The sequence below is a fragment of the Lontra canadensis genome, unplaced genomic scaffold (genome assembly GCF_010015895.1).
Source record: "Lontra canadensis isolate GAN:19392208 unplaced genomic scaffold, GSC_riverotter_1.0 scaffold32, whole genome shotgun sequence".
NCBI lineage: Eukaryota > Metazoa > Chordata > Mammalia > Carnivora > Mustelidae > Lontra > Lontra canadensis.
In genome coordinates this window covers 17,653,628-18,230,343 of record NW_022631026.1, presented here as the reverse complement: position 1 = coordinate 18,230,343, position 576,716 = coordinate 17,653,628, and the positions used below count along the sequence as shown (strand labels likewise).

General features: G+C 45.8%; 4 protein-coding genes and 1 pseudogene across 10 annotated transcripts in view; 1 reads left to right on the top strand and 4 right to left on the bottom strand.

Annotated features, from left to right (window-relative positions):
• Positions 1–45,799, bottom strand: part of UBXN2A (UBX domain protein 2A) — a 56,814-nt gene extending 11,015 nt beyond the window's left edge. The window contains exons 1-6 of one of the 4 annotated variants that reach the window (XM_032866932.1): positions 45,652–45,799; positions 31,998–32,050; positions 20,295–20,433; positions 12,132–12,238; positions 9,905–10,042; positions 1,918–2,073 (exon numbers count right to left, since the gene is read on the bottom strand). In XM_032866932.1, the coding sequence (XP_032722823.1) occupies positions 1,918–2,073; positions 9,905–10,042; positions 12,132–12,238; positions 20,295–20,433; positions 31,998–32,038 (581 nt within the window). In that variant the 5' untranslated portion in view covers positions 32,039–32,050; positions 45,652–45,799. Of the gene's footprint in view, positions 1–1,917; positions 2,074–9,904; positions 10,043–12,131; positions 12,239–20,294; positions 20,434–31,997; positions 32,051–44,487; positions 44,590–44,981; positions 45,053–45,220; positions 45,405–45,651 lie in introns of those variants that run through there. The other 3 variants (XM_032866929.1, XM_032866931.1, XM_032866933.1) reach the window with 3 other exon arrangements.
• A 14,447-nt stretch (positions 45,800–60,246) lies between these two features.
• Positions 60,247–213,226, top strand: ATAD2B (ATPase family AAA domain containing 2B). 2 transcript variants are annotated; one of them, XM_032866927.1, is made up of 28 exons: positions 60,247–60,796; positions 83,806–83,957; positions 89,944–89,993; positions 90,348–90,501; positions 92,203–92,305; positions 93,576–93,684; positions 96,261–96,377; positions 98,731–98,806; positions 105,342–105,440; positions 107,872–107,983; positions 110,588–110,703; positions 113,163–113,337; positions 118,088–118,176; positions 127,587–127,746; positions 133,447–133,537; positions 140,015–140,326; positions 143,902–144,037; positions 152,139–152,325; positions 162,651–162,836; positions 174,755–174,890; positions 177,356–177,552; positions 181,107–181,266; positions 196,157–196,279; positions 199,084–199,221; positions 202,734–203,417; positions 206,875–207,002; positions 207,330–207,458; positions 209,750–213,226. In XM_032866927.1, the coding sequence occupies exons 1-28, from the start codon at positions 60,581–60,583 to the stop codon at positions 209,789–209,791; spliced, it is 4,377 nt and encodes a 1,458-aa protein (XP_032722818.1). In that variant the 5' UTR covers positions 60,247–60,580; the 3' UTR covers positions 209,792–213,226. The 2 variants fall into 2 exon arrangements, with proteins under 2 accessions (XP_032722818.1, XP_032722817.1); XM_032866926.1 differs by having other exon boundaries at positions 60,472–60,796; positions 177,356–177,537.
• LOC116873215 (keratin, type II cytoskeletal 8-like) lies at positions 187,741–189,397 on the bottom strand. The gene is given in 1 exon segment (XM_032866928.1): positions 187,741–189,397. A coding segment is annotated over 1 exon segment (1,470 nt). The 5' UTR covers positions 189,316–189,397; the 3' UTR covers positions 187,741–187,845.
• Positions 213,227–241,344: 28,118 nt separating the features above from the next.
• On the bottom strand, positions 241,345–538,880 carry KLHL29 (kelch like family member 29). 3 transcript variants are annotated; one of them, XM_032866924.1, is made up of 14 exons: positions 538,630–538,880; positions 455,006–455,113; positions 378,296–378,628; positions 300,756–300,897; positions 297,690–298,202; positions 262,399–262,537; positions 253,836–254,038; positions 252,774–253,033; positions 250,162–250,360; positions 249,826–250,008; positions 249,461–249,641; positions 244,091–244,284; positions 243,612–243,756; positions 241,345–241,696 (listed from the first exon to the last, which is right to left on the bottom strand). In XM_032866924.1, the coding sequence occupies exons 3-14, from the start codon at positions 378,578–378,580 to the stop codon at positions 241,513–241,515; spliced, it is 2,628 nt and encodes an 875-aa protein (XP_032722815.1). In that variant the 5' UTR covers positions 378,581–378,628; positions 455,006–455,113; positions 538,630–538,880; the 3' UTR covers positions 241,345–241,512. The 3 variants fall into 3 exon arrangements, with proteins under 3 accessions (XP_032722815.1, XP_032722816.1, XP_032722814.1); XM_032866925.1 differs by having other exon boundaries at positions 378,296–378,625; XM_032866923.1 differs by lacking the exons at positions 455,006–455,113; positions 538,630–538,880 and adding an exon at positions 398,854–399,003 and having other exon boundaries at positions 378,296–378,625.
• Positions 538,881–561,322: 22,442 nt separating this feature from the next.
• LOC116873275 lies at positions 561,323–561,723 on the bottom strand (annotated as a pseudogene).
• Between the last annotated feature and the right edge of the window lie 14,993 nt (positions 561,724–576,716).

The window sequence follows — 576,716 nt, the reverse complement described above, 5'->3', positions numbered from 1 at the left end:
CTGCCTGCCACTCTGTCTGCCTGTGCTCACTCTCTCTGACACACACACACACACACACACACACACAAAAGTATTTTGGGTGATGGTCATCAGATTAGTAACTTACTCTTGAAGCCTATGGGAAAAAAATTCTTTATAGTGTTTTTAAAACTTTTCTATTTATGACTTTATTTTTAAGATTTACTTATTTCAGACAGAGTGGGAGCAGGGGGTAGGGGGAAGAATAGAAGGGAAGAAAAAGGGGAAGGAGATGGGGTGCTTGGGTGGCTCAGGGGGTTAAGCCTCTGCCTTCAGCTCAGGTCATCTCAGGGTCCTGGAATTGGGGCCCATATCCAGCTCTCTGCTCAGCAAGGAGCCTGCTTCCCTGCCACCTCCACCCACCCCACTGCTGCTCTGCCTACTTGTGATCTCTCTCTATCAAATAAATAAATAAAAAAAATCTTAAAAAAAAAAAAAAAGAAGGGGAAGGAGAAGGATGGGTAAAGAATGTCAAGCAGACTCAGCACTGAGCGCAGAGTCAACTAAGGGCTCCATCTCATGACCCAGAAACCATGACCAAGCAGAAACCAAGAGCTAGATACTCAACTGACTGAGCCACCCTGGAGCCCCAATTTATGATTTTTTTAAAAAATTTAGTTATTTGACAGAAAGAGAGAGAGAGCACAAGCTGGCAGAGTAGCATGCAGAGGGAGAAGGAGAAGCAGGCTTCCTGCTGAGTAAGGATCCTGACGTGGGGCTCGATCCGCACTGGGCTCCCTGCTCAACAGGGTCCTGGGATCATGACCTGAGCCAAAAGTAGTTGCTTAACCAACTGAGCCACCCAGGTGCCCCTTTATGACTGTTTTAAAATTCAAACTAATTATTTGAAATGAGCAAAACAATTCAGTATTTTTTTAAGATACGTCTGTACTTGATAAAACTATGAGTAAAAGCAGAAAATGATTAACATAAATTCAGAATACAGTATGTCTTGCACAAAACGAAAAGAGGTATGATCAGGGAAAAGGCACATAAGGTATACTAAAATATATTCTGAGCTAGTTATGTTTATGTATGTGTGTGTGTGTGTGTGTGTGTGTATTTTTTTAAAGAGAGTATGTGGGGAGAGGCAACGGGAAAGGTGGGGAGAGAAACAATCTTTTTTTTTTTAAGATTTTATTTATTTATTTGAGGGAAAAAGGAGAGAGAGAAAGAACATGAGCATGGAGGGGGTTGACGGAGAAGGAAAAGCAGGCTTCCTGAGGCACAGGGAGCCTGAGGTGGGGCTCAATTCCAGGACCCTGGGATCATGACCTGAGCTACAGGCAGATGTTTAACTGACTGAGCCACCCAGGTTCCCCTAGATATGTAATTTTATTATTTTTTAAAGATTTTATTTATCTGAGACAGAGAGCATGAGCAGGGAGAGCAGCAGAGGTAGGAGCAGACTCCATGCTGAGAAGGGAAGGCTGACACGGGGCACAAATCCAGGACCTGGGATCATGTCCTGAGCTGAAGACAGATGCTTAATTGGCTGAGCCACCCAGGTACCCCAAGTGTTCAACTCTTGATTTCGGCGTGGGTCATGACCTCAGGGCTGTGAGACAGAATCATGTGTTGGGCTTCACACTCATGAGGGAGTCTGCTTAAGATTCTCTCTCTTCCTCTCCCTCTGTCCTTCCCCTCCTGAAATAAATAAATCTTAAAGGAAAAAAAAACTATGTATCTAGTTATACAAGAAGGCCAATCAATTGATAAAAATGATAATCCATAAAACAAACTGAAAGTACTTCATTAATGTCCAAAAACTTCTATTGTCATGACATATTGTTTAGAGAACTGGTAAGATCCTTGGTTAGTTCTTAAAAACTGCTAACTGAACTGAAAAGAAATTTAAACATGAAAAAATTCAGACAAATAATGAAATGAAAGACTCACCTGTGAGAAATGTTAAATTTCTGGACAATCCTTTTTCCATTGGCTAACCAGATTTGTACATTAGTGATGGGTTCCAGATTGTTTAGTTGAACGGACAAATTATTTTTATTCTCAACTTCAATACTCCTTGCCTTAGAAACAATTTTTGGTGTGGCACTAAGAAAAGCCAGACAACAAAGTCAGGTGCAAGTTGTTCATTAAGCAGAACTTAATCACTGAATAAATACTATAAAACTTTTACATTAAGTGTACCTTTTAGGAAGTTATTACAGTCACAGCTGTTTCCTGAATAATAACATAAAGATACTAATATTACTTATGTCCTTCATATATGATGAATGTAGGATCCTAATGAAATTATACATATCCAAGTAATTTGTAAGACTGTAGAGTGCTATGTAAATATATTATAATTATTTTAATAGTGCCTTACAGAATAGACAATTTAATAGGGTTGAAAGATCTATAGACTTTACCTTTATCTACTACTCCCCAGGTTAAAATTTCTTTTTTTTCTCCCCCCAGGTTAAAATTTCTATAAGAAATGATAAGTTCTTAAAACAAAAATAAACAAACAAGTAAAACAAAACAAAAACAAAGTGGGGGAGTGGGCTGCGCTGGCTCAGTCGGAAGAGCTTGTGACTGGGATTCTTGATAAAAGGTCATGATTTTGAGCCCCATGTTAGGTGTTAAGAATATTTAAATAAATGAATAAATAAAAACACTAACAAAATTCTAAGTTCTTTATAGAAATTAGTCCTTGGATTATAAAGGGGGAAACAAATGAAGCAAAGTATTTCCTGGTCATTCTGTAAGTCACATGTGAGTATTTTTATATGTGTGGATGATTATACAGATAATTTTATCAATCTTGGGAGGAGTCAAGACGGCGGAGAAGTAGCAGCTGAGACTACTTCCGGTAGCGGGAGATCAGCTAGATAGCTTATCTAAAGATTGCAAACACCTACAAATCCAACGGGAGATCGAAGAGAAGAAGAACAGCAATTCTAGAAACAGAAAATCAACCACTTGCTGAAAGGTAGGACTGGCGGAGAAGTGAATCCAAAGGGACGGGGAAGACAGACCCCGGGGGGAGGGGCCGGCTCCCGGCAAGCGGCGGAGCAACGGAGCACAAAATCAGGACTTTTAAAAGTCTGTTCCGCTGAGGGACATCGCTCCAGAGGCTCAACTGGGGTGAAGTGCACGCGGGGTCAGCGTGGCCTCAGGTCCCGCAGGGTCACAGAAGGATCGGGGTGTCTGAGTGTCGCAGAGCTTGCAGGTATTAGAACGGGGAAGCCGGCTACAGAGACAGAGCCGAGGAGTGAGCTCTAAGCTCGGGTTTACCTTGAACCGGTCTCAGGCTCGGTCAGCTCGGAGCGCGGCCGGAGGCCAGGGTGACGGGAGCAATTGGGCGCTGTTCTCTGAGGACGCACTGAGGAGTGGGGCCCCAGACTCTCGGCTCCTCCGGGCCGGAGACTGGGAGGCCACCATCTTCATTCCCGTCCTCCGGACTCTACGGAAAGCGCTCAGGGAACAAAAGCTCCCGAAAGCAAACCCGAGCGGATTACTCAGCCCGGCCCCTGGTAAGGGCGGTGCGACTCCGCCTGGGGCAAAGACACTTGAGAATCACTACAATAGGCCCCTCCCCCAGAAGATCAACTAGAAACCCAGCCAGGACCAAGTTCACCTACCAAGGAGTGCAGTTTCAATACCAAGGAGAGCCGTGGAATTCCAGAGGAGGAGAAAGCAAAACATGGAACTCATGGCTTTCTCCCCATGATTCTTTAGCCTTGCAGTTAATTTAATTTTTTTTTCTTTTTCAGTTTTTTTTTTCTCTTCTTCTGCTAAATTTTTTTTAACTGTTACCCTTTTCTTTTTTAATGTTTTTTAACTAGTTTATCTAATATATATATATTTATTTTTTCCTTTTTATATTTTTTCATTATTGGTTTTCTTTTTTTGTTTCTTTTTTCTTTTTCTTTTTTTTTCTTTTCTTTTTTTCTTTCTGAACCTCTTTATATCCCCTTCCCCCCCCTCACGATTTGGGATCTCTTCTGATTTGGTTAAAGCATATTTTCCTGGGGTTGTTGCCACACTTTTAGTATTTCACTTGCTCCTTCATATACTCTTTTTTTTTTTTTTAAAGATTTTATTTATTTATTTGATAGAGAGATCACAAGCAGGCAGAGAGGCAGGCAGAGAGAGAGGAGGAAGCAGGCTCCCTGCTGAGCAGAGAGCCCGATGCGGGGCTCAGTCCCAGGACTCCGAGATCATGACCTGAGCCAAAGGCAGCGGCTTAACCCACTGAGCCACCCAGGCGCCCCTCTTCATATACTCTTATCTGGACAAAATGACAAGGCGGAAAAATTCACCACAAAAAAAGAACAAGAGGCAGTACCAAAGGCTAGGGACCTAATCAATACAGACATTGGTAATATGTCAGATCTAGAGTTCAGAATGACAATTCTTAAGGTTCTAGCCGGGCTCGAAAAAGGCATGGAAGATATTAGAGAAACCCTCTCGGGAGATATAAAAGCCCTTTCTGGGGAAATAAAAGAACTAAAATCTAATCAAGTTGAAATAAAAAAAGCTATTAATGAGGTGTAATCAAAAATGGAGGCTCTCACTGCTAGGATAAATGAGGCAGAAGAAAGAATTAGCGATATAGAAGACCAAATGACAGAGAATAAAGAAGCTGAGCAAAAGAGGGACAAACAGCTACTGGACCATGGGGGCAGAATTCGAGAGATAAGTGACACCATAAGACAAAACAACATTAGAATAATTGGGATTCCAGAAGAAGAAGAAAGAGAGAGGGGAGCAGAAGGTATATTGGAGAGAATTATTGGAGAGAATTTCCCCAATATGGCAAAGGGAACAAGCATCAAAATCCAGGAGGTTCAGAGAACCCCACTCAAAATCAATAAGAACAGGTCCACACCCCGTCACCTAATAGTCAAATTTACAAGTCTTAGTGACAAAGAGAAAATCCTGAAAGCAGCCCGGGAAAAGAAGTCTGTAACATACAATGGTAAAAATATTAGATTGGCAGCAGACTTATCCACAGAGACCTGGCAGGCCAGAAAGAACTGGCATGATATATTCAGAGTACTAAACAAGAAAAACATGCAGCCAAGAATACTATATCCAGCTAGGCTATCATTGAAAATAGAAGGAGAGATTAAAAGCTTCCAGGACAAACAAAAACTCAAAGAATTTGCAAACACCAAACCAGCTCTACAGGAAATATTGAAAGGGGTCCTCTAAGCAAAGAGAGAGCCTAAAAGTAGTAGATCAGAAAGGAACAGAAACAATATACAATAACAGTCACCTTACAGGCAATACAATGGCACTAAATTCATATCTCTCAATAGTTACCCTGAATGTTAATGGGCTAAATGCCCCAATCAAAAGACACAGGGTATCAGAATGGATAAAAAAACAAAACCCATCTATATGTTGCTTACAAGAAACTCATTTTAAACCCGAAGACACCTTCAGATTTAAAGTGAGGGGGTGGAAAAGAATTTACCATGCTAATGGACATCAGAGGAAAGCAGGAGTGGCAATCCTTATATCAGATCAATTAGATTTTAAGCCAAAGACTATTATAAGAGATGAGGAAGGACACTATATCATACTCAAAGGATCTGTCCAACAAGAAGATCTAATAATTTTAAATATCTATGCCCCTAACGTGGGAGCAGCCAACTACATAAACCAATTAATAACAAAATTAAAGAAACACATCAACAATAATACAATAATAGTAGGGGACTTTAACACTCCCCTCACTGAAATGGACAGATCATCCAAGCAAAAGATCAACAAGGAAATGAAGGCCTTAAATGACACACTGGACCAGATGGACATCACAGATATATTCAGAACATTTCATCCCAAAGCAACAGAATACACATTCTTCTCTAGTGCCCATGGAACAGTCTCCAGAATAGATCACATCCTCGGTCCTAAATCAGGTCTCAACCAGTATCAAAAGATTGGGATCATTCCCTGCATATTTTCAGACCACAATGCTCTGAAGCTAGAACTCAATCACAAGAGGAAATTTGGAAAGAACCCAAATACATGGAGACTAAACAGCATCCTTCGAAAGAATGAATGGGTCAACCAGGAAATTAAAGAAGAATTGAAAAAATTCATGGAAACAAATGATAATGAAAACACAACGGTTCAAAATCTGTGGGACACAACAAAGGCAGTCCTGAGAGGAAAATATATAACGGTACAAGCCTTTCTCAAGAAACAAGAAAGGTCTCAGGTACACAACCTAACCCTACACCTAAAGGAGCTAGAGAAAGAACAAGAAAGAAAGACTAATCAATGAAATAGAAACCAAAAAAAACAATAGAACAAATCAACGAAACTAGGAGCTGGTTCTTTGAAAGAATTAATAAGATTGATAAACCCCTGGCCAGACTTATCAAAAAGAAAAGAGAAAGGACCCAAATAAATAAAATCATGAATGAAAGAGGAGAGATCACAACTAACACCAAAGAAATACAGACAATCATAAGAACATATTATGAGCAACTCTATGCCAACAAATTTGACAATCTGGAAGAAATGGATGCATTCCTAGAGACATATAAACTACCACAACTGAACCAGGAAGAAATAGAAAGCCTGAACAGACCCATAACCAGTAAGGAGATTGAAACAGTCATCAAAAATCTCCAAACAAAAGCCCAGGGCCAGACGGCTTCCCGGGGGAATTCTACCAAACATTTAAGGAAGAACTAATTCCTATTCTCCTCAAACTGTTCCAAAAAATAGAAATGGAAGGAAAACTTCCAAACTCATTTTATGAGGCCAGCATCACCTTGATCCCTAAATCAGACAAGGATCCCATCAAAAAAGAGAACTACAGACCAATATCCTTGATGAACACAGGTGCAAAAATTCTCACCAAAATACTAGCCAATAGGATTCAACAGTACATTAAAAGGATTATTCACCACGACCAAGTGGGATTTATTCCAGGGCTGCAAGGTTGGTTCAACATCTGCAAATCAATCAATGTGATACAACACATTAATAAAAGAAAGAACAAGAACCATATGATACTCTCCATAGATGCTGAAAAAGCATTTGACAAAGTACAGCATCCCTTCCTGATCAAAACTCTTCAAAGTGTAGGGATAGAGGGCACATACCTCAATATTATCAAAGCCATCTATGAAAAACCCATCGCAAACATCATTCTCAATGGAGAAAAACGGAAAGCATTTCCGCTAAGGTCAGGAACACGGCAGGGATGTCCGTTATCACCACTGCTATTCAACATAGTACTAGAAGTCCTAGCCTCAGCAATCGGACAACAAAAAGAAATTAAAGGCATCCAAATCGGCAAAGAAGAAGTCAAACTACCACTCTTCGCAGATGATATGATACTATATGTGGAAAAGCCAAAAGACTCCACTCCAAAACTGCTAGAACTGGTACAGGAATTCAGTAAAGTGTCAGGATATAAAATCAATGCACAGAAATCAGTTGCATTTCTCTACACCAACAACAAGACAGAAGAAAGAGAAATTAAGGAGTCAATCCCATTTACAATTGCACCCAAAACTATAAGATACCTAGGAATAAACCTAACCAAAGAGACTAAGAATCTATACACAGAAAACTATAAAGTACTCATGAAAGAAATTGAGGAAGACACAAAGAAATGGAAAAATGTTCCATGCTCCTGGATTGGAAGAATAAATATTGTGAAAATGTCTATGCTACCTACAGCAATCTACACATTTAATGCAATTCCTATCAAAGTACCATCCATTTTTTTCAAAGAAATGGAACAAATAATCCTAAAATTTATATGGAACCAGAAAAGACCTCGAATAGCCAAAGGAATATTGAAAAAGAAAGCCAAAGTTGGTGGCATCACAATTCCAGACTTCAAGCTCTACTACAAAGCTGTCATCATCAAGACAGCATGGTACTGGCACAAAAACAGACACATAGATCAATGGAACAGAATAGAGAGCCCAGAAATAGACCCTCAACTCTATGGTCAACTAATCTTCGACAAAGCAGGAAAGAATGTCCAATGGAAAAAAGACAGCCTCTTCAATAAATGGTGTTGGGAAAATTGGACAGCCACATGCAGAAAAATGAAATTGGATCATTTCCTTACACCACACACGAAAATAGACTCAAAATGGTTGAAGGACCTCAATGTGAGAAAGGAATCTATCAAAATCCTTGAGGAGAACACAGGCAGCAACCTCTTCGACCTCAGCTGCAGCAACATCTTCCTAGGAACATCGCCAAAGGCAAGGGAAGCAAGGGCAAAAATGAACTATTGGGATTTTATCAAGATCAAAAGCTTTTGCACAGCAAAGGAAACAGTTCACAAAACCAAAAGACAACTGACAGAATGGGAGAAGATATTTGCAAATGACATATCAGATAAAGGGCTAGTGTCCAGAATCTATAAAGAACTTAGCAAACTCAACACCCAAAGAACAAATAATCCAATCAAGAAATGGGCAGAAGACATGAACAGACATTTCTGCAAAGAAGACATCCAGATGGCCAACAGACACATGAAAAAGTGTTCCATATCACTCGGCATCAGGGAAATACAAATCAAAACCACAATGAGATACCACCTCACACCAGTCAGAATGGCTAAAATTAACAAGTCAGGAAATGACAGATGCTGGCGAGGATGCGGAGAAAGGGGAACCCTCCTACACTGTTGGTGGGAATGCAAGCTGGTGCAACCACTCTGGAAAACAGCATGGAGGTTCCTCAAAATGTTGAAAATAGAACTACCCTATCACCCAGCAATTGCACTGCTGGGTATTTACCCTAAAGATACAAACGTTGTGATCCGAAGGGGCACATGCACCCGAATGTTTATAGCAGCAATGTCTACAATAGCCAAACTATGGAAAGAACCTAGATGTCCATCAACAGACGAATGGATAAAGAAGATGTGGTATATATACACAATGGAATACTATGCAGCCATCAAAAGAAATGAAATCTTGTCATTTGCGACGACGTGGATGGAACTAGAGGGTATCATGCTTAGCGAAATAAGTCAATTGGAGAAAGACAACTATCATATGATCTCCCTGATATGAGGGAGAGGAGATGCAACATGGGGGGTTAAGGGGGTAGGAGAAGAGTAAATGAAGCAAGATGGGATTGGGAGGGAGATAAACCATAAGTGACTCTTAATCTCACAAAACAAACTGAGGGTTGCTGGGGGGAGGGGGTTTGGGGGGGTGGGGTTATTATGGACATTGGGGAGGGTATGTGCTATGATGAGTGCGGTTAAGTGTGTAAACCTGGCGATTCACAGACTACCCCTGGGGGGGGAAAAATATATATATATATGTTTACAAAAAATAAAATTTATTAAAAAAAAATTTTATCAATCTTGATAATCTATGAGAATTCATCAAAATAATCACACACGTAATCTCTTTGTAAACTGTCATAAAGCATAGTTAGATATGATGAAGACTACAAAATTTAACAATTAAAGGCTTTGATAGGGGTACTAATTTTATCATGCATTTTTTCATTTTTATTACCACAAAATTCAGATACGTAATATAGAACATAAATGCTAAAGGCACTGATAACTATAAAATGTAACCCTATAATCTGAAGCTAGCATATGTACTCTGTAACATTAATGGCTATGCTCAAGTTGGTGGGTGCAAAGGAGAAAAATGATTTACCCATCAATTCTGTCTAAAGTCCTCAGTAATACAGGTCCTTTAATTGGTAAAATCAAAAAAGCCTTCATGATTTTTCAGTGTACTGCCAGCATATGTTAATTTACACTAAGATAAACAGGAGTCCTCATAGAAGTTAACATGAAAAATCTCATTTCCAATGCGAGAAATGATAAGCTCTACAGAGCGGGTCTGTATCATAAAATAATGACAAGCTGAACATTAGTCAAGCCTGTATGTGGAAAGCACATTATGAGCCTACTCACCTTCCTAGTCTGTGACCCTGTCCTGAGAAGGGCTGGAATACAGGCTTCGTTGACATACATACTTCATTTTTTTTGTCTTCAACTTTAACATCCACCTCCTCTTTATCAAAAATTCCCTGTAATTCCAAAGGTAACTCCCTTGGAAGGTAAAGAAACAAAGTGATAAAGCTCCCAATGTTTTTTCTTTCTCCAAAAAACTTACTCTCAGAATGCAAACAGAATTGAAAAATATATAGAAGAGACATATAATCTTTCCAATAAAAAAAACTAAATGTAATTTTTAAAAAAAGATTCTGTTTATTATTCATTTGAGAGAGAGACAGAGATAGTGAGCAAGAGCATGAGCAGGGAGGAAACAGGCTCCCTGCTCGGGGCTGAACCAAATGAACTATCCAGGTGCCTCTAAATGTAGTTTAATTTTTAAGACTTTATTTTCAAGTAACCTTAATACCCAAATGGGTCTCAAACACACATCCCTGAGATCAAGAGTTGCAGGCTCAGGTCATGATCCCACGGTCCCGGACCAAGCTGCGCTGGGCTCCCTGCTCAACAGGGAGCCTGCTTGGACATTCTCTCCCTCTGCCCTCCCCCCGCTTGAAGGAGCATGCGCTCTCTCTCTCAAATAAGTCAGTCTTTATTTATTATTATTATTATTTTAAGATTTTATTTATTTATTGAGAGAATAAGAAAGGGAGAGAGAGAGCATGAGAGGGAGGAGGGTCAGAGGGAGAAGCAAACTCAGGGACCTCCTACCCCATGAGGGATTACATCCTGAGACTCTGGGATCATGACCTAAAAAAGCAGTTGCTTAACCGACGGAGCTACCCAGGTACCCCTATTTTTTATTATTTTAAAAAGATTTTATTTACTTGACAGAGAGAGTAGGAGAATACAAGCAGGGGGAGCAGCAGAAGGAGAGGGAGAAGCTGGCTCTCCACCAAGTAGAGAGCCTGATGTGGGGCTCGATCCCAGGACCCTGGGATCATAACCTAAGCCAAAGGCAAAAGCTTAACCATCAGAGACACCCAGGTGCCCCTAAATAGATCTTGAGAAAATAATAATAGGTGTACCCAGATGGTTCACTCGGTTAAGCACCGGACTCGATTTTGGCTCAGGTCATCATCTCAGGGTCGTGGGATCGATTCTGCATTGAGTCCCACATGGGGCTCTGCATGGCGCTCCACACTTAGCAGGGAGTCTGCTTCTCTCCTTCTTCTGCTGCCCCCCTCTCGGTGCACACATACTCTCTCTGAAAATAATTAAGTCTTAAAAAAAAAAAAAAATAGGGACACCAGAGTGGTTTAGTCCATTGAGCGTCTGCCTTTGACTCAGGTCATGATACCAGGGTCCTAGGATTGAGCCCTGTATCAGGCCAGCCAGCCAGGCACCCCCAACATGGAACTCTTGTTGATCTTGCAGTCGTGAGTTCAAGCCCCATGTTGGGCCTACAGTGTACTTCAAAACAAAACAAAACAAAACAAAACAAAACCAAACCCGGCAAAACTGGTGTTACAACTCCTAGATTTTTCTCTATACATACATTAAAACTCCATGTAATTATTTTATTTTTCCACAAATGGTACTGATCTATATACACTCTTCAGTATTCTGTGAACTGTTTTTTTTTTTTCATTTTTTAAAAAAAGATTTTATTTATTTACTTGACAGAGAAAGGCACAGTGAGAGAGGGAACACAAGCAGGGGGAGTGGGTGAGGGAAAAAACAGGCTTCCTGCTGAGCAGGGAGCCCAATGTGGGGCTTGATCCCAAGACCTGGGATCATGACCTGACCCTAAGGCAGATGCTTAACAACTGAGCCACCCAGGTACCCCTGCAAACTGTTTTTTAAAAACAATGTACCGCAGAAATATTCCCATGTTAATATACAAATGTCATTCATTTTACCAAATGCATGCTATTCTGTTATTAAGTAGATAAAATGGTACAAATATATAAAAGATCCCTTTTTTTTACTGGTTTTTAAAAATTATGTACATATTCCATCTGCATTTCATATATGTAACAAGTATCCCAGTCCAGCACTTGTCTTCTGACTGTATGTAAGTGTCTTTTGGCATACAGAAGTTTTTAATAGTTACATAATGAAATTTATCCATATGTTTATAGTGCTTCTGGGATTCATGCCAACTACAGTTATATTCAATAACATGGATTCTTCCAAATGAAACATGCTTAAAATAATCCTTCTATTTACAAAGACTACTTACCCTTTTTTGATGGAGTTCAGAAACTGCTGACTTGCACCATCAGAGTAACTTCTGAAATCATCATTGACTGTGAATCCATTTTTCCATAATTTTATACTTATATCCACCTGCAAAGCAGTTAAGAAACAAAATGCATTATTATAAAATATTCTAGATTAAAAGTCTGAAAATTTTTCTATTGTATATATTTTATGTATCATTCCTTTATAAAAACTGAGATATAACTGACATATAACATTAGTTTTAGCCGTATAACATAATGATTTCATATATGCATATACTGAAGATTACCACAGTAAGTTTAGTCAACATCCATTACCAAGCACAACTACAATTTTTTCTCCAGAAACACACATATCACTATGTAAGTTTAATGCATACAGCATTATGGTTTGATTTATATATATTGTGAAATGATTACCACAATAGGTTCAGTTCATATCCATCATCTTATACAAACACAATGAAAAGAAAAGAAAAAAGAATTTTCTCCTTGTGATGAGAACTTCATGGACTTACTCTCTTAACTGTCCTATGGTATCACAGAGCAGTGTTAACTATAGTCATCACATTATGCATTGTATCCCCAGTACTTACTTATCTTAAAACTGGAAGTTTATGCCTTTTGACCACCTTCTGCCAATCCCCCTAAACCCTCTCCAAAATCTAATGTATCATTCTTAAGAGCGAACATCACATATAAAATATCCAAAAATAATGTATATGGGGTCCCTTGCTGGCTCAGTCAGGGGACACGAAACTCTAGATCTCGGGGTTTTGAGTTCGAGCCCCATGTTGGGCACAGAGTTTACTTAATTCAGGGCTACTTCAGATTAAATGCAGGACTGATTAAAAAGCTGTTTAAGGGGGGCCTGGGTGGCTCCATTGTTAAGCGTCTGCCATCAGCTCAGGTCATGATCTCAGGGTCCTAGGAAAGAGCCCCACATCGAGCCCTGCATTGGGCTCCCTACTCAGCAGGAAGCCTGCTTCTCCCTCTCCCACTCCCCCTGCTTGTGTTCCCTCTCTCGTGTGTCTCTGTCAAATAAATAAATAAAATCTTAAAAACAAAACAAAACAAACAACAACAAAAAAACTGTTTTAGAAGGTATCAGAACAGGGGTGACTGGGTGGCTCAGCTGGTTGAGCATCTGACTTCAGCTCAGGTCATCATGATCCCATAAGCCCTGAATTGGGATCCCTACTCAGCAGGGAGTCTGCTTGTCCCTCCCCTACCAACTGCATGTTCTCTCTCTCTCTCTCAAATAAATAAGTAAAGGAAGGAAGGAAGATATCAGACTAGTAGAACCTCTCCCTTGTCTTCAGCATTTATTCAATATACATTTACTGAGTACCTACTAAGTAAGAAACACTCCATTAAGATGTTAGGAAAATAATCATAATAACAATAGCATATATTATTAGCACATCTACCTACCTAGCTATGTATTTAGGGTGTAACAAATCCTATTTAAAGCACTCTCCCTATATAAACTTATTTACCCCTCCCAAAATCCACACAAGGTAGGAATTATTATCCCTTTATATATAGAGAGAAATGGAAACACAGATTGATTAAATTATCCAAAGTCACACAGTCAGTAAGGGGTGGAGCTGGGGCTTGAATCCACATTTTTTTTTTTAAGTCATCATCTCACGGTTGTGGGATCAAGCCCCACGTTGGGCTTTGTGCTCAGTGCAGAGTCTGCTTCAGATTCTACCTCTCCCTCTCATGCTCTTTCTCAAATAAATAAAATCTTAAAAAAACAAAACAAAACAGGAGAACGGAGGCTCCACACACAGCATGGAGCCCAACGTGGGGCTTGAATTCACAATCCTGAGATGAAGACCTGAGCTGAGATCAAGAGTAGGACACTTAGGTGAAGAGGCAAGAAGGCGGATGAGTAGCGGACTGAAAGGACATCAGGTCGTAGGAGTTCAGCTAGATGTCAAACCATTCTGAACACCTAGAAACCCAACAGGAGATCGAAGAGATGAAGAGCAGCAATTCTAGGAACAGAAAATTGACCACTTTCTGAAAGGTAGGATGTGCAGAGAAATGAATCCGAAAACGACGGGAATACAGACCGTGGGGGGAGGGGCTGGCTTCCAGCAAGCGGTGGAGCAGCGCAGCACAAAATCAGAACTTTTAGAAGTCTGCTCCACTGAGGTATATCACTCCAGGGGCTACACAGGGGTGGAGCCCTTGCGGGGACAGTGTGATCTCAGGACCCGCAGGGTCACTGAAAGATCAGGGGTGTCTGAGTGTGGCAGAGCTCGCAGGTATTAGAGCAGGGACGCCAACTACAGAGATGCAGCGGAGGAGCGAGCTCTCAGCTTGGGGTTACCTTAAACTGTGATCCGAGGCACAGGCAAGGCACTGCTCATTGAGAAGGGACCCCACAAGTGGCAGATCCAGGGAGACTCACCTTTCTCCTCTGGAGGCAGGAATCTGCTGCGTTTGGAGACTCCAAACAGGGCTGTGCGCCAGAGACAGAAATGCTCAGTCACAGGCCAGGTGAGCTCGGAACACAGCCAGAGACCAGGGAGACAGGATGGATTGACCCCTTTTCTCTGAGGGCGCACTGAGGAGCAGGCCCTGACCTCTCAGCTCCTATGGGGCCGGAGATTGGGAGGCTACCATTTTCATTCCTGTCCTCCAGAGCTCTACAGAAAGTGTTCAGGTAACAAAAACTCCCAAGAGTGAACTTGAGCAGATTTCTTAGACTGGCCCCTGGCAAAGGCAGTGTGCAATTCTTCCTGAGGCAAAGACATTTGAGAACCACTATACCAGGCCCCTCCCCCAGATCAGCAAAAACATCCAGCCAAGACCAAGCTCACAGATCAAGAAGAACAGCAGAACTCCAGAGCTAGGGGAAAGCAATGCATGGAATTCATGGCTTTCTCCCCATGATCCTTTAGTCTTGCAAAGTTAAATTTTTTTTAATTTTATTTTTTTCTTATTCTATTATTTAAAACTTTTCCTCTTTTAATGCTTTTTTAACTAGTTTATCTAACAATACCTTTCTAGGGGCGCCTGGGTGGCTCAGTGGGTTAAGCCTCTGCCTTTGGCTCAGGTCCTGATTTCAGGGTCCTGGGATCGAGCCCTACATTGGGCTCTCTGCTCAGCAGGGAGCCTGCTTCCCCCTCTCTCTCTGCCTGCCTCTCTCCCTACTTCTGATCTCTGTCTGTCAAATAAATAAATAAAATCTTAAAAAACAACAACAATACCTTTCTAAAAAAAAAAAAAAATCTTTTTAAACCTTCATTATCATAGTCACATTTTATCCTTCATTGTATTTAACCTTATTTTTTTATATATATATAGATTTTTTTTTTCTCTAAAAAATCTTGGGATATAATTTCTTCTAATAGATCAAAATATACCCTAAATCTAGCACAGGGCTTTGTTCTAGTCTCCAGCCTGAACACATTCTCTGCTCTTTTTTTTTTTTTCTTTTTCTTCTTTCTTTTTCCAACCAACTTATCTTATGCATTCCTTTTTTAGTTTTTAAAACTTTTATCTTTACAGTCATATTCTATCCCTTCATTGTGTTTACCCTTATTTTTATATATATATAAGTTTTTCTTTCTTTAAAATTTTGGGAGGTAGTTTCTTCTAAGAGACCAAAATACAAAATCAAGTGGGTGGCTCTGTTCTATTCACCAATCTAACATATATACATATATTGTTTCATTTCTTTTTACTTCCTTTCTTCTCTCCCCCCCCCCCGGTTTGGGGTCTCTTCTGATTTGGTTAGCATACTTTTTCTGGGGTATTTGCCACCCTTTTAGTATTTCATTCTCTCATTCATTTTTTTTTTTAAGATTTTATTTATTTATTTGACAGACAGAGATCACAAGTAGGCAGAGAGGCAGGCAGAGAAAGAGTGGGGGAAGCAGGCTCCCCGCTGAGCAGAGAGCCCGAGATGAGATGCGGACTCAATCCCAGGACCCCGAGATCACGACCCGAGCCAAAGGCAGACACTTAACCCACTGAGCCACACAGGTGCCCTTGTTCATTTATTTTTTTTTAAGATTTTATTTATTTATTTGACAGAGAGATCACAAGTAGGCAGAGAGGCAGGCAGAGAGAAAGGAGGAAGCAGGCTCTCTGCTGAGCAGAGAGCCCAACGCGGGGCTCGATCCCAGGACCCTGAGACCATGACCTGAGGCGAAGGCAGAGGCTTTAACCCACTGAGCCACCCAGGCGCCCCTCGTTCATTTATTCTTATCTGAATAAAATGACAAGACAGAAAAACTCACTACAAAAAAAAAAAAAAAAAAAAGGAACAAGAGGCAGTACCAACGACTAGGGACCTAATCAATACAGACATTGGTAAATGTCAGATCTAGAGTTCAGAAAGACGATTCTCAAGGCGCTAGCCGGGTTTGAAAAAGGCATGGAAGATATTAGAGAAACCCTTTCTAGAGAAATAAAATCCATTTCTGGAGAAATAAAAGAAATAAAATCTAACCAAGCTGAAATTATAAAAAAAGGTATTAATGCAATCAAGAACAGAGGCTCTTACTGATAGGATAAATGAGGCAAAAGAGAGAATTAGGGATATAGAAGACCAAATGACAGGGAATAAAGAAGCTGAGCAAAAGAGAGACAACTACTGGACCACAAGGGGAAAATTTGAGAGGTAAGTGATACCATAAGACGAAACAACATTAGAATAATCGGGATTCCACAAGAAGAAGAAAGAGAGAGATGGGAAGAAGGAATATTGGAACAAATTATAGCAGAGAATTTCCCTGATTTGGCAAAGACAACAAGCATCAAAATCCAGGAGGCAAAGAGAATCCTCCTCAAAATCCACAAAAATAGGTCCACACCCGTTATCTAATAGTAAAACTTACAAGTCTTAGTGACAAAGAGAAAATCCCAAAAAGACCCCAAATAGCCAGAGGAATGTTGAAAAAGAAAGCCAAAGTTGGTGGCATCAGAGTTCCAGACATCAAGCTCTATTATGAAGCTGTAATCATCAAGACAGTATGGTACTGGCACAAAAACAGACATATAGATCAAAGGAACTGAATAGAGAGCCCAAAAATAAACCCTCAACTCTATGGTCAACTAATCTTCAACAAAGCAGGAAAGAATGTCCAATGGAAAAAAGACAGTCTTCAACAAATGGTGTTGGGAAAACTGGACAGCCACATGCAGAAAAATGTGGACCATTTCCTTATAAATAAACACACAAAAATAGACTAAAAAATGGACGAGAGACCTCAATGTGAGACAGGAATCCATCAAAATCCTTGAGAACACAGGCAGCAACCTTTTCGACCTCAGCCACAGCAACTTCTTCCTAGAAACACTGCCAACGGCAAGGGAAGCGAGGGCAAAAATGAACTATTGGGACTTCATAAAGATCAAAAGCTTTTGCATAGCAAAGGAAATAGTCAACAACACCAAAAGACAAACGAAGATATTTGCAAACGACATATCAGATAAAGGGCTAGTATCCAAAATCTATAAAGAACTCATCAAACTCAACACCCAAAGAACAAAGAATCTAATCAAGAAATGGGCCGAGGACATGAACAGACATTTCTGCAAAAAAGACATACAGATGGCCAACAGACACATGAAAAAGCATTCCAATCACCCAGCATCAGGGAAATACAAATCAAAACCACCGTGAGATACCATCTCATACCACTCAGAATGGCTAAAATTAACAAGTCAGGAAACAACAGATGTTGGAGAGGATGCGGAGAAAGGGGAACCCTCTTACACTGTTGGTGGGAATGCAAGCTGGTGCAGCCATTCTGGAAAACAGCATGGAGGTTCCTCAAAAAGTTGAAAATCGAGCTACCCTATGACCCAGCAACTGCTGGGTATTTACCCTGAAGATACAAAGGTAGTGATCCAAAGGGGCATGTGCACCTGAATATTTATAGCAGCAATGTCCACGATAGCCAAACTATGGAAAGAACCTAGATGTCCATCAGCAGATGAATGGATAAAGACACACACACACAATGGAATACTATGCAGCCATCAAAAGAAATGGAATCTTGCCATTTGCAATGACGTGGATGAAACTAGGGTATTATGCTGAGTGAAATAAGTCAATCAGAGAAAGTCAATTATCATATGATCTCTCTGATATAAGGAATCTGAAAGGCAGAGTGGGGGGGTTTGGGGGACAGAGAAGGAAAAATGAAACAAGATGAGATCAGGAGGGAGACAAACCATAAGAGACTCTTAATCTCACAAAACAAACTGAGGTTTGCTGGGGGGTAGTATGGAGAGGGTGGTTGGGTTATGGACATTGGGAAGGGTATGTGATATGGTGAGTGCTGTGAAGTGTATATGCCTGACAATTCACAGACCTGTACCCTGGGGCAAATAATACATTATATGTTAATAAAAACAATTAAAAAAAAAAAAAGAAGAGGACACTTAAGCCACTGAGCCACCCAGGCGCCCCTTGAATCCACGCTTTTTTTAAAAAGATATTTTTATTTATTTATGTGACAGAGAGAGAGAGATCACAAGTAGGCAGAGAGGCAGGCTGGGGGTGGGGCGGCGGAAGCAGGCTCCCCGCTGAGCAGAGAGCCCGATGCGGGGCTTGATCCCAGGACTCTGAGATCATGACCTGAGCTGAAGGCAGAGGCTTCACCCACTGAGCCACCCAGGTGCCCCGAATCCATACTTTTAACCATTTAACTATATTGCCCTTTATAACCATGTCTCTGCTCTAAGGGTATTCACATAAAAGAGAACAAAGCAAATAGGAAAAGAACTATTCCTTCATAAAGACACTGAGGAAAACAGACGAAACTGAAAAACGGGGCGCCTGGGTGGCTCAGTTGGTTAAGCGTCTGATTCCTGGCCCCAGATCACGACCCAAGCCAAAGTGACAGTTGGACACTTAAACCACTACACCACCCCGGTACGCCTAAGCATCCAGACTCTTGATTTCAGCTCAGGTTTTGATCTCAGCGTTGTGAGTCTGAGCCCCGTGGTGGGCTCCACAGTGGGGATGGAGCCTATTTAAAAGAAAAAAACAAAAACAAAAATCCAAAATTGATAATACACTCTTATGAGACTATAATATCTGAAAGAGACGGAATGTTCAGGAACAAAAGAGCTCTTAGAAACTGAAATTGGAAACTGAATAAAAAGACTGATATATATACATATATGTATTATATATATCTTTGACCTTATATATGATATATATAAGGTCAAAGATAGATCCCAATTGAAGTAGAACAAAATTACAAAGAGGTAGAACACAGAAGAAACAATAAAAAATTAAGAGGCTTGATCCAAGAGGTCCAATATGTATGTAAAAGCATTCTAGAGAGACCAGCAATGGAGGAGAGCAAAATATCGATAAAGCAACATAAGAAAATGTCCTAGAATGGTAAAACATGAGTTTCCAGATTGAATGAATAAAAAAGGACCCACCATCAAGGCCCAAAAGAACACAGAGTTATAGATTCTAGTAGCTTTCAGTGAGTAAAAACGTGCCACATACAAAGGCTCAGATACCGTGGGGCACCTGGGTGGCTCAGTCAATTAACCAGTGACCACTGGTTTCAGCTTGAGTCCTGATCTCAGAGCCCATATGGGGCTCCCTGCTCAGCATGGAGTCTGCTTGAGATTCTTTCTCTCTCTCTCTCCTGGATCCCTCCACCTGCTCGCTCACACAGGTGCACAAGTGCTCTCTCTAATAAATAAATAAATCTTTAAACAAAACAAAACAAAACCCACAACAAAGGCTGAGTTACCAGAACAGCATTCTATCAATCAAGTGTGAAGACAGAATAAAGGCAAATTCAGGCTTGCAAGGTTTTAAGCTATCTACTTCCAAGGCACTCTCCCCCCACACACTGTGTTATAAAGCTATCCCAAGCCCGGCTTCATTAAGGACACACTTACTAGCAGCTAGCATATTCCCCACCAAATGACAAGCAAAAAATACAGTAATTACTAGTACAGTTTGGTGTCACTGCCTGCATTCCTCCCAAGGCACTGTCAGTTTTAACCACCATCACTTCTGTAGTATGAGCACAAAATCAACACAGTGACAAGGATAAACAATATCTTACTATTATTACGAGAAAGTTTTGAACTCATGGACCCAAAATATGGTCTCTATTTTGAGAAACACTGGATGAGAAAAAAGTATGGACATTTACCTGTTTTTTCTGTTCAGTGGGAGACATGCATTTGGCACCAACCTTCTCAGCTTCCTCAAAAAGGCTGTCAACAAAATATTCACAATTTCTTTGTCGATCATCACTAAGAGGTTGGTTGTCAGATCCTGTTTCACAAACCCTACACACACAAAAAAAGAATATTAAGCACTACCATTACTTTTCCAAAAATTTACATGAATTTCTAGTTAAAGGGTGCTGAACGGAAATGCCTCCAGTTCCGCAGTTTAGACCCACTTCTAAATTAAGATTCTAGCAGATATGTGAACTTGGCAAGTCATTAACCTTTCTGGTCCAGAACAGGGTTTTCTCAACTTCAGTCTATTGACATCTGGGGAGGGATAATTCTTTGTTGTGTGCTGCCCTATTATTGTAGGATATTTGGTAGCATCTGTAGCCTCTACCCACTAAATGCCCAGATCATGCATATTCCACCCACCCCACCTCCAGTGTTAGAATACCTAAAACCATCTCTAGACACTGCCGGATATCTTCTGCAGGACAAAAATCTTACCAGGTCGGGGCGCCTGGGTGGCTCAGTGGGTTAAGCCTCTGCCTTCAGCTTAGGTCATGATCCCAGGGTCCAGGGATCGAGCCCCGAGTTGGGCTCTCCGCTCCGTGGGGAGCCTGCTTCCTCCCTCTCTGCCTGCCTCTCTGCCTACTTGTGATCTCTCTCTCTCTGTCAAATAAATAAATAAAATCTTTAAAAATATATATATATCTTACCAGGTCGAAAATTGCTGGTCCAGAGTTAAAAAAAAAAAAATTCTTTCCCAAAAGCTCAAAATAGCTTTATTTATTAATTCTTGAAGATTTTATTTATTTGACAGAGAGAGAGCACAAGCAGGGGAGCAGCAGGAAGGGGGAGAAGCAGGCTCCTGTCCTTCAGAGCAAGGAGCACGATGCAGGGTTTGACCCCAGGATACTAAGATCACAACACAAGTTGAAGGCATATGCTTAACCAACTAAGCCATGTGCCCCTCAAAATAGCTTTATAAGGGGTTACTATGTATCTTCTGGTAATAAAAAGCACTTTTTTTTTAAGATTTTATGTATTTACTTGAGAAAGAGCAAGAGCATGAGTTGCAGGGAGGGACGGGAGGAGAGGGAGAAGAAGACTCTGCACTTAGTGGGGAGCCCGAAATGGGACTAGATTCCAGGACCCTGGGATCATTACTTGAGCTGAAGGCAGACCCTTAACCAACTGAGCAACTCAGCGCCCCAACAGAAAGCACTCGAAACTAAAGGCGATAATATGCCAGAACAGTCCTAATCATAGTTTTTTTTTTTTAAAGATTTTATTTATTTATTTGACAGACAGAGATTACAAGTAGGCAGAGAAACAGTCAGAGAGAGGAGGAAGCAGGCTCCCTGCTGAGCAGAGAGCCCGATGTGGGGCTCGATCCCAGGACCCTAGGATCATGACCTGAGCCGAAAGCAGAGGCTTTAACCCACTGAGCCACCCAGGCGCCACCCCTAATCATAGTTTTGATTGATTGCATACTTCACAGAATGAGATTTCCCACTGAAGATTTTTGATTTGTAGTAGTCTGACATTCAGTACTATTTTTTAAAAAAATATTTTTATTTATTTATGTGACAGACAGAGATCACAAGCAGGCAGAAAGGCAGGCAGAGAGGAGGGGAAGCAGGCTCCCTGCTGAGCAGAGAGCCTGATGCGGGGCTAGATCCCAGAACCCTGGAATCATGACCTGAGTCGAAGACAGAGGCTTTAACCCACTGAGCCACCCAGGCGCCCCTCAGTACTATTTTTTAAATTGAGGTATAATCAACATCTTAGTTTCAGGTGTACAACATGATTTGTATATACTATGAAATGATTACTACAGCAAGTCTAGTTAACATCTATCACCATACACAGAGAAATTTTTTTCTTATGATCAGAACTTTTAAGATGTAATTTTTTTGGCAACCTTCCAATATGCACAGAATATTTTAAACTATAATTGCCATGCTATCTATTACATTCTCATTACTTATTTTATAACTGAAAGTTTATACCTTTTGCCTACCCTCCATCTACTAGTTTTCATTTTGCATTTGTATTTTATCAAGAAATATTACTGAAGATTTGGTTTAACAGGAAAGATGGTTTCTGACCAAACTTTTTAAAGTCATACAGAAAATTCATACATCTCCTGAAGTGTAACTTCTCAGATTCCATAAATAATATTTTTACAGCTCTCATACTGTGCCAGGAACTATAAGGTAAGATACTCTCAACCACATTTTTAGAGGAAAGAAAATGAGTCACAGAAAGGTTAAGTTACATGAGGTTAGAGGTAGTAAGTGGCAAAGACAACATTAAAACACTATTAATCTGCCTTCCACATCTTGTCTATGATATGCTATAAAACTTCTCTTAATAGCTAACATTTATTAAGCATTTAATATATTTTGAGAACTATTTTAAGTACTTTACATGAATTAACTCATTCAATCCTCACAATGACCTAAAAAGGCACATATTTTTTTTATCCCCATTTAGCACATCACAAAAACACTTAAGCCAAAAAAAAAAAAAAAAAAAAAAAAGAGGGGGCGCCTGGGTGGCTCAGTTGGTTAAGTTTCTGCCTGCCTTCAGCCCAGGTCGTGATCCTGGGGTCCTGGGATCCACCCACACTGTCAGAGCTCCCCGCTAAGCAGGGAGCCTGCTTCTCCCTCTCCCTCTGCTTCCCCCACAACCCCTAAGCAATTTGCTCAAGATCACAAAGCTACTCTGAGGCAGAGTTGGAAACTGAACCTAGGCTACCAGTGCCTGTGCTCTTAATCACTGCGCCAGACAAAATAGTCATCTCTATGTTATTATTAAAATGCTAACACTCAGAGCAATATTTTAATTTAGGTATACTCTTTTTACTCTTCTAGGTAATCTCTCTATATACATTCTTAAGACGCTTCATATTATCACAAAGTATTAATTATGCCTTTCTGAAAGCAATGACACACTTTTTACATAAAAATAATCACATCCTAAGATGATTTCTCACAATACTAATGATCTTCCCCTCTTTAATCAGTATAGCTATGTAGCAGTAGAGGATATTATCTAATGAGAGTTCAGGCTTTGGTGTACTTGGTTCTAACTTCTATCACACTGACTCTGGGCGAGAAACCTAGCAGCCTCTACGTGATTTGGATTTTTTCATCTGCAAAATGCAGATACTAGCACGTATCTTACATGGTTGCTGCGTATATTACAGCAAACATATACAAAAGCGATACCTGATATACAGTACCTATCAGTACACATGCTGGAGCACAGTATTAGATATGTATATTATTAGGACCCCTGAACGCTCTCTGGTATTTGCCAGAAAAAGTGGACTTTGGCTGCCTCTATCTTTTCCTTTTTTTTTAAGATTTTATTTATTTGAGAGAGAGAGAGAGAGAGAGAGAGAGGAGGGCAGGGGCAGAGGGACAAGCAGACTCCCGCTGAACAAGGAGCCCAATGCAGGGCTTGATCCCAGGACCCCAAGATCATAACCTCAGCTGAAGTCAGACATTTAACGAACTGAGCCACCCAGGCGCCCCTGGCTGCCTCCATCTTGACCTTACTTTCTAGTTGGGTTCTTTCAAGATTGTTTCTTGGGTCAGGTGAAAGACCCTAAGGGCAAAGTATCCCCTTATGGGAACTGAAACTACCCCTCAAGCAATAAGGACTGCCCTAAACCAGCAAAGACCCAGCCCATGACTGACTGACTCCAAGACAATGATCAATTTGACCTTCACAGCCTACCTGCACACACCCATCCACTTTTGTCCCATAGTTACCTTAAACCTGGTAGCATTTTTGGCACTCTGGAGACAGTATGAAACGCTGGTCTGCTGTCTTTTCTGGCACTTGCCTCCCTGAAATAAATTCCTTTCCTGTTTCACTGCCTTTGGATTTTGTCAGTGTCCAGTGCCTGAACCTGGTATGTTTGGGACCCTCAGAACCAGGTGCTCTTGCACCCCTGTGTCCCAGCTATAAGAAAGCAGTTTATACACAATTACTAAATAAAAAGACAATAAAGCTGAGCATCTAAAGTAGCTTTAGTCCTTTATCTTATCTATTGGATATGCAAATTCCATTAAGCCTCATTTTGTTAATTCAAGTCATTCAAACATTTATTGAGTACTTTATGGTAGGTGGTGATGAGATACAAAGATGAGCAAGAAATAGTCTAGGTTTTTGTTTTTTTTTAAGATTTTATTTATTTGTCAGAGAGAGAGACAGAGACAGAGAGCGCAAATGAGCACACGCAGACAGAATGGCAGGCAGAGGCAGAGGGAGAAGCAGGCTCCCTGCTGAGCAAGGAGCCAATGTGGGACTCGATTCCAGGACACTGGGATCATGACCTGAGCCGAAGGCAGAGGCTTAACCCACTGAGCCACCTAGGCGCCCCGAGAATCTAGGTTTTTAAGAGGTTCAGAGTACAGGGTGTAGAGATGCATTATAAACAGCTCTATGCCCACAAATTTGGTAACTTCGATAGGCCAATTCCTTGAAAGGGACAATCCACCAAAATTTTAGGAACATACACAAAGGCTCCTATCTATTAAGAAAACTGAGTCAATAATTCACAATCTTCCAAAACAGAAACCACTGGGCAGAAAAGATTTCACTAGCGGGTGGCTCAGATAGTTAAGCTTCACTGACCGGACCATCTGCTCAGGTCATGACACTAGGGTCTTGGGATGGAGCCCAGCGTGCGGCTCCCTGCTGAGGAGAGCATCCCCCTCTCCCTCTGCCTCCTAGCTCAGCCCCCCGCCAGCTCCCACATGCACCTGTGTGCACATGCACTCTCTCCCTCAAATAAATAAATAAAATAAAATCTTAAAAACATAAAAAGATTTCACTAGTAAATTCTATCCAACATTTAAGGAAGAAATGATACCAATTTATCTACAACGTCTTCAAGAAGATAAAAGCAGAAGAACTGTTCACTCCAGTTCTTTGTTTCGCTCAGGTAATGATCTCACGAGGCTCTCCGCTCAGCAGAGTCTGAGATTTTCATCCCTTTGCTCCTTCACCCGCCTTTCCTTACTCATATGCGCACACTCTGTCTCCCCCCATTTCTAAAATTAATAAATCTTAAAAAAAATAAAGTTAAAACCAGACAAAGACATTTCAAAAAAGGAAAAAAAAAACAATATTGATGTAGTTTCTGAATGTAGATGAGGTCTGGAGCCAAGAGCCGGGAGAGAATTTTTGAGACACCTTTGGTGCAGAAATGGTGATTTTATTAAAGGATGGGGACAGGACCCACAGGCAGAAAAGAGCTGCTGCTCAGAGGTTGTGAGGGGTGCCCAGGGGGAGATAAGGAAAAACGGAAGTTTTCGAAAGAACTTTCATATGCTAAAAAGAACCTACAAGATACCTGAGGCCTTGCCTTGGTTAAGTTAAGGTGGTTTTTCCCTCTAATAAAGCAATTAACATTGAAATAACTGAGTTTGCTTCTGGACGTTAGGTTTTTGGTTAAGAACCTTTTTTTCTTATAAGTCACTAAGACGTTTGTAAACTGATGAAGACTCATGGACTGTGGTCTCTATTAACCATTTGCTTTTTCCCTCCCTTAGTTTAAGAGTGTCTGAGGAGTGTACACATTATCCCACCTGGAAGTTGGGGGGATTGTGAGGTGTCGGCTTGTGCTTTACCCTCAGCTTGGCTTCTGCTCCCTCACCAGTATCTCTCATGAACACGGATGCAAAAATCCTTACTGCAACCAAGCAGGATTTATTACAGGTATGCAAGGCTGATCCAAAATGAGAAAATCAATTAATATAATCCATCACATCAATATGCTATAGCAAATCATGATCATATCAACAGATAAAAAGCATCTGACAACATCCAACACGCATTCTTTTTTAAATTTTTTTTCAAATTCAATTAATTAATATATAATATATTATTAGTTTCAGAGGTGGAGGTCAGTGATTCATCAGTTGTATGTAACACTCTGTGCTCATCACATTACATGCCCTCCTTAATATGCCCATCACCCAGTCACCCTATCCCTCCACTCACCTCCCCTCCAGCAGCCCTCAGTTTGTTCCTAGAGTTAAGAGTCCTTTATGGAGGGCGCCTGGGTGGCTCAGTGGGTTAAAGCCTCTGCCTTTGGCTCGGGTCATGATCCCAGGGTCCTGGGATCGAGTCCTGCGTCGGGCTCTCTGCTCAGCAGGGAGCCTGCTTCCTCCTCTCTCTCTGCCTGCCTCTCTGCCTACTTGTCATTTCTGTCAAATAAATAAAAATATTTACTTAAAAAAAAAAAAGAGTCCTTTATGGAAAAAGCTAGTATTTTCTGAATTAGCTTGGAAATTCTAAATTGCAGTTCAAAGGCACATCTTAAAAACCATTTTCTTTTTCATTTAGAATTAAAGCTTGGTTCTAACTTCTATCTCAGAACAGAGTGAGAATTAAACGTAGTACAAAATATTGGAATAAGAACCAAGTTTTAAGAAATATTCTTATCCTAAGCATAGGTAGGCTAAATATGGCTAGGTCTGATGTTATCCAACACTCATTCTTGATTAAAAACCCTCAGCAAACTAGGAACAGAGAAGAACTCTCTTAACTTGATAAAGAACATCTACAGAAAACCCACAGCTAACATCACACTTTACGACAAGAAACTAGATGCCCTCCCTCAAAGGTCAGGAATCAGACAAAGATGCGCCTCTACTCACTACTCCTCTTCAATACCATATTGGAAATCTTAGCTAAGTCAGTAAAACAAGTAAAGGAAATAAAAAGTACACAGACTGGGAAGGAAGAAAAAAAACTGTAGATGACATGATTGTGTACACAGAAAATCCCAAACAACAACAACAACAAACTCCTGGAACTAAGAAGCAATTTTAGCAAAGCTGTAGAAGATTAATATATAAAAGCCAAGTGCTTTCCTATAAACCAACAATAACTACTACCTGGAATTAAAAGCACAACACCTGGCTGGCTCAGATGGAAAAGTATGCAATTCTTCATTTCAGGGTTGAGAGTTCAAGCCCCATATTGGATACAGAGATTACTAAAATAATCATCACCATCATAATAAATAAATAAATAAATAAATAAATAAATAAATAAAAGCACAACCCCATATGCAACAGCAACATTTGTCACACCCCAAAGAACATTACAATACAAAAATGGGCCGAAATGTAAACTACAATTAATGATAATGTATCAATATTGGTTCCAAATTATAACAAATATACTACATAATACAAGATGTTAATAATATAAGAAACTATGTGCGCTGGGGAAGGGGAGGATGGGAATATGGGAAGTGTATTTTCTGCTCAATTTTTCTTTAAACCTAAAACTATTCTTAAAAATAAAGTTTATTATTAATAATTTTTAAAAAGAGCATGAAAAGAGGGGCTCCTAGGTGGCTTAGTAAGTTAAGCATCCAACTCTTTTTCTTAAGGATTTTATTTATTTATTTGACAGAGAGACATGGTGAGAGAGGGAACACAAGCATGAAGAGTGGGAGAGGGAGAAGCAGACTTCCCACTGAGCTGGGAGCCCATGCAGGGCTCAATCCCAGGACCCTGGGATCATGACCTGAGCCAAAGGCAGCCGCTTAACTGACTGACCCACCCAGGTGCCCCTAAGCATCCAACTCTTGATTTCAGCTCAAGTCATTATCTCAGGGTTGTGAGATCAAGCCCTGCATCGAGATCCACGCTGGGTATGGAGCCTGCTTAAGATTTTCACACTCTCGCCCTCTGCCCCTCTTCCCCCACGCACTAAAATAAAACAAAATAAAAATGTAAAAGAGCATGAATTTAATAAAAATTTAAAAGGCACCTGGGTGGCTCAGTCGCTAAGGGTCTACCTTCGGCTCAGGTCATGAGCCCCCCATGGGGCTCCCTGCTCGGCAGGAAACATGCTTTCCCTCTCCCACTCCCCCTGCTTGGGTTCCTGCTCTTGCTGTCTCTCTCTCTGTCAAATATATAAATAAAATGTTTGAAAAAAAAAACAACATTCCTGACAGAAAAATGGGAAAGTACACCATATTTAATTTCTTTATTATTTATAATACAGGGAATCCCTTTGTATTCTACTATATTAAGACAGAATGCAGCAAAATCCCATGGCCATACGAATTCATGAAGACTTTCCTTAACACTAAAAATATTCAGACAACTTTATTATTTCATCTATGCTTTCTACTCCATCATCCTTTCCCTTACTTGTCACTATCCTTTTATGATACAATTATCAATACTCCTCTCTATAATCTGAAAACCAGATACAAAGTTGTTATGGCTCAGTATATAGTCTTGAAGTTTCAGGAGTTTCTCTGATAATAAAAAGTACACAAGTTCAAGAAAAGGACTTTGAAACATCTATTTTGGCTACAGAATACCCTCTTCTGCTGACTTTGTCACTCACTACTGCGTTCTGAATAAATAAGGTTATTGGCTATTGTCCAAACGGGTATAGGATATGCATCTGTTTGGGAGCACATACGGTAGACATGGGTCTTCACCACTTAGAGTCTTTGAACTACTGATATACTCAGGAAAAGTCTTTTCATTTTTTTACTGGACCAGTATTTCTTTCTTTCTTTCTTTCTTTTTTTTATAAATTATGTCATTTTTGGCAAATTATTTTATTTTATTTAAAGATTTTATGTATTTGACAGAGAGAGATAGGCAGAGAGGCAGGCAGAGAGAGAGGAGGAAGCAGGCTCCCTGCTGAGCAGAGAGCCCGACGCAGGACTCGATCCCAGGACCCTAAGATCATGACCTGAGCCGAAGGCAGAGGCTTTAACCCACTGAGCCACCCAGGCGCCCCTGGACCAGTATTTCTAACAATATCTATTTTTTTGTTACAAAGAAAGTTATAAAATCTATTCCTAATATTTTTGTACGGATACCATACTATCTAATTACATTCATAGTACTGATACATACTATAACACCCAATAAAAACCGCAGACTGATTTATAATTAACTTCCTTAGGTAATAAACAACAATTTACATGTGGTCTCATAACTTACTACTGGGAGAATTAAGTGCATCCTGGGTGATACTACCGGGCAAGGACTCTTTAAAGTTTGTGCCTGGCTTCTTCTGAAGTTCACCCCATGTGCTTTTCCCCTTTGCTGATTTTTATTTGTATCTTTTTTAAAAAATATATTATTTATTTATTTATTTGACAGAGAGAGAGAGAGAGAGAGAGAGAGAGATAGATACAGCAAGAGAGGGAACACAAGCAGGGAAGTAGGAGAGGGAGAAGCAGGCTTCCCGCCTGGCAGGGAGCCCAATGTGAGACTTGATCCCTGGACCCTGGGGTCCTGACCTAAGCCAAAGGCAGACGCTTAACAACTGAGCCACCCAATTTCCCTCTTTGTTATCTTCTTATAATAATATAATAAATCAAAGTCATTAGGATGACTATATGCTGAGTCCTTTGCATCCTCTCAGCAAATCAAGCCTGGGGTGGTCTTAAAGGTCCTCAGACACAATCTCACAATTATATATTAGTATCAAATATTTATATACAATAATAAGTAATAAAAAACAAGTAATATTTGTTTAGTACAGAAGCATTCACTATTTTAAGTATGAAATAGCTGTCTGTCTCCTTAAATGGACATTTACCTCAAGTATTTAAAACAAACAGCATAATACAAAAATAAACATTTCTCCTCAGATAAGTGAATATAAAATATTCTATATTGATAAGAACCACAGACTTTGCACCTACCATTTACTGTGTCTCTACTACATGCTATTATTACTATTTTTTAAAAGACTTTATTTTAGGGGTGCCTGGGTGGCTCAGTGGATTAAAGCCTCTGCCTTCAGCTCAGGTCATGATCCCAGGGTCCTGGGATTCAGCCCCACATGAGGCTCTCTGCTCAGCGGGGAGCCTGCTTCCCTTCCTCTCTCTCCGCCTGTCTCTGCCTGCTTGTGATCTCTCTGTCTCTCTGTCAAATAAATAAATAAAAATCTTTAAATTAAAAAAAAAAAAAGACTTTATTTTAGAGGCCCCTGGGTGGCTCAGTTGTTTAAGCATCCAACTGCTGATTTTGGCTCAGGACATAATCCAAGCCAGGTCCAACTCTTGATTTCAGCTCAGGTCATGATAGAAACCTCACAAGATTGAGCCCCATGTGCCGCTCTGCGCTCATCAGAGAGTTGGCTTGAGAGTCTCTTTTCCCTGCTCTGAACCTCCCCATCCCATGCACTCTCTCTCTCTCTCTCTCTCTCTCAAATAAATAAACCTTTCACAAGCCTGAGATCTAGAGTCGCACACTCCACCAACAGAACCACCCAGGTCCCTGTGCTAATACTGTTCTGAGTGCTTTATGCTAGCTATCTAATTCTCATAAAAACCTTTGAGGGACAAACACAGATGCACCCCCTCCCCTCTGTTCTGTAGATACGATACAGAAGCTCAAAGGAGCTACTACCTAAGTTGCTCTAAGGGTAGTAAAGACAGCAATGGGATTCAAACTGGGGATTTTTCTTTTTCTTTTTTTTTTTTTTTTTAAGATTTTATTTATTTGACAGAGAGAAAGAGTACAAGTAGGCAGAGCGGCAGAGCAGCAGGCAGAGGAGGAGGGAGAAGCAGGCTCTCCACTGAGTAGGGAGCGCAAGGCTCCCTATGCCTTAAAATAGGCATAACATAAACTATAATCCCAGGACCCTGGGATCATGACCTGAGCCAAAGGCAGCCACTTAACCAACTGGCCACCCAGGTGCCGGCAAAGCTTAGGTTTATCTGACTCCAGAGCCTTTGTATTTCCACTACAACTCCAAGGCAGTACAACATAAGAGACTAACAAAGTGAAGAGCTACTTGAATTTCTCACTGAAACAACAGAATATGCGAACAGAGAGAAATTTAACTGTTTCAGTAACAAAAACATTTACAATGCAGCTTTGATTAAAAAAGAAAAATTACTTTAAGGATGCCTGGGTGGCTGGGTCGTTAAACATCTGCATTCTGCTCAGGTTATGATCCCAGGGTTCTGGAATCCAGCCCCACATCAGGCTCGCTGCTCTCCCACTCCCCCACTCCCCCTACTTGTGTTCCTTCTCTCTCTTTCTGTCAAGTAAATAAATAAAATCTTTTTTAAAAATTATACTACCGGGGCTCCTGGGTGGCTCAGTGGGTTAAGCCTCTGCCTTCGGCTCAGGTCATGATCAGAGAGTCCTGGGATCGAGCCCAGCATCAGGCTCTCTGCTCAGCTGGAAGCCTGCTTCCCCCTCCCCCTCTGCCTGCCTCTCTGCCTACTTGTGATCGCTCTGTCTCTCTGTCAAATAAATAAATAAAATATTTTTTTTAAAAAATTATATTCCAAAAAAAAAAAAAGATTACCATTAGCTATTTTACTGAAAGAGAATCATAATGAAAACTTACTACAGGGGCGCCTGGGTGGCTCAGTGGGTTAAAGCCTAAGCCTTCGGCTCAGGTCATGATCCCAGAGTCCTGGGATTGAGCCCCCCCCCCCCCCCCCCGCTCCGCAGGGAGCCCACTTCCCCCTCTCTCTCTGCCTGCCTCTTTGCCTACTTGTGATCTCGGTCTGTCAAATAAAAAAAAAAAATCTTAAAAAAAAAAAAAAAAAAGAAAACTTACTACATTTGTCAGTGAAATGCAAAAACAGATGCTAAGAAATGCATTAATAACAAAGAAATGCAAAGCTTGAATTAACTTACCATTCTTCTTTTATACTTTCGAGATTATCTACTTCTTTCATTCTCTTGCCTTACTGCAAAAGTAAAAACAAACAAAAGCTAAAGTCCTCAATTGAGTACTTAAGATAAGTTCATTCTTATATATGCATTAATAATCTTTAACATAAACTACTAAGTATCCCCAAAGGAGTATGAAAGGGTCTTAAGGACTTATGTGACCGAACTCAAAGCTGTCATTTCCATTGACAGAGTAAAACAAAAATGAAAAATATATTTTGGGAGTCTAATAATTTTCCAACAAGAAATTTTTTTTTCCTTTTAGAACTCTTAAGAATTACGATAAAAATTTCATTCACAAAAGTGAATGAAACATTTTTATTCTCATTCTTACAATTCAAGCAAACTGACAAGATGTACAGTATACAATTCAGTGGTATGAATTACATCCACAAATGTTGTACAATCATTACCACTATCCATTTCCAAGACTCTTTCAACTTACCAAAAAGAAACTCTGTACCCATTAAAAAATAATTCTCTATTCCTCTCTCTTCCCAGGCCTGGTAACCCATATTCTACCTTCTACCTTCATGAATTTGCCTTGTATTTCACATAAACAGAATTGTACATTTGTCCTTTTGTGTCTGACTTATTTCACTTAACATAAATTCATTCCTTTTTATGGCTAATATTCCACTGTATGTATATACATTTTGTTTACACATTCATCTGGCTTTTTTTCAAGATTTTATTTATTAGTACTGTGCGCACACGCATGAGCAAGGGGCAGGGGCAGGGAGAAGGAGAAGCAGACTCCCTCTGAGCCGGGGACCAGAGGTGGGGCTAGATCCCATGACCCTGGGATTATGACCTGAAAGGAAGGCAGACATTTAACCCACTGAGCCACCCAGGAACCCCTACACATTCATCTGTTCGTGGACATTTCGACTGTTTACACCTCTGGCTACTGTGAATAATTCTGTATTCCCGCCAACAATGCACCAGGATTCTAATTTCTTCACATCCTTGCTAATATTATTTTGGTTTCTTTGTATGTGTGGTTTTCTGGGTTTTTTAAAAGATTTTTATTTATTTATTTATTTGACAGAGAACACAAGTAGGCAGAGAGGCAGGTCGGGGTGGGGTGGGGGGACCAGGCTCCCTGCTGAGCAGAGAGCCTGATGCAGGGCTCGATCCCAGGATCCTGGGATCATGACCTGAGCTGAAGGCAGAGGCTTTAACCCACTGAGCCATTATTTTATTAAATAATTATTTTATTTATTTTATTTATTAATTATTTTATTAAATAATACCCATCCTAATAAAGTGCATCACATTGTGACTAGATGTTGAGCATCTTTTTTACATGTACTTATTGGCCATCTGTCTATCTTCTTTGGAGAAAATCTATTCAAGTCCTTTGACCATTTTTTATGTGTTTTGCCTGTTCTTTTTTTTTTTTTTTAAAGATTTTATTTATTTATTTGAGAGAGAGAGAGTGTGTGAGAGAGAACATGAGAGGGGAGAAGCATCAGAGGGAGAAGCAGATTCCCTGCGGAGCTGGAAGCTCGATGCAGGACTTGATCCTGGGACTCTGGGATCATGACCTGAGCCGAAGGCAGAGGCTTAACCCACTGAGCCACCCCAGGAACCCCCACTGCATGTTGTTCTTAAGTTGCATTTTTCTTGATTCAGCATTTGCTTGGCTGCTCTACACCCAGAACTACTTTCCAGAGTTCTAAGTTGGTCCTAACAGTTAATGCAGGTGTTTCATGTTTCTGGGGGAACATGAGCTTGCAACTGCCTATTTTCCCATTCTGCGGTGACCCTCAATATAAAATTTTTTTTTAAAGATTTTATTTATTTATTTGACAGAGAGAGATCACAAGTAGGTAGAGAGGCAGGCAGAGAGAGAAGGGAAGCAGGCTCCCTGCTGAGCAGAGAGCCCAATGCAGGGCTCAATCCCAGGACCTGGAGACCATGACCTGAGCCGAAGGCAGAGGCTTAACCCACAGAGCCACCCAGGCGCCCCCACAATATAAATTGTTTTAGAAGATTTTATTTATTTATTTGAGAGAGAGCATGAGAGAATGAGCAGTGGGGAGAAGGAGAAGTGGGCTGAGCAGGGATCCCAATGTGCCCAACGTGGGGCTCAATCCCAGAATCCTGGAATCATGCATGACCTGAGCGTAAGGCAGGCGCTTAACCAACTAAGCCACCCAGACAGCCCCTCAACTTTAATTTCAAAATTTTATATTTAGATATATTTGGAAATTATCTTAGTTACAGGGACTCCACATGACTGTTAAGTTTACTTAATAGTCCATCTTTTCGTTATTTATTACCTTTTTTTTTTTTTAGATCTAAGAGTATGGACTCATGGGTTTTTTAGTCAATGAGTTTTGGTTTTTTTAAAGATTTTATTTATTTATTTGACAGAGATCACAAGTAGGCAGAGAGGCAGGCAGAGAGAGGCTCCCAGCCGAGCAGAGAGTCCAATGACGGACTCAATCCCAGAACCAGGGATCATGACCTGAGTGAAGGCAGAGGCTTTAACCCACTGAGCCACCCAGGCACCCCTAGTCAATGAGTTATAACTCACTAATATCACCATTTATTTTGATGTTCCATTTCCCAGATTTGTCCAGTGGGAATCCCTTCAGCGTGATGTCCTTCTGATATGTATTTATCATCCTGTAATCATCTTCTTAATTTCTGGAGCAAGAATATGCTCCAGGATCATTTGTTCTTTCTCTGCCCCAGCCCTGGAAACAGACTTATCTCTAAGGAGCCAAGGTTACTTTTTTCTTTTTTTTTTTAAGATTTATTTATTTGACACAGAGAAAGAGTACAAGCAGGGGGAGCCACAGGCAGAGGGAGAAGGAAAAGGAGCCTGACACAGGGCTCAATTCCAGGACTCCGGGATCTTGACCTGAGCTAAAGGCAGATGCTTAACCGACTGAGCCACCCAGGCGCCACCCCCCCCGCCCCCCCCCTTTTTTTTACTGTATTTAGAAACCAAGATCTGGGTGTTTGGCATGTTTGTTTTTTCTACTGTGTTATTGTTTCCAGGACCTCTCAGTGGACAGATGGCTTGGACTACTTTAAACATTGACTTGTTTGCTTAGTTCTCACAATATTTTGTTATAAAGGCAAAACACTAATATGGAAAGTTAGGGAAAAGAGAGAAAATAATCCATACTTTTATTATCCCTAAATTTTTGCTTCTTCCTCTCCATTTTTCATACACATTCAAATGAACTGCTAGTATATTAATGATTTTTGTTTCCTTTATTTTTCATATCTGTGCTGTCTTTTTCCATTCGGCTATATAAATTGCTTCATAACTATTTTTAAAGGATACATATTATCCCATTAGGCAGCTATACCATGACTACTGGGAATTTAGTTTGCTTTTAATTTTTCCTAACAAATAACAGCTATGGTGGGTAAATTCTGTATATACAGCTTACCTTGTCGTTCCTTTAAATTCCCAAAAATGTGGAAAATCAGTGTGAAGAATATATGAGTATTTCTACAACATGTTAGTGTACCTTTATTTAAAAATATAAGCATGTTTGAATAGAAGACAAATCTGCAAAATAATACCCACCAGACCCGTCCTAAAGCTATGAGAATGAGAAAATGGCCACAAGAAGCAATCCACTGCTACCATGTAAAGCTCTCTCTCAAAAAAAAAGAAAAAGTCTCCAAAGTATCTGGAGGTGAATTTAATCTGGTAACTAAGGATCTGGTGGCAGCAGCCTTTCACCAGATTAAAAAAAAAAATCAGTCTGAATGATCTTAGGGCCTGCTAATGGAGCTGGGCCAAAAACCATAAGAATTTGTGTTGAGCACTAATTCCCCACTTAGCCTTTGTTTTGTTAAGAATTAATGAAGGAGGGGCGCCTGGGTGGCTCAGTGGGTTGGGGCCTCTGCCTTCAGGTCGGGTCGTGGTCCCGGGGTCCTGGGATCGAGCCCCGTATCGGGCTCTCTGCTCAGTGGGGAGCCTGCTTCCTCCTCTCTCTCTGCCTGCCACTCTGCCTACTTGTGATCTCTGTCTGTCAAAAAAATAAAATCTTTATTAAAAAAAATAAAATCTTTATTAAAGAATTAATGAAGGAGACTGGGCTCTGCTCTGGAAAATATCTATCATTGAAAGTTGTTTTAGATACTTCTAGCTTTAATTATGATTGAATATAAATTGATAGAGATTTATTTCTTAACCTTTTCATGAGAAAATTGTGAAGAACTCTGAAAGACAAGAGGAAACAGAAAGGCGAGGAAAAAGGAGGAAATGTAAAGGGGCTGAGGAGTGAGTGTGGAATACCAAGTGAGGAGGGACAGCGCCATCAATGGCACTCCAGACTCTTGCCTTGTAGCTAGAGGGTAGGGTAGGAGTCACTAAAGCCACAGCACCCAAGACTATGGCATCCAACAACTAAGACAAACTGGATGTCTCTACTCTATTGAGTATTCTGTATTTTTTTTTTTTAAAGATTTTATTTATTTATTTGACAGAGATCACAAGTAGGCAGAGAGGCAGGCAGAGAGAGAGGAAGGGAAGCAGGCTCCCCGCTGAGCAGAGAGCCCGACATAGGGCTCAATCCCAGGACCCTGGGATCATGACCCGAGCCGAAGGCAGAGGCCTTAACCCACTGAGCCACCCAGGTGCCCCGAGTATTCTGTATTTCTAAAAGACATTTTTTCCTTCCAGGAATGCTTTTCAAATTATTCTCTAAACTTAAAAATGCAAATAGACCCTTTCATTCAAAGAATCTTGCTCAATATTAATTTTATGGAAGGCATCTGATTAGGCATTAGATTTACAAAGTAATAAATCAGACAAGAAGATTTTATGTATCAATAATTTATACAGATTATAAAGATTCATAGATTAGATTATATGCAAACTATATGCTTTAAAAATGCAGCCATTGGGGCGCATGGGTGACTCGGTGGGTTAACCCCCTGCATTCAGCTCAGGTCATGATCTCAGGGTCCTGGGATCGAGCCCCACATCAGGCTCTCTGCTCAGCAGGGAGCCTGCTTCCCTCTCTCTCTGCCTGCCTCTCTGCCTACTTGTGATCTCTCTCTCTCTGTCAAATAAATAAATAAAATCTTTAAAAAATAAATTTAAAAAAATGCAGCCATTAGAAATGATTGTTAAATACAAGACACAGTATTATCAATGTTTTCAAGTTTACAATGTTTATTGGATAAATATAAGCACCATCTTTGGACCGAGGATGGGCCTGAGGTCTAAAGGAAAAGAAAAAAAAAAAAAGAAAACAGTGTATATTTTTACTTATTCTAAAGAAAACATATCAGCTAAAACCATTAAGAGAGGGTCGCCTGGGTGGCTCAGTGGGTTAAAGTCTCTGCCTTTGGCTCTGGTCCTGATCCTAGCGTCCTGGGATCGAGCCCGGCTCCGGCTCTCTGCTCAGCAGGGAGCCTGCTTCCCTTCCTCTCTCTCTGTCTACTTGTAATCTCTGTCAAATAAATAAATAAAATCTTTTTTAAAATAAATAAATAAATAAAAATAAAACCATTACAAGGATATGAGAAAGTAAAGGGGGGGCAAACATAAGAAAGCTAAAATGGTTATCTATCCTAATAGCAATATTTAAGGCAATGTTCAAAAATAACTCCAAGTGTACACGTTGTTTAGAAATAGGATTGTAAGTAACAGAAAAAACAGCTATGAGTTCAAAGCAGTTGTACGTAGGGAAAGGGAATGGGAGCATTCTTAGTTTTCTAACACTACTATCTTTTAAACTATATGTATATATTATTCTAATTTTAAAAAATTGCAAAGCAAAAAACAAATTAAAAACATATTCAGAGAACCAGAATTTCATGTCCACTAATTTTTTCTCCTAAGACTTTGTCCTTCAAATTTCATATTTCTAAACCTTTATTTAATTGCTTCCCTTTAAAATTCTTCCCTTTCAAACATACACAAAATAGAGAAAAATATAAACACCCATCTCAGCCATTCAGATGTCAGAAAAGTTTTCATTTTTACTTCTTTACTTTATTTTTTTTAAAGAAATAAAGCATTATGAAATGCCTGGGTGGTTGCTGGTTGGGTGTCCAACTTGATTTTGGCTTGGGTCATGGTCTCAGGGCTGTGGGATGGAGCCTCACATAGGGCTCCGGGTTCAGTGCAAGTCGGCTTGTTCCTCTCCCTCTGCTCCAGCATGCTCAGGCTCTCTCTCAAATAAATAAATAAAATACTTTTAAAAAGGGCATTATAGAATTGAAAACTAATTCAGGTAAAAATATTTATTAAATGGTATGTCTTAAATATGTGCGTTTTATTGCATATTAATTATACTTAAAGTTGTTAAAAGCATTAAAAATGTGTATTTATTCAGCTCCTACTATATACCATGTATGATTCTAGGTGCTTAGGAACCTAGTAGACAAAGATTCCAACCCTTGAGGACATTATATCCTGGTGGGTACTGTTTCTAACATTATTTTCAACTACTCTAACATAATCCCTTAGTTTAGATATGATCCTTATTATTGTGTCATAAACATAACATGTTCATAACACTTTTTTTTTTAAGATTTTATTTATTTGACAGAGAGAGATCACAAGTAGGCAGAGAGGCAAGCAGAGCGAGAGAGAGAGAGAGAGAGAGAGAGAGAGAGGAGGAAGCAGGCTCCCTGCCTAGCAGAGAGCCCGATGCCGGACTCGATCCCAGGACCCTGAGATCAAGACCTGAACTGAAGGCAGAGGCTTAACCCACTGAGCCACCCAGGCAGCCCGATAACACTTCTTTGTTCATAATGTAACCAGCCTTCTGGGTATTCAAATCCTAATTATCCTTCAAGTCCCACATCTATCATAAAGGTAAAATATTAAATCCATATTAATATTCCTCTCCTAAATCATGTAGATTTTTGGTATTTAAATCATATTGTCTGAGACTGTTTACTGTTGTTTCTTTTACATTTTTTAGCTGGATCTAAGATCCTTGAGGACATATATCATATATCATATATCATGACTTACACATTTCCTGTTTTTTCCACAGTGCCTTGCCAAGTGCAAAACCAAGAGGAGCCATCCCTGAAGTATTTCGCTACATTTCCCTTTAACATGTTATTGTTTTCCAGCAAACCGCTAATATTTTTCATTATGTTATAGTCACAAACTACTAATAAATTGTTTTTACTTGTTTTATGACACCAACAGAGAATGAAGATGACCTTAGAGTCAAACCAACTTGTAATGGAATTCTGACTATATCATTTTTGAGCTGGGTGACTTTGTTGTAATTCACCTTCCCTAACTCTAAACCTGTAACATGGAGATGATTTTCATCCTCATAAGGTTGTTTTGAGGACTCGAATAAATACTAAGAATACAATAATATTTGCTCTTTTCTCTTTCCCTGTTACTCTGTCATAATCTTTTACAAGGATCAGTTAAGAAACATCTTCAGGCTTACACTAAAGTTTTAATTTCGACACAGCTATGAAGTTTTAGTTTAGGGGTTTGTTTTTATTGTTTTATTTGACAGAGAGAGACCACAAGGAGGAAGGAGAGGATGGGGGAAGGCGGGGGGTGAGGGGGGGAAGCAAGCCTCCTGCTTAGCAGAGAGCCTGATACAGGGCTCCATCCCCAGATCCTGAGATCATGACCTCAGCAGAAGGCAGAAACCCACTGAGCCACCGAGGCGCCCCGGGGGGTTGTTTTTGTTTTTTGAAGCACTTACTTTAAACCATGTTAAGTTTATTTTTATTATTATTTTTTAACTTAAATTCAATTAATTAACATATAACAGATTACTGATTCAGAGGTAGAGAGAGCTCAGTGATTCATCAGTCTTATATAATACCCAGTGCTCATTACATCACACGCCCTCCTTAATGTCCATCACCCAGTTACCCCATCCCCCCACCCCTCTCCCCTCCAGCAACCCTCAGTTTGTTTCCTATAATTAAGAGTCTCTTTTTTTTTTTTTAAGATTTTATTTATTTATTTGACAGAGATCACAAGTAGGCAGAGAGGCAGGCAGAGAGAGAGGAAGAAGCAGGCTCCCTGCTGAGCAGAGAGCCTGATGTGGGGCTCGATCCCAGGACCCTGGGATCATGACCTGAGCCGAAGGCAGAGGCTTTAACCCACTGAGCCACCCAGGCGCCCCAATTAAGAATCTCTTATGGTGGGGCACTTGGGTGGCTGGCCTGATCTTGATCCTGGGATGGAGCCCCACATCCAGCTCTCTGCTAGGCAGGGAATCTGCCTCTCCCTCTCCCTCTGCCTGCCACTCACTCACCCTCCCTGTGTCAAATAAAAAAATAAAATAAAATCTTTAGTAAAAAAAAGTCTCTTATGGTTTGTCTCCTTCTCTGATTTTATCTTATTTTATTTTTTCCTCTCTTCCCCTAGGATCCTGTTTTGTTTCTTAAATTCTACCTACCAGTGAGATCATAGGATAATTGTCTTTCTCTGATTTACTTTGATCTTTTAGTTTTGTTTTTTTTTTTAAAGATTTTATTTATTTATTTGACAGACAGAGATTACAGGTAGGCAGAGAGGCAGGCAGAGAGAGATGAGGAAGCAGGCTCCCTGCTGAGCAGAGAGCCCGATGTGGTGGGGCTCTATCCTAGGATGTGGGACTCATTCCCAGGACTCTGAGATCATGACCTGAGCCGAAGGCAGAGGCTTTAACCCACTGAGCCACCCAGGCGCCCCAATCTCTTAGTTTTGATTTCACTAATTAAACCTTTTAAAACTTTTATATATTTACTGAACCTCCAACCACTATGTGCAAGGCACTGGAAGGAAGGGTTAATGGGACAGATACAGTAGCCTAGGGAGTTTACAAACTAACAAGAAAAATATACTGAATTAATAAATATACTGGGGGCGCCTGGGTGGCTCAGTGGGTTAAAGCCTCTGCCTTCGGCTCGGGTCATGATCCCAGGGTCCTGGGATCGAGCCCCACATCGGGCTCTCTGCTCAGCGGGGAGTCTGCTTCCTCCTCTCTCTCTGCCTGCCTCTCTGCCTACTTGTGATTTCTGTCTGTCAAATAAATAACTAAAAGCTTTAAAATAAATAAATAAATAAATATACTGAATAAATATACTGAATTAGCAAACATGGCATAGAATTATGAAGTAAAAACTGAATCTAAGATGGACATAAAGTCATTATTTAAAGAGTCATCAGAGGTGCCCAGGTGGCTCAGTGGGTTAAGCCTCTGCCTTCAGCTCAGGTCATAATCTCAGGGTCCTAGGATCCAGCCCCGTATCAGGCTCTCTGTTCAGCGGGGAGCCTGCTTCTCTCCCTCACTCTGCCTGCCTCTCTGCCTACTTGTGATCTCTCCGTCAAATAAATAAATAAAATCTTAAAAAAAAAAAAAGGTCATCATTATTTTAGGTATTTATCATAAATGAGTAATATGTAATAAGCCATGTAAAATCTATTTGTATCAGCTGAGTCAACTACAGTCATCACAGTCATGTGACACAAATGAACCTAAGTCATGCACTGTACTATAGAGAATAAAAAAAGCCATCTGACAAATGTCTGTCACCAGCATGAAGCTTGGTATTAGAAGAGACAGATGAGTAGAATTTCCTTCATTTTGCTTCAGTTTACTTCCAATTAGTACCACTACCATCTTATATTTTTATTGTGTATCACAGTTTATCAAACACCTTCCCAATTATTATCCCACTTACTCCCAACAACTGCAGTGATAAAATCAGTCAGGAGAGAGACTAGACTGAGCTTTCTGGAACATATCCACCGGAAAAAAAATCCAGTCAAAATAGATTCAGACTAGTAAGAATGCATACGTTAGAATTCAAGCAGAAAAAATCTGCATATTACCAATTGTACTTATTTTTGTAAACGCACATGAGAGACTGAATTTTTTTTTAAGATTAAAGTATATAAAGTTTATAAAGATATACCGTGGAGTATGCTATCTTTGTGTAGAAGCTGAAGTTTCTCCTTAAGGATAAAGCCATTCCTGGCATTAAACACAGCACAAAGGAACCCACGGATCACATTTCCATGTGGAGTCCTTTTCACTTACACTTATGGAATGGGAGTGCCGGCCACCAAGCCTCCAAGAGCAAACAAATCACAGTAGCATCAAAATCAAACACTTCAAAAGATACTTTGTATATTTAAAGAATTCTAGTTTACTGTTAAATAATAAATGAAAAATTTTGGAAAGTTTCAGCTTATCTTAGTTGCCATCAGAGTAACTGAAAATACTTTTTTGTCTTCTCCTAGAAAAACTGTTAATGAGAAAGTTAAATACCCCTAAGGACCAAAGTAATAAGTGACAAGAGTAACAGGGGAAAGGGGCACTTTAGCAGAGTCTGTTAAAGTCTCTAAGGCAGCCATCCTTTGACACCAAGACATTTTCATTCCAGGGATCCACTCTGAAGTGTTATCTACCTTGCAAAACCGAGGGCAAACACAAATTCCCTTAGAAAACTTGCCACAATTTCTCTGAAAGACTAAACATAAGATTATTAGCAGAGTGAGGAGAGATCAACTATGCATCCTTAGAATATGCTCTCTCTTCACAGCCACAACTCTAGGCCCAAATATGATCTCTTGGTGGTTTCCTCACTCCATTCTTGTCCCCACCTCAAGGGAGTTTCTACACAGGAGTCAGGATGCCCTTTTCAAAAAGATCAACAAATAAATAAACTACCCCCAACATGGGATTTGAGATCAAGAGTCTCACACTCTACCACTAGGCTAGCCAGATGTGACCTTTTTGAATAAGACACTAATTTGAGGGCTCCCTGCTCAGCAGGGAGCCTGCTTCTCCCTTTCCCTCTGCCCCTCTGCCTGCTTGTGCTCCTTCTGTGTCAAATAAATAAATAAAATGTTAAAAAAAATACAAATTTGACGGAAATCTCCCGGCTTAAAACCTTTCAATGACCATCCACTGCTCTTCAAGTAAGGTCCAATATTCTGGGTTAATATTATAGAGAAGTTCACTGTACTGTTAGCTCATCACATTTGAGTAGTGTGAAAATTTCACTATAAAGCTTTAAGGTAAAGGAAAAAAAAGCCAGTCCCAAATTCTTAACACTGCTTAAAAGACCTGGCATTATCTCTCTTGCCCCCTTTTGCACTCCACACTAAATTCCACTTGCTTTGACCTTTCAGTTCCTTAAATTTCCCTAACCTCCCTCTGGGGAACCTATTTCCTTCACCTGGACCTTTCTTCCCTCCTTTGGGGAGCCACCTTTCACCAATTCCTATTTACCCATAACATCTTCGCTGGAAGATTATTTTCCAAAGAAAACTTTAACTGATTTCCCAAGCTGGTTATCCCCTTGTTACCTGTTCTCACAATATACTATATTCTTCCTTTTTAAGCTTCTGTCTAGGTTTACTGGCATTTACTGTGGAGCCTTGAACAATACAGGTTTGAAATGCACCAAGTCTACTTATATGAAGATTTTCTTCTACAAATACAGATATTTCTAAATAGCGCATTTATAAATGTACTATATATAAGTATAGCATATTATAAATGTCCTACATATAGTATATTATAAATGTATTTTCTCTTATGATGATTTTCTTCATAATATTTTCTTTCCTCTAGCTTACTTTATTATTAAGCACACAGCCTAATACATGTAACATACAAAATATGTGTTAACTGGCTTTAAGGCTTTCAGTCAATACCATACTACTGTAAGTAGTTAAGTTTTGGGGGAATCAGAATTCATACACAGATTTTCCAACTGTGTGGGGGCTGGCACCCCTAACACTCCCACCCACTCACTGCTCAAGGGTCAAATGATGAGACTTGTGTAAAACAAACAAACAAACAAAAAAAAACTACAGGGGTCACCACGATATCATGGTCACTCACCAAACAGTAGATACTAAAAAAATTTGAATAAATTAATTAACATTAAGCACTGAGTAACTGAAGTACGCATGTGTGTGTACACCACAGTGCAAGGCTAAGAGTCAGTACCCAACAAACAGGAGTTTCTGTTAATACTGCATTCTGCCTCGTATCATTACTACTTGCTTGCTTAATTAATCACTCTCTCCATGCTGCACACCATTCCTTCTCGTTTTTGGACGCCATCAGCGCCTAGCACTAACCTCAGCGATATAAACAGATGCTCAATATGCACTGAATTTAACTGCCTTTAAAATCAATACGCCTGGGGCACCTGGGTGGCTCAGTGGATTGAAGCCTCTGCCTTAGGCTCAGGTCATGATCCCGGGGTCCTGGGATCGAGCCCCGAGTCGGGCTCTCTGCCCAGCGGGGAGCCTGCTTCCTTTCCTCTCTCTCTGCCTGCCTCTCTCTCTGCCTGCCTCTCGGCCTATTTGTGATCTCTATCTGTCAAATAAATAAATAAAATATTAAAAAAAAATCAATACGCCTTCCGGCATATTTACACACAACACGTAACATCAACTTTTAAGGAGTCTTCCCCTTTAAAAACTAAACAGTAATTTAAAAACACGTAAAACACTCCCAAAACACACCTGAGCCATGACTTTGAAATACGGAGGCCGATTTTCACGTCGTTCATACAATGTCATACTTTCCAGTTCCACACGGACATCAATAAAGACTGTCAGATTCCTATCTTTATTTTCCATTATCTCAAATGATGTACGGAAGAAGCCAGGCTGGACAACACCCTAACGTTCCTTACTGCTAACGACACACTGCGAGTAAAAAGGCGCACACACACAAAATTAAACATGGAAAAAAGCAAACTCGAAACCTACAAAAAGAATGTCGGGGGCGACTCGGTGGCGAAGCGACCTGAGAAACCGCCCCCCCAAACAAACGTGCCTGGTACTTCTGCACCGTGCTTCTGCAGCGCACGCCTTGGGAAACGGGGGCATCTTAAGTGCGTCTAACTCGAAGTTTCCGAGCCCCCCACCCCCAAACGCCGAACGGAAGCCCTCGGCGCGGAGGTCGCCACCACGCAGGAAGCAAGCACAGGAGGCAGGCCGGGGACGCGGCTCACCTGAACTGGCCAGGAGTCTCGCCCCAGCCGCCGCCTCCAGCGTCAACGAAACCGCCCGAACCCCGGGCTCACCGATACCGAGACCGTCTCGAGCGCTGCGGCCCCGCACGACCCAACGACACCCTTTCCCCCTAACCCGGGACAGCGCCCCGCCTGGGAAACGCCCGCCCGCGGCCAGCGGGGAGCGGACGTCCCAGCCCCTCACCCCGCCGAACGCGGCTCGGCCGCAGCGCCCTCACCTCCAGGCGCCGCCGCTGGAGGGGGCCGCGCCGCGCTGTCGCCTCGCGGCCTGGTCCTCGGTTCGCTCAGGGGCCGCGGGCGCCACCGCCGCTGCGGGGCCGGAGCCTCTCAGACTAGGAGCGCCGCCGCCCCCATACCCGCGGAGGCTCGCGGGCTGCGCCGCTGGGACCCGGCCCGCCTCTCCGGGTCTCCGCCGCCGGGCGCCGAGCGCGCGCCGGGCAGGCTCCGCGCAGACCCGGGAGCGCGCGCGGCGCGGGGCGGGGCCGCTTGGCTCCGCCGCCGCAATCGCCTCCTCAGCGCTTAGCTGACGCGCGATAATGGCGGTAGTGTCCTGCCTGCCACCCGCGGTGTCGCTGGCCGCCTCCTCACCGGGCCCCGAAAATGCTGGGAGCGAGGTGTGGGCTCAAAGAATAGCCCAGCGTCTACTTACCTCTGTACCTCCGCAGCCTCTGATTGAGTCCGCGGAGAGATTTCCCTGCATTGTGACAACGTAGAACTTAACCCGAGCCCTGTGATTCTGGAAAGCGACGTTAAAGAAATCCCCAACCCTTTTGTGCTCCCGAAAGGATTTACTGCAAGGAACCACCCTTCCCGGTGTAACTCAGGACTCACGCGTGCCCCCTTGTTTTTACCTATGACAGGTCAGACATAGACCGTCCAAATTGCCTTCGTTTTTGCCTCGTTAATGGTAAGGTGAACAGATTGCACTCACTGACCAATCTGGACGAAATACGGGCTCCCCTGACTTGACCAAACTTTAGTTAAGCTGCTTTCCTTCCACCAGGCCCCTAAACTTTGACCCACCCTCAGCCTGAGCGGGTCTGCAACCCCTTCTCATCCACCAATCCTGAAATTTCGGGAGAAATTTCACCTCCCTGCAAAACACTGATGGGCTGTGTGATCGTTGCCACCTCTACCCGCTCCTCCCACTTCCCCACACCCCGTTCCTTCGAGGCTTTGTTCACTTCTCCCGGTGGAAGAAAAGCCCCCCCCCCCTTTTTTTTGCGTGACCTTGGGGACAGTTGCAGATCCCCTGGTCAGAGTTCCCCTGGAGGCATAGTGACCCTTCACCCTCCACACCCCGTCGGAATAGTCTTTTTCCCTCTCCTATCTCCTGATGCTGCCGTTGTCTAGGTACCTCACATAACCAGAATCATACAGTATTGGTCCTTTTGTGTCTGCCCTTACTTCACTTGGCATTGTATTTTCAAGGTTCATCCACGTTATAGCAAGTACCACAATGTATTCTCCTTTATGGGGGACAATACTCCGTTGTTGTATATCCCACCTTTTATTTATCCACTCACCTGCTGATGGACATTTGGATTGTTGCTGCCTTTTGGCTATTGTGAACGATGGAACTATGAACATCTGTATACAAGTATTTAAGTCTCTTGCTTTCAATTATTTTGTATGTATCTAGATGCAGAATTACTGGACCATATGGCATATGTTTAACTTTTTGAGGAGCTGCCAAACTGATTTCCACAATGAGTACAGCATTTTAATATTACCTGCAGCAATGCATAAGCATTCAGGTTTCTCCATACCCTTGACAGCACTCATTATTTTCCAGGGTTTTGCTGTTTTTATAATAGCCATCCTAATGGACGTGAAGTGGTTGGTATTCATTGCGGGTTTGATTTTTATTTCCCTAGTGACTAGTGATGTGAGCATTTTTTTCATGAGCTTATTTTTTTCTTTTTTAAGACTTTGTTTATTTGGGAGAGGGAGAGAGAGCAGGAGCAGTGGGAGAGGGGCAAAAGGAGAGGGAGAAGCAGACTCCTCCCTGAGCAGGGACCCAGTGGAGGCGCTAGATCCCAGGATCCTGGAATCATGACCCAAGCGGAAGACAGATTCTTAACTGACTGAGCCACCCAGGCACCCCTTTTTTCATGTGCTTATTCATGATTGTATATCTTTGGAAAAACGTCTAATCAAGTCCTTTGCCCATTTGTATGTATGTATGTAAATTTTACACCCAACCTGGGGCTTAAACTCATGACCCTGAGATCAAGAATCCCGTGCTCTATCAGCTGAGCCAGTGGTCATAATAAAATAAATAAATAAATAAATAAATAAAAGGTTTTATTTATTTATTTGACGGACAGAAATCACAAGTAGGCAGAGAGGGAGGCAGAGAGAGGGGGAGGCAGGCTCCCCGCCAAGCAGAGAGCCCGATGTGGGTTTCCATCCCAGGAGCCCGGGATCATGACCCAAGCTGAAGGCAGAGGCCCCAACCCACTGAGCCACCTAGGTGCCCCATATTTGCCTATTTTTAAATAGGATTGTTTTTTGTAATTGAGTTGTAGTTTTGTGGGGTTTGTTTTTGTTTTTTTTTTTAGTGTCTTCTGGATATTAATTCCTTATCAGAGATGTGCTTTGTATTTTCTCCTATTCTGTGGATTTTTCTTTCATTCTGTTGATGGTGTCCTTTCATATACAAAAGTTTTAAATTTTGATGAGGTTCAATTTATTTATTTTTCCTTTTTTTCCCTATGCTTTTGGAGTCATATCCAAGACATCATTGCCCAAATTCAATGTCATGAAGATTTTCCCATTTTTTCTAAGCATTTTATAGTTTTAGCATTTAGATTAGGTGTTTAATGCATTTTGAATTAATTTTTGTACATGGTATAAAATAAGGGTCCAACTTCATTCTTTTGCATGTGTATATAGTTTTCTCAGAACCATTTTTTTTGAAAAGACTATCTATCCTTTCCCCATTTAATGGTCTTGGGATAAATACCACTCAGAGTTATGGTATATACTTCTTTTGACATGCTGCTGGATTTGGTTTGCTAGTATTTTGTTGAGGAGTTTTGCATCTATATTCATTTTTTTAAAGATTTTATTTATTTATTTGGGGGCACCTGGATGGTTCAGTCATTAAGTGTCTACCTACAGCTCAAGTCATGACCTCAGGGTCCTGGGATCAAGCCCCATGTCCAGCTCCCTGCTCACTGGGGAGCCTGCTTCTCCCTCTCCCTCTTTCCCTGCTTGTGTTCCCTCTCTGGCTGTCTCTCTCTCTCTGTAAAAAAAAAAAAAAAATCTAAAAAAAGATTCTAGTTATTTATTTGACAGAGAGAGATACAGTGAGAGAGGGAACACAAGCAGGGGGAGTGGGAGAGGGAGACCCAATGTGGGGTTCCACCCCAGGACCCTGGGATCATGACCTGAGCCAAGGACAGACAATGACTGAGCCACCCAGACACCCCTATATTCATTTTTCTGAAAAGAATTTTATTTATTTATTTGACAGAGACACAGAGAGAGAGAGAGGGAACACAAGCAGAGGGAGTGGGAGAGGGAAACACAGGCCTCCCACCAAGCAGGGAGCCTAACGTGGGGCTCCATCCCAGGAATCTGGGATCATGACCTGAGCTGAAGGCAGACGTTTAACAGCTGAGCCAGTCAGGCACCCCTGCATCTATATTCATAATTTTGCTCTGTAGTTCTTTTACTGTGATATCTTTGTCTAGCTTTGGTATCAATATAATGCTGATTTTATAGAATGAGTTAGGAAGTGTTTCCTTCTCTTCTATTTTTCAGAATATTTTGAGAAAGATTGGTGTCAATTCTTCCTTAAGTGTTTGGTAGAATTGTTTAGTAGAATCTGTGAAGTCATCTAGTTCTGAGCTTTTCCTTGTCAGGAGGTTTTCGATAACTGATTCAATCTCCTATTGTAGGTCTTTTCAGTTTCTATTTCTTCTTGAGTCAGTTTTGGTCATTTGTATGTTTCTGGAAATTTGTCTGTTTCATCGAGATTGCTTAATTTGTTGTCATACAATTGTTCATAATATTTTTTTATGATTTTTATTTCTATAAGGTTGATAATAATATCCCCGCTTTCATTTATTATTTTTTAAAAGATTTTATTTATTTATTTGACAGAGATCACAAGTAGGCAGAGTGGCAGGCAGAGGAGGAGGAAACAGGCTCCCTGGGGAGCAGAGAGCCCCATGCGGGGCTTGATCCTAGGACCTTGAGATCATGACCTGAGCTGAAGGCAGAGGCTTAACGCACTGAGCCACACAGGAGCCCCTTCATTTATGATTTTAATAATTTCTGTTTCCCCCCTTTTTTTTTCTTGGTCAGCCTATCTAAACTTTTGTCAATTTTGTTACTCTTTTGAAAGGGCCAGCTTTCAATTTAATTGATTCTCTCCATTGTTTTTCTATTCTCTATTTTTTTTAAAATCTCCACTTGAATCTCTATTACTTCCTTCCTCCTACTAGCTTTGGGGTTTTGTTTGCTCTTTCTTTAATTCTTTTCTCTGTTATTTTTGGTTTGTTTGTTTTTGGGTGCCAAAACCCAGGATTGAATCTGTTGGCTTTTTCTAGTTGTGAACCAGTATAAGCTCCTTAAGGATGCAAACTGAGTCATAGATTTGTTAGATATTCTCCAGAGCACTTAAAAAAAAAAAAGATTTTACTTATTTATTTGACAGACAGAGATCACAAGTAGGCAGAGAGGCAGGCAGAGAGAGAGAGAGAGGAGGAAGCAGGCTCCCTGCTGAGCAGAGAGCCCCATGCAGGACTCAATCCCAGGACCCTGGGATCATGACCTGAGCCCAAGGCAGAGGCTTTAACCCACTGAGCCAACCAGGCGCCACTCCAGAGCACTTTATACAGTAGCTATTACACAGGTACATACCAGGGGCAGTAAACACTTCTTGAGCTGATAGAAAAATGATAGGTAACCCTCAGGAATCTGCTCCTGATGCTACATCCCCTTTTCCAGTTGGTATCCCTTCCAACCATCCAGTCAAATTACAAATACAGTCATCATCTTTGAGCATTTCCCCTACCTCAGGATGAATATCTAGGCCAGATCTGTCCAATAGAACTTTTTGAGGTGATAGAATGATTTCTGCACTGTCTAATATGTTAGCTACTGGCAATATTTTGCAACTGAATACTTGAAATTTAGGTAGTATATCTGAGGGACTGGATTTTTAGTTTTTTTTAATATTTCATTAATTTATTTGACAGAGAGAGTGAGATCACAAGTAGGCAGAGAGGCAGGCAGAGAGAAAGGGAGAAGCAAACTCCCCGTTGAGCAGAGAGCCTGATGGGGGGCTCGATCCCAGGACCCTGAAATCATGACCTGAGCCCAAGGCAGAGGCTTAACCCACTGAGCCACCCAGGCGCCCCTGGGTTTTTAGTTTTTTAATTTAAATTTAAATAGCCATATGTGGCTAGTAGTTATCATATTGGACAGCACAGAATTCTAATGTCACCAATTCTGATTTTGTCCCATGATTCAGTATTTATTCAAAGTGTCCTGTCTTTTTTTTTTTTTTTTTTAAGATTTTATTTATTTATTTGACAGAGAGAGACACAGTGAAAGAGGGAACACAAGCAGGGGGAGTGGGAGAGGGAGAAGCAGGCCTCCTACTGAGCAGGGAGCCCAATGCAGGGCTGGATCCAAGGACCATGGGATCATGATCTGAGCTGAAGGCAGCTGCTTAATGACTGAGCCACCCAGGCGCCTGACATGCTTCTTAAAAATATAGGCTCTTAGAACTCACCCTATGCCTACCGGATCAGTATCATCTCTTCCCTGAGGACCCCCTTATATAGTTACAGTATATTACCTGAGCTCCATCAGAAGTAAAATTAGGGGCACCTAAATTGCTCAGTGAGTTGAGCTTCTAGCTTGATTTCAGCTCAAGTCAAGATCTCAAGGTTATAAGATCAAGCCCAAAGTCAGGCTCTCTGCTCAGCAGGGAGTCTGCTTGAGATTCTCTCCCTCCCCATCTGTCCCTCCCACACTCATGAATGCCCTCTTTCTCTCAAATAAATAAATCAATCTTTTTTTTTTTAAATTTTATTTGTTTAATTGAGAGAGAGAGAGCACAAGCAGGAGGAGCAGAGCAGCAGAGGGAGAGGGAGAAGCAGGCTCTCCACTGAGCAGGGAGCCTGATGTGGGACTTAATCCCAGAGCCCTGGGATCACGACCTGAGCCAATGGCAGACACCCCACTAGGTCCCCCTAAATAAATCAATCTTTTGTTTTTATTATTATTACTTTTTTAAGATTTTATTTATTTATTCAACAGACAGAGATCACAAGCAGGCAGAGAGGCAGGCAGAGAGAGAGAGAGGAGGAAGCAGGCTTCCCGCTGAGCAGAGAGCCCGATGCGGGCCTTGATCCCAGGACGCTGGGATCATGACCTGAGCTGAAGACAGAGGCTTTAACCCACTGAGCCACCCAGGTGCCCCAATAAATCAATCTTTTAAACAAAGTAAAATTAAAAAAACAAAATCAAACCTAATTTTGTTATTGCTTATCCTTTCTGGTTTTTTTTTTTCCCCAAAGATGTTATTTATATATTTTACAGAGAGAGACACAGTGAGAGAAGGAGCACAAGCAGGGGGACTAGGAGAGGGAAAGCAGGCTTCTCACAGAGCAGGGAGCCCAATGCGGGGCTCGATCCCAGGATGGTGGGATTATGACCTGAGCCAAATGCAGACGCTTAACAACTGAGCCACCCACATGCCCCTCTGTTAGGTTTTTATATCCTCTTTCATTATTTCTGTTTTTATTTTTACTTTCTCCCAGCCTGTGACTTGCCTTGTAAAAAGGTGTCTTAAAAGTGTTTTTCAGGGGGCACCTGGGTGGCTCAGTTGGTTAAGCAACTGCCTTCAGCTCAGGTCATGATCCTGGAGTCTCAGGATCGAGTCCCACATCGGGCTTCCTGCTTGGCAGTGAGTCTGCTCTCCCTCTGAGCTCTCTACTCTCACCCTCTGTCTCTCAAATAAATAAATAAATACATTTTTTTTTAAAGTGTCTTTCAGGGGCACCTGGGTGCCTCAGTTGGTTAAGCTTCTGCTTTCAGCTCAGGGCATGATCCCAGGGTCCTGGGATCAAGCTCTGCATGGGTCTCTCTGCTCAGTGGGAGCCTGCTTCTCCCTCTCCCTGCCACTCCCCCTGCTTGTACTCATTCTCTCTGTCAAATAAATAAATGAACTCTTAAACAAAAGAAAGCAAAACAAAAAACAACAACTTTAAAAAAAGTGTCTTTCAAAAAAAAAGTGTCTTTCAAAGAGCCTAATTTATTAACATCTATAGTTTATGTTTTTGTGTCCATTATAAGAAATCTTTGCCTACACCATAATGATAAAGATTTTCTTTTAGGCTTTATCCTTAAAAAAAAAAAAGGTAGTTTTAGCCTTGTGTTTAAGTTTATAATCAATCTGAAGTTAATGGTCAAGGTTTATTTATTTATTTTTTGCATAAGAATTGTAATTCTAGCATTACTTATTGAAACGTATCCTTTCCCTGTTAATCACCTTGGCCTCTTGACAAAAATCTATTGATTATATGTGTGAGTCTCTTTCTGGACTTTCTATTCATTTCCATTGAGCTATATGACTATATTTTACACTGCCTTGATTATTATAATTTAATAGGAAGACTTAAAATGAGGTAGTGTAGTTCTCCACTTTTGTTCTTTTCCGATTGTTTAGGTGACTCCAGGTTCTTTGCATCTCCTTATAAATTTTAGATTCAGTTTCTTTTTTTTTTATTTTTTTTTTTAAAGATTTTATTTATTTATTTGACAGACAGAGATCACAAGTAGACAGAGAGGCAGGCAGAGAGAGAGAGAGGGAAGCAGGCTCCCTGCTGAGCAGAGAGCCCGATGCGGGACTCGATCCCAGGACCCTGAGATCATGACCTGAGCCGAAGGTAGCGGCTTAACCCACTGAGCCACCCAGGCGCCCAAGATTCAGTTTCTTAATTTCTAAAATGTCTTCTGATTTTTACTGGAATTGACTTGAATCTATTGATTAATTTGGGGGATAATTTTTATCCTAACAATATGAAGTATCTGGTAAACCTCTCCACTTGTTTAGTTTTTCCTCAGCAACACTTTTTAGTTTTCATTATATAGATTTTCCATATTTTAAAAAATATTTATTTATTCATTTACTTGTCAGAGAGAAAGAGAGAGAGGGAGAGTGGGAGACAGAGAGAGAAGCAGGCTCCCTGCTGAGCAAGGATCCAGATGCAGGACTCGATCCGAGAACCCTGGGATCATGACTTGAGCCAAATGCAGATGGTTAACCAACAGAGCCACCCAGCTGTCCTTAGATATTCCATATATATTGTTAAATTTATCATTAGCATTTCAAACTATGTCCAATTGGTCATTGTAAGTATATAGAAATAATTTTTATAAATTGATCTTCTATGCTATGATTTTACTAAATTCACCTATTAGTCCTACCAGAGCTTTTTGTTGTTTTTTAGATTTTGTAAGATTTCCTATGAGATTATCATGTTTGCTAAAGACAGTTGCTCTTTGTTTCTGAATTGTCTATGTTTGGGGTGCCTGGCTGGCTCATTTGGTGGAGTGTGTAACTCTTTTTCTTGGGATTGATATTACCTAAAAATAAAAATCTTAAAAAAAAAACTATATACTTTTTATTTGTTTTCCTTTACTATTGGTTTGCCTAGGACTCCTAGTACAATTTTTTTTTTAAAGATTTTATTTTATTTATTTGACAGAGATCACGAGTAGGCAGAGAGTGAGAGGGAGAGAAGCAGGCTCCCTGCTGAGCAGAGAGCCCGATGCGGGGCTCAATCCCAGGACCCTGGGATCATGACCTGAGCTGAAGGCAGAGGCTTTAACCCGCTGAGCCACCCAGGCGCCCCCTCCAAGTACAATGTTGAATAGAAATTGTTAGAGTGGACATTCTTGCCATGTTCCTGAAATTCAGAGGAAAGACATCATCCTTCACCATTTGTTATTGTATTAGCTACAGGACTCTTTAGATGTTCTCTATCAGTTTGAAAAAGTTACCTACTAATTCCACTTTGAATAAATGTCTGTTCTGAATCTAAGACAACCATATGGATTTTTTTTTAAGAATTTATTTATTTATTTGACAGACAGAGATCACAAGTAGGCAGAGAAGCAGGCAGAGAGAGAGGAGGAAGCAGGCTCCCCGCTGAGCAGAGAGCCTGATTGGGGGCCTTGATCCCAGGACTCCGGGATCATGACCTGAGCTGAAGGCAGAGGCTTTAACCCACTGAGCCACCCAGGCACCCCCATATGGATTTTCTCCTTTATTATATTGATATGGTGAAATACATTGATTGTTTTAGTTTCAAATATTTAACTAATTTTGTATTCTTGGGATAAATCTCACTTAGTCATGATTTATCATTCCTTTTACATATTCATGGATTTGATTTGTTATTAATGTTTTGTTACAAAGGTTTGTTTTCCTGTATATAAAAAGAATAGCTGTTTGTGTTTTCTTTATGTTATTGGTTTCAATATCAGGGTAATGTTGACTTATAAGTGAGTTGAGAAATGTTTCCTCTTCTATATTCTAAAATAATTGGTATAAAATTGGTATTGTTTTTCTTTAAATATTGGATAGACTTCACAATTGATGTTATCTGGGTCTGGTGTATTATTTTTGGGAAAGTATTTAATTACATATTTAATTTATTTAATCAATGATAGGGGTATTCAGATTTTTTTTTTTTTTTGAGTGAGCTTTAGTAATTTCAGTTCAAGGAATTTGTCTACTTCATCTATGTTTTGGAACTTATTGGCATATAGTTGTTCATTATATTTCTTATCTCTTTAATGTTTATAGCAGAGGTTGGCAAATAGTAGCCCACGGGTCAAATCTACTCTATGGTCTGTGTATATGTGTGAGCAAAAAATGATTTTTGCATTCTTGTTTTTATTTATTTAATTAGATATATATATATTTTTAAATTTTATTTATTTATTTGAGAGAGAGAGTTAGAGAGAGAACAAGACGGGGGACGGTCAGAGGGAGAAGCGGAGTCCCTCTGAGCAGAAAGCCTGATGGGGCCTCTATCCCAGGACCTTGGGATCATGACCTGAGCTGAAGACAGATGCTTAATCAACTAAGCCACTCAGGTGCCCTAGTTTTTGCATTTTTAAAGGATTGTTAAAAAGCAAAAAAACAAAATGAAACTAAAAGAAGGATATGTGTGACCATATGTAGTCTGGAAAACTTGATTTATAGACTGGACTTTTATAAGAAGAAAGAATTCTGCTGACTTCAAGTCTGTAAGATCTTGAGTGATGCTTACACTCTCATTCCTGAAATTTGTAATTTGATTCTTCTCCCTGCCCTCCCCCCTTGATTGATTTGGCTAGTGGCTTATCTTTTTTCTTTTTACAGGAATCAACTTTTGATTTAATTGAATTTCTATACTGTTTCCTGTTTTATTGTTTTATGCTTTAATATATATTATGTCCTTCCTTCTGTTTAATGTGTAGTATCTTTGAAATTCATACAAGTTTTTGCATATATCACTAATTAATCCCCCTTTATTGCTGAGTAGTATTTCATGTTAGTGATATGCCACAGTTTGTTTATTCATCTATGATGAACATTTCCCTCCAGTTTTTTTTTTTTTTTTTAAGAGATTTTATTTAGTACAGGCAGAGGGAGAAGCAGGCTCCCAGACGAGCAAGGAGCCCAATGTGGGACTTGATGACAGGCTCCTGGGATCATGACCTGAGCCAAAGGCAGTCCTTTAACCTACTGAGCTACTCAAGCACCCTTCCCCCCACAAATTTTTGACCATTACAAGTAAAGCTACAATAAGCTATGGTCTTAAAAATCTTAAAAAAAAAAAAAAAGAAATATATCTTCTGGTCTTTCCCCCATTTTCTAATTGGAATTTTTTATTATTGAGTTTCGAGAGTTCTTTTTAATGCTATTATTATTATTATTATTATTATGTTATTTTAGTAAGCTCTATGCCCCACATGGAGCTTGAACTCACAACCTGGAGATCAAGAGTCACATGGTCTACATATCAAGCAAATCAGGTGCCCCTCTTTTTTTTTTTTTAAGATTTTATTTATTTATTTGACAGAGATCACAAGTAAGCAGAGAGGCAGGCAGAGAGAGAGGGGGAAACAGGCTCTCTGCTGAGCAGAGAGCCCCATGTGGGGCTCGATCCCAGGACTCTGGGATCATGACCTGAGCCGAAGGCGGACTCTTAATCATCTGAGCCACCTGGCCATCCCTACAGTTCTATTTTTAAGTAATCTCTACACCCAACGTGGATCTTGAATATACAACCCTGACCTCAAGAGTTGCCTGTTCCAGTGACTGAGCCAGCGGGTGCCCCCATGGAACTAAGTTTTAGATTTTCCTGAGGTGTAATTTTTCATTTTTTTTCCTTTTATAGATTGCCCTTTTGGTGTTACCTTTAAGAACTCTTTTTACTTTTGTAATTCCTAGCTCATTCTTTTAAAATTCACCATCATTTTTGCTCGTTATTTTTTAATCTTTTATATTATTACTTGAATATCAATCTGTAGGCCTCATTCTGTCATCTATTCTTTTCTGCTGGCTGTTTTTCATGATTTTTTTAATGTTTTGTGATTTTTTTTTTAAGGGAGTCATATTTATGAGACTTAATTTTTTGCATGTCCTGATAAAAGTGCATTCTTTCACAGATAATGTATGTTTGCTTTTCCTTTGTGCTAAGAATCACTTTTGGCTTAAACCTGTATAACTAAAGTTATTGTCCCAAGTTTCTTCATACCTAATAGATATGGTGAATTTAGGCTGTAAATCTGAGGACCACTTTGTTGTTCTGAATTCTCAAGGGATGTGTTTTTTTCCTCTTCATTCTTAGTGTAGATGTTGGGAAAGGCAGTTTTCCTCAGTTTCCTGAGGATGGGTGGTGGGAAAGTTAGCAGGTTTATTTCTAGTTCATCCTTATATTTAGGTGTATCCATTTGTACCAGGATTTTGCCGGGTGATTGCATTAGATGCTTTAAGTTGAGCAGGTTTGTCTTAACCTTTTTTTTTTTTTTTTAAGATTTTATTTATTTATTTGTCAGAGAACGAGAGAGCACGAGCAGGCAGAGTGGCAGGTAGAGGGAGAAGCAGGCTCCCTTGCTGAACAAGGAGCCTGATGCGGGACTCCATCCCAGGACTCTGGGATCATGACCTGAGCTGAAGGGAGATGCTTAACTGACTGAGCCACCCAGGTGTCCCACCAGCTCATGTAGTTTTTTTTCTTTTAAGTGATTAAAAAATTTTTTTTTATTTATTTGACAGACAGAGATCACAGGTAGGCTGAGAGGCAAGCAAGCAGAGAGGGGGGAAGCAGGCTGCCTGCCGAGCAGAGAGCCTGATGCGGGGCTCAATCCCAGGACCCTGGGATCATAACCTGAGCCAAAGGCAGAGGCTTAACCCACTGAGCCACCCAGGCAGCCCCAGCTCATGTAGTTTTAAGCAAAGTTTAAAAACAGATTTTTATCAACTTTTTCTCTGGTTCATATTGCAGGAAAAAAAGCAACTTTTTAGTATCTTCTTCAAGTCTTCCTTTTTTTTTTTTTTTAAAGTCTTCCTTTCTTTTGTCCATAATATTCCCTTATTCTATTTGGTGGTTCGAGATGCATCTCAGGGCTTTCCTTAAGTCCCTGCTTGAATTAGAGGTCTGTGCCTCATTCTTAGTCACGTTATATTGCAGCTTGCTGGTTTCTTGCCTGTCTTCTTGATTCTCTCTTGCCTGTAAGTAATTTGGAGGGCCAGAACTATGTGTTGCTATTTAAAAATTTTTTTTCCCTATTTCTTGGCCTGGCAGAGTACCTAAGACCAGATGGGTTTAGAGCGAACATTTATTGACAGTAAATGGTACCGATTATTGATGTGGGATTGTTGAACCCAATGGTGAAGACAGAATTCTTGAGATGTTTTACAGTGCAAAAAGGTGTGTCTTTATTACACACGGGGACAGGACCTGTGGGTAGAGAGAGCTGCATTGTGACTGTGAGGAGTGACTAAATATATAGGGTTTTGTATCCTGTGGAAGTGAAGTTGACCTTAGGGCTCCAGGATATTGAGTCTGTAGGTTCCTGGAGGTCTATTATTAAGATTGTTTTTCTTTTCTTTCTTTCTTTTCTCTCTCTTTTTTAATATTTACTTATTTGTTTATTTCTGAAAGTGGGTAGGGGGTAGGGCATGGGGAGGGGAGGGGTGGGAGAAGGAGAGTGAGAGAGTCTCAAGCTGATTGTTTTGAGCAAGGAGCCCAATGCGGGACTCAATCCCAGGACCCTGGGATCATGACCAGAGCCAAAGGCAGCAGCTTAACTGACTGAGCCACCCAGGCATCCCTCTTTTCCTTTTTTAAAAAGCTTTATTTAATCTCTATATCCAACATGAAGCTCGAACTCATGACCCCAAATCAAGAGTCACATGCTCCTCTGAGCCAGCCAGGTGCCCAAGATTGTGTTTTTCTTGTAAATCATTAAGACAGCTAAAAACAGGTTTTAGCTCAGGTTGTGATCCTGGAGTCCTGGAACTGAGCCAGGTGTTGGCTCCCTGCTCTGCCGGGAGGCTGCTTTTCCTTCTGCTCCTTACCCAGCTCATGTGCTCTCTCTTCTCTCTCTCAAATAATTGAATTAAATCTTAAAAAAAACCAAAAAACAAAAACAAAACCCACACACACAACAAAAAAATAGCTACAAACAAAAATAGTAAAGTTTTATGTCCTACATAACTGGGATATTTATCAGTTGACTATTTGTTTTTCCCCTGCTGTTGTTAGGCAGTCACTAGTGCCTGAGGAAAATTAAATATATACATATCGTACCTTAAGTGGGGGGGCTTTATGGGCTGCCAGCTTGTGTTTTCCCTCTCATCAAGAATAATAGCTCAAATCATATCCTGGCTTTCTCAATGGAGGACTATATAAACAAAGACAGAAACAAAACAGGGAGGAAAGCACACAGATCCTTCATATTCTAGTTTGCATGCAGGACACTTCATACAGAAATGAAAACCTGTCTCTTTCTTTCCTTTTTTTTTTTTTTTTTTTAAACCAGCCTTTTTCTATAGGAAAACTGTATTCCCTTCAGGGGTCTCCTACAATGCTAACTGATTCAGGAAAACCAGGTCTGTTTCCATTATAAGGTCTCCACACCCTTAAGACGCTGGTTTTTAAGTGGTGGGTGGTATGTTGCAATAATGGAAGTGGACTTTGCCTATTATCCTGGCATCCATACTTCTTTCCAAGCAGAACTATTATCTCCATTCAGTGCTGGACGAAGTTTTGTTCAACGACGGCGCTCACATGGCCAGAATGCTTTAATTTTGATGCAGCTTGAGTATTTTTACAGGATTTTTCTTGAGCCTTCAATTTTTCTTACTGCAGCAAACGGGAAGAACTTAAGCCCAGTGAATAACAGACTCTCTATCGCGAACATATCGAGAATTTTGGTGAAATTAACATAATTTCTACTTTACTGGAAAGCTTTTCATATTGTTTTAAACCTTGAAAGTTAAATCACAAATTTTATACTTTGTGTTCAGCTTTTTATATTCTTAATTATTGCGCGGGTGGGAGCGACCGTGATAAAGGAGACTTAAGAGAAAGAATTCATTCTTTGTGATTCTTAGATCTACCTGGCTAAGGTTACGGAAAACGACCCTTTTCTTGTTTTGTATACAGACGCAGGGGCCTAGCGTTTGTACTTCCTTAAACTTAACATGCGCCAGAAGCCGCATAGATCTATTTTACTGTAGTCTTATTTTTACAGCCACGAAAAGTGAGACTCAAGTTCGGTGTCCTGCCTCGGGTACCTCTGGGATTTCCAACTCAGGTCACCGCGCCCTCGTGTCCCCGTCTATCTCCAGCCTTTGCCGATCGTTCCTTGCTCCATCCAGCCCATCTGGGGCGATGGTGCAGATGCTAGGGTACTAGCGCCGGGAAGGGCGTGAGAATTCCAAAGACAACACCTGCGCCCTTATCCCAAGCCCCTTCTGGTTAGTCCCATCCCCCTCTCGGACGCCCGACCAGACCTGAAACCATAGAGCTCACACAGCCCAGAGCGTCCCTTCTCGGGCCGCCGAGCGCTGACGCCGAGCCGCTGGGCGGGGTCTCCTCGAGGGGCGGAGGGAGAGGAGGGGGAACCAGGCAGGAGAAGGGCTGGCCAGCCTTGCAGCGCCCCGCAGCGGCCACGGCCGGAAGCACGGTCTCGTCGGCCCTGCGGCGCTGGATCCCTGACGCACGGAGCTCGAGAGCGAGAGCGAGAGAGAAAGGGGCAGAAATGGCGGCTCCGCTTGGCTCCCGCTGAGGAGGGTGAAGCCGGTGGAGGGTCCGAGCTGTCGGCCTGGAGCATCGCTCCCGCTTCCCGCTTTCTGCCTTCTCACGCCTACTTCGCTTCCTCTGCCCTACTCTCGCCTGTCCTCGTCTACGCTCCGCAGAGTGCGGGTCGGCTCGTCTCTCCCGGCCCGGCTCCACTGGCCCTGATTGCCCGGCCGGCGGGCCGGCCTTCCTTGGCTCTCCCGGGCGCGGCGGGCGCGGTGTGGACCCCGTCCCCCTGGCTGGACCATGGTGAACACCCGGAAGAGCTCTCTGCGTCTTCTCGGGTCCAAGTCGCCTGGGCCCGGGCCTGGGCCTGGGGCCGGAGCAGAGCCTGGGGCGACCGGAGGCAGCAGCCATTTCATCTCCTCTCGGACCCGCTCCTCCAAGACCCGCGCTGCCAGCTGCCCCGGCGCCAAGGCCGGGGGAAGCGGTGGCGCCGGCGTCGCTCTGGAAGAGGCCCGGGTAAGAGCGCGGCAGCCCGAGTCCGGAGGCTTGCGAGTGCCGGCCCGGCCGCCGGGGCTTTGTCTGGCCGGGTTAGGGCAGGAAGCCTCCAGTGGAGACCGCTTGGGCGGCTGGAGACCGGGTCTGCGGGTGCGGTGAAGGATGGCACCCGGCTAGGCAGGGCTGCGACAGCTTTGCTGGTCCGGCTCTTTTGTGTAAGGAACAGGACTGGAGTGTGGGGGGAGAGAGCTTTGGGGGGTCTTTTCGGGGACATTAGAACGGTCTGCTTTCCGTGTCCTTGCCGTGCCTTAGAGGGGAATTCTAGGGAAGCAAGAGCGGAGGGCCGGAGTCGCCGGGTGGAAGGGCTGGGGAAGAGAAGTGAAAGTTTTCTGCGGTGTCAAACCCTACTTGTAAGTGTGTCAGCTCCTGCCGGTGTCTTAACTCCAGCTCACTCTCAAACTGTTTGGGGGTGGTTCAAGTTGGTGAGGGAGTGAACGGAGAGCTCCAGTTGGCAGCCAGGCAGGGATGCTGAAAAAAGTTTGTAGCTGCTCTGACACCAACTTTAAAAACAAAATCAACGCTATCGCCTCTCCAGGCAGGAGAGATCAAGCATGATTTTGTGGCTGGGGAATCAGCCAGCTAGCTAACCAGGGTTCTAGCAGGGACCCAGTAGAGCTTCAAGTCTCAAAAGGGGCACGTCGGATGTTTTGGATTGTACACACTGTCTTCAGATTGTATGGTTTCCTGGATGTCTGCATTTTTGTTATGGGAATAGTTTATAAAAGGTGAACTAACACCATGGTCACACAGTCGCAGACGTGACATTTGAAGAAGGCTGGTGATTTAGTTTTTTAAAAAAGTGGTCGAAAGATCTTATTTTATAAAACTCTAAGCTAGCACTTGTTTTGTCACTTTAAGGGAATGGATAAGTTTGTGTTAGGAGGTTGGTTATGAATTCAGAAAAGAGTATTGCTTCTGTCTAGCAAGAGGCTAATTTACTGAGACTAATTTGGCTGGAAATTGTTACTCATTTAAAATGCTCCTTTGATTTCACACCATTTTGTTATTGTGGGAGGGAAACAATATTTTATTTTCTGTGGGGTCTACAAGATTATGGTTTGTGTGTGCTTTTTCTCTATCACATACTGTTCAGACACTAATCAGAATGAACTGATGGAAATAATCATATATTTTTCTGTACTAGCCTGAAATATATTTATTGTATCTCTGAAAATATATTTGGTTTTTATTTTGCTAAAAGTCTGGAAAACATTTTAAAAAACTGTCTTCTTAGACTCTTTTGGGGCGAACATCTCTGAGGTTGAAATAAGAAAGCTAAATCTGAAAGTTGTGCAAACTATTTAGAATAATTATTTTGAAAACTTGGCATTTTGTAGAAATTACTCCCAATGTGTACAAGCTTATTGACTTTCTGAAGCTGACATATATTTTAAAACAGAAGTAAATTTAAGAAAGTTCTGTCTTCTACACCTAAGTACAAGTAAAATGTTTAGAGTGTAAGCATTTAATTGTAGTATAATGGTTTGAATGCCTAGTCTATTAGAGCAGTATCTAATTCATCTGAGGCAATTAGCTCATCTGTCACTGATCAGTTTGTGGTCCCATTTTTGAATTCATGGATATCATGCTGTCCTTACCCCCTGAGGAATAAGGTGAAGTAATTTGTCAAGCAGCTGTTACAGAGATGTTAAAAGGCAAGGAATCAATAATCTAATGTAGAAATGAATGTTTGGTAGCTTTTAAATTGCTGGAGGAATGAAAGGCAGTACAGTTTTTTCTAGAAGGATGCTAATGAAACTTTGTTTCAAGGATCCCTTGAATATGTTTTAAAAGGCTGTAAATAACAGGCTAATGAAGATTTACTTTAAAATACTTGTTTTTCTGTTTTAGACTTGTCTTCTGGCTGTAGTAGATGATAGAATGATCTAATGGCTTTCTCTGAGAAATTTAAGAAATTTACTAATCCTGTCATGGGTCCTTTAAAAGGGGATAAGTTATAATTCTAAGTTTAAGTTTATGGACTATATATTTACAAGGCAATTTCTGAATATTTCATTGTATGTATTTCTAAGGTGGGTTGATATGAGTGTGGTAAGCTCTTCTCTCAAGTTTGTTTTATGAATTGCAAAAATTTAGTACTCTTTCCTGTGTATTTAAATAGGCACCCTCTGTGTCTTTGGAGTTTTAGCCATTTGCTAGTGTTTGTAATGACTTACTTGTTGGAAAATGGAGTTGTTCATGCTATTGCTTTAGGAGACCCTTATTTTTGTAGGAAGAAATGTGTTTCTTTTTATAAGATACATAATTAAGGAGGTCCTCCTTTTTCTTCGTTTGTGTTCTTCACTTTACACCTGATGCTGATTTCTTCCCTTACTCCCCTCAACCTCTCTGGATGCTTTTTAGATTTCATGTGCTGTTTAGAGTTACTTCATTTGCTTTAAAAGTCATAGGACCATGAGCTGTGCCAATAATTTTGCCTCCCCCTGCCCCAAGTATGTGTAGAATTGGGAAATACACATATGATACATTTTGTAGGTTATGGCCATGATTTTCTTGTGCCTACACATTTTATTTTTTATGATTATTTATTTATTTATTTATTTGAGAGAGAGAAAGAACATAAGCAGGGGAAGTGGCAGGCAGAGGGAGAGAGAGAAGCAAGCTTCTCAACAAACAGGAAGCCTGATGGGGGACTTGATCCCAGGATTCTAGGATTATGACCTGAGCTGAAGGCACAGCCCAGGTGCCCCATGCCCACACTTTTTAAATGTCAACTTGATTTATGTAGTTAGTTGTGATACTCTAATAACTGGGTTTTTTTGTTTGTTTAGTATGTATAAAATTTCACCTCTTTTAGGTCAGTTAATATGATCAATTAGCATTTATTTGCTCCACCAAAGAGTCACTCTCAGCAAACTAATATTATATTCACAGAATTGGAAAGCAGTTTTTGAAAAATATTTCAGCTCTTTTTATATTTCTGTTAGGCCTGTTTGCTTTTGACTTCATCACTAGTGTGTTATGTTTTTTGGGAAGGTTATATAGTACATTCTGAGGCCCCATCTTTGTTGAGAGGGTTAAAATAAGTATTTTGAGTAACTTTATAGGTAAACTTGCTTTATCTTAATTTCATTAAAAAAAGTCTTTGAGTCCCTTTTTAGTATGCTCTTTTATCACCTTGTACTTATTCTTTTCCAACACCCATGCATTTACCAACATAATAGAAGCAGAGTGGCGGAAATTGATGGTTAAACATGAAAAAGAAGTCTGAGAGCAAAATATAGTAATGCATAGAACACTCAAATGAGTAGGGAAAAACACAAGTTCTTTAGAGTAGAGCAAGTTTTTCGTATATGTATCAGGGTCTTGAGTAATGTGTTAAACAATGTCCCCTGTCACAGTTTTGAACCAAAATAGCTGTGGAGTTCATAGGGATTACCTGTGGTAGCCAACTGAAAATGCAACTTTATTTTTTAATTTTATTATTATTATTATTTTTAAGATTTTATTTATTTATTTGACAGGGAGATGGAGAGCACAAGTAGGCAGAGCGGCAGGCAGAGGGAGAGGGAGAAGCAGGCTCTCTGCTGAGCAGGGAGCCTGATGTGGGACTCCATCCCAGGACCCTGGGATCATGACCTGAGCCGAAGGTAGTCGCTTAACCGACTGAGCCACCTGGCACCCTATTAATATTACTTTTAAAGATTTTATTTGTCCATTTGACAGAGAGAAAGAAAGCACAAGTAAGCAGAGCTGCAGGGAGAGGAAGAGGGAGAAGCAGGCTCCCCAGTGAGCAAGGAGCCCCATGAAGGGCTTCATTCCAGGACCTTGGGATCATGACCTGAGCCAAACACAGATATGCCCAACCGACTGAGCCACTCAGGCGCCCCTGAAAATGCAACTTTAAACAATTCAATTACTGGCCATTTCTGTAGTCTAGATAGAGTTTCAGTTTTTAAGGTCATGGATGAAACTTAAAATATCTGTATCAGTGAATCCGTATTAATTCCTTAAAGCATTTTCGCTGGCACGTAGTCTTTGTAACCATTCTTTGATAGGTCCTTGATTGCATGTTCCCTAAATACCTAATTATAGATAAACCTGTAGCCTCTAGAAACCAGCTGGACAGGTAATATAGGATTATTACTTGTTAGGAGGGCTAAGGCCCAAACCAGTAGCTTAGCATGAATGAAGAGTGATCCTGTTTCTTCAAGGATCTACCTCAGAAATGTGCTGTATTACTCTGAATTGTATATTTGGCATTTCTTTTCACACATACACAATGAAATTTCATTTGTGTGCCCTACTGAGTTGATTTCTTGGTATTTGGCTTTTGGTCTTTTATTGGGACTATTTTATCTTGTTATACCTCTCTTCTGTGGGAGGATCTCATGAAAAATGAGCTATTGAGTAAAAGGCAGTTGGGATTTTTGGATAAAAACTAATACGAAAGTACAAAGTTAGAGGGGAAAACCATACGTAAAATGTTGTGTTTAAATATAAACTAGAGGGGCGCCTGGGTGGCTCAGTGGGTTAGGCCTCTGCCTTCGGCTCAGGTCATGATCTTAGGGTCCTGGGATCGAGCCCCGCATCGGGCTCTCTGCTCAGTGGGGAGCCTGCTTCCTCTTCTCTCTCTGCCTGCCTCTCTGCCTACTTGTGATCTCTCTGTCCAATAAATAAATAAAATCTTAAAAAAATATATAAACTGGACAGTTTTAGAGAGTTATGTTGTGCGTGGCTTACATCAAATAATAGAAAAGACATCTAAAGGGGTGCCTGGGTGGGTGGCTCAGTCGGTCAAGCATCTGCCTTTTGCTCAGGTCATGATCCTGGAGTCCTGGAATCGAGCTCTGCATTGCGCTCCCTGCTCAGCTGGGAGTCTGCTTCTCCTTCTTCCTGCTCATTCTCTCTCTCTCTCTCAAATTAAAAAAATAAATAAATAAAAGATTTAGAATCTTACAGCATATACTCAAAGGATGTAGTAACAAATACAAATTATAAATAAAATAAATAATAAATAAAAAAAATAAAATCTTTTATTTATTTATTTGTCAGAGAGAGAGAGAGCACAAGCGGGGGAGTGGCAGGTAGAGGAAGAAGCAGGATTCCAGCTAAGCAAGGAGCCCGATGTAGTGCTCCATCCCAGGACCCTGGGATCATGACCTGAGCTGAAGGCGGATGCTTAACGGACTGAGCCACCCAGATGTCCCAATAAATAAAATCCTAAATAAAAAAAAAAAAAAAAAGAAAAAGACATCTAAATTCTAAATTACTGTTACTAGGCTATAATTTGTATTTGTTACTACATCCTTTGAGTATTTGCTCTAAGATTCTAAACTTCAGGTGCTTTTGAACTTTAACTACTTTGTATGGTTTTTTTTTTTCCCATTTTTAGATTGTTATTTTAGTTTCATCTGGAGGTAGAATATATATCTTTGGTTAAAATTTTTCTCCCTTGGGGGTACCTGGCTGGCTTAGTTGGGAGAGCATGAGACTCTTGATTTTGGGGTCATGAGTTCAAGACCTACGTTGGGGGTAGAACTTATTAAGAAAAAAATTCCTAGACTATTCTATTAGAATAGTGTATAAGCTTCAGGAGGGTAGGCACTGTATCTTATTTCCCCTCAGTTGCTGTATTCCAAGGGGCTAGCGCCACATCTGACACATAGAAGATGCTCAATACATTTCTGTTAATGAATACTGTGTTAAGGAGCCAATTATGTTGTGAAAATATGGATGTTTGGAGTTTGAGAATAGAAGATTAAAAAAATACAGTTCCTACTTTTAGGGGTATAAGTATACACATAGTATACATACAAGAAATTATTAATAAGACAAGTCAAGTAGGGGCTAAATGAATGATGCAGATAATCAATGGGGTGAGTTCTAATCCTTTACTCAGTGTTTTGAGTGGAAATATGTGAGGTTTTTTAAAGACAAAAATTGTATTTACAGCTGTATCCTGAATGCCTGCAGTATTGCCTGCCAAACATAGTGCTCAGTAAATAATTTTTGAATGAGTGAATGGAAAGTATGCTTCATTTTATTTATTTTATTTATATTTTTATAGCTATGCCTACTCTTTCTTTCTTTTTTTTTTTTTTTTTAAGATTTTGTTTATTTGTCAGAGAGAGAGAGAGAGAGAGAGAGCGAGCGAGCGCACAAGCAGGGGGAGTGGCAGGCAGAGGGAGAAGCAGGCTCCCTCCCGAGCAAGGAGCCCGATGTGCAACTCGATCCCAGGACCCTGGGCTCATGACCTGAGCTGAAAGTAGATGCTTAACCGACTGAGCCACCCAGGTGTTTCAAGTATGCCTCATTTTAAATTATTTTCATGTTGGCAGGCTTTACTTTAGCTGTATTTACTTGTTGCATTTTGCTTTTCTGCCTATTAGTGGTAACCTGATAAGGAGAGTAAACTAAGGTTTATTTAGCATTTCATGCCAGGTGTTTAATGCTGTCTCATTTAATCCCTGCAACCCTGTAAGGCAGGTGATGGTACCCCCATTTTACAGCTGAGGAAATGAGTTGTCAAAAAGGTTAAATGGCGTGTAGAAGACCAATTAGGTAATAAGTAGTAGGTAGTAAGTAATATTAAATAGGTAATAAGTGGATTTCATATTTAAATCTAGTTCTGTTTTCTCCACTTTGGTATCTTACTGTTTCATCTGTACTTATCACTATTCTTTGATGCTGTTCGGTCAGTAGTTTCCACAAATACCCGGCAAAGCAAGAAGGCGGCTGTTGTGCAGTCGGGAAATTCTCTACATACTGTGTAGAGACAGATTTTTACTAGACTGTCTAGAGTTGTGTCTTGGATTGTATTGGGACTAAAAGTGGGAATAGTGGCCTATAGGGATATGAAATACTGGTTAGTGATTTTCAGTAATTGCTGCCTTACTTCAGGGGGTGGGTGTAGGAAGATGAACAGATACGTTGTAGAGAGATCATTTTGCAGTACTGTAAAGATGACTCGGGGGAAAAAATCCCTATAAAGGGTAAATCTGGAGCACTGTGGTCTACAGTAGAGGTGTACTTGTGCTGCCATCTTTCCCCTCTGCTCTGTGGTATTTGTCGAAAGTGTGTACATTTTCTTTTTTATAAAACATCTAAAAAAGATTTTATTTATTTATTTGAAAGAGAGAATAAGAGAGAGCCAGCGTGAGAGTTGGGAGGGTCAGAGGGAGAAGCAGACTCCCTGCCGAGCAGGGAGCCCAATGTAGTACACAATCCGGGAACTCCAGGATCATGACCTGAGCTGAAGGGAGTTGCCCAACCCACTGAGCCACCCAGGCACCCAGTGTGTACATTTTCTTTTATGTTCTGAGAATCTGTTTATTTGAGGGGGTAGGTAAGTGTTTTCCATTTGAAAAAATGTGTCATGCTTTAAACCTCTTGAAAAGAGATTATATAGCATACTTATACAATAGAGATACATACTAGTGAATTAAACATGTTTAGCATTATTAGTTTGTGTCTGTATTCTAGGACCCAAATTAGAATCTCTGGACCAATGGTGCTTCACATCCCCATAAAATGATATGTTCTCTGATCTTGCTAGACAGGAACTTGGAGAAATTCAGCTTAACTTTGGTGGTGAGGCTTGCTTATTCCTTTGTTTTTTCATTCAGTCAATAAATATTTATGAAGTACAACTACATTAAAATGTAAGTGGGCAAGTGTGGGTAAGTATGGGCAAGCATTTTTGTCTTTGGTTCACTCTTACAGGACTGCCATGTTGTAAAAAGTCAAGGAGGCACCATTCACACTGTAGTTTATGTGAATTGTATCCCCTGGAATTGTGCATTGCAGTCTTTTTATGTTATATGCTGCAGTTAACATCCTCACACAACGTCCCTTGAGGACTTGGTATAGGAATTTTTTTTTTTTAAGATTTTATTTATTTATTTGACAGATGGAGATCACAAGTAGGCAGAGAGGCAGGCAGAGAGAGAGAGGGAGAAGCAGGCGTCCCGCTGAGCAGAGAGCCAGATGTGGGGCTCGATCTCAGGACTCTGAGATCATGACCTGAGCTGAAGGCAGAGGCTTTAACTCACTGAGCCACCCAGGTGCCCCAGTATAGGAGTTTCTTTGAGATACCCAGGAGTGGAACAGAGGATACATGTATTTAAATATTACTTCACATTTGCTGCTCTGGTCTCTACTTCTAAGAGTAGTTTATGGGAGGTCCTCTATCTCCAGACACCTGCCAGTATTTGGGAATATTTAGCTCCCCCCCCCCACTCCCCCGCCCCACCAGGATTCTTAAGGAATTTTTTTTTTTTTTTTTTTTACAGATTTTTATTTATTTGACAGACAGATCACAAGTAGGCAGAGAGGCAAGCAGAGAGAGAGAGGAGGAGGAGGCAGGCTCCCTGCTGAGCAGAGAGCCCCATGTGAGGCTCTATCCCAGGTCCCTGAGATCATGACCTGAGCCGAAGGCAGAGGCTTTAACCACTGAGCCACCTAGGCACCCCTGGAATTTTTATTTATTATTTTTTATTATGTTTAATTAGCCAGTATATAGTACATTGTTAGTTAATACCTAGCTTTTTAATTTCTTTTGTTACTAATTTTATGAACAACACTTTATGTCCATAGTAATGTTTTTGATGTAGTGTGGATTGATTATTTGATACTTAAATCTTGTCTCTCTCTCTTTTTAAAAGATTTTACTTATTTTTTTTTTTAAAGATTTTTATTTATTTATTTGACAGAGAGAGATCACAAGTAGGCAGAGAGAGAGGAAGGGAAACAGGCTCCCCGCTGAGCAGAGAGCCCGATTCGGGGCTCGATCCCAGGACCCTGGGACCATGACCTGAGCCGAAGGCAGAGGCTTAAACCACTGAGCCACCCAGGTGCCCCAAGATTTTACTTATTTTGAAAGAGAGAGCATGTGTGCACCAACGTTGTGGGGGGGGTTGGTAGCGGGGGAAGAGGTAGAGGGAGAAGCAGACTCTGCTGAGCTGGATGTTCAAGGATGCAGGACTTGATCCTAGGACCCTGGGATCGTGACCTGAGCTGAAGGCAGACACTTAACCACTGAGCCACCCAGGAGCTCTCTCTCATCTCATATAGGATTCTACCTAATTTTTTGTTGTTCAAATCTTCCTGTTGTGTATATATATGTATATATATATGTGTGTATATATATATACGTGTGTGTGTGTGTGTGTGTATTTAATTTAATTTAATTTTTTAAAGTAAGTTCTGTACCCAGCCTGGGCCTTAAACTTATCACTCCAAGATCAAGAGCTGTATGCTCTACTGACTGAGCCAGCCAGGAGCTCCTGTATATCCCCCCATCCCCCCCTTATTTATTTTAAAAACTTTATTTTGTTTTTAAGATTTTATTTATCTGTCAGAGAGAGTGTGCACAAGCAGGGGGAGAAGCAGGCTCCCCACTGAGCAAGGAGCCCAGTGAGGGACTCCATCCCAGGTTGCTGGGACCATGACCTGAGCTGAAGGCAGACGCTTAACTGACTGAGCCACTCAGGCATCCCTCTATATATTTTTATTTTTTATTTTTTAAAAAATTTATTTATTTGAGAAAGGGAGAGCATAAGCAGGGAGAGCAGGAGGGGAGAATGAAGAAGCAGGCTCCCCTCTGGGGAGGGAGCCTGATGCGTGGCTCAATCCCAGGACTCCCTGAGATCACAGCCTGAGCTCTAAGCAGATTCCCAGCTGACTAAGCCACCCAGGAGCCCCTCTCCCTATATTTTTAAAGAAACTTTTTATTTTAGAATTGTTTCTAATTTCTTTTCTGCCTTATTCTAGATTCAGTGATTGTCAAGAAGTATGTTGTTTACTTTTCCAAACAGTGGGCAATTATTGTATAATTATCTTTTTGTTATTTACTTCTAGTTTAATACCACTGTGTTCAGAGAACATACTCCTTATGATTTCAGTCTTTTGAAATTCTGATTTATATTTGTCACCTTATTTATGATTAGTTTTAGTAAATGTTCTGTGTATATTTCAAAAGAATGTCGATTTTGCATAAATTATGTCTAATAAGTCATATTTATGAACCTTCTGATTTTATTTTATTTTATTTTATTTTATTTTATTTTATTTTATTTTATTTTATTTATTTATTTAGAATGGGAGGGAGAGAATGGGCAGGGGGAGGAGAGAGAGCATCTTAAGCCGGTTCCACTCCCAGCACAGAGCTTGCCTTGGGCCTGATCTCAGTGTCATAAAGCTTTAAAACTGGCTCCCCATCCAGCATGAGTGAGCCCGGTGTGGATCTCCAGTGGTGGGGGGGCTTGTCGAGGGGCTTTATCTTACGACCTGAGCTGAAATCAAGAGTTGGATCCTGGGGCGCCTGGGTGGCTCAGTGGTTAAAGCCTCTGCCTTCGGCTCAGGTCATGATCTCAGGGTCCTGGGATCGAGTCCCGCATCGGGCTCTCTGCTCAGCAGGGAGCCTGCCTCCCTGCCTACTTGTGATCTGTCAAATAAATAAACAAAAAATCTTAAAAAAAAAAAAAGTTGGATCCTTAACCTACTGAGCCACCCAGGCGCCCCGTTCTTTCTAACTACATGCTATTTAACATATTCTGGTAATGTTCTACCTTCCTCTCTGTATTGTCTAGAATTTTAGTTCTGACTTTTTTTATGGGTATAGGTACTTTTTCTTTTTCTTTAATTTGTTGTTTTTTCCAGTAGGAATAAATTTTTTTAAGGTATCAATTTGATTATCTTTTTATATTTCATATTATCATCTTTTATTTGTCTTTGTGAATACTTCAAGAATATTTTTAGTTTGGGACTTTTTGTGACAAACTCTCTGCAGCATTACATGGCTGAAAATATTTTCATGATGCTCTTTTATTAAAATAAAAAGTTGGCTGAATACAGAATTCTAGGTTTAATACTTAAAGAACATTATTTTATTGTCATCTTGTATACAGTGTTACTCTTGGAAGTTTGATGTTGGTCTGATTCTTTTGTAGGTGTTCACTCTCTTTTGAAGCTTATAGTTGTGTGTTTTTTTTTTGTCTTTGTGCATACATTTTGCTAATTTTATTTTATTTTTTAAAGATTTTATTTATTTGTCAGAGAGAGAGAGAGAGAGCGAGCGCGTGCACGCGAGCGAGCATGAGCACAAGCAGGCAGACTGGCAGGCAGAGGGAGAGAGAAGCAGGCTCCCCACTGAGCAGGGAGCCTGATGTGGGCGTCGATCCCAGGATCCTGGGATCATGACCTGAGCCGAAGGCAGCCGCTTAACCAATTGAGCCACCCAGGCGCCCCGACATTTTGCTAATTTTAGGCATCGGTTTTTCCTTTACCCTTTTTGGCAATCTTGGCTGTTTTATTCTGCGGTTTTTCATCTTTTTAAGACTGTGGTCAACTTATTTCACTTCATTTAATTTTAATTTCAATTTTAATTTTTAAGTAATCTCTACATCTTGCGTGGGGCTTGCACTCATGACCCTGAGATCATGAGTTCATGCTCTTTTGACCGAAACAGCCAGTTGCTTCAATTTTTTTTTAAAGGTTTTATTTATTTATTTGACAGAGAGCACAAGCAGGGAGGGTAGAAGAGGGAGAAGCAGGCTCCCTTCTGAGCAAGGAGCCTGATGTGGGACTCAATCCCAGGACTTCCAGGTCATGACCTGAGCTGAAGGCAGTTGCTTAACCAGCTGAGCCACCCAGGTGCCCCCAGTTGCCTCAATTTATTATTTCATAGTAATAATTTAAAATTATCATTTCTCAAGTATTACTTCTGGGACTCTCATTATTCAGAAATTGGCACCTAGAAAAATTTTGTCCCTAAATTTATAATTAAGCACACTGTTTTTAAGGACTTTTGATGGCATACTGGAGAAATTTACGACAGTTACTTTTTTTTTTTTTTAAAGATTTATTTATTTATTTGACAGATTACAAGTAGGCAGAGAGGCAGGCAGAGAGGAGGGTGGGAAGCAGGCTCCCTGCTGAGCAGAGAGCCCGATGCGGGGCTCAATCCCGGGACCCTGGGATCATGACCCGAGCCGAAGGCAGAGGCTTTAACCCACTGAGCCACGCAGGCGCCCCGACAGTTACTTGAGTAAACAAGAAACTTACAGTTACTTAAGCTACTTGGTGTTCCTTGTGGCTGTCTTCTGTTGACCATTTTGGTTTGATTTCATTTTCTTAAGGCTGTGTAATATTCCATATATATAGATGCATATGTATATGTATATACATACATATATTCATATGTACACATCTATCTATATATATGCATCTATATATATATCTCTATATATATATCCCACATCTTTGTTCATTCATCTGTTGATGGACATCTGAGCTCTTTCCATAGTTGGGCTATTGTGAACATTGCTGCTATAAACATTGATGTCCCTTTGGATCACTACATTTGTATCTTTAGGGTAAATACCCAGTAGTGCGATTGCTTGGTTGTAGGGTGGCTCTGTTTTCAACTTTTTGAGGAACCTCCATATTGTTTTCCAGAATGGCTGCACCAGCTGAGCATATAGTTATTTAGAAGTGGCAGTTCAGTTGAAAGTGGAAATTTTCTTTCTTTCTTTTTTTTTTTTTTTAAGATTTTTATTTATTTATTTGACCGAGGGAGAGAGAGAGTGAGTGAGGGAGGAACACAAGCAGGGGGTATGGGAGAGGGAGAAGCAGGCTTCCCGTCGAGCAGGGAGCCTAATGTGGGGCTTGATCTCAGGACCCTGGGATCTTGACCTGAACCGAAGGCAAACACCTAGCCACTGAGCCACCCAGTCGCCCCTCTTTTTTTTTTTTTTTTTTAAAGTAATCTCTACACACACCTTGGGGCTTGAACTCATGACTCTAAGCTCAAGAGTCGTAAGCTTTCCTGACTGAACCAGCTAGGTGCTGCAGGAAAATTATCTTTCTTAACATTCTTTAATGTCGTTAATTGAGTAACTCTGTGTACCAGATAGACGCTGAAGATAAAGAAGTAGGTAAGACTCTAGGTCTTAGCTCTTTGACAAAATATTTTTATTTAAAAATTGTGAATTACAAAATAAAAAAATTATGAGGGGCCCTTGGGTGGCTCAGTTGGTTCATGATCTCAGGGTCCTGGGATCAAGCCCTGCATCAGGCTCTGTGCTCAGCAGGGAGTCTGCTGCTGCTTCTCCCTGTGCCCTTTCCCCTGCTTGTTCTCTCTCTCTCAATAAATAAAATCTTTAAAAACAAGTAAAATAAAATCTTTAAAAATATTATGAAAGAAGTATCTCAAGCAATATGGAAGTGCACAGAAAAAAATAAGTCCTTCCCCTCCTCCCCTGACTCCTCCAGTTCATTTTCACTAGTGATAACCTCTGTTAAAGCTGATGCTCATCTTTCCAGACCATGGCACATGTATTTATGGGTGATTTATATGTGTGTCTTTTGAACAAATGGAATTATAATCTATATATTATTTGATAGTAAACTGTATCATGTATATTTTTTCATATTAGTCCTTCTTTCTAATTTTTTTGTTGTGTCATTATACCACTTATGTAACTGTTCCCTATAGGTACACAGGTTGTCATCGTGTTTTTAATATTATAAATAATATAGTAGAAAATGCCTTTTTTAAAATAGGTGAAGTGGAATTACTGGATCAAAGGCATGTATCTTTTAAATTTCTATAGGTTTTCCAGATTATTCTCTAAACAGGTTAAATCAATATGCATCCCACTCCCCAGTACTCTCAGAATTGCTAAGTTTTTATATAACTTTTACTGGCTGGTATAAGGAGTTAGGCTTTAATTTTCTTTTCTTTTTTTTTTTTTTTTTAAGATTTTATTTATTTATTTGACAGAGAGAGAGAGATCACAAGTAGTCAGGTGTGGGGGCGGGGGAAGCAGGCTCCCCGCTGAGCAGAGAGCCTGATGGAGGGCTGGGTCCGAGGACCCTGTGTTCATGACCTGAGCCAAAGGCAGAGGCTTAACCCACTGAGCCACCCAGGTGCCCCAGGCTTTAACTTTCTTGAAGAGCAGAGACTGTCTTGTCATCAAGTATTTTTAGTACCTAACACAGTAGGTGCTTAATAAATTTTGTTTGTGAAAGAAATGAATTTACTAAAGAGAATTTTTTTAAAAAAAGATTTTATTTATTTGACAGAGTGGGAGAGATTGCAAGTACCCGAGCCAAAGGCAGAGGCTCAACCCACTGAGCCACCCAGGTGCCCCTAAGTAGAATTTAATAAGCCTATGGAGTTATATTAATCCTGTAAGGCCAAGCAAGTGCCCTTATTTGAGAGTTTATCTGCCGTCAGTCTGTAGATAACGTTTGTACTTCTGACTGCCTCACCTGGTTCTTCTAAACAGTCTTAAAAGGTGAATAGTATTTTTTAATTACAGGGGTAGTGCTGCTATATAAGACTGGTCCTGTCCAACATTTAAGTCTGTGGCATTTTTCTGTACCCATGTCTCTTTCTTATTCATTTATTTATTTATTTTTAAGGTGTTATTTATTTGAGAGAGAGAGGGAGAGAACAGAAGCAGGGGGAGGGGTAAAGGGAGAGGGAGAAGCAGGCTCCCCACTGAGTAGGGAGCCCAACATGGGGCTTGATCCCAGGACCCTGAGATCACGACCTGAGTCGAAGGCAGATGCCCAACCAACTGAGCCACCCAGGTGCCCCTCTTTCTTATTTTAAGTAATGTATTATTTTCAGATTAAAAATTATTTTCCACAAAGAAAAATGTATCCTAAATTATAGTAGACTGTTTTTTTTATACAGTTCCTCAGCTCATTTTGATATATTTTTATCTCTTTGTATATCCTTTTATATATTCGTTCATGTTTAGAAATCTTACACTAGTAAGCCATTGCTCTTGGGATATGTGAGAAAAATTTAGGATCTTTTGTGAGTCTGAAGTTTTAGGACTTTGTTGGAATAGCATTGGCTCTAAGCAAATAAATAGCCGTGTGAGTTTGTTTTCTGCAGTCATGGTAACTGCTGAAAGAAAAATTGACTGCTCTTCTAAGCTTTCTCATGAAAGCAGGAGTACTTATTTTGAAAAAAGGTAGATAAAAGGATTGTCTTATATAGGAAACTGGAAAAGATTGATTGTACTCATACACTTTTTGATCTAACCTGAGTGATAATGTTCCTATTTTGTTTATTTTTTGTCTCTTTGAGGATCTTTTTCTCATCAGTTATCTTACTCTTTAAAATTTTATCTCATTTATTTATTTTTTAAAAAGATTTTATTTACGTATTTGCCAGAGAGCACAAGCAGGGGGAAAGGCAGAGGGAGAAGCAGACTCCCCGCTGAGCAGGCAGCAGGACACAGGGCTCCATCCCAGGACTCTGGGATCACAACCTGAGCTGAAGGCAGACAGTTAAGACTGAGCCACCTAGCCACCTATTCTCTTCTGTGGTTCCTTCTATTTATAAGAGACCATGTCATTATTTATTTATTTATTATAACTATTTTAAAGATTTTATTTATTTATTGGACAGAGAGAGACAGTGAGAGAGGGAACACATGCAGGGGGAGTGGGAGAGGGAGAAGCGGGCTTCCTGCTGAGCAGGGAGCTGGATGCGGGGCTGGATCCCAGACCCTGGGATCATGACCTGAGCAGAAGGCAGATGCTTAAGGACTAAGCCACCCAGGTGCCCCTGTTTTTTATTTTTTGTCTTTATCTTTTTTTTTTTTTTAAGATTTATTTATTAGAGCGTAAGAAAGAGAGAAGGTGAGGGAGAGAGAATCTTAAGCAGATTTCACACTGAGCACAGAGCCAGTCGCAGGGCTCCATTTCACGACTGAGGGTCGGGACCTGAGCCAAAACCAAGAGTTGGATGCTTATTTAACTCACTGTGACTGTGCCATCCTCTTTATCTTAAAAGAGAAAATTCTTGGGGTGCCTGGCTGGCTCGGTTGATAGAGCACATGACTCTTGATCTTGGGGTCATGAATTAGAGCCCCACATTGGCAGTAGAGTTTATTTAAGAAAAAAGGGCGCATTTAAAAAAAAAACAAACAAAAAACGAAAGGAAATTCTTCCCTGACTTTTTTGACTTTGTAACCTCTTTAGACTGTTGTCTCATTTCTTTCTTCACACTGCCACTTCCTATAATAACTCTCTAGTCATCACTTGTATTTTCTCACTGCTCACTCAGTCCTTTACCTGGCAATTTCTATCCTGCATTTTGGAGAATTTGCCCCAACAGAAGTTACAGTGATGTTCTAATCACGAATCACAGGTTTATCAGCTTTTTTCCCATTAAGTCTTTTTGGAACAAACTTCCACTCCCTTTTAGTGAAACACTATATATTTTAATCTAATTATACAAAAGCTGTCTGCTCTTTGATTGAATGTAGGCCTTTTTAAGATTTTTTACTTGTGTTCTGTTTTTTCATTCTGTATGTTACCTATGATCCATCTTTTAAACATTTTTTAAAATATTTATTTGAGACAGAGTGAGTGCCCACACAAACACCTGGGGAGAGGGAGAAGCAGACTCCCTGGTGAATGTGGTGCCCACGTGGGGCTCCACTCGGGGCTGGATTCCAAGAGCCCGAGATCATGATCTGAGCTGAAGTCAGATGCTTAACCAACCCAGGCCCCCTTACCTATGATTCTTCTATAATCGTGTCATATCTATCTCTAGTACTCACCTCACTCTGTCTCAGAGTTGCATTTCCCATAGCCTGATAGACATCTCCCTACATTTCTGGCTAGAATTCTAAACCTAACTTTTTGAAATTAGAATTCACCATTACACTTCTTCCTTTAACATCTATCTCCTGGATTCCCCTCCATTCCCACTAAAAAATAACCACTTTCACACCTGCAGTTATTGTGCTTATTTGAATGCTAGTGTCAATAATTTCTCACTTACTCTCCTTTCTAGAGTAAGTTTCTTATTTTCTACTTCCACAGTTCTTCATGAAGCCGTCATCAAGCCTCAGATTAATCTCATGGTTTGCTAATTCACTTATTTCCTTGATTTTTTCATTTTTTAATGTTATACCTGGTTATATTCTTTTTTTCTTTACATTAAAACCCAGGTTCTAGATTTCTGATGAATTCCCCTCTGGGCAGGAAGTCTTCCCTAAAAATTAAAGCAGTATAAATTCTTTTCTGCTCTATTATTCTCAAGTTCTTTTGCCTAATTTTATGAAATTTGTGGTAGAATAGTGGCCAGTATTTGTAGTAGCTGATAAGTATGACTTAAGAGACTCTAAGACTCAAGGAGAAAATGATTCTTGCTAATTGGAAAAATTAACAGTTTTTAAGGTTAGAGTTTAGAGTAAAAAGTCATTTAGGTGGGAATGACTTTATGTTGTCCTTGTACTTTTATTTTCTGTGGCATTTGGCCCTATTACTATGGTACTTCTTTTGGAAGTTATCTCATCTTTGAATCATGTTCTTTGTGAACATCTGGTCATTCTTTGTTCTCCATTCTTGTGTTTTAACAAAATAAAGTCCACATCATTTATGATATCTTTGTTCATCTCTACTGACAGTTACCATTTTTTCTTTTGTTTTCAGAGAATTATGTACTTCTATTATGGTATTTACTGTAATATGCCATATATCGACATTGTGACTGTCAATGCAGTAGATTGTGTATTGAGTTCAGGTAGTTCTTAATCTTTTTTACTGTTGTCCTCCATGTTTTAAGTACATAGTAGGCTCCTCAATAAATGTTAAATGAAATTATTCCCTTGTCTGAGATGCCTTTCTTACTCATGGATTGTAATCACTCTGACACAAATTGCTAAATGACTGTGGGTAGGTTGCATAATCTTTCTTAAGTATCTTTGTTCTGAAACTGGCAACGCCTTCCCTCAAAGGGTTAGGTTATAATTAACTAGTAAAATGCTTTGAAGATGAAAAAGTTAATGTTGAGCATTATGATCATCCTATTAAAGGCTACTGTTAGTACACAGGTTTTGTAGGTAAAAGCTTTCCCAAAGCTTTAAGTTAATTAAATGGTGCTGAAGTAATTAATTTCTGTGTATTTACATTTTGGTTTTTTGCTTTACTTAAATCCCTAGATTTCTTTGGAGGGAAGGAGCTTATTGTGATGTTACTTATTTTAAGATCTCTGTCATGGAGCCAAGTCCAAATTGAAACCCTACCATGATAAGAAAAAGACAACAGAATAGTGCAATAGTAGGATGATGTGACTCAGATACTTAAATTGTATTATATGCTAGAAGTCCTCAAACTTTTGGGTACTAAGAATCATTCAGAGGCCCTTATTAAAAATATTCCAACTCCAGAGATTTAGTTTAGCAGGTTATGTTTCTTTAAGTGAGAAATCAGGTGATTTCTGATTCAGTTAGTATGTGAATAACACTTTGAGAGACACTCCTGAATGGAACTGAAAAAAGCTAGTACAATATGAGAAGATGACCTGAGATTAAGGGTTGCACATTTTACCAACTGAACCAGCCAGGAGCCCTGGAAAATACGGGTCTTGAGGGTTGAGTGGTGGGATTTGGTTAGGAGTAATGCTGACCAGGACTGTCTAAATTGGTGAAGTAGTTCACAGGTTGTTTCTGTATTCACAAACGTGCCTTAGTGTAGAACACATGACATTGCTTCCTCAGTGACTGCTTGTTGAGAACATTATATAATAATGCTTTTCAGACATTATGTGCACAAGAGTCACCTGAGGATCTTGTAAAGAAATGTTTTCTGATTGGATACTGTGGCATGGAACACATTTGGAGTGACAAATGTAGAGAGTAATCAAGTCTTGGATGAGTAGTTGAATTACATGACCTTTAAGATACACGTTAACCTTAGCGTTTTATAAATTTCTAAGGTGGAGTGTCTTAAGATAATAGAGAACTATTGTATATTAGGAATGGCAGGACCTAATTATTTTTCTTTAGTTCTGTCACTCATTTCGTTAGCCATGTGATGTTGGGCTAGTTAATATACTCCATTAAAGAGTGGGGATTAGAGAAGGTAAGAGCCTGAAGAAGTGAAATTTAGTGCAATTTTAAGATTTACTATTTTAGAGTGAAAGAGGGGAGGGGCAGAGGGAGAGGAGGAGACAGAAGCAGACACCCTACTGAGTGCAGACGTGATGCAGCTTGATCCCACAACAGATCACGAACTGAGCAGAAATCTAGTAGGTTACTTAACTGAGCCACCCAGGTGCCCTAAAGAAGTACATTTTTATAAAAAGCACTCATTTGTTAAGTACAGTAAGCGTGTTTATTGATAAAGTACTATTATATGATTGAATTGCATCCTGCATAGTTTTTCCCCCTCTACTGAGGATAGATTGGAAGTAGCTAACCAGTGTTTCTTGGAAATTTAAAATAATAAGTGATGCTGAATGTTATACAACTAACATGTTTATTTTCCTTAATTATAGACCCTCTGATGTTTGAATATCTAGTAGTTTTTAGTGCGAATGTGGTCTTGTGACTTTAAAACTAGCTCTTGGCAAATTGTATTACACTACAAAATTAGAAATTGGTCTTTCTGTAAAAAAATTTTTAGTAAGTGAATGTTAAATCTGTAGGTTATACTTGGGTATGTTTAAACATATACAGTGTTACAAGTTTTTGTTGGTTTGTTTTCAAGTAAGCTCTAAGTACAACATGGGGCTTGAACTCAAGACCCTGAGATCAGGAGTCCCATGCTCTACCAACTGAGCCAGCCCAGCATCCTTATTACAAGTATTTCTTAAGTTTGTTTACTAATGGCTACATTTTGACTAGTTATTGTGTAAGTAGTTGTCTTGCTTTGGGTAAGTAGGATTTAGAAGTGTGCATTTATGAAAAGGATAGTTCTTTTTTCTTTTCTTTTCTTTCTTTCTTTCTTTTTTTTTTTTTTTTTAAAGATTTTATTTATTTATTTGGGAGAGAGAATGTGCCTACAGGCGGGGTAGGGGATGAGGCAGAGGGAGAGGCTGAGCAGGGAGCCTGAGTAAGGCTCGATCCAAGGACTCTGAGACCATGACCTGAGCCAAAGGCAGATGCTTCACTGACTGAGCCACCAAGGTGCCCCTGAAAAGGATAGTTCTTATGTTTTACTTAAATTTCTAGTATAAAAGGAAATAAAACTTTAATATATTTATTTGGTAGCATATAGGAAATGATCATGTATACCTTTGAAATACTGATCTGTAATATCAACTGATGAAGTATTAGCATGTGAATTAAATCATCTCTGAAGTAAAGGTTAATCTTCCCTGTGCTCACTCTCTCTTTTTTTTCTCCCTGTGCTCTCTTATTTCCCCAACATCCAAGAAATTAAGTGGTAAAGAGGAGAGCTGCTGTGCGGATATTGACATTTCTGTAGTCTGAGGACATGTGGCTGGGGAGGGAATAATGGAAATGCGATGGAAGGAAGTCTCTGGTTGAGAAATTGGTTATTTTATTTATTTTTAAAGAGATTTTACTTGCGTATTCATATTCAGAAACAGAGAGAGAGAGGTAGAGGGAGAAGCAGGCTCCCCAGTGAGCAGGGAGCCTGATGTGGGACTTGATCCCAGGACCCCAGGATCATGACCTGAGCCAGAGGCTGACACCCAACCATCCGAGCCATCCATGCACCTGAGAAATTAGGTACTTTAAACAAATTAACTAATTTGTTTAAAAAAGCAAATAAATAAATGTATTGAAGATAATGGAAGCCATGGTTCTTCGTGAAGAGCTTACAAACATGAAAGGGGAAAGTCTAGAAAGAAATTTAAGGCATGGAATTAGAAGTCTTGGTGTACACATGTAATTATTCATGCACAGATAAAGAAATAGGTATGGATGTGTACATTTATATGTATGTTTATATTCATATATTTCTTAGCTGTCTGTGCTGAGAGGACTCAGTAACAGTGAAAGCCCAGTAACAATGAGCACACCTAATGCCCACATCTTGGTTTCTTTCTTTCTTTCTTTCTTTCTTTCTTTCTTTCTTTCTTTCTTTCTTTCTTCCTTTTTTCTTCTTTTTTAAAGCTTTATTTATTTGAGAGAGAGCATGTGTGTGTGCACGAGTGGGAGGAGGGACAGAGGGAAAGAATCTTCTGGCAGGCTCCTGACTGAGCATGGAGCCCAACAAGGGGCAGGATCCCATGACCCATGAGATCATGATCTAAGCCGAAACCAAGAGTCAGAGGCTTAACTGATTGAACTATCCAGCCGCCCCAATTTCTAAATACTGTCCTTGATTTAAAGGAGTCAGGGCTATTTAGAGAAATGACTAATTCTAGAGTCAGGGAGGGAAAGTGTAGGGTGAGTTTAGAGATTTCTTTTCTGTCAGAAAACAAGGAAGTTCACAAAATGATGGGATAATGTCGAAAGGATACTGGAAACACTTCAAAAGGGCCCTCAGTTGCCAAATCTTGTGTAAATTGAGCAACAAAATAGAGCAGTGGATTATAACCTGTAGTTTAAAATAAGAATCCATGAGTTAATACTGTTAAAAGTAATGAGTAAATTAATTGGGCAAGGGGATGGAGGGAAAGCTCTTTAAAGTAAAATCGGGGGTGGGGGGGGTGGCCTGGATGGCTCAGTCGTTAACCTCTGCCTTTGGCTCAGGTCATGTTCCTAGGGTGCTGGGATTGAACCCTGCGTCAGTTCTTGCTGAATGGGAAGCCTGCTTTTCCCTCTCCTATTCCCCCTGCTTATATTCCTCCTTTTGCTGTCTGTCAAATAAATAAATAAGATCTTAAAAAAAAAAAAAAAGTAAAATGTGACTAAAAATGTGGAAGGACTGATAGGATTAGGTAATCACCATCACAGTGGTATTGGATGAAAACAAAAATAGTCAATGAATGCTAATGGCTGGTGGGTGGAGGTTTGATGAGGAATAGGATATTGGTGAATTAGCAGAATAATTCCTCATTAAATCTAATCACACACAAAGGGAAAAATAGTGACTTTATGGTGGAGAAACCTGGCAGATACCAGCTTGACCAGGTGATCAAGGTTATACCTAAGGTTGGGTAAGTAAAGTATAGACAGTATCATTTCTGTATATTTTTTCCCAAGAATGTATGGTCTGAATTTGGTTATGAGTAGTGTCAGACCCACATTCAGGGTCATTCTAGAAACTAAAGAGCTGTACTCTTTTTTTTTTTTTTTTAAAGAGCTGTACTCTTTATTTTATTTATTTATTTTTACTATTTTTAAAGATTTTATTTATTTATTTGACAGAGATCACAAGTAGGCATGACCTGAGCTGGAGGCAGAGGCTTTAACCCACCAAGCCACCCAGGGGCTCCTCAACTCTAGTTTTAAAGAACAAATTGCTAACACATTCAGAAATAACAAGCAGGGACAGAAGGTAGACTGTTAACAACTCAGAGTTTAGGAGATTTTCTTAAATTGGAATTGGAGCAGAAAAATGGAATTTTGGACTAGTTTTGGTGGATAGTAGGTATACCCTTTTTTTTTTAATTATTTTTTTGAAAAGATTTTTATTTATTTATTTATCTGACAGACAGAAATCACAAGTAGGCAGAGAGGCAGGCAGAGAGAGAGGGGGAAGCAGGCACCCCACCGAGGGCAGTGGCTTAACCCATTGAGCCACCCAGGCACCCAAGAGCTGTACTCTTTATAGTTATAGTCAAAGGCATGAAAGATGGGGGAAAGCTAAACAGCTATTCCAGATTGAGGACGGCAGAAGAGATCTGATAACTGAATACGATATATGTTCCTGGATAGGATGCTGAACCTGGATCAAATAAAATTTGAATGTGAATTGGCTCTGTGTTATATCCGTGTTGACTTCCTGATTGGAAGGGTTATATGATGGTAATGTATCAAAGTATCTTTGTTTTGGGATGTATGCACTGGAGTATTTAGGAGAGAAGAGGAATCATGTCACAACGAGATACATATGCACATCTTTGTAGGCTTGAAACTATTTTAAAATAAGAAACTATATAGTTTTCTGATTATAAATGTAATCTAATTCCCTTGTTTCTGTATTTACAGATTATTACATTTACATACTTGTAGAGTGATTCAGTAAATACTTATTGGTTGAATAAATACTGTACTTTATCAAGAATGTAGGAATTCTGTTTTAAGAGGAATAATAAATTTTTAACTGTCTTTCAGAAAGCTGAAGTCGATGGTAGTTTAAGTGATAGCCATGTGTCTCCTCCAGCCAAACGCACTTTGAAACAACCTGATTCTGTTTGCAAAGACAAATCAAAATCACGAAGTACTGGTCAGCGAGAGGAATGGAACATACCAACTGGACAGGCCAGGTGAGGAGTGAGAACTCATCCACTGTTTTTTCATGAATTATCTGATATGATTGAGGGCTCATATTAATGCTAATTTTCTTAAATTGTAAAGCCACTATTATCTAGAAATACAAATTTTTAAACTTGTTTTATGATTTTGTATGTATTTCCTCTAAATAGCACATAAAGTATATTTGCTATGTAAAAATATTTAGTATATAATAGAAACTATTATTACTAAACAATAAGGATTTCGATAGGTCTTGGATATGCATACATCTTTATACTCCTGAAAGTTTTAAATAAAGATATTTGGTTAGAATTATATATTTATTTGAAAATAAAATCTTCCTCTTCTAAAATTATTAAATATTACCCTTGAATTGATATACTGAAATGTAATAAAATAAAAATTAAATTAAAAAAAATCTTTTCATTTGTCTGCTTGTTGTCAGTTTAAATTTGGTTTGGTTCAGTATGTATCAGGAAAACTTACTTTTACACACTTACCAAAGTAAATAGTAATAATTTAATGTAGATGAAAGAGGCACACACACAGAAAAGATTTAAACTTTGATCTCAGAATTTTTAGCTTCTCTTTTCTCCAGTCTTTAACGTAGAAGTGCTGATGATATGCTGACTACAAACAAAAGTGAAAGGGAAATCCTTTGGTTTCCCTCCTCCTTGAAGTACTTAAAAATTCCTTGGTTTTCTATGTGCACATAAATTCTGGGTACTGTTACTCTTTTTTATTTTATTATTTTTATTTTTAAAGATTTTATTTATTTATTTGACAGAGATCACGAGTAGGCAGATAGGCAGAGAGAGAGAGAGAGAGAGAGAGAGAGAGAGAGAAGCAGGCTCCCTGCTGAGCAGAGAGCCCGATGTGGGGCTCAGTCCCAGGACCCTGAGATCATGACCTGAGCTGAAGGCAGAGGCTTAACCCACTGAGCCACCCAGGCGCCCCCCTGTTACTCTTTTTTAAAAGATATTTTTAAAAAGATTTTTATTCATTTGAGAGAGAGAGCACAAGCATTAGGGAGGAGCTGAGGGAGAGGGCGAGGGCGAAGCAGATTCCCACTGAGCTAGGAGTCCTTTGGCCAAGGAGATCATGACCTGAACCAAAGGCAGATGCTTAACCATCTGAGCCACCCCGGCGCCCCTGGATACTGTTACTCTTTAATGAAAAAAAAATTGGGGGGTTATATAGACTTTGATAGGCAGTATACATTTACTAGTCCTTAAAGAGTCTTTTACCTATTTCAGTATGTTCCAGAAGATGCACCATTTTACTCTGTTTATTTTGCATTGTCTGGGAGCTAAGTAGGAAAATCTTGAATCATAGCCTGTTGATCTTTCTTTTCCCACACTCATTCATCTGTTTTATACAGATCCAGGTCACTATAATGATGTTACTTAAAATGAGTACTGCCCTTTAATTATACTTCTAGACTTGATCTACCTGTTGTAATCTGTATCCTATATTTATTAAATTAATGAATCAGGTGGCTTTTTCTAGATAAACGTTTCTTAAAAATGTTCTTTTAGTGTCAGAGTTTAATCTTTCACTGTAAGAAAAATAACAGTTTGAATATATAATGGGCATAATAATATATAATATGTAATATATAATGGGCACTTGATTTTCTTCATCTTAGCCACTCAGAGGCCTTTGTGTAAATTGATCTTGATTATGTCTTTTTTATTAAAAAAAATGCCTCAAAAAAATTTTTTTTAAGATTTTTTATTTATATATTTGACAGAGAGACAGTGAGAGAGGGAACATAAGCAGGGAGAGAGGGAGAGGGAGAAGCAGGCTCCCTGCTGAGCAGGGATTCCCGATGTGGGACTTGATCCCAGGACTCGATCCAGGGACTCTGGAATCATGACCCGAGCCAAAGGCAGAGGCTCAACGACTGAGCCACCAGGCGCCCTCAAAAACTGTTTTGGGGAGAGAATTTTACTTCCATTTAGGTGCCTTAGTGTGATACTCCTTTTTTGAAAAAATACGAGTATATTTTGAATAAAAAGCTCAAGAAATAATGAATACTAACAATGTATTATTTATATTTTGGTAGAAGAATAACAATTTAAAAGTTTTTTGAGTTAAATTTTTGTCTAAAAACGCAAGTGTTACACTGTTAGAATGTTTTTGTGTTTTAGATGAAAAGAAGACACCATTTGACCTATTAGATTCAACAGAATTGAATTTTGAGGGAAGCTTGTAGTTAAAAAATTTTAGATTTTGAGAGTATAAATACAAAAATCAGGATTTATATGGAAGTTTGTATTTGTTTTTATGTCATGAGACTGAGAATCCCGATTCCTTTATTTTGGTTATCTAAGGTCTTATGAAGTAAAATTATTAAGGTTCTTTTACAAAAGTACTTTGTTTTGGGGGAAAAGTGGATACAGGTAAAGATTAGTATTCACTGAAAAATAATGAATCCTAAATGACTTTGTAAAGACTACTAAATTTTTAATTTTTAATTTTTAAATTTTTTCCAGAGAGAGAGATTGAGTATGAGCAGGTGGGGAGGGACAGAAGGGGAAGGAGAGAGAGAATCTTTTTAAAATTAAATTAAATTAAATTTTATTTCATTTTTAAAATTTAAATTCAATTAATTAACATCATGTAGGAGAGAGATAATCTTAAGCAGGCCAGTGCAGAGCCCAAACAGGGCTCAGTCTCACAACCCTGAGATCATGACCTGAGCCAAAATCAAAGAGTAGGACCTTAACTGACTGAGCCATCCAGGTGCCCCAAGACTGCTAAATTTTTTTAAAAAATTACTATTGCTTGGTGAAATAACTTTTCTTTTGAGAGCTCGGTAATTGGATGAAGGTAGAAGTAAAAGTGGAACTAGAACTTTGAAGTTTTCATAAATGATTTGAAATAGATCGTGAGTTTTCTTTTTGGGGAGAAATCTGGGCTTATATTTAAAGGCTCAAGTTTATCAACATAATTACTATTTTTTATAAAATAAGGATATTTTTGGTTAAAAATTTTACTATATATTCTTTATCTTATATGTAGAAATTCACAAATATCCATCCATGCTAGCCTAGATAGATGTCGTAGCTTATAAATATTTTGAGTAAATTTTTGTCAGCTGATATTTACTTAGCTACTATACATTTATTGAACTGGATGCTGTGTGTGTGGGCTCATGCACATGTGTCTGTCTTTCTGTGTTTTTGGAGGAGGCACCCTAGAAAATGTGACATGCATTTAATGTCTCTAGAATAATAGAAACACATCCTCTAAGATATAAACAAAATTGAATCTTTGATAAGACAAACTGTACACTTAAATATAGTATATGTGAAAATTTTGTTTTGTGGTCAGATGAGAGAGTAATAAGGTTAGGCAGAAATGTAACCACTTGTTAAACTGCTGAGGCACAATAGAATTGTAGGCAGTATTGGTTAAGGTCTTTCCAAACTGAGGCTTTTCCTGAAATGAAGTTTAAAACCCCTAAGTCACTAAATGCCTTGGATTTATATGGGAAAGGGAGAATAAGTAATGATTGCTAGTAGTCTCATAGTGCATTTCATTGGTAATATGCTCCAGATAACTAAAGGTGTAGAAAATTCTTTTTTTTTTTTTTTTTTAAAGATTTTATTTATTTATTTGAGAGAGAGAGTGTGAGTGAGGGACAGAGGAGAAGCAGATCCCTCGCCGAGCAGGGAACCCAATACGGGGCTTGATCCTGGGACTCCAGACATGTCCAGGATCCTGCGACTCCAGGATCATGACTCAAGCCGAAGGTAGATGCTTAACCCAGTCACCCAGATGCCCCAAGGTGTAGAAAATTCCAACATGATAATCATCTAATGTAAAGTAATGCTGCCACCACTTAAGAAATTTAGGGAAAAAAAAAATACTAAGTTTAGGAAACATAGATACAGGGAAGTATCCCTCACCTACTTCCCCTTTTAAAAATAGAGGAGACTTCATAATCATAAAAGATTTATTGGAGCTTTCATTTAAATAGTGAAGTCACCTAGTTACATTTTAAGTGATGAACTTTTGGGAACATTGATTTAAGAAACTTTTTTAGACATATATATTATTGTATAGGCAGACCAGTTCTTAAAATCCCAGTATTTTTTCTCTTTCCATACTCAAGTATTTAATATTATGTCTCCTTTTTGTTCTTCTTCATCTTTATAAAGAGAAATGGTAATGGAAAAAGGATGACAATAATCTATGATTCTAAGATAATTGGTTTAATTAAAGAATAAGTTTTTATTTTTCCTTTTAAAACCGATATTTCTTAAGCAACAAAATAAAAGCCAAGTAAGCATTGTCTTCAAGAGTAACAAAAAGCTTATTGTGCTGTTTTCCCAAGGACGTTGCTACTGTTCAGAAAAGTTTTAGATTTCTTTTGTAGAGTGATTTCAGGGTTAGCATCTTACGTTTTTGAATAATTTATGTACAATTTCAGCGGTTTGGTTTTGCATACACTAAAATTCACTTGGAACCAAAACATGTAAATAAACTGATCAAACTGAGTTAATATTATGTTGGGTCCAAAGCCAGAGTATATTTATGAAGTAGTAAAATTGAGTTTTCTGTGTGGTTTTAAGTGACTTCTAGAAAATTTGTTATGTATAATCTTCCAAGGAAAGATATGTTAATACACCAATTTCACTACTTTATCTGTACTTTGTATACAAAGGTGCTAAAAATGAAATACTTTCCAAGGGGTGTAGCATATTAGAATGAGATAGTTTTGTTGTTTTCTGGGAGAGAGGGGGACTGGAGTTTTTTGTTTTTGCGTTTTTGACAGTATAAGTAAATGTAACAGTTTGAGTTTTTGTGTATATCCTTTAGTCATCCTAGCTCTGACCTTTTTTAGGCAAGGGCTTTTATAATTAGGATTTAATATTTAACATTGAAAATTTAGCATGAGGAGTGCTGGAGTAACCCAAAACGTTAGAATATTTTAGTTAAGAAAATTTGTACAAATAGGAGTGGACGATATAGGCTCCCAGTTTTGGAATAAGTAAGTCATGGGGATGTAAGGTATAGCATGGGGAGTATAGTTAGCCAATGGTATTGTAATAGCATTCTGTGATGACAGATGGGAGCTACACCTGTGGTGAGCACAGCATAATGTATAGGCTTGTTGAATCATGGAGTTACGCACCTGAAACTAATGTAACATTGTGTATTAAGTATAATTCTATTAAAAGAAAATTTTGTGCAAACGATATAGATAATAGGAGATAATCATATATTTGCTATTTTCTAAATGAGTCCTTTCCCTTTTTTTAATTTTTGAAAATGATAATCATTGGGTATTTAAAAAATACCTTAGTAAGTTTACATCGACAGTTTTTTTATAATGTAGCAATTTAGTTTTTTTTGACTTTCTGATAATACAAAAGCATACTGTGGATTTTTTCAAGTCTTCATGTTTTGATGGTCATTTAAGTATCCCTTACTGAATTAACATTTACTGTCCTTCACCCAAAAGGGAGAATTGTACAGTGACAATTTTGAGAAATTAGCTATTTTCATTTGTCAGGTTAGAATGTGTAATAAAATATTTTGGAGAAATTATTAAATGGTATTGCTGTTCAAGGACTTTATTTTTCCTACAGTTTATTGTTTGAATAAATTTGTCATTGTTTGGTTTTTATTTTCTTAACCAAAACCAATAATAAATGTCTGCGACCTTTGCTGCTTATTATATCAGTTAACTTTATGGAACATGTTGAGCTTCAGCCTCTCTGGAATTTATAGAGTTGAAGACAGAGTAAATTCAGTTTATAATCTGTTAGTAAAGCTTTTCTTGAAATAATGAAATGAGTCATTGCAAGTATATGTTATTAATTGGTATATTACCAATCTTAGAGTAAAATAATGTCATCTTTACCCTGAAAAAAGTAATATTACTGACATTTTAAATATTAAAATGATTCCACCAGTATTGCCTTTCTTGCTTCTTTAAATGAATGTTGATGTGTTTGCATATTAAATATAATTGTGTTCTAGGTTAACTTCTCAGCCTGGTGCTACATTACCAAACGGACATAGTAGCTTATGTGAGTATTCTGTTATGAAACTGGTTAGTATTGAAATTCTTACTCATGTTGTTAGTAAGTGTTAAAGTGGGGTAAAATTTACTAGTATGTTCAGCATATAGTTGGAAATGACTGGATTTCCATGCCATACTGAATACTTATGTAATTGTTAAATGTTGAGAAATCAGTACAAATGAAGTTATTTAAATTACTATGACAGATTATAAATAGTTATCAAAATTTTAAGTTATTGGATATTAAAACCATTTAAGAGGTTATGTTAAATTTTTATAGTCTTTTAAAAGTAATTTTTGATGTATCTTTTTTTCTTTTCATATTCTGTACTTTGAAATGTAAATCTCTCTCTTCTTATAGCCCTTCGAAGCCATCCCCTTCGAGGGGAAAAGAAGGGAGATGGGGACCTTTCTTGTATAAATGGTGACATGGAAGTCAGAAAAAGTTGTCGTTCCAGGAAAAACAGATTTGAAAGCGTGAACCAGAGTTTGTTATTTGATCAACTAGTAAATAGGTATGAATGCTTATAAGCAGTTTAATTTAATTTATTTATTTGATTTATCAGATTTTAAAATTTTAAAATCAGATTTCAGATTTCAAAAAAAATCATTTTTAAGCTAGTTATGTTTTAAAAAATAACTTAAGCACTGACTTAGTAATAAATGCAATTATTTTGAATTTAATTTGAATTAATAGTGGTTAGCAGTGATTATCAGTTTCTAGTCCATTTACTGGATTTAGTAGTTTATGTGATAGTTAAATTTTTCTCATCCTTTTAAAGTTTATGCATAAATAATATAAAAAATAATTTTATTCTCTTTACTGTTATAGTCCTTTAATATTTGCTCATTAACAATTTGTTTCTGACAATTTTCAAGCAACATTAATTTCCATTGTTGATGTGTAGTAAGTATACTTTTCTTTAGTCAAGATTTTGAATTAATGGTCTTTTGAGACTGGGTATATGGGAAACAGTGAATGAGACTAGCAGATTGCTCAGTATCTCCATGCAATGAAATTTTACTCTTCTCAGATGATAAATTATCCTACTTAATCCTTGCAGTGATCAAGAGAGAGGGGAGGTCAGTGTAATCCCTGTTTTATAAGGGAGGAAATTATATTCTATACTGGTAATGTCAAATTCAAGTATTAGTTATTATTTGTTAAGTACTTTGATCATTATCTGGACAACACAGTAAGTGGTATATAAATGTGTTTAAAAGATAAAATGTGGTAATGTGAGCCTGTATTTCATGGAGGTCAGTGTTTTCTAATTTTTAAAATTACCTGTTCAGTTAACCTTAATGTAGGTTTTAAACTTCTTTTAACTAGGCTTCATGCCAAGTGTGGAGCCCAACATAGGTCTTGAACTCACGACCCTGAGATCAAGACCTGAGCTGAAATCAAGTCAGATGCTTTACTAACTGAGCCAGACAGGTGCCCCTGGCTTTAACTTTTTTTTTTTTTGCCTTCCTCCCTGCTAGCTTTAAACCTTTTTTTTTTTTTTTTTTTAAGATTTTATTTATTTATTTGACAGAGATCACAAGTAGGCAGAGAGGCAGGCAGAGAGAGAGGGGGAAGCAGGCTCTCTGCTAAGCAGAGAGCCTGATGCGGGCATAATCAGTGTCCTTGGATTATACCCTAAACTGAAGGCAGAGGCTTTAACCCACTGAGCCACCCGGGCGCCCCTAGCTTTAAACTTTTTACAGATTCTTTATCATAAATTTTCTTAACACCATCTTCAAATAAAAATATTGAAATTTTTTTTCTTTGTCTTAGATTTGGTAGTTAGTTATTTATAGTGGCATTGTGGAGTTAAATATTTGGAGTATTACAGATTTTATTTTTAAAGCAATCTTGACACTCAACATAGGGCTTGAACTTAAAGCCCTAAGATCAAGAATCGCATGCTCTACTGACTGAGCCAGCCAGGTGCCCCAAATATTTGGAGTATTATAAACAAATGTTCTGTTTCATAAGTTTTATTATAGCAATTATATTAAGGTAAAAGATGTTCTGGATTTTGGGGGGCATTATCTTCTTTTATTTATTTTTTCTTATCATAGCACATATGGGGCATTATCTTCTGATGGATGGTGATTCAGAAAGTTATTTAATTGGGTTCCTCGTACAGTTACATATCAGATAATTATGCTTTGATGAAGAGCTCTTTCACATGTCTGACACATTTTGTGGTTTTATTCTGTGATTGTAGTACTGCTGAAGCTGTACTACAGGAAATGGACAACATTAACATCAGACGGAATCGTCGGTCAGGAGAAGTAGAAAGACTTAGAATGTGGACTGATACAGAATTTGTGAGTATATTAACTTTAACAACCTTGGCAAATATTTTGTTTTTTTGGTTGCAGAATTCAAAGGGAGGATGAGCAGTATTTGGATTTTCTTGAATTAACAGATTTGTTCCTTTCTTTTTTCCACTTTAGTTAGGGATTTGATGTTTTCTTCTGTCCTTACTCTACTTCCCACAGCCTTCCCCAAAAGATCCTCCATGCTTTTGTCAGAAGAATCATCTTAACAGTACCACTTTGGGGTCGCCTGGGTGGCTCAGGGTTAAGCCTCTGCCTTCGGCTCAGGTCATGATCTCAGGGTCCTGGGATCGAGCCCCTCTCGGGCTCCCTGCTCAGCAGGGAGCCTGCTTCCCACCTCTGTCTCTCTGCTTGCCTCTCTGCCCACTTGTGATCTCTCTCTGTCAAATAAATGGATGAAATCTTTTTTTTTTTTTTGGGGGGGGGGTTCAAAGATTTTATTTATTTATTTGACAGAGATCACAAGTAGGCAGAGAGGCAGGCAGAGAGAGAGGAGGAAGCAGGCTCCCCGCTGATCAGAGAGCCCGATGCGGGGCTTGATCCCAGGACCCTGAGATCATGACCTGAGCTGAAGGCAGAGGCTTTAATCCACTGAGCCACCCAGGCGCCCCTGAATGGATGAAATCTTAAAAAAAAAAAAAAAGTACCACTCTGATTGTTAACTCTGCTGATTTGAACCTTTAATGTTCTTTTTATTGTGTACTGAATTAATTAAAAACACCTTGACCTTCATAATCTGGTTTCAGCTTTATCTTCTCACACACCATTGCCCAGATATAAACAAATCATTCTTGTTCCTTTATCCTTAACCAGTGGTAATAGTTCTGGTTAGGGACTGCTGCAATCCTACCTTTATTTCAAGGTTCACCTCAAATGCTGCCTCCCTTCCCTTTCCTTAGCAACAAGAGGATCATCTCTCTGAATTCTGTGGTACATTGTACCTTTCTTTATGGCATTTAGTTTGTTTTATAGTTACCTGTGACTTGTCTTATTCCATCCTACTAGGCTGTAATTTGCTTCAGGGAGAAAGTATGTTCATGGCATTGGAGTTTTAAATTTTCAAATATTTTATACGTTTGTTTTATTTTTCCTTTTGTCCCTTGCATTTATTGAATTCAGGAACCTCCATTTTTTCATGAATCTGTGCCTTCAAATAGGTGCTTAGTAAATTTCAAGAGTGGTCATATACCATTGGGTTAATGGTATTTATGGATAGGAATAAAATCCACGTTAATTGACAGCTTTCTCTCTTTAAAAGGAAAACATGGATATGTATTCAAGAGTGAAAAGGCGAAGAAAATCACTGAGAAGAAATAGTTATGGGATACAGAATCATCATGAGGTCTCCACTGAGGGTGAAGAAGAAGGTTTGTAAAGTACCTTATGAAGTAAATACTACAAAGTTGAGGTGGGAGGGAGGAAGCATGTGTGAAGTAATAATATGCATAATATTGCTGGGTGGGTGATTTTTGGCTTTAGAGGTCTATATTGTATAATTTGGAATAATTTTTATTTGGCATTCTGAGTTTTTACCTTCCCTTGGAAAAATGCCTTTAATACTATCGCCATTATGTAATTTATTAGTAGTCCTCCCGTGACCTAATCTGGTGTGACATTTGCTATGGACTGATTTGTTGTTAGGTGAGGCCTCTTTTGTGTTTCGATAGATAGCTTCTAACTGGAAGCCTCTGTCCATAGTCACTTTCTGTCTATATCCTCTGAATCTCTGATTATTTGGGTCCCAAATTTAGTTATGGACCGAGAAGTAAATAGTGACGTCCTGAGAAAGAGGGCCTGCTACTGTTAGTGGAATAGGTTGTACTACTCTTTTCTGAGGCTTGTCTGGGTTCTGAACTGAAGAACCCTGGCTGAATTTTTAGGGTTGGAGCTGGGAACACGATGGAAGTAGCTTTGCCCCAAAGATTATAAATCAGTGACTGGTAAGTACACCTATAGAATTCAATTCTGTAGGTGTTAATTTTTATTGAAATGGATTTTCAGAAGATTCCATGTATTGTAAATATAGGATAGTTGTATTTTACCAGGAAATCTTACCAGTTCCTATTATTTGTATAGCTTAGATGGAGAAGATGGGTTTTTTTTCTCAAATTTTCTAATATATTGTTAGCGAGTTTTGAAGAGCTGATATTTCTAACGAAGGTACTTTATTGAGCAAATATTATTGTTGTTACAGCTAGAACCTCTATATTGCTTCCTTTGGAGAAAATCAGTATAGGTGAGACAGATTTATAATGTGACTTTTGCCTTTTCATTAACTGAACACCTTTGTTGAGTTTTCAAAGTAGATTTGCCATGTATAGAATTTCTTCCTACAGTATTGTTGTGCAGGTGTTTCTCAAAATGTAATATTTTTTGAGGATTTAAAGAGACTTGAGTATAAGTAATTCATTTAGAGAATAATATTGTATCTACTGATTTTCTCTAGACCTTAATAATAAAAATTTTTGTAAACTTGGAATAAGCTTTTAGATGTCATTATTAAAATATGAAGTCCTTTGCATTTTTAGTCTCCTATTTCATTCAATATTACTGGTGGTTTTAAAATTTTTCCTGTTCCTTAATATGGTTGTGTTGTGTTGACAATTCCTGTGGTTAAAAAGTTAATCACAAAGTATATTGTATTTGGGGGCCATAAGCCAGTAAATTTTTATCAGAGTTTAATTTAATTTATTATTATTTTTAAAAGATTTTATTTTTAAATAATGTCTACACCCAACATGGGGCTTGAATTCAAAAACCTGAGATCAAGAGTTACATGCTCTACTAACTGAGCCAGCCAGGCACCCCACCTCAGACTTTTATTTTAAACTGTAACTTTGGGTTCCCCAGGTCACTCAGTTTGTTAAGCATTTGCCTTAGGCTTAGGTCACGATCCTGGAGTCATGGGATCGAGCCCCGTATTGGGCTCCCTGCTGAGCAGGGAGTCTGCTTCTTTCTCTGCCCCTTATCCTGCTCCTGTGCTCTCTCGCTCTCTCAAATAAATAAATATAATTAAAAAGTATATATATATATACATATATATAATAAATAGTGTTTTGGCTGTAACTATGGTATGACATCTATCTGCAGTTTATTTTTTTTTTAAGATTTTATTTTTTTGAGAGAGAGAGACAAAGAGAATGAGACTGAGAGCATGAGCAGGGAGGAGAGGGAGAAGCAGGCTCCCCATGGAGCAGGGAGCCCAAAGTGGGGCTCAATCCCAGGACCCTGAGATTACGAACTGAGATGAAGGTAGACGCTTTACCTACTGAGCCACCCAGGTGTCCCCAGCCAAAGCACTTTTAAAAAATAAACTTTGAGGATTTATGTACATTATAATTTATTTTTTAAGTGTATAGTTAGGCAAATCATAAAGTGATCACTTATGTCAAGAAATAAACCATTAACAACCCAGAAATAGGCTTCATAATCCCTCACAATTCCTACCTGCATTTTCCTACCAAAATAGAACTAATTTGTGTTTATCTGTCGTCAGCAGGCCTAACAAACCATTATACTGCCAACAAAAATTGCTCTTGCTGTAACATTAGTAATTATCTTGTAAGCATATTTTTTTGAACTACCAAGTGGTATTTGGATACTAACCTTATTCACTGGTGGATAACTGGCCATTAAATGAAGTTTGATCCAGTCAAATTTTGATTTATCTTCTATTACTGTTTTATATGACCAAAGATCATAAGTATACCTAGGTTATTTAGCAGAGAGCTATATTATTTGTAGGAAAGGCATTTTAAAAAAATACCTATCTAGGTTGATTTTTAATTGTATTGATATATGCTGTATCATAAAATGTTGACACTTTAAAATGTCAACTGTGCTGAGAGTAAAAGACAAAATATAAATAAATACTCATTTCTAGAGTGAACCAGTCCTTGTGGATTAAAACAATGATTCTTTTCTTTCATGTGGGGGAAACTAGAATCTCAAGAGGAGGATGGAGATATAGAAGTTGAAGAGGCAGAAGGAGAAGAAAATGATAGACCGTATAATTTGAGACAAAGGAAAACAGTGGATCGATACCAAGCACCTCCAATAGGTAAGAGATGCTAAAGAAACTTCTTTTGTAGTTGGGCAGCTTATTCTGCTTCACCTCTTTAAAAAAATTAGTGCTGCTGAATTTAAAGATTTTATTTTTAAGTGATCGCTACATCCCATGTGGGGCTTGAATTCACAACCCCAAGAGTTGCAGGCTTTACCAGCTTAGCCAGCCAGGCACCTCCAGTTTTGCTGAATTTAGAAGAATGGAATCTCTTGTAGTTCCATTTATCTTTTTTTTTTCTTTTAAATATTTTATTTTTATTATTTATTTGACAGACAGAGATCACAAGCAGGCAGAGAAGCAGGCAGAGAGAGGAGGAAGCAGGCTCCCTGCTGAGCAGAGAGCCCAATGTGGGGCTCTATCCCAGGACCCTGGGATCATGACCTGAGCTAAAGGCAGAGGCTTTAACCCACTGAGCCACCCAGGGGCCCCTATATTTATAGGGATTATGCAGTCATCACCACTGTCTAATTCCAGGACATTTTATTATTTCTTCACTTTCATACCCTCAGACCTTGGCAACCACTAATGTACTATCTGTCTATAGATTTGCCTTTATGTGACCTTTTGTGTCTAACTTGTTTCACATAGCATAATGTTTTTAAGGAAGGACTGAGATATTTATATGAGATAGTTATACTCAGATTATTTTTTTTTATTTAAAGATTTTATTTATTTGAGAGAGAGAGAGCACGAGTGGAGTGAGGAGTAGAGGGAGAAGCAGACTCCCTGCTCAGTAGAGAGCCTGATGTGGGACTCCATCCTGGGGCTCTGGGATTATGCTTAAATCCCGGAGTCCCATGATTAAAAGTGAGCCATCGAGGCACCCCAAAACTTAAACTCTTATGCTTTAAAATGATGATTGAATCTCTGGAAGGGATGGGTCAGAGTTCTCTTACTAGAGGCTTGCCTCTAGTTGATGCAGATTGCTATGCAGACATTACACCAGGTAGGAGTCACTGTCACAGATAGCCCTGTTGATAATGGGGGAGATATGTAAAGATAGAAAAAAGATTGTGAACCATTTTTATAGATAAAAGAAATCTTTATTGGGCTATAATTGAAATGCAGTGTACTGCAAGTACACATATTTAATACGTACAGTTTGGCAAATTGGTTATACCTTAGGTACGTACCTATGAAACTGTCATTACCATCAAGATACTGAACATGTTTATCAACCCCCCAAATTATCTTGTTGCCTGTTTGTAATCTGTTTTTAACCTTCTGGAACCATCTCCATCCCAGTCCTCAAGAAGGCACTGATTTCATCTGCTTTCTTTAACCGTAGATGAGTTCACATTTTCTTGAATTTTATGTACAATATATACTCTTTTTTGTCCAACTTCTTTCACTCAGCATAATTTTAAGACTCATCCATGTTGTTGAAAATTACACCAGTGTGTTTCTTTTTATTACCAAATAGCATTCCATTGTATGGATATATCATAATTTGTTTATTCATTCATTTGTGGATGAACATTTAGATTGTTGACATTTTTAGTGTTTTGCTGTTACAAATTTGTTATGAACATTCATGTGCAAGTCTTTGGACATATTGTTTCATTTTTCATAAACACTGAGGAGTAGAATGGTTGGGTTTGTTATTAGGTTTATGTTTAATGTGCTAAGAAATTGCCAGACTGTTTTCCAGAGTGATTGTACCACTTACATTCTCCCTAAGAGTACATGAGAGTCCAGTTGCACCATTCTGTTGCCCTATACTTGGTATGGTCCGTTTTTGAAATTAATTTTAATACATATTTACTGTAGTTTAAATGTCCATTTCCCAAGTGATGTTGAGCATCTTTATGTGCTACTTTGCCAGCATTATCGCTGGTGAAATGTCTGTTCATATCTCTTGCCCATTTTTTCAGTTGAGTTGTTTATTTTTTCAGTGCTGAATTTTAAGAGTCCTATGTATTTTGGCAATCAGTTCTTTATCAGATACATGATTTGCAAATATTTTCTTTGTGTGTAACTTGTTTCCTTTAATTTCTTGATAGTGTCTTTCAAAGAGCTGAATTTGTAATTTTGATGAATTCCAATATATTAAGTTTTTTAATGGATTAAGCTTTTGGTGTGGTATCCAAAACAATCTTTGTTTAACCCCAGATGATGAAGATTTAATTTAACATCTTTGTAGAAAGTTTGTTTGCAACTTATGCTATTACCTGCTACAAAGTTTTTATTTTTGCTGTACTCCTTCTAGATAGCATTTGGAACTTGAACACATAAGACTCACTTCTATTCAGAAAGCTAACAGAAGTAATTTCTATTCCTTTAATACATCAGTTTATCAATTTATCATTAGTTATTTCTTTGCTCTCTTTTTTTCTTTTTCTTTAAGTACCGGCTCATCAAAAAAAGAGGGAAAACACACTGTTTGATATTCACAGATCTCCAGCAAGAAGAAGCCATATCAGGTATGTGTTGTTGGTTTTCAAAAGAGGAAAAATTTATATCAGTTATTTAGATATATTCTTTAAATAATACATTACGAAATGTCTTATAATTAGAATATAGGTATTGATGGTGTTGGTAATGTCAATGAGGAACTAAATGGTATCTTTCTTTAATTAAGGACTAGTAGTTATTATCTTACATGTGACTCTTCTCTTCCTGGTTCAGTTTGCTTGGAATAGTTACTGTTTTAACAATTATGTTCTCTACAGCTACATAGCTCTTTGGTGATCTCTTAGTAGAGTTGAATCTAAACAACTCACATTGCTTTCACTGGAAACAGTGGTTCAGTTAGTCTTTCCTGTTTTTCCCCTTTTCCCCTTTCTTTCTTTTTTTTAAAAGATTTTATTTATTTGAGACAGAGAGAGAGAGAGCGCGCACGTTAGCCAGTGCACACATGAGTAGGGGAGGGTTGGCACAGAGTAAGAGGGAGAAGCAGACTCCCTGCTGAGCAGGAAGCCTGATTCAGGGCTCCATCCCAGACCCAGAGATCATGACCTGAGCTGAAGGCAGATGCTTAACCCACTGAGCCACCCAGGCACCCATTATTGGCCATTTTTATATCTTCTTTGTAAAGATTTCTGCTTAAACTTCTGCCCTCTTAAAATGAAGTTGTTTGCCTTCTTACTGAATTTTAAATTTTAAAAATATATTCTAAACATAAATCTTTTATCACATGTACATATTACAAGTGTTTGCTCCATCGTTTGACTTGGCTATTTGTTCTCAAAATTATGTGTTTTGAAGAGCAAATATTTAAAAATTTTTTTAAATGAATTTTTTTTTAAAGATTTTATTTATTTATTTGAGAGAGAGACAGTGGGAGAGAGCATGAGTGAGGAGAAGGTCAGAGGGAGACGCAGACTCCCCATGGAGCTGGGAGCCCGATGCGGGAAAAATAGTATAGGTTTCCCTTAAACCTCTTACCCAGTTTGTTGTTGTTGAATATTTTATTTACTTATTTATTTGACAGAGAGAGAGAGACGCAGTGAGAGAGGGAACACAAGCAGGGGGAGTGCGAGAGGGAGAAGCAGGGAGCACAGTGCGGGGCTTGATCCCAGGACCCTGGCATCATGACCTGAGTCGAAAGCAGACTCTTAACAACTGAGCCACCCAGGCGCCCCCCTCTTACCCAATTTTTGTCATTGCTAACATGTTGTGGCATGTTAATAAAACTAAAAAGTGATATTGGTACATAACTACTTACCAACCTTCAAGGTTTATTTGGATTTTAATAGTTTTTTCATTAATGTTCCTTTTCTGCTGCAGAATACAAATGAGGGTATCACCATATTACATATAGTTGTCATGTCTCCACAGTCTCCTCTGGTCTGTGATAGATTTTTGTCTTCCTTATTTTTCATGATCTTGATAATCTTGATGAATCCTGTACCTGTATCTTTTTTTTTTTTAATTTAAGATTTTATTTATTTATTTGTCAAAGAGAGAAAGAGCACAAGAAAGGGGAAGGGCAGGCAGAGAGAGGAAATAGGCTCCCTGCTGAGCAGGAGACTGATGCAGAACTTGGTCTCAGGACCCTGGGATCATGACTTGAGCTGAAGACAGATGCTCAACCGACTGAGCCACCCAGGCTTCCCACTGTCCCTGTATCTTGTGAAATGTCCCCCAGTATGTCTAATCATGTTTTTCTCTAGGTGAGACTGGGGTTAGGATTTTTGGAAAGATTACCCAGGAGGAAAAGGATCCTTCTTGTTGTATCACATCAAGGGGAAAATTATATCCATATGACATCACTGATAATGTTAAGTTAACCTTTATAACTTGGTTAGAGTTGTGTTTGCCATATTTCTCCACTGTAAAGGCACTGTTTTTCCATTTCCATATTTTTTTTTAATATAAACAAATTACTAAGTCTTGCACACCTTCAAGGAAAGGTAGTGGTTTGGAAATTAAGCTCTATCTCTTACAGGGGGAGTGTCTACCTGTATTACTTAAAATTCTTTTGTAAGACATTGGCATCCTCCCCTTAAAAATATTTATTCAGTCATTTATATTAGTATGGATGTGTCCTTATTTGTTTTATACTTTGGGTTATAATGAAATGTTATTTTGTTGCTCAAATTGTACCTGCTTTAGCCATTGTGTCCCTTTTACATGCCTCCATTGTTTTGTTTTTTGAGTACTTCCTTATTTTCTGTCATTACAACATGCTCCAGGCTCATCGTAAACACTCTGTGCCCCAGCTCTAGGATAAGCCACCTCACTAAGGATCCCTGTTTTCTTTTATTGGAGAATAATATTTAGAAGCCAGTATCTAGATACTATGTATGTTTGTACATAGGACCCTCTTGTAGATAGCTAGGTAATCTTACGTATGTACACTAACCTATGTATACAGACACATTTATAATTGTTTCTGTACCCATCTTTATATTAAGCTAAACATGAGTTCTTACTGAAGTGGGCCACTCTAATCCACTGTCACAGAGTTTATTCTCATCTTTCTTGTTTATCTTGTAACTTTCAGACATTGAGAGGCCTGACTCCTACTATCTACATCTCTTATTGGTTGTTTCAAATTTATATGAAGATCATAATATCCATTTTTTTAAAAAGATTTTTATTTATTTATTTGACAGACAGAGATCACAAGTAGGCAGAGAGGCAGGCAGAGAGAGAGGAAGGGAAGCTGGCTTCCCACTGAGCAGAGAGTCCGATGAGGGGCTCGATCCCAGGACTCTGGGATCATGACCCGAGCTGAAGGCAGAGGCCTTAACCCACTGAGCCACCAAGGTGCCCCAGAATATCCATTTTTTTAAAATTTATTTATTCACTTGACAGAGAGAGAGATCACAAGTAGATAGAGAGGCAGGCAGGGAGAGAGGGAGAAGCAGGCTCCCCACCAAGCAGAGAGCCTGATGTAGGGCTCGATCCCAGGACCCCGAGATCATGACCTGAGCTGAAGGCAGAGGCGCCGCAACCCACTGAGCCACCCAGGTGCCCCTGAAGGCAGACTCTTAACCAACAATCACCAGGTGCCCTTAGTTTGGATATTTTAGGTCCTTTGCATTTTCACTTAAATGTTGTAATCAGCTTGTTAATTCATTTCTTTCTTTTCTTTTAAAAAAGTTTAATTAATTAATTATGATCCCAGGACCCTGGGATCATGACCTGAGCTGAAGGCAGCTGCTTAATGACTGAGCCACCCAGGTGTCCCCAACATTTATTTTATTTTATTTTATTTTTTTTAGAGAGAGCACATGCACGTGTGTGCATGTGAGTGGGGGAGGATGGGCAGAGGGAGAGAGAATCTTAAGCAGATTTCAAGCTCAGTGTGAGCCCCATGCAGTATTCGATCTCAGAACCCTGAAATCATGAGCTGAGGCAAAATCAAGAGTCCGATGCTTAACCTACTGAGCTGCCCAGGTGCCCTTCTTTTTTTTTTTTTTTTTTTTTTTTTTTAAAGAGTAGTCTCTACATGCACTGTGGGGCTTAAATTCCCAATCTGAGGTCAAGAGTCCAGTACTGGGGAAGCTGAGTGGCTCAGTGGGTTAAGCTTCTGCCTTGGGCTCAGGTCATGATCTCAGGGTCCTGAGCTCAAGCCCCAAATTGGGCTCTCTGCTGGGCAGGGAGCCTGCTTCTCCCCCTCTCTCTGCCTGCCTCTCTGCCTACTTGTGATCGATCTCTCTCTCTCTATCTCTGTGTCAAATCAATCAATCAATCGAACAATCTTAAAAAAAAAAAAAAAGAGTCCGGTGCTCCTCTGACTTAACCAACCAGGCACTCCTGTTAATTCCTGCAGTAAAAGCCTGCTGGGATTTTGTTTGGATTATATTAAAACTGTAGGTCAGTATGGAGAGAATCGATATTGTAATAATTTTTAGTTTGCAAGCCAATAAACATGTTATGTCATCTCATTTAGTTAAGTCTTTTGAAATTTCTCTCAGCAGTGATTTGTAGTTTATATTGTAGAGGTTTATCATGTCTTAAAATTTATTTTTAAATATTTCCTATTTTATGCTTCAGTGGAATTGCTTTTAAAAATTGTTTTCAGGATGCCTGGGTGGCTTAGTTGGGTAAGTGTCTGCCTTCAGCTCAGATTCATGATCCCAGGGTCCTGGGATGGAGTCCCACATTGTATCATAGTCCATTTTCAGCAGCGGTCTGCTTCTCCCTCTGCCTGCCACTCCCCCTGCTTGTGCGCTCTCTCTCTCTGACGAATATATAAACAAAATCTGTAAAAAATATATATATTTAAAAAAAACCCTGCTTTCTAGGGGTACCTGGCTGGCTCAGTCAGAGGAGCATGTGACTCTTGATTTTGGGGTCGTGAGTTCAAGCCTTACCTTGGGTGTAGAGATTACTTAAATGAATAAATAAAAGCTTAAAAAAAAACTGTTAAAAAAAGAAAAACTACTTTCTAATTGTTGGCTACTAAGATTTAAAAATAGAATTGTTTTGTCTGTTAACTTTGTATCCTATGACCTTAGCAAATTTTGTTTTTGGTTCTAGTAGTTGTTTTGTAGATTACTGAGCATTTTCTGTATAAACCATATTGTCTGCAAGTAGAGACAGTTTCAGTCTCTTTGAGTTTTATTTCTTTCCTATTGTAATGATTAGGGTCCTCTGTACAGTGGTGAATAGAAGTTCTGAGAGTGGGTATTTTTGTGTCATACCTGTTTTTGGGGAAACGTTCACTATTTCTCCAGTAAGTAGGATATTAGCTGGACGATGTTTATTTGTTTTGTTTTAAGATTTGATTTATTTATTCGAGATGTGAGAGAGAGTACAAGAGGGGAGGTGGGGCAGAGTGAAAGGGAGAAGCAGGCTCCCCAGGTCCTGGGATCAAGCCCCGAGTGAGGCTCTCTGCTCAGCTAGGGAGCCTGCTTCTCTCTTCCCCTCTGTCTGCTACTCCCCCTGCTTGTGCTCACTCTCTCTCTCAAATATATAAATAAAATCTTAAAAAAAAAAAAAAAAACCTTAAAAAAATTGAAATAGGGGCACCTGAGTGGGTCAGTGGGTTAAGTCTCTGCCTTGGGCTCAGGTTATGATCTCAAGGTCCTGGGATCGGGACCCATATCTGGCTCTCTACTCAGCAGGGAGCCTGCTTCCCCCTCTCTCTCTGCCTACTTGTGATTTCTCTCTGTCAAATAAATAGATGGAGTCTTAAAAAAAAATTAAAATAAAAAGTAAAAAGGATGAGTAGAATGGAGAGAAGTAGATGTTTGTATCCTAACCTTAACAGTAAGGTGTGAACTATGTGGAATTTAGGAAACAAAAGAAATGAACAAAATAAAAGAGATAAACCAAAAGATAGACTCTTAATGATAGAGAATAAACAGATTGTTTCCAGAGGGCAAGGTGTGGGGGGATGGGTGAAATAGGTAAAGGGGATTAATGTACACTTAGCTGGATGAGCACTCAGTAATATATAGAATTATTTAAAAATTTTTTTTAATGATTTTATTTATTTATTTGTAAGAGAGAGAGAGAGCACAAGTAGGGAGAGCAGCCAGAGGGAGAAGCAGGCTCCCTATTGAGCAGGGAGCCAATGCAGGGGTTGATCCCAGGACTCTGGGATCATGACCTGAACAAAAGGAAGACGCTTAACAACTGAGCCACCCAGGCGTCCCTGTTTTACTTTAAATTTTTAAGATTTTATTTGTGAGTAATCTCTACACCCAATGTGGGACTCAAACTCACAACCCTGAGATCAAGACTTGTATGCTCTACTGATTGAGCCAGCCGGGTGCCCCTCTATCTTTTTGTATTGCTTGGACTGATAACATTTGTATTTTTTCTGTGACACTTACTAAATCTTACTTGATTAATTTATTAGGTTAATTCTAAAAGTCAAAAACCAGTTAATAGCTTTTACATTTCTTTGAATAATTACAATGTTTTTCATTGTAGAGCCAAGTTGGGTGTTAGGATTAAATTTTGTTTTTGAAAATATTGTATTTATATATTTGAGAGCAAGAGAGCAGGGGGAGGAGCAGAGGGGGAAGAAGAGGGAGAGGTAAGAATCCCAGCCAGACCCCGCACTGAGTGCAGAGCCAGATGGAGCTCAATCCCACATGATCTCCCACAAGATCATGACCCCAGCCAAAACCAACCAAAAGTCAGCTGCTCAGCCAACTGAACCACCCCATGCTGCTTTTTTTTTTAAGTTTAAGTAATCTCTGTACCCCCCATGGGGCTCGAACTCAGGACCCTGAGATCAAGACTTCCATGCTCTTCAGACTGAGCCAGCCAGGTGCCCCAACAGTGTATTTTTTTTTTTAACATTTATTTTTTTTTTATTTTAAGATTTTATTTATTTGACACAGAGAGAAAGATCACAAGTAGGCAGAGAGGCAGGCAGAGAGAGAAGGAAACAGGTTCCCTGCTGAGCAGAGAGCCTGATGCGGGGCTCGATCCCAGAACCCTGGGACCATGACCTGAGCCGAAGGCAGAGGCTTAACCCACTGCCAACAGTGTATTTTTAAAAACCATTTGCTGCTGTAATGATTTTAAGAATTTTACTCTCTTTAATAGGAGAAAGAAGCATGCCATTCATAGTAGTGACACAACTTCTTCTGATGAAGAACGCTTTGAAAGGAGGAAATCAAAAAGCATGGCAAGAGCAAGAAATAGGTTAGTAAATCTATTTTTGTTATATACATTATAGAAAAAAGGAAGAATAGTCCTTTTTTGAATGGGATTCTTATCTGCACTAGCACTTTGCTAACACGGATATTCAATACATATTTTAGACTAGAGTAATGCACTGACTTGGTTTTTAGTTAGTAATTCTTAAAGTAGAAATCTAATCTTGGGAAACGTCTCATAAATTGTTTATTGTGTAACTACTCGCTGGAATGCAGGAACGTAGAGGAGGAAGAACCAAGGGGAAGAGGTCAGCAACTATGGTAGTATTTCCTTGGTACCTTTCCTGTAATCCAGATCCATTTAATGAGGCTGATTTTAGGTGTTCATAGTGATTACAGCACTCAGAGTAAGATTTGGTTTCTGTGGGTTTTGTGTTTTTGTTTTTTTTTTTTAAGATTTTATTTATATAATTATTTGAGGGAGAACATGAGAAAGGGAGATCTTGAGTAAGGGGAGATAGGCAGAGAGAGAGGGAAAAACAGACTTCTTGTTGAGCAGGGAGCCTAATGCAGGGCTGATTCCAGGACCCTGAGATCATGACTCAAGATCATGACCCAAGATCATGACCATCACTTAACTGACTGAGCCACCCAGGGGCCCCTGATTTGATTTCTAATAAAATTGTCTCAGGAGCCCTTCCATTTTATTGGAAAATTCGTTTTGTTTTGGTTCAGTGAGTGCCATCTGGTAGTCTTTGCCTACCTAGGGTAAATGACTGTTTATTATGTGGCTCACAAAAACCTCAGGAGTTTTCACTGGGTAAGAGAACCAGTATTTTGTCTAATAAGTAATTAGAATGTCAAATGAAAATTTTTTCTTTAAAACTTGAGTTAATTTTCTAGCTTATATTTATACTAGTAGAGATAAATTATATTTCGAAAACATGTTTAGCAAAGTATTTCTATAATTTGGCATTATATATCTATTGTAGAAATACCAAATTTTCAGTTAGTTGGTCTTGGAAACAAATTTGGATTGGTGTAGATTTTATGCTGAAAATAATTCCTCATGTGGATGATGGAAATAAAATGTAAGAGAAGACAAAAAAATCTAAGTTTATTATTTTTTTTAATTTCAAAATTTTTAAAAAGAGATTTTATTATTTTTCAGAGAATATAAGAGCACATGAGGGTCAGAGGCAGGATCCCTGCTGAGCAGGGAGCCCGAGGCAGGGCTCGATTACAGGACCCTTGGGATCATGACTTGAGCCAAAGGCAGACACTTAACCTACTGAGCCACTCAGGTGGCCCAAAATCTAAGTTTAAATAAAACAATTTAATGCCTTTTTAATGTGAACTATTCTGATACTTGGTTTGGAAGTATTTTTTTTTTGGAAATATATTTTTAATGCTAAGTTAGGATTCAGAAATGTGAGTGAAAAGTACATTCGTTATAGAAACTATACTTCTGGGGCACCTGGGGGTGCTCAGTGGGTTAAAAGCCTCTGCTTTCAGCTCAGGTCATGATCCCGGGGTCCTGGGATCGAGCCCCGCATCGGGCTCTCTACTCAGCCGGGAGCCTGCTTCCGCCTCTCTCTCTGCCTGTCTCTCAGCCTACTTGTGATCTCTGTCAAATAAATAAATAAAATCTTAAAAAAAAAAAGAAACTATACTTCTTTTGAGGTTTTTATGTCATTTTTTTGGTTTTTATACAAGATAAAAAGAGGAAGTAGATTATATTTTCTTTTTTTTTATTTTAATTTTTTTTTTTTTTTAATTTGACAGATAGATCACAAGTAGGCAGAGAGGCAGGCAGAGAGAGAGAGGAGGAGGAGGCAGGCTCCCTGCTGAGCAGAGAGCCCGATGCGGGACTCGATCCCAGGACCCTGGGATCATGACCTGAGCCGACGGCAGAGGCTTTAACATTGAGCCACCCAGGCGCCCAAGATTATATTTTCTTAGGGGAAGTAAAATTAAATAAGATTTTAGGTGGCTAAAGATCATTTTTAAGGTAGTTACACAGAAGATAAGGGTTAGTTTGCTCAAAAGTGATCTAAAATTGTTTCCTTTGAATTAAAGAGAAAGAAATTTCCTTAATCATGTAGACATACCCACATAATACCTGAAGACAAATATAAATAAGGTTTGAGTTCATTTAATACTGTATGTAATATACACATAGTAGATTTTAATTTTATACTTGTATAATATCCAGTATCATATGTTGTTTTTTAGTTGGAATAGGTTGGTTTCTTTGGGCGGATAAATAGATTAGTGATCTTGTTTGTTTTGTCTAGTGAATACATTTATTTTTGGCCTTGAAAGTTGAAAAGTACTTTAAAAATATGAAATCCTTATTGTTTTCTTGGTTTTCAGAAAAAGGAGAAAGATGAAAATGTGTCAAAGATTTACACTTATTTTGATGTTAAAAATGTAAAACTTCTAATGTTCTCTACTTGGATTTTTATGAATTTCAGGTGTTTGCCTATGAACTTCAGAGCAGAAGATTTAGCTAGTGGTATTCTCCGAGAACGTGTCAAAGTGGGTGCAAGCTTGGCTGATGTTGATCCAATGAACATTGATAAATCAGTAAGTTTTGTAAATGGTTTTCTAGAAGGAGCTTTTTAAAAACATGTTACTTCTTGTTTTTAAGTCAACACACAATAAAAATAAAAACCCAGATATCACTATTATTAGTGTTTTGATGCATATGATTTGAAACCTAGCACTCTGGTACCATGTGTTGTTTACTCAAGTTTTTTTTTTTTTTTTTTAAACCATTTCAGTGTTACTGGCATATATAATAAAAAATGGGTAGGAAATGAGACTGACAAATAAGGCAAGGCCCCATAAATCGTGGTATATAGTGGGGCATTGTTAAAGCTACTTAGATTTCATGATCAGATTTACATTGTAGATGAAATACTCTGTCTATGTTGTAGTTAGTGAATTTGAGGGAAGCAAGGCTGGCATTAGGGAAACTGGCTTAGACATAGTTGTAACATAGTAATTAGGAGTGATAGTGATGGTGATGGTAGGATAATGACTGAAAGAAGAAATAGGTGGATTTGACAGAATTCAGGAGAGAATTCAAGTTTGATGAATTGGTTGGATTTACTGCTTTTGGCGAATGAGGGAGAGAAACAAGTTGAATTTATGACCTAAGTTTCTGGCTTAAGTGACTCTCTGAGGTAGGGAACATTACAAGAAGAATACATTTTAAGGAGTCAAGATAATTTAGTTGTAAACGTGTTTAGGTGTCAGTGGCACATCACAAATGGAAGTAATTTGTAGGAAGTTAATTATTTAGGTTTGGCATTAAGGAGAAATAATCTAGGAATTCAGATATGGGTCCCCAATATAAAGATAGTTGAGATCGCTATGGGAATGGATTATCGTACCCGGGGAAAAAAGTATGTAGTATGAGAAGTGAAACAAGATGTAGAGGATATAGTAGCTTCTTACTGTTAGTATAATCTCTTGGGGGGAAATATTTTGGAATAAGTTTACTGCATAACCAAGATTGTATTTTATATTTTTTTATTTTGTTCCCATAAGCCTTTCTATATGACATAATTTGATTCTCATATGAGAAACTTAAGTTATGAAATGTAGTTGTATAATATTTCAAAGTGAAATGTTAGCTATCTCCAATCTGAAAATATTTTTTAATTGAGGACCTTATTTAGAAAATATTTTCATTGAGGACCTTATTTAGAATATTGAATTCACAATCTCATATTCTCAGAGGACCTTAATCTTTTTTTAAAAAAGATTTTATTTATTTATTTATTTTAGCGAGTGTGAGTGAGCATGAGTTGGGGGAGTGGGACGGGAGGAGGGGAGAGAATCTCAAGCAGACTCTGCCCTGAGTGAGGAGCCCGATGGGGGTGGGTGGGGTGGGGGTTGGAGTTTGATCCCGCAACCCTGAGATTAACCAATTGAGCCACCCAGGTGCTCTTCAGAGTACCTTTCTTAATGATCTTTGGTTATTTGGTTTACCAGTGCCTTACTCTCTTGAATCTAGTCAATTTTAGATGTCTCTGCCCTTCAGTAAGAGTATTTCTTTAAAATTTGATAACATATATAAGAAAATATAGTTTCTCTTAGAATGTTTCTGTTAAACTCTGCATTTATTTTTCCAGATTACTTATTTTTTTTAATATAGTAACATTTCATTGTGAAGCATTTTGAAGTACCGTTAATAGATACAGGGGAAGAAATCTGCCCTAATCCAGCAGTCAGAGGCAATCACTGTTAATATTTTGGCAGTATTTCCTTCAAGTGCTTTTTTCTATACAATTTTTATTTTACAAAGTCTTTTAGGTATGGGGTGCCTAGGTGGCTCAGTCAATTAAGAGTCTGACTCATGATTTCCACTCAGGTCATGATCTCATGGGTCATGAGATAGAGCCCCCATGTCCGGCTCTGTGCTCATCAGCAGAAGTCTGCTTGAGATTCTCTCCCTCTGCCCCTCCCCTCACTTTCTCTCTTCTCTCTCAGATAAGTAAATCTTTACAAAAAATAAAGAAGAAATCTGGTTGGGGCACCTGGGTGGCTCCATGGGTTAAAGCCTCTGCCTTCGGCTCTGGTCATGATACCAGGGTGCTGGATCGAGCCCTGCATCGGCCTCTCTGCTCAGTGGGGAGCCTGCTTCCCCCTCTCCCTCTGCCTGCCTCTCTGCCTGCTTGTGATCTCTCTCTGTCAGATAAATAAAATCTTTAAAAAACAAAAGAAAAACAAAAACCTGGTTATGTAAAGTTCAGCTTTGGAGTGTCACAGACCATTGTAGTAGCTAAGATGTTTTTCACCCAACTTCTAAATTCGATTTTATTCCCTTGTGGACATTATTGTGCTTGCTAAGAGTATATGTGATAGATGGTATTTTGAAAGGCATTTAAAATACTCGAGTGTGACTACAACTTATCATCTCCTATAGATATCCATTAAAGTGTTAGATTGGCTATTAATTTTGTCCTTAGTTGCTAGGAGATTAAAGAATGGTAGCTTTACTTAGCTGAATTGAAATGTAAACTTGAATTTTACTGCTAAATTTATTTTTCCACATTTCAAATGTGTAATTCTTTGTAGTACCCACTGAAGGCATATATTTCTGAATTCATAAGATGAATTTTAAAAATTCTGTAAGCAGCTAAAATTATTTTATGTTAAACTTTTTCCCTTCTTCCCAAGGTGCGGTTTGATAGCATAGGTGGATTGAGCCATCATATTCATGCACTAAAGGAAATGGTAGTATTCCCACTTTTATATCCAGAAATTTTTGAAAAGTTTAAGATCCAGCCTCCTAGGTAAGTAATGTTCTAGATATTTATTATTGTAACTACTGTTGATTTATTAAATTTCAGTTAGTAAATGATTAGAAGTATTTCATCTGTATTTATTTGATGTGTTCTAACAATGAGAATTAAGAATGAAATTTTATGGGACGCCTGGGTGGCTCAGTGGGTTAAGCCGCTGCCTTCGGCTCGGGTCATGATCCCGGGGTCCTGGGATCGAGTCCCACATTGGGCTCCTTGCTCAGTGGGGAGCCTGCTTCTCTCTCTGCCTCTGCCTGCCTCTCTGCCTACTTGTGTTCTCCCACGCTTGCTCGCGCTCTCTCTCTGACAAATAAATAAATAAATAAAATCTTAAAAAAAAAAAAAGAGTGAAATTTTATTACTTGATATTCAAAGTCTTTGGTACTGAGTGTATTCTTGAAGTTCACATTTTAGCATTTAAGAGTCAGTCATAGGATACAAATCTTTATGCAGGCCTTGAGTATACAAGTGGATTGCCGAAATGGATTTTCTTTAATTTGGCCTCCTAATAACATTGAGTTTGATTCTTTATGTTGTTTAATCTTTGGAAACACAATTTCAATTAAGTGTTTCTTTGACTTGATGATGGGGTAGTTTTGAAATGGTAAGCTTGATATTTATTTTTATGATCAGATTAATTGTGTTTGATAATAAGATAGCTAGGCTGAAAAAAGGCTAGAAATTATGTTAAAGGAAATAGGGCAAAATAAAATATTCTGAGGATGTATATATAGACTGTTAGGTTTAAACTGCTAAATATTCCTTTTCATTTTCCATCTGTTTCAGGATGTAAATCTCGTTAGAGTCATCCTCTATTCCATTAATCAGTAGATTAAAAATGTGGCTTATAGTTCTGAAGTGGCTTTTTAAAATCACAAAAGCAATTTGTTTGTTTTTTGTAGATATAACTTGAATTTTAAGCATAATTATTATTTTCAGAGTCATTAAAGTAATATAGCTATGGAAGAAGCTGAAACAAAATAGAGAGAGATAAGCAGAAAGTGTTATAAGTGGAGGATAATCTTACTCCTTAGGGATGAATAATTTTGTATATATTTTAAAAAATTAAAAAAAATGTTTAGGGGCGCCTGGGTGGCTCAGTGGGTTAAAGCCTCTGCCTTCAGTTCAGGTCATGATCTCAGGGTCCTGGGATCGAGTCCCGCATCGGGCTCTTTGCTTGGCAGGAAACCTGCTTCCTCCTCTCTCTCTGCCTGCCTCTCTGCCTGCTTGTGATCTCTGTCTGTCAAATAAATAAATAAAATCTTTTAAAATTTTTATTTATTTATTTATTAGAGAGAGAGAGAAAATGAGAGAGCATGTGAGGGTGGAGGTCAGAGGGAGAAGCAGACTCCCTGCTAAGCAGGGAGCTGGATGCAGGACTCAATCCCGGGACTCCAGGATCATGACCCTAGCTGAAGGCAGTTGCTTAACCAACTGAGCCACCCAGGAGCCACAGTTTTGTATATTTTTTATATAAAGGCTTATTTTATACATATATGTATATGTTAAGTTTATATTTTGTCTATATTAAGCACATATAAACATTTAATATAGGTGAAATTATTCAGTAATACCTTTATATAATCCTTTTTTACTCTACAGTATATTCTAGACACCTTCCCATATCAATAATGTGTGTATCATTCTTTTTGACATTTTAGTAGTATTTCGTTTTATGGATGTAACAGTATGTTTATCTGTACCTTATTATTTTTTTAAGTTTTTTTTTTTTTTTTTAAAGATTTTATTTATTTATTTGACAGATCACAAGTAGGCAGAGAGGCAGGCAGAGAGCGAGAGAGAGAGGAGGAAGCAGGCTCCCTGCCGAGCAGAGAGCCTGATGCGGGGCTCGATCCCAAGTCCCTGGGATCATGACCTGAGCCGAAGGCAGAGGCTTTAACCCACTGAGCCACCCAGGCGTCCCTTTTATTTTTTTTAAGACTTTAAGTAATCTCTATACCCAGCACAGGGCTCGAACTCACAACCCCAAGATCGGGAGTCGCATGCTCCCCTGGCTGAGCCAGCCAGGTGCCCCTATCTGTGCATTACTAATAGATAGCACTTAAATTTTTTCAATTTTTCACAGTTAGAATTAATGCTTTTTGGAACATCCATTTAATATCTATATTATATTCTTTTGAGTCTTTCTATATGTTACATTCTAAGATAAGAGATTTCTGGGTCACAGGGAGAACACATTTAAAATTTTCACGTCTTGCCAAATTACTCTTTTCTCTGATTTGCCTACCAAAGTTTTATTGTTGAAAACATCCTTGAACGCTCTCAGCAAAGTGAAACTTTTGTCTTTATACTACAAGGAAGCTTTCCTGGTGTGTAATAGCTATCATATACATTAGTACAAATTTATATGAGTGATGCATCCTTTTGTGTTCATTATTAGTGGTGGTGATAGCATTACCTTACTTCTGTTGATTCTTTTTCTCCTTTAGGGGCTGTTTGTTTTATGGCCCTCCTGGCACAGGTAAAACCTTGGTTGCCAGAGCATTAGCTAATGAGTGCAGTCAAGGAGACAAAAAGGTCGCTTTTTTTATGCGAAAAGGAGCAGACTGTCTGAGCAAGTGGGTTGGTGAATCTGAACGGCAACTTCGGCTTCTTTTTGATCAGGTAAGTGAAATCAGCTTATATGAGTATCTTTTTTAAAATAGAATATTTGTTATATTTAGTCTGTAAACATAAACTATTCATAAGGAGTCATATTTCCAATCAGTATGTTTAATTCGGGATCAATAATCGGAATTTGTATGCTTTGGATGTATTTAATAGCAGTTTAAATAGTACTAACTTAAGATGATTCACAAACCATTTATTAAGGTGGCTAGTAGGCATATAATACCTTGTTAGGTGCTTTTGAGAACCTGGAGTATAACATACATGTTATTAGGTTTTAATCTAATTGAGGAAATAGAACAAGCATAAGAAGTTAAATATCTGTGCAAGAAATTTCACAGAGCAGTGTATTATTTTCATGAGCTGTAAATATGGTGCTAGGAGAATTCAGTAATGAATGTTCTTTCTTTATTTTGAGAGAGAAAGAAAGAGAGAGAGTGTGTGTGCAGGGAGGAGGTGCAGAGGGAGAGAATCCCAAGTAGACTGCACTAAGTGCAGAGCCCAATGTGGGGTTCCGTCCCACAACCCTGAGATCATGACCTGAGCAGAAACCAAGAGTCAGACATTCAATTGGCTTAGCCACCCAGGCACCCCAGTAATGAGTGCTTTCAAAAGGCAGGGTTAGGTGACTGAATATCATGTAGACAGTCTTCATTTTTTTTTAAATTACTATAGCTTTAATAGTATTATTTCGTAAGACTTTTATTAACTTAATCTTGTTATAAATTCACTTTTGATTATTTGAACTAGTGAAGGATATCATTCATATTTGGCAATGCAACTTTTATTTCATTATAACTAAGGAAATTACATGAAATTAAAAAATTTTCAGTAAGCAATCTTTGAGTAGTCATTACTTGAGTTCATGTGTATCAAAGTCCTTTGTAATTGGTAAAGCACTTCAAATATTCTTTTTATTCATTTTAAAATTTATTATTTATTTTTTAAAAAAGTTTTATTTATTTGAGAGAGAGAGAGAAAGCACAAGAGGGGGAGGGTCAGAGAGAGAAGCAGACTCCCTGCTGAGTGGGGAGCCTGAGGTGGAACCTGATCCTTGGACTCTGGGGTCTTGACTGGAGCCAAAGGCAGATGCTTGACTGACTGAGCTACCCAGGTGCCCTCAAATATTATTTTTAGTTAGTATGAGAAACTCCCATGTTCTAATAGATAATGGGAGTAGAAAGAGGAATAGGGTACAGTTTTTGCCTTCAAGGTGTTCAGTATCTATAGGGAAGTGAAACAGTTTGCTTGAAGAGAATTTACTAATATTTGAAAAATACAAATATAGAGCAGTATTGGTAGATGAAAGAAGAATTAGTTTGGGAATGCTGGTATATTGTCCAGTGACTTAATTTTAATTTTTGACAGGGCTATATAATATGCTTTTAGCCCCTTCAGGCTGGGAGTAGGAATGTCTGTTGGTTTCATTCAAAACTAAATTTGGTTTATTTCTGTTTCATAGTTTTCTTTGTGGGTAAGTAGGTGAGAGTAGTTGGGATGCTCTCTTTTCTAAAATATTGTTGATAGTCATTATTATTAGTTAAAAAAATTTAAGATTTATTTATTATTTTAGAGAGAGAGAGAGAGAGATTGAAAGCAGGTGTTGCGGGGAGGGTCAGAGGGAGAGAATCTCCTGCAGATTCCTTGCTGAGCATGGAGCATGACGTAGGGCTCGATCCCACAACCCTGAGATCATGACCTGAGCTGAAATCAAGAGTCGGACGCTTAACTGACTAAGCCACCCAGATGCTCCCATTACTGTCTTTTTATTTATTGATTTCATTTTTTATTAAAAATTTAAAATATTTATTTGATAGAGAGCGAGCGATAAAGAGCACAGGCAGGGAGGAGAGGGAGAAGCAGGCTCCCCACTGAGCAGGGAGCCTGATATGGGGCTTGATCCCAGGACCCCAGTATCATGACCTAAGCCAAAGGCAGACACTTAACTCACTGAGCCACCCAGCCACCCCAACTCTTGTCTTTTTAAATGAAAGAGTCCACATTCTTAAATTAAGGACATGATCTATACACTAAATGAAATAAAGGAGGTATAATATATTGGCTAATAGTTTGGTCTTTGCAGGTGCCTAGGTGGCTTAGTTGGCTTCGCCTCTGCCTTTGGCTTGTGTCATGATCCCAGAGTCCTGGGATGGATCCCGTGTTGGGATCTGGGATCCCTGCTGTGCGGGGAGTCTGCTTCTCCCTCTGCCGTCATCTCCCCCCCCTGCCCGTCCCCAGCTTATGTTCTCTCTCTTTCAGATAAATAAATAAAATCTTAAAAAAAAGAGTTCGGTCTTTGGTGTCAGAAAATGTTTAACGTGTGGCTTTACTATTAGTATATAACATGAAAACATCTGATCCTTAGTTGCCTCTTCTATAAAATGGGAAATAATACCATTCTCACTGGACTACTGGGAGATTTCACAGAAAAGAAGTATGTAAAGTGTTTACCATAGTGGCGGACACATAATATACTATAGTTTGTTTCTGTAAGGCTTTAGTTCTGAAAAATAGCTGTGTGTTTTGTGTATATAAAAGTAATGATCAAATCTTTATTTCTTTTTATAAAATTTATTTATTTATTTAATCAATCAATCAGTCATTCTTTACACCCAATGTGGAGCTTGAACTCATGACCTGGAGACCAAGAGTCATGTGCTCTACTGACTGAGCCATGCTCTACTCACTAAGCCAGCCAGGCTCCACTGTTTTTCTCTTACTACATGATTTCACCTTTATAAAGTTTTTTTTCCCCCAAAACCCAAGTTTTGTAGTTAAATGCCCTTTATTTTAAATTACTAGGGGTCACCTGGCTGGCTCAGTTGGTTAAGCATCCCAACTCTTGATTTTGGCTCAGGTCATGATCTTAGGGTTGTGAGGTGAGCCTCACGTTGGGCCCTGCACTGGGTATGGAGCCTGCTTAAAATTCTCTTTCTCTTCCCTCTGACCTTCTTCACTGCCCCCCCCCAATTTAAAATTATTAGAAAATACTGGATGTTTAATGCATATCATGTCAATAAGAGAGGAAATAAGAGAGAAGTGGGAAATTTATATCTGGTTTTTAGTAAGTTGACCATCCTATGAACTAAGAATTTGCTGTAAGTAATTCTGAAACATAAATGATCGAGTAAATTATATAGTATAAAAACTTTTCATTTGTAATCTAATATTTTTTAAAAGATTATTTATTTGACAGAGAGAGAGAGAGAGAGAGAGATCACAAGTAGGCAGAGAGGCAGTCAGAGGCGGGGTGGGGGGAAGCAGGCTCCCCACTGAGCAGAGAGCCCAGTGTGGAGCTTGATCCCAGGACCCTGAGATCATGACCTGAGCCGAAGGCAGAGGCTTAACCCACTGAGCCACCCATGCACCCCTCTAATACATATATTTTTTTACCTTCAGTTAAGCTCCTGCTTGATTTAAGATTTGAGAGAAAAATGAAAACTGTGAAGGTAATGGAAGAAAACTCTGGAGAGTTTTTGTTTCTAATCTCAGAATAGGAAGAGTCTAGCTATGGAAGAAAAGATCTGTTGTATAAATTTCCTTTTTAGATTCTGCATTGCAACAAAATGCCATAAGCAAAACCAAAAGATAAATATTTAAATGTTTCCCTTGCAGACAAAATTTTGCATTTTCTTTTACAGAGGGAGGTCTAATTTTTAAAATTAAGTAGTTCCTTGAAATCACTAAGCCAAAGACCAATGAGCCAATAGAAAAATTGGCAAACGAGGGGCGCCTGGGTGGCTCAGTGGGTTGGGCCCCTGCCTTTGGCTCAGGTCGTGATCTCAAGGTCCTGGGATTGAGCCCTGCATGGGGCTTTCTGCTCAGTGGGGAGCTTGCTTACTCCTCTCTCTCTCTCTCTCTCTCTCTGCCTTCTGTTCTGCCTACTTGTGATCTCTCAAATAAATAAATAAAATCTTTAAAAAAAAATTGGCAAAGGATATGAACAGAACTTTGATTAACAGAGCAGTAAATGGCTCTTAAAGATAGGAAAAGTGCTCATTTTTATTGATAATAGAAATAAAAATTAAAATGAAATGAGATTTTTATCCTAAAAAATTAGTCAAGTTGAGATGTTTGATAATACATTTTGAGGTTTCTTAAATATTTCCTGTGAGGAGGTAAGTTGGTACATCAGTGGAAAGCAGTTTGAAAATATCTGCCTAATTAGAAGTGACATTTGCCATTTAAATCACTTTTAATATTTATTATATTGATAATGTTTATATTTATGTAAAATGTTATACATGCACAAATACTTATTCAGGCATTGTTGATAGTAGGAAAAGATTGAAAATAGCCTAAATGTCCACAAATAGGAGATTAGTTTAATCATGGCATGCCCATACATTAGGGCATTTTGTAACTGTCAAACAAGAATGAAGCAATCTTCATGTGCTTATATGGAAGCTAATTAAAATATATTGTTACATGGATAGACTGTGTTATTTGATAAAAGCAGTGTGTATACTGTATTTAAAATGCATCAATAAAATAATATTTTTAAAAGTACATTTTTGTGTATGTGTATAAACAACATGTCTGGAAGAATAAATACAGAACCCTAACTGTCTGCTGGGAGAGGGCTTGTGGTTCGAGACTGGCTGGTAAGGAGACTTCATTTTTATTGTATATTTCTTAGCTGCTGTATGTTCTACCTTTTGTTTATATTACCTATTAGGAAAATACAATAATGAAATATAAAAAGTAAAAACTAATATAAATAACATTTGTTTTCTTTTTATCCTAGGCATATTTGATGAGACCTTCCATAATATTTTTTGATGAAATAGATGGATTGGCTCCAGTTCGCTCCAGCAGACAAGATCAGATCCACAGGTGATTTTTCTTAGTTTGATTATGTTGGATTCTTTTCACTCACTGACATAGTAGTTGGCCTTAGCCTTTAGGTGAGTGCTAGGAAGCTTATAAGATGTGAGCCGTGTCCTTGAGGAAGACTCCTTTCACTTAGTTTAGGGGTCAGGAAACTATGACCTGTGGGCCAAATCTATCCTTTCGCCTGCTTTTGTGAAGTTTTATTGGAATATATCTATGTTTGTACCTTTTGCATTATATCCAGTTACTTTTGTGCTTCAAAAGCAGAGTTGAATAAGTTGTTGCGAGAGAAAGATTGTATGGCCTCCTGCAAAATTTAAATACATTTACTTTCAGGCTCTTTACATAAAAAGTTGCCTAATCCTGACTTAGCATGTTTTGGAAATTTATCCATGTCATATATATTAATATTTTGTTCTTTTCCATTTCTGAGTAGTATTCATTGGGAAGGGAGGGAGGGACACACAGAGTGAGGGAGGGAGAGTATATGTGTGTACCACAATTTATTATATTTGTTAATCTATTTGATGGAGCTTTAGTTAAATTCTGTTTTTGGCTATTGTGATAATGCTACTGTGGACATTTGCATATACATTTTCGTATGCACATGCGTTTTCATTTTTGTTCGGTAAATATCTAAGAGAGGAATGGCTAGATCCTATGGTAAATGTATGTTTTAATTAATATTGTTTTTTAAGTGGTTGTACCAATTTATGTTCCTACCTGTAATGTATGAGGACTTGGATTGCTCTTCATCATTGACAACATTTGGTAATGCTGTTCTTGGTAATTTTAGCCATTCTTGTGGGTGTGTAGTAGTGGATTAATTTGGATTTTCCTGATGACTAATGATATTGAGCATCTTAGTATATGGTTATTGCCCATTTATATATTTTCTGTTGTTAAATATCTTAAAATCTTTCACTCCCTCCTTTATAAAAAAGAGATCAGATTGTAAGTCTTACTGTATCATACAGTTTTGTTATGTACTCTCAAGAGAAACCCTTTGTCAGGACTGTGTTTTGAAAAATTTTCAACTAGTCTGGCACTTTTTTGTTGCTTAACTGTGATTTTTGAAAAGCATAAGATTTTAATCTTGGTGAAATCCATAATATCAGTTTATTTTTATATGTATTTTTTGTGTCTTGAGAATAATTATGTAAACCAATTTGTCAATAATTCTGTTTTCTTTTAACATATTAATAGTTTTAGTTCTTAAAATTTGCTCCGTGATTTTTTAAAGATTTATTTATTTATTAAAAAGATTTTATTTATTTATTTGACAGAGATCACAAGTAGGCAGAGAGGCAGGCAGAGAGAGAGGAGGAAGCAGGCCCCCTGTTGAGCAGAGAGCCTGATGCGGGACTCGATCCCAGGACCCTGGGATCATGACCTGAGTCGAAGGTAGAGGTTTTAACCCACTGAGCCACCCAGGCGCCCTAAGATTTATTTTTTTCAGAGAGAATTCGTATTCGTGTGAGTAGGAAGAGGGGTCAAGGGAGAGAGAGAGAATATCAAGCAGACTCCACAGTGCGTGCAGAGCCCAACTTGGGGCTCAGTCTCATGACCCTGAGATCATGACCTGAGCTGAAATGAAGAGTCGTCTGCTTAATTGACTCAGCTGCCCAGGCGCCCCTAGCTTTGTTTTTTAACAACTTAGCTGTGACATGTGTCACTATGGGCTTTGTGTTTATTCAGATTCATGTTTATCATGTATTTGCAAATTTGTCTTTTTTCGATCTTTTTCTCTCTATCTTGGATAATATTTTCATCTATCTTTGGTCAGTCCTTGCTTTTTATTTTGTCATGTGCATTTTGTTGTTCAGCCAACACATTTTTTTGTTTCAGAAATTATTTTTTTCAGTTGTAGAACTTACATTTGATTTTTTTTTTCTTTTTTAGAGAGCGTGAATGTGTGTGCACTTGTGTATGTGAGCATGGAGGGGAGGGGCAGAGGGAGAGAACCTTAAGCAGACTCCACACTGTGTAGGGAGCCTGATGTGGGGCTCAGTCTCATAACCCTGAGATCATGACCTGAGCCAAAATCAAGAGTGAGATGCTTAACTGACTGAGCTACCCAGGCCCTCCTTGATTCTTTTGCATTATTTGTATTTTTCCAGTGTGATTTTCATGCATTTAAACATTTTGTTTTACTTCATTGAGGTTAAAAATAATTGCTTTAAAATCTTCTTGTGTTGGGGCACGTGGGTGACATAGTCAGTTGAGCGTCTGACTCTTGGTTTTGGCTTGGGTTGTGATCTTAGGGTCATGAGATTGAGCCCCACATCAAGTTCCATGCTTAGTGTGGAGTTTGCTTGGGACTCTTTCTCCCTCTGCCCCCTCCCCCCACATTCACACGTGCTCTCTTTCTAAAATAAACATAAATAAATAAATCCTTAAAAATCCTTTTATGTTAGAAAAAAAATCCTCTTATGTTAGACCAAGTTTTATGTTTTTTTTTTTTTTTTTAAGATCTTTATTTATTTATTTGAGAGATGGTGAGAGAGAGAGTATGAGGGGGAGAAGGTCAGAGGGAGCAGCAGACTCCCTGTGGAGCTGGGAGCCCGGTGGGAGCGGAAGGCAGTTGCCTAACCGTCTGAGCCACCCAGGTGCCCCGCCCACCCTCTTATGTTAGCTTCCACATCTGGTTTCATCTCACTGTTGGGCTTGTTTGTTTTCTTCTGAAAATAATGTTCTGTTGTTTTGGTACTTCATTTGTTGGGCAATTTTGGATTGGATCCTGGCTTTATTAATGCTCGTTTGGGAAGGCTCTGGATTTTATTATTCTTTTATGAGTAGTATTTCCTGTGTTTTACAGATAATTTTCTGCTTTAGAATTGAATTACAGACTGTTTCTTGGCTGGCAGCTTTGATCTCCTTTTAGATCTTTTTTTTTTTAATATTTTTATTTATTTATTTGACAGAGAGAGATCACAAGTAGACAGAGAGGCAGGCAGAGAGAGAGAGAGAGAGAGAGAGAGGGAAGCAGGCTCCCTGCCGAGCAGAGAGCCCGATGCAGGACTCGATCCCAGGACCCTGAGATCATGACCTGAGCCGAAGGCAGCGGCTTAACCCACTGAGCCACCCAGGTGCCCCTCTTTTTTTTTTTTTTTTTTTTTTTAATCTTTACCAATACTTTCTTTGCTCTGTGTCTTTGTTGTTAGGGGTCATTTAGAGATGTGGGTAGATGGAGTTTGGGGATGTCTTCCCTGGCTCTTGCCTTTGTGGGATCCCCCATATTCTTTAGTGTTAATGGTCAACCTTCTCTTTTCTGAACTCTCAGGCTGGAAAGTTAAGGGGTTTCCCTTAACATAATCTTCCTTACCTATCTCACTGTACTTAGCCCCATGCTGAAAGCCAGAGGGAGGGGAACTTGCTTTCTCTACGTTCTTCTTTTCTCCAGATGACCATGAATTTCCAGCAAAGTCTGTATGTCTCTGTTTACTCACTAGTTCCTTCAGTGTTTCTGTATTATTATGTACAGGTTTTATAGTTATTTCCTGCAGCAGAGCAAGGGGTTATCTGGCAGGGTTTTCATCCATCAAACTGGAAGGGGAACCTTTGAGTACCGAGTATGCACGTTTTAATTTCTAAAGTAATTACTAATAGAAATATGTTGTAATTTCTAAAATGTTAGTTGGTAGTTGGAGGGAGTGATAGAAAAAGAATAAAAAAAAAATTGAAATGCAGTCAAGAAGACGAACAGAATCATAGGACCAGTGGGAGAAACATACAAATATAATTTAGATTTAAACCCAAATACATAAAAAATGACCTGAAATGTAAAGGGACTAAATGTTTTTTTTTTTTTTTTTAAAGAGCTAACTATTTATTTTAGAGAAAAAAATGCCACGTGATTTGGCGGGGGGAGCCAAGGTAGAAGGGGGAGAGAGAGAATCCTCAAGCAGACTGCCTGCTGAGCATGGACCCCAACTTGAGGCTTGATCCCAGGACCCTGAGATCATGACCAGAGCTGAGATCATGACGTGAGCTGAAATCAAGAGTCCGCCGTTTGAGCAACCGAGATGCCCCAGACCAAATGTTCTTTTTTTAAAGATTTAAAGATTTATTTATTTATTTTAGAGAGAAAGAGATAGCATGGGGGTAAGGGGCTGAGGGAGAGAATCTTCCAGCAGAGTCTGATGCGGGGATTGATCTTACCACCCATCAGATGGTGACCTCAGCTGAAACTATGAGTGAGAAGCTTAACTGACTGAGCCACCCAGGCTCCCCATAAGTGTTCTTTTTAAAAGACAAAGATTGTCAAACTGAGGAAAAATAAAATATGATGATACTTTGTTTATAAGAGATATACCATGTATAAGGGTATAGAAAGATTCCAAGTAAAATGGTGGGAAAAAGGCATGCAAAACCTTAGTCAGAAATACACATAGCAGTGTTATTCATAATAGCCAAAACATAAGTAATCCATATGTCCGTTAACTGCCGAATCCGTAAACAGAATGAGTTATAGCCATACAGTTCACCCTTAAAAAGGAATGAAATTCTGACACATGCTGCCTGGGTTTAGCTTGTATGGGTACATGTGACATGGATGACCCTCAAAGACTTAATGGTAAGTGAAGTAATTCATACACAAAAGTCACATGTTACACTATTTTGTTTATCTTACTTTTTTTTTCAAAAAATATTTATTTGTTTATTTAGAATGAGTGAGTGAGTGCATGAACTGGGGGGAGGTGCAAAAGAAGGGAGGGGGAAGATAATCTGAAGCAGACATGGACTTGATCAGAGCCACCCAGGTGCCCAATACTATTTTATTTATTAAAAATGTCCATAATAGTCACTTGTAAAGTGGGCATGAAAATATGCCAAGTTAATACTAACAGAATACTGCTGTATCAGTATTAGATAAGATAGACTGTGAGGCAGAAAGCATTATTATACATATAAAGGGACCAACTTATAATGATAAAAGCTTCAGTTTTTTTTTATTAGTTTTATTAACATATAATGTATTATTTGCCCCTGGGGTACAGGTCTGTGAGTCGTCAGGCTTACACACTTCATAGTACTCACCATATCACATACCCTCCCCAATGTCCATAACCCAACCACCCTCTCCATACCCGCCTTCCCCCAGCAACTCTCAGTTTGTTTTGTGAGATTAAGAGTCTCTTACGTTTTGTCTCCCTCCCGATCCCATCTTGTTTCATTTTTTCCTTCTCTAACCCCCAAGCCCCCTACTCTGCCTCTCAAATTCCTCATATCAGGGAGATTATATGATACTTGTCTTTCTCTGATTGACTTATTTCGCTTAGCATAATACCCTCTAGTTCCATCCATGTTGTTGCAAATGGCAAGATTTCATTTTTGATGGCTGCATAGTATTCCATCGTGTGTGTGTGTGTGTGTGTGTGTGTGTGTGTGTGTGTGTATACATATACACACACATACTACATCTTCTTTATTCATTCATCTGTTGTTGGACATCTAGGCTCTTTCCATAGTTGGCTATTGTGGACATTGCTGCTATAAACATTAGGGTGCACGTGCCCCTTTGGAACACTACATATGTATTTTTGGGGTGGGTGAACACCTAGTAGTGCAGTTGCTGGGTCATAGGATAGCTCTGTTTTCAACTTTTTGAGGAACTTCCATACTGTTTTCCAGAGTGGCTGCACCAGCTTGCATTCCCACCAACAGTGTAGGAGGGTTCCCCTTTAATATTTGTTTTTGATAAGGTCACTCATCTCAGAGAATGAGGAATATAGATATCTATAAAAACCCATTACAGACTTAATGTTGAAAGATGAAAACGTTTAATATGACAGTTATAAGCATGACTATGAACACTTTTGATCAATGTTCTACATAGATCCTGATCAGTGTAGTCTGGTAAGACAAAACAATATAAGGTGTGTGTAATGGAGAGGAATAGACAATGCTGTTATTATTTATAGATGATGTAATTATGTATATAGAAATTCCAAAGCAGTCTATAGATAACTTCTTGGATGTAGTAATGAGCCTCTAGCAAGATTAAACCAGTCATGATAAAGAATTTTGCCTTTCTTTGTACCACTTTTTTGTACTGACAAAATGACTCTAGAATTGATATGGAAATAGAAAGAAATAATAGTGTATACTTTTGTGGAAGAACAAGGTAGGAGTATTTGCTCTGCTAGTTATTAAGGCCTCTTAAGGTTAAGATAACTTGATGTTGGTGGAAGACTAGACCAATGGACAAATGGAACGAAATTCAGAGCCATATATTAAATCTACACATATATGGGTGCTTGATTTATAATAAAAGAGACAATGCAGTACTGTTGGGAAGGGGTGACCTTTTCAATGAATAATGCTGGGAGAATTGGGTATCTGGTGAAAAAAGAAAATGGATCCTTCTTCACACTATGCAAAACAATTCCAGTTGATTTTATTTAGATCCGTATTTGAAGGTAATACAGATACGTTTAGAAGATATGTAGGAGAAAGATTTAGGTCAGGCAAGTAGGCCTTGAATATAGTATTAAGTAGTTCGGACTGTATTTTGAACACTAATCAAGGCTACTAAAGGATTTTGATCCAGGGGCTGGCCATTTGATTTTTCTAAAGAAGTCAGCTTCTGATAGAATCCAAGCTAGGCTGTAATTCTGTTTCTGGCCATAGTTGAGACTGTTTTCTGAAAACCTTTCTAAAGAACACTTAAAAATGCTGATAAATATATTTTTTAAGGTGTATTTATTTCTATGAGAGGGTGGTAGAGATGGACAAGAAGAGAGAGAATCTCAAGCAAATTCCCTGCTAAGTGCAAAGCCGGACTTGGGGTTTGAGATCATGACCCTGAGATTATGACCTGAGCTGAAATCAAGAGTCAGATGCTTTACTGACTGAGCCATCCAGATGCCCCCAAAATGCTGATAAATCTTAACAAACACTTGAAATACCTATCTGTGATTGGAATGTACTAAGGAAAAATTTGAGGTTAAATATGAATTTACACTTAGTGATGCTTATATTGCATCCTTTATATCTGAAGTGAGACACTTAGATCATTAATTTTAATTTATTTAATTAGAACAAGCACAAATCCTTACTATACATGTACACTGGGTCTCTAGCATTTTGGTTCCATTTATAGTTTTGACAAACATTTAGAACAATTTATTTGGGAGTGAGAATGATTTTTTTAACTTATTGAGCATATTGGAGAAGTTGTTTCAGGCAGGTAGATAGAAGTGAGAACAGTTAGAAAAATATTAGGAAGACCTTTGTTGCTAGAGCTACGGTTTTTGTATAATTAGACATGCAGCATTTTTATTCAGAAATGTTTGTCATAGTTTCAAAAACTAAAATATGCACAGAATGATTTTGAATTGAACTTAGTTTAAAAAGTAGCCATTCTAAAGTGGTCATCCAAAAGTATAACAATAATGCAAATGTAATTCTGTAGGAATCTAAACATCATATACATTGCCAGACATAAATCCCCCCCCCAGATTGCTGTCTTATTAAAAGAGACTTTTATATTTCTTTGAAATTTTTAGTCAGTTTTTAGTAATTTCTACACCTAATATGGAGCTCACATTCACAATCCAGAGATTCAAGAGCCAGCCAGACACCCCTTTATTTCTTTTTTAAAAAGTTTTATTAAGATGGTATTCATACATCATGCAGTTCAGTCATTTAAGCTGTTTGTTCATTGGCTTTTAGTATATTTCCAGAGTTGTATAATCATCACAATAATCAGTTACAGAACATTTTCATCTCCCCAGAAAGAAACCTTTTAGCCTTTAGCCGTCACTCTCCAGCCTCCTCTTTAGTACTCCCAAATCCTAAGCAACCCCTAATATACATTGTGTTTCTATAGATTTGCCTATTGGATATTTCATATAAATGGAATCATACAGCATGGGGACTTTTGTGACTGGCTTTTTTCAGTTAGCTCAGTGTTTTTGTTTTTGTTTTTAAGATTTTATTTATTTATTTGATAGAGAGATCACGAGTAGGCAGAACAGCAGGCAGAGAGGGGGTAAAATTAGGCTCCCTTCTGAGCACAGAGCCCGATGTGCCACTCGAACTCAGGACCCTGAGGTCATGACCTTTGCTGTAGGCAGGGGCTTAACCCACTGATTAGGCCAGTGTTTTCAAGGTTCATCCATATTATAACCTCTCTCAGTATTTCATTAGTTTTTATTTACAAATTATATTTCATTGTATGATATACCACGTTTTCTTTATCCATTCAGCAGTTGTTGGACATTTGTATTACCTCCATTTCTTGGCTATTGTGTATAAAGCTGCTATGAACATTTGTGTATAAGTCTTTTATGAACGTTGCTGGATCATATGGTAACTGTGTTTAATAGCTGATGGAACTGTCAGACTGTTTTCAAAAGACATATACCATTTTACACTCCCATCAAGCAGTGTGTGAATGTTCCCATTTCTTTACATCCTTGTCAATACTTACTGTTTGTCTTTTTGATTATTATCATCCTTTTGGGTTTAAAGTGGTACCTTAGGGCGCCTGGATGGCTCAGTCGGTTAAGCGTCTGCCTTTGGCTCGGGTCATGCATGATTCCAGGGTCATGGGGTTGAGTCCCACGTTGGGCTCTCTGCTCAGCGGGAGCCTGCTTCTCCCTCTCCCTGCTGCTCTCCCGCTTGTACTTTCTTCCTCTCTGTCAAATAAATAAATAAAATCTTAAAAAAAAAAGAAAAAGTACTTACTTGTACTTTCTTCCTCTCTGTCAAATAAATAAATAAAATCTTAAAAAAAAAATAAGCAGGGGCACCTGGGGGGCTCAGTGGGTTAAGCCTCTGTCTTCGCCTCAGGTCATGATCTCAGGGTCCTGGGATTGAGCCTAACATTGGGCTCTCTGCTCAGCAGGGAGCCTGCTTCCCCCCTCTCTCTGCCTGCCTCTTTGCCTACTTGTGATCTCTCTCACTCTCTGCCAAATAAATAAATTAAAAAAAAAACCCAAGCAAACTTTAAAGTGGTATGTCATTTGGTTTTGATTTGGATATCCCTGAAGATGGACCCTTTGTATATCTTTTGTGGAGAAATGTCTATTTAAATCTTCTGACTGTTTTTAAGTTGGGTTAATTTTCTTTATATTGTTGAGTTGTAATTGTTCTAGACCCTTATCAGGTATATAATTTGTAGATATTTTCTCCTATTCTTTAGGTACATTTTTCCTGATAGTGCAAAATTGTTAATTTTTATGAAGTCCTTATCTCTTTTGTTGTTGTTTCTGTGCTTTAGGTGTCTATTAATAATGTTTTAATACTTTCAGAAATGATTTCTGTACAGTATTTTACATTAAGACTTAATCATGCCATAATTTTATTAGCATATAAGACTGTGAAGTTTAGTGTAAGCAGCAGTTTTTACAGTTTTTTTCTTTCTGTTTTTTAATTAATAACTTTGCCTGAAACTTTTGTTACAGCTCTATAGTGTCAACCCTCCTTGCTCTAATGGATGGATTAGATAATAGGGGTGAAATTGTTGTTATTGGTGCTACAAACAGACTTGATTCTATAGATCCTGCTCTTAGGAGACCGGGTCGTTTTGACAGAGAATTCCTTTTCAACCTGCCTGATCAACAGGTAAAAGTTTCTGTTTTTAATATATGAAGATATATTTGTGATTCAGTTATGAAGTATATATGCACTTTGAGAGTGCATTTTATGAACTTTCATTTTAAAAATTTTGTGCTTATGGGGTATCTTAGTAATTCTAAAAAATTAATAATTTTTAGTCTTTTTCTCTTAACAGCTTTTAGAACATTTATGACTTTCAGGAAGAGGAAAACCTGTAGTTAGGTTACTAAAATGCTTACGTACTCTTTTCTTTAGCTTTAAATTTAGATTGTAGTAATTATCTTGGATGGCAGGTTATATATCTCTGGTTAGCCAAAGGAGCTGTGTTCCCATAAAAATAATGTTTTTAGAGTATTAGTGAGATTATGAATAAGAACCCAATGTGCAAATTTTCATAGAAATGACCATGATATCATATTTAGTTAAAAGCAGCAAAAGTTACACATGGGCAATGTATAGTCGTTGTGTAAAATGTTATTTAATTCTGTTTGACATTTTTATTGTTGTTCTTGGTTTGAGCAGTTTAATCATTGACTATGTCTTCATTGGAAACTTCAAGTTTGAAAGGGGGAGATATGAGAAGATACTTTGACAGTGTTTCCCATGTAATTTAACATTACAGATAAGCATAATTAAAACATTTATAACATATAAATATAACCTGAAGAAAGAAGATACTATTTGTGGATGTATAATATATATCCATATATATAATATATATAATATTATATTATATAAAATATAAGTTATACCCATATATAACATATCCATATATAATATACACATTTGTAATTGTTACATAGCTTTGATTTTAGATTTCCATGTAAAATGCCTGGTTTACATACTTAGAGTAAAAGGCTGTGATTAAGACAAGGTACAAGACTAAGGAAATGAAGGCAGTGTGCTGCTGTGTAGAGCAGTTCATACTTCAGCTTGAAATCAGTCTGCACAGTCATTAGTAGTTGTCTCAGTTTTTGATTGACGTCTAACTTAGAGGCTTTAATTTGGTACTGAATTTACCTGACTTTATCAGGATAGGAAACCTACCATATGCAACATCATTTTCAAAACCCAAGTGTAGCTTTCAGGGCTCTATCAGTGCATTGAGGTGTGCTTAGTTGTAGGAGACAAGGCTGAGGTGGGAAGAGCGTATTTCAGCATGGGGAAGCATCAGCTATCTTGTTTGGGCCATCTTATGGTCCAAACACATCTTTTAGTGTACGTGGATAATGTGTTCTAAGAAACACAGCCTGTGTTCATTTTGGCACAGGAAAGCCGTTATCTCATTAACCAGTTGTCTTCTAGTCATGTGGCCCTCAGTCATATATGTCAGTTATAGTCCTCACAATTCAGGTGCAGCTCACAGAGATCAAAGATTTAATAGTAAACAAGGTCTAGAATAGCACTGTCCAGTCAACTTTTCTGTAATGATGGAAATATTCTGTATTTACATTGTGCATTGAGCACTGTCCAGTACGGTAGCCACTAATCACGTTTAGCCCTTGAAATGTCACTAGTGGGACTAAGGAACTGAATTTTAAATTTTCTTTAAAAATTTAAATAAAAAAGCATCATATGGGTAGTGGTTTACTACATTGTACAGCAAGGATCTTGACATAGTTTTCCATGTGAATTTTAACTTCCTACATTTCAAGGAAACTACTTTGAGACTTAAACCTGAGGTCATTTTTCTTGGTCTGTGTCTGTGGAACAGGCTTAGACTGTTTTTTTTTTTTCTTAGATAATATTAAAGTCATGAGATTATAAGATTAAATGAAATTATCAAATCCTCTATCCTAAGGAACGGTTCATAAGGTAAAAGGAAAAGTAAGAGAGTGAATTCTGGAAGCCAAGTGAAGAAAGTGTATCAGTGAAGACAGTGTGACTAACTTTGTTATATGTTGCTAAATTAAATCAGATGAGAAAATTGGCCATTGTTTTTAGCATTATGTAGGTTATCAGTGAACCTGAATGGGAGCAAATTGACTTAGTGTTGGGTGCAAAAAAGTTTAATTGGAGTATGGTTGGCTTAAGAGAGCAGGAGGAGAGAAATTGGAGACAGAACGAAAGTTAAGTTTTTCAAAGAGTTTTGTTACAAAAGGAAGAGATAGGTGTTGAGGGAATTGGAGGTAAGAGGGAATGTGTTATTTTTAAGCTGGGACAAATAGCCAATAGAGAAGGAAATTCTGGTGATGAAATTGAGAAAGAAGAATTATCACAGTATGTCCTTAATAAGCAAGAGGGGCCATAGTATTTACTACATGAGTGGTGAGAATGACTTTAGATAGGAATTGGATAGTTTGTCTTGATACTAGGGAGAAGACAGAATATTATGGGTACAAATGCCTACAGGTAGACAAATTTAGTGTGGAATGTCTCTGGAACTTTTCTTACTGCTTCAGTTTTCTCAGTGAATTAGGAAGCATGGTCCCAATGAGAAGCTGAACATGAAGACAGAGAAACTGAACTAGTCTGTTAGGAGATAGACCTGACGAATGATCTAGGGAAGGATTAAAGGCAGTGATAAGGATCTGCTTGGGACTTTAAAGTGATACCAGTCAGAGTCTCATATTAGTTCTGTAGTTTGGGCAATGGAATATCATGACTCTTGCTGTTTGACCAAATAAGTTAAAAAAAAAAAAAAAGTGAAAGCAAGCCTTGATTCTTCCAAATTTTAGTAATTTTTTTAACTCTTTATTAGCATAAAATAGCACATACCTTCTTCAGGTGGTAATGCTTTTTAATTTTTGTTTTTTTTCTTTATTATCACCAACACTTACGATTATTATTATAAGTATTATGTGTGTATATATGAGTCCTGAGAAATGAGCAGCTTGAATTTGCCTCTGACTCTTAATAATAGAGGAAGCTACTTTCCATTAGGGGAAACGATGTAACTTACTGTTCTGTATGTCATAAAAAGTGCATCATGAATCATTTCTGGTTTAAGTAATTTCTTTTTCTATTTCTTGTTTTTTTTTTTTTTTAAGATTTTATTTATTTATTTGACAGACAGAGATCACAAGTAGGCAGAGAGGCAGGCAGAGAGAGTGGGGGAAGCAGGCTCCCCACCAAGCAGAGAGCCTGATGTGGGGCTCGATCCCAGGACCCTAGGATCATGACCCGAGCCAAAGACAGAGGCTTTAACCCACTCAGCCACCCAGGCGCCCTCTATTTCTTGTTTTTACAATAAAGGAAACTCCAATTGATTATATAGAGAAAGATCAAGGCACTAAATGTATTAGAGATCTGACAATAACTTTTGACCTTAAGCAATTAATTTCATTCCTCTAAACCTTTACTTATTTTGTGAAAAGACAGTATAAGAATAGATCTTTTTTGAGACATCTTCCAGCCTGAATTTTTTTGGTGTGTTTCTAGTTGTGAAAGGGTCTTCTAAAATTGATGCCTATGCTGCTAATGAGGTCAAGTAGATTCTTAATGTCATATTCTAGAGAATATAAGGTCTTGGATGATTTTTTTTTTACCTTGATTTTATAATTTTTTAGTATCTATTCAGGCAAGTACTTCAAGTCGGAAAAAAATAAGTGTCACATCGTTGGTTTATTTTTGGTAGCTGAACGCTTAACTTAGAACTTGGAATTAGACCAGTAGCTATTGTTACCAGATTTTATCAACTTTTTGAGCAAGGTTTATCTTGATGACTTTGACGTTCTTTTTGTTTTGTTCCTGGACCCCAGATTCCTCATCAAGCTAATAAGACTATCATGTTGGTTATAATTTGCTTTTTCATATTCTTTTTTTTTTAAGGATTTATTTTTTTATGTTGAAAAGAGAGTGCCAGCAAGTTCACATGAATGGGGGTAGGGGCAAGAGGAAGAAGGAGAGAGAGAAAGAGCCCTCAGGCAGACTCCCTCTTGAGTGTGGAGCTCCATGTAAGGCTTGATCCTGGGACCTGGAGATGACTTGAGCCAAAATCAAGAGCTGGCTGCTCAGCTGAGCCACCCAGGCTCCCCTGTTTTTCCTAGTCTTAAAAGCTCAAGTAGCATTGTTTTGTTTTGTTTTAGTTTTTAAAGATTTTATTTATTTATTAGAGAGAGAGATCACAAGTAGGCAGAGAGGCAGGCAGAGAGAGAGGGAGAAACAGGCTCCCCGCTGAGCAGAGATCCCGATGTGGGGCTTCATCCTAGGACCCTGAGGTTATGACCTGAACCAAAGGCAGAGGCTTAACGCACTGAGCCACCCAGGTGCTCCTCAAGTAGCATTGTTGAGGGTATGAGTCCATTTAAGTTTTACAGAGTGTTTTTCCTTGAAAGAAGGCAAAAGTGAAAATAAAAGTCTGATATGACTCTTCATGATATACTGTCAGTTGATTATGGATTCTTACTACTTCAGTTGCTTTTTGACTGTGAAAGAAGAAGAAATTTCACTTAATTTGAAACCAGGATCTTAAAATTTTGATTGTGCTATACAGTTTGATTTAAGGTAGAGAATGCTCTTTTGAAAACAAAAAAATCAAGGTAGAATTGCTCAAATATTTGATTTTTTAAATGAATTAAATTAATATTTACTGAAATATCACCTTGTTATTTATTAAATGCCAAACATTATATTTCTTTATTTCATTGAAAATTTTTTCTACTTAAAACTTTTTCCAAGTTTTAAATTACTTGTTTAGCTTATCAGTCATAATAATTTATGCATATGATAGAACCAAGAGTTTTATGAAATCTAAACCTGTAGTTTGTTTAAAAGTTAGCACTAATTGGGGTGCCTTACTGGCTCAGTCAGCAGAGCATGTAACTTTTGATTTTAGGGTCATGAGTTCAAGCCCCAGGCTGGGTGTAGAGCCTGCTTTAAAAAAAAAGCACTGAGTAATGTATGGAATTGTTGAATCATTATGTTATCTATCTCAAACTATGTATGTATGTATGTATGTATGTATGTATTTGACAGAGATCACAAGCAGGCAGAGAAGCAGGCAGAGAGAGAAGGGAAGCAGGCTCCCCGCTGAGCAGAGAGCCCGATGTGGGGCTCAATCCCAGGACCCTGGGATCATGACCTGAGCCGAAGGCAGAGGCTTTAACCCACTGAGCCATCCAGGGGCCCCTCTATCTCAAACTTTTATAACACTCTATATTAATTATTATTTTAAAAAAGGGTTATACATGTTATAATACATTAAAGTTCCTTCTTCATATGTATTTGGGTAAAAATGATCTGATGTGGTAGAACAGTGAAACTTAGTTTTGAATGTAGTCCTAGATCAGTGAATATCAGTCACTTAGTCATATGTTCCATTAGTCAGTTCCTTCACCTCTCAGAATATTAAATATCTTAGTTTGTGAAACAGAGACACGATCTCTCTTACATACTATTTATTCTATTGTTATTGTGGGAATCAGAGTTGATGTAGATGCCATGGTATTTAAATGTCTTTTAAAATAGTTGTTTTTCAGGGCACCTGGGTTGCTCAGTGGTTAAAGCCTCTGCCTTTGGCTGAGGTCATGATCTCAGGGTCCTGGGATCGAGCCCGGCATTAGGCTCCCTGCCAAGCAGGGAGCCTGCTTCCCCCGCTCTCTCTCTGCCTGCCTCTCTGCCTACCTGTGATCTTTGTCTGTCAAATAAATAAATAAAATCTTTAAAAAAAAATAAAACAATTGTATTTCTGGGGTATGGTGAGTGCATAAATGTGTTCCAGCTAATACATTTCACAGGTTGTTGATTTTATACTTTTTTTCTTAGGCAAGAAAACACATTTTACAAATCCATACCAGGGATTGGAACCCAAAATTGTCAGATGCTTTTTTAGGTGAACTGGCTGAAAAATGTGTTGGTGAGTGCTATTATTTGAATTCTTTGATCGTTATTGTTTGTTCTGCTCAGCCTGCCCTTATGTTTGGAATGTGAATGAGTATAGTTATGTCTGTGCAGTAAATGGCTGGCTCTGCCTTTAAATGTAAGAATTATTTTGAACATTTCACTTGAAATTAAACACTTCTAAGGTACAATTTTAGCTGCCATTAGGTGTTTGATTATTAACAAAGCTAGTAATAATATGCCTTTCATTGAGTGCTGGATTTCCATAATATTACTGCTGTGCGTTCTTTTGGGAGTTGTTCCCTCTCAGAAATTTTACTAAGAAAAATAAGCTTAACCTTCAGAAATAAAGGTCCATGTTGAGGGCAAGACTGTAGTCTTTTACTTTGCAGATTATCTGATGGGCTCGTCTTCATGCCTTTTGTCTAGAAAGAAGTTGAATGAGAGGAGTCTTCAAAAGAAAATATTTATTGGCATCTGCTAGTTTTTCCCAAAATATAAAACTTTCCAATTTAATGTTAAATTATTCACAGAGTAGAAGATCCTCCTTACAGCGTGAATGAAAACTATTGTCCTAAAAGGATGTAGTGAGAGAGATGTGCATACATGATCATATATAGGAGATGGAATTCAAGGGTTTTGGAATTCAGGTTTTTGGCTCTAATTAGGTATGAAATAAAAATGATTACACTATTAAACAACGGAGTATACACACTAGTATTTCTCCTTCATTCTTTTTCTGTCTTTTGTCTGTTTTCCTCTTACTCTCTCACAAATAAAAATTAAAAAATCTTTCTCCATGAACTTTTTAAGCATTATGAAAAATCCCCAAACTAAGTTCACTAACAATCAGCAGTCTGCTTGGGAAAACTTTAAACTTACCAAAACCAGAAAGAACAACTTAGTTAAAAAAATCATTGGGATCCACCATCAGATATTAAAACTTAAATAGAACATTAGTCCATTCAGTTAGCTACATCCGAATTATCCTCTTCATCCACAGGGACCTCCATCTCCGAAGCAGCATCCCTCAGCTTTTGAACCACAAAGACCTCGACATCTTCTGGTGAGGAGAAAACGTAAATCTCTCCAGCACTACTCCAGTTTAAGCTTTGCCTGGTATAAGAGAGCATGCGCCAAAACCATTTCATGTAAATTTGGCTTGACTTTTGCAAAGCCTTGTGCTGCTTATGGGAGAGGGTGGTATTTGGTACAAAATCCAGTCTTTTCCCTTTTTGAAATTTGACCCCTTTTATTTCCTACTTTTTATGATATTATTTTATTAGAGTATTGATGAGACTGGGAAATCTTTGTAGATTTTTCTGTGACTCAGTCTCAGAATGATCTTTAACTGAAATAAGCAGAAGTCTTCAGATAACTTTGGAAATCCCCTAAACAATAGGTATATTAAAATTACTTGCTATTATCCTATCTACCATCTGAAATGTTACACTCTAATTCTTTATTCTAAATATAAGAATCTTAGTTTCCTTTATTCATTTCCAAAGGCCACAACTTCTCATTAATTCCCAGTGATTTATTTTAGCTTTTAGTCAGTTTCTTAAGTTTAAGCATTTTAAAGACATGATTTCTTACAGGACTAAAAAATTTCTCTTGCCTTTTGAGGGTGGTGGTGGTGACGTTTTAGGATCTGCTTATATCTACACCATTTTCTTCCTGGAGAGTGACATAAGAAGCCAGTTGTACATTAAGACAAAAAGTCAAATGCAGGTCTTCAAACAGGAATGAAATAGTAATACACTTTAAATTCATTATGAACTTACCACTTTCTGTATCCCAAACACGTTTTAACATGTATGGGTTCAGTTCAGTGAAATTTATGCCTAACAAAAAGAATATGTTGTCTTGATAAAAAACTGCAAAGACCGCTGACCTCTTCATATAGAGGTTATGGATTTGGTAACTTTTACCTTGAAATAAATTCCCAAGTACGTGGAGAGGTTTGGATGCTTAATAGGGGTGATTTTTGAAAGTAGTCCTCACATAATTTCAGTGTCTAGATCACATTCACAAATAGTAGGAGCTTAAGGTTATGAGGACCTCAAATCTAATCATATTTCTCTATTTATTTTCACTAAGAGGGTTGAAACAGTGGAAGTGTATCAACGAGGCATCTATCTTGTGGGCCTTCATTATGTTTGATGTTTTATTTAAACAGTAGACTTCATGGGCCGCCTGGCTCAGTGGGTTAAGCCTCTGCCTTCGGCTCTGGTTATGATCTCAGGGTCCTGGGATCGAGCTCTGCATTCGGTTCTCTACTCAGTGGGGAGCCTGCTTCACCCCTTCTCTGCCGGCCTCTCTGTCTACTTGTGATCTCTCTCTGTCAAATAAATAAATGAAATCTTAAAAAAAAAAACCCGGAACAGTAATTTGATAAAATTTTAGTATTAACGCTGTCTAGTCTATAACCTTTTTGTATTTTCAGTTTTTCAGACAAGTTTCCATTTTAGTGGTGCTTAAGAATGCTTTTTCTTGGGGTACCTTGCTGGCTCAGTAGAGCATGCGACTCTTGATCTCAGGGTTGTGAGTGTACGCCCCACATTAGGCATACAGCATACCTAAAAAAAAATGCTTTTCTTTCTTTTTGTTTTTAATTAACATATAATGTAATATTTGTTTCAGGAGTACAGGTCTTTGATACATCCGTCTTCACAAAACCCTGCACTCACCACAACATCCCTTCCCAGTGTCCATCAGCCAGCCATACCATCCTCCCATCCCATACCCCCCAGCAACCCTCAGTTTGTTTCCTAATATTAAGAGTCTCTTAATGGTTTGTCTCCTCTGGTTTCATCTTGTTTCATTTTTTCAAAAGAATGTTTTTCTTTTGTATCTAGATATTTGTGTTCATCAGAATATTAGAATTTTAATGGTAGAATTAATACATTTATGGAATTCTCATGAAAGGAATGTTGATATTTTCTTTAACATCAAGTTTTAACTTTCAAAGGGCTGTAGTATATTTTCCATTTATTTATTTGTTTGTTTGTTTTTTTAAGATTTTATTTATTTATTTGACAGAGAGAGACACATAGAGAGAAGGAACATAAACAGGGGGAGTGGGAGAGGAAGAAGCAGGCTTCCTGCTGAGGAGGGAGCCCGATAAGGGCCTTGATTCCAGGCCCTCGGATCATGACCTGAGCTGAAGGCAGCCAGCTAATGACTGAGCCACCCAGGCACCTATATTTTCCAAGTATTTAGAATGATCTTATTATCTATATCTATTTTCCTACATCAGGATGCTTTGGAGAGTGAAAAAATTAATTAAGACAGGACAAGAGGCCCAAACCAGGACATGTGATCTTAAATACAATCTCTTTAGCCATGGTTATCATGTAATTTTAATTTTGTTGTAGAGTCTAGTAAAGGAGGCATATTATTAATCCAGTAGTTCTCAGTTTTTTGTTTTGTCTATCAGAATCAATTGTAAAGCTTTCTCAAAATACACATTTATGATATTAAATTACCAGAGATTCTGATTCACTAAGTTCGTTAGGAATCTATTTCTGTTTCAGTTTCATCATTTATTCAGATCAGTGGTCAAGATTAAAAACTACTGATATAAACCAATAATTCTCATTCATAGGCAAATGTAATGAAGATAAATCCTCTTTTTTCTAGTCTGTTGATTATGATAATCCAAGTGAAGATTTATTTCCTTAAATGGGACCTATTGTTGCCCTTTTAAATTATCTTTAGTAGAGTAAGCAAAAATGAGTAGTACATTGCTATTATGTATGTTACTAACATGTCAAACATAAATGTTATAGGTATTGTTTGTTACATAAAATATCTTTTAGTGGCTTTTTTTCTGTTCTTTGTTTCTGAGCTTTCTAAAAAATTTAGGCTTCTTGCTCTTAGAAATAGGATCATATGGTATGTTTGCCAACTGTGTTGTATATGCTTTCAAAGAAGAAAAAAGTGGTGGTTTATATTGTTTGAAGATGGTAGATTGTTTTTTACTTCCTCTGAAATGAATTATTTCATTAACTGTTTATGACTAAGATGGTATTTTATAGTTATTTTATTGAACTACTATAACTAGGATATGTTCAGCATAGGGAAAGATACCTTTTTTCATGTTTATTCATTGAGAAATAGAATAAAAAATGAAAGACTAATGGTTAATTTGGTTATTCTGAGAATTATTTGGGAGATTGTGTCTTTGGACAGTGTTAGTGCTTCATCTGCTCATAATTTTCTGAATTAGATTTTCACAGGTTATACTAAGTTTTCCCTTAACTCTGAATATTTCTTTAAGAATAGAATATTTTTGTGTTTTTCCATTGAAATTTTTATTCATAGTAAGTTGGCTTAATAATAAAAGAATTTAGATTTCTTAAAAAAAAAAAAAAGCCCAGTAAATATAATTCTTCCACTTTTTGTGGTAGTATATGGTAACCTCACAGTTACGCAATCCCAAACTATCACCTTGGAGTTACAGTTTTCTTCTTTCATTCGTGAAACATTTATTGGATATCTACTGAATGCCAGGCTAGGCATTATTTTCAGTATATGAGATATGTTGGTGAACAAAACTGATCAATACCCATACCCTCACAAAGCTCACATTCTGGTTGGGGAAGGCAGACAGTAAACATAATAGGTAAATGATAAAAGTGGTACATACTATGGGAAGAAGGGAGCAGAGTAGGGAGGATTTTTCTGTTTCTGTAGGACTTGATCAGCAAGATCATGTGCCCTACTAATAATAGAGATACAGTTCATTGTAGGTGTGTGAGTCACTTACAGTTTGATTTATACAGTTTTGTGCCTTAATGTTTTTTTCCTGTTGTCAGGGTCCGTAATCAAGGAGCGAGATTGATACAAAGCGAAGGTCAAGCAAAGCTTTATTTCGCGGCAGGCATGGAGAATCAAACTGACTGGTCAGGGCCGTGTCTTGCAAAGAGGCGACCCCTCCCAGCCTCACAGACTAACTTTTATAGAGGTAGTTTAACTGGGCTATACACAGGTGGCCAATGAGATTGCAATACACAGAGAAAACCGCACAGTCATGCTAGGTCTGTCACACACAGAAAAAACTGCTAGGTAACACACAGGTGGCCAATTGAAATTCAATTCAATTGAAATTGAAATTGAATTTCAATTGGATTGAATTGAGATTCAATTGGCCACCTGTGTGTTACCTAGCAGTTTTTTTCTGGGTCTAGCTCCTTTGATTACAGACCCTAACACCTGTCATTTAGTTTGGGGCTATTTTCTGCTCACAGTTTTTCTAATCACCATTTTTATTATTTAAATGTTCCACAAGGTCATTGCATAGTATAAAAAGATAAACTTGATGCCACCACTCTTTGAAGAACTTAGGGTCTCAAGTTTTAAATTAGTTCGAGTGGTGGTTCCCCCTGCTGGCATGTTTGGTACGATAAAGGTTTGTGTGGTAAAGGTGGCCAAATGCAAGTTTAATTGCTGACATAAAAAACAACATGGCTGGTTTGAGGTTTTCTTCCTTTTTGTGGTTAAGACCTAACAGTTTGTGTGTTTTTGTATGTATTTGTTGCTTAAATGAGTGAAATGACTTAGAAGCAGAGGCTTGATCTGTTAACTACATTATCCGTTAAGTGTGGGTAATGGCTAATACCCTGTGTTGGTATAGCCCGTAGAACTAGATTATCAGTTATTTTAAGCTAAACGTATATATTAAAAGGAAGTTAATGTGGAATATTAATGGATTCTTAGTCCCTTTAATACCTTTGAAATTATTAGAGATGGTGACGACTTTAAACTATAATTTGGGGGGTAATTAAATAGAAACTTGCTGTGGTTTGCGCCCAGAGTTAGTAGGAGAATAGCTCCGTTCTTGACCTTTCTGCATATGTTCTACATTGTACTATTCCCAGATGTGTTTGGTAATTAGTAATATTAGAAAAGTTTATAGGTGGGCACCTGGGTGGCTCAGTGGGTTAAGCCTTTGCCTTCGGCTCAGGTCATGATCTCAGGGTCCTGGGATCAAGTTCCACATCGGGCTCTCTGCTTGGCAGGGAGCCTGCTTCCTCCTCTCTCTCTCTGCCTACTTGTGATTTCTCTCTGTCAAATAAATAAATTAATTAATTAAACAAAAAAAAAGAGAAAAGTTTATAGGTAAGTATAATGTTAGAGGGACTAAGCTAATTATTGGGAATAGTGATGAAGGATTGAGATGAAACTTACTCTTTAAAAACCTTTCCTGAAGAAAGTTTTACATTATAATCAGTGATTTTGGCACAGAATACATGGTTTGTTTTGGTATCACTAGTTCATGTGTTGTTAATTAAAATATTCGAAACATTTTTAGTCTTACTGAGTAAATTTTACTAGGTGACTTAAATGGTCAGTTTTTGCTGATAAAATTACACATAATTATTGATTTAATGTTAATAACTATTTAGGTAAAGATGTATATATTTGCAAACTATAGTTGGTACTGGGAGAATGAACTTACCTTTGTTATTCTTTTCTTTTTGTGCATTAGGCTATTGTGGAGCTGATATCAAGGCCCTGTGCACTGAAGCTGCCCTGATTGCCCTGCGGAGGCGTTACCCCCAGATCTATGCTAGCAGTCATAAACTGCAGCTAGATGTTTCCTCAATAGTGCTCAATGCCCAAGATTTTTACCATGCAATGCAGAATATTGTGCCTGCTTCTCAGCGTGCTGTCATGTCTTCAGGACATGCACTATCCCCCATCATAAAACCGCTGCTGGAAAGAAGCTTCAACAACATCCTAGCAGTCTTGCAAAAAGTGTTTCCTCATGCTGAAATTAGCCAGAGTGACAAGAAAGAAGGTACCAAAAAGTAATTTTTCGTATTGTTAAAATGAAACAAGTACAGGCATAAATAAATTCCGAGTTTCCTTATAAGGTTATTTATGTGTTATTCTTTTATATTTGCCACGAGTATAGAAAATGTATCTATTTCACTCACTAAGTTATAGTCTGGGCCTGGTATATTGCCTAGGTGTGGTAGTTGCCTAGCGAATGTTTGTCAAAAGGAAGAATGAATGTTAGTTCTGTTTGTTACCTCTTGGGACATTCTCAGTAATGTAGAAGTGTTATTATCTTTAGAAAAGGTGACTATAATATGATGGCTTACATTTATTTTATTATAAAGCCCTTAAATAAATTGTCACTTACTAATCCTCATAATAGTCCAGTGGGGCAGGTACTTTTATAATGAAAAGAAGGAGACTGGAAGACTTAGGAAGTATTCCCTTATTTGAGGTCATTCAGTAAGTTTTAGGACTTATTCAGACGTGGGCATCTGATTATAGCCTTTGCTCGTTGCTCATAATGTCCCTCTGGTTTCAACTCATGAAATCTGTTTTGTTGGTACTGTCAGGGCACTCTGCAGTGTGCTATATTAGTGAAGTATAAATCATTAGTAAGGGAGTAAATTAGAAGCTGGTTGTATAAGGTGATACAAGGTCTTGAATTCTAACTTCAAGATTGGACCTGAGATAAAAATAGAATACTGCCTTTAAAAAGTCATCCATTGCAAGCGCTTGGGTGGCTCTGTTAAAGCGACTACCTTCAGCTCACGTCATGGTCCTGGAGTCCCAGGATGAGTCCTGTGTGGGGCTCCTGGAGTCTGCTTCTTGCTCTCACCCTCTTCCCACTCATACTCTCGGTCTCTTGTTCTCTCTCTCTCTCAAATAAATAAATAAAATCTTAAAAAAGAAGTCAACCATTTACAGGGAAACTTTAGGTTTATATACTAGGGTCTGTGAACTTTGAAGAGAAAGTAATGAGTTTTAATTATCTTAATTTTTCCAGTTCCTAATACCTTATTTGGCATGTAGTCTGCACCAGAAAATTGTTCAGTTAATTATACTAACACTAAAAATATTATATGTAGTAAAAATCATCTATAGTCAATGCATTTTGCTGTCTTTATAAATACTTTTTTGGAAACTGTATTTTTCAGGGATAGATTCTCATGAAATATCACATGGATTACTTGATCTCCTAAGTTTGTTAAGTAGGGTGGGGAATAAATATTTTGTTATGAATGTGCCAGGTACTCTGCCATGAATCATACATTTCTTATCTCTGATTTTCATAACTGAGGATATGTATCTTTTCCCCAAAATTTATTTTTAAAGATTTTATTTATTTATTTATTTATTTGACAGATCACAAGTAGGCAGAGAGGCAGGCAGAGAGAGAGGGGGAAGCAGGCTCTCCACTGAGCAGAGAGCCCGATGTGGGGCTCGATCCCAGGACCCCGGGATCATGACCTGAGCCGAAGGCAGAGGCTTTAACCCACTGAGCCACCCAGGGGCCCCTCTTTTCCCCAAATTTTTAAAAAAACTAATGTCACCTTTAGAAAATAATAAAAATCTTATCTTCCCATTTGAGAGATTATGATAGTTCATCTTTTTATTTATGATATTTTAAAATTTAAATTCAGTTAATTAACATATAGTGTATTGTTAGTTTCAGAGGCAGAGTTCGGTGATTCATCAATCTTGTATAATACCCAGTGCTCATTACATCATGTGCCCTCCTTACTGCCTATCACCCAGTTACCCCATCCCCCTATCATCCCCCTCCAGCCACCCTCAGTTTGTTTCTTATGATTAAGAGTCTCATATTGTTTGTCTCCCTCTCTGATTTTGTCTTGCTTTATTTTTCCCTCCCTTTGCCTATGATCCTCTGTTTTGTTTATTAAATTCCACATATGAGTGAGATCATATAATTATCTTTCTGTGATTGACTTACTTCACTTAGCATAATACTGTCTAGTTCTGTCCATGTCATTGCAAATGGCAGGATATCATTTTATTTGATGGCTGAGTAGTATTCCATTATATATATACACCACATCTTCTTTATCTCTATATATAGACATATGATATAGTTCCTTTATTTTCATATGAGAATTTTTTATGGCATTATTATCTGTTTTCTTATAAATTTTTTAAGTAAGTATAGAGTATGCTTTAGTTCCATTTTTTTCTTCATGTGCCAGTAGAGAAGAGAAAACAAATTATGATTATTTGATTATTAATAATTTTTTTTAGTTCTTTAGATATATTATTCTGGTTTGTTTTGGTCTTAACCATCCTTCGTAGACTGGTATATGAAATTATCACTCAAAAGGTATTCAGTTGGGGACACATGGGTGGCTCACTTGGTTAAGCGTCTGCTTTCAGCTCAGGTCATGATACCAGGGTCCTGGGATAGATTCCTTCATTGGGCTCCTTGCTCAGCAGGGAGCCTGCTTCTTCCTCTGCCTGCCGCTCTGCCTGCTTGTGCTCTCTCTCTCTGACAAATAAATAAATAAAATCTTAAAAAATACTTAGCTTATAAAATCCGTTGAAATCTCTATCTGCCAGCACAGTTCAGTACCTCTTTGTAGAAATTATTCCTCTTTTTTTTTTCTTTATTTTTATTTTATTTCTTTTTGGGAGAAGAGTATGATTTCTATCAGTGTTAATTCTCTCATTTCTCCTACACATGTAGCATTACTTTTTATTGAGTGAATTGACACTTTTGTTCGGTATGTGTGAAGCACAGTTATTAGTACTTGAGGTTGTAGCCCAAGTACGTTTTTAAGTATTGCACCCTCAATAGAGATAATGGTTCCAGTTTGTCCACTGAACTGTAACAGATGGCAGGCTCAGATAGAGACTAATGTTATTTGAATGAGTGCATTTTTAAGATTGGTTTTGCTTCCACAGAATTCCTGACTCTCTTACCTAGACGTATAGATGTGTGTGTATGTGTATGCCATGTTAGAAAATAAGTCACCTTGTTCCTTGTTGTTTTTGTAAAGAGTTGGCCATAACTCTAGCACCCTAGCAGCTAAGCAACTACTTGGTCAAGTTGACTTAGAAAAAAATTTTTTTTTTAAAGATTTTATTTATTTATTTGACAGACAGAGATCACAGGTAGGCAGAGAGAGAGGAAGGGAAGCAGACTCCCCGCTGAGCAGAGAGCCCGATGGGGGGCTCGATCCCAGAACCCTGGGATCACGACCCGAGCCGAAGGCAATGGCTTTAACCCACTCAGCCACCCAGGCGCCCCGCCCCGACTTAGAAATTTTTAATAAATATGTGAGTGTTTTAGGAGAGTGTCATTTCTTTTCCAGACTTCTTATGGTTAGTCAATGAAGTCTACTGAATCACATCTCTTAGCACTAGGCAGTATGTAAAGGTAAAAGAATTCCATTAATTCCATTTACAAATTATTAAAAAAACCTGCAGTTTGTCAGTTTGCTTGGTTGATCTGTATTATTTGATAGGTAACATATTAATATCACTGATTTTTAAACCAACTTTCCTTAGCTTTGGTGGGGCACTAATATTAAAGGACTTCATAAGCCTCATAATTGTTGTGGTTTTTTTTTTTTTGAACAGATATAGAAACTCTGATTTTAGATGATAGTGAAGATGAGAATGCTTTATCAATTTTTGAGACCAGTTGTCACTCAGGATCACCAAAGAAACAGTCATCAGCTGCTGCTGTACATAAACCCTACCTTCATTTTACAATGTAAGTATCATACCAATTTTTTAAAAATTTAGAGTGATTTTTACTGTTTTATATTTAGAATTATGGTGTATTTTTACTTAAGGTTGTAACTTTGAGGACTTTTTTTCTGCTGTTTGGACACAATTCTGGGAAAGTTTTACTGTGTATGCTGCTTTGTGTGGTAATAAATGGGTTTGTTGGTAAACTAAAGATTATTTTTTGTAAGCTGTGACTTTTAAAAATGAGATTTATTTATTTAATTTGAGAGATTTTATTTATTTGAGAGAGAGCACACGTGGTAGGGGATTGAAGGGCACAGGGAGAGGGAGAAGCAGACTCCCCCCTGGGAGCTGGATTCCAGCACAGTGAGGGCAGATGCTTGACTGACTGAGTCACCCAGGTGCCCCTCTTCTTTTTTTTTTAAACCAGAAGGAAGGGGTTGTTGTTTAGAAAGTCAGCTTATGTCCCCAATTTTAATGCCTAAAATGGTCAAAATGAAATGTTTATCATGATCTGGAATATTTTAAATTGTAACAAGTGTCATATGATAGTTTAGGGATTCTAAGAGTACTAAAAGGATTCTGAATTAGAAGTTTCTTAGTAAACAGATTAACAGATAACTTTTTGATTCTCCAAAACCTTATTAGTTTACTTCTTCCTGATGTTATGGTTTTTCTGTTTACATTCACCTTTATTCATATAAAGCAGCTTTTGTCAGGCACTTTATTGGGGAAACAACTTTAGTGCTAATGTAATTTTAGCTTAAGAGACCAAATAGTTTTCAACTACTAGCAGCTTCATCACTTGCATTTACATAGTTAGCATGATAGTTATAGGACCATAATGCTTTGTCAGGTAGGTCTAATAGCGCTTTTATTAGAAAAGGCTGGATTGATTGTATGTACTTTTAAATTCTTTTTCGAGATATTTTGAACAAACTTAAGTCTTCAGCTTCAAGTTTCTCCCATGTAGATTTTGGTGAAATGTTAATTTGATTATTTGCACTGATAAGTCGTATTTTTTATTTTTTAAAATGAGATTAAGTTACTTTCATTTATTCTTTTTTTCTTTTGTTCTTTAACAGCAAGGTTCTTCTATTAGAAACTTTTCTTCTATTCCAGATCTTTTCTTTTATGTCCTCAGGGACATTTTCTTAGATTTTTTTTCAGTAATTTCACAAATCTATTTTAATGATGGCTTAGGGAAAACCAAATATTTAATTTTTTTCTGATTCTCACCTGACTATCCTATGTGCATGTGTGTGATTTGTTTAGTTATTTGGATTTGAAATATATAACAGGGGCTAAGAAACTCTCATCAAAGGACTTGTTCAAATTTTATGAGTTAACTCTGTTGTCAGTAAAGTGATAAAGACATATCTTTGATTTAGAAAACTAAATGTGTAGTTTTGAGGCCGATTTTTTGTTAAGAACATTCTCTGTCATTTAATGTGTATCACGGTATGGTTTTGTTTGGATTAAACTTTTTGAAGGAATTGGTTTAATTTTAGCTTCTTTTATGTAAAATTTCTAGTTCGTGATGTGATTTTTATTTAATAGGGAGACAGCTATATCCTAGAAGTAAGCTTTTTTTGTTTTAGATGTTTTTATAAGTTCCATTCATTTCTTTTCTTTTATTTTTAAGATTTTATTTATTTGACAGAGAGAGAGAGAGAACAAAAGCAGCGGGAGTGGGAGAGGGAGAAGCAGGTTTCCTCCTGAGCCAGGAGCCTGAGCAGGGAGCCTGATGCGGGCTCGATCCCAGGACCCTGGGATCATGACCTGAGCCAAGGGCAGACGCTTAACGACTGAGCTACCCAGGCACCCCCATTCGTTTATTTCTTTATTTACTGACCATTCTCCCAATTTTTATGTGTTTATGCCTGGCACTGTATTAGGTACTGAAAACATAAGCATGAGTAAAGTAGTTCTTACGCTGGAGAAGTTCTTTTTATTGAGGGTGACAGACATTGTTATATGGCTAAAGTGCTTGTCAAGGAGGATTTGCTGTCCTTCTGAATATGAAGGAATAAGAGTTAGCATCTGATGCTCAATATCAACTAGACATGAGACAAGTATATAAAGCTTGAAGCTTTATATAGGACTCTCATCAATCATAATACAGCGTTTGTGGTATCATCATTTTATAGACAAGGAAACCGAAACGCAATGAAAAATAAGTAAATTGCCCATGATTAAGGTGCTGGGAGGTGGCAGAGTTAGGCTCTGTACTGTTTGTTTCCTAGGATCCAGTTTTTTTTTTTTTAATTATCTATGTGATTTCCAAGCTTAATAGGTAGATCGGGAATTGTATTGTTTTTTTTTGGGTAGGTTGGACAGTAGGATTTTCATGCTTTCCAAAAAGCATACACTTTAGAATAGAGGCCCTTAATAAAGTCTGTATGTGAATTTTTGTTGTTGTTGGTTTGGTTTGACTTTGTGTTTGAACAAGTGTTAGTACGTGCATATCAATACAGTAAAAGTGCTAGCTAGATAGGTAGAAAGCATGACATTAATACTGGTCTCTAGTAACACTAGCTTGGGCATTGTTGGTGGGTTTCTAATAGGGAATAGTTTCCTAAAACAGTGTTGAAACCTTTATTTAGATTTAAGGTGAAATAGAAGTCAAGATATTTAAAGTCTACCAATCTGATAGAAAACCCTTATGATGGAAAATAAGTTTTCTTTCTTACTGTTTATTACCATAAGGGGATTAGAAACAGAGCTTTCTGAGGTTTTCTAAATGAAAATAGCTTTGTTTTTTCTGATTAGAAAGATGATATACTCTGTAGAAAATTCAAGTAATAAAGAAGAGCATAAAGAAGAAAGTAAAAATTAAAGCCCAAGCACCTAAAGGTAATTTTTGTTAAAGTTTTGGTGACCACACTTCCATATTCTCTCTATACGTATAGACAGACCCACATATTATTTTATGTAAATTAAAATCCTCCTGTAAGGCTAATGTAACTTGCTTTTTTATCTACTATATTGGGAATGTTATTTTATGCCAGTATATGTTTAATGTCATTCTTTTAAAATAGCTACATAGTATTTTATTTTTTGGATGTTCCATAATTTTTATAACCTTATTAATAAAGATTGAAATTTCCAATTTTCTTCTTCTATGATAGATATGTGGATCTGGATAGGCATCTTTCTCAGTATACATTTTTAACATCATTATCTGATTCATAGCTTAGAGTAAATTTTAAAAACAGTGATTGCTGTGTCAAAGGGTATATACATTTAAAACTTGATACAGGTTGTTAAATTGACTTCTAGAACAGTTGTACCAATTTACATTTTCGGCACTGATATATGAGAGTGTTATTTTTCCTATACCCGTGTCAATTCTGAACTCTGCCTTTTTAAATCTTTGCCAACCAGATAGATGAAAATAATATCTTCTTGCTTGTTTGAATCATTCATTTGTTCTTTCATATTTACTCATTCAGATATTTTGTCAAAGTGCCCATCATGTGCCATATGTTGTCCTAGGTACTTGAATATGTCCGTGAACAAAATGGACAAAGACCCCTGACCTCATTCATCTTATGTTTTAGATGGAGATAGATAATAAAACAATAAGTGTAATAGATAAAGTATTAGAAGATACACACTATGAAAAAAATGTAGAGAATGCTTAAGAGGCAAGGGAGTCCTTGGGAGTGGGATGAGTTGCAGAATATCCTTGCATATGTATTTTAGCATGTATGTGACATAATTGCCAAATTTAACTTTGGAAAATTTTGCTTTTTTCCATTGCCAATAGTCATGAGAAAACCAATTTTCCCAACATCTGCTTGCTAATGGTATTAAAATTAATTCTTAACTTAATCAATCTAACAGATAACAGGTGTTTTCATTAATTTCATAGTTTTTTCATCTCTATTAATAACTACCAAGTCTCTCCTCTGATCTGTAACTACCAAATCTTCCTTCCTCCCTTTCTTCCAAGATTTATTTATTTATTTGAGTGGGGGGAGGGGCAGAGTGAGAGTCCTAAGACTGCGCTGAACGTGGAGCCCAGCACAGGGCTCAGTCCCATGACCCCAAGATCATGACCCAAGCAGAAATCAAGAGTCGGAAGCCCAGCCAGCTGTGCCACCCAGGAGCCCCACAAAATCTTTCTTAAGCCAACATTGGTCTTGAGCTTTAGACTGTCTCTAGCTGCCTGTTGCCCTTAGTGTGCCACACATCTTTCAGAATGTACTGCACTGTATCTCCCCTTCTCCTCTTGTGAGTCTGGTGAGCTACCATACGTGCAGGTGTTAGGACTAGAATTGGACATCATCCTCAACTCCTTCCTCTCTTTTCACCGTATCTAGTCCGTTCCTTCTCATTTACTCTGACACTGTTCTTATCTAGATTATCATTAACGTCTCATGCCTGGTTTATTACTGCAGACTCATAACCGGTCATCTTTCCTCCGATTTTGTCTTCTTTTAAACCTTTTCCTCTACTGACATAGTGATCTAGAGTTACCTTCTGAAAACATGTGTATGATCATATCACTTCCCCTACTTAAGCTAATATGTTTCTTCATTAACTTCGTGCACATTCCAAACTTTTAAAAAAAATTTTTAAATTAACATATAATGTATTATTAGCCCCAGGGGTACAGGTCTGTGAATCACCAGGTTTATACTTCACAGCCCTCACCATAGCACATACCTTCCCCAATGTCCATAATCCAACCTCCCTCTCCCTACCCCCCTCCTTCCGGCAACCCTCAGTTGTTTTGTTTAGAGTCTCTTATGGTTTGTCTCCCTCCCGATCCCATCTTGTTTCATTATTCCTTTCTTACTCCCCAAGCCCCCCATGTTGCCTCTCAGCTTCCTCATATCAGGGAGATCATGTGATAATTGTCTTTCTCTGATTGGTGCATTCCAGACTTTTAACATGGTTTACAAAACCCTTCTTAGCTCTTCATCGTCTGATTCTCCTTCCCTCCTCTCCTCCCTAACCCTAGAATCTTTACCCATACATTGCCCTAAAATCTTAAAAGAAGCTAGATGTATGAACTATTACAACAAAGGGCCAGGGGCTGCCTTTGATTCTTTGTATATCCTGTTTCTATTTCTTCAATAAAATTTGTCCTTTCTACCTCTAGCCTGTTGAGTTCGTGCTTTGGTAACACTTTCCAGGAAACCCTTTTGTCTCTAATTGAGGTCTCTCATAGCATTCTGTACTTAAACAGTGCTGCTTGTTAACCACACTGGATTTTATTAGTTGTATATTTCCTTTTCCCACTCAATACTATTCAAGTATGAGCTCTATGATAAGTGGTGTTGTTAGGTATCCAGGGCTGAGGACTTACCATAGGAAGCATTCTCCAGTTATTAAATGAATGAACATTTTGTTACGTTCCTATTCTCTTTTTGAAATTTTTTAATTAACATATAATGTATTATTACTATTTTCTTTTTGAATTATCTGTTGATGTCCTTTGCCCAGGAAGCTGTTTTCCGTTAAAACACTATAAGCATAAGTTCTTTATACATTAAGAACTGTTCTTTTTAGTGGCAGATTCTTTGTCTGATTTAGTAGTTTGTAGTAGTTTGTAGATTTTTTTATGAGTTAAAAGTATATGAATCTCTTGTTTTTTCTTTTTTCTTTGTTTCTTAGAATTAATTTTCTGTGAAATGAGGATCTGAATCTTTTTAAAAAAATATAATTCATCTCCATTCCATTTATTTTTTATGCTTATGATCTTATATGAAATTCTTTGAACTATAGTGACTTGGTTTCTGGAGTGCCTGTTATGTTCTGATCTGTGTTTGTTTTGTTTGGTGTAGTCTACATTATATCCTATTATTCCATTCTGTGATGTATTTCAATATAAAGTAGAGTACATCCTAACACAGTGGTTCAGCTTAGCAATTATATGGACCTGAATGAAAATTTGAAGTCTTTCACCACCCATTTGTACAGTCTCATACCTAACTTCTTTGAGTTTTGGTTTCCTCATCTGTTTAATAAGAGGAAGCTATGTATTTCATAGAATTGCTGAGAAAATTAAAGCTATATGAAGTACTTATTACTAAAACAGGTTTAAATGTTCTGAAATTAGAGCTAGCGCACTTAACCAAAAATTTCTTGATGTTCTTACTTGATTATTCTTTCAGATGATATTGTGATTAAGTTTTAAATCTCTCTGTCTTCCTCAGTTTTTTTTTTTTTTTTTAGATTTCGATGTGACTATTTTAATTTTTTTCTCATTTTTAAATTCCAGTTAGTTAGCGTTTAGTGTAATATTGGTTTCAGGAGTAGAACTTAGTGATCATCACTTACATATAATACCCAGTGCTCAATACAACTGGTACCCTCCCTCCTTAATACCCATCACTCATCTAGCCCATTCCCCACCCACTTTGCTCCATCAATCTTCAATTTGTTCTCTATAGTTGAGTCACTTATGGTTAGCTTCTCTCTGCCTTTTTCCCCTTTCCAGTTTGCTCATCTGTTTTGTTTCTTAAATTCCACTTATAAATGAAACCATATGGTATTTGTCTTTCTGTGACTGACTTCGCTTAGTATAATACACTCTAGCTCCATCCATGTCATTGTAAATGGCAATATTTCATTATTTTTGATGGCTGAGTAGTATTCCATTGTGTATAGATAGCACGTCTTCTTTATCCATTCATTAGTCGATTGGCATTTGGGCTCTTTCCATAGTTTGGCTACTGTTGATAAGGCTGTTCTAAACATAAGGGGTGCATATGTCCCTTCGAATCTTTTGTATCCTGCGGGTAAATACCCAATAGTGGAATTGCTAGATCTCAGGATAGTTCTTTTTTTTTTTTTTTTTTAAAGAACCTCCATACTGTTCTCCAGAGTGGTTGCACCAGTTTGTATTCCCACCAACAGTGTAAGGATTTCTCCACATCCTTGCCAATATCTGTTGTTTTCTGTGTTGTTAATTTCAGCCATTCTGACAGGTGTGAGGTGGTATCTCATTGTGGTTTTGATTTGTATTTCTCTGATAATGAGTGATTTTGAGCATCTTTTCATGTGTCTGTTGGCCTTGATATGAATATTTTAAATGTATGAAATAAAATACTATAAACTATAGTTAACACTACATGGGTTAGGAAGAATTGACATCTTTATATTCAGGCTCATTATGTATATGTACTTTTACACTTTTGCTAAGAATATTTAATATTGTTTGTTTTATTTTACTTTACTTTTGCATTTGTGAATAGGACCTCCTTTCCTTCCTTAAATTGGTTATTGATGGTATTAGGATCTGTTTTGATTTTTCTATTTTTGTCTTCTGAATTGTTACTTCTGGTAGGTTCTGACAGTTATTAGTTGATTCTTTTAGTTGTATTATTTTAGTGCATAATCATATCCTTTATAAGTAACAGTGTTGTCCTTATCTATTTCTATTAGTTCCATTTTTTATTTGCTTTATTCTTATTGCATTACTTAAAATTTCCTACATTATCTATAGTGATAGTAGATGAACTTGTTTCATTTATCATCTTAATGGTGCTGTAGAATCTTGAGAACATAAGTTGAATTTAGTTTAATATATTTCCCTAAATTTGCTTTCTCTGTTGTAGATCTTTAGATATTATGTATTCAGGTATGGGCATTTAGTTTTTATTGGCTGAAAAACCAAATTTTCCTGCCACGGAGAAAGTCCCACATTTTTTTTCTATCTTAAAAATTGTGGTAAAATATACATAAAATTTAGCATTTTATCTATTTTTAAAAAAAGTCTTACATCTTGGATGATATTCAGATATACGAACTTCTTTGTTGAAGTGGAATTCTTACATTGACCTTAGATAATTAATAGTGTCACTAATGCTTAGTGTCTGAAGCATTTTCCATGTTAATGCATATGATAGGATGAATACCCAGGTATTTTTACATAGTTTTAGAGTGAATTTTTATACTTTTACATCTTGGTTATTACAAAGGTCAGAGAGAGAAAAATTTTAGAAGTAGAATTCATGAAAAATGATTCACTGTACTTAAATAAGGATAAGAGAAAGTTCTGTTAATTTGGAGTTACATTTTTAGTGTAAATGTTTTGCCTGATATTTCATACTGATCATCAGAGTGTATGGTTTTGGAATAATTATCATGCCTTACATGTATTGCAGGTCACCATATCATCAGCCAACCTCTTACAGGCCAAGATTATTGCTGTCTGGAGAACGGGGCTCAGGTCAAACTTCTCACCTTGCTCCAGCACTTTTGCACACTCTAGAAAAGTTCTCTGTGCACAGACTAGATCTCCCAGCACTTTATTCAGTTAGTGCCAAAACACCTGAAGAATCATGTGCACAGGTAGGTTTGTACCAAATCAGAGTACTTCTAGCTTTCTTATTGTTGTATCTCTGTAGTGTTTATAGATAAAGATTTTTCGAAGAACAGTAATGTGAATATTAACTTTCTGTTGGTTATTCATTAACATTCAAATATAAGGCCAAGCATCCTTTTGATATATATCATGTTTAAATGTGAGCTCATAGTTTTCGCCATGATATTTCATTCTTTTCTGAAATTTTAATACCCTCTTTCTTATATTGAGGCTCTGTTAAACACTGTAGAAAGTAAGTTTCTTTTGCCCTTTTCTTATCCTCTTTTCAACACTGTGGTTTCAGAGCCTTTCTAGACTTCTCTCTGGACTTGCAGCCTTACTGAAGGGAAAATGATAACCAATTTGAGATGTCAGGTTTTAAAATTAATGTAGAAAAATGATAGCAATTTAAATATTATATATATTTGTGTTAGTAGTCAAGTGTGTTTGTATATTTCATTTTCAACTGCTTTATGTTTGCTGGTTTGTGAAGTGCAAAGTTCTAGTGGGGCTGTTTGTATTTCTTGAAGTTTTACTATATAACTATGAATTTAAGTGTGTCATGTTGGAACTAGAGGCTAGGGGAATAAGTTTTTTGAGCCAAGGGACCATGTCTTCACTATTTCTGTGTCTCTGACACAGTGCCTAGTTCATAGTAAGTGCTCATTAAATGTTTAATGTTTCTTACAAACAAATGAGAGGAATGTCACTTTCTACTTTGATATTTAGACTACTTTTGATATTAGGTCACTAGAGTAGTAACATTTAAGAGCATTGCACGTAATTTTTTTGGCTTTTTTTTCAGATACATTTTATAAATACTTAATACCTACATATATACTACTTAATTGAAAACCATTCTGTACCTTGTAGCAAGAAATATGTATTTTTTTAAAATAGTCAACAGCGTTGGTTTCATTTCTCTTTCACTTACAGCTGCCTGGGTATCAACATCTTAGTAGTACTTCACTGCTTAGAAAACCCTTTTTTCCCCAAAACCCATGGCTTAAATAAAAACCTATATACTAGTAATTTGTTCCAAGTTTTACACATTTAACTCATCCTGGCTGTATATATTTGTTCATATTTTTCCTTTATAGTGACACAAAACTATTGTAGTTTGTATGCAAGTAAGAGAATTAATTACTCAGTACCATTAAAAATAAATCCAGGGGAGAGAGGATCTAAACAGACGTTAACTGTGGAAGAAGAAATTGAGTATCAAAAAAGCACTAAATCCAGATAGTTTCATGGTTGAATTCTTTTAAAGGATAAGATCATTTTAATGCTGAACTAAAATACAGAGAAAACCCTAAGACTGATCTCACTTAGGCAATGGTCATAAAGTAAATACTACAAATGGATTCTAGTAGCACATCAAAAGAGTAACATACCATTATTAAAGCATGCAAAATTGATTCATTTAGACATTGAGAGATATAAATATTGGAACAAACACATTGAAGTTATAAATATTTGCCTGTGATATGGTTGTATATTTAGAAAACTTATAGAAGCTACTGAAAAATTACTGGGGACATTAAGAGAATTCTGTAAGGTAGACACGTTCAAAGTTAATGTAAAATAGTTTTCAAGTTAGAAGTATAATAGAAGAAATAGTCCCATTTAAAATAGCTATGAAGTTTACTTAGAAATTAAATGATTAATTCTCAGGATCTAAAAGAAGAAAACTAAAAATTCACTGAACAGGACAGTTGAATAAGTAAAAAACATACTTTGTTTTTTAATTACTGTAATTCAAAGGATGTACTCAATTTAAATTGCAAATTGATTAAAATATCAGCTACTTTGCTTATTATTTGTAGCCTTGGAGAAATTGCTTACTTCTTTGAGATTTAGTTTTCTCATCTATGAAATGAAGTTAATAATGCTATATAAGGTGGTTGTAATTATTAAAATAAGCTCATCCAATAAGGATGGCATATAGTACCCAGTAGCTGTTAGCTGTCATTTTATTTATTACTACTCCTACAGCTTCTTTGCACAACTGAGAACTGGTAAGACTCAAAATTGTAAAGTTGTGAGTTCTTTTTTAAATCAATGTATAAATTAAATGCAATCTCAAGTATAATATATCCACAGTTGAAGAAGAAAAGTTAGAAAAGGGCTTTGTGTTTCTTCTAGAAAATAAATACGAGCAATGCCTGGGTGGCTCAGTTGGTTAAGCATCTGACCCTTGATTTCAGCTCATGTCGTGATCTCAGGGTTGTGAGATTGAACCCCACCCACATCAGGCTCTGTGCTTAGTGTGGAGTCTGCTTAAGATTCTCCTCTCTCTCTGGCCCTCCCCACTGCTTGTGCACATGCTCTCTTTCTCTTAAAAAAAAAAGAAAAGAAAAGAAGGAGGAGCATTAGCAAGGACAGTTCTAGAGGGAAAAAGATAGAATGAAGGGAGCCCTACCAGGTTTTTAAAAATGTAACAAAACATAGTAATAATATGTACCTGTGCAGGGACAGACAGACAAAGTATTAGAAGAGAGTGTGAACACTTAGGCCTGTGTAGAAATGAGAATTTAGTAGCTGATGATGATTAGTGTATGACAGTGGTGAGGATATGATGATAATAGTGATGACATTTGATATTATAGAATGGATGAATTATTTAATAAGTGGTCTTGGAAAACTGTCTGACTCTATGAGGGGAAAAAGAAAAAGGAAACAAAACTGGATTTCCTACCTTTTTTTGTGGCCTCCAGATAAATTCTAGATTATCAGTGAACTGTAAAGAGAATATACAAGGTCAGTATATTTATTATCTTGAATATGAGGAAGTAGTTTCTAAGCAATGAATACAAGCCAGAAAACATAAAGATATGAATAAATTTTACTTTATGTAATTTAAATTACACATGGCAGAAATAATTGTTTTATAAAATTAATAGGCACAACCTGGCAAAAAAGTACATTTGTAACACACATGTCAAGGGTAAGTTTCCTAAATATACAAAAATACGTTAAAATCAGTAAGAAATAATGACAGTGACAACCTAATATAAAAATTGGCAAAATATCATGCCATTTATAGGAAGAAAAAAATAGAAAAAGCAACCAATAGAAGTTTGAAAAGATTCTTAGCCTCACTTATAGCTGAAGAAAATGCAAATTGAAGCAACAGGAGGGGCGCCTGGGTGGCTCAGTGGGTTAAAGCCTCTGCCTTCGGCTCCGGTCATGATCCCGGGGTGCTAGGATCGAGCCCCACGTCGGGCTCTCTACTCAACAGGAAGCCTGCTTCCCTTCCTCTCTGTCTGCCTGCCTCTCTGCCTACCTGTGATCTTTGTCTGTCAAATAAATAAAATCTTAAAAAAAAAAAAAAAAAAAGCAACAGGATACTATTTTGAAACAACTCTCTGGTTTATAAAAATAAAAAACTTGGGGGTTCCTAGGTGGCTCAGTCAGTTAAGCATCTGCCTGTGGCTCAAGTTGTGATCTCAGGGTCCTGGGATTGAGCCCTACGTCAGGCTTCGTGCTCAGTGGGGAACATGTTTCTCCCTTTCCCTCTGTAACTCCCCCTGCTTGTATGCTCTCTCTCTCTCTTTCTCTCTGACACAAATAAAATCTTTAAAAAAAATTTTAAAAATGAAAAGATTGATGATGCCTGGTGATTTTGGAGTGTAGATTGACACTGTTTTTTTTTTTAATTATTATTTTAATTACATACAACTTTTGGCCCAGGAATTTTACATTAAAGAATTTTTCCTAAAGATGTTTAGTTGTAAATAGTCTCTGCTGGATGTACAAGGACATTTATCACATCATTGTATAGCATTGCCAAACTAAATAAGACCAACAAACTAAATGTCCTTTAATGGGGATGGTCTATGATAAATTATGGTATATCCTTTTGTACTATGAAGCCATTAACAAGAAGGTGGTAAATTTACATAGGAGTATATGTGAAAGGAGATATTTATGAAAAAAGCAAGTTGTAAATCAGTTTATCAAAATATGATCTTATTGTAAAAAAAAAAACTTAAAAAATTTATATCTGTGCTTATATATAAGTAGAAATTTTGTCCAAGAATAACCTAAAATACATAATAACTATTACTTTGGCTTGGGGGGAAGGAATATGGAGAGTTGGGGAATGCATATAACTTTGTCATTTTAGTTTACACTCTGCTGTACAGTTTGGATTTTTTTCTTTTTATATGTATACTTGACAGTATCAAGCAAACTAAAGATAAAATAACTTTGGAAGAGGATCATTTTCAGAGTGAGAAGGTACTCTGTCTATAGTTGTTCTTTATGGTTATATGTGTATGTACATGGTCATAAATCCATTATTGACTTATATTAGGTGAGGACATACTTAGAAAGCATTGTAGTGAACTATATGTTGGTGTAGCTGGGATCCTAGGATTTTTTCTGCATTCTGCTGGGCGTCATTGGGCTAAATCTGAATTCTGACTGTATACTCTTAGGTCTCTTTCTCATTTCTTGTCTTTTACTACTTTTTGTTGTGTTCTTGGAGAGGATGGAGAGAGGTGTCCTTTGGTAGTAGAAAAGAACAAAAACTTAACATTTATTGTTTTGGTTTACTACACTGCACTTAGTAGATATGACATCTCATCTTTGCTTTTGCCTCCAAGGTCCTCGGTTAGAGGTAGAGCTTATTTGTGAATGACTACACCCGATTTTCCAGTCTGCCCAGCGACTGAGTAGAATTTTGTAGATATGGTAGCTGAAACTGAACATTGGCCAGAGACCAGATAAACTGTCCTGGTTGATCCCTGATTATTTGTATCTTAAATACATATTTAAAGTTATTTTAAACTTATAAAGATATTACTGTGTCTTCTAAAAAATCCGAAAGGAGACTATTACATTATAAATTTGAGGAATTTATTTTTCTTAGTTTGTTGAGCTATTAGTGGGTATAAGAAGGTATAAAATTCCTAGGAAAGAGAGCATACTAGTCGGGCTAAAATGCTGGAAAGAATAAAAACCTCTTCTCTCTCTTCCTTTTTTCTATATTCCCTTTTTCCCTTTTCCCTTACTTTCTTGAGAGCTAGTCTTTCTGTAGGCAGTATTATCTCTAAATAGATGTGGTTTAGTCTGTGGCAAATTCTTCTTCTGTGCTTTTGCTCTTTTCTCCAGCCTCTAAGATACTTAATCTAAATTAAATTGGATTATTTAATAATGTGACACAAACATGAAAGTTAATCTTAAAGGAAAGAAGTCTTAAATCACCTTTAAAGGGCTGTATTTTTATATGTGATAAAATGGAACATGGGAAGAACCCAGTTTATATTTCTTCATACATGTTTAATTCTGTGTCTGTTTTGTAAAACCTATGCACACATGTATATATATGAAAATCTTCCTTTTCTCCTTCATACCGCCTCACCTGATGATGAGTATTATAAATTGTGTGAAAACAATAGAGGATTAGTGTCTACTATAGGGTTTTCTCATTGTTGATTAAGATTTAGTTAGTATTAATAGTTGTCTGGGAGTACTTATTAAAATTTCTGATTCCCTGGCTCTACTCCCAGGGTTTCTGATTCCTTAAATTTAGGGTGAGCCCTGGGAATCTGCACTTTAAACCTGCATCTGGGTGTTACTATTCTAGGTCTTGAGTAGATCAGTGTTGTAGTTTGGCCAATCACTGGACACTAGGTATTTATTACAGAAAACAATTGCCAGAGTTCATAAAGTGGTTCTGTGTGTGTGTGTGTGTGTGTGTGTGTGTGTGTCCCCGTCTCTTTCTCTCTCTCTCTCTCTCTCTCTCTACCTACCTACCTACCTGAGTGTTGTATAGTCTTCCAAAGGCTCTGGAAGGAAAATAGAAAACCCTGGTGTAGCCTGGAAGATTTATGATTCTTCCATTAAATTCACAAGTAATTATTGAGCCCTACAATAAGTTTGGAGATGTTAGTAGCAACACTAAAAGACTTAACCTGTATTAACACTCTTAAAAAATTCATAGCTATGATTCTCCTTTTCTGACACCTTCAAATATATATATATATATATATATATATATGTGTATATATATATATATATATATATATATATTTTGCCTTTTACATTATTTCTGCTGTTGATTTAGGAAAACCAGGATTGATGAGTGATTCATATTTTATCTTTTTCATTAATTGAGAAGTATGATTGAATTGATAAATTTATATATTATCTGTCAGAGAGTTTGGAGTTTGTATACTGTATGGTGTTTCAAATGGTCAGTAAGGATTTTTTTGTGTGTGTGTGTGTGAAAATGTTAGTGTATTTCTTTTCCCAGGAAGAAATTGTATTTGGAAATGTTCAGGGGAAATCCTTTTTGGTTAAATAGCATGAAGGAATTTAGATACCTATGTGTATCTTTGGATGCTCTTGTGTTTGTGCGTAAGGGTTTCTGGATTCCTCCATAGCAGTCTGTGTATAGTTTGGATACTCTTGTGTTTGTGCACATGGGTTTCTGTGTATTACTATAGCAACAATTTTCTTTTTCTTGAGTTGTAAACAAATTAGATTTTCCTAGTCCAGCGTTTACCACAGCTACTGAAATTCTTGACGTTTTTAGGCAATGAAAGTAACAAAAGGAATTTGAGTGATTTAATTTTCATAAATGTTTCTTTATATTACAGTCATCATATAGAAACTCTAGTATATTTTATAACAGGCTGATTTTGTATGCTTATAAAGAAATCGAGCACTTTATTTCTTGAATCTTGATCCTAGACAGTGCCTCCTTTTCACAGAGATGCTTGATAAATCCTAAGTAAATAGAATATAAATGGAGTCAAGTGATACGATATGAAGTTATTTGTAATGCAGATACATTATTATAATATTTTGTGATAGCATGGTATAAGGAATTAAATAAACTTAACAGTACATTTTAATAGTGCTTTATAAAAAGCAAGAATATTTTAGCCTCCAAGATTTTTCTTTTACCTATGTTTTATAAATTATAGCAAAAGAGCAAGACAGATTCTAGAAATTTATTGATGACAAAAAGTTGTTTCCCTCTCTCTTATATAGCCCCTTTTAGGAATGTGAGAGCTGTACTAGCTTGGAGCTTTCTGCTTCATTCACATTTGTATTTAAAATTACTCTAGTTTCCCGTTTCTAAAGAAAGTGGCTTGTTATGGGCTGTATGGTCTTAATTTTCAAAATACAGTAAATTTTCATGCACTACACAATTTAATTTGCTGGTTAAAATACTGACTTTAAAGTTTAGCTTTTGAGGTGATAAGAACTCTTTCAAATATAGGTGCACTTTATGTAATTAGTGCCTCCTTATATGGATACTTTTAACTTCAGTGGCCTGATTTTTCTCTTTCATATCTTTAATATTCAGAGGAAGTAGTTTGTGATTTTTTTTTTTTAATAAAGAAATTTTTAAAAAGTTACATAAGGGACCATGATGTCTGGGGCAAGAAGAGGCCAGAAGGAAATAGAATATATTGTTTAAAGAATCAAAATGAACAGTTCACATACATTGGTGTTTGTTCATTTTATTTGTGCAAGAGTGCTGGTCATGTCAGAGGTATTTTGGAACGGTTGGTTCAGTAATTTGGCCTACTGTCTTTTTTTCTCTATAACAGTTTTTCTGTTTTCTACTACACCTTGCACATCCACCAATCCAAGACACCCTATAGGTGAGTATTTTTCTAGTTATCAAATGGCATCACTTGTTCCCCAGACAGTTGCCGCTTCACTAAAACTAGGCTTTATTTTTCTACTCTGAATCTGATTAATTAATTTCACAGAGTGTATCTTATTCCACAACTTTAAAAGTTACCAGCAAACTGCTGAAGAACGGTTTTTACATTATGGAAAAATCACGATAGAATTAAACTTTTTTTCTGAATTTTTAAATACTGTTTTTAGACTATTCTTTTCGAATTTTCATTACAAAAAGCTGGAGAATTAGAACAGGTTGGCTATGTATTTAAAGAAAATATGAAAGTTTAAATATTCTGAGGTTACATGCGGTAAGGAATTAAAAGTAACACTTGTTTTATTAGTGCTTTTGAAGTTTTCTAGAAATTAAGGATGTTTTGCTAAAGGTTTAGGAGAGAAATTTTGAAAATAGCCCCTGGGTATTGATACTGCATGTAGCTAGATTGATTATAAAATCAGGTAATTATACATGCATGGACCAGAAAGCCTAAGCCTTTTTAATTTTCTGTATTTGTCTTAGGCTTTTTTCTTCCTGGCTTTTTCCCCCTTTAGGTTTTAAAATACAATTTTTCTACTGATAAAGATACTTTCCTAAAGTCTTTGGAAATAAGTTCAATAGGATATTGTGTTCACTTTGTTAATTTGGGGAGAATTGGATGAAAAGAGGAAAGAAATAGAAAAAAAAAAAAAAAACCCAAACCCCTCAGCTCCTTTAGAGTTGGTGATGCTTTTGTTTCTAGTTCAGCCTTGCAAATGAGTTTAAAACACCTATAGTACTGCATTATTTAACTTCTGGCTCTGTAAAGTTTTTTTAATCACTTAACCTTCTTCTGTTGCTTTGCCCTTATTTTTTGGTACTTATAGCAGCTAGATGTTCTCAACACATATTTCTAGAAAATCTAACCTACAAGTATTAGAATGAAAGGCTACATTTTATATTTTTTAAAGGCATGTTTTCTCATTTCTCCTTGGGCATGTGGTAACTTGCATGGCTGAATTAGGTGGTTAGTTTTGTGAGGTTTCTCAGTAAGCTGTATAGCTCATTAGTCTTTTCCATGTAATCACACTTTTTTCCCTGCTGACTCTCCCTAGTTTTACCAGCACAGAATGGGAATTGGAAAGACAAAAGGCATCGGTCACTGTCTTACACATACCATCCCGGATTTGGGTGGCATGTAACAATTTTTTTTTGTGGGGGGGATTAAATGCCTCACTTGCCTTTGTGCTCCTGTGTGGTTCCTTCCTTTTGCCAATATTTATGCTTGTTTTTCTCTTATGAATCTTCTACAAGAACTTTGGAAAACAATAATCCTTGGATTTTCAAGATCCAGGATAAGAGGGTGCGTGTTTGCAGAAAAGGTCAAAATTTGAGAGTCCTGGAGTTGTACTGTACAACTGTTCTGGATTGGTGGATATGCAAATATTAAAGGAAGGGAAGGAGCAAATATTACTTTTGATGTGAGTGATCATAACATCTACATTTCCAATTTGGGGGAGAATTTTATTTCAGCATCTTCCATCTGGTTTATTAAATTGGCAGTACATTTTATTTTACACAGAATGTTTAAGCTTTATAAAATGTAGCATTTGAAAAATTCATGCAAGTGGTAGGCTTACTCATTAAAGAATAATAATCATTTTGATTCTTAGGAATGTTTCTGATAGTCCTGATCATTCGGAATATTAGATAAAAAAATACTAGATAATTATTTCCGTATCTTGCACTTTACATAGGTTAATTGAAGTGTGTTTAAAATAAGGCAAAGTAGGAGAGAATTTTAGAAATAGAATTCTGAAATTGAAGAAAGATATTTACATTTATTTTTTCACTTGTAAAAAGTATTGAAGAGATGCCATATTAACCCACCAGAATTTGTTGATGGACTATTGAGCTGTTGTTGATACATATGTAAAGGGCAGTAGCTTACTAATAGCCAACCTGGTCCTTATTGGCGTATGTTGGCAGAGTGCGACTGAAGCTACGGTTAGGACTCTTTTTAACACCCGAGGAAACTTTAGTTTGTATTTTCTGACAATGGGAGTGTCTCAGAGCTTTTTGCTAATTTATTTACTGCTCTTTAGCGATGTGAGGGTATTTTGTGACTACTTTATGGAGGATTGAATTAAGGTAATAGGAGGTAAACAAGTGGTTCAGCAGGTAGTTCATTAATTTTAAGCTCTAGGGTGGTACATTGTGGTAAAAATGTTTGTTTACTTCATATATTTAGTGATTTTAGGGAATGTGCACAAACATGGAAACTATGTCTTCCTTCTCTTCTTTGTGCTTACTGATACATCATTCTGACACGGGTGACATAGAGGTGCATGTTTATCTCTTTATTTGCAGCATATTTTATACTGGTGTTTTGCTTTATTATCTTTACTTAATAAGTGGAGCAATTTGATACCTTTATACTATCAATAAATACTGAATAGGAATAACAAAATGGCAAAAAACCCACACCCCTTCTTTTTTTAGGTGGGGCAAGGGTAGATAGAAGCTATTATGTGAGACTTGTATATCACATCTTGAAAGGCTTAAATATTTGAGCTGAGAATAATTGCAGTAACAGGCCTGACATTTCATGTATTTGGGGGTTTCTGAGTAAACTTTAGAATAATATCAATTTGAATTTTTAATGCCAGTTCTTTCCTTAATTAGATTTTTCGTGAAGCTCGAAGAACAGTACCTAGTATTGTTTACATGCCTCACATTGGTGATTGGTGGGAAGCTGTCAGTGAAACTGTGAGAGCTACTTTTCTGACATTGCTACAAGATATACCATCATTTTCACCTATATTTTTATTGTCTACCTCTGAAACCATGTACAGTGAACTGCCTGAAGAGGTAAGAACTGATTAAATATTTACCTTATAGTTTCAAAATAGTTGATCTTATAAATTGGACACGTTTAATTTATTTAATAAATTTAACTTATTTAACAAAATAAATACTGTTTAGATTCATGCTTTGGTTATACCAATTATTAGCTCTGTGATTTAAGAAAGTTAGTTAATGATTTAAGTTTCACTTTCTTTTTTGGGACTAATGATAGATTTGTCACTGTTACTGTGAAGATTGAGATAATTTATGTTTAGACTAGAGCCCAACATATGTATGATATATACTATAAAGGCCGAAGCTGTATAACAGTTAGTTCCATTACAATTAGCCTTCTTGTTCTTACTGTCTGGTAGATTGTTTGCTGGGACTCGACCTTTCAGTTCTTTCCTTGGTAGCATTATTGTTAATTTGACTGTTAATTCTGCTGTGTGTAGTTTTCAAATCTAGTATTTAGTTTTTGAGTTCAAAGCCAACTCATATTTAATCTATTAGAATCAAAGGTAAAATCACAGAAAAAAATAGTCAACTTGTGAATGAAACTGATTTTTAAAAAATTGTGTTTTTAATACCCTAAGCTTACTAGGTCTTGAAATGATCACCTTTAGAAATGCTTAGAAGTATTTTGTCTAGGTGACACAGTTTATGTGAAAGTTCTGCGTGTTTTAAATGCTATAATGTAAACCTTGATTATGTAGAATTTTATGATTAAGATACCTGTTTACTGAGGTCTTTTTGTTTAGCACTTGTTAGCTGTCTTGCTGATTTTGTAAGTAAATATATTAAATTTAGAATAATTGATTTTTGGTTATTCAGAATCTGATATTCTTTTTTTTTTAAGATTTTATTTATTTATTTGACACAGAGAGAGAGAGATCATAAGCAGGCAGAGAGAGAGGGGGAAACAGGCTCCCCGCTGAGCAGAGAGCCCGATGTGGGGGCTCGATCCTAGGACCCTGAGATCATGACCTGAGCTGAAGGCAAAGGCTTAACCCTCTGAGCCACCCAGGCATCCCCTGATATTCTTAATTAAGACCATTAATCACAATTGTTTTTTATCATAGGGGCCAATAAAGTTTAGTAGAATGCTGTATGTAGTAAGAGTCAGAAAAATGAAGTTGTACCAACTTAATAGTCTTTCAATTTTAGATAAACTTTTGAACCTAGAATAGCCTCAGTTGCCTCATCTATAAAATGTGGGTAACAGACTTCTTGGTGTGAGATGGTATATGTGAATTTATGTTGGAAACCACAGAGCTATAAAATGCTTGGTATTATAAAGTAGGTATTTACTTGAAATTGATTTAAATGGATTGAACCTGGACATACCTAGAAGCCACTTTTAAAAATTAGATCCTCACTGTAAAGTAGTTTCATTATAATTTTTTAAGAGATAAAGAAAATTTGGGATAATTGAGGGGTCTTCTTAGGAATATATAATTACGTGTTCTTTTCCTTATATTGTCTGAAAAATCTGTAAATAAAGGTTTTATGAACCCGTTTTTTTTGATACAGCAATTTTGCCTACTCCTATTTTCTATTCACATATCGATTTCATTGTTGGTTTAGTTCTTTTTCTTTTTTTTTTTTTTTTTTAAACTAAGCTTCAGGCCCAGTGTGAAGCCCAAAATAGGGCTTGAACTCACTACGCTGAGATCAAGACCTGAGCTGAAATCAAGAGTTAGACGCTCAACTGGCTGAGCCACCCAGGCCTACCCGTTGGTTTAGTTTTTTAAAGTTAATATTATATCATACAGATTTTCAGTATTGCCATATTATTGTTGTCATAATTTTTAATGAATTCAACTTACTCATTATTTGTTTACTAGCACCCTTAATTAGTAGCTAAAATATTAAAGAGTTATTAACATTGAATCCTGAAATTTCAACTCTTTTTTCCCGTTTGTTTTCTCTGTTCTTTGCCATTATAACCAAGTAGCTAGTAAAGCTATCATGGATATTCACATTTGTGGGGAGAAGATTATGAGAATTCTTAGACTACTCATTACATAACATGTTTTATAATTACTGTTCTTTGGAAATCCTTCGCTGCCCCTAAGCCTTTCATTTAAATTTTAGCTTTGCTATTAGAATGCTTGCCTTTGAGGTGACAAACTGAGATAGTAGTGAATAATAGGTAGCACATATTGGTAAATATTTGTTGGATAAACGAAAAGCATAGAGTGTTGCAGACTAAGTAACTGTAGATTAGCAAAGTGCCTGATCTGTAGAATAGACAGTGTGTGGCAAAAAACCCAAGTGATTCTAAAAGAAGGAAACTGCCAGTTACTAGAGTGCCTTTAAGAAAATACAGTGGGGGAAAAAATAGTGGAACAGAGAATCATAGGGGAAGGGAGGGAAAACCGAATGGGAGGGTCATTAGAGAAGGAGAAAAACCTTGAGAGACTCAAGTATAGGAAACAAACAGGTTTGCTGGAGGGGAGGTGAGTTGGGGGTGGGGTAATGGGGTGATGGACATTAAGGAGGCACGTGATGTGACGAGCACTGGGTGTTATATGCAACTGATAAATTATTAAACTCTTTATCTGAAACTAATGGTGTACTATACATTGGTTAATTGAGTTTAAATAATAAATACAGTGGATAATTTAAAAGTAAAATACAGATTTTAACCTGTCAAGTAGGCAAATATAAAAAGCGGTTGAATAAATCTCTCAAGGGCAGTCTGAGTAATAGATTTAAATATGTACACATATTTTGGCTCAGCAATACCATTTGTAGGGGTTTATCTGAAGAGTTTTTCACAGACTAACACAAAGATGCAGTGCAGACCACACAAAAAAAATATAAAATATCATAACCTTTATTCATAGATTGGAAACTGTCATATTGTAGAGAATTGGCTAAATTATAAATTTCTTCCATGAAACACGATGAAACCTTTAAAATATTGATGTAGAAAATAATGTCATGAGGTCCTGGCACAGTTGGTAGAGCATGTGACTCTTGATCACAAGGTTGTGAATTTGAGCCCCATGTTGGGTGTAGAGATTACTTAAAAATAAAATCTTAGGGACATCTGGGTGGCTCAGTGGGTTAAAGCCTCTGCCTTCAGCTTGGGTCATGATCCCAGTGTCCCGGGATTGAGCCCCACATCGGGCTCTCTGCTCAGTGGGGAGCCTGCTTCCTCCTTTCTCTCTCTCTGCCTGCCTCTGCCTACTTGTGATCTCTGTTTGTCAAATAAATAAATAAAATCTTAAAAAAAAAATCTTAAAAGTCATGAAAAGATGTTGTGAATACATTGTTAAAAAATACAGGTAATCAGGATGTATAGTATTATCCAAATTTATATGGAAATAACTATATAGTAGTTGTATAGTTATATATTTAAATAAAGCTATTTAAATAGTTATTAATAGAAGTATCAATAGTAATTATTACTGAGTATTAAGATTATAATAATTTTCATTTCTTATCTGTATTTTCTTTTTTTTTAGATTTTTTAAAAAAATTTGTTTATTTGACAGAGATCACAAGTAGGCAGAGAGGCAGGCAGAGAGAGAAGGGAAAGCAGGCTCCCCGCTGAGCAGGGAGCCCAATGCAGGGCTCGATCCCAGGACCCTGAGATCATGACCTGAGCCAAAGGCAGGGGCTTAACCCACTGAGCCACCCAGGCACCCCTCATCTGTATTTTCTGAATCTTTCGTAGTAAATGCTACTGTTCTCAGGAGATAAACTCATTCAGGGATGAAAAGAAAAGGTTCTCCCCACAGCTTTTTTTTAAAAGATTTATTTATTTATTTATTTGACAGAGAGATCACAAGCAGGCAGAGAGGCAGGCAGAGAGAGAGGAGGAAGCAGGCTCCCTGCTGAGCAGAGAGCCCGATGCGGGGCTCCATCCCAGGACTCTGAGATCATGACCTGAGCCGAAGGCAGCAGCTTAACCCCACTGAGCCACCCAGGCGCCCTCCCCACAGCTTTTAAAATAGAACAAAACTGGGTTTGCTTAAATCGGATGCTTAACCCACTGAGCCACCCAGGCCCCCCCTGGGGGAAGGGTAGTGTTTTATTAGTAATATAAACTACTTTCTTTTTGTGGGACAAAGTAATAATTTCATCTTTTAGAGCTCTTTAGCATTCTCTTGTAGATGTTTCTTTGTAGGTACATCTCTCTCCTAATCCAGTAGTTCCCAAAGTAAGTTTGTACTTAAGGCAGTACATTGGAATATTGAAAAAACATTAGAACCTCATTTGTGTTGGGGCGCCTGGGTGGCTTAGTGGGTTAGGGCCTTTGCCTTTGGCTCAGGTCATGATCTCAGGGTCCTGGGATCAAGCCCTGCATCAGGCTCTCTGCTCGGCGGGGAGCCTGCTTCCTTCTCTCTCTGCCTGTCTCTCTGCCTACTTGTGATCTCTGTCTGTCAGATAAATAAATAAAAGCTTAAAAAAAAAAAAGAACTTTATTTGTCTTCATATTTAGTATTTTGTGTATACAGGTTTTATAATAGAAAAGATAATATTAGTAGAATAGTATATTTAAATAGTGTGTTAAATAAATGTACTAGAAGAGATATTTTCAGATTTTTTTTTACTGATGAGGTGTTAGATAAAAAAATTTGGAAATCATTGCTCTAGATCACCTGTTATCCAAGGACTTCTGTGGGCCCCACAAGGCTTTCAGGGAGATGTCACATTCCTCTTTTTTCTAACTACCTATCTGCTTGACTATGGGTTTTCTTCATGACTACAGTCAAAACAACATGTAACATTGAATGTGGAAGCGGAAATGAAAATCCAGTTGTCTCTCAGCCAGACATTAAAGAGAGTTGAAGAAATGTAAAACAATGCCATTTTTCTTGTTAAATTTTATTTTATATATATTTCATATTTTGGAAAATACATTTTTTAAAAGAATATATTTTTCCAAAATACATTTTCAGTGTTAATATATAATGGATTTTAAATGATACATAATTTGGAATGCTCTTAGTTTTATTTTTAATACATAATTACAGACAGATGTAACCCCCATAAACAAGCTCATTTGGGTTCCCAAGTGGTTTTTGAGAGTTTAATAAGATCCTGAGACCAAAACGTTTGAGAACCTCTGACTTAGACCACAAGGTCTTTGAGAGGAGGGGACTGTCTTACTGGCCTTCACTTCTCTACTTCTTGACACATTGGAATTACTTAGTAAATGTTTGTTGCATAACATATAGGAATTTATCACTGAATCACCACATTGGTTTGAACTCTTGTTCAGCCTAATTTCTTTTTTTTTTGTTTTTTGCAAAATTCTACTGTAGGTAAATTTACTTTTGTGGACCCTGTAGACTCTTTCTGAGAATAGCTGGAGAATTTGAGTTGAGTTACATGGGAATTGCAAATTATTTCTCTTCAGGAGAGTTAGAAGAAAGAATTGAGGATTGAGCATCGGAAAGGACTTTTTAAACAAGGAAGCAGATAAAAAGAAATATATAGGAAGGAAAACAAACTTTGGTCAGAAAGAATTGCATTTACATTTCTGAACAGATTAATAGTATGTATTTTGGTATTAAATTATTATGGGCAGGCTCAAGATATAATTGGAAATGAATTTTATTTTATTTTTTGGTCTATTTATTTATTTTAGAGAGGGAGGGGTGAGGGACAGAAGAAAGAGAATCTTAAGCAGGTTCCACGTCCAGTGCAGAACCCCATGTGGGGCTCAGTCTCACAACCCTGAGGTGTGACCTGAGCCAAAATTAAGAGTCGGACACTTAACTGACTGAGCCACCCAAGTCCCCCTGGAAATGAATTTTAAGGAAATATCGCATTAGCTACACTTAGGAAAGTAAAGATTACAAGCAGCATTTTGTTATTTCAGTATTTCATGTCTTTTTGTGTCTCTCAGCTTATCATGGGAACTGGGAGTTAAAAATCAATAACTTAAGTAGAGAAATCCAAGTAGGGGCATTGAAAACTCAGATGAATGATTCACGTATACAAGAGAAGTATCTTAGTATTGATATTTTTTTTTAAGATTTTTTTTTTAATTTATTTGACAGATCACAAATAGAGAGGCAGGCAGAGAGAGAGAGGAGGAGGAGGCAGGCTCCCTGCTGAGCAGAGAGCCCAGTGCGGGACTCGATCCCAGGACCCTGAGATCATGACCTGAGCCGAAGGCAGAGGCTTTAACCACTGAGCCACCCAGGCGCCCCAGTATTGATATTTTTGTTGTATAACAATTAGTTGATTCCTAAAATTTACAAGGAAAGAGGTTATTTTAAGTCTTTTAAAATTACAACTATCTGCAATAAATGAGCATGAATTATTACTATGTTAAGGTAAAATGTCAGTTTATTTTTATTTAATGGATTATTTACTTACTTTGTTTTGAGGAAAGCAGATTTTATTCATGAACACTGTCTTAGGTTCATTTCTGACCTAATTTCCCATTCCTTTTATCTTTGAGATCTTGTGTCTTAAAACATTAATTTTCCCCATTAGAGTCTGAATGAACTCTACCTTTAAAACTGGGGACTGACACCTCTAAGATTTAATAAATGAGGTGAAATGAAAAGATTCTGGTAATGAAAGATTTGCTGCCACTTAGGCAACTATTCCCAGGCACTTGTAGAAGCCAGTTACATTTATTATCTAACACAAGTTTTTTTAACTGTTCAGTAAGAAAAGTATTACTGTCGTTTTCCCATTTGACAGATGAAGAAACTCACAGCTAGTATGGCAAAGCAAAGTTTTGAACCCATATTTGCCTGATTACAAAGGTCATGCACTTACAATGCACTGTACTCTATAAGACGCAGAGAGACCATTTCTGGATATTGTGATGCTTAGGCTGATGAGTGGTCAGGGAAGTAAGTTTTGTATTTGTCAAATTAGAACCATTGTTTATTCATCAAAAACTTGTTGTGTGACTATTGTGTGCAATGCACTGTCATAATAAGTGAATTTGTTGGAGGCAGGCCCAGTGTCTGTTTTTCTCGTGCTTTCATTCAGCGTGCTTAGCTCCCTTATGTGTACACACATACAGAATACTCACAAACTGACACATACATACATGTACATATTTCCAGTATGGTTAATCTTTATTGAATGAATGAATGAATAAAATAGGTGAAAAACCAAAAGATAGCCACTGTTCTCTAATAATTCAAAGTTCAGAGTGGGCCAACTGGGTGGCTTAGTTGGTTAAGTGTCCAGTTCTTTATTTTGGCTCAGTCATGATCTCAGGGTCGTGAGGTCAGGCTCCACACCCAGCACAGAGTCTGTTTGAGATTCTCTTTCCCTCTCCCTCTGCTCCCTACCCCCATAAATAAAAATACGCATATATTTTTTAAAAAAGCGTAGAAGGAAGAGAGACCTGGAAAAAATAATACAGTATGAGGAGTGCTATGATAGTATAGCATGTAAAATATGTATATAATATGTAAGAAAACAATCCAGGAAAAACCTGATAAAGTTAGCTTTATCAAAATTAAATACTTTTAAAAAGACACCATTAAGAAAATGAGGAAACAAGCCACAGACTGGGAAAAAAATATTTCAGATACATCAAATTGCATATCTTGGTAAGACTTACATGCAGAATGTATTAGAACTCTTTCAGGGTGCCTGGCTGACACAGTTCACTAGAGAATGCAACTCTTGATCTTGGGGTCACGAGTTCAAGCCCCACCTGAAAAAGCTGAAAAAAGACTGAAAAAGCAACCCACAGAATGGCAGAAGGTACTTGCAAATCATATATCTCATAAAGGGTTGATATCCAGAGTAAATAGCTCTACAACTGAAGAATAAAAACCCAGCCAACCATACTTCCCCTAAAGAAGCCATATTCACATGGCCAATAGCATATGAAAAGATATTGAACATCACTAATCAAAAGGGAAATCAAATTGAGACCACAATGAGATGTCAGTTCATACCCATTAGGATGGCTATTATCATAAAAACAGAAAATGCGGATGCCTGATGGCTCAGTCGATTAAGTGGCCTTGGGCTCAGGTCATGATCCCAGAGTCCTGGGATCGAGTCCCGCATCGGACTCTCTGCTCAGTAGAGAGCCTGCTTCTCCCTCTGCTTGTGCTCTTTTGCTCTCTGTCAAATAAATAAAAATCTTAAAAAACAAACAAACAAACAAACAAACAGAAAATAGCTAATGTTGGTCAGGACCTGAAGAAATTTGAGCCATTGTATATTTCTGGTGGGAATATAAAATTGCACAGGGTCATTGAAAATAAATTGTACAGTGATTCCTTAAAAAGTTAAACAGAATTATCCTATGATCCAGCAATTCTGCTTTTGAGCATACACTCAAAAGAAGTGAAAGCAGCGATTCAAACAGGTATTTGTATACCCATGTTCATAGTCGCATTTTCACAATAGCCAAAAGGTAGAAACATACAAATGTCCATCATCAGATAGCTGGATAAAAAAAATGTGGCATATGCATACAGTATAACATTTTTAGCTTTAAAATGGAAGGGAATTTTAACACAGGCTACAGCATAGATAAACCTTGAAGACATCATGCCAAGTGAAATAGGCCTGTCACTATGGACAAATACGTGATTCCTCTTCTAAAAAGTTCTAGAGTAGTCATATTCACAGAGATAGAAAGTAGAATGGTGATTGTCAGAGGCTGGGGAAAGGGAGAGTAGGGGTATCAGTATTTACTGGATGCAGTATTTCACTTGGGGAGGATGAAAAAGTTTTGGAGTTCGATGGTTCGATAGTTGCATAACAATGAGAATATATTTAATGGTACAGACTGTATAATTAAAAATGATAAAAATGGCAAATTTTATGTTATGACTATTTTACCACAATTAAGGAAAAAAACACTATAGTTAAGATTTAAATAGACATTTCACCGAAGAGTATGTATTCTCTTGGGCTAATAAAGCATGGGAAAAGATTGTTAATTCATTAGTCATTCAGGAATGGGATACTACTGCACAACTACTAGACAGTATTGAGTGTTGGCAAAGGATGTTAGAGAAAGTGGAGGCCTTATACACTGGTGGTGGAATTGTAAAGCATGTAGTCATTTTTTGAAAAATTGGCAGTTCTTAAGATGGAAGTCATAAACTTATGATATGACTCAGCATTTCCACTCCTAGGTAACTACAGAAGAGAAATATGTTCATACAAAGACTTGAAAGCAAATGTTCCTACTACCATTATTCATAATAGTGGAAACAGCCCATTATTCATTCACTGGTGATTGGGGAAACCAAACATTTATATATACACACAGTGAAATACTGTTCAGCATTAAATGGAATGAACTGATAACGTTCTACAGTATGGATGAGCTTCAGTATATTATGCTAAGTGAGAGAAGCTAGAGAACAGACTACATGATACAGTTTCTAGAAAAGGCACATCCCTAGAGACAGTTAAATCAGTGGTTGTTGGGTGGGGAGTGTGAGTATGAGAGGGATTGATGGGCATGAGGGTGATCTTTGGAGATAATGGAAATGTTTTAAAACTGACTTGTGATGGTTGCACAACTGAATTAATTTACTAAAAATCATTGAAATTAAAGTTTAATAAGGGGTTTTAGAAGGTACGCTTGTGTGTATCTGGGAAGGTCAGAGAAAGCATCATCCAGAAAGCATTGGCTTGAGTGGAGGGTTAAAAACAGGGTTAGAGGGGCACCTGGGTGGTTCAGTGGGTTAAAGCCTCTGCCTTTGGCTCAGGTCATGATCCAGGGTCCTGGGATCAAGCCCCGCATCGCATCGGGCTCTCTGCTTGGTGGGGAGCCTGCTTCCCCCTCTCTCTCTGCTTCCCTCTCTGCCTGCTTGTGATCTCTGTCTGTGAAATAAATAAATAAAATCTTAAAAAAAACAAAACAAAAACAAAACAACAAGTTTAGGAAAGAGTGGATAGCACATATAGAGATCATTGTGAACCAGTGTGAGAAAGCATGATTTCAGGGAGTTATCTGAGGCTTCTTGTCTAGTTGCAGCATGAAATTTGAGGCTGGGACTGTCAGAAGATAAAGCTAGGAGTAAATTTAAAGTGAAATGAGCCTACTTGTAAAGTGATGGATCTAAGCTGTTGGTAATAACCTGGCAAGAGTTTTAGAGTATTACCACAGACTTACTCTTGGTATGCTTTTGTATTCACAAAGTTTAACACAGTGTTGAAAAATGATCCGAAGAGAGAATATTTAAAACTGAGATGAGATGTTTTGCTACTCTTGAACAAAATCCTGGTACTTCTAGGGTATTGCATTCTATTTATTTTTCAAGACCCAGGTAATGTTAGCTATTTCTGCTGTATCTCATCTAATGCCTCTTCACCCCTACCTCTTGCAGAGTCTCTTCTGTTTCTCAATGAGTGTTAGGACACTTCTGGTGTGGTACCGTAATGCTTTCTTATGAAATTTTTAAGATCCTTGACAGCAGGAAGTAATTGTATTTCCTTCAAGTTTGTAATGGCAGGATTTGGCATTATATTTAGCACACCATGGGCATTCAGTGGTAAATTTGCTTTGTAGAGCTTTTGAGGAAGGACCAGTGAAGCATAGATCAAAGGGTTGGGGGGAATTTTACATGAAAGTAGTCTACAAAAAAAATATTGGAAGGGCACATGGTGAAATTTTTATAAATTCTTAAAGGATTTGGCTTCGTGTTGAGGTAAATAGTTCCCCATCCAAATTTTGAATTCTACTTTTCATTCTTTTCCGTGTTAGAATTTTAGAGTTGGAAAAGGCCTTTAGAAATTACATAATGTAGGGTTGTTTTTTTTTATTTACTTTGTGATCTTTAGCCAATTACATAAACCTTTTCAAGTTTAAGTTTTCTCAAGTATAAAATGAAGGACTCCTATATATACTTCATTGTTCTAAAGATTGAAATATTTAGAAATTTTTAGTCTTCAATCCAGTAAGTACTTAGACATAACAAAGAATGAATTATCTAATGTTTATCATAAACGTGTGACTAAATTTGGGCTAGGATCAAATGTTTCAAATTTTGATCCAGTGTTTTCTCATTGTCTTGTAGTTGGTTCTTCTTTCTATATTAGTTACCTTTTCCCATTTTCATTTGCAGTTGCCATTTTGATCTAGGGGAAGGAAATTGCAAACTTTACTCATTGATTCCATGCTAATTACACATTAGTATGTCCCAGTCATTGTGGTAGCTGTAGGAAAACGGATGAATAAGGGATAGTCCCTGTTCTCAGGGAGTTTGGTGTCTAGAAGTGGAATACAGACCTTCTAGGAAAACATAAAAATTGAAGTGTGTAGAATTAATGTGGATGATGAGGTTTTAAGCAGCCTGTCTTGCAAGGGGGACATCTGGGGTCAAAGGCTCTATAGAGGAGGTAAACAAAGGAGAGTATGTAATCATCAGTGCGAGGAATTGAGGGATGTGAGAATGACTGGCTTAATATTGCTTGGGAGTTCTGCGTGGAAGGTGGTGTTACTATGGAGCGTTCTGGGGAGAAACTGAAGGTTTAGTTTATTTGCAGTGAAACCAGGATTCCGGAAGATGCAGTGGAATAGACTTGGGTTGAAAAGAGCCCAGGAAAGGAAATCACTGAATAGGAAGTACACAGAAATAATGTACAAGAAGGCGGTGTTGTTAGCATCCTTCCAGCTCTCTAGTGTAGATTCTAGGTCATTCCTTTCTAGCTCTTATGCAAGAAGGCCTTTGAAATTTGCCATCTAACTGTTATAATTGGTTATCCTTTCTGCTATTATTTGTTGACTCTTCCAGAGATAGTATAATGTATTAATAACTTGGGCAACTGGTCATTCTGCCATTACAGATTAGACAATGAGGTTGAATCTCTCAACAGCATAGCCTTAGGACTAGGTTAACTAACCCCACGTGAACCCCACATGAATAAAAATTAAAGATTGTATTGGAAGTTGAAGAAATTGTAGTTTGGTATAATAAGTATACTTTTAATTCTCTACATATTTAATGTCTTTGTGTGTATGTGTGTAGGTTAAATGTATCTTTAGAATACAGTATGAAGAGGTCTTGTATATTCAAAGGCCTATTGAAGAAGACAGAAGAAAATTTTTCCAAGAATTGATTCTCAATCAGGCATCAATGGCTCCACCACGGAGGAAACACACTGGTAAAGTTCCCAAAGCCTTTAGGGAAATGGGGGAAGGGGATGGGGAGTGGAATTAAGAAATGCCCTTTCTGGGCGCCTGCGTGGCTCAGTTGGTTAAGCAACTGCCTTCAGCTCAGGTCATGATCCTGGAGTCCTGAGTTTGAATCCCACATCAGGTTCCCCCTTCTCTCCAGGGAGCCTGCTTCTACTCTCCCTCTGCCTGCCACTCCTGCTGTGCTCTCTTTCTCTTTCTCATTCTGTCAAATAAATAAATAAAATCTCTTTAAAAAATGCCCTTTCTCTGTGAAGTATGTAAACCTGGCGTTTCACACACCTGTACCCCTGGGGATTAAAATATATTATATGTTTATTAAAAATAAAATAAAATTAAAAAAAAAAGAAAGAAGAGAAAAAAAAAAGCCCTTTCTTGTCACTTTAAAAAAAAATTTTTTTGTGTGGAAGTAAAGTCAGTTTTTTAGATTCTTCTCATTAGATGGACACATTTTCTTTGGATGGAAATTTCTCTTTAGATGGAGAGGCAATTGTGTTTACCTGACTTGAGATTATGAAGTACAGCCTCATAGTTACAGCTTTACTAAAAAGCGACTGTTAATGAAGTCTTCTTATCATTTCAGTTCAGGTGCTCTGGTAGATTTCACATTCTGAGGCTCAAAAAGTCTTCAATTCTGTTCTGTTTTAGTTCAAGTACAGAGGACTTGAACAATAATTTTGAGAACACTGGGTGGTGTGCTGATTACTTTGTAGGTGTGATGGGTCAAGAGATGATCAGAATGTTTGCCTTTTCTGGTTTATTTATTTTTCACATTTTTATTGAGTACCTATTCTGTTAGGTATCTTATGGTAGGAACTTGGAAACCCATCATGACTTTAAGTATTAGAATTTTCTTGGATTTGGCTTAGTAGCATAATATTTCAAATTTCAGCCCCTTGACTTAAATGAGGAATGCATTCTAAGTCGCTTAAGAGACTCTTTCTAGTCTTAAAAATGTATAAAAGATGAGGTCTTCTTTGTAATCTTTCAGCCTCTTCTTGAAAATAGCAATCCTGTTACAAGTTTTTAAGTGTCTTTGCCATCATTCTATCTTTATGTTTCTCATGTGGTTATTGGAGGATATTAAATACATTTCTACCCCTTCCAAGTCCTTGCTTTTCTGAATTCTACTTCTGTTTTTTATTGATTATCTTTCCAACACGTCAGTCATTTAATTGTTCTTTAGTGACTCATTTCCACATTTTCTCAGAGTTCTAAAAATGAGCATCTATCAAATGGCTGAAGTTGTGGGGTTTTTTCCCCCTAGAAACCTTGGGAAATTAAATATGGAAGTTATACCTTCTGATTATTGGTTGTTCCCTCCCGTTAATCTAAATAAGTTTTCAAAATATTTCATTATGAAAATGATTCATTTTATCTTGCATATTCCAGATACATTTTAGTCTCATTCATAGATTGAATTTTCTGTGTTAAGGATTAACATAATTCTTTTTCTTTTTGAGTTGCTTCTATTTACTTTCATTTTTCATCTTAGGGGCTATTGGGAAATCAGCCATAATCCTTAAAAGTTTAATCCTGAAATTCAGTGTGATACTGGGAAAGTCTTTTAAGGAATTAGGGAATAATGTGTTTAGGAAAGTTAATACTTTACCTTTTGAGATTTTTGTTTGTTTTAGGGTAGATAGTGAATATTATAGATTTTATATATAACACTAGACTGGATTTTCTATCTTATTCATGTTTTGGGGATTCTTCTTCTAGTCCCTCCCCCCCCTTTTTTTTTTGAGGGAAAGAGAGGGTAGGGAGGGGCAGAGAGAGAGGGAGAGTCTTGAGCAGGTTCCACTGCACAGCACAGAGCCCCACACAGGGCTCGATCTCATGATCCTGAGATATGAGCTAAGCTGAAGTCGAGAGTCAGGTAAACGACTGAGCCATCCAGGTGCCCCCAGTTTGTAATTTTTTTTTTTGCTCCCTGCGCAGGTACATGCCATTCACTACCCCTACTATGTTGTATTAAGAATATGAATAGAGGACTTGTCTAAAATTAGAACTTTTGGGAGGGGGAAGGACCAGAGAATGGTTACTTGCCTATTTCACTTTCATGCAAATAAGGCAACCCCATTTTGAGAAGAGGGTTTTTAAACAACATTGACTTTAAGCAAATCAGCATATAGTTCTTCACCTAAAGATATTTTTGTTGATTTGAAATAGTTCTAGTAAGTTTTATGTAAATCATATTTCAAAATCAAATTATTTAAAATCATATATATCATTTGCCATTTAAAGGAGTCCTACTATGAATTGTTTTATTAAATCTATTCTCTAATGTACTGTTACTTTCCATTCACATTTTTACTTACTGGCTTTACAGGTGGTTTGTATGTACTTGGAATTCTTTTTTGAGTGAATGCCAGAAAAATAATTGCTGTCCTGGATCTGTTGGAATCTTAACATTTTCTTCTGTTTTCTTTAGGTCTTTGTGCTATGGAAGTGCTTCCCCTTGCACTACCTTCTCCACCTCGTCAGTTATCAGAATCAGAAAAAAACCGGATGGAGGACCAGGAGGAAAATACTTTAAGAGAGTTGCGGTTGTTTCTCAGGGATGTAACCAAGAGGCTGGCCACAGATAAACGCTTTAACATCTTCAGCAAACCGGTGGATATTGAAGAGGTCTTGTTTCAGTAGTGTGCAAACAGTGAAGTTGAACTGGCTAAAAGAAAAAAATGTTGACATCTTTTTTTGGAAGGAAAAAAAACAAAGGCATGGATGAATATTACCCCTAGCCTGTAAAATTTTAATCCATGTGATAACTACCGATGTCATCAGCAAAAATCTGGTGACTTTTGGATGAAAATAGTGACCAATTTGTATGTCCTCTTAATTAGTATTGATCTTTGTGATCTCTATCTCTTCAGTTTAAGAAGAGGATTAAAAGTTACTTTAGTGAAATGTCCATACTAGACTATTTTTATTCCAGGATAAATCTTGCTCTTAAAAAGTATATTGGTGTTAACCAACCAATACCAATTAATTTTGGCATTTTCCAAATTATGTATACTTTAGCGAAAGTGGTGGCAAAGAAACCTGAAATTTATCTTTCATATTTTGGAAATGCCTGTGACTAAAAGATGCTGTTTGAAGTTAAGTATATCCTGTGTAACTAAAATTGTTTTTCCCTGCAAGGATTTTTCTCTGCTCCCAGTGGAAAATTTCTCACTTTTTATGTGTATTGTTTTGTGTCCTTGTGGGAGCATGGTTTGTGATGATAAGAAAAGAAATTTTCCATTTGGAATCTACTATAATACTGTAGATGAAATTTTTTTTGTTTTGTTTTGTTTTTGTTTTTGTTTTTTTTTATCCTGGGATAATGTAGTGTGTGGATGAACACAATATAGTCTTTACTGACCTTCTTCTTATAGTTCAGACTCCATGTTTGAACAGCTTTGGTGTTGTTGGTTTTAAGTTTTTTCTTCCATCTTTTTTTTTTAATTTGAATTATGAAATGATTCATAGTTTAATGTTGTGTCCTTGTTGTGAAATCTGTACTTTTGGACCTGAGCAGATTCCTTTGGAATCATTACGTCATCTATGACCAGAAAGAATAAGCTAGCATTATGGGTTTTTTCCCCTCTGAAAGTAGCTATTTTTCCATTTTTGGTTTTTGTTTGTTTTTTGGAGTAAAGGGACTGTCTGTAACTTTATTTGTATATTTTTATTTATCCACAATACATAGTTTTATCCACTGATCCTTTTAACAACCTCACAAGGTCATTATTATTCTTATGTTGCAGCTCAGGAAACTGAGGCTCCTAGGCAAGCGACATAGCCAAGACTGAAAGATTTTTTGAAATTCAAAGTCCACATTCCTTACATTATATCACAGCTATAGCTTAAATCTTTTTCTACTGAAAAGACAGGAATTGCCTAATTTGCTTTAGCAATTAATACATAACATTTTACATTTTTGGAACATTTTTCCCCTCTTAGTGTTACCAGATAATCTTAAAACTGTCAGACTACTTTAAAGATTATTTTAGATGTTTATTTTTATTTGAAATTGGGTATGGGTCTCTGACAATTAAATTTTTTTTTTTTTAAGGTTTTATTTATTTATTTGACAGAGAGACAGTGAGAGAGGGAACACAAGCAGGGTGAGTGGAAGAGAGAGGAGAAGGCCCCCCACCAAGCTGGGAGCCTGACACAGGGCTTGATCCCAAGATCCTGGGATCATGACCTGAGCTGAAGGCGGAAGCTTAACGACTGAGCCACGCAGGTGCCCCTCTGACACTTAATTGATAAGGGCTTGACTTCAAGTCAACCTACTCTACTGGGAGTGAACCAGTTTTGCCCTTCCCCCAGAGAACTCTCTTCATTCTAAACAGAAGAAATGATCAGATTTCAAATGCCATCTGTGGTAGAATAAAAGTTTTATAAAGGGTGGTAAGGCATTGGAAGGGAATAGAAAATGTTGATTAGATAAAACTTTTATTCAAGGGTTATGTTTTCTTATTTTCTGTTTTATTCTTTTTTTAATGTTCATTCTGCTTCTGGTGCTTTGCTCTTAAAGCTGAAAACAGAGGTCTCTCTGAAGCATGAAGGGAAAACAAGATACCTTTTTTTTTTTTTAAACATTTTATTTATTTGAAAAAGAGAGAGCAGGGGTAGGGGGGTGAGGAAGGGAAAGGGTAAAGGGAGAGGGAGAAGCAGACTCCCTGCTGAGCAGGGAGCTGGACTCAGGCTCATCCCAGGACCCCTAGATCATGACCTGATCCAAAGGCAGATGCTTAACCAACTGAGCCATCCAGGTGCCACACAAGATAATATTTAAATAACCTAAAAAATAAAAATTTATATTCAGATGATGAATTTGACATGTCTAAAAACTTTGTGGAATTCCAAAGCAGACTTCAGAGAAAACAGAAGTTTAGAAAATAAACATTGAACTTAAAATTAGATATTGGAGCAAAAATTTTATAATCTTCAGTAATGTAAATTTTTAGAAAATGTGTAATAGTGAGAGAGAAAGTGAGCATGAGTGGAGGGGCAGGGCAGAGGGAGAGGGAGAAGCAGATGCTTAAACCAACTGAGCCACCCAGGCTCCCCCTATTATATAAATTTTTACAGTGCTTTGCAGTTAATAAACAGTTTGCATATGTACACAAGGCATGCCAAATGCCAGAACCAGGAATCTAATAAATATCTTCTGAGCTCTTATTTGTTCAGTATAGCTTCACTGCCTTCCCTATAAGGAAATTTTCAGCTCCTGGAAATTAAAAAATTATCACATGCCCACACAGTTACCTAAAAATTTTTAAAAAATGTATAAAATATGTATATGTTTGTGTGTGTATTTACAGTGGAGAAAAAGTGACCTTTTTTTCATAGAACAGAAATTATCCTAGCTCCAGAATTTGGTCCTGGATTAATTAGATGTTTCTAAGACTGCTTTTATATCAAACCTGATTATGTGATTTGAGAATTGCATTGGGGGAGGCAATAGGTAAATAGGTTGGTAGAGCTTTCTTAGTGGCTGAATGTTACAAAACATTGGGCAAATCCTTACTACCTCCTATTTTGAGTTATCTCCCAGAAAGTTGGCACATAGAGCACTTTTGCTTGCGAATTCATTTATCGTTAGGGAAGTCCAAGCAAATTTTTATTAGTCATTGAAGGCAATACTTATTTTTGTTGTATAATTGACTCAGAAAGTTTGTAATGACTCCAAAGGAGCAGAAAACACTTTCCATGAAATGATTCACCCTAGAAAATGAGAAAGAAAAAATATTTTTGTTTAAAGATATTAAAGAGATTTACGAGAGAACTTCTTTAGTAATATGAAAAATCTATGTTTCTTAATTTTCTTCAAAAAATTTCTTGAAGTAATATTTATTGATACTTATTGGGTGTTTTTATGAATACGTTTTCTTCTCAGGTAGATCCAGAGGATTGGGGTGGGGGGAAAAAGCTGACAAAATTGGCTTTTATATTTCAAAATGAGAAACATTTCAGTGTTTATTTGGAAATGACTTGAAACCAAAGCTTTCATGGAAAGTTGACTTCAAAGTAGTAACTTTAGTAGTATAAATTGTTCTATAACTTTATCCTTATTTGTAATTTTTAAGCTATTTATATTTAATTTTTAAATAACCACATGGTTTTGTGTTTTTCTGAGTAGGTCATATGAAATAGAAGTAATTTTCATTAAAATATCCTCTTTGTTTTAGGTTTCAGATTATCTTGAAGTAATCAAGGAACCAATGGATTTATCAACAGTAATAACTAAAATTGATAAGCATAATTACCTGACTGCTAAGGATTTTCTGAAAGATATTGACCTCATCTGTAGCAATGCTCTAGAGTACAATCCAGATAAGGACCCAGGAGGTAAGGAGGCTCTGGGCAAGATTCACTTTGGTGATCAATAAGATAATTGAAAGTGTAAATACTAAAGCATGCCCATGTTTAGGTAGATAAATTAGTTTTAAGGACATATTATTATATTTAGAAACTTCTTTATGAGGAACTCATACTTAAATGTAATTATTATTTTATTAAATTAAATAATGGATTTAAATTAGGATTTTATATTAGGTATTCTGTTCAGTGTTTAGTTTTTACTTTTTGTACTTAGATTCTTATTTTGTTCAGGTAGGGTGGAAAACTGAGTAATTGAGAATTGAATGTGAAATTTATTTGTTTAGTAAACAGCAGTGCTGATAAACACTGGGAATTCCAAATTGATGGGAACTCATTATAGGATAAGTTTATATAGTAAAAGACCCCTTTAGGGCGACAGCGTGTATTCTGTCGATTGTGGGTATTTTTAATGTTATTTTATTGTTTTGTTCCTAATCCCACCCTGTACTCAAATCTGTAGTCCTAGCTCTTTGAGTACCCTCCAGGAAGGACCTCTAGGAACATATCTGTAGTTAAAACAAGATGAATTGACTGATTCATTGTAACACGAAAGAATATATATCATTTGGAACTATATGGGATTTGAGCTTGTGCTGAGGATTTTGGAGAGGATTTAAGAAATGTCAGGCATTGTAGTAGATTGGATGCTCTTAGAAAGTGGGGGTAATTTTGTGATTAGGTATTTGAAGAACCTGAAAGGCAAGAAGAATGGAAGAATGGAAGAATGGAGCAAGGCTAAAACTGGGATGGGGAAACAGTCATTCATATTATCCAAGATAGGGTTATATTTGGTTATTTTTGTAGCTAGAACAATGTTCATGCTTTTGTCTATGTTTAGATATGATTGTGGAGTGCTCTTGATTTTATCTTGATTCATCATGGTCACCAAGTGGCCTTTTCTGATGTTGTGTTCTTAAAATTGTATATGTTTAATATGAGTACACCAAGGCCAGCTGATAGTGCCAGTTTCCATCTGACAGAGACTGTTATTCTTTCACTCTGCTGAGAATTCTGTTTCTTCAACAGGCAGTAGATAATTAAGATGCTTTTTACTTCTTTAACATTGATTTAACTTTCAGTTATCTCAAGATAGAATATAGTTTCTGCCTTGCTTCTGTATTCATGGGCACTTAGGCCACTTGTTAGAATGACCTGGATTTCTCACTTTCACATGAAATTATGTGTTTCTCATCTAAATTTAGACAACAGCATGTCATAGTCCCTAATTCCAAGTTTAGAGTCAGAATTACATTTTACATAGCTGTTAAGCTTTGTATTAGGACATTTGCCTCTTGTTTGTTTTTGTTTCTTTTGCTTCGTTTTGACTTTTTATCATATATGTTGTATAGAAAAATTAGTTCTAGAGATTAAAAACAAAGAAGATAATTAAAGTAACTTGTAATTGCATTACCCTGTGTTCTTTCTCTCTCACATACACAGATATATTGTATACGGAATACATACATGCATAATATTTTTACTAAGATGAGAACATAATTTTTGTGAACTTTGTCATTCATGTAGTATTTTGTGAAAAGTTTATGAGTTAATACATTTCTGCGACATTATTTTAATCACGTAGATGTACTGTTATAACTAATACCCTGTTGTTGGACATACTAGATTTTTTAGTTTTTTTCCTTTGTTATAACACTGATGAATATCTCTGTAGCATAAATCTTTTGCACATTCCTGTTTCCTTAGAATGAATTTTTTTTTTTGCTTAGAATGAATTTCTTAAAGTGGAATTTCTGAATCAAGGAATATATATCTATATCTACATACAGATATAGATATAGATATAGATATCTTCCTTCTAAGGCTTTTAATCTGTACTGTTAAATTTTTCCCACAATTTTTTCTTTTACCAGCAGCATCAGGGCCATTGTTAGCCAATATAACAATTTTGTGTGAGTGAGAGAATCCTCTTCTTCTGTGTAGATGGCATCCAGCAACCGGACCACACGTTTGGGTAGTGAAGAATGGGCTGGATGTCAGCTTCATTTAATTTCTTTGCTGGGGCCCTTGGTGAGGGTACAGTCTGCACAAATGTGTATAGTAGCCTTGACCAAAGTATGAAAGTACTTGAGTGCCTACATTGTGTCTTAGTTTTCAAGATACAGAGGTTGTAGGAGGTAATAAGAGCTTGGGCTTTGGATTTATACCTAAGTGTTAGTCCCAGTTCTGCTATTACCTAGTTCATTAACATGATTGAGTTTAGTCCTTCACATTTTAGTATCTCTATCTGCAAAATAGGGATAATTGAAGTATTCTTCTCATTGGGGTGGTTGTATGGGTTAAATGAGAAAATGTATTAGGTTAAATCTTACGGAACTACCGTTTTCATATGGTTCAACCTAAATATATTAAGCCCTTAGCATAATGCCTAAGACTTGTTAAGTGTTCCATAGAGGTTAGTAGTTCATATTTTTATTTTTGTTATCATCATTAGTTTATTTAAATTGTACCTTAATTTTTCATAAAGTCGTTGATTAGCGGGTACCTGTGTATTAAATTCCCTGGACCACATTTAGGAAAAAATCTATGGACTGATAGTGAAAAATAAATTTGAATGGTTAGAGAAAGCCAGTTGAGGTCACTCCAAATTTCCCACTCATGTTACTTAATTACAACCACATTGGGTTAATCATAAAGGTCAATCTGGTCAATTCAGATTTTTCACCCTATGTTACTTAATTATAACCACATTGAAATAATACTACTTTTGAGGAAGAAACCATGTTTTTTGGTGCATAATAAGCTTTTCCTATCTGATGCAGTTGTATAATCAAAGAATAAGGCTCTATCTCACAGAGTTGACATGTACACTTATAACTTTCTTTCTTCACTGTTTTAGATGCAAAGAGTGCAAAGATATAATTCAAAAGCACGATTTTGGCTCTTAGATTATTTCGTATCTTTAAGTTAAGAGGCTTATTTTTTTCTTAGCAGCAGAACCACTTGTTATGTATTAGGAAAACAACCTCAGGGTCCGTTGTGTAGCAAGTGGAAATTACATGAGTGTTGTATTACTTTTACAAGCTCCCATGAGTATTTGGAAGCTTACAGTGTTCTGTTTTGCAGAACTCTTGGCCATTTGGGAAAAAAACTAGCATATACATAGAAGACAAAAGCCAGTATTTTGAAAGCTATCCATGTTGCCTAAGTGTTTACCCAAATTCTCTCCCTTGAGGATGATGTGGACAGAAATTAAATACGTTAGCCAGAAGGATTTTAACTTGTAGTTCTAAATGTAACTAGTATCTCAGATATTTGACCCTAATTACTATCTTATGGATCTGTATATGTTAAGCCATTCCCCATTCTTTGTCTTGTAGACATCACATTCTCTAGCCCCCAGTCTCATTCACAAACAGACCATTATTGAGCTCATTTAGCTGAAAGTTCAGACTTAGTCTTGTAGTCTTCTCAGAATCTTCTGTTTTGTACCAGTTTGCTTAGGAATAAAGCTCACAGCTTTACCCTAGCTTTTGGAGCCCTCTGTGGGCTTCAGCCAAACCCATTAATATTTTCTATTAGTGTTTGTGAGTACCATGTACTAGTTACTGAACCAGGTGCTTAGAATACAAAGATGATTGTGACCGTCCTTGCCTCTTAACGGTAGAGATACTCAGATGTAATACATGTTGAATAACTGCTCTGAGGCAGACATTATGCTATGTGTTATGGTATTAGTTTGAGAGAGTTTTCATAACAAAATGCTATGGACTAAAAGAGGCTTAAAGAACAGAAATTAATTTTCTTACAGTTCTGGGGGCTCAAAGTCCTAAATGAAAGTGTCAGCAGGTTTGGTTTTTCTTGAGGCTTCTCCTTGGCTTGCAGATGGCTACCTTCTTGCTGTGCCCTCATGTGGTCATTTTTCTTTGTGCACAAACCCTTGGTGTCTCTTTATCCAAATTTCCTCCTCTTATATAAGGACACAGATTGGATTAGGGCCTATTCATACAACCTTATTTTACCTTAATTACCTCTTTAAAGGCTCTACTTATTTTTATTTATTTTTTTAAAGATTTATTTATTTATTAGAGAGTGCGAGAGCAGGAATGAATGGGAGAGGAACAGAGGAAGAGGGAGAGAAATCCTCAAGCAGAACCCCTCCCCACCCCACCTCGAGCACGGAGCCCATCATGGTGCTCAATCCCAGAACGCTGAGAATGTTACCTGAGCCAAAATCAAGAGTTGGATGCTTAACAGACTGAGCCATCCAGGTGCCCCTGCAATTATAATAGGTTATTAAGGTATAGAGATAGCATAGAGGTAGCAATTACAAATTTGTCTTGAAGTGACCACAGATTATTATAATGCAGTTTTATAAGGTCTCTGTTAGAAATATGTACACAGTGTGAATAGAGCACAGAGGAGAAGACACTACCCAGAAATGACTAAGGTTAGGAAGGGCATTCATTCCAGGCTGAGAGAAGTAGTGTACAAAATTATAAAAAGAAAGTGAATGTGGCTGGAGAATAGGGTGGGATAGTGTGGAATAGGGTGTAAGAGTGAATGGAAATGAATTGATTCCCCTTCTCACCAAGTCTCCATTTACTGAGCATCCATGTATGAGATATTCTCTTACGGATAAATTGTGGTCCGTGCTGGAAATGTACAGCTCTGGCCTGGAAGATGCCTAAAGCCTATGTAGTAGGCTTAGTGAGATTGAACACAGAGAGCTTAGTGACAGATTGATTAGATGTGACTGACAGAAATCGAGAATGACTTCTGAGTTTGTGGTCTGAGTGGTTAAGGACTATGAGAAGGAAACCAGTGGAGGAACAGGTTGATGGGCATTATGCTATATTTAATTTCGGACGTGTTACCATGAGTTAACTTCTGGTGCACTCAGATAAAACAGATATTGCAGAGTAGTAGTTGTGTATACAGTTCTGGAGCTTGGGAGACATTTGGGCGAAAAACTTGGTTGGAGTTATCAGCGTGTAGGAGTGAATGAGATCATAGAGGTGGTATATGGGATGAGGAGAGAGAAGCCTAGGAGGAATCCTCTCCTAGGAAATTTAGGTCCCATTTCTCAGTTTAGGTCGAGTCTTAACTGTTGGAACTTATGGTACCTTTGTTAAATGTATTGCCCTTCTTGGGAGAGTGTACAGCTTTTTCTTTGTAAACCCGTTTTATTGAGGTGTAAGTTACATAGAGTACATTGTTTTTTAAAACTACATGTATCTTTTAAAATCCACTTACCCTTCAAGGAATATTAAAAGCTACATTCATGAAAGGTTGTTTTTTTTTTTATAATGTCCTTCCAGTTATAAGTAATCCCTTCATCTTGGAATCATAGCACTGTGTAACTTTTCTGAGACACTTTTTACCTACCTCTCCACCACCTGCTCCCTTGGCCCGAGGTGGTTACTTGTTCATATATCCTTATACCTTGTGTTCGCCTCTAAGCTGATTGGGAACAGGATCTGTACAGGTGTATGTATGGAGCATGTTTTTAATAAATGTGGCCAGTGAGTAAATTTCATCAGTTGTTCTCTTGTTAGGTACTAACTGAAGGAGTTTCAAATTACATAGAAATTATAAAGTGGAGACATTATAACATAATGGAGATATGAGCCAGTAAATACATGAAATATCTTTTTTATGAAATAATTTGAGATGAAAAATGATCCCACAAAAATTAGTTTTGCTTAAAATGTTAATCTTTCTTAATAATTTTATGGGAAAAGAACAGCTAATGTACTTCTGTTTGCCAAAATATAAAAGATACACTGATGCATTGATAATAGTTACTACATTTATAAAGGCAGTGATTCTTTTTTTAAATTTTATTTTATTTAAATTCAGTTAATTAACATATGGTATATTATTAGTTTCAGAGGTAGAGGTCAGTGATTCATCAATTGTATATAACACCCAGCGCTCATTATATGCTGATCACAGTTACGTTACCCTACCCCCCCCACCTGTCTCTCCTTCAACAGCCCTCAGTTTGTTTCCTATAGTTAAGAGTTTCTTATGGTTTGTCTCCTTCTCTGATTTCATCTTATTTTATTTTTCCCTCCCTTCTCCTCTATGCTACTCTATTTTGTTTCTTAAAGTTCACATGTGGGTGAAGTCATATGATAGTTGTCTTTCTCTGATTGACTTACTTTGCATTATACTTACTAGCATTATACCCTCTATACTAGCATTATACCCTCTAGTTCTAGGCATGGTGGAATGGTAAGATTTCTTTCTTTTTTTTTTTTTTTTTTTTGATGACTGAAAAATATTCTATTTTACACAGACACACACACACACCCCACATCTTCTTTTTTTTTTTTTTTTTTTGGCATGGGCATTGCCGGCTGAGGCTTTATTTGGGACAAGACACTCGAATTGGCTTTTAGTTGGAGGCATGGACAAGAGGGGGTACCCAGGGCAGCAGACTCCCCCCAGGGGCAGGCTGAGGACTGGGGCTGAGTCTTAGGTGGGTCTCCTGTTCCCAATGCTCCCCTACACAGCTCCTTCCCCCAAAGGCTCTATGGCAGCCACGAGAGCGGGGAGGCTGGGTGGCACCACAGTGGTTGTTCACTTGGACAGGACATCAGATGACTCGGACACCAGCTTCCCGTCACGGGTCTCAATCTTCTTCACCACCACAGCCTTGGAGGAGCTGCCACGGTTGAAGGACCCGGAGGGGCCAAAGCTGGACTGAAAGGAGCTTAGGCCATAGTTGAGGCCAGGGCTTGGGAGGCCCCCATAGGTCGAGCTCAGGCCACCTGAGAAGCTGCTGGTGGTCTTAGTATGGATACTCATGTTCTGCATCCCAGACTCCAGCCGGCTCTCCTCGCCCTCCAGCAGCTTGCGGTAGGTGGCAATCTCAATGTCCAGGGCCAACTTGACGTTCATGAGCTCCTGGTACTCACGCAGCTGCCGGGCCATGTCCTACTTGGCTCGCTGCAGGGTGGCCTCCAGCTCAGCCACCTTGCCATTGGCGTCCTTAATGGCCAGCTCCCCATGCTGCTCAGCATCAGCAATGGCAGCCTCCAGGGCAGCCCTCTGGTTTTTGAGGGCCTCGATCTCAGCCTGGAGTCGGCTGATGCTCCGATTCACCTCAGAAATCTCCGTCTTCGTGCGATGGAGGTCATCCCTGTGCTTCCCAGCCAATGTCTGCAGCTCCTCGTACTTGATCTGGTACATGGTCTCAGCCTCAGCCCAGCTCCAGTTGGCGATGTCCTCATACTGGGCCTTGACCTCGGCGATGATGCCATCCAGGTCCAGGGAGCGGCTGTTGTCCATGGATAGGACTACAGACGTGTCCGAGATCTGGGACTGCAGCTCACGGATCTCCTCTTCATACAGCTGCCTTAAGAAGTTGATCTCGTCAGTCAGCCCTTCCAGGCGGGACTTGAGTTCTACCTTGTTCATGTAAGCTTCGTCCACATCCTTCTTGATGAGGACAAATTCATTCTCCATGTCTGCACGCTCTTTGACCTCCTCCTCATATTTATTCTTGAAGTTCTCCACCAGCCCCAGCATGTTGCCAAGCTCCACCTCCAGCTTCAGCTTCTCCAGGCCCAGGGTGTCCAGCTGCTGCCGGAGGTTGCTGATGTAGCTCTCGAACATGTTGTCTATGTTGCTGCGCGCGGTCTTCTGCTGCTGTAGGAGGCTCCACTTGGTCTCCAGAACTTTGTTCTGCTGCTCCAGGTGCCTCACCTTGTCGATGAAGGAGGCAAATTTGTTGTTGAGGGTCTTGATCTGCTCCTTCTCCTGGGTGCGCACAGCTTGGAAGTTGGGATCCACTTCCAGCTTAACGGGGTTCAGCAGGCTCTGGTTCACTGAGACGGCCGTGATGCGCCCCATACCCCCGGCCCCGCCGCCGTAGGCCCCGACCACACTCATGCTGCTGTTCAGGCCCCCCCGGAAGCTGCCGCCCACCCGGGAGAAGGCGGACGAGCTGATGCAGGAGCCAGGCCCGCTGGTGTAGGAGCGGCTGCTGAAGGCCCGGGGACCGGAGGTGGACACCTTGTAGGACTTCTGGGTCACCCTGACGGACATGGTGGAGGCCGGATTGGAGGCTGGAGTAGAGGCGAGTAGGCTGAACCTGACAGAGGTTCTACAAGGGGCCGAGAAGCTGCTTCTAGGTCCCACATCTTCTTTATCCATTCATCTCTTGATAGACGTTTGGGCTCTTTCCACAGTTTGGCTGTTGTGGACATTGCTGCAACAAGCATTGGGGGGCAGGTGCCCCTTCAAATCACTGTGTAGCCTTTGGATAAATAGTAGTACAGTTCCCGGGTCATAGAGTAGTTCTGTTTTTAACTTTTTAAGGAACCTCCATATTGTTTTCCAGAGTACCTGTACCAGCTTGCATTCCCACCAACAGTGTAAGAGGGTTTCCCTTTCTCTGCATCCTTGCCAACATCTCTTGTTTCCTGACTTGTTATTTTAGCTATTCTGACTGGTGTGAGGTGGTATCTCATTGAGATTTTTGGGTTTTTTTTTTTTTTAAGATTTTATTTATTTATTTGACAGAGAGAGAGAGAGAGAGATCACAAGTAGGCAGAGAGGCAGGCAGAGAGAGAGGGGGAAGCAGGCTCCCCGCTGAGCAGAGAGCCCTATGTGGGTCTCGATCCCAGGACCCTGGGATCATGACCTGACCGGAAGGCAGAGGTTTTAACCCACTGAGCCACCCAGGCGCCTCCTCATTGAGATTTTGATTTGTATTTCCCTGATGCTGAGTGATGTTGAGCATTTTTTCATGTGTCTGTTGGTCATTTGCATGTCTTCTCTGGAAAAATGGCTGTTCATGTGTTCTGCTCATTTCTTGACAGGATTATTTGTTTTTTGGGTGTTGAGAAAAGTAGTAATTCTATTAATTTTATAGATGCTCATCAGTTTGCCCCAAAAATGCAGGTGGTCCTACCTTTATTTTATAGATATAAGGGGGTTAAGGCTCAGAGTTTATGTACTTAGTGTGCATATCCACAAATCTTACATGGCACAACTGAATGGATTGAGTTCTGTCCTCAGAGCCAGTGTGTGTGGTTTTTTGTTGTGCTTATATCACTTTCATATTACATGGATTTTGAGATTCTTAAGATCATAAAGTATGAGACAAAAGAAGTAGTAAATACATAACTACATTTTAAAACAAGGATTTTAAGTCTGATGTCCATGAGAGTCTATAGAACAACATCTGAAATTGTATACATGTATAATTTTTCATTTTCATCACATGCTTATAAGGATCTAAGATTACCCCCTCCCACCTTTCAAAAAAATGAAGTTTGAAGACATGACATCTGTTCTTATATGTTCTATAAGCTTATGATTCTTTGCTGTGTATAAATATAGACACAATTCTAAGCTAAGAATGATTAAAAATAATTACAATGATAGGCACATGAAAAATACTATTTCCTCATAAATGCAGATGCTCTTCAGAATAAATTCCGTATCCTTCAGACCAGTGGGAAATTTTTATGGTTCTTTTTTTCATTCATGCGTTCATTCAGTCATTCATTCATTTCCCATTTAAGTGTGGATGGAGTATGGATTGGAGGTATACATTTAAAAAGAAAGACCACTGAGTTATTTTAGAGTGATAATGTGCCAGATACATGGCTTTATATTTTCACTTATCTCTTTCTTTTTCTTTTTCAAGCTGGGGTAGAAAGCCAGTGGCAGAAAATTGTGGTATCACATGCACCACAAACATTGTATTATCAGCTTGAAAGTATAGCTACTTCTAAGGACGTTTAATTTAGGTTTTTACGTGTAGTAGCTAAAATTTGGAGCAACTTAAAACTTCTAACAGTAGAGCAGTAGTTTTGAAAAAATAAGGTACATTCTAGTTTGGATTTTTACACAGCATTATGGTTTGGTTCTCAAAGAATATTTGAAAGTTACCAGGAAACTTCTGATTTTGTCTATGATGGGGTAAAAGAAACTGAATTTTCCCTTCTACCTGAAACAGTGAAAGAAACTGAACAAAATGTGTGAAAAACAATTTTGAAGTCATTGGATGTCAGGAAATGAAGGATAGTGTTCCCCAAAAGATGAGAAACAAATAAGTTGAGCACTGTAGTTGCTTGGAGAATTTCCAGACTCTGGTACAGGAAGAAAGAGCCCAGGCAGGACCTGGAAGTCTACCTGAATTACAGAGACAGAGCTGGGAATGTAAGGAGGTCAAAGTAGGTGGAGTTCTCAGGGCAGAAAGAAAGCTGCACAGAGAGCACTCTGGAGATCTGCAGAAGATCCTCCTCCTGTCTTGAGTTGAACACTGGTGTATACATGGGAGGAAACTGTCTGAGACCAGAGAAAAGAAATACTCCTTGAACTCAAGGAGGGCTGGCAGTAGTGCAGCAAATGGTTAGAGCTAATAAACCAACAAGGAGATAAAATGGGATCAAATATAAGTACGCATCCAAAAGAAGTAAGAGAAAGGAGGAGAAGGGAACAAAGAGCAAATGGAACAAGTGGAAAATAAATAGCAACCTTACAAATAATAACATAAGTTACAGTGAAAGTAAATGGTCTATTTTGGCATAGTCTCAGTAGCTTAATTTTGCTTTTGTTTGCCTTCCCTGAGGAGACCTACCTAGAAAAATGTTGCTAAGGCTAATGTCTGGGAAATTACTGTCTGTGTTCTCTTCTAGGAATTTTATGCTTTCAGGTCTCACACTTAAGTCTTTAATTAATGCATTTTGAGTTTGTTTTTGTGTATGATGTAAGAAAGTGGTCCAGTTTCATTTTTGTGCATGTGGCTGTCCAGTTTTCCCAACACCATTTGTTGAAGAGACTGTCTTTTCCCCATGTATATTCTTGTCACTTTTGTCATAGATGAATTGCCCATGTAAGCGTGGGTTTATTTCTGGATTTTCTATTCTGTTCTGTTGATCCGTGTGTCTGTTTTTTTACTAGTACCACACTGTTTCTATTCTTAGAACTTTGTAGTACATCTTGAAATATGAAATTGTGTATCTCCAGTTTTGTTTTCTTTTCTCAAAGATTGCTTTGGCTACTTGGGGTTTTTTGTGGTTCAGTATGCATTTTAGTATTCTTTGTTCTAGTTTTGTGAAAAATGTTGTTGGCATTTTGATAGGAATTGCATTGAATCTGCAGATTGCTTTGAGCAGCATGGACATTTTAACAATATTAATTTGTCAAATCCATGAACATGTAGTATTTTTCCATCTATTTGTATCACTTTCAGTTTCTTTCTTCAGTGTTTGTAGTTTCCAGAGTACAGGTCTTTTACTTCTTTGGTTAAGTTTATTCCTATGTGTTTTATTCTTTTTGGTGTGATCAAAATGTATACTTTATATGGAGTTTAATATCTCTAATATTATATATCCTTTTTGTTTTTAGGACTTAGGGAAGAACAGAATATTAAATAATAAATTCAGATTATACAGTTGTAGTTTTTTGGTCATAGATTCTTGAGACCTATATTCACTTATCTTCACATTTTTATGATATTTCCTTTGGATATTTATTTTTACACATATCAAACTCTTTAATTTCTGACACTTTTCCTCCTTCCCTCAATTTTTTCTCTAACTTTTTGCGTCTTTATAAGTATTACTTCCATTTTCCATGCAAGAAGCTAGAGAGTTATCCTTGATCCATACCTCACCCTGCACTTCATCATCAAGTTGCATTATTGAAAACATATTTCAAGTCTGTAATCTTCTTCTTTTCACCATCCCCACCTTCACCTCCGCCCCCACCCTCGTTCAGTTTGCTCTCCTCTCTCACTAAAAAAAAAGAGCCTTCTGATTATGTTCCCTGTTTTTATTCTTGATCCCTTCAATACAGTTCCCAGGTAATGGCTAGAGATGATCTTCTTTTTTGAAAAAGGTTTTATTTATTTATTTGAGAGAGAGAGAGAAAGAATGAGCACATGCACGCACCTGAGCAGGGGTGATCAGAGGGAGAGGGACAAGCCGCCTCGGTGCTGATGTGGGGCTTAATCCCATGACCCTGAGATTATGACCTGAGCCAAAGTCAAGACATGGTTGATTAACTGACCGAGCTTCCCAGGTGCCCCTAGAGATGAGCTTTTGAAGATCTTAATTTAAATCATGTTACTTCCCTGTTCTGATCTTTTTAGTGACTTTTCATTGCTCTTAGATAAAGTGTGAGTCCTTTAAATAGATTCCCATTTGTCTCTTGTTGTACTTTTTTTTTTATTTTTAAAAGATTTTACTTATTTATTTGACAGAGAGAGAGAGAGACAGTAAGAGGGAACGCAAGCAGGGGGTAGTGGGAGAGGGAGAAACAGGCTTCCTGCTGAGCAGGGAGCCCGGTGCAGGGCTTGATCCCAGGGCCCTGGGATCATGACCTGAACCGAAGGCAGACACTTTAACAACTGAGCCACCCAGGTGCCCCTCTTTTTAATTTTTTTTTTAAATTAAGGTTTTATTTATTTATTTGAGAGAGGGAGGGAAAGACAGAGCAAGCACAAGGGGGATGAGGGGCAGAGGGAGAAGCAGACTCCCTGCTGAACAGGGAGCCTGTTCAGTCAAGGCAGACACTTAACCAACTGAGCCAACCAGGTACCCTGTTTATTTGTATTCTAACCACAGAGGCTGCCTTTTAGTTTTTTGAAATCTCTAAGATCTTTTTACTCAAGAACTTTCTCCCATGGTATTTTCTGAACCTACGCTGATTTCCCCCTACTCTTCAGGTGGCTTCCAGTGCATGCTTTCAGTCTCAGTTTAAATTCCTCTTCTTCACAGAGGCCTTTCCTTATTTGTCCAATTCAGATTTACCCCCACACCAAATACCATGTGGGTTTTCCTCATAGCCATTACTCAAGGTTTTGGGGGATGTGGGAAGGGTGAGGGAAATGTTTATATGTGTGTATGAGAGATTATTTGATTAACATCTCTGTCCTATACTAATATGAAAATTTGCTTCGAAGTGGGGACCTCTCTTGTTCATTACCATGTAGCTATTACCTGGCTCAGTCCTGGTACAGTTGCCATTATTTATTGAATGAAGGTTTAGAGAAATGTGTTGGAAGGAAATATACCAGTGTTGCCTTTTGAGTGTTACGTATTTTTGTAAGATTTCCACCATGAACTGTTATGGCTTTCTCATAAGAGCAGTTATAAATAAAATGTCCATCTATACTTTTTGCCTTTACTAGGGTTGAAAAGCAGATGTTATTTTGAGACTTGGGGTTTTAGTTCTTGACACTTTGTAAAATAAGTGACTTTGATATATTTACTTGATTTTTATTTTATTTTTTTATTTTTAAAAAAGATTTTATTTATTTATTTATTTTAGAGGAGTCAGGGTGGGGGGAGCAGAGGGAGAGGGACAAGCAGACTCCTGGCTGAGTGCGAGCCTGACATGGGGATGAAATTGAGAGTTGGATGCTTACCCGATTGAGCCACCCAGGCACCCCTTTCCTTTTTGTATTTCAGAGCTGCATAGCTCTCAGAAGTCCTTTTTATGTTGTACTGTTCATGAATAGGGGCTTCCGGATTACTGTAAACCAGAGACTCAGTGCAAGTGTCAGCTGTAGTTTACCTAGCCAGGTAGACAGGTTTGTGTATTTCCCTCCTTGATTTACCTGTGATTTTATTTTTTTTAAGATTTTTATTTTTACTTGACAGACAGAGATCACTAGTAGGCAGAGAGGCAGGCAGAGAGAGAGAGAGAGAGGAGGAAGCGGGCTCCCTGCTGAGCAGAGAGCCCGACGCAGGGCTCAATCCCAGGACCCTGGCATCATGACCTGAGCCAAAGGCAGAGGCTGTAACCCACTGAGCCACCCAGGCGCCCCTTACCTGTGATTTTTATACGGTTTTGCAGTCTTCAGCTTAGAGTGTCTTGCTGTATTTTTTTTGTTTCTGTTATGGTTTTTTTTTTTTAAGATTTTATTTATTTATTTACAGAGAGAAAATGAGATCACAAGTAGGCAGAGAGGCAGGCAGAGAGAGAGGAAGGGAAGCAGGCTCCCTGCTGAGCAGAGGATCCGATTCGGGGCTTGATCCCAGGATTCTGGGATCATGACCTGAGCCAAAGGCAGAGGCTTTAACCCACTGAGCCACCCAGGTGCCACTCTGTTAATGGTTTTTTAATAGGTCACTGTTACTTAGGGTGTATTACCTTCAGGGTGTATTATTTTCTTCACAGTTTTGACCAGTTTTCACTTATGGAGAAAATTATGTACGATTCTCTGATCCTCAGTATTTATCTGTGACAACTCTGATGCTGGGCATATGGTGAATGTCCTCTGAATCTCTTAACTTTTTTTATTGAACATCGTACGTTTTTGTTTTTTAAAAATACAAAATAAAGCTTTGTATCTTTGAGATAACGAGTTGTTAAATAGGCCTTGTACAGTTGACCCTGAACAACACAGGTTTGAATTACATAGGTCCACTTACACATGGATTTTTTTTTTTCTGGTAAATTCAGTACAGTACTATAAATATATTTTCTCTTATGATTTTTTTTAACATTTTCATTTCTCTAGCTGTATTATAAGAATATAGTATATGGTACATTTAATATACAAAATATGTGTTAATAGATTATTTATGTTACCTGTAAGACTTCTGGTCAGCATTAGGCTATTACTAGTAAATTTTGGAGGGAGTCAAAAGTTATGGGTTTTTGACTATGTGGGGATTTGGCACCTCTGACCCTCTGTTGTGCAAGAGTCTCCTGTACTTTGAAGTTCTAAAAAGTACAGTTTTCAGGAAATTATCAAGGTGACTAAGTGGTGTATTATATTTATATTTTACTCATCATTTAAATGAGCTTGTTTCTCACCCGGAAATGCTTTTTACAGTTTTATTTAAATGTTTGTATTCTTTACTTTCTCTTTTTAAGATGCCCTTTGTTTATGTTATTTCAAGTATACCAATTTTTTTAACAGATAAAATAATTAGGCACAGGGCTTGTACCCTGAAGGACACTGCACATGCCATCATTGCAGCGGAATTGGATCCAGAATTTAATAAACTCTGTGAAGAAATTAAGGAAGCAAGAATAAAAAGAGGTGAGTTATGGAAATGAGCTTGCTCCTGAAGACCAAGAAATCACTGAGTGTTACCAAATGATGCTTCTTTAGGGTTACTGGCATTATGAAAATAATCTCCTTTGAGGCATAGACTTTATATATTCCTGATACTAATGTGCCATGCAAATTCTCAAAGGTATTTTAAAATTTAACTTTCTGTGACAGTTTTAGGAAGTACAGCAGTGCAAATTACAGAAAGTTCTTTTCAGTGAAATTTTTTCTTGGAGGAGTAGATCTGTTAATTATTGATTCTTATTCTTGAAGGATTTATAGGCTTTCATATCTGTTAGAGGGTTTACTTTTTTAAAGTTTTTAGGAATACAGTTTTTGTTTTCCCTATTGGCATTTATGTGTAGTTTTATTAATATAAAATTAACAGAATTAGCAAATATGGTTTGTTCATTCAGTGTATAAGCTTGTCCTTGTTTCACTTAGTAGGAGACAGAATTATAAAACAAATCAAGTACTGTTGAGATGTATGAGTTGGTCGAACATGTTTATAGCACACAGAGGAGATACCTCCTTTTAGGAATCCCAGCATTTTGTCTAGAGTTTAGGGAATGAATAAAGGAGTGTTGTTTCTAGTGGAGCAGAAGAAGGGAGGCAGTGACAGAGGAGGAGGAGGTATTTGTAAGCACAGCAGATAATAGCATGTGTAAAGGCATAGAGATATGAAATAACATGGTATATTTGAAGAACTACAAACTGGTATTGATGAAGCTTTATGGAATGGTGGGAAATAAAGGCGAGCAGAGTCCAGGACATTGGAATTAAGAAGCTTTTTCCTACTTTGTTAGGCCTTCCCTGGTCACGTAATCTAATATAGGCCGTGGTCACCATAGCACATGGCATTTTGTCTTTTGTTTTGGTCTCTCTTCCTTATTTGGAATGTAAGTATTATGAACGGCTTATTTGTAGCTCTACGGCAGTCCCTAGAACTGCGCTATAAATTTGAATGCATCGATGCCAGTGCTGAGGGGCTTCAGACTTAATCCTGTAGGTCAGTGTTTTTCAAAGTGTGAGGGTGCCTAATGCCCACATCGGCTTATTAGACTTAGTGGATTAGATTCTCTGAGAGCAGTAAGGCTGAGAAATCTGTACTTTAGCGAACTATTCAAGTGTTTTTTTTGTACACTAAAGTTTGAGAACCATTGCCATAGTCAGTATGAGTCACTGAAATATTTTGAACTGTGAAATGAATTGGGAAATTACTTTGGCAGCAGGAAATAGCAAGGTCTCAGTGTGTCAGGAGAGGAGGATGAGAGACTAGTCAAACAACTGTTGGAGCCAGTTTGGAAAACAGTTTGGCAGTTTCTAAAAAATTAAGTATAGCATTTACTATACGACCCATGATTCTACTCCTGGAAACAGCCCAAGAGAAATGAAAACATATGCGCTTATAAAGACTAGTCACAGCAACTAAAAACTGGAAACAATGCAAATGTCCATCTACTGGTGAATGGGTAAGCAAAATGCTATATCATAAAATGGCATACGGCTCAGCCATAAAAAGGAACAAGTTATTGATACATGGTACAACATAGATGAACCTCAGGAACATTACCTGAAGTGAAAGAATTCAGTCACAAAAGAGCACCTGTTTTGTGATTCCGTTTGTATGAAACATTCACAAAAGACAAATCTGTGGAGACGAAACGTAGATTCGTGATGGCCTGAGGTAGTTACCGAAAATTGGGTTGCTGTGGTGATGGCATAGCTCTGTAACTTTACTAAAAATCACTTAATTGTATGCTTAAAATGAGTGAATTTTTTTGTTGTTGTTATGTAAGTTGTACCTCGTTAAAGCTTTTGGGGGAAAAAAGCTGTTGGAGTTGTGCAGAGTTTTAATTATTACGAAGAGGGAATGGTATAAGATCAATGTAAATTGGGGCAGAGGAGGAGGCCATTGTGAAGGGAAGAAGAGTCAAAATTGGCTAGTCATATGACTGATTTAATACTTAGTAGATGTGAATACTATCAGTAAAGGTAGGGAATATCTCTCTAGAGATAGGGATGAGCAGGTTTTTTGTTGGGGAAAGATAAACTAGTTAGCTTTAATTTGACCCATCTTTATGATACCCAATTGGAGATACCAAATAGTCAGTTGGATATAGGGATCAGAAGCTCAAGAGATGCTTGGGCTAAACATGTAGATATAGGAATTATTATGTAATGATGATAGAAGCCGAAGGCATGAGTGATACTTTTTGGTAGAAGGTATAGATCAGAGTGAGAAGAAAAGGGACTCCAGAGACAACCCTGAGAAAGATCAATATTTAATGACCACACAGAAGAAACAAGTCTAGTGAAGGAAACTGAGATGGAGTGGTTACTCTTAGGAAGATCAGTGTAGGAAAACCAAGCTTACTGCGGTGTGGTTTGACAGGCACCTAATACCAGATGAAAACAGTTCAAGTGAATGGGGTTTAATGACCCAACAAACACTTACACATTCTAAGATGGCAGAAATAGTAACTTAGAAAAAATATTATCATTGTCTTACAGTCATAAGACTGTGTGGCTTTGCAAATTAAGCTGAGTAAACATAGGGTTCCTTTGGGGATTAAGTGTTTCGCATGGCTTGCTGGGTTATTTCTTTTTGATTTTATATCTAATTTCTTTCTCATCTTTAAACAAAAGATACTGTTTTCATCTGAATTACAAACTGTCCAGGTGTAATTAATGACTAAAACTTAGTTCTTTATTTCAGACATTTTTTTAAACCATGTTGGTTTATGTAGCTGGGAATATTTAAATAGGTGTTGCTTATCTTTTGCCCACAGGCTTATCGGTAACAGCAGAACAAATAAATCCTCATGGCACTGGAGCTCGGAAGACTGAAACTAGAGTTGAAGAGGCATTTCGGCATAAACAAAGAAATCCATTGGATGTCTGGCACAACTCTGCAAATAAATGTGCATGTGAGTGTCTGAGACCGTGTTATCCAGTAGTGGGAAGAGCTGAGAAGGATGCAGATATTTTAGGAGTTGGGGGGACAGACTAGGTGCTGCTGTGTTCTCACAGGTCTTCTCATCTTTTCTCTGTCCAGAGGTGAAGAACTTGTATGGTGGAATAGAAGTATACTTCTCTTAACTGTAGGGAAAGAGGGCCTGATTCAGGAGATATTTCTTTTCTTTTTTTTTTTTTTTTTAAGGTTTTATTTATTTATTTGACAGAGAGAGACTGAGAGGGAACACAAGCAGGGGGAGTGGGACAGGGAGAAGCAGACTTCCCACTGAGCAGGGAGCCCGATGTGGGGCTCTATCCCAGGACCCTGGGATCATGACCTGAGCCAAAGGTAGATGCTTAACAACTGAGCTACCCAGACACTCCTCTGTACAGCCTTTTAAAAAATTAATTAATTAATTAATTGTACAGCCTTTTTAATCTAGTTTTGTTTAAGTGAGATGTATTTAGAAAGGGAAAATTCATTGTTCTAGGTTTTTGTCACTTGTGCTCATTCATGCTGATTTATAAGATTTCTGAAAGACAAATGTTAACGAACACAGCACTTTCCTAATATAGTCCGTATGTTTGCTGAAGATAGCCACCCTTGGAAGATAATATGCTGTTCTGGTAAAGGTGGTCATACTGTTGAAACTCTCAGTAAAGCTGGCCGTAATATGTTCTTTCACCAATGACATTGCATTTGAATGAATGAATCAGATTGATTTTTTTTTTTAAGCTCTTTTCTCTGTGGTATTTGGCATTCATATGTGAGAAAATTTGAAGGACTTAGTGGTATATTTGGTTCCATGAAATTGATTAAAGCTATTTGGTGTAGTTTTATCTTGGATCATGATCATGACCTGGATTATGTAATGTAGCACTCTAATTTTAAACCTTGAAATCCTGTATGTTCTCTGCACCGGATACAAATATTTACTAAAAGCCATTGAAAATTAGCTTTAAGCAGTTTAAGTTCCTTTAAACATTTAAATGTTATTTTAATCTACAAATGTGAGTTTAGTTTTCTCTTACCAGTAGATGGCATATGTGACTCATCATTTGCCTGTTTCACATTAATTTACTTGAGTTATAAATCTAAATATCCTTAAGATAGAGTTGCTTTCCTAAGGTTTTAGTTTTGGAAATAAGCTCAGAGAGGCTATAAAAATTGACTCTAAATATTGTGTCCCCGTATTGGTTTTTCAAACAACGTGCTCCTGTAAAAGGAAGTAGTATATGAAAGATTAGGTCCATAAATGGATACTACTACCACATGTCAGGTGCCGTAGAGATACAGCAGTGTAAACCAAAATCCCCATTCTTGTGGAGCTTGTATGATTGATTTTTCTTATTTTACCAAAATCATACCCACAATTAGAAATAATTATATAAGGAGGAGAAAAATATCTCTAATTTGACCTTCTTCCAAATGAAAACATTTTCTTTGTTCTTAGCTGGGATGAAAGTGTTAGGAATAAACTTGCTTCGGTAGGCCTTCTAAGCCTTTACTTAGTGCCCACAGATCAAGTCATTGAGGGGGCTCTTGATTGAATAGAGTTTAGCTGCTTCTTGCTGTAGAGTTAGATGGCTTAGTGAGGAAAGAAAGGGGAACTGTTTATGATTTGGTTGTGTTGCTGGAGAATAAGTGAGGTCACAATGTTTGGAGTGATTGTCAGTAAAAACCTAACAGCTCCACCTTTTAGAGAAAGAGCAGGCTGAATTTTTTTTCACTTTTAATGTGGACTGGATTCGTTTTTCGTATAGTTAATGGAATACTTACAAATGCCCATCACTTTAGCTTTTATATACAGCTTTTAATGGTAAACTAGTAACAAATTTCTTCTCCAATTACCCTGTAAGTATAAATTATGAAAATATAAATTAGTAGGGGAAATAGGAATGGAGAGATGATTCTAATGATTTGGATTTGAAGGCAAAATCTATTTTGAACCAAGTGACAAAATAACTTGAATTTGGGAAATGATTTCAGAAACCTTTTGTAGATTTATTCTTAGATAAGAAACAAAGTAATATTTATGACAATATTTGTCAATTTCCTGTGAATACCTGGATGTCTCTACAGAGACTCAGTAAGGATTAAAGTTGAAAGGATGAAAAATTTGTAAACACATATATGGGGAATTAAAGATTCCTGGGCCTGTTGTTACTGGAAGTACTCATAAAGCTCATGACTGTTTCTGGCATCTGGAGATGAATGTGGGTTTTTTTTGTTTTTGTTTTTTTTTAATTTTTAAAATTAGTATATAATGTATTTGTTTCAGGGGTACAGGTGTGTGATTCATCAGTCTTCACAATTCACAGCACTCGCCATAGCACATACCCTCCCTACAACTTCTGTAGGTCTTCCTTTTTACATCACTCACATTTTCAGTGGTTGTTAATGTTGTTGCTGCCTCGATAGTGGAGGGCTTAACTTTTTTCCATATTTTCTTTTCTTTTAAATACTTTGTTTATTTGAAGGAGAGCAGAGGGAGAGGCACAAGCAGACCCCGTGTTGAGCGTAGAGCCCAACATGGGGCTCGATCTCAAAATCAAGAGTTGGACACTTAACTGACTGAGACACCCAGGCACCCCCCTTTTTACATATTTTCGAATAACAACTGTGTAACCAGTTGATCTGCTTGGTGAACCATTTATAGCAGAGGAGATGAACAGTTGTCTAACCAAATTGTCTATAAACTTTGTAGGGTTTCTGTCTACTACTGTACTTTCTGTGGGTGATTCCTTCTCTGGAAGGAGAGGCAGTAGATAGTTATTTGTGGGATACCTGTAACAGTTCTGTCTTGATATAGTGGATCATGTGTTCATTTTCTTCCATGGTTTAGGAGCTTTGGGGTGATTTTGCTGGCAAAGCACTCATTTTCTTGGTGGAAATCTGGGGCTGTGGCCCTCAATTTTCTAGGTAGCCTGGTAATGTAGTTGGTCATTCCCTACATATTATATGCTTGGTCCCTGGCTGTTAGGAATTAGGAACAGCTATAAAGTAGAATCTAGGATAATAGAAAAAAATTAATGCTGGGTAAACTTATACTCAATTAAAAAAAAAATTTCATCCTTCAGAGTTCAACGCTGACTTCATATTCATTCTCCTTGTAGGTTGTGAGGATTAGTCAGCTTGGATTTCAAGAGCTAAGTAGTGGGGCACCTGGGTGGCTCAGTGGATTAAGCCTCTACCTTCAGCTCAGGTCGTGGTCTCAAGGTCCTGGGGTTGAGCCCCGCATTGGGCTCTCTGCTCAGTGGGGAGCCTGCTTCCCTCTCTCTTTCTGCCTGCCTCTCTGCCTACTTGTGATCTCTCTGTCAAATAAATAAAATCTTTAAAAAAGAGAAAAAAAAGAGCTAAGTAGTTCTTGTGTGTTAAACCAGTATGGGTTTACTTTCTTTTGGGTCTTAATATAGTGAACATTTGTAAAACAAGTGTTGCACTCCAAGTTCTATATACCTGTTTTCCTTCTTTCTAAAATAGTTCGAGTTCGAAGAAAATCAAGGCGGCGATCACAGTGGGGTAAAGGAATTATTAAGAAAAGGAAAGTCAATAATTTAAAAAAAGATGAAGAGGACGCTAAATTTGCAGACTATGAGAACCATACAGAGGACAGGAAGTTGCTAGAGAATGGAGAGTTTGAGGTAAGCACTGACTGCCATGAAGAAAATGGCGAAGAGACCGGAGACCTCTCTATGACCAATGATGAATCATCATGTGACATCATGGACATGGACCAGGGGCAGAGGCTTAACAATGGAGCGGGCACGAAGGAGAACTTTGCGTCTACTGAAGAGGAAAGTTCCAATGAGTCTCTGCTCATCAACAGCAGCGGTTCTCTAAATCCAGAACAGACATCTAGGAAAGAGCCTTTCCTTAAAGGAAGCTGTCTCAATGGTGAGGCCTCCACTGACAGTTTTGAAGGAATACCAGTTCTGGAGTGTCAGAATGGCAAAGCTGAAGTAGTCTCTTTCTGTGGTAGTGGTGACAAATGTAGTTCTGAACAAAAGATTGTCCCAGAGGACCAGTCAAAAGAAAAACCAGAAACTTCGAATGAACATCATGGAGATGATCCTGAGAAACTAGACGCCCTGGAATGTAGCAGTAATGAGAAGTTAGAACCCAGCCCCGAAGTGGAGGTTAAAGATGCAGAACTGGATAAAGAAGGTAGAGCGAATATATTTTTTTTTTAATTGAAGTTTTAAATTCCAGAGTTAACTAATGGCATATTTTGTTTGGTCCCCAGTAGCACTAGTTGATAAGCAGTTATACCCCTCTGAGAACCTGTTAAACTTTCATCTTTTTCCCCTAGGAAAGTGTGCATATTCATGCCTAGTGAATTTTGGTGGGAATTTCAGAGGGTTATGGTCTAGAATGCATCGATTTCCTGGCTGCTTACTCTTTTGCCTCCCACCTGATTATTATCCCTATCTGAAAGGATTTATGGATAAAGGCTGCTGAGTAAGCCCACAGGTGTTAAGATGGAATTCTAATAAGAATGATTGGGGTGGGGTAGGCTTGGCTGAGAAGAGTTGGGTACTAGATACTGTATGGTATCCTACGCTCATGTACACTCAAGTTAAATTACCTCTCCTGTTTGTTATTTTCATGTGGCTTTGAGCTGGTAACTTAGGCTCTCCGATCTTTTTTTTTTCATCTTCTAAATTAAACTTCAGAGTGGTGTCACTGTGGGGATTAAATAAGTCATGTATATTAATCGCCTCTTTTTGTGCCTGGCACATACCAAGCTGTATTCATTCCGGGCATTCACTGTTAGTTGAATCTAAGGGATGCTGAGTCTAAGAGGCCGGGGGTATGGGAAGCAGTAGAACTCGTGCAGTCAGATCTGCCTTGTTCTTGTAGACTTGGAGCACCCTGCTAGCTCCCGCCTTCCTATGGCCATGTGACTCCTTTAAGCAGCAGCGGAACAGGGGGCCTGGGAATTTCTAGCCCTGCTTTGTTTATCATTCTTTAGCCCGTAGTGGGATGGGGTGAATTAGAATCTAGCTTTAGCTTGGGATCAGGGCTATGTGGGAATAGTTTTTTGCCCCAACTTTTTTTTTTTTTTTTAATTTATTTGAGAGAGATTGAGATAGAGCATGAGAAAGGGAGGGGGCCAGAGGGAGAAGCAGACTCCCTGCTGAGCAGGGATCCCGATGTGTGGGACTCGATCCCAGGACTCCAGGGTCACGACCCGAGCCGAAGGCAGCTCCCCAACCAACTGAACCACCTAGGCGCCGTTTGCTCCAAGTTTTTGAGCCCTCTAGCAGAAATAGGAAGTAGAAAGATAATTATTCAAAGACTTAGAATTCTCTTGATGGATAAAGAAGATGTGTGTGTACTGGTCTTTTTTTTTTTTTTTTTTAAGATTTCATTTATTTGACAGAAAGAGTGCATAAGCAGGGCAATGGGAAAGGGAGAAGCAGGCTCCCTGGGGAGCCCCATACCAGATGTCAAGGCTCTATCCCAGAACCCTGGGATTAGGACCTGAGCTGAAGGCAGACACTTAACCAACTGAGGCACCCAGGCGCGCATGTTCTTAAATGCTACCTGTTGAGAATTTTTCTTTCTCTTCAATATTTAATAATAGAAGGTAGTTTTGAGGGCAGTATTTATTCTGGTATTTATTTATTTGTGTTTGTCATATAGACAGAATTTAAAACATGTTTTAAAGCTAGGGTTGAGTAACAGAGTAGGGAGAAAGGAAGAGATTTTCCTGATGAAGCACTTTGGGTATAAGGTGAGGAGTCCTTTTTAATGTTCTTTCACTATGAGATTTTTAGTATGTTTGCAAAAAAGGTTTAAATTAATATTATGTTCAATTGGTTATCTAAAAACTTTATAAAGATACTTGTTGTATAAAAACTTTACCTGAAATTTTCACTTCTGTCAGGGCAGGGTTACCTAATGCAAGTTTTCAGTTTCCTGGATGTCCATGGATTTGGTAATGTGATATGGAAGGTCTTAACAAAACTCTTAGCATATGTTAATTGAACTGTAAATAAAGACTTCACTGTAGAAGCTGTCTGAAATATAAAATATCTCTCCTACGTGGAGGCATATGTTTCCCAAGGCAATATTTGGTTCTTTTACTATTTATCTCTATAGCAAGCATTGATTGGAGAGAAATGTTTAAAGGCATGGGAGTAAGAGAACTAACACAGGAGGGAAGGGGAAGGTTCTCCATAGTGTTTATGAGATGGGACAGGTCCGCTCTATGGTTCTGAAACAGGGATGCCTGGGTGGCTCAGTTGGTTAAGCATCTGCCTTCAGCTCAGGTCATGATCTCAAGGCCCTGGGATCTAGTCCCATATCTGGTTCCCTGCTGAGCAGGGAGCCTGGTTCTCCCTTTACCCTGCCAGTCTCCCTGTTTGTGTGCCTGTTCTCTCTCTGACAAATAAATCTTAAAAAAAAAAAAAAAGTTCAAACAGTTTGAGTTTGTCTTTGTGTTCCTTCCCCCTTGGCTTTTTCTTAGAGTATGCCTACCTACGGGATCATAAAGCTTATGGCCTGTCTGCCCTGGGCTGTCAAATTATGCTCAGCCACCTCTAAATTTCTGGGGTATTTTTTGTTTTTTGTTTTTTTTTTTCAGTGTAGCTGGTCTCAGTATGTTGTTGGGAGGAAAATAATTAGATTATATGTAATTCACTCTGAGGTAGGAAAGACCACCAGCCCTATTACTTTAAATAGGCTTATATTTTTATGGAAAAAAAAAAGTTAGAAACCAGATAAATTTCTAATAGAAATCTGGACAGGGGGTGCCTGGGTGGCTCAGTGGGTTAAAGCCTCTGCCTTCGGGTCAGGTCATGATCCCAGGGTCCTGGGATGGAGCCCCATATCAGGCTCTCTGCTCAGTGGGGAGCCTGCTTCTTCCTCTCTCTCTGCCTGCCTCTCTGCCTGCTTATGATCTCTGTCAAATTAAAAAAAAAAAAAAGAAAGAAAGAAATCTGGACAGTGTAAAAGAGAAAATAAATTTCAGTGTTGAAGTTTTTTTTGGTTTCTTTTTGTTTTTAACTTGCAACAGAAATAGACTTGTAGACAGGTCGGCCTCACTTGGTGTGAGTATCTGCTTTTCTAGGTTGCTTCCCCTCTTCCAATTCTGAAAGCTCTAAATTTAAAAATGATGGCTATCGTAAAAAGAGTAAAGACGATTTACAGGTTAGTGCCCAGAGGTGATGATTGCTTTTCTCTTCCTTTAAGTGGATTATGTTTATTAGATGATACTCTAACATAACTTGGCTTTCATAGTTGTGGTTTAATTTTCTTCAATTTGGGTTACTTATTTTTAAAAATTATCATTTACAGGGATGCCTGCGTGGCTCAGTTGGTTAAGCCACTGCCTTCAGCTCAGGTCATGATCTCAGGGTCCTGGGATCGAGTCCCACATTGGGCTCCTTGCTCGGCAGGGAGCCTGCTTCTCTCGCTGCCTCTGCCTGCCTCTTTTGCCTGCTTGTGTGTACTCACTCTCTCTGGCAAATAAAATCTTCAAAAAAAAAAAATATCATTTACAGAATATACCCTTATTCCAAAAAGTTTTGTGGTGGGTAGAAAAATTTATAGTTGCTTAAGCTTGGTTTTTCTTAACTCTTACTTGCTGCAGTGCATTTTTTTTTTTTAATTGTAGGTGCTTCTAAAGTAAAGAAATACCGTAAGTTAATTTTAGACCAGGCAAAAACAACAAGCCTGGAACTGGTTCCAGAAGAGCCGTCTGAGCCTGTGCCGCCTCTTATAGTTGATCATGAGAGATTGAAGGTAAGCTTTGCCATTCCCAGTCAGTCTTAAATGAATGGAAAGAGATTTATTATGCTTGTAGGCAGTTGAGTAAAACTAGTTTTGATAATCTCTTACTTTACCTAGGAATACAGGTGCTTTAGGGCTTCTAGTAAAAGAAGTGGTAGGTGTGTTTTGAGGGGTTTAGAGAATGGTCTTGGGAATAAACTAAGCCTTAGAATCTTCTAAATGTGTCACTGTTATACCATAGCCTATGGTGTGTATTGGTGAGCCATTTGAATACATCTGTTTCAGTGTGAAAATGAAACCAAACTTCATTTTATTCTCTTTTCTTCTAATTTTTCTTAGAAATTGCTTGATTTATTGGTAGATAAAAGCAACAATCTTGCAGTTGATCAACTTGAGAGATTATATTCTCTTCTTAGTCAATGCATCTATCGTCATCGTAAAGATTATGACAAATCACAACTTATAGAGGTAAGTGCTCAGTTCATCCTTAGAATAAACAAATACGTGCTTTTACTTGTCCCAAAGGAAAAAAGAGGAAAACATTTTTTTAGTGTATATCTTTCACCAAGTAACTGAAGAATGTTTTGAAGATTTAAGATTAGAAGACTTGTTGAGTTAACAGTCTGAAGAATAAATCCTTTCTGTATCATTTTGTCTCAGGACAGTAATCTGGGATTCTTTGTTTATCAGACAGCACTTCGTGGTTCTGGGTTGGCAGATACCTAGAACAGCATGTCACAATTCTCTTGTCCCTTCCTATTAGTGACATCACTGAGCATATCACTTTGTCCTACTGAATGTGGGGACGGCCTCACAGTCCTTACCACTGCTACCTAGGCAGCCACTGCTGATTAAAGGAGGGGCCTGAGCAGTGAGAGCGCTGTTTGCCACCCACTGATGATTAGAAAAGAACTTAGAAGTCATCTTACTCATCAGATCTAGTCTTAGGAGATGGCCACATGAAGGAGTGGTTGTCCTTTTGCTTAGACACTTTAGATGTGAACCATTCCCTTTCTTTTTTTAAAGATCTTACTTATTTGAGAGAGAGAGAGTGTGTGAATGGGTAGAGAAGAAGAGGGGGAGAATCTCGGGCAGACTCTGAGGTGAACGCAGAGCCCAGCAAAGGGCTTGATCTCACAACCCTGAGATCATGAGCTGAGCTGAAACCAAGAGTTGGATGCTTCACCGACTGAGCCACCCAGGTGCCCTGAACTGTTCCCTTTCTAGAGAACTCTGGGCCATAGTGAGTTCTTCCTTACAAATATCAGTTAATACCTGTTTATGTAATTTACATCATTAAGCCACACTTCTGCTTTTTGAGGTCATCTGGGCAAATGTAGACCCACTAAATGGCTAAGTGACTGAGTTAGACTCCCTGTTCATTTGCCAATTAGTTTGCTTCTCTGATGGACTGATTATTAAATACTTCCTGATTGCCTGTAGTTCCAGATACTGTGCTAAATGTTTGGGCTGTAAAGTGCCTGCTCTCAAGGAGCATTTCTAGTATATTAAAGGTTTATATGTAGAAGATATGATTATTTTTCATGTTCAATAAGGAATATTGGACTTGAATCAGAGGGAGAGAATATTTAAAAGTTATTTTCTAATCACATTTTTAGGAGTTACACTTTTATGAATCTGTACTGTCATTATATATATAGAAATAATAAGAAAGCACAAATGAGAACATAAAAACACATCATCCACATCCCACTATCGAGGAAACTAGTCAGTGTTAATCTTATGGGATATCGTCTATCCTTTAAAAATGTCTAGATGTGTATAACATATGTGTAAGTATGTGAATACATACTTAAAAGTTGGGATCAGATTGTATATTGTTTTATAATCTTTTTTCCTTATTCAGTAATATGATGAAACATTTTTATTGGTCTAATATGAGAACTTTTTGATGAGATGATAATGTAGCCTGTTGTACAGAGATGTAGAATATAATTTCAGCTGTTTAAAGGGGGAAAGAAAAACCGCATGTCTTAGATGTGTTGGACACTTGGCCATCTGAATGAAATGTGTAGGGTAGAGTTCTTGACCTTTTTTTTTTTTTTTAAATTCCTGAACTTGTTTATTTGCATGAGTTGACATTTGATTAGCTTGAATGGAATGAACACTCTTCAGCAGTGAAACATTTTTCTGTAGGGGACTTGGAACCCTGTAATCTAGGGGCCTTTTTCAGGGAGGGAGGGGATCTGTAGCAGAGTCACTAGTGAGTGGCATTTCTTGTGGTGATGGCAGTGACTGTTTCTGCCCCTGCCCACACCCCCCCACTCCCCCACCCCCGGCCCTTTTTGTTTTCAGCTCTGATTAGAGTGAATAGCAGTGGGGACAGGTGCCTTCTACTTCAAGTTTTACTATACTGAATACATTTATTTTGCTTTGAGAGAACATGAGTAAAGGATGGGCTCAGACTCTGGAGTGAGGCTACCTATGCATAAATTCTGATTTTGTTGTTTATTAGCTGACAAATTATTTATGTATATAAATTTCTTGGTACAATATTGGGCATAATAAGTACTCATTGAGTGTTACTAGCATCATCTTCATTAGTCTAAGTATCAAATAGGCATTTGGAAGCATCTAGGGCAGATAGTCTTCTAGAGTAGCTATGGTGTTATAATCAGAAAATACTTAAAGCTTAACCTGTATCTAAAATTCTTTCTCTAAAAAAGTTAAAGTGAATTTTCCCTTAATAATTTTGTCTTTTCTATATTAGATAACATGCACTTTTTTTCCCCTTGTAGGAGATGGAAAGAACAGTTCATATGTTTGAGACATTCCTATGAACTTTTCAAGATGAGTGGTTTATCCTCTCCCATCTGCTCCTGACAGAGCAGTCTTCTGAGCCATTCAATTTCAAATTGCACCAATTATGTGCAGAGCCTTGGTGTAAAGTGCTCTCTCACTCATTCTTTCTCTCTGTTGAATTTGGTGCTATTGTCTCAGGTACCTGAAACCAACCAGCCTACAAGAACCAAACAGAACTTCAGAAACATGTTGTATTTTCCACAAATAAAAAATACAACCCCACAGATTGGAGATTTTGGTGCTACAGAAACTGCTCTCACTTCTGCTCCTCTTTTCGTGCACTCTCTTTTGGAGACTTCTCTCTTAGGGAGCAGACCAGCAAACAGGAGGAAACTGGATGGGGCAGTTCTAACTGTGTTGAATTATTTAAACAGTGGGCAACCTGTTTCGTTTCCCTTTTTTGTTTTGTTTTGTTTTTCTTTCTCCTTTCTACTCCTTTTAGCATATTTGTTTTTATTTGTTCGTCTGGGTAATGGACTGAAACCTGTTTTAGAGTTGGCTAATGGTATATTCTGGTGGGAAACTGAAGAAACTGGATGAAATTAGATTAGGCTCTTTAGAACTGCCTTTAATGTGCCTTTTAATTCATTTGAGAAAGATAAGGCTAAACAAAGGAATGGGCTTTTTTGTAGCAAATGAATTAGAATGTCTCTTTGGTCACAACCTTGAAAATAAGTTTTGATACTCTGTGTCATTAAGAGGCAACCAGTGTTTTGGTATAAAATGCTTATCTTGTTTTCCAAACTCAAATCAAGACATTAAGCCACATGATATATTAAAATGGTAAGTTTTCCTGTATGGTCTGTTTCTGTTTAAGAAACACATAATAAAACAACAACAACAAATAATACGCAGTCCACCAAAAAACTTACAAACTTTACAGTATTGCTGACAACGATGACCAGAAATTAGATAGATGGCAACATTCTTTTCCTCTTTCAGTGGCAATTTAATAGTTATTCATGTTTGAGTTCCCAGAGAAGAATGATTTCATGTATAGTAAATTGTTACTGTTTTGTTTTAAAGCCAGGACTTGCCAATGGACAGAAAAGAGGAATTTGTCAGAAACTCCATAAATTCATTTTCTTTATGCATAGTTGCTGGTGAGCTTTGGTATGATTCTTGAATAACAGTATTAATGTTTAAATCCCTTACCATAAGCTTACCTTCACAATTGTTCATTTTGATTGGAACCCATTTTGGATCTCGTTGAGTGATTTCTGTGAATTGTACTTACCTAAAATTAATTATGGGTTACTGGTTTTACAAAAACTTTCTACAAATTTGGAGACACAGTCTAGGCAGTTGCAAAGAGGCAAAGGGAGTGCAGTGACATTTTTTATCAGATGATTTTTAAACAAAAAAAAGTAGGAATTTTTGACAAGTTGGCTTGATACCTTCATTCATTATAGCCGTTAGCTGCAGGTGTGTCTTTCCAATATATGCAACACATGTAGTTTGGGTTTTAATTAGAGCAAATGGTCTTGGACTACTGCAGAGATACTGAGCTACCTCAGCTTTTTGTATTTTAGTTACCAGTAGTGTTTACAGAGTCCTGTAATCACTTTGCCACCGTTTACATGCTGAAGCTAAGGTACTTGTCTCCTTGTCCCTGGCTGTTTGTAGTGTGTTTGTCGCCAGCGCAGAGCACACACTTTGGCCGTAGGCTACTGCAGTAATCTTAAGTGCTTCTTTGCATTGACATTTTGCGCCTTCTAATTATAGCTTAATTTTTTTAAAATGCCACTTTTTTTCTTTATACCTAGTCTATGAAGTTTTCATAATATTCAGTTAGTCATAAAATTCAAGATGCTACCCATGTAGACACACTGTATTTTTAAGGTGGGCAAGTGCGATTAACGATGAACCATTTTAAAAGGGAGGTTATTTGAAACCTCTAATTTGATTATTGGGAGGATTTTCATGCTTTCTTTAGTATTTATTACCATCATACCAGTTCAGACTATTTTACTGTCTAATACATTAGCATTTTGTATTTTGATGGAAATTGTTACAGAATTTAAAGATTTGATGAAATAAGATGTAGCAGATTTTTTGTAGCAAGTTTCTGCTAAAAGGGTTTTTTGCAAGTCTCAGGTTCTTGCTGCACTATTTTTTTTTTAAATATTTATTCCAGTTACTCTAATTCAGAAGCATTCTGTTCAAGTAACAGCAGCACTTGTGAAAGGAAAAAAAAAAACGCACATGTTCTTAGTAGGTTACTAAATTTGTACCAGTTAATTAAGATTTTAGCCATCAGTGGGTTTGACAAGGGAAATTTATTTATGTTCAGCATTAAAATGCTTCCAAAAGATCAAGTTTTTTTTATTTTAACCTTTATATAGATGGAGAAATAGGAGGCAACCTCAGTATGATAGGAACTGCCACTTTGAACAGTTTAGGTCTTAAAGAGAAAGCCAATCTAATGCCAAGGGGAGAAAAATTCGCTGAAATTGTATCAACTCCTCCACTCCCCTTCCCCTGCCCCCACAAAAACAAAAAACAAACAAACAAAAAACCACACATACCAGTTGTGCTTACTTTACAGATATCTGGTGGTTCTATAGTTTAAAGCAGCTTGTGAAATTATCCAAGTGGACTCAGTTTTGTTTACCTTTCTGTAAGTTCTTAATTTTTGCTGTATAGCATTGGCAAAAATATGTACAAATTGACCTCTGTTCTTATTTCCTATTGTGAGCATTATAAATGATAGCTCCTGTGTAAAACTTTGCTCTCAGATCAGTAAAATATGTATCACAGCACAGCCCAACAGTAGTTAATGCTCAGCTGTGGGGACTGTGGGAGCTTTTTGAAGATGGAACCGCACTAGGGTTGAAACTGATGGCTGTGGAGTTAATTGTGTTTTGAGCTTGAATCTCACCTGTGATTAATTTTTTTTTGTTTTATGTCCTTTCATGACTTGATTTTTCTCATATGCCAATGTATTTGTAGGTTTACTGGATTTTATTTTTAGGGAGTGGGGTGGTAATATCTTCCCATTTTTTGATTAAGTTGGTTCAGCTATGGTGCTATTCAGTAGGTATCTTGGGTGTCTGGTCCCGTAGCTGAATGCCATTGTTATTATAATTTGTAATCACATTGTAAGCTTGAATTTGGACTTGTACCTGCATCTTTTGTATTTTGTACATTCAGTTACTTAGATTTTGGGAGTCCTTTTTGGTTTCAGTCATGTATGTCTACTTTGTAGATTAAGTAGACTTCATCAACTCTGGTCTGTTTTGGGTTTATAGTTTAATTTAGAATTGTGTTAAAATTGATGTTTTGCATTTGACTTCATTTTACATTAGTTTGAAGTAAATTATTTAATTTTTGAATTCTGGAATTTTGAACATTTACTGTAATTTGTAATATAACTGCTGTGAAATACTTGAATAAAGATGACAAGAAAAACCTGTCTGTCTTTAGCCTGATGATGATTGCTGTTGGCTGCAAATGCATTACCACTGCCATAGCTGAACTCTTCTGCTTTGCAGTTCGGGCATGTTGACGTTTATTTATCTAGCTGTGTTCGAGGGACGAGGCAAGCATAGGGTCCCCCTGCTGCTCTGCCATCTTAACTCCCCTGGTCGGCATGTTGATGTTCGTTAAGCACCCACCAAAATCTCATTACAGTGTTCTTTTAGATTTTAGTAGCCCTCTCTATTTTTTAGCTAAAAGTTTTCAACATGTTGAGGAAATGTGGTTTTAATTCCAGTGGAAGACTGTCTAAAATGTGTTCTATAAAAGCAAATAGATTACTTCTGATAATTGTTTTTCTATTTGGAAGACTGCTACAGTCAGTAACAATCAGGTACTTTGGTTAACTTACTTTATAGACTTTTTCTCTTTGATCAGGTAGTTACCAGCATACTTTGAATAGTATATAGAGTTTAAATATGGAGAAAGATTTCATACCAAAATTTTGAGGGGCTTGTTGCTTCATGGGAGTAGAATGTTCTTGGCTTTAGATTGCCCATATTTCTGCTGTCTACCTTGAGATACCTTTTCATGTCCTGAGATTAGTATGCTAATCCTACTCAGCAGAAGTTCTTGTGATGCCTGGGTTGCTCAGTCGGTAAGCGTCTGCCTTCAGCTCAGGTCATGATCCCAGGGTCCTGGGATTGAGCCCCGAATCGGGCTCCCTGCTCTACAGGCAGTCTGCTTCTCCCTCTCCCTTTGCCTGCCTCTATGCCTGCTTGTGATCTCTCTCTCTATGTCAAATAAATAAGTAAAATAAAATAAATAGAAGTTCTTAATTTTCGTTTTTTTTTTTTAAATCAGTAAAAAGGAACTGGTTGAATTTGAATAAGATTTTGTTTTTATTGATTCCATGTATTAATTTTTACTTTAAATTGTCTTTATATCAGAAGACTGGTAGTAATAAACCTGAGAAACAGATTTTTAAAAACATTGTAGTCAAATGTTTATGTAAGTAATTTATAAGCACATTTGAGTCTTTTTAAAAAGATTTTATTTAAGACAGAACACAAGCCGGGGTGAGGGTGGCACTGAGGGAGAAACAGACACCCCACTGATGAGAGGGCCTGATGCAGGCCTTGATTCCAGAACCTTGGGATCATGACCCGAGTCAAAGGCAGGTGCTTAACCCAGCAGCCACCCAGGTGTGCCCTGCATTTGAGCCTTAATGAAGTTTATGGAGGTCTGGAGAGAAGTTGGGTTTATTTATCCAGTTTTAATTCACTTTGGACTCAAAACTATAGTAAAGTAAGACACTAGTCGTTTAAATATCTATTTCATTTACTGCTATTCCCTAACACCTGCATAGTTATCTGTTGGCAGTCTTTTTTTTTTTTTTTTTAAGATTTTATTTATATGAGAGGGCAAGAGCCAGAGAACAAGAGCGGATGACAGCACAAGCAGGGTGAAGGGCAGAGGAAGAAGCAGGCTCCCTGCTGAGCAGGATCCCAAAGCAGGGCTCCATCCCAAAGGAGGACTGCAGGATCCCAAAGCAGGACTCTCAGATCATGACCTAAGCTGAAGGCAGATGCTTAACTGACTGAGCCACCCAGGCACCCCTTTTGGCTATCTTTTAGATCTAAGTTCCCTCTCTTACCTGCACAGTCTTATCTCTCTCTCTCTTTCTCTTTTTTTTTTTTTTTTTAAGATTTTATTTGGCAGAGATCACAAGTAGGCAGAGAGGCAGGCAAAGACAGAGAGGAGGACGCAGGGTCTCTGCTGAGCAGAGAGCCTGATAATGGGGCTCAATCCCAGGACCCTGGGATCATGACCTAAGCTGAAGGCAGAGGCTTTAACCCACTGAGCCACCCAGGCGCCCCACAGTCTTGTTTCCTATGTCCTAGGTACTGTGCTAGACACCTTATCTTTCAGTAGCTCATAGTTCACTAGGGGAGGCTGGTGGGTATACCAGTAGTAGTGATCAGCGGGATAAGGGTTGTAACAGAAGGGACATGGTGGTGTTCAGAGGTCTAAGAAGGGGACCAATTAATTTTGTTTAGGAGTGGGGAAAATGAAACTCTTCCCAGAGAGAGTTGGCATTTTATTTGCCCTTTGTTCCTTTCTGGCTCTTCTAGAGTGTAGCCCCACTTTACCAAAACCTTTTCTTAGTGTTCTTGGAACCCTTCACATTACATCATATCATCACTTTATCCATACCACTCACCATGGAGTATCTTTATTCTCAACTACTGAAATCTTGCTTATATTTCAGGGCTGGGCTTAGATTCCCCACCAATACATCTCCCTTACTGTCTCTTTCTTTCTCAGAACTTGGTTGTATTTCATAGTGCATTGCATAGTGAATTACTAATGTTAGGCAAAACAGTAATGTATTCATTTGAGAAAGGAAGTATCACATTTTTTTCTGCATTCCCTGTAGGAATTTAAAACAATGCTGGGCTTGGGACGCCTGGGTGGCTCCTGGGTTAAGCCTCTGCCTTCAGCTAAGGTCATGGTCTCAGGGTCGGTCTCAGGATCCTGGGATCGAGTCCCACATCGGACTCTCTGCTCAGCAGGGAACCTGCCTGCCCCCACTCTCTGCCTGCCTCTCTGTCTACTTGTGATCTCTCTCTCAAATAAATAAAATCTTTAAAACAAAACAAAAACAATGCTGGGCTTATAGTAGATGCTTATTTCTTTTGGTTTAATTGACATAGCTGAAATTTACTTAAATCATCCTTTCATTGATTCAGCAGATTTATAGTGGGTATCTACAGTGTGCCAAGCACTGTTGCAGGTGCTGGAAATAAAGCAGGAAACAAAGCAGAAAAGGTTCCTGTCTTCATGGAGCTTATTACTTAAATTCTTTTAGCTATAGTGTGCCAGATTTCTGTCATGGTTGGTCAGGTTCAAGTTATTTTTTAAGAAATGTTCTTCTGTCTATAAACATTGAAGAGTTTTTTTATTAAAAATTTTCAAGAACTATTCCTTTTCTTCTATTTCCCATCTTAGTGAATAGAACCATATCCATCAAAGTTCCAAAACCTGTCATCCTAAATTTTATCTTCTTTATGGTGCATCTCATTCTAATCATGCAGCATGTTCTGTTGATTTTTATCCCGCTAAAATGTCTCCTGTCCATCACACTTTCTTCATCATATTGCAGCTGACTTAATCTGGGCACGAATCCTTTTGTCTGAACTACTGCGGTAGTCACCAATTTGAGAGAATGTAAAGTTGGGCAAAGACGTATCTGTTTTTAAAATTTTAAAATATATTTTATTTTTATATTTATATATTATTTTGTTATATATTTTATATGTATTATATATTTATATATAAAAATTTTATGTATAAGAATTTTATAATATAATTTAACATCCTTACCTCATATTTACTAGGCACTAGGGACTGTCCTGAGTGCTTTACAAATACAAATACACACTTAATCCTTTGAGAACCTTATGAGCTATGTGTTATTATTATCCCCATCTTACAGGCAGGTAGACAGGGGCATAAATTAGTTTGTCTGAGGTCACACAGCCGGGATCCAAATGCAGTCAGTCGGGCTCCAGAGTTGATACTCTTAATTGCTGTGCCTCATCGCTTCTTGTTGGGGTAGAGAAACGTGCAAACGTATTTCAGCATACTGTGTATGGCACGTGTTAACGACTGAGTTAGCCATAAGGTTCGATGGGTGTATAGAGGTGGAGTACGTAGCCCACCCTCATCAAAGCCTTCCTAAAAAAAACCTGACACCTGAGCTGAGGCATCAAGATGGGAAAGGTTTTCTAGGCAGAAGGAACAACAGAAGCATATACTGAAGAGTAAAATAGCATGACAGCTGCAGGGGAAAGTACAAGTGGTTCCTAATCACCAAAGGTCAACATTTATTTAACACATTTATTTGAGCAACGCCACTTGCCAATCACAGTTCTTGGTATTAGAGTTAAAGCTGAGGCCAGGACAGCAAGGTCCTGGTTCTCTTGGAGTACGGTGTAGTGGGCAAAGTGCAAACAAGATGTTATCTAACAGTGGGCCAGTGCTTGTGTGATAATACAGTAGTAGTAATCGCAGCAGCAAACATCTGAGTGATAGGTACCGTTTCAAGGATTAACCATTTAATTATCAAAGCATCTGTGAGCTAAGGACTGTTGTTGGTTCCACGTAACAGAAGGGGATACCGAAATACAGAATTGGTTGAGCAATTACCTGATGAATTACCTGATGACACTACACAGCTAATGAATTAGCTGGGATTCCTACTTGTGTGGTTTCAGAGCTTGGATTCTTAACTGGCCTATCATTGATGTGAATGATAAATGCATTTGCTCTTATTCAGGTTTTTTAAACTGTAGAGTACTGCAGAGACTAGTACAACATGCATGTTCCCATTGTCCAGAATTAAATGTTAACAGCTTATCATAATTGTTGTAGTTCTTATTTATATAATTTAAAAAATTATTATTTTAAAATTAATTTTTAAAAGATTTTACTTACTCATTTGAGAGAGAGAGAGAGAGCACAAGCAGTATGTGGGGAGAGGAAGCAGACTCCCCACTGAACAGGGAGCCTGCCATCGTGAGGCTCGATCCCAGGACACCCGGGGATCATGACCGGAGCCAAAGGCAGAGACTTAACTGACTGAGCCACCCAGGCGCCGCTATAGTTCTCTTTTTTAAGAACAAAATTCTAGATAAAATTGATGTCCTCTTCCTACCGCTGTCCAGTCACATTCTTTTTCTTCCTCAGAGGGAGCCATTCTGATGACTTTGATGAACATCTTCCCTGTCTTTTTTTTAAAAATATTTTATTTATTCATTTGACACAGAGGAGAGAAATCATAAGTAGGCAGAGAGGCAGGCAGAGAGAGAGGGGGAAGCAGGCTCCCCGCTGAGCAGAGAGCCGGATGTGGGGCTCTATCCCAGGACCCTGAGATCATGACCCGAGCCGAAGGCAGAGGCTTAACCATCTGAGCCACCCAGGTGCCCCATTCCCTGTATGTTTTTAATTCATTATTTGAGAAGGTAATTATTTGAGAAGGGTGCTGAAGCCAGAGTGAGTCTGAATCCTAGTTGGTCTCTTCTTGGCTCTGTGACAGGAAGCAAGTTACTTCCCCTCCCTGTACATCAGTGTTTATCTGTAGGGAGGGGATAATGATAGCCCCAGGCCTGTGGCAGTTATTGTGAGAATTATGCATTTGGATCAACAAACACATTGTAATGACCTTAGAATAGTCCCAGGCACATGACCTGTTCAATATGTTTTAATCATGACTACTGTAATTATTACTATTTGTGTCCATCAAAATGGTTTGGGTTTTTTTTTCTTAATGTACATAAATGGAATTATTTTACATCTTTAAAAATTTATTTTTAATTTGAAATTCATGAATGTGGTTTAAAGAATTAGAAGGCTTGTTACAAAAATTAGTTATCTCCTGATTCCTCCTCCCTCCCTTTCTCCCAGCAAAAAAGGAATATTCTCCCCAGAGCCAGTTGTTTTCAAAATCCTTAACTATTTAAGGATGCATCTCTGTATTTCTAAATAATGTTCTTATGTGACTACTTTTTACTTTCCAATTTTTGCCTATATCTTGATTTCCCCCCACGGAAGAGAATAGTCGCAGCTGTCCCCCGTGCACCTCCACATTTCTGTTTTCTCATCCTCCTAGTTAGTTTTCATTGTTGTTACATCATTATTCAGTCTTTACATGATTATGACTGTGTAAAAACTCTTGACAGCTGAGATATTTAGGATGCTATGGTTAGTTTCCTATACACTTTTTTTGTTATCTTTGCTGTTATTTGCCTAGTTTTCTATTAACAACTAGTTTGCCCCTAAATTTATCCCCAGCAATCCAGCTCTTATCTTCAGACATACAGGCATTCTAGCATTTCGTCATCTTGAGAAAGTTTCTTCTGGAACATTCTAACCTTTTTCATTGATATGTTGAAGGTCTTACACAACTTTTTCTGGGTTCTCCCTTCACTATACTCCTTCACCTTTCTCTACTGACATTTGTATCCTGTGTTGGTGGCAAATGGTCTAGTGCTATTCTGATTCCTTTTTTTTTTTTTTTAAGATGTATTTATTTATTTTAGAAAGCACAAGCAGGGGAGAGGGGGAGGGAGAAAGAACCTCAAACAGATCCCCCCACTGAGCATGGGGCCCCCTCCAACCCCAAGATCATGACCTGAGTCAAAACCAAGAACTGTACACTCAACTGACTAAGCCACCCAGACTCTCCTATTCTGATTCTTGATGTGTTCTCTTGATTTTGTTTCCCTTTCTTAAAGCTTTGGGGATCTTCATTTTTACCCTGATGTTCTAGAATGTTCCAGAAATGTCTGGATGGGTGTCTTGTGCTAGTGGGCCTCGCTGCTCTGAAAATTCATGTCCTTCAGTTCTGAGAAATTTTCTCGAGTCATTTCTTTATGCTTTGTTCACCTCGTTTTGTTGTTGTTGTTGTTGTTACTGTTTTGATTCTTCATTTCTGGAAGCACAGTTCTCTAGATATTGACCTTCTCTAAATTCTCTAGACCATTCTCTAAATTCTATTTCCTTCCCAGTTTTAATTGTGTATTTAATTTTTTCAGAGCTATTGTTTTCTTGATTTTATTTATTTATTTATTTATTTTATTAATTTTTTTTTAAACATATATTTTTATCCCCAGGGGTACAGGTCTGTGAATCGCCAGTTTCACACTTCACAGCACTCACCATAGCACACACCCTCCCCAATGTCCATAACCCCACCCCCCCTCCGAACCCCCCTCCCCCCAGCAACCCTCAGTTTGTTTTGTGAGATTAAGAGTCACTTATGGTTTGTCTCCCTCCCAATCCCATCTTGTTTTTTTAAAAAGATTTTATTTATTTATTTATTTATTTGACAAAGACACAGTGAGAGAGGGAGCACAAGCGAGTGGGAGAGGGAGAAGCAGGCTCCCCACTGAGCAGGGAGCCCAATGCAGGGCTTCATTCCAGGAGCCTGGGATCATGACCTGAGCCAAAGGATGTAAAGTCGGTTAGTCTCTCTTGAGGATATTAATAATTACTTTTTCTTTCTTGGTTTTTCTTCTTCCTGCAGAGACACTTTTCCCTCCAAGTTGCTTTTCCTATTTACTTTGGCTCCTGTTTAATATTGTAGCTTTCTCGTAAATGTTCAGTAATTCTTTGCTATCTGCTCATATTGATGAGTGGAGGACTAAAAAGCTACTTTCAAAGCATTGTGTAAGAATATCCAGATGGGAGAGTAGCAGAGCCTTCTCTGGAAAATACCATGAGCCCACCATGGAAAAAAGCTAAAGATGGTCACGCTGGGGATTCCCTGAGGAGGCCATGCAGCCAGATCACCTGACAAAGTTGTATAGATTGGAAATGATGAATACAAAGTCGAATAAATATTGGCTACCTCAATATCATTCTCTGTTCTTTTAAGAACTGACCCTGAAATTTTGCAGTTTGCTTGGTTATCCCAGTTGAAGTTTCTTAGTGGGAATGCCTTTGTTTTTAGATTATTTTTAAGAATCAAGTTTGAGATTTTTGAAAAAAAAAAATACACACACACACACACACACACACACACACACACACACACACACGTACTCCTTTAGTTTGCTCTCAGCTTTGCCTTCTTAACCTCATTTTCCTTTTATTAGGCCAATATATTAGATCCAAGAACTCAAAAGGAATGACAGTGTTCTTTGGAAGATTTTGCACTGATGGCTTTTACCCTTTTATGAGCGACAGTTGTCTTTAGAGCACTTGGAAGTGATGGAGTCAGGTTTTCTTCTCACTTTGACTTCTATTAATGCCACCTATTTCCCCGACAGCCCCTCTTGTTCCAGAAACAGAAATGATTGGTCTATGTAAGACCACTTCGATTAATGGTCCTACTGTTAATGGTTAATATGGCAGATCTGAAAGACCACATACCAAAGACCGAAGACTCTTGATTTTCTTACGATAATTTCTATTTCTTTCTGGAATTCTGGGTATCTAGAATTTTTTCAGGTTAGTGTTTTGATTAGCAGGAGAAAGATAGCTTCAGGGAAAGAAGTCCTATACTAGCTAATCCTTTTGTACTTGTTCCTGATGACCTTTAAGCCAAGAAAGATGAAGGAGACTGGACTGAAGATTAAAAAAACGTGAGTATAGGAGAAAAAAGTTTGGTGTTATTCTTACATATGTAAAGTAATGTGTTTTATAAGTTAACAAAAAGTTACCTTGGCCTTTTCCCTACTACTCATCCTACTGGAGATATGGAAGTTAGGAGTGTGGGTGTCCATGGCAACATTAAAAAAAAATAAAAGTAAGCTCTAGGCCCAGTGTGGGACTCATTGACCCAGGGATTAAGAGTCCCATACTCTACCAGGCACCCCCATGACAACAGTTTTTTTTAAATTAACAGTTTTTTTAAATTAACATTTATTAGAGAATGCACGATGGGGAGGGGCAGAGGGAGAGGGAGAGAATCCCAAGCAGACCCCACGCTAAGTGCTGAGCCTCACTCCAAGATCACGACCTGAGCTGACACCGAGTCCGTCACTCAACTGACTGTACTACCCAGGTGCCCCAACAGCATTGTTTTTTAATGTCAACAGCTGCATTGTGGGGGTAATTGCTAATAAGTTGCAATGTAAGTATTAATTAAAAGGCCAACATTTTAATGAGTTGTAATGGTTTTGGGAGGTATGGGTCAAAAAGTTGTTTTGAGGGCTGAGTAGACTGGAACTAAAGATTTATTATATGAGAAAGTATGATGGAAGATAAAACTGTATAGGTAGTCTTATTGTGGAGGACCAGGCCAAAGTATGTATTTGTACTTTATCATGTGGCAGTCCTGCAATGTTTTTGAACAGCACCAGGACATGATGAAAGTGAAATTTTAGAAGTAGTGATTTGCCAGGAATATGGAAAATAACTACTTCCTTTCAACAAGGTATATTGACTACCTACCATTTGCTGTAAGCATGTGCCAGGCACTGAAGTTACAAAGATAAGTAAAATAGTCCCTGCCTTTGGAAATAACTACTCAGTAGAAGAAGATATATTAAGAGGGTTTTGTTTTTTTTTTTTTAATTTAAGTAAGTGCAATGATAATGGTGTAGCAGAGGTGCTATCAGAGCACAGAGGAAGGAACTTAACCCACCTAGGAATTCGTGAGAGGGTTTTCTGGTGGATGTGATAACAGCATCTCAAAAAATGAAGGAATGTAGTAAAATAACTGGGGAAGAACATTCCAGGCAGAGGGAACAGTATAACAAAGGAATAGAAACAGAGGTAAACATGTTTCTTTTTTCTTTTCTTTTCTTTTTTCTTTTCTTTCTTTTCTTTTTTCTTTTCTTTTCTCTTTCTTTCTTTCTTTCTTTCTTTCTTTCTTTCTTTCTTTCTTTCTTTCTTTCTTTCTTTCTTTAGATTTTATCTATTTATTTGACGAGAGAGAGAAAGAGAGAGAGTGAGCAGGAGGCAGAGGGAGAGGGAGAAGCAGGCTGTCCAAGTCCGATGCAGGGCTTGATTCCATGACCCTGGGACCATGACCTGAGCCCAAGACAGATGCTGAATTACTGAGCCACCCTGGCGCTCAAACATATTAATTTCATACAACTATGGGCACTTCCAGTTTGCTGTATTCTGAAGCTAAGTGAAGAGAAGAGTAGTGTTTGAAGTTAGCAAGGACTTTGCATGCCTTTCTTGTATTCAAGGTGAGAGGTGCTGCAGGCCTGAATGAGAGAAGTTGTAGTAAGGAGGATTTCTTCTAGAAAATGTAGGGGTAAAATCACTAGAACTAAGTGATTGGATTTCAGGGACAAGGATAAAGGAAGAGTCTCGAATTGCTCTTAGATTTCTGCCTGGGTAATCAGGTAGATTAGTAGCATCATGAACTGAGAATAGATGGGAGAGTAGCAGATCTGGAGTGAATGCAGTATGGGAGATTTTGACATCCAGGTCCAGCAGAGATTTACTTAAATATATCCAAAGCATGGGAGACTTCAGAGCTAGGGACTCTTTGGGGTTAGCTGCTGTAGGTGCATTCCAACCACAAATGTACATCAGATGTAGGTGGTTCTTCGAAGCGGAAAGAAAATGGTACATAGAGGAGCGGTAATGTTTGAGCAGCGGTAGAAGAGGTCTTACAAAGGAGACTGATCGTAACTTCTCCAAAGCAGGACAGCCAAGGGCTGTATCACAGAACTCAAGGAAGAGAGAGTTTATGTTTGAAATGAGCTAAATATCAAATGTTCCAGTGGAGGCTAATTAAATATGTACTAAAACCTTTCCAGTAGATATGACAATTTGGTGATCTTTGTTGTTCTCAGGAAAAAGGGAAGGAGTGAGAGTGTAAATAGAGAGGTGCACAGGGGTGAGAAAAGGATTCTGATAAAAGTGGAAAAATGAATGAGCATGTTTATATCGTGAAGGTGATGATAACAGCTAACACTTACTGAAAATATACTGAATTCCAGGCCTCCTTCTCAGGGCTTTCCATGTGTTAACTCATTTACGCCTCACAGCAGCCCTAGGAAGTAGACACTGTTCTCCTCATTTTACTTGAGGAGAGTTTACCACAGAGAGATTGTTACATGGTTGACAACTGGTCAAAGAGCAGAATGAGAATTTGAACACGAGGATTCTGACAAAACAGCCAGTTATTTGCCACTGTCCTATACCGCCTCCATAGAACCATGGAGCTTGTAGATGGAGGGGAGAGCACTGATCATTAATGGATCAAGATTGGGAAAGACTGGAGGGGATAAAGTCAGGAACCTAGGTGGGAGTTCTGGTCTGAAACAAGAGTGAAGATAATTTATTCTCGAAGACCAGAAACTAGGGCTACAGGTGGAGGTGGTGAGTTTGTGGGTGGGAGGGGGGAATTGGGAAGTTTTAGGAATTTAATCACATCACACTTTTCCCATCAAATACATATTTATTATTAAATTCATACTTTTTTATTGTTAAACATAACACAGATAAGGAAAACTGCTGAAAACAAATGGATAGCTTATCATGAACTCCTCTAAGATGTAACAATCACTGGGTGAAAGAAATTGCCAGCCAGTCCAGAAACTCTTTGTGCTCCATTCCGGTTAAAACCCTATTTTTCTCCCTGAGTATTACCACGAGCTTAACATTTATGGTAATGATGTTTTTGTTTTTCTTAGAGTTTTAGCAGCCGTGAGCATGTCTAAATCCTGCGTTTAAGTTTTCCTTCCTTTTTGCTCCTTTGTCCTTTAAATCTCAACCTACAGATGGCTCCTCAGTCTCTCTTTTTCCTTGCCATTTAATTTGATGAAGAAACCAGGTGTTGACCTGTTGAATTTCCAACAGTCTGGATTTTGCTGATTGAATACCTATGGTGAGGCTAACACGTTCATTTGTTTTTCGTATTTCCTATAAACTGGTACTTGGATCTGGAGTTGTGCTAGTATGATAGCAACTAGCCACATGTGTCTGTTGGACACTTGAAGTGTAGCTAGTCCAAATTGAGATATGCTATAAGTATAAAATGCACATTTACTTGAAAGATTTATTATAAAAATAATATGAAATGTCAGTAATTTTATATTGACTGTATATTGAAATGATATTTTGGATATATTGGGTTAAATTTATTAAAACATAATTTCCACTTAATTCATTTTACTCTTTGTAATGTGGTTACTAGAAAACTTAAATACATCAGTGCCTTGTATTATGTTTCTGTTGGGCAGCGCTGATCTACAGGCTTAATCAGATTTGGGTTTTATTTTATTCTTTTTTGCAAGACTATTCATAAATAAGAGTGTGTTCTTTTGTTAGGAGGCACATAGTGTCTGGTTATGGTTCTTCTTGTGATGTGAGCAGTGATTGATACTAAATGCTGAGATATCTTAATTCATTAGAGTGTGCAAAACTGAGAGTTCTAAGGAAATCACTCCTTTACTCATTTATTACTGCCTCGTCTGTTATCTGGTTATCCAGGGAGGATTAATGCTTGATTCTTTATCTTTATTAACCAGTTTTTAAAATGAATGATCTTCCTATTCAAAAGTGATAAATTACTTTTCTTTGTATCATTATGAATTCATAGCTTTAAACATATTTGATGTTGTTTAGTGCATTGCCATTATTATGTTTATTGCTGCTAACATAGTCCCATCTCTGGCCTGTGGGAATCTTTTCAAGTTGGTTCCTGAATCCTTTTGACACAGCTCTACTAGTTTTTGTTTGCTTTTAAACTCTGCTTTGTCCTTAGTGCTATCCCTTTTTTTGTACTTGAAATTGACAATTTATGTCTTTTTTTTTTTTTACCCCATTGGTCAGTCTATTTTTACTCTTTTCAAAAAACTGGTTTTGGGTTTCATGGACATTTTCCTTTTTTTTTTTTTTTTTTTTTTTTTTCATTTTCTCTTTCAGTTTTCTGATTTCTCAAGTTAATCTCCTTCCTTCTGTTTTATGCTTAGTTTCTTAAATGGGAAGTTTAGATTATTGGTTTGAGAATTTTTTTTTAAGATTTTATTTATTTATTTGAGAGGGAGAGAATGAGAGAGAGCACAAGAGGGGGAAAGTCAGAGGGAGAAGCAGACTCCCTGCCAAGCAGGGAGCCTGATGCGGAACTCAATCCCGGGACTCCAGGATCATGACCTGAGCAGAAGGCAGTTTCTTAACCAACTGAGCCACCCAAGTGCCCTCTTTTTTTAATATAAAGATTTACTGTTAAAATTTATAAGCAGTGTTTTAGTGGCATCTCACACGTGTTGATATGTTGTATTTTCTTTTTCATCTATTTAAAAATATTTTCTACTTTACCTTGAATCTTCCTCTTTGACTCCTGGGTTATTTAAATGTGTATTGTTTAACTTTCAAATATTTGGCATTTCCCATATTTTGTGTTGGTTTCTTGTTTAATTCTGTTGTGGTCAAAGAACGTACTGTGTATGATTTTAATTCTTTTAAATCTATTCTGGTTTGTTTTGTTACCTAGCATATGATCTATCTTGGTTAACTTTTTTCTAAAGCTCCACATTTCTCTCTCTCTCTCTCTCTCTCTATCTCTATCTCTATCTCTATCTCTACACCCAACGTGGGGCTTGGACTCACAATTCCAAGATCAAGAGTTGCATGCTCTACCTACCAAGCTACCCAGGTGCCTCTTAGTTTTAATGTTTTATATTGACCTGAAAAGAAAAAAAAGTGTATTCTGTTGTTAGGTGGAGGGTTCTACAATGTCAGTTAGATCACACTGTTTGCTTGTGTTGTTCAAGTCTCTGTATCCTTGCTGATGTTCTGTCTACTTACCTCAGTTACTGAGGAGTTTTGAACTCTCCAACCGTAACTGTGATTCGTCTCTTTTTCCTTTTAGTTCTGTCAGTTTTTGTGTCCTGTATCAATGCTTTTTTGTTAGTTGCATACATGTTTCAGATTTGTTATGTCTTCTTGATTAATTGAGCCTTTTATAATTATATAATATTCTTCCTTGTCCCTGCTAATTGTCCTTGTTCATGGTCTTTGTCAATATAGCTACTTCAGTTTTTTTTTTCTTTTACATTAGTGTTTGTATGGTATGTCTTTTTCCATCACTTTACTTTCTTTTGCCCTAGCCTTTCATCTTTCCACGCATAGAACTTTCTTCTCCAACAAGAAATACGGCTCCCATTATCTTGAATATATTTCTTTTCTAAGTCCTTGATTACATAAAAAGTAGTTAAATAAGGGTTAACTCATACCACTTGGCGGGGGGGAACCCAATGAAATAGAGTTCAAATTATGTTTATAGTGCTTTTTGTCTTTAGTCTGAGGGCATATAGTCTAAATACTGTGTTCAAAAGTTACTTGGGTTAATCTCCTTTTCCTCTACCCCCATCTATTCTGATTGTTACTCTTTGAAATAAAATATAGATTCTTTTGTTTTTTGTTTGTGTTCAGTTTTAAGGTCCCTCCCATCCTTATTTGTTTTAGTGTGTAAAACAGTAACATATATATAAAAGTCATAACTATTCAAAACTAGTTAGACCTGAGAAGTGCCATTGCCCCCATCCCTTCCACCACGGAAGTAACCAATCTTAGTTTCTTTTTATCTGTATGGTGTTTCTTTTGCTAATAAATATTTATGTATATTTTCTTATTCCTCCCCCATTCTGACTTTAATACTCCTTTACTATAATACTCCTTTGCACATGTTTTTTAAAAAAAATTAACAAACTTTTTTGTTGTTGTTGCAGTTTTAGGTTTGCAGAAAAACTGAGCATAAAGGACAGAGTTCCCTTATATCTCCTTACCTAGCCCCTCCCCAACCCTGCTGACAACAACAGTTTCCCCTATTATTAACATCTTACATACTGTGCTACATTTTTTACATTTATGAGCAAATATTGATATGTTATTATTATCGTTATTGTTCTTATTAACATTATTTATTAAGTAGGCTCTATACCCAGCATGGAGCCCAACACAGGGCTTGAACTCAAGACCCTGAAATCAAGACCTGAGCCAGGATCAAGAGTTGAATGCTTAACCGTCTGAGCCACCCAGACACCCCTTGATACATATTGTTAACTAAAGTCCACAGTTTACATTAGGACTCATTCTTTGTTTCATACATTCTGTGCATAGGTTTTGACAATTGTATGACATATACTCATCATTGCAGTTATCATTAAGAATCATTTCACTGCCCTGAAAACCTCTCACGCTCTACCTGTTCACTCCTTGCCCACTCCTTGCCCACTGACCTTTTTACTGTCTGCATAGTTTTTCCTTTCCCAGAATGTCATGGAGTGAAAATCACGTTTTATGTCGCCCTCTCAGATTGCCTTCTTTCACTCAGCAATATGCATCTAAAGTTCTCTCATGTCTTTTCGTGGCTTGATAGCTCTTTTTTTTTTTTTTTTAACACAGCAACGTTCCATTGTATAGATGTGCTACAGTCCGTTATCCATTCGCCTATTAAAGGACATCTTGGTTGCTTCCAAGTTTTGGCAGTTTTGAATAAAGCTGCTATAAATATTCATGTGCAGGTTTTTTTGTGAACATAAGTTGGCAACTCATTGGGTAAATACCAAATATCATGATTGCTGGATTATATGGAAAGAGTATGTTTAGTTTTGTAACAAACTGCCAAACTGTCTTCCAGAATGGCTGTAGTATTTTACATTTACACCAGCAACAAATGAGAGTGAGTATCTGATGTTCCATATCCTCCCCAGAATTTGATATTATCAGTGTTTAGGATTTTGGCATAATAGGTGTGTAGTAATATCTTGTTGTTTTTTAATTTATTTTTTATTTATTTTTGAGGGAGAGAGAGAAAGCATAGTTGGTGCAGAGGGTAGGATTGAGGAGGGACAGAGGGAGAGGGAGAGAGAGAATCCTAAGCAGGCTCCATGTTGGACTGATGTGGGGCTCGATCTCAGACCCTGAGATCATGACCTGAGCTGAAATTAAGAGTTGGAAGCTTAACCAACTGAGCCACACAGGTTTTAATTTACAATTCCCTAATGATGTGGTGTTGAGCATCTTTTCATATTTATAAATCTTTATAAATCATATAAATCTTTCATATTTATCATCTTTATATGGGAAGATGTGGGTTTAAATCTTTTGTCTATTTTCAATTGAGATGTATTGTTGAGTTTTTAAAATTTTTAATGATTTTAGTTATTTGAGAGAGAGAGAGAGAGAGAGAGCATGAATGGTGGGGAGATGGCTTAGGGAGAAGGAGAAGCAGACTCCCTGCTGAGCAGGGAGTGTGATGTGGGTTAAGCAGACACTTACCCGACTGAGATATCCAGGCTCCCCGAGTTTTTTTGTTTGTTTGTTTTTTTAAGATCTTGTTTTTAAATCATCTCTACACCCAACATGGGGCTCAGATTTACAATCCCAAGATCAAGAGTGGCATGCTCTTACCACCTGAACCAGCTGAGCCTGTATTGTTGAGTTTTAAGAGTTCTTTGTATAATTTGAATAACAGTCCTTTATCAAAAACAAAGCAAAACAAAACAACAAAAAAACCCCCAGTCCTTTATCAGAGGTGTATTTTGCAAATATTTCATCCCAGTCTGTGGCTTATTTTTTCATTTCTTAATTATATCTCTATCACTTTGCTTAAAATTTCTCTATATTACTATATTTCAAGTAGGTTTCTTTTAGAAAGAAAGCTGTATCTTTTTAGTTCTTTTTGAAAAACTCACAATATCTGTTTTTAAGTTGGGATATTTAGATTATTGACATTTAATGTAATTTTTTAAAATCATGGTAAAATACACATAAAACTTATCCTAATCATTTACAGTTAGTAGTATTTAGTACATTCATGTTGTTGTGAACTATATCACTACTCTCCATCTCCAGAACTCTTTTTTTTTTTTTAAGATTTTATTTATTTTAGGGGAGAGAGAGAGAGCACAAGCAAGCATGAATGGGGGAGGGGCAAAAGGAGGAGAGACTCTCAAGCAGACTCCGCACTGAGCATGGAGCCTATCTGGGTCTTGATCTCGTGACCTTGAGATCATGACCTGTGGCGAAATCAAGAGTCAGATGCTTAACTGACTAAGCCACCCAGGCGCCCCTCCAGAATTCTATCTTGGAAAACTGAAACTCTACTTATTAAGGAACAATTCCTCATTTCCCTCCTCCCCACGGCCTTTGGCAACCGCTGTTCAACTTTCTGTCTCTGAATCTGACTGCTCTAGGCACCTCATGTAAGTGGAATCATACCAGATTTGTCCTGTGTGACTGACTTATTTCACTTAGCCAGAATTTCCTTTCTTTCCAAGGTTGAATACTATTCTGTTGTATGTATGTATCACATTAAAAAAATACATTTATCCATTAATGGGCAGTTGGGTTGCTTCCACCTCCGGCTGTTGTGACTAATGCCGTGAATGTGGTGTACAAATATCTCTTTGAGTCCCTGCTTCCAGTTATTTTGGGTGTAGGAAAAAGTGAAATTGCTGGGCCATATAGTAATTCTGTTTTAGTTTTTTGAAGAACCGCCATGCTGTTTTCATTTTACATTCCCACCAACAGTGTGCAAAGATTCTAATTCCTTCCCAATCTCCTCAACACTTGTTTTCTGCATTTTTGATAGCAACCATGCTAGTGGTTGTGAGGTGGTTTACATTTAATGTAATTATTGATGTGTTTGGATTTAACTTTGTCATTTTATTTGATCTTTTCTGTTTGCCTCTTTTTTATTCCACTATTTCCCCTTTCTTGGAGTCTTTTGGATGATTTAAATATGGTTTTGTATATCATTTTAAGGTATATGTTGGTAAAGGGCTTTGCAGATATGATTAAGGATTATGAGACGGGGCAGTTATTCTGGATTATCTGAGGGAGCCCAGTGTCATCACACGGGTACTTACAGGAGGGAGGGAGGACAATCAGAGTCAGGAAGAGGAAGGGTGATGACAGAAGCAGAGGTTGGAGTGACGTGTTCTATGGTGGAAGGGGCCACGAACCAAGGAATATAGGCAGCCTCTAGAAGCTGAAATAGGCAAGGGTAAAGGTTCTTTCCTCGAGCTCCAGGAAGGAACACAGGTCTGTTGACACCTTGATTTTAGCTCATGAAGGCCCATTTTATTTTAAAAGATATTATTTATTTATTTGACACACAGAGATCACAAGTAGGCAGAGGGGCAGGCAGAGAGAGAGAGGGAAGCAGGCCCCCTGCTGAGCAGAGAGCCCGATGCAAGACTCGATCTCAGGACTCCGGGATCATGACCTGAGCCGAAGGCAGAGGCTTAACCCACTGAGCCACCCAGGCACCCCTGAAGGCCTATTTTTGACTTCTGACCTCCAGAATCATAGGTAGTACTTTTGAGTTATTCTAATCCACTAAGTTTACAGTAATTTTTTATGGCAACAATAGGAAAATGATCCAGCTCCACAGGGCACCACCCAGGGAGAGGCCAGGCGGGGATTTCACACCCTCTGCTCTGTTGATTTGGGTCTGTTCTATGAGTGTGCTGCTCGGGATTTCATACAATTTAAAGGGCCTCGTTCTCCTGCTCCCTCCTTTTTGAGATCTTCTCCCACACTGCTGGGTTCCCAAGAGTCCCCTTTCCTGGTGGTCTGGCTGGAAAGCGAGGTGGTCTGGCTAAAGGGATATGCCCATTATCATTGTCATAGCTGCCACGGTTTAGGCCTGGAGAGTCTGGAAAGAGAGTTTTTTCTGAGATTCTGATTGCCCTGGAGTGTGATCTGGGACATAGAGGAGATTAAAGGCAAACCCGGAATTCACCGCTGTGTGGGTCATTGTGTAAGTGCTGTGTTTCCTGCCCAGTTCACTTGCTTTATGTATTTTTCAGAGTCCTTAGGTAATTGCTTATGTCTTTTGTCCAGGACTTCTGGTTGTAATCAGTGGGAGAGAGAGAGTGTGCCTACCAAATCTTAACCAGAACCAGAAATTCTTTCATGTGTTACTTTAAGAAATTTCCTGCCTTTTTTTCCTTCTGTTTGTCATAAGCCATTACCTAATGTTTTTTAACTTTTATGTTCCTTCCACTTTAGTGTACATTTCCAATGTGATTTTTTTTCTAATTCTAATCTTCTCTGTATCATTCCAATTTTAGTATATATGCTGCTGAAGCAAGCACTCTAATTCTTCCTGAGTTATTTCATATCCTTTGTGAGTTTTTCTAATTTTGGTTTATATGGTTCTTTCATTCTTCTATTATTGTTTTGTGTCCTTCAGCTTGTTTTGAAAGAGTAGGTCAGAATTTTCATGTATTTTGTAGGCATGCTTTGTGGAGGACTTTTATTGCCTATAGGGGGTAGCTTCCTCCTTTTACAGTTTTTTCTTATAATGCACTTACATGGGATTTTTCCGTCAGTCCTTTTGTTTTTCACTTTTATATGAAATTTTCTTGAACTTTTAGAAGGAAGCCTGAATTTCACAGTGCTAGAGCTCTCTCTTCTGTTATTTTTCTGAAGAGTTTAAATACAGGACTGCTTAATTTCCGAAATCTCTTGATTTTGTTCCCCTACCCTGCTTTTATCTGGGTCTCTCCTTTATCCCTGTGAGGTTCGGTTGAGACTGTCCCTAGTAACTTTGTCGTATGGGGTGTGGTCCTGAAAAGGGGCTTTGGCATATTGGTTTTGAGGATTCATGAGGCTTATATTTACAACGGAAGACTTGCCCTCCCCTGAGGACTGGAGTTTGCAAGGCTTCTCGGCTCAGGTGCCCTCAGCTCTGCCCCCAGCTCTCCAGCGAGTGAGTGTCTGTGGCTGTTCTTAATTCCATTAGATGCCCACGGCCCACTTCCTCCCTATGGACTGTGGTCTCATGGGTTTTAGTGGTTTGGTCCTACCCACTTGGGATTGGGAGTTCCGGACATTCCTTGTCACTTAGTTTTGTTTTAGATGTTATCCATGAGTCTGTGAATTTTTTCATCATGGTTTCTCTATTTTTAATGGGCTCTTCAGGAAGATTAAAAAAAAAAAAAAAAGAACAAACTATACAGCCATTGCCACCCCCCTCCACCTCGGTGGTTTTTATGCAGAGTGATGCTCCGGTGCTAAGTGTGAGGGGTTCTAAGTAGGAAACGTAAGGTGGAGAGATGAAGGTTTGTAGTAGTCACTGATGGAAGTAGGGAACTCTTCAGCAATGATGAGAATAAGGGGAACTCACAGGTGAGGGTGGGGACCACGTATGAGTCACGGCACCAGCCTACGTGAATGTGCGTTTTTTCCCCTTGTAGCTATCACCCCAGATGAAGCCTCAGAGGAGGCTGATACCTGGGTTAGGATTACAATTAGGATTGTAATTTTGCCTTGCTGGTCTCATTGAAGGACTCGAGTCTTAGGTGGTTGAGATATCTTTGGGGGGAGGAATTCCATTCCTGGGTATGTGTGGATGTGAAACCAGGGTAGCCAGGGTAGGGCTGCTAACTTAGGAGACAATGGAAAGGATCTAAGAGCTGAAAATCTGTAGTGAAACTAGAGCAAATACAAAAGGGGGACCATGTGAATGTGCTAGATGGAGACGGTTGTTAGAGCCAGAGTTGATTTCTTAGGGAAAACAGATACAGATTAAAAAAAGAAGAGTTTAGGGGCACCTGGGTGGCTCAGTGGGTTAAGCCGCTGCCTTCAGCTCAGGTCATGATCTCAGGGTTCTGGGATCAAGCCCCGCATCCGGCTCTCTGCTCAGCGGGGAGCCAGCTTCTCTCTATCTACCTACTCGTCACTATCTTCCTCTGTCAAATAAATAAATAAAATCTTAAAAAAAAGAGATTAGTATCAGGTGGAATTTCATGTATTTGATCCCTATAAGTTACCGAATGCTCTGCAATTTCCAATTTCTCAACAAATGGTGAATCAGTAGGCATTACCCTAAAATTGTCACAGGAGCTTGAGAGCCACAAGTAAACCACAGGCTTAAGAAAACTTTCGAACTCTTAATAAAAAACACATGAGTAATTGGAGCCATGTGTCTGTGGCTATCTACACAGAGCACAGAGCTTTTCTGGTGTTCTCATTATGGCAACAAAGCAAAATTAATTTTGGTATGATATGAGATAGCATTATTTCTAAACATTGTATATAGTTACTTTGCTTATAGCATAAAATTCTTTGGGAAAGTGTTAGAAATTAGTTACAAATTTCTATTTTAGCATTTTAATGAGTGCAAAGTATTTTAACAAGACTTTGCAACAAAATATCCCTTTAAAAAGAAATGTGACAATCCACAAGTGGCATTATACTTAGTATATTACTGAAATAAAGGTTATTTGTGGTGTGAAGTCTCAAATTACTTCACATATTTAAAGGAAACATCAGTAAGCTGTCAGTTCTGTAGTTTACCAGAGTTTAATAAGGAAATTTCTTTAATAAGATTATGTTTAAAATGGAATTGGTTGCAAAGAAAGGAGTAATTGCCTGTCACACTATTAAAAAATCAGTTTCACATCTTTGGAATGTTTCTTTACACTAATTTCCACATTGTTTGAACTTATATATATATTTATATATATACACACACAGAATCAAAAGAGCAAACGATCATCAAAAGCACTTCTTTTTCCCCACATGCTCAAGATTTTAAAGCTGGAATTGGATGGAAATGTATCTCATTATTAACACAAATGTTAATCTAAACACCTATTAAATAGAATTTTTTTGTTTTAATAGATTTTAATGAGAATACTGGAATTAATGTGAAAGTTTTTGTATTTGCAGTGTTGATGGGACAAGTGATTGATTTCTCTGTTGCCTGATCTCTGATGCCATCAGTCCCCTTGTTGAGAAGATTGTCATGTTGTTCAAAATAAAGAAATTAATAAAGTACAGAATGCCCGAGAATCTTTTCTAGAAATTGTCAGATCACACATTTGCAACTATCCCTGGATATATTTTAGTTGTATAGAGTGGTTGTAGTGTTATTGTTTATTTCAATCTTTTTATAATACAGCATAAGAGATGCTGGAGTGTTTTTGGCAGTTAGAAAGAAACATATTTGGAAAAAGGATTTGTTGACTTTAAAGAATACTGATCTTCTAACATAAAAAAATGTATCTATTTTAAGAAATACTTTGAGAATTCTAAATCAGAATTTAGAATTTAAATGCTTCCGAATCTTTCATAATATTACCTTTACTTTCTCTTGTGCATCTTTCAAAGATGAGGGTCAGATGTACTGGACCCAGAACCCCATTAACTGTTTGAGTTTTTGTTTATTTGAGAGAGTGGGTGTGTGCGTGTGCATGCGCTGGGGTGGGGAGGGAGAGCGAGAGCTAGAGAGAGAGAGAGAGAGAATCCTCAGCAGGCTTCACACCCAAGGCTTAGTCTCACAATCCTGAGATAATGACCTGAGTCAAAACCAAGAGTCAGATGCTTACCAATTGAGCCACCCAGGGGGCACCTTGTATCATAATTTCAGAAGAGAAGAAAAGTTTTCTAGATTTGGGGGTGAGATGGGGGCAATCTGTGGCCAAATAAGTTTGGAAAACACTACCTATGTGTCTACTTTAGTAAAATTGGAGTGAATGTTAGTCTGTTTTTTGACCCTGAGAAGTTCTGTAGCATTTCCCAAATTTATTTAATCTCAACACCTTGCACAGTATACAAAAGTTTATAGCAGCATTATTCTTAATGGTTAAAATGTGGAAGCAACCCATGTCCATCAGCTGATGAATGGGCAAACAACATATATCCATTAAAAAAAATTATAAGTAATCTCTGCTCAACGTGGGGCTTGAATTCATGACCCTGAAGGCAAGAGTCTCACTCTCTATCCACTGAGCAGGTATATTAAATGGATAGATATAAAAATCGATACATTTGGGGGCACCTGGATGGCTCAGTTGGTAGAGAATGAAGAACTGATACACACTACAACACGGGTGAGTCCTGAGAACGTTATGCTAAGCGAAAGCAGCCGGAGACAGGAGACTGCATGCCTTATGATTCCATTTGTATGATGTATCCCTAATAGGCTCAGTCCTAGAAACAGAAAGTAGATTAGTGGTTACCACGCACCGCGCTGGGGAAGCGGAAGGTGACCGCTCATGGACTCGGGTTTCTTTTTGCGATGGTGAAAATATTCTGCAATTAGGTAGTAGGGATGGTAGCTCAACTCTGTGAATATACTAGAAGCCACTGAATTGTATACGTGAAAAGGGTGACTTTTATCATACGTGAGTTGTATGTGAGAAAAGCTGTTATTTTAAAAATAACCATAAGAAAGACGCTAGAGCAACAACTAAGGCGAGAAGTCATGAGGGCTTAAAATAAGGTAGTGGGATGGAGAGGTACGAGAGCGTGTAGGGGTGAGCTGGAGAGTCCCAAAGACTGACTTTTACCAACAAGAATGCAGAGTCCCTGGGCTGAAGCCCCGAGGAGACAGGCTGGTGCATCCCTCGGCGCACAGTCCGCACCGGCAGTGGCTAGCTTCCCCGAGAGTGAAGCTCTGTGCTCGTGGCAAATAAAAACGCTTTAGCATGAACTGTCGCTTCTTTAGTCACCTGTAGACCACAGGGATGGCCAAAGCAGTGCACAGGATCATAGTCTTGACTTTCGACTTTCCATAACTCAAAACATTTTTCTTGCTGCCAGTAGAGTTTGAGTCATCCGGCCGTCACTACTCAGGGTGCGGCGCCCCGGGGTCAGGCGAGAGGGCATGGCCCTCGCCTGCCCACCACACAGTCTCATAGGACCGAGTGTGATCCATTTAAAGGCTGTCCTCACCTTTCATGAGGAAAGACACTCCAGGGACTTGCCAAATGTTACACAGAGGGTAACAGTGCCCCATGGGCTTATGGACTCGTGAAGGTAAGCACAGATTTTTGGATTGTGTGACTTTTGCCAGCCTGAGGTAAAGGCAGACTTCTTGGAGTTGGCTTCCCATTTTCGTCAGCCCCTTGACCCAGGTAGGGGAACACTTTAACCTACCTCTCGGGCGCCAAGGTCCTGATGTGCCCTTTATAGCCGAGGATGGTGAGGCGGACACCAGGGCTGTTGTTCCCTCTTCTTCACTCTCCCAGGCCAGAGCCGTAGTCAGCAAGAATATTAGGAACCCCTGAAGAGTCCACTACAGAGTGGAGGCTCACAGGAGGAGTTTCAAATGAGGCAGCAATGGCTGGTCTAATATCTTACCTCAGTGGACTCTTTCCCTCCACCAGAGCCATTTCCTATGTGAAGCCAAAGCCTTCAGTGAGCCCGTGTGTTGCTGAGATTTTTTTTTTTTAAGATTTTATTTATTTATTTGACAGAGATCACAAGTAGGCAGAGAGGCAGGCAGAGAGAGAGGAGGAAGCAGGCTCCCCGTTGAGCAGAGAGCCCGAGGCGGGGCTCGATCCCAGGACCCTGGGATCATGACCCAAGCCGAAGGCAGAGGCTTTAACCCACTTTAACCCAGGTGCCCCTGTTGCTGCGATTCTTACCAGGCAAAGGGAAAACTGCTTCCCAAGAGGACCGTGTCTAACACGGAGCAGCTCGTCTGCCGTATTCGCAAAATTCTTTTTCTCAGTACACATTTCTGAGGGAGCTTGGGGAGGAGGAAAGAATCTTAGTCTTGGAGTCATCAGAACTATGGCAGCCTTGGAGAGGGCGTGTGAGGTAGCACCGGCCCTCTGCGGTCTCACCGAGCCGGGTTACGGTGCCAGGGTGCCTCGGACCAGCCCTGTTTCCTGTCTGGAACCTGTGCAGCGGGGATAGTCATCTGCGGGACTGTTCAGAGGACGTGATAATGTACGGAGAGCACTCGGGGCGTGGCGTGACTGTTCTGCATATGGGCCACTTAACTTTTCTAAGCTTGTTTCTTCTTCAAGAGTGAAGATGATGCCCTGTGACTCTTAGGGTAGTGGAGGGGATCAAATGAAATAAGTATGCAATTAGGTTATACCAAGATTTGATTGAGATTTAATTAGAAAAGCCCTTCACAAGGCTCTTGGTAACCCATTCCAGAGTTTAGCACTAATATGTTTATCCTTATGTTGAACTAGAATTTTTCCTTCTTTATTATTGTCCTTTTTATCTTGCTTGGCCTTCCAAGAACCCAAAGAATTTCATTTGTTTCATGAAAATCTTCATGCACTGAAAGATATATTTCATTCACCCCCAGGATTTAGGTTTAAAAAATAATGATCTGATGATTACTGCAACTTTCTCATCTGTAATTCTTTGCTACTTTTTTCTAAACTCATTCTAACTTTTCCATTGCTTCTGGTGGCCAAAATAAGAAATGATCTTTGAGAATTTCTTGGACGAAAATACAGGGGAAAGATTACTTTCTATCCTCAGTTCCCCGTTAAAATATCTCTATCTTTTATTATAAAAGTAACATCTCTTTATATACATTTGGGAGAAGAGGGAAGGAAAATTGCCCACAGTTGTGTCAGTACAACTAATAGTTTTATGACTGCACATCTGGTTATTTTTATATACATATTTTATGTATCTTTGTAGCTTATATATCTTTGGACATATCTTACATAATCACAATCATGCCTATCTGTAGCACCTAGCTTGTAGAATTGTAAGGATTCGGTGCTTCAAGTGCTTAGCACAGTGTCTGGCATAAAGTTAGTGTCAGTAGGTGGGAGCTGGTGACGTTTCCTGATGGGTGCCCAGAAGTGGATTTACTGGGTCAGATACCTTTAAGACTCCGGATACATGGCCGCTGCCACACTGCTTTCTAGAAGCCATTTCAGTTCCTCAAGCCCTTGGTAGTAAAGAGTTTCTCTGCTCCTCGTTCACACTGGGAGCTCCCCCCAGCATCTCCCTGCTTTGTTTTTAGGTTTGGGAAGCTAATTTAGTAGGTGAAGATAATACCTCGTTATTGAAGTGTCATTATTTCATAATTACCGATGTTGAACTTGTCTCGCACTTACTAGCAATGTTTCCTCTAACAGGGTCTGTTTACAACCTATTTAGCAACCAGAATCACTGAATGTTTTCTTATTGAATTATGTGGGCTCTTTAATAAAAATAATACTCCTTTGTCATATGGAGTGCAAACATTTTTCCTGATTGTTTTCTTATTTTGGTTATGATTTTTTTTTTAATTCACACACACACACACACACACACACACACACACACACAAAGGGATCCATCTCCTCTGTGCCTGACCCTTGCCTGGTCTGAGTAGTAGCTTCAGTCCAGCAAGAGAGACTCCTCCCATGTTACACGGGCTCCGGATAGAGTGGTTACACATGTCTTTCGTGGTGAAAGTACACCGACTCTTCCTAGGCCCAGAGAACACATTTCCCTTGATTTGGGGAAAGAGTTAACAAAGCTATTGCTCGGTTCTTATAACAGGTTATAATTTCAGCTCTTCCTGATTGGAATCTTCTACACGTTCTCCATCGTCTCCTCTAGGATGGCGTTTCTGGAGATAGCACTGCAGATAATTTATTTGGCAAGGGTCTGGTCAAGCATCACAGGCTTCAGCCGAGTCCTCAGAAGAGCTCCCACTCCCCCCATCCTGATCTACCTTCTTCGCATGTTTTCTTGAAGACGACACTAGGTCTTAGTGAGATTTGGGGACTGAGGGCGGGGGGCTCTTCACACGGATGAAATGCTGGTGAATCTCCCTTCTCCTACTACCCTGTTAAATGGAAACTTCTTTCCCTGCAAGAGAGCGAGCAATCCTACCTGCTCTCCAGGGAAGCCTTGTGCATATCCTTAGTGGAGCAAAGTCGATCTGCAGGTTCCCTTGCTAAGGAGTTCTGTCCTTTCTCATCCTCAAGGTCTGCACTAAAGTCTCTGGAACAGAGCCCAGCGGCTGAGGGGTGAGAGCAGGAGCTGGCCTCCACGGGGTTTCTCGTCACTGTGGCCAAGATCGTGGCACACAAAGGCATTCCAGTGGCTTCTGAGTCTAGATCTATAAATATATTTATTATAATATAACAAGAACTTAACAATAAACATATACTATGTACAATACCATTACAGAGAACCCTGTTTTATATCATTCACAGAAATAGCCAGTTTTGCTCCAGTGTGATCAATGAGGAGAGAAACGGAATTTCAATGTCATCTGTGTTGAGCCTTGCTGACCACTAACACCTCCTTTGGAGGCAGACGCACACCGACGCTAACGTTAGCCCTGCCCCAGGCAGTTAGGAATTTGTGCTCCAGTCCTTGGGTTCACACTTGCACCCTGTTTGACATAAATACTTTAAATGACATACAATGTATGTAGTTTTGTGCTTATTACTTTTTAAAAGAATAAATAATATTAAAAACTGCATAACGAAGCTCGGTATCTTGTCCAAGTGGGAGCCACACTTGTAGTGCTAGAAGTCGTTGGCCGACGTGAGAATTGGAGTTTTGTGTCGTCAAATACTGGAAGGTGGAAAGCACGTCCTGTCCTTTTTCTCCTTAGAAATGGGTTTCTATCATGAAATGACGGCAAGTTGACTTCCCGGATAGAAAAATGGTCAATGCGTATTTGGTACCAACTTCACCTAAATAGCGCAGTGGCGGCGGCTCTCTTCTTGCCCTGGAATGGAAACTGATCACCGCGTGAGGTTTGAGGGTCTGAGGACTGGCAGGAAGGCCTCTGTGTCATGAGCCACGGTGTGACCTCCCTCCTGGCTTCCCTTTCTCTGGTTAATACGCTACGGGAAGAGGGCTTCTGCTCACGCCCCTCGGGCCTTGGCTGACATGGCTCGTCTACAAAGGCTGTCCCCATCCTGAGAGCTCTTGAGGCAGGTGCCTTAATATATAGCTATAAATATCAAAAATAGTCTCCTGTGCTTTGTAGACATTTATTCCTCCCTCCCTCCCTCCTGCCCTTCCCACCCGGCCTGGGTCCTCAGCTTTACCTCATGGAGGGAGCCAGAACTGGTTTCCTTCTGGAACAGAATCTTCTTCGACGCCGCCTCCATGAGGCACAGCTCTTCATGGGGCTGTCTGGGAGTTACATTTTTTTTAAAAAATAAAACGGGGGCCCTCACCCCCACCCAGGAGAGATCCTCTATTCTGCACATAGAAAAAAATTAGAGCAAATGCCCCACTCTGACACTACCTACAAAGGGCTTTGGGAATTCCCGCATGATCCTCTCATGGCCTCCTCCTCCTCTCAGTACTTAAAAATAGCCTTTTTGTTTATCAAGAAAATGCCTTGGAAATCTAAATAATTCATATCGGACAAGAGAAAGCTAGCACAGTCACCTGTCCCTCTTCAGCAAAAACACGGTAGAAAAACCTGTGAAGGACAAAGGTTCTCCCAGCTGTCCCTTGGCTGCCCCCAAACGGCCGCTCCAGCCACGTCTGGCTCGGCACGGTGGGGTCGGGGGTGGGGGGCTGGACCTCTCTTCCGGCCCAGCCTCCTAGACCTTGTGCCGCTCACACAGTATTGTCCCTTCTCTTCTCTCGGCCACGGAAAAGTGTAGATTGGTTAAAAACAAAAGTAGGAATCAAAGTGATAAGGACACTTTGATCTGATTCCAAGAGAGCCTGACACCTACTATTGTCACAGGATAATTGATCTATGGTGGTTTAGGGATCAAGCTTGCTCTGCCCGAAGGGAAAAAATCAGCTTCTCTCTCCCAGTTGAAAAATATGTGAAACTCTATTGCATGGGGCAGAGCGAGCACCTCTGCTCAGAGCAAGTGCGTTTGCAGGCGCGCCCTGGCCCAGCTGCTCGGATGGTTGTGGCTCCTTGGCCCCCGTTTCCCCCAAAGGCGAGGATGATTTTCTACATTCAGTGTAGAGTGTTCCAAATGTTTAGCGCAGTGATTCCCTTGATCGTGTCTATCAGCCTCTTACGGGTGTTGCTGAACATGGGTCATTGTGAGTTGCATTGGCCTCACCGGACTTGACCAGTCTCGGCTCGGGCTTTCTGCGGACGTCAGCCGCTTTGAATGTATTTCTTGATGACGACGCAGCCGTGTCTGAACACGGGGCAGGGCATGTGGGGCAGGAGGGCCCACGTGTTGGTCGCGGGCTCGTAGGCTTCCATGTTGCCCAGGGCAGGCCCCTCGCTGCTAACGATGCCGCCCGTGGCATAGATCTTGCCATCAAGCACCACGGCGCTGTGGGGGAAAGCGGGGAGAGGGTTAGCCCTTTCACAATGCCCTTGGGCCTGGAGCTGGATGCTTAATACCCTGTCCCGGGGCGGGCGGCCTCCCTGCTTCCCCTTTGCGAAAGGTGTAAGGGATCTCATGGTTTGCCTCTGCCCCATGACCGGAGCAGCTGCAGGAAGACAGCCTTCCCTCTAGGGCCGGTCGGGGATGCCGTGTGTCTGAGGCCCTCCCAGACGTGGAGGACACCCCGGGACCTGCCAGACCCCGGAAAGGTGGCCGGGAGCACGGCCTCGTGTACAGGCCCTCGATTCCGTTTACTGAGTGGCACTGTGTGTTGCCCGGACAGAGAGGCTTCAACCGGTTCCAATCAGGTTGAGAACACAGCTCACCAGGATGATGGCAGACAGGAGAGAGAGGAGCTAAGTCCTAACTGAACGCTGCTGACTCCTTGACTGGGACATTTAGACTCCAAGTTCCCTGCTGGGATTGCGGTGCTGCCCGCCAGTGACTGCTGGGCCGGAGTCCTCTCAGCGGGGTGGTTGCCATGGCAGCCCGGGATGCTGAACCGGTTCCATGCCGCTCCCACGGTGAGAGCACCACACCCTGCTCCCATCTGCCCTTCCTGTCTTCCTGCATCTTGGCTACCCTGTCCCACGCCTGGCTAGATCCATGCACCTGGTCCCCCAGTCCTCCCACATTTTTGCTAACGGCCCTGTCTTCTTCACTGTCCCCTGAAGCCGAACAGATACCCTTGTGATGTTGCCACCTCTTTCTGCAGTTCTGAGCCTGGAACGGAATGTGCCGGGCTAGACACCTTACCTGAAGTTTCCAGCCTTCTGCCCTCTAGTTGCCTGCTCCCTGGGGCCCTCAGATTTCTCCCTTGGTGGCACATTTTCCCCCTGCTTCTCTTGCCAGACCCAGCTTACGTCTCCTCACAGGCATTAAGTCTTTCTGGGCCCAATTCGAGTTTCCGATGAGGCACGCAAATCCTCCCCACAGGTGGTGCCCAAAGGCCAGTCTGAGGCCAGTGTGGTCAGAATTGCTCGTACGCGCCACTGCCTGGAATATGCGACGGGAGGGTAAGGCCCGAGAACTGTAGAACCTTCCTGCTCATAGGCACTTAGCGGGTATCTAGTTCAACCGCCTGCCTCATCAGTAGGAGAACTGCCCCAGAGGGCGGACGTGGCGTGTCCAAGGTCTGAGGACAGGTTAGCAGCAGGCTGTAGCTCTTCTACAGCAGGGGCTCGGACTGAGGGTTCCGTGATTACCTCTACATGGGCACAAGAGGTCTTCAGGAAAGATCCACTATGCAAATGTCAAAAATAGGGTTTCTGGGACCCCTTTTTATTTCCTTGTTCCTCTTAGTCTGGGAAAAGCTGGGGCCGGAGGAGCAGGGGCTGCTGTCTCACTGCCCAAGCTGGTTAATTCTCCCGGGCCACAGGGCCAGGCAGACCGGGAACCAAGCCACACCCTGACCTCTACTCTCTCTTCCCATGGCTGCTGGTCCGGGTGTGTTTCTGCCCTGTCAGCTTTGAGACTCCAAGGCAGCCAGGCCTCGTACCACTCCCTGGATCGGCGGTCAGAGTGTCCCTTGGGAGGCCACTTGTCCCATGTAAGTTGCTGCACAGGTGAGACCTGGCACTACCTCCTGTCTGTGATGGGGCAGGTGGTTCTGGGGGACAGCTGTCCTATACCCAGAGAAGGTGTGGCCGCAAGGACCTGGGGCTGGTCCCTGTACGAAGCCCTCCGTTTCTGGCTTGGAGATGGGTCAGCTGGGGCCACTGGGTGGGGCCTTCGGTCAGAGGGCGCTGCCGCTCTTGTTATCCGACGGCGGGCAGCCGTTCTGGTGCTCAGACCATTCCTGTTCGCTTTCCCTCCCCACCCTCCTCCTTCCCTCCCCTGGCAGAGTCCCCGCGGCCCTCACCTGCAGAACTGCCGGGAGTGATTCATGTTTGGGCCTGCCTTAATGTTCCCTTTCTCGGGGTCGTAGATGGTGGTGGCTCTGGCATATGCCCCGCCCAGGATGAAAACGAAGCCATTGAGGGTGACCGCGGGAGCGTACTTGTTGTCTGTGAAGAGAGCAGAGCAGGCAGGTCAGGGCATCTCTTCTTGGCCTTCCCCTCTCCACCCCTTCCTTCGCCAGAAAGGCCTCCAGAGGACAGACTCTGGCAGAGGACGGCTCCACCATCAGCCGTTAACCCGAGGACAAGGCCCAGGCCCAGGAGGCAGCCGGCACACAGACCAGCATGCCTGTCGCCCAGCCTGGCGGCTTGCCTCCCCCTCCCAGCCCCCAGACTGGGGTCTGCAGAACCACGGGGCATAGCAGGCCTTCTGGACTTGGGACACTGAGATGAAGCTCACGAGGTGAGGTGAGGTGGGGGGGAGCGGAGGGCTGCTTCTCACCGATCATTGGGGACTCGATAAAGCTCCATGTGTTGGTCTGTGGAACATAAGACTGGAGGACACCCGCAGCTCTGCCCGCTTCGTTTACGCCACCGAACACGTAGATCTTGCCGCCACACACTGTGGCTGCTGCAGAGTGCACGGCCTTGGGCAGAGGGGCCACGGCCTCCCATTGGTTGGTAATGGTGTCGTACCTGGGAAGAGAGGAGAACGAGAGCCCAGCATCAGCGGTGGGCCTTGTGCAGGGCAGCGGGCATGGCGGGGGGGACGGGCATGGCGGGGGGGAGGGGGCGCCAGCATCTGTTCCTGACCTTGGCATCATTAGCCCAGCCCGAGACCACACACATCTGGGGGGACTTGGGATGAATCACTCAAGGCCACCTGGGATCTGGCCCAACCTGGCCTTCGTAGTCATCCTCGTGAACCTCGGTGGGCTCTTGTTTGCCTGCTGCAACCTCTACGCAGTTTCTCATCTCCTTTCCTTTGCTCACACAGGGCTCCCCAGCTTCTAGGCTCCTTCAGCCTTCTCTGTCCAGCTCATTCCTACCTTTTTTGCCCGACAGGGCTGCCCTGAGCATTTGCTGTACATGCAGGCTCTGGGCTGGAAACTGGGAACAGTGGGCTGGACCAGGGAGGGACAACAGGACGAGGAGACGGAAGGAGAGGCGGACTGGTGGGTTCAGTCATTAACTGATGTTGCCGTGAAGGAAGGCAGAGTCACCCAGGACGACTCAGGGTCTCTGGTGTGGGAAACCGGAAGGAGGGAGCACTACTCAGGTGGCAGGGAATTGAGGTTGGGGAGTTTGGAGGAGAGAGATGATTTCAGTTTTATTCATGGGGAGTTTACAGGACCCGTGGTAACCAACTGGGGATGTGTGGGCGGGTGCAGCAGTGGACGTGTGGCCTATGTATTCCATGTTGGGATCATGGGCACAGAGATGGAAACTGAAGGTCAGGGACTGCACAGGCAGCATGTGGGCGAGAATAAGGCTGAAGACACTTGGGGGGAAACCCTGGCCTTTAAGCGGGGAGCTAAGGGGGTGTCCTTGGAAGAGTGGCGGCACCGCACAGGGCACAGCTCCGTGGGTGGGGGATGTGATGGGAGTTCCAGAAGTCCCCAGCAGGTTCCTGGAGGTCCTATCAAAGAGACTTTAAGTGGAATGGGAGGTGCAGAGCTATTTCCGTATCAAGGATGAATGGGAAGGGAGGCAGTGGACACGACAGGTAGAGAGACTTCTTGTGGATGAAACTCAGCAGGGAAAAGGGGCAGATAAGGTGGAACCTGGAAAGGTCTGCGGAGCTAAGAGATGGCTTTCCTTGGCGCGTGCTGATAGATGTCTAAAAACAAGCTCCCCAGGGAAAAAGACCTGCTAGGCCGCACTTGCTGCTTTCTGTGATGTGAACCCTCTCTCGGCCGATTTCAGGCTACCAAGGGCACAGGGAACGTGGCACTGGGAAGAGATGTGCTGCAGCGGACTGCTGGACGGAATCCCCACCATATAGAGACACAGCAGACACGCCTAACCTCCAGAGCACAGATCGTACAGAATACAGAAAAAAAAAAAAGTGTAGCGGTGAGTTTTGAGTATGAGTTATCTTTGTTTTTAATATAATTTATTTAGTTCTAAGTCTACATGATTTGATTTTTAGTAAGACCTGTAACTAAGAACTGGCTTGCGGAGTGCCCAAAAAAGGTACCAGTCATGTCTCAGGAGCGAGTATGAATGAGCTCCAGGGCACCACGGCTTTTGTTTTCATTTTAGGGGGAGAGGTTTACTTGTGTTTACAGACTGGGAGAAGGAGCCAAAATGGATAAAGAAAGATTAAATATAGACGAAAGAGAGGAGAGAGCTGATAGGAGTAGGCTTTTGGTGGGGGATGCAGGTTGCATCCAGAGTGGAGAAGGAGGTGGTATCCACGCGGGCACGAGAGAGGAAGGCAAGGATGGTGTGAGTGTCGGGCAGGAGCGATGGCGGGGAGAGGAGAGACGTCTTGCCGGATGACGTCACCAGCTCTGTGAAGCAGGAGTCAGTGTTGGCGGGATATCGGTGTCCATGGGATAAAAGCCTTGATGGGGGAGGAGGAGATGACAAACACAAGTTGTTGAGAGCTGGCAAAACTACTGACAAGGGGCCTGCAGCACGAAGGACCCAGTAGCGTCGGAAGACTTCAGTCTGGAGTGGGGCCAATCTACTAGACGGTGGAATTTTCTCCACCAGCGCTCAGCCCCAAGGGAAGGCACGGAGAAGGGGCAGAGTTGTAGGACCGCAGAGACCTGTGGCACACGTATGGCAGGACAAAGCAAGAGCATGGGGAAGCGATAGAATGTGCAGAATGTGAGTACCAGACAAAGCAGCGACAAAAATGACCACAGGGAGCCGATGAGAGAGACAGACTTGGGATCTAACAGACCAGCCAAGGACCTGGGGTATCTGAGGTCTTCCTGGGCACCTTTTGGGTCTCAGTTCCCAGCAACTCCGTCAACTGTCCCCGCGGGGCTGCTCTCACAAGCACTCACTCTGGACCTTCTCCTTGGTGGCCCATCTCCCACTCTTTCGCCTGTTCTGGACTCCAGGCAGGGCTTCCCCTGCGGGCTGGCTTTTTACCAATACACCTTTCCTGGGAAGCTTGCGGGGCCCACTTTTTCTCATGAGGATCCTTGGGGGCAGGAGCCATAACAAGGTCATGGCTTAGTGATCCAGAAGCTGGCCTCTCCCAGCCGGTGCCCAGGGCCCTGAGACAGGGAGGAGGGGACAGCGGGGAGACGTCCAGCTCTGTGCCTGTCAAGACTCAGGATTCGAGAAGAGGCTGAGGTACCTTACAGGGCAGCAGGGGCTGATTCCATTAAGTCCCGGGCGAATGATATGTGGCCAGTAGGCAATGGAGTGTCTTTTTGGACAGTGTCAGAAGTTCAGATATGTTTTTTTCAGCCAATATGGCAGAGATCCAAAGAGCTCCTGCAGAAGGAGCTGGGTGACAGTGGAAGATTATGTGGCTGTTAGTCTTCAGGCTTTCGGTATAATGGCACATTCCGCCAAATGCGAATTTCCCCAGAGCTTGTTATTCCAGGTGGCTGATTGCCAAGCCACAAGCCCTCCGTCAGCTCAATCTGTCAGCTTCCTGCTTGAGAAGGATATGCTAATGACATGCAAATGACCCTGTGGAGTGAGGCACTCTGCTATCATTTATCCGGTAACCACAGCTCGTGCAATATATTGCTAGGAAGTATTAGACCCAGTTATTTATATAATGATATAATACAGGTTTGTCTGTTGCACTGTTGTTTTAATCTATAATTATATAATCTTGCTCTATTCCTGTAATACAGTAATGTAATATAATTATAATGTACCATATATCTCATTCATTATCAATATAAGAGCAATTTGTACCATTAGTGCCTCCCGGGGAACAAAGCACCCTCGTGTCTGTCCCCATTACCCTGACCTTCTTGTCACCCTGAATTCTCATCATTGCCACCATGTGGCTCAGAAATTACTTGCCCGAAGGGGCTGTAGGCAGCTTTGTTCCTCGGGAGGCAGTGGGCGTCCCCTCTGCCTGTGTCCTCCACCCCGCCTGCGGGCACACCACCCAGGGGTCTTCGGGTCCGCGTCCTGTCCCTACAAGGACAGCCGCCAGATACCAGAGGGCCGAAGGGCTCAGGGCACCTTGTCGTCCTGGACGGCTCCCCCATCTACCAAGGTTCCGGGCTGGTCTTGCTCACACGATGACCTGGCTGATATTTCTTAGCGGCACGAACGCCCAGTCCCCCCAGGAAAGGCCGGTAGAGGCTGCTACCGGGCCTTGGAGAATTGCTCCCCAGCCCAAAGGAAGCAGAGTCTCTCCCTCCTCTTGGTGCATTTGATCCTCGAACAAATCCCTGTATCTATCAACAAGTATAAGTTTGCAAAATGAGTAATCAGCATCTTAGGAGATTAAAAATAGCTGACAAAAGCATGACAGGATGACAGATCTTGCTCAGTTTACTCCTACGTAGAAAACGTCTCCTTTTTCATGTGTTTATTATTGGATGACAAACGGCTGGAAGCTGGTGCTTCTGGAGGCCCTGGGACGTGAGGGCCGTGCAGCGGGCCCCACTGAAGGCCATCAGGATCAGGGCTGACCCAGGTTCAGCAGCACTGTTAATATCCTCATAATCACACAGGGATTCCCCATTAACTCCAAATCAATATGACAATTAGATGTCGTTACTGAGCCATCTCTAGGCTCCACTTGGGGGAGTTAAAAGCCCACAGTGAACATCCAGAGCTTGTCTCACTCTGAAACTATCTTTGCTGTAACATTTGTCAAGTGTCCAATTAGCCACCGAGGGAAAAATACAAATTGAGGGGTACGTGTGGGTCCACGGGCAAAATGTTGTCACACGGGGAGTTGTGCTTTCTGTGACAGCTGATGACGTGACCAAGGGTGGTGGGCAAGCCGTGGGAGAGGATGTGGAGAAGTGGCTCTGGTGATCTCAGCAGCGCCCTCCTGGGCTGGGACCTGGGGCCAGCTCAGCCTAACTTGCCCCTCTTGGGGGTACTAGTTTCTCCAAACATGGGACTGCTCTGAGGCCCCCCTTGCTTGCTGCTGACTCACTAGTCTTTCTGAGTTCTCCCTGTGCCTTCTCCCCCAGGTGTCCATTCTCAACAAGGATGGTCTCCAGCTCAAGAGGAAAGATGAAGTATTTCCACCCTGAGAAGGGCCCACCTCAGCCTGTGGCTGCCCCCCTGCCCCCACCCCAGCGTCTATCCCTGATCCCAACCCTCTGTGGCCAGTTGTCAGTGGGCCTCAGGGAGGAGGCCAGCCCGGGACTTCCAGCAGAGGGCAGGCTCACACACACTGTTCTCTAGCCCATTGCTTTGTGTCTGTTTCTGGAGAATTCTAGATGGTTGACCAGCCCTGCGTGCAGTGACCATTCCCCGTGTTGAAAGCAGCTTTCTCGGGATGAGTGGGAAAGAGTGAGGAAGGGGCTCCCTGATGCGGCAAGGATGTGGAGGCCCGGCCACGGACGTGGCATCCTCCCATCTGGGCTGTCGGCTGCAGCCTTGCCCTACACCCCCTGCCAGTCTCTGGGCTGGTACCTCCAGTGCTGGAGCACCTCCTAGATGTCTGGTGAGACCAGCCAAGCCCACAGTGGGTCTCTTGCCTCTAGCTTGTCTGACCCCTGAATGGGACAAGAGTGCCCCATCCCAGCGGTGGCAGCTGTCATCCTTCCTTCTGCACTCTCACCGTTCTCAGTCCTCCCTCTTTGCTGTGTTTGAAGAGCCCACGACTGTCGCCTTATAAATGTCCTTTCCCCTTGGCCCCAGCTGGGTGGGTGCTCGCGGCAGGAGCAACTCAATCTTAGCTGCTGTCACCGTGGCTTACCTCTCCACGTGGTCCACGTTGCCTGCCACGCCAAGTCCCCCGAGGGTGTAAATCTTCCCGTCGTAGACGAGGCTGTTGTGCCGACAGCGGGGGACCGTCATTCTGGAGACGAGGTTCCAGTTATCGAGCAGCGACATGTAGCACCAGACATCGGCCAGCGTCACCCCCGATTCCATGCCCCCTGCAGGTAGTATGGGTGCAGAGAGCGGGCAGGAGTGAGGATGGGCAGGAGGACAGGCAGGGAGAGAAGCTTTCACCTGCAAAGTGGCCCTTTCCGGGTTTTGGCTTTCCTTAGCCCTGGTGTGGGGAGAGGAGCCCCCGGGAAGTCGGTGTTCAGCCCCCAGCCCAGCCCCGCGGGGCCTCACCTGAGAGGTAGATGTTGTCCCCGGCACTCACTACGCTGAAGAACTCTCGGTCGTAGAAAGGCAGCGAGGCCAGGGGGTACCACTTGTTGTTCTGCGGGTTCCAGCAGGTGACGGCCACCAGGGAGCGCTGGGTCATCCCCACCATCTGACGGCCCCCAACCAGCACTATGACCTCGGCCACACCTGCAGGGACACCGATGCCCAGCCTTCGGACACAACCCCACGCTGTCGGCCGCTGCGCCTGGCGCCTCTTGGGGAATGGGGTGAGGGGTGGCCCAGAGTCGGGCTGACCCCACGGCACCCGCGTTTGGGGAAGGGGGACCCGTCCCTCAATACCTGCGGAGAGGCGGGGCCGGGTTCGGGGCGTCTGCATCTCCTGGCGGGCGTGGGGCAGCATGTGGTAGCGCTTGGCTTCGTTGACCAGGTCCCGACAGGCTTCTGACGACTTGATGAGCTCCTCGTTGTCCACCACGTTGAGCAGATAGCTGGGGTGGATGAAGGGGAGGCGGACCACGGCCAGGAGCTCCGCCGCGTACTGCGGGGTCAGGGAGACACAGGGTGGGTGAGATTATACGGTCGAGCTGCCTCTGGGCGAGTCGTACTGGGAAGAAAGGAAGGACGGGTGGGGTACGGACCCACACGGGAAACTCCAGTCTGCGTCTGGTCAGAAAGTGTGGACACGGCTCATCCTGGCCTAGAGAGTGATGGGGGGTCTCCCATTGGCCAGAGGCGAGGACTGGAGGAGGTCGGGTGTGCTGCAGCTGAGCCCGGGGCGAACCATCCATCCAGCTCTCTGGCACCTCATTCCTGCCTCCTCCCAGGACCTGGGGCTCGGCTTCACCGCAGGCTGCAGGAGGCTGAAATGGGGCTCCTGAGCCCCGAAGACGTATACATGGGGCAGGAAGTCAGGAACAGGTGGGAGGGCCCAGGAAGGCTGAGAGTGACCGCGAGGCCTGCAAGTCACACCCGTTGGAGCCTATGTCTCCCCAATACCTAGAGACCCCTTGAGTGGCACCCCATGGCCTCAGACGGGCACGTGGACTCTCTCACCTGCACTGAAGGCTTTTCACGAACTGACTGGGACCCCCTCTTGCCTGGCAAACTCTTTGCTCACCACTGGGCTTTGGTTGCATGCAGCAAACGGTTGGCGACATTCCTAATGGCTGGAGTGCCGGTAAGGCCGGTAAGCCCTGGTCCCTGAGCTTTGGGTGCACACGGTGAAAATGAAGGTGAGGGGATGATCCGTTAGGAGAAGGCGCTAGTGGGGCCCTGAGGAGGAGTCTGCTTAGGAGTTTGGGGTGCAGGTGGGAGGCTTCCCAGAGCGGACGCCGTCTGAGCTGGGCATGGAAGGACTGACTGCTGGTTTCTCCAGGCCTCTGGGGGAGAGGAGGGAGGACGCCCGAAGCACAGGCAGAGACGTCGGAGTGTGACAGAGAAAGGTGCATCTGGGGGCTTCTATGGAACTTATTCTCGGGTGCCCGAGGTCTTTGTTGGGGGGTGTAGCGGACGGGGGAGATGATGCTGGAGATGTGAGGGAGACCAGAGCCCGACCGGCCCTATGCCTTGCCTGCCAGGGCTGGTGTGCTGGGTCCCACAGGGGGCGTGTTGGAGCTCACGAGGAGCTTTCCACAAGGAAATGACACAATCATGTGTGTTCTTTAGGAAGACTGCTCGCTCGGGCCGCACAGTGGGACTGATTTGGAGTGGGGGAGACAGAAGGCAGGGCAGCCACCTCAGCAATGCCGGTGAGATGAGGGGCCTGAACGCGGAGAGGAAGTTGGCCCTCCCGGGAGGGAATAAGGAAGCAAAGTGACAGCCGCGTGCAGCCCAGATGGACATGGAAGGGATGCGAGGGATCCAGGCTTCTGTTTTGGGTAATGGGCAGAACTGAAGGGAGGAACAAAAGATGTACTGCTTTGAGGGTGTACGAATTAGAGGGGCTTGGGGGACCCTGGTCACAGGCGTGTCATAGACAAAGACAGAGCGCTGGGCCCGAGACCCAGGTGTGGGGGCCGTGGCGGACGGCAGTCACTACTACAGCTGTCCAGCCCAACTGCCTGACTCCCTCCACCAGTGACCCCTGCCTCCTCCCCACCTGGTCGGAGGACCCTCTCCTCTTGGGTTCAGTGGCTGGGCCCCGGTGGAGCGCCCCATGCTGCTGATCCCAGCGCCGGGCCATCCTTCCCTCCCTTGTGCCGCTTCTTGCTCCCCAGGCGAAGAAGTACCCTTGCCATTTGCACTCGCTGCCTGGGAGCGCTGGGTCCTGGCCTCCCTGACTCTGACCTCCCCTTTGCGGCTCTCCAGGCGGCCTCTGAGCACTCCTGAAGCTACCTGTGTCTGCACTCACCGCTGGGGGCCCCTCACGTGTTAGAATCAAGGCAGTTCCACTCTGAGCAAAGCCTTCGGCCAGTGCTTTCTGCCCCAGAGACCCCGCTGGGGTGTGACAGCTCTCGGGTGACTCGGACGCCCCACCCGGGGACCCGGCCCTCCTTTCCTTCTGCCCTGGATTCTGGCTCCGATTTCTCCAGCTGTCCCCTCTGAGGGCCTTTCCTTCCCTCCTGTGACGTGTGCAGTGGCTTCCCAGCCCCAGCATGGTTTCCACGGCTCCTCCTGCCGGGCCTGAGCTCACAGGAGGCCCAGGGTCCCCGCTTCTCCCTGCAGGCCCTGCGGCCTCTGGCTGGTCTGAGTCTCCTTCAGGTGCAGTGCCAGCCCTGGGACCCCCCGGTGACTGACTTCCTGTCTCTCCTCCCTCTCTTCATCTCTCTGCAGCCTACAGGAATGGCTCTGGCCTCCCTCTGCCCAGGCCTATTGGCTCCTTTGGGCTCCCGCTGATGGTCAGACCAGGAAGTCCTGCTTCCTCCACCTCCCTTCGTCCTGGCTCCTGACGCCATCCTTGCACAGGGCCCCAGACACAGGGGGAAGGGGCAAGCAGGGTGGGTGGGGGATACCTGCGCCCGGGACACAGGGTCCTTCTTGATCCATTTGATGACAGTCTCATACACTAGCTCCTCGGCCTTGGTGTTGAGGCTGTCATTGGAGATGTAGGCGATGAAGTCATCCTTGGAGATGCTGAGGATCTCCTCCTGGGCCGCCACCTCAGGGAAGATCTGCAGCGCGAAGGCCTTGGCCATGTGGTAGAGCTCACTGCACTGCATGGCCTCGGCCATGGCCAGGACCCCCAGGCAGTTGCTGGCCGTCAGCTGCTTCTCTGGGGGCAAGAGCATAGGTCCACTGACCACAGGGCCCTGGAAGGGTGGCCCTCTGTTCCTATCACCTGACACTCTGGATCCCTCTTGGAGCCTGCATCCTTCTTGTGACTTGCCTTCAGCATCCGGGGTCCCCGCATCCCTTGGGCTGTGGATCGACCCTCTGGGTTTTCCTCTGCCCTGCCGCATGCTGTCTCCCCCCAGGCCTCGATCCACTCCGGCAGGTCCCACCAGAAGGACAGAGTGAGGCATGGGGCGTCAGTGCGAGGCCTGGTCCTCCCTCAGGGCTGTGGGCCTCAGAGCTTGGGCCTGGGCTGGGAGCGAGGGTTGTGTGGAAACTGGGACAGGCTCTCACTTTAGGATCGCCCAAGCAGTTACTCCCCTCCCAGGCCCACCGGCCACCTCCCACGGGCCTCAGCCTCACCCATCCTCTCCTCTAGGCCTCGCAACAGTCTAGCAGGCTCTCCTGAGGTCTGGCTAATGGTTATTCTAGCCTGGACATGTCTGGGTCTGTGCCAGAATACAGTTGTTCAAATTTTCTTTTTCTTTCTTCTTTTTTTTTTTTTTTAAGATTTTATTTATTTATTTGACAGAGAAATGGAGAGCACAAGTAGGCAGAGTAGCAGGCAGAGGGAGAGGGAGAAGCAGGCTCCCCACTGAGCAGAGAGCCCGATGTGGGGCTCGATCCCAGGACCTCAGGATCATGACCTGAGCCGAAGGCAGACGCTTAACCCACTGAGCCACCCAGTGGACCCATCCACGCCATTCCCTCCAGGCAACCCATGCCCCCCTGCCCGGACTCACCGAGAAAGGACACACAGACTTTGCAGAAGGTGTGGAACTGGAACTTGCTGGCCGCCTCCAGCAGCGTCTTGGCGTTGGCGGAGTCGATGACCAGGGAGCCCGTGTACACAAACTCCAGCAGCAGCTCGAGGACGTCGGCCTGCAGGTTGGACAGGACGAGCTCCAGCTTCTCCCGGCCGCACTGGCTGCCGTCTGGCACCGACCTAGGCACAGAGACCAGGGTGTCCCTTACCTGCCACCCTGCGGCCACGGCGCCGCCTCCTCACAGGGCTACATCTCTCTGCACGCCTCGGCCACGCCCTTCATTTTAGGACTCAAGGGACACAGCAATGACACTCCTGAACCTAACGGCCTGACACAGGATCTGAAAGAGAAGAGTCTGACCAGAGATGCCCGAAAGAACAGAAAACCCTGCTTATCACTACGTGGCATGTCCATGCAAAAAAAGATGCAAATCAAGAAGCATGAGCTGTGGGTGGGGGCAAGGACCGGGACTGGCCTCAAAGGGAAACAATACGGCTCCGCCCTGAAGCTGGCTCCTGTGTCCCGGCCCGGGGGGCGGGGGGGGGGGCCCGTGTGACTGGGCCCCCAGCTGGCGGTGAACACGGCCAATCCAGAGACGCCCCTCGATCGCCCCAAGCTGTCCCGGAACCCTGACTCCAACCCCAAAAACATATTGTTTCCTTTTAGGCATGGAAAGGAAGCCCTTCATGACATTGCTTTGAAACTGAGGACGAGACGAGATAGACGGACAGAATGGTTAGAGCTGGGGGGAGGGGAAGGGGAGCAACCAAGGACTTCCGCCACAGACAGCCAGCAGCCATGACCTGGGACCTGGCCCGGGGCGGGGCCCTCCTGCCACATGGAACACGGGGTCAGAAGTCAGAGTGGCCTGCGTGTAGAGTGTGCATCGGGCTTGTGAACTGGGGGGAGCAGGGGGAGGGACACAGATATATAAATATGTTCATATCTGGTGTCTATAGAAATACGAAACCATTGCAAAGGCTCCTAAGGCCTGGCAGCCGCGCCCTAAAGCTGGACCTGGAAGGAAACAGATAAGATGAAGCAAAAATCACGTGATACCGAAGTGACCAGGAGGAAAGACACCCAGAGCGTTAAGAGTCAGGAGGCAGGTTTTTCAGAGGTGATTGGCTTGGCACCCCATCTCGGCCACTCTGACCAATCCTGCTTGGTCCTGCCTGAGCTGGGCAATGACCCCTGCCATCTCTCTCCTCCAGAGGAGGCCAGGGGGCAAGACTCTCGTGACAGGTCCCTTGGGCGCCCCTGTGGCCAACAGTGGGAGTGTGGGGGTGTCCAGCAGCTGCAGCCCCCGAGAGAGGCTGACTCCTGTGTGGGGAGGGAGCTAGGGGACCTGCATGCCCCTGCCCTGCCACTGACAGGCGGGCCACCTTGCCTCTCTGGCCCTCAGGCTCCTCTTCTGCAAAACAAGAGGACTGAACTGGATGAAGTCTAAAGTTCCATGGAGAGTTTGTACAACAGAGGCTGGAAAACGCCTTGCCCAGGAGACTCTGCTCTACCCCACAGAACCTGAAATGCCCCCATGAGAGCAACATTTTCTGCAGTCTGGCCACCAAGGGCTTTTAAGGCACCAATAAGACAGGGCAGTGAGCAGATGAGCTGCGACTCATGGTTCGGGGCTCCCCTCCCCACAGCATGGCTCATGCCACCAGGGTCCGCAGGGGCCCTGCCTCCAGGCTTGGCGGGAAAGCTGAGAGGGAACAGTGCTAGCTAAGCCGAGGGTCTGAGCATAGCCCCTTCTCAAACCCTAGACATACACGGGGTGTGTGACTTTTCAGGTGACTTAACACACTGCGTTAACACTGCTGTCGGGACAGATTTTCATGCCTGGGTAAGTTTGTTAAGTATAAAAATAGTTCATTATGGGATCACTTGAAAGCACAGAAATCGAACTCCTCCAGGGCCATCTGGTCAACCTCTTACTCGGGCTTGGCGGTCTCTGCTTTCGTTCCTACATGCTGCTGCCTGGTCTTTTTTCCTCACACCCTTCATACTCTGCGGAGGTCCCACTGGGCCACAGCCAGGGCAGGGCCTACGAGGCCAAAGTCAGGCTGCTCACATTCTCCCAAGTTCCCCCAGCCACTGCTACTTCCACCTCGGGTCAGCCCTCCTGTCCACCTACGGTTCTGCTGCAGAGGAGATCCAACTCGGTGACGAGCTGGGGTGGACTTCAGCTGTGCGCGTGCACACACACACACGCGCATGCACACGCACACACACACATGATACATGACCCCGAGAACCCCCAGCCTGACCCTGTGGGGAGGGGTGTTGGGCAGATGGAAGGCTGGGGTGGGGGGCTCACGGCCCTGAGTGTGGAGTCTGGTGGGACACGTGTGGCTATGCTTGTGGGAGATGCTTGTCCTGCCCCGAGCCTGAGCCGAGGAGAGGACCCCAAGGACAGCATGCTGCCTGCATGGCCAAGGAGTGTGGGGATGATGTGAGGAGGCCCGTGGGGTGTTGTTGGTCATCACAGGTGCGGTCCAGGCCTGGTGAGGCCCACGGTCCCTGTGATGCACAGCTGCGGCCGCTCCTTCAGCACCCCTGGGAGGGCTGCCCATGGGAAGCTGGGGGCTGCTGGGCAAAGGAATTCAGGGAGTGGGTGGAGGCCCCTGGGGCCAGATGCCACGCCACGGGCAGAATGACCATTCCCCTTGGTTGTGGCAGAATATTTGGGAACGTCATGGAAGCTTTGTTGGGTGGCTGAGTTCGAGATCTGTAGTGGGGAGGCCCCCGGCTGGGAGTCTTATGTAGCTCATCTGCACGTATGTGTTTACTGTCCACACAGCTGTGGGGCCGAGGGAGGCCTGTGGTGACTTTCTATCGCTGACCCTCAGACGGTCTTGGGACTGGACCTCAGGGATCCTTAGGTCTCTTCCCTATGAACTGGGATCTCTGGGAGGCACTGCTCTTGATGGGCGGCCCTGGTCACCGATGGGGAGCTGTGTCCTCCACAGAGTACTTTTTCTGTCCCTGTCCTAAGCTGGTTCTTGGGGTCCAAGCATCCTGTTCCACTTAGCAGCATGGAGCACTGGGAGCTGCTGGGCGGTCTGGGTTGTAATGTGATCTCGGAGGGAGGAGAAGCAGGGCAGGAATCGGCAGTGATAGCCTTGTCAGGCTGGGCCGTGAACCTGACTCTGGGGGTGGGTGTATGGGGCTGGCTGTTGCGACCCAGCCCACACAGGCCCTGTGGGTTCTGTCAGAAGACCAAAGCTCCCCGGGCTCACCTTCTCACAGGGTATGGGACACAGCCTCTGGTTGGTAAGGCCTGGGACTCTGGATGGGCCGGGAACGCCACATCCCCATTATAGACCATTTGGGACCCCGCTGTCAGCAGTTTGCTCACCTGGATAAGAACTGCCCTCTCCAGACTTTGGTCCCTCATCGGGCCCTCACACACTTCAGTAATCAGATGCTTTCATTTTGCAAGTCGATCTGGAATAACTGGGAGGCAACCGTGGGGCGGCGCTGGCTGGGGGCAGCCACGGAGCAGGTGCAGAAGAAGGGTGGGCGGCCTGGCCTGCTCCGGCCCATCCGTGGTGATTTGGCGATGGGTTTAACTCACACTGTTCTGCTCGCCTTCGAGATGGGTCTCCCCTTCTATTATCTGGTCTTCCAGCCACACCTGTCTGTTCTACCAGGAAAGGGGGGCAGACTGGCACCCACAAACGCCCAGCTTCACGGGGAAGGAGGGGAGAGGCAGCGGACGGCCTTCCTAGTGTTTGTGGGGTCACCCTATGTCCAGGCTCTGTGCCGCTCAACTCCGGAGACCCCTTTTGCTTCTCCTGGAGAGAACAATGGAGGGAGAGGCCCAGAGCCTGCACACGAGGCTTGTGAAAATCAATTTGGACAAATCAATGTGTCCATCTGCTTTCATTTACTATAAAAACAGAATAGAGTTCAAATGTGTCATTGGCTCCGACAGACTTGGTGGGATGAGGGTTTTGGCTGGAAGGTAGAATGCTGGGCCTCTGTCCCGTTTGGTGTGATGAAGGGACAGCTCTCCCCTGCAGTGTGACATTTCCTCCCACACCCCGGCTTGGGGGCCACGTTTGGAAGCACGGGCAGGGAGGGCAGGAGCTCTGCTCTCTCCGAAGGACAACCCCAGTCCTCTCTGACGGGGCTAGTCGACGCCTCCCGTGGCACCAGCCGGCCCTGAGCCCTCCTTGGCTCCCGGGGATAAGTGAAGAGACATCTCCACTTAGCCAAAATGCCCAGGGCAGACCCAGGTCCTGCTCAGCCGGGTTTAGAAGTGACTCTGGGCTCGGGAGGTTGTAAACCCGGAACGCCACTAGCTCTAGTCTGCTCTAAATATCCTCCCTCCTTCCTGAAGCCCGGGGCTCAGCCCACTCAATAGTTCTGGGGTCCTCCACCAGCCTAGAGGCTGGCGAGGTGCAGTGAGGGCACAGCCCCAGCCCTAGCATCATCCCAAGACAAAGCCACGGCTCTTCCTCCTGCCCTGATTGTCACAGGGACTCAGATGGGGTGACAAAGGGGAGGTGAGGCAGCCCAGGGGGCTCAGCATGGCTCCGCGCTTCCTGATGGCCTCCCGGAGCCTCCTCCGTGCTCCTGTTCATGCCCGAGGCCGGGTATGGGGACAAGTGAGCACTGCAGAGGTGGGGACTGGGTTTTCTCTTGGGCAGATCTGGTGGCCAGTTTACGAGTGTTTCCAACAGATGCACAAGTGTGCATGCACACACACACACACACAACATACACATACACGCACAAACTCTGCATCCCTTTCCTCGCCTATCTGTCCACACTACCAACCCTGAGTTTCACTTTCTTTCTGTATAGGCTTCACGCACAAATAAAGACTACCCTTCTGCTCTTCTCTGGGTTAGCAAATGGATGGTAAGAGCATGAACTTTGGAGTGAGACCTCCCATCCCAGTCCTACTGCTTCCTTAAAATCCTCTGGGCCTCAATTTCTCCATCTGTAAAGTGGGGACACTAATGCTACTTGTTTCTCAGGGTTAGTGGGAGGATTTTCAGGATGACATTCGACATTTCTACAGGCTCCTTGGGGAAATGAAATGAAATAAGGGAAGGCTATGGAGAGAAGCTGTTGCAGCCGCACCAAAGGTATACACACACGTGAGGACAGTGTGTGCACAGAGTGGGGGTTGGCCTGGGGCCTGGCGACCGGGGGCAGGAGAGCTGGTCAGGAGAGGACACTGAGAACCAGCTCTGCCGCTCACGGCCTAACTGTCGTCCTTGTGAAACACACATCTGACCACGACAGCTCCAGGCCAAAAGCAAAACCCCTGAGGGCTGGCTCCGGCCTCGTTTGCTCCATCGCCACCTGGCGCCTGGAAGGGCAGCGACACTGAATCGTGTGCTGGGCCTTGCCACCCCTGCCGTCCCTGAACGTCCCTCTTCCTACAGTCAGGCGCTCTGCGGGGCTGGGCGGGGGCGGGGGGGGCTCTAAACCCCATTTCTGTGCTCAGGGCTTCCTCAGGATAGAGACCCTTCTCATCTAGTGTTTCCTGCGAGAGGGGCTCCTGCTGTTTGCTGTGCAAAAAGGACCGAATGACTTGGTTTCCCCACGTCTGTCCTGGGGCTCCAGGTGAGGGTCTCTACACTGGGTTGTGGCTGGGGGTTGGGGCAGGGGGCTCACTGGGGCTAGAGTGGTGAACACGACCGGCCCCAGGACGGAGGTGGGCAGGAGTCCAGCCTGAGCCCCCAGGTCTGCGGGTCCTGGGACGGCAGAGAAGAGTGGGTCACCTGTTCTGACAGTGCTCACTGAGGCCATCATGGAAGGAAGGACCAGGACACAGACCGTCCCTCCTCCCTCTGGCTCTTCAGTGCAGCTGCCGGAGAGGGAAGCCCCTGCCTCGGGTTCAGCAGGCAGGGCCCCGCCTCTCCCGCCGGGCTTTTCTGGCCACAGCTCACTGAACCCGGGGTCCCAGCCCGAAATGACAGGGAAATGACACCGGCTACTCCCTGACCACTTAGGGGGTGAACTTCTCCAGGACGTTACATGGCCCAGAAAGGAAATCAGCTTTCTGCAGACTCTGCTCTCCTCCCCACAGCAGGAATTTCTTTGCAGCTATGGGCAGAAATGGTGATGGATGCCAAGCTTAAGAAGGGGGAACTAAAATTTAAAATGGCTGCAAATTAATATTATGACCTTCCGCCACAAGGGCGCCTCTGGGCTCAGCTTTGGCCTTCCCTCCTCCTTGAGTGACCCTCCTCTACGCTGAAGGGGTGTCCCCAGACCTCAGGCCTCTCTACATTCAGGTCTACCATCTGTCTGTTGCCTGGCAGGCATCCGTCCCAGGGCACCCTTCAGACATGAAAACCTGCCACGCCAGACACTCATTTCACCCCTCGCCCCCAGCTCTGCCCTGACACTGGTCCTTGGACCTGCCTTGCACCCCGTGGCCTCACCATTCTCACATCCTGGGGCTTGCACATGGGAAACCTCTGCAGGGCTGGCTGTGCCCATCCCCTTACTGCCACCCTGGAATGTTGGAACTGGAAGGAAACCTGGATGTCATTGGAACCAACCTCCTGCTTTACAGATGAGAAAACTTGAGGCCTACAAGAGAGGATGTGACTTGCCTGGGGTCGTAGGACAAGTGGCAGAGTCAGGTGTGGAACCCAGGTCTCTTAGCTGCAGGGGGGCGGTGCCCTCTATTTCTGATTAGGGCCACTGAGGCACATCCTACAGTTCTTTCACCTTCAGGGGGACATCCCTTTCCCACTGCTCTGGATGCCCCCACAACCTCAGACCAAGCCCAGGGCTCTAGCCCAGGGGTCGGGCTTGCCCATCTTTCTAATCCCAGCTCACATCCATCTCTGGGAAGGCTATCTTCCCCTCCACACTGCTTATGACGGCCTCTGTCCCAGCTTTTCATTGCAGGCAACCCATGACTTGTCTGGGGCATTCTAGAACATTCCTTATATTCTAGAACATTCCAGGCAACCCACCTCTTGCCTGGAATGTTCTTCCTCCTTCCTTTTTGGCCTAAGAAAGCCTTCACTACTTTGGGTTCCCACCAAGTGGTGTCCTCTGTTGTGCACAAGAGTTTGGCTTTACGTGTAAGGTCTCTAAAGACAGTGAAATGGCTCCTGTGCTCCTCTTGCCCACCTCTGTAGTCCAGGGCTGGGCCATCACTTAGTACCAACCTGCCCCTGCATCCTGCCCGCTCTGTGCTCTCCAGCTGGTCTGTAGCAGGGACCAAGGCCCTAGGATGCTGGTCACTGCCAGTATCAGAATTTGCCAAGAGTGGCAGCACAAAGACCTCCCTTGGCCCGAAGAAGCCACTGGACGTGCCCCTTTACCCCAGAGCTCATGCCCCTGACCCCTGTGCTTGGTCACAGAGAACCCAAGCACTGGGGGCGGGAGACCCAAGCTGTCCATGAGACTGGAAGTCACAAAGAGCCTGCCCCTTCCTGCATGGCTGGGGCCAGCGCGGCTGGGTGGGGCTTGCACGCCGGGCAGCTCAGCTCTAAGTGAAAGGACACAACAGATTGGAAAGGAGATGCCAGCCAGTGTGCCATCCTGAAACAAAACACAGTCACTCTGGGGTTAGTTGGCAAGTCCAAACACAGCATTGGGAAGCAAGCAGAGGTCCTGTCCTCCCACTCTGAGCCCAGTCCCGGCTCAGCGTCCGCCCCGGAGAGGCTGCAAGGCAAAATGAGCAGCGGCATTAATCTGCTGATGGTGAGAGAAACAGGAGCGTTACCCTGGGCCGGCCCCCTCGGCTGCTCTCCCTCACTAAGGAGCTAGAAGGTGGCCCCTGACTTCTTTGCGAGGGTATGAAGCAGACAAAAAAAAAAAAAAAAAAAAAAAAAAAAAAAATCAACATAATGGAAAAAAAAAAAGATGCTCATGCACCATTAAAACTCATTCAGGTAGAAATAGCCGGGGCAGAGGGCGGAGGGGAAGGAGCAAAGGCTGAGAGAGACCGTGTTTAGGACACACCTGGTCTGTGCTCAGACAACGCCGGTTTAGGCTCCGTGTACAAGTATCAAGGCATGCAGCGTGAATGCGGATTTGGCTACAAGTCTCTTCTCCCCAACTCAAGCTGTGGAAAAGCGGCACCGTGGGCGCCTTGTGCTCCTCAGCGGGGGACAGCCTGGTCGATGTGCTTTCCTGGCATTAAGGTCACTATCGACAGCAGCAATGATGGTGCCTGGGCCCCTGTGCTGAACCAGTGGGGACAGTGTGCCGGGGTCCCTTAAAGTGGAGTCCGCAGTCCTCCTAATCTCAGGGAGGGCTTGTGAGCCACTGAGAACTCGGGATCCTCGGGGCAGGGCGGGGGTGTTGTCTACGGCTGGCAGAGGCCCCTGGTGACCAGCAAAGCTGCGTGGGACGGGCTGGGGGCAGTGGCTGCTCTGGGGCTGTATGTGAGAAAGGGCACTCGGGGGTGGAGGGGGGGGGAGGAGAGATGGCTACTGGCTCTGTGACAGGGAGTCACGCTTCAGGAACCTGCAAGAGAGGGGAGGAGAAAAGCGACACAAAAGCGTCCTACAAAGGAACAGACCCGACCACAGCTGGAAGGAAGGCAAACCTTTGAATCAGGTCCTTGAAATACAAGCTGCAGGAAGCTAGAACATTTTGGTGGACTTCAAACTCTCTGCCTTCAACAACAATTTTCAGGTCTGTAAACGCTTTCGCTCTGCGTTGCTGGTTCAATTCCTTCAACATTTCTGCAGAACAGAGAAGACAGACAGGGCCAGGTTCCCATTAAGAGGTTTTTTTTTTTTTTTTCTTAATTAAAAATTTTTCTTTCAAGAAGTAGAGAAATCGGAAAATACTTGATACTGTTTCTTGGCAAGACTGGCTCAACACTGACAGTCAAAAGAAGTCACGAACAGTATGTGTCAACAAGCAGCAACTGGGAGGGGCAACAGAACCAAAGGAATGACAACTTTCCAAAAGCAAAAACAAAACAAAACAAAAAAAAAAACATAAACCAACCGAACAAACAAACAAAAAACCCCAAACCAAAACAATACAATACCAAAAATAAAATATATATATATATATATATATATATATATATATATATATATATAAAATGCAGAAATTGAAAGGCTGGGGGAAAAGATTCCCATACTGACAACTGGAAACACAGAGAATACATTATCACAGACAACTGAAACTGTCATATAACTACAGAACAAGTTCTCCAAATGCCAATGAGTGCTGATGCATTGGATGCCAAGTAAAGCATGGCATTGTGATGCAAGATGGGCTGCATATGGATCAAAGGAATAAAAACCACAGAACCTGCAAAAACAGCATCCCTTATGTTAGACACTCAAGCCATGGCACAGGGTGAGCTTTTCTCCCTCCCTCCAAGGAAGGAGGGGGTGGAATGGGGGTCTGCCAAGCACTTCTTCCGTGCACACTCTGGGACTGCCGGGGAAGGCTGGCAGGAAGTGGGGGCTGGGCGCACCTCCTCCCATTTCCTTGGGTCATTCTCTCCAGACTCCCACCTTCAGCTGAGGCTTCAGCATGGGAGAGCCTGGCTTGCAGCCCCCAGCAGTTCCCAGAAAGTGGCCTCCGGAGCCTTTCCCACCCTGATGCACACCTACCTTTGCCTGGTGTCTTGGCCACCTAGGGCCGGCCCAGAGAGTGCCCCATGCCCGTGGGCTCCGAACCTGGGGATGTCTCCCAGACCCTCCTCAAGGCTCAGAAGGGGGAAGGAGGAGAGCCTGACAGGTACCTTGATTCGCTGATACAAACTCCCATTTTCGAAAGTTAGGGCCTTCCGATGACCAATGTTCCCACTAGCCTTGCCTTGCCTGCCTGCCCCCCTGGGGTCCTTAGTTGCTGGTTGCTGGACATCAGAGGCCCAGATTCTTGGCCAGAATGACCGAGACCATTGTCAGGCAGGGTTATGTCCTTTGGCAGGTGAATAGGAAAGGGGTTCTGCAGAACTGAGCCCTGCTTCCAAGTCCCCCACCATCGCCCTGAGCCCTCCGGGTCGATGCTGCCCCCAGGCTGGTGTTCTGGAATCATCCTCCAGCATGCTCTGCTCCAGCCTGACTGTCATCTCTGTCCACATGGGCTGACATCAGCTGCCTGTCAAGACTCCCTTCTGAGCCCCACCCTGCCTCTGACAGCTGTGCGTCCTCGGAAAAGCCCTTGTGCTCTCTGAGCCTCTGTCTGTATGTCAGCAGAACGAAGCTGGAGGCTCCCGCTCTATTCGCAGAGCCTGGTGAAAATCCCCGAGCTCAGGCTCAGGCAGGGGACTGTGGGCTCGGGGGCTGTGAGGTCAGGTAAGTCCTTCTTGGCAAGGACATCCCGGGCTCTGGTTCTGCTGAAGACCAAGGCACATAGAGAGAGAGAGGTCTGAGTTGTGCAGGCAGAGCTGAATCACTGACCACACCACGAAGCCTACATCAGGCCGGGCACCTGCAGGGGTGTGTTGGGGGCGCTGGCTGGGGCCTCCAGAAAGCTCCCTGCGGGTGTGCTCCGACCTGGACGAGGGAGACCAGCAGCGCCTGAAGCACCAGGTGGAGGGTGTGGAGGGATCCTGTGGGGCCGACAGGGAACAAAGCAACGATGGGGGCGGCAGGCGGGGTCAGACGTCAAGAGCCTTGGAAGGGGGCTCCGGTGAGTCTTGTGGGCACCAGGGAGCCATGGGATTCTGTTCAGGGGAGCGACAGGTTTGGACCCGGGTGCCAAATGAATCACTCTGGCAGCCCCCTTAGGGGTGGGACCGGGAGGAACTGGGTAGGCTGGAGGCTGGAGGCCAGGAAGGAGGTGGGGGAGCGCTGGGCCTCAGAGCCAGGCCTGGGGGAGAACCTGAACTCTGCCTACTATCAGCTGTGTGACCCTGGGAAAGCGTCCCTGAAGCCTCAGTTTCTCCTATATTGAAGTTAAATGAGCTAGCCCATGGTAAACTGTTCCGTGGGCCTCAACGGGTGGCAGGCACGATGTCATTGTCAATGGTGGTGACGGCTCCATGATCTAAGTGAGGAGGGACAAAGGCCTGAATGGCAGTGGTGACAGAGGACAGAGAAAGACAAGTATTTAGGCTGGGAAACTACGGCCCTTAGTGCTGGAAGGAAGAGGGAGGCCAGCAGGTGCGAGGACCACTTGCAGGAGATGGCGGGAAGGGAGGGGGTGCTGAGCTCAATTTGAGGTTGGGGTTTGGGCCTATGAGACGCTTCGGGGCGAGGGGCAGGAGGCAGGACGCGTCTGCGGCCCGGGCAGGAGGCGAGGCAGTGGAACCTGCAACCTAAGCCCGTGGCTCGGGCAGGGACACGACGTGGTCGGGGAGCCCGCAGGCTCGGGTGGGTTCAGGCTAAACCGCTCGCTACGCTCACAGAGCAGCTCCAAGAAGAGCCACGAACTGAATTCATTCCCGAAACAGGAGCCAGGTGGTGATGTCAGCTTTTTGAGTGAAGTCATGTGGGGGTTAAAGAGTTCTGGGCTGGTGTTCCAAAGACCTGGATCCTGGTTCTTGTTCCAGCTTTGCCACTAATTGGCTGCGTGACCCTGGGCAAGCTGCGCCAGCTTTAGGTTCTCAGTCCCTTCAAGCACCGAGAGGCACCTGCCGGGTGCCTCCCAGCTGTCAGGCTTCAGGGAGTGATAGATGCAGCCCCACACGCCTGCTGAGTTAACCAAGCCCTGGGGGCTGGGAAAACACAGTGGTTACAAAATACCACTCCTCCTGGGCCCAAAGCATTCTGATTGTTTCTGAAAGCTCTGACCCGGCAAAGATGACATGTGCAGCCCCAGCCCTGCAGCGCTGCCTGCTGCCCTGGGATTCCTGGCTGGATCTAGGAGGTGCTGGGAGATCCAGGTCACCATCGAAACGCAAGCGCTTTCTACTCTCGCTTTGTGGAAATCTGGATTTAATAGCTGGGCAGGATTACTCAGTTTCGGAAAAAATTTTCAATTTATGAAAGTGCTCACCAGGGGATTCCTTTTCACAGCAGGGACCCAAGTGCATTCAAGGTTTCGATCAGGCGGTGTGTGCCTACTGCGGCCGGCTGAGCGCCCAGCTGGAGGGAGCCCTTGTTTTGGGACAGCACGTCCCAGGATCCACGGGAGGAAGCCAGCACTGGCTCCAGGCACAAGCCGCCCTCCTGCCTAGCCCACTGTCTTGGCTGAGGACAACCACTTAATGTGCGAGGGGCTCGGAGGAACATGGGGTCCTGGGGAAGCTTTCCAACCAGCCGTGCTGTGCCCAGTCTGCAGGCGTCAGGACAGAGCCCGGCAGAGGCTGGACCTTCGGGGTAGACCCTGGTAGCACCCCAGCACCCGGCAGAATCTGACTGTTTCAGGCTTGGGGAGGAGGGGGAAAGTCCTGACCTACGGTCCTTCCTTTTTGGCTGACATCGGAGAACTGTTTTCTGGCCTCCCAGGTTTTGGGTGGGATGTCCCACCTGTGTCCGCAGGATGCCTTGCCTTCACCTGGCCACAGAGTGGCTGCCCTTTGCCCTTGGCCTTGCCCCTCAGTGGGGAACTCTCACAGGTCCAGGTCACTGAATCTCCCCCCTCTGATTCCTCTCCTCCCCACACCAAGCCCACCTCCTTTACTGCCTAGAAAGCTCTGCTGTCCATTCTCTCCAGGCCTCAGGAACAACTAGGCTCTGTCTGAGCCACTGACATCTGGCTGTTTCCAGCCCTAAGCCACCCAGCAACCTGGCAACCCCTCCTGGATTAAATAAACCCTTCAAGGCTGAGCAGGGGGAGCAAGGCTCCTCCACGCCCCGCTGAAGCCTCCCTGTACCCCAGGCATGTCCCCTCCCAGCCCTCACCCTTCTCCCTGCCCCAATCTCTCTCCCTTCCTTCTTCTTCTGGCTAATTACCATTTTGTCCTGTAATACCAGTTAAGGTGTTACTGGGTCCCAAGCCTCTGCCTCCTTCCCCTCCTCCTCCCCCACCCTCCTCCATGCTCCCACAGCATCCCATGCTTACGTCTTCAGAGCACCCTGTGCATTGTAATTACTTATTTACATGTCTGTCTCTTGCACGTGACTGTGATTTATTTATATTTTTATGTTCAACATTTATCACAGGGCCTGGCATATACACAGCTGGTGTGGTAGAAGACAAATTTCTTTGTCTCCCCTCCCACCAAGGGGTGAAGTTCTTTTCCCCACCGTCTCAATCTTCATTGCCCTTGTGACTTGCTTTGCCATGGACTGGGGTTGAAAGGACATTGTGTGAGTGTGAGCCACAGCCTCAAGAAAACTTGCTTGCTTCAGCTCACACTCTTGGACCCCTGCCCCTACTACCCTATGAACAAGCCAGAGCGACTCTTTTGGAGGATAATAGGCCACGTGGAGCAGAGATGAGTCATTCACACTGGCCAGCCCTCACAATATCAGCTAAGCCTGACCTAGAACAGCTGAGCCCAGCCCCAAGAGCAGATGAGAATCATAATCCAGATCAGTGGTGGTTGACTTAAGCCACTAAATCTTGGGATTTTTTGTTACGCAGCAAGAGCTAACTGATACAGAAAGCATGAATAAATGATAGGGCTCAAGTGCTTGTGAAACTTCCCCTTCATCAGGGTCTCCTTCATGGGTAGTGTTTAAGCTAATTTTTTTTTAATTGCAATAAAATTTAGCATCATAACTGGTTTTAGGCATATGGTTCGGTAGCATTAAGCACATTTATAGTGTTGTGCGGTCAGTCCCTGGAATACTTCATCTTACAAAACTGCAACTCTGTTCCCATTAAACAGCCGCTTAATGACCCTTCTACTTTCCATCTCTATGAATCTGACCGCTCTGGGTACCTTGTGCATGTGGAATCATGCAGTATTTGTCTTCTTGGGGCAAGCTTACTTAACTTACTATAATGCCCTCAAGGTTCATCCGTATTGGAACATGGGTCAGAAATCCCTCCGCTTCTAAAGCTCAATGCAATTCTTTTATATGGATGCATCACAGTTCGTTTGCTTGTTCATTTATGAGTGGATGCCCGGCTTGCTTCCGGCTTTGGGTGACTGTGAACCATGCTGCCGTGAGGCCCAATTCTTGACACTCAGTGGCGGACTGTGTCTCTAACTGTGTCGGCTCAGCCCCCACTGGAAGTGGCGGGGTAGCCTGGCTCTGTGGACCCAGCACCAAGCGGCTTCGGAGAGTGGACACTGGGGAGGGTCGGCCTGGACCTGGATGCTTTGTTTAGAGAAGAGGGAGGCCACAAACAGAATGAAGCCTGGAGATGACATCGCAGCCCAGCTTCTGAATATTTTTCACCAAATGACACGAGTTATTTGTCAGAGACTAATGGGCTCATTCCAGCTGGACTAGAAGGGCTGTCTGAGTTGGTAATAAAGAGGAAGAGATGTCAAATATTAAAAGGCAACGCATTTCAGTGGCTTTGCAGCAGAGAAGTCCATTAAATCAGAGCCCCGAGAAAGGTTGTACAGCCGAATAATTTTTTCCAGAGCTCAAGAAAGAACCCAGCTAGGTGACAAATGCTCCTGATTCCAGTGGTATTTATGACACATATTTGATAAAGGACTTGAAAAAATTATAAACTCAGAGCAGTTGTGAAATATAGTGAGAAAGCCCAGCAAGGACTGTGTCACGCCTGCCCAGAGGATAATTCATCCTGGAGTGGAGGAGCCTGGTGTGTGCAGACACTGTGGGGACAAATGGTGACTTTGCACAAACAGAGCTTCCTGCTGCCATGGCTGGGTCAGGCCATAGACGGTCAGGGACAGGCCCCAAAGCTGAATGTCACCCTTCTTCCTCCCCTGCCCGTGACTGATCAGAGAAACACATCCCCTTTTCCAAAGAACAGCTCAGAATCGACCTGGAGTGCCAGCTGGGCCCTTTCTTCTAGGTGAGGCAGGATAAAACCGCCTGTGGACCACGTGCCCAGCCTGAGTTGGAGGGATGGTCCTCTACTGGGAAGTCATACCTGCCCCAGGCCAGGGCCTGACAGTCTCACACAGGCAAGCGCTCCCTGGAAATGTGTCCTTCTAGAGAAAGGAAGCATGAAAGACTCAGATGTATTGCCCGACTTAGAGTTTTAGTGAGGAGACCTTCTGGTTGTCCTGTTGCCCAAATGGAAATTCCTACCATTTATTGGAAAGGGAAAAAGCCCTAAGGACAGTCACCACCACTCACTAGCCTGCCTTTTCCAAGGCGTCTAATGTTGGGTGACAAGACCTATTTCTCAGGCAGTAAAATTTGGCACAGAAGGGCCTTTCTGTCCCTACAGCCCCTGTCCCAGGGCTACACACTAGGGCATGCTTGATATGCATTTGCTGGGCAGAACTGAGGGTTACCTTCCAGTGGGAACATTCTCAGGCCCTCCAAGACGATACAGAAGTCATGAAAATTTTCTCCTTAAAATTTAAAAAAATTCTCATAAAACTGCAAAGGTGGGGGCAGACCACTGGCTGGGCAGGGAAGGCCAGTGGGCAAACCCTGAAGCTGCGATCAGAGGGAAGGACCCCAGCTAGGTGGACACTGGCTGCTGTTAGTCCTTCCTGCCTCCAGAAAAGTTGCCTCCACCTGGCTCCTTCCCCTGCTTTGAGGATGAAGGCTGAGTTCACCCTCTGAACAGGAGAGGATGGAAATGTCATGGGGGTCAGGGCTAGTAGACCTGGTGGCAAGTCTGGGGCTTACGAGAGCTGACAGTGTGCAGACAGCATGCAGGAGCTGGGAATGCAGGCTGACATGCCACAGCCAAGGCTGGGGGATATGCAGTGAATTAAGCATCCCGGCAAGTCAGGTCAAGACACTGAAGAGCTCTATGGGGATCAGAAGCCTGAAGGTGGTGTCTGCAAGTGCAAGGGAGGCCACAGAGATGGACTGGGAGCCCCTAGGAAGTCAGGGGTCTGGAGGGAATGTGGCCAGACAGTCCCTCTATGAGGCAGAAGACAACTCCTGGAGCCAGAACTTGGTACTAGGGAAGTGGGTACCCTGAGGGCCCTTGGTCCTCAGGACCAGGGGAGGATGAGACTCAAGTTTGGCCCCAGGGAAAGAGCTGAATCTGTTGTCTGGGGTGGGGATGGGGAGCTCGCCTCTTCCCCTGGGCCTCTGTGAAACTTTCTTGTGCCTCTAGCATGTTTAGAGACACTGCTTCTCTTCCACTGGAGGGTAGATTTGTGGAAGGTGGGCAGTGGTTCTCAGCTAGAGGGACTAGAGAGTCCAGAGGCCAGGCCACAGTTAGGCCACGTGAGAGAACCATTTTCAGCACCTTGGAGAGCTCTAAGCACCCAGGAGTCTGGGCAGAGAGTGGGAAGGGCTCTAGAAAGGTTGGGGGTACTAAGTCCACAGCTGAGTAAGGCTGAGGTATGGACAGCCCCTTTCGGAGGCAGACTGGGAGCTTCAGATGCCTTCTGTCTGACCCACTTGTTTCCTCATTAAACAGGTGGGCTGGGGTTGGGGGTGTGTTGGGGGTCTATTTGCAGACCCGAGGAGCTTCTGATTTACCAGGAAACACACGAAATGACTGTGGTGCCAAGTGAGGGGAGTTTTGTGGGGCAAGTGCTGGGTAGAGGAGGCTCACAGAAGGGACTGCTGGCTGGGTTGGTTGAGCAGAGGGAGGCTTGGGTGGGGAGACAGTGAAGAAAACACTGGAAAGATGTGTAGCAGCTCACCAGGTGGGCTGGAGGGGCCAGGTGTGAACCATATGCATATGTGTGTATGTGCGTGCGTGCGTGTGTGTGTGTGTTGGAGTGTGTAGTGTATGGAAGCATGTGGGCATGACCATATGGTATGTGTGAACATGTGGTTGTGTATGAGCCCGTGTGTACATGTGCAAGCATATGTGTGTGTGTGTGTGTGTGTGTGTGTGTGTGTGTGTGTGTGTGTGTATGTGGTATAAGACGCAGGCCCATATTACTCTGTGAAAGAAAACAAACCCAGTGTGGTCTTTAACCCATGGGAAACTGGGGGCCATTGGTGAATTTTATGAGATAGGGTGAGAGAGTCAAGTTTGTCTCTTCCACTCAAAAAATCGGCTCAGAATCAACCATCAATGGCTCACCTCCATGTACCCTACACTCTGCCCCCATCCCTGGCCTTCCAAACCATCGGATACTTCCTTTCTGCTATTCCAACCCATTCTGATGCCCCCTCCTCTGAATTTCCAGGTACGGGGCACTGGGCCCAGAGCTGGGGTCGTGGTGGGAGCTGCGGAGGAGGGAGCAATAGTCCCAGGGGGAGGGGCAGCTCAGTGGGGACACTGACTGACATCAGTGGGTCAGTGGTGGTGCTGGTGGCCTTCTGAGGAGGGAGAGATGAGGGGTCTGGGGAGGGAGGGTTGGAGTGGGATGACCAGGAAGTACAGGAGGTATCACCAGTGGAGAACCAAATGCACATAACAAGACGTATTCTTAATTTACTAGTTCACAGCCTAATACATATTTACTGAGAGCCTACTATGTGTCAGGACCTGGACTATGGACACGAAACCGGTTTCCATCCTCAAGGCGCTCACAGTCAGATGGGGGAGGTAGATGCTGCCTCGGACTAAGGTCATTTGGGTTGCTTGGCACTGGAACCCCCTTCTATGGGGAGAATTCCAAGGTGGACGGGAAGCTGGGCCCTGTGGGGTGAGTCTGGTGGGGGCAGCCTCCTGGTAGCTGGCACGTCGCCACAAGACCTGGGCTCAGCTGATCCCAGGGTGTCCTGGGGGGATGCAGAGCCAGCCAGTGATGACCACAGTGCTTGTGGCAAACCAACCCAGCTGGCAGCTCAGGGGTGCTCGAGCAACCCCGGGAGGTATGAGTTCGGGAGAGAACAGTGCCAGTGGGTACTGACCCTGACATGGATCTGCCCGTGCTGCCCAGTCCCCAGTCTCGGATCAGTTCCTGCTCTCCTGAACTCTCAGAGCGGCAGTCTATGGTTGGTGTCATGTGACCTGAGTGGCACCAACATGGACACATGTGTTACATTGTCATACACAGGCTGATAAACACCCCTTGCAGCAGAGCCGGCCTGGGCCACTGGGGGAGCACAGGGAGCAGGTGGAGGAGGGAAGGCCCGCGGGGGTGGGGATGGGGGACTTGGCCGTGTCTTGGGAGGGGGGTGGGGCTTGTTAATGGTGGACAGGAGGGCATTTTGGTTAGCAGTCTGCCTGTGCAAAGGCCCACATCGCACATCAGCACACAGGCCGCGTGAGTAGTGGGCAGCTGAGTACGGCTGGAGTGGGGAGGGGGGCGGGGGCTCTGCGGCTGAAGCGCCCACAAAGGTCCCTGTGACCGGCTTGTGTTAGTAGAGTGTGGGCCTGGGAACAAAACTGAGAAAAGTCATCCAGGTCACCTGGGGTATAGAAGGGTGAGATGGGGGGAGGGCACATATCTGGAGAAAGCTAGACCCTGTCCCGAGGGGCTGCTGCTGATTGGGGGGTGGGCGGTGAGGATGAGGCCCGGGCCTTTAGCCTGGAAAACAGTGGAAGGGGCCTTGAGCTCTGATGGGGAAGCAGGACCCCAGGTCTTTGAGAGCCCATGCAGGGCTGGGGCCGAGGGAAGGATTTTCTGGGCGCTGTCCCCTTCTTCACCCACCTCCCTGCTGGGCCTGGGACATGGCATCCAGGAACCAGGTGCTGGCTGCTGCCTCTCTTCCCTTCAGCATCGTGCATGTGCCCCTCAAACTGATGGGTTAGGGTTAGGGTTTGCCTCGTGGGCTGTGAGTACAGAGGCCTTTCTACGAGGAGCAGCTACCAGCCTGTGGTCTATCCTTGGCTGTTACCATTTTGTAGCTTTCTATTTTACTACTCACTATTTTAGGGGCAAGACGTCAGATTTCCAAATACGTATGAGGATCTGTAGCTGGCCCCTGCCAGAATAGAACAAAGCTGTGTGTGCCGCGTGGAGCAGTGCCAAATGTGCCCCCAGATAGGGATAAACTCTAGACGTCTTTGCCCGGAAGACAGAGCTCAGCGAAGGCAGCTGGGGGACTGTTGCCACCACACCCTGGAACCCAGCCTAGCCCCCCAGGTGGAGAGGATAGGGCTCTAGGTGCAGAGTCTGAAAATTCCTCATCCCGCGCCTCTGCTTTCATCATCCGGGGTAAAAGTGGAGAGTGCTCGCTACCCTCATTTCCTGGACAGCGGGCAGCAGGGGGCAGAGGAGGCCCAGAGGGAGCCCTGCTTCCCTGCCTCACTGCCCTGGATTCCCAGAGGGGCTGGCTCTTCACCCTCGATTAGCCAAAATGACCACCCCATCCTCTCTCCATCCAGAGGTCCTGGCCGACCTGCCTTCCACCTGGGTTCCTGCGGAGCCCGGGCGAGACAGTTGTGTGTGTGGGTAGCAAAGGGGCTGGCTGGGGAAGAGGTCAAGGGAGGGACCCCAGAGCTTCCTCACCCATCATTCCAGACCCAGGGAAATAGAAGAGCAACAAGGACCCAGAGGAGGAAATGATATCTCAAATAAAGGGCGAGAATCCCAATAGACATGATCTCAAAGCCTCAATTCTCATGAGCAATGTTCCACAGAACCTTGCTTTGTTGCAAGCGTCCTGAAGACTTAAGCCCTAAAGGTCCAGCCAGAGAGGACGTTCGTAAAGTCAGCCACCTGCCCCAGGAAGGGAGAGGATGGCACAGAGAAGGGGTGGCGGGAGGTGCTGGAGAGGAGAAGACAGGGCGGGGGGAGGGCAGGCAGGAGAGAGATACAAGAAGTGTATCACAAGAAGTGGGGGAGACATGGCCCTCCCCGACCTGCTTTAGCAAAAGCCAGTGTTTCCCGAGACTCCGGAGAGTGCAGTCCCAGCAAATAAATCAATAGTTTTAAAGGATTTGCAAGAATTAGTGAACCAGAGCTGGGAGCACGATCAGTTCAGTTACCCGGGTAAAGAGGGAAATGAAACGGAAAGCCCAGATGCCAAAGGCTAATGGCAACTCTGAACACTTCGAATCACATCGCAGGAGAAGAGAATTCGTGGCCAGAGAGGCCCTGGGGTAAGGATGCAGGGGAGGAGCACGTGAGCCCCTGTGTGTGTGTTTGCAGGGGATGGGGACCCCACTTGTGTCTTCCGGTATGTCTGGGAAGGGGTGTCTCTCCATGGCTGTTTGCTGCTGAGTGTCCATCTGGGTCCAGTCCTCCTGCCGGGACTGGCCAGGGTCAGGTCTGGGGCAACACCTTGCCTCTTGTCATTTCAGGGGAGACGAAAGCCTGGGATCATTTCATTTTTTTCATACTGCTAATGGTCTTGAATGATCACGCAAGCAATCACCATGATCATTTTAGGAAAATTAGCAAAAAAGAAGGAAGTGCCATCTGTTCTCCAGGTGACCAGGTGTCAGCTTCAGGCTCTGGCACAGAGGCAGAGGGTCAGGCCTGCCTGAAAGCCAGCCCAGGTGTCACACCTGTGGAGAAACCCTGGCCACCAGAGAGGAGCCAGCCCTGGGTCCATGGCTGGTCTCCCTGTCATACCGGCTGGCAGGATGCTTGTGAAGGAGGCACCCTAGGCTTGGTCCCAGGAGGTGCCTGGAAGCGTCAACAGGCGGCCTCTTCTGACATCCCTCCTTCCTGTCTCCTGTCTGCCAGCTCAGGCCTCTCCCCCCGCTGATCCTGCTCGCCTAGGTCTGTGATCCTTGCCTGGAAATTCTGTTTCCAGTTAGACGAGAGCTCTACTGTGATGGAGAAGCTGCCTTTCATTCTCCCAACTCCCAGAGCTTCACACGTCTCTGGGGCCCTGGAACTTGTCCTGGGGTAGCCCACAGATACTGCTAGGTGGGTCTGCCACACTCTGTGATGGCATAGAGTCTGAAGGAGGCTCGCCCCCCCACCTCCAGCCTCCAGCTCCAGGCCCAGGGGTGGGCAATGCTGGACCTGACCTGGGAGCTGTCCCTGCCACCTGTGGGCTGTGGCTCTCCTGCCCAGCTCTGTCTTGCTGATAATGGTGTCCATCTGGTACCATAGCTCCTTTTAGGAACAGAAGCCATCTCCAGGCTCCCTGGATCTTCTAGTATTCCACTGTGGTAGCCCAAGCTGGCTTCCATCTAGGGTGGGTCTGAAACCTCTGGTCAGTGGAGGTGAGGGTCTCAGTGGAATGAGAGGGTCTGGGTGGGTACAGCCCTGGCCTCAGGAAGCTGCAACCGGGGCCTGGGGCAGGCGGGGAGAAGGCTTTCTCCAGCACAGCTCACCTAGGGCTAGGAAAGGTCTGTGCTGCAAACCGTAGGGCTGCCCGAGGCCCAAGGAATGACCCCATGTGTTCCAGCAAAGGAGGATCAAGGGTAGGAGTGGGCTGGGCTATCCTGACTGCCACCAGAGGCTGCTCTCTCTGCTCCCATCTGCCCCCGGAAGGTCCTGAAACCGACACTTCCCTCCTTGCTCACCTCTGCAGGCCAAGGTCCAGCTGTGCCTGTCTCCTGTTAGCAAGACCTGTGTCATCCACCGTGAGCAGCGTCTGTTCATGTGGTACGTCTGCATGGCAGCAGGGGACACGGCCTCCCGCTCCCGATAGGCGCCGGGGAGGGGAACATAACAGACTTTGATCATTGCTCACAAGAGCTTTCAGAGGCAGAGCCTGGATCTGGCTGGTCTCTGTACCCCAGCACTTGGCATAGAGTCTGGCCCTGATCAGGTTTCAGGTAGAGATTTGAGTGAATGATGGGGGGAATGAATGAAGAGTTGCCGGACTGGACAAGGTGTTGTGGAAGAGGAGACACTGAGCTGGGTCTTGAATGGGAAGGATTTGAGCCAACAGCCATGGAGAAAGGGCTGCCCCCGGAGTGATGGCAGAAGCAAAGGCCCAGAAGCAGGGGCAGGTGGGACAGGTGGCTGGGTGGAGAGACGGCAGCAAGCAGGGAGAGCGAGAAGCTGCAGAGCGGCAGAACCCGGGGAACAGCCACACGGAAGGACATGAGGCATTTCCGGGCCTCCAGAATTTTCTTTGCTCAGGCAGCACCCATAAGGGAGGGAAAAAGCCTGCAAGCCCAGGGCTTGGCTCTCTCCCAGCCTGGGGTGAGGAAGGGAAGGAGATGGGTGGGGACAGGCGGGCTTGCTCAGAACACAGGGCCTCCTTCTCCTAAGCTCTCACTTCCCAGGCATTTGGAAGTCATCTGGAAGGACAAAGAACCAAGGGCCTCAGACAGAAAGGCCCCTGGGCCCCACCTGAAGCACTGAGGTCTCCTAGGGGCTGACTGAAGCTCCAGTTGGAGTTCAGGGCGCCCCATGGGCCAGGCCAGGAGGGGCAGTGGGTGTCCAGATGTTCTAGAGGGCATGGGAGGACACAGTATGGGGACGGCAAGGAACAAGCGCATGGTGACCTTTTGCTGAGAGCCCGTGGTGTGCTGGCAAGGCCCTGGCATGTCACCCACCTTGCTGTGCTGAAGTTGTGAGTGTCCAGGACATACAGTGGGGGGGAGGGGGGAGGTGACATGCCCTGTGTCTCCAGCTGGAGGCTCAGGCCCTTTCGATCTGACATGGGCCTGGCCCTATCTAAGGCATCAGGTCTCAACCTGTCTCTTCCACCCAAGTATTCACAGAAATCCTTAACACCTGGGCCCCACCCCCAGATTTGTGTCCAGTAGTATGGGGGACAATCTGGGCTCCAGGATTTCTAAAAGCTTCCTAGAAGATGATGATGTGTAGCAAAGTTTGAGAATCTCTGGTCTCATGCCCCAGCGCTGTTCTTGGGTTTTTTTTTTTTTTTTTTTGCCTTTTTGTTCTCATTCCTAAAGTGTCCAGATCTGTGCTCAGAGCTCAAATAAATTTACTGAAAAAAAATAAAATAAAATTAAGGAACAACAGCTCAAAGAGCCAGCAATTTATGCAAATGAATGCAAATAAATACACACTCCATACATATGTTTATGCAAATAGTCTTGTGGTCCTTGCAAATCACTCACCCGCCTGCAAGCAGCTGTCTACGATTTCTTGGTGAGAGCCCTGGGCAGGGTGCCCGGGTTAATGACAGGTGATATCACGACCTCCCAGAACAGACATCTCTATTAGCAAGCTCATCCCAGAAGTCCTCCGGAGAGCTGCTCATGGAGCCCAGCTCTGTGCACCAAAAGCCCCTTGCCTCTGGACTCAGGCCTCGGGACTCACTCAAGCCCACAGGCCAGGGAGGGACCAGGAGCGGCTGCCCAGTGGGCTCTTCAAGGCCATCAGGCCTGGAGGCAAAGAGAATGAGGGCCTGGCAACTGGTAGGCGCCTGGTAGCTGCTAAGAGGACAGCTCTGACCCCCAAGGGCCTCGCTGGGCAGCCTTTTGTTCTGGGTCAGTCTGGGTAGGCCAGCATGTGGCTGCGCACTCAACCCCACTCAGATAGGCTGTCCCATATGTGCTTTTGGCCTGACTGTGTCCTATGGCTCATTTATATAAACCCAGTGGGAGACACAGAACCTCAGAAGAAAACCTGCCTAATCAGCATGAGATTGGCACGAACACCCACAGCCCCCAAAATGGCCACTGTGGCCCCAGCACTAGTTTGAAACGTCTTTTCACAGGCCCTGGGAGACACCCATGGCCTCCGTAACTTTGGGACACCCTTGCCTCATTGCCTCAAGGATGAGCCAGTCCTGCAACCCTCTGGCCCCTGACTCTGTTCCCTGAGAAGGACCAAGAGGAACTGAAACCTCACTGCTTCCCTTCTGCAGGCTCAGCACTCCCCGGGGTGTCCTCCTGGGCTGGGCACACCCCCCTAGTAGGGGGAGGGAGTTCCTCAAGGAGGGCTGGGAGAGGACTGAAGATCCGTCTAAGAACCAGGGCCCTGGCTTCCGGGATCCTAGCTCAGCCTGCTATAGACAGCCCTGAGGTCACACTCAATTCCTTATTTCTCTAGTTGCCTCGTCCAGGAGATGGAGGCCATACCATTTGGGAGGCTCTGGGGAGCCAGAGTGTGAGCTCTGTGAGGGAAGAGTTTTAGTTAAGGATGGCAGGTTGGGGCTCACGGCATTTTTGTTGGCTGACTGAATGAACAAGCATTTCCTCCACAACACACATGCAGCCCTCTCTTCCCCCGTTGTCCCTGTCACTTCGTGTACAATATGGGGTGGGGGAGGCGTGGCCCATCCCCATGAGGGAGCTCCCCTCTGGGATGGCAGCCATAGACAGTGTTCCCTGTGCATAGCCCATGTGGGGAAATGCCTCCCTCGTTGAAAGGCCAGTTCCCTTGAGCACAGCTCTCACTCTGGGGGGAGCCGGTGGCAGGGAGATGGCAGAGGGGAAGCAATCCTTTCAGGTTGTGAAGGAAACCCAGTGTCTACTGTTACAAGCGGGTGCCGGGGGTCAGATGGGGGAGGACTCTGTCTTAACAAAGACCTGCTACAGCAACCAAAAGTCTCTGAGCTCGGGCACCTGGGTGGTCAGCTGGTTGGGCGACTGCCTTTGGCTCAAGTCATGATCCTGGAGTCCCAGGATCGAGTCAGGCCGTCGGGCTCCCTGCTTAGGGGGAAGTCTGCTTCTCCTTCTGACCCTCCCCCCTTCTTGTGCTCTCTCTCATTCTCTCTCAGATGAATAAATAAAATCTTAAAAAACAAAAGGTATCTGTGCTCCTGGGGACAACCCACCCACCCAGGCCCTAACGAGCCCCGGAATCCAGTCTAGTGAAGTCCACCATTTTGTATTGGGGTACACGGCTTGGGCTCACTGGCCACCCGCCCTCCACTCGGTGCCCTCAGGGGTCATTCTTAGTTTTTGTCAGTCCAATTTTCCAAGAGGAAAAGGAGCTTTCCCCCTCAGAAACATCTCCAGAGTACCAGCTGGCTCCGGCTCAGACACCAGCATCCCCAGAGTTGCAACCCAGGCTGGTGACAGAGGGCCAGCCCCTGGCAAGCACTATCTCCCTGTCGCCGGCTTCACTCCTGCTGGCTTGAATTGCGCTTCCAGAGGGTGATTTTATTCTTTAATTATTTCAGGCTGACCCTTCACCTCCTCAGCTTTTCCAGGCTGTTTGGGAGATTCCCTGTGGCTCCAGTCACTCAGCGGCTACGTGATAAGGAGCAAAGGAGATAAAGGCTATAAAGGCTTCTCCTTTGGAGGAAAAGGGAGTGACAAGCCCTGGAGCCTCCATGGCTGGTTGGCTGTGGGCCTGGTCACTGAGTCTGGGTCTGCTTCTTGTCAGGCTGTTATCTGGAGGGACCAGCCTTTGCCCACATGTTGACCCTGGGGGAGACCGGCCATGGGCATTCTGAGACTTCCCTCCTCTTAGCTGAAAACTGGCTGGAAAGGTCAGAGGTGAACGGAAGGCACACTGGATAAATTTCTGTGGTCAGTGGGACCCACCAAGCTGACAGCGAGCTAAACCAACATTGTCAGGAAATAGCCCTATCCCTCTCCTGGCTGGGGGTAGAGACCTACTATCAGACCAACTCACTCAGGACCGGTGGACCCAGGACTGGTCACCCAGAGTCCAGATTTGAGAGCCTAGAACCAATCCTAGAGCCCAGAACAAACCCAGAATTTACACCTAGAGCCCAGAGCTTAACATTTAGAACCTAAAGCCCCAGACGCAGCCCCATGTTTGACACAAAAGCTAGACTCCTGATTTAAAAACCTGGCGCTCGGACAATTGGACAGAGTCCTGAGAACACTCCCAGCCCCGGTGTGCTAGAAAGTTCCCTTTGCTGCTTCCAGCCCTCTGACTGGCACCTGACAAGTGTGTGGAGTATTAATTATGGTCAGAGCTTTTCAACATGCAATAAAAAGCCTTTTAAACCATTCCGATGGGAGGTGATTAACTCTATTAAGTGGCATTATGGATCTTCCTATCTGTTGCTTTCATAAACATAGTTGTAGGCGGAATGTTTTATTAAGGGCATAAAAATGTCCCACATTACAATGCATAAGCACATATTGATGTGATATTTCTTTACTGTGCTTCACGCCCTGGTCCCCAACCACTCCGAAAAGAAACTACATGTCTTAATAATTTATGCTCCAAGTTTTAACCAGGATTATCAATGGCGGCTTTTGAGCTTTCTCTTTTGGCAACACAATAGATCATAGTAAAAATGCACCGACAAGCGATGTGTCCGTTTGATTTTTTCCACCTGAATCAGCAGCCCAAACTCCAGACACAGCAGTTTAGGGCAAGCAGCACGCTGAAGAATTTAAGTCTAAGCATTTAATCTGTTCTTTCCATAAATTTCTGCTGCTTGTGCTTTATAATGATTCTACCAGAGGAAGTTTATTTATATCGCAGATTTTCAACATCAGCACATTGAGAACACAAGGGCGATCGCTCAGTCAATAGCTTACAGCCATGTATAATATCACTCCGGAAATCAAAAGCCCATTTGAAGAAAAGAAGGCTCAGATTAAAGTCACTTTAAGACATCAATAACTCGGAACTGGCTGCAGAGAAGTTATAAATATCCAACCTGCGCATATGCAAATAGGCGTTCGCAGACGCGCCGCGGCCGCCGAGCGCCCGGGAACCCCGGCGGTCCCTCCCCTCCCCGCGGCACGTGCCGCGGCGCGGGGGGCGGGCCCTACACGTCACTGGGGGCGGGGCCTCCCCTCTCCGGCCCGGAGCCCCTGCAGGCGGGGGCATTTGGCCGCTGCGCTGAATCGCCACCCGCCGGGTCTGGGGCTCCAGCTGGGCTGAGCTTGAAGACCCGCGCGGAGTAGGAACCCAGCCTGAAAACCCAAAGCACTGAAGAGACTGGCGCCTTTCTGCGTTGCTTACCACGTGCCAGGTGCTGGGGCAGGGGGCACTTCAATTACATCCGCCGCCCTCCGCCATCTTTCTGACCCCATACCTGTCCTAGCTGCCCACCCCCCCCCCCAACTTCCTGTGCCGGGAGAGTGGGGGTGGAGGGGTTGGAGGAGGAAGCACCCGCACTTTGTAAAGCCCCTCCTTCCCCCCAGGGTGCATGCACCCTGCATCCTCCTCTGATACCTACCGATTACATTAGCTCCTTTATCCCCATGGTAACCCTAGGACAGGTGGTCCCCATTTTACAGATGATGAAAGTGAGGCGCAGGGAGAGTAACTTGTCCCTGGCCCAAGAATGGCAGAAGCAAGGTTTGAATCAAGCTCTGCTGAATCCCAAACCCTGCTTTTATAGTTTTAAACCACTATATATTTTGCTGCTTCCTGCTTGCCCTAGCTGCCTTCCTCAGGGCAGGGCAGGCCCAGGGGCCTAGGAAGTTATAGGTCACTCGGGAAGGTGATGCCCAGGGTCCAAGGAGCATCCTAAAAGGTCATGACGCAGATAAAGCAGGGGGATGCCAGTGGTTGGGGCTGGGTAGAACTGCCTCAGAAGGCAAGCCAGAGTATGGCCAGCCAGGTGAGATCCCTGGGATGCGCCCCAGGATGGGTGGAAGGAGTCACAGTAAAGCCCAGGGTCTGGAGCTAGCTTGGGGCCAGGGCTCTGGTCTTGAGGTGGTGAGGGAGACCTCAGGCCTTCAGGAAGGAAAGGCAGGCAGGACGAACCCACTGGGAAGGGCTCTGACCTAAAGTGGGGGCTGGTGAGCTCAATGGCCACAGACTAGCAATTGTACTATCCTGGGCAACCCTAGAAATTGCCAGAGCCTCCAGTGGCCAAGGGCTTATATGGCCAAAGCTCCGGACATCACAACAACTCCTCAGAAGAAAGGGTAACCCTGCTTATTGCCCAGGAGCATGATGGGGTCCTGCAAAGCCCAGGGATCCATCAAAAAGGGGGTTACCTATGGTCAGTGGGCAACAACAAGATAGGTAATAAGGTTAAACCCTGCAAAAGTGTCTGGACAAGAGAGACTGTGCTAAAGGGCTGGCCGTTTGAATGAAGTTCTACAAAATCATAGAAGCTGATGACTGAAAGAAGACAGACATCCCATCTTCAGGATGGCTTTTGTCTAAAAATGCCCTAACTCAGTAGCCGCCTCTGTCCTTGCTCAAGTTGTCCCGTCTCCTTGGACTCCAACACTCCCTGCTCTGTGTTCACAACACTGTGGGGTTTACACTTCAGTACCGCGGGCAGAACTAAGCGCTTACAGCTATAGTCCTCCCTTCATTCATTTATCCACTCATACCCTCAGCCAATATTTACTGAGCACCTACTATGTGCAAGGCACCATGGGACACATTGATGAACAAAGGATCAAAAGCCCTGCCCTGTGGGGCCCTGGTTCTGGAGGCGTTTGGTGACCTGTCTGTCTCCTCTTTGTCAAGGGCAGGCATGGTTTAGCTGGCTCATGAGGTTTGGTCAGTCACGCATTTCACTGCACCAGGTCCCAAAGCTCCCAGCGAATGGCTGTTCAGAGCCTCAGCCCTCATGACTCATCATCTCTCTTCCCTTCTTCCTAGTGCACCTGGGCATTGCTCATATTTTTTTGGGTTCCTTCCCAGGACAAGGGTCAGTAGTGGGATTTTTTTCTTCCTGATGGGTAAGACCAGGTCCTTTCAGGTCAGTGACCTCATCCTGGAAGGGGGATTACACACTCCCATTCCCATTCTCTGCCCCCGTGCTAGGAGGGCTCCAAGCCAAGCCCCGACCATAGCTTAGGAGGGTGCGGAGCCAATCCTGTGATGAAGGCAGAAGGAGGCTGTGCACGTGTGTGCCGGGTGCTGCCTGTGTGACTGGGATGTAGCTGGAGGAGGGTACAGGAGGGTCTCCTGGATGAAGGGAATGTTCAAAGCTTGGGCTTTTCTCCTTACTGACTGGGGCAGAGACTCCCTGAACACCTGAGCCATCCCCAGCTGCTTCCTATCCCCAGGGGAGGAGCTGGATTCCCATGGGCTGGGGCCTGGGAGGACAGTTACCTGAGCCTCCCTGACGTTTTTGGCTGTGAGAACTAGCTCTTCTTAGGTTGGAATGTTGCACTTTCCTGGAACTCTCTGATGGCCACATGCATAACGGCTTCCTGTAGTTCTTCAGGAGGGCCCTCTGGTTTCTGTGCAGCAGCCACAGGGGCCTGTGGGATGGCCCTGGAGAACCCTGATTAGGTCACCCTTCACTTTACCCAAGAGGGAGTCATGGCAGCCCTAGGCTGCCACTTGAGCCTGGGGTGTCTGGGAAGGTTTTCCGGAGGAGGAACAAGACTAAAGGCAGGTCTGAATAGGGGTGGGCCTCCTGATCCACAAGCAGAAGCTGAAGTGAGTGTGTTGTTGGGCGGAGGCCCTCAGGGCCCAGGCCTGTGGGGCTGAGGGGTGGGAGAGGCTGGAGGGGTCAGCAGCCTGGAGTGACAGGTGAGGGAGCTTCATGAGAAATGGGGACCCTTGAAGGATGTTGACTAAGGGAGGGCCTGGTCACATGGTGCTTTAGAAAATCTACTCTGTCGGCAGAGTGGAGAGTACCCATGAGCGGGCCGGCCTGGAGGCAGGAGGAGCTGAGGAGTGAGTCCTGAGGGGCTGAGCAGAGAGTGGATGGCAGAACTGAGACCACACAGAGGCTGACCAGGTGGGAAGGAGGGCCTGGCTGAGGGAGGGCACTCGAGGGCCCTGGAAGCCAGTCTGGTGGGCTGAGCTTGAAAGGCCCTGGTGGAGATGAGCCAACAGGCCCCAAGTCCTTGTTGGGGTGTGGGGCTCCCCAGCTATGGGCCCAGCTTGGGTCCATGTGAGGGCATCTCCTTGGGTCTGACTGAAGGGCAACCTGCAACAGCTTCTGGGGGGAGCCAGGGCCCCTGAACTCTGACCCTCTGCATCTGGCTCCTCATTTTATAAACACGTAGAGATTCAGTGTGAGGGGGAGGGCAGGAGAGGGGTTGAACTGGGCTGGGAGCCAGGCCCTTTCTGTGCCGTTGTGGCAAACAGGGCACCCTCAGGGCCGATCCCAGAACTAGAAACTGAGGCTGTTACCGTGCGTACATGGTGCAGGGCAAGGCCCTGGGGCCAGATGGCCCAGTGTCCACCCCGACTGTGTCCCTGACCAGTTGGATACACACGGGAAGTTTCCTTCATGTTTTTGAGCCCAAGTTTCTCATCTGTAGAATGGGGCCTCTGACCGCAGCTGCCGTGAGGATTACACAGTGTGTGTGAGGCTTCGATGAGAGTCTGGAATGCAGTACCCTCAAGAAGCCACTTTCTAGCTCAAACTGCACACCGCACAACTCCAGGGGGCGCCCATCACCTTCCACTCATCAAGATTTCTCTTGGTATTGTGACAGTTTTCTGGTAGATGGCAAGCAAGGGTCTTGAGAAAAGGGTATCTTAAAATTTTACAGGGAGTTGCTAAATTGGCCAGCGGCGGGGGTGTTCTAAAGTCATTCACAGTCGAGTGGGGGGAGACAGACATGAAAATAGACCATCAAGATGCTCGCTGGTGAGACGGGTGAGTGAAGTCTGCGTGCGCGCTGGGGTGAGCTGAGGAGAGCCTCCCATTCTCTGCTGCGCTTCTGCTTCGGGCCCAGGCTGCTGCCCCGGAGTACTGGCCTCGAAAACTGGAGTGTTTCAGAAACCCTGGCCTCGCAGGCGGTCTGGGAGCCTCGGTGCACCTGGTGCCAGGCTCCCTGACGGTCCTGTCCAGACTTCATAGCAACAGGCAGGCGGGGAGGCTCCACTCCGAAAAGCTCCACTCCGAGTGAGCTCCCTCTGCCTTGGAATGTAAATGCAACGCTTTCCTCTGCGTTCAGTTCCACCATGGGAAAGGCAGGCGAACACAAAACAAATAACCAGAAGACCTCTGCGCTCTGGCCCTCGTCCCTCAGTGATTCCTGACCAGCTCGTAGCTCCCCTCCCACGTTGGACAAGGCAGGCCTGCAGTAACTCAGCAGCCCCCCCTCCCCTTTCTCCCCTGGCTGCTCCAGGCCCAGGAAAACCAAGCCTCGAGTTCTGTCGGTAAAGGGGTCATGGTGGCCTGTGCTGAACACCTGGAGGGGACTTTTGGGAGCTTCATGCAGAGCCCTCCCTTGCCTCTGCTGCCTCCGCTCTAATCAGCAGTGGGGGGAGGCTAGACCCTGGGAGCCCCCGACTCCTGGGCTGAGCAACCTGTTCTGACAGGGGCGTCTTCCCTACCCTGGCGAGGCCAGGCCGATTCCTGAAAGGAAGGGGCTCTCCTCACAGAGCCCTGAAGCTCAGGCCGGGGTTAGGCTCTGGTGACACAGACAGCTGAGCCTCAGAAGAGAGAAACCCTCAGCACTGTGTCGGCCTTTGTAGGGAGGAGGGGACCCTCACTGGGGGTGTGCAGGTAGGGGAGGAGGGCTGAGAAGAGGAGGACCAGCGAAAGGGAAATTCTAGGGCCTAGTTCAGATGGAGATGCTGCCTCTAGAAGTCTCCCCAGGGCTCCTCATGGGCCTTTACTTTGAAGGCTGATGATCCCTGAGGGCATTTATCAGGGAGATGAGAGACCTCGGGGGGATAATGCTGCAACCTCTCCATTCCTGCACCTGCCAGCACCTTGGGAGCTTGGAAGGCTCTGGAAGCAGGACCTTCCTACCGAGTGACCAACCAGCTCAGATGAGGCTGATCAGGCCAGGGGCTGGGGGGGGGGGGCAGTCCCCTCCTCCTGAGGCCGAGCCCTGAGGGCTCCAGGGGAGGAGAAGATGCCTGCTGGGCCAGCTCTGTCCTCCAGGCCTTGCAGAGGCCCCAGCTCCCTCCCAGAGAGGGCCAGTGAATTTTTCCTGCTCTGCTGAGCTCCTTCAAAGATATCAGCACATGGTTAATCTTCCTTCTGTTCAGAAATGCAGAGTAATTTGCCCGAATGGGGGTTTCTGCATATTTATACTAATGTCTGTGTTTAAAGCTTATGAGACAGGGAATTGCTGAGAGATGTCCATTAGCAATATATACAGACTGCAATTATTTCTTTATGGTGTGTGGTTTGACTGCAGAATATTTTATTTCAATGGAAGTAGCAGGCTTTGCCTACTGTGTTTTCTTATGGGCCCAAAGAAATCAATAAGAACAGAACAGAAGTGAAAAGGGGCAAGAATGAAAGGATTGTGACCTTTTAGGATTCTGGGAGCCTTGAATATGCTACCGCACGAACTGCCTTCAGCCCCAGAGTCTAAATGCATGCATCCAAGTGGGGGCCATTCTGTACGTTTAAGACTGTGGATGAAAACTGGCAAAGCCTCGCCTGGACAGAAGCCAAGCTCTTAATTCATTCACTCCCATCAGAGACAAGCCGGAAATGGGAGCAAGGGGTGTCCTCAGAGGACCCCACTTCTGAACCTCCAGCACCGCCCCCCCAACCCGTTTCCACCCCAGGACAGAAGCTCAGAAGAGAGGCAGGTTTTGATCTGAAACAAAATAAGCCTCAAGCTTCGAGGTTCATAGACCAAGGCTCTCTGGCATCTCCTAGGATTCCGGTAGAAACCAACTTCTCCCTGGGTGTGTGTGGGGGAGGTGGAAGGAACAGGGCTGTTTTGGAACCAAAGAGCAGGAAGAGCCAGGCTGAAGACCAGGAAGGAAGGGCCTTTTGTGGAGTTGCAGGCAGTGGGTGGCCCGCCTGGGAGAAAGTGTGGCGGGGAGGCCAGGGGAAAGCCTCCCTGCTGAGGGTCCCATCTGTGCTCCCCTCGGCTCCCCCTGGATGCCCAGCCAGCTTCTCCTGGCTGCTCGGCTGACTTTGCTATCTTGGTGTTGAGAGTCAGACAAACCCTGAGCAGGCCTCACACCGGACCCCACACACTCCGGAAAAATACCCCAATTATCAGCCACTGGAGGGGAATCCTGGCACCTACGATGGTCCCCAAGATGCAGAACTGTCCTGATGGGCTTTTCGGATAAGAAAGGCCAGACAAGCTGGGCAGAGGATTGCAAACAGATGATATCTGACTTTGTGCAACAGGTATGTTGAAAACGGCGACGACATCTTCCACACCTTCTGCCGGGGGGGCCCCCGTACCTTCTGGTCCTTCCTCTCAGGCTGCTCTCACATCCCTCATCCTCTCAGTTGGGCCTTGGCACAGCTGGAGCATCTCCCTGGCCCCACAGCTGTTTCCTTCTCGCCAGCGTCTACCATCTCATGGCCGCCATCGAGCGGCCTCCATCTGCTGCCTCAGCTTCCCCTCAGTCGGGAGGCACCCTTCTCTTCCGGCCTCAGAATAGTTCCCTGAAGTCAGTGCTGACTTCTCACTGCCTTCTTGCACAGAAATCTTTTCCAAGAGGTGCTGGGGTCCAGAAGAGGGACAGATGGTCCCTTTCTTTTTATAACACGGCAAGTCTTTGGAAGTGAAGAGCTATGAACACAAGTTTTGCCTTCAGCAGATGTTCTGTGGGCACAACAAATACCACTTTGTGTTCTTCAGCAACTGTGAGCAGTGTTAACTGGGGGGGGGGGAGACTGGAATTGGGCAGAGCATTGGCAGAACATGTTCAGGGGGCCCCGGGGCCAGGGCACGATGGTCCCTGTTCAGTCTGCAGTCGGGCTGACGGCTGCTTGTGTTTCTCCTCAGCCGGTTCCAGATCTACGCTTCCTAGAAACTGTCTGCTCACCTTCCCCGAGCCCAGGGACCACCCTGGGCCCTGGCCAGTCTGGAAGGGCCGACAGTCTAGCTGTTCTCACGCGCCTCTTCCAACGAATGCTGAGGCTGGGCCTGAGGCTGTGGGCTGGCATGGACACTATTCAAGAGATTCCTGGCTCCATTTGGTCACAGTCTTCCTTGAGCACCATGAGGCTGACCAGTCCCCATGGCTGTCCTGGGATGATCTGAGGACTTTGCAAAGGACAAGAATGGCTGGCTAGGCATGACATCTTCTGAGCTCCCAAGGAGCTGAAGGCTACCCAGGTGTCAGTAGGAAGCCAGTTCCAGGAGCCCTGTCCTGGTGGCTCCCTTGTCCCTTCATGACAGAGGTACATGGCATCAGTAACGGCTTCTGAGTGGGTGTGCTGCTGTTTGGTGGGTTTCAAGAACCATGATCACTTAAAAGGGCATAAGCTCCATAGACCTCATTAACTTCGAAGATGTATCATCTTTGCATGGAATTCCTGACTCCTCCCGTGGCTGGTTGGCTCCATTAACTTTACTGCGTTGGCAATACTGTGTATAAGATGCGGGAGATGCCACAGTGGGAAGGAATCTCTGGGGCAGCCTGACTCCCAAGCTCCGGTGGCTTCTGGGGTGGCCAGTGCCCTGCCTGCAGTATCCTCCAAGGGCCCAACGTCCCTCATGGGTTTACTTGAGGAACTACATCCATTCCCTCACCCGTCCATGCACCACACAGTTCTTCTGGAGATGAGGAAAGAACCCAAGAATCGCTGATTTATATTGAGATGTGGCCCCAGGAGATGTAAGATAGCCATCGTGACCCATCATTAGCCCCGATATGCTGAGCCCCCGACGAGGTGGAGAAGCTTCGAGGTGTGGTATGGTGGGATGGGAATGGGTGTTAGAGGCAGGCGGCCTTGATCCTGACTCCCATTCCTACTCTACCACCCACATCCGGGCAAGTGTCTCAGCCAAGCCTCGGTTTTCCCTCCTTGAAGCCACTTCAGAGGGGAGCCGCAAGGATTACATTAGTGCGGAATGAAGCTACAACGGATATAAAACATCCACTCCATGCCCTTCTGAGAAACAGGGCTGCGTCTACCAGCACGGACCGCTGCCCCTCCTCCCCAGCCGTGCTCTCCCAGGCCACTCATCATCTATCCCACATGGTGAGAATTTACTCCTAAGCAACAACCCATCCCCTCCTCTCCGCCTCCTCACCCCTTCCACACCACTACAGTGTTGGGATAGTACCTTAAAGATCATTTAGAAACCACGCCCTCCCAATTCTATAGGTGGGGAGACTGAAGTTCAGGGCTCTCTCCAAGATACCACGTTGTCCCCAGAAACTGTCTCTAGAGAGTCCCCTGTTGAAGCCATTCCCACTCCTTAAGCAGTCACTTTATCTGCAGCTAGGAGTTCTTTGCCTGGAAACCTCTGTCCTTGCAGACCGAAAGCAGCATAGAGACGGGCCCCTTGTGCTTGGCTGCTCTGGGCCTGCTCACTGGGCCTCTCCCGGCCATGCTCATGGGACACACATGACCAGGCTGCTGGAATCAGAGCGCCACCTCCCACAGGACCACTTACTGGCTGCCAGCAGCTCCACAAGGCATGCATGGGAGGAAGAGTGGGGACCAGACACCCCCACACTTATGGGGGGGCCCAGTCATAAATGGCACCATGTGGCCAAGGTCAGTGATGGCCCCAGGAGTGCGGTCTGACTGGGGAGGAGACATTGTCCAGGCAAGATGACACGGACTAACTCTAACTCCATTTGCCAACTAGACTGACAGGTAGCCTGTTAGGCACTGAATTGTGTCCCCTCGCCCCAGTCATATGAAGCCCTAACTCTCAAAGCAGCTGTGTGTAGAGACAGGGCCTCTAAGAAGTGATTCAAGCTAAATGAGGTCATGAGGGTTGAGCCCTAATCCATGTCCGACAAGGAAGAGCCAGCAGGAGGGCTTGCACAGAGGAGAGGCCAAGGGAGGGCCCGACAAGGAGATGGCTATCCGTAAGCCGAGGAGGGAGGCCCCATGAGGAACCGACCTTGCGGGCACCCTGATCTTGGGCTTCCAGCCTCCAGAACGTCGAGGACACTAACAGGTGTTGTTTCAGCCGCCTGTGGGTGGCAGGCTGTGAAGGCGGCCCTGACACGCTCAGACACAGCTGATTCTACAGACAGCAGGGCTACACAGATCCGTGGTTGTCCAGGCCGTGTGTAGACCTGGGTCTACGACACGGGGCAATGACAACAGTGAGAAGTCATGTGGGAGAGGAGGGAAAGGCCGTGCGGGGCCGGTGGGCCAAACCAGACAGCTCACGGCGCGGCTGCTAGGTCATCCAAAGGGCGGCTGGCATGGCTAGAAGGTAAAAAAGAGCATTTTCTTGATGCACTGATGCACACTTGGGCTTCCCTCTAAGATAACGTTTTTGAAAAGAAAGAGCGTTATACAATGAAAACAAGCAATGGTGACTGCTTCAACAGATCGCAAGTTTTGGGCCGTTTTTCCCCTTTAAGCAATCTACACGATGTTTTCAGTTCCTAACATGCATGTGCTATTCTGACCTTTTACGCTTCTGGAATAGTGAGTGTGCTCTTGAATGGAATGTAATTTCAGCCACAGCCAGTGTTGTGTCCCATTTCCTCCCACCGGTTTCATGGTTTGGGACACCGTGACCTCCGCATCACAAGGGGACACGCAGCAGGCACCCCACAGCTTTGTCCAGCTCTTCCCCTCTCAAAACTCATCCCCAGCCTCAAAAACTGAAAAATGTTAGGGATCAGCCTGGCACGGCATGTCCTTCCTAACAAAGACAGCCTGTGTTAGATGTTTGCAGAGTGATCGGGCAACGGGAAATTTGCCATTAACCTGTCACAGTGGGAGAGAGAAAGGTTTACAAATTCTAGACCCTGGGTGTGCACCGATTTCCCAGTGAGGGGTTCATGGCCCTCAAAGGTTTCCTACTCAGATCAAAGCCCCTGAAGACCAAAGGGTCTTCACCTGCAAGACCAGAGTGGCCTTCCAAAACCAGAATGATTTGACCTTGACTGGAATGACTTGTCCTTGGCCAGAATGACTTGACATTCGCTAGAATGGCTTGACCTTGGCCAGAATGACTTCACCTTGCAAGATCAGAATGACTGATAAAATGGACTCTTGCCCAAGATCATTATCTGGATCCTTATCTGGCCGTCACTAACTGGGCAAGTAAAGCCACGAAGCTGGAGGAAAATCCAGGTTTCCTAAACTCTGTGTACCAAGAGGACAGGGGCTCCTGGGGCCCTCAAGTGTAAATCACTATCTGGACCTGTCTTGAATCAGGACAGGCCCTATGAGCCATTTGAATAGATGTGTGTGTGGCTCTGTGGTAGAAATCACAATTCTGTGTCACTGGCATTGATTTCAAACATTCTTCCCTAAGATCTTGCCTCCATAGGACTACCTCCCTTCTGCTCACTCCCCTCCATCATTCTGATTGCCTTTGAGGCCCAGTCCATACTGATATCTCTTCTCCAGGTCCTGTGGCTTTTATTGCCGAGTCCCCTGGACTCCCCAAGTGGGGTACAAGCTCCTTCCACCACGTTGGCGGTGTCTGGAACACTCTAGGCATCCCCATGGGGCTTCAGGTTCAGTAGGAGCAGGGAGTGTTACGGGGCAGCCAGCACATTCCGCAGCGCCTTCTGAGTGGAAAAGCTAATGTGGGCCTTGCACACAGTAGGTGCCTTATACTACACATATTGCTTACTCAATAAATGCTTGGTGGTAGAGCAGGGAAGGAGGTGACATAACTGAAGCCGCTTGGTGGCCTCTGAGTGTCAGTGATCTAGAACTTGGTGGTCATCCCTGCTGGTATCTGCGTGGGCTTGAAACCAGGGCGGCTGGCTTCCTGCCATGGGTGAGTGCCACTTCCTGAAGCCCCTGGACAGGAAATATCCCCTCCTTCTGCTGTCATCTGAAGAGCCCTCTCATTGCCATGGCGTCTTGACTCCGCTGGCCCTGCCGGTCAACAGTTAGGGGCAGAGCAGGATTTCTGATCTCCAGAATGCTCAGCAGAGATTTCGGGCTGAAAGCCCATATGCTACTCCTAGTTCTATGCACTCAGCTCATTCAGGGCAGGGGGTGGGCAGATACTGTGTTGAGCAGAGGGCCCTGAGAGGGTTGCACATAGGCTGGGGTATTTGGGTCACCCCCTGTTCCGACAATCTCCGGGTGGTCTAGGGGCCTTTGTGGCATCTTTCTGCTTGCCTGTTTCGCTCATCATCAAATGATCTGTTAACACAACAGTTAAGCCCTGGACAACCCTCCAATTAATGATTAACAAACCCCAGGGGGCTGAGCCCGGCGAAGGGGAGGGGGGCTCTCCGAGGCAGGCCTGGGGTAGGCACGACACCGGCGAGGACCCAGCACCTTTTGTAGACCAAGTGTCAGATTCCACAGCCACTGAGACACGTATTTCTTGGGTGAGAGTGTGTGTTGGGGGGGGGGCAGGCTGGAAAGGGGAAAATTAGGGTAACAGGGGTCTGTGGATTTGGTTCCAGATCAGCACTGAGGGTTATGTCAGTTAGTTCTGGGAGATTGTTTTCAGCAACCTTACTTTAGAAACAATGGAGGGCCTGAGCCAAAGGAGCACGACAATATTTCTTCTCCAGGGTTCTCTACATCAGTGGCGGTCGTAACAACAGCTAATATTGTGGGCTTACTACGTGCCATGCGCTATGTTAAGACTTGGCATACATTATTAAGTCCTTCAAACGTGTCTATGACGAGAGCACTAATATTCTCTCCATGGGACTGATGAGGAAACTGAGGCAACTCAGAGACACCAGTGTTCCAGCACAGGTCCACTGGGTCGGCGGGTGGTGGGGCTGGAATTCTATGGCAGCAGTCTGGTGCCGAACCTGGGCTCCTGGCCACCTTCCGTACTGTTGGCCCCATGTGTTGGTTGGTCTGCAGGCGCAACCCAATCCTATTTGTCCCATCTACTGATATGGCTCCAGAGGAGGACCCACGCCACAAGTTTGGCACCTGGGGTCCAGCTGAATCTTGCAGGACGCCGAGATCCCCTGACGGCAGATAGAAAGGAGCCCCCCTCCAACAGCTCCTGGAGTTAGGGGGAGGGTCTCCCCAACAGCGTGATGCCTTTTGGTTGTCATGGCAATGTGGAGGGGTGTAAAGTGTTATAAGGGGGAAGAAAGCAAGGTCTTGTGTTCAAAGTGGATCCCCGGGGACAAGGGGCTTCAGACATCACCATGGGGGCACCTCGCAAGGTAACCTGGCCTCTGGCTTTTTCATGTTACCTCGGGCCCCTAGAAGACCACAGAGACTGAAAGGAGGCCCTGGCATTGCTTTTGTAGAGACCTTTTGCAGAGACTTTTGTAGTAATTAACGATATGCTGGGTACTATTCCGAGGGCTTTATGTCAAAGAACTCACTTAATCCTCACTATGATTTTAAGAAGCACCTTTTGTTATTGTCCCCTTTTATAGACAAGGAAACTGAGGCAGAGTTTCAGGTTCCCCTCTGCTCTGGGGCAAGTATGTGGGGGGAGGTGCCTGGCCCCAACCCAGCGCCTCGCCACTTAGTGGGAAGAATGACACGGGAGCAGGGCGACTGTACTGTAGGTGCCTGGCCAAGGGCAGAGCACAGCTGGAAGGGAGAAAGCCCCTGTCCTGACATGGCTTCAGGGCAGCCTGTGAGCGGAATGGCCGAGATGCAGGTGGAGGCAGGCGGGAGTCAGACCCTGGGGCCCCACGTGAAGGGTTGGGCACTGTCCTGAAAGTAGCGGAGGCTGGTGGAGGCATTCACCGGGAGAGACGGGACTGGACCTGAGCTCTGCAGACTATAGTGGCTGCACGATGGGCCTGGACAGGAGGGGACACGCCGTGGGCCTGAAGGCCACAAATGCAGGCCAGAGGTGTTAGGGCCTGAGAGGGGAGTGGTGGTGGGGATAAGAGAGAGGAGAGATCTGGAGGAGGCAGAATCAAAGGCGTTCTCAGACTCGGTGCACAAGGGGGATAAAGGCTGGTCAAGGACAACTATGGGCTTTGACTTTGAACTCCTGGGTGGACTCATGATGTCATTGCTGAGACAGAGGCACGGGAGGAGCAGGTCTGTGGGAAGGTGATTTCAGTTTGGACATTTTGTGCCTCTGGGCTAACCCTGCATGGCAAACAGCTTTATCATGAATTCCCAGCTGCTTCCAGAATCTGCACGGAGCAGTGTGCCCTGGCCTGTCAGAGGGTGGGGCTGGGATGGGGGGGGGGCATCTGTTCTGGGCTCCACACCGGGGAGAGCAGTCCAAAACCCTCCTGCCAGAAAGACCACATGTCGACTCCCTTTTACGCATGGGGACATGGTGGTCCCGTGACGCTGCCTGACCGGGGCTGCCAACCATATGAACAAGCTTGGGCTTCCTCCATCTCCTCTGCATCGGGGAGGGGGCTCTGCTTCCCACCCCTTCACCACCTTCCGTCTCTGCTGAACTCTAGACCTGGGGTCACTGTTGACAGGAACAACGGTTTGCAGGGTTAGGAGGGCAAAGCTCTATGTATGTTCATGGCCACAGTCTCATTCAAACCTCCTCAGGCCCGATGAGGATGGTACTCTCATCCCATTTTTTAAAGATGAAGACAAGGAGGCTCAGAGAGGTTAGGAGACTTGTCCTTGTCACATTCAGTGTGCCTCAGGGTTTCTTTTCCAGATCCTGTCTTTGCCACTCGGAGAGACGACAGAGTGGCTGCTTTCCAAGCAGAAAGTGGCATAAAGACACACAGAGCTCCCCCCGGTGGGGGTCCACCGGCAAGGATGAGAAGGAAGAGGTGTGAAACCACAGGGAGGGGCTGAGCCCATCCCACAACATGGCTCTCCAGCCGTGGGAATCCTCGAGGTCCCTCGCCCTAGGTCTACAGAATCTGAAGTCAGAAGAGACAAGCCCTCACCGCTTCAGGTTAAGTTGGATTTTGCTTTTTGGTTCAGAAAAGGAAGGGAGCAGGTGCAACCTTGCTTCTTTCTCCTTGGAAGTGCAGGTGAAAACATAACCTTTCTGCAGCTCACCATTAGTCTGGGGCTTTTAAAGGTCTCTGGCTACCTTGTTAGCCCCCAAGAATCATTTGTGGAAAAAGGAAGTGGATAGAAAAATGACACCAAGAGCTTGTGCCTCTGCCCTGACATGGCTGGACTCCCATCGCCCCAGGGCAGGGACATTAGACATCCTTCACTCATCTCACATGTCCTGACATTGGCCACCACATCAGCCTATAGATTGCTTCTCAGTTTTCAGTGCAACAAGACAAAGGCCTCAGGTATATAACAGGATTCAAATGGAACTAATTCTTTTTTCCTCCCTTATCACTTTGCACACATGAAATCTATTTTAATTAGTTTTCAACACATAATCTTTTTTTTTTAAGAATGAAATCCTACCCCCAAATTGTTCTTAGAGAAAGAAAGATTTATCTTATAAGTTTCTTAAGAAAATCTATATGTGCTCATTGCATTTAAATAACACTCATTAAAGTGAACTGCACGCAAGCCGGCTTCTCTGTTCACAGACGAGACAATCGCTTGACCTATTGCAAATCAAAAAGCATTTCCACATCACCTTTATTTTTCAACTGGTTAAGTTTTAAATTAAAGTCCCAACGCCCTTTTTGGAAAGGCAGACTCACATAGCCCCAACAGATATTTCAGCTCCGTCGATTGGAAGATAATTACAAGAAACAAAATGTGAAATTTTAAATCAGGGCACTAATGAAGTCTAAAAATACCCATCCAGAGGCCCATCTCTCTGGCTGGTAAGACCTGTTCCTCATGGAGGGGATCTCTCCATAATTACTCAACCCCGGGAGAGGCCAGGTTGTCATGTCAAACAATAGAGGAAAAATCGTGGGACTTTAATGAGCTAGATCTCAAGGAGCTCTACAGTGAATCTTATTATAATGCCGGGCAAGCTTTCAAACAGAACAGGAGAGAAGGAAAGTTCTTTTTCTTTTTTTTTTTTCTTCCTTAAGTGGAGTTCTGACTAGTGTTGATGCCATCACGCCAAGCCTCCTGGTTCCCACTTGGAGCCAGCTGTCTGTCATTTAGGAGTGTGAAATCAATTGGGTTTTGGAGATGTAAAATCCCTTGGGGAAAAATTAAAAGTGACCCAAATCCAAACCCACACGGTCTTGTCAGGGATATGATTCTCACATGGTAAGTTTCAAAGATTTGGTTTTAGAATCTGGGTTTCTTATTTAAAAAAAATATATATTCAGTTGTTTGACACTAGATCTGACAGACAAATTATAGCTTTAGCAATAAAGGCTTTTAAGATTAGAAATGAAAGGAGAAATTACTTTACAAAAAAAAAAACCCTAAAAAACAAAAAACCACACAACCCACCCAGGCTTGAGTTTGGAGGCATTTGTATGTTCATGCTTCATTGTCTTTCTTTGCCACAAATATAAGGGGAGAAATCAGCTCACGAGGGCCATAAATAGAGAAGTGAGTTAAATGTAATCTCTGGGGAAAGAGCCCGTTCCCTGGCCGACTATGGAAATCAACATGACAGATGGGTCACCGGTTGTCGCAGGCTGGAGCTGGAGGGACCTCACTGGCTTACCAGAAGGCAGGGCTGTGCACCCTTTCTAGGCTTACCCTATGCTTGGCCTCACCTAGCCCTGAATCCACCCTCTAGGGCTAGCAGGACAAACCCCAGGAGGGGCCCTCTCTCTCCTTCCCTCCTGTCTGAGGGTTGGGGATCACCACAGAGGGTGATTCTTGCCCTCTGGCCCCGGAGAGTTGTATGGCTCTACAATGACCCCGGGGGCCCAGTGGGTCTCTACTGCCTGTAACTTCCTGAGCTTATGGGCTCAGATGCGTGATGAGAAATTGCACGTGTGCCTTTGGGAAGGTGGACCCCAGTTCTGTGCTAAGCCCCAAACCAGGGACTTTAGATCCATCTGGGCCTGTTCCCTCTCTGCCCAGAATAAATCCTTTTCCTAGATACATGTCTGAAACTTGGCAACTCAGCAAGACCTTTCATCAGCCCTAGGAGGCCTCTGGGGGCAGCGGAGATGCTCCTGTGATGGGGAGAGGAAAGCCCACCCAGTGCCTGGCCTTTGGCACAACCCCGGAACCAGCCAGGACACCCAGTTCCCAGTGTATCAGAGCTGGCAGCATATAAACTGGGAGTACTTTTTTTTTTTTTTTCTTTTTAAGGGAAAGAGAGCTTAACCAAAACAATTCAAACAAAAAATCAATTTAGTCAATTTTTTTTTAAAAAGATCTTAAACAAAGCAAGAGTTTACCAGAATTTTAGATGTAATTTTCTGTAATTTTGTCATTTAAAACTAGTGCTGATTTCCAAAACAAAGGCGGTTGGGGCGCAATCAGATTGGGAATGAAACCCAATGGAGATCTAGACACGGCTTTGTTGTTGGGAAGCCTGACGAGGTCTGAAAATTGCTCAAAAGGATAAGGATAGAGATGCATGAAAGCAGGCTGGAAAGAGAATGGCTAGTGGGAGTCATTGCTCTGCAGAGAGGCAGGGCCCCCCCGAGGAGCCGTCTCCAGGGGCTGTTAGCCAGAAGACAGAGAAGTGATGCCCAGAGGTCCACACCTCCTAAGACCGTCTACTCCCCTTTTCAAAGGAGGCCTGGGTACCCCAGCAGGCAGACCACCCACTGTGTGCCCTCCTGCCTGCGACTGGGGCCAGGCCTGGCTGCCTCCCCTCTGCACTCAGCAGGAAAGGGGCTTGGCTGTCTGGAGCTCTAAGGGATAGCAAGCAAGTTTGGGGCAGATGAACCCCAGCAGTGTAACATCTGTGGTCCCCCGTCCTCCTGCCCTCTTCTGCATTCCAGCTGGGTAGACCGCTCAGACAGACATCAGGAGTGAAGCCTGTTTGCTGAGGCACTTTGTCCTGACACTAAGGCCGGGGGCTCATCCTTCAGGCTCTGTTGAAAACTGCCCCGGGGGGTGGGGCAAAGGGGTGACTGAAGGCTGAGGCTAGAGGGGCTCTTTCTTGGACCCTCACAGAGCCACCCTTGCTTCCTTGAAACCAAAAATCCAAGTGGCTCAGGATGGCCCGGCAGTGTCTCCTGGGGAGGAGACATTCCTCTCCCCTGTGGTCTGGGGAGCCGCTCTCACCCACCGCACAGCAGAGGGAGCTCTTCTGGGGAAGGCCACAGTTCGTGTTCTGTCTGTTCTGGGTGGGAAATGGAGAAGGCCGCACAGAGGACTGTTCCACGGAGCCCTAAGAGGAGCACATGCTTTCTGCTCATTCCATACCTGGCCTAGCCTCGGGGTCAGAAGGGAGAATGGCCTAGGGCTTGGGCTGGAGGCAGAAGGACCCAGGACTTTGCAAGGCTCTCCCTTCCCTTCCTCTCCTGGCAGCTCACAGGCATTTGCCTGGCCTTCCTTCGCTCCCCCACCTCCCCCTCTGCCTCCTCTGAGGCCCAGCTGCCTTGGGCAGGGGGAGGCCCCACTACTGCTTCCAGGCCGGGTGAGGCCAGCGAGGGAGCCGCTGGAGAGCACAGGACGCCAGGAAACGGACGCCAGGAAACGCACGCCTGTCCGCGCTGTCGTGACCACTCAGGGAAGCACAGATGCGGGCACACGGGAGTATGTGGGCAGCGGAACTTACCTTTGGGGTGCCCGGGGTCGGTGAACTCATACTTCCCCACGCCAATGGTCCGTAGCATCTGCAGCCCGTGGGCCGAGTCAGTCGTGGGGGGCCCATTGGTGGCAGGGGCACCGCTGGGGAGGGTGGCAGACGGCTGGGCTGGTGGTGGTGGAGGCAGCAGGGGCCCGGCCATGTGGCCGTTGCCCACGGCAGTGGGTCCCGGGCGGGCCACCTGCCCCACACCAGGCAGTGTGGACATGGCCAGGGGCTGCGGGCTGGCATACAGGGCCTGGGCGGGCATGTTGACCACCACGCTGCTCAGTGGCTGGGAGGGTGGCTGTGGGAGCGAGTAGTGGCCTGGCATCAGCGGGAGCTGGGGCCCCACGTGGGGAGGCAGTGAGGGGGTCACCCCAATGACCGGGGCCTGGACGTTCACAGCCGGGCTGAAGGTGGGAGGCTGGGCCACTCCATAGGAGTGTGCGATCAGGGCGGGCTGGCTCCCGGCGGCCACCGTGGTCACCCATGGCCCTGTGCCTGCAAGGGAGACAGAAGAGATGTCATTTGCTGCAAACATATTCCCTCGGCAAATACCATCTGCCCCAGGCCCTGGGCTAGGTGCGGAGGTCACAGAGGCGGACAAGACACCCACATCCAGGTACCCCCAGATTACAAATCTGTGATAATAGTAGCACAGGATAAGTGTGTTGGGGGTACATGAGCAGATGGCCATGGAGGCCCAGAGAGGGAGCACAATCTGCTTGGGAGAACTCAAGAGGCAACAAAACTGAGAGGGAAAAAAAAGCAGAGACCTTCAAAGAGTGCTGGGTTCAAATCTCGGCTCTGCCATTGATAGCCAGGAGCCCTGAACAAGTTGCTTATCTTCTCTGAGCCTCACTCTTCCCGTCTGTTAGACGGAACTAGCAACACCTACCTCAGAGTTCTCTTGGGAAGAACTGAATGAGGAAAACATATTTGGGAAAAAAAAAAAAAAGAATAAAGAAAAAAGAAAAACTAGCAGAGTGTCTGGTATGTGTTAAATGTTCCATAAATGTTGGTGTTTTTCCTTCCTTTCTGGAGAAGAGCTGTCTGGAGGAGGTGGGGAGAAAGGTGGACTCTGAAGACAGTAGGTGTTTGCTGGGCAAGGTGAGGACACCAGAGCCTGGAGCCGTGCAAGAGCCCTGTGGTATGGGAAGGGAAAGAAGGAGGTGCGGGCAGTGGGGGAAGCCAGCCAGGGACTGGAGTCCACTGCCCTGCTGGGGGGCCAGGCTTTCTCCTAAGCAACCTCTGCATGGCCGGTCCCAGGGCAAACAACAGAAGTGCATTTTGGCCCGTAAGGGAATTCTGACTGAATAACGGGGCCCAGACCCACCTCCTGAGACTTGATACAAGATTCGAGGCCAGCTGAAGCCCAGGTCAGGCCGAGCAGGGCCAGGTTCCTCTGAGCTGAGCTGACCCAACCATGCTTGTGAGTGAAGCTAGAAGACACTGTGACAGGGAAGGACACTCTGGGTCACCTCTGACTGAATGAGTGTGGGGCTGGGTCTCCATCACCCAAATGCTACCTTGGTTTTCATGATGCTGTTGGAGTGGCAGTATAGACAGAGGGCAGGGAGACTGAGGAAGAGAGTGGGGGCCAGGGGACCACTCAGGACCCCCAGCCCCAGAGTCGAGAAGAGGAGCTGGAAGCTCCCTAGTAGAAAGAAAACTAGTTGTCTAGTTGGAGACAACTAGAAGCTGGCAAATACTGGCGAAGCAGTGCCGGCGAGATTCTAGAATGGGCTGCTAAGGGGGACTGTCCCCAAGCCTGAAGAAGAGGAGCCAGCTGTGAGCGAGCCTGGTGTCTTAAGCACAAGGCATGACATCCTAGGCTCATTTCTCTCCAGGATTAGCTGGGGAGCCTGGAACGATGCACCAGAACTTGGGAGCACGGCCAGTGACTTCTCTGGGAGCTCTAGTGAAGGTACAGAAATGCCCATGGAAGCGACTGATTTATGAGAGGGCGACTGCCCCAGAGGATGCTGGGGACCTAAAGGAGGTCTCTACTGATGGGTCCTGAGTCCTGCTCACCCTATTTATCAATGAACTGGATGAGGAGAGGGAAGCTATCACCAGCTAGCTGCAGGTGACATAGTATCGGGAAGGCTAGGACCAGGTCAGCAATAAAGACCCGGAATCTAAGAGATCTAAGAGTCCTGCGGGGAGATATGGAATAGGACTTGCTGTGAGTCCCTACACTCCACTGCCTCAGGCAGATTGAGAGGAGGGGGGTCAGAGTTGCTGCCATGACAGTCTTGGGGTGTCACTGGTGACAGCACATGTCTGGGGCTAGCAGACAATCAGAAGTGATCTAAGGCTGCAGTGGGGCTGAATGAAGGAGGTGCTGGGCATGGCACATGTGGGCTCTTGGCATTGGGTTCTGGGCCCTGAGCGACGCAGAGGGAGATATAATTCTCTGGAGGGTAAATAAACTGTCAGCCATAGGCTCTGGAGTGCGGCCGAGGAACCTGGGGTGTTTACCCTGTAGACGATCTGGAGGGGAGGATGAGTGGGGTGTCCAGGTATCTGCAGGGCTGTGGTGTGGAGGGCCAAGGAGCCGAGTTCTGTGTATCCTAAGGGAAGGTCTGGGACCAACAAGGTGTTGTTACGGTCAGAGCTGACCCAAGAAGGACTGGGGTGCTGTAGGAGGTGGGGAGCCCCCAGTCCCAGGGGGAGGGGGAGCATCCCGGTTCTCCTACAAACACCCACAAGGTGAAACCTCCCTGGAAGGTGTGACTTGAGAAATGTGTGAACCGGAATACTGAACTTTGGGAGGGGCTGTTCACAATAACACAAAGCAGATTCAGAGTCACTCCTGTGATGCCGCTCTCATTCCTTCCTCCTCCCCAAAGCTTTCTTGAGTAGCAGAGAAAGGGGCAGAGATGCAGCTACCGTCCAGGGCACACGGGGTCCCAACCCGCAGGCAGCCTGAGCCTAGGACTGCAGACCCGTGGGCCGGGGTCTGCTGACAAGCTGGAGCACCTGGGGGACCTCTGACACCCCTTCCAGCCCCGGCGGGGGGGAGTCTCTGGCTGCCGATGACGTACGCACCTGGATTGTCGCTCTCCCTCATCTGTTTGGAGGGTGGCTCATCAGTGTCCCAGGGCGTGGACTGATTGATGGGTGTCTGCCCCCACCGGATGCTGGTCGTGAGTCCCTGGGACTGATTGTCCGCTTTGGAGATTCCAGGGGCCTGGGGAGAAGCAGAGCAAGAGGGTGAGCTCGGCCTGGCCAGAGCTGCTGCCTTGGGACCTATTCCCTGAGCGGAGCCACGTGTCCAGCGGGCCAGCGGCAGAGCCCGGGCAGGCCCCAAGCCTAGCACCCCCGCGAAGTTGCAGAGCATCTGGGCTTAGTCCTTGTTAGGCTTCTGCTACAGTCCCACCCCTGGGAGCACCCACCCGGTGCCTCCCCGGCTGCCTTCTACAGCCGCTCACTCCACCTGAACGATCGCAAAGGAAAGCTTTCTGTGCTGTGAGAAGCGAAGATCCCGCAGACCTTGGGCCATGACTAAATCACAGCGTCTACGGGCCTGAGCCGCAGACCCTTGTGTCTTAAGACCAGGCTCAACGCCACTCTGGGCCTGGCCCTTTGACCTGTGAGAAGAGAAGACCGCTCTCTGAAACACCGCCGTTGGGCTCCATACCACGGTCTGAGGCCCCGCCACGTGCCACTTAACGGAGGAGGTGTAGGGAGGGCAGGGGCTGAGACCCGTGGGAGGACAGCCCAGCACAGGGGACATCTTCCCTGGGACCCTCGGCTCCTCGTTGTGGGAAGGAGGCAGGCTTTCTGTCTCAGGATCTCATTCGCTAACTTAGATTTTTAGATGAATGAGAAAATGAACCCCGGGCTGAAAACAAACATTAGCACAGAACTGGTCTCTGAGCGACAGTCCTGATGGAATAGTATATGGTCATTAAAAATCATGTTTACTGAAACGCATAATGAGATGGCAAAATGCTTATAGTATAGTGTTAAATGAGAAAAGCAGGACATAAGAGGACACAAATAGAAGCTCACATGTAAAACGGTATGTGTAGGAGAGAGAAAACCAAAATGCTAGCAGGGGTGTTATCCTCAGTGGGAGGAATATGGGTAACTTCTATTCTCTTGTCTCTATATGTCTGTATTTGCCAGATTTTCTACTAGGGCCATTACCATTATAATAAGAAAAAAAGAAGAACAAGAAGAAATCCTACAGCATGTTGGAGAGCCTGGGATCACTGGGAATGTGGTGGGGTGGGGGGTGGGGTCTCAGCACAAGTGGTTTCAGGAAGTTTCTGCAGTTTCCAAGACTGCAGCCAGAGCCCCAGCCAGGTTTGGGCTGGTTGCAGGGTAGAGACACTCTCTACTGGGGACAGCCACGGACGGCCCAAGGGGCCTGAAGGGGCGTCTGCAAGCTTCTCCCAGGTGAGGACCACGGTCTTTCTGACTTCTCATAGAAGCTGACTCAGTGAGCCAGCTGGGAGGGCGGCGCCCACAGTGGGCCTCTGGGAGCAGCAGGGCTGGCTGGGTAGGGGCAGGTGGAGAGGAGGGAGGACAGCACTTTTGGGTCTTGGATGCCTAACGCAGATGACAAACAGCCTGCATTATGGCCTGCTGGGAGGAGCAGAGCCGGATCCCGTTAGGACCTGTGGTCTGCACGGAGCTAATTACATTAGGCCGCACTTTCTCTGGCCTGCATTTCTGATGCTTTGCTTCTGTGAACAGAGCAGGAAACAAAGGGAAAGAGTGACTCTCTGGAGGAAAGAACAATTCAATGGACAAGCTTCCTTCTCATCGGGACAGATGGGAGCTTGGGGTTGGCTGTGGTGGTGGTGGTGGTGGTGGTGGGCGCTGGGGAGGAGGCTGGGGATTTAGCCACACTCACCAACAGTCCTGTGGAACTTAGGGAACAAAACTGTGGCTTTTCTAGCATTCTCTAGAGGGCTTTGCAGCGGGCCCTGTCTGTGGTCACCTCCGCATGCCCAGCTTCCCCTGCGTGCTCGTGGACTGGGAGGAGCAGAGGTCGCTTCCCATAACCAGAGGCTTGCGAAGGGGAAGGAGCCTGTGGGATGTCTCACTCAGGGCCCTGCCTGGGCGTGAGGTTTGAGGGATGACACTGCAGCCTCCCTGGGCACCCTCTGCCAGGAGGGGGCGCTGCAACCCTGCTCTGCGGCCCCGGGGTTCCTGGAGGCCTCTCAGGCCAGAGACAGGTCTGGTTTGCAGGGTCCTCCTGCCCTTGCCATTCGTCCCCGCTGAGTCAGCATGGTGTCTCCTGGGCCTGGTACTTTGGGGCAGGGTCGGGGAGGGCTCTGGGAGCTTGGCAGCTCTGGCCCTATGGCGGCTGTGGCCACCAGTCTAGGGGATTGGGGTCTCTTCCTCCACAGTGAGTACCAGATTCTGAACTAGAAAACTCCAGGAGTTCCTGTTTTTGCTCTAAAACTGGGGAGTTTCTGTACTTGAAACATTGCACACTTTTTCAAGGGCTTAGTCCCTTGGCTCCAAAGCCCTCCTGGCAGGTCCTTCCGTTACACGTTTGTTGGTTAGCTGGGTTGTTTGGGAGGCAAGCACGGGGCCCCTGCTCCATGACAGGCCCTGCCCCGCGCACCGGGGACACGGTGACTGAGACTCAGCCCTGCTCTCAAGCAGCTGCTCCCAGCAGAGGGGGGCACTTAGCTCTACACATGGCAGGCAAGTTAGCCTCCAGAAGGAAGCCGGGGGCCCAGGGGTGAGCCCAGAAAGGCTGGGAGCACTGGGCGTGGCTACCACAGTCCTTCTGCTCGGCTGTGTCTTTCATGACTGTTACAAGCAAGTTCTTTGTACAAGAAAGCTGTTCTGCTGTGAGAAGGCAAACGGGGTCTTTCATTTTTTCCTTTAGGAAAGATAAATAAGGCCACTCAGTCTGCTCGCACTAGCAACTCCTGAAGCAAGGAGCAAATCACAGCTCAGAAATTTCTGCTTATTTTTTTTTTGAAACAACGAAAACGAACATTCCTTTCTCCCCTCCCTCCAGAAGAAACTGGATGCGGTTGTGCATTTTGCCACGCGCCTGGGCACCCAGGTGGGTGAGGGATGTTGCAGCTGGTGATGGGAGTTGGCTCGGCCTGACCAGAGCCCCTCCTCCCTCGAAGGGCTCCAGGCCCAAAGTAGAAGCCTCCCAAGTTCTGGAGGCTTCGGGGGCACCATGTACAGGTCCATGGCTCCAGCTCCGAACTGAGCTCCCGATAAGACTTTCTCCCTTGGTCCGGAGTCCCCAGAGGTCTCTGACCTCACCAAAGGCACTCCAGGTCTCGCCCAGCCAGAGCAGGCCTCCCCAGTTCCACTTCTCCTTGCCAGGGGAATGTCAGCACAAGACTGCCACAGAAACCAACCACGAGGACAGCCCAGGCTGGGAGAGGAGGAGACCAAGGCAGGGACGGGGGAGGCTCCTCCGGCCCCTCCCACTGCATCACCCGGAACGTCAGTGAGGCCACCCGATGTCTGGCCTGGTGCCAGCATTCCTGGCCATGCTTCTGCTCCCCCGTCCTGATGACACTGGGCAGAAAGAGGCAGATAAGGAGAGCCCTCCTTCTGCCTGGTGCTTCGGAATGGCCCTCTCTGCCCATCGCTGGGCCGGCCAGGCTTCTCTCTGCTTCCCTTTAATGAGATGCTAATAGGATGCATCATTAACGCGGCAGCTTTTAAACCCCGAGCTCTTGTAAATTTTCAAAGGTCACATTTTTACGGCAGCTGACAGCATCCTGCTTCTTTCAGCGACAGAAGAACACTAAAGACCCTGATCCTTTACGGATGAAGCTTTCTGTGAGGCGGCAGCCGGGGCTGAGGCGCCCGCTGGTCTAGGGGGTGGGAACCTCACCCCGTGACAAGCCTCACGGGGCCCCTGGCTTGGGCTGTACCAGTCCAGGTAAACATCGCCCACCTAGCAGTACTGGGGGGCCTACTGTGCTTGGGGGGGTCTGTGTGGGGCCAAAGGTAGTGCACAATGCAGAGGTGCCTGGCAGAGGGGGTTAGGGGGCACTTTTCCTCTGGGGATTTGCCCGTGAGGCTGCGACCGCCCAGAGGAGCTCATTTTGGCTAGTCCGTCCACTCCGAGGGAGCACCTTTTTCTATTTTGCTCAAAAGTGCCACGGAGGTGAGCATCCCAGGGGGTCAGGAAGGTTTGAGAGATGATGAGAGGGAGCTCGCCTGGGGCGCTCACGTGCCTGCTGGTTCTGGGACCGACGCACTGTGCATGCGATGATCACAGTCTCCTCACACTGCCTCTCAGGGCCTGTACTGACCCCGACCTGGTGGGGCAGCTCTGTGACAACAGGGACCTGGTGTGGTGCCTGGCCCTCTGCAGGTGCCCAGGGAACGAAGGAGCAGGCAGCGTCTCTGAGCTCCGGGGCTGGCCAGCGGTAGGAGCATTCCTCACTCCTAGTGCAATGCATGGGGTGTGTTCCAGAAGAGTGGACCGTGTCCACTGTGTGGATGTGGAGTAGCTCGGTGCCCGTGGGAGATGGCAGGCAATGAGCTCCCCTTACTGGGGAGATGAGGATCCAGACTGTGGGGGACTTGTGTGCGGGGGCCCCCCAATGTCATCGCCCTGAATGCTGTCAGGGGTTTCTTGGAGGCCTGGCTCTGTCGGCCCCTCCCACGTGCCTGAGTGGGACAGAAGATGTGGGGTGCTGAGGCTGACATCTGCCTCTGTGGGGCTGGGGGATGGCCGGAGGAACCAGAGCTCAGCTTCTTCCACTGTTTGTCCAAGGAGGTCACAAGAAGGTGACTCAAAGCAGCTTGGAAGTCAGGTACAGCATCCAGAAGAAATGGGGCTGGTGTTGGGCCACAAAGTCTAGGCAGGATTCACCAAGGGAGATGGATGCGGGCCAAAGTCACCACCAAGAGCCTCACACCAACAAGTGCGTTTCCCGCCTACAGACATTTGACAGAGCCAGGCTCCAGAGTCCACTTTGGGGGTTCAAGTGGCCTCCTCTGGGAGGAGTAATGACAATGCCTGCGCATGTGTCTGTCTCCTGCTGATGCTGATAAACCTGCCTCCCCAGATCAGAACCCGTGAGCTTTGACCTTCTTGTCACTTGTGGGGACTGACAGGGCTGGCAGAGACTGCCTTCTGCTGGGCGTCGTGAACACGGCTGGGTCCATCCTTCATAGCAATGAGCCTCTTCTGCTCAAGGGACCCCAGAGTCCCCCAGCCCTCACCTCCGTTTAATGGGCCGGACAAAGCTTCCCTGTTCACTGTGGGCCAGAAGCACTGCGGGACCCTGGGTCATAGTGATAGTCAAGCTCGGCTCCTGCCCTCAAGCCATCTGCACCAGCAGGACGGGACAGGCCTGTCCAGGGAGCAGGAGGATGACCCAGGCTGGGAGAGTGGCCTCAGGAATCAGACCCATGAGGCTATGACATTATGCCAGCTCAGGGCCAAGCCTTTCAAGAGGACTGCCAGGCTGTTCCTGGGCCCCTCAGCAACGCCGCTCAGAAGAATTCCACCAGGCAACTCTGGTCAGTGCCACGGAAGCAGCAGACGGTCCAGCCAAGACCTCTCAGAATTTGTGTACAAATCTGTGAGGTATTTGGGGGATATTGCTTAAAGCCACTAGAAGAAAAAAGTCTACTGTGTATATTGCAGAATAGCAAAAGACCAAAAAAGTCATCTGCGTGCTGCTCTTGACATATGAAAGCGACACTTCTATATGTATCCTTTGTGTTCCACAAAAGACGCCTGCCGCTTAACTCTAGTGGGGACCAGGCATAAAGGTTTCAAGTAAAGCGAGAGCAGCGTCTCCCCAAGCACACCCCAGCTGGGTTGGGGCGGCGGAGGGGAGAGGTCTTGGGTGAAAACGGACAAGCCACGAGGAGGACAATAGCAGTGGGTAACGCAGAGCTGACCCCACTCTGAACTTGACCTGCAGCCTTGGTTTTGCCTCACGACTTCCCATAATTTCCACCTAAACTGGAAAAGACAAGCATTGGCTCTGGGTTTTGAAGGCCCCTTGTGACGAAGGACTGCTGCTGTTGTGTGGCCCGAGCCCCCCACTGGATGTTGGGCATCGTCTCTGACTGCCCGCACCTTGGCCACACCACCCTCCTCCCCCATCCTGAGGTGGGAGCCAGAGAACTTGCTCTGCCAGCTTCCCTTGAAGCTGTGTTCCAGGCGTGGGCCCTGCTGCTCAGACACACTTGGGGGAGGTTTTGGTTTGGAAGTTGGGCAATGTGGGGAAGCCAGCCCAGCTCGGAGCCCACGGTCTGCAGAGGTTGGTGGCAGACACCCACGGATTTGGGAGCACGCCGATGGTGGAGGCACACCGACGGTAGAGGCCTTGGGGTCCCAGGAATAGCATCCGCTGTGAAAAGCTGTTGTTTCCTTTCCCTTTTTACTCTGGAAGGTTCTCAAGGCTCCTCTGAAAACAGCCAGAGTCGGTTCCCACCCAGCTCCCAGCAGAAGCGGATATGCTTCGAATATCCGCTTCGAATCCCATCACAGCTGCAGCTCGCAAAGCAGGACCGGCCACTCCCTTCAAAGAGTGGTTGTTTCTTCTCCTTCTCAGCATCCTTTCCCCTGCAAGGCATTGAGATTCTTCACGGTGTCTAGCCCACCTTTGGGGGTGGGCGGAGGCCGGTTTAAACTATTCAGATCCATATACTGGGGCTTGAGTGTTGGAACCTCCCCGGGGCTCTTGCACCACAAAGGCAAGACCCTAGGAAGGTGATTTTTACTTGAAGAATGGTATTCTAAGGTTGGCCATTCAGGTTTGGGGAGGAGCTATTTTGGTGTCTGGGTTTTTTTGGTTATAGCTGGTGTTTATGCCTAGGTTGTTGGCTTTCTAGGACCAGCAGGTTGTCAGTGAGAGCTCAGATACCAAGGTGACACAGATGGAGCGCCGACCACCTCTAACGTAGGGGTTCTCCAACGTGAGTGCATGTGAGTATCTGGGGGTGTGTATGTGTGTTAGGAATCCAGGTTTCTGAACCCACCCGGAACTTCCGATTCAGTAGGCCTGGGGCAGGGGGCCCCTGAGTGTGGTGGTGTAACAGGCCGACCCGGGGAGGAAGGTAGTCTATGGACCTCAGTCTGGGGAGTGGTGACAGTTTGGATGTTCAAGGTTGCAGGCGTGTGGGGAACCTAGCCGTGGAAGCTACTGGCCAGATGCTAAATGGGACAGATTTCTGGGTCTTGCTCACGCGGCTCATGGGAGCCGGCTTCTTGGTGGCACCGTCTCCACGGACGCCTGGCCCCAGCCTTAGTTTCAAGGGGTCAGAAGGATGTTTTGTTAGATGCTAAAGCTAGAAATGTGTGGCCTCTGGGAAGAGCATATGACATTTATGGGTCTCTCAGTTCTCATTTCATGATTGCCACCGAACTACAAACAAGAGAATCATCACAGTTAAATCCCCACGCGGGGCTCGGGGAGGCTCTCCGGAGCCCCTCCTGCTCTCAGTAATGAGGCTGTCCTCTCTGGCCCCCTGGACCCAGGCCGGCGCCCTCGGCCTCCCCTTCAGAGCACCGCCATAATATGCTCCAGAGACCGCTGAAATTTCTAATAATACTAACCAATGATGTGTTAAATTGAGACACTTCTGGCTCGAATGCCGGAAACTGCATGATGGTTTAAAGGACCAGTGCTTACCTTTCTCTATCAATTTGCTGCTAAATTGCTGCTTTCGGAGCAACTTACAGAAAAGTAATTCTTTATTTAAATTTTAATTTCAATCTTGTCATTTTAAATATATATTCAGATTCCAATCATATTACAGAATATGATGATGTCTCTGGGGGGGCAGGTGTTCCTGCCGGCAACCTGGGTGGGGGTAGGGGATGTGTTGGGGGAGGGGCAGGAGAGCCTGGTAAGGAGGGAGCGGCCCCTGGGGACAGCTCAGCGAGGGCAGCCCAAGTGCTGGGGTGGGAGATAGAGCTGGAGGCCAGTGCTCGTCCTCTAACCTGGCCTTGTGACCCCAGGCTTTGTTGCCAGCAACCATTGATCCCTTCCGGCGCCTTCTCTCTCATGGGGCACCCCAAGGGCACCCCAACAAGACCAGCCACAGGCACACGCCAGGCACAGATGGAATGGGGCTGCCCCGACTGCCGCCATCTTTACGGCTCACATGTATTGGGCGCCATCTACATGCCAGGCACAGGCATGACGTGATTTCCTTCCACGAGGAGTTCGGTGATTTCACCTGTATTTTACGGATGACAGTAATTGGGACTGGAGAAGTTTGGTAATAGCTAGTGTAGGCCAGACTCGGGCCTCTTACCCATGTCTGTTCTACTCTTAGGCCCTCGGAAGTGATCTGGGGTGGCTGGAATGTTCCAGGCCACCTGGCTCCAGCCATCCCTGCTGTGGCTGACCGCCCCATAAAGAGTTCAGCCATGTCAAGGCTGCACCCACCCACCCCATTGGCGTAACACTGATACACCCGCCCCTGGTGCTCTGAGTACCAGCCATGGCCTCCCCTCCCCACACTGTATCCAGCCCAACGGAGCCTCCTGCTCAGACTCTCACAGTACACTCTACTTCCCTCATGTCTCCCATTCCCTCAGGCCACACACCCTAAGCCATCGTGGATGTGTTTCCCCAAATGCTGCCAGTGTGGCCTTGACACTGTCTGGTAGGGCCAGTTCTTCTGTCTCAGAGCAGGGCCATATAGATACCTCCCCTCTCTAACGCGGACGGTGCCGCGGGGCCCACCTTCAAGTCCCTTCGGTCTCCAGCTCTCCCTCTCTCCCTCCCTCTCTCAGCAGCCCTTCCCCTGGGCTTTCCAACACAGGGACTGAAAACTTGAGAACTCATCGTCTGACCACCTCACCTGCCACTCTAGCATCCATCTGCCTTCCTCTTCCACGCTGTGCCCTCCGTGGGATTCTGGACGTCCCCCCATGCCCCTGAACTCTGTACTGTAGCCATCCTCTTCCTCTGGCCGGCCTCCTCCTTCCTCCTCCTTGAAACTCCCTTTCCTTCTGTTTTTGGAACAGTGCCCTTCCTGGTTTTCTACCCAAACGGCTTCTGTGGCGATCCCTGGCTTCTCCCCTCGTCAGTCCTCCCACGTGGCCCCACCCCAGGGCTCATGCCAGACCCCCTCTCTCCCTCTCTCAGGGCTCTTCGGGCCTTAACGTCTCCCATAATTATTTTTCTGATAGGAAACATCTGCAAGGTAGCCCCTGCTTTCCATAGAACCCAGCTTCCTATAGTACTCTGGAAGTACATTTGTTTTTTCCTTTCCCCACATCAAAGTCTATACCTTGGAGATGTTTCTGCTGGAAGTGCAGCTCGGATGGCTCCCCTTACAGACGTGAAGCAACCGTGGCTGGGGCTGGGTTCGGCACTGTGCTCTCTCGCGGGCCCTGTCTGGCTCCCCAGCCCCTTCCCTCCAGCCCCCTGCCCCCACGGATGGGCCTCATGGACAAAAGGCATGATAAATCTGGCAGAACCTTACAACTCAAAGCTTTCAACTTTCCTCTAACAACTTTCAACTGAAAACTTCTTAGTCCCATTTCCAAGTTACTTTTCATCCATTACAAAACCCACAAAATTTTCAAAGGGGCTTTGAAATAAGATCACCTAGAAAAAAAAAAAAAGCCCATCACAAATGAAAGTCTTTGAAAAGAAAGAGGCCCTTTCCTGTGCTTCAGTTCCCTCTGATATCAGTTTCCCTTTCATTCTGCTGAAAGGTACAGGGCAGGCCTGGCCCTCAGCAGATGCCTGTGATGTGAGGGAGCGAGTGGCCCAGGCGGACAGACGGGGCCGCGGAGGAGCGCGCGGGGCACCTGCTCGCAGGGCTGGGATGGGCCTTTCATCGTCCCCCCAACAGCCGTTGCTCCTTGTAACCCGCGTGGCCCGCTCAGAGGCCCAGCTGCCCTGTGCGTTCCCGCTCACCTTGGCCTTGGTGACGAGGCAGCTCCCTCTGGAGCACAGCGACCCATCTTCATTCTTATCAGCGAAGTGGGCGGGAAGGGAGGCTTGGCCAGAGCAGCCTCACCCTGGCCTTTGATGGGACATTTCCCAAATGCCCGCCCCGCAGGCAGTGACACTCCGGGACCACCCCTCCACCTCCCAGCCTCAGAGCCGGTGACACCCCCATCCTCCCCAGGGTCAGCTCCAGACTCACAGAGGCACAGCGGCAAGAGCCTTTTCGGTGCCTTTGTCGTTCTCAGATTTGAAATCCTCAGTGAATCTGGTGAGAAGATCCTCTCTGCCGGTGTGGGGCTGAGCCGGGAGCGGGTGTGGGGATACACGTGCGTCCCTGACTGAACTATGTGCTGGTCTGGCCTGGCCCTCAGAGGCCTGGACTCTGAGCACCCAATATTGATTGTGGACCAGGCTCCCAGGCCTCCTGGAGATGGTTCCCAGCCCCTCCAGGGGACACAGCGGGCTCTTTTTGGGGCTAGGGACTGGCCTGGCTACTTTGCCCCTTGAGGCCCTGACAGGCCCTCCCTAGCGGGCATTCGGGGAGTAACCAAGCCTGCCTTGGGTGCAGGACTCGCCCCGGAGCCAGTAAGAACCCCAAAATGAGTTCTGGCTGGCTGTCTGCACCTCCCCCTGGGGGTCCTTTCTTCAACAAACACCTAACACTCCTTTTAAAACTCCTGTGGTCTACGCTTCGAGTCACGGGCCTCGGCAGAGGATTCCTTACTTTTTTCACACAGACAAAGGCCCGCCGGGGAGAGGGGACAGTTCTGAGTTCTGAGGGCCTCTGCCGTGTGACTCGCACAGCCAACTCTCTGAGCATGAAGTTAACTTAGAGCTCGGCAAGGCGGACCTGACACAGACATCTTTAGCGACCTCATTAGAGCCTTAACAAGAGAGGGGATTGTGGCAGGGTCGCCCCAAGGTCAGGCGGGACAATGAAACAAACAAGGCAGCACAAATGTCCCCGTGAGGCAGCTCCTCAGACGGGATGGCCCCGCTGAAGGAGCTGAAAAACAGTTTCACTGCCGGGACTTCAAGACTCACTGATGCAAGTCAGCACCCGAGCTTGTGTCTCGGGACTGGAGCCTAGGTTCTGACCTGGTAAAGGTCCGACCAGCTCTGCGGTGGAATTTTCCAGAAGCATGCAGGGACTCCATGAACACCTTCCCAGCTCTCTGGCCCTCTCTCTTTCTCTCTGCTTTCTGCTTGCTCAGGCTTTCTGTCATGATAACAACTGGCAGCCAGGCACGGCCCTGAGGGAGATGAGTGCCCTCTGGCCACAGTCCAGCTCAGCTCCCTTAGTTCAGAACTGAGGTGGTTTGAGTGATTTTTTTTTTTTTTTTAAGGAGGTGGCATCGTTCAGTACCAGTCCGTCTCTTCACAGAGCTTGCTGGATTTCTGTCCCAGCTCACTGGAGGTCCAGGTGCAGGATGGAGAGTTCTGGTGAAGGGAATGGGAGTCACAGGGAAGCAGCTTTTTTGGGGCAGGTTGAGTTTCTCTTCCTCGGGAGTGACAGTGGAGGAGGACCAGGGTCGCAGGTGACCATAGCAGCAGAAGGCCCCGGCCCTGCTCTGTAAGGGGCTCGCATGACCAGGATTCTGTCTCCCGGGCTGCTTGGACCTGACTCCGCACGGGGACAGACGAGGGAACGCACCCAGGGCTTGCCACCTGTGGCTGCTCGCTGCGGGTCCCTGGGTCAGGCCAAGGGGTCCCGGACCAGCCCCTTCCACCGATGCCCCGTCCTCAGCGGGGGCCCAGGCTGCCCCGTCCGAGGCTGCCTTCCTCTCATCGCCGAGTGAGGCCTCCCCACTGCCATGCCCTGCTCCCTGGCTACCATAGCTTCCTCAGTTCGTGCTGGCGCTCATTGGCTTCTGCTATATCATTCATTCATTCATTCATTCACTCCACACTTACTGAGAAACTACCCCATACTAGACGCACAGGGAAGAACAGTCTACGGCCTCGGAAAGCACACCGGCTAATGGCAGAACCAAAATCAAAATGGTAACAGCCAACAGCTACTGAACCCTTAGGTGCGCCACTTTCTACCCTCAAGGCCGGGAGTAGTTTGAGGCCAAGGTCCGGCCGTCCGTCTGTTCTGTGCGGACGCAACTCAGGCTGCCATAACAAAATGCCATAGGCTGCTTGATGTAACAACAGAACTCACTTCTTGTGCTTCCGGAGGCTGGAAGTCCAAGACCGGGGTGTCAGCATGGCTGGGGGCTGGTGAGAGCTCTCCTGGGTCTGCAGATGCCTGCCTTCTTGCTGAAAATTCTAGTCCCTCTTCTTATAAAGACACTGATCTCTTCATGGGGGCCCCACACTCATGATCTCATCATAATCTAATTATCTCCCGAAGTCCTCATCTCCAAATGCCATCACAATGAGGGTTAAGGATTCGACAGACGAAATCTGGGGGAGACACGGTTCAGCTGATGGCACCTGCAAAGCATGGATGCAAGGACGGTCTGGAAGATGCTGGCTGGCTGGGGAGAAGCTCCGTCTGCGGGCTGTGTCCGGGCTGCACTTTGTCCACCAGACCCCGAGGGGTGGGGGGTATTTAATAGAGGGACACCCACGGGCCTGACCAGCATACGGCGGGTCTGTGCACAAGCCTGAGCTCTAATTTTCTGACGGTTTGCTTTTTTCCTCTCATAACATAATCTCCATGATCTCTAGTCTTTCCTGAATGCTGTTGAAAGTCTTGTTGTATTTATCTCCGGAGAATCCGCCGTGCCCCTGTGCAATTTTCCATTGTCATGGTTCATTTTAATTTCCTCTAAGGCTGTTGGCCACTCTTGTGTTCAGAAATAGCTTGTTCCACTTAATAAAAGCACTTAAATATGCAGACACGAGAAGTTTCCTCTGCTTGCTCCTAAATAACATAGTGAGTGGAGCGAGTTCGCGTTCCCTGCCTCATGCAGTGAGGCTGAGCGCACGCCAGGTGGCTTCCTGGGAAGGAGAGGCTTGGAATGAAAGGTGCAAGGGTAGAAACAGGATCCAAGAATTTCTAGGGGAAACCCAGCCAGCCCGGACTCCACACATTGCCATTGTCTGGCTGGCAGCGCGCCGGTCTCCTGAAGCACCTCCCCCCTCCACAATGATCAGGGCTCCGGGTTTGAGGCCTGCTCCCCCTCTAGCTTGCCCTATGACCTTGCACAAATCAGCCCCTCGGAGCCCCTGCTTCTTCACCTATAAAGCTTGCATGGTAAACCGGCTTCGAAAGACTGATTCCGGTGAAGGGCAGACGTCCCCTGTTTCCAGGGGCTGGCACAGAACCCGGGACAAAGGAAAGAGCACACGGCATTCAAGAAAGGGCAGCTAGCTATTCGGACCTGAGGGGACCCAAGAATGCAAGAAGGAAGCTGTGCCCACAGCAGTCTTTCTTCTACATCCTTTTCCTCTGGGCTCCTGGGGCCAGAGGATCCCCCACAGACTGTGGATTATGGAGAAAGGACAAAAGGAAAGCAAGCTGAATCTGAATTAATTCACACACCGCTCCTGTGGAAAGCCTGGTGGTTTGGCCCCGAGACCAAAGCCAGGGCACCTCGGGCTCTGGCGGCAGTTACTCCGAATTGCAGGTCAAGGTCTTGGGGCTGTGTTGGGCTTGTAACCCCAGAGAGCCATGGGCAGAGTCACAGGGCACCCTCCTTTGGCTTAACGAACAACACTTAGGAACCACGAGTCTAGGGTGCCTGGTGGATGAGAATAGGAAGGAGGAGGCGTGAGTCGCACTGACTTAAAATTCCTGACGGAAGGGCAGCTCAGGAAGCCAATTCCTACCCCGTGGGGCTCAGCAGGACATGGAAGCCTCCTGGCCCTACAGAGAAGCTCCAAGCTTAGCTCGGGTTGGGGGGACAGGCAGGGCTAGAAGTGCCACTCGCCTAGGAACTGCTGTTCCTGAGAATCACCTCTGGGGCGGGGGGCTCTTCACTCCTATAAATACCCTCAAATAAGCCCGTCCTCTCACTCGCCTGCATCCAGGGCCAAGCCCTGACATCCCAGCTTACGCACACACGCACACACACACAGACACACACACATGTCTACTGACACATGCATACCTTCTCCACTCCCGCACAAACCCACATAGCCTCAACCTGTGCGGGCTTCGGGGGGACTCCAGCCCCCACAGGGCAGGAGACGCTGGCAGGTACCCTCTGCTTGCCCCCAGAATCTTTTCTTCTCCCACAGCTCTGCAACACGAGTCCCCCGTGGCCACTTTGAGCTTCCCTCCCAGAGACTTTTTCCTAAATCAGCTTCCAATCTGACTCATTTCAGTTTTAAAACAAGAAAACATCAACAAACACGATGGAGGGAAACAGATGGTAACAATTACAGGAGGGAGAAAACAGAGCCATTCCCTCTAGAAGGGGCAGGCAAACATATTGTCCCCTGACAGTGCATTGCCCCCCAGCTACCACTGTGTGAACCTGAGGGCTGGGCTCCCCAGGAGTGTCCCCACCTTGGGGTACAGGCCCTGGAGGGGCTGTGAAGGCCTCGGAGCACCACAGGGCAATGCCTCCCTGAACCAGGCAAGAGCCTGGTCTCCGGGGAGGGAAGTCTGGACGTTCCAGCAGATTCCAGGCCACCTCACAACCTCTGACGTCCTGTCTAAGGTCGGAGATGTGGGTGGGACGCTTCCTCCCCTGCTGTGACTGTAGCCGCAGGTCTCCCCTGCCAGAGCCCTGAGGGTGGGACAGGGTCTCTCACCTTGGTGCGGAGGGCCAGGCCGCCTGGTTCAAAGGCAAATCCTGCAACTTACAAGTTGGGTGGGCTGAGCCAAGCTAATGGACCTTTCTGTGCCACTACTTCCTCACTCCTAATAGGGATAATTCTAAAGATTTCATTTATTTATTTGACAGACACAGATCACAAGTAGGCGGAGAGGCAGGCAGAGAGAGAGGAGGAAGCAGGCTCCTTGCTGAGCAGAGAGCCTGATGTGGGGCTCGATCCCAGGACCCCGGGATCATGATAATTCTAGAACCTACACCACAGGGGTGTGCATGAATACGTGCAAAGTTCTGAGGACCACGCCCAGCACACACGGACGTTGCATGTGCAAGCCATCTTGTTGTTAAGCCCCACGCAGACAGCCTGCTTCTCGTCAAGGTCTGCTGAGTGGAGGGCATTGCAGGAAGGGGAAGTCGCGCCCCGAAGGTAGGGCCGAGAGGACAAGCCCTGCTGTTGAGGCAAGTGCCTGAGGCCCGGGAGCATTGGATTGCCAGGGTCAGGGTCCTGAGCCGGAGTCTGCTGGTCTCTATTTCTCCATCCCGTGTGTTTTGAGCAGAACAAGGGCTCTGCCCTCTGGCAGAACAGACTGGTGGAGATAGGCAAGGAAACATGTGCATGCCCGGGAAATCAAGTGCTGTGACAGAGGGGGGCACCCCCCCTCGCCCTGTGGGCCTGGGAAAGCTGCCTGGGGGAGAGGCTGAGTCCCAAGGGGCAGGAGGATAGGTGTGGGGGTGGAAGGACGGGTAATGGGCAGTTCTGGGCACAGGGGGCATGATGCCTTTGGGAGTCAGAGCAGTAAGACATCAAGAATGAGGGGTTCGAGTGCCCCACACAAGGGTTCAGTGTCTCTGAGCATCAGTTTCCCCATCTGCCGGGTGAGAATTATAGTCCCCTCCATCCCAAGCCCCATGTGAAGAAGAGAAGCAAGGATGTGTATCAGACATGCTTCGCCGACATCCCAGCACGTGAGGTGTTCACCGCAGGGGACCGCCGTGAACCCACCTTTGGGACGGGGCTTTCTCCCACAGGTCCCGTCTTAGCCACACTTACGCGCGCAAGCTCTCACGCAGGGTAAACGTTTCCTGGCACACCCGCGGTCACACATGTCGTCACATGCTGCTGTGGACTCAGTGTCTGCCCCCAGAATTCATGTGTCGGAACACCGATCCCCACGTGGTGTTGGGGGGCCCTGGGGGGTGACTGGATCTCAGAAGTGGAGCCCCCCCAGAGGGATTGGCCCCCTCTCTGCTCTGCGGTGAGGAAACCGGATGGGTCAGCAGGCTGCAGGCCGGAAGAGCCTCTCACCAGCCCCTCACCATGTGGGCGTCCTGACCTCAGCCTTCCAGCCTCCCAACTGGTGGCAGATAAATTTCTGCTGTCGAAAAGCCCCCCCGGGGCACGGCACTTTGTTCTGGCAGCCTGAGGTAGAAAATACACGCACCCTCCCACATGCTCACATACAAGGAGACACCAGTTGGCACGCACTGTGGACGCCCCGTCTCCCCCTTGGCTTCCATCTGGTTCCCTCTCCCACCCCCGGACTCCGCTGAGCCTCCAGCCCCGTGGGAGGTGCTGTGGCCGTGCCTGTTCCAGGGCCCTGGGTGAGGTGGGCCGCACTTAACCGCCACAGAGCTGCCTCTCTGTGCTCCCTGTGGCAGGCCGAAGCTGGCGTGGAGGCTCAGGGATGAAGGCGAGGAGGGTATATTCTAGCCCTTCTTGCCCGCTCCTGGGGCCTGTTCCTTAAAAACGTGCATCAGGCCACTTCTCTGTTAAGCATCCCCAAAATAAAGAGGGGAGACTCTCTGCCACACGCTATTTCGGCAGCTGCTCTCTCTCTCTCTCTCTCTCTCTTTTTTTTAAGATTTTATTTATTTATTTGATAGAGAGAGAGAGAAAGAGATCACAAGTAGGCAGAGCAGCAGGCAGAGAGAGGGGGAAGCAGGCTCCCTGCAGAGCAGAGAGCCCGATGTGGGGCTCGATCCCAGGACCCCGGGATCATGACCTGAGCCGAAGGCAGAGGCTTTAACCCACTGAGCCACCCAGGTGCCCCAGTTGCTTCTATTTTAAAACGTATTCACATCCCCCCTTGTTCTCCTGGGGGGCCGGCATTTTCAAATTCTTCTCGGTCTGTGCATTTCCTGTCCTGTTTGAACAGGGGGCGAGCCTGGTCCTCTCCTTCTGTTTGCTCTGGGCACCCACTGCTGTTCCTCCCTCGGCTCTCTGGGTAACCTGGCCAAGACCCTTATCTCCGCTGGGCCTCATGCGCCCCTTTGAAAGTAGCAGAGGGTCTTGGCTGTCCCTTCATGTGTGTCTTAAGCTGCCAGGCTGTGCGCCATCTAAGACCTACAGCTTGCTCTGTGAACGCCGGACCCGGCTTCCCACGCAGGTTTGCCCCCTGGGGGTTCTCATCGTACGTGGCACACAGTGGCCCGGTTTACACGTCCGTCTCTGCGGGTTTGGCCTTCCCTAAGTGTCAGTGTTTCTCAGGGTGCCATAACGTTCTCATGCCTTCCTCTCCTACACCTGCACGGGACCCTGCTTGCACTTCGGGACCTGATCATTGCCCAAATGCCAAATCTTCAGCATCTCTGATTCCAGACCCCACATGTTCAAATGCAGAGCAGACACCTCCACGGGGATGCTTAGCCTGCACCGCCCCAGATCGGCTCCCTCTGCCGAATGTTGGGCTCCAGAGCTCGTCCCAGCCCCCACGACGGAGCTCCCCTTCCCCAAGGCTCAGTCTGTTGTATCCGTGAAGACTCTGCTCTGGCATCTCTTCCTGAGAAGCATTCCCTGAACAGCTCCCTGTCCTGGCTGGGCCACAGGTGTCACCTCTGGGCCCCAACACCCCATGAGAATGGAGCCCCGCGTGTTCCTGTTTGCTCGTCTGTCCCCACTAGGTCATGAATTCCTTGAAGTCAAAGACTGTGCTTTACCTTCTGGAAAGGGTCCGGGACATAGCAGATGCTCAGTAAAGGTTCAAGGGGGTGAATTAAGCCTTAGGAGGGGGGCTTCTCCATCATGCTCTGAGAGGGTGGGCTTTATGTAGCTGGTGGCTTTACCAAGGCCACAGAAAGGCCTCCATGTCTCTCTCTGTGGTATGATTCCAGGGTGAAGTGTGTTGTGAGTCCTTTCTGATCAAGCTGTCCGTGGGGAGTCCTGACACCAGGCATTGATTTTTCGCCAAAGGGGAAGTGGTTTCCCTTCTGCATTCTGCATCCCGGCAGTCAGTTCCTGTGTTTAGACCCCGATCTCTTCTGTCCTTGTGGGACATGCCCACTTCTGTGCCACTGGGACCTGGTTTTCTAAAATCAGGGTCAGAGTTCCCGTCACTGAGATGCTTGGATTTCTCAAGGAGCTATGGCCGAGGCCTGCACAAATGGACCTATTCCCTTAATCCATTTCTTCCCACCCCTCTGGGAGCACCCAGTGCCCTCAAAATAGTCCACTGGCCCAGGCTGGAACCAGACACTTAACACCACCAGAGAAGCGAGCCCTAGCTCTCCACTGAGCCCTGGAGATGCCCCCAAGTGTGACATATTCGGCTCAGAGCCTCACCTGCTGCAAAGACCATTGCAGACCCATTACTTTGAAACGTTTCATTCCCATTTTCCTTTTCCTTCTAGCAGGGGATGAGCAAAGGAACAGTCACTGAGTCTGGGAACCAAGAAACAGGGGCTCTGACCAGAACCTGTTACCTGGTGACCACCCTTCTTCGGGTGGGTACTTGCAGCTGCTGGGTCTATGTCTGTCCACTCTATCCCCCGGTAGCAATGTTCAGGTCTGGTTCAGGGACAGGTAGCAGGCCAGAGGTTACAGGGCCAAGGGCCATGGACCCAGCAGGTGTGGCCAAGTCCCCAAATATATGTACTTGGGCAGTGCCCTTCTCTGCTTGCTAAGCCATGTGCCCTGCAAAGGGACATGTCAAGGGAGGGGTGCCTAGGTTGATTAATTTTCTTTGTCAACTTGGCGAGGCCATGGTGCCCAGATATATGGTCATACATTATGCCAGATGTCTCAATGAGGGTATTTTGGGCAAGATTTAACATTAATGTTTTACTTATTTATTTTTAAGTTTTTATTTAAATTCCAGTAAGTTGACACACAATGCAATATTAATTTTGGGTGTACTGAGATTAACATTTAAATCAGTGAACTTTGAATAAGATTGCTCTTCCTGATAGGGGTGGCCCTCATCTAATCAGTTGAAGGCCTAAATAGAACAAAATATTGACTTCCCCTGAGCAAGAGGAGATTTTGCCAGCACACTGCCTTTGGACTTGAACTGTAACACTGACTTTTCTCTGGGTCTCCAGCCTAATGGCCCACCTTTGCCAGCTTCCATAATCACATAAGCTGGTTCTGTAAAATAAATATTCAGTCTCTATATGCATCCTATTGGTTCTGTCTTTTTGGAGAATTCTGGTTACTAAATCTCATATATTAAAATTGCATCTTTCTTGTATGAGGACAAGTGGGCACTATGAAAGGGAGATCTGCCCTTGTATGGGACATACGTACTGCATCTCCACGAGTTCAGGCATGCCCTGACTCGAAGGGTCCCAAGTCCTGGGGAAATGGGTGATGTTTTCATAGGGCAAGAATCACTACATCCCAGGTTGTGACTTTCTAAGGCAGGCAGACCAGGAAGTCCCCCAGTTTTAAAAAAATGGAAACCTGGCCATGCCACTCCTGTATCAAGCTCCTCAGGGGCTCTACACTGTCTTCAGGGCAAAGCACGAGTCCTGCCACATAGCCCATGAATAACCCCCAGGACCAGGCCCCAGTCTGGTCTCCAGTTTTATGCCACACCACACTCCCCACATGCTCCTGAACCCTCTCTCCCCACCCCCACCCATTCTTTCCTTGTCACTCTGCCTCTGTATTTCCAGTCCTCACTGGGGTGTTTTGTCACCACCTCTTTGCTTGCCTAACTGGAACTTAAATTTCAGCAGGGTGTTACTTCCTCCTGGAAGCCTTCCCTGACCACTCCCTATGCCCAAGTCTGGGTTGTATCTTCCTCCTCTGGGTTGTGATAGGGCTCAGGGCTGATCTTGATCTTGGGACTCCTCACAGAGTATTGTCTGTTTCCTCCTCTCAGCTGTAAGTTCCTTGAGGGCCTGGGCTGGGACATAATTGGCATACTAAGTGTTTGTTGAATGAATGTGTGAGAGTACAAATAAAATGGCTACTTCATGTGATTTCTTTTTTTTTTTTTTTTTTTTTTTTTTTTTTTTTTTTCTTCACAGTTGAAATGCTTTGGTGGGCCACAGACTCATTTTTTCACCATTTTCATGGACAGGGTGATGTTATTGCCAAGGCTCTAAAGTCATGTGTCAGCTTGTGGGTATTGATAAATCCAGTGAAAAGGGCTGATGATCTCAATGGGAAGATGATAACAAAATTTTATTGAGCATTAACTCTATTAAGTACTGAGCTAAACTTTTTACTATCTAGTCTAATCTACTCTCCATAACTAGGTTTACTAGATAAGGCTCACTTATCTAGTAAAGTGAGAGGTTACTTAACTCTCTCAAGGCTGCACAGCTAAGAAAGTGGAGCTGGGATATGAAAACCTGTTTACTTAGCTGCTGAGCTGCAAAGCCTAGGGTTATTTTAATTCTGGGTAATAGTGCCTGGGTGAGCTATCTAATCTGTACCAGTTGGGGCCCCCACCCCATATGAACCCCATAAAGGAACCCCCAGCCATGGCTGGACACTGGGTATAGATGGCAGGTGATACCCAGTTCCTGGGGTAAGACTCTCAGCTCCTCTCAGTTCAGGCTCAGGTCTGTGCCCTGTGCCACTCCCCGCCCCTCCTGCCGGCCCCAGCACCCCACTGCCTGGGAAGAAACAGGGGCTGTGCAGGTAAAAAGGACTCAGGACCTCTCCGTGGCTGAGGTCCACCTTAGGAGATGCAGTTAATGGGAGGGCAGCGGCAAGGCAGCTGGAGGGTTTTCTGTTTTTTTATCAAAACACGTCTGAGGGTGTGGGAGGGACTCTTCCAGGGATCTGGGTCATGATCACAGTGAAAGGGCGTCTCCAGCACTCCGATGATGCTAGGTTTTACTTTAGGAGCTCAGCAGGACCTTGTAGGGTAGGTCCAGGCCAAGCTGGGAGAGGGGATGTGGAGCCGGGCCTGAGTCCTTTGCTTTTCCAAGGGCCATTCTGAGTGGGAGGAGCCACGAGGTGCTGGGTGAGAGAGGCAGGTGGGAGAGGCTGGGGCTATGCCCATTTCCCTGTCCCTCATGTCACCCTCGCCTCATTTCCATTCACAGCCTCCGATTTTCTCAGCAGAGAGGTATGACTGGAGAGTTTTCTAGAGCCGCTGGCCATATTTTGAACAATCCGGAGATTCAGTGACCCTCTTCTCTCAGAGAAAACATAGCTGATTTGCTCAGGTTATGAATTCAGGAACGGCTCTAATATTTCAGTCCCTGACTTACTAATGCCTCCTTATTTTCAGGGTTCTCCAGAGAAGCAGAACCAATGGGAGATATATATGAAGAGGTTTATTATAAGGAATTGGCTCATGTGATTACGCAAGCTGGGAAGCCCCAAGATCTGCAGTTGGCAAGCTGGAGACCCAGGAGAACCAGTGGTGTAAGAGCTAGCCCAAAAGCTGGCAGGCTGGAGGCCCAAGAAGAGCCAATGTTTCGGTCTGAAGGCAGAAAAAAAACCAATGTTCCCGCTCAAGCTGTCAGGCAGGAGGAATTCCTTCTCATATGAGAGGGTTAGCCTTTCTGTTCTATTTAGACCTTCCACTGATTATACAAGGCCCACCCGCATGAGGGAGAGCAATCTGCTTTGCTCATTCCACTGATTCAAATGTTATTCTCAGCCAGAAACACACCCTCATAGACACGTCCAGAATAATATTTGGCCAAACAGCTCAGCCTCCCTTGATCCACTCCAGTGGACACATAAAATTAACCATTACACTATCTATTACAACTTTCATAATTATATCACCTCTTGTTGCAATTTTTGTATGAATCTGTGCTCTGGGTAGGGAGAGTCCAGGCAGGGGGAGAAAAAAAAGCCAAAACAATAAGAATACTAAGCAGGGCTTGAGAATTCCTTCCACAATGTCAGAGCTTTTCCTCTGGCTCTGCCTTGCTGGTAAATACTGCCCACTCCCAGGAGAGGCAGGGTCTGCCTCTCCTCCACCCCCGCCCCCAGCAAATCAAATAAATAAGCTGCTTCCCAGCCACATCTGCTCCCACATCTCAGCATATGCTCTGTCTCGCCTGCTTCTTAACTGTTCAAACTATAATGGGCAGTGTCTTCTGTGCTTCCAACACCCTTGGGTACTTCTCCGGGCCCAGCCTTCCCAAGCTGCTATTTCGTGCATTACCCACAACATCAAAAATGTTCCACTGGTGGTTTCAAGATTCCTAAAAAATAGATTCAAAACATCTTTAATACTCTCTGAAGAAGCCATATATCACAGAAAAAGCTGTAACCTTTAGTACTGCTGATATTATCCAGACTGAGGACTGATTAGCAAGGTAACTGCAGCCAATTTGGATGCTGCGAGGCGGGAGCGGCCCCGGTAGCCTGCCTACCCGCTGTTTACACTCCCAAGAAAGGAAGCTGCCCATTTTCCCAGTGTTTGCCTAATGCCCTTTTATATAACCTGGAAAATCACAGTACTCGAAGGCGGTAGTTTCCAAAAAACAGCCATCCCCTATTAACACAACATCCCTGAAAATAACGCCGACCATTTCTACAGCAAAGACAAGTCCTCGCTGGAAGACCTTTTCCTTCCTTTCCTCCCCGTCCCAGCGCTGGGAGCGCAGAGCTCTGGCTGAGCCTTGCCAAGGCTGCCAGACGGAGGGAAAGCTCAATGAACTGTTACATACGCGAGCTTCACAGTGCCCCAAAGCCAGCAAGGATCTCCCTGTCCCCAAAGGAGGGGGGACACGTGTGGGGTGGGCGGTGGGCCTGCCCAGGCCTCCCCGTCCGATGACTCCCGTAAGGGTCTGCGGCGTGTGCCCCTGCCGTGCCCAAGGAGGACCCAGCCAGGAAATCAGATACTTGGATTTGCCAGGTTGTTTACCCTCGTTTCTTTCTGAAGGTTAATGTTATGGGCAATCAAAGCAAGCTGAGAGGAGGAGACACAGAGGCAGAAGAATGGAAATCTTTAAACCAGGAAAAGGTTTCGTTTACCTTTGGTTAATAAAAGTGTGTTCATATTTTCACTAAGATATTTCTATTTCGCCAGTTTGCTATTCAAGCGGGGCTGGGCAAACACGCTGGGATAGGGTCACAGCTCTGGTCCAGAGAGAAATGGAAAGCAAAGACCAAAGGTAGGCATACCCTGTGGTCATCCCGTAGCTTCAGCCTATAGCAGATGCCCAAGGAGGCTCTCCTGTCCTCTGCCTACCTTGGTCTGAGGGGGGGATCCTGTCGCGATCCACCCTGGGAAGAGTGCCAGAGGCCCCCTGGGCTCAGCGCGAACCAAAGCATATCCCTCTCACAGCCTCCGTGTCCTTGGACAGGCTGCCAGCCTTCTCCCAACCTGTTTCCTCTTTTTCTGGGGGATGGTGTCCATCTCACAGCCCATGGGGTGGCAAGAGTGATGGATGCGGAACCCTCAGCCGGGGCCCGCCACAGACAGGGTCCCTCCAACACGAGAGCTTGTATTATTCTCATTATTCTAGAAAATGTCTTTGAGAATTGTTTGCTTGGTGATTGAAACTGTGTTTCTTTTTAATAAAATCTTGATTTGAAAAAGGCCTGAAGGCACCTCTGTTTTCTTTATTCAGCAGGGCAGGGAGTGTGGCAAGGACGACATTTACACCCAGCAAATGCCTCACTCTGACCTGCCACACTCTGTTCTCCTCTTTCCATCTTTCCCTCTTCCTCCTGGCTGAAGAAAGGTTAGATTAGGTAAAGGGAGAGCTCTGAGGCTCCCACCAGAATAAGGTGCACCCAGGCTGGCTGTGAACACCCCAGGGGGTTCTGGGGAAGAAGGGAAGCTGGTGAGAAAAGAAGGCCAGCTGCTCCCTGGGGTTACCTGGGGCAGAGGGCCAGCAGGGGCTCAGGGGATAAGCTCGGGGTGTGCTTCCCCCAGGGACGCAGGGCTGGAGCAGGCCTGGCTCAGCAGATGGGGCAGAAGTGTCCCCATTCCCTGCTGGGACCCACAGCCCCAGCGACCTCCTTCTCATCTGAGCCTGAGGGGATCGGCCTTGGGATCCCTCACCAGGAGGAATCAAGGCCTGGAAGGCCAGGGGCCCCAGGGAGCCTGGCTCCCAAAGGAGAAGCAGAGGTGGGTCCTACAGGCCCTGGATCTGGGGCAAGAATGTTTGCGGACAGCGGACGGGAATGAGCAGAGGCTTATGCTGAATGAGGGGACCAGGACATCGCTTTGCTAAAAAGGCCAGTGCAGCTGAACCAGATTGATGAGGCCACTTCATTTTAATCCCAAACCCTCGGCGCCAGCCACGTCCACACAGTGACCCCCAACAGTTGCCTAATCATTTGGCTGCAAATGCAGAGCGAGCCTGTGCCTGCGGTCTGAAGCCGTGACCGGAAGAATGGGTTTTCTCCGAGGAGGTGGGGAATGGGGGCGGGAAGCCCACGTGGGGGGCCGTGTCAGCAACATTCCTCCCCACCCGCTGCCTGGTCCGGGTGCTCGGCAGGGTCCGGACACTGGATGAAGCCCGGTTCTGCAGAGCCCGGGACCTCTTCCCTGGCACGCTGCCCGCTGGAACAAGGCAACTCTCAGAGCAGAATGCGGGACAGAGAGGCCGCTGGGCACTTGGCCTTGGGCCACGAGCATGGCCTTGTCTGGGGGTGTGCTGACCTCAGTGAGCTCTGCAAGCTCCTCATGGCTCCGAAATCAAAGGCAGAGCTGGGGGAAGGGGTGAGGATCTTCTCTAAGCAACGGCCACTAGGATGAAAGCATTCTTAGCGGCAAACACGAAGGACTGAGAAAAAGACTTTGACTTATCTGTTAATTTTATTGAGGCCTCACAGGATTTTAAGACAGGCTAGACTTTGAATAAAGCCACACAGTGCTAGAGGTGTTGAGCCAAGCCCATAGGTACGGAAGGGACAGGAAGAACGCTCTGTGCCGACAGTGGTGTCCAGGCACCAGGTAGCCCCCTCTGGTAGTTGGGTCTCATCGTTCTGGGGTGTGGGGAAAGGAACATAGCCTGGGGCTCAGAAGACCTGGATGTGGCTCCTGCTGCTTCCCCGAGGGACTCCGGGTGATCTTAAGTCTTGGTCTTTCCAATTCTAAAATGGGATAAGACACCAGCCGCATTCAGTCATTTAGTCACTGAATACTTGAGGTCTGCCACATGCCAGCAGTGTTCTAGGGACCTGGGAGATGGGGATGCAAAACAAACCAACCCCAGCAAGGATCCCATCCCACCGTCATGGGTCTAGTGGGGTTGAGAGAGCAAAACAGAAAAAGTGACTTCAGGCACAAGTGAGTTGTTGGGCAGTGATGGGCACTCTGAAGAAGTGTGAGGCAGGGTAGGGGTTTCCGAGTAATGGGGGCCTTGCCCGACGCACTGTTTTATCCCTCCAGGTCCACTCCGGGCTTCTGTGCTCTGCTCTGAGCCCTGAAAGGTGACTCCTGATGACTGCATCCGTGGTCTCCCTTACCGTCTGGTTCCAGGCTAGTCTGGCCAATGGGAACATGCAAAGGAGATGATAGGGTGGGTATTTACTTTGGCTCCCTCCTTTGGGCTAAGGTTGGTGGTAGCATCATTCCAGCAAGGAGGGCCACACTCCCAAGCATGGGTCTCTCCAAAACTACAGCTCTCCTTCTGCGTTCTGATACCCCCCCATCCCCACCCCGCGTCTTCAGGCCTCAAGTCCCAGCTTCGTCCTGTCGCTTGCCTTGTGGTACTTTACCACCCCTAACCGGAAGCACGTGCGGGTAAGCAGACCCTTCATTAAGCAGTCTCCAGTTACTCCCTTGGAGTGTGTGATCTGTCTCTTTCCAAGACTCTGCCAGTGCCAGGATGTGACATCAGATCAAGTGGTCCAGCAAGTCCTTCCTGATGAGCACCAAGATCAGAGGCCTGAGCGCTGAGCCTTCATCTGCAGACGCCTGGACTCAGGACAGTGTTCAAGTGGTGGATGTGTCCTCAGCATGTGAGAAGGACAGTAAAGAAATTGGGAAGGCTGAGGCACTGTTAGAGAGACGGTGGCCTGGACAAGATGGCGGCCTGGACAAGATGGCGGCAGGGGAGGCAGTGTGAAGAAGTTGGATTTCAGATCTGCACTGAAGGGAGAACCCATCGGATTTCCTGGGATATGAGAGCCAACAATGACTATGGTTTCCAGCTTGAGCATCAGGGAGGAGAGTTCTCGTGAGGCACAGGTGGAGGAAGGTCAGTGAACACATCATAAACTATAAAATGCTGGTCAGTGCTAAGGGGTTAAGATGAAGGTGTTCATCTCACGTTCATGCAGCTAGAATCTCGCCTAACCTCAGAATCCTGAATAGTATTCTTTTCTTCCTCTGTGGGACATGGGAATAGAAGCCACCAGAGCTTCACACTGGTTAGAAAGGTAAGACTGACATGCAGCAAGCACAGAGGTCAGCAGGAGGCCTTTAGTGACAGATGAGAAACTGAGCAGTGTGGGCCACATGACCGCCAGGGAGGGGAGCTCTGGGCCTGGAGAGCTGGATGGAGGAAGGAGAGGGAGGCTCTCCTCTGCCTTCCCTAGACTGGAAGCTGGGGCTGCTCTTGGCATGACCAGGATGAGGACAAGACCTGCAGAGGAGGATGGGGCTGAGTGCTGAAGTCTGCCCTGGGAAAGACTATAGAGCCACCAGGAGCAGAAGGTGGTATTGTCTCAGGGCAATTGGAAGAGCCCATGGGAAGCTCTGAGAGTCCCACCTTGTTCTTGGGGCCCAGAAATAAGTACAGGGTGGGAGGAAGAGCCATAACCCCTGGAGGTGGCTGCCTTGAAAGGTGGCCACTAGCAGAACCTGGTGACAATTCAGATAGAGGGTAATGTGAGCATCTGTGAAGAGGCTAAGTTTACAAAAGAGCAACAGACCCAGAGAGAGTTTTTCTCCTCTGTCCAATGGGAGTAATAATAATACCTACCTCCAGGCTTGTGAGGATCCGATAAAGGACTGGAGGAGGACTGTGTGTGCTACAGAGCCACAGGACATTTTCTGTGGATATCAGGTTCACTGGCTTCCCTGAAATCTTGGCCAAATGGGACACTGGGCAGGGACTGAGCTTTGGAAGGTGTGCAATTCCAGAGCTGACGGGGGCCTGGAGGGCTCATCGGACATGGACGGAAGTGACCCGATGTCCTGGGTAGAATTTTGGTGGAGTCTTATTTTGTGGAAGCAATGCTGGCCTGGGTCTGGAGGGAACCACAGGCACAAATTCCCAACAGCCACACCCAGGGCACAGGTGCCACTCCTCTGTGGGAAATGTACAGCCCACGTCCTCCACTGTGGCGTGCTGCTCTAGCTACGTGGGCCCCTTGCTGATTCCCAAATAGGCCACACACGCAGTCTCCTGCCCGAGCCTACCATGCCCTTCCCTTAGGCATCTGTGCCACCTACTCTTATCTCCTTGGGGTCTCTGCTCAGATGCCACTTCAGTGAGGTCTGTCCTGACCCTGTTATTTAAAATTGCTCAGCCAACACCCCTTATTTATTTTTCTCTGTTGTACTCATAAATATTATATGTGTGATTCAAGAGAATGTGTATTCTCTAGTTCTTGTGTATAGTATTAGATACCTGTTCATTAAGTCACAATTATTAATTGCATCAAGTCTTCCATACCCTTACTTTTTGGGGGGTGGGGGTCCTGCTTGTTATAGTGATTATTTAGAGAGTGTGTTAAAAACCTCCCACTTGAAAAAAAATGTTCCATTGTGGTTGTGGATTTTGTTTTTTTTTTTCCTTGTAGTTCTATCATTTTGGCCTTATGTATTTTGAGGCTCTGTTCTTAGGTGCATACAGTTGTTGTATCTTCCTGGTGAACTAAGGGTTTATTTTTACATTATGTCCTCTAGTATTGCTTTTTGTCTTAAAGTCTACTTAGTCTAGTAATGACATAGCTATACCTGCTCCTTGTATCTTTTCTTTTTCTGTCTTTTAACTTTTAATCTTTCTTCATATTTTATCTTTTAATGTGTTTTTTATTAAAAACATATAGTAAGAATTCTCAGATTCAATTTGAAATGCTTAGTCTTTTGGTTGGAGCATTCCATTTGATGTATTTATGTTTAAATTTATCATTTTATGAAATGCTTTCTATTGGTTTCACTTGTTCTACATTCTCTCTCTTTTCCCTTCGCTTTCTTTTGGATTAAGTGTTTTGTGTTATTTCATTGTAATATCCAGAGTTATTATCTGCATCCTTGACTTATTGAAGTCTAATATTGATTGATATTTATACTCTCTTCCTTGTCAATTCAAGAGCCTTAAAATAATTTAGCTCCATTTCCCACCCCTGCCAATTTTGCATCTGTTTGATTTCCCTCTATGTGTTAAGGTCCATATGAGAGTATTTTTTATTGTTTTATAAGCCAATATTCATTTAGATATACATTTTTTACCTTTTTTTTTTTTAAAGATTTTATGTGACAGACAGAGATCACAAGTAGGCAGAGAGGCAGGCAGAGAGAGGAGGAAGCAGGCTTTCCGCTGAGCAGAGAGCCCGATGTGGGGCTCGATCCCAGGACCCTGGGATCACAACCCGAGCTGAAGGCAGAGGCTTTAACCCACTGTGCCACCCAGGCGCCCCTTTACCTTTTTCTTCTTCTTTTTGTTACTAACTGAAACTCCAACTTTTAATCTTGAATTAATTTTCTTCTGCTTGAAGAACATGCTTTGGTATATTCTGTAGTGTGCATTTTCTGGGGACAAATTATTTCAGCTTTTGTTTGTCTGGACATTTAAAAAAAAAAACCTCACCTTTGTTCTTGAAGAGTATTTTTACTGGGTATAACATTCTAAGCTGACAGTTCTTTTTCAGCACTTTAAAGATATCATTCCATTGTCCTCTGACTTCCAAAGTTACATGTTTAATTATGTATCTTGAAAGGAATCCTTTTTTTGCCTGCTTTTTAGAATTCTTTTGTCTTTTGTTTTCTGCAGTTTTACTACAAGTGCTTCAGTGGACTTATTTTTCTTTCTCCTGCTTTGAGTTTGTAGTGATTCTTGTATCTGTGACAATGTCTTTTCAATGGTTTGGGGATGTTCTCAGCCATTATCTTTTTTATTTTATTTTTTATTCTTTTAAATTTTAACTCCTATATAGTTACCATACAGTGTTATATTAGTCTCAGGTGTGCAACACAGTGATTCAACACTTCCATATATTACTCAGTGCTCATCAAGGTAAGCATACTCTTAATCCCCTTCACCTATTTCAACTCCACCCCCCCACCTCCCCTCTGGTAGCCATCAGAGGGGAGGTGTTTTCTGTAGTATGAGTCTGTTTTTTGGTTTGTCTCTCCCCTGCCCTCTTTTTTTTCCTTTGTCCATTTGTTTTGTTTCTTAAATTCTACTTATGAGTAAAATCTTATGTCATTTGTCTTGCTCTGATTGGCTTATTTTACTTAGCCTTATACTCTCTAGATCATCCATGTTGTTTCAGATGGGGCAAGATTTCATTCTATTTTATGGCTGAATAAAATTCCATTGCATCTCCTTTTCCATTTACCTATGCATTGTCACTTGAGCTGCTTCTATATTTGGCTATTGTAAATAATGCTGCTAAACATCGGGGAGCACATATCCCTTCAAATTAGTGTTTTTGTATTCTCTGGGTAAAACCCAATAGTGTGATTACTGGATTGTAGGGCAGTTCTATTTTGAATTTTTTTTGAGGACCCTCCATACTGTCTTCCACAGTCGTTGCAAGAGTTTGCATTCCCACCAACACAGCACGAGGGTTCCTTTTTCTCCACATCCTTGCCAACACTTGTTGTTTCTTGAGTTTTTATTCTGACAGGTGTGAGATGGTATCTCATTGTTGTTTTAATTTGCATTTCCCTGTTGATGAGTGATGTTGAGCATCTTTTCTTGTGTCTGTTGGCCATTTGGTTGTCTTCTTTGGAGAAATGTCTGTTCATTTCTTATCCCCATTTAAAAAAATTGGATTATTTGGGGGCACCTGGGTGGCTCAGTGGGTTAAAGCCTCTGCCTTTGGCTCCGGTCATGATCTCTGGGTCCTGGGATCGAGCCGCACTTCAGGATCTCTGCTCGGCAGGGAGCCTGCTTCCCTCCCTATCTCTCTCTGCCTGCCTCTCTGCCTATTTGTGATCTCTGTCAGATAAATAAATAAAATCTTTAAAAAAAAAAGAAGCAAAAAAATTGGATTATTTGGGTTTTCATGTTGAGTTTATAAGTTCTTTATATATTTTGGATACTAACCCTTTATTCAATAGGTCATTTTCAAATATCTTCTCCCATTCCATAGGTTGTTGTTTAGTTTTGTTGGTTGCTTCCTTTGCTGTTCAGAAGCCTTTTATTTTGAGGTAGTCCCAATAGTTTACTTTTGCATTTGTTTCCCTTGCCTCAGGAGACATTTCCAGAAAGATGTCGCTATGGTCAGTATCAGGGAAATTGTCTATTCTCTCTTCTAGGATTTTTATGATTTCAGGTTTCATGTGTAGGTCCTTAATCCATTGTGAGTTTATTTTTGTGTATGGTGTAAGAAAGTGGTCTAGTTCCATTCTTTGGCGTGTAGCTGTCCAATTTTCCCAGCACCATTTGTTGAAGAGACTGTCTTTTTCCTGTTGCATATTCTTTTCTCCTTTATAAAAGATTAACTGACCATATAATTGTGGGTATATTTCTAGGCTTTCTAATCTTTTCCATTGATCTATGTATCTATTGCTATGCCAATACCATACTGTTTTGATTATTACAGCTCTGTAAATAACTTGAAGTTTGGAATTATGATACTTCCAGTTTTGTTTTTCTTTTCAAGATTGCTTTGGTTATTTGGGGTCTTTTGTGGTTTCATGCAAGGACTAGAACTGTTTATTCTAGTTCTGTGAAAAATGCTGCTGGTATTTTGATAGGGATTGCATTAAATATGTAGATTATTTTGGATAGTATAGACATTTTAACAGTATTTGTTCTTCCAATATGTGAGCTTGGAATGTCTTTCCATTTCTTTGTGTCATCTTCAATTTTTTTTCATCAGTGTTTTACAGTTTCTTTTTAAAAAATATTTTGTTTATTTGAGAGAGAGCGAGAGCAAGAGCGAGAGAGAGAGAGAGAGAGAGAGCGAGCATGAGTGCATGAGCAGGGGGGTAGGCAGAGGCAGAGGGAGAAGCAAACTCCCCACTGAGCAGGGAGCCTGATGTGGGACTTGATCTCTGGGATCATGACCTGAGCTGAAGGCAGATGCTTAACCGACTGAGTCACCCAGGTGCTCATTGTTTTACAGTTTTCAGAGTACAGGTCTTTCACCTCTTTGGTTAAGTGTACTCCTAGGTATTATTATTATTATTATTATTTTATTAACTTTTTAAACATTTTAAGTAAACTTACACTACACCTGGGGCTCAAACTCATGACCCAGTAATCAAGAGTTGCATGCTCTATTGACTGAGCCAGTCAGGTTCCCCTATTATTTTTGTTGCTATTATAAATGGAGTTGTTTTCTTAATTTCTCTTCCTGCTGCTTCATTATTAGTGTATGGAAATGCAATGGATTTCTGTACATTGAGTCTATATCCTGCAACTTTAGTGGGTTCATTTATCAGTTCTAGTAGCTTTTTGGTGGAGTCTTTAGGGTTTTCTGTATATGTGTCATGTGGTCTGCAAATAGTGAAAGTTTTACTTCTTCCTTACCAATTTGGATGCCTTTTATTTCTTTTCTTTTCTTTTCTTTTTAGAGAGTGAGAGAGAGCAAGAGCGCATGTGCACGCAAGTGTGCACATTTGCGAGTGGGAGTGAAGGCAGAGACAATCTTAGACGCATGGGCTTAAGACACAGGCTCGATCTCAGGAGCCTGAGATCAAGACCTGAGCCCACATCAAGAGTTGGAAGCTTGACTGACTGAGCCACCTAGGCACCTTTTATTTCTTTTTGTTTCTTTCTTTTTTAAAAAATTTCTTTTTGTTATCTCATTGCTGTGGCTAGGACTTCCAGTACTATGTGGAATAAAAGTGGTGATAGTGGACAGCCTTGTCTTGTTCCAGACCTTAGAGGAAAAGCTCTGTTTTTCCCCACTGAGTATGAGGTTAGCTATGGATTTTCAATATAAGGCCTTTATTATGTTGAGGTGTGTTCCCTCTAAACCTACTTTGTTGAGGGTTTTTATCATGAATGGATGTTGTACCCTGTCAAATGCTTTTTCTGCATCTATTGAAATAATCATAGGTTTTTATCTTTTCTCTTGTTGATGTGATGTATCACGTTGATTTATTTGAGAATACAGAAGCACCCTTGCATTCTGGGAATAAATCCTATTTGGTCGTAGTGAATGATTTCTTTTTTTAAGATTATTATTTATTTACGAGAGACAGAGTGAGAAAGTGAGAGGCAGATGGAGAAGCAGGCTCCCTGTGGAGCAGGGAGCCTGAGGCAGGACTCGATTCTAGGACCCTGGGATCATGACCTGAGTTGAAGGCAGATGCTTAACTGACTCAGCCACCCAGGCGCCCCTTGAATTATTTTCTTAATGTGTTGTTGGATTTCGTTTGCCATATTTTGTTAAGGATTTTACATCCATGTTCATCAAAGATGTTGGCCCGTACTTCTTTTTGTTTGTGGTGTCTTTACCTGGTTTTGTATCATGGAAATTCTGGCCTCATAGAATGAATTTGTAAGTTTTCCTTTCTCTTGCATTTTTTGGAAAAGTTTGAGAAGAATAAGTATCACCTCTTCTTTATTTATTTTTATTAATTTATTTTAATTTATTTTTTCATCTCTGCTTTAAATGTTTGGTAGAATTCACCTGTGAAGCTCTCTGGTCCTGGACTCTTATTTGTGGGGAGTATTTTGATTACTGATTGAATTTCATTGTTGGTAACTGGTCTGTGTAAATTTTCTATGTCTTCCTGCTTCTGTTTGGGAGGTTATATGTTTCTAGGAATTTATCCATATCTTCTAGGTTGTGTTGGCATATAATTTTTCATAATATTCCCTTACAATCATTTGTATTTCTGTGGTGTTGGTAGTTATTTCTCCTCTTTTATTAGTGGTTTTGTTTATTTTAGTCCTTTCTCTCTCTCTCTCTCTCTCTCTCTCTCTCTCTGAGTCTGGCTAGAGGTTTATCAATTTTGTTGATCTTTTTGAAGAATAAGTTCCTAGTTTCATTGATCTATTCTATCATTTTTTTTAGTTTCTAGATCATTTATTTCTGGTCTAATCTTTATTATTTCATTCCTTCTGATGGTTTGGGGTTTTGTTTGTTCTTCTTTTTCTATTAGCCATTATTTCTTGAACAATTGCTTCTGGTCCATGTTTTCTCTCTTCTCTCTCTGGAATTCCAATCATAAGTGTGTCAAATCTTTTCTTTCTTTCTTTTTTTTTTTAAGATTTTATTTATTTATTTGTCAGAGAGAGAGAGGGAGAGAACACAAGCAGGGAGAGTGGCAGGCAGAGGGAGAGGGAGAAGCAGGTTCCCCACTGAACAGGGAGCCCAATGAGAGACTCAATCCCAGAACCCTGAGATCATGACCTGAGCCAAAGGCAGATACGCAATGACCGAGCCACCCAGGCATCCCTATGTGTCAAATCTTTTCACCAAAACCTCAATGTCTCTTATCTTTTTATTATTATTGTTATTATTTTTTCTTTTGTCTCTCTGTACTCAATTTTGTGTATTTATTTCTAACCAATCTTTTAGTCCATATTCTCTCTTTGGTTTTATCTGTTAAAGTCATTATGAGTTCTTAATTTGAAAAATACATAGTTTTTGGTTCTGTGTTGAAAACCCCCATTTTGGCTTATTACACTTTGATCACAGTAAAGTATAGTAATTTTAAAGTTTGTTTCTGATCACTCCGATATATCTGGAGCCCTTGTGGGCCTCTGTTTCTTTTGTTTGTTTGTTTGTTTGTTTCTACTGGTATTTGTTCATGTTGTCTCCTTGTGTCTGGTTATTACTTTTTTTTTTTTTTATCATGTGCCAGATTCTGTCTTTGTATATTACTTTTAAAAGTAATTTGAGCCCTAAGATGCTGTTATGTTCCTCTCAAGAAGGTTTGTTTGCTTCTCTTGGGCACCCGGGTGCACCAGCAAACCAAGATATTCAAGTTGAAGCTGAGAGGCCCAGGGTGCAGCCCTATGGAGCCCAACCCAAAGCAAGTGAAGGAGTCCCTGGCTCCCACTGCTCCCTTGGCAGATTCTGGATGCCACTCCTGGTCCTCTGATCTCACAAGGCTGTCAAAAAGTCTTGCTCAGCCTTCAGCTATCCCTTCAGAGCTGGCAAGGAGTCCTGGGGAAAAAACCAGCCCCAGATGCTCGGCTTGCCAGCATGGGCCGCTGTCCTTCCCCAGTCTTCAATATGGCAACTTTTCACTATCTTCTTAGGTCTCCAGAGCCTTCGAGACTCAATGCCTGCTTTTCTAGTTGTGTGCCGTGGAAGGATGGGTTAGAAGTTCCTAGTCAACTGTCTTAGACACAGAACTCATTAGCACTCGTTATTATGTAATGTATGATCTATTTTTGCTACTTATTTTCTTGTTGTCCTCTCATTCGCCTGAAGGTACTGCTCCATGAGGGCAGTAATTTTTGTCTGTTTATTGCTCTATCCAAAGCGCTTGAAACTGTGTTTGGCACATAGTTGGTGAATGAATGCATGAATCTATTATCTGATTCTATAGCCGCAAATATTTACCCAACAAGCAAGAATTTGCATTTCTGTTTGTAGAGGCATATTAGGTCCAGAAAGTAAGGTGACTTGGGCCACGTTTCTGTAGTGACTTGAGACAATCAGGACCCAGGGTGTTTGAGTAGCATTTTAGGGCACTTGCCCAGTGCACAGAGCTCCTCTGCTATCCCAGAACCAAGGACAGGGCTGGAGTGGGGACAAAGAGGGACCTGCCCATCGCATAACTGATGACACTGAGGAGTTCGGGTTCAGAAGCCGCACAAGCTCCACAGGGCAAAGGCAAACAGAGGGCCTGTGGGGAAGCGGAAAATCAGGGAGATGAGTTTTTCTAAGCTTGCCATTCCATACAGCTCATTCTTTACTGCACTCAAAGCATCAATTTATGGACTTTATTCCGGGGGGCAGGGAGGGGAAGGAAGAAGAAGAAGAAGAAGAAAATGTCCATTAAACTGCTCAGAGAGTAGCAGATCCTCCCCAGAAGCTCACTCAGATGGTGATGAGATAAGGAGCTGGGAAATTAGTTGGTTTTCCAAGTCACACCTGAACAAAGACAGCAGGGCACATTTCATGCTAGAGGGGCAGCGAGAGTCAGGGTAGGAGCGCAGGGCAGGCCAGGGGCTCAGCAAGCCCAGCGAGTGCAGAGTGAGGAGGCACCCCATCCCCGCCCACCCCTACTCCATGCCCACCCTGACACCTAGTGGAAGGGCCTGTAATTCCAAGCACTGAGAGAATCGACTTCATGGCAGGGAGAAGCCAAAGGACGAGGGCTCCCTGCTGCTCCTGGCACCACGTGAGCCCCGAGGGATTGTCAGCTACCCTAGTCACACCACCTCTCATCGGGCACAGCCCACCCTTCCCACCTGGGTGACAGTCTTCCCATCACCAAGCCACTGGATGTAATAGTTAGGACCATGGGACTCTGGATTCACACAAGGGTGTGGGTTTAATCCAAACAGGAGTCTGCTTTATATTTGTTGCTTAGATGAGTGGTGTGGTCTTGGGCCTGACGTTCTACTTCTTTGTGTCTTAGTTTTCTCTCCCATAAAATGGGGGATAATCAACACAGCCTCCAATATTTTGTTTAAATATTATACCAAATGAACAGACAAAGCCTCTGCTACAGGCTCCGACACATAGTGAGAGCTCATTAAATCCTTACTATTGTTATCTTGACTTGTCCTGAATGTCTCGAACCCTCCTGTTTCTCTTTCCTCCGGTGCTATCCCTGCCACATTGGCCACCATCCTCATGGGTTTCTGCATCTGGCTCTACGCCGGCATCCCTGCTTCCTATCTCATCACCCCACTGCATAATGCAGCTGGAGACAACATTCTGAAGTGCACAGAGATCACACTATTCTGATAGAACCTTCAGTGGCTCCCACTGCCCTTAGGATCTGACCCACACTGACATCTCCAGCTCTTGCCTGACTGTAACCCCCTTAGTAAAAGGATGGAACTACCATCCATCCTCCAAAGGACTAAGCTCTTTCTTATCACGGGGCCTCTCCAGAGAATGGTCTTTCCCTCTCTGGTCCACTCTCACCTGGATATTTCCATCTCATCTCCCAGGTCCCAGCTTAGCTCCCAGTCCCCACCACTGATGTTGCTGGCTCAGTCACACCTTGCTCTAACAGCCTCACACCTGTCTGTAACCACTCCTGGATCTGGAGAGTGGGCTCTCTTAATACACGTTTGTCAAACAAATGTATAAATGGTATCAGGAGAACAGGTTAATGGAATCACAGATGGAAGAGAACCCTGGAACCGACCTCACCTCCCAGTTAAGGAGTCTTCTGGAAGCAGCTCTTACATAAACCTCCTTGTAATTATTCTATTCCTGTTTCTAGCACAGGGTTTGCTAAAACTTGCAAATATTTTGTTTCCTAATTGCTTATCTGCACCTTAATCACATAGTAGTTTTATTATTATTGTTACCATTATCGTTATTATTAATGGTGATAAATAAAACAGTGTGCAAATGTATTTCCAGCAAAAAACAATTGGGTGATTTAGAATTTTTAATTAATAAGAGTTGGGGTTTGTACTGAGCGCTCCATGTGAGAGTGGATCACCCTCGGTGCCTCCCCCATCGGGGTTGGTATCTAAATGCTCCATATTATAATTTCCATCCTGAGGGGCCCACAGCACTTAGAAATTCATCACTTCTCTGGTTATCTGGCTCCTATCAGCATCGCTTTCTCCAAATGAATGCATTTCAATTAAAGGAAGAATTTACCAGAGTAAATGTGCGGTGTGTATTTTGTGAATTATAGCTCTAACTTTGAATAAACACAAAACAACAAACCCTTTCTGAGCTCCTATGATATTGCAAGCATTGAAGATAAGACAAAGAGGCAGAAGCCCAGGCCCTACCTCCAAGGAGACCCCGGTTTTGCTGGGGACACGTGCTGTACACAAATTGGAATGATCAAGGGTGATGCAGGGCACCTGGGAGTTCCTGGTACGGACAACAAGCCAGATACGTTCAGGAAGAAACAAACAAAACCCTGGAATTCAGCACAGATCCTGCCATTTTAATGTTTACAGACACACATTGACTCCCTTCTGTACATGGTAACATCTCCCAAATTATTTCTGGGCATCGCTCCCCCACCATAGCAGGGATGGAGACAGACGTGGCTGTGTGTGTGTGGACAGCAAGAGGTGACATTTCTGGCCCATGATGGATGACCTCTACTGGTGACCTGGAGACTCCCGGCCCTGCCCTTCCCATCCCGAGGCAGTGCAGGACCCTTCGAACGAGAGGGCTGTGTGAGAACTGGGGAGTGGCAGCGCATGCCGCCTTGGAGCCTTGCTCACAGAAGAAGCAAGTCTGGGGCCCTTTAAAGAATGAAATACTAAGTCTATGTATAATTAGCCAGGATTTGATTTTAGATATTCAGTTAAAAATAACTTTCCCCTTTGGTCCAAGACGAAAAAACCAAAATGGATCACTGGAACTCTCTACCTGTCTTTCTGCACAGCACCCCCCCCCCCCCCCCCTTTCAATCATTTCTCCCCCCCCCCCCTCCCCCTTGGCGCCCCCCCACCCCAGCCCCCAGCATGGGCCCCAGGAGAGACTCTTCTCTGGGCTGGGAAGGAACCCCTTTCAAGCCCCCTGCTGATCTCTGCCTCCCGCATGCCCTGGGCAGTTGGCGGGCTGCTGAGTCATCTCTCCAGGTCCGTGGGTGGTGTCTCCCTCACTAGTCAGCGGGCAGGCGGTTAGGGTCCAAGATGGCATCTGCCTCTTGGTGCAGGCTCAGCACATCCCTGGCTCCTCCCCAGCACTCCCCTGATGTGCCCAACAGGTGCCCACTCCCCGGGTGCCCGGACCCCCACACGGGACCCTCCCTGGCCCCTCTGCTTTCCCCTTGGTTTTAGCTTTAAAAGAAAAATGGATAAAATCAACTCAAACCATGCCGTGAATGATTTGTTCCCTCAGGGGGTTAAGAGTGCTAATTGTGTTTTATAAGAAAAGAAATTTCATAAAGTGAACCTTTTAATTGTTAAATTAGTCAGGCTGAACACAGAATTTTGGGCAGATCCCTTAAGCTGCTTTCAGGCAGTGTTTCCCATGGTGCCTTAGATCTAGCCACTAGAGGGAACGGAGTCAGGGACCGGAGAGGCTGCGGCCCAGCAAGTCACAGAGAGGGTAGGCCCACAGGGGACCCCAGGCAAAGGAGGCCACGGAGCCCTCTGCACCTTCCAGTGGAGTTGGCCAGGGGAAGAGGCCTCCAGCCTTCCCGAGACTCTGCTGTGTGCAAGGCCTGGCTCTGCTGCCCAAGCATGGCCTCTGCCCATGCCACCTTCCGGGGTGTCTGAAGAATGTTCTGGAGGGGCGCCGGGGTGGCACAGTCGGTTAAGCGTCTGAGTCTTGGTTTTGGCTCAGGGTATGATCTCAGGGTCATGGGATTGAGCCCCACGTTGGGGTCTGCACTCAGTGCAGAGTCTGCTTGGGTTTCTCTTGCTTTGCCCCTCCGTCCCCCCTGCCCTGCACTCTCTCTCTCTCAAATAAATAAATAAATCTTAAACAATAAGAATGTTCTGGAAACTCTCTCTCTCTTCCCCCTTCCTTTCACACACACACCACACTCACATTGCACACACACTATGCGTGCACGCACACACACACACTCACAGGTTGACCTTGACCCTCACCCTCTATCTACTCTAACATGTCCTTCAAGGAAAGTTTCCCCAGGGGCGCCTGGGTGGCTCAGTCAATTAAGCATCTGCCTTCTGCTCAGGTCATGATCTTAGGGTCCTGAGATCGAGCCTTGTGTTGGGCTCTCTGCTCAGTGGGGAGTCTGCTTCTCCTTCTCCCTCTGTATGCTCTCTCTCCCTCTCTCTCCCAAATAAGTAAATAAAATCTTAAAAAAAAGGAAGTTTCCCTAGTTCCTAAAGACTTAGTAGAATTTCACAGTGCTGAGGTTATGTGAGAAGGAGGGTTCTGGATAACTTTTTTGCTTTTATTCTGGTTCCTCTTTTTTTTTTTTTTTCCCGGTCCAGAAGCTAGGATCTGTGTCAATTTACAAGGACACTTTAATCAGTAGGGATTTACATGTTCTGACAACATGACCAAATTTACTTTATAGCACAACAAAAATGGAGGGAAGATGAAGGGTGAAATCTTCCTTCATGTCCTTTCCTAGGCAGGAGTCTGGGAGAGCCAGGGACCATGTTGTCTAGATGGCCTTGTGGGACCCCTTCAGGGTGACTATGCAGCATGGAAGTCACCAACAAAAAACTGCCATATTGTCCTTTAAGTGCTGGAGGACTTACACTAGGTCTTATTGAGTAAGGAGGTCAGGTCAGGTTGGATCAAGTCACACTCCAGCAGGCAGGGAGCCATTCTCAGCAGATGGTCCTCTAGGACTCGTCTGTTTTGCCATCTGAGAGGCCTGGCCCGAGTCTACAATGGCCAGAGGACAACCATGCCCTCAGCCCTGGGTGGGAGAAGAGACACCAGTCAGGATGGAGACCACTTGCCAATAGTTAGCCAAGGAGCAGAGAAGAGGAGGCATGGAGTAGAGGGGAAGGAGACGGGCTTCAAGGAAGGGGTCCTCGCTAACTTCAGAGGTGTGGGGTGGATTCACACATATTTCTAGTTCTCCTTTCTGATCCCATGGCCGCTCTTGCTATTATATATACATATAAATATGATGAACCCAAATGACCCGAGGTGACTTGGTCTTTCCATTTTGCAGATGGGCACCCAGTGCTAAAGGGGCCCGAGTCCTCAGGGCACGTTCAGTGTCAGAACCAGAAGGAAAAGCTCTCAGTGTCCACCCCCAGGGCTCCTGCTGCTGCCCGGAAGGGACGCTGTCTCCCAGGAAATCTGCCACTTTCATCATCGTCGGTTCTGTCCTCCGGTGACACCCACGTCCCAGTGGGACCACTTATCAGCAGGCCTTGTAACCAGCAGCAGCTGCCTCAGTTACGGAGAGGAGAAACGATCTTCCAGCTGTCCAATGGTCCTGGGTCCAGTGTCCCACGCTGGATGGCAACAGGGGCCCCGTTGGGGCTGCCCCAGCCCCTGGGCTCTGACGACCAGGCCCACATAGGACTGTCCGCTGGGCATCCAGGCCTGAGCATACAGAATTGACTTCATGGTGCCGTGGCCATGTCACAACAGATCCAAGCACCTCCTTAGCCCGGTCCTTCAGGAGGAGACGAGAACAGTGTCGGGTGACCAAAAATTGCCCCACATGACCCGTTCCTGCCCCGTGCTCTGTGATGAGCTGCTTACAGATGTCTCTTCCCTCTACAGCCACCCGAGGGCCTCTGCTAACGAGTCCGCTAGGGCTCCACAGTCGGGAGGCTCCCCAGGGCCAGACAAGTGTTAGGCCTGGGGAGGGGCGTGGGGTGTGGGCTCAGATGTGTTCATTTGGCTTTCCTGGACTCCAGCTCCAGACAGAGGACATTCTTCCCTGGCCACACCTCTTCCAGCTCCCTCATTCAGAAAACCACCTTGGGGAGATTCTTCTTACAAATGCCGCAGAGCCCACCTGTAAATAAATGTGCGTTGGAGGGGAGACTTTGAGGATCCGCCAGCTCCGGAATCCCTGGTTTCTGTCCTGAGACACAGAGCCCGGGGCCACCAGAGGTGCCCCGTGAATCCAATAGCCCAGGGCCAGGCTGAGTTCTCTGGGGCACTCACCCCTGTCTGGACCCCCTCTGTCCAGCCTCACAGCCCAAACCAGGACTCTCCTTGACTGCTGCTTGGAGGTGGGGGCCCGACCAATCCTGCTGGATGACTCTTCTGGCCCAACTCACCCCCAGGCACATAAGAACTTGCAGCAGGCTGGAAATTCGCCAGTTTTAGGTCCTGAGTATCCTGCTCCCCCTTTACCTCTGACCACGGACCTGCCATCCTAAGCCCTTGCTTGCACTGAGTAGGGGTCCCTGCTCTGACCTTGATCTACCCGGAGAAGAGGGTGACCTCACCTCACAACTCCCGCCACCGAGCCTGGCACAGAACTCTGCTCACTCCATATTCAGTGTTTTATTTGCTGAGTGGCAAGAGCCATGATGTCGTTTCCTGAGAAGTGGGAGGGGTCCACAAGCCACAGAATCACGGGTAAGTCCGAGGCGGCCTGGGATGGGCAGACCCTCTCCCACTTTCTGATGTCTCCGAGCCAGTGGGATCTGGCCCCAGGGGCCAGGCCTGGGAGCATCTGAGATCCAGCCTCGTACCCCTCCACGTCATTCCCTCCCACCCAGGAGTCAGATCCTCAGGGTAGAGGGCCCTGAGCGTGAACAAGCATTTGCACTTAGAACAGCTGCCTAGAGCTATCCCTCGGCTGGGGTGGGGGTGGGAGGGAGATAGGCACCTGCTTATGGATCACTGCCACGGCTTTGTTGACAGCCTTAGCGGCTTCCCAAAGGCACCCCACTGACCTCACCCAGGCCCCGGGCTGGGTAAGGAGGAGGCTTCCTGGACGAGGTGGACATGCTGACTCAGGGTCAGCCTGGGGGCTGACCAGGACAGAATGTCTCCAGGAGGCCCCTGTGCAGCGGCCACAGCCAGTGCTGTTACTAAGAAAAGCCCAAGGAGAAAGGGTAACACAACACGCCCGCCTCGGGCTGGCCCTGCGGCTGGGGGGAGGGGAGCAGATGACTCAGGAGATGCTCCAGGAGGCACAGGGACAAAGTCACGTCGAATTGTCCGGCACAGCTGTCCCCTTGTCTGTTAGGGTGAAGAGGCTCTGAGCTCCTGTTGTCTCCAAATTCTGCAGAGACTAGGTACAGCCTGGCGGGAGTCTCAGGTCAGTGGGCCTCCTGGGCTTGTCAAAGGTGCAGAAGATCAGGGACACACTCGGAGACCTTTGCTGTTGCCCCTAGCCTGGGTGAGTGGGTTTCTCCAGGGCTGTCACTGCCATGGCCACTGGACTCTCCCAGCAGCCGGCCTCAGCCTGGCCATTTGGCCTCCTCTTCCCTGCATGACACGGGAGTGGCGGCTGTGAACTGGGCCTCACGTGCCCCTGACCCTAGGGGAGGCTTGGGTGTGCATCTGGCGTGGCCTGGGAGAGGTTGGGGCATAAGCAAATGATGTGCTAGCATATGGGGTGGAAATCCCTGGAAACGATGCCGAAGAGCCGTGGGGCCAGACCATGTGGTGTGCTGGCCAGAGAACCCACCAACCAAAGATGCCCTGTTCATTGGGGCCATTGTTAGGAACTGAGTTCGTGTCCCCACAAAGTCATATGTTGAAATATTAACCCTTAAATACGATGGTATCAGGAGGTTGGGCCTTTGGGGGGTAATTAGGTCATCAGTATGGAGCCCTCAAGAATGGGATTAGTGCTCTGATAAGGGAGACCCCAGAGAGCTCTTTAGAGCCCTCCCTGCCACGTGAGGGTACCACAGGAAGTCGGCAGCCCGTAAGCCGGAAGAGGACTGGGATCAGGACCCTCCCAGCCTGGCAGCCTGATCTGACCCTGAGAATGGTCAGAAATAAATTCCTGTTGTTTACGAATCACCATGACGCGTTTCTTCCAGCAGCCAGAACTGTTTGAGACAGAGGGGCACTCCTGCTTCACCGGGCGGCTCAGAGCTAACGTGCATCCCCCTCGCCGCCCCCCACACTCCAGTGGGCTGGTGTGGAGGAATTCGTTCTTGTTCCAGAACGCTAGCATCTGGAAGGAGATTGCAAAGAGCTCAACGCTCACAGGCCCTGACGTGGCCTTGTGTTCCCTGGGGACTGAGGAGGTCCCTAAAGGGTCAGCCCTTATCTGAGGGCAGAGACCCCAGAAGACATCACTTACAAGCACAAGTTTGGTTTAATAAGACCCCAGACCTGCCCACGCTTCCCTGTGGCAAACCACAGAAAGTGCAGGCCTGACAGACGCCCCTGCTCCAGTGGACTTGTGCTCCTCTACAGCCACATAAATTACTCCATCTCCTTTAACTGCCATTAGCAAATCATTAATATAAATTCACACATCCAGAGTGAAATCACTGAGCTCAGACATTCTACTATCAAAGACATTCCACCCAACCAAAGCCCCTTTCAAATGTGTGGGAATTTTTTCAGTCAAGCAAATCCTGCCTCCACGCTCCCCACTGAGCCCCCAGTAGCCCTGGGAGGCATTCACCAGCTCTTTTTCCCTTTTGAAGCTTTTTGTTCCGTTTTCAAGTGTGTGGGTGTCTGTAAATGGGAACAACATAGTGGGGTGGACGGGGAGCCCAGACCAGAGGGGCAGGCACATCCACATTTAAACTCCAAGCGGTGTGAACAGCAGCTAGCGGTAGGTAAATTTCCGTAGGCCTTAGTTTTCTTGTCTGTGAAATGGGAGTAATGATACTAGTCATGAGGTAGTTGGGAGGTATAAATGAGGTGGTGAGGAGACCCACACAGTGTCAGATAGACACCTTCAGTGAAGGACGGCTGTCCTCGACCCTGCGACGATTCTTCCCTAAGGGAAGGGGGACCAGGATGAAGGCGGCCCCTTCTGCTCTGTGACTCAGACAAGACTGTCATCAGAGGCCAAGGGTGGACTCTGGCAAGGAGGGTCCGGTGTGAGCCAGACCCTTCCCCATCTCCCAGCCTGAAGGAGCCCACCCTTCCCTGAGCTCCCTTCTTTCTGTCAGAATCTCCCACTCAGAGAATCTCCTGTTTAAGAAGGTTCCATGTGTCTCCTCCGGGAGTCAATGGGGGCAATTTCACCAAAAGGGCAAAACTGAGCAAAAACTGAGCTGATGGAGGAAGAGGGCTCCCTTCAAAGGAAGGCCCTAGAGCTCTGCCAGATGCGAGTGGACATTCAGCTTGGGGTCCTGAGGGCCAGGATGCTCATTAGACCATGGACGGCACCACAAGCGCCTCGTACCCAGGTTGGAAGACCAAGGCCTTCCCGCCTCAGTGCTGCGTCTTCAGCACCTCCAACCTCTTACCCTTTCTCCGCTCCGTGTTCGAACAACATGCTATTTAATATGGGCCAGGCTGAGTAACTTTATTCTTCCCTTAGATCTACGCCCATAAAAGGACACCGCGTTGTCCAGATTGGCCATAATTCATTATGCTGAATTCCCTTCCATCTGGAGGCTTATACAGTTGTTGAAAAGCTGTCACTATAACCTATTGTCACTGCAACCTTTTATGAACCAGCCTACATTTTTATGTCAAAAATTTATCTTAATGGCCTCACAGCTCTTACCTCCAATTATTTCGGTGTCACTGACCTCCAGCTCAGGCTGCGTTCCAGCTAATACGCGGGGACAAATTCCCTCTTCACTCTTATCCTGGCCCCACACTGAAACTAGGAAGAAACCTTGTGGTTCCTGTGCCTAGCCCCTCAAGTGGCAGATGTGTGCCACATTGGGGATGGGGGGTGGCCAGGACCCCTGGGGGACATGCTAAGGAAGGCGACGGGATAACAAAAGCTGGGCTGAGCCCACAGGAGTTCTATGTAACCAACGTGTGTAAGGAAACACAGAGAAGGGACATGGCGCCCAGTGGTGCCTTGTGAAGAGGTGGGGCTCATTTTTATGTATGTATGTATGTATTTTTGAAAGAGAGAGAGAGAGTGAGCCTGTGAACCCATGAGCAGAGGGAGGGGCAGAGGGAGAGGGAGAGAGATAATCTGAGCCTGATACGGGGCTTGATCCCATGACCCTGAGATCATGACCTGAGCCGAAATCAAGAGTCTGACGCTTAGCCAACTGAGTCACCCAGGTGCTCCTTCCCTTTGCTTTTAAATTTGAAAAAGTGTGAGACACATTTCCTGTCCATAGCAGAAAGTGCTAGAGGAGAAAATAAAAACAAAACATGAGTACTATGAAGCATGTGTACCAGTATTCTCATTTAGACTTTCTCTTGTTCTCACGCTTCCACAATACATGTGCATACATGCCTGTGTGCATTTACATGTGCATCCACACGCATATAGACAAATATTTATGTATGTATACAAATACTGATATTTCCTATATTAAACGTATGTATCATATAATCTTCATTTATACATACTTTAAGATATTTCACTACTTTAGAAGCTGCCAGTGACTGAAGAAATGGACATTTCCTTCCACACCTTCTCTTGTTCTCACTGATGGGAAAAGCCCTGCTTCTGCATCTGGAGAACCTCTCGACATTTTCTACAACTATCTGTGAGGTTTTCAGGGAACCTCAGTATTTTCCTCGCCCAACACATGAGGAAGCGGAGACCAAGGCATGCTGAGAGGCCCAGGGCGCACCTGGGCCTCGAACCCAGAGCTTGAAGCTCTGCGAGTGTCCTTGTACCAGCTTCAGACCATTCTGCAGGAGAAATTTTTTCCTCCTCTGTTCTCTGAGAACAGACTTCTCTTGCCCCTGCCTGCCCTGGGGTAGCTGCTTAAGTCAAAAAACGCTCCTTAAATAGGAAAGAATGCGAGGAGAGGAATCTGGGGGTTTCTCTGACCCTTCCCCACGCAAGCTGACCCGAGCCATGGCAGCTCCCAAGGGGCTCCGGGCAGGGTCTGGCGTTCCCAGGCCTGCCCCCATTTCCCAGCCTTCTGGGTCTGGAGGAGGCTGCCCCCGTGATCTGGCAAACACAGGCATTGCAGTTCTCTACCCTCAAGCTTCATTTCAGTATTGGTCGTTTTGAGCGATCAGGCTCAGAGGCCAATATCGGAGGGAGGACCGCCCAGAGACCCGGCGTGATGGAGATTCCCAATCATCAGCCAAGGCCACCGCGGCCCAGGCCTCAGCTGGAGCCTTCCCCTGGGCCACCCAGGGGCTGCACGCGGGTGCTCTGGGAGTCTTCTCTGTCGCAGACATGGCTTCACTCATGAGCTTGAGTTCTTTCCGCGACTGTGTAGGAGGGCAGCTCCCACGCAGACATCTGCGGGTGCGGGGTCGGGGGGAGCTGTGCATCAGGGAATGTGGGTGCCAACAGGACGGGGCTGTGTGTGCCCATGCGTAGCATAAGTATGAGTGTGCACGTAAGCGTGCAAGCCCTTCAGTGAATGCCACCTGAATTTGCATTTTTGCCGGAGGCAAACACAAGAATGTTAACTCTTGGACTCTTTCTTGGAGTCAGACGAACCTGAGGTCAAAATGTTGGAAGGTCACTTACTTTGCAAATGATCTTGGCAAATGAACTTCTCTAAACCTCAGTTTTCCATCTGAACATGCGGATAATAATACCTGCCCCATAGGGTTTGAGGCAAAACGTATGCAAGGCACTTGGGCATGCCTGGCAGACAGTAAAGATTCAATAAATGCCAGCCGTCATCTCCTTTGCTCTCACTGTCAACCTCGAGTGTTGGTCTCGTTAGCCTTGTCGCCATGACGGGATGCCTTTCCCCTGCGCCCTGCAGAGCCATCCAGCTGATTTTCCGCAGAAGTGAGAGCCCCCTGTACCGGAAGGGAGCCTTGCTCGTGGCACTGGGTGCAGAGGCGGTGGAATCCTCTTCTCTCTTCTCTTTAGAAGGACCTGCAAGGGCACTGTCCTGGGTTGGCAGCATGAGAGGGCCAGAAGGGACCTTACAGACCTTTGTGTTAGGGACAGGTGAAGGGACACACGGGAGATTTGTGGCAGAGCCTGGAGGGGTCCAGGGCTTTGGATCTTGATTCTAGGACCATTTCCCCTGAGGGTGCCCCCCACTCCCTGCGAGGTCAAGCCCCAAACTACCATCCAGGCATCTGAGCCTCTGCTTCTTCTCTTTTTTCCTTATGCGGCCTCCTTCTCCCTGTTTTCTGCTGGTCCCACCTGCTCCTGGTGACTTCTGAGCCACTTGCTGCCCTTCCCAGTCTCCACCCGAAGCCATCAGTCCCAGCCTCCATCAGATGGCCACCATGTCTGCCGTAGCCAGAAGCCGAATTACCAGTGGGCTTACCTCAGTCCTGCCTAATTCTGCCTCTGCAGCCAGACCGGGGGTCCCCAAAGGCAGATGCAGGCTGAGCAGAGGCAACAGCACGTCCATCAGAGGCTGGGACCTGCGCAGACCCTCAGAAAAGACAGGTCTCTGGACACACAGAGTAGAACGTGCCACTTCTCCCCAGCTATGGGGCCTCAGGCTTCCATCTCCTCCTCTGTAAAACAGAGGAAATGGTAAACACACGCCTAATTGCACCTTTTTAAAAGGAAGCCTCCCCTAAAAACATCTTTTTAATGTGTGGGTCTGAATTTCAGTAGGAGCCCACCTAACCAAAGCAGGGCCCCCTGAATAAAACAGCAAGAGATCGGCTCCGAAAGCTACTTTATTTCCCTTTCCAGCAGGAAGAGACTTCACCATTAGCTCTCTGTGATTCTCATGCAGCCGCGAGACTTCCTGCCTCCCCCAGGCACCTATCTGGCTGGCTGGTACCGATTAGAAGTATGACTTGTCGGTGCCATGAGTAAGAAGGAAGAAAATCTGAAAAATGGGTAAAGTATGCAACAGGAATCTTCTATTTATGTGTGTCCTCCTGGGGGAGTCCGTGTCTGAGATGGAGACAAGGATTTTGCCATTCTAGGTAAGAGATGGTTTTGTCCTAGCTGTGAAGTCTTTCTGGTTTCCTTATTTAGAGAAAGATGCTCACAGGAGAGGAACTGAAGACGCACTAAAGAGGTACATTCCTGCTCCGGGAGAGGACTTCCCCTAACACACTGTATTGCTGCTAACACGGTCTCCTCTTTCATCATGGAGAAGGATGACTCAGGGTGAGCTCTATTTTCTGCTTAAATTTAAGCCATGTCGTGCGCAAGGACCGTGTGGCCCGGCCCCTGATTAATCATGGCGAATGTCCAAACGACTCTGCCCGGTCATGAAATGGGCTCTTTCCTCTCCCAGGGACACAGCCACCAGGACACCAAGACCTGTGCTTGGAGATGGAGTCTCAAAGGGGCTGACCTGCAGCTGGAGCCCACACGAGAACTGGAGAAGTCCCCGGCAGGATGAAGCTGGCATCCTTTAAATGAATATGTTTTCCACCACTATGTTTTCGGGGCTGGGGACATGGCTGGCTGGCTGGCGCCCAGCAGAGAGCACCTACCGCCCAGCCAGGGCCCCCGGGTGTGAGGCTGCTGTCCTGCCCTGCCCTGGCTTGTGGGCAAGGGCCTTCTGGGACGCGGAGCACAGCTCCAACCACTAAAAGGGCCCAGCTTCTCCATGGCAACCCCAAACAGCCTGTTCATTCCAGAGGCTATGCTGGCAGCAAAAGTGGGGCCATGGAAGGGTGTCCTCGCGACTAACAGTGGGAAGCATGCAAACAGTTCCTGCTGACCGCCGGCTGCTTTCTGGGAATGCCTCCGAGGATGGAGCCGACCAAGAGACGGCCAGGATGGCCACGGGGAAGCAGAGGAGACTGATTTACAGGCAAGGAATCGTAATTTATGGGAACTCATCATTTACTGATCTGGCAGCCTCCCCGAAAAGGGGTGAGGATCTAGGTGGAGAGAAAAAGTGGGTGGGATGGGAGGCACGGGGGAGGGGGATCCACAAGATCTGGTGACTCTAGGGTAGCCAGACTGAATCTCCTGGCCGTGTGTGGGACCGTGTCCCCAGGCACGACTGAAGACCTCTGTCCCCTCAGTCAGGATGTTTCTCCCCGTGTCACACGGACACACAGACTCATGGCCATGGCCTGGCCAGTGGCTGCTGCCCTCCACCCATCCTGCCTGCTCCTTTCTGCTCTGGGTTTCTGCTCTCACTCAGGCTGGCCAAAGTGTCCACCAGACTCCACCCAGCCCTGGGTACAGACGCCTGCCCGCCTTCCCAGGCCCTGGCACAGCGAGGGTGGGAGGGAGGGAAAGGGGCTGAGCTTTGGAGTCAGACATATTTGGATCGAACGTGTTGTTTGGACGTAAATGGCCTCAGGGAAGGGAAGGGGCAGGGCCCTCAGCTTTCTCAGCTGCCCATCAGAGGCAAACAAACACATTTGGATTTGGTCTGTGAGGGAACAGAGGGATGCCTTATGAGAGAAGGGGTTCTTCTCCCCTCGCTGCATCGCCCCCTTCCCACACCCACTCCCCTCCTCCCTCCTGGCCTGTCTGCGGGTCCCTATTTCTGGGCACCTGTGTCAGAAGACCAAAGCTGGAAAAAGCGATCACCGAAGGGCACCCTGACAAGGTCCACCAGGATGTTCTGAACACTCTGTCTCTGTTGTGGTAAACGATGACTTTAATTTACAAAGCAGATGAATACTAAATCTTCATGAAATTAAAAACTATATTATTTATGTGAGCGGAAACGGAAAATGTTCTGTAGCTAGCAGTGATCCTGCTTTGTAGGAGGAACACTAAAATAATTAAAACCACTCGTGCTTCAGTAATAAATAATGATAATAAATAAATGTCCTGACCTTAAGCGAAAATATAAAATTAAAACCCATTTGGTATGTAAATTCATTCAGGACGTTATCGAGTCTCCAAGCCCAAGACGGTGTGGGACAGAGGAAGCGTTCACTACATGAATTTTGAAAGGAAAATCAAAGAACAACAGGGTTGTGTGTGTATTGACTCATTATTCTACTTTAATTCCATCTAATGCTGTGTGGAGCCTTGAGGCTGGGACATTAATTTCCTGCTTTTTCTGTTTCACCAATTCCTCATGGAGACCAGGAGAAAGAATTTCAATCCTAAGGCTGAAATCAGGGGAGGCCAGAAAATTACAGGAGAGGTGGGGAACTCAAACCGGAAGGCGATTTTTAATGTGTTTACTGAGAGAGCCGCTGAGGAGAAGCCAACAAAGAACAGGGCCTGTGCTGTCGAGCCTGGGGAGGGGAGGCCCAAGGGTTTGCGCCACAAATCAACAATGGAATGCAACGTCCCGGGCCTTGGGTTCAGGTGGGGAACTGCTCCAGGGCCTGGAGAAGCCAGGCAGGAAGTCTGTCCTTGGCCTCTGACTTCAGGAGAGCACCGATCGGTTCCAGATGGTGCACGCCGCAGTCCCCCCCATACCACCCCCCACCCCTGGCAGCCCGGCGCCCAGTCTGATCATGAAATCACTGCATGTTCCATGAAGCCTGTGGCTCCCCGGCCTCCTCCAATAGGGCAGCCAAGGAAACTACAGGCCAGGGGCTCAGGCAGTAAAGTCAGAACCTTCGGACCACTGATGTCCAGTAAACTTTCCGGCACCCTCTTCATTTGGACCCTCCTGTAGGGCCTGCCACACCCTGCCTCTCATTTCAGGTTCATCGCTACCACGTGGGGTATGCAGGGGGTGGGGTGGGGTGGGTTTTCCACCTTGACAGGCAGGGAAACTGAGGCACAGGATCTGGCAGTATGTGGGTTGTAGGGAAAGGTTCCGAAACCTGCTCTCAGGCCGGCGCTCTTGTGCTGTGGGGAGGGAGGAACAGGAAAGGAAGGCTTGAGGACAAAGCGTCCTTCTTCGGCAGACCGGGTCTCAGGTGCGCCCAGATTTCTCACGCCCCGGATGCTTCCAGTGGGGGCCCTCCCTTCGAATTTCCTGCTTCCAGGCTGCTGCAGGCTGAGATGTCGAACCTAGAAGACGGGGCTCAAGGGAGGCTTTCCTAGGTGTAGACTGTGGGTTTCAGAGTGTGGGTTTTAGGAACCAGAGGATCAGCAGATGGGGGTGGGCTCCCTGGACCACCCTGGTCCTGACTGCATATCCTGGGGGGGGGGGTCTGATGTCCTCCCATCCCTTCTCCCACTTACGATTGCCCCCAAAGGAATGGTGGGAGAGGCCCTCCACCATGGGAGGGAGGGACCCACACCCTCTGCTATGCTAGGGCACCCAGAATCACCCGCATCCTGGGGAGACAGGGCCTTGGAGAAAGTGAAAGGCCCTTGGGTCTCTTCCACGCAGACCCTGGTGTTCACTACTCTGATTCAACCCACTGCTTGTCCCAGTGGACAAGATGGGAAAAATCCAACCCAAGCCTGCCAGTGTCTGCTTGGCTGCAAACCATCCAGGTTTTGTAAACAAAGCACCAGGATAAATGACTGATTTTCTCCACTTTTGAATCTCAGACATAAAAACTTGCTGAGCCATCAACAAGCCACTGGACAAGGTTCCCCGATGACTGAGATGTTCTTTCTCCAGCTGGGGAGACAATCTGCCTGAGTACTCCTAGGGACTTGGGGAGTGCCCCACATAGGAAATCTGTGGCCTACCCCAATTCAGCCAGTGTGGTCAAGAGCCCCTTCCACTCCTGCTTGCTTGTTTCCGTGTGACCCTGCTGCAGGCACAAAGACAAAGCCCCTGATAGGACCAGTGGGGTGGCTGGGGGGGAAAAAGCCTTAAAAACCTATAAAACCAAGTGCTCTAAGTCCCCTAAAAAGGCTTCTAGAAAAGGCCTGGACCAGTTCACCTGCAGGAAGTCAGGGAGGCTCCCACGCACTTTTGGGGCCGGAGGTCCCTTTGCTCCCAACAGATTTATAAAGTCTTCTATTGACTGTTCCTGAGAAGCAGTGAGGGTGCCTTGAGGTCTCTGTTGGACAGACAAGTCACACCCCGGCATGTCCATTCTAGAAAGGGGACTGATTTTTTTCTGCTAAAAAGCCTATGTGACCCCAAAGCAGGGCTGACTTCAGGACAAGACTGGGCTGCAGCCGGTCAGGCAGGAGCCTGAACAGATCTCTGTCTCCCCAAGATGCCACAGGCCTGCTATCATGTGAAAGCTAGACCTCTCTCTGTGGTGGCCTCTGGCCTGTGCCCCATGTCAGAGTGTGCCCAGGAAGCTGCCTGAGGACACCTGCGACAGCTCCAGGAGGCTGACTCCTGGGTCTTTGGGTCGAAGTGACCAGTGAAGGAGCTTTGCACAGGCCACTTGGGGCTCAACGTGGGGATAAATTTCCCTGGAACTAAAGAGACACTCCCACCCTCCACTACCATCCAGGAGCTGCCGCTGGGCAGCCTAATGCCCTAGGTCTCTAATATCCTCCTGAGCCCCTAGCTGTGTCCCCTTTTGTGAAGCCCATGGCTGTGACAGGCCAGCTGGGCCCATTTTACTCTGATGAGGATGGGACCTCCCTCTCCAGGGAGCTTCCCTGAGGCCTCTCTTTCTATGGCAGCGAGCAGGCACAGGCTGACACAAGTTGGTGCTCAAAAAAATGCCCACTCATTCACTAAACATTTACTGAAAGCTTCTGTGCTCCCGGCCCAGTGGGCCCAAGGACAGTTCAGGGGCTCAAGTGGACAGGTGCCGGAGGAAGGCATTTGGGGGGGCCACCAAAAGGCTTCATTTCCCACTCAGCACTCCCCGAGGCCTTATGTATGTCAAACTCGGTGGGCGAAGGTCACTCCACCTTGGCGGGGCAGGAGGGGAGAAGATGACAAGGCCAGGTTTTAAGGGAGGGGTGAGTGTTGCTTGGTTGGAAGGGGCCATAGAAGGAGTGGTGGGGGAGGCTGACCTGGCGTGAGGAAGCCAGGTTGCCCCTCAGGCGATATTCGGCAGGGGCGGGGGTGGGGGGGGTGGGGGGAAGGGTGGGGGGGGGGGGGGGGGGGGGGGGAAGGGTGTGGGACACAGATGAACCATGGGGAGGGCCAGTGCCTTCCTTTGGTCCCTTTCAGTCCACTCCCCAATGCGGCAGCGGCAGCCGGAGGGGTCTAGTTCGGAAGCCCCAGGGGCGCCGGCCTCTCACAGCTCCTTGCAAGGCCAGGAACGCTCCCCCACGCTCCGGGTCTCTGCACTGTTCTCCCACCTCCTGGAATGCTCCTGCCCAGACACCCAGGTGGTTCCCAACATTCTCCAGGTGTCTGCTCAAATGTGGCCTAAAGCAGTGTACCCCACTTTCTACCCTGGCAGGCTCTTGCTTCCTCCTCGGCTTAATTTCTTTGGGACACAGGACACCACTTGACAGTTATTATCTGTCTCTAGCCGTTAGCGTATAAGCTCCAGAAAGGCAGGGATGTTTGTTTTTGATCAGGCACACAGTAGGTGCTAATACACTTTATTTATTTGGAGGAATGAATAAATGAGCGTCCTCTGGCTGGCCCCCATCCCCACCTCCACTGAATCAAGGATGTCCTGGGTTGCTGCTAATTCAGAGTGGAGTTAGCCCAGCTCTGGGCCTGGGTGCTGGAAGTGTCAGAAGGGCTACTTGGGACCCCTGGGTTCTAGGCAGCTGGGGCCTTCAGATGCGGCCTCTGCAGTCTAGAGACTGAAATGCAGCCTCCCTGTGGGTGGTGATCTCAGCATGCACTTGGCCACCGTGGGCCTCACACAGGTCTGGAGAGGAATGTAGAGCCTGGGCAGGACGCCTGGAGTTGGATGGAATTTATTATTTTGAAGGCTCCCTGAGTTTTAAGGTCTTGAACATTAACGCACATACTTTGGGGTGGGGCGGGCAGATGCAAAAATTAAAACCCAAAACCTAAAGGAAACAATCTGGGGAGAGCTGGAGGGGAAGTGTGAAATGGACAAAACATATGTTCCAAAGCCTGAACAAACAGAGCAGGCGGAAGGGACAGCCCAGTGTAGGGCCTTTGAGCAAAATCACCATTTAGAAAGTTGTTTGGGAAGAGGCAGAAGATTCCAGAATGTGATCTTTCTTTGAGACCGCATCCCTCATTGGTACCAGAGAAGGTAAAACATCAGAGGAAGCTAATAGAAAGGGTGACAAGAGACAGAAGAAGCTTGGAGACTCAGAGGCCTAGCCATATACTTAGCTCTGCCACAGATGCTGTGTGATATATTCCTTCCTTCTCTAGGCCTCTGTTTTTGTCTGTCAAGTGAGGGGTTTGAACACTGGGCCTTCCAGCTAGCTGCTCCATTTCTTGGTATTTAAACAGCCTCCTTTAGAACAGCCAGCTGGGCTCTCCCAAGATGCCAGCTGTGTGCCCTTGCAAGTTATTACAGTACAGTAGAATGTAGAATGGAAGTTCCCAGTTGCTCAGTGTGCAGCTTGTGCAGCTGTACATGGCAGTCTCATCTGCCTGGCACTGTAGATACCAGTACCCCTTTTTAAAAGCAATTAAACCCTAATATTTGGGAAGGTTCCTTTGAGAACTCTTCTGGGTAACTGGGGTCCTGGATTTAGCTTCTAGACCGTGTAGCATCCCGATGGCTGCTGTGTTGGCCGTGCTTTGCTCAACTCAAATTTTCCTCTGAAGCAGAAAGGAAAAACTTGTTTCCCTGCAGGTCCCAAATGTGCTGTCTGTCTGTTGACCCTTGTGCTGTGTCCAGCAGGGGTTTTAGGAGTTCTTCTCTGGAATCCTGGGCCACGGCTGCTCAACTTGGCTCTTGCTTCAAAGGTGACCCGGACTGCCACCTGCCACATCTCCCACCTCCATCTGCAGCAGTGTGGAGAGGGGCAGAGCTGAGGCAGGCCCACAGCCCGGGCCGGGGTACAGGCGAGCAGAGTTCCAGAGTAGCCCCTCGGGGCCTCTCCCTCTGCCCAGACACGCCCAGAACGCCCTATTAATAGACCAGCTGCAAGAACGCTGCCTCCTTCCCAGTTTCCATTTCACTTGTACTAGAGCTGGCTGTCCCGCTGGGGACAGCTTCCTTGCAAAACAAACAGCAGAATCAGTATTTCCTTCACCGGGGGAGGTACAGGGTCTTTGGATGGCAGGCCAGGCCCTCTCGCCACGCCTGCTCACCGGGTCCAAGGAAGGGGGCCCTCAGGCCACTAAGGCCCTTTCCTGCCTCAATTCAGCAGATTACATTAAAGGAACAGACATTTATCGAGCATCTTCCATGCGTCAAAGCACACGGGGCACAAGGGACAGAGGATGAGTAAGACAGACCTAGGCCTGGAGGAGCACATGTGTTGCAGGAGACAGACACATAAATGAAGCTTATGGGCCAATGTGTCATTGGCAAGACAGGGTGAGGCCAGGAGACCAGTGTCTGAAGCCCTCTGTCTTCTGGCACAATCGGTGCGTGACACAGAGAGGAAGCGGACTCGCACACCCCGCAGCATGCCCAGCGCGAGTGTGGGGATGCTGTCTCCTGGGGGGCTGTCCGGGAGGCCCCCACCCTCAGCCAGGCCTCACGGCAGAGTTCTGGGTGAGGTGGCTCCTCCCGTGGGCTGCAGGTGCCCCCAGCTGGGCCCCGTACGATTGCATCCAGCGTCCTGCCAGGCCAGCCCGGAACAACTCGTAAAATGTCCAGGGGCAGAGGGGGGCTTGGTAAAACCCAAGTCCAGGCTACAGCCCTAGAGGTATCGAATCAGTACGCTCTGGCTGGGGGAGGTGGCACATGGGAACCCGCCCGTCAGACAGGCGGATTCTGGGGGGGGAAGTCCTCAAGTCATGCTCTGAGAAGAACTGCCCGGGATGTGGGCTCCTTGGACCAGCCCCAGGCCACCCGTGCTCCACTCAGCCCCCGCACCGCCATGCCCCGCAGCACGGGTGTCCGTCAGCATCTGGTGAATGACACGTTTGTAGGAGAATTCTCTCAGACTGACAAGAGTGGGGAGTGCAGAGCTGACCCCAGGACCCCCCTTGACCTCCACACCACAAATTTGCATTTGTGGCCCACCGGGGGCCTCCCCTGCCATTCAGGTGAGGGCATCTTTCCCAGCTCAGTGGTTAACAGACCTCGGGGTCAATGGAGCTCGAGTGTGTGTTCTGTGTGTTTTATCAGATCCTGGGTCCAAGAAAAATCCAAATTCCACATTCCCCAAAGATGTGAACACAACTCCCCCAACACCTGCTACATTTCCCCTCCCCATTACTTTACTCAGGTGTACCAAGACATCTGAGGGTGACAGGAACAATGGCCCCCAGGCCAGTGGCCACGTGCTGCCTGGCGGACTTCTCCTGACTCCCCACTGGGCTCCCCTAAGGGCAGAGGGCCTCCCTGGCCTCACCCCTGCTGGGCCCAGGCCAGGCACCGAGCGGCCCTCCTCGAACATCTCTGGCTGACTAGTCTCCAGACCCTACACCACTCCTGAGCCTGCCCTGTGTGGGTGTGGCAGGCCTCACAAACGGGGTGCCCCCTGGTGTGAGGTGGGGACAATAAAGGTGGGGCCAGTCAGGAATGTGGGATTCAGAGCGTTTCTCCATTGCAAGGGTTAAGGAGACATCTGGCACACGTGGTCTCATTTCTGTTCCATGTGGACCGCTCAGCGAAGGATCATGGCAATAGCCCCATCTCTCCTAAAAACAGCTCCATGACGACAGCCTCTGTCCCCGGGGAGCTGAGGCAGGACTGGTCACAAATATCCCCGGGGAGTGAGAAGCCCAGAGATACCACTATCACGCATATGCGGGGAAACAGAGTCACCTGGGGCTGGAGTACGTGTCTCCAAGGCCTTGGTGCCCAAGGGAGGCCTGGGAGGGCCCACACTCGGGGCACTCTTGGGTGGGAGGGGGCGAGTTGAAGGTGGTGAGGGGTGCTGAGGCCTCACGATGCTGCCTCCTTGCCTGGCCTGCTCCCAAGTGAGCGAGTTTACTTTCCCACTAGGAAAAGGAGAGGCCTGTGCCTCACGTGGCTTCTTATCAATATAGCCTCTCTTCTGGGGCCTGCTGTTATCCAGCTTTATGCCAGGCTATGTGATGGGGAGGCCACGAAGGGGAACAGCCCTCGCTACTGGGTCATCAGGAGATGTACAGAGGGGACAGGTCAAGCCCAAACTGCAAAGCAAGGACGAGGACGTCAGAACTGTGAAGACTGACGGGAGGGGTGGGCCGTGAATGGCGTCTAGAGGACAGGGTGGGTTGGGGTGAGCGGAGGCCAGGTGAGAGGGCTTTCTAGAAACAAACCACTACAGGACAGGCTGAAGACACCTGAGAGAAATGTCACGACGGGGCCAGGGCCCAAGTTCTTCTTCCCTGAGCCCCTAAATATTCGCTCAATAAAAACCAAGCCGGTTTTCCTGTCCCTGTGTCGGGATTTGGCGCGCAGCAAGAATGAGAAGGACCACAGGGACTTCAAACCCTGGACACGGAACCGCTTAGCCGGCATGTTTTAGGGTAATAAAGGAGACTAGCGGAGTAGAAGTGCTTCCTTCCCCCAAAGTCTCCATTAAGCTCTGGAATATGGGTGACACGTACGGGGAGGAGGACACGGCACAGTTAGAATTCTGCCGGCAAACATTCTAAAATATTCATGAAACATGGGACCAGGCCTGACTGTTAACGCTGCAACTGGTTCCCTCCAATCGAGTGACAAATGGGCACCAAGCACTGTCATCTGTCCCTTTGATCTCTCCAGGTCCCGCCAGGGAGCAGAGTGGGAGACTAGGGCAGCCCGGGAAGGCAGTGGTGGATGGGGGCAGGGCTGGGGGAGAGCAGAGCTCTCCTAGTGGCTTTGATTTCCATGTAAGCAGGCGAGCGAACAGTGGATGTCTTCAGACTATGAGGCAAAATAATGGGTTCTCCAAGTCCTAGTCCATCAAAAGAGCTTAGTGGGGGGTCCCGGGGATTCCACTCTACCACACTAGCCCCCTTTGTGGAAGGAGGTACTGTTAGATACACAAATCCCAACGAAGAACACAGGCAAAAAGCAAAATGTCTACATTGGCCTTTGAAAGAAAATAAGGAGGAAAGAATAAAAATGAACTCCTGGCTTTCTTGGTGGAGAGCTTCTTCCAAGCTTCCAGACACGCTGAGGGGACCTCGGTACAAAATTGCTGCAATTTAACAGGACGCCTAATTAAAAGGAGCGACATGAAGGGCCTTTTCTTCCTACTCTGGGTTTGGCTTTCTGTGCAGGGTTCAAAAGTCTGACAACTGGAGGACAAAGAGTTATGTCCCCAAACAATGAGACGTAGCATATCGGCTACTGAATTACTGGTTTTTATGTCTTTCTGCCCAACAAATGTGGCTGAAGTTTTTTATGTGCCCGCACTATGCTAGGAGCTGAGGTCATGGGGAGTAGGACACTGGCGGAGCCGGTGGGTGAAAGAGAAGGTTCAGACAAGGGAAACGCAGCGTGTGCCCAGGCAGTGGGGTGCGTGGCCTCCCGAGGAGGGGTGGGGAACCCTCTCCCTGGGCCTTTACCCCGCACACCATGTTGGCGAAGACCACAATCCACAGGAGCGCTCTCTTACCCCTACTTTAAAAAAGAAACGTGTTCAGGGAGCAGGGCATGGGAAGTGACTGTGGGATGGGTCTGGGCTTCCTCTTGGGGTGATGAGAATGTTCTGGAACCGCAGAGCGATGGTGGTGGCCAAACTGTGTCAGTGCACGGAATGTCACCCAACAGGGCACTAGACAACGGTGAATTCTGTGTTTACATTGATTTTACCACCATTTTTCGTAAGTGAAGTTTTCTGAGGTCACATTCTCTGCTCACAAGATCAAGGGCTGCCCTCGAAGCCCTGAGGTGGGGGGCTGCAGGGGGAGGGGGTGTCCTGAGACAGTGAAGCCTGCCCGGAGGCTTGCCACTCTGTCTCCTTCTGCTCAGTGCCAGCTCCCAGCTGGGCTTTAGCATCGCAGGTCACGGGGGCCCGCCGGGCCACATCACAGCCACCCTCTGAAAGACCACGGAGAACTGCTCCCCGCAGCATGACTTCTGGGGCTCTGCCTGGTCAAGTTTTAAGCTCTCCCGTGGCAGAGCGATGATGGCCCTACTCCTCCTCTCGAGAAGCATCTGCTGTTCCCAGAAGTTCATTTCTGGGAAGGCGGCTGGTGGCCTGGGCACCTGTCACCCCTGTCACCCCTTGATGCTTCCCGACACCACCCTCCTGTTTCCAGGTACCTGTGGGTCCCCTCCCCTTGGGGAAGAGGGTTTACCTGGCAGAGATCCAGGGAGGCCGCTGGGGGCAGTGGGGAATGAGGGTGGGGAAGGGAAGGGAGGAGGAGGAAGTGGAGCCTTCCGGGATTCGGCAGTGACCCCGAGCCAGATCCTTCCCTCAGACCTGAACTGAGCCACCAAGCATCACACTCACCGTGCTCCCCCCCTTCTTGGGATGATGCAAATATCCAGCTTCCCCTTCGTGCAGCCAGCCGCCCATCTGTTAACACACTGTCCAGACTGGGGCCTGGTGGCACGGAACTGACCCAGAAGTAGGTATAATCCTCTCTTCTAAATGTGCTTAATACCGTCGATAATCTTGTCACATAAATCTCCCGGTTAGCAGGGAGCTGCAGCCATCACTGCTAGACTCCAAGAATCTTTCAGTAACGGATTCCACCTCCTGTAATCTATCTCCTTTCTTATACCGATTTCAGCTGCCATGTTGCTGAGCGCTTGTGAGAACCACCCGGCCTTTAAGGGCACCGTTTCTTGGAGCAATGTCCTGCAGGCTACGCCAGCTGAACCAACCCATGCGTTTGTCTGGCCTTCCCGAGGGCCCCTTGCATCTCTCTGTGCATCTAGGCCCATGCTCGTGGCCCTTCCTACCGTGGGGTCTTGTAGGTACTGTGGTCTGAGTCTCCCAGTTTCTCTCCTTGTTTGAGGCCAAGTGTCTACGCCCAAGTGGTGTTGTCCTTGACTCTCTCTGACCCCCAGTCATCCCCCAGTCTCCCTGGCTAAGGACTTGCTCCAGCACTGCCAACGTGGGGTTATGGTGTGGCCACAGGCTTGGAAGGATGCGATCAGTTCAAATAGTTTGTTTCTCCAAAGAAATTAAACCCAACTTGTTAAATCACTTCCAAGGGATTTAGTTAGCAGCCTAAACACCACTGGGCTGGGGCAGCACCCCCCAAATGCAGACTCCCTGTTCCCAGAGATTCTGCTGTTTTAATCCCCAAAGGACAAATCTGGGAGGAGTGTGCCTTTCTCCAGGAGCACGGTACACAGCTCTGTTTCCAACTCCTAAGGGATTAAAGAGTAAATATCCTCCAAGCAGCACTGACGCCTGCCCCAGGACGGGCTCTGGGCTGCCAGCAACAGCTGGGTACACAATTGGGCTGCCATCTAATTTCATACCCAGACTCAGGGGACCAGCTGGAGGAAAAGACACAGCACAGGCCCAGACCGGCTGCCTGGAGCCTGCCTGGGGATCGCTCGTCTCCCAAATTAGGCCCTTAAGCCTTGGCTTACCCTTGGCTAGTTTTGTCTGGGTGGCGGTACGGGTTTGTAGAAGTCCTTCTTTACCCAGTGCTCACCTCGGAACTTTCTAAAATGACCTGCTGCAAACCACACAGTCAAAGTGCCATCTTTGAGGACGCCACGTGGTCAAGACCACAGACCCAGCACGTTCTTCTCCTTTTACTTACAATGAGTCCAAGAGGAGCAGAGATGGCAGCAAAGAGAATTTCCCTTGAATTAAAGTCAGTGAGAGGAGGGGAGCTGTTAGGGCTTGGAGGTGTTATTTGTCTTGCATGGTTGTTAGATTTAAAGAATTTCCTTGACTGCTCTCTGCATTTGATCAAGAGTCTTCTGCTGGAGGAGTAACCAGCAGAACGTGTCCATTCCCATTTTGTCATTCCAGCCACAGCAAAACTCTTGCCCCAAACACACAAATCCGCCTTTCTCTGCAAACAGTGATGTGTACAAATGCAGACACCAGCCCAGGTGGCCCTCCATGTGGAGGGGACACTGCCGTCGGACGGGAGAGGGACAGGGGAGCACCTGGCTTCTTGCTTTACTCGCCCTTTGAAAGTTTTTCAAATTGGAGTCCATATGTGGCAGGAAGCAGGCGTGTGGTCGTTAAGAAGCCCCTGGAAACAGTTTTTGACATGAAGGAAAAAGGTGAAATGGTATTTCATTTCAACCCAGCAGAGGTCAGAAGGCCATCCTGCTCCTGGAGGGAACCCAGAGCATCAAGAGCATCCTTTGTGGGAAACCAGCCCCGACGCAGGCGGGCATTCTTGCAGGAGGAACTAGGATGAGATACTCTCGGGGAGCGCAGCAGTTCCCTGGGACAGTGCGACGAGTCAGCAAACCAGGGGCTTAAATGACAGGAAGTCATTCTCTCCCGGCTCTGGAGGCCGGGAGTCCAATATCAAGGTGCCGGCAGGCCGTGCTCTCTCGGAAGACTCTAGGGAAGAGACTTTTCTCATCTCTGCCAGCTTCTGGTGGCCGCGGGCGTTCCAGGCCTGTGGCTGCGTCACTCTGATCTCTGCATGTCAACCTTCCCTCTGCTTTCTCTTCAAAGGGGCCCCGTCGCTGGACCGAGGGCCCGCTCTGATGCAGGGCGACCTCATGGTGAGAACCTTACCTTAGTGACATCTGCGAAGACCCTATTTCCAAACAAGGTCCCACTGGGGGGTTATGGGTGGACTTGCATTTTTTGCATGGGGGGCACTATTCAACCCATGACACGGAGTGTCCCTGAAATAAAATCTTGTCTGTCTAACCCTGCTTTCTCACGGATTCAAATGTTTTAAAGAAGCGTTGAATTTCTTCGGAGGATGCCTATCTCAAAACCATAGCTCAAGTCTCTACCTGGGGGCCTGGGGGTGCCAGGAAATCTTAGTAAGTTCACCAGCGAGCGTAGGATGGAGTTGTGACACAGAGCCTAGATCTCCCAACTGTGCCCTCAGTCCAGTCACCAGATGGCCGATGGGCACCCCGAGAAGTCTCTGAGAAAGCGACTGCCAGCCCCCCCTCCCCCCAGGAGCCTCCTGACACCACTGCCCTGAATTGTCAGTACCTCTAGACTTTTCTGCGCTCTGCCCTGCACCATCCCTCCAGGCTCCGTGTTGAGGCTCAGCAATGTTAAATAACAATAATAATAATAACAGATCTGAGTATGACGCTTTAATAGCCAATCTGTCATTTTCCTACTTTATTTCTGAGATTTTAAGAACTGTGCCCTTCCTGCACAAAACATCAGGGTGCATTTATATTAAAAATGAAACTAATTAAAATGTTTGAAAACCATAAACCACACCACCATAAAACAGCAGCAGACCTATTTTTCCAGTCTAAAAAGATTTTTCTTCCCTGTTTTGTGGCCTGCCCCGATGAGCAGACTGCTGGAGTCGGGGAGGTGCCGGGGCTGGGAGCCCGGGGGCAGCAGCTCTCGCTCGGAGCAAGGCCTCTGGCTGCCCAACCTGGGCATGGCTTCCGGGGAAACTGAGGCAGGGCAGCAAGTTACCTGAAGGGCATCAGACCTCAATCCACTTCACAAACGCTTGTGTCTTGGGAGAGACTCCGAGGCTGAGCTCGGAGGGTGCACTCCAACCCTGACACTCACGGTGGTTCTTAAACAGAAAGCCACAGCACTGAGCTGGGTGTGTGTGGTGGCAGTGTTGGGTCCCCCGTCCTTCATCACAAATGGGGTGCCCAGGAGAGACAAGCATTGGGTTGTTCTCGGTCAGGGAAGCTGTGCTCACCTAAGTCACTGTCAGACCACCTGGGTCATCAGAACCTTCTCAGGAAACAAAGTGGATACATTGGCAGAATGAATAAAGGAGAGAGGCGCTGAGGGAAGGGCAGAGTGCGGGTGGGGTGGTGCGGACTAGAAGGACAGGCACAGCCACGTTCACCAGAAGGCCAGCAGTTTCTACAGCCTGTGCCCCAGACAGGAGGGGCCTGAATCCTCAGAGGAACATGGTAGGAACCTGTGAGATGTCATTGTTCAAAGGCTCATACTTTGTATTTTTTCAGACGAGCATCCATTTCTTCAAAAAATTCAGCCCCTAGGAACTGATCTATAAAACAAAACTCGTGTGGCGTCTCCTTTCACCCAAGCCCCCAGGATTTTCTGAGCACTTCTCGTTGGCCCAGTGATGCGCTAGGTTTTTTTTTTTTACCTGGAGTTTCCCTCATTGATAAAGTAGGATTGTTGTTGCCCCCATTTTACAGATGAGGAAAATGAGACCATAGAATATTACGCGTGTTACCAGTGATACGAGCCCAAGGCTGCATGTCTGAAGGCCTGTGCTCTTTCTGGGTCGTGTTCTGCTTCGGATGGGACTGTGGGCTCGCTCCCACGCTCCAGTTGGACTCACCCGCATCAGAGGTGGGCTTGCAGCTGAAGTATGGCTGAAACGTGGGACACCAGGGGTGTAGAGGTACAGAGGTGAGAGATAAGAGGCTAGCAAGGTGGTCACTTTATCTTCAGGCCAAGTTTGGGGTATTTGCACGTTTGTTTGTTTTTAAAGTAGGCTCCACGCCCAGTGTGGAGCTCAGTTTGGGGCCTGGACTCACCATCCTGAGATCAAGACCTGAGCTGAGATCAAGAGTCAGATACTTAACCAACTGAGCCACCCAGGTGTCCCTGCACATTTTGTAAAGCAGCGGGGTGGCAAGATCAGGTTTGCAGTGAAGAATGGTGGGAGGAAGGGGCAGACCGGAGCTGGGGAGATGGGCGTGGAGGCTGTCTCTGTTTCCTGGGGGAGCTTTGATGGTCTCCTGGACTACTGCAGCAGGCGCGGAAATGGAGGGAAATGGATGCACTCGAGAAACGTCTGAAGGTGGGGCTGGTGCAGGAGAAGGGGACTCCAGGTGGCTGGGCAGCTGGGCAGCTGGGCAGCTGGGCAGGTGGTGGACCTGGCCCAGAGCCAGGTGTGCAGGGGAGGAGCAGGTTTGAGCCTCAGGACTGGGAGTTTAATTCCAGGCACTTTACATTAGCGGCTCCCAAAGGAGGCAGGCGTCCAGGCAAAAGACTTGAGAGCAAGAAGTGTGGGCTTTGACCTAAGAAGGGGTTGAGTTCAAATCCTGCTTCTACCACTTAGGACCTTGAGTACTGAGTGAATTCCCCAGGCTTTCTGAAACTCAGTTTCCTCGTGTGCGAAATGGGGATAATTGTAGGCTTACTACACGGGGCTGTTGTAAGAATGGAGACAAAACACATAAAGCTCTTGGCACAGTGCCTGGACCTCCGCAAATGGTTTAAAAAGCAAAACAAAATAAAAGAAGAATAACAACACAACTATCACGACAACCCCCAACAAACAGAATGTGGCTTGGAGCCCAGGGCTGTTCAAAGTACCAGCTCTGGATTTGAGATCATCAAATACAGGGGATGATTTTCCATTTCAAGGAAGCACAGTAATTGCTTTGCAAAATGCCTTACTTTGGGATCCTTTTAATCAGTGAGGAGTTGCATGCATTTCAAACACCTAGTTAACGTATTTGTAGGCTCCTGACTACTCTCACTGAGATGCTATGTGAAGAACGAGAAGCAGTCGCAGAACCTCTCGGAAAAGACACTGTATGATCACGGAAAAGTGGAAGACGATTTTCAGAAGTGCACAGCTTTTTTTTTTTTTTTTTTTTTTTTTTTTTTAGGTAAAGCAAGTGATTTCCATGACTACACCTTCTTCTACCCACGATACAATCTGATAATTCAACACTTATTTCCTAAGCACATAGCAGGCAAGTGTGAGGTGCTCGCGATGTGAAACCCAAAGCAGGATCTTAGGTCTCAAGGACCCACTTTGTACAGGAAGAGAAGCAGAGAGGAGAAGACTGCACAGTGAAGGCCATGTAATAATAATAATGGTAGATCACACGGACAGAGGGTCTACTGGACACCAGAGGCGACGGGAAGGGCTTTGTATTATTAATTCATTTACTCTCCCCCACAACCCAATTAATAGATGATATTAGTATCCCATTTTATAGAGGAGGAAACCAAGCTCTGAGTGGGGAAGTAACTTGCTAACGGTCACACAGCCAGAAAGTAGAAGAGTCAGATTTGAACTTGGCAGCTCAGATCTGGAGTCTGGGCTCCCAGTCCTCTCACAGTGTGGGCAAGGATGCATGTTAAGTACTTACATCTGATGGCAACGGGTATCCCAACTCGGTTTGATTAGTGGGGTTGGCCAACCAGTGACCCTTTTTGCCCTTCACAGAACAACCAAACCTTTGGCTCTGACTGCCCCTCGACCTACAGCCCCTCCTTCTCTCTCTAGTCACTCCTGCCCTGGTTTCTGATAGGTCACATTTGAAATCCCAGGTCAATGCCTCTAATGACAAGGGAGAGTCACTCATTTACCAATGACCAGCTGCATAAGAACTGCCCATGAAGTTGGCAATGGTCACAGAATTTCTTTGGCCCCCAGGGTTGCCAGGCAGGACACGTCAGGGAAAGGGGCTTTTGAACAGTCCACACCAGAGACGCAGGACGAGTGCTCACCGGCTCTGCCCAGACCCGAACATGGGGCAAAGACTTGGAGCTTCTTCCCCTAATCTCCTTTTAGATTTTCCTAGGGGGTGGGGCAGCCACTCTTCTGTTCTGAGCCAAATTCTCATCTTTGATAACAAAAGTTAGAATTGAACCCCAGCCAGGAAGCCCTGTGTATCTTTCACAGGACCACACAGAGACACCATGGGTCTGAGCTAAGGGGAGGCATGGTTTCACAGCAGGTGACAGATCCTTCAGGTGGCAGAGCAGGCCCGAGAAGCCCACTGGAGACGGGTGTTGGCCAAGCAGGCTCGTTCCACTAGGACTGAAGCTGCTGATGCTTGACCGGCTGTCTGAATGTGGGTGCCCTGGTGCTCTGGTCTTTGCCACCGAGGGCATCAGAGGTGGGCGTGAGTGGTGGAGGGAAGGCTGCTGCTGACTCTTGGTCATGCCCCCAGAGCCCACCTGGCCCTGGCCGGGAAGCCAGACTTCCAGGGACAGGAAGCAAGGGACGCAGAATATCTGGACTTGGGAAGATTTTTCAAGAAACACATAGAGTCTCGTGTTGGATGTGGCAGCTACTAACTTCTTCGGGGAGGAAGAGTCTGTTCGGCAGCATAACGCTCATTTTACGGAACGTTCAGACCTGCCAGGTGCAGACTTTCCCCGTAGCCGTGGAGATGTCAGGTCAGTGGGGCCCCCTCAGCCTGGTGAGGGAACAGCTGGGATCTCAGAAATGGATCATCCGAACGCCCAGCACCGGCTTCTTCCTCAATTATTTACAAGGAACGCGACGTGGTGCAATGGAGCCCAATTCATAACGCCTTTTTAATGCCTTTATAACACAACATTCACAATATTCCCTTCTAATCTAGCAGATGACAAGTTGCCACCATTGAATTCCCATTAATATGAATTATGGGTACAATATATTTCGCCCAATATCCTCTCCTCAGCCTAATATTGTGGGGGAATAAAATCACACCCTCAGCATATTCCTGATGTGGGGGTTGACGGCAGTGCCAGTCCGTCTGCTCCGCTCTGGGCCGGGCGAGGCTCCCGGGCTGGGCAGACGGCCGGCGGGGCACTGGGGCTCCGTCAGGGGGAGCCCCGTCCTTCCTCCTCCCTGCCTTCTTCTCGTGGTGAGGAGCCCGCCGGCTGCAGCAGCATCCTAGAGATGTAGCCAGCCCTCCCCTGCTGGGGCCGGACCATGCATCACCTCCCTGAGCCATTACAGGAGGATGTGCTGGGCACCTGCCTCGTACACTCGTGGGATGCAGGGGGCTAACGCGGGCGAAGACACGCAGAGCCCTGGCTGGCTCACAGGAGGACTCGGTAGACATCAGCGTCGGTGACGCTGACGGCTGGCGGTGGCCTGCCCAAGGACGCTTCTAGGGTCTCGCAGGCTGGCAGCCCCGAGTCGCTTCCTCACGTGGCGTGTGAGAGCACAGGGTTTTAGGCCATACCTGTGCCAGGAGGCCCTCGTTTCTGGCTTGGAGGACCCTCGCTGCTGCTGAGACGATGACCACCAGTGAGCACAGCACAGCGAGGCTCTACTCACAGCCCCAGCCCTGGGGGGATGGCCGAGACAGTGAGCACACTCGCCCACCAACGGCGCCAGCATCCCCCAGGACCCTTCTCCGCAAGGGCCTGGGTTCCCACCGTGCCTGGCAGTCACCTCGCTTTGGGGCTGCTGCAGATGGGAGTGGAGCGCATGGCAGCGTGTTCCCAAAGAGGTCAGGCTGCCACGTGCGTCATGGCGGGGATCTCTCAGGGAGGCCAAGACCCCCGACTGCCTAGGCAGCCCTGTCCCTTCTCAGGAGTTCCTCCTCCCATTCCCATCACGCCCCCGTCGGGGTGCATTTGACCTCCATCTGGCCACCGTGAGCAGCACCCCCATTTCTCTTAATATGGAAAAGTACTTGGCACCTCAACGTTCCCCGAATTTACACAGATGTCTCCTCTCTTTTGATGGCGTGGCATTTATTTATTTTTAATACTTTTTCATTGTAAAATACATATGCTATACGATTTGCCATTTTTACCGTAACAAGACCCATAGCAGATAGTAGCCTTTCATCCTTCTCCCTGCTCCCCTCGAGCAGTGCTGACTCACAGAGAAGACAGCGTCAGGTCGCAGCTGCTCCAACCCCGTCTGACGTGAGCAGCCAGCCGCGATTTTGCGGCATCCCCACTCCCTGGCCCAGGTGGGAATCCATCTGGGCTGCCCCCTCCAGCTCAGGTATTGCCCCAGGCCCAAGGGCCATATCAGTGGCAGTTGTGAGGACCTAGAACACCCTTCTGGAATGAAACAGGCCAAAGCATTCTGAAGGCAGCCGCTAAAGTGGACACCAGTCGTGGCCTTTGTCATGGACCAGAACAAGAAGCCCCAAGAAAGAGGCTGTGGCCTCAAGGCTCCACAGTCCCCCATGTCCCGCATCCGAGCAGAGTCTGTGCTGCGCACATGGCTTGGATGTGAAGGGAAGAGTGTCAGCTGACCAGAGAGCAAGCGAACAGAAGTGCAGCCGGGCCTCTGGGAGGGACGGGGCTGCACCACGAAATCCCACATGCGCTTCGGTCCTGGCCTTCGTGGTTGTTTCAAATCGCTGATGAACAGAACTGCTTCGGTGGGTGGCCTGCAGCTCTCTCTCTCACAGCAGATGCTGTGAGTGTCATGGAAAGATGTCGAAGGCAAGATGTTCAGCCAGTGGCCCATTCACCAGATTTCATTGAGAGAGGACGGTTCAGGGCAGCGCCCACAGAGAGCTCCATACCCAGTTCTGGAGCTACACTGCCCAGGGACGAGTCCCGGGCTGCTGAGTGACCTCGGCCAAGTCCCCCAGCCTTTCTCGTCTCTAATGGTGGTAACAGTAGGTACCTCAGAGGGCTGTGATGGGGATTTTAAAAGTGAATGTTGGGAAAGTCGCTAGAACCGTGTCTGGAACAAAATAATTCCTACACGAGCGCCTTAAATAAAATAAGCAGATGAAAAAGGTTGCCAAGAATTGCAGGCAAATGGGAAAGAGTCCCAAGAAAATACTAATATCGGAGAGGAAAGTACTAATGCTGAATAAATACTAGTATTTGTGATCCCATGAATCTAAACACCTTGGGAGTAACGGGAAGGGGTGCAGGGCTTAGGGCAAGGCCTTGGTATGGAAACTCCATACTGTTATCCAGGCCACATTGTCAGGACACGGGGCCCATCTGCAAGCCCGCGAAGTCTTCCTTCTGGCTCCCCCTAGGGGTCCCATCTTCATCATCCTCATCATGGGCAACCACAGACATTACTCATTGTTTGAAGGCTCACCTACCATGTAGGTGGAGATGAAGTCAAAGGCATTCATCCTCTCGGCCCCAGCAATAGGGGCCAAATAAATGAGTAAAAATTTACATGCATAAATTCATTCATTCTGTCCTCACATGCTTACTGAGAACCTCTATACGCTGGGATCACATGGAGCCTATTCCTATGGAGTTCACTGCCTAATAAGTATACAAATGAATAGACGGGTAAGTACCTTATACTCTAGGCATTACGTAGGAACATAAATGAAAGTGTTATGGGAACAAGAGAAATAATAGCATTTTCTTCTCCCCACCACAGAGGTAGTAATATTTAGGCTGTCGGTTGTTGGATGAACAGGACTTCTTTTTTCTGGGTGGGCAAAGTGAGTGGCAAGTACAAAGACCCTGGGGCACAAGAATTCTTATGTCTGGGGAGTTGTGGCTAAAATGAATGGTATGGATGAACTCTCAAGTAACCCACGGTTTGGCCGTCCAATGTGTTGGTGGATTTCCCTCAGCCAGAAGCACGGTCCCAGGAAAACACATAAGTGTGGCGGGAGTAATCTATGTTCTGGTGTCAGCATTCAGTGAAGTAACAGATAGCAGAATCCTTGTACACAGCAGCGAGTGCAGAAGTGAATAAGTAACAGATAGACTCCACTCACAAAGGTCACTGCAGCTGTTTTTGGCAAACCAATGTGCCAGGCAAGGTCTGGGAAATGGACAAAGGCACCCATGCTGTCACTAGGGAGCATTCCACACAACGGACACAGTTGTGTTTTGTTTATTTTTTATACAATGTGGAAATGTGTTGGCTCACATATCAAGAAGCCCGGAGGCAGGAAGGAATGCACATTAGGGCTCTGGTTCCATATTTCTGAAATTTTCTTTTTTTTTTTCTTTTCTATTCCTCATGTGTTGGCTTCATCCTCAGGTTTGTAGCATGATGGTTCAAGGCATCATGTCCAGACATGACAGTACAGAGGGAGAAAGATGGCCTTTCTCTTGTGACTCTTCCTCAGAAGGAAGAAAACCTTTCCCCAAAAATCCCCAGACAGTATTACCCTAAAGTTCCACGGCTATACTTGGGTCACATGACCCTTCCTGAACCAACAATGGCTAAAGGGATTGGGATCACCAACACCTGGCTTAGAACCATCATAATTCCGGGAGAGGCTAGGGTTCAACTTCCCCAAGGCATGAGAAGTGGTGGATACCTGACCAGAACTGAGACCCTGTTAGGAAGGAAGAAATTCAATTCTTGTAGACAGCCAGCAACACCCTGACAGACCTCAAAGGTTGCTTTGTCAGGCCTGGAGAGGTTCTCCAGCTTCTGTGCTCCCACAGCGAGAGCTACCTGACTCATCGGTGGGCTTGGCCACCTTCCTATTCCTACCCCTCACCCAACCCGCCAGCTTCAGGGGCTGCTTCTAAACTGATGAAGGAATTCTTTAAGTAGTATGTCAAGCATCTGAAATCATCCTCAGGGCCAGTTTAGGGCTGAGGTGGGTTTCTTTTAGCCTAGAAAAAGTCTACCCTGTACTCAGAAGGTTTCTATGCTGCTAGAGGAGCTTCCCCAGGGTAACCTGAAGGCAGATGTTATTCTAGAATCACAGGGAGGATCACAGTCAAGTCAGAGCTGGGACCAGGGCTGACCAGTGTGCCAGGAGAGGTGAGTAAACACACTCTTGATGAGGGAAAGGAGCCTTCAGTGTGGGAGTCCTTGGCCCACTTTTTATAGCCAGCTGGAAGCAGACCAACCTGGGATAGACATTGATGAAGCCGGGCTCATGAGTCTATCCTTCTGTCCCGGCTCCTCTCAGCCATTTACATCCATGTTTTTAAAAGAAAGAAGTCAACTCTGAGAGGAGGAGTGACTGGGATCCTTCCAGCTCTCCCCAGCTCCTCAACACCAGCCTCTTAGCCAAGGGGAGTCCCGTGGGCTTTGATTCCTCACCCCTCCAGGTGTGAGGGACTCCCTCTAGCACCCCAGCTCTGTTTGGACAGGGCAAGGAGCCTTGCTCACTGAACAACCCAACGGGTGGCCTATGGGGAGGACTTTGGGGCCTCTAAGGACCAAGGAGTGTGCGGGTGAGGGGCAGGGGGTTAGCATGCTTAACCAAAATGCCTTGACTTCAGAAGTGGGTCTAATGAGGACCCCATGTGGGAACTGTGGCAGCCAGCAGCCAGGGGTGCCGTCCAGGGAGGGAGGGGCTGACCATAGGCTTTCTATTATCGGTGTGCCCTCTGCTCCATCCCCAGCCCTAAGGACTCCCCTCATGGTGCCAGAGGGTCCAACATGTTTGTCCATCTCCAAGAAGAGGCAGGAGAGAGGTGGCTGGAACAGCAGGGATCTCGCCCCACCAACAGGAAAGGCGTGTGCCAGCAGCCTCCAGAGGCACGTGGATGGGCAGGCAGGGCCTTTATTTTCCAGAGGAAAATGAGGTTTCTTGCCTACGGGTCCTACAGAGGCATATTCGTGACGCAAATGAACACGACGAGCGGAGCCGGTAGCCAGAGCAGCCCAGAGTCCTCCAGGGCCTTCATTGCAGGGCAGCCAATGGCTTCTGAAACTGACGGGTAATCTGCCAGGTTACATCCCTTTAGCTCTGCGGGGACATCATGGTGACTCTGCTCGGTGGCATTGTGCTTTGAGAGGGCTCAGGCCAATTTGGAGGCCGGTGTCATGAAAGTGAGTGAAACAGGGACAGGGTCCGCCTGGGTTTGGAGGACATTCTCTTCCCTGAAATTAAACAAGATCTGCAGATGCTGACGGTGAACAAATTACACCGAGAGGTAATCAGCTCTTCTCTTTATGTTTATTTCTCTGAGTTATTTTTAGCGTCACAGACAGTTCCCAGTTAGCAAACGGGTTGGGTTCTGAAAGTTCATTTGTAATTTGGCTGTTTAGATTTTGGAACATACTTTTCCTATAAAAAACTATGTTATAAATGGTGATGAGAATCCCAGGCTAGTTCTCCAAAGCCTATTTAACCCATAATGTAGCTAAAATACTGTCCTTTTGCAAGGAAAAAAATTGTTTAATTGCAACATGAGTAATTAAGTAAAACAGGGAAAACCATTAAAAGTGAATAAGAAGTAGATTTATGTTCATATTGAATGATGCTGTTTGCAGAAAACCTAATTTAATTTAAGAAGAGGCCTTTCCAAGGGCTTTTTGGGAAATTGCACGGAATTTAGCCTATTAGGGAGAAAGAGCCATTGCACTGTCCACTTTTCGGCTACTACCACATAACTGGCTTCCTTTCCTGATTCCGGGCTCCTCAGAACGTATCGTCATGTAGATTCCCACAGGGAGAAATTCACTGGCCAAAATCCATGAAGGTGGTCTCTTTGGGGTGGATTTTTAAAATTCTGAGCCACAGGTCGGCATCTGTCTGTACGGATGTCCTAGGAACAGCAGTGTCCCAGTCCCACCGACTCTGGGGGCAGTGACAGCGTCACGTGAGGGCCATGTCCTGGCCAGCAGTGGGTTCTCAAGGTAAATGCACCCTGCAGGGTTCCCTGGGGGCCCGCTGCCTCTCCTCTCTGGCAGCACAATCCTTGCTCTGCACCTTCTTTCAGACCTCACCAGGCAGCTCCTGGTGTAGACGGGAGGTGTGTAACCCTGGTGTGCACGTGTCTTGTGGGCCCCTGATTTCCCACATGAGGCCATGCAGAGGATAGTAGCAGATCGACCCTATCCTTTCTGCCAGAGGCATGTGAGCCTTGGTTTAAGCAAGTGTGTTGGAAAGCCTGGGGGTATGTTGCAAAAATGACCATAAATCCTCTCGTCCCTATACGCCCGCCTTCTGCAATGCGGTGTTATAACACCGTCCATCAAGAAGCAGGATCTCTTTGCCCACTCCTTGAATGTGGCTTGGCCTGGAGACTTCTGTGGCCAGTGGGATTTTAGCCAATGTGCCTCAAGCAGAGGTTACAGAAGCCTTTGAGCCTTGCCCGCTTGCTGCTCTGGGAAGCCCGAGAGCACCGTGTGAACAAGCCCGAGGTAGCTGTAGGGGGGATGGCAGGCCCCACGGAGAAGAACGGATACCCATGGGCTGGCAGTCTGCAAAGCAGAGATGTGGGAGCGAGGCCGTTCTCGATCAGCTGGCCTCAGCCGACGAGCAGTTGACCACAGACGGATGAGGGAGCCAGCATGGACCAGAACGGGCGGCCGGCTCAGCAGAACTGTGAAGGAGTAAGCCACTACGTTTTCGGACGATTTTTCCGGAGCAAAAGCTAACTTACCTACACATCTAGCTCTAGTCAATGGGCTCTCCTGGAAGCTTTCTTCTGGAACCCAGCCTGTGGCTCACCCCTTACAAATGCGGACGAAGACAGAGTCTTCTCCCCTCTTTTTGCCCCCTCGGTCACAGATCTGAAGCTCAAGCCCTTCAGGTCTTCCCTCCCCACACGGCAGGTTCGGAAACGGGTGCTTTGGAAGTCATGGCACTTTTCAATGGTACACGTTTCGTGACTGACAGATGGGTTTTAAGTCAATGAAGACAGAATCCAAACCGTGGCTGCAGCTCCACGTTCAGGCAAAACCCATTAGCTCGGCACGAACACGCACAAAAGCTGTCTCACAGCGCACCATCAGTGCCTGATCATTTATCACAAGGGAAATCACACATTCTCATTCACGGAGCAAGAACAGTCTTCTGGATAACATCACGCACAGTCTGGAAATGCGCCACAAAAGGGACTTGAGTGATTCTCCCAACCGAGCCCACTCAGCAGCCTTTGATTTTCAGTGTGAATGCAAGAGGAAAGGGAGGTCTGCTTCTCATTCCGTAACTGTGCAAAGCATCCCTTATCCATTCACGGATTCGAGGAACCACACGGGGGTAGGGGCCTGCCGGGCGGGGCCTCAGGGTCCTTCACACGGTTCCCCACGGAAATCCCAGCTCCTCTCCCCCAGGAGGGGCAGCTCTCCACACAGCGTAGAGTGGATGGGGAAAGACACTGTGTCCAGTGCTGTCTCTTTGATGACAAATACCCACCCTAAAAGCCCCAAATGCTCATAAAAGTAAAAAAAAAAAAAAAGTCTGGGTTGTTTGGTGCTTCGAGGACGGAGCCTACAGATTTCACACCCCCTTTTGGTTTTCCTCGGGCCCCTGACACCGGCTAAGTCTCTCTCTCTCCAGCCCAGATTTATTTTCAAGGGCTTCGCTCCGAGGAACGACGGGAATGTTTCAGCATGAGTGCTCCTGACCACAAGGAAAAAAGCCCCCGACACATTTCACAGACATCAGCCAGGATTCTGCAAAGTCCATTCTTTCAAGAACAAAATTGCATTTTATGAAGCCGTCCCTTTTCTGTTTCATCTGTCAGGCAGGTTTGCCGAGAATAATTTAAATTTCACGCCGCAGGAACTGCGGGGCAGCCGGGCTTCCCCTCCACCCTGCAAATAGGCCTGGCCTCGGAGCCTCATTTCTGCTCCTCGGGGCCACCCTCCCCGGGGGGCTGGACGATCTGCAGCCCAGAGTAGCCATGCCGGGCCGGGCGCAGGGCTGTCCCAGCTCTCGGCGTCCTCAGGCATCTCCAGTCAGGGGAGGAGATGGTCCACGGAGGGCTCCCACCAGCACCAGCCTCCAGGGGGCTGGTTTTACCCCACGTGTCTGGACACTTGGTCCAACCCGATCTCTGATGAAGCTTTTAAAATCGACTTTTATGGAGTGCTTGATGGATAGCAGGTGCCGCTCTAAGCTTTCCCACACATCCTGATCTATCCAATCCTCACAACCTCCTCATGAGGAAGATACTATTCTTATTCCCGCTTTATAGACAGTGAGACTCAGAGACATAGTCAGCTGCGAGGAGGCAGAGGTGGGATTCAAACCCGGTTCCATCTGAGGCGACAGCCTGGAGCGCCCACCGGCTCTGCCCTGTGGAGTCGGCGGCACCTTTGGGGCTGGACTTCCCCACCTCACCCAAGAGGGAAATCCGCCCATTTTCTTGCAGACTCGTGTCTGCTGGCAGGTAGGTGGTCGAAGGACTGGAAAAGTTATCTTCACGGGGCTGCACTGACGGTTACCATGGAGAAGGCACTGAGCCAGGCGGCCTGCGGGGAGGAGAGGAGCCAGCCCGGGCCGTCCGCTCCTCGCTCACCACGGGCCCTCCGCAAGCCTTCTTTCCTCTGGCCTCACTCTCCCGACCGGCAAAACGGGGATGCCGGAGGGCACGGTCTCTCTGTCTCTCTCAGCCTCGGGGGACTTGTGTGCGTGTGAGTGTGTGTTGCATCTGGTCACACCCTCCCCCTGCCTCAGTGGCCCTGGAATCCGTGCTTGTCCAACTGGCCTTTCATCAAAGACCAGCAAGAAATCCTCAGGTCACAGGAAAATGAAGAAACGTAAAAATCAACTCAGGCCTGAGGCAGCAGTGACAGAAAAAATTGTCATCACCTCACTCACCAGCCGCAGGGAGCCTAGACAGCCTTCCCTACCCTGGGGACCTGGGACCGTCCCCCACAGCGTGGTGGAAGCTGCCCCAGTACTGAAAGTGAATGGGGGACCAGGCCCATGGGACTCAGGGCCGGAGAGGGGCGGGCCATCTCTGCATGGGTAGTGATGGTATAAGATGTCAGCAGTCACCCCCAGCCCCCAGAGAGATGTGACGACACCCTGCTCCATGCCCAGCCCAGGGGGTCGCTCAGGCCTGACAGCACTAACACTTGTCCCTGAGAGTCATATTGGGGACTGGCCCATATGTGGCACCTGACCCTTCACCGAGGAAGGCAGGCCAGTATGTTCAAGCCCCCATTGCCACACTCCAGGGTAGCAGGAACACGTGGCTCTGCTCCTGGCTCCCATGCAGCCCCCTTCCTCAGCCCCTCTACACCAGAGTGGGGTCTCGGCCATGTGTACACACTGCACTTTCCTTGGAGGAAGGGGTCCTGTGGCTGAAAAGGCTTTAAAACCCATTCACTCCATCATCAAACTCACTAGGTGATGCTGACTCAAGGTCAGTTTGGGGTGTGGGTGCCCTCCCTCCAGCTCCTCTTGCTGCCATGATGTCACCTTGGTCATGTCAGGCCTCCATGTCACAGATCAACGTGAGCTCTAACCACTCAGAAACACAATTTGCTTTCTCCACCTGCCTGGGGCCCAGCTCCTGCTTCTTATCGGAAAACTTACCTTTTTCTCTTGGTGAGGTTAGAAATGATCCCTCTTCTCTACAGGGGAGAGAAGGTGCCCTAGGGGGACAGTGACAATAGTGGTGGGGGTGACAACAGCCACGTGCCAGGCCCAGCTCTATTCTGAGTGCCGTATATATGTTTGAACTCACACAAGGCTCACAAAAACTCTGGCAGACAGGTGCTACTACCCATCCCTATTTTACAGAAGCAAGGCCCAGAGAGGTCATGTTACTTGTCCAGGGCTGCTTAGTGAGCAAGAGATAGGGCAGAAGTCAAACCCGGGCAGGCTGGTGCAACAGTCTGTCTTCATCCAAAACACTAAGCTGCCTCTGCCAGTAACCTCAACGGGAGAAACATTCTCAGGTCATTTGGTCACACCACCCAGGCCAAGACCTGTCATATCCTGACCTGTGTGTTCCCCGAGGGCCAGAGCTAGGCCTTGGCTACTCGGTAAAGACGCAGCCTGTTGACGAGGGAAACCACAGATACATTGGTTTGGGCGTGCCTGTCAATGATGTGGTGCGGGCATGGGGATAGACAAATAGGCTGGGCGACAGGCTTCTGGCAGGGGCTGCTGCTTGGCCAGAGGGCAGAGAGGCATCATGGCCCAAATTCAATGGCAGTGTCCTGGACAGAAGCCACAACTGGCTGTTGTCCTCCCTCTCCCCTGCATACCCTGTTCTCCTGAACACCTTGAAAAACCCAGGGCGGAAGCAGGCACCTTTGTTTGGTTGGACCAGCTCCTGCAGGTCTGGGCTGGAGATGGTTCCAGAGGGGACACGTGCCAAGGAGCTGGTTGTCCCACAGGCATGAACTCTTGCCCCCTCTCCCCTCCCAGCCCCCCAGGGCAGTCCTCTCCAGATGCTGTTTTCTATCAAAGGCTGGGCTCCTTGCCCCCCATGTGCTGTGGTTTGGGCCCCTGCCAGTGAGGGTTGCTGACTATCAAGCTGCATGGGAGCAAAGCAAGGGCTGTGTGGGCAGGGCAGCCCTGTGTGAGGGGCCCTCATTGCCAAATGCCTTCCAGCACCCCGGCCTGGAGGGTCAAACCCCTGTCTCGCATGCAGACCCACAGCATCCCTTAAAAGGCCCCCCTCCAAGAGAGGGCCAAAATCATCAAGTGAGCCCCCGGCGGTCAGTTCCAGAAGCTGCCATTGTCCAGATGGCCAACAGCTGGCCTTCCTAAGCGGCTGCCAGATGTGGCTGGTGGGGCGGCAGGCTGGCTCGGCCAGGCAGAGGTCATCGCATCAGGCCAGTCCTGAGGGCTGGCGTCCAGGGGAGGAATGCGTTCAGCTGGTCTGTGGGCGTCGTGCCCAAATAACCCTCTGTCCCCACCGCCCCAGTCCGACATTCCTTCCCTCCCCACCTCTGTGGGGAGGTGTTTTCATAACAGGAAAATAAAATCAATAAGGCACTGCAGCAAGATGTCAGCGTGCTCCGAGCTGGCCTCCGCTAGCTCCATTGTCTCGGCCTCCGCTGGGCTCTGGGCCGGCAGTGCTCCGTTATTAATGGGAAGCAGGGCTGAAAGGGAGTTTTGAAAATCACGGAGACAAAGGCGCAGCACACCTGGAGCGCGGCTTTCCCACATCACGGCCACCGCACAATGGCCACGCCGGGCCTCCCCCGCCTTTCACTTCTCCCGCAACTTTTCCGTGAGCAGGGAAGCCAGCACTGGCCACACGCAGACGCCTGCACACACGCCGGCTCGGAGGGGGCTCCCGGAGGCCGCCCGGAACGGCTGGCGGAGGCAAGGGCGGCCTGCAGAGCCCCTGCCCAGCCAAGGAAACAGGACGGTCATAAATGGGGCTTCCTGCCCTCCGCCCCCGGCATGGGCCCATCCCTGAGGACGGGCTGCCTGAGGGGCTCCGAGCGGCGCGAGGGGGACCAGCTTGGCCTGAAGCCAGGCGAGAACCTTGGTGCCATTTCCATTTCAGTCTCTCTGTTGGGAACACAGCCCCCAAGGCAGGATCTGCCTTTGGAAGGGAGCAAATGCCCTGAAGCGGACTGCTGGGGCCCGAGGCCTGGTTCTCAGTGGAGTAGTTAATAAGTGGCAGATTTAGGACTATTTATGCCTTACTGCTGGTCACTACTGTTTTGCAAACCCAAGCCATTGGCACCCCAGGAGGACACGTGTGGTCTAAAGTCCCCGATTTAGGGAATCTTTACGGCCAACTTGGAGTTCACCATCCCTACACGCACTGAACTAACATGGCAAAGGACAGCAAGTGGCTTCAGACCTTCTTGTCTTACAGGTTAGTTGCAGACAGACACTTTACAGCACGTGAAACCATGTGAATGATCAATGGTTGGCTGGCCCAGCTCCTGGGACACCAAGACCCTGGGGAACACGGTGGCCGCAGGACACGGCGGCCAGGGCCCAGGCTGTGCGGCCATGGAGCCGGCCCCGGCCTTCGGGGTTAGAGGGCCCCCATGCCCAGCTCCTGCTCGGGGAGGCCACCAGGCTTACCTTGGTGGTGACGGCGGAGGCAGAGCTGGCCACGAGGCTGGTGATGGCCTCGCCGCTGCCCGTCGTGCAGGGAGCCGGGGCTGTGGCAGGTGTGGGCAGCCGGGAGGGCACCACAGGCAGTGGCAGGAGGCCGGGCCGGGCACTGAGGCTGCTGGCTGTACCGCCACCGGCCCCGGCCGTGGCATTGCAGATGCTGGTGGTCCCATGCGTCCCGTTGGCGCTCCACTCGCGGCGGTCCCAGCTCACCCGGTAATCTCTTTCGAAGCGGCTGTGATGCCGGGACATCTTGCTGGGCCGTGGCTGCTGCTCACAGGGAAACAGAGGCCGGACCTGCTGGCACAGAGCGGAGAGGAGGGCGATTTAGACCAATGGCAGCCCTGCTAGGATGCCAGGTGGGCAGCCACGCCCGTCGGCATCTAGGAAGCACCTTCTCTGTGTGCAAAGAAGGGCTTTCAAACGGTAGCTGATCTCATGTTCACAGCAAGCCCGCAATGCATGGATCATTATCTCAGCGTCACGGGGGTGGGGTTGGGGGGATAAATGATTTGTCTGGGATCACATGACCAAAGTGTAGTAGACAAGATTTGAACCCAGTCTCAGCTGAAGAGTGATGCTTTCTGTCCGCAGGGCCACACTGCCCTGAAAGGTGCGTGTGCCCGTTTTAACTGTGGTTGGGATTCTATCCCACCGTCCTCACTGTGGAAGCAAGATCCTGGGGATCCCCCAACCCTATGACAGGGAGAGCAGCCGCAGCTGTAGACTTCTTTCCTAGAGGACAATACCCTTTCTGTAAATCTCACTGTATCCTTCGAGTAGCCCGTGAGCTGGCCAGGCATGGCTCATCCCAGCTTATGGACCAGGTTGCAGGTTGAGCATAAGCGACCTTCCTGACGTCAGAGACATACGAAGGGAGAAGGGGGCCAAGATCTTTGGCCTTCAGACTGTCACCCAATGTGGGACTGCAGTCTGAAAAGGTGTTAAGCCCCTGGGCGTTAGAAGTGATTTACAACCCTATGATGTAGTCGTTGGCTTGAGACCCCCACGCTCCCTGTGAACCAGACATCTCCCATGAGACCTTCCTGAGTGTCTGAACGGAAGGCCCTCAGTGTTGTCATGGAGACCCAAACACACCAGGACACTGATGGCCTTCTGCATCACAAGGACTGGGCTTTGCTCTGCATTATGGTGACTTGCCCAGCTTCTTGTCCAGCCTGGGTCCAATATCACCTTGGTCATGAAGGATGTAAAGATACAGGAGGGGCCAACTCAGCCCGAGGGGCCACAGCAAGCCTGAGGCCGAGGGGAGAGGTAATGGTAGAGCCTGGTCAATGGTAGAGTGGTCAAGAGGTTGGGGTAGCATCTGTCCTGCACATCACGTCCTCAGCTCGGGCCACTGCTCCAGCTCGGTTTTAACTCTTTTTACTCTGCAATCACTTTCTGTCTGGGGTGCGAGCGCCTGGAGGTCCGGGGTAGCTCCTGTCTCATTTTCCTATCCTGCAAATTTAGCTCCATCGCGGCGGGAACTGGGGGCAGGGGGCTCTGGAATTACCGGCTAGTAGGTGATAGGCCACCTCTTTTAAACATTTCTGTCACTCTGGTCTTTGCACACCAGGTCTAGTTGTCGGCTTCTAGCACCACAGAGCCAGCGCCTGGACCTACCCCTTGTGACCTGTTCCTTATGTCCTCCTTGTGTGGTTGCAGGGCCCTCATGGCCACTGACCCCTCCCTTGGCACAGCTCCCCCTGCCAGGCACAAGGAGCACGCCCAAGCAGAGCTGACCGTGACCTCTTAAAGTGGACGGGGTGCTTCTTGTTTATTTTACCATTATGCTTCAGAGCTTACACAACGCCAGGACATTATTTTTTCATCTACTCAATATTACATAATAAAAAATTAAAAAAGAATCCCCCTTTGACCACCCCCTCACAGACTTCTCTGGAGAGAGTTGCTTAAATAGCTCTCGTCACCGTTCTCCGCAACCTGCTCTGAGGGGGCTTCTACTCGGGCCACTCCTTGGGAGTCTGTCTCACCGAGGTCACGCGTGATCTGCTCGTAAAATCCCACGGGTCCCTCTAGCCTTGTCTTCTCTCACCTTGGGCGTGGTTGATCTCTCCCTCTCTTTCTCGATATCTCTTCTCGTGGTTTCTCACGCTCTCTCCTTGTTGGGTTCTCCTTGGCAAGCAACTCTTTCTGGGCTCATCCTTGGAGTTCCATTATCTCCTCCTCTTTCTTCCCCGCCCTACACACTCTCCTCAGACACTCTCACCAGCTGTCACCGCTTTCCCTGATGGCGCCCAAGGCTACATTGCTGGCTCCCTGCCCCTCCTGCACAGCACACCCATGGTCCCACCGTCTGAAATACTGGCTGCCCCCCCTCCCAGGTGCCCCAACACTGGATGTCCCAGAATTAACTCATTGTTCTTTTGCCCCCTTATTCTCAGGAATTCCGTCTTGCAGACAGGAAGTCCTGTCAGCTCTGCAAGCCCATGTCCTCATCTCCATCCACATATTCAACAGCGGGTTCTTCAACTCTGTCGCCCCAACTGCTTCTCAAGTCTGCCTCCCTCCCTCTGCATATCCACCGCCCCGACATGTTGTGTCCCACATACATTATTCCCACGTCTCTCTGCTCCAGTCTTGCCCTTTTTACCCATTCGCTACCCAACTGCCCTTGTGACTTTTTTATTTTTTAAAGATTTATTTATTTGAGAAAGAGAGAAAGTGCGTGCACCAGAGGGGGTGGGAGGAGAGGTAGAGGGAGACAGAGAGACAGTCTTAAGCCGACTCTGTGCTGAGCGTGGAGCTTGATGCAAGGCTCGATCTCATGACCCTGAGATCATAACCTGAGTTGAAACCAAGAGTCAGGTGCTTAACCAACTGTACGACGTAGGTGCTCCCAACCTTGTGATTTTTTTTTTTTTTTTAAAGCACAAGTCTGATCACCATACTTTACTCTCCTGCTTTAAATCCTATCCTTCAGGATAAGGTCCAGACTTCTCAGTGTGGTCCAGGAGACACCTGAGGATTCTAGCATCAACATTCATTCACTCTTCCCACCCCAGAGGCAATGCCTGGCCATTCCCAACACCTTACTAGTTTCTGAAGGCATTATGCTGTCTCTCAGCTTGGGGTTCAAGCCCATGTAGCTCCTTTGCCAGGAATGGATTCCCACTCTTTCCACGGCCAAGACCTGCATGTCTGTTATGACTCAGCTCAGGCACTAACTCTTCTAGGAGGCTGCATTGACCCACTTCCTCCAGATCAGGCAAGAGGGCCCCTGGCCCCCACCACTATCCCCAGCATTAATGATTGGGGCATGTTTGCTACCTTGAGAACAGTCCCTGCTTATTGTCTTTGTAACGTTAGCACATAACACAGGTGAAGGGTTTTCAGTACACATTTGCTGAATGAATAAACAAATATTTCTTCTTAATTGTGGAGTGTGTGCAGAAGAGACAAGCACATTTGTGTGAAGGGAGAAGCTCAGACACTGGAAATTCCACGCAGTTACCACGGTAAGGAAGTGCCCTATCTTCCTGGTAGGTCACACCTGCAGCCTCCAAGGACGGCTCCGATGGAGAATGGAATCTCTGCGTGTTCAGGGTTGGCCGGACACCACGGCTTAGGCTCCCGTTTCCCAGGATTCACCTGCAAGGCTCTTCCTAATGATCAGTGCCTCAGGGTAGTTTCCCTGGGTTGGATCCTAAGTATGGCAGAAACAATGCCATGAGATTCACCACACCGTGACCTCTCTCCAACCAGGAAGACTTCCCCACTGCCTCCCTTGCAGTTAGGTTGGGAATCACACATCGGAATTCAGGCAGCTAGAATGAGTGGGGAGGATATGGAGAACATTCCCAGACCTGGCCGTTTAAGAGCATTTTCTACTAACCTCGGCCCCCTTCACCTGCCAGGGAAACCTTGGAGGTACAAGAGGCTTGCCCCACCAGTGTTGGACTTGGCACGATTGGGACATAAATCTTCATCATGTGAAGGTGCTGAGATTGCGAGGTTACTTGTTACTGAAGCCTAGCCCCGCCCGACTGATACCCTCAGTCAGCACTTACATTCCCATAAAACAACCCAACTTCACATACTGTCAAGGAAATCATCTCCTTCCAGCTGGTGTGGATAGAGAGAAGGAGGACAGACCTGAGATGTGCCCATAGAACATGCTTGGGAGCAGGTCAATGGGGCCTCCTTTGCGCCAAGGATGCCTCCGATGCCCCAGAGCCCGTCAGCTCGCTGCCTCTGGGACCATCTGCTGTAGAGCAATGAGCTTCACGGCCCCCACGGTCCCAGCAGCCTGCACCCCCCAACTGCCCCGCCCACTGCGCGTCTCTTCCAGGTTCCGTACCATACTAGAGAGGGGCTGGAGGGGGGACTCAGGCAGCTGGAGGCCCCACGGTCTGGTTTGAGCCTCATGAAGCGTATTCAAGACAAAGGTCAACTCCTTGCCTGCCAGATGTGGGTTAGACTTCATTCCTCAATTTAATTTCCCCTTTCGGACAGAATGCAAGACATGGGCTGCACAGTGAGTTGGCAGCGCGCCAGCTCCAGCGGGGGCAACTTTAGTATTTCCTGCTGGGCACAGAGCCAGCGTGTCAAAAAGGTCCTGTGTGTCCACACGTGTGCCCGGGGTGGTTGTGGTGGGGGGAGGCAGCAGGACGTGCCCGTCGGGGCGGTCGGGGGGCCCCCGTGGACAGGGCGCCTCAGACAAGATAGGTCAAGCAATTACAGACAAGACACACAGAGGTGCTCCCTTGTCGAGGTGAGCACCTTCTCCCGGCAGGCTGCCGGTGAGCTGGAGGAGCCTGGCACAGGGCCCTCCACTGAGACACGGAGGGGAGTCTGAGCAGAGCCATTTCTCTGAGTGTTGGGTGTACCTCTAGCTCCTGTCCCGAACCATCCTCTCACCACCCGTCTCTAGATCCCTAAGCTCCCCATCACACTGCTTTCTGCGCTGCTGATGCCCAGATCTGAACCATGCCCGGCTTCTACTCCGAGCCACAGCTTCCCTTTTTCCGGTTTTGCACGCCCTTTGAAAAGGAGCCATCTTCTGTTTAGAAGAAACTGTCTAAGAATTTGATCCAAAGTTTTAGGTGGTGTTTATTTTGTTTTTACATTTTCTAAAACACGCTTAAGATTACCTCTAGAATGATAGAAAGGGTAATGTGCAATGAACGTCTTTTTCGTCGGGACTTTGGAATCCTATAAGAAATAGTCTGGGGCTATGGAGCCTACCCTATGCATCCTTCCCTGCCAGAAACTGGGGCTCCACCCTATGCCTGGATTAAGGCCCAGTTCAGGCTCTGAGAACCCCACAGAGCTGGACCCTCTTCTGCTCCTGATCCAGTAGGATCCCGAAACCCAACCAGGCCCCAGTATTGGGCCACCTCTCTGGCCATCATTCAGTATGGTCACTGAGTTGCTGGGTTTCAGAGCCTCTCTGCAAAGGGGCCCACACTCCCTGCCCTGCTTTGTGAGGCCGCAACCCCCTGGCTGCTGGTGTCTGAGTTCTGGGAATGTCCTGTCTGCTCTGTAAGCCCAGACCTCTGGGTGACCACTCCAAGACCCAGACCTGGGTCCCCAGGAGTGGAAAGAGAGCCGAGTCGGGGGTCAAGAGGGCTGAGTGTGAACCTCAGTACTACCCCTTACTCGTTCCAAAAACTCAGGGTTGCCTCAAGTTGTTTATCTGGAGAGTAGCGTGGGACAACTCTACTGCCCCCTGGACCATGAGAATCCAGCATGACTCCTGTGAGCCCTCTGCATGGGCCAAAGAGCCCTGTTACTGGGCAATGATGGGACCCGAAAGCTACAGGGTGGAAAAAAGTAGGCCAACAGGAACCAGTTTTCCAGGATGAGGACGAAGGAGACTGCCAACCATGAAGCTGTGTGTGGTCTGGTGTCTGAAACACACAGCCACGGACTCCCCGAGAACCCCATGCTGGGTGCGTGGGACCCTGTAGGATGCTCTGCCTTCCAGAGCCCCTGGGAGAGAACAGACTTGGGTGGGACAAAGGTCATCCTCAGCTGAATACCTGTGACCTGGGGGAGCTTGTATCAGGAACCTCAGGGCCTGCCTCGTCAGACTGCCTTTTCCCAGCACCTCAGGGTGCTGTGACAGACTCGGGCCCAGGTTTAGAGAAGGCCTGGGCCATCCAGGGCCTGACGATAGCCTGGGTGTAGCCTGGGATAGCCTGAGGACCCCCAGGCTCAGTCCCAGTGCCTCTGCTGTGTCTCTGTCAGTCTCCTGGACACTTACTGGGTCCCAGATCAGCAGCTCTGCTCTGGAGGTTCTCCTCCCCGTGAATAATTCATGAGTAACTAATCCAGAGGTGTGTGCGCCATAGTCCCCAGTGCTTTCCAGCCAGTCTGGGGCACGGGGCCACTGTGCACACCAGAGCACACATCAGGACGGCGATGCTCTGCACCCAGGGACACCTGCGATGTGCTCGGGAGGCCGGTCGTCGCCACACACATTGCTGGGCCCGTGTGCACAGGCTGTAGCCAGGAGCCCAGGTGGCTAATGACCCCTCTTGCTCATGTCATGAAGGCACATGCAGGCGCGGCCGCTGGCTGTGAGGGCCCTGAAGGCGTGATTAATCCACAGAAGGTAGGGGAGCCCGCACTGCCTCCAGACAGGGAGCTGAGGAATGAGCCACAGCCTGTCCAGCCCGATTGGAAAATGTATGATTGCCTCATTTGGAGGAGACGTGCTGCCAAGTCAGTTGGAACAGGCCATGCCCATCTTTCTTATTTTCTTTTCCCTCTCTGCATCTTTTAGCCTTTCTTCTGAAGCAAAATAATAAATAGCAGCAGGAAGACCATTGGCAAATGCAACACAAAGGCAGGCTCCAGGCACTGGAGAAGCCGGCCCAGCTGTGACTTGGTGTGGATGCTGGTGGTGCCCCTCGGACAGGCCTCCCTGCTTCCTGGGGTTGCTTCAGCTCCCACTGACCCCCAGCCCAGTCGAAACCCCACTAACTCAGAAGACTTGCTTCTGGCTGAGGCTGCAGGAAGCAGTGTCCACCCAGCCCTCTCTTCCTGGAGCTCAGGTGCAGGCCTAGGACCCAGTGATGGCCTGGCGTGCTCTTCCTCCCACGGCACTGCTGTTCCTGCAAGGCTGTGCTCCCTAAAGGCGGGACTCCCCCGGTATCCTCCCTGGGGCTCTCTGGGCACAGGGTTGGCCCCTGGACCCAAGTGGCAAGTTCTTTCCAGCTCAGAACACGCTGTGGGGTGGAGACTAGGTGAGGCGATACAGGTGCCTGGGCGTGAGGAATGCAAGAAGGACCGCGTCAGGCTCCACACCACACTTGCTCAGCCCCTAAAGTGAGGCCTCCTCACACTGACCTCACCCAGCTCACCCCGGTTCTGGCGCGGGCCCTGAGGGAGAGATTTTGCTTGGGGCGTGTAGGTGTCGAGAACCTCGAGGGGGGATATGAACTGTGTGGCTACTGGGTGTACACTGAGGTGCCAGCCTGGGCCCGAGGCCTGCTTCGAATCCTTTGGATCTGCTCAGGAACTAAGGGAGCTCTGGAACATTCACAGGCTAACAGCAGCCTCTGCCTCGTCCTCTGTAGGATGAGTGACCCGAAGTATGATTTTATAGTTAGATTTTTTCTCTTCAAATACCAAAGCCCCAGTGGCTGGAAACAGTCACACTTCCTCTCTGCTCTGGAAGGACCTTTCTCTTCTACCTTACCTCGCCCAGCCATGAGGGTCCTCGTGTGAACCTGCCCGCCCCCTCCCCCCACTCCCCCTACCATCAGTCACTCTCTCAGCAGGGCAGGTGTGGAGAGTATCCAGCCCAAGTGCCAGACCAGAGTGGCTCATTCCAGCCCTCTGCTTTAGTTGCTGGCAGGTTCCGCCAAGACCTGCTAAGCTCCAAGGTCTGGAGCCACAGGCAGCCTCTACCAGGCACTGCAGAGGAGGAGTCAGGGATGTGACCTCGGCTTCCTCCCCCCAGGCGGCATCCAGCTCTGTAACAGAGGGCTTTAAGGGGTCATCCTTATCTTTAAGGGAAGACTGGGCACCTGCTTTATTTCCCAGGTCTTGGCCCATCCGGAGCTTTGAGGGAGACACAACCCAACAGACCCCAGACCAGTGGGCAGACTGGCCTCAGGAGAGGGGAGGGAGAGGTCCCGGCATGAAAGGTCCAGCAGCGGTCACAGCAAAAACTGTATGGCCTTATAGGCTCACCGCTCTTTCCCTGTGCTGGGTTCTTGGCAAGCCACCACATCATGTGCTTCTCATGACAGCCTGGCTGTGCAGGCTGGGATACACTTGACATTCGCCTTTTATGAGTGAGGCAGAAGAAGAGGAGACCAGGGCAGGGGTAGTGGCTTGTGCCCACTAACCCACAGCGTGGACTGTGGTCTGCAGCATCGCTCCAGGCACTTGTTGGAGTACAGAATCGCAGGCACTGTCCCAGCACTACTGAGGAGGAATCTGCCTTTTTTATAGGATCCCCAGGGGGGACTCAGCTACAGGTTACAGCCCCAGCTGTGCCAGCCCAAGATCCGCCTCTTAGCAGGACCGGAGTCGGCCCTAGGGCCCAGGCCTCCTGACACCGGGCAACGTTCACCACTGCGCCGTGGTCCTAGGAAGGCGCTGGGGGGCAGAGGTATTTTGGGGAAAAGCCATAATCCATAATTACAGGGCTTCATACATGACCTAAAAAGACAAATGTTTCAAAATGCTTTTCTGATGATAGGTTTCAGGAAAAATGCCACCGATTCCTTTTCTGGGCACAATTGCTCACGCAGAAAGCAATCTCTCTGCCTCGGGAAGGTGGTATCCAGCGCCTGTTTTAGATGAACAATGTTAAAAGAACAAGCCTCTCATTTCCCTCCCTTCCCATGTGCACCTTTGCTTTGAGAAATCTGGCTGTGGGTTTTGATGTAGTGATTTTTTTTTCGAAGAGACGCACACGATTCAGAGACTTTTCTCATGGGACTAATTGACTAGGCATTTGTGCTATTGCTACTGGTGTAAATCATTATAATGGTGATAATGAAAAATAAAAAAGATATTGGAACTGACAGTTGGCAACATAATATCCGCATAAATGGGGGGAAGAAGGGAGGCGTGTATAAATTAGGGGCTCGTAAACATCGGGATCGATGAGGCTGCTATGGCGGCCCAGTTTGATCACTTACAGGGGGATGAGCCACGATTATCATTACCAGGAGCCATCTTTGTTCCTCTGACTCCCTATTCTTGGGGGCTCCGCGGAGAGCAGAATCCCTGAAATCTGGAGCCCTCTTTCCCACAGCCCTGCAAACACACGACTGCAGCCCTGGGAGCTAGACTTTGCCATCACCTCCCTTCTCCAAGCGGGCCTTCTGCTGTCTCGCAGGCCGCCTCTCAGGCACGCCTGATTATTCCGAATCTTGCAGAATTGACTAATTTGACGAGATCTCTCCTCACAGCAAATGGTGTTCACCAGTGACCCAAGCCGATGAATAAATCCCACTCGGTGCTTGGAGCCAGACCCAGCAACAAGAGTTGCAGGGAAGAGAGACTGACGCACGCTCTCTTTTTGGCTGCCAAAAATACTCTTGCAATTTGCTTTCTTCTAGACAAGAGTCTATTCAAAAGTCTATTTGGAAACATTAGGGAATGGCCGTCACATGGCCGGCAGATCACACTGCCCGTGACAGGATATTATCTTCCTTGGGAGAGACTCCACCACGCTTTTATTTCCCCGAGTAAGTAGCGTCTGACGGCTGCGGGATGGCTCCGAGGGCGGGGGACATCCACATCCCTCTCCAGAGCGCGTGCGGAACCGGCCGCCTCGTCGGCAGGTGGGACCTGTGGAACCTTCTTGGGCCAGCACATGGCTTCCTCGTCTCCGCCTCCGGTGGGACCCGGGGGCCTTTTGCTTGTCTGGAATACCTTCCTGGGAAGCCACCAAGTAGCCGACCGTCCCCGCTTCTAGGAGTCAGGACGCTGTGCCTCCTCTTCCCTCCTGAGCAACGCCCCAGCCAGGCTCTCGGGTTAATATGTTGTTTTGCCCACTCCTCCTCGAACCACATCCAATATACTGACCGCCTCTGTCCCCCTTGTGCCTGGCTCCGTGCAGGATCCTGAAGGCTGGTGCGGATGGGGGCCTGGCTCCTGCCGGCAGGGAAAGCGGGGTTGCTCACAGTGGTGGGGGGCGCGCCGTCGGAAAAGAGAGTGGCATGAACACATGGAACACGCCGGGGCTCAGGGGAGGGGGTGGCCTGTCGAGGCTGCCGCAGGCAGGGTCGGTCGGGATGGCCCTGCAGCCCAGGCAGGGTCGGTCAGGATAGCTCAGCTTCCCGGGGCTCCATTCATTCCTGAGAGCAGACTGCACTGGAGCTACGACAGCATGAGGGCGGGCACGTGGGGGAGGAAATAAATGCAGCCGTGGCCTAGGATGGAAACGCCAGCCCTGCCGGCCAGCATCCGCCTGCTCCTCTCACCCCAGCCACAGGCTCGAACACACCTCTCCTCAACAGAGAGGGGCACCCTAAGGCCGGTGCTGCTCCCTGGGGGTGCCTCCAGGGATCAGCAAGGGAGGGGAGGAGTGTCAGGGGCCTCTCGGGAGAGGTTTGTGTCCCCTGGTTCTGACCGCTGAGCCCTTGTCTTGGCCACACTAATGCTGACCTCTCTACGGAGGGCCAGGCTTGTCTCAAGACCTCAGAGCCTCTAGGGTCCTCGTTTTGGGAGCTGCTACCCTATCTTGATGTACTTGCTTCTGATTTTCAACCGTCTTTATTCTATGTCCATGGTTTTAATTTAATTTAATTAAAAACAAAACAAAACAAACCCATCCAGACCAGAGGGCAGCCTGTTGTGAGGTTGTGTGTTCTATCACCATCCAAGCATGCAAACGAGGCAGCCTCTGTTGACAAGTTCACATCTCCAGTGCAGAGCTGGCTGTTTGAACAGCTTGTGTGCAGTAATTGAAACATAGATTTTTGTTGCCTTTCTGTTTATTTTTAGATTAGCCAAGCAGGGACACTTGGCTTCCAAGCTGCCACCTCCACCTCTGTTGGGCAGTGTGGGACCACTGGCCCCCTGCACGCCAACAGCAAGGACCACCATGTTGCCTCTGGGGTCTTCCCCAGAACTGGCTTGGGTTTGTCCTTCACCTGACCCTGCTTTTGCCCTTCGCTGTGATCCCCAGGGCCCAAAGCCGGGAAGCCGATGAATATAGAATGCCTGCCGGCTGTATCCTAGCTCCCAGGTCCCTGAAGACTGCCCCATCCCCACTGTACTAAACTCTCGCAGAAGCTCTGAGGTCGGCCAGCCCCCTTGACGATAGTGGAACCGAGGCACAGAGTGTTAGGGCAGGGACAGACTAGAATCCAGACCTACCATGCCCTGGGCAAAGAGGGGTCACATGGCTCAGAGAAGATGCTTTCAGGGTCAGTTATCTATTCAGGCCACTTTAGAACAAACTGTGGTCGCACCGGCCTGGAGAGGTGGGTCATGCTAGGATGATGGCCCCAGATCTCAGGGGCTTAAACTATAACGTGTGCTATTTGCTCCTGGGGTACACTCCCTGCTGGGCATCTGGGGCCCTGTGCCAGGCTGCCCTTCCCCAGGGTCCATGCTGAGGCAGAGCCTGCCTCCTCCTCCTCTCGTTGCTGGGCCGGGCATATTGCTGGGGCTCTCCGACATTTACTGAGCCCAACTGTCCCGAGGGCAGGGGTGTAAGCAAGAAGGATGTGACCACACACCAGCACGTTCAGACCGATCTCATCTCCTATGGAGTATCTCCACCTCTACTCTGTGCCCCCTCTTCCCAGAAGCCCTCCCAGTAGGCCCGGACAGCAGGCATAGCTTACCCAGGCTTCCTCTGGCACTCAGCACGCCTCTCTTCTCATTCTAGATCCCACGAAATGATAGCTGTGTAGCAGGTTTGTTAAACAGGCTGAACTCAGTGGGATATCAACAGCAAACAGATTTCTTTTTCTCCCACTTCTTTGCTTTAAATCTACTCTGTTGGACCCAAACAGCTTTGTTCGGCGGGGGTGGGGGGGGAAACACTTTTGGGTACGACTTCTGTTATTATTACTGCTGCCGTTAGGATGTCTGCTACCGAGGGCTGTCGGTTCTGAGCATGTCCCGTGTGCCTGGTACCGCGCGGGGTTGTCTGCACACCAGCTCTCCCAGTCCTCACGAGAAACCTGTGATGGCGGAACCAAAGCGAGGCAGGGGGACGTTTAAGTAGCGAACAGGCTTCAGTGACCTAGCGGCCACACAGCTAGTCACTGGCAAAGGCAACTCTGAAAGCAGTCCCATCCTTGCTTCTCTCCTCAGCTGAATCCAAGCTTTCCTGGATCTCTGACCTCATGTCCAATCCACAGAACCTCCCCTCGCTCACCCAGGCTCAGGATCCGGTAGTGGGCAGGGGTGTGTGATGCGCTCCAGGTCTCGCCTCCTTCCTATTCACGAACTAGCTCCTGGCTTCCCGAGTGGCCAGGAGAGAGGCCAAGCGGACAAGGGCAAGGTGTGATTGGAGCACCACCCACCTTTAGAGGTGATTCTTTTGCCTATGGGCCCCCTGGTGGCCTCTGCGCCCTGCGAGGGTCCTTCCTGCAGAGCGCCAATGACCGGTACCCTGGTGGGTTATCCTCTGGGGTGGGGGTCTTCCAAGACGGCTCCAGTCTGGCTCCCTGTTGCAGTGTACACTCTGGAAGCGTGACCATGACATCTCCTTGACCAACTATGGTCAAGATCAACTCTGGTCCAGCCTCAGTGCTCCCAGCTTGAGGGAACCCAGGTCATACCGTCCCCAGTGTTGCAGGCTCAGGGAAGCACCAGGAGGATTGTCTTGAGTTGATGTTGGAGGGCGGGGGCGGGGGGGTGCATGGAGGGCATCTCCCCAGGAGGAAGGTAAAAGCCTCAGCACCCTTCCTAGCACAGCTCCACTCAGGGGTGTTCTCTCCTGCATTCTTAAGACCTTCTCAATATAGAGGTTGGGGGAGGGGTGGAGGGGGCCTGGGGCTATCCAGTTCCTGTTTTTAATGTGATGATACAGGGCACGTTTTATGCTCAGCCTTGAACCTTGTTTGAGTCTCTAAGACAACAGAAACCATCTAATTTAACATCTTGCTACAGATGATTCAATCCTTCTCTAGTTCAGTATTCACCTCCTCCAGGAAGCCTTCCTGATGATGTCAGGCTTTTCTGCTACTTCATCCTTTGGCCATGCTGCCTACTAGCCTTTGCTCTGCAGAGTCCCATGTACCCAATCACACACTAAACTCTGAAAACACACAGGATGGGCGCTTCCCCACTGGTTGTTTGAGCCGAAACCCTACTTACATCCATCAGTCAGATCCTTGGCCCACAGTCACATTCATGTAGATGCTGGCTGCACAGAGCTCAGGCCCAGGGTCTGCTGAGGACAAGGGAGTGGGCAGCCTGAGGATAATTGGGGATGACAGAGTCAGGGCCACTGAATGGGTGCTGGACAGCTGTCTACAGGCCAGATCTCAGCTGCAGCAGCCCCAGGAGAGGGAGTGAGACGCCCATCTGTTCTCAGCTCAGCCCAGTCCAGGCTGCAGGGACAAGCAGCCCATTTACAAGTGACAAGCCTGCAGCAGGCACCCAGGGCAGGGCTGACACCCCAGTGTCTGGAGTTCAACAAAGGATGCTACAGAGGTCTGGGCTTGAATACGGGGGTGGGGGGGCATAGGGGTAGGAAGGGAGTCCCTGCCTGGGCCTGGGGGACTCTGGCGTCAAAAGCCAGCCTGGCACCATCGGGGCCGACTTCCGGGACCAGAATGAAAGGAGCTCAGTATTACCCACGCCAGAGAAGAGGACTGGCCTGGGGCCCCTTCCCTGGCTGCCCAGGAAATGACTGTCCCCAGGAGCAGCAGGTAGGGCGTGCCCACCCCGCAGCCCCCGGGGCCCTATGGGAAGTGCCTGGTGAAGGCATCACGAAGTCAGAGAGACAGAGATGCCAACACGCCCTTTGCTTGCATGGGCTTGAGGGGGTGCCCCCCTCACTCCCCACACCTGAGCCTTCACTTGCCTTGGCCTCCTGACCTACGGACTCCTCTCTGTTGTGCTGAGCCTTCCTCACCAAGCTGCAAGGGGACAGTAAGGAGGAAAGGCAAGGAGCATTTACGGAGCACCTCCAGCACGCCTGTCACTCGCAAGTCCCTTAAGCTATAGGAGTCCTAGCACGGCCTCCATTTTAAGGAGGGGGGGAACTGAGGCCCCCAGATTAGGTGCTTGCTCTTATCTCTGGCTTTAAGGCCGGCCTTTTTCCACTTCCCTTCTGACCCTGGACTCCTTGATAGCTGCAGCCGTGCAGACCTTCACCTCAAGCTCCTGATGCTTCTTAGAGGTGCAGCTGCCCTGACTGACGGCTGTTCTCTCCATCTCTCTCCACCTCTCTCCGGGCCCCCCTGGTATTAACCTCCATTATCTCTCACCTGGGTTCTGGTGGAGTCTCTGAACTTCCCTGCCCTCATTTAGCGTATTCTCCACGCAGCAGCCCAAGCGACCCCGATAAAATGCAAGTCAGACCATATACCTCTTCAACCAAATCCTTGTCGTGGCTCCCATGTCACCTTGAGAAAAAGCCAAACCCTTACAAGGTCCGCGAGGCCCTCGTGCCCACTTCCCTCTCTCACTCCGTCTCTCCTTCGACAACGCAGCCCCAGCACACGGTCCTCCTTGCATCTTGTCCAGCAGCTTAGGCCCCCTCCTACCTCAGGACCTTTGTACCTGCTGCTCCCTCTGCCTGCCCCACCCTTCCCCAGTATGCTCAAGGCTAGTGCTCTCATCTCCTCCAGGTCTCTTCTCACACCTTACCTTCTCAGTGACTTTCTCTGATCATCTTATTTTAAAGTGACCAGCTCTTCCCTTGTTTTCTTTTTTGATTGCTCTTAATCCTTCCCTCAGACGACACAGTTTACTTAGATTTCTCTGTCCCCCTCACACTGAAATACAAGTTCTGTAAAGGCAGGGCTTTATACGTTTCGATGCATTTAATCCGCACAACACTCCACTGTGATGATGGCTCTCTCCGTTTTCCCAATGAGGAATCGGAGGCACAGACGCATCAAACAACCTGCCCGAAGTCATCCGGCTCGGGGGTGGAAGAATCCGGATTCCCACCCCAGGCAGCGTGGCACTTAGTCACTGCTCTCTGACCACCAGTTCTGGTCACCGCTGTGTCTCGGCTGACACAGTGCCTGGCCTCACGTGAGCACTCAGTCAACAATGAACAAATGAATGAATGTGTGACTCCCACCACCCCACGTCAGCGTGGGCCTCTGCTGTCCCCTCCCCACCACAGAGGGAGCGATGCTGGATTGAGGATGAAGCCCCCGACGTGACCCAGCCCAGCTCCCACCCCTTGTCCCTGTCCAGCGCCCCCCCCGCCCCAGCCCGCTGCCCCGGAGCCCTGTGAGTCTGCCGGGCAGGTGGAGGGGTAGGGAGACTTGATGGGCTTCTCCAGCCCCGAGCAGAGCATCGTATTCTTAATGCACCAGCACCGGGAGCACTCGGAAGGGAACAGCCCGCGCTCCCCCAGGAGCAGACGCATTTACGACGCAATTCCTTCGAGGAAAATTACTCAGGCTGCCATTTATTAAAACACAACTGCTCCTGAGGAGGCCTTTCGGCAGTGGAAATACCAAACAGCTTTGAAGCTCCAGCCATCCCCGAAACCGATGAAGCAGGCTCCTAGGCACTATCTGACTTTTAATCTGTCTGCTCTTTCCCCATCTGGAAGGGCTAATGAAATGCTACACTGTGAGGAAACCAGGAAATCAGTAGCATTGGAGGTGAGGGACATATATTTAATTTCTTGCCTTGGTCTGCTATTTGCATAAACCTCCAGGGAATAACCAGTAGAGGAAAGAGGAGAAAAATAACACTACGGGACTACGGGGCCAGGCACCGTGCTGCGGGATCATTTGCATTTGACGTTCAGCGCTCAGGGTAGACTAGGGAGGGACGTTTCGCTGTGATCTCTCTGGGAGAGGTGGTCTCTCTCTGGGGCTCCCCGTGTCTGTGTCCCCCTCTTTCTTGGGGACCACGGTGAGACGACACTCCCCAGTCCTGCTTGGTTCTAGCTGGGGCTGTGTAACTAGGTCTTGCCAGAGTGTGCAAATAGGGTGTGCAAGCCACGCGGGTTCCTTCAGATCTACACCTTCTTCACCATCTCTTTCTCTGTCCCCTGCAGGAGAGGACGAGGCCCAGGGGCCAGGGACACACCAAGGGAGGAGCTTTGGTTCTTGTCAGGGTCACAGACAGACCCACTGACCACCTTCCCTCCCCCCCTCCACCCCTTAACCTGTGATTTGGAAAAGAAACAAGTTTCTACTGGACCGAGCCGCTACATTTTGGGATTCCTTGTTTAGCAGTTACACTGCCGTGACTAACGCAATCTTAATTTTATAGATGGAGACACAGAGCTTCAGAGAGTTGAAAGTGGCTTTTCTGAGGTCACCGAGAGCCTGGATCTAGCCAAGCATGAGCTACGTGTTAGCGAGACCTGATTTCCCTGCCTCGGGTGTCCCAGGTGAAAGCAGCCTATTCTGAGCCTATCTTCCAGCTCAGCTCCCTGGGGCTGAGCAGTGCACACGCTGACTCCCTGAGGTCCCAGGCAGGGGACTGTCCCTGGGGGATGGTCCCCCACAGCCTCCATCGTAGAGAGTGAATGTGGGAAGGGCAGGGGCTGGATGCCAGCTCTCAGGGGATTGTCTTCTTCAAATGCCCGGCAAGCTCTGTGGACGGCACGTGCTTTGTGGAAAAGGTCAACTCCCGAAAGCAGGAGACTCAGCAAATCCCCAAATAGCCAGAACCTGAGCGCGGGCCGCCCCTGAGTGCACGTGCCATCTGGAGAGGGAAAAAAAGCAGGGCAGAAGGGGCTAATCCCCGCTCCGACGGGTCTCTCTGCGGCGGGAGCGTCCTGAGCGTGTGGCTTCCAGACAGGCGGCCCTGTAGAGGCTGGAATCAGCCCTCTAGACGCCTCATGAATTTCTGCTCCTTAATGAACATGTGCACAGAAGAAGATCCGATGGAAGAAAGGATGGGAAAAGCACAAACTTGCCAGGGAAGAAATACGATTGCCAAATTCCGAGGGGCTATTTTAAACAACAGATTAAAGGGATGGAAATTAAAAACAGAACAAAACAAAGCACCACACCACCCTGGTTGCCTGGGTGAGCCCTTTACTCTCATTAACGCGGCTTCCCAAGGCCACTGGTGTGCCGACGCCAGGACGACAACATGCGGGCTGACTCCTCCAACTGCTCCCTGGGGTGCCAATTACTTCCCAGGATTAATTCTTCCGTTTACCAGACCGTTCCAGCAGTCGTGCCGCCGCGGCTACAGCCAGAAACAAGAGCTCCTGGATGGAAGGCCCACCTACTGGTTCCTGGGAGCTGGACGTTGGGCCGAAGCCCACAGATCCTCGTGCACAAGAAGGAGGCATCGTCCCTGCTGCTCTCCCCCGGGAGCACCGATTGTGTAGGTTTTTGGCTTGGACTTAGAAAAAAACCCATGTTTTCAATCGTGAGGGGCTTGAGCGAGAATGGTGGACATACTGTGTCTGAGACCAGGAATCCGGGGAGAGAAGCTGCCTCGGATGCCGGGACTCGCCCAGCATGCCGGTCAGCTTGTCCTACTGTCCCACGAACACAAAAGGCACACGGTGCTGCTGGCAGGCTCCCAGCCCACCAGCCAGCTCTGGCCAGCACTCAGCACTGTGCCAGGGGCTGTGAGGGGCAGCCGAGAGGAGTCGGTCGAAGAGCTCCCTCACGGGGGCTACCGTCTGGCAGGGCTGGGCCAACTCTCAAGGGCAACGGAGGCCATCAGACAGTTAGTGGTATTTCTGCCGAGCATGTACTTGAGCTCCTGAGTTCTGAGACCTGGTTTTCTCCCCCTGCCTTCCCCACAGCACCCCACAGTATCAGCCAGGCATATGGTTTCCCATCCTTCTGTCCATCCAGTCATCCCTCCTCTCACCTGCCCAACCATCCACCCACTCCTCGGTTCATTTCTCTACCCATTAACGCATCAACTATTCAGATACTTATCAGGCATCGGGAAGATTACTGTAGAGCCAGAAAGGTCTGAGCGGAACTCAGCTGCACAGTCTGTGCTGTCCGGTATTCATTCCTGCTTCATCCGATAATAGAATTCCTGCTTCCCATGTGCACGAGGCCCATTATAATGGCAGGTTTCAGGTGTTCTGACCCACCCCCAGGGGGAGCACGTGACCAGGCCCAGCAAATCAGTGGGCTCCAGCCCCCTGGCCATAATTACTCATTCAAGGTTCTTGGCCCAGACAGACCCAAATCCCTCAGATCAGATGGAAGAGCTCAGAAAACAAAGGTCTCTCTTCCCTCAGAATCAGGAACAGTACAGTTTTTGCAAGCTGGAGCTGCTCCTGGCCATCTTCCCTGATTGTGAGGAGGAAGCAATCTGCAGAGCAGAGAGTGAAGCCAGCCAGAGAGAGAAGCAGAGATGGGAGCCCGACAAGAGTTCTGATATTCTAGGAACTCTTGGGTCTAGCTATGTCGGAAGCTGTTGCCGAAACTTTCAGTTACAAGAGCTAACACATGCTCTTTTCTGCTTAAATTAGCCTGGGTTGGGTTCCTGTCTGCTGCAATCACAAGAGTTCTAGTATGTTCTAATACATGATTAGAAGAACTAAGTTCTATGCTGCTTAAGAGGAAGTCTGGGCTGGAAGGAAACTTCTTTGTGACTCTCTGGGAAACAGGAAGGATTCAGAGAGAGGGAGAGGGGAAAGACGCCCAAGATGAAAGAACAGCGTGGGCCAGCATTGCCCAACAGAACTTTCTGCAGTGATGGGGATTGTTCTATAACCTGTGCAATCCATGTGCTAGCTATAATCTGTGCTAGCCTCCCACCACACGTGGCTGCCTAGTCCTTCAAAACTGGCTAATGTGACCCAGGCACAGAATTTTTAATTTTCCAGACTCTTGCCCATTTATGATGGTTCAATTTACGATGTGTTGACTTGACAATGTCGCGAAAGTGATACGCGTTCAGTAGGAACCACACTTTGAATTCTGAATTTGGATCTTTCCCCAGGCCAGTGATATGCAGATACTCTCCTGAGATGCTGGGCGGGGGCGGCAGCCACGCGACCACAAGGGGAAACAACCAACCCACTGACAGCCATTCTGTTCTTCACTCTCAGTACAACATTTAGTAAGTGATATGAGACATGCAACTCTTTCCCCTACAACCGGCTCTGTGTTAGACAATTTTGTCCCACCGTGGGCTAATGGATGCGTTCTGAGCACATGCAAGGTAGGATAGGCTAAGCTTGGATATTCATTAGGTTAGGTGGCCTAACGAGATTTTCATTTTACGATGCATTTATCAAGACGTAACCCAGCTATATGCTGAGGAAGATCTATATTTAATTTTAATTAATTTAAATACTACATCTGTCTGGTGGCTACTATACTGGGCAGCGCAGGTGTGGACAAAGACCCTGGGGAGAAGGTGTGAAGAACAGGGGGCTCTTCCGGGGGGTGGGGAGGCGGGCATAAGGGAGACGGATTGGAGGATGGACAACTGGAAACAGAGAGATCACTGCAGACACGGATGCAAGTCGCCTGGGGAGGACTGATGAGGGTCTGACGTGGAAGCAGAGACAGGAAGGAGGCAGACATGAGCAGTCAACGGACAAAGTCAACTCACGGGACAGGGGAGCTGGTGTGGCCACTCACGGACATGAGGAACGCAGAAGAGGATGCACGTGGGCAAGGCAAGCAGAGGGTTTTGTTTTTGGATTATCTGGAATCTGAGGTAGGAGAATGTCAGGATGAAGGTCATTTAACAGAAAGCTGGAGGCTGAAGACAAAAGGTTTGGGGGCCATTGGTGGTTAGCAGGGAACTGGTCAAACTTGTAGAAAGACAAATGTATGCAAGGCTAGAACCATGATGAAGATTCCCAGGAAGAAGTGGTCGAAAGAGAAAACAAGGACAAGAGGCACAGGAAGTAACCAAAGGTAGCGTGAGCGATATAGCATGATCCCAGTCCGCTGGGATTCTCCGTGAGAGGCTCATTTTTCTTACCTACAGACATAGTTCTGAGATAACTGAAATTGATTCCTTTAAACATCCAATCTCAAACAAGAACAAAGCATTTTAGCCATTTTAAAGACAAAATGTCTTGAAATATACTGCCTCCTTCCCAACATGCTGCACAGAATGTGACCTAATAGATACACACAGGGCTGCAGACCAGCGTGACACGGGGGACCGAGGGACCAGGCAGGAGCAGGTCCACGCGCCTGGCCCCGGCTGCGGGGCCTCCCACCCGCGTACAGCGCATTCTAGGGCTTTTCGACTGCTTCATTTCCCATCAGCTTCCACCAACCACTGCTCGCTTCTGTTCTCCTTCCAACTCCTCTCCTTACTCTTGCCAGATCAAGTGTTTATGAAATCGGCTTTGAATTCAGAATCCAGGTAGTCAATCTTATAGTCAATTCACATTTTTTATTTTTAAAGAACAATTCTGAATTAAAGCCCATGGGACCGATGACGAAGAACGGATGGATTCCGGGTACACACACCTGGTGATGCCTATTGGTCCTGTCAGCTCCTCAGAGACGCTCTCCTATCTTTGCTCAACCTAGGCTCTGGGCCGGAGAGGTTTCCAGGTAAATGAGAATTGGTGGGAAAAGCAGGTGCCCTGACAGTCTTGCCACCCAGGACTGCTTCTTCTAAAAAAGATCAACGGTACACATTGTCATGTCTTCACAAATGTCGAGGACAGACACTGAACACTAGTGTCAGTCCGGCTACAGCTCGGAAAACAGAGTGACACATTCCGCAGTGTTCCTCCCCACAAGCAGAGATCATTTCTCACGCTCACCCCCACAAAGCCACAGGCACACTCCTCCTAGTGACTGCGATGCACTTTTCAGCCATGATTCAGCTTCCCACGTGCCAGTGAGCACGGGAGGTCTGGGCAGCAGGCAGCTGACCAAGGGCGGCAGACAACCCTCTTGTTGGGGGTCTCGGCCAAAGGCTTTTTGGCATCTTGGTAAAAATAAAACAGAACAAGAGCAGAGCCAAGTGGATCTGATATAGACTTAAAAATTCCAGCTTTGCATCAAGACCAGCGGGCTCCCTTGCCAGGGAAGCTGGCTTCAGGCATCTTTGGTTCTAAAGAGTGGTCCCTTGGGAGCCTGTCAGAAGCACAGAATCCCAGGCCCCACCCCAGCCTATACTGAATCAGAATCTGCATTTTAACAGATCATCAGGGGAACTGGATGCACAATTCATAGGCTACTTAAGTGTTCAGCGTTGTCCCCGTGCTGGCTGTTGCAGGGAAAGCTGAGCCTTGGTCCTACTTCTGCACTCGCTGTGAGTGAATTTGGAGACCTCCTTCTCCTTTCTGGCCTCTGTTTTTCCAAATGCTAACTGGGGTCCAGCCCAGTGGGTTCAATGATGTGCCCACATGTTCGTCCTCAAAACGGGGTCTGTAGGTACATTTAGTGTCAACAGAGTCGTTTTCCTTTGCAGACCAGAGCCTCCTTCCTCCTTGGGAATGAATCACCGTAGGATTTCAGAAGCATCTCCTTCCCTCCTGAAAGCTGTGACATGAATCCTGACCCCCTCAGGACACATTCCAAAGCCTCCAGCAGCCCAGAACATTGAACCAAGTGAGTGTCATCAACCCTTCCTTCTGAACTGGCGTCTTGGTGGCCCAAGACCTGTCCTCCAGCTCCCTTCAACATGCAGCTTCTTGGAGGCGGCCAAGCCCCACAGGCCCAGAATCTCAGCAAAAAGCCCATGGACCCCCCCCGCCCCGCCTTCCTAAATACCCGGATGGGGTCTCCGGTTTCCTTTAGTCCTTGTGGTTCTGTGCTCTAAATCTGCCCACAGAGGAACCCTGGTCGGTTTCACAGTGAAAACAACTCTGCGTTCCCAGTACTACCGCAGCTGATAGAATGTTGGTCATGAGTGGTTAAACAGGCCGCCTCCTCGCTATCTGCCGGAGGGGTGTGTATGTGTGTGTACGTGCATGTAACTGTGTTACACACAGGGTCACACAGCTCATGTTTCCGCTCAATGCAGGGATCTACAGCTCGAAACCCGCCGAGACAGGCAGACTGCAGGCAAGTGCTAACCGGAGGTGGGCTTGTGTGGGGCAAGAGCCATGCACACTCAGCCAAAGCTCCACAGAGAACAAGAACGTAACAGACAGAAGGGGCGTACTGGCCAGTCCACAGCAGAACGGTCTTCCACTGTGCCTGGAGAAGGGTGTGTGTGTGTGTGTTGTTTTTCACAATTCATTAGGTAGGAGGAGAAACCAGAAGTTGGTCTTAGAATGTCACTGTCCTTAGCTACAATGGGTCTTACATATGTATAGACAGCCACTCCAAACAGTATATTGTTTCTTTCTACAACATGGGCTCAGGACATCTCCATTTCTCAATGGATCCTCTTTCTGGTCCCCTCAAGACCTGAAGACAACAGACCGTTATGGAGAGATAGCAGGACTCAACATTCCAGGTCTGTTTGGCAAACAAAAAGGTCATGAGCCCCTTGCGGAACGCTGCTGCTGTGTGGAGCCATTCTCTCCTCTGAGGGTGATGGGGACAGTGTTAGGACATGCAGGGGCAAATCCAGTCTGGTCCTGAGGTAGAGGTGGGGACCGTTGGCCTCCTTAAGTCCTCAGTCCGGGGCCTGTCTGGGAGCCTGGCTCCCTGCTGTGACAAGGGCTGGGGTCACTCTGCATTACAGGCCAAGCATCAACCCGCCCTGACAGCCAGCCCCCTAGAGGGCTCTAATTTCTCCAGCCAGGAACCCCTTAGGTCTCGAGGATGGTTTCACCCCAATTATGAAGCTGGGAAATTCTGGAGCCATAAATGAATATCCACCCCTTGGCTGTCAGCTTGAGGCTGCATGTCACCTGAGAAAGTCAACATGAGAAAATCAAGTGAAACCAGGGTGTGACTGTGTTTGTCTTGACAAAAGGACCCAGCATTGAGGAGGGACCCTTGTCACCCTTCAGAGTGCAGACCTTGCACTCTGATTTTAAGAAAGGAGCAGGCAGTCAGAGGTCATTTGTGTTTTTTACATCTGGGTTTTCAGTACAAAAGGCACATCTCCAGGCAAACATCGCCTCTAAGACAGGGTAAATCACAATTTAGGGAAGCCACAAGGCAGGCTTAGGCCTTGTATTTTTTTTTTTTTTTGGTTCTTTTCCTTCAAAATCTAAAAAATTGTGACATAATATACAGAATATAAAATTGACCATTTTCGTCATTTTAAGCATCTACGCCAATGGTATTAAGTACACGCACAAGGTCATGTGACCATCACCACCACCCATCTCCAGAACTTTCTCATCTTCAGCTCGTACTCATGAACCACTAACTCCCTATTCTTCCCTCCCCACCAGCCCATCATAACTGCCTTTATACCTTCTGTCTCTGAATTTGACTCCTCCGGGGACCTCATTGGAGTGCAATCAGACAGTATGCTTCCTTTCGTGTCTGGCTTATTTCATTTAGTACAACGTCTTTAAGGTTCATCTGGGTTAGAGTATCTACCTGTGACTGTAGCAGTTTCTTCCTTTTCAAGGCTGAATAATAGTTCACTGTACTTTGTTTGTCCATCCGTCCATGAATGGGCCCTTAAGCTGTTTCCACCCTTTGGCTATTATGAATAATGCTATTATGAACATGGGCACACAGATATTAAAGGAGCCTGGGGGTCTGCATTAATGTTAACCCTCTGCCCTCTGGTAACAGGTGGCCTCCAGCTGGTGGCTGAGCAAGGCCACAAAGCTGAGAGCTGGCACTAGGGAGCTCTGCAGAGGCAGGTTAGGGCGAGGGCGCAGGGGAGCAAAGGGGGGGTACACCTCTGCACCCAGACCAGGCTCGGGGTGGAAAGGATTATAATTCCACAAGCACAGAAGCTGTTCTATCCCTTGGCTCCTGGAGCGGCCCTGTGACATGCTGGCTTTAGCCACACTTCTCAATGCCAGCTCACACCCGAGGAAGAAGAAGACAGGGGCCAGCACAGCCCTTCCTACTTGGTCTGCCTGGGCAGGCTGCAATTTTTTTAATTAATTAATTTTATGGAGATGCAATTCCCATAAAGGAACAGCTCAGATCTTAAGGGTGCAGTGTGACAAGTTTTGATAAATGTATGTACCTGCATAAACCCCATCCCAATCAAGGGGCAGGCCATCTCCGTCAGCCCAGAACATTCCTTCCGGCCAGGCTGCATTTTGGCAGTATCTTTTAGAGCAGTCAAGATTGCTGTAGCATCAACAGAGTTAGGGGACTTGTAAAAAGCCTGTTGTGGGTTTTATGCTGTGAAACCTGAGATGCCCTCAGCCCTGAGTCACCATAAAAGGCAGGGTTTTTTCCCCCCTAATTTTGCAGTTTGTTAGCTACCCACAGTGGTCTGGCAAGGGAAGTTCTGCATCACTGGAGCCCAGAGCAGACTGTGGGCCCCAAGAGCCACTCAAGTCCCATTCAGGCTATAAGCCTGTTCAAGCCCTGGCTCTGGGCCGGGCATGGGACTGGGCACAGCCATGCCAGGTAGGGGACACGCTGCAGAATAGGAAGAAGAATGGTATCTGGGCTGGAGCCCAAGTTCGAATCTTGTGATGCTGCAGAGACATCCATCGTTCTGGCCACGGCCCGCGGGAAGGCGTTCTGGAGGCAGGGCGGTCAGGCTAGCCCTTTCAGGGATGCAGAGGATTTCAACAGGAGGCCGGAAAGAGGAGAAAACTCCAGGCAGGGAGGACACTGGGTCAACGAAGGCACGGAGACATAAGAAGAGCCATCATTTATGAATGGCTGTTACGTAGGAGGCATGGGGCTAGGTGTTTCACACCATGATTTTGTTTAACAAGAATAAAATAATGACGATGACGGCTGCCCTACGAGAGAAATCCTATGAGGTACAATGTGGCTAAGTGACTTCCCAGGTTCTCAAAGCATTGCCCCGGGGTTCAGCCCTGGCTCTGGATGTTTCTGAGCCCATGTTCTGCTGCTTTCTGTGCTGTGGGAAGAAATACACTCTAACCAAAGCTTTAGCCTGCTGCACGGAGGGGTGGTGGTGTAGGGACTGAGGCCGAGAGGCATTCAAACCACTGAGGACTTTCGAACCTTGGTGCTTCCTTACTTGGTTCAAATTCCATTAAGATGGCAGGAGCAATACCGCATTCACAAAAGGACCTCTGTAAACTCCGCATTTTGCACACACATATCTCTCTCTCCCTCTCTCTTTTTTAATATCGTAGGAAAATCTTATTTATTTAAAGTAATGGGGGCTAATTAGTAAAATCATTTTTTCTAAAAGAAGTCTCATTTATACACAATGGCGCAAAGCAGGCTGAGAAGGCTGGAGGCAGAGGTGGCCTATACTTAGCACAGCTGCCCAGGAATGGGCCTTCTAGAGTGTGCTAGCCTGAGGAAATTCTCCTTTCTCCATTGCTGTCAATGCCTCCAATTCTGGCTTACACTGTGGGTTTGAGTTTGAGGAGGGGCCTCAAACTCCTGCAAATGTCATCTGCCTTCCCTTTACCCCAAGCACCCCACTCCATCCGGATCTGGCAGGGGAGGAACTCTCTAGAAGCCTCCACTGCACCTGACTTCTCTCTGCTAGCCAGGGTCAAGGATCCCCAGGAGAGACATAGAAGTTGTGTCAGAGACCAGGAGCTCCTTGTGTTGCATCATCTCCATAACTCCTGGGAGGGGCTCAAGTCTTCTTCAACACCTAATGCCACGAGTCTCTTTAGCACCCCAGGCTGGATAGTCCCAGCCTCCTCCCCAGAGTGGGTGGAACACCAGCCCAGAAGGGCGCGCTCGGAATGACAGACATCCCTGGACACAGAGTCCAGATTAACCCTGCATCCCCAGGAGTGCCCAATAGGTAGCCACGTTACAAGGCACATAAAGATCTGCAAACACACACACACGCGCGCGCGCGCACCCTCCCTCTCACTCACAAACACACAGGTTCTCTACTGTCTTTGGTCCCCCCAAGACAGCCGTGTACGTCCACCAGCCTTTTCCTTCCAAAGATCTCCAAACTACTTCATGTGCACGGAAGGAGGGAGAGCTGCCTCTCAGATGTGGAAGCTACTGGGTGGCAGAGAGTCTCGTGAGCCCCCTGAAGGCCAGGCTACGCAGCCCCTTGTACTCTCAGCTTGGGGTATATGAGACGTAATGGAGCTCTCTCCAGGGCCTCCAGGCCTTCTCACTGCCAGCAGAGCTCCTCCCCTCTGCCCCTGCGCACACACAGCTACAGGGCTGGCTCCTTTCTCAACAAAAGTTCATCCTCTCCAATTGGTAGCGTGGAGCCAGGCCAATCCCCCTCCTTCCCCAGAATGCTCCTGGGTTTGCAGAGGCCTCCAGTGAACCACAGACCTCCCTGCCCTGCCCTTCTCCTGGTGCAGAGGGTGGGAGGACAATGCTGGGGGTGAACCCCCTCCTGCCCAACACCCACCCTCTGACCCACAAACCACAGGCTCCCCGTGTGGAGGGGCTCCCCATCCCCCAGGCCTCAGCCACATCTTGTCAGCTCACCACTCCTGCGGTCCAGTCTCGAAAGAAGTGTTTTAGCTTCTAAAGAAAGCAGGATTTAGGTAAAACCTAGGAGGCAGGCAAAGTCTACCCTCGGTGCTGTGAACCCCATGATGGCCTGTTTGCGGGGGCTACACTCGGGACCCTGGAGCAGGGGGTGGTGCATGGTGCAGAGGGGGTGTGAGCCCACTACACACCTCGCCAGCTCCCGCCTGTCTCCCTTCGGCTGTGAGTGGAGCACAACGCGAACCCGAGTATTTCCTCTCCTTGCCAGGGAGCCGTTGCTGTGTGTGCACTCCAGGAGGAGGCCATTACAGGGAGTTAATCGAGTTTTAAATTTGTTTTTAAATTTTATAATGCAATTCATCAAATTCAGTGTCTGAGCACAGCATTCACATTCAGTCCTGGCGGCGTATGTCGTACTGGCCCCAGCCTTCCCCAACCCCATTCCCCCAGAGGAGGAAAGGTTAACTCTTAAGGGTAACTGGTAGGCATAGCCACTAAGGGGTGAGAAGGGCAGCAGGGTGGGCCCTGGGCTGCATGGGTCAGTCTGGAATTGGTTTAATGGAAAGGCTGGTGACTTAGCCGAGATGCTCTGGGCACCTTTCATGAGTTGGGACCATAGAGGCTGCCCTTGGCCTTGGTCACCTTGGTGAGATGGCCATCTGGGTGCGACCATGATGGGGTGCTGGCCAGAAGCGTGTCTGTGAGGATACCAGGTATCAGTGAGAATGAGCAAACACCAGGATGTGGAAAGTAACCGTGCAGTCTGCCGATTAGGGACAGATGTGAGCACGATTTCTGCTATTTTTTACCCAGAAGGATTTCCTTTAAGGATGTGTTCAGCTGAACTTAGGATCATTATTGTAACTTGGGATCAGTTGCTGCTGAATTGGAAATAAGTGAGATTTATGGGACCATGGTTTTGTGAAGAACATCTCGGGTATCAGGACTTGCCTCAGATCTTCTGTTATCACGAACTGTAGTCAATCTTGCCTTTTATTAAGCTTTAATAAGTGACTTCGCTTCTAGGGAAAGTTCCAGAACAGACAGTGCCAGCAAGTGAAATCCTACTGGTCCCAGAGCAAACTACAATAAAATAGTCTCCTCCTCCTGGTGGTCCTGACAGCTGAGCCTTCAGCTGGCTGAGGTCACAGAGCCCCAAGGGGAGTGCAGGGCCCCCTTGCCCAGCACGATCTGGCGGTGGGTGAACCGTGGGGGAGTAACTATTGGAGTGTGATCACCAGCACTCCTTGGCCCAACAAAAGCCTCGCGTTGGCACTGACCTGCTTCTGAACCGTATCTATTTTTAGTTCATGGAACCCACAGGGCGGCTGCACTCTGGGGCCCCAGATGTCTGGCCCCAGGGCAGGGAGTGGCCACCAGGCGGCTTTGACTTTTAGTCACTGCCGATTGGTGGCGTTGTGCTGGTGACAAGAGGAGAGGGGCTTCAGGTTGGCTTCTGCTAAGCTCCCGACATAGTCTACCTCCCCCTCGCTGAGCATCCAGGTGTGGACTTGAGACCTGCGCTTCTTAAAAAGAACAGATGTGGGGCGCCTGGGTGGCTCAGTGGGTTAAGGCCTCTGCCTTCGGCTCAGGTCATGATCCCAGGGTCCTGGGATCGAGCCCCATATCGGGCTCTCTGCTCGGCAGGAAGCCTGCTTCCTCCTCTCTCTCTCTCTGCCTGCCTTTCTACCTACTTGTGATCTCAATCTGTCAAATAAATAAATAAAATCTTTAAAAAAAAAAAAAAAGAACAGATGCAAATAGAAAGTTCACTCCTCCTTGAAGCCACACACCCCATGAAACACCCTGCACTACTTTTCAAGTTCTAGGGGACTCTGGCCCGATGTCTGTGGCCTTCCAGATGGAGCTCCAGGCTCTGGTTCTACGTAGCTTTGAACCGCCTGCTTTCAATTTCACACGAAATTAAAAACACTAAGGTGGGGTGGGGCAAGAACCCTGTGTGGCCTCGGCGAGGCTGAGCAGACTTGGGACAGATGCTCAGGCCTGGGCCCAGGTGGGATGTGGGAGCTGGGGTGGGGCTGGGCTCGGCAGCCGGCGGGGGCACGGGGTGGGCCGGGATGGAGGAGGAGCATCTCGAGGTGATGGAAGTCTTTTTGCATTCAAGGGCTTGCCGCCTCCCAACTTGCTACTTATTGCATTGAAAAATATTCCACGCGATTGAAGAACTATTTTCCAAAACAAAATGCTGGTATTCATCAGGAGGCGCGGGTTGTGCAGTGTGAACAATTCACTTTCGTTAAGTACCATATGGCCGCTGGTAGGAAAACGCTAACATGTTTCAACAGTACAGCTGGGGTAGGCCTCCTTTATTCACCGTGCAGATGGCTCTAATTGACATCTCTCCTAAAGCAGGTCTCCAGCATTTCTGCAGGATCATTAGAGTCATTAGTTATTAAATACCATCACCGCTTTCGGAGAGGGGGGTCTGAGCCTTGGCAACACTGCACAGGGGTGGGGCTGACGGGTCCCCGTGGAGGGCCGGTGGGAAGGACGCGTGAGCGCCTCCTCAGACCAGGCCAGGGAAGGACGAAGACGTGGCTCATTCCAGAACAGCCCTTTGGAGACAACTCAGGCGGCCAGAGGGCTCTGGACCACGGTTCTGGAGCTGGGCTCCTGTCTTCCTAGCTGTGTGACCACACAGCATCAATCCTTCAGACGCACTGTGTTCATCCCTTAAATGGGGTAACGACACGTGCCTTCCTGCCCTGGAGGGCTGACACCATGCAGTGCGGAGCGAACGGAAAGGGCTAGAAGGATGGACATAAGTGCTATAGCAGAACTGGTTTGGATACTTATATTTGAGGTGCTGCCTGGTCTTGCTTATGTTTGGCAAGGGGTAAGCCGTGGCCTCGAAAGACTTGGCCGCACCTGAGACACAGTCCCCGACACTGCAACAAGCGTGCCTTTGTCGGATTGTGACCAGAGCCACAGGCCAGAAAGGCAGTTCAGGGGCTGGGGGGACAGTGGGGCTCACACATGCAGCTGAAGCACTGAGGCCATCGCCGCAGCCACGCCGAGACACAGGGCGCTGCCCTAGCCCAGCCACCTTGCACCCCCGGCACTCCCGGACCCATCTTGGCTTCCACGTCACACATGCCGGTGGCACTGCGTTGCCAATCATGCCATCTTTGCGGGAAAGAAAGGAATCTAGGGAGTGTGTGTGCTCCTCAGAGTTCTTCCAAAAGTAAATACATGTATCCAAAGGGTAATATGGATTTAGGAACAGCCTTCCCTTTGAGCTCTTTCCCCATTGATCAAGGGTTAATAGTGTGGCATTATTAGTTTAATTTCACAGTCTAATCAGTTTCCTGCTTTATTGATCGAAGGACTTGGAGCAATTGTAATTTGGTGACGCTGAAAAGTAAAATTCTCAGCTAAGGGAGTCAAGCTAGGTGGTTGTGCAGCTCGGGGGCCGTGCGAGGGACCGCCTGACCTTGTCCACGCAGCTCCCCTAATTGGGGCTACGCAATCCACAGGGAACATGTCCCGTCACCCTTCCTTCCTCTCACTGCTCAGCCACCTGGAGGGCGCAGGGTCCACATCTCACAGTGACTACTAACTAGCACCAGAAATGGGGACCGGCTTTGGGTAGAGCCCCTCCCCAGGCCATATTTGAGCTCAAATCCACCTCGAATGCCACTCTGAGCCCCGAACCGGCCCAGGGCTTCATTGTTAAACACCCTCTGTCAGCAGGGCCCCATCTGTGCGATGGAATTTTTTTTTTTTGTCACTTTTTCAAATCAGAATAGAAACAATTTTTAGTCTATAATTATCATTTCTTTTCTCAACAGACAAATGTTTCCTTTTAAATTGTAGGGCGGAAAAAGCAAAGAACAACATTTTAAACCAAAAAGAAAGACTAAAATTAATTTCCTCTTTACAGAAAAATAAAATACAACAGCTCTAAGAAGCCAGGTTTTTTTCTTTTCTCAAAAGAGCAACAAATGCAACAGCATATTCCTTGCCACCACTAATGCCCATTGTTGGGAGGCAAGGCCTTGAGGGATAAGGGTGATGCAGTTTGCAGGCCTGTCTCCAGAGTCAGGCCTTGTACTCTGATCTCCTGCAAGAGGCTGGGCTCCTGATCTCTGAGCTCACTTGGGACAGATGATCCGAAACCCTCCTTTCAGGAAGTGAGCTCCCAGTGTACGGTCCAAGGAGCCAAGGTCAAAGCTTGGGGTCTACCAGTTGGCTCAGTTTCCGCATCTCTAAGATAGCTGTGCTACTCATCTCACAAGGCTGTTGGGAGGATTCTCTGGGCTCTATGACTCTAAAGCATCAAATAAAGCCTGCGTTTTCACCAGGGAGGCAAGACTAACCAGACTGATTGTTAAGAAAGTCCTGCTCCAATATTTTCTTGGCTGGTAAGCTGCTCTGCCCACCATGGAAAAGGTATCCCTCCCCAACCTGGCTCTCGTGCTCCACCGGCATGTGGCAGGAGAGCCACGGCTGGGCGTGTCTTTACCCAGCGGACTCTAAGTGCCAGGCCCCGGGCTCAGCAGTTCCGGTGCCCAGAGCCGGCAGGCCCGAGCTGGCATGAGCTGAGGGGGACTCCCAGGGAGGGGCAGCACGTGCTGAGCTTGGAGGGAGGCGAGCTGGCTGCATTTACGGAGCTGAAAGCAGTTCACTGTGGCCCCAGCTGGCACAGGTGAGGAAGCAGAAAGGCCGGAGGAGCTTGTTTCCTCCGGGTGAGGAGTGTCCCAGCCCCCGTGGTCCAGGTTAAGGAGTCTGGTTTCAAACTGACCAGCTAATGACAGGGCTGCTCCACGGTCCTGGAAGAGGCTCTGTCTCCACTGCTATCCTTGGCCTCCTCCACAGGGAAGGGGGCGTGCCACGGTCACAAAGGCGCCACCATCACCCAGGGCTGTGCTGGTAAGTGTTTGCGGGGGAGGCGGCGGGGGACAGACAAAGCAAACAGAACCGCAAGACCCTGATTTATAGCATTTGCCTGTCTCTGTTGTACAAATGCTCCCAGCTCGAGTTTGAGCTCCCAACGGGAAGGCAGTGACCACAGAGCTGGGAAGGGATGTCAGCAATGGGCTCCTGGGAGCCACCGAGTCAGGCCAGCTGACCACACTCACAGAACCTAGGAATGGGGTTGCAGCGGCGGTCGGGGGGCTTCATGAATTCATGAAGAGGCTGTCCCGAAGCAATGGCTGCTGCCCCATAGCCAGAGAGGCCCACGGCAGGCCGGCCGCAGGGAGCAGAGCTGCCCACTGTGTCCCCACCCTCCCCCGATCCGCCAGATCACGTCCAAGCACCTCTCTTCGCATTCAAGGCTTTTTACGCGGGGTGCCACCTCTTGCTGTCCCCAGGCCCTTCTCATGCCATCCCTGTGCAGCCTGCTGTGCAAGCCTTACTGTCTCCCTGGGTCCCATCCCACTTCCAGGCCAAGAGCAGAGCCTAGGAGTTTCCCTCTGCCAGTGACACATTCCCTCCTGCCTTCCCCGATCAAACCCTTCCCAACACACCACCACCGTACAAAGCTTTCTCTGAAAGCCCACTGCTCCCTGCATCTGCTGGGAAAGAAGTTCACAGCGCCCACGGGGACACCCCGCTTGACCGCACACGCTGTGCCCCTTCCTGCTAGAACAAGGGCTCTGGGACCTTCTGCTCCATGAATCAACACTCCCCGTGCTGGGTTCCCAATTCAAGACACTTCCTGACCCGACCGTATTTTCTGACCTTTGAGAACTTCCTCTCAAGGAAGTAGAGGGAGGGCAAGTGCTAGTGTCCAACATTTGTAATTCCAAGGACAAAATGACCAGAGTCCAAGGATCTCAGTGGCTCAGTTGGCATGGCCAGGCAAGGCTGGAGAGTTGGCTGGGTGACACTGGGAGGGAGACAGGAGGCTGCCTCAGACACAGTGAGACTCTCCTGCTAGACAGGCAGGGCCGGTGGCAGAGACATAGGATCCCTATAATGACCCCAAGCAGGTGGAAAAAGGCAAGTGCCTATCCTGTGCACCTGATAGCTTTCTAAAAATAGCGGGTGGGCCCTGGCCCCACAGGCTTCCCTATGGCAGGGGGCAGGCGCTGGAGCTGTTGGGTCACTAAGTTTTGGAGGAGTGAGGCCCATCACAGCTGGTTTTGGACCTTACCCTTCCTGGATGGGGCTGAAGTGGGGCCACAGCTGGATGTGCAAGCTGAGGACTGGCCTGCATCGCCTCCTGCTTATTAGCTCTGCCCCACCACCTTGGGCTAGGCACTGTTCCTTGTCTGTTGTCACATGGGAGGGGAAGGGAGACAGGGAGCAGCAGATGCCAGCAGCCTCCGGGCACTGGTTCTTCTTGGCCAAGGGACCTGGGTACACAGACATTCTCCGCAAACCAAGGCACTGACAGCACCGAACAGAAATGTCATGATCTGATGCCACGTGGCGTAGGAGGAAGCAAGAAAAGAAAGGAATTCTCCGGGCCGAGCCCCAGAAGTCTCCTCTGCCCTCCTGTGGGGCCAGGCTCAGGGACAAGCAGTGGGCAGGGGACAAAGGGAGAGTTCTTCTCTTTCAGGGGCAGGCTGGGGCTTCTCCAGCTTGCAGAGAGCCAGCTTCCTCTGGTTTCCTCCTCCCTCCGCCGTGTCTAGACGGGTACACTAAGCTCCCAGCACCCTTCAGGGGTGCATTGGGCCTCTCGTCCCCAGGACCGGACCTGGGGCTGCACCTGGGTGCTCTGCTGACTCAGGGAAATGTTCTGGAAACAAATCCCTCTCGTTACAAGTTACAGTATGTATTTTTATGGGCCAGAATGTCAGCAGATTTTGGAGATCACTGTCACCCAGCTGAGAACCAAAGTCCGGGAGGGTTTGAATAAAAAAAAAATTATAGGGAGCAAATACTTTCAAATAAGACACCTAGCAAACATAAATGGGCCTCCTCTCCAATCCCCCAACACACACACGCTTGGAAAAGGCTTTTCCCAATTCTTTTGCTGAGAGGCAGGGAGACTGGGAGGCTTTTGTTTTCCTGGAACATTTTCAGACCAATTATGCTCCTCTCTCCTCTCTGTCCCCGCGGAAACTCCGACTTTTAAACACAGTGTCTGTATTCCTGGGTCTTGGGAGGGACGTACAGCACTGCTTCCTCTGGCAAAGCTGGTGTGGTGGGCAGAGATGAGGAGCAGACAGAACCAGAGAGATCCCCGACCCCGTCCGGCCCGGCCCGGCCCCCAGCCCCTCCCCATACAGAAGACCACGAAGGAAGGAACAGCCAGGCTGCCCGGTCCCCCTAGCTCGCCCGCATTGCGCCTGGCTGGGATCGTGTTGCAGAAATGTGATGCCTGCCCACCCTCCACCCCCCCTTCCCCGCCTGCCAGCCATGCGGCCACCCTGGCCTGAGGGTGTGCGGAAGCCACCCACCCGTTCACTGCGAACATCCAAACATCCATCAGTGTGACTGCAGCTGCCGCCCGGCGTCCCCCATCGGCACCTCTTACGAGTCCCCAGGGGATGCAGCCGCTCCAGGCTTTCCTCCGACCCTCTGAGCACAAGCTTCTGCACGGGGCCCAGGCCCGCCCAGTTGGCGCCCGTGCCCCGGCCGTGTCTTCTGCCCTCCCGGCCAGCTCCGGGTTTGGTGGAGCGCAAGAGATGCGGCCGAGGGGCCAGCGCGTGCCGGGGCGGGCTCGGCCACTCCCTCGCGGGGCCCGGAGCAAGTCCCCTCACCTCACGGGCGCTGGCTCCCCGCTCAGGGAAATGGGAATATTGGAGTCTGTGCTACCTAGCTCCCGCGGTGTTGTGGGGGAGAGAGAGAAACCCCAGATGGAGAAGGAATTCGGAAGAGTCAAGCAAGCCATTCAGAAAGTTCTATGACAGAGCCCGGCGGGAGGCATCTAGGCCGGTCCCCAAAGAGGCACAGCCTTCCTCCATGAATCGTCTCTTTACAAGATAAGCACTTACTTCAAGGTTCCTGTTCCCTCTTTGCTAGCAGGAATTGTAGGATCATTGCCAAGTCCAAGCCGTACAAACAGCTAACAATCACTTGGATGAGAAGCCTGTTGAAATGAGCCTTTGCTGGGGACAAGGTCGGCCGGCGGCTTGGCCTATAAATCAGGGCTCCCTCCTCATCTCATTGGCTCTCACAAGGAGATGAGTTCAGCCCAACCTGGACGTTTCCCGGCTCCCGCTGCCCTCGGCTGCACACAGTAGGGATTCAGACAATGCTTGCTGAACCGAGCCACTGCAGCAGCGGCTGGTAGCGCAAAGGGGCCAAGCCCTGTCTGCTCCAATTGGAGATTCTGTCCATAAAGCCGAGGCAGGGAGACAAATCCGGATCTGACAGCACTTGAGGCTGGAGCAGGGGCCGCAGTTGGCCCTGCCAGCCGTAGCTAAAAGGGATTGCAGGGGTGGGGGGAGCTGAGCGAGGTTAGAATTAACATACTTACTGTATTATGTTGCAGCAGTGATAAGACGAAAATTTTAGGATATTCTTAATGAGACTCCTGCATTCACTGGTTTCCTTATCAGCCCCGGCAAGAACCATAGTTTAGCATTTATGTCCTTTGCTTTAGAATGGAAGAAGGATCATAAGAGGAATTCGAAAACTCACTGTGGGAGAATACGTCTGCACCCTTTTTGCTCTCCTCACACGGAACGTGGGTTCTCTGCCCCCGGCCCGCCCCAGACACGCTGTGCCATTACTCACTGGCATCCGGGCACCAAGCTTTCCCGGTCCAGACTTTGCTGAGCAAAATGCAAATTGGGGCTGTGAAAGGAATCTCTGCGAGTTAGAATGCCTCTGCCCTCCCCTCCCATCTGAGGCTCTGGAACACCACCCCCCACCCCCGGCCAAGTGTCCCTAACCAGCCCTGAGAGGCAGGTATGCAGCCTCCAACAGTCAGTTCCACAAAGACCGCTCTCACATCTGCCCACAGGGGCAGTTTTCTGCGGACTGTGACCAGGGCAAGCAATGACAAGCTCGGACCCCTACAACGTATGCAGGGCGGAGTTTACTCTGCAAACTCTGTTGGGGTGAGGGTCCTGCCACGCCCCCATTTTATAGGTCTGGAGCCTGGCCCCTAGGGTGGGTGACATGACCCCATCTATAGAGAGCTGACCCTGGAGTCAGGAATAAAATAGACAGTCTGGACCCAGGGCTAGGGTTGGAGGAGATCAAGCCCCTCCCCAGGGCTTGGGTCATGGGCATCTCGTCTCAGAATGCAAGACCTTGAGTCCCTTTGGGGCAACCAGCCCACTCTATGGGAAGAGAACCTGAAAGGCCCGCCTCTTCTTCCCATCCCACTTGGATGACTACTGAACCTTGAAAAAAAAGTTATTTTTTTTCCTGATCAGATTTCAAACAGCAAAAGGTTTTCAGTCTGCCCTGAAATAAAGAAGAGCTACCTTTCCTTTATCCCAAACACAGCCACCAGTCCAGAAGCCATCAAACAGAGCCTTCGAACAAGCCAACCAGAGGGCCTCACCATGCAGAAGCTCCCTGTTCACACCAAAGCCTCAGTGTCCTTGTTGGCGGCCTATAACTGCTTCCTTTGCACACAAGTAGGCCCATAGGAGGGGAGGGGGTGCTGTTGCTTCAGGCAACACACTGGCCACAGCAAGCTGAATGAATGAGGATGAGAAAAGATGCAGAAAGACTGGGAAAAGCAGGGCAAGCAAGCCTCACCAAGCAGGGCAAATTTCGGTGGTTCAGGGTCAAACATCCAGACTACCTCCATAGGACCCCTGGGGCATCAAGGCCCCGCTGAATAGGAAAGGATGCTCTCGAGGCTTCAGACTGGTTAAGAGTGAGCCTTGTGTCCTGGCTCTGACATGTATCATTTGCGTGTCCTTGAGCAATTGGCCTGAACTCTTTGAACCTCGGTTTTCTCCTAGGAGACACGGATACAAGTGATCCCCACTTTTTGCTGTGGGAGTGAGGCTGTTTGGAAAGTAGACAGTCCTGGGGTCGTTCCGAGAGCGTCCCCTGGATGGGCACTGCTGTGGAAGACGGGTGTGGGGGTGACGGTCCCTTCAGGAGCCTTTACCCAACATGGTTAAAATAAAAGAAAGTTAGGGCCTTACTGTGGGGCAAAAGCAACAGAGAAGACGACCCAGAGGAGAAGCTAGAGGAAGTGTGGGTGGGAATGAAAACAGGTGCAGCCACCCCATCACCTACAGGACACTGCTGGATACCAAGTACTGGTTAAGATATTTGATATAATTAATCTAATTCCATCCTCCCAACTTAGTTGTAGTTATTATAAAACTCCATTTTACAGGTAAAGAATCTGACACAGGAATGAAGACACTTTCCTAGGGTTACATAGCTTACAAGTGGGATTCAAATACAGAATTATCTGAGTCCAAAGATAGTTTCTTTCTTTCTTCTTGAGAGAGAGAGAGAGAGGTGGGGGAGGCCCTGAGGGAGAGGGAGAGAGAGCGTATCTTAAGCAGATTCCACGCTCAGTGTGGAGCCCGACGTGGGGCTCGATCTCAACCCTGAGATCATGACCTGAGCCAAAATCAAGAGTCAGATGTCTAACCACCTGAGCCACCCAGGAGCCCCAAAGACAGTTTCTTAATCCCTACAGCAGGCAGGGGGGCAGTGAGGGAGGGGCTTCCCAGAAAGTCCACAGGAAAGAGATGGAGCCTGAGTAGGCAAGGAGCTCCCCACCCACGGCAGCCCATTCGGCTGTCATGCCAGTGAACAGGCTGTAAGGTCATCGCCTGGAAGGGGTCTCCTACACAGCAGGCAGTGCCCAGACTGGAGGCCTTGGGCCCAGAGCCTTCTCCAGGGGTTCTTCTGGATTGTGAGAAGGAGAGTCTTCTGGGGGAGCCCCTTGCATCACCCCCTCTCACATTACCTCCCACATAGATCCCAGCCCCAGGCTCTGAGCCTCAGAGGCCGGCAGAGAAGAGGAACAGAGGACACAGAACTACACCATCATAATCCCTCTTAATTCTCATTGTCTGGATTGTGAGCCCAGCAGTCAAAGATACCTGCAAAGAAAACCCCAGAGTGAGGGAGAGGGTCTTTGTAAAATGTGGGCAGTAATCAGAATTTGTATCCAGAGAAAAATGACAATTGTTAAAACCCTATATGCAACCTGAACTCTGGTTTATGATAATGTAACATTTCCAGCAGTAATATTCGGGGAGGAAAGAGATGAAAATGAACTGAACTTTATTCAGGGATCTCATTACTATGAGTATGGTTCCCTTTGCTAAAATACAGAAATATCTATAATGAGGATTTGTGTTGTCCTAAGGAAAAATATATGAAAAAGTAGCCTTAAAGCATGGGAAGACTTTCATGCGCTATGATGCAGAAATTTGTCTCCCCCTGAGGAGAGGGGGTATGTACATAGTTCACTGAAAGACAAGACTTGTGTAATTACTCACTGAATTCGACACTTCCCAGCTAGTTCTGGTGGTCTCATGGTCTAGGGACCCAGGGAATAGGAGTCACGGCAGTGGCCTGGCCTTGACCTCCAGCATGGGGTGGGAAATCCCAGTGAGTCTACTCCTTGGATTCTGATATAAGCAAACAAGGCAGGCCTTGTCCTCTCTCTCTCCCACCGCCCAGCCCAGCTGTAAGTCTTTGTTTTTAAGTAGTCAATGAATCACAGAAGGCCAGCCCCAAAGGCTCCTGGAAGGCTCCTACAGGCTCCTCTCCCTCCAGCCCTCCCATTGCACAGAGTAGGAAACTGAGATCCTGGAAGGTACAGGCACTTGCCCTGGGTCCCATGGAACAGCAGACGCCAAGCCTGAGAAAAGTAATCATGCTCACCCCCATAGAGGACCCCATCTCTAGGGGGATCTGGCTCTGCTTGGGCTGGAGTCTGTTTGACCTGGAGTGGCCACTCTTCCACGAGACGGGGAAGACTTCCATCCCATCCTGCTCTCCCCGAGTCTCCCTTACTCGGCTTGTCTCTGGGGCACGCAATACTCAAAGGTGGTTTAAGCTGACACCCACCCTGCTGACAGCCCTCAGGCAGGGTGACACCCCAGTCCTGGGCTGGAGCCCAGTCCTGCCGCAGGGCTGGCCTGGCTGGCACATTCCAGCTCAATTAGCAGGTGAGGATGTCCCAGAGGAAGAAGAGGTGGGGAGGAAGAGGGCAGGGGGCCAGGAGCCCTGGGAAACCCAAAGCCTAAGGTGGTGACGGCTAAAGCTGGCTACAAAGAGTATGGAGGGCGGGGGAGTGGCCAGATCAGGTTGACAGCAAGGGAGGAGCAGGGCACAGGGTCAGCTGACCCAGGGAGCTTCGTCCCCACCTGGCGGCTACAGCTTCCTACAGAGCCTCTGGACGCACTCAGCCTCTGGCTGCCAGAGCGCCTCTAAACAGCCCTGGGCCTGGAAAGTGCATCTCAGGGCACAGTGTGCAGGACTTCCAGAAACGAGCTCCTTCTTCTCAGCTGCCTGGCCCTCGCTGGCCTCACAGACCCGGCCCCTTCTCTGCTCCCAGGGAGTCACTAATAAAAAGAAAGCATTGATTGTTCAAACGGGATAGGTCCCTTTGGCTGCTTCCTGAGCTGGTCTGAGAGTTGGGACTTCATTCATCATCCAGAGTCACTCTTTCTAGGGGGACAGTCACTGGATTCATGATGGAGGGCAAGAGAAGGGAGGGGATTTGATTCCCCATCCTGGTGGCCTCGATGGTCACCGCTCCCCAGAGACGACCGACATTTTACTCGCGAGTCAAATGGGTGGACCCCCAATTTTTTAAAATCTTTCTTTGTAGGTAAGAAAAAGATATCATAGTGAACCCTCCCTGAACATTTTATGCAAATCTTAAAGGGGCAGGGTGATGTGGGCTCAGGTGTCAGAGGGCACCTCCCATGTCTTCTCTATTCTAGATCCCCCAGGGCCCAGAGGAAGGGAGCTGCTGGCCTGAAGAAAGAAGCTTCACTATTGAACAGGATGTTCTTGAAAGCTAGCGGTGTGTCGGCGACGTAAGCCCCCAGCTCACCGAGCCTGTCTGCTTCCAGGTAATAATTCCTGACAACAGTGGTAACAGTATTTACTCTAAATCCTACTTCTATCCAACCCTTTCCTCGGTATTTCTTATGAACCACATACTATCTCATTTGCTTTTCACAGGTGCCCTCTGAAATAAGTATTCTTATCATGCCCATTTTATAGATGAGAAAACTGAGCCACTAGAGGTGGACAATGACTTGTTCCTATTGTAGCTGATGGGAAGAGAAATACCTACTTCCCTCTCCCATGCTATTAACCTCGCAAGGCTCAAAGAGCAGAAAGCCCGGTGTATTTGAGGCAAGAAGATGGTACACTAACGTACTTTCCTACGGCTGGGAGCTGGTGAGCAGAACTCAGCCCCGGGAACAGGGCCCCTCGAGCCGCTGTCCAGCCTCATAGTATGGACGGAGAAGTAGAGAGGAATCCCATCAGGAGAGAAGCAGAAACCATGAAAGCCTGGTATCCCTCTGTGTCTGCACGTTAGAAAGATGAAAGGAGAATTTGAAAGGCTGATCATTTCAAATTTTATACTAATTGGGTTCTTTTAAAAAAATTTCTGTCCAGTTGCTTTTATTTCGAAGTTTTAAGAGAAAAGTTCACAGAAGGCAGGTCCCTGGGCCGGAAAAAAGAGAGGCTAAAAAATGCTACCACTCGGCCTTGCCCTTGGACCCGGGGGGTGTGAGAAGCTTGTCTGGCATATTATCTTCCCTGCAGACCCTGTGGTCTCAGCTCCATGAGGCAGCTGGTGAAGGGGCCAGCTCAGTGCTCTCTGCAGAGGCACGCCAGTCATTGGCCTGCCCTAGTCCACTCTGCCTCCCCTTACCCAAAGCCCCTCTGTTCACTGTCCTCAGAGCCAGGTTGGGGAGACTTAGGTCCGTGCCCAGGGCACTGCTACCCCACACCAGGCCAGACCATAGGGGCTTTGAAGCAGGGGTTCTGTGCTCTGATTCCTCCTTGGCCTCCCCAGGGCCCAGACCAAGCCCAGACTGGGGTCCTGGTGGGTTTGCTGATCGGCCAACTGGACTGGGGTCCTACTTCCCAGACCCGTGCTGGTGAGCTACTCGAATTCCAGAAAGACTGCCAGGAAGTCGGCTGTTTGGGATTCAGATTGTACGTCCCTGTAGAGACAAAGCCATCTGTGGTTATGGGTCTGTGTGGCTAGACCACAGAGACCAATTTCATAATCTAGCTTGCTGCGTCATGCCACAAAAACCCAAATTATGAGCATTACCCCTGGAAGGTCTGCAAGGTGGGTGGGAGGAGGGGGAGAGGGAAAGGATCTCCTGTTTCTTGGGCTCGGAACTGAGTTTGGCCAGTTTAGCATTTGCATGCTGTGTGTGTGCACGTGTGCGTGTGTATGTGTGAATCAAGGGGGGGTTATTTTATTTTTTTTAAGATTAAAAAAAAGATTTTATTTATTTTATTTAATTTATTTTAAAAGATTTTATTTATTTTTATTTGAGAGAGAGATAGCAAGAGATACCATGGGGGCTGGAACTCCTTAGGCAGAGTCTTTGTCTCAAGTGAATGCTCAGGCCCTCGAGGGGAGACGGGATGGCCAGGCACTGTGCAAGGACCTCCCCCCGACCCCCCGCAGAGGTGTGGTTTTGCTGGGGAGTTGTCAATGAACTTGCTCTCACACACTATCGTGAACAGTTCTTTTTCTTCTGCGGGCTGGGCATGATGCTGGCCACATTCAGACACGGAACACAGCATTCTTGCCTTTAAGGTAGGACGCTCATGGTTTTTTATAACGTGGATAGAGTTACACAGAAGAACACAGGGAGCTGTGGGAGAAGGGATGGAGGCCCCAAGGCCTGCAAGCTCAGCTGGAACAGGTTTCTGGGGGACATGGTGCCAGACTTGTCTTCAAAGCAGGCCAACCAGGTGAAGAAGAGGGGAAGGGCCTTCTATACAAAGAGACTGTCTTAGTAATGGAAACAGAGTCAGGAAGCTGTATGGATTGTTTAGGGATTAAAAGAAGCTTGGGATAAGTGGAGTCAAACAGGTGAGAGGGGCGTGGTGGCGATGGGGAAGGAGGCAGAGGCCAAGACATGGCTCTGAACACTAGCCAGGTCCCGGAGCCTCGGGGGTCTTGCACGGGGTCCTGTCAGGAATAACCCAGGGCCCAGTGCAGGGCAGGGATGGCAGGGATGGGAAGGAGGACATGTGGGGAAGTCAGGAGGCGGTTTTGATGAGACCTGGCATTGACTGGCTACTGAGGGCATTAACAAGGACCTTCAGTGTGCTGGGCTGGCAACAGGGTGGACGGAAAGAGAGGCATCTGGGAAGAACCCCAGTTTTCAGGCTGAAGACACAGAGGGGTGCTGAAATTCCCCGGGACTGGGACCATGAGCAGAGGCACCAGTTCAGGGACGACTCTGATGGAAGCGGAGGAAGGGGAAGGCCAGGTGGGTTCCGTCCAGGTGATGTAGGCAGGATGGACAGAGACAAACGCAGCAGGGACAGATGGAGAGAATGAAAACGAAACTCAGCCTTCTTCCGTGAGTCCAGATGTTTGGGGTATGAGAAGCAGAGCTGGCCCACGGTGACCCAGACATGGCCCTTCTTTCCAATCGCACCTCCAAGGAATCAGCGATTCACTGACTGATGACGTCCGTGCGTCAAGATCCAGCCACCGTGGCCAAGTCACTTCTTCCCCAATTCAGCAGACGATGGTCCCAGGAATTCTGCCACTGGCTGTCCTTGGACCCCTGCTGTCAGCCCTCACTGAGGAAGCTGAGTGGGCACTTGTCAGGATGAGAAAGACGGAAGGAATGTACTGGGGCGTCTAAAACAATTTCCAGGGAAAACCATCTGCCCAGCCTCCTGTGAGGACGTGGCTGCCCAACCCCCACGCTCCTCTCCCAGAGGCCACTTAAGGATGCTCTGACCTGGGGTACCACGACTCCATGGCCCCTCCACTTATCCTCCTCTGCCCAGGTCTCCAAAGGAGCTTGGAGGGGTCCAAGAACAGGAGAAGTGGGAAGCCTGATGCAAAGCTCCTCAGATGAAAACCCGGCAATTGCATTTCATGCTCCTCGGAGGCTCCCCAGCCCCACTTGCTGGCAGCGTAATTACAGATGCCTCCCTCCTTACAAACCCTTCCCACGCACCGCATAAAGGAATACAATTTCTGGCTGTCCAAATTACAAGAGACCATAATGCATAAAAGCAATAAACACAGGTTCTAACAGCAATCAGATACCACTTATCGTAAACAATGGTTTTTGTGATTTATTGCGTTTGAAGCAGGTTCAGCATTACTCCTTAGAAGATTTGGTTATTCTTGTTTTCAAGCAGAGTTGCCGGCAGCCGGCTGACGTCAGAAAAAATTGCTCGAGCGCAGCAGATTTTAAAAATAGGGCCAATGTGGTGTTAAAATAATAATAATGGGAAAATTGGGGTGGCTGTAGGCTGATGTGAAGTCTAAAGACAGAGCCATTGCGGGTTTGAAGGCTCGCCTGCCGAAGTCCATGTATCTTCAGTGGGTCCCAGGATTTCCGATCCCTCCCACTGTCCTCCTGTCCCCTAAGTGACGTGGGAGGGAGGAGGAGACTAGGAGCCAGCGTGGGCCAAGTGACAGTCTGGATTAACACATCAAAGCTGTTCAGCTTCCCGGCTCAGGCCTCAGTTAGCTCTGACAGTCAGATGCTGGGGGGTACAGAAAATGTCCCGTTCACACAGGGCATTTGGGCCAAGGAGTCTGCGATGATTACCCAAAAGGAAACCGGCCCTGTTCTGGAAGAATCAGTCTCTCTCTTCTCTTGGACCCTACCCTGTCCACTCGGCCGGGAAGGTGCTATGGATACTGTCATGAACAGAGGCTGGCAGTGGGGGGCGGGCTGAGACAGCAAGGAGAATGCCCACCCAGCCCGGAGCAAGGGTTTTCCATGAGGGTTCAGAGACATGCTAGGATCCCATGTGGGGATTTCTGGGGCTCCCGGAGGAGGTCACCCCGATTCAACCAGGGAGCTCTGCTTTTATTAATTGTCTCTAATGGGTTTCTATACCATTGTTAGCCAAAAACAAAGCAAAACAAAAAAATTGGATTAGAGAACTAATCCCCACATAGGGGCCAGTGTGTTCTTCCTCTTTGATCTTTCTCCCTCTCTCTTCAAATCCACCATTTTTCTGTGATTTTAAAGTACACGCAACGGGAAGAAGGCACTCTTGGATAGTGGGACAGCGAGGACCCTGGAGAAGAAGCTGGCTCCCAGGAGGGCAGGGGCACTGCCCTCTGCCCTCAGGGGACCATCAGATGTGGGGCCCTACCCCAAGGATAAGTGACGGTGCGCTGCACCACAGCAGCTTGGCCATACCCCGTGGCCTGTGCACTGGGACTTGGTTTTGAGGGAATCTGAGTGACCAGTGTGCGTCGGGGACACTGCCTCTCCCAGGAAGCAGAGTCCCAACCGTACAAACAGAAAAGTTGCCTGAGTGGGCCATTGGCTCCAGCATCTCTAGGAGCTGGAAAAGACCTTCTCTAACCAATGTGTAGTAACCTCGAGACTGCAGGAGTGCGCGCACACGCACACATACACACTTGCTTGCACATATTGGGCCCTGCCCCTTGCAGGAAGGCTGGGACCCTGCGCTGCCTGAAGCTTCATTTCAGCCTGGGGGTGGGGGAGGTGTGGCGAAGATTCCTTGCCTTAGCTTGGAGCAGAGAGCAGAATAATCGCTGAGCTATACAGAGCACGATAAGGAGAATGGATGTTAGTGACTAGCCCGTCCCCAGAGAATAGCCATGATCACTTATTTGAAGTAAATTCTCAGAACATCACTCACCCAGGTGGAAAAAAATATATTGATCTCTAACATTTATTGCAGACTTACATTCCAGGCACTACGGTAAACTCCTCTTGTGATTAACTTATCTAATGTGCAACACACGACTATGCCGTAGGTAGGAGAGTAACTTGCCAAGCTCACCCAGCCAGAAGATGCGAGCACAGCCCCCAAGGCTACAGGTCTCATCGTGCTCCCTGCCCATATCCAAGCACGTTCTTTCCCACTGAGAGGTTTCCGTAGTGCTTTCTGTGTGCTCTCCTGTCAAGTCTCCGTTGGCTGGGATCAATACACATATAGGAAGATAGGTGGGACGAATGTCAGTTAGGATAATGACATCAACCCTGGCCTGCTGGAGTCAGAAGTCACCAGCAGTGCCCAGACCCGTCCTGTCTGCTGCTTCCCACCGCACATCTCCCTCTGGAGAGGTAAAGCTACCCCAGCCACACACCATCCAACCCTTCAAGTCAGCAGACCTTTGCTGCGGGTTGATGCCTCAGGCACCGATATCCCATTCCAAGACTGCAAATTGGACTTCCAGAAAAGAACAATATTTGCTTTTTGATAAAGACAAAAGCGGTACACTGCTCAGAGATATCCTTCACGCCGAGATAACTGTTTATACAGAACCTCACATCTTCAAGCATCCCTGTCCTTGGGTATTTCTAATCCTTGGCCTCGAACTGTTTCTCTGCAGAGGGAGATGTGGGAAACATCAACCTCTAGGACGGCTTCCCCAGTGCATCCTACTTCCTGCATCCTCCTCCTTCACATGGGTCTCTGTTGTGCCACTGGTCAGGCAATCACATGCTGGGTTCCGTGTTCTCCGACCGTTCATCTAGGTCTCGTTCCTTGGACGAGGCATCTCCTTCAAGGTGGAGCTGTTGTCACCGGCACCAGCATCACCTGGGGAGCTAATTTACTTTATTTAAATGCCAAACGCTGAGCCACACCCCTAGAGATTCTGCTTCTGTGGAACTGGTGTGTGGCTCAGCCGTTCATATTTTTATTTAGTGCCCTAGTTGCTTCTGATGCTGGCAGTCCCGGGTTCATGTTTTGGGGAAACCTGCTAGCTTGCCTCTCCAGGACTGCATCCCTCGGGGGGCTGACCTGTGACCCTGCACCAAGTTCCCCCGTTGACCGTCTCATCCCCAGTGGCTCAGATTGTACCCAATTTGGAGACAGGGTCTTTACAAAGGTAATTAATTATAATGAGGTCATTAAGGTAGGCCTTAGTTCAATACAACGGGTGTCCCTGTAAGAAGAGGAAATCTGAAAGCTGACGTAAAGGCGCAGGGAGAAGAAAGTCATCTCCAAGCCCAGGAGAAAGGCCTGGAACAGATCCCTCTCCCTCATGGCCCTCGGAAGGAACGGACCCTGCTGACACCTTCCCCTCTGACTTCTAGCCCCCACAACGGTGAGAAAATCGACTTCCGTTGTTTAAGCCGCCCATCAGAGCTGCTTGGTTGGGGCAGTCCCAGCAAACTACTGCCACACCCATGGCAGATATTGTGCAAATATATATATATATATATATAATATTATTATACATATTATAATACAAATATTTATATATTTATATATGTATATATATATAAATTATATAATATTTTATACATGTATATGTATATATATATTCCCCCCCAAAACTCATCTTTGCCAAACTTTTTCGCCGCCCTGAATTCTTTGCTGGGTATTCCTTCCCCAAGGCTGCGTGTGACCTGTTGTCACCCAGACATCTGCCAGGCCCGGCTCAGCATCCTGGCGTCAGGGCCGACGAGGGCTTGGGAAGGCATCTCTCACCAGCCGCACACCTGCCGGGCCTCGGGAATGCAGCCACCAACTTTTCCCCTGGAGCTCCAGCTTCTCGTCGTTATCCCCAGCCGGGCACCAAGCTCTGCTCTCCGGGGCTAGATGCCATGGGCACGTGCTGCCCGCCTCCTCTGAGAGCATGTGATGGCCACCCTGCCTCCCAACTCAGCCAGGCATTATCACCTGGACGGCCCTGCCAGTGAAGGCGGCCCTGGAAAGGCGGCCCCTCTCCTTCATGCCGTGTCCGTTTGGGAGGCGGGCAGGCCAGCAGCGAAGCTTGTTGGGGCTCTATTCACGTGGACCGCCACCCCCGCCATGTCCGGGGTGACATATGAAGCTCAGGGCTCACAGCCAGGGCAGAGCTAAAATAAAGGCGGGGTGGGGGCGCTCCTAGGTCACCAGCCCCAGAACCTGCAGTAAACTCTGGCTCATGACCCAAACTCAGCAGCCACAGTGGCCACCGGTCACACTTCTTGGTAAGGGCTCCTTCACCTTCTGGACATCTCGTGTGTTTCTCAATTCATCCCTCGCCCCAACGATGAGAAATAAGCTTTTCTGCAGGCAAGATTTAAACGAGCTCTCCTGTCACCGAGCACATGGCCTCACACTGAATAAAGGGTCTTTAGAAAGCTCAGATCCACCTTCTTCTCATTTCCTTCTCTCCTTGATCCTGTTTTCTCCCTGGGGTATGGGTATCTGTGCGGCCGGTATGATTAACTCAGCTGGGACTATAATCTCAGGAAGGAAGGGAATGGAAATCATTTTTGGAATATAAATCAAATAGGATTTCAGTTGAAGTTATTTAAAAGAAATTAATTGACTTGTACTTGCCACAATACACTGATAAGAGTTCATTGCCAGACCCATCAGGAGTAATGAAAAAACAGTTAATAAAATTCAGCTGTCAAAAGCAGCCTGCGCAGGCTCTCCGGGGACGTCCCACAGCCCCCCGGGTCGCAGGGGGTGGAGCACACCGGTTTGCGGGGGCCAAGCTCAGGCTTTGCTGCATTTTTCTCTTGTGTGGGATTACTCGAGTTTTAATACTGTAAGATTCTTAGGGCTGAGACTTTTCCCCAAGCTGCTTTGTATTTCTATATAGCACCATGCACATATTAAATCACAACCGAAGGAAGGATGCAGGCACGATAAGAACGGTTTTGCATTCAGTAGTTTGGTTTTTCTTTTTCTTTTTCTATTTTTTTTTTTTCATTCGCAAGGCCTTCTAAAAAGAGAATTCTCCTTCCCCTTATCGACTGTCAATGACCTTAAGGAGGAGGGAGTGGCAATATTTAATTAAAGACATCTTTGGCTCCTCTCCCCCACTCTCCCAAATCCAGGGAGGAGAATAGGTTATGAACTTGAAAAAATCATACACGTGCAAAGAAGAGGGAAGGGAAAATTTCCATACTGCTGTCCAAATGCCAGACCCTGGACTTGGCGGCCAGCCCCAGTGCCCAGCACAGCACCCCCCGGCCCATGTGGGCATCCTTTGCCATTCTCGCCCAAGATGTCAGCCCTTGCCATACAGGGGCAGAGATGACCCGATGTCTCTAGGACGCCACCAGCAACACCCCCCTGGACAGCAGAGCTGCTGCTTCCTGTCCCGAGCTCCTCTCTTGATTTTTCATTGTATTTTGTAGTGGCTGCCTCGGGCCAGGCAGCACTGCAGGCCTGTGCGGAGTGAGGAGTAACTCACGGGATCCTTACAGAAGCCCTACAAGGTGATGCTTTCAGTACACTGAAATGGGTCCCTCCATTCATAAGGTGAAGTCCTAACCCCAAATGCCGCAGCAGATGCCCAGTCTTAGGGTGTCCCTGGTGCTTGGCCCTGGCCACGCCCTTCCTGTGCTCAGCATCAGGCCCTGGGAGGCAGAGCCCAGACCCCCGCTGGGGAGCTGGAAGGAGGGCCTGATGGACCAGGGGACAAAGAGTACCGAGGGAGCAAACGTGCTGCCCTGGGTGAATTTTCCAAAGGTCAGGCCCCAGTGGGGGCCTCCTGAGCTGCCTACAGAGACACACGGCAAGCTGGGTTCTTGAACCAAGAGATGGATGAAGACACCTAAGGGGCAGATGCCAAAAATCTAGACAGACAAAAAAGAGTCACCTCTTCCTAGAGGCTCTGCAAAGGCAGGAAGCTAAGACCCTGGAGATATCAGGTCCCCAAAAGCAAGTTGCTGTGACCACAGTGAAGGATGTGGCACAGGAGAAGGACGTGTGTCCCACTGTCACACTGCGTAGACGGGGGCTGGCACCCAGCCAGCTTGTGGCAGCGATAAGGCATGTGTAATCCTATTATCTGGCAGGTCAGAACAAACTGGTCTCTGCAACCGGCCCTTTCCTGCACAGGTTTTTTTATTTCTTGTCTTAAATGTCCTGTTTTCCTGCCCCTCGTGTCAGAGGATCCTGACACTTGTGGTGCCCGCAGGCTCCTTGGATTGCCAGCACGTGGACACACAGCACGGACCCTCCACCCCATGCAGCCCCACACAGGACGGCAATGGGCAGCTGTGGGACACGCTGTCACAACTTTGCCACAAGCCCAGGGGCAGCACCGTTCTGGCCTCGGGTATGGCTTTTCTGCATTGCATCAAAAAAATCTGAACAGCTTGAGTCCGGGAAGTTGTCTCGCATAAACTCAGCCTCCTCCTGTCCTTGGAGATCTCCAAGAGAGACTTCTTTTTTTTTTTTTTTTTTTTAAAGATTTTATTTATTGATTTGACAGAGAGAGATCACAAGTAGACAGAGAGGCAGGCAGAGAGAGAGAGAGGGAAGCAGGCTCCCTGCTGAGCAGAGAGCCCGATGCGGGACTCGATCCCAGGACCCTGAGATCATGACCTGAGCCGAAGGCAGTGGCTTAACCCACTGAGACACCCAGGCGCCCACCAAGAGAGACTTCTGCCCCACTCTGCAGGTGCTGGGGGTACAGGGCACACTGGGCCCAGACACGGAAGGTGGGACTCGAGGGGGCTCTGCTTCCATCTCGCCTGCCCCTGTAGGTCCTCTGAGGAGTCAGGATGTTACAGTGTGACCACTTGGTGCTGTGATGGTGTCCAGCACTAAGGTAGACCCAGGAAAGGAGCTGGGGACCCCCGGAGGAGAGGCAGGTGTGGGGGAGCCAGACAGCCTAGTGATGTGATATTCTTTGTCTTTACTTCCCTGGTGCTTTCCCATGGCCCTGGTGAAGCCCCTTTTAATGTTCTAGTGTAATCTCAGCAGCAACAGGGAGAAGGTAATGGCCCTGAATAACCATACTCGGGCCAGAGAGCAGCCGGAGTCCTTGTCCTTCACCTAGGACAAGGCCAGTGGGATAACCAATGGGCACTGACTTAGCCACTCCTTACAGGTCTCTGCTTGCCTGCAGGGCTTAGACTGTACCCCTGGTTTCAGAACCCACTATCCTGGCCATGCTCTGTCCACACTTATGTCATCGTTCCGCCCCTTTTGGTGAATGCTTCAGTTGTATTGTCTGCTGACCCTCGAGACATCCTACACTCTGACTCTGGTGCCACCTTCCCTGTTCTGCCCCATCCCTGCCCCCTGAACAAGCTGTCAAAACCTTAGCCCAGTCTGATCACCCAGCCCCACCATCCAGGAGGAGAGGTCCCCCAAATACCGCCCCAGAACCTCCAGCAGGCAGGTTGACAGAAGCTGGTGCTCTCGGGGACCAGAAGGGGCATTTTCAAGGGTGGTGCCCTCCCAGACACTGACTTGCGAGTAAACGCCCCTTTTGTTGGTGGGAAGAGAATGGGGACATGGACTGGTCATGAACGCCTTCCCAGCCTGCCCCTGGAGGGTGGGCTTAGGAGGACACCTGCCCCAGTTTGGGAACCCCCTCCTGGCCCCAGAGGACTCTGAAGAGGACGTTCCGTCTGTCACAGCCAACACCAGGCAGGTCCCAGCCAAGCTAACCAGGTCAACTCCTCTCCTCATGCAGCCGGGCACCTGACCATGGAGGCCGCTCTCAGGGAGGGGATCCGGCTTCACTCAGCCCCGTGCCAGCCTCCACAGCAACCAGAGCACTTAGCTGGTGAACTCCTAAAACCATTGGGGCACTGATTACAACCACCATCATCACACCACCCAGAAGCAACACAGCCCACACCTTGGGAGAAGACCCTCTACCCCTGTGTGGTGGGAATTTGGGGGAAGGAGTCACTGGGCCCTGGTGACGCTCAGGGGTCCACCTGTCAGGACAAGGCTAGTCTCCTCTGACACCCCTCATCACGGGCTCTCCACCCTAGCTCTCCCATCAGTGCCTGGGCCTCAGTTTCCCCACTTGGAAAGAAAGTGAGGGATAGGGTAAACAAGCACATCTCACTGAGTGAGAACATTTCTAGAACGGTGTATAAAAGACCAGCATGACAGAAGACCAAGCATTCTAGCAGAAGGGAAGAGAGAAACTAAGGGTGTTTGTTCCCTGTGGGAAGATGAAAGGCAGAAAAACCTTCTGAAAACGGCTGCCTCTTGGGGGCAGGTCAGCAGATCAAAGCCACACAGTGCCCACCAGTGGAGGTTGGAGACGACTGCCTGGGAGATAAGACCACCCAGACCACCAGCGAAGGTTGGGGGCCCTGGGGGAGGGGCCAGGGGCTCACCTACCGGCAGGGCTGTACCCCAATAGGTCGGGAGCCTCAGGGACAGAGCTGCCTGGCCACAGCCCCCAGCCTTGGGCCCGGAGCAGGGACACCATTACTACAGGCTACATCCGTGGCCAGCCCTGGCACCAGGACCAGAGGGAATCTGTGGCCTAGTCCCTTCTTTGGCCCAACTTGTGCCTGTCCCTCCTCTAGTCCCAGTTGCAATAGGAGCTATGACCCCATTTCAGGGCAGGCCCCGAGCCTGACCCCGAGCCCCTTTGCTGAAAAAAACTGCTGCAGGGGCTCCAGAGGCCATGCTGCCCAGGGGAATACAGAATTGAGTCCTTGCCTGTAGCTGTGGGGCTAGGACTGAAGCAAGACCTGTAGCCACTGCCCCTGCGTGAGCAGCGGGGACGCCCATGGAGATGTCCCCACACCTGCCACTCACTCAGCAGGAGCCCCTTCAGTGCCTCAGACCCCCCTGTTCCGGGAAGCTGAGGCTGGTGGGCCATCACTTACACTCTGAACTTTTTCCAGATGAGTGAATTTTCTAGGAAACTGGCATTTGTCACTTTAAGCACCAAGTATTAACTTAAAAAAATATATATTTTTTAAAACATTTTTGAAATGTATTATAAATGTGTCTGGCCCTGAGCAGAATACATGGAACACATATTCTCTTCGCTTCAGGACCCGGGATTATTCTCAGGAAGACCCACTCCTACCCTGAGCTGTCATGGGCGGAGCTCCCAGGGTCTCCCAGGTCCCGTGGCCCTGAGGCCCTGGGCGGGGAGCACCCAGACTGCAGTTTGGCCCCTGCTCTTGCAGACCTCCCTGGTTGATTCATTGAGTGCTTTTCTGAGATGTTCCCAGCCCAACGGACTCCTTCGGGCTAGAACCAGAGGCTCCACGTGGAGGAGGAGGAAGGACTCGGCACACAGAAGCATTTCATCATTTACGCGGCCTCGAGGGCCGGTCTCTTCTTCACTGAAACACAGAAGGACCGTGTGTGAGGACGAAAGGCCTTCAGTGCTGTGCTTGGAGATCCGCCTGCCTCTTCTTCCTCCCAAACAGCAGCTGCCTCTTGGGGTCAGGGCCCTCATTTCTTCCCTGTGGCCTTACTCTGTTCCCCGGGGTCTGGTGGGAGCCAGAGCATGGATGGGGCAGCTTCTATAAGAGAAAGCGAAGGTGTCTCCTGGCCTTGGGCTGCTGTGGCTCCCTTTGGCTGCCTTCGTCCTGGGTAAGCAAGGCTGCGCAGTTGGAGCTGGCCCAGTGGGGCTGTTCTGTGGTGACGGCAGCACACGGGCCACAGGGAGCCCAAGCTGTCGGTGGGACAGCGCTACCCCTGTGGCCTTTTCTGTTGTTCCCGGTTTGAGTCTCTAAAACCTATTTAACTTTCACCAGTGTGGTTGGCAGAGATCCTGGCAGACATTTAAGTGACCGGTGATAAAGGAATGATGGAGCCACAGACGGTCATGCTGAGGTGACCTCTGACCTGCAGCCCACCCTATTTGCTCACTTCTGTCTGGTAGCTGGCTGCCTGGATGCTTATATCTGGAACCGACCGTGGCACCTAGCACAGTGCTGGACAGACTGACGGATCAGAGAGTGCGCCCGGGAACCCACAGCAGCTCCTGGGAGAAGCTAGGGTGCCCTCAGCACCGTGACATAAGACACATACCACATCTGAAGAGGCAGTTAAGGGGCCACAGTAGTGTGAGAAAGATAGTCACTGGGAAGACAGGTGGGTTTGCAGGAATTGCATTTTGTGACCGTCGGAGGGATGAAGGGCACAGAAGCCATAGCCATCTCTGCCCCCTGCTAGGCCCCACGGGAGCAGACCCCTCCTCAAGAGCAAGACAGTCTGGGGCAAAAAAAAAAAGGGCGGTGGTTGGGCATGAGGTGCTGCTGAAAAGTCTGACTCCTTCCCAGGAGAACCGCCCACCAGTGAGCCTCCAAGCCGCATAGCAGCATCTCAGGAACACACTGTTCTCTTTGTTGGGGCAAAAATATGTTCGATGCTGATTATGCAGGCCGACGAGCAGGGCTCTCTCTCTCTCTCTCTCTAATCTGGAGCCCTCCTGCTCAGCAGGCACAACTGCATGCAAGCAATCCTGGAAAAGCACAGAGTGGATTTTCTTGCCGTCCATTGTTCTCAAGGTATCGCGGATGTCTCCGACCAGGTGTGGAGGTGTGTGGTTGATGAGACTTTAGACGACCTCCAAGTCTGAGCCGGTGGGGCTTGGCGACCTCTGGAGAAGGTCTCTTGGGCCTGGCCGCCACCGGGGCTCCTGGGAGCCAGCAGCAGACTTTTGTCAGAGGAAGGAATCCTTTTTCAGGTTCAAAATGCAGGTGACGTTTTAAATTAAAACACTGGATTCAAATGCACATCAAAGACAAGGCATTCAGGGATTGTGTCCAGAGTAGGGGGTTGACTGAGAAGGGGCATGAGGAACTTTCTGATGGAAATGGTTGCTTTCTTGATAGGGATGTGGGTTACACTGTTGTTTGCATTTGTGCAACTGATGGACTGTCCACAGAAGAGCTCTGCATTTCCTTACGGAAAAGTTACATTAAACATTGTTATTTAGAAAGGAACTTGTTGGGGGGGGTTGGTGGTGGTGGTAAGGAATTCAGGAAGGATGAGTTTTCCAGATAAAAATGGTAACAGTTTAAAAATCAAAAACATTTTTAGTTTCACTATTTTGAAAGAAAACTAACATGTTGCAACATTTGAAGACACAGAAAACAAAGAGTACCATATTTAAACTCTTTTGCTGACATAGTTTCTTCAGCCTGAACACCAATGATTGGGTTGAACGAGAATGGCATTAAGCTGCCCTCTGTGCCCATTGCAGAGCCGTTTCCACTGCTGTCTTGCACTGTCTCCATTCTCCACCCCTAGTGAGTCTGTCCGTGCCTGTACCACCTCCTGCTCCATAAACAGCAGCCACAACACCTGCATCTCAGTGGGTGTCCATTCAACCCTTATCAGTCCCTACTCTTGCCTTGCAGAAGTGCACAGTCTAGCCAAGAATGGACCCCAAGATGCCAGCTACGCCCAGAATGGAAACCAGCCCATGTGTCCATGCTGGGTGTTTCTGACTTGAGCTAGACTGTCAGCTGCTCTGAGTCTCAGAGCAGCTCCTACGTCCTGGATCCCTGAAATGACCCAGTTCATCACAGCCCCGACGCCCCCGAACTACCGCAGGAAGCAATTTCAGCTAATCAAGACGCTCATCAGCTCTCCAGACTGGGCCACAACTTTTCCAGACAGCACACACGGGCCGGGAGAGGCAGACAAGCAGATGCTATTTCCACTTTTGTTCTCATTAAACAGTAGCATAATCATGATTTATAAAAATATTCAAATCTTGAAAAGCATGTCAAAGTGCAACCTCGTCAACTGAACTCGAAAAAGCTACTCACTCCACGTGCATGATTTGAAATCTGATTTCTCTTTCTTTCTTTCTTTCTTTCTTTCTTTCTTTCTTTCTTTCTTTCTTTCTTTCTTTCTTTCTTTTTCTTTTTCTTTTTTTTTTTTTTAGAATAGCCACAAGAAGATATGGAGTTGGGGAAAGTAATCAGGTTTAAAAACTCTTTTCTAGGAAATAATTAATTATGTTTCCAAACTCAAAATAGACGGGTTTTTTTTATAAACCTAGAAATCAACTTCCAAAACTGCATTTTAAATCACAGAAAATGTGTGAAGAGTGGCTTCAGAGTCACAGCTGATTGGCCATCACAGATAAATCATGTCCTCGTTATCAGTCTTGTCTGTTTCTCTACCTTTCTGGTTCGGGGGGGGAGATGGGTGATGGTCAGGGGGTCTCTAGAACCACAAACCAGGACCTAACAAACGATACCAGGTGGTTTGCCAATTCATAAGGTTTAACCACAAAAAGCAGATACCCAAATAACTGGAGATTTTACTAATAAAACTTTCCCCATGGCTTCCCTTCACTTATTCTTTCTCCCACCTGCACAGTTGAAGAGACCCCCTCACTCTTTACAGACATCTGAAACCTGCTACCCACGTCGAGGCCCAGCTCGTTTCTCCCTCTTCCATGAAGTCCTCCTGCTTGCTGCCTTCTGCACACTGGTGTCTGACATGACTGCCACACCCTGTGTCCTTCCTTGCTAACACTGTCTAAATAGCTTGGTCCTCCCACCCAGACCATATTGGGAAGAGTCCACCATTTAAGGCAGAGGTGACTGCATTCACTGTTCCCTTGCTGGAGGACAGCATAGGGCCTGCTGGACAGCAGGCACCAATACATATCTGCGGGTTTAAGGAGAGTCCCCATATAAGTTGATTATTCTTACAATGCTAAACCCAAAGCAAATGTTCTTAAATGAACCATTAAGCCTTCTATCCTAGGAAAAGCAAACACCCCCTACTCATCTGTTTCCACCCTTTTCAGCCAGTGGACCAGGGCTCTATTTCTAGATTAAGGTTCTGGAATCCTAAGCAGCCCATGAAGAAAAGATGTGCCGTAAACACCATGAGACTATTGAGCTATGTCCTTCACCCTCCATTGTTTCCTGAGTCCATGCAGGGGTCCGGGAGATTCTGGAACTCTAAGTGCTATCCCCCTTGACCTCTTTTCCCCATAAGATTTACTCCCTGGGGGGCTGGTGGGGTAGGCACAGACCAGGCGCTACCTCCCCTTTCCCAAAGGTTGAAGGCCTGTTTCTCCTCATCCCAGGTTCTGACTGGCTCCCTTTTCTCCCCAGTATCCCTGCTGCTCCAGGAAGTTAAGATTACTGAAAGCAGGAAGGGATTCTGACTTCTCCATCAGTTACCCGAGCCAGGCACTTCACAAAGCACCCCAAATCAAGCTACTGCTTGGGTCTGGCAGTTCTGGAGCAAGAAAATAAATATCTATCTAGGCATTCCTAACTTATACCCAAAGAGGGCATATATTTTCAGTGGAATGGTGCTCAAACTACCTCTATCTGCCCATTTCCTAAGAAAGCTGGCAATCAGCCCCTTGATCTCTCCAAACACCCCAAGGAAGAGAGACATGGTAGGAACTTTAAACTGTTTCTGGGGGGAAAACCCCAGCACCCTGGTCAGGAGTGAATCCTGAACAGCCAGCAATCAGAGAGTTGGAACCCAGGCACAGCTTCGGTGACTATGCCAAAGACATAAAAAAATAATAAAGCCTTGCAAAACCACTTCCTCAGACAGCTGGAGCGGAGGAAACTTTGTACAGCAAGAGGGAAAATAGCTTTGGGGGGGATGTGGAGGATCTTCTCCTATGCTGAGCACAATTCTTCTGACTACTAAGCGGAACGTGCCTGGTGGCAGGGACCTCTGTCAGCATCCAGCCCATTCTGATTTTCAAGATAATTTCTGAGAGCTTGGCATGTTCTGCCACTTCGAGGCACAGAAAGGGACAAGATCTTCCGGAGTTTTGGGAGGAATCAAGCAGCCTCAGCCAGGCTCTGCTGTGGGTCTCCTGGAGCTGTGTTGCTGATAATACTGTGGCCACTGGCCCATGGGGTTATTTCACTGAAATCAATGTAACTTGAACAGAATTAAAAATTCCATTCCCCAGTCACAGGAACCACTTTTGAGGTTTTCAATAGTACTAGACAACATAATGTAGAATAGCTCCATGACTGTGGAACGTTCTGGACTGTGTGTAGTACCGTTCTAGAAAGTCCCTGACCTTTCCACATTTCCTCATGGAGGTGCCAAGAAAGCAGTGGTGTGGGGTTGGGTGGTGAGTTGGGTGCTAGAGCAGGGCCAAATTCTCCTTCCAGCTGTCCTGCTCTCTCCTTCCTCTCAATGCTGACTCCAGCAGGGGGGCTTCTCTCCACCTATAGGTCTGGAGCTCCCTGCCTGGCTGGGCGCAGGCTTTGATTTGTCACATTCATGGGGATGTCAAGGCACCTTGTTGGCACGCCAGCTCCAGCCCATTTGGCACTGGGGCCAAGGCAGTAATGCAAGAAGGGAGGGTCCATGGGGATTTCAGAGAAGAGGGACTGACCGCTGCCCAAATCTCAGACCTCCTGATGGTCAGGGAAATCCTGGCCTGTTTTCCAAAGGATGACTTTTGGGTTCAAACACACACGTGCGTGCACACACACACACACACACACACACACAATGATCATGGAAGGATTTGAGTTTGAGAGCTCACAGAATCTGGCTTCCCTGCCAGTATATAAGATCCTAGGATTTTGGCTTGAAATCCAGAGTCAATGATTCCTGTAATCCTTAGACCAATTTCTGTCCCCCTGGACATTCTCAACTCAGTGCTAACCCAACACAGACCGAGCTTCAGTGCAGGACCCAGGCCCCTGGCCCTCACTCCCGACCACAGTCGTGCTCCCAGCTTCATGCCTTCCTCGAGTCACACACACACGTGCTGGTGTCAGCCAGCCAGCCTTCTCGTTCCCCTCCTGGTGGTTTTGCTTCTCTGGATCCTACGTTGCTTTAGGATCCAGGGGAAGATGCTTGAGGGATAAACCTTCCAGGACTCCCGCAGCTGTTTGTTCCTTTTCTCTGAGACCCCTGTAGTACCTTTTGCCCAGCCTTCTCCCTCCAGGCACAGGTGAGCTCTGTTTCTACCACCTCTGCTCACCGTGGTGGGGCTCACTGTCCCACTCCACCACCACCTCCAACCACAGGCCTGTTTAGCTAAAAGGTTTTTGGGGATGGTGATGTGGGGGGCATGCGTTGGGGCGCTGAGCAGGGCTCTACTCTCGGAAACCATCGGCTCTGTGTGCGACCCTGTGATTCAGAAATTCTGCACCAAGAGAGGGAAGGAGGAGTGGGGAGAGAAAAGGAAGGAGAGAGAACCAAACAGCCTGCAGCTGCTGGACAGGCAGAGCCATGGAGAGGTGCAGAAGAGGACAAAAGAGTGATTTACTTTAATCCCATTTTCAATAAACTGCAGTTGCCAAGAAAGAAACCAACTGGCCCCAAAAACATGAGGACGGAAGGGAGTCAGGAATTTTGTACCAAGAGAAACAGCACAGCTAGGTAGAGGGGGCTATGGTTGGACATTAAGTCATTCTAAAAGGGCTCATAGTTTTGTTTTGTTTTGTTTCTTATTCTACGAGACATTTGTGATTCCTATACGGCAGCAAAACAAATATAACCATGACTTATGTTTCCCAATTTACAGAGCGGATTTCATGTGCTTTCGACAGGAATATGATATTTCTGACAATCACAATTCTTCTTGACGCTGGAGTGTTTGGAGGGCAAATGCCCCATATGCCACACTCTTGATTTGTTTTTAGGGCCTTCCAGGTATGTGAGAAACTCTCATAGAAATGCAAATTGATGGCATCGAAGGATACAGAAGTCTGAGCTCCTTTGTGTGCACGCTGTAAATAACCTTCCTCCCAGCACTGCCATGGCAGTCATAGGAAGAAGAGGGGGATGCCAGGGAAATTCACAAAGCTGAGAGACCTCCTGCCTTGTCACCCTCCCCGGACTCCGCAGGAGAGCTCTAGCCACTCCTGCTGGGCTGGAGGCTGCTTCCTGGCTAGGGCCCCTGTTGAAGGGGGAAGGTGCTGTTGCTGCAAACTGGGGGCCACTGTGGGGGCAGGTCTTTGTCCTCCAGAGGGCCACAAGGTGGGGCAGGGGAGGAGAGAGGGGCCAAGGCCAATGCTCTTGCTGCAGACCTCTTTCTAAATGTAAGGATATTGGAAAGAATTGAGCAAAACAGACCATTTCAATAGTCTGGACCTGTTCTAGTTCTTATGTTCAGAGGTGGGGTCATGTGTGCTCTCTTATGGTCAAGTTATAAAACTTACCTAAATGCTGCATGCATTGTTTTGAATAGATCACATGACATACAAATCTGCAGTGGGGTACTCAGGGACGCCTAATGTTTTGCGATGCAGAGCCAGATTTCTAGGGTCAGTGTGGCTCTGGGAAGGGCAGCTCACAGACCATCTTGGCAGGTAAGCCAGAGGCCCCTTTGGCACTAAGTGTGGCTTGCACCCTGAGACGGGGGAGTGCCGCCCAGACAGTGTGAAGCAGGCGGGCAGCCACCAGGTAGAAGGATGACTCGCCCGGGGTCGCGCTGCAGGTGACAGGCGGCAGGCGAGGAGTGGGCCCAGACGACGCGGCAGCAGCTCCAGAATTTGGTCTCTAAGTAAAAACAAGCAGTGGGGGAAGAACAGCTGGTGTTGAGTCTGGTGCTAGGATTAGTCTGCAACGCTAATCACAAGAAGTGGAAAAAATTAGGAGGTCCTGCCTGCCAAGGAGGTTTTCAAACACATGCGTGCGCCGCAGTGGCTGTGGTATTAAATTCTCCCAGCGCCCAAGCAGACGCCCACTACCGGGAGCCAGAACCCCTTCCGGGGCGTCACACCCAGAGCCCCGGCTCTGACAAGACTCCCAAAGGAACAAGGGCCGTCGCTGGGGTGTGACATGGAGGGGCGACTGTATGCCGCAGGCCAGCCCCACAAAGGTCCTCTGCGATGTCCCAGAGAGAAGCTGGGACCCATGGGCAGGGAGAAAGAGAAGGTCCCTAACCCCAGCAGACACAGCAGAGTCGGACGTTACGCCTGTTGGTGCCCTGGGCAGAAAATAATTAGAAGATAACCTCGCAGACTGAAATGGGATGATGTTCAGGACCCACCCCCCAAACCAGTGGCAAGCCCACACATCAGGAGGCATGACCTTCCAATTCCTCCGCAGCAACACTATGGTTGGCCCGGGGCCAGGAGGCGCCGTGATCCACACCCAAGCCACCAATAAGCATAGTGTGGAAGGGATGGGGCAGGGTGTGTCCTACGACCTTGCCACTTCCTCTGTTGCCCACAGGCTCCTTACCACCTTCTAGAATTGCCACCACAGGGATGCTCCTGGCGGCCCGTCGTGCCTGGGTTTCCCTTCCAACACAGGAGCTGAGGCAGCACTAGGGTACTTGGGGCTGGGCGTGAGTGGGGAAGGAGAGATTAGCCCAACAAGATGAGAAGAGGACTTCAAAACTGCTGTGGACTGAATCGTGTCCCTCTCAGAGCCCCCTGTTAAAGCCCTCACCTGCCACGGGACCCTACTTGGACGTCGTCTTTATGGAAGTATTTAGGTTTAATGAGGCCGTAAGGGTGGGGCCCTGATCCAACAGCATTAGTCCTTTTCTACAAAGAGACGCCAGAAAGAGCTCTCCCTCTCTCCACCTCCTCCTTCTCTCCCTCATGCTCTGCCATGTGAGGACACAGCAGAAAGGTGGCCGTCTGCAGGCCAAGAAGACAGTGCTCGCCTGAACCTGGGGATGCTGGCACTCTAGTCTTGGACTCGAGGCCTCCAGAACTGCAAGGAACAGTTTCCGTTGTGAAAGCACCTGGTTTGGGGTGTTTTGTTACGGCAGCCTGAGCGGACGCGTCTAGAATGGACTTCACAGACAGCAAGGCCCATCTGAGATGCAGGACAGACACCGGATGCTCACAGGGCGTGAGCAGAAGACAGAGGGACCATGAATATTGGACAGAGGACCAAAAAGTGGAAGAGAAAAGTAGGTGATAGGTCACCAGAATCCATGTTGGATGAGATAGGACCTGAGGGAGTCTTTAGTGGTCCTCAGGTTCAAAGCCACAAGGAGGGGTCCCTAATGCTATCGCCAGTCTGGGACGAGGGGTCCCTCACGCCATTGCCAGTCTAGGGTGAGAGGTCCCTCACGCTGTTGCCAGGCCACGATGTGAGGTCAGACAGACACCTCTGGTAGGCCTTCAGGCCAAAACAAACTCTGTTGTCAGAACTCTCCAGAGAGGACTCAGCAGCCTGCATGAAGGTCCCTCCCATGCTCTATCTTGGAAGCACGCGACACGGATATTCATGACAAAGCATGTGTCTTTACAGCAGCCTGGAGCAGATTCGTTGCAGTTTGGACCACATGGAGATGAGGAAGGTGCTCGGGCCTGTGGTGTGCTTGTTCCCAAGGAAACTTCCGTTCGGGTCACGGGAAAGCTGCTCTGTGGAGGAGCTGCTGGTACAGATGTTCCTCAACATCCTTCCCTGCCTCTGCCGGCTCCCCCAAACCCTCATTTTGGTGTTGCTATTTGCCTCTACAAAATGTGGAGCTTTTCAAAAGACATTCAATTTCCTTTGTTGCTATTCAGTTGCCATAGTCAATTAAAATCTATCAATGCCCCTGAATAAATTTGTGCTAGGTGAAAAAAGAGCCTCAGTGCAATCTCTCGACATGATCTCTATTACCTTATGTTGCTTTAATAGCTAGAGTAATAGTTTGTTATTAATGGAATTAAGCAATTCAGTTCAAGCTTCCCAGAGGTCTTATAAGACAACTATTATAATTTGTATTCTCAGATTTTCCATTGAGTAGATGCCATGTGTTTTACATTACTTGCTAATGTTTCGAGAGATAGCAGTAGTATATTTAATATCTGGCTTTGTTCAATGATTCCAAGTCACTTTCAATGGAGGTAAGTGCTGCTGGAATTTTGAGCAGTTTAAAAATCTACATTGTACAAATAATTCTCTCGAATATTATTCAGCCCAATTTCAGTTTGTACTTTTATTTTGCCATCCATCCTTCCATCCATCCAAAAGATTTTTATCCAAATGTGTTTTCTCCTTTTCTCACTGAACAGTCTCCTGCCCAGAAAACAGGCTTCAAGTGACCACGTGTGTGCAAACACACACATACACACACACACGCACGCACACACGCCGCTCTCACCAATTTAGCATATTTGAATAGAGTCATATTTAATCAAAGATTTAAAAAAACTTTTTTTGATGGTTGCGAAAACCTGTTTTTAGAAGAAATAAATGTATGCGCCACATTCTGAAACAGCTTGAGAAAACAAGATCTTACAATGTACACCATCTCTGTATTTAAATAGTTTCATTTCTATTCATGAGCTCCCTGATTAGATACATGGAAAATATCATCAGTAAAATATGAATAATTCTGACAAATTAATAGCCGATTTTTTTTTTTAAAAGAACGAAAATATGTGTAAGCATTGCGTCCTCATTAGGCAAAGCTGCTCTCAGGGATGCCTGAAAACTACAGCTCGGCTGGCTGCGGCACGTATCACCCCTAAGCCCCAAGCCGCAAAAGGAAGGACCCTCGGCGGGGGACCTCCGGGAACTCGTGCAAAAGGGCAGCCCTATTCGTAGAAGCAGCTCGGGGCAAACGCCAGCGGGCTAAGCACGTGCGGGGTTCTATGTTCTGTCATTCCTGTGAGGCAGGCGGGTGGAGATGACACAGCCGTGAGATCTTAGAGCACACAAGGACCTCAGAAACCATTTCTTGCAACCGCCAGTGACATCTTGGGCTCTTCCCATTGTTGCTGGCAAGGGAGAGGTTGCACAACCTTAACAAGACAGGCAGTACTTGAATTCTGGCTTTTGGGCTCAGAGTCCAAACCTTTTTCCGTAGGCGCACAGAAATTCAGCCATACCCATCAGGCATGCGATGCCTTCGTTGTGCCAGAGCCCCTGGTGAGCAGTGGGCACACCGTGGCAAATGAGACCAGGCCTTGTCTTCGAGGAGCTCAGAGTGGGAGAGGAGGGGACAGTGATCACCAAAAATGGGATGGGATATGGGGCTGGCAAGCATTGAACCAGAGGCTTTGGCCGTAGATGAGAAAGATGGGCCCACCTCTTGGCTCTTTTCCTCCTTGCCCTATAGCCTTGAGCACGTCTCCTAACATTTTTTGAGCCTCAACGGACTTACTTGTAAAAATGTAAAAAAAGTAGTTCTTCTAGTTAGGGTTCTGAGCTCATGTTAAAGGAAGATGCTGTGAGGTGGTGGTGAGGCTTCAGGGGAGCCGGCAGGAACAAGACCTCTTGCCCACAGTTCACCTTCTCCCTTACCTCCCTTCTCCTCCCTTCCTAATCACAGAGGCCCGGAATCATTGTTGTCTTGCATCTATGCTACCATTTGGCAAAAGTGCATGGCCCCACATGGAACTGTCTCTGGTTCCCTTTGTTCCCACTCCAGAAGACAGAGATCCTACAGGTCTAGCGGATTTTTTTTAACGCCAGGACCAAGCAGTCCTGAACTGCTGGCCGCCGGGGCAAGGGCACCCTTGCAATTAGGAGTTGGCTCCTCGTCTGGGAAATGTGCTGAAGGCAGGGACGCTGCATGACCTGCTGCCAGCAGCAGCGGTCGTGGGTGGGTATGGATGTTTCCAGAAGGTGGTGTGGGCAAGGCAGGCAGCTCCAAACATGTCTGATATGGAAGGCCCTCAAAGGGTCATTCCCTTCCCTGGATTAAAGGTATGGACAGCGTGTCAGAAGAGCACAAACATGACGGCTGCTTCTGCTTTGGGAGGAGGTCTGGGTTGGTGTGGGAATGGCACTGCCGGTGGAGCAGACAGCATGGGAAAGGTGCTGTGGTATGAAGTACCAGAAGGTGACCATGGGTGGTGCTTTCAACATGGGCAGGGGCAGGACTTTATTTTATAGGGACAGGCAGATGGGTGTGGCTCGTCCCCTAGAGAAGACCCTGGGAGCCAGCAGGTAGGAATTAGAAGGAGGCAAGAGGGAGGTGGGGAGAGAAACAGGGTTAGAACTGAGGAAGACCTCAGTCAGGCCAAGAGCTATGGGCATGGAGGGAAGGATGGGGAGAGGCTGGGAGATGGAGCCAGAAGGCTGGGATGCGGGGGTGGAGAGTGATGGAGGAGGGAGGCTCCCACATTCCTGACTTGGGATCTGGGTGGATGGTGCGGCCATTCCCAGAGGTGGGAAGCACAGGTCGAGGAGCAGGCTGGAGAGCTGAAGAATGCTGTGAGGTCTTGTGGCCCCAGAGGGGCAGCCTGGCGAGGGCCAAGGGGCCATGTGGACAGACCCTGAGGACAGGTCTGGAAGTTGCTAGTGCACAGCTGGGGGACAGGGATTAATAGCACCTAGAGGACTGGGAGACTGTCGTAAAGGTTTCAAGCTGCCTGGATAGGGATGAAAGAGCCAGCTACCTGGGTCAGAGGAGAAGGTCAGGAGGGGGACAGATGGCCCAACTGGGTGGGACACTGGCAGGTGGGGGGGCTACAGGCCCCATGGCACATGGGCAGCCCCCATCACCCTCAATCACCAGTCCTTCCTAAGAAGAGCCCTAAGCTACTTAGAGCCTGCCACCACTTTCCTGGAGGACTGGGGCTCACCTCTGTCTCCTCCTGAGCATGAGTAATGAATCATGGAGAAACTGCTTCCGAAACCTGCAGTCTTCACATCTCTGCTCTAAAGACCCATCTGTTGAGCTCTGGGCCATAAAAAGAGCAAAGCTAAATGCTGTGGTGGCTCATACGCCCAGCTACCTGCAGAGAAGCTCAGAGCAAGCCCACCGAAGCTTGGGAGCTCTTAAGGGGTTCAGGGAGAGGGAGAGACTACAAGGCCATCTGGGAGTCCTCGGTCCTATTGGAGGCTACAGGCTTGCACAGAGCAGAGGGGCAAGCTGCTGGGCGCCCCAGTAATTTTCACGTTAGGATCTCACGGAAGGGAAGGAAGGGTCAGGTGCAGGCTGACTTCCTAAATCCACACAGTGGATAGCTCTCTAGACCTGGCCGCTGGGAGCCCATCCATTCCACCAGCCCTGGGGGTGGGGGTGGGGGGCGTGGTGCATAAACCAGCATTAACATTGAACGACTGCCACTCTGTTTACTTTTACAAGGCCCAACTTCCCATAAATCCAAGTCAGAATCAATCATCTTTTATGGACCATATTAATGGCAATTCCATTATTTAAATCTAATCAATTTTTTTTTTTTTTTGGTTCCTTTGTGTTGAAGCCAAGTAGTTTGGAGGGTGCTTTTGACCAAGCAATGGAAAACAAAGTCAGACGACCTTGCTCACATCTCCGTACCTTGGCACGATAACGTCATAGGGAAAAGGTTTCGGTTTCTCTCCATTTATCCTCCAGAGTAGGAAGGCTTTAATTCCAGGGGCCTAGGAAAAATAAAAATTCTTCTCTTGCACTCACCGCGCCCTGCCTGAGTGCTGTCAGGGACACTCAGCGTCACCACTTTTTAAACTCAGACTGAGCTGCGATCTGTGGCTTTCCAATCAAATTTTATTTATATATTTATTTATTTAAACCATGAACCCAACTCTTCCAGGAATTGGCTTCGATGGCCCATAAAATAGCTAATGCTTAGCAGAAACAAGTGGAGCTTCTTTGTTCCCAGAAGTAAAAAGGCACAAAATGAAGACAGAAACCTAGCAAGCAGCTCGGGAGACCCACAGGCCATCAGAAAGGCCCATGGGCCACATGGGCCATGTGGGCTGCGTGCACGGCCTGGCCCATGGTGGCTTTCCCCCAGTCAGATGCTCCCCGAAAAGGGAATGAAAGGGTGAGGATGTGGAACTCCCGATTCCATTTAAACACTGGTGGGGAGAAGGGTATAAGTAAGAGAACTAGTTTTTCAAACCCAGATGTGGGATCTGGAGGGAATGGCCAATCTCCTGGTATCCGCATGCAAGGCTTCCTTTTTTTCCAGCTGCCTCCCTGCTATTTCAGGACTTCATGCAGATGTCACCTATTACAAGAAGCTGTCCCAGACTCCCTGGCCAGGCAGCATCCTTGCACGGTTCACTGAGGGGGTGCTGATCTCCTCACTCGCCATCTCCCCCACCCACCTGGGTGCCCCTCAGTGCTGTGCCCGCCCGGAGAGGCTCTGACCTCACCACGGCCCCCGTGGTGGGGGGCTCCTCTCCTGCATTACAGTGAAAGCTGGTCCTTGGAGGCTTCAGCGGCGAGGGCTCCAACAGGGTGGGCTTCTGAGAATGCTTCAGGGAGGCAGGAGGTATGAAGGACCATGACTCACCCGGCTTTCAGAGGCAGCTGGGGACTAGCTATTCTCCATTTCCACTCAAAACAAAACCAGGGAAAATGGGCTTAAATTGCAGCAAGGGAGATTTAGGTCAGATAGAAGAAAAGCCTGCAGGAGCCACCAGAACTGGGACTCTCAGAGCTGATGGAATTTCCTTCCCTGGAGACTCTGGGAGCAAGCTCTAGCACCAGGTCGCTCCATCCCCAGGGCGTGGTGCAGGAGGAAACCAAGGACAGCACGGCCCCCAGCACCTCCTCACAGAGAACAGGAGGACAAATGACATGTGAACACACAAGGAACATCATCGTTTCTTGGGGGCTGCTGGAAAGATGTACTTTCCGTTACAGCCCATGGGCAAGCCATGCTCTCTGCCTCATGACAGAAGCTGGTTTCTCTCACTCCTTTGACTGCCTGGGCTGAAAACTCCCCCTCCCTCCCTAAATGATAGTTTTGTTTTCTGTCAATCTATCCACAACTGGGCGGGCATGGAAAATCCCGTCCTAGTGACCTGAGGAGCTGGCCTGGTGGCGGGAGCTTCCCCAGTCCCCTGGGAGCAGCATGGCGGGGTCTCAGACTGTAGCTGCCACGAGGCACAGGAAGTGTGAGCCCCAGGAATGGGGCCCTGAACACAGGCAGATGTGTCCCCCTCTTTTCTGGGGTAAGCAAGCAGTGGATGGTACCCCGTTAGCAGAAACCCCGGGCAATTCCAATGGGAGGCCATGGTCAGAGGCACCGCCAAACCTGGAGGCAAATCTTGTGACCCACCTGTAACACGCATGCAGAACTTTCTAGATCTGGTTTCAGGGAGGCAGCAGCGCCTGCGCCATTTCCTGTTCCTACACTTGTCGGTCCCTCTCCTGCTTTGGATTGCCTCGTCTCCTTACACGCGTCCCTGTAAGTTACCATCTGTCCTTCCTGGAACTGGGTGAGGAGAGAATGGGCTAGAAAGCCTTGTGCTTTTCTCTGGTGCGGCCCTGGCACAGCTCCCACCCCCAGCTCAGGCCCCCGAGGAGAGAGGGTCAGAGACCCCTTCCCCACCCACGGGTGCCAGTTCAGCACCCCTGTTCTGGGAATCCCAGATGGGGTCATCGCCCCCAGTTTTGCCAAGAGCTGTCCAAGGCCCTGAATGAGGCTCGGTGGGTCTGCAGCATCTGGGTGCTGATGGGGACTAGGGTAGAGAGGGGACTGGGGGGAGGTGGCGTCATGGTATCCAGGACAGTGGCTGTGCACACTGGTCTGCTCCCCTGGGTCTGTGAGACTTGGCCCCTTGATGAACGACATGCTGAGGTCATCGTTCAAAGGCAAGAGATGTCCCAGGAGTAGAATCCTTCCCCATTTCTGGAAGCAAAGGGGCCATTCAGAAAGGGGCCAGGAGATGTGTTTTTGTCGGTGTGGGGGCCTGGCCAGTAGGACAGAACAAGCACATCCCAAGAGGAAATTCTGTTCAAAGCAGATGGAGGGTTCTGGTTGTTTCAGACTATTCTAGGGTACAGCAAGGTGACCCCTTCTCCTGGCCTTCATATCGGCCAGTCTCGACCTTCCCCCCACTGACCACAGCAGGTGAGGTCAGAAGGCTAAAAGGGGCCTCTCCTTGGGCTGGTGACCACAGCTACTGAGAAATTTGCATGCCTGGGAACCACTGTGGCTTCCTCTACCACACGGCTGGGCCCTGGAGGTTTGTGCAACATTCCAGATGTGTGACAATTACTAGGCCTAGCATCCAGCAAGTCCACCCTGCTCCTGGAAGCTCCCAACTCACAGAGGCTCTGGTAGTCTGAGAAGAGCATTTAAGACCTTTCATGACTCCAGGCCTTAGGGAAGCTCATTGCATGGGTGCCGATGATGTGTCTCTACCTAGAAGAAGCTAACCTTGCCCTAAAGACCAACCCACATGGTTCGGGTTCACTTCATTCTGGAAAAAGCTCCTTCCACAGGATAGAGTTCTCTGTGGGAGTGTGACCAAAAGGCTGCCATGTCTTCCCTAAAAGGAAAGGTGCACCAGGACTATGAGAAGATAGGAAATTCCGGTACGGGAGTTTCCTATTTCCGGTACGGGAGTTTTCTATTTCCGGGAGCACGCCTGCTCCCCTTCTGAAATGCCCTTGGTCTGGCGTTCACTGCCAAGCCTAACCACACCATTAGCTAGGCAGCCGGCCCAGAGGCTGCGGTTTGAAGCCTCTATGAAACACCTCGAGGCCCCCTCCTTGCTGAGGAAGACGGGAGAGGAGAACAGAGGCTCTGGGGCTCCCAGTTCAGCTGGCCATGCAGACAAAGACCAGACACACGATGGGAGGTCGAAGCTCCTAGTAGGGAGAGTGGACATCCTGACCCTGAAGGAGAGCTCTCACATCATACCGACCTGACTCCCGGCCCAGCACTTTCTGATCTCAGCTCAGACCTTGGGTAAAATGTTAATTTCTCTGAATCTCAGCGTGTTGTTCTCAAAGGGTGACAACAACAACACCCACGCCCGCCAACGGCTCTTGAGAGGATTGTAGGAGAATGTGTAGGTCTGTCCTTCAGCACAGTCCTTGGCACAATCACTCAGTATTGTTACTCTAGGCAAGAAGTCCTGCCTGAGGCCAGAGGAGGGGTGATGCCTTTGGTCAGGGGTGAGCAGGGAGGGCTGCGGGAAGGCTGTAACTGCGGGCCGTGCTGACACCAGAGGCAGGGATGGGACCACCCCACCGCGGCAGCCCCTAGCCTTTGCCAAGCCCCCTTCTAAATGGATTATTGTTTATTGGAGGCTTATCCCATCTCTCGGGTTATGAATTATTTACCAGATAATGACTTCCTAATTGTTAATGACAGCTGCCCCAAGGACATGCTGACATACCTTTTGAAGCCACAGTGCTAATTGTGGGGAGTCCCAGAAGCCCCCATGTGGCCACAGCCAGAGTGTCACTCCTAAGGACAGAGCCTGACTGGTCCTTGGGATAGACCGTAAACCCAACATGATAAAGATAAAGAAACTGAAACCCAGAGTGGGGCAAGGACACGCTCCCAGGTCCCAGAGGCAGCCCTGGGTGGGTCAAGCCCCAGGGTCTCTGGTGGTCATTTCTCCAACGTCTGGGTGTAGGCAGCTGGGGCAGTTGTGGGCTGGGCATGAGGTTAGGTCCTCTCTTGGGAGGTCACAGGTACATGGGTAGGGAATGAAATGGGTCTGGAACAGGTGCTGAGAGATCTCCCATCCCTGTGTCCCAAGTGAGCAGGAGGGGCCCTGGATGGTCTGGAGGGCACTGTCCACAGAGAATCAGAATGTAGCTCTATGGCTGCTTGGGGTCCCTGTGGGCTGAGGGCCACCTCCCTGGGAGCAGAAATCCACTGCCAGACTAACTGCATTCAACAAGGAAGAGCTACAGGATGACTGAGGTGGCGGGGGCGGGGAGGGGGGAGGGAAGTAGGGGACTGGGGCGGGGGGAGAGGGGGATGAGCACACCCATACCTTCCTTGAAAGCGCATTGGGTCCTGAAGAGACTATGAATTCAGTTCATGACTCAGTTGGAGTCCTAGCCCCCGAGAATAATAATAGCAAAACTTTGTAGGGACTACGTTTCCGGCACTATGCTAGGGGTTAGGCTATACGAACTCTTTAATCCTTACAACCGCCATATGATGTGGGTGTTATTACAATCCCGATTTTTCAGATGAAGAAGCTGAAGCAAAGGGAGTTTCAATAATACGCCAGAAGTTGCACAGCAGGTAAGGGGCAGGGCTGGGATTAGGACCAGGCAGTCCGGGTCTGTGCTCTTGACCATTATGCCATATTGCTTACTAGACATGTTTCCCAAATGAATGGATGCAATGCTGTGAGACCCCCTTGGATAGGGGACGCACCTTCTAAATGTGGCTTGAATGTGAAATCGAGCATATTGAGACCCTGGGTTCCAGCGGGATTCGGGGAGGCCTATTTCCTCCTGGACTGTGCCTGGAACAGCAGAAGGAGAACCCTAGCCTAGGGTGTGTGGTACCCCCAGGGGACAGTGGCCTTGCAAGGACAAGGTTAGTGCACCACCCTCCCCGCCCTAAGGTGGGCCCTGTGATCTGTGGCTGGCCCTTAAACGCACAAGAGAGATAGGTTGAATAGATAGGCCCCTCACACATGCCCCTCGCTCATCCTATAAACATTCCAGAGTGTTCTTTGTGCCAGGCTCTGGGGAGGGACCCAGTGACTGAGACACAGCCCCTGCCCTCGAGGCACTGCCAGCTGTCTCCCAGGCCCAAGAGACAAGAGCCAGGTGCCAGGTACGAGGGTCCCCAGATAGAAATGGAGCAGAGAGGCTGAAGGACTCAGGAGCAAATGAGCAGAGGCACGGGCTGTGTGCGTTGGCTTTTTCTATCATCAGCTCCTTTTCAGCGCTCATTATGTGCTCAGCTCTGTGGGAGGTTGGCCACCCACCCCTCACCCTGAGAGCTCACAATGGTTGGGGAATGAGCCTCGAGCACGCCGGACAGTGAAAGGACCACACTTGACCTGAGAAGATGCGAACGGCTGTCAGGGAGAGGAGCTGCGTCAGGAAATCTGAGAAGATTCCCGTGAGTGGGTGGCTGTGAGCTCTCTGCCAGGAGATGGGCGGGGATGGGAGAGGCTTTTCCGGGATGTTCGGGCTTGCGGGACATGTGATGCACCCAGGCAGGGTCTGTTAGGAGCACAGGGTCTGTCTGCATGGGAACAGAGGCTGTGCGTGTGAGAGCATCGAGGGGGGGTGGTCACACGAGGTGAGTTAGGCTGGCTGACGTGGGGTCTGTTTTACCTTACCTGATTCACAAAGTCAGGAGCACGTCCCCCTGTGCAAGACGGCAGAGCACTTAGAGTGCATTTTGGAAAGGCTTGAACTGGTGCTAAATAAATCATCACACTGCTTATTCTGGGATGGAGAGGCAGGGTGCCTCCTCTACACGCTAATGGGAGGGCGAGGCTCTGCTGCTGGCTGGCGCGTCGTGCACGTTGGTGAGCGCCGATCTAAGAGACCCTGGATGGATCCTCTCTGGGTCCTGACTTTCATCTCCCACTTAGAGCACCTTCCTGACTACCTGGAGAAGGGTGGGGGGGTGGCGCGGGTTAATTGTTACCTCCTATGCCGTTACTAGGTTACTCTGTAAAAGTAGAAATATGCTTTTAATGATTTTTTTTGTTGTTACTTTCTTGTGAACCAGATGCTTTTATCTAAATGAGTTGCTACAAAAAAAAAAAAAAAAAAAAAAAAAACAAAAAAAAAAAAAACAAAACCCACACACACAAAAAAAAACCCCAACCCGTGAAGGTGCTAGGCTGTGTCTGCCGTGCACTGGCAAACCATTGCTCTGTGAGTGAGGCATAAGCCCCCAATGCTTTCAGCACCCAGCTTATTTACAGGGCAGGAGGGAGGTACCAGCAGCTAACATTAGCTGTGGCCTGGACGACAGGACCCGGTGAGGCAGTGGAGTGGCCTCTGGCTGCTGGTGGTGATTCTGTCTCCCCTTCAGGTGGGTGGGGGTAACGGCACAGGTCTGGATGACCTGTTGTCTTTAGGCCTCTTGGGTCATGGTGGGTGGAAGGAAGGACAGTTTTCTTTCTGGGTTATTGAGCTTGACGCGTGATAGGTGCTCAGCTAATGTTTGTGGAGGACAGACTGGTACATGAGATGATCAAGAAGCCATAGAAACACAGTAGTTAGGAGCGTTCTTGCGCAGTCCCTGGACAGATGGATGCATGGCGCTTTCCCCGAGCAGGGCTCTGGTGGTGGGGCTGTTACTAGCCTACTTGGTATTTCTGTGCAAATGAGATTTCTGTGCAAATTAAAATTCTGTGCAAATTAGCGTACCTCACTCTGAGCAGTCATAGTACACTGCTGAACTTGCAAGGTGCAGGCTGGGTCAGTCCCCACACCCCCAGGCCAGGTGCCCTCCTGTAGGGCACAAACTCGCAACTGTTCCCAGCAGCCCCGGCCACTGGGGCACATTCAAGGTAAGGAAGGAGACAGGTCGCTTGGAAAATCAAACTTGGCCACAAAAATAAACTCTGAGGTTTGCAGATAAGCTATTTCTAGCTCAGGTGCCAAACGAGGTTTTGCAGCTAGAGTGAACCGCTGTGTGCGCCCCGCCCCAGTCCTGCTAACTAACGGGAACTGCACCGAGTATCTGGTCTTCCCGAACAGCACTGCTTCCAGAAATGGGGAAGGATTCCACTCCTGGGACATCTCTTGCCTTTGAACGATGACCTCAGCATGTCATTCATCAAAGGGGCCAAGTCTTGCAGACTGAGGGGAACAGATCAGGGTGCACAGCCAGTCCCGCCCTGCCAGTCCCCTCTCTGCCCTGGTCCCCATCAGCACCCAGATGCTGCAGACCCACCGAGCCTCATTCAGGGCCTTGGACAGCTCTTGGCAAAACTGGGGGCGATGACCCCATCTGGGATTCCCAGAACAGGGGTGCTGAACTGGCACCCGTGGGTGGGGAAGGGGTCTCTGACCCTCTCTCCTCGGGGGCCTAAGCTGGGGGTGGGAGCTGTGCCAGGGCCGCACCAGAGAAAAGCACGAGGCTTTCTAGCCCATTCTCTCCTCACCCAGTTCCAGGAAGGACAGATGGTAACTTACAGGGACGCGTGTAAGGAGACGAGGCAATCCAAAGCAGGAGAGGGACCGACAAGTGTAGGAACAGGAAGTGACGCAGGCGCTGCTGCCTCCCTGAAACCAGATCTAGAAAGTTCTGTATGTGTTACAGGTGGGTCACAGATTTGCCTCCAGACTTGGTGGTGCCTCTGACCGTGGCCTCCCATTGGAATCGCCCGGGGGAGCCTCCCAAAAATACCTATGCCTGGGTCCCATCGTGAGAGATTTTGATTTAACAGATCTGGGGCATCTAGCTGGATAACAGAGTGTTTTAAAATGTCCCCAGGAGGGGTGCCTGGGTGGCTCAGTGGGTTAAGCATTTGCCTTCGGCTCAGGTCATGGTCTCAGTGTCCTGGGATCGAGCCCCGCATCAGGCTCTGCTCAGCGGGGAGCCTGGTTCCCCCCACCCCCTCTGCCTGCCTCTCTGCCCACTTGTGATCTCTCTCTGTCGAATAAGTAAATAAAATCTATAAAAATAAATAAATAAAATGTCCCCAGGTGATTTGAATATGCAACCAGAGTTGAGAGCCACTATTGTCACTCGGAAGAGGCAAACAAGAAGCTGATGTTAAAAGACGATTTGATATGAGGTCCTATGACAAGGCTGGGGAGAAGAATTTATGCTGACATCAGAGGCTCTTCTCCCAAGGGGCCCAGCAAAGGGAGCACAAGGACAGGATACACATTAACCACCACAAAATCCTGAATGTGGGCACATCGGTACGATCGATAGGAAAAGAAGATACTCCAACAGCCCGTAGGGTTCATGTGAAAGCGTTCCGGAGTTGGGGCGAGGTGCCCGGGGTTGACCGTGGGATGGCAAAGTACCCAGGCTTTTGGGTGGCATGATCCAAGGGGTAGGTTTTAGAATATCTGAAAAGAGTAAATAAATGACCTATCATCCACGAACATCGTTCTGCTGATCTCTGTAATGTCCATGTCAATTCAAGGCTTGGAGTCCAGGAATTGGGGAACACCTGTGAGTTGAGAGCATTGTTAAGTGTAAAGTGCACTGATGCCCATCCTCACAAAGAGCAGTTAAATTAGAAGGTCTGGGGGCAAAACCAGGCATCTGTAGGTTTTCAAGACTCTCCAGGTGACTTTAGTGTTCACTGAGAGCTGGCATTGCCAGCCCAGGAAGACGTGCCTGTCTTCTCCCAGGGACTAGGAAGGTCAGGGGTTGCCCTCAGTGAAAGCAGACGAGATGGGAGACTCAGCAGCTCTACGAGGCGCGCCCAGAGTTAGTGCAGAGTTGAGACGAGAGCCCAGTGGCTGCCTCCCAGTCCAGGGTCCTGTCCATCCACTGCCTATGAGGCCACTCTGTCCTGTGGTCCTATGATCTTGGAACCAAGACTACCTGACCTCATGATGTGGAGACAAGAGGACGGTCCCTGTCTTTAAGGAACTCATGGTCCAGGAAGGAAGGTGAGAAGTGCAGCCCAGGAAGGCGCGAGTGACAAGATCCCCAAAGGCTGCAGAGCACGAGGCAGCTTTGTGTTGGCCAGGCCGGGTCTGGGACTCAAATCAGAAAGATCGTGACCAGTTCCTTGGCTCTAGAGAGGCAGTCGGGACCTTAGGACAGAACGAAGCCCCAGGGACAGGTGAAGCAGTGGAAGTAAAGGGACCGCAGAGAGAAAGGAAAGCAGAGGAAAATCTTCTAGCACCAGTGCCCTCACTTACAGGCAGGAGGAGGAAGAGAGGCCACAAAGATGGAGTGACACGGCCCCCCAAGCCAAGAGAGAGAGAGGATCTTGGTCTCCTTGAAGGTAGCAGGTAGGTCACTGGCTGACCGTTAGGTGGACAGGGCAGGCGGAGGTCTTGGCGATGATGGGAAAGGTGGGGCTCTGTGGAAGGTTCTGTGGGGAGGGGGTTGGAGTGGTTCCATGGCCTCCTCAGAGGGCTGAGTGCCCAGAGCCCAGTGGGTGGGGGCTGCTGAGGTTCCCAGGGTGGGGCTGTGAGAGGAAGCAAGGACGAAGGACAAGTCGGTGATGGAGTGGATGTGTTGGGGAAGGCAGCGCTGAGATGTCTGCCTACGGGTCTGTCTTTGGGTGGGAGCCATGGAAGCCAAAGGTGATGGATGAGAGAGAAGGAGGAGGAGGGAATGAAGCCGGGCTGTTGAGAGGGAGGGAGTGCAGGGGGTGGGGCGCAGGAGTGTGGTTGGCAAGGGCACCTTCGGAATGGCTTCACCAGTGAAGCCGCCAGAGAGTGCGGAAGTCCAGGGCACGGCACACGGCGTCCTCTAATGGAAGGGTTCCAAGTCCCATCAGCTCTGGAGGCATCTGCAATGTCCTCTCAGGATGTAGGGCACGCAGGGGGATAAGGGGCCTGGGTGGGCAGTGCTGGGGCGGGGATGGAGGTGGGGGAGGCCGCAGAGGGGTGCTCATCAGCACTGATGGGGACCCGTGGTTGCCCTTCACCACCTCCAAAGTCTAGGTGTCTGTTAATATCATTCTTGGCTCAGCCTTGGGTTCTGCACAAAGCAGGTCCTCAGCTCTACCTCCCCTAAGTGCCTACCCAGCCAGGCTCCCACACTGCAGTGCAGGGATCAGGTTTCACTCCTACTAGCCGGTCCTGGCACTGCACTCTGGGCCCCTGACAAGCACAGCGCAGCCCTCCCAGCTTTGCAGCAGGGCGGGGCCCCCTTTGCAGCAGGGTTCACACAGCCGGGTGATGCGGCCCAGTTTCCATAGGAAAGTGATAGTTCTTTCCACTTGTCACCAGGGGACAGACCAGGTTGTGGAGACTCCTATCTTCTTGGGAATCAGTGAAGTCCTGCATGTGAGGGAAAAGGGAAAAGCATGACCGGGCAGCAGGCCACGTGCTCCGGTGTTCCCAGGAACCGTTGTGGCTGTGTGTGCGTGGATGTGTTTACCGAGGGCCCTGGCAGGTGTTGTGCGGAGGTGGTGGCGGGGGAACTGGGGATGAATCAGATGTGATTCCCATCCTCCAGGAACTGGCCAGGTGGTAGGGAAGACTGACGTGAGTTCGCCGTGGGGACACCAATCCAGGGCTGGATCCATGACGTATCCTACCCACGTCCCTCCCTATCCTGTAATACATGCTTCTTGAAGCCTGGGATAAACAAGAGCCATGTGCCATCCTGCGTCAGTGGGAAGGAACAGAAGATTCCAAGATAAAGGCTGTCACACCCCTTCCCCTGGGTCTCAAGACGCCCTTCACCCCTGCCACACTCACAGCTTCTAAGACTTGAAAGCTTCTCCTTGGAAAGCTGACTTTTGGGAATAGCATGCTTTGGTGTCAGACACTCCTCTCTAGGTCTGCCCCCTCTAGGAGCTGGGAATGCCATCATCATCAGATCCAAGATGCCACTATCACCAGATCTGTCTGGCTTTCCAACTCCCCTCCTCTCACGTGACAGTCACAGAAGCAAAGCAAATTACCTAGGCCCTGGGACAACAAACCAGGACGGCGGCTCAGTTGCTTGGAGGTGCCGTTAGATGCTCGCCAACAGCCCAAAAGCTCCCAAAGCCAGAAACCCAACTGCCCCCGCTGGCTGTCCCCATTAGGCTGCTCGCTGGCAGCAGGCTGGGTGCCCAGTGGACGTTTCTCCCATTTTGGCAGCTGGTCCAGGCCCAGCCTGGAGCTCCTCCCACTTCTTGCTGACAATTATGGCTACCCGCAATTCGGAATCCTAGAGCTGCAGAATCCCGGAGCATCCTTCTCCAGGCCTCCCTGCTTCTGTGGGCACAGTCCTGGCCTGATGGGTGGGTATTCAAGCATTCTCACCGATTCTTTTCATTGGATTTCTGCCCGCACAGTAGGCCACCTTCCCCACAACTCTCCTGGCTACCTGGTCTTTATAATCCAGGTTTGGAAATCCTCAATCAAACTTTGAGGCCAGACTTCTATAAATTTAATCCAAGGAAATAATCAAATCACTATGCTAAGATATATATATGCAAAAATGTTTATTGTGTTATTATTTGTAGGAGTGAAATTTAAAAATATGCTAAATGCCCACCATTAGGGCACTGGGTAAGTAAATTGTGGAGATTATTATATCCAGATGATATGCAGAGTTCAAAAATGCTATAGATTTGTGTTTACTGACATAAGAAGTGTACATGTGACATATCATAGAGTCAAAAGAATGCGTCGCTGAGCCATACATAAAGCATGATCCCACGTATGTGTGAGTGTGTGCACGTGTGCACGTGTGTGCATCTGCACGTACACTTTACATATGTGCATACAAAGAAAGTCAGGAAAGGGACACCAACACAGTTGTTTCTCAGGATTATGATTGTAAGCAATTGCTGTAATTTTAGGTGCTATTTTTAAAGTATTTTTACAATGAACAAATAGCCTTTTACTGGTATCGAATACTACTACTTTAATAACAAGAAAAGTTAAATTGCCAAGGAAGTATTATAGTTTTGAGGAGCTTAAAGGTCCCCTAGCTGCTGGCCACCCCTCCTGGGGATTGGATCCCTCCTCCTGGGGAGCGGGAAGAGCTCCCCCCATGCTCCTAGATTGTTTCCAGGGGGATTGGGGTCCACTGTCTTTGCTGGGTTCTAATCCCATATCTATATAAAAATCTCCATGACCAGAAGGCAGAGAGGACCCGCTGTTTACCTCCTCACTGCCCCTGGAAAATCAGTGTTAGAGAAGAGAGTTGTCAGTGCCCAGGTTGGACGCCTTCCTTCTGTGCAGGCAAGCTGAGCAGAGACTTACCTTTTGGTGTCCGTCTCTGGCAAGCTCAGGATTCGTCCCCAGGATGCAAAAACCTCGATGGCAACCAACACTTAGCACAGTGTGAGTATCACCGGGAGGCCAGACAGTCTAGAACGAGAAGGAAAAGGGTGGGGCTGGGGTGGGAAAAGGTATCATCGTCTGCAGAAAAATCTCTTTGGAATTCCAGTATCTTAGACAGTCCCCACCCATGCAGGCACTTGTCCCTGTGTTGAATTTCTGAGTGTGGACCCTTTCACATGGAGTGTGTCCAAACACTGCCACGGGCACTCCCAGGCAAGGGAAGGGTGAAGTGGGCAGCAGAGAACCCCAAGGGGCAGACCCTAGAGGTCCCTTCTCCGTCCCCCAAACACACAAAGCCCTAATTCCCACAGCACAGCCACTAGCATGGGTAAGGGAGAATAATGGCATTGCCTTCCATCTGATTCAAGCCAAGAGACTCCAAAGACAGGGAGAAACACGAAATTTAGGCCTTTAATCTAATGCTGAAAAGAGAAGAGGACACAAACTCTAGAATTACAAAAGCAAATCACTACTTCTTTTAGATAATGGGCAAGAAGACCTTGAGGAAGCAAAGGACGGGTTCCCTGGAGAGAATAAGTTTTTAAAAAAAAATATAGATTTAATACCTAGTAGAAAGAGCCTATATGTTATGGTGAGGCAAGGCTATTCCCAGTTCCCTCTTTCAAATCTAATATATGTGAAAGCTGTCTTCACGACAAGGAATGGCAACCTCCACTGCAAAAACACGGCTGTCGTTACCCAGGAATCGATATATTTTTCTAAACTGAATATATCATTATCAATTGATTTTCCTGTTTCCTCTTAGCACTCCAGAGTCCTGGATAGCAGGGGAAAGCTTTAATGTGATATGAGGGATTTGGACAGGTAAATAAGTTATTGTAAACTAATTCCACCTTGCAATGAGCTTCTCTCCAACAACGCAACGGGTCTCTCTCAGAGCCTCTCTCCACCTGAGCTTTCCCAGCTGCCACTGACGGAGACACACACGAGCCATATCAAATAGCCATTTTCAAGCTGAAGGTGGCAAAAATATTATTTTTTCCAAGGAGAGAGCGTTCCCTTTATGATTAAGAAATAACCTCTGTGGGGAAGCGAAGGTAGCCAAGGTCACCATTTAATTCTGACACAGAGCCAAAGTCATGAGTACATTTCCTCGACCAAGCCGATGTGAAGCGTGTGGATATATTGATTGCTTTGGCCACAAAGTATCGACAGTACTGGTGATAATAAACGATCGATGTATTTCTGGGAAAGATCCTTGGCAGATATGTGTTGGTGAAGAGAGAGGTCTGGGAGACAGCAGTCAGATGGTTTTTAGATCCTTGAGAATTTTATTCATTCATTCATTCCATAAGTATTTGTTGAGTGTCTGCTGTGTGTCAGGCAATGTTCTAGGCACTGCGGATACAGAAGTGAACAAAAGAGAAAGAGAAAAAAAAAATTCCTGCCCTAAGGGAGCTCATCTTCTAGTGGAGGAAAACATAGAATAAACAATAAGCTTGAGAAATAAGTACAAATTATACAGTATATTAAAAGGTAGGCAGTGGTATGCATTAGAGAAGACAGAGCAGAAGATGAATGTCAGGGGATTGAGCTCATGTGAAGGGGATGAGGGACTGGGCCATGTGGGAATCTGGGGTTGAGCATTTGGCAGTGAGAAGAGCCGTTGCAAATGTTCTGGGAGGGTGGGGGTGGAGGGAGCATACCTGTCATGTTCCTGGGCCAGCAAGGAGCCCACTGTGGCTGGACAGGGAGAGTCCAGAAGGACATTCAGCTGGAGAGATGAATATCTAGATCATGTAGGGCCTTGCAGGCCACTGTAAAGGCTACGAACTGAGAGCCCAAGATGCTGGCGACCCAGCTCTAGAAGGAGCTCTCATTCTCTGGAGACAGACCTCCCAGGTCTGTCAGCTTAATCTGCTTGCCGTCCCTTCCACCCAGATTGCTCAGCACTCCAGGCTGTGCGAGATGAATAGGGCAAAGGCCAGGCTGGGGCTTGGAGGGGCAGTGGAAGGAGATGAACCACCAGGGCTGCCCAGCTTGCTCTGATGACAGTGGCCTTGTTTTTCCTCCTCTGTGGTCCCCAGAGGCCACTTCTAGAGGAGGTAACTGAACCAAAGTCCTGAACGAAAATACACTATACATAAGGCTGAGTTCTTTTGGACTTTTCCCTAATGTGCTTATGGAGAGATCCTGACATGAGCTGACACGTTAGACATGACAGGTTGTGCTGGATGTCTCGCCCAGGTCTGTTTTCCATGCTGTGTGTCCCCTGATCTGCACGGAGGGCATCACTGAAGCTCAGAGACCCTGGAGACTCCTGGTTAGGTGCAGGCAGTATAGACACCAGGAGACTGGGGAATGGCGTGGGTTGGGTCTTTATTCCCCTACTTGCCTCCCTCCTTGCAGTGACTTCACAGGCTGGCCATGACCCCACTGAAGGTCATGGATGAGGCTGGGGTGCGGTGGGCCCCACGGAGCATCCTCTCTGTGCCTTAGCTTCTAGCTGGAAACTGCCCCACCCTGTCGTGCACTGGGGATGGCCATAGCGTGGTCTCTGTACCCCGAGCTCCCATCTATGAGCAGCCCTGTCTGACTCTCTTCCAACTGCACATTTCAACGTGCCAATTTCCTATTAAGACCCCAGACGGTATGTTCTTGGGGGCATCAGAGAGCAGGGCTGTGGAATCAGGGATCAGGCGGAATCCCAACCTGCCCCTTAGTTTTGTGACACGGGCTAAGGTATTTAATATCTGGGAACCTTCCTTCTCACTCTTGGAACTAGAGAAACAGATGCAAAATTAGTGGCAGAGGGATCACTGTCCCAGCATTTCCACCACCGACTGCACCACCCTAGGCAAGGAGCACCTCCTGGCTGACATCTTTGTCCCCTGCCCCACCCCCCCAACCAGAAACTGCTCCCTCAAGGGGTTTCTAGCTGCTCTCAGCTCCTGTCTGGCATTAGTTGATGTCCTGGTGATTTCACTTATCTCCTCTTGCACGTCTATCTACCCAACCTCTGCTCCTTGCAGTCAAACCCAGGACACCCAGAGAACAGACATTATCTTAATATTTGAATCTCTGACCACAGCGCCCATCAAGAATGGACCCAGGAGGGACGCCTGGGTGGCTCAGTTCGTTAAGTGTCTGCCTTTGGCTCAGCTCATGATCCCAGGTCCTGGGATCAGTCCCGCATCGGGATCCTTGCTCAGTGGGGAGTCTGCTTCTCTGTCTCTCCCCTGGCTGGTGTTTTCTCTCTCTCTCTTTCTCTCTCACTTGCTCATTCTCTCTGTCTTTCTCTCAAATAAATAAATAAAATCTTAAAAAAACCCAAAAGAACAAATCCAGGAAACAACAGGGAGACAGGTATGGTTTTCCATCTCCAGGGGAGGCCTTGACTTTGACATCTGTGGTCAAACTGACCCCTTCTCTTCCACTCACTTCATCATCAAAGGGCAGCTTCCAGGGCCAAGGAAAATGCAATTAAAAAGCCAAGGGATGGTGTCTCAGAGGGTTAATCCTCTGCCTTCAGCTCAGGTTGTGATCTCGGGGTCCTGGGATCAAGCCCCACATCAGGCTTTCTGCTAGGCGGGGAGCATGCTTTCCCCTCTCTCTCTGCCAGCCTGCTTGTGATCTCTCTCTCTCTGTCAAATAATAAATAAAATCTTTAAAAATAAATAAACAAAAAGCCAAGGGATGAGGGATGTTTTACTTTCATTTAAAAAATACAGTGGGTGGTTAGTCAGCCTATGAAAGGGGTCTTACACCGTCCCCCCATCTTGTCAGGGCACTTAAGAGATGCTAATTGGGTCTGGCAGGGCATAAAAAGGGCCAATATGAAATTCCCTCCAATGGGGTCTTTGGGTTAAATAACTGCAAACGATGGGAGATCTTTAAAAATTAAACCTAAAGAAATGTTTGAGGCCATTCTCACTCTAAGTCTATAAATAAAGATGGCTCCTGCCAGGAACCAAATTGATAGCCAAGAGAATTACAAATAAGGGCCCCAGGAATTTTTTTTTTAACTTTCCTATAAAAGATACCACTTATTTGTGGAGCATAACAAATAGCATGGAGGACAAGGGGAGTTAGAGAGGAGAAGGGAGTTGAGGGAAATTGGAAGAGGAGGTGAACCATGAGAGACTATGGACTCTGAAAAACAATCTGAGGGTTTTGAAGGGGCAGGGGGTGGGAGGTTGGGGGAACCAGGTGGTGGGTATTGGAGAGGGCATGGATTGCATGGAGCCCTGGGTGTGGTACAAAAACAATGAATACTATTACGCTGAAAATAAATTAAAAAAATTAAAAAAAATACCAATTTTTGGAGAGAAACTGCCCTTAAGAGAGGATAAACCAATTAGCGAGTCTCCCATCTGATGCAGGATCAGAGTCTAGCCCTGCCCGGGTCTTGACCAGACTACCCAATTACTGCCCCGCACCCAGGCAGCTCGCCAGCCCTCAGCCAACCAGGAAGCAATGATTCTCTCTTCCTCGGAAGGAAAAAACAAAGCCACTAGAGGCTGCAAACTGTGGAAGAAAACCAACTCCCACCTTCCCGTCGGCCCAGGCTCAGGACCCTGTGGCTCCCCTGGCACTGGGGGCTCACAGACCTGCTCTGAATGTATCCAGCAAGGGTGAACTCTCATTCACATTCTCTTAAGAAGAGGGAAAAAACAACCCATCTATTAATAACATCCACCAGGGGTTCACCAAAGCCTGCAGGCATCCTGCCAACCCCAAAATAAACACTCTCAAAAGGTTTATCCATCAGGTTGGCGACAGTTCATGGGCTGAGGGGTCTGGAAGGCCCCGCTCTTCAAAAAGAGAACAGACGCATGGAGATGGAGTGCTTTGCGAGAACCCGCCCAACACAGTGCGGAGGTTTCCTCTTTCCATTAAGGAGCCAGGACCTGTCACTGATGAGATCCATTACTTATTTCCAAAGCTAGGGAGGCACTGGCTGGCCAGCCTTCGTGCAGGCTTGTGTTCTTCAAAGAGAGGATCTGCAGAGGCCATGACTCCTGACTGAGATGGAATAATGAAATTTTCATAATGTTTGAAGTTTACAAAGCCTCGCTCATGCCCATTTCCTGATTTAATTTTGCTCAGAAGTTTATGAGTGGATCACTGTTATTATTCCTATTCTATAGATGGAAAAATAAGAATGGTGCAAAGTTACCCGGCAAATACAGAAGGGAGGGAAATGGAATTGGAACTCTAGGTTTGCACCTTCCATCCCTTGCTTTGTTCCAATTTCATCTGCAGCCTTGTCTCTAGGGCCCTGATGGATGGTAAGATTGGAGCTGTCCTGTGTTCACTCTGTACTCCCCACCCCCGGGCTGGATAAAAATACAGGTGTCTGAGGATATCCTCATCCCGGTCTGGTCTTGGTGAGCCCAAACCAACACTACGTCCCGACTGGATGCTGCCCCCCAGCCCCTCGCCCTCTTCTCTGCAGCCCCGGCGGTGGTCAGCTTCCCAAGTGGCCCCCTCCCACAACCAAGAAGTCACAGATTGGCCCCCACGCCTACCACGAAATCTCTCTCAACACTAAGGCGGCACACCGGGTTCTCCGTTACTATTAACTCAGGGTTTCTCCAACTTTTTTTTATTCTCACTGTCCCTACCAAGAGAAAAATTCCATTCCATTCCATCTAAATTCTTTCTAACAAGTGTCATTCAACACTGAAAGGGTAAGATTTTGTCGAGGAGGGTGGAAATGTGGAGGGCATAAGGCATTGTAGTATCTGCGAGTTTTTGTGCCTCCTTCCCCCCTTCACTCCTGGACTCGATTTACAACCCTCACCCCTCACCCTGGCCCCTGGCATGCATTCACTGACTTTCTCCAGACCTGCTGCTTCTGGACCCTTTCCTCAGGGCCCAGCACTGACACTTCCTCAGCCTTTATAAACCCAGTTCCTCCTTCTCTCTCTTGCTCCCTGTCCCCAGCACTGTCCTTAATGGCGTCCTGTTCTCTATCATCTCCCTCCTACGGCCGGGCCCAGGCCTCCCCACCTCTCATGGGCTCACAGCAACAGCCCCCGAGTGGCCCTGCTGTCACCACAGGGATTGTGCTCAACCTAAGAATAGTCACGGCATTTCTGCCCCAAATCCCTCCATGGCAGGAGCCCCGGGGAGCCCAGGCGCTGTCCAGCCTCCCCCGCCCAGGCTACCCGCCCCACGGACATCCCCAGCTCTCCTTCTGTGACCACACACCTGTCTTCCTCCCTGGACCTCCTCTCGTGTGCCTTTACTCCGTCTCCTACTGAAAATTTCTCTTCAGAGTATAGACACTCCGAAGAAAAACTGCTGGTGAGTATCAAGTGCATGCATGTCACCCAAAGACGTTTCTTGCTGGCCCATCTCCAGGTCCTTCTTGGTTGGTCTGGGCAATGAGAATGAGCAGAGAAGGAAAATGGGGTGTCCACACACAGACTTATTAGATCCTAAATTGTGTCTTGATAGGGTTCTGCCAGACACAAGGACTGAAAAAGTTCAGGAAAAAAAAATTTTTTTTCGAATCAACCCCCTCCCCAACATACCCGCCCCTCAGTGTCTTGTTACACAGCAGACCTCTCAGCAACTGCATTATGGGACTGGTCTTACTCGGCCCCACCACTCAGCGCCAGCCCGCATAGCCCCCTCCACCCCAGTTAGGACACATGTGCTCATCACTGGAAACGGAGCCGGCATGACTCTTGCATTTTCTGGACACCACAAACTGAGGAGGGAGGTGGCAATGCCAGGGGACCCCCCCCCCCAAGCCTGACTTGCTGCATTTAAGATGTCGGTGGAGTGTGTAGCACCTGGCACGTAGTAGATGCTCAGTAAGGCTCTGTTGAAGGAAGGAAAACGCCTACCAGACTCAACTCATTTTCTACAATTTTGCTTCACACATCTGGAAGTTCACACCATGGTTTCATGACTGGAATACAAACCAGCTAGAAAAAAAAAAAAAGCAGACATTGCTTCCAGATTTCACTCTTATGAACAGGCCTGCATCTTCCCTTTAAATTGCAATAATTCCTTCCCAGATGTTACTTCTCCTTCAGACCCATAAATTGAAGCTTTTCATGATGACGCCTCCCATTTGCCTGGTGCCGTGGGCTCTCTGGAGTGCTCGCGCATCTTCTCCCCTTCATTAGACCACCACGCGGACCCCAGGAGAGGCGGGACAGGCACTGACATCTCTAATTCACTGACAAGGGAGGCCAGCTGCCAATACCTCCAAGTGGACTGCGATGTGAATGGGTTCCCCTCTCCTGCCTGCTGCTGTGAGATCAGAAGTACCCTCTTTTCCAGCAACCCCCAGGTCTTCGTGTGTGGTGGAGCATCCACAGAGGCTCACCCCCTCCATGTTGGCCTCAGTGATGCTGCCCGCTTCAAACTCTGACTCAGAGGTGAGCAAGTCTCTTCCCTTGGTTCTCCCTGACATGCCTGTGAGGCTGTGCCATTTCAATAAGGCCTGTCTAGAATCTTGGAGTAAAACAGAACGGTGGTCCAGTTGGCGGGTGGCAGCTGTGGACAGAGGAAGTTGGACGTGGCCAGATATGTTGGCTTCCCAGCTATCTCCAGGATGGTCTATGGCCCCGGGCAGGTTTGTCCCAGCTCTGCGGGGTGGCCCCCATGTTAGCATCAATCACAGAGCAAGTCACACTCAGGCAAGAGCCCACCTCAAGTCTGGACCCCACAGGCAGAGCCCGAGAGAGCGGAGCTTCCCCTTTTCTTTCCACCTTCCCTGATCTCTGTTCTTGGGAGGCCTGTCTCCCTCCTGGTGACTGGCCCTAAGGCTGTTGGTTTTAGTTCTTCAGGTGAGGGAGAGACTTTGACCTGCACCCTAAGACCTCAAGTAGCCAACCACAACAGAAAACACCTGAGTCCTCTATATGGCCCACAGCTGTGCATGTCAGGGGGCAGGGGACAGTTTTGGGGACAGGAGATGCAGCCATCACACCTGTTCACTGGACCTGGTGGCTGCTAGTGCCCAGGGGTCCCACCGGATCCTGTCCCCTGGACACCTCCTGCCCACAGCTTTAGAGAGAAATGATGGGCAAAAGTGAGTCCACGGCATAAAACATGTTGGGCTTTCAGACTCAGTGTGTTTCTGGTCTGCTCGGGGAGACACAGAGAGATCTGACATGCCCTTCACCCACCTCGGAATCCCCACGGCCTGCGTGGCCCGGCCAGAGCCGCCTTTCGGACTTACATCCTCGTCCCCGTCGTGGAGGTTCAGGGGCTGGCCTGGCCAGTGTGTGTGGTTGAGAGCGTGTAGGAAGGGCACTCAGCCCAGCCCGTGGCACCAGTGATGGGCGGCTACAACCGTTACAGAGCCACGCCTGCTAACTGAAGCTCACAAGGGGTGCTCCTAAGATCCACATGGTGCCACGGGGAGGGCTGGGACTCGCACGAGGTGGTGCTTTCTCTCTCGGCTCCTCCCTACAGAAGCGAGCATGTGGGGACAAATGCACGTTCCCTGGGAGGTGGTGGAAGCAGTGGGCTGACCCTGGGCAGGACACCAGGGTCCAGCTGACACTGGTCGGCTGCCACTCCCGCCCCCCCGCGCCCCCAGCTATGCTCCCGAATGTCCTCTGAGAGGGCAGCTTCAGCCTCACCCCCCACCTCCACCCAGCAACTGGTATACCAGACTCCAGGCCTGAGAGAAGACACTACTAAGGCTCCCGTTCCCTCGCGCCACCTGGGTTCCGAACCCAAGCCGACAGGGCCAGCATCTGAAAACCATCGCTTCCTCGCCCAGTGAAAAGCTGTTTTATTTGAGTAGATTTGAGGCTGTTTCTATACTCTCAGAGAAAAAAAAAAAATTGTGAAAGAAAAGCCTTTGGAGATTACAGTACTTTTTACCCAGATATGATGAGTTATCCATTTAAAAATAAATCACAGACAGGCATGTTTCTCCGTACCCAGGCAGAAAGCAGTCATTACCAGGAATTTCTCTAAGTTCTCTGCTTTTCTTGGCCAATATAGAAACAGCCTAGGAACTGAAAATAGAATTAGGAGCTAATTCTGTTTTCCTGATCTCTACCAACGTGTATAGGCAAGTGGCTTGATCGTATCATGGCTTCACGTTCCATCCGAAAATAATAATAATTAATAATAATAATAATAATAAACATGGAGGCATGGCTCACCAGCATCGCTGTATTGCTGCGATGTAAACCAGCGACCGAGGAGCCAGGCCAGAGCCCAGAGCAGTGGATACAAGTGCCCAGAGTCTCTGAGCTGCGGCCTGGCAAGGCTGGACGTCCAGGTACAGGCAAGAAACCAAAGGCAGGCACCGGCGAGTGACAAGCTCAAGGTCACACAGCTAATCAGCAGGAGAGGGAGGACAGCGGTGCTGGCTTCCAAACTTCTCTGCTGACCTCTTTCTCTCCCTAGTCTCTCTGCGGTTGAACTGGACCTGAAGATTCCAGGAAAGTCCCCTAGAAAGGTTAAACAACTTATCAAACTCAGTCTTCCTTCCTGTGGAATGTCCCTGTTTTCCTCTCTCCTCTCCAGCTAGCAGTAAATCAAATATTCCTTGCTGCATTACTTTTCAAGCTCTATGTTTCTAAATCCAAAGACATCTATAAATAATACATACTCATTTATATGTACATTTAAAAGATTAAAAAAAAGCCATAACAAAGATACCTGTAGATTCTTTTGCATACTAATGGCCTATTTAAGACACAGTGGGAGCAAACGGCCAGGAGCACAGGTAACCACAGACATGAACTTCCCTCCGGTGCAGCACTGCATCGGGGCTGCACCCCAGAGCAGGGAGCCTCCATTCGAAGCACTCCATTCACTGCTTCTCTCCCACGGTCACATTTAGCCATCTGCTTCTTCTTTTATATGTGGGACTGTGTATTTTTTCCCCTCTTCAGTTTTATATGAAACATTTAGCAATGAAGTAGCAAATAAAAATACTACATATCATCTAGAATTCATATAAAATTGTAGTTGGCTTGAACGCATCTAAAGGTTGATAAAAAGAAACACATAGATGCTTCTTAAAGGCTTATTTATATTTTATTACACATTACACACATCACACTCCATTGAGAAAATTTAGAAGTTGATGTGGTTCGCTCTGTCACAAGTTGGCATGGTGAAGATTACCGCGTCTAGAGAACATTCTTCCTTTGGAACACAATGCACTTGCTTGCCGTTACCCCAGCAGACAAAAATGGAGCAAATAATCCAGCAGCATGCACTTAGTCTTTGGAAGGGAGGGTTTCTGTACTTCCCCCACCCACCGAGTGTGCACTCTTGGCCTCGGCTAGCGATCCCATCCCCCACCCAGCTGATCCTCACGCCAAAGTGAGCATGTGGCTGGGGCACCATTGCCTCTCACACAGACGCTCAGGTCAGCTAGAAGCTGGCAAAGTTGGCGCCCACCCCGTCACACACCCACACGAGTAAATACAGGATGTCACAAGGCTGCAGACACTAAGGGCTAAGTTAACAAGACTCCTGGGACTGAAGGCGGTCAGAGGAGGGAGGGCTCCCAGCTGCAGGATGGCTCTATATCAGGGTGAACTCTGGGTCCTGGAGGATGAGAGAACCTGCAGGGTCAGCATAGAGACCAGAAGGTTGATGGGTGCCTTGGGGATATCAACGCCCCTCCCCTTCCACCCCGCCCTCTCACAGAGAGAAGCAGGAGATGGAAAGTGTCAGCAGTGACCTCCAGGCTGGGGAAGGGGCAGGGCACGGACAGCCTCTGGTACTGCGGGCGGGGTGGGGGGGCTCTTTTCTGCACCTCAATACTGCCGGCGCCAGCAGCCTCAGCACCTCTCTGTTGCTTGGTCTCTGGGAACACCCCCACTTCTGCATAACAGGGAGATACACACTGCTTGCCACAGTAGGAGACCTTGAGTTTGCTCATCCCCACAGCACATGCCATGTCCAATGTGTTTGTAGCGGGATCATCTGCTATCTGTCGGCCGTGCAGCAACCATGTATGAAAAATAACACTGAGGAGCAAATTAAGTGATCTGTCTGAGAGCAGCCCTTTTGGATGAGGAAGGGCTGCTGTTGACAAATCTATGAAAATTATACATAAATTATCTAAAAGCACACAGACACATGTTCAGAATGAGGACCTTGATTATGGACATTTTAAATACAACTTGGATGAAATTATCTTGTCTCCTTTGAATGGAGGAATAATAACTGAGAGAAGGGGTGGGAGAAATCAATTATAACCATCACCTTCCCGACCAAAAAAAAAAAAAAAAATTAAGAATTTTCACTTTTCAGGAAGAGGATGCTTTAACACATCGGGAGTTGCCCTACAAAATGTCTTCTAGAACAGAGGGATCCAGAGAAGCCCCAGGGTGCCCTTACAATGGGAAGAAGAATGTAGGGAGGCCAGGGGTGCCTCTCCCTTTGCAGTAGGACCCAGACAAGGATTTAAGGCAACTGATTTATTTGGGGAGTGATTTCAGAAAGCTAAGGGAGTAGGAAGTCACACAGGTAAGTGAAGAAAGCCAACACAGATTGCCCTAAAGAAGCAGGTCACCGCTGTGGGCACTGAGGCCAATCTTACTGGGGACCTCTGGGGCACAGAGAGGGCCATGTCTCAGAGGCATGCCTTACATCCTGGGGTGGGAGGCAGCTGGAGCATGTCCCATCAACTCCCCTGTCTCCTAGGCTTAGAGCTGCTGCCAGAGAGGGAACCCACCTGGCATTTTTAGGCCTGCCCTAAGGGGTCAGCAGAGGCTCTGGGGACACAGGATTGGGGAGGATCCTGGGACAGTACATTTCCAGCATGTGCAAAAACACTAGGTTGGAAAATCATAACCTCCGATTACTTGGATGGATTCAATCTGCCACTTTCAAAAGTCTAACAAAAACAGACTACCCCCTTCCCGTGTAATCACTGAATAATATTATAATCATTTTGCGTGAAAATTGCATTATTTCCCCGATGGAAGCATGGGCTTTCTACCTCTCAGGGCTTCACCTGCCACATTACTTTTCGAAGTATGAAGTAGCAGGTTCCAGTTATCTGAAAAAATTTTTAAAACAATAACAGCACAATACATAGTGTGATCCAGATGGAAAGAATACACATTTTCCAGGATGGGCACCTTGATTGGTGGCTATAACTGTTAAACACATTTCAGGTAATACAGTGATAATGGGCATTAATAGTAGCAAGAGTGCTGATGGGCTGGAATATAATTATTTCTGATTGTATTACTATTTCCTTTTGTGGAGCACAGTGCATATTTCCAAACGACTCTATGCTCATTAAAAGACACAAAAGCCCAGCGGCGGGTTGGCAGGAAGGTGGCCGGAAGGGGGTTGCAGTTCCTGGTGCTTGGGAAGTGGGGAAAGATGGGGGCCAGGGTTCTTGGTGGGCCCAGGAGCCCCAGCATCATTGTCTGTGATCCGGCTCCTTCTGGGACCTTTGCCTACATTTGCAGACATCGGCCCCTGAACACCCCTGAGGAATGCCCGTATGTACGAGGTAGTAAGCTGATAGGTTTTAAAGGACAATTTGGTAAATTAAAAAATGTTTGTTTATGCTCAAATACATGACCCTCTTTCCCTTCACCTCCCATTAGCTCTCAGAAAAAGGGGCTTGCCTTAGATTCAATATAACCAATAGGCTGATTGATACGTTCTTTATCAAGAAAAGGACATCTCACAGTGCACTCTTTCACCTAATTTAGCAAAAACAGATACGTAATTATTCTTGGGATTATGACTTCGCAATTTTAGCTTTTGGATGTTGTTGGAAACAAGACCGCAATGTCACTTCAGAAAGACACCCGACAATGGGCAATTGCTGCAAAGAGACGGTGAACATTCCCCTGTGAGGCCAACAGAAACAACGCCACAATGTCACAATTGATAGGATCTGGGACTGGTGGCTGGGGACAAAATTGTAAAGGAAGGCGTAGTCCCCAGATTCAGAAAGTGGCTTCTCCTGAAAACCGGGATGCAAGCAAGAATCAGGAGCTCTGGAAAACTGTCAGAGGACTTCAAAGAAACTGCTCTAGTGGGGCTGGCTCAGTCTCGTAAGACTCGTGACTCTTGATCTCAGGGTTCTGAGTTCAAGCCCCGCGTTGGCATGGAACCTACTTAACAAACAAAACTGCTCTAGTGCTAGAAAGTACACTGGGAACAGAACAGTTGCTGGAGTTGAAACTGCACAAGACAGACTTAAATGATGACTTGAGGAATCTATCAGTCGTATTTTGAAGTTAGTATGTTACAGATTTTGTCATTTAAAAAATGTGTAGCTAAAGCAATTCATTGTGTATTTTAAGTAAGTGGTAAGTTATCTATACTACAACACTATACTCTGCATCTGTGTATCATACTCTAGATGTGTACATCTATATTCCAAAAAATTAATATATTCAGGTTGCCTAAGAAGGTTTTTTCAGAGACCTTTTTTTTTTTTTTTTTTTGAAAAGTGGAGAATAGCTTGTATTTGGGTGGAAAGTTAGTTTTGTTAGCACTGTAGCGGGATGGTCACCGTCCTGGCAAAGACCTAATTTAATCTACAAATCAAAGCCATCAGGGACGCTAGACAATTTTCAGTTCAACAATTCCTTCATTGTACGGATGCAAAAACAGAAGCCAGAGAACTCTCCATCCTACCAAGGAATCCTTAAATGAAGGAGTGAAACATACAAGAACATCTAGAAAATCTGAACATGGCTCCTCCCGTGGATACCCCACGTGGCAGTGGTTGGGCGTAAAGCTCTTCATCTGTCAAGTGGGGGTACTCTGGGCCTAACCTCCAAGATCTACCTGTAGTGGGTTGCTCCAGCCCACGACCTCTAGTAGGTAGCTTGTTTGCCTTCTCTTCAGAAGCTTTTCCCTCTGGATCCCACACCAGCTTGCATTTCCGAAGCCTGACAGAACACTACCACTGCTTAAAAAAAATGAAGATGCATTTGTTGAAAAGCCTATCTAAATATGAAAATGTATGTCTGGTCTTCTTCAGGAATCTGCTGAAAGGAGCCAGGCAGGAGTGGTCTTCTGGTCCTACCACTGTCTGTCATTCTGCACATCCAGCACATCTTCATTTAAGGATTCCCTGAGCAGCAAAATCTCTTCTCTCCTCCGGCCTGGAGTATCCCTGGCACCGGCAATTCTCAGGCTCCCGCTGTTCACGCCTGTCGGTGCTGGGCGGGGGCTGCCCCCTGGACCTCCCATCCTGACGGGAGGAGGGGCTGCTGTTACTAGAAGGTGAGCAAGCCTGATCTGCGCTGGCTCACCACGCAGTTCTCGGAGCTGAGACCCACATTAAATTTTATAGTCACGTAGACCCACTTCTCCCCCCAGCAAAGCTGGAGGAGGAAGGGTGCCTGTGATGATGGGGTGTGGTATCCTGATGGAGAAGTTACAAAAGGTTCCTGGAGTCCTCTGAAAGCCCCGGGCAGCAAAGAACAATTCTCAGTTCCCAGAGGCATGCTTCTCTCAAGTGTTTGTCTTTCGATGGGGCATTTCATCCACCAAGTGCCTAAAAATTAACAGCTCCATGAGAACTCATAATCAGGAAGGATTAAGCTGGCTACGTCAAGACCACACTCCACAGAGCTGCAGGCGTGGGATTCCTGGAGAAGCTGCAGGAAGCTCTGAGACATATGAATTATGAATTGAGACCTTGCGGGTGCTCAAGTTTGGTTCCAGAGCCCAGATTTAAAGGTGAGGTGGGAAGAACCGTACCTCATGCTTGTCTATGAGCCCAGTCTCGGTCAATCCTGGCTCCCCCAAGTACTAGTCATATGATGTCGAGCCAGCCTCATCCTCATGACTCCTCTGCCTCAGTCTCCTCAGCTGTAAAATGGGGTAACAAGAGCACTTCCGCCACATGGCTATTGGGAGAGCAAACAAGGTCATTCAATAAAGTACTTAGAAACGTGCCTAACACATAGTAAATGTTCGTGATTTTTGTTTGATCTCGTCTGCCACCAGAATGATCTACCCAAGACACAAATCTGGTTTGCTCTCATTTGGAATCCTTCAGTGGCCTCCCACTGAATAGGTAAAATCCAAAACACTTGACACGGTTTCTATGGCCCGGACCCTATTCTAGTGATTTCTGCCTTTATTGCCCACGGTGCCTTCACCCTGACCTCCTGAGCGTGTGCTGTGTTCTCGCACATCTTCATGCTTTTTCACAGATGCTGTCTCCACCTGTCCTGTCTGTCCCTCATCTTCTGCTTGGCCAGCTCCACTGTGTGTGCCTAAGTGCCCATCCTCCGAGCAGTCACCACATGTGTGCATTTACTGAGGCACCTTGGACTCTATTCACATTTTGGACCAGATAATTCTTTGTGGAAGGAGCTGTCCTGTGCAATGTAGGATGGTTAGCAGTATTCCTGGCCTCTACCCACTAGATGCCAGTAGCATCCCTCTCTCCCTTACCCCCACGTTGTGACAAGAATAACTCCAGACATAGCTTCCCATCCCCAAGGTAGAAAAGGGGACAGAGTTACCCCTGGTTGATAACTGCTGCACTAGACTATAAGCCCTTCGGACCCCTAGGCTATAACTTACTCATTTCTGTATCACTGGGGCCTGGTCCAGTAGTTGGCAAATAGTAAGCGCTCAATAAATGCCCATTGAAAAAGAAAGAAGGAAATAAAATGAATTTATGCTCATAACATAGTAAATACCTGCCCTCCACCCCCACCCAGGATGAGATAGGCATGTGGGATCAAACAATGAATAAATGAACAAGAGAGCATTTGATAAGTCACTAAACACACAGCATGAGTATTGAACAAACAAGCACCTCTCATTGTTTTAATATCTTAAAGAAAAATGTCAAGCACCCATCGCCTCCTGGTTTCCCCACTCTCTGTCCTATTCAGCTGCTCTGCATCCCAGAGAAACTTCTGCAGGAGTTTCCTGGGCTTTCTGTCTGCTTCCTCACCTGCCATTCCCTCCTGAGCCCATTGCTCTGTCTCCAGTTCTCTGGCTAAGGGTACCAACACATCTCCCTGTTGCTAAATCCGGTGGAATGTGTCCACTCTCCATCATATTTTCTCTCTCAAAAGCCTTCAACCCTGATGACCACTGTTGGGAGGAAGGCTAATAGTTGGATATTTAGTAACTGCTGAGGCATGGGCACCCACCCAGCACAGCACACGTACTGACCGGTCATGATGGCCATGGGGTATCAGTGGCCAGCTCCACCACGCTGTGCGTACAGGCTGAACAGAGAAGACTTGCCTGATACACTCCCTTAGCTCCCAAGCCACAGCAGTCTCCCCTTTCCCCTCTCCCTCTGGGTATTAAGTATCAGAGTTCCTTGAAGATTTTTCCTAGGCTTCCTTCTTTTTACTTGATTCTCTCCCCCCTGGAAAATCTAAGCCCTGCTCAAGGCTTCAGGTACCCCTTCATGCTGACGACTCCCGAAAGCATACGACTTGCAGTCCCCACCTTTCCTCTGGGCTCCAGATCTGTACGTCTCCTTTGCTTACCTGACATCTCTAATTTGATGTCTCAAAGGCAACTCTACCTCTCATGCTCCTTCTTCTGATCAAAACAAAATACAAAACCAAGCACAACAAAAAAACCCAGAGACTTCCCCAGCGCCACAGATCTCAGTAGACAGCATCTCTAACCATCTCATGGCGCGGACTAGACAGCTAGCCACCCAGCAGGCTCTCTCCCTCCCTAACTACCCTTCAGCACTCCTTCTGAAAGATCTTTTAGGTCCATCTACTTCTCTTTACCTCCATTACCACTTTCCTCTCTTGCAAACAGGCCTTTTACTTGGTCTCCCTGAATATTCACTTGTTGTTTTCTAATCTGTTCTCATGTTGCAGCCAGAGATATTTTTCTCAAAATGCAAATATGATTCTTTTTCTCCCCTGCTTTAAGACTTCTTCATTAAGTGTCAGATAGACTGCAGCTCCAGTATGGTCCCAAGGCTGTGCATGGACTGGATACTGCCTCATCTTACCTCTCCCCTCTGTTCTCCTCTATATAACCACACTAGCTGCCTTTAAGTTTCTGGAATGTTCCATACCCCTGCCATAGTGCCTTTCTATGTGCTGTTTTCTCTCTCTCTTCACCTGGTTATGCTGATTCAAAGCCCAAATCAAGCATTAAGCCTCCCTAGACCTGAGACTATATCACATCCCTGTTTGTGGAGCTATGAGAATGTATCTTTCCTTCAAGCACCAGTGTTCATAACTTATGTTTGTGATTATATGAATAATTTCTGTCTTCTTAGCTGAGTTTAAGTTCCAAAAGTAGAGACTCTGTCCACTTTTGTTTACCTCTGTGTTTCTAGCCCAGGGGTCGGCAAACAATGGTCTTTGGGCCAAATCCAGCCCCTTACCTGTTTCTGTCAATAAAGTTTTATTGGAACAAAGCTACACCCGTGCATTTATGTATTGTCTATGGTTGCTTTCACCCTACAAGAGTTGGGTAGTTGTGACAAAGACAATATGGTTCTCAAAGCCTAAAATATTTACTCTACAGAAAACGTCTGCCAGCCCCTGTTCTAGTCAGAACACCAGCACATTCAATACAAATTTGTTAAATGAATGAGTAAACGGGCAAGATGAAAAAATGAGCTTCTGATATATGCTTTGGTGTCTGCCGAGTGAGTGTCTCAAATCAGCCCTCTCCAGGGCAATGCTGGCCACCTGCAGACCTGCATTGGAGCCAGGGGGCCTCTCATTCTCTTCTTTAGGAGCAGGATTTCTTAAATTTTCTTTGGATTCCCTGTCGACAGGTCACTCTAGGCAAGGAGGGGGACTTTCATCTGACTACGGGGCCTTTGCTCTTAGTGCTTCAAACCTGAGAAACCCTCATTGGCTATCCTACACCAGCCAGACTCTGCCACGATCCTATGACAGCCCTAAAGGAAGAAAAGGGAATTCCAGAGCCACTCCCACCTCAGGGACACTGTGGAGACCCTGGGTGAGGAAGGAGCCCAGAGCCACACCAAAACCCCTAAAGGGATAAAACCAAAGCACAGAAGCAAAAGAGAGAACTGAGAACTCCTGGCTCTGTTTCTTCCTAACCCAAACCTCCAGAACCCTGCAGCTTAAGGCTACCACTACCCACAGGAGAAGACAGCCTTAGTCACTCCGGTCCCCAAAGACCTGGGCATTCTTTATTCAGAGCCCATTTTGAGTTCAGTCTCTGGTCACACATCCTATAGTGGTCCCTGGTGTTTGCACAAGAGTCCCCGCCTCCACACCCTGCACTATCTCAGAGCGGGGCCTGCTTTATGCTTTCCTTGCCTGTCACCACCCCTTCCAGCTCCAACCCCTGGATCAGGAAGGCACAGAGTAATGCACGCAGGAGGGTCTCAGCAAACACCTAGGAAAGGAAAACTGCTCCAAACTGCACTGCCTCTGACACCTGAGAAGCTGATCACCGCCACCCAGCTCCCTTTTGCCTGGGCCTACTTCTTCTGTGGCACACCTGACCTGGAGTGACCCTGCCTCCCTCCTCCCTCAGCTCAGCGGCGTCCCAGCTGGGTCCTGTCAGCACATTTCAAAGCAGCCTGGGTGCACCCACAGTCCAGGCCTATAGGCTGATTGGCAGGGATCTTCTGGAGCTGCCATCCTGGTAAAACCTCAAAGCCAAAAAGTAGCCACCTTTTTTTCCTTTTTTTTTTTTTGATGGAGGAAGACTCTAGAATTTTAATACTCATAAATAAGTTGTACCAAATTCCCCAAGCAGCAATAAAGCTGGATTCAGGCTGAAGTGTTAAATGTGGCAGGAACAAAAAAATGCAATGTGAGCATTTACACCAAAGCTCAAATAGCCAGAAACCCACAGAGTTGGTGCGGGAGAAAGTTTCCGGCTGTTCGCTCATGGGTGCTAGACGCATGCATCACGTGGCTTTACTAGAGAGAGAGTTTCACATTTAGTTCTCAGATGTTTTGTTAAGATCCACAGAAAAGAGAACGAATATTCCTGAGCAAAGCTCAAAGCACTGCTCCAAATGTTCTAGAACATCCTCTTCCACCTGCATCTTCTAGGGATCCTGGCACGGCTCCATGAACACCCGGGCACTAAAGGAACCCCACTGGGGGTTCTGTGGAGGAAGCCGCCTCTCAGTCCTGCCCCTGCCACTGGCCCACTGCATTCAGGGCTCAGGGCCCAAAGTCTTCTCTGCCTTGGTTTTCTCCATTTACAGACATGAAGAGGACACTGGTTCCTGTCATCCATCATGCAGGAATTTGCTCTGAAAAGGAGTCCTTTGAAACAGGCTTGGTGGCTGTATGAGTCTGCTAGGGCTGTCATAACAAAATACCACAGACTGGGGGGCTTACACAACCGAAATTCACTTTCTCACAGTTCTGGAGGCCGGAAGTCCAAAATCAACGTGTGGGCAGTTCTGGTTTCTCTAGGGGCCTCCTGCCTTAGCTTGCAGATGGCTGCCTTCTCTCTGTGTCTTCACACAGCCTCTCCTTTATGTGTCCACAACCCTGGTGGGTCTCTGTGGGTCTCCTTGTCCTCTTTTTGTAAGGACACCACATGACCTCACTTAACCTCAATTACTTCTTTAATGTCTATCTCCAAATACTGTCTGTCACATTCTGAGGTACTGGAAGTTAGGGCTTCAACAGAACCATTTTGGGGGGTACACAATTCAGTGTAGAACAGTGGCCAACAAATGGGCCAACAGTATGTGTCACCTTGTTCTAGCAGAATTAAGGAAAGTGGGACACCCCCACCCCGACTTCTGCTGACACTTCACTGAACGGCACACTTGTCTGCCTTCAGAGGAACTTTTGAGAAGAAAGGTAAATAAAATTCTTAACCAAAATAACTCCTGTTAATGGGATTTCCCTTTATTTATCTGTTTTTAACAAAGACCTCACCAACACCAGACAAATTAATGACGACGATAGCAGACAAACCAACTACCAACCATACGAAGAAAAGCCACAAACACGCTTAACTTAAACCAGCCTGAGGTTGACAAAAATGTCACTATGAACTACAACACCCAGCATTTATAAAACCTACTCGTTAATGTTTCTAGAGAGTGTTGTAAGTCAGTCACAAGACCACAGACTCTCTGTCAACGGTCCGGTTTCACACGCAAACCAAAACTTTTTCACCAATTATTTAAGAGACGAAAATCAGACAAAACTGCTACCAAAAGGAGCCTGACCTGAGAAGAGGGAAGAGGCTGGCCTGGAGGCATCACCGGGGGGTCTTCTTTTATTCACTGTGAATTTGTCTCCAGAGACCCCAAACCAATCGAACACAGGGTGTGGGCAAGAGGAAAAAATAAATGTGCCTCCGCCTTCCATTTCTACAATGGTCAGACTCAGTGTAAAATCCTTAAATGTCCTGGGGCTGCGGTGCCGGGCGCTGAGTAGGGCGCACTGGCCGTTCATCCGCCTTCCACACCGGGCCCTCGGCAAGCCATCTGGTGGGCAGTGGGCACCCGGAAATACTGGTTGTGCAGAATTAAAAAAACGTTCATTGAAGAAGAGATGTGGGCAAGGGGAAGACTGCTGGGAAACGCAGGAAGAGAGGGAGAGCAAAACGCACAGAGAAACTTGGAGCAGAGCATTCTACAGATCACGAGCAACGGTGCAGATGAAACCAATCACTCTTCAGTTTTCTCATATGATTATGAAAGTAAGTGGAATAAAGTGGAATAAATAACTACTTTAACATGTGTCACCTGCGTCTTTTCCAAAATGAACTCCAGAGTTTATAAGGGATGCGTATCAAAGTTACAGAAGACATCAAGATGAGGCATCCTACAGACCAATTTAAAACCTGCGGTGGGGGGTGCCTGGGTGGCTCAGGGGGCTAAAGCCTCTGCCTTCGGCTTGGGTCATGATCCCAGGATCCTGGGATAGAGCCCCGTTATCGGGCTCTCTGCTCAGCAGGGAAGCTGCTTCCTCCTCTCTCTCTGCCTGCCTCTCTGCCTACCTGTGATCTCTGTCTGTCAAATAAATAAATAAAATCTTAAAAAAACCCCCAAAAAACCTGGGGTGGGAGTTCAAATAAAATCCAGCCTATGAAGCGTAAAAATAAAGTTGTTTTTGAAACAATTACTCTATGAAATAAAGAATAAGCATATTACCTTGTTCTTTTACTGAGCTCACCCTACAACATGATTCGGGGAGTCTCCATCACACTAAGAGTGGGATGGGAGGAGAGAGGAGGCAGGGAGCCGCCAAAACACGAAGATAAGACACGTTGCAGCCCAAGCATAAAGGGCTTGGGCGTGAGGTTAAGGATTTTGTATTTTCTCCTCCAGCAACGGGGAGACAATGGAGGTTTTAAAGGAATAAGTGACTACATCAAACTCGAATTTTTCAAAAGATGACTCACCGATGAAAAGCCCCTAATGAAAACAGTAACCATCAGCAGAAACAAATACAAAACAATTAGGCATCACACAGGGTCTTCAAAGTAGGCACGTTCTCCTGACTTGCTGTCTTCAATGACCAGTAAACAGTGAGTGAGCCATTGGTCTCATGGCTAGGGCTCGCTGTCTTGATTTCAAACACTATAAATTCTCCGCAACATAAATTCCCCTCAAACGCTGTTCTAAAACATCTTCCTTTTTTAAAGAATAAAGGCAGGTCCAGTAAAAAATGTTGCAGTTTGCCAGTCGTAAGAGTAAACCCGAATTTTCTTCATCAAAGGGGGGAAAAAAAAAACTCTAAAATACCAAGTCCCTCTCGTTTTATGATCTTGCTTTTTCTAAATATTCATATAAGCTGACCTTTTCAAGATATCGCCTGGAACTGAAAACATGCTCGTAATAAATTGTGTTTCTCTGGCTTAATTGAAACAGTGTCTTTGCCACGAGTCAGGGGCACTGGTTTTCATTTCTCAGGGTGGCTGGAGAAGCAGAGTCCGTGAGGCATCATGGGGCTTCTGGGACCTGGCAGGGGCTCTGGTTCTAGAGGAAAGGCCCACTGCACACTCCCAGCAAGGACTGTGAGCCTGTGTGTGCACGCATGTGTGTGTGCACGCACGTGTGTGTACAAGACCCTCCTCCTGCATTTCCCATCTTTGAATCCTCCAAAGTGCCTTCCTGGGAGGGTAACCAGGAACCAAGGGCACCTTTGGCAGCCTGGTGAAGCCTGTGGATACCTTTCCAGAATAATCCGTTTGACTGCACAAAATAAAGCACATAGGAGGATGAAGGAGACCAACTTTGTTTAAGTAGAGTGTTCAAAATACTAAACACCGAAATGTTAATGTAGTAGTAAATGTCCTTCCTTATTAGTGCATCAAATAATAGACTCTAAAACTACCATAATTCCAGACCAGTGATGAGTGCAAATGATATTTTGAGGCACGTGCAACAAGGATGAAAACGGCTGTGATCCTATTTGTGACAAAGTCACGGGTCCTGCTCATGTGGTTCATTGTCTACCCGATTCATAAATCGAGGAAAATGCTAACTTCTACTGGAAAGAAAAGACACATTTCCCCTCCATTTCCTACTCACAGTCTTCCTGTGCTAGACCAAGTATTGAAAACAGCCCAATAAATGTGCCCTGTAATGCTCTACGATGGGGATGTTACTGCTCAACCTTATTTCATCACAGAGCACCTCTCTTAGAGTTTCTGGGAACACGGCTGCTCCAAAGCTATGGCGCTGGTGTGAAGATTTAATGAGAAGTTCCTGCCGTTATTTTTGAATGTTTAAGAGAGAGGCAAGAAACAAAGAGATTAGGAGCCGGTGAATCTACCTAGGGCCTTGACAGATACCCTGGTGGTCACTGGGGCCCCTGGGACATGCTCCTTACAAGGACACTTCTGGGACTCTGGAGAGGAAATGGGGTGGCGTGCTTTGCCCGCCCAGAAGCACTGTTCCGACCGGAAGGACCGCCACTCAGGGAATGCCGTTATGCTGCGTTTTCAGGGGCAGCCGCTGTGGGCTGGAAACCTGGTTCCACCATTATTGGCTGTGGGAATTTAAGGGCATGTTTTTTTCCTGTGTCCATTTCCTCATTGGCAAATGGACATCTCTCTCTCTCTCGGTTCAGATGTAGTTTAGTGAGTCATCAGTTGCATATAACACCCAGAGCTCATTCCATCATGTGCCTCCTTCATGCCCAGCACCCAGTGACCCCATCCCCAGGGCATCTCTTCTTCATAGAGTTTTGTAGGAGGAGATGAGCTAATACTACATACACATCGATGTTTAGAACAGCCTGGCATGAAGCAAGCCTTCAATAAATGCCAGCCATTTTTATCATTTATTGTGGTCCCATCTCAGGCTGTGACGAGGCCTTGGTTACTACACTGATGTTTCCTCCTTCATCCTCCAAATGAAGCAAAGGCCTAGACATAGGGGGTGTCCTACTTCTGGAGTCCTTATACAGCAGGGAGGAAAATGCTATACCTCACAGTTTTGATTTTTTTTCCAACAGTATTTCTGAAAAGGTCTCACTATAGGAGATGCGCTATAAGCCAACGAAATTCTGAAGCTTCAGAGAAATCCTATCTTTCGGCCCTAGGCCGGCCATTGCTGCATTTTCTGTCACCTTAGACAGCATAGTTAGTTGTGGCGGCCAAAGACACAGCCGGAAGTAGAGGAGGGTGAGGTTGTGGCTGGCTGATAATGGCGGGGGTGAGGGAGTTTGCCACACAATTTCCAGAGACGCTGGACCCTCGTGTCAGTAAGAGAACATTGTAGGCAAAGGTAAGAAACACTTCAAAAATTTTACTTTTACTTATTTTTTTGTGTGTGTGAAACACATACATTATAAAAGGAGACAACACAGTTCTTGTTCTTTAGAAGTTCACCATCTCTCAGGGGAGACAAACCCAGACATGGGAAGACATAAAAATGTACAAAGAAACCACAATCCCAGTACAAATGGGGTGGTTACACAGAACCACAGTGCTTGGGCTCTGGGGTAGGGGTGGGGGTCTGTCTTCTTACTGTCTCCTGAACACAGCCTCCTTGATCTCCTCAAGTTCTGCCCACCTGGAGATGGAAAGAAGAATCTTCCAGAAGGAAGAAGTCAGTAAGTATCTAAGGCTTGAGGGAAATGTTTTGTTTTCTTTTATCCTGTGACCTTTGTAAATGTGTCTGTATCATTTTTATAGTTAATAATATTCACGTACCACCCCTTGGCACATCAAAACAGAGGGGGTTGCTCCTTTCCACGAGGGCTGTGACAGGACTTACTCTCCCAACTTGAGAGTAAAAATACTGAGGACAAGAAGGGTGGCCATCGTAGGAATAAAGCAGATAGTGGCCCTCCAGGTGCCATTCGCAGAACTATTTAACTCTTTTGAACTCAAAGCCCAATGAGGGGCCAACAGACTGCCTTGGGAAAAGGGGGTGGGTGCAGGGGGCTACAGACTTGGCTGAGAACTTGCAGGGAACACACAAGGTTCCCCAGACCTAGGGACACAGGTGCAGCCCTGATGGGAGGAAGTGTGCAAACTGTAGACAATGTTTGCTGAGGGAATGAACACGGAGAGGCAGGGCCCCTCAAGAGGAGGTAGACAGGTATTCCTGGAAGGCCAGGATAAGGAAGATGGCAGGAACTCAGGCTTACTGAACTCTGTGTCCCAGGCTCAGCTCAAAGTCTCCACGTGTGTTAACCCGGGAACTTTCTGGGATGGAGCATGGGAACTCTCCTCATATTAAGATGGGGAAACTGAGGCACAGAGATGTTAAGCCATTTGCCAAAGCTCACACAGTGGCTATGGAGTCAGGATTCAAACCCATTCACCTGCCTTCAAAAACTTAATTTACACTAAGTGAAAGAATTCAGTCCCTGAAGACCACATAATATATGATTCCATTCGTTTGATCTGTCCATAATAAGGAAAGGCACAGAGACAGAAGGTGGATTAGTAGTGGCCAGGGGTTGGGGGAAGAAGGGTATGGGAGAGGAGTGCCAGTGGGTGTGGATTTCTTTCTGGGGCGATGAAAATATTGACCGTGGTGATGCCTGCGCATATGTGTGAATGTATTAAAAACCATTGAATCGTACGCCTCAAATGGGCAAGTTGTATGGAAGGTAAATTATATCTTAATAAAGCTATTACTTTTCCTTTTTTTTTTTAATGCAGTTACAATTAATTTTGTGAGAAGCATACCATAGAACACACAACTCTTCTTTCACTGGGGGCCTAGGGAGACAGCTCAACTTGGCTTCAAAGGGAGCCAGATGAAAAAATGGGGGGAATTTGTGTTTTCTTTAGAGCCTTCCAGTATCAAGGTTGCTAAGTGAACCCTCAGGCCTGGGGCTGGGGTAGCCCCTCCTGTCCTGCAGGGAAGAGGAGCCCACGGATCCCCTGCACAGAGGACCTCGGCCTCTGCTCTGTCCTCACGGCACAGCCGCCGGACGGCACTGTCAGGTTATTAAATATGAATTAAGAAAATGTAAGATCTGCCTGCTGAAATCCAAGCTACGGAAAAACAAGCCTGACCCTTCACATGATCCTACAGAGCGGGCGAACCATCTCCACCCCATGGCACGTCCTGCCTGAGCAGAGCAGCTGGCGTGACCCGGGAAATCTTGGGAGAATCCTGTTCTGTCTCACCGAGAAGCCAGACGGAAGCTGGACAGCAAGGCCGGCGCCTGATTCATGATGAACTCGCCTGTGCTCTCACCACTTGTGCTCTGAATCATGGAATTGTTTTCCCTGGCATTTGTCACATTGAGGACGTGAGCTTTTTAATTGGTGAGTGAGCAGACACGCAGCTTGAGATGTCAAGAGCCTGGCTTTGCTGAGACGCATCTCCTCGATGCAGGAGGCTGCAAGTGAATGGCTGTGTCCCTGAGTCAGCTCCGGAGCCTGACTTGAGCACATAACTGAACCAGCCAAAAGAAAGGAAGATTAGTTTATGCAGAACTTTGCCAGACAGCCCCTGGGGGGCTGAATTCTGCATGAGATTGGGCCCTGCGGGGTTCCAGAAAGTTCGACCCTTACACCCCCATTCCCATCAAAGCAGGGCTTCCTAAAGCATTAGGTGTGTGGGCCTGTCTGAGAGGTTAAATACTGTGGCCTGAGGTTGGTCGTCCCAACTAACTGCCTCCTTGAATTCATACCCTTGCCCTATGACTCTGTAGTACCCTTTCCACTGTGACCCTGAGCGTGACCATGCGACTTGGTTTGGAAAAGTACAGGTGCATTTCTACTTCCTCTCTCACTTCTCAGCAATGGTTGGAAGAACTTGCTGGTCAGATTTGCTGGAGGATGAGAGGCAAGCCTACCCGGGCAGAGATTTGTGAGCTGAGCCCCAGTCTGAGAGAGCCCAGCCAAGATAACAGAGCCACCTAAGTGACCCGCAGCTGCCCACAGAGGACGGATGAACCAGCTATGACAGAAGAACCAGCCAACCTGCAGATGAGATGAACAACACTAGAAGTTCATTTTCTTTCTTTCCTTTCCTTTTCTTTTTCCTTCCTTCTTTCCTTCCCTCCTTCCTAAGAAAGAGGGAGAGAGCATGCTTGCATAAACGGGGTGGGGGAGGGAGAGCACCGTGGGAGAGGGAGGGAGAGAGAGAATCTTTAGCAGGCCCCATGCTCAGTGCAGAGACAGACATAGGGCTCGATCTCATGGCCTGAGATCATGACCTGAGCCAAAACCAAGAGTCAGGAACTTAACTGACTGAGCCACACAGGTGCCCTCAGATGTCACTGAATTTGGGGTTGGCTTTGTGCACAGTCCTGTTGGATCGATAGGTTACTAATATACCCAGCCATACATGGTAGAAGGAGATAATCTATGGTAGATGGAGATCTCAATTCCAGACCCCAAACGATTCAGAGTCTAGTTCTACAGGCCCCTTTGGACATACAGATACATAGACCAGCCAATGGAAGGTCTCTTGAAGGAAGAGAGCTTCGAGAAGACATGTCATGCACAAACCTTCTCTAGTTAGATAACAACAACCCCCCCCTTTTTCCCCTCAATTTAAGTATGCTATGTTGAACTATCCTGTAATTAGTCTCATAAAAGTTAGATGAATTGTCTTGACTTAGTGGTGAATATTGTTATTTTTTTTTCCTTTCCTCTGAGATTCTTTTTTTTTTTTTAAAGATTTTTAAATAAATAAATAAAAGATTTTATTTATTTATTTGACAGAGAGAGATCACAAGTAGGCAGAGAGGCAGGCAGAGAGAGAGAGGAGGAAGCAGGCTCCCTGCCGAGCAGAGAGCCCGATGTGGGGCTCGATCCCAGTACCCTGGGATCATGACCTGAGCCGAAGGCAGAGGCTTTAACCCACTGAGCCACCCAGGGGCCCCCTCCTCTGAGATTCTTAACTACTTATTTCTCCTGGGTCAGCCAGGCCAGAGATGAGCTCATGAGGTAGGAAAGGCAGTAGAATACACAGAACTTGGACTCTGGAACCAGGCGGCCTGGTTTCAAATCCTGGTTCCACCACATCCTGGGTCATCTTTGTGAACTTTAAGTAATTAAGTAATGCATGGAACCATAAATTGGCCTAATCAACATCCATTCAACCCTACTCCTGATGCCTCTTCCTGTATTTCAAAGTCAAGAAAGCTAAAATGGCATACTCCTTCACACCTCCGGGGATCCAGATGTGTTTAAGGTTCTACCAAGAAGATGTGCTTGGATATGATGTGAGATATGATGAGAAAAAGGGGGTGGGGACATAGGGCTATAGATTCTGCTATTCTCCTGCCAAGCAGAGGTGAGGAGACCAGCCACCGGCTTTGTGGATGTGTGGGGAAGCAGAGCACACCCACATAGCGATGCTACTCTGAAGCTGATGGTTGCAGTGACCCCTCCTGGTCTCTGGATGGCAGCAAAGGTGGGTGTTCCCGAGGTCTGTAGTTCCCACAGTGGGGGATTCCTAGATTCCTAGCCTTTCCATCCCTGGAAATGCAATTCTGCAGTGTTGTGTCGGGAACCATTCCTGGAGACTGAACCAAGATCCTGTGTGTCTAATGATTTTGGAAACTCCTAATCCCCTCTATTAATCTTTCCTTAAATAGCCAGAGAAGTGTCTGTTTTCTGGCTTCTAAACTGTAATGGATACGCTTAATCTCCCTGGACCTCAGTTTCCTTGTCTGTAAAGGGATACTGATACTTTATGCCTCAAAGGGTTGTCACAAGGATTTGCTTAGATAATACAGTTAGGCAATTAGAGCAGTGCCTGGCATATGGAAAACGTTTAAATTAGGTTTTGGAAAACTGCTGGTGTCAGGGCACCCAGAGTGGACAAGTTATGGGGATTGCAAGACATCTAGTGACATTCTGATGTGGGGACATTTTTCTAGGCTTCTTGCAAGTTTGGTGGATTTTCCAGGGATGAGGAGGTTCTTGGTATACTGATTGGGTTTGGATATTTTCAAAGGCTTGGGCATGACATCGTTTCAGTCTTTGTGGCCTGGGTCACTTCTATGCATAAGTTGTCTTGTCAGTCACATGGAGGGAAATTAAAGGCATCTCAAGTCACTGGTTTTATCCACGTCCATAATCCCTGAGTCCACGTCCTTGAGACTGAACTTGCTTTGGAATTCAGAATACAAATGTTATATTTCAAGATACTCCCAGGAGGGTCTGCAACAGCATCCCCAAATCAGACTTATTTATATTTCTACAGTGAAAGGTATGAATCTTTACATTTACTGGGAGAAATGAGGAATCAGAAGGCCTCATGTCACTTTAGGTCAGGTTTTTCCATCAAATGATTTCTTGTTTCCAAAGCTTTTTGTCTTTCAGTTTTGTGAATAAGGGATACAGGCCTTTGCATAAGGCCTAATGATATGACAATGACCTTGGTGCTGAGACTGACTGTGGGGTGGGAGAGGTACAGGGTCAGCCATAAAGGGCCAGCTGGGTCCAAGTCAAGGCCATCAGTAGTGTTCAGAAGACACAGTGGACTGATGGGCAACTTCTTCTATTTGCGAGGGTACCTGACCAAATGCAACAAAAGCGGGCACCCCCAAGCGATGATTTCGACAAAACTGTTCTGTCTCTTCAAACAGTGATGAGAACAGGAAGGAGGATAAGACACCAAAGGAAGACCTATCTGGAAGAGTAGAGGATGGTGCCATCCCTTTGGGAGGACAGTGATGAACATAACAGAGCCCAGGAGAAGGGTGCTCTGAATCAGCAGTCCCCAGTGTCCAGGAAGCACTTTGGTGGCAAGAGTTGAATTCTGGGGTTTCCTTTACCTACTGCTCCAGGCCTCGGTCTCCGGACCACGACTTCTGCTCATCGCACCCCCTCCCCTGCAGAGCCTGCACCCAGGCCATCTTTCTCAGCGCCCCACTAGGGCAGGATCCCTGTCCTACCCATCGTTTCCCTCACCACAGGACTAAGCACTCAGGGCACTCCAGGCATGCCATTCTAGTTCTGGGATTCTGTTCACACACTTGCAAGCAAGGTGCAAACAAATTTATCAAGCAAGAAAGGAAGGTCAATGTAGTCACTTTGGGTGCAAGCAGAGCCTAGGGCTGGGGAAACGGGAGCGAATGGAATTTAAAAAGAATAAGGCAGCCACGGTGTCCTAGAGGGGGTGCGCTCTGCACATGGTTAAAAGGGCTGCTGCACCAAAGGAGAAGAGCTGGGAAGTGAGTGAGACCGTGCCTGCGTGGTGACGAGTGCCCGCAGGAAGGTCTGCGTTCAGTTCACAGGGGGAGGCCGCGTTCACGCCAGCACAGGCCCACGATAGCAAAGGCGACTCAGGGTGCCGATGTGTTCAATGAAGTCAAACGCCAGTGTCTCAAGTTGACTTTGGTCCCTAAGAACACTTGTCTGAACCCGCATCAGCTTTTAAAATCCTTCTGCATTTATTTCTCCCCGATCTAAAATGATAAGATCTAAAGGATGAAACTGCTTGACCTGGAAGCAAAGGTGTTTTTCTGCATCAGGCAGACCTGTCAAAGAGAAGTTCCTTTGAAAAGTACAGTAAATCTAGCCTGAAATCAAGGACTGCCCTTTGTTTACATATTTCAGTGGTACAAAGCCCTCAGTCTCATTTAATTCCCTTCCTCCCCTCCTTTCTCCTTCAAAAATATATCCTGACTCCAAAAATGGTTTCCAAAGATGCATTAAAATAAAAAGAAACGAGTTAAATAATGTCAGGAAATCAGGATAAAGATAGGAAAGATAAGATCAGATGAGGAGTGAGAGAATAGTATAGTGAAGGCTCAAAAACATTCCAGAGTTTCACCGGGTTTTTTTCTTAGCACAACCCTCAGTACGGGACCATGACCCGTCACGGAAGCTTTTGTCATCAAAAGTAATTCCACAGGGAGCCAAATAGTACAGGCTGGTACATGGTACCTAATAGTCCAGCAAGACCTAAAGAACTTTTAGAGCATCTACCCCCAAGGACTAGATGTGCTGGCTGTCCCCCAGACCACGCTGTCAGTACTGTTGGCCTTAACAAAACTGTTGGTACCATACAGGTCACAGAGAGTCTGCTGTGATGTCAAATACAGTCGGGTCATGTGGACTGTAGCCGCTCTCTGCTGAGATTTAAGTGCTTTGTCATAAGCTTTGCCTTCTGGGCTTGGGCTGACTCTGGACTATGGAAGAAATGATAGAGACACACGCTCCCTCCACCCAGGGTTGGGTCAAGGTGATCTTTACGAATCTCAGGTCTGATAGATCAATGAACAGAATAGAAAGCTGACAAGCAGACCCAAGGACATGTGGAAATCTGGCATATGACAAAGGTGGCATCCTTAAAACTTGGGAGGAAAGATGAGTGGCCTTTTGGAAAAACAAAACTAACTCCATATCTCACAGCATTCACCAGAATATACTCCCCATGGATTAGATTATCTAAATGGACAATGAAATTACACATGTCCTAGAAAGAAAAAAAAATGGGTGAATCCCTTGATAACCTGGAGGATGAAAAGTCTTTCCAAATTTAACTTAAAATCTATAGATAATCCAACTTTGATAAGTTTGTCTACCTAAAAAAGTGAATGCACAGCAAAATACATTTAAGCCAAGTCAAAAGAAAAATGACAACACTAAGAAAGGAAAATAGTTGTAACTTCTATCAGAGACAAAGGTCTAATCTCTCTAGTATTAGAAAAGCTCTTAAAATTGAGAAGAAAAAGAGCAAGACCAAGAGCAAGACAGAGAATGAACAAAAGATACATACGGTTCACAGAAGAGAGAAAGGAAGATGACCTTTAGACCTAAGAAAAAATGCTCGGTCTTCCCCAACCTAACATAAATATCAATCACAACTAAGTTGAAAGAAGACTTCCTCCTCATAATATTGGCAAAATCCAAAAGTTTGTGGAGATCCACTTACCAGCAGGGGGATGCAGGGCAGCATGGTCCCAAAGAGGGGAAGTTGGCAAGACCCGATGAAATGATGTCTGGGTTTTTTTTTTGTTTGTTTGTTTTTTCTAAGATTTTATTTATTTATTTGACAGACAGAGATCACAAGTAGGCAGAGAGGCAGGCAGAGAGAGAGAGGAGGAAGCAGGCTCCTTGCTGAGCAGACAGCCTGATGTGGGGCTCAATCCCAGAACCCTGGGATCCTGACCCGAGCCAAAAGCAGAGGCTTTAACCCCCTGAGCCACCCAGGCACCCAGAAATGATGTCTGTTTTTATCTGTGACTCTGAATTCCACTTGAAGACATACCTTCACATGTATGAGAAAACTGGGGTTAGAGATCATTCATTGCAACATGTTTGGCAAAGGAAAAGACCAGGAATGATCCAGCAGGCCACTGGCTGAAACCACTCCAGTGTCACCACTAGGTGAGGGGCAGGCATCCCTGGCTTGAGAGGAGGACTGCCTCGGTGGGCTCAGGTTGGAGATGCCTCAGGGCTAAGCTAAAAAGTAGAAAAGGCAGGAGGAAGGAAAGCACAGGCACTTGGCTACTCTTGTCTAGGAAACAACTGGAAATCAGAATGAATATAAAATCTGTTTATTTTTACAAAGAGATACAGGGGAAAGAGAAATGAAAAGCTAACAGAACGGTGAAGAAGACGGGTGGAAAAGACAGTTACGGAGTCAAGATTTAGAGGAGGTTGCCGTGATTACACAGTGTTCAACTTCAAACCACGTCAATGTGTTTTATTTTCCAAAATCCCCCACAAAAATTAATTTAAAAAGGATAGGTAAACCTTACGATTTAAAACAAATGTTCATAAACAAACCTGTTTACCGAATTGATAACATAATCACACGAGGAATGACTTTAGAACACTGTACACTGTACTTTCCTAATAGGATATATTCTAAGGTCAAAAAGAAATGCAAAAAGCTATACTCTGTAGTTTTACTTTAGTAATAATATTGGTGTTTTAAGTTTGAAACTATTTTATGTGTTTAATGTATTATTATGGACAGGTAGGTACATCTGTCAATGGGTGGCAATCAAATTTTCAGTTTGGGAAGAGAAATTCAAATATATATTGAAAAAAAACCTAAGAAGTTAAGAAAAATACCCTGAATATTAAATTTGAATCAGAAATATCATTGTGAACACAGCCTTTAGTAAATAAAAGTTTTCTGGTTCTATCCTCTAAATGGTCCTCGAATGAGCATCCCTAGTGCCCAGATCTGGGTTTTAAATTCCCCACTAAAAAGAACCAGGATCCCTCAGGAAAATGGCTGAATCTAGGTCTAGAACATGCAAATACAAGGTCTATCTGGGACATACTGTGCCTAAAAGCAAGGAAGGGCTCAAAGAGGGACATGAGGCCTTCTTTACAAAAACCTTCACCTAATAAATGTAGAAAGAAAGACAGAATTAGAAAGTCACCATCTACACCTGAAATAACCGGTTGGAGTAAGGATTTTCAGGGATGAAAAGCCTATTTGCCCCATGCTGGAAGTATCAGCCCACAGGTTACTTGCAATCACAGAAGGAAAAACCAACCACCACTTTTAACCCAGTGATTCAACTTAACTTTTTACCGACAGGGGACACTACACATTACGTACCTCCGTGTCTGATGCCATAGGAAGGACACAGCACCGTTCACGAAGTATTCCTGACCAAAGTGTGGAACCCAAATCCAGCCAAGTCTTTAAACCTAACTTCCAGTTTATAGGAAACATAGGGGATGGAGGAACAAGTCAGACACCACTGCCAGGAAGTAACTCGGTGAATCTAGGAGGAGGGACATTGCACAAGAAAACTGGCCTGGTCTTTTCAAAGTCATGAAAAGGTGCGGGGCTGTTTTAGAATGAGAGAAGAGAGAGACATCAACAACTAAATGTATGAATGAATAAAAAATTTTTTGGTGGGGCACCTGGGTAGCTCACAGGGTTAGGCCTCTGCCTTCGGCTCGGGTCATGATCTCAGGGTCCCACGTCGGGCTCTCTGCTCAGCAGGGAACGTGTTTCCCTGCTCTCTCTGCCTGCCTCTCTGCCTACTTGTGATCTCTCTGTCAAATAAATAAATAAAATCTTAAAAAAAAATTTTTTTTGGCGATTGAGGAAATGTGAAGGTGGAATGGATGTTAGATGATAGTGGGGAATTCTGATTAATTTTCGTAGATGTGATAACGGTAATGTGGTAATACAAGAGAATGTCCCTACAGTTAGGACACATATACTAAAGTACTTAGGGAGGAAGGGTCTGCGTATTTGCAGCTTTCAAAAGGCTCAGCAAAAAACAAACAAACAAACAAACAAACAAAAAGTATATATACAGAGATACTCATTAGATAAATATGCCACACTATAAATTAAGCAAATATGTCATAATGTCAACGAGGATGGAATCTGGGTGGTATCCAGAAATTCATTTTATTGTTCTTTCCACTTTTCTCTATGTTTGAAATTTCTCATAATAAAAATTGGGGAAAGGAAAAAGAATCTTAGCTTTGTTCCAGCACAAGGCCCTAAAAAAAGTGGTGTCCCATTCAGGGTAGCAATAACAATTTTAGGCTGGAATATATATATTCCAGTATATTCCAATATATAGTTCAGCATAGAAAATGAAATGCTCACCTTGACCAGGAGAAGTTATGATAAGGCACCCATAAAATATTTAACTCTGAGCAAAATTACTTCCTTATGGAAACCCCATGATGTTCTGGTTTGCAGGAAGTATCCTGTTTTGAATGGAAGACTGTTACCTTGGTGATCCCCTATGATCCCAGGCTCCTACATTCCCTCTGTGTATGTCTGCCCAACACTGACTCTATGCTTGGCCCTTGTGCATTCATTTCCTATTGCTGCTATCCCAAATCACCACAATCTTGTGGCTTAAAACAACATAAATTTATTATTTTGTGGTGCAGGAAATCAGGAGCCCAAAATTAGTCTCACTGGGCTAAAATCAAGGTGTTAGCAAGAGTGTTCTTTCTGGAGGCCCTAGGTGAGAATCCGTTTCCTTGCATTTTCCACCTTTGAGTGGCTGCCTGCCTTCCTTTGTTTGTGGCCCCTACTTCCAGCTCCAAAGCCAACCTCGGCATTACTCCAAATCTGCTTCTGTCCTCCCAGCTTTTTCTCGGACACCGACTCTTCTGTCTACATCTTTCACTTACCAGGACCCCTGTGATGACATTGGGCCCACCCATATAATCCAGATTAATCTCCATCTCAAGATCTTTAACATCAGCAAACCCTCTCCTGTCATGGGAAAGATACCAAATTCACAGTTTTTGGGGACTAGGATGTGGACACCCTTAGGGGGGGCATTATGCTCCCTGCCACACCATGTGACTGGTTTTAGCCAATGAGATAAAAGCAAGTAGGATATGAGCAGAAGCTTGATCTGGGCTTGCACAGTGGGACTTGTCCCCTGGGAACTTCTCCTCCTAGGAAACTCTCAGAACCCAACCACTGTGCCAGGAAAAACTCAACCGAGCCACCAGGAGAGGCCACAGGGGAAGGAAGCGATGCTCTGGTCAACAGCCCCAGCTGAGCTTCGAGCCGACAGCCGGCAACAACTTGCCTGCCCTGTGAATGAACTGCCTTGGAAATTTCCACCTGGGTCAGGGCACTCAGCGGAGATCATGAAGACCAGAGATGAACCATCCCGGCTGGGCCCTGACTGCCCTGCAAGGATCCTGAGCAAAGAATGACTGTTGTTCTTTTAGGCCATACATCTTGGTGTGGATTTTTGCCTGGCGTTATAGAAACTGAGACAGGATGTTTGCTATAAGGCAGTTAAATGCCGGAGAACATATGTCAAAAGTGTTGGCTCTGGGTTTAGAATTCAGCAGCCATCTTGATGGTAATAATTAGATAGCAGAGCCCGTGCTCTATTAGGCTCTTTCTGAATCTGTGAAAATAGAGCCATGTCACCCACATAAAAGACAGTGCCTTTCCCCCTAGTCTCTCTAGCAAGAGGGATGCCAACTTATCCGTGTTAAGGACCGTGTTAGAATAAAGGAGACTCCTGCACACAACGGTGATAGCAATCTGAAACCAACCTCAATCTTGTGGCATTAAATGGGATTCAGAGATACATGGCTGCTCCCAGGTGAACCAGATTAGGATGATCTTCGATGTCCCCCCAGTCTGTTGTTCTAAATAACCAATTCAGAGGCTGGTTTGCATAGACGTGGCCTACTTCACTACACCTTGCCCACACATTCCTGCTGAACTAGGACTTTCAATCAAGCCAGCGGCCCAGCCGAGCCAGAGTGCGGGGGATGGATTTTCATAGAGTCTTGATCTCGCAATGAGCTTTAGCTACAGTGGGTGGAAACCAGTTACTTTCTGGTGTGTGAGAATTTGTGTTTACAGTTTCATTCCTCTTGGAAAATATGCTTAAAATCATTCATCTTCCATTCCCTTCCTTCTGGTCTACAATGCTCCTAGCAACCGCAAAGGAATAAACAGACCCAGCTTCTAGTAAGGGAAATGCCACCCAAGACTGAGGCATATTTTTAATTTATAGCTCCGGGCACACCAGCGTTGACCTCACAAGACGTGGGCTTCCGGGTGCCCCAACAGCAAATAGCAGAAATCATTTCATTTCCTTCATGGTTGTGAGAGGCTGGCTGGCTGCATCTCCAAAGCGTTTTTTAGCCCACGTGTAGCTAACTTGACCCAAGACCCTCGGAAACATCAAGGCTCCTCTTCCTGCTTCGCAGCACTCAAGGCACACCTGTGGCTTTGTACGGCTCACAACAAGAGCCGCCCAGCGGATCCACACCTGTGACTCATCTGCTTTTCTCCGGGCTGCACTTGGTGCCTAAATCCACAGACAATGAGAAGAGGCAGTGCTAGTCTGCTCCCCAGGCGCAGACTTCCACAGTGCCGCAGGCAATAGCCAAACAATTAACACCACATCTAAAGGGAAGAAAAACTGGCTCTCCAAATGGCTTCGTAACATCAGCTTTCAAGGGACTAAAGGTAGACTTCTTTGATGATGGGGGGAAAAGAAAAACACACTGAAGGCTATTTACATGTCTTAAACCCAGAGATGTTTACCGAGTAGACACCATGCTCAGCTCCTCGCTAGGCACTGGGGGTAATACTGAAGGGACAGGAAAACACCCCCATGTACTCAGAGCTCAGTTATCTGCAGTAAAGCTACGGCAGTGGACGTCATGGAAGGACCCCGCAGTGAAGGAGGGTAACAACTCTCACAATGGCCATGCACTTTAGGAAGAGTTGTAGATTGGAAAAGCTTGAGGCAGAAGATTAGAAATAGCAGGAGAATGAGTGTCCTAAAAGCTTGACAACTGAGAAATGACAGCTGGAAGCAAAGAAGGGAAGAATAGGGGGAAAGAAACAGCTCTTTTTTCTTTTTATAGATAAGACCCAGATCTTACTAAGTGCAATAGCCTGGGGCTATTCAGGGCTGGGGCAGAGGGTCCCAAGACCTCAACAGGCCTTGAGGCGTGTGATGATGAGGGCAGTGACAACCATTCATGGCAACATCTCATCAAGCTGTATTTACATTACGTTCTCCTTCCTTTGCTTAAAAAGGCAGAGGCTGATGTCCAGCGGTAAGCAGTTAGAAAGCTGCCTACAAAAAGAGCTACTTTAACTTCGGGCACTTAAATGAATAAACTTAGTGGAGTAGAAAATTCATTTACGTGCAACAGCAGCTTATTTCCCGAACTCGGGAGGTGAACTTGACTTCTCCTTCACCATGTCCCCCAAAAGGATTCCCAAGCCCTGCTGATTGGCCGCTAGGATTGTCCCGTTCAGGATCGTCATGTGTGTCTTGACACCACTGCTCTCAGTGGCCTGTAACTCTTCTCCCATCCAGCCCAGCCGTGCCCTTCACTTGACTGTGCCATCTTTGTCACGTGATGCCTTCACTCGGGCACAAAACCCGCCAGCAGCTCCTGTAGCCTCAGGAAGTACACCTCAGGACGGCCTTCAAGATCATTCAAAATGTGACCCAGTCTACCTCCCCACGGTGGTCTCCCAATACCCCTCATCTACCAACACCACGTTTGGTGCCCTCCGGTGTTCCCCACGCATTCCCATACCTCTACGCCATTGGGGCATGCAGCTCCCACTACCCAGAATGCCTCTAGCCATTCCACCATAGCTGCTGGTGTGCCCCATTCCAAAGGCCACACTGAAATGCTGCCACTTTTAGGGTACCCCCCCAAAACGAGTTAATTATTCAGTCACACCCAGCTTCTGCCCCATGCTAGCCCCCAGCACATCCAGCTACGGGACCATGTGAAGGAGGGGGTGGGCATGTTTAGGACAAAACCTCTGCTTCTCTTGGCCAATGCCAGCTCTCACCTCCTCTCTGCTTCCCAGACCCTCCCTCAGCCCACGTCTCAGCTCACACTCAGCCCACCTCAGTCCACACTCACTACCCCCGCCCCAGGCCTTTGGGGGGCACAGGCTACCCAGACCACGTGATGACAGAGCATTGGTGTGTGGCTCACAGTTGGCCGGAGAGCCAAGGGGACCAGAGGCTGAGGATTTAATCACAGGAATGGCTCAGTGTAGCCGGCCTCGCCCCATCATGGACAACTATTTACAGCATGTCAAAACCCAGCCCCCCGCGAAGCTACTTCATCTGACCCATATATTTGTCCCTTTGTAAAAATGTGTATAAAACCTCAGTAACCAGTTCACCAGAACCTGGGGGAGGCATCTCAATCTCTCCATTTCTTTCTTTCTCCCTTCCTGTCTAAAAGGCCTAAGCATGAAATCAGGAGAACTTCATTCCCCTCTGGAACTATACATTACGATGGCCTGAAGTTTCAGTTAGGGTTGTGCACTTGCTTGGTGCCCTCACCCCAGCCGAGGGCTTGGACAAGGTCTTTTTCTCCCACAGAACGAAACCATCCTCATTGCCTTGTCAAGGCATGGAGTTCCGGGCTTTGGACCGTGACCCAGAGCCTAGCTTTTGTTTCTAAGGACTATACACTCACATACACCCCGCCACACCCCCTGCCCCCAAGAGGGAGGACACTCACTGCACACTGACAGTTGCATTTTTCATCTTTTAAAAAGACACCGTTATTGCTTTGTGAAATCAGATTGGGAATCTGTTTGCCTTGGTGTTGTGCCTCCTATCGCCACACTTCTTCCAGCTACAGCAGGTGATGCAGGGTATCCCATACGTGGTGGCATTGCCAGCAGCCTCTGGCCACTGCTCTGCCCCCTACCCAACCCCACGCTCCCTCCTGGGGCCAGCTATGCAGCAGAGTCTTGGAACAACAAGATTCCGGCAACTTCCTAATAATGGGTCTCTAGCCCCTAAAACTCAGGTGCCCTGGTAACTTTGTAAAGAGATTTCCGTACACGCTTTGTAGGATTTCCTTGTCACAGAGCTAACCCTTCTTCTGTTGGAGACTCTGGACTAGGACAGACGTCCATCCTTCAAGGGGCTAGAGAGACCCCACAGAAGAGGCAAATGCGGGCATCCCCATGGGCATTCTCCCTGCCGAGGGGGCAGGCCAGAGGGTGGGAGGCTTTCCTTTGTCGTCATTGGGACAACTCAGGGCACTTACTCTGGTAACCAGTGAGGAGGCAGAACCAGGCTCCTGGGGATGAACCCAGAAATTTCCTTTGATTCTTCTCTTTCCCTGCCCCATACTCCCAGGCGCACCTCGATGTCCTGTAGGTTCCAGTTCCAAACAAATCTCGGTGCCTTTCCTGTCCCTTCATCTTCCTACCACTGCCATGTCACCTCGTTCCTGGCATGAAACCCACACAGTCACCGCAGCCTATAAGGTCCCCAGTGCTCCCATCACCCACTTCTCTAGTCTCTTCTTAGGCCAGCTGGCCCCCGGCCACCTGCACTCTGCGCCTCCCTCTCATTCCTCAGCCCCACCAGCCCAACCCCCGTCCCCCCATCCCTGGCTTCTTCTCTTACAGGTCTCTTTCAAACAGGACTGGCTCAGAGAGGCTTCCTCTGACCTCCCTTCCCTGGGGGCTGCCCCGCCTCCTCCCTCAATCCCTCTATCACATCATCTTGTTGGTTTCCTACAGCAGTTCCCACAAGCTGCTCTGATTTTTAAAATTTGCTTGTTTCTTATTTACGAGCCACGTCCCCTTTCTGGAAGTGCAGCGATAGGGACCTGGTCAGCCAGGGCCTTACGGTAGCCCTGGTATGTGGCCCCACGGCAGGCCCCTAGCGGAAGTTTGGTAAATAACTGCTCGAATGGGGAATCAATCAGCTTCGCCGCTGAAACAACAGCCAGTGAACTAACCAGGTCACTGGGCAGTACACAAAGATGGGTGCGTTGTTCACAAGGAAAGTTTGAAAATAATTTCGACAGCCAACAAAAGAGGATTGCATAAATCAGTGCTTGAGCATTATGAATTATTGAAGGCTATTTAACAAGGATGAGTTAGATATTCCAGCATTGACATGGAAAGGTGCCCAAGATACTGTAAGTGAAAAAAGCAGGTTATGATATGCATAAGCATGATTTCATTTATGGGTAAAAAAAAAACAAAAAAACCCTGTAACACTAAATACCATGTTTATATGTACATAAAGGCTTTAAATGAAAGAGAGAATGAGGAAAAAGAGAAAAGATAATCTGGAATTGATACCCATAGTTTTATATAGTGGTTATCTTTGGGGTAGGTGGTATAATGAGGTAATTCTGTATACTTCTTTTTTGTTCGTATTTTCTGGTTTTTAAATAATGAACGTATATTGCTTTTGTAATAAAAAAATAAGGGTCGGTTTGTAATGAAGAACCATGTTCCCGCATCCGTATTCACGGCGGCCACCGAGAGACAGCTGCGGGTGGAGGGGCTGAGGGAGCAAGGCCAGCCAGGAGCCTGTCACAGCGGTCCCCCGGGAGGAGGAGGCGGAGGTGGGGCGGCAGGGAATAATTATTCTTGCCCCATTTTGAGCCCGCTTCAGAGAAAATACACTTGTTAGATAATAAAAACAGAAGCCTCCAGGCATATTTCCCTCCCACAGAGAAAGACCAGCTGTGGCTTTCTTCCACATTATTCACCCCATTGCTGCTCTCCACCCCGGGCTCTGCACACAGATCACACACATGTTTGCATAAAGGACCCATCTGCAAACTCTGGACACCTGTAAACTCAGCTCAAGCCCCTGGGGAGTCAGAAGAGCCAAGGGGGTCCTGGCTCCCGTGGACACCTTGGAAATGTTGGGAATAGGATCCAAAATCCAGTGCCTTCTCCAGCGGCTACCCACACAGGTGCTAGAAAGCGTTCAGACAATACCGTGGCAGCGGGCTATAAGCGTCCCCAAGCTGTATGCAGGGAGGGAGGGAGAGATGCTGTACCCAGTCTGTCTCAAGTCTGAATGCTTTCCATGTAGCCACACCTAGGAAGGCATTTTAAGTGGTAATTGTAAATCAGTTGTAAGGTCAAAATATATATGTTCAGTTGTCATGAATTAATTCAAAATGGAGTTTTATAAGGACAGTGCTGTGTGTGACCAGGGATAATCCTCTTTGCCTCTGGGCCTCGGTGTCATCATCTATACAATGTGGGGGGGGCAGATCAAACGTCCTTCAGGGGTCCTGCAGGGGCTGATGGTCTATGGCTCTGGGATTTGAGGGTCACTCTTTGGAAGAGACAAAATTCATTCCCAGGCTCTAAATGAGGCCATTAACCACAGCAGCACCCATGTGACTGTTCTCGGCAGGGGATCTCTAGCCATAGAGGCTGGTATAAGCAGGGTGGGCTTCCTGGTGGAGGTGAAAGCTGAATCAGGCCTTGAAGAATGGGTCAGATTTAGGTATTTAGGTAACTGGAAATGGCCTTGGGCATGGATTGACCCAAGGTACTGTCACTTTGGGAGCAGCCCGAGGGGCCCAAGAGCCCTTCTCAGGGAGGGCTATAACTGTGTGTGTGTGTGTAGGGGGGCAGTTTCTAAGGCTCAACAGGTTTCTTTTAAAGAAGATGCACCATGCCACGCAGCCACAGAAAGTGATGTTTGTGAGGCTCCGTGGTCACATTGGGCAATGCCTTCTAGATCAGTCAGGAAATCGGGAGCTAGGTCTATGCAAGGAAGAAATGGAGAGCAGTCTGGGGGTTCCTCAAAGTCCTGACCCCAAGCCAGCAGCCGCACGGCATCACCTGGGAGTTGGTTAGAAGCAAAATCTCAGGCTCGGACCTATACTGAATCCCAAACTCTTGAGGCGGGCCTACTGGTCTGTGCTCTAACAGACTTTCCAGGTGATTCTCACACAGGTGACACCTGACAACCGGCACACTAGCGGAAGGAGCAGAAGTTCTGGGATCACACGGCCAGGGTTCGAATCTCAGCCCTAGCAGCTGAGTCTCCTCAGCAGTTTGTTCAACCTCCAGTCAGTTTTGTCTATAAAACAGGGTCTTCCGTTAATTCCTTCCCAGAAGGACTATTGCAAAGTCACGTTGTTAAAATACATCCAGTGCCTAGGATAGTGCCAAACATGAGAAAATAAAATATGCATGTGAAAAATCGTGAGAAGGAAACTTAGAAAGTGATGGTGGTGGGTAGCTGCTGATTTCCTTCTCCTCATCTCTATTTCCTAAACTGTTCATAGTGCAGTCACGGTACTTACAAAGCAAAAAAAAACCCATTGATGTAGTGCAGTGAGGGTCCATAGTTGGAGCCTGCTCTATCCTTCAGGGCTGGAGTGCGGCTTGCACAGTGAGAAACACACCTCACCTGCCTGCTGCAGCCTCTCCTGGGACTGGTGGGAGGCCCCGACCCAATGCCAGAAGCCATCACTCTCTGGGCTGCACCGAAGGGGCTCACATGGACAGGACAGATCTTGAGCTCATCAGTGAGGGATCAGGCCCCAGCTGGGCACGTGTGTGTGTGTGTGTGTGTGTGCGCACGCGTGCACGCACGTGTGTGCATGTGCATATATGTGCCCAAGTGCAGGCTTAAGTTGGTGAGAGGTGAATGTCCACAACTGTTATCTGAAAGAGTTGGTCATTTCTTCCAAGCCTCCTTACTGTGCACATGGGGAAGTGGAGGCCCAAATAGGAGAAGACCCTTGCCCGAGCAAGGTTATACCTTGAGTTAGCAGCAGAGTCAGGGAGAGAACCCAGAGCCCAGTCTAGCTCAAACCTGGGCTCAGAGCGGGGCACAGAACTTTCCATGGGTTGTCTGGAGAGGTGCTTTACAGGGAAAGCGGGGCATTTGGGATGTGAATACTCAAGAAGTCTTTGGAGGCTCTGCTGGTTCTGTCAGGGGAGCCAAAGTCCTCAGACCATGTCTTGCATCTTGTGAAGTCTTCAGGGTATGCTGAGCTCCTGGGTTTGGGTGCAAGAGGGGGGCCTTCCTCCCAACTCCTCCCATACATTCCTGTGTGCACTGAGTACGGATCTCAGCCCAGGTAACATAATGTGAAATGTGTGAAGGGTGTGGGAGGCAGACAAAACTGCTTTCTTGACCCCAAGAGGATTCTAACCCAGATGTGCTCTGGCAATGGTGGCTGCACAGGGCGGGTGTGTGGTCATTCCTGGCATGGGCAGGTAAGAGTTGCTGACACGAGACAGGTTAAAGGGCTTCTGGAACACAAGGAAAATCGGATGGACCTTGGGTAAAACCTGAAAAATCCTCAGGCCCTCAACACCTCAAAATAATTTCTAGGGCAACAGGGGCCTCAAGCTTCCAAAGCTCATATTCAGGGGACAGAGAAAGACACAGCAGCCCGCCCCAGAGCGCCCCTTCCTCTCCACTTCTGCCCACGAAGACTCCTAGAAGTCTGCACACCTCGCCATGCCGAGGCCTCCTGCAGACACAGCCAAACACTCCTTCCTCGGTATGGCTGCTGTTGTGGGGGAGGTCGGGCGGCAGGCGCTTTGTCATTAATCCATCAGCGGCCACAGCCGGCAACGCTCCATCGGGGTGTGACATATTTCAACACCAATCAAGAAATGAGCTCGCGAGCACGCTGATGGCTAATCAAGGCTCCAGACAGGGACACACTCCGGCACGCTTGTTAATGGCATTCTCTATTAAGCCGGAGCCGCCCAGGTATAAAAGAGCGGCCCTGATAGGAGCCTCCATGAGCCCAGGAAGATGGGCAGACAGACAGATGATGGGCTTCCAACATTGTTTTACTTAACTACAACACGCCAGGCCATTCTGGCAGAACAGCTCCCAGTGTTTAAAAATATGTCACAACTGACATCAAAGACCTCGCTCGTGAACCAACAGGATTTTTACATTTTTATCTTTAAATATTTCCCAGTAGGTGAATTACCCAAATTAGTCAATAATAGAACCCAAAATGACTATGTTTAGCCAATTGAGTGTGACACCAAAATGCCTGACCGCATGAGCCATCTCTCCCTCAAAGCCATTTTTAACGTGACTGTCCACAGGCGCTGACAGGTGGCAATTTTGCTGCGATGATGGAATGCTGCCACAGAAGGCTACAAACTCATAAACATGCATGTGGGCACACGGGACGTGCCTCGCCCCTCCCCCTCATGCAGAACACAGAGTTACTATTAATACCTACAAGTTTAAAAAATGGTATTTCCACCAGTACCTATTTTTCATCGGGATGCATCAACCAGAGCATGGCTGCTCACTGTCATAGACTTCCTGGCAACTCAGGTTAAAGAAGTTCCCTAGTCAAGAGCGCTTTTTGACAAATTTCATTCATTTCCTGTGAGCACACCATATTGTGACATTCGCCTCCATTCTGGTGCAAATATAGAACACTGTGCAACTATCAGGCCCAGAATGATCAACAGGACGGGCGGCCGGCCCCGCTTAGAAGAGGCTCTCACACGATCACCCTGCTGGGTAATTAGCTGGCACCTTTGGGTGAAATTTCGGGGGACCCTGAGCTCCGGTTAGGTCCTCAGGTTTGGGAAAGAGTAGGGGCCTTCAGAGGTCCCTCTGGTTGTCACCTGGGCTGTGGGGTGCCTGATCAAGAGGCCCAGGTATTATTAAAGAAATCGATTAACAACTCGAGTCCGTGTCACCCTATAAAAGGATGACATTACTTTTCTGGTTAGAACAGAAACAGGCCCTGGAACAAAATGTTCTTTCTGAACAACACACTCAGTCCTTCCAGAGGTCAGATTCTATGGCCCCTCACGTGCACTTCACCCCCATGCCAAAATGCTTCACCCCCACTGGAACACAGAAGCTTCGAGAAGAGCTGTCAGCTGTAACTAGGCCCAGCTGTTCGTCGAGATCCTGGCACAAAGAGCTGGGAACCCTGCCCTTTGCTGTCCTTGTTATGCTCTAAGCACTGCACATAGTTCTCGTGCCACACTTCCCGTGGATGTGGACAGACTGCAGCCCACAGAGTGACAGGTGTCTGGGATGCTGAGAGGTCATGATAAGTCTGAGTGACGAGCGGGGGCGGGAGATGTTGTTGCTGTCTTGGGGTTCATTTGCACCAACAGGGAGGGGCTCGTCACTGTTGGCACTCATCTGAAAGGCTGTCCTGGGGTAGGTGGGCAGGTGTGCTCTGGGTCACCCCAAGGGGCAGAGAGAACCGGAACCACAGGGGACAAGTTAGCGGAGAAGGCTACGTCTGAGGGAGTGGACAGCGGTGTGGGCAGCATGCTCCGGCCTCTGGAGAAGACCCGCAGCGGCTGGGAAGTCACTTGGCAAGGGAGCCCTTGGGGAGGTTGAGAGTCAATGATTCTATAAATAATAGTACCTTGGATTGATACATTTGAGGATGGGCTGTGGCAGGTCAACCAACTGGAATAGATACAAATAAATGTCCCTGCAGGACGGGTCACAAAATACCTCCAGAGCCAGACCACGGTGAAATGGTCTCGGCTGTTCCTGAAGTTAATCCTCTGTCCTGAACATACCTCTTCTCCCGAGTCCATGCTGCCCCTCCCTCCAGAGCCTCTCCCTGTGAGCGGATAAGCCCATCTCTCAGGGAACAGGAAAGGCATGATCAGCCTGTGATTAGTACTTTCTACACGGAGTATACTCTTGAACTTGACCACTCTAGAAGATTCCCTGCACACAGGAGACCCTCTTGGGCCACCACAAGGCCCTGGGCAAGCTCTTCCCACCTCTGGGCTCCCTTCTGTCCCCTATACAGAAAGAGAGCTGGCTTGGATGACCTGTGCCCCGGGGTCCTTCCAGCTCCTACAAATGGTTTGGGGACTGAATCTTGCCGGGCTGCTAGCATCCTGCCAAGTCACATGACAACCAGTTCTTGGAAATGACGTCACCTGTCTTGTCTACCTGGTCTAATCTAAGGCAAGCTGGCAAAGCAGCTTAGCTGGGGATTAGCCTTGGGATGCACCTTTTGGGACTGCTCTTGGGGAGACACACTGCATTGGTGGCTACAGAAATGAGGCTTGGTCCATCTTTGAAGAATGCACTTTTCACCGGGACTTAGCTTCAGGAAAGAAGAGGTAAAGGCAACCCTGAAAACGCCCCCTGGCCTCTCTGGCTAGCGTGTGGCATTTGCAGTGGGGCCAGGCTCTGGGCTCTGTGAAGTGAGCAGGAATTTGCCAGAGCCTAAAAGAAGCTTCAATACTCTGTACCCTGCAGGCGCTGGTCACTCCCCAGCCTCATGGCCCTGAGGCTGGCCTCCCCTCCCTGGTTCTCGCTCCCTGCTGTGAGCTCCTGGGTTTTGTGCCTCTCAATCAGCATTTCCAATCCTGTTTTTGACTAATGAACTCCATTCACAGTAATCTATAATTTCACAAACTCCCTACAATTAAAAAAAATCATTTTATCATTTTTGCATGGCTTACAGTAAAAAAGATTTTTAGTTAAATATTTTATATGAGTATATTATTCAAAGATTATATTAAATGAACATTAAAAGATAATTTTTAATAATGTTCATTATATATAAGGACACATTTCAACATTTTTCCATTTAACAAGTTATACACAACATTTCATTTCCTTTAAATTGGTTGTGCAAGGCAAGACTGATTTGTTGACAAATAAAAAACGACATTTTGGTTCAGGGACCAACATATATTTAAAACATAATTGAAACTTAATTATGTGCATTAGCTTCAAAAATAGATAGAAACTGTTTCTGTGACCTGATCTTTAGAATTCTTACATGTTGAGCTTAAGGAAAATCCACTGCGTTATTTTTGTAACGTTCCCGTTATCTAAATGATAAGGTAAAGCAGGATTCAGACAGAGCTGTAAGTTCTTCAAAATAACACATTGCTGGCAATAATTTTTTCCAATCAATGACAAGACAAGCTGGTGAAATTATCTCTGTATTTTCTGTACTTGCCCCTCATCTCCACCAATTTCGTTCTCTCTTCCTCTCATTTAATGTACTGAAGACATTTAGATGACCTAAATAAGAACTTGGACCAGATGAGCACAACTTATGGATCTAGAAAAAATGCCTTTGAGGCAAATTTGCAGAATTACCATTCTTCAACTCCTCATTAGCTTGGGGAGGTTCAACATAAATGTTCTTTATGTTTCCGGTCTTTTTCACTTTTTACAGCCAAAGAGATCCACTTTGGCTATAAATGAAACCATATATGACAAATAATAAAAACAATTTAAAAGTATATAGCAGTCAAAGTGAACCAAACTGATAAACCAATCGGTGATAGAGTCATGAGCGTGGGTGCCTGATCTCCGTCAGGCACACATTCTCACATGACACACACACGCACATAAGCGTGCACACTCACACACATGCACATACACACTCAGAGGTCCCAAAGATCCATTTTAGGGAAAACTGTGTAAATAACCATCTACTGGCTTTTAAAATACATAATCTGAAACAAATGCATTTATCACTTTGAGCAACGATAAGCCACAAACATTCATTCTGGAAGTCTCTTGGTTCTACCCATCTTAGGCTGGAAAAAGAGCGGTGGGTGGTGCTTTCATTACAAGAAGACATGGCCTGTCCTGTAGGAAGCTCTGCATGGAGGGGCCGGCAAGTCAGGCCTTTGGGGGTGGGAAAGGTGGAGGGCTGGGAAGGAGGTGAGTATGGCATGAGGCCACATCAGCAAAGGCCTTATGCTTGGTGAATGGGAGGGGAGAGGTCTTATCGGTGGTCTGGATTGGGAAACTTCCAGGAGATAAGAGGTTGCAGAAAGATTTGGGGAATGCATGTTGGGGATGTGATATGTGATATCTCTGGCAACTCTTCTGAGGAAGCCTGTGAACAAGCTCTGATGATTTTGTTGCTTTTTGTGCATTACTGTGGGAGAGTGGGCTATGGTGGGGGGAGCAAGGGATGCCTAGCTGAGTCTAGCTGAGCTTGGGTTGCCTGCCTATGACACCCCCAGGCTGGAGAAGGAGCTCAGGGGATGTCCCTGAGCATAAGCCACAGACAGGCCAGGAGCATGAGAAGCTCCAATGTGGCATTCCCCCTACACCTGCACCCCAGTGAGTGAAGTGCTGGATGAGGTTCCCATGAGTTCGCCCTCCCTGTCCCAGGGGAGGCCTCTCCTGACTGACCTCACTGCCAGTCACAGACCCACCAAGGTGTGGGGGAAAACCAAACACTCCAGAAATCCCTGAGGCCATTTCCCTTGGGGGAACAGGAGTCCAGACTCCTTCTTGAAGCTGCTTGGGAACTGGAGAGGAAGAAGCAGTGACTCTGCAACTGCTTAAGAAATTCTCGAAGAGTATCTGAATGCAAGGGCTGACGGAGCCCGGAGCACAGCCAGCGGGGCGGAAGGAGTCCCTGTGAGAAGGGAAGGGACACTGGCATGAGGAGCCGGTCCCCAGAGGTCCGTGGGGGAGGTGACCCCGTGGGTGCCTCTCCCTGCTCTGCACACACCGCCTGTGACAGCAGGCCCCAGAAGAGGCCTTCCCACCTCCAGGCCAAGCACGGTGGTTTAGGGGAATCACACGGGCTTAGACATTCCCTCGGAGACGAGAAACAATGAGCAGGTGGGCGAAAACCACTTCCCATGACGCAAGCTTCTCTGGGGACCACCTGTGGAAGCCAGCCAAAGGCTCCACGTCAGCGGGGCCTGAGGCTCCCCACTGGGTGGGGAGGCAGCCCGGCCGTGCCCAGACTCCACACGTGTCCCCCACACGCAGAGGCCGCCTACCTCGGATGATGTTAGAAGAACGTCAGCACCGCCCCCCGAGCAGCCCCTCCCAGCACCCACCCAAACACACCTCCAAGGGCCCACCTCAGCGCCCCTGGGCTTTGGCGTGGGGTCCTGCTCCCACGTGTGGTGGGATTCAGCGGGAGAACGACCCCATCCTCCAGCGGAGGCCTCCCTAATCCTCTGCAGTCCCCACCCGCCCCCGCTCAGCCAGGCGCAGCCAGCGCTGGCAACAGAGACACCCCTCTCACTGCTGAGTGAGCCACGGGAGCCACGGGAGCCACGGGAGCCACACGACCACCAGGCCGCAGCGGGCTCCTCTCAGCTGCGGCTCTGCTCCCTGGCGGGCGCCGGCCTCACTCCTGGCAGAACCTCTAGCTCGCAGGGGCCAGCCCCCACGGTCCTGAAAGAAAAATCTCCACACCCATTCATGGGCTGCTTTTGTTGAATGACTTGAGTTTTTCCTTTTCTAAGAAACAGGGACATAACTGGCTTGTTGGCATTTTACCGATGGAGGTGTGGGCGAGTGACTGGATCCCTCACAGGCTTGGCGCTGAACGGGAATTAGGGGCCTGCTAGAGGGACCACGGCGTCATCTGTCAGGGCCTCGAGGGGCGCCCCAGCCTGCTGACTGCCTACCTGTGGGCATGTGCATACAGACACACACACACAACATGCACACACAACACAGAGACGTGCACAGACCCCCCACGACACACACAGAAACACACAGAGACGGACACAGATGCACACACAGACACAGGCACACACAGAGACATACACATAYATACAGCACACACAAAAACACACAGAGACATGGAGAGATACACACACAGAGACATACACATACATACAGCACACACAAAAACACACAGAGACATGGAGAGATACACACACAGAGACATACACATAGACACAGGCACACACAGACACAGAGACACACATACAGCACACACAATATACAGATATACACAGATGCATACACACACAACATAGAGATGTGCACAGAACCCCCTCACACACAACACACACACAGAAACACACAGAGACAGACACAGACGCAAAGACACAGAGAAACACAGAGAGACACAGGCAGACACAGAGGCACAGACACAGAGACATACACACAGAAACACACAGAGACATGGAGAGACACACAACACACACAGAGACATACACAGACACACGCACAGACACAGCATGCACAGAGACATACATATAGCACACACCACACACACAACAGAGATATACACAGACACAGACACACACAGAAACACAGACAGACATGGAGAGACACACAACACACACAACATAAACCAAGACATACACAGACACAGAGGCAGACACAGAGACATACACACATAAACACAATATACACAGTAACAGAGAGACATGGAGACATAGAACACATACAACACACACAGAAGCATAACAGACACACACATAGACACAGACACAAAGACACACAGAGACACACACACCACACACAGATATACAGACTCCCCAACATACAGCACACATGGAAACACAGACACATGGACACATACAGACAGAGACACACATATAATACACATACAGAAACACAAAGACACATACACAGACACAGAGATATACACACACACAATGACAGACATGGAGAGATACAATACACACAACACACACAGAGACATACACAGACATACACAACACACAAGACACACACAGACACACAGACATACACAGACACACACACAACATATACAGAGGCACACACAGACACACAGACATACATAGACACAGACACACAGATGCATTATACACAGACACACACAAAGACACACACAGACATACATACAYACAAGGCACACACAGACACACAGACATACACAGACACACACACACAACATATACAGAGGCACACACAGACAGACATACATAGACACAGACATACAGATGCATTATACACAGATACACACAAAGACACACACAGACATACATACACACAAAATAGACACAAAGATACACACAACACACATTACACACAGACACAGAGATATACACACAGACATGGAGAGACACATCACACACATGTATAGAGAGACACACACAGACACAGACACATTAACAGACACACAGATAACTTACAGACACGCAGACATAGAGAAACATAGACACACATACACAGAGACACACAAACACACATGCTGACACACACTTGCAGACACACAGAGACACATGCAGAGACACACACTCACACACTCACGCTCTTCTACAACTTTCTTCCTAACATTCAGGACAAGCATAATGTACTTCGGCCCAGGAATCCTTCACTTCCTCCCCCAAGGAGAAGACAGCTTGGGCAGAGGTCAAGAGCAGAGGCGGCAAACGCTGAGCAGCTGACCCTGTTCACCTGCCCTCCCTGGGAAGACCTAATGCGGGAAGAAGCAAACATGCCTTCAGCACGGGACCAAGCAGAGATCAGCATAGTGCAGGCCGCCCCAACTGACAGCACAGAATGGGTGCCAACGGTCGTCTAGTGTACAACAGACACCAAGGGCTCTAGGGGTTCAGAGGCCCTCGGGCAGGATGGAAGGACAGACAACACGGGGTGGACTCACACCTCGGCTGTCCCACTGAGAGAGGCATCGAACCTTTCCGGGCCTGTCTCCCTCTCTGTAGTGAGGGAATCCAGGGCTACCGACTTCCCAGAGGGTTACTGTGAGGACTGAATTAGGTGAGGGAATGCTAATGAGAGCATCTGTATCAAGGCCTGGTCCCGTCTCTGCATCATCTCGGTCAAGGCCTGAAAGAGAATGAGGAACTGATGGGCTTGGTAAGGCCCGGGCTCGAGGCTGGGACGTAAAGCCTGGCTAGGATTTCGGTGGGCGGCCAGCCGGAGCAGACTCTCACGTCACCCGTGGGGCCCGCTCCTCCCTGCTGGGGGTTGTGGTCCCAGGGGCCATTCCTGGAGGAACGCTAGACACAGACAGGACTCCAGATGCCAGGGACCAAAAGGCGGTGAGAACACAGTACCACAGGCTCCCTGCGGAGATGCCCAGGCACGGAGTGCTCTGCCCAGGTAGCGAGGCCCACTGCACCCCCTCCTGTGGAATTCTCAGCAGGAGGCACACATTATGCACCAGCTGACGGCAGGAGGAAAATGGAGCTTGGAAAGGCAAGGCCAGGACTAAGAGGGCAGCCGTCCCTCTGTGGGCAGAGCCTGAGACGAAGGCGCGTGAATGACCCCTCACTGTTGGGGAGGACACCGACCAGATGATCGGGTCTTTGGAGCCGGCTGGTTCTGACTTCCCACGGAATCCTGCCTCCCCTGAGTGTGCCTCTGATCCTTAATGCGATCATTTTGGGGCAGCAAGGGAGGCCAGATGCTGGGGACTGAGGGGCAACCAAAATGCTGGGTGAGTTCCAACCTTGAACAGCTTTGAATGGCTGAGTTGGCTTTCATTTCATAGAGTGTGGGGGCGTCCACGAGGGTCAGTGGGCCAGAGTGGAGAGCAGGGGGCACAGTCGTCTGGCGCAGAGCACCCCAGTGGTGGGCCAAGGCAATGGTTGCTGAGTGTTGCCAGACAACCCCTCCATCCCTGAGGCAGCCAGAGCCACCAGGCTGGTCACTAGGAGAAGCTTGGATCTCTGTGTGTGGAAAAATACTTTATTCTGCCTGCATTCCGTGAGGTGAACCAAAGGGGAAAGTGCTGATCTAGCCTCTGTGACATGTTATATATGAGGCCCTCGAGGCTCATGGAGAAGAAGGGAGTCGTGGAAAGTCACCAGCTGGTGCAGAGCCCACCGGGATGAGGAGCCCGCCCAAACCTGGAATAACCGACAGGCTGCAGATCCCTTCCTCTCCGCAGAAGACCTGTGAACTAGTACAAGAACATCCCTAATGAGAAGATGTCAACGTGCAGAAGCTGGCTGTCCCCCAGAGAGCAGCCTCACCGGGGGCCACGTCAACTCCGCCCCAAAGTGCCGCCTCAGGTACTGAACCGAAGACCGGACGCCTCGTTAAGACCACCGGTATTGGGAAGACTAATTTCACTCAACATTTTTCAGGGGAAGGGCAATTAAAAATCTACCTTGAAGAGAACAAAGACATATTTTTAGAATGAGATTGAGAAGACTCCCTGAAAATAACATAAAACGTCCGAGTCCAAAGTGATTAAAAAGACATAAATCAGCTGTGTGCTCTAAGGAGTCCCGGAACGGGGCCATTCCCTGGAGCCGCAGATAGAATGGCCTCTTGGGGCTGGCCTGGGACACTGCCAGCCTCCTCACTCTCATACCCAGAGCCAGCTTCTCGGCTCCCACCAAGTGCAGCACAATAGGGACGGTGGAATGGGCGGGAGGGATTGGGGGAAGGGAGGTCCCCAGTGCCACACGGGGTCACACTGGTGGCAAAGATCCAACTATGGGCCCAGACCGGGCTCCCCCAGGTAGTGTGGGCAAGCAGACACCTCCAGTAGGTCGTGCCAAGGGGAGCACCTGGAAGGTCAGGGGTTTTCGCCAGGCCTCGGCCTTCCTTCCCTCCAGACATGGCAAAAATGAGAAAAAGCCAGAAGATGGGAAGAGGGCTAGGTTGTTCTGAGGTGGCCCAGGGATGGGGCCGAGATAGGCAGGGTTCAAAACTGCAAATCACACATTATACTTCATGGAATCGCTTCTTTCGGGGTGAATCATACTGGCCTGGGGATCTAGAAGCCTACTTTCTGACTTAATTTAGTTAGGAGGACAACTTACTCCTATTGGTAGGTCTACAGCTCCAGGTTCTAAAAGTACTGATGTGTAACGTGGCAGGGCGGGAGGCAAGGCAGTAGTCTTTTCAATCTTAGAAAAGGAAGCCCCTTCCTATCGGGAAAGAATCATCGGGCGTGTTGGGGAATGCATGTTCCAAGGAGCTAGATTACCATGGGTCCTAAGCGACAAGTGGAAGGGGAAAAGAATTTCTTAAGTGCACTATGAATCAAGCACAGTGTTCTGCATTCTTTCTCCTGTGATCCCTACGCGAACAGTAGGGAGCAAGGTATGGTTCGCCGCATTTCTCAGCTGAAACGGCTGCAACTCAGAGCAGCCACTGCTAACAAAGTCAGCAAGTGACAGAGCAGGTGTTTGCTGAAGGTGTGAAAGTAAGTCCTGGAGCTCGGGCGGCCCGGTACCCCACACTGGTTACTGTTAAGCATACGCTGAAATCTAATCGACAAAGAAAGTTCCTGTGTCAGCAACAGTCCGCGGAGGAGAACGTGAACAGTAATAAATGCTTGATTACTGTAAACTAGCTCAGAAATACCAGGGCACTAAATCATGCTGAAGCCTAACATTTCCAAACCGCAGCACCAGATCCGCAGGTCACCTCGGAGTTTCCCGAGTCCCTCTGCTGCTGGGACTGCAGGCCACAGGTGGCTGGTAGGAGGCATCTGGCCCCAGGCCCAACTGGGGAGCACCAGACTTGGGACACGTGCTCCCAAGAGGGTCGTAACAGAGCCCATGCCCACCCCATCCTGTGCCGGGTGCCTGGCCACAAAGACCAAAAAGGAAGAGATATCGAGGCGGGGTTGGGACGAGGGGCTGGGCACCGAGGGTTGAAAGAGAGAGAGAGAGGTCCAGGGCACACAGTCCTCCAAGGGCTGGTACTATGCACCTCATGATCCACCTTGGGAGCTGTGCTGGAGATATGGATTTAGGAACCGTTGTTTTGCGGGAGTACAGAACATTCCTCAAGGAGAGTATGTACAGTGAGAAGAACAAAGACGGAGCCGTGGGATTGGGAAGCAAAGTGAACCTGGCCGGGACGGTCACTGTGGGTACTGCTGGAGATGTGCTGAGACACTTGTGACTCCTGACAGAACACAGAAGGGAAAAAAAAAGAAAAAAAGCAAACTTGGGACAAATTTCAATAAACACATCAACCGATCTATGAGGTGTCATTGACAGAGAGTAGGGAACATCTCAAAGGACCTGGTGACATGAACCTCACAGGCAGAAGAGGACTTCCGTCCTTCCAACCCACTGCTCTGAGTGCACAAAGCACCTCTTACATTTGCATGAACGTGCCTGGACTTGGGTCTGGGGTCTGCCACCCGCTCACAGGCCTTTTGCCAAATGAGGAAACTGAGGCATGCAGCTGGGGAGGGTAATCCAGTCTGTCCCATCCATCCCGATGAGGGCTAGAGAAGGAGGGACAGACACCAGGTCCCCGCACAGGGTGTGGCCTGGCTTGCCCGGGTGTGCGGGCAGTAGTGGAGCTCCACGTGCTCAGGGCTGCTGAACCCGGGCTCCATCAATGTCTGTAACACAAACCTTCTTCAGCCTCCAGGTGTGAGTGGAGAAGAAATAAATGAGGCTACCTGGGGGTTAAGAATGTCCCCAGATACCTATTACAGCGATGGCATACCTCCAGCAGGCACACGAGCAGATTCTCAGGTGTCCTGGATTATTTCGGATCTGCATCTAGAAAGCTGTTCAGGTCAATTTCAATCCTTCAACCTAGTATTATCACCAGTTCCTTATTGGTCATTGATTATGCACTTTATCCATGCTTTCTTACAGCTCACCACCACCAGGAGAAGGGAAGATTATTATCTCCATTGTCCGTACAAGAAAACGGAGCCTGGAAATCTCGATGTCACTCACGCAAACCTACTCAGCTAGTAAGTGGCAGGTCTGGGATTTGGACCCGGCTGTCTGACGCCTAAGTGCATTGTCAGAAACTGTGGTTCCCCGTTTTGTGGGCTTCACGGACTACTAAACTTCCAAAACATTTGGGGACAAATAATAGGTTGCTGACTTCATATTTCTCCAATTAACAATCATGTTTTAAACACCAGACAAAGCTTCACTTCACAGAAGGAAACACGTTTGTGATACACACGCTCACACAGCCATCCAGCTACACCTGAACCCCTGTCCTGGGTCTGGGAAAATGGGAAACACATGTAACCTCCCTCACTTCACCAATCAGACCCACAGACACACACTTTTTTTTTTTTAAGATTTTATTTATTTATTTGACAGAGCCCACGCACACAAGTGGAGGCGGTGGGGAGGGCACTACAGGCAGAGGGAGAGGGAGAAGCAGGCTTCCTGTCGAGCAGAAAGACCGATGTGGGGCTCGATCCCGGGACCCTGGGATCATGACCTGAGCTGAAGGCAGACGGTTGGTCAACAGACTGAGCCACCTAGGCAGCCCTCGATGCGCACTTTTAATCAGAAGCCCGTGATGCCAGGAAGTGGGGATGGCGCAGAATCACAACGGGACCAGCATCTGTTGTCTGGAGCCCATGGTGTTGGTGGCACAAACTGGGGTCTGGCCGAGCAGGACAGCGGTGAGGTCCTTTCTGGGTCAGGTCTGGGCACGACTGGTTGTCATTCCTGACTGTGTGGTCTGTAAACCTGGTTCTCTATTTTCCTGGAGATTCTGGGCTGCCTTATATCCTTTTAATAAAATCCTTTTTTGCTTCAATTAGCTAAAATTGGTTTCTGTTGCTTGCTATTTAGAATGGTGGCGGATAGAACATAATCTTAGAATAAGAGACGGCACTTTACACGGAATGCATTTAGTTTTATGAAAACCTCACTACCCAGCATCCCTCCTTATCTCCTTTTGTTGCAGACCAGTCTGTGTCAGGCAGGGAGGGACCTGGAGCCTGGAGCGGGGGACGGCACTCTACTGCTTTGCCTACCCTTAAGGGGTTAGAAACCAGAACCAGGAGCCCCACCACGGGTCATGCCCTTTGCAGAAGGATCACCAGCGGGTCCCCACTGCCCACTGGTAAAGTTTAAACCCGACCTCTCCAGCCCCATCTCTGCTCCTGCTCTCCCTCCAGGAACTCTGGGCTTTAGCTAAGATAATTTCCCCCCATCTGCAGGATGCAGACAGCATATCCTCACTTCTCATCTTTATTCATATTGCTATCCACTCCTGGCCTCTTGTTTTCTGCATTTAAAAGTTCGGCTCATCTCTCCAGCCCTCCCGCAGCCCACCTTCCTCAGCCCTCGGAGAGCTCTCCGACTCCTGAGGTCTTGCCGTCTTCCTGTCTCTGTTAATTCCTTGCTTTTTAAAATTTTCTTTCAAAGGGAGGCCCGAGATACCACCTTGCCCCACAGCATCCCCTGAACAACCACGTCTGCCAGCAAGACCCCCCCGGAGCCGCCGGCTCTGCCCGCCCAGTCTCCCCGCACCCTGCAGGCAGGGGGCTAACTGGAAACTTTGCTTGCTCCTCTGAGACCCACTTTGTCTTCTCTCTCTCGGTGAGATGGAGGACGACTCATCTCTGTGCTCCTCAGGAGCGTCCTTCAAAGACAATTAAGTCCCTCCTCAGCCTCTTTCTTCTGAAATGAAATTATCCCTAATCCTTTCTCCTGTCTTCAAGAGTCCTGTTTTCCGGTGCTTTAATGGAGTGGACTCCATCCGAGGAACACCACAGCTGGGAGGGCTGCGGGGCTCAGACATGGGGTTCGCAGACGTCTGTGAGAGCAGCAGCCTCTTCTCTGATCATTTGTGAAGTGAAATTACCCGGCTAGGTACTGAGACTGCCTCCAGTTCAAAATACCTCTGGCTGATGCCAGCTTACCCCACAGCAGGGCCCCCAAACCTCACCTCGAACTTCCGAGGAAGGGAAGGAGGGAGACTAGGGACACAGTGAGGGCCCTGAATGCCGAGTTCCCCTGCCGGTCCCAGGGCTGGCTTCTGCATGGAGATGGTGTCCCTTGACCAACTCAGTGCCAGTGTGATTCTGCAGATGGACAGTCTTTACTCACAAGGGATCCCTAACACGAGGCCAAGGAATTGCTTGATCCATTCAGTCAGGAAAGACTTACAGGGCTGCCGCCTCCCACAAGTTCACCAGGCCCCGCACCCTGTAGTTCAACCAGTTCATTATCTGCATCCTGGGCCTCACCTTTCCCCAAATGAAATGGAGAACTGCAGGCATTTTCTTGAAGGCAAACAAGAAAATTGCCCAAAGAACCAAGTAATCTTCAAATGTCAAAGACATCCAGTGCGTGAATCACGCTTAAGTAAGAGCACAGGAATTTGGCAAAGTGACAAGCAGTGGTTTACAACATTAAAGGTGACTTAGAAACAGTCAAACAGTCAGAGGCAGAAGGAGACGGAGGTCTGAGCCAGCCCGCACCAGCCTTCTCCCTTGACGGGCCCACCACCTGCCATATCCCCATTCGGGAAAGGGCCCTCCAGCTGTGAGCTGCTGGGGGTGCAGAGAGGTCATCCTTGGAGCAGAGCGCAGACCCATCAGCCGCATCAGGCCGGGCAGGAGGGCTCTGCAACATTGCCTTTGACCCTTGTGCCGAAGAGACCTGGGTGTGCGGTCATGTGGCCGCCTGGGCCTGGTGCCCAGCACCTTACCCCGTCAACAAAGGCAGGATGAGTATCTTCCGAAAGAACCTGTGAGCCTCTTTCATCCAGGCCCAGGCGCTCCGAAGGCCTTGCCAGATGCTGCTGGTCCACAATAACCTTCACTCGCTCTCATCCCAGCTCTGGGGAGTCGCTGGCCTCTTTCCCTGAAGACAGTGAGGGGCAGTCCTGCAGTTCGGACTCAGCCGGCGTGGCACCATTTGTACATACTGGACAAGCTTGCCGTGCTACAGTCCAGTTCCTGTGATGCGGACCTCACTGCCTCATCTCCAGCAAGCTGCTTGACCCCTCTCCTCCTCTTCTCCTGTCCCACCCTCCCCCCCGCCCAGGCCCTACAACCAACAGGGCTGGGAATTCAATAAAGGACTTGTTCAGGAATCATCAACACTGCTTGGGACCCAAATTCAGAACATGTGGATTTGTTGCTGTTCCTTCTCTGAAATTCCTCAACCACCAACAAACTCCAAGCAGATCGAGGTGTGAGCTGGTTGCTCCATGACCCTGAAGTACCCCAGTCCTTGGATCTGTTCAGAGGTGCTGGAGAAAGTGAGCCCCAGCCGCCTTAAGTCAAAGCCCTCTGACATTTCCTAAGAAGTCTGGGAGTAAGATCTAAAGGGAACTAAAGGTCATTCTAATGAGAACGTGAGTCAGAAAACATCCATGGCCTAAATTCTGGCTCTTCGAGAAGGTTATTGGTGCTTAGATTGGGCCTATGTGACTCAGAGAGAAACTCAACTTCCTTAGTTTCGCCGGAAGAGCTCAAGGAGCCCCTCAGAACAAATCCCTCAAGGCTGCTGACGTTGGGAGCTGCCGTGTGCACATCTGGGGAGGAGAGGAGCCAGACCCAGCAGTACCTGTTAGGATTCCAGTCCAGGCTTTCATTTCTCGAGGCAAGAAGAAGAAACAGGATATTTTTGTCTCATCTCATCTCCTGACAGCAGGAATGGATGAGGCTGAGAAAAGTCTTCTGGCACATGTAGCAGAAGGAAGTCTGGCCGACCTCACAACTCTGTCCTTGAGGCCCTGCCCTGTCTGGATGTGCCCACCTAGACAGCATAGACATCATACCCCGGCTCCCTGTATCTACCCGTTACCTGGGCCTGTCCACCCCAATCACACACATGCACACACACACATACACACATCTTTCTGACACACATACAGTACATTCCGGTCATGGGAACCACCACACAGTCCCCAAATACCTTCTCTTACCTGTCTGTTTCTTCTGCCCCAAACACCCTCCCTGCCCCACCCCTGCCCTTGCTACATGCCACAATTCCAGTCCCCCTTGACCTCCCCTAACTTTGCTGACTAGGCTCCTCCCTTGCCTGGCCTCATGGGATTTGGGATGCCCTATTTTAGCTGGGTCCCATCAACAGGATAATCCCATCTCTTCTGGTTTTTGTCTCCTCTTCTCCATGAAAGTTCCTTCGGAGGGGTATGACCAACCATGTTTTGTTCACTATTTTTATCCATGTTACTGAGCCTGGCACATAGTAGGTATTCAAGAAATAGTCACTGAATGTACAACTATATAAATGATCTTGAATTGATGCAAACTTCATGTTCTTGCCTCATGCAACAACATGATCAGGCAATGTATTTTAAGGCTCATCATTCAGAAATGAGGGTCTGTGGGGAGGAAGGAAAGGCTCAAGGCAGGGGAGGAAGGGACAGGAGAGACCCTGGCTCCATCGGGCTACCCTAAGACTCGCCCTGACCCATGGGGCTTAAGAGGCCTCAAGGTAGACAAGAATTTATATTCTGGACTGTTGACATGTGTGGTTCCTCAGTGTTTGTGTGCCTTTACCTGCCTCCAGGGCTGACTCAGCCAGCACATGGTAGAGGGCACACAGGAAATCTCCTCGCCTGGGAAAGTGCCACCTCTGGAAGCCCAGAGCAGCAAGAGGTCCCAGGAAGACTGGGTCCAGCTGGCTGGCCCAATAGCTTATCCCTCACCTCTAAGATCCTTCTTCTTTAATCCAGCCTGGGTGATTCCTCCAAATGTCTGTCCCCTCTGAGCAAGAGCCAGGTCCAGACATTTAATGGCCTACCTTCACCACTGTCATGTCTCAGGAACCCTTACACCTGGTTCTGAACAAAACTCTATCTTCCCCAGCATCCCCGAGCATCCCTGGGCTCCTAGCTCACTAATACCACCACCATCCACTTATCCATGCCTCCAGTCAGAAGTCTTGGGCCACCCCTCTCCTTTACTTCCCCACATCCAACCCCCCACCAGGGCCTGACAACTCCACCTTTTAAACATCTCAAGCTCACTTACTTCCCTCCATCTGCAACGTGATGGCAGTCCCAGCTGCCACCACCAACTCTCACCTGGAATCTGGCAATCATCTTGTAACTGCGCCCCAAGTTCTCCCTGGATACCCTTCAGTAGGTCCCCACACAGTGGCCTGTGTTGTCATTTCGAAATGCCACTTCTGGGGGCACCTGCGTGGTTCAGTCCTTTGAGTGTCTGTCACGATCTCAGGGTCCTGGGATGAAGCCCCATGTTAGGCTCCCTGCTCAGCAGGCAGTCTCCTTCTGCCTCTCCCTCTGGCGCCCCCCGCCCCCAGCTCATGTTCTTTCTCTCTCTCAAATGAATACAATTTTTTAAAAAGTGCCATTCCCTTGCTTTAAAACTGTCCAAGTCATTCACTGCTCTCGCAGTAAAGGTAAAGATGTTATATGTGGCCTGTAGGTCCCTGCATGGTCTTTCCATGCCCAATTCTCTGGTGTCTTCTGGGACCATACTCTCCCTTGCTTTCTTAGCCCCAGCTTCCCTGGCCTTCTCTTGTTCCTTGACTGTGCCATACTCTCTCTCAAATAGGGCTACAGTATACCTGTGACCTCAATGTGCCCTCCATCTTTCCCTCCCCACCCCAGCTCGGCCTCCCTTTAAATACTCATGTCAACTATTCCTTGAAACCCCTGAATTCAAGATGAGACAAGCCTCTCCCTATGGCTTCTATCTGAACTCTCCGATGACCATGTCTCTCCCACTAGACTGTAAGCTCCTTGAGGGGAAGCAGCAGGCATGTTTCTGCTCACCGTCAAGCTCCAACCCCCAGCCCAATGCCTGGCACGCAGAAGGCACTCAGATCTTTGTTGAACCATGATAATGGGTTTGGGTTTTATGGAGGGAAGCCACGTTGCCTTACAGTCTGGTTTCATAGGAGACAAGTTACAACATAGAAGACTTGCTGATGGCAACATTCCTTCTGAGGAAGATTTTCAAGTGGGTGAAAAACAACCTTCCTACACTGGCATACGGATCAAAGAGTAAAAGATGAGTCTTTCGTCCAACAGAGGAAATGCACACCATCCGTACGTTCACAAGCCGTCTGCGTGGGGACATGGGGAGATTCCATCCTCGCCACAACCATATGCTAGGGAGAATCAGGGAAGGAGAAATCCTTCCTTCCCCGTAACTGATGGAAGGCCTTAATTTGGGAAGATGGCAATGTAAGGCGAGCTCAGCGCAGCCGCTGAGAACAAAACGCCTTGGATACTACAGTTATGTATCTGGTCATCCTCTCTCTTCCTTTTTTGCTCACTTTGAGGGGTCGTCTTTGTGCGGTGAACGGAAGTCGTGAGTGTCTTTCATGGCTCCACAATGGGCCAAGCAGTGTCTGACTGTTTCTTCACGCTCAAGTTTGTCTAGCTGGGAGTGCACATCTGAGGGAAATTAAACCTAACATCAGTAACAGCAAACTCTACCCAGGCTGCGACAAGTGTCCAGAGCGGGCTCCTCCACTGTTCTTCACAGCTACCCTGCCCCCCTCCCCACAAGGCAGGGCTGTGAGCCTCCAGTCCCATCTGAGGAGTGTGCCTCTTGCCGCAGGGGAGGCCGGAATGCTGACTCCATGCCCCAAATAAATGATAGGACCGGGATTCCGACTTGGAGCCAGAAAGCAGTTTTGCTGAAATGGCATATAAAACACAATGAGATGCCATCTTCCTCCAAATTAATAAAGATGCTGAATGATGATAATATAAGCTCTCCCTAATGTTACCAGTTGTATATACATTTGGTAAAATGATTAGCATGTTTTGAAAGCCTTAAAGAAGCTCCATTCATAAGAAAATCCAATAAGCTTTCAAGATACAAAATACGTAAGAACCAAGAGCTTTCTAATTTGTTAGTAGTAACTCATTAGAAAATACGACCAGACAGAAAGGTCTTAGTCTAACTCTAAGTAGCATCTAGGAATGAAGTTTCTAGAATAGTGCAGAGCTCATATGAAGCGATGTTTACAGAGAAATATGAAAGTAAACTTAAAAAAACACACAGAGAGTAAATGGGATGGCACGTTCCGGAATGAGAAGACTCAGATTTGCAGTCGGATGCCAATTCTTTATAATCAGTTTATGGACATCATCTCATTCATATGGATAACAGGTAAAAAAAAGTCAAGAGTAGAGTTTTTTGTTTTTGTTTTTGTTTTTTTGTTTTATTTTTGGCTTGGTAAAAATGATTCTGAAGTTCACCTGGGCTATGAGATGTGTCAGAGACGTATCTAAAAATATTTTGGAAAATAATGCAAATGAATAGGATCCTTACTACCAGTTTTTAAACATAATATAAAGCTTCTATAGTTAAAACAATGTAGGGGTGCCTGGGTGGCTCAGTGCGTTAAAGCCTCTGCTTTCAGCTCAGGTCATGATCCCAGGGTCCTGGGATCGAGCCCCACATCGGGCTCTCTGCTCAGCAGGGAGTCTGCTTCCCTTCCTCTCTCTCTGCCTGCCTCTCTGCCTACTTGTGATCTCTGTCTGTCAAATAAATAAATAAATAATCTTTAAAAAAAAAACAAACAATAACATGTTACAGCATTTGGTCAGATAAAAAAATACAGAAGGGAATAGACAGCCTGGAAACATCCTAGCCTACCCAAGAATTCAGTGTCCGAGAGCGGTAACATTTCATTCAATAAAAAGAACTGCAAGAATTACGTAACCACTAAGAAAAAAGTTAAATCCCTATCCTCTATCTTAAAACAGGATAACTTAGAACTAGACAAAGAGTTGAATCTGTAAAATGAAATCATGAAACAAACAGAAGAAAATATAAATGAACAGATAGGGAAAGCCAGGATAGGGAAGGATTTTCTGCACATAAAAATGAGAATAAACATCAAAGTGAACAAGGCTTATAAATGGGATGACAAGGAAATGAAAGGCTTCTCTACAACCAAGAAGCCATAAATGAATTGAAAAGACAAAGGACACACTGGGAAAAAAATATTTCTAACATTACACCAAAAGGTTAATATCCTCTTATGCATAAAGAGCTCCCACAAATCAATAAGAGAAAGATGAATATAAATAGAAAAACAGGCAAAGGACAGGAATGTCAATAAACATAGAAACAAATGCTCCAGCCCACTGGTAATTAAGGGAGTGCAGATTGAGACCACGGGATACCATGACTCACCTATCCAACAGACGAAGATATTTTTAAAAATTATAATAGGTAAGAGTGGGGTAAAATGGATGCTCATGTGCTACTGATGGGAAGGCAAGCAGCGCAGGCTCTCTGGGGGCAATGTGGCAATACAGATCAATGTGCTCAGTATTTCCCACCTCCGATTTGATAATACCAGTTCCAGGAATTAATCCTAAAGCAATAATCCCAAATGTCTGCACAGATTTATGTTCAGCAATATCTGATTGCAACGGTATTTACAATAGCAAATAGTAACTGAACTATCTACACCTCTGACAATAGGAAGTCAGTTAAATAAAATATGGCACATTACTCTAAAGGCGGGTAATGAAATGTAGCCTTTTAAGGTCATGTTTCTGAATATGTAATGACAAGGAAAAAATCAGTGCCAGGTTAAGAGAGAAAGAAGTAAAAGATAAAATTTTATATATATATATTATATATATGTATATTTATATTTATATATTTATAAAGACTAGGATACCAATTCTGCTATAAGTGACAAATAATAGATTCTAAAGTGTTAATTGTTTTTATGTCTTAGTGATGAGATTAGCCATGGTTTTTCTTTCTGTTAAAAATTTCCATAAAGAGGGGCGCCTGGGTGGCTCAGTGGCTTAAAGCCTCTGCCTTCAGCTCAGGTCATGATCCCAGGGTCCTGGGATAAAGCCCCCCATCCGGGTCTCTGCTCAGCAGGGAGTCTGTTTCCCTTCCTTTCTCTGCCCCCCTCTCTGCCTACTTGTGATCTCTATCAAATAAATAAATAATCTTTTTTAAAAAATTCCATAAAGAACATTACTCTTATCATTGGAAAGTTATGTAATTTTTAAAACCTCAAACCTTGGTAACCCTACTTCTAGAACTCTATCTGAAATATACTCTTGAGTATCTCTCAGAACCACCCCATGAGGCTGGTACTATCGTCTCCATGCGGCAGAGGCCTGGGTGGATGTCGTGATGAGCCTCATGTTGCCCTCAGAGCTGGGTCCTGTCAGCACCGTCTGACACCAAAATTATGAACAAAAATGATACCCAAGAATACCCACCAGAGGGTTAGAGTAGGAAAAAAAAAAAAATACAGCTGATGGCCCTGGCTGAGTAAATAAGATGGCAGGCATGATGACATACCAGGTAGGCATTAGAAGTGATGTTTAAGAATAATTTTTTTAGAAGGGGGGGAAGGACAGAGGAAGAAGGAGGGAGAGAATCTGAAGCGGGCTGATGGAGCAGGATGCAGGGCTCCATCTTAAAAGCCCAACATCATGACCTGAGCTGAAATCAAGAGTTGGGACGCTCAACCGACAGAGCCACCCAGGCGCCCAAGATTCATTTTTAATGACATGGGAAAATGTTCTCATGTAAAAAACAAAAAACAAAAAACACACACAAAAAAACAAGATGCAAAATTTCATATGCAACATAGACCCAGCTATTGTGCAAATGCACAAAAAAGATTAGAAGAAAATATAATAAAATATTAACAGTGGCCATCTCTAGGCAATAGGTCTTTTTTTTTTTAAGACATTTATTTATTTATTAGAGAGAGAAAGAGAGAGGCAGGGGGAGGGACAGAGGGAGAGGCTCTTAAGCAGACTCCCTGCTGAGTAGGGAGCCTGACACAGGCCTCAGTCTCACCACCCTGAGATCATGACCTGAGCTGAAATCAAGAGTTAGATGCTTAACTGACTGAGCCACCGAGGTACTCCTCTAGGCAATATGTCTTTAGAGATTATTATTTACTTCAATATGCTTGAAAATATTACACAATGGATATTGCTTTTATTATCAAAAAAATGTTCCACATTCACTCAAAAAAATGAACCATCCATTGTAATCCCATTACTCTCTTTCTTAACACCTATCTACCCTTTAGGGTTCAGTTAAAGACTTGCCTCTTCTATGAAGCTCTCTTTGATTTGCCCAGCTCATATATCTCTGACCTTCCAAAACATGTTTCCAAAGTAGTGCTCTGACTCCTGGCTTCAAAAATGCTCACATGTGTGTCTAAGCACATCACAGCTCTTGGGCTAAACTCCCCACCCAGTGTCCCAGAACCACAAGGGTGGGGAGCAGGCAACCTTCTAAACACGTCTTATGTATGTGGCTGTGAGCTGAGCAGGCTTGGGGAATTCGTGCCAATAGAGCTGCCATTACCATACCATACCTTGTTTGGGGAAAGGGTAGACGATTATTATGAGTGGGACCAGTCCAAGATGAAGTTCCCATAGTCCATGGAAAGGGAGAAAACTCAAGAGTATGTAGTAAATTTTCCAAAACACTAAGTTCATTCATCTCTCCTTGTTCTGGGATTATGTCCTTCCTTCTCTTTGGTGTTAAAACATTCACTGTTGATCGCAGTGATGGGGTGAAGGGTAGATGGCATCTCAGTGTTGTAGGAGCAATGTCCATAACAGCCAACATATGGAAAGAGTCCAGATGTCCATCAACAGATGAATGCATAAAGAAGATGTGGTACACACACACACACACACACACACACACACAGGGGACTATTACTCGGCCATCAGAAAGAATGATATCTTGCCATTTGCAACGACATGGATGGAACTGGAGGGTATTGTGCTAAGTGAAATAAATCAGTCAGAGGAAGACAATTATCATATGATTTCAGTCCTATGTGGAATTTAAGAAACAGAACAGATGAACATAGGGGAAGAGAAGGAAAAACAAATTGGATGAAAAGAGAGGGAGGCAAACCATAAGAGACACTGAACTCTATGAAACAAGACTGAGGGTTGTTGGAGCAGAGGTGGGTGGGGGATGGGCATTAAGGAGGCCCTTGAGGTAATGAGCACTGGGTTTTGTATGCAACTGATGCATCACTAAATTCTACCCCTAAAACTAATAATACAGTATGTTAACTAAATCGAATTTTAATAAAGAATAAAAAAAAGAGTAGATGGTAATTTTAAAGTGTTGTTTAGCAAACTAATAATAATTACTCTTCAGAGAAGTTTTCCTAACTACCCAATCTAGAACAGCTACCTCTCCCCTTCTCCCAGTGATCCTTCCTCATAGCATTTATAATTATCTAGATAATACTCCACTATTTATTTGTCTCTGTTTTTTACACTAAATCTCCTATCAAGAATGTATGGAGGATCTTAGCCAGGCTCAAGGCTGACACACAGTAGGTGCCCAATAAATGTTTGTTCAATAAGTAAAGGAAGGAACTTAGAACTAAGGAAAGTGCAGGGTCATGATACTGGAGGGACTTTGGCCAGAGTCTTAAAATAATAGAAAATGAAATTCAGTACTTAAGTCACTGATGGGTAACACCAGCTCTAGGAATGAAACCTAGCTCTGTGCTTACACGTGGCATCTGGTATCTGGAGGAAACTCTTGTGAAGGTTTCCTTTGGTTCCCAGTCATTCTGGGAATAAGACATTAACAGCACAGCGAGTAAACACAGCGAGCAGAATTCCTGGCCAGTAGCACTGACTCGCAGGCTGGCAGGACAGAGTAAGTGGAAACATACATACAACTCAATCCCAAATTCCTCTCTATCCTCTGCTTCTCATTAACACTCTCCTCCCCCCAGGCCTCTCAGCTTCTCTTTGGGAAACCAATCCTTTTTCCAGAAGTTGATGAGAAAATGCCCTCTTGTGGGCGTGACAGTGGACCACCTCGACAGTGCCAAAGATTTCTGAAAATGTGCTTATTCAAGAGCATTCCTTCATTATATTTAAAGACTTTTTTAAAAAAATCTTTGTTAACAAAACCCTTTGTTAAAGTGAAGATACATTTTCTAGAAGGCCATTAAAGAGTACTCAATTCACTTCTGCCTGTCTAACTTAGGTAGGCAAGTTCTGAATGTCTTAAGCAGCATCGTCACAAAGAAAATTATTCTCCTTTCTAAACTTCTGTACGATTTGCTAATGACTGGGTGACTTTTTTTTTGTCATCGCCCAGAATCTTCTTCCTTTTCTGCTCCCAGGAAACCATCACCTGAGATTGACAGGCAGCAACTGAAAATAATAAAATTATGTAAGATGAGCTTGTAATCACCAGCATTTCGTGAGAAGCAAAATGCATTTCGCTCTAGCTGAGGAACAGAAAGTTTCTTTCTCATTTTAAATCTGTATCAGAGGTAAAGCCTTCTATTAAAACACAATTCTCTGTACACTTACAGTCTCTGGCAGACTGCCAAGGAGACTATCTCGGAGCTGCTGCTGCAAAGAAGCCGGCCGTGCAAGACATGGAGGTGCACTCTTAAGGAAGAAAAGCAAAGTCTTCGGAATTCCTGGGAGGGCTCTGCTCACACACCCCCACTTCTTCTGGAAACACACACACACACACACACACACACACACACACACACTTTCTGGAGGGGTGTGGGTAGCAAACATTCAGAAAATGCTTTCCTATCTTTTGCTTTCCAAACACACACACACACACACACTTGGTTTCTTCTTCCTTTTCTCACTGCCTTTTGTCATGTACCACCAACTTCATCATCATCATCATCATCATCATCATCATCATCGTCAGACTGCAAAGCCTGTGGTCCAAGACCTGGTAATTGCAAACCTTTTTTGCCGGCTGTAATTTACAGGTACAAGTGACCACTTGGGGGCACAGTTAGTGGAGAAGGCTGGCGCTGCATTCAATGAGGCAGGCTTTCATGATGTGAAGCCTGTTTCAGCTGCCTTTAAGAAAGCACCCCAATCCTGGATCCAGCAGCAGCCCTTGGAGGGAACATAACCCCAAAAGAACTGCTCATTTAAGGCGAATCTAAGATTCACTAGGAGGGAGACTTTATATGGAATTATATGAAATGATTCTATTCCTTCCTCCCTGTAAAGCCGGTGGTTTAAAAATTTCCTCCACGTGACGGCTTGTCTTTTTCACATTCTCATCAGTGTTAGTCCACACTAACACATGTGGGCATGTACACAAACATATATTGCTCACTATAGGGGGTGGAGGGAGGCAAAAATTAAACTTATTAGTACAGTTAAATCTCTTTGCCTTGTTAAATAAAATTTCATTTTTCCCCATTATGAAAAATACGCTGATTATTTAAACAATCTGGAGAATTTTAAAGCAGAAAGATGATCACTGTTAACATTAGGGTCTATTTTCAGCCTTTTTTTTTTTTTCCCTATACTCTTTTGCTTTTATATCCTTGACATCATAGTGCATACATAATAGGTGCTTGATTTCCTTTAATTAACAGAATTTCCCTCTTAATTAAAAACAATTCCCTCAAACATCCAAATTCATGATAAAGTCACTATAGAAACTCTGTTCTCAATCCCCAAAGAAGTGTTTTATGCTTTTTTTTTTGGTTTCCCGATCGGAAGAGAACAAGGAATTCATACCACTATTTTGTCTACCCTACCCCAGGGCCCAAACGCATACTCCAAGGATAGATTTTTCCCAAGACAAACCAGTGAGGTTGGGCAGAGGGGAGACATAAGCCTAAAATGGGGAAGAGACGGGGAAGAGAACTGGAGAGGGGAGCATAGGAAACGCTTGGGAACCAAATACAGGTTGGGCTCTCACGGGAGACCCCAAGGTCCAAGGACTGAAGAGGAACACACTGCTTAGTGCCCTGGAAAAAATTTGTGTCTGGTGTGTAGGAGAAAATGGAGCAAAGATTAGCTTCTGTGGTTCAGATATGGATGCGTTGTTTTTTCACATCCTGGTGAAGGGATTGCATACTGAGCCGCACATTTTAGGGAACAATCCCTATTTCCAATTGACAATAACCAACCCAGAGAGAATATTCCACAGGGCTTTCACTTTTGCCAGAGAGAGCACGAAGCAGCACTAGATTCACAGGAAAGGAGCCCCTACCCTGACCTGCCGCTCCTGTCCCTCCCTTAAGCGATGCTCCTCCCACATTCCAGGATCTGGGATTCTGGTTCCTGCTCCGCTCCTGACTGGTAAATCTTCGATGGCATTTCCCTTCTCTGTACTTTGCTTGTTCAAATTGTGCAATGTGCCCAGCCCTGGTCCATGCCCTTGGGGGAAAATCAATGACGGTGAGGCCATCGATCCCCCGCCCAAGGGGCACATGGTCAGCTAGGGCTCCTATGAAGCAGTCACACGGAGAACCTGGGTCAGGTCATCCCCACAGGCAGGCGCCTTCCCCCAAGGAAGCCATACAGGACGCGCAGGCTCTGAACTGGGCAGAGACAGGCAAGACTTCTAGATCAGGAAGTGGGGGAGGGAACAGAGGGTGGCCTCAGCGGGGCCAGAGAGTAGGTCCTTGGAACCAGGTGATTGTCCCTCTGTCAACACTGCATACTTGCTACTCCTGCAGCCACTTCCGGGGCTCTGCTCTCTCCAAGATCAGATCCTTCCTTCCGGTCCCCTGTGCCAACCCATGGGAAGGCAGGACTCGCTACGCCCGGACTGGCTGGGATGGGATCCACACTCCACTCCTGTCATCCCCATGAGCATCATGGGGCTCACCCACACCCATCTCTGCCACCAATGTGTCTCAGAGGTGAACTCCAGGCAACGTGTCCTCTATATCCTGTGCAATGCCAAGCCGGGTGTTCTAAGCTTACCTCTCACAGGGGCAGCAGATCTGTTAGCTGAATGGGGCTTGTGAGCTTTTGGACTTGGGCTGGGGGCTGAGGATATATGGACCGAGGCTCCGGAATGGAGGGAGGAAGACCACAGAAAATACACTTGCCCTCGTAGATCTTGCAAACTCTCCTTGCTCTATGGGGCTTCCCAGTGACTGTCTCTTCCCTCTGTGTCTCCATAGCTCTCTACCAAAGAGCAACGGATCAGATTGTACCCCCACACCTCCCACGTGTGCATCGTCTGTGTCTTGCGATGAGACACTGCTCGGGAATGTGGGAAACAACGGAACAACGAAACTGAGTTCTCACACAGATGAATTTTGTCTGAGTTCCTGGGAGGCAGGAATTTCCCTTCCACCCCTAATTTCCTATAAGCCTGTGACAGGCAGAACAGAGGGCAGCAAAGCTATTATTAGTGTCATTAGAGAAGGTAGCTAGGTTCCAAGAGCTGAAGCAAGAGCCCACCATTTGTAGGAGGCCCCGCTAGGCTGCTGAGCCCAGATGGACCTGTCAGCAAAGGCCAAGGCTCTTCGGCAGGAGGCTTCACTACTTCATGACAGGAGACACTGCCCAGAAGTCTGTAAAAAGGGAACACTGACCTCAGAGTCAGCCTACAGATTCACTGGAGAATGGGACACAGCAGAGTGGGCAAAATTACCGGAAGGAGAGACTACCTCACGCATCAGTGTCAGACGGAAGTGTCAACATATCTACCGGAAGAACACATTAACCATGCCGGACGCTCCAAACCAGGGAGGAGGGGGCCAAGCTGGGAACTGGTCACCCCAGTCCTGCCCGAGGAGAGTGCTCTGCCCCCTCCTGCCCCCATGCTCTGCCCCACAGGCATCTGGACACTTTTGCACATGGGCCCCTGAGCTGGGGATGGTGCAGCCATAGCTCAGGGACACTGACCTTTAAGACCACCCACCAAGCTCCTGTCCCCACTGCAGTCACCAAGCAGCCTCTTGGGATTTGGCTTCTACTGTGATGTGCCTTCTGGGAAAAAATCTGTTCAGTGGCAACACATGGGCCAGGCCCACTAGATATCCTCTCTCTAGTGTAAACAGCCAAAAGGCCATCACCTGGAGACCGTTCAACTCTGGGTGCGCTGCCGGTCAAGGGGGAAGACCCCAAGCAGGGAGAAGTTGTATGAGGGCCCCAGCATGGGTGGACACCCCCAACTGGCCAACTACTATCTTTACCTGCGGGTGGGTATCTCCAAACACAGTGCCACCCCATGTCCATCCACAGGAGAAGGGACATACAAACTATGGTACCACCATGATCTACCACTTACCAATAAAGAATGACCACAGGGACACATGTCAACATGGATAAACGGCACACAGTGTATGCTGAGTGGAACCAGCTGGGCACGAAAAGGGGTACATGCTGTGTATTTCTGTTTCTACGAAAGTCAACAGCAGACAAAGCTAATCTATGGTGACTGACATCAGAAGGCATTTGCAGAGCAGAAGGGGGATGGCCTGGAGAGGGGCACAGGGAACTTTCTGCGTGAAGAAAATGTTCTGTACCTTGTTTTGAATGGTAGCTGCGCAGGAATAGATAATTTATCGAAACTCACAGAACTGAACCTTTAAGATCTGTGGACTTTATTTCATTGCCTCAACTATTATACCTCAAATAAAATAAATACAATGCCCACCACAGGGCTGGGGACACAGCGAGTGCTCAAAAAAGGCTGTTGAACTGTTAAAGGAAATGGTTCCCCTGACCACCCCCAGCAGGAGAACCAGTTTGCAGTATGTTTTTTTAGAAGCCTTTTTTTTTTTATAAACTGTGGTTAAAAATGCATACAATTTACCGTTTTATTAAGTGTACGGTCCATCATCATTAAGTATATTCACGTTGCTGTGCAACCATCAACCACCATTTGTCCAGAGAACATTTTCATCTTTCCAAACTGAAAGTCTGTATCCATTAGACAGGAATCCCCCATTTCCCTCCCCTCCCAGCCCCTGGTGGCCACCATCTTCCTTTCTGACTGCTTTAGGTACTTCATACATGGGGACTCATACAATATTTCAGTCTTTCTGAACACAGTCTGAAAGACTGAACACAGTCTTTCTGTGACTGGCTTATTTCGCTTAACATCATGTCTTCAAACTCATCCATGGTGTAGCATGTGTCGGGATTTCCGTTCTTTTTAAGGCTGCATACTATTCTGATGTACGTATAAACCACATTTTCTGTGACCATTCATCTGTGGATGAGCACCTGGGTTGCTTCCATCTTCTGGCTACTGTGGACAAGGCTGCCACGAATAATGCAGGGGTAAATATCTGGGTCCTTGTTTTCATTTCTTTTGGGTACATACCCATAAAAATTGCTAGATCATATGGTAATTGGATGTTTAATTTTTTGAGGCACTGCCATGTGGTTTCCAGAGTGGTTTTACCATTTTGTGTTCCCACCATCAGTGCCTAAGGTTTTGAATTCCTCTGCAAACTCACTAGCAACTGCTAGTTTCTGCTTTAAAAAAATTTGTTATAATAGCCATCCTAATGGGTATGAAGTGGTATCTCATCATGATTTTGATTTGCATTTTCCTAATTATCAGTAATGTTGACCATCTTTTTCATGTGCTTATTTGGCTACTGGTGTGTCTTCTTTGGAGAAATGTCTATTCAAGCCCTTTTTTCTTTCTTTTCTTTTCTTTTTTTTTTTTTTTTTGAGAGAGAGAGAGAGAGAGGTGGGGAGAGGGAGATTCTTAAGCGGGATCAATGCTCAGCATGGAGCCTGATGTGGGGCTTGATCCCAAGGTCCTGAGGTCATGATGTGAGCTGAAATCAAGAATTGGATGCTTAACCAACTGAGCCACCGAGGCGCCCCGCCCTTTGCTTATTTTTTAATCAGGCTGTATGTTGTTGAGCTGAAAGTAAGATTTCACTGTAACTCTCAGAACACAGTCTTGCCATTCTCACTGTCACAAGCTCAGGCCCTGGGTGTCAATCTCACAACCCCTGACCCTGTCCCACCCCCAGTGTGGTCACGGGGTGCACAGGAGCAAAGAGTTAGGACAGGCAACTTGCCTCCTCTTTTGCTGGGACCGAGGAGACTATCACTGGCCCAGTGTCTATTCCAGATATCAAAACATGTTTCTGAAGACCAGACATCCTGGGGGGCATACCTGGAATAAAAAAGCCGACAGGTACAGCCAGCTCTCAAATTGTCATGTGAGAGTTCAGTGAGTTCTCCTCCTCCTGCACTGCTCCCCCCCCCCCCGGTTGGGTGGCCCTGAAGCCTCCCCTAGGAGTCTGCACCCACAAACATGGCTTTTTGTGGTTTCTGCAGAATCTAGGAGAGAAGGTTTAAATTTGTAGGTGAGAACTTGAGGAGGGTGGGAATGTCCTTCTCACTCGGGATGTGAGGTAGACAGCATAGGGAGAGGCAGGGCTGTCCTCTAGAAACCCAGGCCTGGAGCCCTTGCCACAGGATGATGGGCTTGTGTTGTGTATCCCAGCAAGGCAGTATTCTACCTTCCCTTCGGGTCCAGTCACCGGTGCCTTCCAGGTTGTACAAGACACATCCCCTCCATCCAGAGAGCCGCATGGATCTCTGCACTGCCAGCTTTCTCCCCCAGGGGTCTCAGAGCACCCCCTGTCAGAGAGCTGGGGCCAGGGAGGAAATGTCCCTTTGGACCAGGACGGAGGTGGTGACTTCACAGACGGGGAAAAAAGTGACTTCCAAGAAGCATGGTTCCCATGAAAATCATTTTTCACCTCCTGGAGGAAAGGAGGAAATTTCAAATCTTAATGCCATTTGACTGGGGAGGAAGGCCGTTTCCCCACATCTCTTGAAGGAATCCAGGTGTTCCTTTTTTTGCAACGTGTTGAGTAGATTGGACATTGAGATGCTTTGGCTCTTCCGCTTGGCACACCTAGGCTTCAGCAAGAAGTATGTTCCTTTCACAGTCTGAATATTATTCAGGTTCTGACGATGAAAGCTAGTTGGAACAGCATGAACCGAATAGATTATAGCACTCTATTTACGGCAGGCTCTTCCCGAGCAAGGCCAGCCAGACACGCGCACGGCACGCAGCCTCCAGGTCTCAGCAGCCCAGCTTCCAAATGTGGTACTTACACTTCCCCAATTCTGTGCCCTTTGATTTGGGTTCAGAAAGCCAGAATCAGAGCACGGTCGTCTTACACTTCTTCACATCCAGCAGATAAGCTAGTTCAATGCCAAAAGAACCCGACCGTATCTCAAGAGATCAAAACCGTGCAGAAATGCAGCAAAAGGGTCTCAAGAGAAGCGTGGGTACAAGCTCTCACTCGGAATCCAGGAGACGGACTGGGGAGGAACACAAACATGGAGCAGGTGCTCCGCATCACAGCCCACCCAAAATGGCTGTTGTGTTCGCGATAGGACAGACCCAGCAGCTGTCCCCGCTAAGGTGAGCTCTGCTGGACTGGCCAGAATTCAGTCTGCTTGCTATCCTAAAGGTGGCAAAGTTGGCCTCACTGATGAGAGATTCTGGATTGGAGCTTTAGAAAATCACTGCACAGGCTTTGGCAAGACCACCATGTCTAAGCTTCATACCCATCTATGGTGAAGGACCAGGCTTTGAGGTTTTGTTGGTATCTTCAATCCATTTAAACCAAACTGTGGTCCTACCATGCATGGCTAGACCACAGCTCACACTGTATGGCACTCTCTAGGCAACCCATGTGAGAGTTTAACAGGGCCCAAACTGGTCTATACCTTGTTGGATAAGCCTAAGAATCATGGTCTTGGCTGTCAAGGCAATGTCGAATGCAACAGAACTTTCGAAATGCTAACTTCCAATTTATCTTGTCACAGACTAATGAACAGTTCATGGCCTGGCACCAGCCTGAGGACAAGGCCTGGGGTAGCACTGTTTCTAACTCCTCTCTACTGGTGTGGAGAGTCTGGCCAATGGTGGTAGAACCCAACTCATGTGGTTAGGCAGAACTGAACGGACATCCACAGAAGCATTCATGATCAGTTACTCCCCTTTGGTCTCAGAACGTCCTAGGAAATCCCTGGACCAGATCACTCATTGATCTCACTCCACCTGCTTTCCATATGCTTTGTGAGGAGGCATGGCTTCTGAGTTAGACTGGGAGCTCTCCTGGTTGGGACCTTGTCTCGGGGTGTCCAATAGTGAGACTCCAACATGGGACTGGTCCAAGGCTAAAAGACAAAGATGGTCCTTGTCCTCAGGGAGACCATGATTCTCAAGATGGAGCCAGAAATAACCACTTGTTCATGTGATTTGGAGCAGAACCCAACCCACCCACATATATAGACAGTGCTTGTGACATGCCTGGCCCTGTTCTTGGCACTTTGTAAACAGGAAATCATGTCATTCTCACATATTCACTCCTCACACATTTAAGTCAGTGCCCCTTAAGGAGCCTCTGACCATGAAGAAAAGTGGTCAGTTAGACCTAAGCCTTCAAGATAACTTAGAATCAAGCTTTTGCTCAGTTTACAGATGGCGGATGACAGCACGGTGACGTGTGAAGGTATCTGAAAGCATATGGATAGTTTTGTTTCCTGGAGTTTGTTTCAGGCCTTACAATGTAATTAGCAGGACCCTCAACTTATTATATAGCAACAGTGGTAATCAGTGAGCAACGTGGCTCCATGTGTAATTATTGTGTTATTTTATTTTTTTAAAAGATTTTATTTATTTACTTGACAGACAGAGATCACAAGTAGGCAGAGAGGCAGGTCAGGGGTGGGAGGGAAGCAGGCTCCCCGCTGAGCAGAGAGCCGGATGCGGGATTCGATCCCAGGACCCTGAGATCATGACCTGAGCCGAAGGCAGAGGCTTAACCCACTGAGCCACCCAGGGGCCCCTCTCTCCCCTTTTTGTAGGTTGGCAGTTGCCTGGGGGCTAGGCCTCTTGGTCCCTTGAACCCATCCAGCATCCCGTTTGCTGATCTGACCTCTGGCAAAGGCTTGGTCTCTCTAGAACTCATCTGTGAAATGGGAACAATGGGACCCCGCCACTGGGTGAGCCCCGAATGAGACGCCAGACGGACGGAGCTGTGGCTCCTCCTTGAAGTTACTGAGTCTATACTCCTGTGGACGCTCCAGGAGCTGAACAGCGATCCTTAAAGTTCCTTGAGAGGCTACGTTCAGTTGCAGTGTTGACCCAAAAGCAAATGCTCAAAGCTAACAATGTGAAAAGAGAAGGTAAAAGAGAAAGGGAAGTTTACTGAAATTCCGGTTTCATCATTCCCCACCACCCCTCGGCGTCACGAAATGTCCAAAAGGAAAACAGGGACGATGTGAAAAACCGCTAGGTCTCGCATTTGGCCTAAGCTTTTGACTAGTTTTTGCTTTTTACAAGACAGAGAGAGTCCTCTTGTCTGTTCTTGCCTCTCTGCCTCACCCCTGACCCTGCTTCTGAGAGCTTTGTGGACATCCTTGAAGAAAAAGAAAGCCTCATGCTTGATTTTACCTTTAGGGTCAAAACCAGCCCAGCAGTAAGGAAGGGGGAGGTGGCGGGGCCAGACAGGCAGGCACGCAGGCGGGGCCTGTGCCAACCCTACGTTCTCTGCAGCCCAGCCCTTGCCTGGCACTTCCTGTGTGGTCACTTAGTTACAGGTGTGATACAGGCCCTGGTGACCATGCTTTTCTCGTGGTGAAGCTCAAACTGGAGAAGTCCTCCTCTGCTGAAGGAGGGATGGAAGAGTTAAAACAGGGAGCAAACATCTCTTCGCGGTGTCTGCCACAAGCTCTACTCACCACCCTGCCCATCTTCCCCCATAAAAAAACTCATCTAAAGAATAAAAATAGGAATTCCTAGGTGTTGTATTTTCCCTTAAAAAAAAAATGCTTTTGTGAAATGCCATAAATTAAAAAATCTGGAGGGGACAACACCTTGCAAGTAAGTGTGATACGAAGGATGGACTCGGTGTCGACTTGCAAAAGTGCCAAATAGATTCAAGTTATCACGGGAATGAAGAAGCTCCAAGAAAATTAGTCTTCAAAGTCTCAAGTCATAAATCCTAGAAGATTCCATTTAGATTAGTTAGAATTCATCAACAAGCATATTTTATAGATATGTGCCCAAATATAGCATCTAAAATTCCACACAATGAAAAACCATGAAGATATAACGACATAGCCACAGAACAAAAAGAAAATCCCAAAAGCAGTCTTTGATGTCTATTACCTGACACCTTCTCTGGGCATAAATTGAGGCAGGCAAATGTTTTCACTCTGGAGTGCTGTGCCCAGCACCGTGCTAGGCGCTGGGATTCAAAAGTGAATGAACCTGATCAGTCTGCAGTGCTTCTGGGCGGATCCTTGATTCTTTGTACAACATTTTTACTCTTCAGTTTGCTCTTTATTTATTACATTGTCTAACACAGGAACACAAGCCATCAGAGCGTCTAAAAGTTCTTCTCATTAGCCTTCCAGGGCCAGAGGAAATGGAAGCAGGTGGGCAAATCTTAAAGTATAGCGAATGCTGGTCAGCCCTGGTTAATAATTCTTATTTAAGCTCATATTCCCTCTAATAGAATTATTTTATTTAAAATGTTAATTAGCACAGACAACGCAGTCCCTGGCAAATAAAAGGCATTGTGAAGAAGTGCAAATGCAGGAAGACCCTGTCTAGAGTATCAAAATCACATCCACACATACAGAGAAGACAAGACAGACCCACTGGTTGCTGATGGATCTGGATTCAAACAGCTGTACAGTGTGGCTAGATTTGTGGTCTTGGGCCAGCTGATTACCTCTCTGAGCCTCATCTTCATTTGTAAAATGTGGATAATCCCTACCTTGCAGTGCTGATATGGGGATTAGAAATAATATATGTAAAGTACTAAAATATAGTGGGCAATCAAAACTGGAAGCTGTTATTATCATATTATTGGCATTTGTTACAGGTTTGATGATTGAATAATGGGTAAATTAACTGACCTCTAAAATCCCTATCAACTCTAAAATTATGATACTAAAAAATGGAATTAAAAGTTCATAGATGAAATCCACTTAAAGATATTTTTAACTATTCTAATTGTGATGCAAATCTCTTATGCTTTTCAGAGTAAGAACTGATAATGAGACTCAGAGAATATATATATACACACACTGTGGTGTACCACGGAAATGTTTATGACCAAATTTAGCAGGATAGGTGACTACAGTTTTGGAGCTCTCCAGGCTGTCATGACTCCTGCTTGGCTGCTGCCAGGGCTGTCATGACTCCTTAACCTAACCTCTCCCTTCTAGAACACTTCTCTAGGCCAGACACTGGGATGCATGTTTCAATGGGGTAATATTGGCCACGATGATTCCCTCCATCTTCAGAAAAGAGAACTGAGGCTTACTGGGATTAAGGAACTTTCCAAGGTCACGTAGCTCGTGGGCACCAGGGACTGGACTTCAACTCTGACACTAAGCCTTCATCTCTACCCACTCTACAACTTGACGCAACTCAGACAAGCCCTAAAAGCAAAACATAAAAGATTCGAGGGACTTGCCGGGAAATGTACACACAGGAAAGGAAGAACAAATGTCAGTCACATTTACAATATTCTTTGTTTGACTGTGTTCTGTTGACTGCATTTTCACCAAGTCTCCTAAACAGAAGATCAGTGTAATCTATTAGTGTAAAAAGTGGTAAAACACAGCAATCCCTCCCCTGGGTATTCATCAAAAAGAACTGAAAGCAGAATCTCAAAAATATTTGTACTCCCATGTTCGCAGACATGAACTGGAGGATTGTACCTATGTGAGGGATCTAAAGTGGTCGCATTCACAGAAACAGAAAGCAGAATGGTGGCTGCCAGGGGCTGGGGAATGAGGAAATGGGCAGATGATGCTTTATGGGAACAAGATTTCAGTTTCACAGGATAAAAAAGTTTGGGATATCCACGGACAACGAGGTGACTATAATACTACAAAAGTAAACACTTAAAATGGTAAAGATGGTAAATTTTATGTTTTTCAACCACAATTTGAAAAAAAAGAAAAGAAAGCGGAAGATTATATGTTTGTATATATGTACGTGTGTGTATGTGTTTATATATATCTATATGTGTGTGTGGGTATTCTTAAAAGAGTTAATGGTTTAAAAGTTTCAAAACTCTAAACCTGGGTGGCTCAGTCGGTTAAGCACCTGCCTCTTTTTTTTTTTTTTTTTTAAAGCATCTGCCTCTTGATTTTGGCTCAGGTCATAATCTCAGGGTCTTGAGACCAAGCCCCATGTGGGGCTCGGTGCTCAGTGGGGAGTCTGCTTGAGATTCTCTCCCTCTGCCCTTGCCCCCCCCACTTGTGTGCATGGTCTCTAAAATAAATAAATATTTTTAAAAAATTCAAAACTCTATAAAAAATTCTATACGAAAAAAACTCTATTAAAAAAAAAAAAACCTATAAAGATTGATACCTGTGGGGCCAATAGCAGCCTCTGAATGTCTGGGGAACTGACCTGTTGGCTCAAACCCAATCCCCTGCCATAACAGTGTTCAGTTGTCCTGTTCTAGCTTCTGAGTCATCACCTGCTGCCACTGTTAAGCATCTACAAACCATCTGAATTTCACGCAGATATCCTCTCTCAAGGGAAATGAGAAATCTTCCCCTTCCCACCCTAAAGGTGGAAATGCCCCAAGACAATTAAGTTCATTTCACAAATAGCTGTGTTGCTAATAATCAACCTGCCTCACCTTAATTTGCAGCTCCAATTTCCCTGTTTTCAAGTGATTTCTTTAAAGAAAGTAGAGATTACCTTCCTGGCCTAGGGTGCTGGGAAAGTAAGCGTTTAGCTGTTGCAGGAAGAACCACAGAATCGGCTTTCAAAGTGGTCCTGATGTCTGCTTACTTTTGATACAACTGGCAGATAAAGAATTCTGACTCACTTTTCCTTCTTAGCCAAAATTATTAAGACCATTTCTATGGTAAAATTTACTTCAGATGAAAGTACTCTCCAGTGACTCTGTTACCCAATTTTTCTAGCGCATTGGGAAATGACCCTCAATTTCCTGAGTAATAGCAAATGAGCCTCTTCTGCACAAATGACAAATATTCTTCCATTTTCTACACATTTGAGTCTCCGTATAATTTATGTGCTCACAAGGAGATTTCTTGTCCCCCAGTCACCCTACATGGTTCCTGCCTTGGTTTATCTTCACCTCCTGCAACCCATGGCTGGATTTCTTAGTTACGGTGCTTCTTCCTCCCTCTACCCTCATGTAGGCATTTAGTTGACCAATTACAGAATCACAAGGTTGGTTATAATTCCGTTTCTCCATCTGACTTTGAACTTAAGTGTTCCAATTACTTTGCTTGATCCTAATAAGTCAGTAGCGTGCTAATGCTTGCCTTGATATTTCTGAAATATACAGGGTGTGATTAGCATGGGACTGCAGCATTAGAAAGCAAAATGAAAGCGGGTGAGCAACACCATGACTCTCATTTAAGCAAAGCTGCCTGATCAGTGAACTTACAATGTTTCAATGATCCTAGGGATACTATATGCTGTGACCAAACATATATTGTATTTAGAAAATCTTCTGACACTCCGGAACCTTCTGTCTTTTGCTACTACTAGAAAAGATCCTAGAAGGATAGGCCTGTTTCAAAACACAAAGTTCCAAAGTCTGTTTAAGCAGACACAGCTGAAGACATAAAGAATCCTTGAACCATAATAAGGTAGGGGGAAAAAAAAAAAAACTAAGGAAGGAGAAAAGGAAAGGAGGGAGGAAAGAAGGAAGGAAAGAAGGAAAGAAGGAAGGGAGGAAAGAAGGGAGGAAGGGAGAAAGGGAGGAAGGGGAAATCTTTAGTTAATTCTGCTGGATTGCACTGATGACCCGGGGCCATAAAGCAAGAAAGCTTTACGGTAAGCCTGCTGGGAAAAAAAAAACAAAAACAAAACCCACGCACACACAAATTATCAAATGAGATGCTTAAAAAACTACATTAACATCAATGGTGTTATTTCAATCTATTAAAAAAATTTAACCCCTTATATATGTGTGTAACCAGGAATAGTGTAAACTTTTGGAAACTAGCAGGAAAAAAAAAGGAAACGCTTTAAACTGGGAATGTTTTGCAGCCAAATCAATTGATAAATAAAAGGAAAAAAAAGATGGCACAACTGAAATTGATGCCAAAGATTTATAAGGTTGACTAAGTAAACAAAAATGGAATGGATCACCATGGAAATGCATGAATATTGAAATAGGCAAGATTTGAATAGACTAATGATATGCCTCACTTAGACTGACAGGTGTTGATAACAACTCTGACACTCAAACCACACCAAAATCCACACTTCTAACATGTTTATTCCTAGAAAACAGGAGCTGATTTAAAGTTTCCTTTGGTAAGAGCTTATAAGAAAAATACATTTTCTCATCTTAAAGGGACTAACTCAATTCTCATCTACTTGAAAAACAAAAAAGGTTTTATCTATTTGCTTTCTGGATATGAGGAGCCGCAGTTAGCAGAAGTCATTCTCTTGGGCTCTACTAGTCTTTGTTCCAATAAACCTCTCACAAAACCGAATTTTCGGTCTGGCTTATCTCCCACACTGAGTACTTGAAGTATGACCACCACTCATTAGAAACATAATTAAAAAGACACAACACTAGATCCACCCCCCCAAGCACATACAGATGAAAACCAATAACCCTTAATCTATTTGTTACCATAGCTACCATAAGATTTTAAAAAAATTATTATTATTTAAGTCCAACTCTGGGTATTTCGTTTGGATTGTTGCTTGCAAATGAAAGTTGGAGACCTATAAATTCCCGTTAACTGTGTAGAAATGGGGAGACTGAGCAGAAGAAAATGTTTTTCTTAATCATGGACAAATATGGTTTAAAAGATGCTTCTACAGAAAAGTTATTAAAATGGGTTAAATGCATCAGCCTGTAAGCCAATTTAAATGTCATTAAATTCATATAGAGTTTAAGGACACATATGCTAGTAATTCCCTGATTCATAGCAGGATGATAAATCAAGAGCACTCAGAACAATGCATGGGACAGAGACTACATTCATCAGAGGCACACAGCTCCATACCTGTATAAACACCTAGATGTGACTACTGGAATACATGCTCACCAAGCAGCCCTTAAAGTATTCACCTGTGCATTAAAGGACAACGATTTTACCAAGCGCCAGGATGAACACTCTGTAAAATTGTTCCTCACCCCCCCAACAGTGAAAAAGTTAGCTCTGCACTTCCCCAATATAGTTTTTTAAAACATCAGTAATGAAGCGGGCTAATTAAATCTGCCATCCACTCCACACCGAAATAATTCCCTAAAATATGCTCTCCCAGGGCTGAGCTGGACATAAGACCATAGGGCAAGGGGAGGAACTCTTTAGAGACCAGACGGATGACTTAAAGGAGACTGAAATTAGGGTAAATACAGCGGTAACCAGGACAGATCTGTCGCTGCAAGAGGAGTCTGAATCCCAGCGTAGCCCTGCGTAGCTCCGCTGATGAGAGGCTGGAGCCTGCATCAGTGGAGCCTGACAGTCCCTGAGCTGACCAAGTGGGAAGTTTCGCGGGCAGCAGCAGCACAGCGTCCTCAACGGTCCAGTCCCTCCAGCGCCGAGGTCTCGCCTAATGCTACATAAATACCTGCGTCCACGATTCGCCCGGGGCGCGCAGCGGCACAAGCCCCGAAGGGCAGCAGGAGAGCGTTTGGAGAGCGGCAGGGATGGCAAAGGCGGCGGCTCCTTACCCATCAGCATCCCCAGGGACCCGCGGGAGGACCCGCCAACTGACCCTGTCTGCCGCTGGGTTCCAGAGCCCAGGAACAACAACTGGCTTCTCAACTGACCGACCCAGGCATCCGAGACTCGCGCTTTGCCCCCACCCCTCCTCCGCGACCGCTGGCCGCAGGCAGGCAGCGCGTCCCCGCCTTCCCCGGCCAACGCAGACCGGACCTGCCCGGGTAGCTGCCTCGGACCTGCCCCGGCTCTAGCCTGCGCTCTCCCGACTCCCGGCGAGCGCGCCCCTCCCTCGGGGCCCGGGGCCGGCGCTGCCCAGCTCCCGCACCCGGGCCGCGACCGCAGAGAAACCTCGCGCTCTCTGCCCGCTCCAGGCCACTGAGACCGGGACGTGAGCCCTCCGCCGGCTTGCACCCTCGCCGGGGTCGGGGCGCGCGTCCACACTCCCACATTGCACAGCTCGGGGGCCACCCTATCCCACACATAAACAACTCCTCCTCACCCAACATCACATCCTCGTCCCTTCACCATTCCCATGGGCTCTCTCCTTTCCGCGCCCCCAAACACCGTGGCACCCAAAAGGTGTTAAGGGGAGGGGGGTCACAACCAGGTCTGTACGGGTTCCCTCCTCATAGCTTACAAGCTCCTCTACCTCGAAAGTTACTTGGGATTGAGTGAAGAGACCCAGTCCCCAAATGGGGGGTCTGAGGACTGGAAGGGGCAAAACCCTAACCCGCTGCATAGAGGCGCGCGCCTTCCCAAAGGGCAGGGCGCGCGGCCGCCCCCGGGGTCCAGCCTTTCGGTGCCTCCTCCTGGCCCCTAGCCCGGCGCGGGCCCTGGGCCGCTCCGGGGAGGTGGCCTGGAGAGGAGCGCGCACTGCCGGGCCCAGCCAGAGGGTGCCGGGGTCGGGATCACACTCGCCTCCAGCACCCCCCGACCATCGCGACATTGGCTCCGGGCAGCCCCCGTGCATACACACCCGGGGGCAGGAAGTTTTTTCCCCCTTCTTCCCCCCATGGAGCAGCGCAGGCGCAAGGGCTCCTGCAGCCTAGCGAGTCCAGACGCGGGAGGCTCCTGCCGCCGCCGCCGCCGCCGCCGCCGCCGCGGGAGCAGAGCCCAGCGTTCCGGCTTCTCGGGCCCCGCTCCCAAGCCCGGCCCGGCCCCGCGCAGCCGCCAGGACCCGGGGTCCCCGGCCCCCCATCCTTGGCGCCCAAGCCTGGCTCTTACCTCTGGCCGCGCCGCTCCGGCCCCGGCCCGACGCCCGGAGAGCCGGGGGTCGCGGGTGGGCGCAGGAGGGCTGATGGATAGGGGACGTCGCCGGCGGGTAGCGGTAGCTGGGGCCGCTCGGGTCCTGGCCCGGAGAAACGGATCCAGGTCCACCTCCTCGCGTTCCTGCTCTCCGCCTTCTCCCCCTTTTCCTTCTCCTCCTCCTCCTCCGCCGCCGCCTCCCGGCAGCCCAGGGAGGATGCCCGGGAGAGGGAAGTCAGTCCTTCTGCCTGTCAGCCTGTGCGGCTACGCGCGGCGCGGCGCGGCTCTCACCGAGGCGGCGGCGGCGGCGGCGGCTCCGGCAGCATCGCCCCCGCCCTCTCCCCGCAGCCGCGGCAGCCGCGGGGCTGGGGCTGCTCCGGGCTCGGGCTCCGGGCGGGGGCTGCGCTCAGGCACGGCGGCCGCCGGGGCTGCGGGCGGGCGCTGCGGAGCCGGGGCTGGAGCTGCAGCTGGATCCGCGGCGGCGGGGACGGCGGCGGCGGCGCGGGGGCTGGCGCGGCCGCGGCGCGGGGACCATGCTCCCTTCTGGCTCGCTCCGCTCCGGGTACCGTCTTCTTTAGCTGCGAGGGAGGCGGGCTTCGGCGCGCAGCCAGGGGCGGGCGGAGCCAATCACGGGCGCCCGAGTGGGCGGGGGTGGAGGGTGGGGGAGGCGGGGCGCCCCCGGCAGGGCACCCAGCGCTGCTCCCCGGGCCCCAGGGATCCCGGGCAGCCGCGCGCTCGGCCCAGGCCGGAGTGCCGGCGGGTGTGTCGGTGCGTCTGTCCGTCCGCCGCCCCCGCGCCCCCGCCCCCCCCGCGGCGGCTCCCGGCTCGCCCCGCTCGGCGGCCGCGCCCGGCAGATGCGCGGCGCGTGGCCCCGGCTGCTGGGCCCCGGCCTCCCGGCCCCGCCGGCCCCGGGTTGGGGGACGCGGCCGAGGCGAGCTCCCCGGCTGCTCTCAACACCTGAGGAAACTGGCGGAAAAGTTTGAGAGCGAAAAGTCCAATCGTCTTTCAGCTTTCGCCCTCCCTAGGACACTCCAGCCACGGAAAGGAGCAGGTTGTTCAAATCTCTGAAGAACCGCGACTAGCCCGCCCATTCTGTCCACCGACCCTCTCGTCTGTCCAGACTCGACTCTCCCTATTGCACGCGGACGTTCCTGTTTACACTGACCCACTCGAATCCATGCGACCTCCCTGTTTAGTCAGCCCCTACTCAGGCCATACCAGCCTTGTATGTCTACACTGACACTCCCCCCCCCCAACACACATACACCACCACCATGGTCTACACTGACTTTCTTAGCCCCTTCACCTCTCTGTCTACGCTTGCCGTCCACACAGACCCTAACGTCAACCCTAATAGGAAAGATTTGGCTGGAGGCCGGTGGCAGCCCCTAGTGCGGGATTTTCCATTGCGCCAGAACATTCCATTTCAGCACCAGTCTTCCCTGGTAACGCTCCAGCTCTGGTTTTTATTCCCTGACCTCTCCTTCCTCCCCTACCTCCCCCTTGTCTGGTTTTGAATTTCAGAGAAAATATAGCCCCTACCCCCAGCCTGAATGTAAGCGTTTGTGGGTTTCAACCTCCTGCCCTCACCCTCCGCTCCCCCAGACGGAGCTGCAGAGGCCTGAGGCCTGGGTAGCAACCCGGGAGGGGGTTTGGTAAAGTAGGGAGCTGCTGGCCCTTTGGCTGGAACTGGGAGGAGCCGGCCTGGGGCGGGCTCTGCCGGGCTCCGCCCTCCTCCTCTGGGGCCTCCAGGGCAGCGGGAGAACTCAGTTTGCAAATCCCCTGCTCTCGGCTCACTCCTGTGATGTCTGAATCCAGGCCTCTGCTCTCCTTGGCTGTAAACTCAGTGCAGGGATTGTGTCTTCTTTAATATCTTGTAGGAAGCAGAGTACAGTGTGGCGGCTGATAAATAATAAATAATAATAATCTACTGAGGGTAGCAGGAGGCCTGTCAGTGACAGGGAATGAGGACACCAGGGAAATGGCACATTGGTGTAAGAGTAACTGCATTTCCTGGAAAAAGAAAAAAAAAATAGAATAAAGTTTTTGTGTGTGAAGCCTGGGGACAGGGGAGGGGACAGGGCAAAGCACTTTGGAGAGGAATCCACCCTCGATGAGGGGGTCAGCTAGGAAAAGTGGTGTGTCTTTTCCAGAGAGTGACAGAGGCGTGTAGTGGGGGAGTAGGGGAAGGTGAGCTCCCCAAGGGTCCTCAGCAACACCTGAAAGGGAAGATGTGGTTTGAATGCTAAGCTGTTAAATTGGTGTATGAACAGGGATTGAAGAGTACTGTGGATAGAAAATGGAGAAAAGGGGATTACTAGGGATTTTTAGAAGGTAGGTAACCTGTAACAACAGCTAACAGGTCAAGCAACTCAAGGCCAAGAGAAGGAGAATAAAGGCACAAGGTGAGTCTGTGTGTTCATTCGTGTTGCAGGAAGCGATCCTCTGAAATGATCCACATGGCCGCCGCCGCCCACCCCCCAAGACCCCCCACCACTTGTGAACCTGTAGGAACCCACTGGGCTACATTCTGCAGCAGCGCCATACCCGACAGCATCATGGACGTATAGCTAAGGTTTGCACGGTCTGGGATCTGTTAAGTTCTGGCAATTGACGCACTCGTATTCTCTTACAGACCATTCTGAAAGATCGTCAAATGAAAGAAGGAGAAACACACTCCATGAATCCTTCCTCCACTACATCTCTAGGTGAAGGTATGAGGAGTCTCCTGGTTTCCCTGCCTGCCTTAGCAGAGGGGAGAAGCCTTGCTGTATTCCCACCTGCACAGAAGAAGACTTCCTTTGGCTTCTGTGATGCCAAGGGTGCCAGTCCCACAGTGTTGCGGTGCCTCCAGGGTTGAAACTAGAGAGCAGCTCACTGCGGGAGGGGGTGGCTTAGCTTGTCAATAGAATGGAAAAAGCTGTGCAAATTAGAATCACAGAGGGCTTGTCTACCCTCCCTCCAACCCACCCTTCTCTCATCCTTAGAGCCTGAATGCCCATAAGGATTTCCACAGTCTGGTAGTCTGCCCCAGTTGCCCCAGGGTCTTGACCACCTAGACTGCATCTGCTTTGAGAAAGGGAACTCCTCCCTTTCTCCACAGATCTCGCTGGTGTCTTTGATCTGTTCTGAGTTATGCCCTGCCCTGCTTTGTGTCATATGGAGTATGTTCCATGGTTGGCAAGAAGCTCTCACATGGTAAGTGGGATTTGTTGGGTGTTGCACGTGGGAACTTGTGTCCTGGTCCCAAGTTTCTCCATGAAACACAGGATCTGCGCTGTGGACTGTGCTTCAAATGGCAGCCCTCTCTGTCCTGACTGAGCTGCCCCAAGCTAAGGTCTGGGGTCAGGATAAATGTGAAGGAGTGGACTTGCCGTGCACAGGGAGATAAACTGGAATGTTCTAGAGCATTCATTCCCTTATTATGTGTGCAATCAGACCAGGGTTTTGTGTTCAAAAGGCTACTAACTGTGCCTTAAAGAGGCACTAGAGGACGCCACACCGGGATTGCCTGGAGTGCCCACTGTGGCCAAATGGACCTCTCTCCTTATTTACATTTATAATCAGCCACAGCAACACGATCATTTACTCAATGACCCCTACATCGCAAGCCCTGGACCAAGTATTCTACCCATGAAATCTTCTTAGTCATCACAGCAACCTGTGGAATTAGTGTGACCAGTCCTAAAAGCCAGGTCACAGGAGAGGGTAGGTGATCTCCTGAAATTACATATCCAGGAAATGGCCAAGCTGGAATTGGGGCCTGATTGGTTGGTTCCAAAGCCTCTGTTCTTTTCACCACACTCAACACACGAATGCAATTTCTTTTGTCATTAGCCTGGTGATTTTCCCTTTAAATAGACACAGTGGATGCTGATTTTGCCTTTATCAGCAGCTGGTCCTGGACCCAGAACTGGAAATCAGTCTAGGAATACAGGGAACTGATGTCAAAGGGGGCAGAACATCCCTTTGATTACTGACTGTGCAGGTCACTTGCAAGAGTGGACGTCTCATCAGAAGCCCTCAGGTCTGAGAGGACATCTGTTGCTAGGAGTGTAGTGGGTGTAAACAGAGCAGGAGCCAGCCTCTCTGCTGGTTGGGGTTTTGTATTTGCTGTTTTGTTTTTCTAACATGACTCTCCACTAAAACCACCCCCATTTAACATCAAAAGCATTAAAAAATCCTAGGCAAGTCATTGTCCCAGTGGTTAATCAATCCATAAAAATATATTTAGCACCTACTGTGTGTCCAGCATTTCAACCCCATGGTGTTGATTAAAGCAGGAAGCAAGAAGTCACAGCTGCTGAATTTTCACTGTAGCCACCCTGCTCTTTGATGCATCACAAAGACACATGCTCATCATTCAATCAGCCAATTGCTGAGGCCCTCCTGCAGGCGGGTGCAGCTCTGTGCTGGGTGTTCCAGAATACAGGGAAGGTAGTTTGTTTCACGAAGTGGCTCAAGGCAGCCAAACAACAATATTTGGTTCTGGTTCTTGCTAGAGGTTAAATGTAGCAGAGGTTGTTACCAAGAAACGTAACTTAGTACTCATTCGTCAGGGGGGCGGGGTGGAGGGGGAAAGGCTCCTAAGTGTTGTAGGGTCCAGGGGATGATCTGGAAGAACTGGTCTGGTCATGGTGGCTTCCTGGAGGAGGCCAGTCTCAGGTTGGACCTGAGGACTGAAGAGGTTTTCATGGGAGGCTGAGGAGCCCAGACCAGCCAGAGCAGAAGGCAGGGGTCAGGAGGGCAGAGGAGGTAGTGTCCCCGGAATAGGGGACTCACGGTATGATGGTTTCCGAGACATGACTCGTCAGCAATCATTTCCTTTGGGTGGCAATGAAAGTGTATTTTCCCCCTCTGCTCAAATCAATGGACGATTAGAGTCTAAGAATCAGAATAAAACCAGTGGTATCTTTCTCTCCCTTTATTCATTCTCAATGGCAGGAATTCAGCACTTTTTTTTAGTACCACTTTTTTTGCAGGTGGCAGAAGTGCTAATTAGAGCCACTAACAATTTTCCTGGGTTGTTCTAACTCCCAAACTGACAAGAAACACTGCTTGGGTGTTTTAGAGAGAGCAGATTCCACTCTTCCCATTGATAAAAGTGATTCTTCAAACCCGTCAGAGAAACGGATTGAATAGTTTCTCCATCCATATGTGTTGGGTGGCAAATTGTTCACTTTCCTTTTTCCATATTTAAGAACGGGCCAGTATTTCCCCATGCGAGAGTACAAAACAGAAAACCTCAGCAATCAGTAGGATAGGTTGTAAGGAGCATTTGCTTTGTTTGAATGTTAGAGGCTTCCTTCACTCACGGAAGTAGGTTCACTAAAAGGAAAATTCAGGAGAGTTTTGAGTGAAGGTAGAATCCTGATAATTCACCATGACCAAGTGGGATTTATTCCAGGGCTGCAAGGTTGGTTCAACATCCGCAAATCAATCAATGTGATAAAACACATTAATAAAAGAAAGAACAGGAACCATATGATACTCTCAATAGATGCTGAAAAAGCATTTGACAAAGTACAGCATCCCTTCCTGATCAAAACTCTTCAAAGTGTAGGGATAGAGGGCACATACCTCAATATTATCAAAGCCATCTATGAAAAACCCATCGTAAATATCATTCTCAATGGAGAAAAACTGAAAGCTTTTCCGCTAAGGTCAGGAACACGGCAGGGATGTCCGTTATCACCACTGCTATTCAACATAGTACTAGAAGTCCTAGCCTCAGCCATCAGACAACAAAAAGAAATTAAAGGCATCCAAATTGGCAAAGAAGAAGTCAAACTATCACTCGTCGCAGATGATATGATACTATATGTGGAAAAGCCAAAGGACTCCACTCCAAAACTGCTAGAACTTGTACAGGAATTCAGTAAAGTGTCAGGATATAAAATCAATGCACAGAAATCAGTCGCATTTCTCTACACCAACAACAAGACAGAAGAAAGAGAAATTAAGGAGTCCATCCCATTTACAATTGCACCCAAAACTATAAGATACCTGGGAATAAACCTAACCAAAGAGACTAAGAATCTATACACAGAAAACTATAAAGTACTCATGAAAGAAATTGAGGAAGACACAAAGAAATGGAAAAATGTTCCATGCTCCTGGATTGGAAGAATAAATATTGTGAAAATGTCTATGCTACCTAAAGCAATCTACACATTTAATGCAATTCCTATCAAAGTACCATCCATTTTTTTCAAAGAAATGGAACAAATAATCCTAAAATTTATATGGAACCAGAAAAGACCGCGAATACCCAAAGGAATATTGAAAAAGAAAGCCAAAGTTGGTGGCATCACAATTCCGGACTTCAAGCTCTATTACAAAGCTGTCATCATCAAGACAGCATGGTACTGGCACAAAAACAGACACATAGACCAATGGAACAGAATAGAGAGCCCAGAAATAGACCCTCAACTCTATGGTCAACTAATCTTCGACAAAACAGGAAAGAATGTCCAATGGAAAAAAGACAGCCTCTTCAATAAATGGTGTTGGGAAAGTTGGATAGCCACATGCAGAAAAATGAAATTGGATCATTTCCTTACACCACATACGAAAATAGACTCAAAATGGATGAAGGACCTCAATGTGAGAAAGGAATCCATCAAAATCCTTGAGGAGAACACAGGCAGCAACCTCTTTGACCTCAGCCGCAGCAACATCTTCGTAGGAACATTGCCAAAGGCAAGGGAAGCAAGGGCAAAAATGAACTATTGGGATTTTATCAAGATCAAAAGCTTTTGCACAGCAAAGGAAACAGTTAACAAAACCAAAAGACAACTGACAGAATGGGAGAAGATATTTGCAAATGACATATCAGATAAAGGGTTGGTGTCCAGAATCTATAAAGAACTTAGCAAACTCAACACCCAAAGAACAAATAATCCAATCAAGAAATGGGCAGAAGACATGAATAGACATTTCTGCAAAGAAGACATCCAGATGGCCAACAGACACATGAAAAAGTGCTCCATATCACTCGGCATCAGGGAAATACAAATCAAAACCACAATGAGATACCACCTCACACCAGTCAGAATGGCTAAAATTAACAAGTCCGGAAATGACAGATGCTGGCGAGGATGCGGAGAAAAGGGAACCCTCCTACACTGTTGGTGGGAATGCAAGCTGGTGCAACCACTCTGGAAAACAGCATGGAGGTTTCTCAAAATGTTGAAAATAGAACTACCCTATGACCCAGCAATTGCACTGCTGGGTATTTACCCTAAAGATACAAACGTAGTGATCCGAAGGGGCACGTGCACCCGAATGTTTATAGTAGCAATGTCTACAATAGCCAAACTATGGAAAGAACCTAGATGTCCATCAACAGACGAATGGATAAAGAATATGTGGTATATATACACAATGGAATACTATGCAGCCATCAAAAGAAATGAAATCTTGCCATTTGCGACGACGTGGATGGAACTAGAGGGTATCATGCTTAGCGAAATAAGTCAATCAGAGAAAGACAACTATCATATGATCTCCCTGATATGAGGGAGAGGAGATGCAACATGGGGGGTTAATGGGGTAGGAGAAGAGTAAATGAAACAAGTTGGGATTGGGAGGGAGACAAACCATAAGTGACTCTTAATCTCACAAAGCAAACTGAGGGTTGCTGGGGGGAGGGGGATTGGGAGAGGGGGGGTGGGGTTATGGACATTGGGGAGGGTATGTGCTATGGTGGGTGCTGTGAAGTGTGTAAACCTGGAGATTCACAGACCTGTACCCCTGGGGAAAAAATAAATATATGTTTATAAAAAAAAAAAAAAAAGAATCCTGATAGTTCTTTGCGTACACATATTTTTGAGCTGTTTTTGAGAATAAAGAGGTAAAGGGCCTGCCTGCTCCCTGTTTGACTCCAGAATCCGCTGGTGTCACTGCCTTTTATCTCCCCCTGAGTTTTCAGTAGAACTTAGGACCGGGACTGTGTCATTAGTGTGGTCACTTTGAAGCTCCGAATTGGGCCAGAGGCAGGACAGTGACCATCCATGGCAGGTGACTGCCCTGCTTTGACTCTCTCCAGGATGGAGATCCTCCTGCTCTCTGCCCTCTGCTGGGACTCAGGCTGCCTGAGAGGGTGTCATAGTCCACACAGGCTGTTTGGGGGAGCTCAGCTGGAGGCAGAGGGACCACAGTGCCAAGCCTTTGACAGCAAAACCCATTTTCATCAGCTAATTAATGAACACGGCCAGGTCCAGGACGCTGTCTGAGGAGTTGCTGTTTATCTCCATATCCCCAAAGCTGAAGCTGCCTGTCATATATTCACAAGCAAAAGGCAGCCCCTTCTCCAGGGAACGAATACACCCTTCTCCCCAAAGAGCAGGGTGTTGGGAACAAAGCTCTATGTGCTCTTGGAGTCTGAGATATTGGAAGTGTCTAATGGTTTCAGCTCCTTTGGAATATGTGACTGAGTGTTTCATCTTTGTGCTTATCTCTGCTAGAATTTGTGAGGCTGCATACGCTTCCTGGGAAGTGGGTCTAGGAGGAGGAATTTGTGAGTTCATGCCCAGTGGAAACATGATTGTCAACACATTGGCCCCAGAGTCTCTGTCCTCAGGGAACCAGAAGCAATAGGGCCTGAACTCAGGGTACCTACTGAATATTTACTAAGGGCCTTAAATATAGCCCAAAGTCTGTGATAAAAATCACCATCTGGTCCAGGTGCATCTTGCTGTAAGAAAATCTGATATTTGAAAATTCAAAATGATATAACAGAAGGACTTGCCAGTTTGCATTACAAAAAGGATGCACGGGCTTCCCTAAGTGAAGCTTTCCCCTTTGATATTTAATATGTGGCTGATTTATTAAAAATTCTGTTCATATTCTACTGGTCAGAAACACATTCACTTATTTTTATTTATTTAAGACATGTCACCTGCTTACAAGAGGTCTTGCGCAACTTACAGGTTAAAATATGGTGCAAAAGGAGACATTTAGGAAAGAAATAGAACAGACAGAACCCAAAGGGAGGAGGTAAGGTTAGAAGCATCAAGCATACAAGATGAATGGGTTCTACAATTAGGTTCTCAAAGGGAAAAAAGGGCACATGAGCTAGGTTACCTGATTGTATAAAGGAGGACACATTTGTATCAGGTAATAAAAGATGTTTTGAATAGAAACTACTTAAAAATCAGAGACTGTTATAAATTGAAGAATGTAGTATTGTTGAGATGAAAGGTTTCTCCTCTAGACTTTTGGAGACAAACGTGGAAAAGTATAACACTACAGGCCTGTTATGTTAACATTTTTCACTACTTCTAAACCTTTGAATAATATTTACCTGACAATTTCATTAAAAAACATTTCCATCCTTTATAGATTTACTTATTGCCAATTCAGGAAAAGGGCTGCCAATCAGACATGTTTCCTTTAGGTGGCTGTGGGTTTTCCTAGAAGGCAACAAGTTTCTTCCAGCTAATGTCTAAACCTTTGATAATGTCAATGTAGCTTTAGGTCAATTTCAAAATTATCCAGAGAGTTCTAGCTAATGTAGAATTTCACTCAAAACAGCTAGAACTTAAACATTAGAAGAGGTGAGTTAGGGAAACATAGGAGGGCTTAGAGAGAGTCAGAACAGTACCTGGGACCTGACATATTTACATACTAGTCTACAGACGAATCCTATTAAACTGAACTTAGGATTTTAAAAGGGTTGCAGATATGATCTCACCCTGATAATCAAGGCTCTTTTTCCTGAGAATCAAGAGGGACATGTGGTTGTAAATGTGTACACGTTGTTCAAAAGCAACAGAGATGTTAGTTGGGGTGACAGTCTATAAAATAATGACATATCAGCAATATCTGGTATTGGTTTAGCACTCACTGTGTGCCAGATGCTGTTCTAAGCCTTTAACTCTCCTTTTAAAGTTATCTCTTATATTCCTAACAAAAAAGGATGTGAAAATTGGTGAATCCTGAGTCTAAAAATTTTAATGTAGATGCATAGAGGGACAGGAGCTCTATCTTCAGGGTGGAATCTGGCCCAACCCATGGCTAGATGGGGGACAGAGGTGGCTCATTCTGGACACACATCTCAAACCCAGAATCAAAGTGGGATGTTGTGTGGTGCCTTTTCACTACCTAAGCATACACCAGGTCCCTGGACATCCCCAGCTGATGGTTGTACCTCTCATGCCAGTGAAGTCTGTCCTAAAGGAGGGTGGAAGCTCAATTAGAATGAGAGATAGAAGCCCAAGTGTATTAACTATGGAAATACAAACTTCCCCCAAACCTAGCTGCTTAAACAAGATCCATTATCTTTCCCAGTGTCTGAGGGTTAGGAATCCAGGAGCAGTATAACTGGGTGGTTCTGGCTCAGGATTTCTTTTTTTTTTTTTTTTTAAAAAGATTTTATTTATTTATTTGACAGAGAGATCACAAGTAGGCAGAGAGGCAGGCAGAGAGAGAGAGGAGGAAGCAGGCTTCCCGCCGAGCGGAGAGCCCGATGCGGGGCTCGATCCCAGGACACTGGGATCATGACCTGAGCCGAAGGCAGAGGATTAACCCACTGAGCCACCCAGGCGCCCCTGGCTCAGGATTTCTCATGAGGCTGCAGGAAGACATCATCAGGGGCTACAGTTATCTCAAGGGTCTGCTAAGGCTGAAGGATTTGCTTTCAAGCTCACTTGCATGGCTGTTGGCTGGGGACCTCAGCTCCTGGCCTTGTGGATCTCTTTATGGGGCTGTCTCAAGACAGGGCAGCCAGTTTCTCCTTGAATAGCAAGTGATGAGAGAGAGAGAGAGAGAGAGGGAGAACGAGCATGAGAGAGCACTAGGCAGAAACTGCAATGTCTTTTAAAACTTAATCACAGATGAACGATCTAGACCAATAGAAGTTTAATGTGAGAAGGGACCAAGGCGGTGAATACCAGGAGGTAGGATCACTGGGAGCCATCTTGGAGGCTGACTACCAGAGCAATCATCTTAGCTTCTGTCATTTCCAGAGAGGAGATGAGTGGGCATAGTAGGATGTATTTTACTGGATTTCAGGAGTTCAGGCTTTGGAAGGTCCCACAAAGTCAGTGGACATGATATGAGACTCCAAAAGGGAAGATGGCCCAAGGACTCTTACTGATAAAATTCTTAACGTATATTGCCAATGTTCTTGAAGAAAAATGGTAAGGTGGGAGCAGATGTTGATGAAAGCAGAGTGGCTGTTGGAAAGCTCCCCTTCAAGTACAGCTGGCACAGGAGAGAGGAAGCCATCGGTGTACTAGAGTCACACAAATCTCGTTAAGCCTAATTACTGAGGGCAGCACAATTGTAAGGATAACAAAAAAAGCTTTTCTTATTTGACATGAGCAGAAAATCAAGAAAGGACCTGACTGGTGATGGCGGGAAGTTCTCTTATACTAAACATTTCTGTAAAGCAAACTCTTACTGAGTCTCACTATGTACCAGGCAAAGTGCCAGGTGCTGAGGATACAAAGATAATTAAGAAAAGGTCGCTGCCTTCGAGGATCTCCCAGTCTAACAGGAAGACACACATATAAACAAATGCCATTCTGCAGGATCAGTACAGTAATGAGATTCAGTGCAGGTAGACCAGGGACATTAGGAGAGACACTGCCAGTGCTACTTGGGGGCAGGCGGGTCAGGGAAGGCTGTACAGAAGAGATTACACTTGAGCTGAGTCCTAAAGGATGAGCAGGATTTTGCCAAATGAACAATAGGAGGAGGGGCAGGAGAAAAAGAATTGCCAAGTACAGAGTGTGGAAGCAGGGCAGGCTGGGGAAGCTGCTGGTGCTTCACAAAATGAGAGCAGGGTGGAGAGTGCAGGTGGGGCTAGAGAGGCTCTGCACTGGGGGTGCATGGGTCAGTGTTGCTCTAAGTGGAGTCCTACATCAGCATCAGTTGGGAGGCTTGTGAAAATGCGGACCCCCTGCAGCCCAGTCTTATGTCCACACCAGCAGATTGTTGACCTTACCCGTTTCCTCTTCTTCCTGGGCTAGACTACATTTCCCAGCTTCCTCTGCAGTCAGATTCTATTTCCCAGCCTCCTTTGCAGCTGGACTACATTTCCCAGCCTCCTTTGCATTTAGACTCTATTTCTCCCTCTTTACAGTTAAGTGCGCGCATGTCAATGGAATATGAATGGAAGTAATATGTGCCATTTCCAGACCTGATCCATTAAGATGTGCCCTGAATGTTCTCCATTACCTTGTCCTTTTCTCCGTGTAGATGGAGGCGAGCACAGGGATCTTGGAAGCCACATGTTGGGGATGGCATATTAACATTGAGGAAACCCTGGGTCATTTCTTCATTGTTTAGGGAGGGCCACCCACTAATCTGAAACACCAGTATTTGAGTTTCAAGAGAATACAAAACAAAATTCTGTCATGTCTGAGCAGTTGTAAATTTGAGGGTCTGTTTGTTTTTGCAGCTATCATTACCTTTACTAATACAGCAATGGACTCAGCTGAGAGAAGAATTCTTTGGAGAATCTGCCCTTTTAATAAGCACCCTAGAGAAGTTGGAGAGTCACTGCTCTAGAGCAAAGAGGAACCCGCCACTCATGAGTGGCAGGCCAAGTAACATGATGCTATTTGCATTTTAGAATGGCAGTGAGAAAGCAGAATTTTTACCTCCTTCTTCTTTGCCAAGGTGAGCAATCTACTGATGAAAAAGAAAAAGAAAACTGTGGTAAGAGAAAATTGAAGTTCAAGATGAGTAAAGAGATTATAACAAGCACCAACCTGCTGTAAATGAGCTCAAGTCTCTTGGCCAGGACAAATTACACTCCAGGGAGTAGAGAACTCACCACCGACGCTGTAGCGTCTCTGCTGATAATCTTTAAGAAACATGGAGATGGGGAGAGAAAATGGAACACTTGAGATAGGAAAGTGTAGCTGTTCTTAAGGGGGAAGGGGAATGATTCAGCAAATTACAAAAATGGGGATATCCTATCCACCTCTTTCAGTTGATTATTTAAAGCTGATTTGTGAGCACATGAAAAATCCAGAATTCTCTAGGAGCCCATGTGGCTTCTTTAAGAGCAAGTCACAACAAGGTAACTATATTCCCAGTTTTGTGATAGGTTTGCTAGATTATCATGTCAGGGAATTGTGTTAGTTATGGTAGAAGCAAAGCACACCTCAGCTCAGTATTTGTCAAGGAATCTCATGAGAAATTTGTACACAAGACAAAGTAATTGTAACTTCAGACTGGTATGCATAGTAGGTGAATTTAAAATTGTATTATGGCCATACCTAAAGATGCCAATCTATGTCAGTGAGAAAGTAAATTTCTAGTGAAAGGCCACAGTTGTGGTTCCATCTGATATTTTCACTAGTGATGCAGACATAGATGACTTAGTGAATGCTTAACCAATCTTTGGATGACATGTAGGGAATATATTATTAGTTGTATAACCAGACCCCCAAATAGGCTCGAATACCAAGATAGGATATGAACCAGACAAATGGGTAGAATTGAGCATGTGGGTCCAGACAGTCCCCTGCACGAGTCTGGGGCTAAAAGATACAATAGCTATGATTTGAGAGAAAGACACAGAACCATGCCACCAAGCAGCAGTGTGGTTCCGCTTTGCACAGCCCAGAATGGACTCAGAGTTTAGCGATAAGGCTCTGGGCTTAGCTGAGACCTGTGTGTGGTTATCTGAAGGGTTTCAGGAGCAGAGGGGTCCAGGCAGATTTCACAGGGGTCTGATGGGTGGATTCAGGCCCATGAGAGAATGAACTCCTTGCAGCCATCTCACAGCGGTCCCAAGGGATGGGCTGCTTGGGAGGTAGGAGCTCCTGTCAATGGACATGACTAAGTGGAGAGAGAAAGTCCCTCCGTGGGACATCATGGAAGGGAAGAAGGATGTTTGGTCACAGAAAAATCATGAAAGTCCCTCCACATTTTAGTAGCTACTACGACTGACTGTCATTTTTTGAGAACTTAAAATGTGCCAGGCCCAGTGCTAAGTGGGCTCAAGAGCCCTGTATTAGTTTCCTTTTGCTGCTGTAACAAATTACTACAAAATTCATGGCTTAAAACAATACAAATGTGTTATCTCTCAGTTCTGGAGATCAGATGTCCAAAATCAGGGTGTCTCTAGGGCTCTGTTTCTTCTGGAAGCTCTAGGGGAGGAACCTTTCTCTTGTATTTGTTGGCTTCAGGAACCCGTCTGCCTGCCTTGGTTTTTGGCCCCTTCCTGCATCCTCAAAGTTAGCATAGCATCTGCAAATCTCTGTCCACCTTTCTATCGTTCTCTCTGCTTATGGTATCTTATCTCTTCCGATCTTGATCATCTTACCTCCCTCTCTGAAGGACCCTTGTGATTACATTATATTGGACTCACCCAGATAATCTAAATCAACTCTCCATCTCCGCATCCTTAGCTTAATCACATCTGTAAAGTTCCTTTTGCCATGTAAGCTACCATATTCATGGGTTTGGGGGAATGGGAAAATGACATCTTGGTGGGGGGGGTTGTTATTCTGTTGGACTACAAGCCCTTTATAGATTGTCTCATTTAATTTGTTCCCTTTCTATATTGATGATTTAGGCATTATGTCCACCTAACAGATGGAGAATCAGAGCCACGGGTAGGTTGAGTGATACATCGTGCCAGGATGAGACAAGACAGTGGGGATTCGAACTGGGTGCTGACTGGTTTTTTAACCACTCTGATGCTGTAGTGCACGTATTATTATTATTTTTAGAGCCCATAATTCTCAGCACTAATAATCGCTTTTCTTTAGTGGTGTTAATTTAGTGGTGACATTATTGCAGCTTGTTTTTCCAAAATGTCACAGAAGTCAGCCATTTCCAGCTAGTACGAAATGGAACTAGCCTCTCTTGCTTTCCCATCAACGTCCCCAGCTCACAGCAATTCCCCCTCCTGGATTTTGTCACCTTGGGCTTTCTCAACTACAGGAGTTTGGAACAGTGCTATTTTCTGAATTCAGATCTGACAATCTTTGTCGACTAAAGGTTATACAGCTGCAAAAGTTTGTCTTTAACCCAAAGTCACAGCGTTGTCAGGGAGAGTATAAAGAGATTCCCAGAATTGCAGGTTAAAAACCTCGTGATTTCAGCAAGGCAGCAGGGGCAGCATCACGACGGTGGCATTTAGGTCCCAGGGCAGGTGGCAACGTGGTCATGTCTGGCTGAAACCTGCTCCCCGCTGAAACCGGCCCTCAGGCCCTGGAGAGGTGGGCAGTGCAGGCATCTCCTGCCCAGGCCTTCTGTGCTGGGATGTTTCTTCCAGTAACTGAACATCCACAGCCTTGTCTCCCCAACGGTGAAGCTCAGAGAGAGACAAGCCAGGGCCCTGTTTACAGATGAGCCCCCAAGGCTCAGAGCTATGCTCCAGGTCACCTGACTAACCCATGGCAAAGACTGCGCCCAAAGTTGAGAGCCCTGGGTTCTTGTCCTGGCTCTGCCACCAGCTGCTGGTCTGGGACAATGAGTGTGGCCATGAGCATGTCATGTCTTTCTCTGTTCATCCTTCTAGGATGCTCCCTGTTGACGAGTAGGAGCTCCACTAGTCACCCACTTCTCACTGTGCTCAGCTGGGCCAGCCTGGGCCTTGCATGGGAACTGAGTTGGCTATGAATTGAGCCCAGCGTCTCTGGAGAGAGGCCTCAGGCACCTGTTGGGGAGGGCGTCCCTGATGACACCAGGAACTGTTTTCCAGCAAGAGAGTACACAGGGTGCAGGAAGGGCTTGGCTGGGGGTGGAGGCCATGAACTACTGGGATGCTGAGCAGTGGCTGGATGGCTGCAGAGGAGGGAAGGGCCTCTAGGCAGTGGAATTTAGCTCCTATTCAACTGCTGGGACCCAGCTGGCCCTCCGGGCAGGTTGTTTCTAGATGTTCACATGGCACTGCCATGGCCACTTTCATCAAGCTTCAGCTATGAGGGTGGTATTGATTGGGCAACTTAGAGTCTAGAAGGAAAGGTTTTGGACGACTTGTTTATACACTGGGCTGAAAAGGCAGAAACTGCTCTTACTAAATACCTATTTTGTGCCTGGCACTGGCTGGGGTTTTCACTGACCCTGGATCCAAGAGGAATATCATACAGTTCCTGCCCTCACGGAAGTCCAGTCCACATGCCTGTGGGTGCTAGCCTTTACCAGACAACATAAGGAATAAACAAGGTGGTAATTAATGAAGATAAAAGGAAGTAGCAGGAATAGTAACTGAAGAACTAAACAGAGTGGTAATTAACAAAGATAAAAGAATTAACAGGAGTAGAAAGTGAGGAAGTGCTGAGTTTGGGAGTACCCAGGATCTGTTTTTCTGCCAAAACTCTGGCCTTTGGATGAGAGATTGAATCTTTTAGAACATTTCCCAATAGGAGGCTTGATTTCTTAAAAGTAATATTCTGCTGCTCATTTGTGTTCTTTGTTTAGCTTGTAGTCCACTAGGACGCTTGGATCTTCTTTTCTCCATCTTACATCTAACTTTTGTATAGTTGCCATCTTTCCTTGGAACGTACCCTTCTCAATGCTCAACATTCCTCTGACAAAAGAGTGGAAACAGGAGATAATTTTTTAAACGTTCAATTTATTTTATTTTATTTTTTTGCTTTTTCCCCCAAACAGCTTTATTGAGTTATAATTTATAGACCATAACACTTACACATTTTAAGTGTGCAATTCAGTCAATTTTAGTAAATTTACAAAGATGTGCAACCATTACCACAAGCAGTTTTAGAACATTTCCATCACCAGAGGGAATAATTTAAGGGCACAATACAAGAAATATGGGTTTATTCAACCTGCTTGAACATGCATTTCTGAAATTGTTGTACTTAAAATATGTCAGCAAATTTTGACTTACTTCATGGTGAATTTTTGCAAAAAAAGCAAAATGAACTGGAAGAATCCCTATGCCTGAAATCTTAAGCAACCATTATCCACTTTATAGATCACTTCATTAATAAACAGATTATTACAAAAGTAATTATTTTAGAGATGGCAAGTGCCATTAGCTAATACTATGTTGTTGTCTATTGGGACTTACAAGAAGTCTTTTTAATTTGCTCTTCAAAAATCTTTTACACCCACAAAACCACTTCAGACAACGAAATAAATCTAGGTATGGGCAAACCTTAGTTACCATGGCAAAACGAGCTTCATCTTTTCACCTTTGTAATTTGTTTCCAGTGAGATTTTTCTTTCCTCTCCAGAAATCCCTTTTTTGTGGAAGGACTTGTGTGGTGAATCCCATCGCTTTGTAGAAGTGTCTACCCCTCCAGCGTGAAAGGCACCAGTCAGTCATCCAATCCTTTGGGGGTGAAAATCACGCTGAATATTGAGTGCTCGGATGGTTCCATTGTAAGTACTCCTTTTTGCATGCCTAGTAGTTCGAAAGTACAGAATCGGGGGCTGGCCCCTCCATTAGGTATGCCTTTCCTTTCATGGGCTGATCCCTCTGGTAGAGCTTATGGGAAGGACGTAAACCCCTTTTCTTCTAATCTTATATTCTGTCCTCCTTATGCCGTAGATCCATCAAATATAGAGAAATTGTGTGTTCCCAAGCAGAAGAGAAATCATTCTTGCAATAAAGGTATAGGAGAAGCATGATCTTAGGTTGGAAGCTCTTAAAATGATCTCAAGTTCCATTTGTGAGAGTATATTGGGGATTAAATATTATACTGCTGTCTGTTTTTTGTTAGAAATAGACAAATGCCCAGAAACATAATTTCATCAGAGACTTAGTATTTATTTGTAAGTTTAAATGTGAAGTCATTGTATATTCAGAGAAGTGCACACTATCAAGGATGCCTCCTGATACATTTTTACCTAGTGAACATACTCTGATCAAGATAGAGAACATTGCACACACTCCAAAACCTCCTGTATGCCCTGTCCAGCATTATCTCCACAGAGTAGTCAACATCTGTGTTCTATCAGAGATAGATTTGTGTTGCCATGTAAATGGAATCACACAGTTCGGTAGATGGACCCCCCCCCCCCGCCCCCTTCTCCATGGTTTTGCTTTCTGAGGCTTTACTATCTGTAGTTTCAGCTGGGGTCTGGAAGCTGATAATCCTTCTGACATGTGTTAGAAGGTCAATAATAGCTGAATGCTATATCATAATGCCTATATCTCGCCTCACTTCATTTTATCACGTTGTCATTTTACCATCTCGTATCAATCATCACAAGAAGAAAGGTGAGTACAATACAATAAACTAGTTCGTATTGAGTGTGTGTATATGTGTGTGTGAGAGAGACCACATTCACGTAACTTTTTATCATGTATGTATAGGGGAAAAAACCATACTATATGTAGGTTTGGTACTGTCCATGGTTTCAGGCATCCTCTAGGGGTCTTGGAACATATCCCCTGCAGATAAAGGGGGACTACTATACGTATCTTTTTGTATCTGACTTTTTCACCCAATATTAGTGTCTGTGAAATTCATCCATTGTCTGTAGCAGGAGTTAAGTTTTTACACTGTTGTATATAATATTCCATTGTATGACTACACCATGATATAGTTAGCTTTTCTACTGTTGAGAGACATTTCTAGCTTCTAGTTTTTATCTAGTAGGGATAGTGTCCCTATGAACATTTTTTACACATCTTTTTGTGCAACTAGGTAGACATATCTATTAGAGTAGAATTGCTAGGTCATGGGAATGCAATGTTTAGCTTTAATAGATAGGATAATTAAGACTTTCTAATTCTTCCAGAGTCAATACTTTCAGGTTGTGATTTTTTTAAAAACAGAATTTGTCTACTTCATCTAAATTATAAAATTTATTGGCACAAAGTTACTTAGAGCATCTTCTCATTGCCTCTTTGATAATTGTATGAATTTCTAGTGATGATACCTTTTTTCATTAGTAATATTAATAATGTGTTGTTCCTTTTTTCCCTTGATCCATCTTTCTAGGGATTTATAAATTTTATTAGTTTTTTTAAAGAACCAATTTTGAGTTTAGTTGGTTTTCCTCTCTTCTATCTTTTTTCTATTTCACCTTTTGCTTATATCGTTATCATTTCTTTCCTTCTAGTTTATTTGCCTTAATTTTGGTATTCTTTTCTAACTCCTTGAGGTAGTCATTCGGTCACGAATTTTCTGCTATTTTTTTTCTAAAATATACATTTAAGGGTGTAAATTGTTCCTTTAAGCCTAGCTGAAGTGCTGTGCTACAAATTTTTGACATGTTGCTTCATCATTATTATCCAGTTTAGAGTATTTTCTAATTTCCATGAAGATTTCTAATTTCTGATTTGGTTTTTGAATCATGGGTTATTTAGAAGAGGTATTTAGTAATTTCCAAACATTTGAGGATTTTTAAAGGGTTTCATATTGATCTCTAGGATTTTTTTTTCACTCAACTAAGAAGACATATTCTGTTGAAACTTCAACCCTTTGCAATTTATCGAAATCTGCATTATGATTTGGAATATGGTTTATTTTGTTAAATATCCCATGCACACTTCAGAATAATGTCATCCTGCTCTTGCTGGGTTCGGCGTCCTACCTATGCCAACAGAGTCAAGTTCGTTTCTCATGTTGTTGAAGTCACCTTTATCTTTACTGATTCATTGTCTGATTAGTCTGTCAGTTGCTGAAAACGGATTTGAAATCTTCAACTATGCTATTGGATTTACTTGTTTTCCTTTTAGTTCTGTCTGTTTGGGCTCTGCATGTTTTAAGTTTTGTTTTTAGATGCATACACATTTCAGGTTATTAAATCTTTCTGCTGAATTGAATTTTTGTTATTGTGAAATGCTCTGCTTTATCTCTGGGAATACTTCTTGCCTTAAAGTCTTGCTTTGTCTGATAACAGTATAGATAAGCCAGCTTTCCTTTGGTTAGTGTTTCTGTGGCATATTGACTCTCAACGTTTATGTGTCCATCTGCCATAAGCAGCATATAGTTGGGTCTTTCTGTTTTGTGTTGTTTTTTCCAGTCTGACAGTCTTTTAATTTTAATTGGATAATTGAGTCTACTTATATCTAACAAATTCCTGATTTTTTGGTGTTAATTTTATTGTCTTAATATTTATTTTAAATTAGCTTGATCTGGTTTTTGTTCTTCTTTTTTTTTTTCCGTTGCCTTCTTTTAATAAAGTACTTTTCATTATTACAATTTCTTCTTCTATTAGCATGTTAGTTATAAATTATTTTATTATTTATTTAGAATTACTCCTAGAGCAGTGGTTGGCATACTTTTTATTTTCTGGGCAGAGACAGATAGTAAATATTTTAGGTGTAGAGGGATATGCATAGTCTCTGACTCCCTCTTCCCCCTCTCTCTTCTTCTTCTTCCTTCTCCTTCAACTAGTCTCTAAAAATGCAAAACCATTCTTAGTTCCCAAGCTGTATAAAACAGGCTGTGGGCTGGATTTGGGTGTGGGTAGGATTTGGATGTGGGTAATAGTTTGCCAAACTCTGCTAAAGATATGCCATATGCATTCACAGAATCTATTCTTCAGTTAATAATTTTACTACTTTGTGGACAATTCATGGACCTTACAACACCTTAATTCCATTTACCCAATTCCATTCTTCCTTTTATGCTATTTTGGGCATGTATTTTACTTCTCTATGTATTTGAAATCCCACAAGACATTATTGTTTTTACTGTTTTAAAGATTTGCTCTTCTGTTTATGATTTCTGGTGCTCTCTATTTCTTTTTGCATTACTTTTCTTCCAAGTAGGATCATGTCTTCAGAATAACTTCCTTTAGTATTTATTTTAATGTGTGTATGTTGACAATGCATTTTCTTATTTTTTTATTTGCTTGAAATTTTTATTCATCTTCCTTTTTAAGGGTATTTCTGGTGGATATAGAATTCTAGACTGACAGTTACTTCTTTCTGCCCTTAGCCTTTTAGCTCTGTCATTCTATTCACTTCTGGCTTCTATTGTTTGTGTAGAGTGGGTCTTAGGATTTCTCCTATTGAATTTTTTTCCTCCTCTGGCTATTTTAAGATTTTTATTTTTATCTTTAGTTTTTGACGCTTTAGCATAATGTGCCTTTGTATTCTTTTCTTTGATTTTATGTGTTTGCGTTTATTGGTGCTACTTGAATCTATATATTCTGCTCTTTATCTCTTTGAATACGGATTCTGGTCCATTTCCACTCTGCTGGGATTCAAGTTCCATGTATGTTGGTTCTTTTCACTCTGTCTCTTATGCTCTTTTCCCTGTTTCTTTTCCTGTCTCTCTTTTTGTGCAGATATGTGTCTAATTGTTTTTCTTCTGTTTCAATTTGATTATTTTTCTACTGACCTATTTTCCAATTTACTAATCTTCTTTTCTGCTGTGTCTAATCTGCTGTTAAACCTATTACGTATTTATTCATCCTTAATTTTAGTTATGATATTTCTCAGTCCTAGAATTTTTGTTTTCTTCTTTTAAAATAGATTCCAGGTTTCTAGCCATCTGTTTGTTTGAACATATTAATCCTAGGTTTATGGTCTTTGATAACTACAGTACCTAGATCACTTATATGTTTTTCTGTAGTTTCTCTGTCTCTCTTTTTTAAATTTGGTTTTGTTTCCTAGCATGCTGCGTATTTCGATTGAACACTGGATATTGGGAATGAAGAATGGTTGAGGCTCTGAATAATTTTGCCTTCCTTTGGAGAGGATTTTTTTTCCCCCCCTCTCCATGCAGAATAGGCAGAACACCTAATCCCGTCAGGAATTGAGATATTTTGAAGTTGGATTTTAGGCTTTGTGAGGGCTGGTCTCTGCCTGGCTCGTTCCATCTCTTAGGATATAATCCTTTGTCTGTCTCAATAAAAACCCAGGTTATTTACTGAAACTTCTCCTCCTTGGTGGGCCCTGAACATCAATATCTTTTCTCCTTAGCACTTGGAGACTGCTCATACTCTGACTGGTTTTTCAACCTTTTAGAAGCTGTTTACTGCTTAGTTTCTTGGCTGCTTGCCTATCATGTGGAAAGCTTAGGAATGAAAAAATTCCTTGAGGGGAAATCAAATGCAGAATGCCTGGCTTATTTCTATTTAGGCTCTTTCTCCAGGATAAGAGTTCCCTATGTTCTGGCTGCTTCGGTAGATTTGCGCTTCAAATTTTGGCTTCTCAGACCACCTAGGCTACTGCAGTTCTAGATCAATGTTTCTCCTCTGTCTCATTGATACCTCTTGAGAACTGGCAAATGCCTAGAAGGGAAAGCATGAAGGAAATTTCGGTTTTACTCACTGCCTTTTTCCCTTTTCTCCAGAATCTTGGCCTCTAAAGTCCTAGCTGCTTTTAATCTCTGATGACTTTTAACAGCTATTTTATGCAATATATTTAGCTTTTACAGTTGCTCTTGGCCGAAGTCTCCAGAGATTTATTTGTTTGTTTGTTTATTCATTTTTGAGTTTTGAGATTCATATTTTATTTACAAGTAAATGAAGAATGTCTCCTGTAAACACTAATTTGGGACAAGAAGAGCAATCTAAAGTAGGTGCTGGCTCCACAACACTGTGTGAAAGGAGGCTGTGCCACTGTTCTTTTTGAGCAATGATTTTGCCATTAATAAGGGGGAAAAAAAGACATGTAATTTCTTCATGTTGCATGTGTGAAAGAATTCAAAATAAAAATGACTTTTCAAATCTCTACAGTCCCTAGTCAAATGTGTGAAATGACCAGGATGTCACTTTCGTTCAGTGAGAGCCCTTGCTCCCCAAGAGCAATAGCCTCTGAGAAACTGACCTAATCTTCATCAACAGTTTCTGCTTGATGAATGGAGAGACCCCGATCCTCCAGAGCTTGAACTTCCAGCTTCTCAGCTTCTAGCTTGGTCTGCTGTTCTACCCTTCATTCTTCTAGGATTTCATCATCAGACACTTGCTGGTGGGGTGTGTCACTCTCCTTTCCAAGACTATATCTCCTAGAAGGACCACATTTTCTCTTCTGACCACAAAAATCCCTTGAGATATATCACTGTATTTTTTGCTCCCATGAATGGGCTCCGTAGTCTGATGTAACACTAAATTGGCAAACTGATCAATGCTTCTTATAAAACTGATAAGCATCCTCCCATCTTAAATCAGGACCAAGAGCTTCTTGTCGATGTCCTTGAGGAGGCTGGTGGGGCCAGACATAGAGTTCATTCTGGGCTGAGATAGGGCTGCTGTATATAGCCTTGGTGGGCTAGCATGTCCAACATCTCCTTCCTTTCACCATAGTTGTGCCTGGGTGGGATCCAGACAGAAACCTGGAACCCAGAGCAGGAACAGCATGCTGTCCCAGCTCTCAGCAGCTGAAGTCAGCTGGAAAATCCTCTAGAGATTTATTTTTAAAAAGTGATTTCCAGGACATGTCCCAGGGCCATTGCACATTTAGCTCTATCTCTTGAGTCTTTTTGAGACATCCCCAACCAAGGGCGGGCAAGGTCTTTCGGCTTCTTCAATATCTTCAAAAATAAATTATTGAACTCTATTGAATATAGTTTGTAAGTATTAGCTATTTTGCATTTTTAAAAAGATTTTATTTATTTATTTATTTATTTAAGAAAGAGAGAGAGAGAGAGAGAGAGAGGAGCAGAGGGAGATGGACCAGCAGACTTGTGCCTGAGTGTGGAGCCTGAGGCGGGCTCGATCTCACAACCTGGGACTATGACCTGAGCTGAAATCAAGGGCCAGGCACTTAACCAACTGAGCCACCCAGGTACCCCAAACTATATTGTATTTTAAAATTGAGATTAATGTGCCATGTATGATCATTCTCAATCAGATCACTCAGTTTACCTCAAGACTGATTCTCTGTGGAATAGTTTACTATCTTTCACTTTATATTGTGAGGCATTTCATTCAAACTTACACACACACACACACACACACACTCACTCACTATACATCATGCCTCCTTTGACCCTCTGGGAACCCTGATCTGAGGTGATATTCAGACTCTATTGTTATGTTGCAGTAGGACCATGGTTGAAGCCTCTTTCAACCCCTTGTCCTCCATTACTTAATTTAGAATAAGAGGTAGGAGTGGGGAGTGGGATGGGACCAGGCAGGCTCACAGGGTCCTTGCAGCTCTGGTGGTTGATCTGTCTTCTATGCTTTGGTTTGGGGAATCCTTTGACCATAGAGCTCCCTCTCGTCTAAGTCATCTAGTCTCTTGGTTGAGGGGCCATTTTCTCTGGGCCTTAATGGACAAGCTGGGGCCCTGGGTACTGGGCCTCTCAGGGAGCCACACCCTTGTGTGAATAACTGAATGGAAGAAAACATCCCATGTTATACCCAGTCCCCCGAAATCTGCACCACTCAACTATCTCAGCCAGGAATACCTCATCAAGAGGTAATTGCTTCTCAAGCTTGTTCCAAATGTCTCTCTCCTTTTCTTCCTGAATCTGCCATCTTGTAAAAAATAAAGACAATTAACCCTTTCTTTGCCCAGAGGTAGTTTTAACGTCTTCAGTGTAGGATTAGTCCCCGTGCTGACCCAGAGCCTGTTTCCTCCCTCCCCTGCCCAGCTCTGTATGAGGGGATGCTGCCTTGTCCTGGCTGCTTTTCCAGGCTCCCCGGACAGAGGGAGGGTTTGGTCAAAGAGAGGCCCTGGAGGAAGATTGAAGGCAAGAAGAAGGGCGAAGCCAGCACATTTCTCTCCTTTTTCCTTTGCCTTGAGTTGATTGAGTCCTTGGCAGAGCCTGCAAGTCCCATGGCCCAGCTTCTCAGAGACTGACTTACTGTGGTTCTCAGTCTCTGCTGAGTGACCCCTGCCCCCAGCTCAGGTAACTCTGTGGCTCTTCTTCGTCCCTTCAGCTGAAGGATGGCAGTCGTCTCCTGTTGCACTCCTCTCTAGGGCACCTTACCGTCGCCATTGCCTTCCCAGCCTCCCCGTCACGCGGAGCACCGCTCAGTGTTACGAAATACCCTGTGTACGAATACTTGGAGGGCTTGCTGTTTCTTGTTTACATCCCAGCTAACTGAGTTGCTAAACACCGTACTTCAAACGTCTTTTCCCTTCCTGTGTGTATAATCTAAGCTCCACCAAAACACATTCGCCTGCATTTCCGTGAGCACCTCCTGATGTAGACAGAATCCATTCGCTCTTTTATTCATTCAGTCACTATTTGGTGAGGCACGACTCCTATCCCCTAGCCAAGTACTGTGCTAAGGGATGGAGCAGTGAACAAAACAGGCGATGTTTCCGACGTTGTGGAGTTCATGGCTTTGTGAGCAAGCCTCGAACCCCTAAAATAAAGTGTGTTAAGAATGAGACACTATCATCACATACAGACTTAGGGGACAGAAAGAACTGGATTTACCTCAGCCCTGCCACTTGCTACAGGTTAGATAAGCGCAGGCAAGCTGCTTTGCCTTCCTATGCCTCGGTTTCCTCTTCTTTGAAAGAGCACGTGGTGTCCAGTTCATGCCTGCCCCAGCCTCTTTCCAAGCTCAGTGAGGATGCTGGTGTTGCTAACTTCATAGGCTTGCTCATGATTAAATGTGTCCCTTTTAGAGAAAGAGACAGATGACTCAGAAACAAACTCACCTCAAATATTTATTTATTTATTAAAAAGAATTTTATTTATTTATTTGACAGACAGAGATCACAAGTAGACAGAGAGGCAGGCAGAGAGAGGAGGAAGCAGGTTCCCTGTGGAGCAGAGAGCCCGATGTGGGGCTTGATCCCAGGACCCTGGGATCATGACCCGAGCCGAAGACAGAGGCTTTAACCCACTGAGCCACCCAGGCGCCCCTCAAATATTTATTTTTGAAAGCAGCTTTTAGGGGAACACACATTCAGCACTGCTGAGATTCAGGTTGGAGAGGTGAAGTGGAGCTAGAAATGCGACAAGATGGGGTGAAGTCCCAAGACTGGATAGAGACAGTTGCTGGGAAGAGCACTGAACAAACTTCAAATCACACCCATGGCTGTTTCTGCTGGCAGCCAATCAGCAGCCACGCTGGTCTGCCTACAGGTGCAAATGGGGGCCCTTCTTTCCTCTTTGCTTGCTGAGACATCACTCCCTCTAGTAGGGGCTCGCTGACATCTATCCCAGGCTTGTCTCCCTGTTACAGGTCCAATGTATTTTTCTTGTTATTGCTGTGATCATAGCCATCATCATCATCACATCATTGCTAATGCTTGTGGAACTGAGCTCCCCCCCCAACCATGTTCCAGACATTATGCTATGACTTTTCATGGCAGAGTCTGGGGAGTAGCTTGGTCTTGTGCTCTTGCTAATCAAGAGTGTGTGTGCACGTGTGTGTGTGTCTGTGTGAAAATCTGCATGTGCCATAATAATTTAAAGTCAAGGCAGGACGTTTCACATCATCAACAAGTCGAGGTTAAGCTGGCAGATTATAATTTTGGTATTAATTGTGTTGCAAATTTTTAAAAATTCTAATTTCCACGTTAAGTTAGAGGCACATGTGTCTTGGTTATTGTCCACGTTCAAAGGTTCAGATTCATCACTTGTTCTTCACTCTCATTCTTGAGGCCGCATGTGGCAAGTCTCACAGGGCATGGTCCGCGGCTCTGAACCCATGTTTCTGCCACCCCCAGGGCTCCCCGGCTTCACCACACTCTGGGGCCTTCTGTTGGCTCTACTACCTCTTTAGGTCCAGATTTTAATGAATCATTTGCTTACATTTCACTCACAATTTTTAATCATCCTACCCACGATATTCTAATAGCATTAAATAACTACAAAATCTAATAAAAATCAGTCTGAACCTCATTAGAATCTCATTAAGAATAGGGTTGTTCCATTTGCTAAATTGTTGGAGATCATTTTATCTGGTTTTGTTTTGTTTACATTGTCCAGGAGAGCAGGGGGATAGATGGAGTCATAGAGTGTGGCTTCACACACTCAAAAATTCTTTCATCCACTTTCTTGGGTTTACAGGTGGAGAAACTATAGTTCAAACAAGGGAGGGGACTTTTGCCAAGTCCCACCTGAAACGTGTGGCTGTTGAGAGCAAGAGCTCAGGCCTCCTGCCTCTTAGTCTAGCATCTCCCCTCCAAGTTCCAGGCTTTGAGCCCAAGCACTGATTTATGGGTTTGAGGAGCATATCAGCGATTGAGCAATGACTCACTGATCAGCCAAGCACTTTCACTGAGCAAGTCTGGAGCCTCCGGATGGACACCAGGAAGTTTCAGAGATGCAGAGAGAAGGAGTCCTGCCCTCTGGAAGGCTGAGAATCCACCAGGGGTGTCCAGGGGTGTGGTTCACAAGCAGACGAAGAGCTGTTGCCTCCGGAAATGCTGGCCTGTGCTCACACTGCTCACCCCGTCTTTTCCACATCAGGACGGGGGTGGCATTCCTCCCAGTCCTGGCCAGTCCCGCAGGGAGAGCTAAGGACAGAGGCTTCCCATGGCCCCAGTGCTGAGACAGGCAGGAGCTATTTGTCCATTTTAACAAACAACATCTCCAATAAAAGGACTCATTGGGCAGGACTGAGTAGTTCACAGGCAAAGAAAGAAAGGAAGAGGCTCAGGCAGGAAGTCTTTTATGATCTATCAGTGCACAAATACTGGCATCTCTCTTTCTTAAAAAGAAAAAAATAACCCACAGTGCTAATATGAATAATTATGCCAGCTTTTGTATAGCACTTTGCAGTCGACAACATGCTTTTGAATGCATTCTGTTATCTCATCGCATCGGTGGGAGATTGGGGAAGAGGAGAGCAGAGGGGGCTGGCACCTCTGGGGACGCAGCAGCCTCTGTGTGCCTGGGAGTCCAGCCTGGCACAGTGGGTGGACGCTACTGCCAAAGATATCTTGCTGTGAATGTCCCCTCGGAGACGCCCCCGTGAGCTGCTGTTTTCCCATGGAAACTTGAGCAAGTCTCTCCAGGTTATAAACTGGAGTCAGTTCTTTTCCTGCCTGGAACCACACTTCTTGAGCCGAATCCTTGGCGGGTGTTGAATGTCCTTCCCGGCCCTTGCAGGCTGCTCTGGGAAGGGTTGGGCCCCGTGCTTGTGCCCGTGGCTGCTGGGAAAGTCCTCCTTCACCACAGTGGGGCCCATGCTAGGATGAAGGCGCTGCCACAGATGGGACCTTGCCAGTGGCACAGTCCTGAGATTTCTTGTCCTAATAGGCCCGTTAGACACTGTGGGTGGCAAAGGTGCAGAAAGGCTGTTGCCAAATTAGGAGCATGTGCAGGAAAATGTCGCTGTAAAACATTTTTCCAGAACTCCCCATCTCATCTTGCTTTTCCTTCTGGCGGCAGGAAAAACAGCAATGATAACAAAACCACAAACACCACCACCAGCTCTAGCAGTCTTTAACCTTGACAATCGAAGGTGGCATGATTCCTTCTGGTCTAAAGGGTACCCCTCCCCACACTCCAGCAAATAAATCAGCTAAAGTACATATTGTCCTGCGGGTCTGTGACTCCAGTGGGCTCTTCTCCCCTCCTCCTCCTGCCCACTTTCCTAGGAGGGTGCCTGGGGGCAGGATGTCTTCACATCTCCGGCTCTAATGGGCTTGTTGGTCCACGCGCTGACGCGCTTGTCCACTTGTCCTGGGGCAGGTTCTGGCCTCACCAGCTCCACCGCTGAAGTGCCCACTGCTTGGGGGAATGGTGGGGGGTGGGCATCCGCCTGTGTTCTAGGCTCAGGCAGAGCAGGATCATTGACCCTGGGGCTTGGTGGAAGGAAGCTTCTCCGTTCCTGAAGCAACACTCCTCGGACTGCAGGAGATGAAGAGGGCATGGTATCTTGGGCCGCCTGGACACATCCGCAGCCACTTCTACTTGACTACCTTGTGCCGTGCTGAACACCTTGCCCAAGAGCCAGTTTCTCTGTGGAGCCTCTGGTTTCCCTGAGATCTGCGCTGGGAAGTCAGGAGTGAGCTGCTGTGTGCGGGGAAGTCACCGCACCCCTGTCAGGCTGACCCTCCCAGTCTCTCTGCTGCCCACAGCAGTTTCAGCCACTGGGTAGAGACAGCAATGTCTGACCTCCTCACCACACTTCTTCCTCTCTCTTTCAGCCCCGCCATGGGCACTGAACCATGTTCTACTTCATTTTTCAGATAGTTGGAAGCTTCTTCATGAGCTTCCCTGGTTCTCTGCCCTATGACCTTCTTTGAGGCCTTTTCTCACCTTTGCTGGACAACAAGCCTCATCGTCTGGCCAGGCAGGAGGGATGCACAGAAAAGGAAAAAACCCGGGTTCCTGAAACTGTATTGGAAGCCATTTCCAAAAAATCATGGTGCTTTATAAAACCAATGTCAACATGAATTGACGAGCCCCTGGGACAGAGTAATTCTGTCACCTTCTTTGGGTCAGGTCTCTACAACCCCATCCTTGTCTGGTCAGGCCTCCTCCCCTCTGCATGGTGCCGCCAAGCCCTGTGAGAGAACCGCAGGCCTTGGGGCACTTTTCCACCCTCAGTTTTCCTTATGGGCCCCTCCCACCTCGCACAGAACTCTGCCAAATATTGGGCTGGTGAGTACTCTGAATAGAATTTTGGCAAGTGGCTAAGGTTTCACATTTACTAAATTTCTGAGTCTCTCTTTACATGCACTCAAACTGGGAGTCTGGAACATGTACCCTTTGGATTTTTTTTTTTTTTAAGTAAAATAACATGTTTTTGTTATTTGGGGGGCAAACTTTTTGCCAAACAGATAGAGCCAGAGGTGGTCTGCACTCTGCAATTTGTGCACCCCTTGTCATCTTTTAAAATAAAAATGAATAGTGGGCAGTAAATACCATGGTTTTATGAGACTCCGTTATCTTGGGAAATTGGAGTAGGGAGAGGGGGTTTTGGGGGCTTTTTTGGGATGGAATGACACAATTTGTTAACCTGCTTTCTCCCCCACCCCAAATCTCTATGATTCCAAGGTTGGCAAAGGAGAATGAGGTTTGAGTTGTAATAAAACACACTACAACTTGAAGCCAGCTTGTCTGTGTGTTTGCAGAGTGGGTGTGGGGTCAGGAGAGAGTTCAGTTGGGCCTACTGATGGTATGCTTTGCTGTCAAGTTGGTACCTGCCCTCGTTGTAGCCTTCTTTGCTCTTTGGTGTCCCTGAAATGAGGACTGGGTATTTCACTCTTGGTTCTGGTGTTGTCCACCTTGGGTCTCGGCTCGTCACCGTGGGAAGTCATGATAACTGGGCCAGGACAGCATCCGTCTTTTCCACCATAAGCTAAACCCCAACTGACACTAGTTTGTTTCTATCGGCATCACCCCCGTCATTCCAAAATGATTGGACAAAGCCACATGTGAAAAAATTCTACTAATTCCTACTCTGTAGACCGTGTCTACCGCCCACACTTCCCCCAAGGCTGGGGCCCTGTGGCAGAGAGAAGAGGCTGAGTCCCTGCATCATTTGTAAACAGTGAAAGTTGGAATTGTCTTCGTCTCTGGAATGGGAATCCTGAGAAGTTTTCGTTTCCGCCTGGCTTTTCTGGTAAAATAATGAAACAATGTGATTGTGCCTCAGAAATCTAGAAATGGACCATCTTTCCTCAATGGGCAAATATTAAAGTTAATGCTGAATTTTCAGAAAAACAAACCTTGGGAATGTTTGTGCAGATTTTTATTGGGCAAAGCCAGTGTCTCCCATTAGCAGAGTGAGGATGATGGTGGGGATGGTGGATGTTGGAAGTGAAATGTGGGTGGTTGGAACTGGTCAAGCTTCTTCCTTCCCTTTCACTCAGTATGGACACATAGAGCTCCAGTCTCCTGCTTTCCTAAAGCCCGGAGACTGTCAGTCGGGTCTGCGTTGCTGGTAGGTAATGGCTGAGTTGTCACACCATTTCTGCTGCAGTGGAAATTGATGGACATGCAACCTGACTGCTCGGTAGGAATGTTTTCCCCCATGTTGGGGGCTAGCTCACTTGCTGCCCTGGGTCTGGCTGGCTCTCCTCTGGTCAGGGGGATAGGAATGGTTTGTGTTTCTGTATGTGTGCAGGTGGAAACAAACCCATGATTGGAGAAAAAGTTGCTCAATCAAACCGTTTTATTTATACGGCACCAAATGTCCAGAATCATCTGTGAGGGTTTTTTCCCCTCTACCTGACAGCGTTGGCTTATTGTTTTGGCATCTGAAGGCACAGGGATAAGGAAATGCTTCAAAAGCTCCAAAGATCTGCCTAGGTTATCTCATCCATACCCAGTGCCTTTAAATGCCACCTCTATTGTGACAGTCCCTAATTTGCATCTCTAGGAAGGACTGTCTCCTCTATCCAGTGGCCTCTTCAGGGGGGTGTTACACTCACATCTTAAACCATCGGTGTCTCTAATTGAGCTCTTGATGTTGCCTTACACTCATTTCTTCTCCACTCTTTCCCCCATCCAGAGACTGGTGCTATCATTTACCTAGTTCTACAAACCAAATCTGGGAGTCTTCTGTGATTCCTCTTCTTTATACCTTCATCAGTGAGGCCAGTTGATTCTACTTCCAGAATTTAAGTGAATCTCCTCCCTTCTCCCCAGTGTGACTGGCATCACCCTGTCTGTGGCAGTCATCCCTTCTCCTGATGTCCGCCAATGCCTCCTAGCAGGGCTTCATGCTTCTTCTCTTGCTTGTCAATCATTGTGCACACTGCAGTCTTTTCAAAACTTTAGACGGATCCCAACATTCTCTTTTCCAAAACTTTTCGCTGAACTCTGTTACACTGAGAATAAAATCAGAGCTCCAGGTGGGGTGGGGTGATGGAGAAAGGGAGAGAGAGAAGCAGGTTCTGTGCTGGTATATGAATTATATGTCAATAAAGCTGTTAAGATTGATTACTTGAATTCCTGCGAGAGCATCCATGGCTCTTTGATGAGCGCATGACCAAGCAGGCCAATCAGAGTGGGTTCCTATCAAATGGTAGCTTTGATTGGACCCGGATAATAGCTCCTGCCCCTCTCCCTCCCTCCTCTTCCTCCCCTCTTTTCTCCCTCTCCCTCCCTCCTTCTCTCCCTCCCTCCGCTGCTGCTTAAATATTTTCTCAGCATTCTTCTGGGAACCTTGACCCAGAGCCAAATTGGACATGACCTTTATCCTCAAGGAGCTAGGTTTTGTTGGGAGCAAAGTAGGGTAGAAAGGAATATGTAAAAGTGTGCACGGTCAGGACCCAGCCTAAGTCACTGAGCACAGAGATGGTACTGTGGGGATTCTGGCAAGAGAAATAATCTCTGTGTGGAGAAACATCTTTTGTCGCAGCAAATATGGTTTTAGTTCTTTATTCTTGTATGAATTCCACAGACGGTTATTGTGCGCTGTGCTGGGGACACAGAGATAAATCAGTGTATCCCCAAGGGGTAGGTGGGGCATATGTGCCAAGTCTGGTGGCCCTGCAGCCCGGTAGGGCTGGAGGCTGAGGGAGACCCCAGGGGGCTGTTCAAGGGCAGGTGTGGAGCTGCCTTCGAGGTTAGCGAGTGCTGGAAGGATGATACTGCTTGGCTTGGCAAAGCAGCTCAGAGGCAGGTGTTTTGCAGAGAGCACAGACTGGGGCAGGTCACACAGCCTCCCTCAGAGGCAGGTTAGGGGATGGGGGTGTGAACGCCCAGAAGGAGGGCAGGAGTAGCTTTGAGTCCGGATGGGCTCCCTCTCTGCGGCAAGGTCTTTCCTCTGGCATGGGTGAGATGCCCCTGCTCCCCACCGCCGAGCGGGTGGCTGCTCCCGGGTGTGCAGGGCTGGCCACCCGTCCCTGCGGGAGAGCAGGCTCTGCAGGAAGTCTGGCTGGCGAGCTGCCTGGCTCTGTGCAGGGCGTTTGCCACTAGAGGGAGCGCCGCGTCGTTTTCCTTCCCCAGCGCTGGGCTCCCAGGGCTGCAAACCTGCCTGGGTAACTGCCTGGGATTGGGGGTTCCTGGGAAACTCCTTTGCTCTTTTCTACTTAAAGATTTCTCAGAAGCAGTTGGATTTAAGAATTCTTAGCATTGTTTGGCAGGAATTTGCAGAACCCTTCAAGTAGGGATGCAGCCTCAGGCCTCTTGCAGACCTTGGGTGGCTTTGGCAGGGATTCTGGTCTCCGGTGAAGCTGTCCTTTGTTCCCAGCACTTGAGGACTTGAGAAAAGCAGGGGACCTCAGTTCTGTTTCCCTGTGGGGAGTCTGGTCTTGCCCTCAGACCTGCAAAGGGGAGGCCCATGGGTCCTGGGCAGTGGCTCAGCTCTGTGCCACCTGGAAAAATAGTTTAGTGCCTGGTGGGAGGGATGAGGACGGGGAATCAGGTGGGGCCAGGCTGGCAGGACTTGGAGCTGCTGTCTGAGACCCGGAGGCAGGATAGCTGACTCCCAGTACCTCGAACATAGTGCTAGTGGAACGGATGGGCACTGTGGAGTGGTCAGACCCCGAATCTGGGCAAGAACAGCCCTGCTGTGGCTTTCTTGGCATGGCCCTTAGATAACAGCTGATGATGGCTTGTGGATGCTCCCAAACCCTGGCAAGAGAGACTCCTCCAGATCCCAGGTGGGCTGGCTTCCTATGGCGACTGGCTGATGGCTGCTGCCTTTAGAGGCAGGGCTAGGACGGAATGAACAGGGTGTCCCAAGAATAAGGCCTCGTCCTTGGCCACCACTGACATTGTCACTAAGATTTTGGACCACATCCTAAACCTCTTCTGACCCAGGCCCTGCTAAGGGAGTCAGAGGCTTGGAGTCCATTTTCTCCCTCCAGCATTGACTCCTGGGTCTTGTAGATAGTCCCTGGGCATAGGTGGCAGGTGTGCAAGAGAACAAAGTGGGGGACCACATGCTGCAGAAAGCTGGTGTACCGTCTGCAGCGGGAGCAGGTCAGAGCTGGCCTGCTGAGGCTCCTGTCACTGCTGTGGTTAATGTTGGTGATTACCATGGTTACCCGAGGCTGGAAGCTCTGACAGTCGAAGGCAGAGCAGGAGAAGGATGTCCTCTCCCTGCTCTGAGCCACATGGCTGCCTCGGTCTCCCTAGGAAGGAGTCTCCTGGCAAATATAAGAGCCTGAACCAAAGAAGTTATATTGTCAGGGTTCAGCTGATTCGTGTAATCATCTATCACCAAGCACTGGGGCCTTTGCAGGGCCCTGTCCTGAGCCATTCCATGAGAGGGAGGCAAAGGAGCTGTCCACAGTTTGCTCAGTCTTAGGGACAGGTCCTCAGGAAGCTCAGAGTTAGAGGAAGGAAGCAGTAGGAGGGACGGGTGAGAATTCAGCACAGACTCTTGAGGATCCAGGCTCTCTAGGGCTGGGCTCGCACCCTCTCCAAACGGGGTGCTGGCTGGGGAGGCAGGACACCTGCTCTGCCTGTGGTTGGGAGCACCAGCTCCTGCCAGGTCCTGCTTCCCCATCTGCAAAATGGGGTTAATGGTTACTAATCCCTACCTACTCCAAGTCTGTGTGGAGGATTTTTTTAAAAGGAATAATTTTGTGCATTGAAATGAGACAACAGATTTCAAGTCTTTGGAGAAAAGACCTTATTCATTATTATCAAAGACTCATTGAGCAGAAATTCCATTTATCTCCTTTGCTGCCTCTCCAGCGCTGCCTGAACTGAGAACCACATCACCTCAAGGAGATGGTGGGGTGTGCACAGCTGGTGAAATCCTAGCCCTGGGGGTCCCCGGAGGCTGAGGGAGGCCAAGTGGGGGCTTCCTCTGAGCTGGGAGGGAATCCCAGGACCAGGAGCAGAGCACGAACTCCAGGTCCACGTGCTACATCAGAAGTCTGAAGGTTCTCAAGCATGGTGTCTAGCCTGGGCTGTGAGCTGGGGAGAAGGAAGCAGGAGCAGGTGGGTGGAGGAGGCCTGCTTCAAAGCTCTTTTTGGTTCATTATCATTACATGTTCATTTTTAAAAATGAGAAAATACAGATATGCAAAAAGAAAGAGCCAGAACGCAGACAAGAAAATTAAATCACTTATGTTAAATTAATTAAATTCTGATACTCAGTTCTGGTAAAGTGTATAACATCGAAGGTGTCTGCAAGCGTCTGAGAGAATGAATGAACTCAGATGACTGTAAGCCGTCTGATAGATATCTCCCGGAACTTTTTAAAAATAAAGATCTTTTTTTCAGAGAAGTTTTGGGTTCACAGCAATATTGAGTGGAAGGTACAGAGGGGTCCAATATCCCCTGCGCCTACATGTGCATAGCTTCCCCGGTTACCAACATCCCCTGCTAGAGAGACCACCTTTGTGCCATCAGTGAATCTCACGGACATGTCATTATCACCAAAGCACATGGATTCCGGTAGGATTCCTTCTGCTGATGTATCTTCTATGGATATGGACACGCTCCCACCATGAGAGTATCACGCAGAGTATTTTCACTGCCTGAAAAACCCTCTGGGCTACCTCCATCAGACATGGCCTCCTCCGGATGGACACTGAAACCCTCCCTCCCCCCTTGTATGAATGTGTATGTGTCCTCACAGTAGGATTCTACTATGCACACTGATGGGAAACTTGTTTCCCCTCTGAGAAATGAGATGGGGATAGTAAGTGTGAAACAGCCCCTTCTCGATAATGTGGACTTGATGGCTGTGTTATGCAGACCAGATGATGAGGCTGAAGGAAGGAAGGAGAAGGAAAGAACCTGAGGAAGGGCAGAGTTCCTCGAAGGCTGGGCGGGAGAGGAGGCCCAGAAAGGGGAGTGAGAGGTGGGACGGAACGTCCTTTGGTAACACGGTGCAGTCCTTACCACCGCCCTCCACGTAGCTGTGCCGGCCCCTGGTGTGCTTCTCAGTCACGGCTTCCTTCTCCAGAGTTCCATGCTCCTTGAAGGAGGTCACTCCCCGAAAAAGAAAGAAGCCTGGCAGGGTAGAGAGATGTGTGTATTTGTTGATCAGGCGAGCGGTCCCACGGCTTCCCGCGTCCCTAGCAAATCAGCAGGTGTGCCCTCGGGGGTCCGGGGACCCCCCTGCCTGTGGGCTCAGGAGAGAGCCCCGATAACTCTAAGCCTCTGCTTGTCCGCACCGCTTCCTCTGCCTGCCTTATCTGTGCTGACAGCTTCTCCTTTATCTCTGAGGGTCTGGATCCCAAGTCCTTGACCACCGGGCTGTGCTTGAAGGCTCTCTGCTTCCTCACGAGGCCTCTGGTCTCACACGTCCTATCTGCATGGTCCAGACCCACACTTCGGCTGGCGCTGATGGCTGCAGAGCGGGGAGACGCAGGGCTCCCCGGCAGAACGCCAGCCCGCCAAGCCGCCGGTCACAGGCACCTGAGCACAGAAGCCCGGCACACTGCCCCTTTCCTCCCGGGTCGGAGGGGACTCCGGGGGTGTCTCACTGAGGGCAGCAGGCTACAGGTTCCCGTGAAGACACACGCCTGACATCTCCCCGGAGGGCGCGGTGTGGCACACCTGTTGTTGGTCTCCCAGGGCCTCTTCCCAGCCTTGGGGCCAGCTCTCGAGGAAGATGAACTGTTGGTTCCTGAAAATCTTGCCTCCCGAAGGCTCTCCCCTTCGAGTTCTTCTGCGACATCCTATGCTTTTTCTCCCTCAGGGTATACGCCCGAGCGCTCTGCCATCCACCCCGTGATCGTCACATGTCCTCCTGGCCTGGCCAGTGCTGGTGGCAGGCAGCTGCGAGGGAAGGCTGGCTTGTTGGTGAAAGGCTGGGGCCGGGGGCCTAAATTAATAAAGAGAAACCAGTTGGGACACATGGGAAGTTCTCAGGGAGGCCTTTGCTCCTCACAGGTTCCACGCACGGCTCGGTGGACACGGAGGGCTCCCAGGGACATCACACTTCTCTCTGCATGAAGCCCATCTTCCTGCTGCACTCCTAGGAACCTCTGCGCTCCTCTCCTCGCTAACCACAGCGGCTGGCCCTCCGTCTTCAACCTGGGCCCCCCCCTTCCCTGCTCACCAACTGCCACCTGGCCAGCCTGCAGCTGCCCTGCCAGCCAGCACTCCTGCCTGCCCAGCTGTGTCCAGCAGGTGGGGAGGGGGCGGGGCCTTCCCTGCTGGGCCCGCCCCCTTCCTGCTCTTCAGGAATCCACCTCTTCAGAGAAGCTTGGAGGCCACTCTCTGAAGTGGCTTTCTTTTATCCCTCCTCATGTCATCTACACTTTTTTTCTTAATAGTATGTATTTCAGTTTTCTTATTTTTTGGTCTCTTTATTTACTTATCATCTCTCTCTCTCTCCAAGTAGCCTCCAGGAGAGCCGGGACAATGTATGTCAATTTTGTTTATCACGGTGTCCCCGGTACCCAGTGGGATGCAAGGCGTATAATAAGTGTTCCGTAAATAGTTGATTGATGAACGGTTTAACCACACATGTAAGAATGTCTTGACTCTAGGTGACTTTAAGCTCGATCTGAGTAAGACATATGAACTGTCATTCTCTGGTTGATGCTTGCTCAGAACGAGGGAGAGGGCTGTCCCACTCTGCGTACACAAATGTCATTCTGGAGCTCTTAGCGTGGTGCGGGGTTTGGAGGAAAAGTAGCATGTTAACAATGTGGCATGTGCCCGGAGGAGATTCCGACTTAGAACCATAGGCTTTGAGGAAAATAAACTTGGGCCTTTCACTGGGAAAGGGAAGGCTTAGGGATACCTACAGGCTGTCCACAGGTGTCTGAGGCATTGCCATACTGTGGAAGGAGAGGACTTATCCTGTGTGCTTAGAGGGGGCTGCCTGGAAGGCAGTGATCTCTCCATCACTGGAAGTGTTGCTAGAAGCTTCTCTTGGTAAGCATGTAGGATGAGATGACATTTAAAGTTGCTTTTAGTCTGAAGGGTCCACATATCTATCATCATTTTGAAATGTTTTTGTTGGGTTCCTCTAGCTGGCCTGGGGCAGGTTGGAAAGGTAGACTATTCCTATTCCTTCTTGATTCCTGAGGTAGTTTCTGGCCCTATGAGAGAGAGAGAGAGAGAGAGAGAGAGAGAGAGAGTGTGTGTTTGTGGTGGATTGGATTCTTGTTGAACAAATGTTCACACTCAATATTCACGTTTTCTTCCTCCACAGGCTCGCATATACCTCATTGCCTTTCTCCCCTTGGGCACAGCCATGGAACCAGTGCACAGAAGTGGGAGTACGCCAAGGCCTTGAGTGTTTGTTTGCCCTCTGGCACACTCGCGCCTCCTCCATGACACGAGCAGACCCTGAGTAGCCACAGTTCCAGAATGAAGAGACGTGGAGAGCAGACCTGACCCCAAGCACAACTGAGTCCAGCCAACCTGCAGACCCTTTACTGAGAAGCAGTGAATGTCTGCTGTAAGCCCCTGAGATCTGGGGACTCTTTG

Coding starts and splice junctions, on each gene's coding strand:
- KLHL29 (XM_032866924.1), bottom strand. CDS start 378,580: ATGTCCCGGCATCACAGCCGCTTCGAAAGAGATTACCGGGTGAGCTGG. Junction 262,538..297,689: donor CGACCCCGGGCACCCCAAAG/GTAAGTTCCGCT, acceptor TCTGTTCTGCAG/AAATGTTGAAGGAATTGAAC. Junction 244,285..249,460: donor AACGTGGACCACGTGGAGAG/GTAAGCCACGGT, acceptor CTCTCTTCCCAG/GTACGACACCATTACCAACC.
- ATAD2B (XM_032866927.1), top strand. CDS start 60,581: ATGGTGAACACCCGGAAGAGCTCTCTGCGTCTTCTCGGGTCCAAGTCG. Junction 89,994..90,347: donor AAACGGACATAGTAGCTTAT/GTGAGTATTCTG, acceptor CTCTTCTTATAG/CCCTTCGAAGCCATCCCCTT. Junction 196,280..199,083: donor GGAAGCAAGAATAAAAAGAG/GTGAGTTATGGA, acceptor TTTTGCCCACAG/GCTTATCGGTAACAGCAGAA.